We start from the raw sequence: 576716 nt of genomic DNA, 5'->3' as shown, positions 1-576716 counted from the left end.
GATTCAATGAACATATGGAGTGTGATGTATCACACCAATTAGATACATCTTTGTTTTTGCCTCACCCACTGAGCTAGTGGGACATTTTTGGAACTGTAGTTCCCATTTCAAGGTAATAAAGAATCCGAGACTAACCCACCTATATACAGAAGGTGCTCAGTAAGACCCATGATTTCAGTCTATCACAGAACACACCAGAGCAGTTCTGAGTCGCCAATTAACCTAATCTGCATATCTGACAGATATAGGAGGAAACTTCACACAGACACAGGGAGAGTGTGCAAACTCTATAGAGACAGAGACATGACCTGGAACTAAACATTAGACCCTTAAGCTGTGAAGTGGCTGCATTAATCATTAAGTCACCATGTTGCCCCAGTGTAGTAATAATAATTATTATTATAAAGCTGTCCAAACATTCACATAATTTTCATCAACAGAAACATTTAGATATTAATGGATGACCACTGTAATTAAAAATTGAATGACAGCCTAAGGCGTTGGAAGCAGAGAGCCCAAAGAAGCAAAAAGAAGTAAATTGTAAATGGAATAATAAAAGCAAATGCATTAAGTATAGTAATGTAACCTAATTGCAGGAGCTGTGCTTAATATTTTAAATGGATTGCAACAAACAGCGACTTAGGGAAAAGCTTTTAGAAGTCTGCGGAAATATTAATGACAGCCTACAGAAGTATCATCTCTTCTCTGCCGGGGGTCAACCAGTGTAAAGCTGAGATCTCACGCTTGCCGCTCACGGCTCCTCAAGCATTAGTTTGTTTGGAGGTTATTCCAACTTTGCTAGCTCCTTCCAGGGCTCTGCTTGATGCCGTGTTTAGCGACAGTGCCAGATTCATGCATCATTCAAAGGAGAGGCTATGATCTTGTCAAACAATCAGGAGGGGAAGAGCACAGCACTCGCCCGGCTTGCCAGCAACTTCTAGCACACAGTTCAGGAGTTCCTGCGTTATAGCTAGTAAACACCCCAAGAACATCAATTAGGCCTTATCTTCTGTAATAACTGAAAAGGGGATATATATACCTACTAAACAGGTAAATCAGTGATTAGTGCTGCTGCCTCATAGCTACGGAATTCAAGTTTAAAGTCCTGACCCAGTGACTAATTTGCACAATTTGACCGTGTCCACATGGGTTTTTCTAGAGATCCTTAGACATGAGGTTCAGTTTTGCTTACAACTCTAGACTGGCTAAAGATGAATCCTGCTCAGCATTCAAAATTGGCAAAATTGGCATTAGCATTCAAAATTAATGAATGGGGGAAATTATATACTCCGTGTTTATAACGACATTGGTTCCAGCTTTGCTTTATCCAGTGTGCTTTTGTGATTCCACCTTAGTGTTGACCTCCGTCCATTATTCATGGTCTCATTTCGTGCTCTTTATATTTGCTTCTTTTGGGCATATCCACATGTCCAGCTTTATTTTATTCTCTCCTTTTTCTCTGACCACCCCAATCAGTTTATATGTTCCTCACTTTTGATGGGCAACTTCAAAATCCCCACATCTTCCTATTCTGTCTAGCCGCATCTCTTTATTATCCTTTGCCCTGTGATGCTAATCCTCCTAGTGGTCTGAAGACCGGAATTATGGTGGAGATTTTTCCACAGCTATCTACTTTAAACTCCACCATTTATTCTGTTTATTATGTTCTTAATTAGTCAATTAGGTTAAGGCGGCAAGGAGGACTTCCTCCTGGGAATCAGATCGACAATAATCAATTAAGCAATCAGTGGAAGAAATGGTGGATTCCTGAAACAGCACGGAGCTCAGTGTCAGCAGCACCGACGTTTTCACGGCACGACATTTACTTGCTTTGCTCCCAGGAACTCAGTAAAGCTTTTATCTTACAGTGAAACAAGATCTGCAAACGTGTTTGATTCGCACACATCCCTGCCTCCTATGTTATGTGCTAAAACCCCTACCTCGCCAGGATGACTGATACTGCTGTCGCGAGCTCGGTGCGAGACAAGTGACCTGGATTTGAAAGTGATGCCTGCTTCTGCAAAACAGACTGACATCTTCATCAAACACTTACTTTGCTCAGCTTCTGCTTAGGTCACCTTTGGAAGGAATTGGTGCTTTGGTGGAAGGGAAAGGAAGTAAAGAATGAAAAGAAAGGGTGCAAATGAGCGGCTGAGGTAAAGCAGGTGTGGCAGGGTCTGTCAGCTGGCTCGACTCAATTTCTGCTTTCAAAAATTGTCCTATAAGTCTCTAAGAGCACTCAACAATGTTTTACTGAGCTACAACTTCATTAGTCTCCATGAACTCCTCTGTTTCTTTACTTTTGATCTAATGTCCTTTAGTATTCCCTTTCTTCTGACTTCTTAACCCCTTTTCAAATTTTTTTGGAAGTGAACTCCTTAATTTTTCATTTTCATGGCATGTTATAGTCATGTCAAGTAAAACACCTTGTGATGCTGAATTTTGTGAACAGCGTAGTATGAAATAAAGATTAATTGATGTGCAGATTAGGTTTATTGATGATTCTAAACTGGCTTATTGTCAGTCCATGGCCCTGCACTCACCTTGTGATCCAGTCCAGAGCTCAATCACCAAACGCTCCTAGCCACTTTGTATGTGATTGCATGGTAAGTTAGATCTATTGGTTAGTGAGTGTTCCCGGTAATGCATTACTGCCTCATCCAGGGTTGTCTCCTTTCCTGCACCAGGTGATGTTGGGATAGACTCTGAAACTGAAAGTAAATTACATTAAGAAGGACACAAAATAGATGAACTGACAGATAGAGTGCATGTATTTTCCCTTCTACTGCCCCAGTTTCCCCCCAAATGTGTTTATGTTAGGTTGGTTGATGATTCCAGATTGAAAATGAAGAGATGGGTGTACATGTCCATAATGCTCACAGTGATTTGCTTTGTTAGTTTTCTTATTGAGGCACTGCTGTATGTCTGTTTCCTGTTTTGGCCTGGGAGAGGCAGGCAGCTGCTCTTGTTTTGTGGAGTCACATATATCTGACAGGGTGAAATGTCTAATTAAAAAAAATAAAATTAAATTCATTATAGAATGATTTAAGTATCATATCTTGTGACAAATAGAGGCCCTGTCGACCCCTTGAACCCTCAGACCACATGTCAGACACCAGATAAAAGTCCAAAATGAATTTATTATAATAATAAATGTGCACAAAGCACCCTCCACTCCACAATACTTAATAAATCAATAATCACTAATTAATAATCACAATCCTCCACTCCCAGACGCGTTGCCACCCTTCCACCCAGCTCAGCTCGACATCTGGGATTTCCCACAGTCCTTTTATAGTCCTTGACCCGGAAGTGTTTTGCCTTCTCTGTCCACGTGACATGGGACACTTCCAGGTCAGATAAAAATCCTTTTTCTTCACCCCGGAAGCATGTCATTCCTTGCGTTGCTGTGATAAAGACGCACTTCCGGGTTATGGTGCAAATGACAATCCCTGGGCCTCCCTGCAGCGACTCCTGGCAGCCCCTGTGGTATCCAGCAGGGCTGTGCATTAAAAGTCCACTGTCCATAATTCCCTGCTGGCATTCGGGGTACCTCCATGCTGCAAGGAGGGCTCCATCTGGCGGCCTGGGGGTATTGGCCGGGATAAATAGCCAGCCATATCTCACAATCTTTATAATCAATCAGCTGTTCGATACCAAGTATATTTGTAGAGAGAGCCTTGAGACAGATGTTTCTTTTTTATGGAGTACCCAAGTACTTCAATTCATCTCTTCACCTCAGATTGTTAGTAAGATTGCTTTTGCCTACAACATCACAGTTCTGCATCCAAAATTAATAATGGAATGAAATCATTGAAGATATGAACTAAAATGAACAGCTAGGAGGTGATGCATGTCTCAGTAGCACACCGCATTATACATCTCAGTGATGCCAGACAAGATCTCCTTCATCAGTGCATCACAAGAAGCAAATACATCTCAGTCACAATCCTAACAATCCATGATGCCATCACAAATTGTTAAGAGACAGGAGTCGGTTCCCACTGCCAACAACACCACTCTGCCATCACAAATTATTAATACACTGAGTGATTCAGGCCCCTAACATCACAATGCTAAACTGCAGATTATGAATGCATGGGAGCAGATTCATGGAATCAACAACACAACTCAACACCATAAATTATGAATACAACTCTGCATTAAAAATGTATGAGTGCACTGAACCTGATTCATGTTCTCAGCAGCACACTTCAGTATCACAAATTGTTAATGGGCAGGATCCAATGGTCAACACAATGCTGCATCAAAAATGTTTACTACTCAGTTTTGAGAGACACACAAGCTTAAAGTGAAACCTGTTATCACATTGAACCAAAATTATAATACACTAATCAATGGGACTATATTCATTAGTACAAAGGTACATCCCAATTTCATAAATAACAGTTTCCTCTTATTATTTACCCACCAAAACACAATTCACTAGTCCTTATGTTCAAGTGCACTAAAGATGAGTCAGTTTTATACAAGTGCCTGACTGATTAAACCATCCAGCTATTCCATCTATTTTTATTCATGTTATGGTCATGGGAAGCTGGTGCTTATACTGGCTGCACTGAGCACAAGCCAGGAAGCAACTTGGGACAGGGTATAAGTCCATTGCAGGCCTCACTCACACACTAACCTCCGCACTCACTTACTCACATTGTCAGATTTGGATTTGCTAATTAACCTGACACACAAGTCTCTGGGATGTGAGGGAAAACCTGGAATATATGGTGAAAAACTCATACACAATCGTAGAGAAGTTGTAAACTCCACCATTTTTGCTAAATGCCACCTACAATTAATTAGGTGTGTTGCAGCAAGCACTGACTTGCAACATACCAAAGAATGCTTATTCTAAACACAATGTGTTTCATTGTCGGATATGTAAGTGAAGTACTCTGTATACTACTACTACTAATAATACTACTACTACTACTACTACTAGTGTGCACAAAGGTAGCTAGTGACATTGATAAAGAATGGATTCAGCAGTGCTGATAGTGGGTGGATGGAAAACTAGGTGAATGGCTTGGTCATGAAAGTGAGAACAAAAGAAGTATGACAAACAATAGCTTATCATTTAGTCCATCAAGCTTGTCTGGTTAGCTAACAGCTAAGTTCTTAATGTGTCTCATACATATACTTTTTACAGCATTTTCTGCAATGCATTCTGTCTAGAATGCACTTAACTTTGGCCCATGTCCGTGAGTATATGATTAACTACAGTATTTAATTAAAAAATTCTGATGAAGCAACTTTATTGATACCTTTAAAAATTCTATAAGACCTGCAAATTGGCAGTGGAGGAAATAGTCAAAAACAGAAAAAGGTCTGTAAACAGGTGTAAGACCAATTGTCAAAATTTTCAAGACCCTGAAATGAATTGAACAAGTCTGACAATAACAAAAAAAATCCAGATTTACACTTGTAACAACACAACACTTCATCACAAATGTTTCAAGACAAGTTTTTCATTTGTTCCTTTAAGAGCAAGATTTAGGATCACCAATTAGTAACAGCTAGAATTCCATTTATACCTCAGCACTACAGGCCAGCCTCACAAATTGTTAGTTCCAACAGTCTTATTCTCATCTTCAACCACTAAGGTTTGCAGAGCAAAGTGTTAATACAAGTGATCTTATTCTCATTCTGAATTTCTGAATACAGTGAATCAAATTCTGTAAAAAGTTGCCAAGTTGTAAATAACACAACTATGTTCCACAGATTCATAGAACAAAAAAAAATCTAATTCAACAAGACACAAAAGCAAAATACAGTACATGGAATATTATTCATACCTCCAGCTACATAAACATAATATAATGTTCCCATGCCCTCTCTTCAGGTAGGAAGGGGGCCAGTGTCTACTCCAGTGGCATTAAGTGCAAGGTAGGAACCAGCCCTTAGTGGTGCCAATTCATCAGTGACACAGTCATGGAAACAGTCACATAGGGCCAGTTTGGTGTCTCCATTTAACTAAACATGCATGCATTTGAGAGAAAACCCCATGTAGACAAAGTGACAACACGCAAACTTCACATGAACACTGAACACTCACAGGATTTGAACCCTTGAATCTGGGCCCATAAACAGCAGAATTATCATACTGCTGCACCACAGAATTACACTATAGATATATCACAAAATAATGCCAGATGCGCAGTAACTGATACAATGCTATGTCACATACATGTAGAGCAGAAGATCACACTTATATCCCCGTTCTGCATGTCACAGAGGAGAGAACATTCGCATCTTTTACCCCCATAACAATACAGCTCCACATCACAAAATTGAACAATCAATATCTAATTGTGACAAACCCCAAACAACACTCTCTTCTTCGTAGGACTTCAGACCTTCACACGACATCCTTGTTTCCTCCGAAGTGTGGAGGACAATGTGTGCATAAATTTGATCTACACTTAGCTGCTAACAGGTGGCAGATAGCCTTCTACTCTGTCTTATCGGCATTTCACTCAGAGTGGAGGAGGTCACACTGGCATCCCATCCAAGTTTTGGTTCCTACTTTGTGCTGCATGCTGCTAGTGTAGACTTTGGCTTTTGCAACTCTAACCATTGTCAGTTAATGAACAGATAGACTGATATAGGGAGAAGTCATACTCAGGATATGAGCAGTAGGAATTCCTTTTGGAAAAGGATGAGTGCACACAATGAAAGACAGTGCAAGTGAATTCAGATCAGCACTAATTTGCATTCATTGCCATTCTGACTTTTTTTACTGGAATTTTATTTCAAATAAGTATTTGGTCAGATCATTGACTAAGTCTGTCACATCATTTTTATCACCAAATTTGCTGTGTTATGTGTGAAACATGAACAATGCAGTCAAGGATAAAAAAGTGTGCCAGTTTATAAAGATTAGGCAAATGGCAATTGTTGCTACAGAAAAAGCCAATATACAGCTTGGTTTGGTGAAAGACTGTTACCTTATAAGTAAACTCACCAAGTGCATAAAGTTACTTTCAGAGTAACACTTCCTGCTTTTTTTCACATGCAAACAGAAACACATATAAGCACAAATATTCCTACATATATACTACACATTAAGACACACACATACTGGATCATTGTCTGTACCATCGTCATGTATACAACAGCACACACACACTATATACAGTATACTGTATATACAGTAAGTATATATATATATATAGATATACATATATATATATATATATATATATATATATATATATATATATATATATGTTGCATAGTTTACTGTCAAATAATGCAAAGAGTACGCGACACGTGTTTCACCCTCATTTGGGCTCATCCGGTGTACACACTCTACTGGTCCCCTCTCGGGGATCAAACCTCGGACATCAGCGTCAGAGACGAAGCCCCTTTACGCTGTGTGTGGTTCATTTATTTGACAAACTATGAATCCAATGAATGTAATTACTCCGGACGTACAGGCTGTCGAATGCAATGAATGTAATTACTCCGGACCTACAGGTTGTCAAAAGGCACCGTGGCGGATGTTTGCCAAATGGCAGACCAACCACAAGCTTTACCTGGTAGGTAACCACCCACACAATTCAGGTCGGGACTCAGACTACAAATGCAATGAATGTAATTACTCCGGACCTACAGGCTGTCAAATAAACGAACCACATGCTGTGGCGCAGCGTAAAGGGGCTTTGTCTCTGACGCTGACGTCCGAGGTTCGATCCCCGAGAGGGGAGCAGTAGAGTGCAATGCAATGAATATATATATATGTATATACTAGGGGGCTCTGCCCCCTGCTCGCTTCGCCTGCCCACCCCTGGATTTGGTTTACCGGATATACAATTTAAAGACACTGTTATTTTCATGGGAATTGTTATATATGCATTATTTTCACTTTTACTTTAAAACTTTTGTAAAAACAATATTTGGAATTAACTTTTCTTCAAGATCACATTGAATTTTGATTCTGTGTTTGGACTTACATCGTGACAACGCAACATATATCTGTCTGTGAGTAAATATCATTTCTTTTCTCTAATAAACAAAACTACTTTCTCGAATGTTTGTCCGTGCTCTTTCTTCTTTGCTTTGTTGTTGGCGTGTCATTTAGAACATATAAAATTATTGTTCTGTTAAAATTTATAAGAGCTGAGAGCGCAGGAAGTGTGTCTGACGAAAGTATTCACATGACTGAGGTTAGATGACCGTGGTCTTGTTTGAAAATGGTTGTAAGTAGGGCGTGACTTGAAAGAATCTCATATTAAAAGTCTCCATCTCACAGGACTTCATACCGCAACAACGTTTTTGGAATCTTTTAATTCTCACTGGCAACACGAGTTAGATGATCTGCAAGTCTCCGACTTAAAGTTTAAATCCGAACAATATATTTGATCTCTTTTTGCTGTTCCGTTATTTTACCGAGTAATAATTTCCATTTGCTTGCGGTAATGCGATCTTTCCTATACTTTTCTTGAGACTTTAGAATTTTCGTACTTCCACTATCTCTCACCTGCTGTGCATGTGTACCACGCCAACATTTTTGAATTCTTTACAATGTTCTACTTTGTCATCTACTCTTTTTCTTTTATTTCCGGCTCCAGGCGTGGTTAAATCTCTTTCTTGTGGGACATATAACGCTGCTTGTGTTGTGAAGGGAGAGGCTGAATGCACGCTGAGGAAATGTGCTTGGATCAGCTGCTGGCGAGCTGCATGTTCTGCTTGTCACGCTGCGCGTCAATCATTTAAAAGCCTGTACAGCAGCTGTCCTTTTGTCTCACTGCCTTGTCTTGCGTGACGTCAAAGTGTCTTCCGATAAGATCACGGCTCTCGCCTCCCTCCCAAGATTTTTTTTTATAATAGAGAGATAACTTACTATGCAATGACTCTCATACACTGAATACACAATGAAGCATAAATGCATTTAACAACCTTTTTTCACTCTCATTCTCTCTTTCATGATCGTGTACACAGTAATACACTGATATGCACATGCAAAGGTGTTTAATTTTATTGTACCTTTTTATTGTGAGGAGCTTTACAAGTACAGACTATTTCTATACTCTGTGATAGACTGGTTTGTTCCTGCCTTCTGCTAGGATAGGCCAACCCTGATCAGGACAAGCAGGTTAGAAAATGCCTGACTGAATATTTCTGTACCGTATAGTTTTTGAATCTGAACCTTTATAATTTGAATCCCAGCTTCCTAGCTGCTATGCTTCTGTGTTTTTTCAATTGGAACACAAAGAATTATTTCTACTAAATGCATGTACATCGCGGCATACACACATATACACATACATAGCACACACATAACCGATATGCACATAGTAGCAAAAAATGCATATATGTGACTCTATTCATGCAGTATCAGGCACAAGGCAGAAATCAATAACAACATTTATTTCTATAGCACATCTTCACACAAACGATGTAGTTCAAAGTGCTTTACAAGATGTCAAATAAATAATTACAAGAAAATATTACAAAAACAAATCAAAGTTAGGTAAGAAATGAATGCATAAATAGTATACAAAAATAAATAATCCCTAATTACATAAGACAGACATATAATTAAGAGAAATAGAGTCCTTCAATATCATTTTGTTTCAACTGCAAACATGGTTCAAGTTTGTCACATGGCCCACAAGCACTCGCACTGGTGATGTAGACACCAGGTTTACATGACGGGTGAACAACTCTCCACAATGATGATGATGCAGGATTCAAATCAAGGATGCTGAACATTGAGTCAGTAGCACCACCCACTGAACCACTGTGATGCCCGGCTAGATTACAGTTACAGATAGAGCCTTGATAAGTGAAGTGACTCCCTTAAGGTCACAGTGTGATTCAGACTAAATTGGCAACCATAATGTTTAAAGGCCAGTGCTACACCTACTTTGTCAAACTTTCTGTAAGATACAGGAAAACCAACATGAACAAACACACATGCAGTTGAACCCACATGCATTTTAAATTTGCATTCAGTAACACATGAAGATTTAAGAGAATATTTCTGTTTGCACTCACACATATGTGTAACTTTAATGATCAGCTCATTATTCACACACATATACTCTTCCTATGGCAGACTGAACTGATTATACCACAATCTGTACACTTATCCAAGAGCATTTTCATGCTGTCATTCTCTATCATGATCATGCAAATACAGTGTATATTTAATTATGTTGTGCCTTTTCAAAGGAAGATGTTTTACCAGTAAAGTTTGTTTCTATATTTTATATTTTTGAACCCCCCCTCCCCCCCCCATCATTTGCAGTCTAGCTCCCTAGCTAGTAACGTTTCTGCAATATTCAATTTGCCCACGTGCAATGGTGAGTACAAGCAGAGTGGGATTTTCTCATACAGTTGAAATACACACATGCTGAAGTGCACTTACTCTTGCGCACACAGGCACACAGACACTGAAGAGCTTATGATCTCTCTGTGATGCACATACAAATATGTGTACACTAAAACCCTTTGTGTCCCCGCATACAGACACAGTGATGACCTCTCTCTCAATTTGTCTCTTACACGCTTATATACCCAAGGATACTAACAAAAATGTGCACAGACACTGTGAAGAGCTCACTCTTTCCCTCTTGGTTGCTGATACTTCCACATGTACACACAATGAATTGTGCTCGTTTGTCATATAGGCACAAATACATACACTTTACAGTGCTGAACTGCATTTAACTTCTCTCACATTTACACCCACACACACTGTAGAAGAGCTCACCCTTCTTCTGTGACACACTGCTACATGCATATACAAAAACATGCCTGTCAACATAAATCACACAAACATCCACACACATACTACACCACTGAAAGGTTTTCTCCCTTCCCTCATACTCGTATCCCTATATTAACACACAAATTCACATACATATCATATACAAAGAGTCACATAATGGCACAGAGGAGTAGTCTACAATAAGAATCACAAATGCATTGACATGCAACCAGTGGCACACTATGGCAAATATATAGTACAGTATACAATGAGAAAAATACTGTAAATACTAAAATGTTCCCTGTACCAGCTGCACAGAGTATATAATGAGAATCACACAGACATAGATATGCACAAAGCTGCACACAAATGCACATACATATAGTATACAATGAGAATCAAACATGCTAATGAGTTATCTCTTTCTGCCTCACTCACTTGCATACACCATGACAGAGTATACAATGACATACAGTACATGCACACAGCAGGCACAACAAGTCTACTATGAGACCCATTTAAAAGTGCTTTTTCCTCTCACTCTCTCTCTGTCTCTCTCCCACACACACATACACACACACACACTTGCACCGTGGGACACGACAGGCCCCCTCTTTGGTGATTTGCACGGCCCTTTCCAGCTGAATTGCTCGCCCTGCCCGCCTCACACATCTCATTGAGCTGTACTGTGTGTCTTTATCTCACATGACTGGACCCACTGAAAAGGCCCATAGATGCAGCAGACTGGTGCGCTGGCTGGCGCTGATACAAGGTCATGCCGCGGGATGGATCCCAATGAAATTGTGGGCATATCTCAATCTTTTATGAACTGGGAGAACAAGGCCAGTCTGAATAGACCTGGTTTATTTAGTGACAGGAGCATCCTCCTTTCTCATCTTTTCCTATTGCTGCGAGGTTAATAGCTGTGTCACGTGGGGTCACCCAAGACATCTGGGTCTCAGATAATATGCTTACGGTGATTACCGCACATAATTGAGTGACCTTTTCCTATTCTTTTGCTGCCACAGGCCACAACTGATAGGGTGTTCTGCCCTCCCTCCCGTCTCTCCTGGATGCTGCATCTTTGCACAGAGGAACTTAAAAAAACAAATAATGGCCGTTCTTCTGCTGAGATGTGCAGGGTCAGCGCCCACCTGGGGTGGCACTGGACAATCACACTTCTTCCTATGGATGGCATCATCAAAAAATGGGGGACTGAACTCATGTGCTACACTGAAAGAAGTCACATCCAGTATAAATCAAATGAAAATTAGCACACCAACAGGACATTCATAAGGCAGACACTACATGGATGCAGGGCACAACCTTGGCTTGAGCCAAAGATAAAAGACATACATACCAATAGGACTAAAAATGGGCATGGATCACCTACAGGCAAAATACCAGTTATAAATTATCTACTGGGCAAATATATAAGCAAGGCACACAACAAACACGAAAAAGACACAAAGTGAACACAGTTCTCATGCAAATAGAACACAAAAAGATTGCAGACCAAAACCAAGTGGTACGCCTGAAATTAGACATTGGCAACATTTAAATCAAAAGCATGCTGGGCATTGAGCAAATGGACAGATAGAATATAAACTGGACTGCATGAGGAATGCAAGGTGGGCAGTGAATATATGATGTATCGGACAAGGAATCTCTGGCTACATATAGTTGGTCATTCAATGACTTGTCAGCTGTAGACTGTTCTGACTTAAGGTATATCTATTCCCCTTACTTAGGTGGGCTTCAGAACATAAGGGTGAGTAACCCGATTAATGTGTCCTCTCTTTCTCGCCATCTCATGATTGCCAGTTGATGTAACCAACCCATGCTGTCTTCTATCAATCTTCTTCATATCGATGATCATATTTTACTTTGCCTGGAGCCTGTGTTACATCTTGGTTTCAACCCTTTCAGAAGTGACCATAGCTGGAGCCAGGTTGGGTCTGCCATTTGGTTTTAGAAGGAAGTCCTTAATATTATTATGAGGGATCTAAAATAAGTGTAAAGTGCACTGTACACTTGGCAGATGTGGGATCTGGGGCTGCCTTTTCAGTCTGTTTCTGTGTCCTTTAAATTTTGAGTGGCTCTCTTTCTCATATATTTGCAAAGCTCCAAAAGTATCTAAGTCTGTCTATTTAACTCCACCCTTTATTCTAATCTGCCACATCACACCCTTTCTTTTTCTTCTCAGTGTCAGTCTGTTCTTGAAGACGATGCCTTCTTTATCTCTTGTCTGTAATGTCCTTCTCTTTACCAGTTTAGTAGTAACAGTAGTAGTAGCAGCAGAAGCAGCAGTTGTATGTTTTGTCACATGTACCTAGTGCAGTGAAATTCTTACCTACATGTTTGATCAACATGCAATATGTCACCACTCTCCACTACCATGATGAAAAGGAATGTACTAAAATACAGAAGTTAATTTTAATTAACAGAAACAACAAATATGCATACCTGACTTTCTCTCCCCATAAACAGCTGATAGCACATAACTATCAGTGAGATCAAATCCAAATCTTTGCCAGTCACTGAAGCTCCACCTCCTCTCTGTCTTGAACTCTATGACGACCCCAATCACATCTCTATCGCCATCTCCTCTCACCACCTGTGATGGAACATTCCCATTTCTACTGAGGTCAATGAGGTCCCACCCCTTATTTGACTATGATAGTGGTTTAGGTCATTTAAGATGCTTTATGGATGTAGTGTTGCCAAAGAATAAACTGCAAGTGGACATCAATTTAATTTTAACACCTCTTCAAATGCATGGACAGCACTGAGTAGGCATCCATGACCAAGAGGAGAAAGCAGCTCTACAAGTAATCTTCATTTTGTATCACACCTTTCTAGACAGAACATAATCCCAAGACAGGTACAGAGTTATACTACAAACATAAATTTAGAAACCTACATAATACATTACAGTTCGGGATTGCAGAGAACCTATATCAGTTAAGTTGCATGCAAGGCAGGCACTAACACTGGGAAGATGACAGTTAATTTCATGGCGCACTTATAAAAATACCTGAACTCACAATCAACCAATTTAAAATCAACAATTAACCTAACATGCTCAATATTTGGGATGTGGGATGACAATTTATGTAGAAACTGGGAGAATATGCCAACTCTACAGACACAAATTGGGTGCAGGATTGAAGCCAGGAATGCTGGGTATGTGAGAAAGCAGCACTAACCACTACACTACCATAGCAGTCATGAGGTGAATCAAACTGAACCGGGAACCTTGAGTGTAAAGGCCGGGGCTTCACGTGCTCAGTCAAACTGCCTGACTGACACAGGGATGGAAGATACTGGTTAAAGGAAGTATTAAAATACTCCTACCAGCCCGGGCCTCTTCCTATATTATATAATTGTTCTTGTACTTGGTTTTGTCTACTTTGCTGCTGGTCACAAAGGTACATTATTCCAAAATTTGGAATTACCTTTTTATCCCCATTTTTCACAGTCACTGACTGACATTGAAGTTTCACTTTTCACTATCATGATTCCCTCATTCATCACATTTTCATGTGCTTTTCCACCAGCTGCTCCGAGGAGCTCTTGTTATAAATCAGTTTTATCTCATTTCTGGAATTTTCACCTTTTCATCAAGAAAAGGAAACATGATAAAGTGACATTGGTGCCTGACAGCTCTGAAGACCCAGCCTGATGTACCTCCTGGGCAGAGTGTGCGTGTTCCCCAAGTGTTCATGTAGGTTTCCTTTTGGCCAACTAACTCTGATACCGAATTTGTCAAGAAGAAAAGTTGTCAGTGCAAGGCTAACAACTGACTCGCTGTGTGCTGTAGAGGAAAACAATTAACGTGTCCCTGATCAAACTGTGAAAATTTAGAAATGATTGTACTGTGCAAGTCACTTTGAGTAAAAGCATCAAATAAATACAAACATGTAATTAGTTCTAATTGAGGTCATCCATACTGGGCATCCAGTTCTGGTAACTGCTCCTTCATTTTTTTTTTGCCAACAACTGAATACAGAATAAGTAATTTACAAAGTCAATAAACAATAACAAGTATGTGCATGGGCGGCATGGTGGCGCAGTGGGTAGCGCTGCTGCCTCGCAGTTGGGTGACCTGGGGACCCGGATTCGCTTCCCGGGTCCTCCCTGCGTGGAGTTTGCATGTTCTCTCCGTGTCTGCGTGGGTTTCCTCCGGGTGCTCCAGTTTCCTCCCACAGTCCAAAGACATGCAGGTTAGGTGGATTGGCGATTCTAAATTGGCCCTAGTGTGTGCTTGGTGTGTTTGTGTGTGTCCTGCGGTGGGTTGGCACCCTGCCCGGGATTGGTTCCTGCCTTGTGCCCTGTGTTGGCTGGGATTGGCTCCAGCAAACCCCCGTGACCCTGTGTTCGGATTCAGCGGGTTGGAAAATGGATGGATGGATGGAAGTATGTGCACGATTATTATTCAAATAATCAATTAAATTTGCAAAGAAGTGATTACATAACTATATTAAATTATTTGGTTGGGAAGAGGTAAACATGGGAGAGGAAGCAATAATTAATATTTTCATATAAGTAATATTAATTATCAATTAATTATTTTAGTGAGTAAGTAATTAAGTAAATAATGAATATAGCATTCTCAGACCTTTTTAATCCAATTGTGGGCCACAGAAGTTTTGGTGCCTATCCTTGCAGTACAACTCAGAATAAAGACATGACAAGAATATGCAGCTCTATGCTAATGGTACCCACGTACAGTATAGGATTCAAACCCAGCTTGCAGGATCTAGGAGATAGCAACACTAATCACTGAGTTGCCATGCTTCTCTCTCTCTGTCTCTTTTCCTCTCTCTCTTTTCCTCTCTCTCTCTCTCTCTCTATATATATATATATATATAGGGTGGCGCAGTGGGTAGCGCTGCTGCCTCGCAGTTGGGAGATCTGGGGACCTGGGTTCACTTCCCGGGTCCTCCCTGCGTGGAGTTTGCATGTTCTCCCCGTGTCTGCGTGGGTTTCCTCCGGGCGCTCCGGTTTCCTCCCACAGTCCAAAGACATGCAGGTTAGGTGGATTGGCGATTCTAAATTGGCCCTAGTGTGTGCTTGGTGTGTGGGTGTGTTTGTGTGTGTCCTGCGGTGGGTTGGCACCCTGCCCAGGATTATTTCCTGCCTTGTGCCCTGTGTTGGCTGGGATTGGCTCCAGCAGACCCCCGTGACCCTGTGTTCGGATTCAGCGGGTTGGAAAATGGATGGATGGATGGATATATATATATATTTATTTATATATATATTTATTTATTTATTTATACTTCAGGGATATCAGTCTGTCTAGTTAGGAAACATAAACAATTGTGTATCAACTTCATCTGCTTTGGTGCAAATGAAAGTGACAACAGGTGCACTGGAGAGGCAACAGCAAGACAACACCCATAAATGGAATGGTTTTTCAGGGGGTGGCCACAGACATTTCCCTCTACTTATCCTTCCTGACTGATTCATCTCTAGTATTGCATTTTGATAATGTCTTCGTCACTACTGGTAGCATGAGGTGGTACCTGCAGCTGATTCAGGTTGCAAAGGTAGTCCAGCTCCTCCAGGATGGCACATCCATACATGCCGTTGCAAGAAAGTTTGCTGTGTCTTCCAGCGCGTCTCAAGAGCATGAAAGAGATAACAGCAGACGGGCTATTACATGAGGGGAGCTAGACAGGGCTATAGAAGGGCATCAACCCAGCAGCAAGACCATTATCCGCTCTTTTCTGCAAGGAATGACCTCCAGCTGGCTACTGGTCTCCATGTTTCTGACCAAACTGGCATAAACAGACTCCACGAGAGTGGCATGAAGGCCTGTCGTCCTTTAATGGAACCTGCACTCACATCCCATCACCGTGCAGGTCAATTAGCATTCACCAGAAAACATACATTGGCAGCTCCACCATTGGCCCCTGATTCTCTTCACAGATGAGAGTAGGTTCACACCAAGCACATGTGACAGATGTGAAAGAGTCTGGAGACGCCATGGTGAATGTTATGCAGCTGGCAACATCATCCAGTGTGACCAGTTTGGCAGTGGGTCAGTGATGGTATGGATAGGCATACCTTGGAGGGTTGCACAGACCTCCACGTGCTAGACAATTGTACCCTGACGCCTGTTAAGTTCCAGGATGAAACTGTCAGACATTAAGCTGGTGCAGTGGGCCCAGGGTTCCTCCTGGTGCACAACAATGCCCAGTCTCATGTGGCCAAAGTGTGTAGGCAGTTTTTGGATGATGAAGGCACTGATGCCTTTGACTGACCCGCACATTTCTCAGACCTGAATCCAAATGGGAGCCTCTGGGATGTTATGTGTCCGATACTCCCAAGTAATGCTGCAGACTGTCCAGGAGCTCAATGAGGCCCTGATCCAGGTCTGGGAGGAGATTCCCCAGCTCACCATCTGCCGTCTCGTCAGGAGCATGCCCAAATATTGTCAGGAGTGCATACAGGCATGTGGGAGCAATACACACTACTGATTCACTTTATGAGTTGCCGTGATGAAATTCACACAAGTTGGATCATCCTGTGATTTCAATTTTTGACTTTGATTTTTGGTGTGATGTTGAATCCAGCCCTCAATGGGTTGGTGATTTTGGTTTCCATTGACCATTGTTACATCATTTTGTTCTCAACACATTACACAGTATTACTCAGTAAAGATTTACACTTGAATATTTCGTTCATGAAGATCTGATGTGTGATTTAAGACATATATATATATATTTACACACACTGTAAATATAAGGCAAGGAGCTGCCAAGGACAGAAACAGTGCAGACCTGGCATGGACAAGTCAGGTAGGTTCAGTTTTGCACCTCTTAAGAAGAACCCTCATTGGGTTCTAGAGACCCGGTAAGTGCCAGTGTGGGTAATCAACTACCAGGTGACAGTACTGTAAAACTTCAATTAAAAAATACTCTGAGAACAAATATCTTTAAGAAGCATATGCAATTTGAAGTACCTGTCTGCTAGAGTGCTGTCATAGTCATGGTCTGTCATAAATACTATGTGCACTATCGAATGCAAAGTTGTTATACATCAATGCATAGTTATTTTAAATATACTGTAGTTATGCTAATATTTTTTCAGAATGTAATAAATATAATTTGCCCAGTACTACATGTCATGTAAATGTAAAGCAATATCTTCAGAAACTAAAATGCAGATTTATAAAGAGAGTAGAAGTGAGAGAATGGAAACACCACATAACAGCAGAATCATTGGTGTTAGCACCCAGCCATGAAAGAAGCCAGTGAAAAGCATGAAAGAGGGGATTCAGTTAGTGAGAACTTACTCGCAAGCACTTCAGAGGCAGTTTTCTGCTGCTGAAATTCAATAGACGTGGGGCCACCAGTAAGATCCTGGTTTAGGTTGAATGGCAGAGTTGAGGAAGGTGAGGCAGATGTTGTTGCCCCTTTGACCCAAGTGAGGTGAGAGATGGACTTGGTAGCGTGAATGTCTAAGCAGTGAAAAAGCCAGATAAGAGCATGTTAATCCACATAGAAGGAGTTAGTGGTGGTGGTATTGCAGAACAGCAGTGGTGTAGTGAGATACCAGACAGCATACACCCCACGACACTTGCCAGAACACCCCCTAACCTCTCTGGAACCAAAGCTGATTTAATACCTATCCATATTCTTCCCCTGTTTAATCTAACTCAAATTTCAGAACACATCTACTTCATTGACTGAGGTATTTCTATATACCATTTGATCAAAATGTCATCAGTTGTAGTTGATCAATTACTGTATGGGACTGAAAAAAGAAAAAGGATCTAGAGACTAGTAGAAGTCTGTTCTTTTGAATGGCTCCAGAAGGTTTCCACATGGAAGTTGTAGACACCTGTTGAATGTTGCTCAAGCAGTAAGGCACCAACCAAGGGTGTTGGTGTTTTAACTCATAATTGGGGCTTACAAGTGCAACTTTCCTAACCTCAAATATTTCTAAGGATCACTTTGGAATTATCTCATGGGTGAAGTTTAAAGGCCACTTCCTGCCAGTAGGCCATTGTGCTTACAGTCGGGATGTAAACTGTAGAAAAGATATAATTGGCAGGGGTTAGTACGGTCAGAGTGTGGAGGAAAAAGGAGAAAATTACAGGTGAGTGGGAATGTTTTGTGGAGTCTAAGGCGGTGAGCAAAACGTGGAGACACCCCACCTGACAGTCAGAGACCAGAACTTGTACTAGGCATGTACCAGTTTGACAACTAGGGTTTGGCTGAAACCTTGTTTATCTGGTTAATAAAACTGCTGGCTTGGCTTTAGCACACTGTTTTGTGGGTTAGGGTGGAGGTGTTCCCATCACAATACATATAAGGTGAGAAGAAATCACAAAAATCTCACCTGGTTCGCTTAGACATGATGCTGCAGATGTTCTATCAGACGGTTGTGGCGAGCGCCCTCTTCTATGCGGTGGTGTGCTGGGGAGGCAGCATTAAGAAGAAAGACGCCTCACAGCTTGACAAACTGGTGAGGAAGGCAGGCTGTATTGTTGGCATGGAGCTGGACAGTTTGACATCTGTGGCAGAGCGACGGGCGCTCAGCAGGCTCCTAACAATTATGGAGAATTCACTGCATCCACTAAACAGTGTCATCTCCAGACAGAAGAGCAGCTTCAGCGACAGACTGCTGTCAATGTCCTGCTCCACTGACAGACTGAGGAGATCGTTCCTCCCCCAAACTATGCGACTCTTCAATTCCACCCGGGGGGGGTAAACATTAACATCATACAAAGTTATTGTCTGTTTTTACCTGCATTATTATCAATCTTTAATTTAATATTGTTTTTTGTATCAGTATGCTGCTGCTGGAGTACGTGAATTTCCCCTTGGGATTAATAAAGTATCTATCTATCTATCTATCTATCTATCTATCTATCTATCTATCTATCTATCTATCTATCTATCTATCTATCTATCTATCTATCTATCTATCTATCTATCTATCTATCTATCTATCTATCTATCTAGAAGAGCTAAAACATGCAGCACAGAATCCTTAGTCAGCACTAGCAGTCCAACTATCACAGCTCCACCTAACACAACCTCACAGCTCTTATCCTCATGCAAGATAGAAGTTACTAGAAACTCCTCAGAAGAAATGCCAAGCAAAAGCAGAACTTAAGTGCAAATTCAAGCAATAAACAGTATCACATGACAATAAAACTTTTAAAAAGACCTTTCAAATCTCTTTAAACTGGTTGTTTTGTAGCTGTATTTGAGTAATGTCCCAAACATGATGCAGTCCAGCCTGGAGAGTCAGTTATTACTGAAAAGATTAATTGAAAGGATGGAGACACCTTTCATAGAAAATACTAGAAGAAGGAGAAGGAAAATTTAAAGATGCAGCAGCACCCATCACCGAGAAATGTGATACTATATCTTGCAAGAGTGTCAGGTAGAAGACAAACTGTATCATTACCACAAATCGTACTACTGTATTCCCAAACCCACTAAATTCAGTATAAGAACATAGGGTGACAGTATCTACCCTAGAGGCACTGTTTAAATGGTAGGGTCAGCCCTGGACAGGGCATCAGTCTATCACAGGACCCACTCATACATCCAAAAGGGCCAATTCAGAACCACCATCTGCACAATTCAGGGGATGTGAGAGAAAAACTGGAGAACCAAAAGGAAGACCCACATAGACAGAGAGAGAATGTGCATACTCCATATTGAGAGTGAGTGGGGATGGAATTCAAACTCAGGACACTGGATCCATAAAGTGGGTGTGCTAACCACTGTACCATTATGCCACATCAATTAGTACATGTAAAATGTATAATGGAGCTAACAGCAATACAGATGGTATTTGCAAATCATCCATCCATTAACTAAGTCCATGTATTCAAACTGTGAATCCATCACACATCATCTGCACACACTGCAGGTGGCTTCAAAGCATATCTTTCCATATAACAGAGATTTATATAGGAGGATTCCAAAATTTCAGCATATCTACAGTAGATAAGACACACACTTTTACACATGAACTCATACAAAACATAGTAAACAGTTTTGAAAAGTTAAACATCTTGGTTGAAAAACATTTGCAAAGTTTAAAAAAAAAGTTCAAGATCAAATTCAAGCTTTGTTTGCCATCTCTAATAGGTATGCTGGAATTCTATTTGTATCTTTTCTGTCAATAACAGATTAAAAATTGAACAAAATCAGCTTTACAATGAGGATGCTGAATGTCCTGTACTGGATGCTATCTATATGTGTGGTGAATTTTTTATTATGTGTTTCTACTGATCTAATTTCTTTTTCTATTTACGGTTGCTTTTTTGATTTATTTTTTTGTATTTGGAAAGTAATCAATTAAGAATTCCATTGCAGTTATTACAATGAGTGGAATAAACCATAAACGTGAAATAACACAGACCATAAAAAGCAACAATAAATTTAAAATGCATAACAGTTTTGCAGTCTTCCAATATAGAATGAACCCAATATAGAATGTGTTGTGAAAGGTACAACATTGCATGGCCAAATAACAGGTTTCAGTCTCAAGGATGGTCTCAACCTGAAGCCTAATACTCATTCCCAAGATATAAAATCATTAATGGTGCTGTTGGATGTCAAAAGACACATCGGAACCTATCACATTACCAGCTTTACTCACCACTGAATTTCATTTTCTTAAGGTGTCTGATGTTGAAGGAAGTCAAATATGTATATAGATCCATATCAGAGACTGTACCTACTGCATACTTTCAAATTGTACCTGATATCTGATGATGTCTACCTTTCGATGTTAAGATACATACCTACACTTGACATATACCTCTCTAACTCATCGCTGGTTTAAAATTCTTTCAGTAATACTTTAGGACTCTCATCTTGAATAAACGTAAAGAAAGGAACAACACTGTCAAAGTGATAGATATCAAAACATGCATGTGTGCATGCCTCAACAGATAACAAAACCAAATCCACTCAGCACTGAAACGTCATTCATGTTGCAACTAACAGATGTCAAAAGATACATAACTAGCTTTACTCTAACAGTTGTGTTAGGTTTACTAAGATTTTTGATGATTCAGTTCTTATACTACCTCTTGTCACTAATGTAGCTGTAATTCTAATCACATTAAACACTGTCATATTTAAATAGCCAACACATACTGTGATATGCTGAGTACACCACAATAACACACAACGACCAAAGACTTTGCCTCAGTCAGACTTACTCTATTGCTCATGTACCGAATAGAAATGCATTTGATATATTTTTGGTGTACTCTAGTAGCAGGTCAGATATTCTTAAATCACCATGAGGGATCCAGACCTGAACTCAGTCCTTGTCTGTGTGGAGTGTGAAAGCTTTTCTTTTGTCTATGTGAGAGTTTCACGGGGTATTCTAGTTGTCATCCCAAATTCCAAAGCTGTGCTAATTAGGCTAAATGGTGATTATAAATTATCCTAATAAGAATCACCATGAGCCCTGTGATGAACTGCTATCCTGCCCAAGGTTTATTCCTGCCTTACAACCAGTGCTGCCAGAAAAGGTTGTAATTTGAATTTAAACTGGATTAAGCAGGTTCAAATAATGGATGACTAGATCAATCACTGCTAGGTAGAACAGTGGGGCAGCGGTTAGCACTGCTGCCCTAAAGCTAATGATTCTTGGGTTTGATTCAAAGCCCGTTATTAATCTTTGTGGAGTACATGTCTGCGTGGGCTTTGAGGCATGCAGTTTAGGTTAACTGGAGACTTTAAATTGGCCCAGTTGGTTTGACTGTGTGTGTCCTGTGATGAACTGGCTCTGTTCAGGGTTAGTTCTTGCCTTCTGTTTAGTGCTGCCAATAATCAATGACCAAGAATTGGATTGAGCAGGCTTTACGGATAAATAATAACATACTGATCCATTTATCAATCTATTATCAAGGTACAAGGGTACAAGGTGGTAGATAATATAATATAATATGTTTGTTAGAATAACAGGTGTCTCTAAACTAGATGAATTTGCCTTATGATAAGCTGGAATCACATCCCAGATTGGTCCCTGCCTGCCTCTCTGATGCAACATGGATAGTTAATTCTGATGCCATAAAAAGTAAATATTTTTAAAATTGGTAGCTTAAGAGGAAAAATGTATTTGTTACTGGTAATATTAGTTAATTTAGGGACAAGTACATTGATTATATCCAGAATGTTACAATGTCAATAGTAATAAGTAAATGGCAAAATAAGTCATTTTCTAACTCATTTAGTCTTGAATAGGATCATGGGGGTTTGCTGGAGCATATTCCAGATACCATAGGAAACAAAATGGGAACAAACCCTGGATTGCCATCACAGGGCATAAATGACAAAGTGAAAAATGTAAATAAGAGTTTTAAACACAACAGTGATATTGATATTTTGAATAAAAATAATGATAATAAAACAAATAAGAAGACAATCACTCCAGTCCTGGGAAGGAGAGTGATGATAGTCCTACAGTGGGATGCACAGCCTGTTTGAGTGCAAGTCACCTTCTTCTTTCGTGAAATCTAGAGATGGAATAGTGCTCATTGAAACAGCTGTATCTTCTCCAATCCATGCTACACATTTGTTTGTGATTAAATGGGAATTTATGCTTATTGTAAAAGGGGTACGATCTGGCCCACCAGGCACTATGTTGTGCACATCTGCCTTGGAGTCTGCTAGAGGTGTGGATGCCCAGTTCCACTTTTTAATATGCTCGGCTGAAGGTGGGAACCCTGCAGTGGAAGGCTTCACTGCATTCATCATACTTACCCATGTGTGGTCTACTAAAAAATGGCCAAGGATAGAGATGGCAACAAAAAAACTAGAACAGGATTAATGTATGCAGAAGAAGGACAGTTTTCAAGGTGGTGATGCCCACAGGCCCCACACTCCTGAAAGGGTCCATATAACCCAGCAGTGAGGTCACACACTAGTCTCAGTTGCTGAAATGTGTTGATTTATAGGGGAGGAAACTAAAACAAACATGGATGCCTTAAGTGCAGTGAGAAAATAACAGAGTTGAAATGTAACTGTCTCATTAGATAACTAATCAGCCAATTAACGTATCAGTGAAACAAAGGCCAATTTGCTTTCATCACTGGCTTTGGCTCCAAGTTGCCACACAGCAGCAGCGAAGGGTGCGGGTAAGAATTTCACTCATTTAATTACGCTTTGGTGTCTTCACACACGCATACATACACGCACGCACACACACGCACACACATACAATAAAACAATTATAGTTTCTCATTAAAATGCTCTTAATCCTTTTCTGTGAAAAGCCGAAACACAAGTATATACAACAAAAACACAAGTAGAATAATTACAGATATCATGTAGCCCTTTCTTTTCTTTGGGTGTCAGCTATGATGTCACGCGCTGCCTTCATTAATGTGAATGCAGACATTATCTCAAATCCGCAGCAGATTGAGTGACAGGCCCCACCAAACACTCAGCACTGTATCCTATTGATTTCTGCAAATCCTGAACAATGCTATTTGCATGCTTGTTTCTGTAATAATATAGATATGCCATTCGGAATTAAAGCACCGAGCGGGCTGGTGGCAACTAATTGTACCATGTGTAATGAGTGCAATTTCAATTTGATATAACCCCCAGCTTTTCTCGCAGCACTTGCTAAGTACTTTCAAGTCTTTGTGGGGAAATAATTGATTTTTTGTGCTTTGGGCACAAGGAAACTATTATGATCTTTTGAATAATGGCAAAGAAAGGACTGCGAACGATTTAAATTGGTATTAGAAAAAGGAGGCCTCGACTGAAGATAGTGGCTGACTGACAGCCCGCCAATCCCGGCCCTTGATTACTCGTTTCTCCTTAATGCGGAGACCAGGGAAGTCTGAGCTGCGAGCAGTGGTGCGTGCAAAGCCAGGATTGGTGCCCCCTGCACCCGCAATAGAAGCCCTCTTGCATAGTTTAAATGGCAAGATGTGGAGCCATGGCTCCAAAACTGTCTGTATTTCTAATGCCTTGCAGTAGAGTTGACTGAATGTGGATGACACTCCTCCAGCATTCAAATCCCATATGACAATGGTGCAATGATCCGCCAAGTCTCTGAATCTCACTCGACTGTAACACCTCAAGGGGCAAAGTTCAAGTTCTTAGCCACAGGATATCAGCACCCATCCTACAAGTCTCCTGTATTGAATTTGAACTTTAGGACTCTTTGAGACAAAACTTAAAATCTTACAGGTGCTTGGTGGCTCAGAGAGTACCTTCATGGGATACTGCCAGACTATCAGAAGAGGTGACAGGCTGAGAATCTCAGTAGTACTGTAGGGTGTCAGCTTATCAGTCAATAGTTGTTCTATGACTCAGGATTCACACACTATAACTCTGGCCAGTCTCAAGATATCCAGGTGCCGTCTAGCAGAAATTAAGGATCTCAACCTACAGGACTTAAAAGTCCAGTCATGCCTCATAATCAGAAGCCATACAGACGCTGCAGTTCAAATGTTCTCCTGTTGTAAACTGAAAAATTAGTTTTAGTGGGATGTTGGGTCTCAAGTTACTGTCCAACAATATGTGATCTCAGAATCTCTATCTGCAGGCTACAATCTAAAATGGGTGTCCTGCAGAGTGTAAGAATCTGCAGTCATCTTTTTACCCAAGATATAAAACTTCTGTCCAGCTGTAGTCCAACAAGGCTGTACCATCATAAACTGCAGCCCTTCATAGTCTCAGTTCCCAAGTGTTCTCTGGGTCTCAAATTGGAGACCTGCAGCACATTTACCTATGATATCAGACAGTTGTCCTCAGTGAATTCAGAATTTCCGTCTCCAGTCAAACCGAATGTCAGGACATCAAACTGCATTCTAAAACAGAAGCACGAGTAGAGTCAGTAAGATACAGATGCACCATTATAGAAAGTCATATAAGTCACCATCCATTGTATATGGTGACCACATGCTAATCTGGACAAAAGTTTACGCAATGGCAGGCCCACATTCAAAACTCATGCTGAATAATACGAAAATAATTGAACTTTAAATTGGCTCAGCGTGAGTTTCTCCTGAGATGAGCTACTACCTCCTCCTGGTATAATATTTAATTTGTGCATAAAACCACTGCATTAAGTCTGCGCCCCCCCCCCCCACTATAATGATTCTGAATTGTTTTGAAAAACAATGGATGGATAAATATACTCACAATCACTTAAACTCATACAGCACAATACAGGGACAATGCAGACACATAAGTGCCTAAAAACCCAGACTTAAAATTCAGGTTTCTCTCTGATATAAATGTCCATGTATACACAGGAAAACGTATCCACTTACATATCATGTATCAGTTTTATATGCGTATATATGTACATCTGTCTATCTATACACAAAACACATAGAAAATTGATCTTGACATGCAGTGTTTCACACAGGCATAGTATAATGCATTAAGTAAAATTGCAATCACAACACACATACAAAAATGAACCTGATGTACACTCTAAGCACAAATAACATGGAAATCATACAAATATTTATAGACACATATAAGCACTCAAGCATCCATCTATTTTGTGGCAAGCCAATCCCCACACACACTTACCCAGCGTCAATTTGGAATCAACAATTAACCTAACCCGCATGGCTTTGGGGGTGTGGAAGGAAAAGTGGAAGAAAATTCATGCAGAAACAAGGAGAACGTGCAAATTTCACAGAGACAACAGAGCCATAATTCAAATCCAGGACGTGGTTCTAATAAAGCTAACCATAGCACTACAAATGCAGACTTACAGTATATAAACATAATCCAATAATCATAAGTAGGCATACAGTACTCCCATTGATTTATATATGAGCACACACAAAAATACTTTACATAAACACACAAAACTATATAAAATCTAAGACACTTTGAGAATATCCACAATGATAACACACACAATACACCACACAGACTCATGCATGTTTATGTGACCTAAACCTACAACTGCATACACATATACAGAATTCACACTGACACACATAAGACATGGAGTTAATTACAGGATTATTAAAAACAGGACAATGCTCGGTCATGCATCCAAACATCAATCTAATTTCTAATTACCTAAATGTATTGTATGTATATTTCAATGAAATTTAATAATAGTCACAGACACCATGCACAAGCACACAAACTTAGACACGGGGACAACATAAGTCAACCAAAACAAGTAATTTACACCTAAGCTGTACATGACTTAAGCACAGAACAAGTGCTGATATACAAATACACCAGCTTAAATACCTCAGACATGCATGCATGTTATATGAACCAGTACTTCCTTGGTTGCACACACTTTACACAGTTGCAGTCACACAAGCATGATACAAACCCTGGCACACACACCCATACCCACGTTCACACATACACACAATCAGAATATTAAAACAGCTTTACTGTTCCGCTGATGAAGGCCCATCTGTGGCGTTGCTACCTTCACAGGATACTCATACCTGGGCTATACGTGTCCTTCCCCCATTCGGCAATTTAAGTTTTAAGTAAGCATGCAGCAAGAGTCCAGGTGAGCTTCAGCTTTGAGTCAAGGCCCGCCAACGCCAGCCCCCTTGCAGCCTCTGTGAAGCTACAAATCAGTTCATTGCATCACATGTCAATTCTTCACAGATGCAATGACTTAATGTGCTTGGGGTGGCAGGCTTATAAATGCTGAATGAAGCCATGCAAAAGAATTCCACTCGGCTCCCCGCGTATTTAGCCCCCAGCCACTGCCATTGTTATCTCATGGACAGGAGAATAGCAGGCTTGTCTGTCTCCGCCATATTGCATGTATCACATTATTTTATTGTGACCTTCTGTCAAGCATGGCGAGCTGAGACTGGCTTGCCAATAGGCACAGAGCAGCAGCTCTCGACCTACTCACCTTCACAAATAGTACGCAATAAATCCAGTCGTTATGTGGTCTGAAGCAAAGAAAACCCAAGAGAAGGGAGGTTTATTGTAGCTTTCCTTGACTATAGACAGCCTGGCATCTGATGGCATCAGTTACAGTCAGTAGTTTTTTGTTTTTTTTTTCCATATGCTTCAAGCTCTTTTTCAGAGTAAAGGGGATTAGAAATGTTTTGAAGAGAAAAATTATGAAGTACATAACTGGCTGAACCTGCACCTGGGACTCCTTAGCCATCGTTCATAACGCTCTACATCACCTCAGGTAAAGAACCTGTTTCTCAGTAATTCAGCTCCATGATCACTTTGGCTTTATCCTTTTTAACAGAGGAGTTTCACTCAGACAGTTATAGGTGTCTACCATTGGCAGTCATCGGAAAGTACCACTACACTGACTAAAACCAGTAATACAGCTTTGAACAAAATAAAGAAGTCAATCCAAAAAGTATATCTACCATCTTAAGCCTGCTCGATTCTCTGACATGCAACTAAGGCACTTGAAACATCCTGTAGTCCAATCAATTGACTAGTTTAGCAAATTACAAAAATCAAAGACTAACTTCTTACCCAGATCATTCTTGACTTTATCTGTACCCCATCCCCTTATGCCACCAGTACACTGCTGAAGCTTGTGTTGGTATACACATCTGTCAGGCTCCTGACCACTTTCATTCTCTGTGTCATTTTGTATTTCACAGTATCACTGATCAATGTTTATTTTTTGGGAAAATGTATTATTTTTCACATCAAGCTCTGTACAATACAATTTACAAAACAAATAGCTGGTATTGAATTTATACACTTATAATTGATTACCTCAGCGATTCGATCTTCTCCAGTGTATTTTATCATCCAAAATCCTTTTACTTTTGAGGCACATCAGCATACTCACCACATTATTTATTGCCATGTCATTTATTTTTTCTTTATGCCCTTCTTTTATGATGGAATATGCAATGCACCTTACTGACTGTGCTTAGTAAGAATGGTGCTGTATAATAAAAAGAAAAATTGGTCAAAGCACTTCTCCACTCACAAAGGAATTAGAAGTATGCATTTGATTTAAAAAGTTGAGAGTATTCAGGTCTGTGCCAGCCAACAACATATTTATCGTCCCCATGGCATCATCAGTGCGATGTATGCCGTCTCATTTGAGGTGCAATATAAGGAAGGCTAATGTACTGCACAATTTGTGGAGGTGCCCGAGAATTTACATTTACATTATTTACATTAACAGATCTTATGGTTTTGTCAGGGTTTTAGAAGAGTATGTGTCTGCAGCTATGTCAGTATCTCCTTCTGTGTCACCTTCTAGATGTTCATTGAATTTGAGTGCTGTGATATAGTAAGGTGGGTGGGTAATGACACTTTGGAGACATCAGCGTTGGAGCGTGATCTATGCAAATTGAATTTCAATTTTTCTTATTGCAATGCCATCCACCTATCTATTTTATCCTCCACTTATCCATGTCATTGTTTTGGGGGGCAAGATCCTATCATGGCAGCATTAAGCACAAAGTGAAAGTTATCCCTTACCAGCTTCATAATTATCCTTACCTGGGGTGCTTCCCCACTTTTCCACCACCCAGTGTCTGTACTGTATGTCTAACATTTAGGACACTTTTCCTCTTACCAGTCAACCCAGCACACCTCCTGACACTAAACATAAGCTTCTTAGCATAGATAGATAGATAGATAGATAGATAGATAGATAGATAGATAGATAGATAGATAGATATAGATAACTTTTTTAAAAAGAAAAAAATAACATAATTAACCCCTGAAAATTATAAGAAAGCAGAAAATAGAAAAATTACCACTAAAGAGGAACCAGGTTTCTATTAATGTGTCGCCCTAACAGATTAGCAGTATAAGTTAATTCTCAAGAGGATGCAAGAGCAATATTGGGCTGCTCTTCTGTGTGCTGGGGCTAACCTACCAACTAAGTGGAAAAGTTGGGAGGGTGGGGACTGAAGATACATTATTTTATCTGCCAGTCTAGTTGTAAACACCAATAGGCCATGAGAAGGATCTATACTACTCGATGTACACTCCTATGGATACAGCTGAATAAATGCATCCTATGAGAAACGCTTTTCATATTACATGTGAGCAAGTGCACAAATCTTTTCAATGCCCCATTTTCCACTGCAGGACAACTGTCTGTCGATCACTTCCCCGATGCCACCTTAAACGGTGCATCTCCCAGTGTCTCAGGCCTCGGAGGGGAAATGCTGTTAATTTAGTTGGTCATAACTAATAGTTTCTAATCTGGACTCAGGAGTCTGCCGAGAATATTGGGCAGTTAAAGGTTAATCACCAACGCCTGGTTAGCCAAGTAAAGCAGGGCTAATTCCTCCAAAGGCAAATGGCATACAGTTTTATCAGCACAGCAGATTAGGAGTGTTAATATACAGAATAGAATGGATGCTCAAGGGCCGGTTTTTCCCTTATCTGCAAACTTTACAACAGCAACTCGGCTGCAGTGTTGCCCCTGCTCTCTCTATAATAAGCCCCTCATTTCACCTTTCAAGCAGAACTATCACAACTCCCCCATCCCCCTCAGCTAGCGCCACCAAAATCAGCGTATTATAAGCAATAGCTAATTGGAAGATCACTCCAATGCATTAAAAGATAAAATACTTTGGCTGCTGGCCTAAAGTATGGATCAGAACAACATTGGAAGCTATCAGCCTTGTCACACTCTCCTACATTTCCATGCAAACACACGAAGAGCAATTACCCAGAACACATCTTTGTTTGCTCTGCAGAAGAAAGAAAGAAAGAAAGAAAGAAAGAAAGAAAGAAAGAAAGAGTGTGAAATTCACCTGAAGGCAGTGGTGGGGGCGGCAGGCCGCCTTCTCTTTTCCGAACGCTAATTAACGTTTATATTTTACGTGTCCATCCAACGCGGCGTCTTTTCACTCTTTTTGCATCAAGCCAAACAAAATAACGTCGGACACTATTTTACTGTTTTTTAATCCCTTTTGATTCCTTTCTTTCTGTCTTTTTTTTTTTTTTGGCAGACGACTTCAGCTAATGCATCCATCCAGACATAAATGGCTTAATGCTGCTGACTTCTGAATGAAACGGAGCTTTTTTCCAGTAAATTACAACTGGTTCCATAGCGAGAATTTCTCCTCAGTTACTCTTTTAGTAAATCATGTTTCTAGAAGACAAGAACAAAAACACATACACACACAAAATTGCCCAATAGCCACCCATGCGTGCACCTGAATCACTAGCCACTTATAACGGACACTCGCAAGAGATTCAAGAAAAACAGAAAAACGCCTGGTTCACAAAAAAGAGTTAAGAGGACCAGAAACTGAGAATATGTGAGGGTAGGAGGTCTCCCCGAGTGCTTTGAGGAGGAGTATACTCCACATAAAAAGAAAAATGGGTTTAAACTTGGCTAAACATGGGGTTAGCCGGCTTTATCTGTGGATGACCCTTTTCCCTACGAAAGGATTACAGTCCCGAACCCTTTAAGTGCTTTTGGTGTGGCTGTAATACATGAAATGGCCAATAGAGGGCCCTTATATTGTACTAGGCTTTCATAAAGCCCTTATTTAACAAACTTGCTTACATTTTCTGTTTTTGGTGTGCTTTCTTGCAGGTTTCTTTAAATAGTCTGCTGTCCTGTGTCGGTTCCTTCACTACACTTTCCTGTAGAATGTCAGACAAATCTTCCGGATACTTCTTTTGACAAGGCTGCATATGAAATAAAGCTTAACTGACATTGCTTGCTTATAAAAGCTACAATACACACATGTACATTTTTATCTGATTGATTTCTTTATTGGACTTGCAGTGAAGAGTGCATAATTAAACAATGATCGACTGATTGACTGATCGATTAAACCTGAAAAGACCATCAGTCCACATCAGGATCACGGGGAGCCAGCAGGCTATCATGGCAAGTTGGCGCAAGGCGGGACCCAACCCTGGATTGGGCGGTAATGTTAAAAGAACTATGTGAAGTATTAAGTGTTACACGGTACATGTTCTGACAGAAACTGCGTACATCAAAAAAACACTGCTTATTTTGTTAAATGCACTATATACATTGAAAAAAGACTTTGATGGTGATGACTGCAAAGATTTTTTTTACATAAAACGATGATTTGCTAAGGATGATTATACTTTCGATGAAAGAACCCATATACGAAACGATAGTTGATTATTTAGATCGGAAAAGACTGATTTTTAGTGAAAACTGCTATATACAAATTTGATTGAGTACTTGCTCTGAAAAACCATGTAAATGTAAAAATAAAACAAATGTCGGGGCTGGTTAATTGGTGACTTTAAATTGTCCCTTCATGAGTGAGTATAAGTCTGATAAGGACTGAGGCACTTGTCAAGGGATGGTTGCTGCCATGCCACCTTGAATTAGATTAAATAGGTTGGAAAATAAATAGAATAATTACCAAGTGGGTGGATGGTGAATAGAGTTGAATGCTGTGAACAGCACTATGTAAAATAGCCATTGATTGATAATTTGATCGATGTATTGATTGTAATGGCTATGTTAGTTTCATTCATCCGTGATCAAATCCTCTGTATTCATTTAATGGTGGAGGGGTGCTATGTAAGGTGCTCTGTAGAACTAACGTTGACTGATTGAACTTGTCAAAGTGACATGTAAAGTACAGCGACTTTTAGTACAATAGCTCTAAAAATTACACTTATATAAATACAGCAACTAAAAACACGAAAAATTGTACACTCGCCGTGAAAGACGATGTATTAAAACTGACTAACTGAGGAACTTAAATAGAATACATGATGTATTGTTCGTGTTGTAGTGCACTGTAACCTGGAGAGGCATTTTCATCAAACGATTATATTAAACATTTTATTGTAAATCACGCTACATGCAACTATTTTTGGCTTCGCTTTTATCATTTCAAGTTCAAGGGGACCTATAGCCTTAAATTATAAGTCAGAAAACAACCTAAATGGGGCGTCATGTCATCGCAGGTCACAAGTCCACATACCGAGCTACTTTGGAGAATCCCGGACAAGGATCAATCCCAGGGCAGGCAGAAACCCGTGGCTATTCGACTTCCTGTGTGGATAACGCTTTGAGTACTGAGAAAAGCGCTATATAAATGTAATGAATTACAGTATTATTATTATTGTTGTCAGATAAGCCATTATAATATGCGAATCTTTGGAAGACCACAACGAACGCCAGTATCTGGTGAAAACCCGAGTGAATCCGCGTACAAGTTGCGCAGACAAGGATGTCAGTTATCCCAGAGCTGTGCGGAAATTTGGGTCAGGGTTATTCAACGATATAGGCAACGATGTGCTTCTGCTGGGTCGTACGTTAAGATCGAATTTTTCGTTTATTAAAGCAAGAGTGAAAGAGGTCACACGACTAAAGGGCACATTAAACATGGACTGAGGTCGAGGGCACCGTTACACCACAAAGGGGAATTGCCGTTAGACTTTAGACAGCTTTAGGTATTACCGCAATTACCGCTTATTGGTCTGGGTCAAATATGTGAAAAGCAGAACAAAAAATATCAACTGTCCCTGAGAGCCCAGTCAAAAATACCCAGCGACCCTGAAATGGATAAGCAGTAGGTTAGAAAACGGACTGCGGGATGGACAGATGGATGGCCAAGTAACACATGTGAAACAGAATGAATGAATGATAATCCAAACGTGTAATCGTGCATTCGCAGCTGCAGGAATCTGCAAGAGGCGTTTAGACAGGGCTGTGGCTTTAGGAGCCAATGACCAGCGACTGTGATGCAATCATTTAAAGGGGACCCATGGGTGCGCGGTGTGGTTGGGAGGCGGAACAACCGCTGCTTTGACCAAGGAAAAGGCATTCTTCAGATGCAATTCGGCATCCGGATGTTCTAGTCGATGTTCGTCCCATTCATAAAAGGCGTCAGTCAGGAGACTTTTATTTAAAATAAAGCGCATTGTTGGGACGTGATATTGACTACGCTCCTTTGTCCGTGCTTTCGATTTGCAAAAAAAAAAAAAAAAATTTACCGTCAGGCATTTATTATTACACATTATGGTTAAAAGTAACAATTTCTTCTGAGGCCTTGAATGCAGCTGCTTTTAAATAATTGCCATCACAGCCTCACGTCTTTGTCAGCGAAGCCGTTAAGCTAAGAGGAAGATGAATGTTATTATAAGATCGCGCCCGTGTTATTCACTTCTGTTTAAACGAGCGGGTGGGTGGGGGGGGGGGGGGGGGGGGGGGGGGAATAGCAAAAGCAAAGATATAACAGCGCCCCCAACCTGCAACTCCGAGACGGTATAATTTGTGGGGGTTCCACTAGGTACGATAGACCCGGCGTGGTCAAAGAATGAGATGGGTTGGGATAGCCACCCTCTTATAGTGTAAATGTTGTCTTTTTATACCAGGCAGTCCACCGTGAGCCTCCTGGATTCAAGACGTGACCCTCTTAAATACTGTGAGGTGCTCCTCTCCAGCACCAAACTTTGGGGCAATTTTCTTGACTTGTGCCACTTTTGTCAGGATACGCCATGGTTGGACTAAGTGGTTTGAGCTAACAGCTTTTAATTTAACTGATTCTCATTTCTTCTAAATGAAGCCTCGTTTTCAGTCGCCCTTTGGAATGCATACTGTAAGGCATGCGGGTTTTTGTGTGATTATTGAACATATTTTGTTTGACAACATTAAGAATTAGAAGATTTCTTACATATTAGAAGAATGCAGTTCAAGATCCAAGGAAACTAGTGCCATTGCTCACCCTGGACAGAAGGTCAGTCCTTAGCAAACATCGTTTGGGGGGCATTTTACCTTACTCAAAGTGTTTGGCATTTGTAAGGAAATGCCATGTATGTACGGGGAGAGCCTGTAAACCGCACACAGGTACTGCTGGTGAAGCACGTTTGCAGCATTAATTTCAGTGTTTTTACATTTTCAGTTATTAGCATTAAGTAAGTAAAGCCAGGTGGACTGGAGGTGGATTCAAATTGTTTTATCATGGTGTGGATAGGAGGAGAAATGGAGTAGGAGTTATTCTGAAGGAACAGTATGTCAAGAATGTTCAGGAGGTGAAAAGAGTGTCAGACAGAGTAATGATTATGAAGATGGAAATTGGAGGTATGATAATGAATGTTGTTCATGCATATGTACCGCAAGCTGGGTGTGCAGTGGATGAGAAAGAAGATTTTTGGAGTTGGATGAAGTGATGAACAGTGTACCCAAGTGACAGAAAGTGGTGATTGGAGCGGATTTCAATGGACATGTTGGTGAAGGGAACAGAGGAGACGAGGAGGTGATGAGTAGGTATGGTGTCAAGGAGAGGAATGAAGGAGGTCAGAGGATAGTGAATTTTGCCAAAAGGATGGGCATGGCTGTGGTGAATACATACTGTATTTTATTTTATTTTTAGAAGAGGGAGGAACATAGGGTGACGTACAAGAGTGGAGGAAGATGTACACAGGTAGATTACATCCTATGCAGAAGAGTCAATCTGAAGGAGATTGAAGATTGCAAAATAGTGGCAGGGGAAAGTATAGTTAAGCAGCATAGGGTGAGGGTCTGTAGGATGACACTGGAGATCAAGAAGAGGAAGAGAGTGAGGGCAGAGCCAAGGATCAGATGGTGGAAGTTGAAAAAGGAAGACTGCAAGGTTGAGTTTAGGGAGAAGGTGAGACAGGCATTGGGTGGTAGTGAAGAATTACCACACAGTTGGGAAACTACAACAGAAGTAGTAAGGGTGACAACAAGAAGGGTGCTTGGCGTGATATCTGGACAGAGGAAGGAGGAAAAGGAAACCTGGTGGTGGAACGGGGAAGTACATGAGAGTATACAGAAGAAGAGGATGGCAAAGAAGAAGTGGGATAGTCCGAGAGATGCAGAAAGTAGACAAGAGTACAAGGAGATAAGATGTAAGGTGAAGAGAGAGGTGGCAAAGGCTAAAGAAAAGGCATATGATGAGTTGTATGAGAGGACCTGTGGACTACAGAGAGGGACCGAGCTGGGAAAGATGTGCAGCAGGTTAGGGTAATAAAGGATAAAGATGGAAACATACTTACAAGCAAAGAGAGTGTGTTGAGCAAATGGAAAGAGTACTTTGAGAGGCTCATAAATGAAGAGAATGAGAGAGAGAGAAGAGGTTGGATGATGTGGAGATAGTGAATCAGGAAGTGCAACAGATTAGCAAGGAGGAAGTAAGGACATCTATGAAGAGGATGAAGAATGGAAAAGCCGTTGGTCCAGATGACATACCTGTGGAGGCATGGAGGTGTTTTGTTTAATGAAATCTTGGAAAGTGAGAGGATGCCTGAGGAGTGGAGAAGAAGTGTACTGGTGCTGATATTTAAGAATAAGGGGGATGTGGAGGACTGTAGTAACTACAGGGGGATAAAATTGATGAGCCACATCATGAAGTTATGGGAAAGAGTAGTGGAAGCTAGGTTAAGAAGTGAGGTGATGATTAGTGAGCTGCAGTATGGTTTCATGCCAAGAAAGAGCACCACAGATGCAATGTTTGCTCTGAGGATGTTGATGGAGAAGTTTAGAGAAGGCCAGAAGAAGTTGCATTGCGTCTTTGTGGACATGGAGAAAGCATATGACAGGGTGCCTCGAGAGAAGCTGTGGTATTGTATGAGGAAGTCGAGAGTGGCAGAGAAGTATGTAAGAGTTGTACAGGATATGTACGAGGGAAGTGTGACTGTGGTGAGGTCTGCGGTAGTAGTGACGGATGTATTCAAGTTGGAGGTGGGATTACATCAGGGGTTGGCTCTCAGCCCTTTCTTATTTGCAATGGTGATGGACAGGTTGACAGACGAGATTAGACAGGAGTCCCTGTGGACTATGATGTTTGCTGATGACATTGTGATCTATAGCAATAGTAGGGAGCAGGTTGAGGAGACCCTGGAGAGGTGGAGATATGCTCTAGACAGGCGAGGAATGAAGGTCAGTAGAAACAAGACAGAATACATGTGTGTAAATGAGAGGGAGGGCAGAGGAATGGTGAGGATGAGGGGAGTAGAGTTGGTGAAGGTGGATGAGTTTAAATACTTGGGATCAACAGCACAGAGTAATGGGGATTGTGAAAGAGAGGTGAAAAAGAGAGTGCAGGCAGGGTGGAGTGGGTGGAGAAGAGTGTCAGGAGTGATTTGTGACAGACGGGTATCAGCAAGAGTGAAAGGGAAGGTCTACAAGACGGTAGTGAAACCAGCTATGTTATATGGGTTGGAGACGGTGGCACTGACCAGAAAGCTGGAGACAGAGCTGGAGTTGGCAGAGTTAAAAATGCTAAGATTTACATTGGGTGTGACGAGGATGGACAGGATTAGAAATGAGAACATTAGAGGGTCAGCTCAAGTTGGACGGTTGGGAGACAAAGTCAGAGAGGTGAGATTGGGAGAAGGATGCTAAGGATAGAGTTGCCAGGCAAGAAGAAAAGAGGAAGGCCTAAGAGGAGGTTTATGGATGTGGTGAGAGAGGACATGCAGGTGATGGGTGTAACAGAACAAGATGCAGAGGACAGAAAGGTATGGAAGAAGATGATCCGCTGTGGCAACCACTAACGGGAGCAGCTGAAAGAAGAAAAAAATTTATTAGCATTAAGTATTACAATTTCAATGTACTACTTTATTATACCACTTTTTAATGTATTAAATGAATAAAGCGTATGATTTTATTTTTCCATTTTCAGCCTAGAAACTCACTACAATTCAGGTGTAGTATTTCTTATAAGAGGCAGACACCATACAAAGCCAGCTACGAAACATGCATACTTGGTTTATTATTAGAACCAATTATCATGTAATATTTTTATGGTAAATAATAGTGGAAAAGTGAATAATGTTTATTATGGCGTAATGTCAACATAAATTCATAAATTTTTCCAACTATTCATTTCATGTCTGTAGCAACAGGCACACTGTTGGAACCAAGTCTGGATGGCATGACAGGCCATTGTAGATCACATACAGAATCACATTTGGCCACTTGTGATCTAAAGTAATGACCATAATAAATAATAAACCAAAATATTTATATTAGTAATCTTAAAACAACATGTGATATGCAGGCTAGTGTCTGATTTCTCTGCACATGAATGCTGGGCCATGTGCTTGGCTCCTATGACAGTGAACAACTATCTTTTAGCGCAATAACATTTGGCTTTCTAAATTGTTACTACTGTTGGCTTTTTCTTTTAAGTAGTGTTTAAAATTAATTTCTACTTGCAACATAAATTCCCTTGTTAGTATTTACAGCATGCTGGCTCAGTCCCTCTTATTCTGCTCAATTCAATGTACTGTATATTTGTATGCCGCTCATCATGGAGGACTGGCTGTGATGGCTTCAGTGTGGTTTTCATGTTCTGTTCTTGTTCAAGTGTGACTGTGGCAGTGGACTGTGCGTGTGTTTAAGCATTGGCAGTTAATTTAGGCCTGGTTCCTTGTGCTCATTGTGGCCAGGATACTATTCCCAGAATTTTGTAATGGAAAAATCTGTTCCGTTCATGGACAGAAAATTGTGGTGCAATTAAGACAAGCAGTATGGTTTAGTGGCCAGGGTGCTGGATAGTCGATTCCATCCACTGCTCTGATATCTCTGACTCTCTAGGTCATATCAAGTCATTGAATTCTTCTTAGATCCAATTGTAATATCTGGAAAACACTGAAATTTATCCTCATCTTGAATGTTGCTCTGGGCAAAGATGTCTGCTAAATATGCCATAATAAAGTACTGTACAGATTTTAGTGAACTGAGAACCATCAGGATCATGCAGGCTAGTAAAGACACTTTACAAAAGTGAGACTGATGCATTCATTTGTCCATTCTCCAATCCCACTTTAGAGGTGTGGGAACTTAGTGCCTGTACCAGCTGCAAGGCAGGAGCTAATCCTGGATGGAATGCCAGTCCTTGGTAGGACACTTTTGAACACTCTCAGTCCACCTAGCAGCAATATATGTAAAACGTGAACACCCAGAGAACGTACAGACTTTACATTTGAATTAAATCATGGTCCAAGTGCTGTGAGGCAACAACTCTATCCACTGTGCCATGGTGATTCATTCATATTATATATCTTTTAAAATTCTGTCTCGCTTTTAATTCTTAGTTGAATCTTCATTAGGCTGCCATCCCTTTATCCTATTCCTAAATCTGCAACACCATTTGATGTTCCCCATATATCCTTAAAGCCGTAACATTTTGCATCACTCATTTCTTCCCCTCCTCTTTGCAGCAGAGGGCTACAAGAGATTTTTCTTGTACTCTGGCAGGTAAGACTTTGTCAGCCATTGAAGCAACTGATCACCATTAAATTTATCAGAAACTACTTCTGTACTTCAGTCATAAGTGCACACATATCAGCACGCCACGAGTGTAGAATGGAGGGCTGCAGTGAATAGGCTTTGAGGAGCAGTGCGTACTGTTCATTTGGAAGTAATGGATTAACAAGCAAAATGAAATGATTCAAAACAAGGTGGAGGAGCAGTTTTCAAAAGCAGAATCACAATTGCTGACATCCAGCTTAGCATTATGAACAGCTCATTGGCAGACTCCCCATAAAGCTCTGACTCTAACTTGCACCCCATCTAACCCTCCCTTTCTCTGTCAAATATGTGTCAGGATCCAGATGACGGCTTGCCTTATCTTTCGCAGGTCAGCCTATTTGTGTATATGTACAACCCTACAGATCTCATGAGGATCATTAACAAATCTTAGTAGTCTTACTCTGGCGATCTTCATACTGAAAATCCTAATCATTTTTATAACTTTTGTGGTCCCAGAGTGATTCTCAAGCAGATACTCTGTCAGGCTCTTGCTGGCACTGATCCCTCCTGCCCTGCTGTTCAGGTTTGCTCCTCTACCACCCAATTCTGGATTTGAATTGCTCGCAGTCTTTAAAAATGATCAGCTGTGTAGCTGGATTCCAGCAAACACTGGGCATATTTAATGGCAGCCAGCTGAAGTTGTGTCCATGAGACACCACACAACCCCTTGACTCAAGATTAGGAAGGGACACTTTCAGCCACCCGGGAGGCAAACAGAGTCATGATGTCTGAATGGGCTTCAAGCTGTGAAGAAGAAGACATAACATAATCGCCAATTCAGGGGTCATGAAGGAGGGCAACTGAGCATTTGGCTTCTGTGCTTCCCCAGGAATATGCAATTGTCATACACTTCTTCCACTTACGAATGTGGACACAAAATGAATGTGAGACCTCTTAAATATGCAAACAAGATAACATATAGGAAGGTCTGTCCACCCGTTATGAAAGTAGTTTAATATATATAAAGGTCACAGGGGTCTGTGCATATCCCAGCAACATCAAAGGCAAGGTGAGAGATGCCACTCTCTGTCATGATCATCAGCAATGTTACAGAACAATAAACTAAAATCAACACAGCGAGACAACAGTCCACCTGGCCCAATAACTGGCTCTTAGGTGTGATGCAAAATGAAAACACCAACCTGGTTAGAGAGAGAGATAGATAGATAGATAGATAGATAGATAGATAGATAGATAGATAGATAGATAGATAGATAGATAGATAGATAGATAGATAGATAGATAGATAGATAGATACTTTATTAATCCCAATGGGAAATTCACATTCTTCAGCAGCAGCATACTGATACAATAAATAATATTAAATTAAAGAATGATAATAATACAGGTGAATAAAACAGACAGTAACTATGTATAATGTTAAATATTAACGTTTACCCCCCCTGGTGGAATTAAAGAGTCGCATAGTTTGGGGGAGGAACGATCTCCTCAATCTGTCTGTGGAGCAGGACAGTGACAGCAAGTCTGTCGCTGAAGCTGCTCTTCTGTCTGGAGATGACATTATTTAATGGATGCAGTGGATTCTCCATAATTGATAGAAGCCTGCTGAGCGCCCTTCGCTCTGCTACAGATGTTAAACTGTCCAGCTCCATGCCAACAATAGAGCCTGCCTTCCTCACCAGTTTGTCCAGGCGTGAGGCGTCTTTCCTCTTAATGCTGCCTCCCCAGCACACCACTGCGTAGAAGAGGGCGCTCGCCACAACTGTTTGATAGAACATCTGCAGCATCTTATTGCAGATGTTGAAGGAAGCCAGCCTTCTAAGGAAGTATAACCGGCTTTGTCCTTTCTTGCACAGCGCATCAGTATTGGCAGTCCAGTCTAATTTATCATCCAGCTGCACTCCCAGATATTTATAGGTCTGCACCATCTGCACACAGTCACCTTTGATGATCACTGGGTCTATGAGGGGTCTGGGCCTCCTAAAAATCCACCACCAGCTCCTTGGTTTTGCTGGTGTTCAGGTGTAGGTGGTTTGAGTCGGACCATTTAACAAAGTCATTGATTAGGTCCCTATACTCCTCCTCCAGCCCATTCCTGATACAGCCCACGATAGCAGTGTCATCAGCGAACTTTTGCACATGGCAGGACTCCGAGTTGTATTGGAAGTCCGATGTATATAGGCTGAACAGGACCGGAGAAAGTACAGTCCCTTGTGGCGCTCCTGTGTTGCTGACCACAATGTCAGACGTGCAGTTCCCAAGACGCACATACTGAGGTCTGTCTTTAAGATAGTCCACGATCCATGCCACTAGGTATGAATCTAATCCCATCTCTGTCAGCTTGTCCCTAAGGAGCAGAGGTTGGATTGTGTTGAAGGCGCTAGAGAAGTCTAGAAACATAATTCTTACAGCACCACTGCCTCTGTCCAAGTGAGAGAGGGATCGGTCTAGACAGTTGTGCTCACCACTATGCAACATTCTTTAGGAAGATTTCAGAAGAAATTATTTAAAACTAAACAATTTATTATTTTTTTTTTTTTAAAGAAAATACAAAATCCTTTCAGTGATGAGCTAGTGTATGTAAGTGGGTACATACAAATAACAGCATTTGTGTATTTTGCATGTACCTTGTGCAAATGAACAGCATGAATTATGGATGATGTTTATACATATGGTGTATTTGTAAACCTGTGCACGATCTATACCTGTATGTGAATGCCCGAGACATGGTAATGTGTTACATACGTATGTCAGCAGGAAGGCCTGTATGCCAGTTTTCTATTTGAGTAGACACACTGTGTGTTTGTGTCTTTGTACCTCCTTATGTGTCTGCATGCATGCTTTGAAGCTGTGATATGTGCGTTTGTTTCTGTGAAAGTAAACTTAGCAGAAAGTGTCCATTTAAAAGAATTAAAATGTGTTAATGTGTTGGTATAGGGTGGCACTGTGACACAGTGGTAGAACAGCTGCAGTAAGGAGGCCAGAGTTCACGTCCATGTGTAGGGCTTGCATGTTCTCCCCGTGTCTGTGTGGTTTTTCTCCGGGTGCTCCAGATTCCACCCACTGATCAAACACAAGCAGTTTTAGTAAATTGGCGAAGCTAAATTAGCCCTAGTGTGTGTTTGGTATGTGTGTGTGTATGCCTTGTGATAAACTGGCATGCTCTCCAGGGTTTGCTTGCTGGCATAGGCTCCAGCCCCCCCATGATTCTGGTGTGGATTAAGTGGGTGGAAAATTATATGACATGACATAATGTGTAGGCCATTGTGTATGTTTATAAATCTATATTACCTATGAAAATATTCCCATGACAAGATATGCTGTAAGTCCCAGCCATCCTTTTTTTCATCCTGATCAATCCATGTTTAAGGAGTCAGTGAGAAAGAGCCTTGATTGCAGTGGGCACAAAGCAGGAACCAACCGTCAAGTGCAAACCCATGCCTTCTTACAGCGAGCCAGGTTCGAGTCACCAAGTCTTATAACACGTGGGGAAAAGCAGAGCCTCTGCAGGAAAACGCTCATTGACACTGGGCATATGCCACACAAGTAGTGAGCAATCTTGAATCTTGAATCCACTGGAGCTGTGCAGCAGAAATACTAACCACTGTGTCACCATTTCACTGTGCTATAAGTCCTCACTTTGTAAAGCTTTAGGCTACGAATTCAACTGCATTTTGTTTGTCCAACCAATAATGCAAAAGTATTTTGTTTTTTGTTACCATTCATGGACAAGGTGAAGGTGATCTGAGTGTAAATCCTACAGATACACCACCTGAAGTACAAGTCAGTGGCAAGTTTCCACATGTTTATCATTACAGACAGACACCTACATGTGTGTGTGCACGTGTATGTATGTATATGTGTGTGCATGTGTGTGTGTGTGCACGTGTATGTGTGTGTGTGTGAGCATATATGTATGTATGTGTGTGTGCATGTGTATTTATGTGTGTGTATGTGAGCACATTCAATCCATGTGCACATGTATGTATGTGTGTGTGTGTGCACGTGTGTGTGTGTGAACATGTATGTGTGTGCAAGTGTATGTGTGTGTGCACGTGTATGTATGTGTGTGCACATGTATGTCTGTGTGAACATATATGTATGTGTGTGCAAGTGTGTGTATGAATGTATGTGTGTGCACATGTATGTATGTATGTGTGTGTGTGCATGTGTATGTTTGTGTGTGTGTGTGCACATATTCAATCCATGTGCACATGTATGTATGCATGTGTTTGTGTGCACGTGTATATATGTGTGTGTGCATGTGTGTGCACGTATATGTGTGTGTGTGCAAGTGTATGTATGTACGTATGTGTGTGCATGCATGTGTATGTATGTATGTGTGTGTGTGTGCGCACATTCAATCCATGTCCACGTGTATGTATGTATGTGTTTGTGTGTGCACGTATATGTATGTGTGTGTGTGTGTGTGCAAGTGTGTGTATGTATGTATGCATGTGTGCACATGTATGTATGTATGTATGTGTGTGTGTGCACGTATATGTGTGTGTGTGCAAGTGTATGTATGTACGTATGTGTGTGCTTGCATGTGTATGCATGCATGTGTGTGTGCACTTGTATGTATGTGTGTGTGTGCACATGTATGTATGTATGTATGAATGTATGTGTGTGTGTGCACATGTATGTGTGTGTGTATGTGTGTGTGCACGTGTATGCATGTATGTGTGTGTGTGCACGTGTATGCATGTGTGTGTGTGTGCGCACATTCAATCCAAATTCAATTTTGTATAGTGCTCTTAACAGAGTATAGACTGAAGTTCCCATGTTTACATCTATAATTATAAACCATACATTATTTACATACATGATCATCCAAAATATCTAAAACACACAGTGAAATTGAGCAAATGTAATCATTACCATTTACAGATCATAACAATATGTTATAACTGAGATATGAAGAGATGATGGAGGACAGGAAATCAAAAACTCCAGCCAACATTACTGGTAATAATAAACCTCTGGAGACCACCAGTCAAAGTCTCATGTCTGACTGTCGGTCAACTGGCCACACACCTATCATAAGCATGTGCTGCACAGACCAATAAGAAGCAGATTGAATTTCAAGACTCCCAATTTCAAGGCAGTAAGCATTTTGGCAATGCAACAGTGCTACCCACCCGCCAAAGCAGGATACCAAGAAGCAAAACAGGATAGAGGAACAGTTCATAATAGTTGCCATACTTGTATTTCTCTGCAGCGTTGCAGTTTGAACAACTCTTGGCTCACCTCCTCAAGATGTCCGATGTCTGCAAAAGAACACTTGGCTTGTATCTGGTGAATCTAGAAGAAAGCAAAGACGTCTTGCCATCCATTCTAGAAGTGACAGGTCAGTTCTTTTCTCTTTATTGGGTTTCTTCTAATTGTGTAAAAAAACAGAAGGCCAGACCACTGTGAGTTTATTGTTTTTTCTCTCAGTCTGTTCTACACTCTTATCACAAATTGGCAGTTCATTTTCTCTTTTGCTTCACAGCTAATGGCCTAGAACTGTTTGTGGTGAGATAGTAGGGGTCAATGTCAATGTTTTTTCCTCAGACAGATCCAAAATGACTTACTTAAGACATGTTACTTATAAGGGATGATCTATAGAAGTGGTGAAAAGGCAGAAAAAATGTTGAGATACAGAGTTCAAGAGTAATAAAATAATAAATACTTAATTACAATAATACAATTTTAAAATGAATGAGTTTCTGACACAGTTCCACTAATCCATCCATTTTCCAACCCGCTGAATCTGAACACAGGGTCATGGGGGTCTGCTGGAGCCAATCCCAGCCAACACAGGGCACAAGGCAGGAACCAATCCCGGGCAGGGTGCTAACCCACCGCAGGACATACACAAACACACCCACGGGCCAATTTAGAATCGCCAGTCCACCTAACCTGCAAGTCTTTGGACTGTGGGAGGAAACCGGAGTGCCCGGAGGAAACCCACGCAGACATGGGGAGAACATGCAAACTCCACGCAGGGAGGACCCGGGAAGTGAACCCAGGTCCCTAGATCTCCCAACTGCGAGGCAGCAGCGCTACCCACGGTGCCGCCCCAGTTCCACTAATTCCTATGTAAAACTTGTTGCTTGTGGCATACGAAGGAAAAGCCATCTAGCAGATTATCTCTTGAAAGGACAGAACCCTTCACCTGATGTATCAAGGCAGCTGTGATATTATTATTATTTTAATAATAATAAAATATGATTAATTTTTTACATTGATATAGCACTTTTATCACTACTCAAAGCACTCTTCATGGACAGACTAACACTGATTACTGATGTCAGTGTCAGGAATACAACTTAATATGATTGTGTAAATATTAACTGAAACAAAGATTTTCGAGATATCAGTTTGGATGTTATGATTAAAACATGTCTACAAAATGCCACAACTACAGGAAGACCGTGTGAATTTGGTGGTCAGGCTCAATATTAATATCACTATATAATAACTACTAAACAATATGGGCAGTGCCAGGAGATGACATCATAGCAAGGTCTGTCAGATCATCGAGCTTGGCAGTACAAGTAGAGCCTTATGGAGTGGTTTGAAACTAATCAGAAAACTGTTTCCAAAACTTTGAATTTGATTTTCATTTGAGCATTCAACCATTCCTATAATAACCTGAACTCAATCTCCTTTTTTAAGCTGATGCATTGTAAATCATAATTTTAAGTCAATATGAACCAAGTAAATCAATAAGACTCCATGGTGCAAAGCAAAGGATTTAACAGCAAAATAAGTCTTTGGGTCATTTCATCTACACTTTCCCAGCATAGCTCAGACAGATAAAGGCCCTCTGTCACCTGAAGCTACCTTGTACTACAGAATTTAGCAGTGCCTCCTGGTAGGAGTCAAGACCTCAGGCGGACTTTAAGACAATCGAGTCGGCCCCATAGCCACCCTGTGGGTATACCTTGCAACATGCTGACACTCTTGTTAGTACTCTTCAGACTGTCATGGCTGGGCCAGACAGTTTACCCTGCATGCCTCAAAAGCCTCATGATGTTGTTTGCCTGTTTCAATTTGTCACAGTCACTGCTCATTTTTGTTCCTTTTAGTGGCCCTCAGATTCTGACCAGGTACTAATACAAGACAGGATGAGAGGGTCACAGTTCTTTACTTTGATTGGTCACTAAAAAAGCCAGGTACCCACCTATAGACATTTGCAGGCATGGTTTCCTTAATAACATTTCAATATTCATGTGTGACCAATAAGCCCCGTTTTTGTGATTTTCACAGAGAAAGACTTCAACGGCTGTTAATAATTAAAAAGCGCAATTCTTTCACTTGAAAGGAGCTCCATATGTTACGCTAACTGTTGTCCACACTAATTGCATATTGTTAAAATTGCTTAATTGCATCTCAAAGCTGTTAAGATGCTTGAAAATGACTCTAATCATGCTGCCCAAGTTCCCTTCTTTTCCGCTATTAATTAAGACAAGCCAAAGTCAAATGGATCACAAAGTCGTCTCCTTCTTTGCTCTTTTTAATTTCCCAAGCAAGATGCCTCAGAACATGTCGTACCAGAGAGCTGCTGTTGCCAGCTTCTGCTCTTCCTACTTCTTCTACTCTGAAAGGGAACATGGCTTTCTCTCATACAGCTGCACAAAAGCAACTTCTTGCCTTATACTGTACTGCATGGTGAAGGTTTGGCTACAGTGGTTAGGTAAATTTATCCCAATCTGATGATGGGACCTCTCATCACAGATTCTTCAGGCAGTCTATTGTTGGCAATAGCAGATCCCTATAGGGTTGAACATGAAGCACACAGCGGGTGTTGATCAAAAATAATATTAAAATACAGTTAAATGGACAGCAGAGGAGAATGGATGAGACTGTCCACAGTAAAAGGGTTGTAACATTTTGCTCACTGGGCCTTAATTTCTGAGATCTAACAGAATCATGCATCAAGGGATAAGCAACAGGAAAAATGAGACATGGCAGAGTCATATTTCTAAGAGTTAATGATGAATAGATCAAACTTACAAGCATAAAATTAAAATTAACTGCAAAAAATGACTGAAGGATCTGTATCTGCAAAGTGGATTCTTAAAGTCACTAAGAATTGTCAGGATCAGGAGTAAAACTGTGGAATTCTGATGACTAACAGGATCAGTCGCCAAATGGAAGACATGCAGAATACTGGGACCAGACTCCAATGTATAAACGTGCAGGATAATTAGACCTAACAGCGTCTTACACCAAAGAAATTACTATAGAGAATACAGAGATCCTTAGGAGATGACACAGCAGAATACCCATATCTGAGTGCACTAACCTTTAAAAAAAGTAACACTGCAACATACTGAACTGTGATGGCAAAAGACTGTTAGATATAAAGGTTCAAACAAAGAAGAACTAGTTTGAGCAATCCCCAGTGGAGACAGTGCTGTTGGATAACACTATCCAACAAGAACAGCATAAGAGTTTGCGATTGCTTTCAAAAAGGAACTGATGCAGAATATTGTAAGCAAATAGAGCTACACATAGGCCCTACAAAGTATGTCTACAGGGTAAGCAGATCTAACACAATCAGAAACCAAACAGGCAACATTGCAAGATACTGAGATTTTACTTGGATCAGATACTGAAATGAAAACACTGCAGTATACTTCTGAAAAGATCTTTCTCTAGAGAGTATAGTGACAGACTCACTAAGAATGATCAGGATCATTCATAAAGCATGAAATACAGTAATGTCAAATGACAGCACTCTCCTGAGGTAAAGCTAATGGATTCTGACATCTAACAAGATCAGTCTCCTAATGGAAAAACAGATGTGCAATACGTGGGATTGGACCCCACTGGGTAAATCTACAGGATAATTACATTTAAAAGCCAAGAAATAAATCTGTGTAATACTGAGATCATACAGGATCAGACCCTTAGAAGGTAACACTACAGAATACTAAGATCTGAATAAACCACCTTCTAAGAATTAACACTGCAACACATTAAGACATGAAAGGATGAGGCCATTAAATTATAAAGTTTCAAATGATGAAGTACGGAAATGGCAGATTCCACAGGGGCAGATCTGTAAAACAATAATATCTAACATGATCAGTCTCCAAGAAGTAATGGAAGCAGAATAATGTAAAGGAAAGGAAATCTAAAGGGAAAATGAATCTACCAGGATCAGACCTGGAATAGAAGACACTGCAGAATACTAAAATCTGATGTGACCACACTCCAGAAAGATGACACCTCAACATACAAAGCTCTGAAAGGATGAGACTGATAAGTGCAACATTTCAAGGGACAGAAAAGCGACAAGATCATGAGGAGATCACAACGAGATAGTGTTGCAATACAGCAACAGTCAGTAGCACATATCAAAGAGGTAAACCTGTAAGCAGGACCAGTCTCTAAATATCATCTGATGCAAAATACTATCATCAAACAGAATTGGGCTGTACAGGATCAAACAGCAAAGTGCTGAATTTCATTATACTGAGATCACACAGGATGAGATTTTAGGGAGGAGACACCCAAGAATACTAAGATCTGAAGGGTGAGAATAATCAAAGTAAAGTTGAATGCAGCAAAGAAGTGGCAGTATGATGTGCCAAGGAGATACAGCTATACAACACCAGCAGCACATTCCAAAGTGTTAAGACCTCAGGATTTTAACATCTGACATGATCAGTCTCTAATAACGGACTGATATTGGCAAGAATAGACTCAACAGTGTAGCTCTGCAGGATAATTAGATCTAACATATTCACATGCGAAAGAAATGCACAAAATATACTGAAATGTCACTAAATAGAACCCAGAGGAAGATCTAAAAGTCCTGCAGCATTAGACTAGTAAATGTAAAGTTTCAAACAACTAAGAACTGACAGGATCGCGTTGTGAAAGTACAAAGCTTTAAGATGCTTACGTGTGTGAAGAGGCCTATAACAGCAGCCTCAAAAGATATAAGACAGGATGACTGCCATCTAACAGGATCGGTCTCCAAAAGCAAATAATGTAGAACACTGGGATCATACTTTATCATCTAATTCTGTCATTAAATCCTGAACAATCAGATGTCAAAGATACTGAGATCACACCAGCTCAAGTTCCGAGGAGGTGATCCTGCAACATACTTATCTCCAATATACAAAGAGCAATCAGTATATCATTGCAAGGCACTGTAAACAAACAAGATTGTACTAACAATAAGGTTTTAAGGCATTAACATGACATTACAATAGACTTCAAATCTAACACTGTAGAATTCTGTCATGTGCCAGGATCAGCCTCCATACTGGGAATAGTGCAGAATAGTTTTATCTGTTATTGGTGTGCATTTAGTTGACAACTTATTCTAACATAACGTACAAGATCAGGATATATTACTAACATTTCCATGCATTATTTTTTTTTTAATCAATTAAAGCGCAGGGGCACAACATGACCTTCTTAGGGTCAGAATGTGAGTTTGACATGAAGTCTGAATTAGTAAACTTAGTGCTTGAAAGTATAATGTCTTAGCCACTATGCCAAACTTCCTAATGTGATGAGGCCTAGGTGACTGAGTCTCAAAAGAAATATATGTGTCAACGACAAAAGTTAATAGCATCAAATTCCAAGAATGAAATCAGGACCCCAGGCAATAAAAATGTGTCAAAATCCTAGGAGATAAATCTGCTAGACTTAACGGGATCAGACTTCAAGGGCTGCATTTACAGTGTACTGGAGTCTGAGCTGATCAGATGTCAAGATATTAATACTACAGCATACATGTTACCCAACTCCAGGGAGGAGGTAACACAGAAGAGTACGGTGATTTAACAGGATCAGACTCCAGGAAGAGAATATGGAGATTTTGGTTGGTGGAACTGTACAGAATACTAACACCTAGCATGAGCAGGAAATCTGAAATACGACAGGATCAGGCTTGTGCAGTAAAGATAATACTAACATTTGGTTGAATTGGAAACATGGCAGAGAAAACTGCAGGACTGTCAGACCTGACGGACTCAGGCTGAAATATGTCAACATCATGGTGTCCACTCATTTTAGTCTTTCATTTTGTGACACCACCCCTTGTAGTACCCAGTTGTGGGCTGCTGAAGTGTATCCTGGCAGGAGGAAATGTGCATAGAATAGGCAGCCAAATGTATGCATGGCTATTCATAGTAAATAATAATTGGCAGTCCTGCATAATCTCCAAAATATTAAAATGAATCATTTTCACAATTTTGGGGTATCATTAAAATAAATATATCCATAATCAGTTTGGTGGCATTCAGGCATCATGTGTCTAAATTAGTATTATTCATTTGTTGAACTATAAGAAAAATTAGCAGCATAAGTGACCTCTGGTTAGGTCCAAAACTCACTTTATTTAGGAGCTTGTAGAAGCACTCATCAAGGAGGCAGTACAGATACTGTCACCGCAGATCCACTTGAGTACATTTGCTGGATAGCAGCTCAGCAGCTGCAAAGGTCTGCTAAGTGTGGTCTCCCCAGTTCAGGGGTCTGCCCGCCACCATGGCAGCTGCAGCTCGCTCACTGGGCCAGATAACAGCAGCCACAGGCCTGCTCCTCATTCACAGTAGTGTGACTCCGTCCGCGCTTTCACTGAAGGTGCAAAGCTGCTTACAGGGAGATTAAGAAGGAAGCCTGGAATTACAATCAATGGAATTAGAAGCATTGCTGAGTTGTGGAAATGGAGTTCTAGCACTTGTCTGCGTGTGTGTTTGGATAGGAAGGTGTGTGTCCATGTATTTATTTATATTATATACAGCGTATCTATCTCCATAAGTATTGGTGTGTGTGTGAGTGCACCTCTTTTTCATACCAGCCATTTATCACACAGAAATCCCTGCCTTGCACTAATGGAAGCCTGGCTTCCAATATAATTGTCACAGAAGCATCAGAGTGCAAACTGCATGGACAATTAAGTGAGCCTACCAGCGTTCGACTTGTATAGCGCATCTGGTGCAGCCACCAGGAAAACCAAGATTAGTATCTAGCAAGCCTGATTTGTATCAGAAGTGAAAGTGTGCGATTCCCCTGTTTGCCCCGTCTCTGTACGACAAGCAGATGTTGAATAGCTGATGAGAGAAGGATGCTGAGCCTAAATAAATCCATTTACCTCTCTCTCCTCTCCTTGTGTTTCACTTTGGACCCCACAGCTCGTTCCTAAACAGTCAGACTCCATTGACATAGTGTAACAAACAGGAAGTTATAATTTAAAATGACACAGCAACTGTATTAACATACAATTTACATTACACGACTCCCTCATTTGCATACCGTACAAAGCCCTCAGGCCTAATGTGATTTTAAACAAAACCAACTGTATGGCACATTGCATATGGATTTCACCTCCTTTTTTCTCACTGCCTCTCTCTATTTCCTCAATGGACAGTCAGTTAAGTGACATTCATTTAACCTTTTTCCCTAAAAATAACACAGAACAATCACAATAGCAAGGTTCACTTCCCCCACCTCACCACCACTACAATGTACTAATCTGTGCCTTAGATTTCATGTGGCTGCATGAATCACAATCAGCATGCCTGAAAGTGACACTCGCTGTCCAGTAGGTACCAGTAAAGGATGATGAAGTGAAAATCACAGCAAAAAGTTCCCCTTAGAAGAGAAGCTTCCAGCAACTCTACCCTCAACAACTATTACTTTAATGGATGATTAAATACAATGATCTTCATTTGAGGATGTGATCACTTCACTGGCACTCTACAAGGATCAACTGCCCACAGCACTTCCACTATAAGTCCAGATAACAGTCATTGTCATTGCATTTAAGGAAAAGGCCACCCCTGCCAAACACACACTCCCACCCATCAACACTCTATGAGGGCACTCATCATAAAGCAGCGGGCAGAAGAAAGGCACCCCAGCAGAGGCAGGTACAGAGCTGGCACCTTCCTCTTTCATGATGGTGATGATGATAGGCAGGTAGCAGGGCTGATTGGTCATTCATCTTCATTACACATAAAAGCAGCAGCAGCCGCCGCCGCCGCACTTTAAGGCATTGTTCAATGTTCCAACAGACTATTAAGCATACTTTATTATTCAAATATTTAGCAAACTTACAATAATGAATGAATCAAACTGGGCAGCAGCATTTGTGATTATTATAATGCTAATATAACTTGCTACCAATAACTCAATCATGTGCTATTGATAAATCATACAGAAATATTACAAAGTGAAATGATATTTTATGTATAGTAAAAGGGGAAGAGTGTTATTGGTAGAATGTTATGTTAGCACTGTAATTAGTTATTTTAATTGCCATCATTTAATATGTTTTTATGACTGATTAAATTGCCAGATTAATAAGATTAGCATTAATTGCATTATTTTTCGTTAGTTTTATTCAAATTAACAGCCAATAGCAATATTTTATAATTGGTGGTTTATTATGTATTATCGTGCATTTAAGATGTTATTTTTGATCCATCCTTCCATTATTTCAGTTTAGTTTCGCAAGGCAGAAAGCAACTCGAATTATTTTTTTTTAGGTTTTTCGCCAATATTTACATACAATATATTTCATTTAAATGTTTAATTACTAGAAGGCTGCAGTATTTCACCACAAAAACTTACGTTATATTATTTATATGGGCAGAAAATGTCCTATCTTTTAGCGTCATTGCTGCCTTTCGTTATCATATTTAGTTGCGGCTTGTGTTATTTTAACTAATTAACGTTCGTTATTTTCGCTCGTTCTTCATAATTCATCTGACCCGTTTCTTCCAATGCCGAGTCTTTTGGAGAGGTGGCCTATTCCGCCCGCATTAGGTACCAAGCAGGACTCAGCCCTTGCCGAGGTAAAACACTGAAATTCGTTATTCGGTGTGCTATTCTTACGGGACTGTGACTGCTCTTGTTGCTTAAGTGCATGCTATTACTGGCTAAAAGATTTTCACTGTATTTGTTTTACGTTAGTTGAATTAATACTAATGTAACGGCATCTGCTGATATTATTACTGTAAGTTGACTCGTCTCATGTTAACTAACGTGCCTATCGTGAATGCGCTTAGTCCAGGGACGGGTCATGTCGAGAAAGGCTCACGCATCCATCCAACTCACAGTTGGGTTAAGTGGGTTCGGAAACAGAGGACTGAATAGGTGGATGGATGTAAGTAGTATTTGATGTCTTGGTTTTTACAGTTTTTGCAACAGATTTCACCATGTTCTACTAGCTGAATATGCTCATTGATAATGTATTCTACTGCTTCTATTTAGTATGATGATGATGATTTATTAGTGGCATGTTGTTATGACCAGTCGCAAACGTAAATGCATTTTACTTTGTCTTCCGACTCAGAATGCCTCACTATTCCCTTCCCACTAGTGACCCTTAATCCAAGAGCACAACGCGGTCGGAACGTCGATGCACAACCCCTGAAAATAAAACAGGTATGGGTGTGCGCACATCGTACAAGCGTCCAGGTGCAAAGGAAACCAATGAAGACACCACTTGACAGGACCCTCTCCCCTTGCCAACCCCCACTGTTGCTCGGACTGTGGTCATTTATTTAAAAAGGCTGCCGGGAGAAGCACGATCTCCCGCCCGAGCTGCGGAGGTGCGCTGCGGTGTGGTGCGGGAGTGTGGCAGCCCCTTCACACTGACGCCTTTTTGTTTTGTTAGAATGCACTCAGGAGGAAAATGTAACTGCCTGTTCTAATGTGGTATCTGTCAGCAACTAACTGCAATAGATTAGGAGCTTTCAACAAATCAGATTATCGGCGCCAGCAAGTAGGGAACACGAAGAACAAAAAAGAAGGGACCGAGCGCGACGGCGGAGTGGGCAGCGCAGTGCAGGCACAGGGACAGGCAGAGGGAGCGGAGCGGCGCGTCGTGGCGCCTCAGCCTTGGCACTTCAGACCCGACTTAACACGTCGTATCGATCTGCAAGCCAATCACTCCATACGAGTGAAAGTGGAGAGTGAGGAGCACTGCATTAATCGTCCAGCCATGCATCAGATCTTTATCGTATTTACATATCCAAAACTATATTAAAGATGGGAGAAATGCCGTCTGCGTCCAAATATACATAGACGTCAAAAAGCACCCGCATACAAAACAGGTTTCGTTTTGAAATTTTCAAGAAGTGACATGATTTTGAAGTAATATACTTTCTAAATCCCTGTGCAATTTGTGGAAAATATATACATAACTGTACACTGAAATATGTGGTTTAATACAAGTTTACATAATACGATCGCTTCCTTAGAATGGGCTCTTTTCATTTTTAAAACAGTGCATACATTTGTCATCATAACGGGTTTGCGTTTTGACTGTTGTAGCCATAAACATATTTGCATTTGTTGTTCATTAAAAGGAAAACTACTTAATGTTTTATTACATACGTATTCTGCAGGAATTTAATACTGTACTTTTCAATGTTATTTCCTATAAATATTTAAGTACATATTTAAATATTTTTAACAGAAACCTATCTTTTAATACATTTAACGCTTTAATAACAAATCCCTTCATACATTATTGATCTGTAGTGCCAATTTCAGATCTCCATCCAGTTTTAAAGACATCGCCACTGCCGTGTATAATTGAGCTGCTACTAATATGCATGACTGTCGTGTTTTATTGCTGAAACGCCGTTTTCTTTTTTCATTTTCATTCCTGCGTTATTCCAGTTGATTGAACGTGGGAGTAAGGCGGACTGGGAATGGAAGATGAACTGGTGTCGAGTTGCAAGGAGAACTCTTCTGCTGATGGCTTAAAATTGAATCAGCCTATCTCTGCAAAGCAGAGCATAAAATGTGCCTAATTCCTGCGGAGCCGCCTGATTCATAACTCTGAAAATTTTATATGCATAAATGGAGCTCAGGTAATAAGAAATAATTGAAGGAGTGCACCATATGAATTGCAGGAAAGCAGCTAACAAAAGGAGCACTGTGTCAAATGAAGGCTCGCGGCCGCCCCGCCTGTCCCATAGAGCGCCTTCTGCGGGGCTGCTGCTCACGGGAAGCTCACCTTTTCTTTTCAAAAATTCGCCTCTCTAAAACGATTACTTTTCTAGTAGGGAACATGTGCGTTTATCTGTGTCCTTTCAGTTAAATAACAGTCCAAGAAAATAAAGAAAGCGGACTTCAAATTAAGGCTGCAATTTCGGGGGGGGGGGGGGGGGGGGGGGGGGGTTATTGGAAGCCGGGTACTGTTAAAAAAAGGTCTGACTTACCTTCATTTATTTCACTGACCCGAGCAGAGCCGAGCCGAAGCTGCGCGTCGGACTTTGTTCTGTGCGGATGGTGGCGCGCGGTCATTAACTTTTAATTTCACTTCTTAGGTCAGGCAATCATGCAGCCTCGTTGTTTGCTTTTATTCTCTTTGTTGGTACAAAATTTGACTTAAGTGGAATATTTGGTTTCAGAGCATTCCGAAATTCCACAGACATTTTATATACCGAAAAGAAGCGAGTAGACTCGAAAATACTTAAAAAGATTTTTACTTTGCTTTATTTGCGTGTACGTAATTCAGTTACTCGTTTATTTGCCTAATTCAAAACCTTTAACAATAATCAGTAAACTATATTTAATATCTATATTACGAAATTGCCGTTTTCTGCCGGATAGAAAAAAAAAATCAACACGCCAAAGCCTCCGAATAACAGATTAAGTTTAACTGCTGTTGCATTTAGTGACAGTCTGTCTCAACAAGTGAGAACGGGCCGCGCCTCTCCGCTAACAACGCGCAACGGCGAATGCGTGCTTTTCTTTCTTTCTTTCTTTCTTTCTTTCTTTCTTTCTTATCATGACTGTTTTCTTTCAGCATTTTGCAAGTTCTTTGGTTCAGGTGTCTCATTTCTACGTTTACTGCTAATAATTATTATTTAATAATCATAATAATAATATAGTGATAAGTCAGCCTGAAAAAAAACTCTTGTTCAATCGCTATTACCATTATTTGTCAAAATGTTCCTGTTTCATTTCCGGAAATTTTAAAATTGTTTTGATTATTTTATAACTTCAGTATTTCCTTAAATGTGGACATTTGTTAGCAGTTTTACAGTATGGCTTTTCTTCTTCATTACTCAGTCTTTTTGTGATGTGTTGCTACAGTCTGATTATTACATTTTGTATTTGTCACCTATTTACATCTAACAATTTTTATGTTATACTAATCACTATAAATTTGCTTTCATTTTAAATAATTTTATTAAATTACATATTTTCTTGATACATATTTTATTGCTTTCATGCATGTTTGGAAATATTGTTTTTTCATTGTATGTTGGATATCTATAATGATATTTATTCACATTCAATATTCCCATGTATAGTTTTGAAATATTCCTTATAATAAGATTAATAATACTTTTTATTTGGCTTATTTTAATTTTCTGTTCACAATCCTGATGTGCAGTATATGATTTAAGCTGTAACATTACACAACAACAGATAGATAGATAGATAGATAGATAGGAAAGGTATCATATAATAAATAGACTGATAAACAGACATAGATGAAAAGGAATAAAAGATTAATAGATGAAAAAGGCACTGTATAATAGTATATTCTTCACAATATTGTATTAAGCTTAATGTGTATTTTTTCCCCTCAAGTATTTCTTAATAGTAAAGTCTAAATTGTTATTTTTTCATTTGATTTTGTTTTCATTTAGTTTCGCAGATTTGTGTAGAGCAGTGCTGAGTCGAGTGAAGTGGAGCAGCTTTGTCATGTTTATTGTGGACACATGACAGAAAAGTGTTACGCACATGATACCGGTTGCCTATTCACGTCTTGTGTTATATGACATATTAAGTTCTTGCTCCTGAGAGCACATCACAACACACTCTGGACACACTGCATTTTTGTTAATGGCTGTGCTTTTTGTCTTCTCACTGTAAGCCCATTTCAAGTTCTTTGCTTTACCACTCCTGACTTTTGATTCTTGCTGTCATCTCTCTGAAAAAGCAGTTTCTTTCTGTGAAACTGTAGTAGCATTTCAAATCTTACAAACACGATAATATTTTCCATTTTATTTTTAAAGAATAATGCTGGATGTGTGGAAGTGTGGTTTTGGACAAATGGGATTATCAAGCCCTAGATGAGTGTACAAGTCGTGTCACAGTTGTGCCTCTGGTTGTCTGTCATGTTGCAATGCTAAAGGAACTGGTACAGCGAGTCCTTGACTAAATCTGAGCACTGAGGCCTGTTCATCCACGCTGAGTGGCTGACCTCTCCCGGGTACATTACTGTCGCTCTTCCTGTTTGTCAGCTTACCTGCTAAAGGACTGACTGTCATTTTTAAAGAGGGGTTTACTTTGAAAAATCAAGATAATACTGGCCGTTGTTCTGAATTGCCAGATGCCCAGTGACGAATACACGAGAACTGCACACCATTGCAGACAGCAGGTCGCTCCTCGCAGCTGGGTGTTTTGACAGATCATTTCCTCGGTGCTTTTTACCAGAACCTTGCTATACTTGTGAATAAGCAAATGCCAAGAGAATGTTGTGAGCATTAGGCCTTAGCCGCACATGCATGATTGCTCACATATTATCTTCGTGCTCTTATGATTTGTAAGTCCCTTTGGACAAAAGCATGTGTTACATAAGTAAAAACACAAATCTATATAGGAAACCTTGTGCTTTCTGGTAGCAATTAAATTTAAAATAGTTGTTATGAAGATAATAAAAGAAGGCACAGGGCGTAAGCAATGGTCAAATGTCTTCTAGTCTCCAGTTGTTGCTCCATATCTGTTTCATGAGGAATGGATTTGTCTTCTGTTTCTATAAAATATATTCTTTGAGAAATGTTTCAAGATTCAGTCTTAAAAAACAATACAGGCGGCAGAGGACCTCAAGAGTCAAATTAGTGACAGTCAGGCAAGGGGCTTCACAGATCAGCTCCCAAAACCCCAAAGAGTCTGGGGGGCCTAATGGCAGGAGGAAGACAAGATCAACAATTTCGATTATCTCTAGATGAAAGTAACTCAGGTGTTCTTTCTGGTCTGGTGTGAATGTGCAGCCCTACTGGCTTATCCACATATTCATTTTATGATATGATATTGTTGATGTACGGCCTCAGTGGCGCGTTTGCTGATGACCCTTTGTGTTGTTGTCGGTGATCTAATCAATTTAATTGCTGCTACGCAAAATTAGATTCTTCTAACGTTTCCATTCATTTGGCTCCTTGTCATTTTTATTGTTTCACTTGTACTCCTTTTTTGTTTTGTTGTTGTTTTATCATTTTTTCATTTATTCTCCAATGTATTTCTTATGTTTTCATCTGGCATTTGGCTGCTCACATGCAGATTTCCTTAGAATTTTAGGTCTCTTTGATTTTCTTAATTTTTTCCATTTTTTTCTCATTTGTTCATTACTGTTGGTCTATTATTCTCAATCTGTCAGACTGTGCCGTGCTTATGCTTTTTTCTTTATACAGTGTAATGCGTGATTATTTTTTGTCTATTTGTGCACTTTTTGCATGTTGACTGTTTGAATGCCCCTCTTTCTTTTTATTTCCCATCTAACTGCATGCTTATTGTTTTAACAACTTGTCTGTGACTTGGCTGTTACTTGTTCATAAATTTGGTTTTGAAATCTCCTTACATTTGCTCATTTTTAACCTCTTTACTTGTGGACTCGCGTGCTTTTGGTGCTTGCTATTGCAGTGTCCTGTGATGAGCAGAGTCCCATCCAGAGGTGGTCCTCCCTTGTGTCAGACGCCGCCAGGATAGGCCTCAGCTTTCTGCAGTTCAGTAGGTTCCGTAAATCAATGGTGGCGGTTGGATTGTCTGTTTATTTGTGTGGTTTTTATTCTGCTACCGTCAGTTGGCTTCTTCTTGCTAATTTGCTGCTGTCACACTGCCGGCTCAGTTTATTTGTACACTTGTGGATTTGATTGTCACCTTTTTTGCTTGTTCTGTGTTTTCCCTTTCCATACCGACACACCTGAATATTCATTCACTGGTGTTTCTTCTGGTCTGCCTCTTTGTGTATTTCTGTGTTTCAGCTTTCTTTTTCCATCTGGCTATTTTCCTGTATTTTGCACCCTTGTGTGCTTATACTCTGATTCACTTGACGGTTACATCTACTGTTGCACGGACCTTGTCTGCTTTTCCATTTTCTCTTCACCTGAATGGCTGTCTGCTCATTCTTTATGTGTTCATATTTTTCTCTTTCTTCATTTCAGCTTTACAATTTTTATGCTGCTGGCTCGGTTTTGCTTGCTCGTACTGTACATTTGTGTGATTTCTCTTAACACGGCATCGGCTCATACCATCCTAAAATGTGTACGACTCTGGTGTGGTAGCTTTGTGTGCTTGCTTGAACATTTTTTATTTATTTGCATTGTTTTATTTTCTTTTTTTCATTTATTTGAATTCTTATGTATTTGTCATTTACATATTAAGACTTTCTATATTTCTGTCTTTTATTTTTATGTATTTTCACCTTCCTGACTGATCTTTTTCTTAAACGTTTTCCCCTTTTCAATGTCTTTTATTTATGTTTGTATTTTTTAAAATCTGTTTACAGTTCCATTATTTCCTAATGTGTTTGTGTGCACAGATTCACACTTGTCTTTGCTCCTGTTTGCTAACCTGCGTATTTCTGTCATCTTTTCTAAGATTTGTATTTTTCTTTACACACTGATGCACCTTTCTTTGTTTGTCTTTTTGCGGTGACACACACACAGTGTTCAGCTTTCTTGACTTCACCGTTTGCACACTTTGATTTTTTTTACAAGTATTCACATTTTGTGCTTGTTTATTTACTTCTTCTTCACATGTATATTTATTTTCCACATTTCCCGATTCCTCTACTCGTTGTGCAGTTTATGCTGACATATTTAGTTTTTGGCTTCCCTAGCTATTTTACTGGTTTTTGTATCCTTCCATATTAGCGTTTTCTATGTTGGTTTCTTTGTTCATTTGTATATTATTTCTTCACGTACAGTATTTGCAAGTGCCGTGTTTTTCTTTTTTTTGTTTGTTTGTGTATTTGTGTAGTTCACATTGACATATTTACAGTTTTCTTTTTTCAGATAATTGTTTGTTCGATAAGTATTTATATTCTGGGCTTCTTTATTTGCTTGTACTCTTGTGGGTTTTTCCATATGTTCTTAAAGAGCTCTTCATTCCCTGTCTGTCTTTTTGTGTAATTGTGTTGACATTTTGACAGTTTTCAGTATTCTTGACTGCTTTATTTGTTTGCACACCTTTGTATTTTTGCTTCTTTGTTCGCTCGTTTCTTCACTTGTGTACTTTTTCACCGTTTATTTTCAGATGCCTTGTTTATTTGTCGGAGGACAAATTTGTGTTGGAATTTTTACTTCTTTCTTGCCTTAAAGGTATTTACATTTTTGTCTTCTTTTTAGAAAATGTTTTCTTATTTTTCTCGTACATTTCCGGATTCTTTCTTTGCTTCTTTTGCTGTAACTTGTGCTAACATATTTACCTTTTCCTCTGCACTTTTATAGTTCTCTTAAGCCATCACCTTGTATTTTTGTCTCTTCCTCATGTGTGTATTTTACTTACATATTTACAGATCCACTGCTTGTTTGGCTGTGCTTTTGTGGAATTTGTGCAGACATATTTGTGTGATCATCTTTTTTGACTGTGTGCATTAAGCTTTTACATTTATGGCTTTGTTTGTTTTTTGTATCTGTATGTACAGATTTATTCCTTTTCTGCCTTCTCCTGTCATACAGTATTTTCATTTCCCCACACACTTGTTTATTCACTTTTTTCTTATTTTTCTTACATATTCAGTGATCCCTCATCCCTCTCCTGTGCTTTTGTGTTGACATATTTACATTTTCCTGCAGTCTTGTACTTTTCCCAAGTATTCAGATTTCTTAGGTTTATTCACTTGTGTATTTCTCTATATCAGTTTCAAGATTCTTTCTTTCTTTCTTTCTTTCTTTCTTTCTTTCTTTCTTTCTTTCTTTCTTTCTTTCTTTCTATGCATTTGCCGTTCTCCCGATTTGTTTACACACTTTTGTAATGCTCTGCTTAACTGTTTTGCTCCCTCATTTGCATGTCTCCTTGTGTATTTTTCATCACGTCCATACAGATCTCTTTTTTCCTCGTCTGTTTGTGTACAGTTTTGGCAATTCTAAATACTTTTGTTTGCACCAGTCTATATTTACATTTTTGCTCCTTGTCCTTGCTGCCTTTCTGTTTCGACGATCCACAGTGTCTTTGACTCTTTGCACTCTTAGGCATTTTTGATTTTCTCCCCGTTGTGTTATTTTTTTGTGTGTTTCTTTGTGGCACTCTGGCCCCATTCACCTGACTTGGCGACTTCTGGCTGAACCAGTGGATCAGTGCAAACCCCCTGTCCTCCCCCCCGGGCTGGTCACTTGGGTGCGGCCCCACCGTCTTCCAGCCTCCACACCTTTACCTACAGCGAAGTCGAGCCATTCTTGGACCTTAATGAAGTTATTCTTGAATTTCACAGTTTAGACCTTTAGCCCAACCTCACCACAAAGGGCCTCGGCTGTTTTCGCTCGCAGCAAGCAGCCCTCCCTCCTAGAGCTGAAGAAACTTTAGCCAGGATAAGGATTTTTGCTCCTTGTGAGACTGTCAAAGGCAATAAATATTTTTCTTCTTGTCCATCATTAGATCTCCCAAGAATGTCTGTCTTTTGTCCGCTGTTGTTCCCAGAGTCTGCTCGGGCCAAGGCTGGCATTGTCCGGGATGAATTCTGAAGTGTGAACAATGGCACAATGGGCCGACCCCCTTTCTTTATCATGTAGGGGTGTAGCAGCTCGGAATGTGGAGCCTCACCATAGACAGCGCGACCAAAAGAGCACTTCTGTTTTTTAACACTGGTCTTTAGGAAGAGAGCCTTGAGGATAAAGCTCGTTGGACCACCGTAAATAGATGCACTCAACAGAGAAGAGCTTCTTCATTCTTAATTAGGGAAGTAACTCTGGAAATGCGGAATGTCACTTGCGAGGCAGGGCTCATTGTTGGGTTTGTGCGCGTCCCCACAATGTGAGGTAATTGGAGTTGTACCTTTTAGAAAGCTGCTAATTTCGCGGAGGAAGTGCTAAGGAGACTTTTGTGTGCCGTGTTTTCCGTCTTCCTTTCTAAGGAAGTTGCAGATTCTGACGAGTGGGAATGGCCAGTCCGGAGCTTGGAGAGTGGATCTGCGGTAATGAACCACTTCACCGGGTAGTTAGAAAAAAAGAGCGAGAGGGAGAGGGAGAGGGAGAGGGAGAGGGGCAGAGACACAGAGGCAGAGGGAGAGAGAGGCCTAATTTTCAGGCCTGAGAATACGAGACCTCACAAAAGGTTCTGTTTAAGCTTATTATACAAGCCATTCTTCCCAACTCCACTGCGTCCCCTGCAATGATCCACTCAACCTAAGTGCACCAATTTTGACCCAATAGAAACAAGCAAGTTTACTTGCAATGTTTATGCTTATGGTTTCTATGGAAAAGAAGCCATATACGACATCTAGGGCTTTACACGGGTGAAGGGGGGGCCGGGGCGTATGCTAATTTTTTCTATTGTTAAAAAAAAAAAAAAAAAATGATCTATCTCTTGCTTTATGCTGGCAAGTGTTTGTTGAACCTGGCGCTGGTCAATGGGAACAGCGAGAGTTTAGCAGTGAGCTGGGGGGCTTTGCTGAGGCTGAGCCTTCAACTTATCTACTGGATAACCAAGAGGGGTGCTTCACGTTGCCCAATGCCTAGGTAAAACCCATCTTCTGTGGGAAAATGCCTGGGTCAGAAGGGCAAGGGAAAGGTGGGAGCCAAGAGGGCATTTACTGATCAGGCATGGGCGCATTAGACTTGCGGAAGTGTCTGGTCAAGTGGCGGATAGAAAGTGCCGGCAAGTGGTGGCCTTATGTGTAAGAATGGTCATGATGGATACGAGGAGGAGGATGGTGGACAGTGGCAGGCCATTAAGGGTGGTCATAAACGAAAAGGTGGAGAGTGCTATCTCATCAGTGACCCCTAACATTAATGGTAAAAATAATGAGGAGGCCATTTTACTGGAGGGCTTTAAACGTGGTCTTAAAGAAAGCCAGTGGAAGATGGACTGTCTCACTAGTGACCATTAAGGATTGTTATAAAAAGGAACAGTGCCATCTTATAGGTGACCTGGGAAAAAGGCCAACACACTGATGACAATTAAGGGCAATCTCAAAAAAAAAAATTAAAGGAAACACAGAGTACTTAGTTACTGGTCAACACTAAGGGTGGTCAAAAAAAAAGGAAAGTGAAAAGTTGCAGCTCATGTGTGACAGTGAAAAAGGAGAGTGCAGAGTAGCATTTCAGTGGTCATCACTGAGGGCAGACCTAATGGCAATAAAGTGACATCTCACTAATGACCTCTGAGAATAATGAGAACAGGTGCAAGGAGGGTGATTGAGACAGGCACCTCATTGGTGATCAATAAGGAGTTATAAAGAGTGTCCACCAAAGGGGGTCCTAACAGGAGTACAGAGAGTTGTGCAGCAGATACCTAACTGCAGTGGTAAAAGAAGTAGGAGGAGTGGTAATGATCGGCAGGTCACCATTGACGTCATTTGTGATGGGAGACAAAACAGAGAGTGACATCCCGGTGCTGGCCCAGAGCAGTAAGGAGGATAGGGGACGGTGACCACTATGGGCGGTAAAGAAAGTGATGGAGAATGGCACCACTTGTTATGAGCCAGAGTGGTGATGGCCAGTATCCTCAAACGGTGGTGGTAACAGACATGTGGAGGATGGAGGAGTGCAGCATCTTGCTGGTGATTACTGAAGGTGGTTTTAACAGGTGTGAGAATGGTGATGGAGATTATATTTTGCTGTCCCCCCCTACATCCCTCCCCACTCCTCCCCAGCCCAAGGCGGGTCATCACCAAACAGGCTGTCAAGTCTAATGGAAGACAGGTTTGTTATTAATTATTACCTATGGGGCTTAACACCTGGGCACAGGCACTGGTGAAGATTACTCCAAAATGAGATGGCACTACACTCTGTGGGTATCGGGTGTGTTTGTCATCATTTCTGCTGTTGAGCAAAGACTTTACAAGAAAGCTAGTAAAATACACAGAAGGAAGGGCAGAGTGGGCACAGTGCTCATCCATTTTAGAATTACTGTTGGCCACCCAAGTCAAATTACTGACATTAAACAGAATTGGTGGGGTGCACAGGTCTGGTAAGTGTCCTTATAATAAAACTGCCACAGCAAAAATGCAAGACATAAAGCGGTCAGGGCTGTGAGGAATGAGAACCATGGCAAGGAAAGGACAGGCTGGGCAGGCATCTAAAGCTTACATCTTGATCTTTCTGCACTTTCTGCCTATCTGGCATATTTGTACTGACATGCTAGTCTACCAGTTGAGATAGTCGTACCTTAGTGAGGGTAACGTGAGCACAACTTCTCTGATGATGATCAGAAAATAAGAAACAAGGAGAGAACTTTGGGATGTGGTGGACATAACCGTAGGAAAGGCATCACAGAGAGAAGGGGGCAAATGGGAGCAGCAAAATCAGTACGTCTACACTGACTGTGAGTGCCCAACCAGCACGAGGGGTGAGTTTCCAAAAGGCATCACCTTGGATTCACTTAAGTGAGAGGCAGAGACATCACTGAGATCGGGAGCACAGCACACACACAGATGTTCCATTTCTGCTCCAACAATGGCGGCGGCCTCCCAGAAGCCCCGCGTCTCCACTCGCAGCGCTCCTCATTGACAGCGGCCGTCAGCCTTCCAAAAGTTACTCCAATTTCCGTTGTGCTTTTGTCCATCACTTATCCTCTCCTGAAAGGCTCAGTTAGGTATTGTTGCAAAAAAAGTGTATATCCACATTTATCCTGCGCCACCCCCACACCCCCAGCCCCTGAGGCCCCCTCCCCAATTCCTCCCATTCTTTGTGTGCTTTCTCTATTCACCCGAATAGGCCGGTGATTAGTGTCTCAGCATGGGCTCAGCCTGGCATTCTCCACATGAAGAAAGAAAATCATTTCTGATTAGGATTTTTATTACTTTGTTGCAACAGGTTCTAAAAACCGGAACCAGACCAACTGAGTCAGTGCGGCGCAAAAGGTGAACACTGGAGCAGTGGGCACAAGCTGAATGGAGGCCAGTATTTGAAATGGGTATGCACCAACTAAGGACCCTCTTCTTTTCTGTCCCAGAGTTCTAGTGTCCTCCTGAAGTGTGGGTTCTAGAGTGCTATATAGTAGATTAGCATTCCAGAGCTGTGCACCTCAGAGAGTTGTGTTCCAGAGCTGCATTCATCATCCAGGTTGCAAGTTCACATCTGAAAATGTAACCCTGAGCCTGACAACACTGTGATCTCACACTTTTACACCCCATGCCATGACTGTTTCCCATGACGTTTGTATTCATTCAATGCCAACGTTCCAGAGAGCTGACTCACCATGTGTTTATTTTGTGCTCAAGTCTCAGAGATTTGTGTTATCAGAGTTTCTGTCCATCTCCACCTGAACTCTGCTCCCACTGATTACTGGAATTCTACTTAATTTTGTTTTCTAGATCTGCCTTCCCACTCTCCCGTCCTGTTCTGCACACTTTTTTATTTTCTAGAGGCATATTTCTATTGTGGTTGCAATCTGGAACTGTGCTCTCACAGAGGTGTGTTCTAGATCTGGCTTTCTCTAACACTTGCATTTGGTGTTTTCTCTGTCACTGTAATTTGTTATTCAGAGCTTTATTCTCATTATTGTGCTGTAGAGCAGCATTTCCTAAAGCCGCTTCTGTATGTCCTTGTGAGGTGTGTGTACCAAAGTTGAATTCTGCAGATGAGTTTGCATAGGTTTTCAAACTGCTTTAAAAAGATGTCTCCACTTTCTGATTGTGATTTGTTGTTCCGGAACTGCACTCTTGCATGTTTCTTTTCAGGATTTTTGCTTTTCATAAATTTCACGTTCAGACCTGTGTGTTTTAATATCAAGTGCCCACCTAATTCCACAGCTCTCAGACCCTGATCTTTCTGCTCTGGGCCTGTAATCCCACTCCGGTTTTATGTTCTAGAAATGCAGTTGTACTGAATTGTAAATGTCAGGTATGTTCTTCACTGGCATTTGTATTTTGAAACTACATTATTTGTGACTTTTGTTATCCATGGCTGTGTGTTCTCAAAATACCTTACAAAAAGCTTGAATTCTGGGACAATATCTCCATTGATATTTGTGCTCTTAGTTAACTTCCCACTAATGTTTGTATTTTAGAATTGAATTCCCTCTAACACCTGTATTCTACTGTTAAACTTCCACTGGTCTTTGTTCAAGAACCTAATTCATTGTTGACAGCTGTGTTCTAGGATTACATTTCCAATGATGGAACCTCTCTAGAATCAGGTCTCCGCTGAAGTTGGTGTTCTCACTTTAAATCCTCCCAGATTTCTATGCTTTAGAATTCAATGTCTACTAATTCTCCAAAACCCGCTGTGCAGTTAATCTCCCACTGTTGTCTGTGTTTTATTAATTCAAATTTCATGACAATTGTTTTCCCAAAGACATTCTACAATTAAATGCCAAATGATCTTTACATAACTTTCTTAGATTGTTCAATCCAGTTCAGGGCTGTGGGGGGCTGGAGCCTATTTTGGCAGCATTGGGCACAACTCAGACTTACTACCAGTCCACTGTGGTTGCCAATTAACCAGCAAGGCTTTGGGGATGTGGGTGGAAGTCTGAAATACCTGGGGGTTTGCACTCCAACACAGGGAGAACATGCAAACTCCACACACAGAACTGGAGGTAGGATTTGAACCAAGGCTACTGGATCCATTAGGCAGAAGCACTAACCCCTGTGCCATTCTGAACTGTTATTTCTGTTTCTATAATTACTGTGTTCTAGAGTTAAAATTATGCAATTTTTTCTTGTTCTAGAATTGTACTGTTTGTGATCCAGAACTCATTCTAGGAGGACATACTCTTGTGTTGATATTTGCACAACATGACATTCTCAAACCCCAGTCTAATTCAAAATTTAAAGCAACTGGACAGCCCTGGGTCAGGGTGCCAATCTGTCGCAGTCCACACACACAGGTAACTCCGAATCGACAATCAATCCACCCAGCACATCTATAGTTATGTGGAGCTAAAACCAGAGTACCCACAGACAACGAACCTGGGCACCGCCAGAATGTGCCAGCGCCACGCAGAGGTGAGCCACAGCTGCTGAGTCCCTGCTATTTGATGTCGGTGTACATGAATCTGGTGCACACCGATATTGTTACCAGTGCTCTAGAATTAAATGGCTACTGACAATTACATTCTAGAATGAAATCCCACTGATGTATGCGTTCTATAAGCCATCACTTCTACCTGAGATCTGGAGTTAAATTTTTAGGGCTATTTGATACTCCCTGTTGTCAGTGGCCCACCAGTGATGGTATACTAGAGTTTATTCCTCATTGATAGCTGTTCCAGAAATTTGCATTCTAGAGCCAATAGGCTTCTGAGTTCTTGATTTATGGGTGCTGGTGTTCTACACTTCTAATGAACTATGTTTTGTAGAATGAAGTCTTCATCCCGTTGGTGTTGCTCCTCATTGGTCTGTATTGATGCACGTATTCTAGAATCCACTTACACTGCAGTTTATTGATGCCAGTACCAGTGATGTAAAGTGTGATATCCCAGTGACTCTGGTGTTCTAGAATTACAGTACATAATGGCCGCTGTCTCTGATGTAGGATTTCATTTTTAGTGACATCTGCATTCTACAGTTGAATTTTCTCTGTTGTTGCCATTCTAAAGTTTAACTTCTACTTCAATTTCTGCTCTCCCAGAATGCAATTTCCATTGATGTTGGTGTTAGAATTAATTTCTCGCCAGTTTTGGAACTCTATAATTAAATGCCTACTGAGGTGTATCCTTGTGTTCAGTTTTTACCAGTATGGTGCTGTAGAATCAAATCCTGGGTGTGATTAGTGTTCTAAAATCAAGCGTCCACTCCTCTCTGTGTTCCAGATTTTCTTTTCTGCTGACTTTTACATTGCCGCTGGTGTTGGTGTTCTAGAATCACAAGATGCCCAGGGCCATCTCTGCCCCCTGTGCCCCACCTTCTTTGTAAGGCTGCTATCGAGGTGTGCTGGGACGAGGGGGTATTTCTGTCGGAGGTGAAGGCACAATGCCGCCGCGTGACGCCAGGAGGACAGGGTATCATCCGCTAATCCATGTGAGGCCCTTTCATCCCCAGTCTCGTTAAGATCACTGTTTAAGCTGCGAGAAGCCCCCCAGTTTACATTTCTGCTAGGAGGTTATTAAGATGCAGTGATCTTACCAACAGAGAGGAGTCAAAAGCCTCTCAGAAATTTATTTGGAGCGCAATCACTTTAACTGCTTTGATGGTTTCCAGTCCAAAGATGTCAATCAGATGCCTTGCAAACCAGCGTGAAGAACTCATTTGCACTGATTTACCTTCTGTCTGATGTCATTTTATGTGCCAGTGTGCTGCATAATACAATTTTAATGTTCGGCTAATTCTCTACCATTAATTTGTCAACATGACTGGTGTTTCTGGAGATCGACCTTCAGGAAAACACACTGCATGAGGTGCTAATGGCAAAAGGCAAACTTGCCTCGCCTGACTCCTGCCTTTGAGCCTTATTAGGTTAGGTAGCAACACAGTAAAGAAAGGAGATGCCTGCTGCCTTCTCAAAAGAACATCTTTCAATCAGTTTAGATTTATATAGCACCTTTCCAAAAGAAAACACATTGTCCATGTGAATTGGGACGTTAATAAGCCCCCCCGGCTGAGACGGAAGCATTTTGACATTTTTGACCAGCCATGTCTGAAAACTCCACGGCCTAAGTTTACCATGAGAGGCTGAGGCTAATTTAACAGAAGGTCCACACTGGCCATTGCTTTCAGAACATCTGAAGCAGCTAAATGATGTCCAGGCTGAATCGCGCTGCAGACAAGCTTGTACCGTCTAGGTGCTGGTGCCCACATTACATGCTATGCCCCAACTCCCCCAATCCTAAACTGGCTTAATCGAGATTGCCAATGGTTGGGTGCAGATGAGCAGCAAGGTTCAAAGTGTTAGGGCCATCTAGAGACACCAGTAATTCACCTGAGAGGAGTTTCTCATTGAAAACTAAAATGGGTTGAGAAGCAGCATGTGCCTGAGCCCCTCAAATCACATATTAGAGTGCCACCTCTGCTCACTGGGTGTTGCTTTGAATGACATGAGAGACCTGAGAGCCTGAGCCACCTTTCTCTCATGTGCCTGACATCAAAGATCTTTTTATTCTTTACCCCTGGCCAGTTTGATGACAAAGTGCACTTAAAGGATGTCACCACTAGGAGGCCCACACACTCACAATCACATTTGTTCGGCCCTCGCCGGCCCGTGTGCTCGTCACCCCCATTTTCGTGCTAAGTTTCTTTTGTGCTTCCCTTCCACTCATATATTTACAGTTTCCACTAGCTTTGTGTCTTATGTGCTGGCATTAGCTGGCTATGACCATCACAGGGTTGTTCTTAATAATTTACTATATAACCCTTTTCTTTCAGGAAGAGCAGCATATGGGCATCACCAAAATGGTTAACCTCACCATGGGAGAGACTAAGCATGCTCAGGTTTGAGGTGTGAAGCAGGAAGTGAGAAAGAGGCCTTTAGCAGGTACAGGCTTAGGCACAGATGGCAGTTGAGGATTAATTTAGATAAAGGTGTTGAAACCTGTGATGGTCCCCTTGTGTCCAGTTACAAGTAATGGGCAGTTCTGATTGGCTCGCAAAAACTGCAGTCTGTTAACCTTGGTGTTCTTCAGCTATTGACTCCTCGCCAGTTAACATGAGTCGACAGCAGAAAGGGTGACATGTTGTGCAGTGGGCACTCGACTGGCAGAGGTCTTCGTTTTAGAATTGTATTCAGCCCTCTGCTGCCATAAACTCCCAACCCTAAAATATGTGTCAACACTGCTGATGCCATATAAACAGGTGAGTCTTCTAGATCTGGCCTTCTGGGTGACCGCTCATTCACATTTAAAGCTCAGTTTCCTGTGGATCATCTCAATGTGCTCGTATTCATTTACTGCATGAGGCTCCTGTTCTTGTGGACCTTGTTGGTGTCCACTTATGCGTTTTTAGCTGTTGTTGCTTATTTCAGTGACCACTCATTTACATTTGAGGCTCCTGTACCTATTGACTTTCTTGGTGGCTGCTCGTTCGCATTTGTAGCTTTTCCTTCTTTTTGGTCTACTCAACAAGTGCTAATTTAAGTTTATAATGCCTTTTCCAACATTCACTCTATTTGTTTTCTGTCATACATTTTCTCCGCAAAAAAACTGCTCTTGTTTTTAATATGACACTGTTACTTAGGACATCTCTCACTTATGCCCTTTCAGGTACAAATAATTGTTCACAAGGCTCTGTGGTGGGTGTGTATCAACAGGGATTCTCTTTTGTGTTTTGTATTCTGATTAAACTATTGAGTGGTGCTGATGGGTTCATTATAGCTTCAAATGCTACTTCTGGTTGTCGTCTGTGTGGAGTCTGTATGTTCTCCCCATGTCTATATATGTGTTCCTCCCATATTTCCAAAGATGTGCCTATTATGTTATTTGGTACCCTCTCCTGTACTTTTTCCTGCCCGTAGTCCACTGCTCTCATGATAGGCTCCACAGTCCAAGATTCAATTAATCAGTCTGAAAATTTCATGCTACGTTACTTCGTAACTTGGATTGTGATGGTCCTTGCTGGCAGTGAAAGGCACTGTATATAAAATAAAAACTGAGTCTTAGGTGATAAGTTACTGCCTCACATATTAGAATGTTGTTCTTGACTCTCAACATTGGGGGCCTTCCGACAGTCAAAGGGCGTCTTACTGGTCTTTGACCCTCTGAACAGTTCAAATAGGCAAGGTGACTGTCAGCTAATGGCAGCCTATTAAGGGTGGACTATGGGCTGGGCAGTGGTCGAATGCACATGTGGCGCCCCCTTCAGGGCCACTGATGATTGAGCTTGGCACACGCTGCCCCAGGATGCAGTGCTTCCACATCATGAATGGATGCATAATATAATAAGTGATGGTTGCAGGTGTATAACAAGATAAACAGCACGTGGAAACCTCAGCGAGCGCAGGGTGAGGAGTTTATCCAAGAGGGAAATTATCTGTTTTCTCACAAGCCTTGCACATGTAATTATTGCTTAATCAGACTTTATTTTATCAAATTACCCCTATTATGTATGACAAGGGCTTTGAATTTAGCTTTATTTAAGAAAATGACGCACACCACCTGGGCTGAGACGCTCTGAAACACAGCAGGAAATAAATTAAAAGTCACTGATTCCAGTATCAGTGTGAGAAGGGGGTGGGGGGGGGTGGATGGGAGTGAAGACGACTTTTTCGTGTCTGCAGTTCTTTTATCTGCGCCGCCTTGGGCCCTCACATTTCTTCCCTGTGCAGCGCAGCAGACATCTGAGCGCCGGCCCAAGTACTTTCGGTGAGATCCAGCATGGTGAAGGGGGGTCCTCCGACACGGTCACTCAAAGGTCATGCAGATCAGCCTGGTCTGGGGCCTGTCCCACGAGGCCCTCTGCATACACTAGCATAAACGCCATAATGCTTGGTTTAATGTTAGGGTGTGGTGGCACAGGGGCTATCATTTCAGGCCCTCAGGATTTGGATCCTGATTCACATCTAGGCGGAGATGGATGGTTCAGTCCTTGTGTCCACGACAGCCAACAACATTACACAAGACAATATTCTCAAGCCCGCTTAACCCCATTTAGGGCCATGGGGGGTTTCAACAAGCCTGACCTTGACAAGGTGCTGGTGCATCACAGGAGGATGGCAGCAATTCAATAACACAGTGCCTCATAGTTTCTCGACAAATCTGTAATAATAGATATGGACTATATGGTACAAAACAGAAGGGATGATTACAGGGAGAACACAAAGTATTAAAAGAGAAAATAACAGCAAGAGAAATAGCCCCTCAAGCATTGAGGAGCATCCTAGGTCAGGTGTGTGCTATGGAATGCCAGGGACTCTAACGTATGCTGCCATCTAGTGGTTAGTAGAGAATTGACACAGCTTTGGATGTTGTTATATCTCAGCCAGGGTTCCCCCTGTCTGGGGTTTAGGTGTCTCATCATTGTCTATTTTGTTCATGTTTTATATTACCAGTGTTAATTATTTTGATTTCATGTGTCAGTTTGTTTTCTGTTGTGTTCCTTGTGTTTTTTTGGATGTCTCCCCAAGAGGCAGGGCCACCTGCCTATCACGACAAGGGAAAGGCTGAGGAAAACCCATAGTCCCTTGCGGTTCATTGTGAATGCACTTGTGGTGTGGTGAGTTCTCTTGTGTCTGTTGCTTTTTTAATTATTGTGATTTTCTGGCTTTTTGTGACCCCTTTACTCTTTGTTGACTTCACCTCAAGGACTTCATATTTGGACTGTGATTGCTTTGGATTGTCCATTTTGGAGGCATTGTCTTCTGTTCCTTTGTGCTCCTCTGAACTTATTTTTATTTAGCTGAGCTTTTTGTTAAAATAAACTTTTATGTATAATGATTCTTTGTTTCCCTCTTTCCCAAGGTTACCCCACCTCATCAGGGTCCACTCACAAAATACAAGGGATGTAGCTTAAAGGTACAGATACACAAAACATAACTACTAAATACTATTTAAATAAAGCAGTAGGGGGGTGGCACGGTGGTGTGTTCAGATTCAGCGGGTTGGACCATGGATTGATGGATAAAGCAATAGGACCAAAATGTACATAATACATAATAACCAAGTGCTAAATAAGAATTCAAAATTAACAGACAAAACCATACATAAGCAAGGGACCACATGCTGGCTGACACGATTCTTTACTTCTAAACCCATAATATGCACTTTCTCCAAGCTAGTGGTCTCAGTATGGCTCTGATTCAACATGGCACATGACCGCCTGGCCATTTTACACACACTGTAGCTGCTATACTACCACAATCCTCCAGGTACAGCACATGAAATCTCTCTATGCCCATCCTCACCATGGGGCAGTGCCAGTAGCAGGGTGTCCTGTTTTTAATCGTGCCATGGTCGTCCGAATTGGACGTTGTAGAAAAAAGATTAGCTAACACGTGTTTTTTTTTTTTTAATTTGTTCATGTTTGTCATCAATAATGCTCTAGCGAGTGGGATATTCTAACACGTTGCATACCCCGCTTTGCCACGGTGATCACACTGAGAAATGGGGTGTGCTGTTTTATGCAAATGAAGGCCACCTATAGAAGTGAAGTGAAAGTAGCAAAATTCAGCGCGCTTAGGGAGGGTGTGCCCGACGCTGTGACTGTGAGTGTAGTCAATTTCACATAACTCATCCAATAAGAAAGGTGTTTAAAATAAGTTACCCCCACACTCCCTTCATCTAATCTGTAACCTTGTGCAAATCCCAAAATGAGGACCACAATTCCCATCAGCAAGTGTGCTGCTGCAGATGTTTTCATCAGTGCTCACAAAGTTTAAATAAAAGCATCAACAAACACGCAGTGTAACAACTGCTGTGTTATGTCTTGTCTCAACCATTTTGGGATAACAATTGCATTGTCTTGCTGGATTTCATTTATCTTTGAGTAGCGTTTCTCAACCTTGATGGCCTTGTGACCCTATTTTATCTTTTAAAGTTCCTTAATGACCCATAAACAAGATTTGAGGGGGTTTTCACCCTTTGTGAATTGAGTGGAAATAAAAAAGCAGGGAGGGGGGACCCCCTTGGTGATATGAGCACAGTTAGAAACAGGCACAAATATGGCGCAGCATTGACGATCATTTCAGAGGACTGGGGGTGTGTCACATAAATCTGAGATTAACGGATTACATTACATTTGCTTTATCAGTGCACTGTTGTCGAGCTGCATATTATCATTAAGTTTGCAATGCCAATCAATACTCAGCATTAAGTGCTTTCTGAAGTCAAACGCCTGATGGAGCCAAGCCACGACAGAACAGAATGAAGTGTGATATTTTTCTATAACTGATGGCTGTTTTTCAGAACGTGATAAGAAGAGAACAGGACGATGCATATGAGTGAGTAAAAGTAATTAAGCACTTTAGTGTATATGTTGGTAGACATTTATTCAAATCCAGTGTATACTGAGGCAGTGCTCATTTTAGGCTTTGAAGTTAATGGAGAGTCTAACAGTCGTGTCTTTGAAAGAATCAACTTTGAATCACCTTTGTAACAGTACTGAATACCACTTTTAAGATGGAGTTCTGCTGCAGTCTCTTTCACACCAATGCCACCAAGGACTGTGTGTAGCATGTGCAACCACTAGCAGCACAAATAAACTAATAATATTAGCCCCAATAAAAAAAAACAAAAATTGCATACAGAAAAGTACTTAGTTACATACTACATCTGATTAAACAATGGTACAATAACTGAGGCCACTGACTTAGAAAATTTCGCAGTCGCAGCCTGGAAACTCAACTAATAAAATAGAACAGAACAAGCCACGTTACCTGCTGAAGACAGCTAACAGAATCGTTCAAAAATATTTGCTATCTCTTGCCCTACATGTACTTTCTGTGCCTTTCCTCTGTAAATGTGTGTGTCTGAACCAGTCTTTCTCAAGCATGTTCCCCTGAAGCCTGCTTCTCAGACTCTCTTTATTTTCGAGGCGCCTTTCTCACCTTCTGTCTGGTTTTATACCTTCCTTCTTTGAAGGTGACTCTCTCAGCGTGTGCCTTTATTCTTCCTCGTGACTCTCACGGTACTCTTTCATCAAACCACCAAAGACCAATCAGACTGCTGTGAGGGACTGGACACACAGACCTTAGTAGATATAATATAATAAATATAATATAATATAGTGCTGCAATGTGGCACTTTGGTAGCACTGCTGCCTCACAACAAGGAGACCAGTGTTTGCACCCCAGGTGACCCTATGTGGAGTCTGCATGTTCTCTCCATGTTCCTGTGAGATTCCTCCAGCAGTCCAAAGACATGCTGGTTAGGTAAACTGCCGATGCTAAATTGGCCCCTAATGTGTGTGTGTACCCAGTGATGGACCATCGCCCTGTCCAGGTGTTGTTCTTGCCCAGTGACTGCTGGGATAGGCTCTGGCGAGGATAAGCAGGTTATAAAAACAGATAGGTGATATAATGTGGAGTACCTCTACCAAAGCTCTTACACAAGAACCGAGGAAAATGGGTGACGTGTGCATAAGAGAGGCCTGCAGTGTGTCTGTCTTGTCGTGGCTTCAGCCTTCTGACATGTGACTCCAGGATTTCACCTTGAGTTGAGACTTGTTTTACAGCTTCAGTTTGCACCTATCAGCCAGCAAAATTAAAAGTGACAGAGATACAGTACTTCTTAAAGGCAAAAGGCTTTTACAGGTCAAAACGCAAGCAGGGATATTACACCAAAAAAACAAAATATTGCTAGCAAAAAAAGGGCAAAATAAACTCAAAGTCAGCAGAGAAGAAAATGTTTGAGAAAATGATTTTCTCTCATTTTACCTTCACAAGGTGCATGAGCATTCGACCCGCTCTTACATAAGATGGCTGTCAAAGTCAAGCTGTCACGCCCCTGTGAGGTCACATATAGGACATGCCACCTAGTGACGCATGCCATCACAGCAGCACAGCTACCAAAGAGTGATACTTGATGAACGCATTACTTTGTGACAAGACACAAAGAAAAACAAAAACGCTGGGATTTCCTTTCAGGTACTGACAGCTCCATTCGACCTTCTGACATACTCTTGTAGATCGGACCCTTCGCCTGTTTTTTGTTAAAATTTGAGTTCTCCTCCTGATTGAAGTCCAGTTCTCCAGAGCACTGCTGGTTAAGTCTGGACGGCCGGCTCAGTAAAAGGCTCAACCTGTAGGCAGGTCCATTCCAGCTGGTGGATCTCACAGGCGTTGTCTGCTTTGGTGGCAGATCAGATGTGACACAGTGCTGCTCCTCATGGTCGGCACTACGTTAGTATTACTGTTACAATGTGTTGTCCTAGTTGACATTTACTTGTGGCTGTAGATGCAGTGAGTTGCTAGGCAACCTGGGTGCCGACATCTTGTGTCTGATGTCAGCGCGATTCTGTGATCAACGAAGACGGCACATTGTGAAGTGTCCGAGCCGAGGCATGTTAGCGCTGGAGGAAACAATGCCAACGAAACTTCCTGCAGTCCTGGAATATCGCGTCACTCTGACTTCAAGTCTGCTTTGTCTTTGTAACGTGGTGTCCAATACAAAGGGCTGCTGGCTATGCCACCACAAGTTCAGTTTTGTCCTGTTAGTTTCACAAAATATAAAGGATATAAAAAGTTTGACGACAGTTTAAAATCTTAACATATGAGAGCATTCCATAGGAAGTTTGCCATAGTCCTGCTGAGCATATCACCTTTGGGCGATGGTCACCTGCAGTGCTCTACCCCTGTGGAAATAGACGCATGCAAAAGAGGAATTTTCCTTCAGTAAAGAACCTGAAAAGGAAACTTGGTCAGACTAGCCTGATAACCTGCACGCAAAATGAAACAGAGACATGTAAAGGGGGCTCAGCAAGAAGACCACCAAGAGCTACGGTCCAAGAGGCCAGTCTTCAGAGAGATACAGAAACAAAACAAAACAAATGAACAACACCACAAATGTCTGTAAATGGTGGGCTGCAGTCTCTACAGTCTCTCTAAGTAATACCAGCCTGTCACACCACACCTCCCCATTTTGCCCCCCTTTGCCACCAGTAATGCTCAAGCAGTAATGAGTCATTAAAGTAAAATCCCAATAAGCCCAGCCTGCAACATGTGGCACCAGTCCCCTCCCAGTAGGACAGCCTGGGCCATATATGGCAATCCTGGCACACACCAGTCTGTTATATGCGTGGCACACATCACCTGCGTTTATCCCAACAGTATCAAGTGTGATGTTACAGCCAGGGCTCACCCCAGGCTCATGTGTCCTTTCTTTTTATTTATATTTGTAAATATTCTTTGATGAGTATTTTGTAAAGTAATCAAGCATTTTATGTTGGTTTGCTGTTTTCTAGGTTCTCTCTTTGCATAAAATACAGACTTGTAAAAATGACAAAAATGAAGGAGACAGTGTGGCCATTGGGCACCCTCACACAGACCAGGCCACTTTAGAAGACTGTTGTCACCAGTTAGACTCCCCATAAGGCCAGCCTGCCAACACCTAGACACCAATAACTCCACTTGGTCACTCCTGTGCTTGCCATCCATATTAGTAGGTCACTTGTGTCATCAGTAAAACTTAGTCTAGTGACCTGGTGACACAGGGCAGAGGTCACCGGGACTTATACCAGTCTGATGTAGGATGTGAGCCTGGCGACATTTGCTTGCAATACAAAGCACTGACTTGTGTCCATGATGTCCAGCCACACTGTCCCATCAAGGTGACCTCTTTAGTTTAGCACCTTATTAAAGTGAGAATGTGAGTCCTCTGCCCTCCAGTGGGCATCTTCAAAGTATGGCCGCTCTGCTGGTGCCATTCTGGTTCCTATTATGCTGCCCACTGCTGGTTGAGCCCCATTAAGATGTGATGCACTCCCCCCATCACTCCACCTGTGTGGGCCCAATGCCAGACCTGCTCTTTCTTATCAGCGGCTCGAGGAAGACGGCTGGACCCCTTTCAAAAGCAAGACAGGACCCTGGCGGTAGTACAGTCCCTGCTCAGTCTGACCACTGGGCCAGAGTGGACATCCCTTCAGGATGTGTCAATAAAGCTGTTCAGCTGGAAGTGCAGGAAACATCAGACTAGTAGGAGGATGACATCTTCAAAGGTGAATGGACACAATCAGGCTCGGCTGTCATCAAAGCAAATGACAGATGCAGAGAATATTCTGAGCCATCAAAACATAACCACAGGCTGACTCTTCATCTGCTGGGTGGGTTCTTATCCACATCTTCAGCAACGTAGCATCTGCTAACATAATCCCACTGGCTTGGCAATAGGAAGTGCAGGAGACCTTCTGCACACTTTGTGTCAAGCACCCCTGGTGCTCCTGCTTGGCAACGCATCCGACTGAGATTCAACTGGCATACACTGATATTATCACTTCCATGTCAGTGGAGTCGTCAGATATACAAAATGTACTCTGACCACAGGAAGCTCATGGGCCATCTCGAGAAAATTCCACATAAGAGTGAGAGCTGCAAGTCTGTTTATGTAACTAATATGAGGTCAAGGGAGGCTTCAGCCATTTAATGGATGTTCAGTCCTTCTCAACATCATAGAATCTGGCCACAATGCTTGGTCCTCTGCCATCTCGGGTAACTCTTCCCATGTCATTCTGGTCTCATTTTAATTGCTGCACCATAATAGGCGAGAAGCTACCTTCTTCTTTGCATTACTGAGTCCTTATCTCTGTCAGACACCAAAACACATCACCTGAAACCCAATTGACCAGATGCTTGTTTCCACTGCTGCACCCCAATTTACATTCAGATGACGCCCACACCTCATGAGACATCTTCATGTCCAGTGCACGGAAGCTCCCTTCATTCTTCAGCAGAGGACTGCCATATCTTGCATTTCACTGCCCAGAAGCTTCCTTCTGTTACTGGACCCCACGCTGGAGATGATGAAGGTCCTCCACAGCCTGCTCCATGCAGTTTAATAATGACATTCTTCAGTGGACATTAGTGGCTTCAGTTAGTCAGTGAGGTCCAAAACAGAAACTTGCTCTGCTGTGGCAGGATATTTCTTTGAAAGTTGAACTCGAAATGCAAGCTTTCACTTAAGTGGGTCAGGCGGCTGAGGTCTAGCAGCTTTTCAAACGTTCATTTCCATTTATATCTGAAAATTGATAGTATGGATTTAAGAGCAGCCCTGATGGACATAAACACTCAGCCTTTATCCAGTTTTAATCAATCACGCCTGACTTGTTGACACAGCGCGTGCCTCACAGCTATGAGGGCTTCATGTCACCAAAATGTTTAATCACTTCTATCCAAAAAGCCTGCTGCTGCCCTCTCCATCTGATGTGAGCACCCTTCTCTGGCATATGCCCTGGACTTGGACACCCCATGGAGAGAAGAGAAGGCCAAAGTAACGAGTATGTGGGGGCACTCTGTCTGCACCGTCACTTCACAACTTAAGACTTGGCTGGTGACTCATCGTCCTGTCCGCTTTTACTGCTGGACACATTCACCGCCAGGCATTATACTGTATACACGGCCCACATCTCCAAAGTAGGCATCACCTATTCTTCTTTCTATAAGGACTGGATGTACATAATATAGTGCCTTTCACAGAATTTGTTCTTGATGGAATTTTCCAAAAATCATTCATTTTATTTAATGAGTAGCTTTGAAGCAAACGCCATGATAGATGACCTTTCCAGTATTGACTCCAGTCACAACAGCAGTCTTCAAGTGGTGGCCCTGTTTACGGCCACCAGGAGGCGCTAATTCCCACCAAGGCTCTGGAGTTTTCAAGAGTCAGAGGGAAGTCCCATTAATGCAGCATATGACCCAAGTCACTAGGGGGCAGTGTATCTGGGCTCGGCTCGGCTCGGCTCAGCCTGGGCTTCATGTGTCCATAGTTGTGAAGGTCAGGGCTTCTGTGTGACATCCAAGGCATTTCTGGAAGATGCTGGTGGTCAAAGCTTGAACAAACCTCTTCTAGCCATAGACTGATGGGCTTGGATTTGGGAGATGAGTGACTGCCGGAGGCTCAACAGGTGGAAGGAAGTGAGGCCAAGGTGCGTTGAGGGGATTTGTGGCTTTTTACGGAGTGTTATGGACATATATGTGGGTGTGGATAGCGTTTTGAGTACTGAGAAAAGCGCTATATAAATGTAATGAATTATTATTATTATTATTACAGATGGACCAGCCAGGGTCAGTCACCCACTGAGGTGTAACAATCCATCTCTAGGTATTCTTCCCTTGTTGTGTGCTTTGTGGCCTTCTTGCCCATCACCTACAGTTCAAGACAGCCCAGCCCAGGTCTCTGAGGGGTTTGTTTTCTGCTTGTCCTCCATGTGGCTTTTCTTTAGCTACTCCGTTTTGCCCTTATGTTTGAAAGTGGTACATGTTGGTTTTTGGAGTCCTGTGATTGACTAGCAAACCAGTTTTAGTTGGTTCTGGTTCCTTCTGTGTGTCTGGTGTTGCCCAGATAAACTCTGAAGCCCCTCACAACCCTGAGACAGAGAAAGTCCACCTGTTTAAAGAACTTCCCATTTTTATCCCACCTCTCTTGTATTCCACACAGCAGCCTGTTCCACGTCATGTAGTGCCACTGCCATCCCGACTCTTCCTATTTTATATAGTGTCTTTCAAAACTGTGCCAGGCCTTTCTATATTTGACCATTCAGTGCAGCAGAGTGTCCTTTGCAACAATTCCTCCATTTCACTCATTCAGTTCCATCCAGTAAGCCCTTCAGCTTCCTGTCATCGAGCCCTTTGTGTTACATTTTACCCTGCGTTTAACAACAAGTCCTGCTGCAGCGAGACTGCCTCTCAAAGGCATCAAAATGGTGCATTTATTAAACGAGGAACAGAACGACGTAAGAAGAAGAAAACCTGCCGATCTCAAGGGCTTTAGTGAAAAGATGGAGACCCCCATGTGTCCTGTAGGGTGGCAAAGCCACTTGCCCACCTCTCAAGTGCCACCAGAAGTGCTGCTTTACTTTCACTCTGTAACTGGAGGTGGGCTTTAAACACAACTGATCACTCCCCAGAATCGGGTGGCCTTTTTTTTGGCTTGAGGCTCTCCACCCTCAAACTGCCACCAGTGGTCCCCGTAGTGGTCCTCTTAAAGCGCCATGCTGCTCTTCATCCCCAACCTAGAATTGTGTGCGGCCAACTACTAACCACCTCTCCAGTGGCACACAGAAGCGTTGTTTTCCTTTTGCCCGGTGACTTGATGTGGCTTTAAACACCCCCAACAGATCAACTCTCCACCCCATTCCAGAATCACTTTCAGAGTCGAGTGCTCTTTCTTTGAGTATAGGACCTCCCTACAGGTCCCTGCAGCAGTCCTTTTAAAGTGCTACCCGGTTATTCATCCCCAGCCTGGACTTGTGTGCAGCCCACTGATAACTAGGTGGTCATTTTGTCACCTGTAAAAGCTCTTTGGCCATCGTAGTATGCTGGGGGGATTATTGCCTCCCTCCTTAGTGGATGTCACTTTCTGTCCCTCTGTGGTCTCCAAGCAGCCCCATTTTTTGCTTTAGCATATTGATGTTGGCTGTCGTCTGCCACTGTCCATTCTCTCCTTCCCTTTTAGGGCAATGCTGGGCACTGTACTTGTTGTGTGCCAGCTCTGAGACTGCCCACTTTAAAGCACTTTTTCCATATCCAACTACAATAATTACATTGTGCATTGCCCCTTTAAGCAGTTATCAGTCTTAAAATGTGCCTCCACAACATCTTGTGTTTCTGGGTGCACAGAGCTTTGCCCACTTGCTACCTTGACAGCTTCTCCCATCCCCACTTGTGTGCCCATTCTATGCCAGACCTAGTGCCCACCCCCATCACCATCCTGTTGTGAACCTCTTCTTGATCCTTGGAAGGAAAGTCCGTATCTCCGAGGTTGTCTTAGACGATGTGTCACATGCTTGTGTTGATCGGTCAAGTCTCATTTCTATAGCGCCTTTCACTAAAGCAAAGCCATTCACACAGAGCGCCATGAAACACAACAAGCCAGAAGGTCAAGCAATGAGGACTGGAGGGCTCCGTCTCTGCCCCTCCATGAATGTTGGACTTTGAAGCTTTTAGAAGAGAATGAAGGTTAAAGTTTTTGGGGGAAAAAAGCCTACACTAGGAAGAATAATCGGAATTAAAACCCCCTCTTCATCAGAAATTGCAGCCGGAGAAAAAAAAAAAAAGAGGAAAAAAGGCCAGATGCAGCTTAATGGCCGGCACTCGCCCCAGGAGTGGAGAGACGGGCCCCGAACATGGTGTGTAATTCCTAATAGGCCTCATCACACTTAAAGCGCCGCCGGCTCCATTTGCGGAACGGCCGCAGCAGCCAGGCAATTTCTAAAGCCAACAGTTTAAAGTTTATTATGACAGAAGCACTTAATGATAGCCGTCACCGCGGGCTCGGGGCCGTCGGATCGGCGTGCGGGATTAGGCTTCTAGCGTGACCAGCAATTTCATGTCACAAAGCACTGCCATCAAAATGACCTTTGATGGTTGTCCCCCTGCGAGGTGGACAGCTCTCTTTCACATTAGCTTCTCCTGCACTCTATTATGCTGTCTTTGGCTTATTGGGCACTGCCAAAAAGTTCAGCCTTTGTCATTAGCCCTGAAGTAGTGCCCCCCCACCCACGCCCCCGACCTCCCATGCCACTCTCCTGCACCCTCTTGTCGCATCAGCAATGCCGGCTCCTCTCTGAGAGCCGGAAAGGCAGACAGAGACGGCAATTAATGCAAAACAAACAACCAAAGAGGGGCACAAGAGGGGCGCAGCCCGCGGGGTGGCCAGCCGGGCTCTCAATTCCAGGATTACAGACTAAACTCTTTGCTTTTGTTGTTTTAGGCAGCGTTTGAACAAAATTGGCCCAACAGTGGGTGCCCAATTAATACGATCAAAGGAGCCAATTAACAGACCTGCGCTGAGGCAGAAATAGAGCTGCCTGTTATTACAAAAAAAAAAAAAAAGTGTGCCCGCCTGGCAGTGCCAGCCACCAGTAAGCTGTTGTGTCATATAGAAGGAGAGCCGGATTTAACACAGCCAAGTGTGTGCTTCAGTGTGGACCTGTGTCCAGCTGACAGGAGCAGGAGGCGAGATGGGCAGCCTCATTAAACCCACATCCCCATCCCAACATAATCTGGACACCCCATCACATGGAGTCAGCATGGAATCCCCAATACACACTAACACCCAAAGGCATCACCGGGCCTGACAAAGCACAACCTGATATGAGCAGGTGCCCACCTACTGTATGTCAGCATCATATGTCTGAGAAACATCACAGGGGCACCCACTTAGGATATCGACAGGTTGGGACCAGAGTCTCGAGCTCAGCACAGATTTGGGATTTTCAAACATTCTTGTTTATGCTCCTGGAGCGAAGTGACGTGTCATATGTGGGCTGGACATGCTAGTAGGAATTTAATGGGCACAGGGCAAGGTAGCTGGTATTGGGGCAATTATTAGCACCATTAAATATAAAATAGGGGGTACAGAACATGTGAAAATACGAAAACTGAAGAGATTGGGAGTCCCTTACGGTGGCATGCCCTAGTCACACTAAAGCGTTGCTTTCCTTTCATCTTGTGCCTTGAGGTAGCTGTAAACACACACAGACAGATAAAAGGTGCTATATGATAGATATTGAATCTGCCGCATAAAAGATTTATATCAAAAACACCATAAGATAGATTAAAAACAAAAAAATTTAAATAAAAACATGAGAAGCAAAGCCCCGTAAGGCCAAACGTGTCGGCCTAAGAAGCCGTTGTTCCCCCTGGACTATCACCCCCTACTGGCCGAGAATCCAAACTATGTTTATCCTGTACATTAAACCCAGAGCTCACTGTTGTACCAGTTTATTAATTAGTGGCCATCTTATCAATTCTCAACAGGAGTCCCCTTCGGTTGCACGACTTGGCCCCGGCGCTAACCCCTGTAACAGAGCAGTGCTTCCTAATAATAATAATAATAATAATTCATGACATTTATATAGCGCTTTTCTACGTACTCAAAACGCTATCCACACAGGGAGGAACCAGGAAGTGAACCCACAATCTTCCACAGTCTGCGCCACCTGTGAGGATTTTCTGTTGTCTGTTGTCAATTTGCTCTGCTCTGGGGCTCTCCTACACCTCCCCTGTAAGCCTTGGATTCTGCACCAACAGTGCACTGTAAACTTATGTCTGGATGATCCCAGAGGTGACTGGGGAAGGCGTCTCACAGCAGCAGTTACAATGTTTCCTGCTCAGGTGCACCCTGCACTGGCCTTGTATTTCTCAGAGACTGGCATTGCCCGAGTGCCAGGCTCTGATATGTTTTACTTTTCCTTTAAGTGGGATGTTGTTCAGTTGCCTTCTTTCCTTTTTAAATACTCTCAGATGACCACTACAGGGTGCTGCTGAAGCATGGCACTGTAAGCCGTGCCAGGCCCTACACTAGAGCTGGGCACAGGGTGGGCACGGCTATTCGGTGATACATTTGTAACCCCACTTGCTGGCCTCTGGGGCCTGAGGGCTGTGAGTGGCTCACCAAGGCGGCCCCCCGAAGGCCAGCGTCAGCACTCACCCTGAACACTTTGTATGATTTGTACGACTGCAGTGAGTGGAGAATAACTCTAATTGAGCCGGCTATTATTTTTAAAGCCTTAAATATATGATTGATGTTTGCTACCTTCTGTACAGGGAGTTTAAACGAAGCTTCTCAATAAAGCAAATTGTTACTTGACAAAACTCATCTGCCTCTGTTATCATCTGCTGTTTGTGAGGAACAACAGGAGTCCTGCGCTGACAACACTCTAGTAATGGCTGCACAAATTAGTCAGCTGAAAGCTTTCCAGCAACCCAAACCACATTAATCAGCAGTTCTTGTGAAGGTGCTAATTAAAAACAATTTTCCTCCTCTCTTTGCAACACTAAGCAACGCTCGTTTCCTCCATTTGCCGGCAGCAGAGACCCCATCATGTCTGCCTGCATTGTTCTGGCAAACTTTTAAGGGGCATTTGGAATGTGCGATTTTTCTCAAACAAATCCCTTATCGCACCCCCCCCCCCTCCCCAGAACCCCTCTGCCAACTGTGTGCCTTCAGGGTCTCTGTGGACAGATGGAGCCACACCGCACAGACGGGATGCGTGCTATAGGACAATGGCAACTGGGGAAACCCTGGGCTGCCCCTGGTCTGAGAGCATGTCAGAGCAGTGACATCAGGACGAGCCTTAGTTAGTGCGACTACTGCACAGCTCTCAGAGTCCTGGGTTCAAACTTCTGGCCACAAGCCAAAGATATGCAGGTTAGGCTGACTGGATACACACATTGAAAGAAGTTGAATAACGCATTTAGAGCTAGAGAGCCCATTCACGTGAGCGCTGAAGGTATGGATACAAGGCACTACAGACCCCAAAGGAGCAGCTTCAGTAGCTAATCAAGATACATGAAACAGCTGGGGACCCCGAAACCACAAGAGGATAAGAATCTCAAAAATGGACATGTCTGTAAAGGGAAACCCAAATATTTATAAAAAGGGCCATCTCAGCAGGAAGATGGACCACCGCGCTTTTTGTCTTACATTCTGCATTACACACCACACTACAAGACGGACTCAGTGCTAAGCGAAGGACATTTTATGCTGCTGTGGAGCACCTCACTGATGGCATTTGATGAAGCTGATGGCATTTCTTTAACAATTTTAATGAGTGAGAGGTGCCACCTCTGGGGCACCCTGTCACTGCTATGGACTGGCGAGGTTACACAGGATATCCTACCAACTGGAACCTGGCCTTTAGGGATGGATTCCAGTATCCCTTTTCCATAGAATCTTCTACTTCTCTAGCTCTCCATTTTCTGAATCTGTTCACTCATCATGGAGTCAAGAGGAGCCAAAGACCACCCAGCAACATGAAGTACAAAGTAGGGATCAGCCACAGATGGGAGAGCCACCTAATGCCGGGAATACTTGGACACGCTCATTCACATAACTATTTTTATTTCTGTAAAATCTGAAAAGTTCAGCTGAGGATTCTTTAAAGATCTGTGAAGGCTGGAATGCTCGGACTCCCCAGGAGAACTGCACATGGCTCCCATGTTAAATAGGCACAGAATGTTGTGGCAATTTGAGGGGCATGTGGCTGCTTACCCAGGCTGATCGGAGCGGAATCAGTGGCAGTGGACTCTGTTGCCAGAATAATGAAGGAAGGACCTACCAGCTCAGCTTGTTGTCACCTTGACTCTCATCAGGAGGAGTGAGACTACTAAAGCGCCCCACCGGTCTTTGTGACTCAGCAGCGCTCCTTCTTCCAACCCTTCATTTACATCAGAATGAAGTTTAATTTCATATAGCGCCTTTCATGGTCAATGCCATCCAAACATTTACTTCATACACCAATACTGGGAGACCTGCTCCTATATTAACACTGGACTGCACCAAACTCCACAACCGCAATATAACAGCATCTGCCCACAAGCCAGACCTTAGGTGGACTTGTGTGAAGAGGCAATCAGATGTTCAAAGTGTCTCCAAGAGCTTCAGACATTTAATATTAAAAAAAATCCGACTGCCTCTGGAACAGTCCCACACATTGCAGAGATGGTCAGACTCCTTTTAAGGTTTCTTTCTTACTTTTGATGCCACCTTAAATCTAATGAAGACCAACTGTATCTGTTGGGGCCATGTGGCATAGTTGTAAGAAAATGTTCTACCAAATCTTTCTCAACTTCAATGAACCAAAAGGTGGTCAACCTCTGATCTAGGAAATTTAAAATCAAAATAAAATCCTGGCTTTGTATCTCACATTGGCCTCCAAAGGCGCTGTCAGCACAGCTTATCCTCGAACACAAACACAATCCTTCCAGGTCCTTCTGGGCTATTTTAAGATGTAATGGCCTCTTCCTCCATAGCGTCACTCAAGTCTAATTAGGCCTAGGGATGCAAGCGGAGAGAATTAACAGAGACTCTGTGGGGGTGAAGAGCACAAAATCACAATGGGTATATATGACATGCAAGCAGGCGCAGATTTACACCAGAGGAAGTTAAGTCTGTTACACCTGAGGTGAACATCTGAGCAAAAGGAGCAGTTCAAGTGAAAAACTAAAAAATCTGACGAGAATGTGCTGTTGATTTGAAGGTTTTAAATTTAAAAGCGGATGAGATACTTCAGTGTGAGGCCCGTGAGCACCTAAGAGAAGAACCAGGCAATGAGTTGGCTAGGAGCTCCACAAGCCAGTAGGATATGGTGCTGAAATCTGTCAAGACGACCTAGTGGGTGAGAAGACCATCAGTTCTGAAAAGATGGAACTGGACATGTGAGTGCTAAGAAATTTGTACAGATGGAGGGGCTAGAGCTTGGTTACAAGAGCAATATCAGAAAGGGATGAAGCTTGGAAGGTTTAGAGGAAGGGAACTGGGGCAATGGGTTTGGCCTTTTAAAAGGAAAAAAAAGGAAAAAAGTCAATGGAGTGAAGGCTACAAGACCTGTGAAAATCAAGCACAGTATGTGAAGGCTGTGAGACGTAGAAACATGGATTACAGGAACAAGATGTTATAAGGAGGTAAAGGCTACTTGACCGGAGGAGATGAAACTTGGTATGTGACCACCGCTAGTCTCAAGAAGACGGACCAGGAAATCTAAAAAGAATAAAATAGAAGATGGATATATCCAGGCGAAGGCTACATGAATCAAATTGATGGGCCTAGAAATGTTAAGGCTAGAAGTTCAAAGAGACAAACCTGGAGATGTGAAGGCAAAAACCTTCAGGTAGTCTAAATTGGAAATGTAAAGGCTATGAGGGCCAGGAAGGTGGACTTGGACAGGTAAAGGCCGTTAGTTTCAAGAAAACAGACCTTCAGGCCACAATATCCAGGGAGACTGAGCTGGAGCTATGAATGCTAGAAGACTTGAGAAATTAATCTGTAGATAAAAAGACATCACATTCTGGGGCACACATGTTCACAGACTGGAGAAGATGGACTTGGTGATGTGAAGACTGTCAGACAAAAGAAGGAGGCTTTGGAGGTGTTATGTCTAAGAAAGGCACACACCCATCTACCAACAGTTGACCATGCGTATCAGGGCAAAAACCAAGCAATGGCATTGGAACAAATTTCCCGTAGAGCTTAGAGACACGACTGTGTTGAGGCACAGAACTGTGGAGGGCTGCAAAGAAATTTGAAAATCCACAACTCTCCTAGAGCTGGATATTGAGCAGTCCGGGGCATAAGTGCCATGGTAGGAGACATGACTAAGAACCTGACTGTCATTCTGGCTGAGCTCCAGATAACCTGGTTGCAGGTGGAGGGGATGTTCAGAAGGATAACCATTACTGTAACACTCTACAATTATGACAAAATGGCCAGACAGAAGCCCATTCTCAGTGAAGCTCTTTTGGAGTTTGCAACACGGCACCTAAAGGACTGCCAAATCAAGAGAAACGAGATTTTCTGGTGTGATGAAACTAAAAGTAGCATTATATCAGGAGGGAACCTCCTCACCTGTGCGATGCCATTCCAATGGTGACTCCTAGTGGTGGCAGCATCATGCTGTGGAGTTGCTTTTCAGCAGCACAGACTCGGAGACTAGAAGGGGCTGAGGGAAAGTTAAATGCAGCAAAGCACAGAGATGTCCTTAATGAAAACCTACTCCAGAGCGCTCTGGACCTCAGACTGGGCTGAAGGATCACTTTCCAACAAGACAGGAGTGACTTGGGGACAACTTTGTGAATGTCCTTGAGTTGACAAACCAGAGCCTGGACTTGAAACCCATCAAGCATCTCTGGAGAGCTGAAAATAGCTGTCTACTAATAATCTCCATCCCACCTTAAAGAGCTGGAGGGGATCAGCAGAGAGTAAGAGGACATCCACCAATCCGGGTGTGTGAAGGTTGTCACGTCACACCCAGGAAGACTCCGGACTGTACTCTCTGTCAAGGGTGCGTCACCAAAGTACTTAGTAAAGGGTCGGAATACTTCTGTCAGTAGGATATTTTAGATTTTTATTTTTAATACATTTTCAACAATTTCTAAAATTTGGTTTTTGACTTGTTATTGTGGGGTGTTGAGTGTTGCTTGGTGTGGGGGAAAATGAATTTAAACGATTTTAGCACACAGCTACAACATTACAAAATGTGAAAAAATGAAGGGTTCTGAATACGTTCGGACTGTACTGTAGTTGATGGTCTGAAGGCTACAAGACCCGAGGTAAAGAAGGCAGCAATGTGAAACCTAGGAGGTCTACGGATCAAGCCGGTGGTGTGAAAGCTGAAAGACAAGCAACAACAGACGAAGGGGTGTAGGCAGACTGGATCTGAGGAGGTGTATCTATGGAATAGAGGGCTATGAAACCCAAGTAGGTGATCATGGTGCAAGAGCGACAACACCTGGGGCCTCATGTATAAACGGTGCGTACGCACAAAAATGTTGCGCAAGAACGTTTCCACATTCAAATCGTGATGTATAAAATCTAAACTTGGTGTAAAGCCACGCACATTTCCATGGTACCTCATACCCTGGCATACGCAAGTTCTCCACTCGTCAAAGCAGTGTTACTGTTCCTGTGTGGTTACCCTTTCTTTTTCAGATCCACATCCCTGACGCGGCTTTATAAATACGCTGAAGTTAACCACATATTGTTTATTAGTTTAATGCATCTGATTGTAATTAACCTGTAATTACAATCAAACTATTCCGAATACCATAACTGCTTTAGTGTTGTTAATCTCACTGCACCTGCTTCTTCTTCTTTCAGCTGCTCCCGTTAGGTGTTGCCACAGCGGATCATGTTTTTCCATATTACTCTCACTGCACCACTCGGAGTATTTATATCAGTGTATCTGAGTGGGGAATCACAGATCTACAGCAGCTGATCGGAAAGAGAATTATCGATATACAGCATCAAGCACACACTGCCTCAGCCATGCTGTCTACTGAACTGCTCTCACACGGCAAACGCTTCAGAGCCTTACCTCACGGTTTACAGTTTCATCCCAAGAACTCTAAACACACTCAATCAGTCCATCAAGTGCTCCTTGTAGAAGTGTTTGTACCTATAAGTACAATCACCTCACTGTAAACTTGTGATAGTTTACACAACCTGAGCCACTTTATAAAGTGTGTATTTACATATGATGACGATATCATTTTTAAGATGAAATGCAGCAAAATATGTTTATTATATTATACAGATAAAACTTTAACGTCATTTAAATAATCTATATTGTTAATAATTAAACAAGTGAGGGGCAGCTCAGTGGTGCAGTGGTAGCGCTGCTGCCTCGCAGTAAGGTGACCTAGGTTCGCTTCCTGGGTCCTCCCTGCGTGGAGTCTGCATGTTCTCCCCATGTCTGCGTGAGTTTTCTCTGGGTGCTCCGGTTTCCTCCCACAATCCAAAGACATGCAGGTCAGGTGCATTGGCGATTCTTAATTGTCCCTAGTGTGTGTGTGTCCTGCGGTGGGCTGGCACCCTACCCAGGACTGGTTCCTGCCTTGTGCCCTGTGTTGGCTGGGATTGGCTCCAGCAGACCCCTGTGACCCTGTGTTCGGATTCAGCTAGTTGGAAAATGGATGGATGGATAAACAAGTGAGGACACGGTGCCTCGCGCTATATTCTTGCTGGTGCTGGAAGGGTAGATGGATAGAACAATTAGACACATACTGTGAAGATATTTCAATGTTCCTTAAAAGTTCTGAAGAATCTGCGTTCTAAGCTTACAGATGGCTTCACGTCTATTACAGAGCTGATTGTGTGGTGATTGGGTATTTGGAGAAAGAAAAGTAAGGACAGGAATTGGAGGGTAGTATGTTTGAAAGAGACAATACTGCTGCAATAAATTATTTCATCGAAGGTAGCGTACGGCACAGCAAGCATCTTGCAGGAGGCAGGAACAATTTCGCGCGCCACCGTGTTCCCATGTTTAATAACATGCTTTAACTCCTATCATCATGAAAATGATATCACATATACATTTCAGTATTTTAATTATTCAGAGAGCTGTAATATCACGAATGTAATGGATTCTGTGTCCTGCCGGAGGCAGAGAAAGCCAAGAAGCACGTAGTGATTCACACACATAGAGCACATAGAAGATCAAATACAAAACAAAGCATTTAACGTGCTACCTTAGTTACGATGGGATTTGAGAAACTAGTAAATTAAACGATTTTAAGGTGAAGTTTATGATGTTCTACTTTAATGACAAAATAAACTACGTGATTAAAATGGAAATTTAGAGATTAAAGTTGACATTTCATGCTTTTTTCCCCCACTGTGTCCCTATTTTTTTTTCCTCTGTACCCTAATAAGCTTTCATATGACACTCAGACGGTGGGCTACGACTCGCCTTTTCATGGCGACTTTGATATCTGACAACTTCTTTTTTATTTCGGGCACTGTGCGACTTCGTGAACTCGAGCTTTCGAGTTTCTCCGAGACGCTATGTCACTCAATCAACTTCCTTTTGTTGTTTATACCACTGTTTAAACCAACAAATAGTACGTTTTTCCTTGCCTCCACTTGGTATTCGCTGAAATTCTTCTATTTTCCCTCGTGCATTTCACAGAAAGCTGATCTTAAGGGCTATTTATATTGATTTGCATATTCAAAGAGGCGTAATTCTGGGAGGAGTTGGGGCGGGACAGCAGGCGCGTGCACGTGTGTTACTTTTCACGCTGACCGGGATTTATGGAGTGGAAGAACGTGGAAGTTGGCATTTGCACAGATTTATGCATCTGGCTTTTTTTATGTGTAAGCACATTTCCGCGTTTGTCCACACGCCATATTATAGTGTGAATTCTACGCACGGTGTTATACATGAGGCCCCTGGAGAGCTGAAGTAGGCTGCAAGGTCCAAGTTGATGGTGCTACAGTTACACACTGCAAAATCACAGGAAATGAAACCGGAGTTTGAACACCATATGATCTGTAGGGATGAAACCTGGAGAGAAGAGGAAGAGGTGAAGCTGTGAACAGGGTGGTAATTGGGCCATTACGCTGGAGGATGACCAGATGGTGTAACGGGTGTTAAGGAAGCAAGTGGTGAGCAGAATCAACAGGGAATGTGAATACTGAAAGAATCAAGCGGGCTTAAATAAACAAGATGGATTACGAGGTGAGAAGAGTGTAAGAACTGTGGAGTTCATGTCAAAGCCTTGTGATCAGCACAGCTGGAAATATACGTGAAGACCAGGTGCACCAAAGAGGAGTAAGGAATGAGCAGACAGTGAAAGTCCAGGTCAGTGGTGATGATCTCATTTGTTCGTTAGAGCACAGCATTCTGTGCCCCTTCACAAGAATTTCATAGGCTGTTCAGGATCAGGCTGGGCCATTTATTCGGTTTTCAGATCCTTACAGACATGTGCCTCATGATATGGCAGTCTGCCCTTTCCCCTTGAATGTGACTTCTTTTCCTGCAGTACTGTGAAGGTTATGTTAGGTTAAATAGACATTATTACCTCAGATGGAAATTTGTGTACAAACACAAAACAGTCACAGATGCAAGAAACAAGCCAAGAGTCACGACTAGCGGCATCACTGATGTCACACTGGCAGAGCACCCTGGACTGCCGGACAGGAGCTCCTATGAGGACTGTCTTTGTCTGCGCCAGCTGTGATGGCACTGTGTGCCTAATCGAGGCTAATTGAGAGGGAGGGGCAAGGGGCTGGACAGGCCATTGTGTACAGAGGCCAAGTGGTCAAGATAATGAAGTACTCGTCCCCCTCTGACGGGTCTGTTCTCAGGCAATGTAATCTTATCACAGGAACTCCCAGTTATTCGGGGTCAGGAAAAGGTAGAAGACTGCAGCACTGCGTGCAGGCACGCACACACACACACACACACACACACACACGCACACACAACAGCTGTCGGCTCCTAAATAGTATGATAAATACAATTAACACTCAGTATTTGGAAACATATGACAGGACATGGGTGTTACAGGCATAATTTCTGGACGTACCTTGGCTGGAGTTGGCTCTGGTCACGGGATGGGAAAGATCACCAGTGAAGTAAGGCATTGATAACAAAGTTGTCACAGTCTTCTGGAAGCAGTCTCCGCTTTATGATGTTGGTGACAAACTCCTCGTTCACACAGACTCTGAAAAGTGACCCTCATTAATGGCTTAGTGCAGTGCCACCCAGACAGCTCAGTGTGACTGGTGCAGGACTGGACACAAGTGCTTTATACACACTTGCTTTTGTTCCATGTCCACTCACACATGTACATTGGCACATACTCATGCTCTGCGTACCCTCGCCCAAAAGTGGTCCCCGGGCTTCCAACCTGCTCTCACTTCCACACACGGCCCATACTTCTCTGCTCAAAGTGGGTATGAACACTCGTGTTCACCAACTCATTCTGTGGATGCACACGTATACTCATGCTGCGTACATGCATGTTTATACTGTATGCTCTTGTCACTAGGCGCACACACACATTTTTGCTCGTCCTTTCCTCTCACATACATAAGCTTGTTTGATGTACAGAAGTATGTGCTCAGGCTCTGCACTCGCTCATGAACACGCTAATCATTCCTATAAATGGAGACACTCATGCTTGTGCATCCTCTGTGTTTGCCTTTTCTCGCTCGCTCGCTCGCTCACACACACGCACCTTCATATACAGCCTTGCTTTTAGAATGACCCACAAACTGATGACCACCTCGCACCGTTGGCCCAGCTCCACCATACACTCAGTAATTCCATTTTATTTCACTGGTTTTACTAAAGGAAGCCACAACTTTAAAAAGCTTAAAGACGATTATTAAAACCTCATTAATTCACAAGAAAAGTACAAATCACAGACAATTGCATAGTCAAAGGCCGAACACGATTTGGACAGAACAAGGCAGATGTCTCCCATGGAGGGAACCCTGGGAAATCCCAGAAGCAATCGGATTGTGCTGCAGAACTGGCGGACAGACCAGACCCCCAAAGCCTTGAGTTGAGTGATTTGTTCAGTCTGATTGAAGCCTCAACTCCTCAATCATTTGACCCAAAGTCCTCAGCGTTGAAGACGTATTCTCCACTTTGTTAAAAAGTTGTCGATCACATTTAGTTGATTGCCATGGCAAAGTGTTTGGGGGCGGTTTGTAAATTGTGTCACCCTGAAAAAATACAAAAAAAGAAGCTTGTCAAAAAAGTGAAGAAACAGTGTGTGCTTAGGCAGCCCGGTGGGTCAAGTCACATTGCAGGGATGGCGGTGCAAGTCAGGTTCTGGGTGGGGTTCAGAGGTATCTTGTTGTTGTCTCAATGTAAACGGCCACTGACGTTATTTGGATTCCCTCGACGGCCTCATGGCAGGCAGCCCCTTGGTGAGATTCAGCAGAATCGGGTAGTGGATGTTTTCATCGTATCTCGACGCTTGATTGCTCTTCATCTGAAACAAACAGAATGAGTCTGATGGTGGTCTCATGAAGAACTCACAACACAACATAACTGGCCAGGCATCACTTCCCAACCCCTTAAGATGACAAGCAGCTCCCGCTACCCTGTTAGTTCAGTTGTTTTGTACTCTGCACAAGATGAACATTATAAAGGCTGGATGTGTGGAAATAAAATGGGTTAACAGAACTCGAGCAGCAGACAGGTGCGCAGATCTTCTCTGTGGCTTGTAACAAGTGTGAGAGGATCACAGGCACCACACACTCCTCTGTGAAAAGAGACAGCAAAGACACAGCTCAACTGACGTGAAAGGTTCCACAAACAGCAAAATAAAAAGAAAGTGTAACAGAGCAGGAGAAGTCGCACCTGACACCATCAGGCACATGCAGTGAGTGAGATGAATTTAAGGTGAAAGGCCTTGTGTGCTGTCAGACACACACAGAGACCATGGCATCCTCCAAAAGATAATAAGAGAAGAGCTCTGGGCTCATGTCCATAGCAGAACAACACTACCTGAGACAAAAGGAACAACTGGAGGGGGGCAAACAAATAAATAAATTACAGCCTAGTGAATGAGAATGAAACCACTCACGGTGCAGTGGTACTGTAGATGATTTTGATAACTGGTGGGATGAGTCTTTTCTACACTTAAACGTAACAACCACCAAGGAATTTAATGTATTTCAGAAGAATCTCCAGTCAGCCTCAAAAAACAAACAATCATCAAAGACCAGGCAACAGAGAATGCTGACAGTTGTACATTTCTGGGGACACTCATAGACTCAGAACCGACGTTTACAGAAATCAGAGAGGAGAAAGTCTCTGCAAAAAAAGGGGCCAGCAGCATCTCCACCATTTAAGGAGGCTGAGTCGTCTTAATGTGAGTTCTACCATCAGGTCACTCTTTTACAAATCTCGCATCAAGTCTGTCTTTACTTATGTTCTGTTAGCCTGCTTTGGAAATCTTAATGTCGGCAACAAAAACACAATTATTCAAATTGTGAAGTGGAGCAGTCAAATAACAGGCTCTCCACAGTCCAGCCTCACAGAGACTGCCATAAGCAAGCGGATTCCGTCAGACAGGACTCACCCCCTACATTCACAATTGTAGTCATGGCCGTCAGGCCACAACCCCTTATTCAGCCGTCTTCCAAACTTCAAGCCCCCTGAAACCACAGGCTGGAAGGGACTTTTAAGCTTGTGGTCATGACAGCTTCTGGGTAAACATCAACATGAACATCTGGGTTACCCTGTGGCCATTCAAAGACATGGCCTGGTGCTGTGTGCGTAGGCCCCTTTCTCGTAGCATCAGGTCATTCGGATTGTTCCCCTCATCGCAGAGCTGTACTGGTGAGCCTCAGACTGGTTGTACACTGGTGAGGCTGACACATATTGTCCTCTAGTGGCTTGAGGAACAATACTTCTATCAGTAATACTATTTGGATTCAGTCTTGGGTGTTGGGTGTAAAGGTATCCACTAGTAATGTCCCCTACTGGTCAACACAGGTGTCAGTATGTTTAATTCTTTGACAACTGGGAGATAAAAAAACAGGAGATTATCTGATTCAGACATGACTTGCAGCCTTTACAATTAAAGTAAGTAAACAAAGGCACTACATACTACCAGGGAAAAAAGAGCCTCAAGGCACGTGCAGTTAGTTATATAGGCCTGAGGTGAAAGACACCATATCCTCCGTCTACTGTGACATACGGGCAGAGAAACGATGCTGCACTTTCACAGGTTCTAGAAAGTGTTCACTTTGGTTCTAGACAGGGTTTAGCTTCAAACATTCTTATAAAGAGTCGTCAGCCCACTTATCTAATGGCAACAAAAGTCTTTAAAAGTACAACTGGGTTCTCCACCAGAGAAGGGGGTGAACATGGTGTCCCCCCAGCAGGACAGTTCTGACAAGATGCTTTTAAATATTATTAACTCTGAGAAGACTGTAATGGAGTCAGGTTTTATTGAAGATAACTTCCCTTCAGTGTTTTCTTTATTGATGAAATGTTCTAAATCTGTGTGTGCTCTTAAAAAAGAGCTGTTTATTAATTTTACTTGGGCAACGTAGAACCCAAAATGAGGCACAAAACATTTTAAGACTAATTTAACCCCACTGAAGAGTTACGGTAGGATACAGCAGCAGCAGGAACAAACCCTAGAAGACGTCGTTCTCTGACACTATGCCACACCATAAAAAAGATGGACAAGATGAACACCTGACACACGCGGAGACTTGCAGGAAATCCAACAAAAACTTGACACAAATATTATATACTGTTAAATGAGATGGGGGTGGGGGGGGATCCATGACAACTCGCAACCAACACGACACAAAGCAGTGTGCTTGGAGCCGAAAGCCGCAGTAAACTGCGAGAAAAGTCCTCCGGCACCCAAGCATTTCTCGTGATGACTCAAGAGCAACTAATGGCGACAACTGTTAGGATGAAAGACGCTATGTAGTGTGAGAAAAAGAGAGAGGCTCATATAGTGGACAGCTTCGGTGACTTAAAACAAGTACAACTAATGCAGACTGCTTTGAGATGGTTGACAACATTGATGCCCACGGATGTTTTCACATTTTATTGCTATAGAGCACTGAGCCACAGTGGATTTATTTTAGGGTTCAGTGACACCCATCAACAGAAAAGACTCTTTAATGTCAAAGTGAGAACAGAGCTCTGCAAAGTGGTCAAGGCTGTCATGGGCGAATCTGCTAAATACGTACTTGAACACTCATACAGTTGATTCTTTTGTGGTTTATATTTAGAATTCATTTAGACCACCATACAGAGATTTGTTTTCTCTTTGACATTAAAGAGACTTTTTCTGTTGCTCCATGTCAAAAAAGACAAACCCACCGTGATGTCATGTAAAGACTTTCAAGGAGGTGAAGACTTTTTAAAGGTCCTGCAGAGAAAATGACAGCTTTTATTGGCTAACTAAAAAGATTACAATATGCAAGCTTTCGAGGCAACTCAGGCCCCTTCTTCAGGCAAGATGTAATCTTCAGGACTGAAGAAGGGGCCTGAGTTGCCTTGAAAGTTTGCATATTGTAATCTTTTTAGTTAGCCAATAAAAGCTGTCATTTTGGTTGGCTTTTCTCTACATTTATAATGGCCAACACGGTACAACACCCTAGTACTAAAGGTCCTGCATAAAGACAGATGAACGGAGACAGAGAGGGTGATCCCCCATAGTACTCCCAACGCCTCAGCAGTGACACGTGGCATGCATGTTTAATGTGTAGTGTGTGTTTTTCATGCTGATCTTTATCACTGCACTACATAACTACATAAAGGAGGCCACATGCTCTCGACTTAAACAAGAAATGCATTGCACTAAAAGTGTTGTGTTAAAATTAGGAGATACAAAAAAATCAAACAAAGAATGTCTTTAAAGAAATGATACTCTTAATTTCCTTTTTCCGTCCAGTAGTACCGATGCCTTCCATTCGCAGATGTACAGCATACACCTTTATGAACCGTCAAGCCACTGTGCACAAGCTCCTTGTCTTCGGTGTTCACTTGTGATGCCCTGACTGTATGTTCATGCAGCTTGAGTTAACTGTCACGTCATCCTCAGTGTGGCTGTAGCTGTGTGCGTGAATGAGCCCTGAGATGGACTGGCATCTATTCTACAGTGCTGCCTGCACTGGGTGCTGTAAGCATTGGCATCGCCCCCCCCCCCCCCTCGTGACTTTAAACTGAGTTAGGCCCCCCCCCTCACTTTAGCTCAACAGCCATCACTGATTTGAGATTAATGTGTCGCCACACCAGAGTGCCAACTCATCCAGTGCTGGTCCTTACCTTGCCTCTCACTCCTTGTGACCTCATTTAATGAACGTGTTGGGCTCCAAAATTGGACGCTTCAAAGGATAATGGCAGACATATTACTAATTATAGCTATTCTGATCATTTTAAAGGGTCACATTTTCTTTACGAAATTTTGAGCAGTGGATGCATCGTGTTTTAAAAAAGCCCTTCCCAACATAAAGCCAAAGAAGATATCCTAAAAAAACGCAGCTCCATATTAATGCATGGTGTATAAAGCCAGTCTGCTGAAAAAACCCGATTTCTCTACGATATCGCCGACACCATAACTTTGACTATTTTAAAAACATTAGTTTGGTAAGATGGTATGCAATTAGTAAAGGATTCAAATTATTTAGGGGTCTTCTCCACATGGTTTCTGTTCAACCTTCCCTTGTATCCCAGGACAGGACATCCTTCCAAAAGTGCAGCTATTCAAAACAGGGTTCATTTACAAAATAAAGTTTGCAGAGGTGAAAAGTTTAACAGGAAAACTCGCAAGGAGCCACTAATTAGTTTCATGGACGGCTAAATCTGACATCTTTATTTTTTATATCTCTGCTATTTTACTTCACCACCACCCCCCGACGAGACCACGTGACAAAGGGAGAGAGATGCAGTGAGGCAAGAGGCAGCTGCACAGGATGATCGACACAAGGGGTTAATGCACGGGGCAAAATTAAAATTCATGAATCTCTTCACAACCATTTGTGTAACAAGATTAAGACAGGATGGCAGAAAATAGCGGCATTATCAGGCTCCTTACAGCTCTCCAGCTGGTTACGCTCTTTTCCAAAACAGTGGGGATAAGAGGATAACATGCAGCCTTGAGAAACAAACTGCCGCTCCCTGCTTGTCGAAAGGAGCTCATCCTGAAGAGAATAGAGGAGGACAGGGCCAAGCAGCGGGCGCGCCCCAAACGAGCCGGGTCCCACCAGCAAGGAACAGCTGCTACACTTCCACTTGTCCCGCCCAGCTGGAGGGGTTCCTACCTCATTCACTTACTCTTTCTCTTGTTATTCTATACTCACCATAAAGTAGACCACAGTTTCGGAAGTGTTCTCGTCTGCAGACACCTCAGCATCCATTGCATTTTTATGTCACCTTGCACTGTACTTAAGCTGGTAAAAATTCAAAATGAGCCTTCACACATTTTGCTTTGTCAGCGAGACAATGTGAGCTACCAGATCTTCATGACAAGCCGAGGCAGAATATTTAAATATGTAAGCCTTTACAATAAACGCATTCAGATGTGTTCACAATTCTTCCATTAAGTCTGCTAGTAGCAGTTGTCAGTTTTCCGGAAAATGCAGGAATTTCCATATGTAGTGAATCCTATTTGAAACCCCAAATGAAATAGGGACATTGTGATTGGAGAGGTAAGAAAGATCCAGCCTTGCTGCGACTTGCATGGTGGGTCAACTAGACAGCAGCTGATAGGAAGTAATCAGCTGGCGACTATGAAAAGGAAGCCATGGCACGGAATATCGTTTGAGAGAAGCACTCCACTGGAGAGCACTTCAATGGCCCCAATTTAGAATCAGGAGCATGAAGGGACTTCTGTTAATCAACAGTCCTTAGATTTGAGTCCCCTAATGATTATTTATACTTCTTGTAGAAGTTTTTCGAGTCAACACGTTGGAGGTGAGCAATCCAGGAAATGCCGCTCGTCATCGATGTGACAAGAGTTTAGAGCATGTGGCCCGAGTTTTATATACCGTCGTATATTCACAAGATGGTCAGGTGAACTCCAGGCCTTATACTGACAACAACCAGCCCTCCAGCTCGCGCTCACAGAAGCATAGTGGTGCTTGTGGTTAGTCATTTGCAACCTACAGGGTGGTCTGCTTCTGGTTTGTTTTTTTTGTCACTGTTGATTTGCTTTAATACAGTGGTTCAAAACCTGTGGGGCGGGCCCCCCTAGGGGGGCGCGAAGATGTGAAAAAAAGAAAACAAGAATCAAAACTATGAAAAATACATCTATTGAAACCAGAACAAATTAACTTAAACTACATTCTGTTACTAGAAAAATAAATATAGAGTTAGATAATTAATAATTGGGATTAATAAAGTATCTATCTATCTATCTATCTAAATGTTGATAAAAGTTAAGTAGGTATAATAAAATATGCATCTATGATATATCAATTAAAAAAAGAACAAATTGTCATTAGTGGGCTCCTTTCAAAAAAACATTAGGGGGGCACGATTAAAACTGTTATGAAAACTCGGGTCGCAAATAATTAAAGGTTGAGAAACGCTGCAGTAATGCTTAAAGCTTTGTCTACAATCAGTAACAAAGTCTGGATGATCCTTCTAACTGTGTGGTCGTACGTCTGAACAGTGCTAACATGGGTGATAATTATGAATGTATGTTGTAGTATCTGGGTGATAGCAAAGAATTAAAAAAAGAAAAAAAAAATGCCAATTACATATATGAGTCATTACAAGTCCAACCACCCACCTCTAACTTTAACCAATCACTAAACTCTTCTGAATCCCCATCTTCTGCTGTTTATATCCCAGAAGTGAACGCACGGGAGTGTGACGTACCTCTGAATGTGCAGGCAGCCACAGACCTATCTTATAATGAGGGGTGCAGAGACCCTCAGGGTATGGAGAGCTGCACTCTTGTGTTAGTCTCACAATTCCTGTCACACTGAACCTGGAGGGGGCAGTCTAGCTGTACGTGGAGCTGTAAGGACAGAGAGGACAAATGCTTCACTAGCAAGAGGAACATAGGCCAGACTATTGAAAATAAATCGAAGGAGACAGAGAAAGATGAGGTGAGATGGGAGTACATTGGTGTAATTTGGTAGGTAAGTGGAGATGCCACCCCATGAGACAGATGGGGGGGGGGGGGGGGGGGGGGGGGATTTGTCACCCATATAGGGAAGGACAAGAGAGGCAACGTGGGTTATTTGCTTTTGTTTTTAGTTTGTTCCCTGCGTTTCTATTTCCCTTTATGCATCTCATACTTGGCATCTTTCAAGATTAGGGGATACTAAAATAGCACCTACTGGGTTTGCAATATAAGGACCTATGAAATTATAAACTGTTGTTATTGCATTTTGAGAATGAGATTGTCTTAGGTGCTCACTCATCTGGGATCCCAAGTGTGCACAATATTTGAGTGTTGAGCAGACAAATAAAAAATGCCTTTGCGGCTTAAAATCTTCAGTCAAAGCTCTGTCAGACAGCGGAGATGGAATCTCAGATGACTTATATTATAAAGATTTGCTGCTACAGCTCTCTCTTAGGACATCCCCACTTCACTATATCAATGTGTTCTTTTACTAAACTAAGTATCATCCTCTAAGGAGACCCCAGTCTAATAATTAAGATCGCCGGACAGCTATGGTCTGTTGTAGTCTTCGCACTCTTCTGTTTCCTCTTTTGCACTCAAACATGCGATTCATTTAAAGGGGACACACACACGTATATACCAAGTGACTGATAATGGCCAATTATCTCTAAGGTGTCTGGGTGTCTACAAAAATTGTCATCCTGGAAACTATCATCCATTCATTCATTTTTCAAATCTGATAATCTGATTCGGGCTCACGAGGGGGCTGGACGTTATTTCCACAGCTTTATGTACAAAGTAGGAACCAAACAAACTCACTAAGGGACAAATAAAACTCTCCAACTGAATTAATATGGAATTCTTTGTGATATGGGAAGGCAGCTGGATTATTTGGAGAAAATCTCACATAAAAACTCAGAGAACTTGTCAATTCCACACTGATAACAACCACAATGTTTTTCCAGCCTTCTTCTCCTGAAGCTTTGGGATAGCATCACCAACTTCAAAACACTTCCTCAATAAATAACTCCTAGAAATTCAACACATAATAAAGAACAGGATTGTCGCATGGCATCCTCCACGGATCTAAGTGATGTTCGATGAAGTGTTGTTTAACAATATAATCACGAGCAGCACTGCTGCGTAAGGCTCTGTGCTCTCAATGATTTTCTGAACCTTCTTTTTCCATTAGAGGGTTGGGAGGAACTGTCCAGTCATCTTCAGGGAAAAGACAAGACAGCCCTGGATAGGATAACTGTCCATCACCGGCACCCTTACACATGCACCTTGAAGCAGGCCAGTTTGAGCTACAGGGTAACTGAGCAAACATCTTCATGCATCTCTATGTGAATGGTGGCTGCAATGCTTCTTGTTGACTGAGCCGAGTGTTTCGTTCTTCTCTAAGCTTTGTGATAAATAAAAGAAAGACTCATCAGCGAGAGAAGTCTAGTTTCTTGAGCAATCTAAGAAATAACTTAAATTTCTGACTATTGCCTTTGTGGTGACTTTGAGTGTGGTAGGCTGATCTTTCATCTTTTTGCCTAATGACCCAGCTAACATTTTGACCTGTTTTGCCCTTAACAATGTGTGTTAAGGTCCAAAGGGGCACAGCAGTATGGCGTCACGCCTGACAGGTTAAAGTAACTCAACTTGTGTCATTTTCTGAAACCACTTTACCTGATGAGGGTCACAGTGGCAGCAGGACAAGCAAGTCAGCCAAGACTTGTGTGTCCTCATCTACACGTTCTAGCTCTTCTTCAGGAATTCCTGACTCCTCTCAATCTGGGAGAGCAGCGACTCAACTCTGAAGCTCCTAGGAATTGCTGAGCTTCTCCACTGGATCATGGAGTGTCAGCCCAGCATTTCATTTCTGCCACTTGTATTTGTAATCTTATTCTATCAGCCATAGGTGAGGACAGAGATGAAGACCCATCGAGAGCTTTGTGTTTAGACCCAGTTACTGCTTCACCATTATGGACCCCTATTGCTGCTGTGGCCCCAGTCTGCTTGTCGATCTCACATTCCTTTTTACCATCATTCTTCAACAATTCTCTCCATCATGTGCACTGTCGCACTAGACTGTGTTTTAGACCGCGTCCCAGGTGTTTGTCTAGTGTTCGTAAATTATTATTGCTGTCTGGGGAACTGGGGAGGCCTTTTGAGTATGTGTCACTTGTTTAATAACAAATCGTTTTTTTCTTCACTATTTGTTTATGTATATCTTATTATATCTTCGTTGTTGATTGATTTATTAAGCCGCTAATCAGTGTCTCTGTGTGTCTAAGTATGTGTCTACAGGGTCAAGCCGCATGTGTTTCTGGAGTCCCCGTAGTAAAATAAATAAATCGCTGTCTTCAGACAGAGTGAACGTTAGCACCCTTACGATTACTACAGGCGTATGTTGTGTATCCAGCATTACTAAAACAGTCTCCATTTTTCTGATATATTTAATACATTTCCAGCATGTAACTGCTGATACATCTTTGATTACTTTTTTAATAAAGTGTGTAATAATATGTGGCAAGATAATGAGTGCACACATTCTTTTACAGCCCACCGACTCCATTTCCACCATGAGGTGTGCTCTCTCTCTCCCACTATAATCGACTGAAGCAGCCCTTGGCACGAGGAACAAGTGCACCCATAATTTACTTTTATCAGTTTAGTGCTCTGCAGATGTCATGATGGCTACCAGACAGCAGAGGAATGACAGCAATCAGTTGTTTTATTATTTGAATGTAAAATGGAAAGTTTAGGAAATAGTTTAAAGGCAAGAATCCCATAAATTTAAAGTGGCACCGTAAGACATTTTTTAGACATAAGGAAGTCAGCCTAGAATGAATGCTGATGTTAAACAGAGAAAGAAAATCATGTCTAACAAAAAACAAAAAAAAAGGTTACCGGAGTCTAATAAGAATAAAGATATGAAGAAGTCCTCGTGTCTGTGTCAGCGGAGACTGGCCTAAATACAGTACCGACTGTGCGAATGGCCTACTCTGAAAGAGTACAGTCAGAGAAAGCCGGTCAAGTCTGCAAAAAAAAAAAAAGATGAAATTAAAACAAAACGGATAACAGTAATAAAATATAAAAACTAAATAGAAGAAAGTGAGTCATTAAAATGAAACTAGGATTTAAATTAAAAATTAAACTAAACTAAAAAAAAAAAAGACTGGTGGGAACGCATGACAAGATGAAAAAAAAAAAAAACCCCAAGTTTAGTTGACTCAGCTTATCTACCAAACAGCCAGAAGCTCCGGCAGTGCTGCGCCCGCTGTGCCATATCGTGGATGTCATGGTACTAATTTCATCTGTTTAAGTGAGAACACAGCATCTGCTGCTCACCACGTGATGAGCGGTCTACCTGCTCGTCTCTTTTACTGGAGAGCCAAGGGAGGCCTGTGTGAGGAGCTCGACTGGACTCGGCGGTGTCCACGGATGAATGATGTAATAGCTGGGCTCTAATTCACACCTGGGGCTGAGCTTTGCCGATTCCCATGAAACCTGATCTTGGCCAGTAATCCCAGTCCTAATGTACATTAAGAGGCACTTATTGTATACTGTCGCTGAGTGTCCATATTAAGCAGATAATTCATCTCCTGGACGACTGCCCCCTAAGCACCTTAGCACACACCTCTTCATGTCTAGGGTGTTGGGTTTCTTTCCGCTTTGCACTGTCACACTCAGCAAGTGCGCAAAGCAAAATTGATGCATACATTATGATTACTATTTTTAAATGCTTTAGTGGTTTCAAAAGCCTCATTCAGACACTTGAGATTTAAATGGCCTGTGGCAGGCAAGGCTTGGGTGATGAACTAAGGCATTTTTCACTCTAGAGGTCAATTACTCACAGGTCAGAGGACAATGACAACTTGAGACCAGCTCTCTGCCATTGCAGTCGTATGCCCAATCACTCTGTCACAAAAGCTTCACGTCAAATTGCCTGATAACATGTTTTTCTTATGACTTGCCTGAACCACACTAACTTATCACACAGCACATCTCTGCTCATCCCTGCTGTCCAAATGCACCAGGAAATCCTTAATCCTGCATCTGACATGTGGCAGCTCCATGTCTGTAGCAATCCTGACTGTTATGCTAAATGGGCCAAAGCCAAAGTGAGATCAATCAGAAGGAGCACAGGGGTTCTTCTTGTGCTTTGCACACAAGGAGGGCACAAACAACACATCTGAAGATCTTAAAAAAACTTCAAATGACAACTGAAAATCTTATTGACCACAATCCAAGGGTCTCGAAGACACTGAGAAGGGTAAGATTGTGTTGACAGCACTTTCCATACAGTGCTAAACCTACTCTAACCCCTCAAATGAGAGGCAAGTAGGGGAAAAGGGCAGCCCTCCTGGGTGGCAGTGGCACCACAAATTCCCAACGGCAATGCTGGGACTTTGAGTTTGGCACAGCCCTGTTGGGTTCTGTGGGGGCCGCTGAGGTGGGACGTCCACCACACCTGCGATTGATTCCAGGCAATACTGATGAGCCACCTGGAGCACTCCCAGGAGCTGAAAAGAAGAGGCCGTCCCGCTCCTTTCGGGGGGCCAGAGTCGGGAGGAAGTGGACGAAGTTTGTGAGGGACAAGTGGAGGCGGAGAGAAGAGAGAAGGAAAAGACTGTGCGGTCATTGTGGACATTATTTGTATATTGCTGGGAATTGGCAAATGAAAAATAAAGGGGTGCTGTGTGACCATTTGTGTCAGGGTTAGGGGGGCTGTACCCACCCTGGTGGCCCACACCTTATATGAAGTGCATAAAATCATTTAATATATGAAAAGTGCTTGTCACAAACAAGGCCAAAATGAATACAGCAGTCAAGCACAGACTCTGACAAAAATCTTCATTGTGATGTTAATGGCAGTGTGAAATGTAATTGCTGGAAAATGACATCAGATACAAAATAATCAATATAAATGTATGACTAATTAATCAATTATCTACCATTTGAAAATCTGTTGATTTTGCTTTTAATGGCTCAGCATTGGAAATTATTATTAAAATGTGGGTGACGGTCATCAACACAGGTACAATCAGCATTAGAAAAATGAAAACTAAAATCCATTCTGCACCAGATTTTTCAGCTTTCTTGTGAACCTGTCAATAACAAATCGACCAGCTCTGAGAAATTGCTATGTGAAGAGGTCCTCACCATCACAAGTGTGTAAAAAGGTCCTCTAAAACACATGTGTGTGAAGAGGTCCTCTTTCACATCTGTATGTGTAAAAAGATTCTCATATATCCAAGTAGTTGAGGGTATCTGCAGAAGCCTACTAGTATAAAGAAGTTCTCTCAAACCTGTGTGTGTGTGTGTGTGTGTGTGTGTGTGTGTGTGAGAGAAAGTGAGTATGTCTTCAGTTCTCAGGCTCACGTGAGGGTAGAGTTTGTTTCAAATCAGGTCCTGAACAGACGTCCACACAAATCCAAGCATAACAAGATCTCTTAAACCCGTGAGTGCGTATCAGAAATCCACGAGAACAGGAACGACCAACGCAGTGTCGATGCTCAGGTTTTCTCAAACAAGAACAGACCCAAGTGGCCGTTTTTAAGCCATACGTTGTCATGGTCATATACAGTACATAGGCGGCAGCTTTGGAAACCTATTGGGGTACACATTTTGCAGATACACGTTCATAATAGCCTACACAAGTGCAACGTCCCCATAACAGAGTCTAGTGCAGTAGGCTAAACAGATGGGGTAAAAACGTGTGACACTAGCAGACAGACGCTGTCCTTCCTGTGAGCAAAGCTGAAAGTTGTTTTCAACTGTAAAGCAACAAATTGTTTTTAAAAGTCAAATAACTGCAGAACGTGAATATTTTAAGGCTGTGTGGTCCGTCTGTTATGCCGCATAAATCGTCATTAAAGAAAGCCAAGTTATTTTCTCTTATGTGATTTCTTACCGCTGTATCACTAAGGGGGGGGGGGGGGGGGTAATCGCCTTTTAATATTATATCTATATAGTTTCGGGTTACTTAAGACGCTGCAATTACAAAAAGAGCTTATTCCAACCAGGGAGCTAGCGCCCCCTGCTGCAAAACATAACCCCTTTTAGTTCAGTTGGCCAGTACACTATGATTTTTCTATTAACAGTGCTATCGAGCAGAGTTGTTTATTACTTTGCATCAATTAAACGGGGACAATCAGTTGGTGACCCAATATTTCAAAGCGGCTTGTGCAGTTCTGTCTACCCAGTCACAATGTGAAGAGCCCATTTGGTTTTTTTTTGGGTATAGCTATAGTTAAAGTGCTCAAAGTAATGGAATGAGAAGACGTTCATGTCCAATAGATAGGTGTCTGTTGAAGGTTTTAGACAAATCCATAAAATAATAAATCATTCATCCTTTACTTCAGAACAAGAAGGAGCATGTCTACGGACAGTCACAGAGGAAAAAAAATCATAAAATACGTAAAGGATGTGATGTCACCCGTACACATTTCCTAGCTGAAAGGAGATGTGGCTGCCAGAGATTATAAGAAACCTCAGCTATTTATGAGCCATCCTAGTTCATAGGGTCTAGGACTGCTTTCCCCTTTTAGTTTTAATCCTGCTAATGGAAGACGTTATCATTTCAAATGTGCACAAAATATGGTCCTTAGAAATCCTTGGAAAAAGGACATTTACATATATTAACAAAAGTAAGTGATAATGTATTAGTAAATCAGCAAACGTTTAAAAACCTGGACCTGAAGTAGATGTGTGTGTAAAATTTCTCTTAAATGTACATGTGAGTGAAGAAACCCATTCAATAAGATTTGGTAAACACATTCAGAAAAACCTAAGTGTGGACACATGGTGCCCCTTCCTCCTTGTACTTACCTTTATAAGTGAGGTCTTTGGCAAAATTACAGAGCTGTCTGCCTAAAAACTAAAATGTCATGGGATAAAATAAGAGATGGAAGAAGTACATGAAATTAAACTTTACTGGAGCTGTACAACTGTATTCGCTATGGGGACTGGCCATGCAAGTGACTTAACAGGCTTCTTCTCTGCATTAATATAAGATCATTATAAAGGGCACAACATTCAGTTTGGTGCACTTAAAATGAAAGGAGCAAATCAAAACAGGAACCTGTGAATAATATCTCTTCACCGATCAAGTCAATGCACGGTGAGGATCGCACAGAATTAAGAATTATAGCCCTGTACAGTATTAGGAAGTGCCATGTAGGGGAAAACTCATACATACTGCATACACATAGATCCATTTTCAACAAAAATTGGGGAACGAACAGAGAGACAGACAGAAAGAATATGTGAAAGGCACTATATGATAGATAGATAGATAGATAGATAGATAGATAGATAGATATGAAAGGCACTATATAATAGATAGATAGATAGATAGATAGATAGATAGATAGATAGATAGATAGATAGATAGATAGATAGATAGATAGATAGATAGATAGATAGATAGATAGGAAGAGAAAATTGATGTGTTACAGAATCCCACAAACAGAAAGTTCACAAAATGCATTGAAGATGACACAGTAAAATAAATGTGTATAAACAAATAAAAAGCCAAAAAAGGAAATCAATAAAACTATAACCTAATTAAAATTAACAAAAAACAAAAATAACAGTCTAACCAGAGATTATTTTGCAACCTCTGATAACAGTTGTTAAAAAAGTCATTTCTGATAGCACTCTTTGGAGTCCAATGGCAGAGTAAGTCTGCACTAAGGTGCTCCACAGACTACTCTGGCTTTCATTTAGAAGGTGAGTGATGTTCCTCATGGTAGTTAGCAGTTTGTTTTTTCAGGAACCAGGGACTTTTAAGAAACTTAGGAAGATTTGTACCATTCCCACTGAAGAAACTTGGGTCATTTGTAGTTTGTGGTCCCTTTTTGTAGCTCCTGCTCTAGGGTACGTACTTTTCGCTCAACCAGGGCAATGAATTGTGCTGATTGGTGGACCACAAGCTCTGGCATCATCTTATACAGTGCATCCAGGAAGTATTCACAGCGCATCACTTTTTCCACAATTTGTTATGTTACAGCCTTATTCCAAAATGGATTAAATTCATTTTTTTCCTCAGAATTCTACACACAACACCCCATAATGACAATGTGAAAAAAGTTTACTTGAGATTTTTGCAAATTTATTAAAAATAAAAAAATTGAGAAATCCCATGTACATAAGTATTCACAGCCTTTGCCATGAAGCTCAAAATTGAACTCAGGTGCATCCAGTTTCCCCTGATCATCCTTGAGATGTTTCTGCAGCTTAATTGGAGTCCACCTGTGGTAAATTCAGTTGTCTGGACATGATTTGGAAAGGCACACACCTGTCTATATAAGGTCCCACAGTTGACAGTTCATGTCAGAGCACAAACCAAGCATGAAGTCAAAGGAATTGTCTGTAGACCTCCGAGACAGGATTGTCTCGAGGCACAAATCTGGGGAAGGTTACAGAAAAAACTCTGCTGCTTTGAAGGTCCCAATGAGCACAGTGGCCTCCATCATTCGTAAGTGGAAGAAGTTCAAAACCACCAGGACTCTTCCTAGAGCTGGCCGGCCATCTAAACTGAGCGATCGGGGGAGAAGAGCCTTAGTCAGGGAGGTGACCAAGAACCCAATGGTCACTCTGTCAGAGCTCCAGAGGTCCTCTGTGGAGAGAGGAGAACCTTCCAGAAGGACAACCATCTCTGCAGCAATCCACCAATCAGGCCAGTATGGTAGAGTGGCCAGACGGAAGCCACTCCTTAGTAAAAGGCACATGGCAGCCCGCCTGGAGTTTGCCAAAAGGCACCTGAAGGACTCTCAGACCATGAGAAAGAAAAGATTGAACTCTTTGGTGTGAATGCCAGGCATCACGTTTGGAGGAAACCAGGCACCGCTCATCACCAGGCCAATACCATCCCTACAGTGAAGCATGGTGGTGGTAGCATCATGCTGTGGGGATGTTTTTCAGCGGCAGAAAACTGGGAGACTAGTCAGGATAAAGGGAAAGATGACTGCAATGTACAGAGACATCCTGGATGAAAACCTGCTCCAGAGCGCTCTTGACCTCAGACTGGGGCGACGGTTCATCTTTCAGCAGGACAACGACCCTAAGCACACAGCCAAGATATCAAAGGAGTGGCTTCAGGACAACTCTGTGAATGTCCTTGAGTGGCCCAGCCAGAGCTCAGACTTGAATCCGATTGAACAACTCTGGAGAGATCTTAAAATGGCTGTGCACCAACGCTTCCCATCCAACCTGATGGAGCTTGAGAGGTGCTGCAAAGAGGAATGGGCGAAACTGGCCAAGGATAGGTGTGCCAAGCTTGTGGCATCATATTCAACAAGACTTGAGGCTGTAATTGCTGCCAAAGGTGCATCGACAAAGTATTGAGCAAAGGCTGTGAATACTTATGGACATGGGATTTCTCAGTTTTTTTATTTTTAATAAATTTGCAAAAACCTCAAGTTAACTTTTTTCACGTTGTCATTATGGGGTGTTTTGTGTAGAATTCTGAGGAAAAAAATGAATTTAATCCACTTTGGAATAAGGCTGTAACATAACAAATGTGGAAAAAGTGATGCGCTGTGAATACTTTCTGGATGCACTGTAAATGTATTAGCAGTCTGAACTATGGACAGTTACTGGTGAAGATAGAGCGCCGCACTTTACATCACATCACTTTTCATAGCTGCCTACCTGGTGCACTGCGCCATGCAAAACAATAATCTTCCTCATGAAGTCCTAAAATCACTTTGAAGAAATTAGGTGTGGTGGTCCCCCGTGAAGTGCTGATCGCGCCACACTTTGCACTACATCACTCTTCTTTGCATGGCACATTAGGCTTTTTCCCACTGCAGGAACTGAAGGTTTTCAGGAGCCACTGAGTTCCTGTATGATGTAGGCCCAGTGTCACTTATGGTCCCTGCCCATCTTTGTGTGTTGAGTTCCCACCATGTCAACAGGAACTGTAACCTTTATGCAAAATATGTGGTGTGCAAAGACGACGGATGTGGTGCTTCACTGGGGAGATTATGATTTTGATGTGGTGTATAGCGCAGTGCACCAGGGAGGTGGCTATGAAGAGTGATGCAAAGCAAGGTGTGGCGCTCCATCTTCACTGATAACCCTCCAAACGCTAAACTACTAATACATCTGTAAGATGGCGCCAGTGCTTGTGGTCAACCAATCCGCGCAATTCATCGCCCAAGCCCCACCCATGACACTTCCTGCTTGTGCAAAAACTATAGGAGTAGGAGCTTTAAAAAAAAAAAAGTACCAGGAACTGCAAATGTGCCGACTTTCTGCATGGGAATGCTACAAAAGTTCTCGAGTTTCTAAAAAGTCCCTGGTTCATGAAAAATGTTCCTGTGTTGAGAAAACGCTTAAATTTTGCATAAAGGTTACAGTTCCTGTTGTGTGGTGGGAACACAATGCACAAAATTGGCTAGGAACGTCAAGTGGCCCAGGGTCTACATCAAACAGGAATTCACAGGTTCCTGAAAACAAAGTTCTTGCGGTAGGAAAGCAACTTTAGCCAACACCATATGTATGCTACAAACTCAAATCCCACCTCCCCTACGATAGTACAGACTAGCTACCAGAGTAGAGCCGACCTTCCTGTTCAGCTTACCCTTGGCATCACCACTTCTGATTCCTTGTCCTAACATATCAACGTGTAAAAGAGAACCCTGGTAATGACAGACTCAAAGACATCTGTAGGAATGGATCTCAGCTGTCTCGGCCATTTTTGTATATGTCTTCTGTGCATCCAGCCCTGTCCAGATTTATTAATGGATGCCCTGTTATAACTTTTACTCCCTGAATGAAGGCCTGAAACAGAGTTGCCTTACACTTGATTTTGCTAACGCTGACCTTAAGATCGTTCAAGCACCCATCAGGCAATGATTCATTTCTGGCCTCTGTGCCTCCCCACACTTACAGAGTCATCTAACAAGATCACAGGTCTCTGAAGTGGACCTCGAGTGTGACTGGTCAAGGGGAACAGCAGGGGCCACTGGGCCGCTCCTTACAGGGCCTCATGGGCACACGAACTCAGCTCTACACGGTACCTTCACAAACCTGTCAAGTGGTCAGGACACCAAAGGAGATTCCATTTCTGTTCTCTTGTGATTTACGATTGTTTTAAATTGATTACCCATCAATTGGAGCTCTTTTTGGACATTATATATCAAAATGTACATTTTTGGGGTCAGAGAATGCAATTTTGGCATCTTTTTTTGATTAGAGATTGTCTTTTAAAAGTTATATATTTTAACAACTTTTTCCGACACAATTGTTTGTTTTTTGAGCATCACTTGTTACGGTGTCACTATTTCACCAAAATCGCTAATCACCGTCCTGCTCCACTGACAGACTGAGGAGATCGTTCCTCCCCCAAACTATGTGACTCTTCAATTACACCCGGGGGTGTAAACGTTAACATCATACAAAGTTATTGTCTGTTATACCTGCATTGTTATCAATTTTTAATTTAATATTGTTTTTATCAGTATGCTGCTGCTGGAGTAGGGGAATTTCCCCTTGGGATTTAATAAAGTATCTGTCTATCTATACTAAAATTAAACTCTATGCATCTGTCTATCTATCACTTTATATAGTGTCTTTATCTATCTATCTATCATATAGTGCCTTTCACTCTATCTATCTGTCTGTCTGTCTGTCTGTCTGTCTATCATATAGTGCCTTTCACTCTATCTATCTATCTATCATATAGTGCCTTTCACTCTATCTATCTATCATATAGTGCCTTTCACTCTCTGTCTGTCTGTCTATCTAATAGTGTCTTTCACTCTATCTATCTATCATATAGTGCCTTTCACTCTATCTGTCTGTCTGTCTGTCTATCATATAGTGCCTTTCACTCTATCTATCTATCTATCATATAGTGCCTTTCACTCTATCTAATAGTGCCTTTCACTCTATCTATCATATAGTGCCTTTCACTCTATCTATCTATCTATCTATCTATCTATCTATCTATCATATAGTGCCTTTCACTCTATCTGTCTGTCTGTCTATCTAATAGTGCCTTTCACTCTATCTATCTATCTATCTATCTATCATATAGTGCCTTTCACTCTATCTATCTATCTATTTAACAACCCTTAGATGCCCGCGGGGCTGACGTTTCATCAGAAAGGTATAAAAGGTCGCCATTCTGCACTTCTTGGCCATTTGAGTTTGGAGATAATTAAAACAATCGGTGTGTGTGTTGCTTTCTGTGTTCTTACTAAGCATTTCTGACCCTTTTTTCCCAGCCTGGACTGATTCCTGGTTTAGCGTTTAGGTTTAACAAAAATAGGCCTGATTCTTGGTACTAAACTTTTTTTTTCCCCCCCAGTATTTTTGACGATTCTCCTCCTGTTCACCTCCATTAATTTAGTTTGCCGTCCTTTCTTTTGGCAAACTCACAACATACAGTTTTGCCAATCACCCTACCACCAGCATGATTATGGACCATTTATGGTTCCTGTTTTTCCAGACTTGTGTGTCAGGAAATCAGGGACATCAGAGGAAATTCACACAACCATGGAGGTACCTACCAATTACACTCAGCCACCCGTCACATTGGACTGTATGTATTATGAGGTGGCTGCACAACTTGTCAGCCACTTATCTATTATTCAAATACAAACAACAGAGCTTTTTTTATCTTCAAATTATACAGTACATTATGCTGAAAGCTAAATACTCCAACAAGAACAAGGTCTTATTCAACTCTGCTGTATAGCTGCTCGTACCAGTCTATCAATTCTACAGCGTGCATCATCGTTTATAGCATTTGAGGGTTAACATGTGAGCAGCAAAGAAACAATGAATTTGAAAAGCTGCATTAAATTAGAGAGGGGATTTAGTGCTTGGAAATGGGATAGCTGGATGCAGGTGGGCAAATGATGATTCCCTCAAGGTGTACATTTAATCAAGTTCTAATAAGTGTTCAGCTAAATATATGTAAGGCTGCTGAAAATGAAAGCCATTTCCACGAAACAATAAACACTGAATATTCCATGTTATTAAGAAACCGTCTTCATTTTACGGCAGTGAGTGCCATTAGTGTATTAGGTAGCTATTTCTACTTGTCACTTACAAAAGGCCCACCGACACAGAGTTGGCAACCCTCCTTATGACTTAAGACATTCGAGAGGAATGGAAGGGCTTAGACATCACAGCTTCCTGGTTCTCATGAAATTAATGTCACAAAACACTTTGGGCTCCTTTGCAATCTGAATTTTACAAATAACAGATTATGACAATTTGTTTATTTTATATAGCGCCTTCTTACAGTGTACACCGCCTCATGATGCTTTAATATGTGCCAAGATATACCACAATTGTGTAAATATAATTTTACAATCGAAGCAGAATCAGGCTAAAACATTCTCAAAGTGAGCTGCTGGTAGGGACTGAACTGGAAACTAACTCAGTCAGTTCAGTTTAAGGCCGTAACCAGCAGGCCACAGGGGTTTTGTAATGGTAATTAGTAGCAAGACCTTCTACTGCCAAGATTCTTCTTCTCTGGAATGATTTAAATTGGTAACAGCAAAACTTACAAGAGATGAGGATGATGACAATGGGGCCGTTTGCCAAGTGATTTCCTCCTAAGAATACACGGTAAGCATTTGAGACAAACAAATATTTAGGGAAAAAAAACCAAATCACTGCAAATGCAGACTCCTCTTTTGTTGAATTCTGCAGCTTTTATGGGAACAGCAATAAAAGGACATCTCTTCTATAGCCACGAAACAGAAAGTGTAAAACTCTTTTTGTATAATTTTAATTTTAAAAGATCCTCCAGGGAGCCCATCTAGAAGTAGGCAGGAAAAAAATGAACACACTGTGAGACTTGATTTACTTCTACACTAAATATATTTTCCTGGAGTCCTTATTACAGGCAGCCATCGCATGCGTTGTCCCTCTGAGCCGAGAAAATAAGAGAAACTGAATAAACAAGGAGCTGCCACTTTAATAATCCTTTTACAGAGTGGGCAGATTAAGGCTGGAATTAACCCAGCACTGCCATATAATTAATAAGGGGCAGAAATATCCGCCAGGATGGAGTCAGCGTGGGGAATATTTTAATCGGACATTTAAAGTACCTGTCAAAAGGTCCCTGATCCCTTCTTGACGAGAAATGGATTGCCAACGTTATCAGGCCCCGGCAGTGCACTAACCTTTGAATGAAAGTTCCAAATGGAGTCGTCATAATTTTCATATCTGCTGATGGAGAACTCTGCGCTTTCAGCCAGGCGGCAGAACTGGTTCAAAGTGTCACCCCTCTGAGGAGCAAAGACAATAGCCATTCCCTAGAAGGAGAGGAGAGGAGGGAGAGATGGAGAAGTAATTTACTGGACAGAGGGATGCACACCTTCAGCCCAAAAACAGTGCGAAACAGAAAGGAAAAGAAATGAATGTGTGTGTGCATGTTTGAGAAAGAGTGAGACTGACAGAGTGAAAGACAGTGGAATAGAAGGCAAGGGGCACAGGATAACAAGTGGCTAAAAAAACTGAAAGGTGCAGAAACAAATGGAAAAAAAGACAATGAAACTTACTCATGCAGTGGCTTTCAACCCTGAGCATTGTCTTAAAACTCTCTGCAAGTACAGAAGTTAAAGTACGATCGTATACGCGTATTTCCTACAACTGGAGCACAAGCATGTTAAATCATTTGCCTGAGGTCACACATTAAATTAAAACTAGGGGTTGAACCCACAACCTTTGAGCAGGCTGTGGAGTCGGAGACAACTTTGGGTACCTGGAGTCGGCAAAAATATACCGACTCCTAATAAATTTAAATTGTAATGAAAAAAAATACAGTAAGTTCAAATGTCCCATTTCACAAACAATAGTCAAAATGAAGTACTTCTCTGATGTAAGAATAAAGCCCAGTGCATAGTTGTGTTACTACTAGTGTGAAGTTCAGCTGAGCTATTATAAAACCTGACATTCACATATTGTAATCTGGATTATGGTAGATTACAAAAAGTGTTTTCATTTTATTTCAGGTATAATGTGTTTAACAAGTCAATTTGAGTGTAAACAAGTATAATGATGTAGGTGGAGGTGTGTGCTATGACTTGATGTGTGTTCATGGGTTCTTGTCTTTTGTTTAAACTGTCCAATACAGTAGAGAGTCAGCTTCCTAGCCAGTAGTTCTGTGGTTAAATGACGTGTATGTTACCTTACTTCGATCAACATGGAAAAAACATTAGCATATTAAATACAGAGGAGTCGGAAGTACCAGAAACTAAGGAGTCCGAGTCGAAGGATTTATCTACTGACTCCACAGCCCTGCCTTTGAGCCTAAAGGCCAACGTCTCAGCCACTGGACCACACCACTCATGGGTTAGGCTTCAGAGTCCATGTTTAGAAATGAAAGAAAAAGTCAATGGGGCACCAGAAGAAACATGAAACAAAATGCTTAAAACGTATACAGTACAGTAGGTCCACGTCAAACTGGTAATATGTCAGTGTGTGTTCTCTTCTCTGTTCACAGTGAGTGGTACAGGTGGAGCTCTCGTGTGAACAACAGTCTCTGGAAAGAATTCCAACTGGAAATGATGAATAATCCACAAGTGAAACACCTGTCTATGGTACTTTAGCGCAGCACTGTCTTTCAGCAAAAGCAGTTCAGAAATGCGCATACCTCGGACAAAAAAACGCGCATGCCCCGGACAAAAAAATACAACAAAATATGGCGTGTGTATAGTTTACAACATCTCTCTGATAATCCTGATACTCTGAAGCTTTGGCTTGTAGTGCTTAGCTAGGTGGTGCTGTGTTGCTGCTGTCAATGATCAAAAACAAAACTTGTCCTAATGAAAGCTGCTCATTTGATCCTTCTGACTGGCTGCTCATCCCCATCAGTAGCTCGAATGGTGACCTCTTGTGACAAACTGAGTTCATCACCGAGGATCTCGGCTTTCTAGAGGTGTTAGTAGTAACTTCCATTATCTGCAACAAAGGAATTCATAAGCAGATATGTATTATGTTACAATTTCTAAATGTGCCATTCTGTCTCTCAGTGGATATCTGTGGACGTGCCATAGCTGCAGGTTGTGCATTTGCCTCCCTCTGTTCCTCCATTTGTGTTTCATTATTTTTTCTCTTGTATTTTATCATTTGCAGCATTTTACCAGGGTATTCTTGCACCTGCCATTAAGGTTCAGTAATAAGGCTGCAAGTTTTGTGACTTTTGTAGTCAATCATATTAATAAATGAAAATATGCTTTGAAAAATTCAAATTTCTCCCACAAAATAGCACAGCTTAAACTTTAAAGTACAAAATCAGCTGTACAGTTAATGAAGATATCGACCAGCAACCAGACCCTGGGAAATAAAAGGCTATTGCTTACGGAGAGAAGTTGTGAAAAGAAGACGGAAGTCAGACTTCTTTAAAAATATTTAGAAGAATGTATCATTATTGGCAGCATCACTTTCAAAAATAATGTTATTGAAGACACGGTAAATAGAATGCATCAATTAATTATTTTGGGACAACTTTATTTTTTATCCGAGATTCTCACCATCAATTTATCTTTTCAATGGGGATTCCAGGAACGCACCCAGCCTCGGCCCGATTCACACACACTCACAAGACTATATACTAGAAATATACTAAATGGAAAATCAAATACAAACAACAAAAATCTGACAACCCTCCCCTTCGGAGATACAAATATTAACACAACAATCAACCACGACAATGTCCTTATCACATTTCCAATGCAGCCAAAACAGATGAAATGGTATGGAGTAAAGATGACAATGACGATCCTGGGAAAAGCTTCCATAGCGAGTGAATTGAACTGTCCTAATAGTAGTCCTAAGCGGTGAGGGGTGAGATTTGTGGGAGCGCTCCCTCTGAAGACGCACAACGACTACTCCGCAACAATTCAAACGACAGGCAGACACGAGACAGTCCAGTCATCCTTGTGAGAAACGATCGATGGTACAAATGACTTCACTGTGATTATGTAGGACGGGATACACAAAAACACCAACCTCCCCTTGCTGCTTCGCCAGCCCCCTTTTCAAGTTTCCCGCTGGTCTTTCTTGTCCCCAGCAGCCCCTGCGCCCATTTTAGACATCCAATGAGGGCAACCCCCTTTGGGGCTGCTGGGAAATGGAGTCCTTCCTGCTACACAGTGCCATCTGTCAAATGACTAAATTCAGTGACCGTTCATACAATCCTTTTAAAAATGATCATATCCTCACACCACACCCATTATAATGAAGATCCGACTTCTCTGTTTGACTGGAGCTCGAATTAACTACTGACATTGGCAGCGATATATCTCAGGAATCTACTCCATGTTTTAAATTAAAAGTAGTCTTGTCTTTGCTTTCCACTTTTCTCTTTTTGTAATATTTATGTGAGAAATATGTTTGAATGGAAACAAAAACTGAACTGTTTTTATTATAAGGCCATTGTTATTTGTCTATGTATGGCTCTACTCTCAGTAGGGGAATAATCCAATTCTTGGGTCCCGGGATGGGAAAGATTTTCTTATTTATTAAAAAGTTGAAGAACCTCATCTTGACTTACCCACACAAGTCTGTATGTGACATGATTGTGAATAAGTAACTTTTACTTTAAAAATACAAAACGTATCTTTTCAATGTTTGCAAACAGCCAACCACCCATTTGTAGACAATGGCCTAACTGAAAAAGGACACAAAACAAGTCCAAATGACACTAAAATCAATGTACAGCATATCCATCAGTAGACTAAAGGGAAAATAAATGGGGGAAATGAGACATCATACTGCATATTTACAAAGACGGACCCTGAGCAGACACGCAGTCGGCACGGCCAGCACTGGAGAGCGCGGTATCCACAAAATTGATGCCTGAGAGGAGAGGAGTTGTTATCTTTTCAAGAATACAATGGAATGAGGAAGAAAATGCTGGTTGAAAATCTCTTAGTAAAAGTGGAGCTTTATGCCATAAAGAAAAACGATATACTGTAACTTGAGGAATGAAAAAATAAGAGATGGGAAAAAAAATGAAAGACTGAAGATATATGCTTATGCAAGAGAAGGTTTGTTTGATGTAGATCCTGCCTTTACAGTTATCAGTCTTTAAGTCTTTCTAAAATATGAAACTCACTTCACTCAACGAGTAGATCAGGTACTTATTGCTCTCATGGTGATTCGGACTTTAAAGTATGCAATTTTCAGTATGGATTTTTCATCTTAGACTGGAATTTCCATTCAGCTTTCCTCTTGTGCCCAATCCTGCCAATACAAGTTCTTACAGTAGCTCACCACAGACCTTGAAATTGGATCGAGTTTCATAAATGTTTGGATATGTGAGGATAATGTTAAGATTTTAAATTATTGTTTCCATACCAAACCTATCAGCTATTCACAAATCTGTTTTGTAAAGTTGATTTCTCCCAGCTAGAGCCTTGTTCAGTTGTTGGGTCCTTTGAGCATTGAACTTGATGCTGTTAAGATGTTTTTTATTTCCTACAACCCTGAACTGTTCAAGTGGGTTCAATAACAGAGAGATGTACAGTACGTCTTCTGGGGAATGATGCATGGAGGCAGATTATTAGAGCTATAACAAGACAGGAATGCTGACTGCTCATATTTTAAATGTGTTCATCTAACCCTATGAAGGGTGGCAAACAACAAGGTCACACTCGTGCTTTCACCCACCCACACACAGTGCTGATACACTACTGTCAATTAACCTGTCGCACACATTTGTGTGATGTAGGAAAGGAATAATAGAAAAAATCATACAGAGAACAAGCAAACTGCACACAGAAAGTGACGCATTCAGGATTCAAACCAACCTCAGGAAGTGAAAGGAAGGAAGAAGCAGCAGCACTAACTTCTGTGCCACCACATCACCTGTATTTTAAATGTTTTTCTAGTTTAAATAGTTCATGACTTTATTATTGCGACATTTAATTGTTTTATTTTTGTTGCTGTTATTTTCAGACTACTGGCTTGAAATGTCCAGGTGTCAAATCTCGCTTTTAAAGTGATGACTGGACCTCCTGCTCCCACCTTGCTGGGAAAGGCAGTCACCTGACACAAGAAAGAGGCTGCAGATGCTGCCGGGATGAAGAGGATTATTTATTGTGATTTGAATTTGATGTTTATTATGATGATGAACGTAACAAGGTCAGTTATTATAAATGGTAATATGTTAATTACAATAATGCATTTTAGTTTGAAAATGCTTACTATTAAGACATACCCTTACAATTATGACAATGGTTATTATCAATATTGCAGAGATAACGATTTCTAACACCCATCTGACTTTTAATAATCCTGCCTGCCAAAGGCTCTTCCGGCAGATCAGAAAAAGTCAGACAAAGGTCAGCCTTCCTCTTACTTGATCGATATGCACAAATTCTTCAAACCAAGTAAAGAAATGGCAGAAGCACAGCAAGATGGGCAGTAGAAACTACAACGGGCAGCACGCAGATCCTTCAAAAACATCAGTCTTATTATTTGGCAAATGCACCATGGAGGCCGCTGGCCTAGTAGGGGTTTGGAAGCAGGTTTTTTCCAGGTATTATATTAGATAATAAACAAAAAGATTAAAGCTTGCTTAATCCAATCAATACAAGGAAACGCATCCACACTTTATAGATTAACCAATGAAACCAGTCATGGAATAAGAGGATTAGAGTGGGGGGGTCAAAGTTCATTTGAAATCATTCAACATTAATTATTCTTTTTTATGTTTTACTTTGATTAGATTTTGTTGCAATAAATGTAAGAGTGTTCTGGAGCGCCAGTTACTATTAAGCAAATGTATCCCACTTCTGAGCAGCAGGAGGACAGGAAGCAAATAAACCCACACGTGACCTGTGACTGCATTGGCATGATGTTCTACAGATGATAACGACCTCGGGTCCACCTTTTACTCTTTGTATGTATTCTTTTCTCTTCTTTCAGCTTACTATTCCGTGATCTGTTGTGTAATTTAACTGATCAGTTGTCACTCTGTCCTATTAACATTACATGTCCTACTCTCACTGTGTCCTACAATACCAGGTGTATCCTTTTAATTCATCACGGTCCAGATCTGTATGTGTCCTACAACCTTCACTGGTGCCATTCTAACTATGTCCTCTATCTCTTACTTGTCCCAGTTTCAAAGTGTCCCATTAATTTGTGATGTTCCAAGAGGTTTGTATCTTATAACCCTTATTGGTGCCAGGTCTATTGTGTCCCACAACTTATTACTTGCTGCAATCCCGTAATTCATAGTGGTCGAAGCCCCCTCTCCTGTGTCCCACAACCATAATTGTTGTAAACCTTACTGTATTGCATAATTCTTACTTCTCCTTTTCATTTTTAATGTTTCAGGCTTTTTGTACCTGATAACCATTTAAGGTGCCAATCTTACTGTGTCCTATAATTCACAGTCATCCACATGTGTTTATGTCACATAACATTTAAAGTGGTCAATCCCATCATGTCCTGTAACGCTTGTCCCACTGCCACCAAGTCCAGCAATTCACTTTTTCTCATATCTGTGTCCCGTAACCCTTTCTGCTATTGGTCTCCAGGAATTTCATACCCCACCAATCTCCACTGATCATGTCAACTCAAACCAATCTGTGCCCCCTAGATGACCACAATAGTGACTGATGTTTGTTCCAACTAGTTTCTTACCCATGGTCATTACAAACTGTAATTAGGTTCCTAACTTTAACAAATATGCTGATGTTTCCGTGTTTCTCCATTTAATGCTCATGTTAGGTTAATTGGCGAGTGTAATTTTGTCAAATATGAATAAATCATTGTTGGTCTGCACATATAATATACGTGGCTCATAATGAACAGGGGTCCCATCATGGATTGGTTCATGTATTCTGTTCCATATTGCCAGGATAAAATTTTAATCCAGCAAAAGAAAGAATGAAATGGATGAACAGATATAGTTACTCTTTCAATGGAAATGTGCACAATCAGAGTAATCTGTGTTAAATACATGTGTTTAATTCACAAAAACATATTAAACTTTCCTAACTATAAAAGCTACACAAAAACAGCACATTGGTCTAATAATGTCTTATACTATCTTATTCTACAGTAGTCATACTGTGCTGGGATATATACAGATGTTAATCCCACATTCATTATTTATATAAAGCTAAGAATTGTGATTAAAGGATGGAGGTGCAGCTCCAGTGTTCACATTTGGTGTGGTCAAACTCAGTGTAGAGTAGGGTCGCATGATATACAGGTACTATCCGAAAAACCCACATTTTAAAACGGTACTTTCTGAATGTTCAGTACTGGGAGTATACATCAGCTTTCCTCTCACAATCCACTCTACTCCCCAAACACTTGCTAGTCCAGATATGGGAAAACAAGTGTTTTGTAAAGTTAAAACTGCCAGCTTCAACTCGATTAGAACTTCATGAGTGACTATGGAAACTGCTTCAACGCGACGGAGACATCACGGCTATCACGAGGGAAGCAGTGTGTATCAGTTATCTGCTTTAGAATCAGTTTGGTACCAGTACTGAAGTCCGACATAAGGTATCGATACCAAAGAGAACTCTACTAGTGTACAGTATGTCTGAGCAGGTGTTCTCTGTTTACTTTGTCTTTCTGCTTTACCACCAGAACTTGTACGTTTGGTTCATTGTCTATTCTAAATTATCTGAGTTATGAGTGCATGAGGGCGAGTCTGTCCAGCAGGGGACTGCCATCCCATCCAAGGTTAGTTTCTGTTTTAAACTGTCCGGAAAAAAGAAAAGTCTGGTCTCCGTCACTATAACTTCTGCTTAATGACATAATGACTACAGTACAAAAATCCATAGAGAAGGCCTTTCTACACAACTTCAAAATCACAAATAACAAAAGTAATCAACATCCAAAATTAAAACCATTAATAATACATCATCAGTTGAAAAACTCACAACCAGAGGATTTTGGTGCTAAAGCCAAGCTTACTGTAGACACATCCATCCATCCATCCATCCTCTAGCCTGCTTATTCGGTTTTGGGCGAGATGTTACAGGGCACACATCAATTAAATTCAACTTAAATATTGCCTGGGTATTCTGCCTGTATTAGCTAGTAATGTTATGGAGGAAACATTCACATTCATGTGCTGAAACAGCTTTTAACTGACTCTGCCATTTAAGTTTTTACCCTACTCTTTGTTTCCAAATAAGTGGCATAAAGATATGAATCATCATAAAACATTAAATGAGTGCACTTAGGAGTTGCCTGGGACAACTCAGGAGAAAGCAAAGTCTCAATTACATCAAATATTGTTTACTTGATACTTAAGCAGATGTCCAGCTGCAGTGTCCTAATAATTTGTTTGCCACTGTTGTACTTGCTCCTCCGCATCGAGAGGAGTCAGATGAGGTGGCTCGGGCATCTGATCAGGATGCCTCCTGGACGCCTTCCTGGTGAGGTGTTCCGGGCACGTCTAACCGGGAGGAGGCCGGAGGAAGACCCAGGACACGCTGGAGGGACTGTGTCTCTCGGCTGGCCTGGGAACGCCTTGGGATTCCCCCCGAAGAACTAGAAGAAGTGGCTGGGGAGAGGGAAGTCTGGGCATCTCTGCTCAAGCTGCTGTCCCCGCGACCCGACCTCGGATAAACGGAAGAAAATGGATGGATGGATGGTACTTGCTGTGTCTGTTCCATCTCATCTTCCTAGTATTAGAACATTAGAAAAGACAAGAGCAGGTCATTCAGCCCAACAAAGCTTGCCAGTCCTCTCCACTTAATTTTTCCAAAATAACATCAAGTCGAGTTTTGAAAGTCCCTAAAGTCCTACTGACTACTTACTCCAAGTGTCTCTGGTTCTCTGTGTGAAGAAAAACTTCCTAATGTTTGTGCAAAATTTACCCTTAACAAGTTTCCAACTGTGTCTCCCTGTTCTTCACAAAGTCATTTTAAAGTAACAGCCTCGATCTGCTGTACAATTCTCTTTATTAAACACTTCACTCAGGTCTTCTCTTCATCTTCTTTTGTTTAAACTGTAAAGGCTCAGCTCTTCTTTTCTTTCCTCATAACTCATCCCCTGTAGTTCTGGAATCAGCCTAGTTGCTCTTCTCTGAACTTTTTCTAGTGTTGCTATGTCCTTTTTGTAGTCTGGAAAGCTTGAGTAGAACCTCCATGGACTTGTATTCTACACATCATGGGCGCTACACAACATAATATTCGGTTAGCTTTCCTAATGGCTTCTGAACACTGTCTGGCAGTTGATAGTGTCGAGTCCACTATGACACCTAAATCCTTCTCATAAGATGTACTTTCAATTTTCTGACTTTCCATTGCGTATTCAAACTTAATATTTTTACTTCCTACATAAATTAAAAATGCTAGGTTTAAACAAACAACGAGAGGTCTGAATTTGGACACAGCTCTTGTATACTACGTAAGCTTCATTGGTTACAGTTTTTTTCTGCCCAAACACTAACAGACCGCTTGCCTGACTCCAATCCTGTCCACCCAAGCCACTAAATGGCACTACAGATGGAGAATGTTGGGACTCGCTTTATTCAGTGAAGGGCAGATATCACAAGAGTTTTGCCGAGTGCCTGAGAGTTTTAAATGCAAACCAATGGGAAGGTTGAGAAGAAAATGCAGGGTCTGCCCGAGAGTACCATGTCCTGTTGGCACCAATATTTTAAACGACAGTCCCTGACCCAGAGAGTGAACATTTCAACAGGTTTTAAATGTTATTCTCTGCCATTCGCCCAATGATGTTGTGTTACGGTCTGCCTTCCTGCAACACTAAAAATGGCTTAAGTAGGACCAGTTAACGGATGGATAATAATGGGGGCCTAGGCTACTGGTCACAATCCTGTGGTCTCAGAGTAATTCACTGCTATAGATATAATGAGAAGTCAAGCAAAATGACCCCTTTTATTGGCTAACTAGAAAGATTACAATATGTAAGCTTTCGGGGCAACTCAGGCCCGTTGTTCAGGCGAGATGTAATCTAAAGAAGGGACCTGAGTTGCCTCGAAAGCTTACATATTGTAATATTTTTATTTAGCCAATAAAAGGTGTCATTTTGCTTGACTTCTCATTATATCTGTAACGGCTAACACAGTACAACACCCTAGTACTCACTGCTATAGACAAAGCCATTTTTTGCTAAGTCTCAAGTTGTACAGTAATCCCTCGCTATATCGCGCTTCGCCTTTCGCGGATTTCACTCCATCGCGGATTTTATATGTAAACATATTTAAATATATATCGCGGATTTTTCGCTGCTTCGCGGGTTTCTGCGGACAATGGGTCTTTTAATTTCTGGTACATGCTTCCTCAGTTGGTTTGCCCAGTTGATTTCATACAAGGGACGCTATTGGCAGATGGCTGAGAAGCTACCCAGCTTACATTTCTCTTTCTCTTGCGCTGACTTTCTCTGATCCTGACGTAGGGGGATTGAGCAGGGGGGCTGTTCGCACACCTAGACGATATGGACGCTCGTCTAAAAATGCTGAAAGATTATCTTCACGTTGCTATCTTTTGTGCAGCTGCTTCCTGAAACGACATGCTGCACGGTGCTTCGCATACTTAAAAGCTCGAAGGGCACGTATTGATTTTTGTTTGTCTCTCTCTCTCTCTCTGCTCCTGACGGAGGGGGTGTGAGCTGCCGCCTTCAACAGCTTTGTGCCGCGGTGCTTCGCATACTTAAAAGCAAACAGCCCTATTGATTTGATTGTTTTTTTCTCTGACAGCCTGTGCTCCTGACACGCACTCCTTTGAAGAGGAAGATATGTTTGCATTCTTTTAATTGTGAGACTGAACTGTCATCTTCGTCTTGTCATGGAGCACAGTTTAAACTTTTGAAAAAGAGACAAATGTTTGTTTGCAGTGTTTGAATAACGTTCCTGTCTCTCTACAACCTCCTGTGTTTCTGTGCAAATCTGTGACCCAAGCATGACAATATAAAAATAACCATATAAACATATGGTTTCTACTTCGCGGATTTTCTTATTTCGCGGGTGGCTCTGGAACGCAACCCCCGCGATGGAGGAAGGATTACTGTATTACTGAAACAGACAGGAACTGACAGCTGAATTTACAGTTTTCTCTAGCTATCTCCATTACACTGTGTGGTGGGTCTGATGCAGGACCCTGCAGACCTTAGTGCCTGACTGTCACTTTCCAATATCTATGGGAGAAACGTCCATCATGCTGCGATTGTCTCATCTCACAAAGTGATAATGCGGTCATGCACACAATGTTACCGAGTGCAGTTTGTGTAAAGGCCGACACACACACAGTCAATAACACCGGAGCTGTGAACCAACAAAGAGAAAATCAGAGGAGAACAGGGAACTCGGAAACACTCTGCATGGGGTCACTGAAGGGCAAAATGTATTTCAGTGTCAATATGTTCACACACTCAAACGCAGCCATTTCCTTTAATTTGTGGGTTACTAATTACATAATATCATTTACATTTTAGGATGCCATGTTATGAAAATAAAATAAATTAAAAAAGTATAATAAAAATATGAATAACTGCTTTAAGATGATGTTACTGCTTAAACACATACTTACATGCAAGTAGTTTGCCCGTTTATGGTGATGCTTATTCATTTTTCCTTTAGACATACTCAATTTGCATCTCCCATTTTCTACTTGATTGTAATGTAATTACTATGGCAACATCAATTTTAGTAAGAGATATTAAAGATGAGTTTTTCTGGACATGGAACTACAGTGGCACGATTATAAGCAATGCCATAGGACAATACCTAGACTGTAGCTCAATTCCTGGCCACTATGAGCGCCTGACCGTTCAACAACACTCTGCCATGTTGTTTTGTAAGTCGAAACTCTTTGGCTGTCATTCTAAATGGGGTCTGTGGCAGGCTGGCATTTCTGCAGTGTGACAAGGAGGAAAATCAAACTGAGGAAGTTAGGGGTGTGGTACGCGGCTGGGGGTCAGACTCGGCCGGGACGCCTGGAAGGACTGGGTCATGGCTTATTTATCCTCCGGGCCACGAGGGGGCAACCGCCCTGGAGTAGAAGAGGCCCACAGAAGGGGAGCAGGGAGGCTCAAGACCGTTGGGGCCTCTGGTCACCGCCAGGGGGTGCCCTGAGCCTCATGGAGCCCGGGACTTATTCACTTCCGCCACACCCATGGAGGACGATCCTTCCAGGGTCACCCGGAGTGCATCTGGGTGCTCTCCTGATGCTTCCATCAAACCAGGACGTGACGTCAGGTAGAACACCTGGAGCTCATCCGGGTGAGGATAAAGGGAGCCGCCTCCCTCCTGTCAGTGAGCTGGAGTTGGGAGCAGGAGCAGGACGAAGCTCCTGGAGAGAGAGGACAGGTGGCCCAGGAACGAGGAGAGAGAAGGCCCAGGAGAAGGGTGACTGGGGCTAGAGGCACTGTGAGAGTGCGGGACTGAGTAGTGTGTTGTGTGGGGAGAAGAAAATAAAGAAATCATCGATAAAGATGTGGTCTCAGTCTGGTGGTGTCCGGGCAAGTCTCACAGGGGACAACTGCTAAATGCTGATATTGAAGCCATATTTTTCAAGGGAACAAAGTTAACCGAAAACGTAAAGTTACCGTTAATTGAAATATAGATTAATATGTTAATATGTCTGTTTATTTGTTTTTATGTTGACTGACAACTCCAAATCTGCTCTCATAAAGAATCAGATCAAGTTTTGGGGCCAAAGAAGGACACTTTCTTGAAACAAGTTAAAAATACTTCAGACAACTGTACTACAAATGATACCAGGTTCTAAGGCCAGCGATGAAGGTCCATCATCACCGGCCATATCCACTGGGTCTAGCAAGATGTGTTCTGCTTATTATTATATTTTCTACTGTGTTTCCCTGAAAATAAGACCTACTCCGAAAATAAACCCTAGCATGATTTTAAGGCTGCCCTGTAATATAAGCCCTACCCAAAAAATAAGCCCCAGTCAAGATCATCAGCTGAAAAGTAAAGCGCCTAAGGCCGGGTTTATACTTCACGCCATTTGATGCATGTGCCAGAAACATCCATTAAATTCTGAGGACACCTTGCCACAATATCTCTGGAAAAGGATGTTTAATGATTACATCCATCAATTCAGCGATGCACCCATTCCAGCAGCATTGGCATAAGACAGAATGTCAGAATGGATGTAAAACTGAGCCCACTGTGGAAACCCACCAAGAAAACATGCAAACTGCAGGCAGGGATCACAAGGAACTCGACTCCCTGTGAGACAGCAGCACTACGCTCTGCCACTGTCACCCCATATGTGTAACTATTAGCAGTATTCATTATTTAAACAAAGTTAACGATTTATCTGTAAAATGTAACAAACATATTTTTAATGCATTTCATCATGAAAGTGATATCAAGTACAGTATAAATCTAAAGATTCTAAATGTGCACAGAGCTGGAATATTATAAATTTAATGTGTTCTGTGTGGCGATGCTGCTGTCAGGTCAAGAGGAAGCCTCAGAAGCTCGTAGCGATTTAACGACTGGGTCGGTTTTAAGATGACGTTTACGACGGTCTGCTTTAATGACAAAGTAAACTACAAGGTTAAAGTGGACATTTTGAGGTTAAAGCTGAAATTTCCACTTTAATCACAAAATAGACATTTTCATTATGTCATCATTTTTTTTTTTCTCTGTGGCTGAAATACGCCGCCGTACATTCTGAGGGTGTTGTAAAGGTGCAAAAACAAAAAAAAACAAAAGACGGCACAGAAGACGGTATGCGAGACTTTTAAAATATATAGCGTCATTACTTTGGGGCATATGTGACGCTTGAATGTCAAAGCAACATGAATACATTTCTATGTTGGCATTTTGCTTCACCACATTGAACCATTCATCAAACATCGAAGCGCGCACGTCGATCCTGGAGGATCCTAAAAGCAGCTGGAGTAGCAAGAAATTCAGGGTTTGAATGTGGAGAGTTATGACGATATTCCAGAAGAGGATGACATGACTGTATTTGGATACATGTATGTTGTTGTACAGGAATAAATATAAGACATCCACTGCAAATAAGCCCTAGTGCACCTTTTAGAGCAAAAATGAACATAAGACCCTGTGTTATTTTTGGGGAAACACGGTAGTTCACATTTTGTTACTGCAATTATTACTTTTGAGTAGCATAGTAATTAGTTCTGCTCTCTCCCCGGTTTATAGCCCTGGTCTGTTTACTGCTTCTGGGGAGTTTGACCATTCTCCCCATAAGTGCTTGGATTATTCTCCAGGTATACCAGTATGAAATTCACATCCAAAAGACTTGTAGATTACGTTGACTAGCAACTCTTAACAAGTGGCATGTGCAGGGCGGTCCCCACTTTGCTGCCATGATAGGCACCAGCTCCCTGTGACTCTAAACAGAACGAGTGAGGTAGAACGTGGATAAGCCAATTATTACCTGTAATGACTTCATCCCAGGCAGTGTAGCTACAGAGGCAGCTCATTCAGATTCCCCTCCGACACTTTGGGCAAGTCACTTATCTCTCCAGCTTTACAGAAATGTGTGAAGAAAAACTGTACTGAGCCTGTCAAATGAAGACGGAGTAAACTATGGAAAGGCACTACAAAACCTAACATGATGTTGTTTGCTCTTCCTAATTCAGCTGTGTCAGGCACATTACATCAAGTGGCAGCGGGAAGGCACGGGTCTGCTTTCACAGTTTCCTTCAATCATCTTTTGCTGTGAGTTTTATCTGATCAGTCAACATCATTTCAGGCATGAAAGGTGTATTCAATCCACTCCCGCCCCCCCCCACTTCCATCAGTCAAACATGTAGGGAATAAACACCAAAGAGAGAGGTTACAAGAGTCAAACTGGGAATTTTCTTCTTTGTAGATATGAGAACGATGGAGTGATGCTGCTGGGTCTACTGCAGAAAACGTCTGCCTTTTTATTTCTTGAATAAAAATCAAAGCGGACACTTAAAAACTTTCAGATGTGCAGTAATCTCGGGCCATCTCCAAAACATTGTATTTATTTGTTTTCATCTTTCTTCTCTTTGCACAGCAACAGTCTTATCTGGAGGCCAAATATAAGAAGTCCCCGAGTTTATGATTAGAGAAGCATCAGCTAGATTAGAAGACTGCATTCGAGTTGCACATAATAAGTATTAAAGTATTACATGACATTAATCCTGCCATTCCATTACTGTCTCAATCATTGTATGCGGACTAATTATTCTGAGACCCAGTGCTTTCGAGAAAATTGAAACACACTTACGTTGGGTCGGAGTAATCGCTTGATTGCTGAGACGAGGCTGGCTCTGTACTGGTCCAGAAACAGGCTGACAAGAAGAGGAAAAACAAGAAGGCAGATTAAATATACTGTGTGCGGCAAAAACAAGCACCTCAGACAATGCTGCTTCAGTGTGCTTTAGCAGCAAAAGTGGATCATATAGCACCCTTCGCAGCCAAAAATGTCACCAAGCTGCCAAAACAAAAAAAGGAATCCGGTGTTATTCTACCAAGCAACAGTTAAGAGAATCAGCGACTCTCTTACATGGCACCTTTACAGGGCAACACTAAACAAAAGCTTGTTCGTGGTTAGGCTTTGACAGATCCTCATGAGGCACAATAAACTTCATACAGAAAGTTGGTCATGTACAAGAAGAAAAGCCTGACGCATGTTTGCCAATGTTCATTGTGAGGCACTTCATGAAATAAAGCTTTCTGATATTTAATACAAAGTATACACTTGTACTGTACTGATTATCCAAAGTCCTACATAAAGTAAATTCAGCTTTAAAATAATGATTTTCACTGCAGATAAGAAGAAAATCCAATATATACAGTGCATCCAGAAAGTATTCACAGCGCGTCACTTTTTCCACATTTTGTTTTGTTACAGCCTTATTCCAAAATGGATTAATTTCATTTTTTTCCTCAGAATTCTACACACAACACCCCATAATGACAACGTGAAAAAAGTTTACTTGAAGTTTTTGCAAATTTATTAAAAATAAAAAAACTGAGAAAGATTTGCATCAAAACACTATAGTGCAAAAGACATTATTATATATAAAAACATCAAATTAAATACTTAAAATGGTGTCTGCTTTGAACAAATCTTGAGTGATATTTATTTTGGGCATCATCTGCTTACACTTCATAAATACATTTACAGTGAAATGCACAACATAAAACAAAGTTTCACTAATATTTAATGCTGAAAACATTTTCAAATGGGGTTCACAACACAGGACACTATGGACAATGCAGCAGAGTACCCAGCATGCATTTGTGCCTTGCGAGGTCTTCAGGCGCGGGGACCAGCATAGGTGTGTTAGACAAAAAGAGAATAGGCCAGGGTAAGAAACCACCAGAAAAGTAGAGTACAGTCATCTAGCAGTGGACAGTGAAGCCAAAGAGTAAACACTACAGGTGGTAACATCTCCTGGCTCCATGAGGGCACAGGCAGCATGCAGCTACGAAGCAGCCATGGACGGCTGGCCCTTTAAGGTCACTAGAAGCCATTTCAAAAACCTGCAGTAGGAATAGGGGTCAAGTGCTTGGTGACCTGGGCAGTGGTCAAAGGCAGAGGCCTAGGCGGTCTGGAACCCAGACACACAAACTGACTGACGGGAAATGTCACCTCTTTTGGGAGAAGAGGCCAGAGTTTGTGGGTGAGGCAGATAGCTAACGACTAGTTCCACTGTAGTTCGGCTCATGACCACCCACTTGCTTGGTTCTGAAACCAAACTCCATGAAAAAGGCTGGACTCTCCTTTACTCTGGAGTTGCCCAAGGGGAAAGGTATTGGGCTTCTTCTCAAGTCCCTGCCTGGTCAAAGCCATGTTGGTGTTTGTCCTGGATAATGATGGAGACATGTGGAGAGGTGTGATTGGGAGGACAGCCTCCCTGATCTAAACCCAAGCGGTGTTCTGTTATTGGACTTTTGTGCTAGTTGTGGTTTGTCCATAAGGAACACCATGTTGTGATTTGATTTAAAATTTGCATCATCAGATTTGTGGTTGTGTGTTCTGGAAATTCGGGTGAAGACAGGGGCAGAGCTGCCAACTGATCACCACCAGATGGTGAGTTGGGTCAGATGGTGGGGGAGGCACCAGAACAGAACTGGAAAGCCCAAGCAAGTGGTGAGGGAAGATTAAGAACGTCTGGGGGAGGCCTCTGTCCAGAAGACTTTCATCTCCAACCTTCGAAAGAGCTTTTTCCGCATCCCAGGGGAGGCAGAGGACATAGAGGCCAAATGGGCATTGTTCAAAGCCTCCATTGTGGAAGTGGCTGCAAAGAGCCTGTGGCCTGAAGGCCACAGGTGCCTCTCAAGGTGGCAACCTAAGGATCCAATGGTGAACACCAGAGATGAGGGATACCTTCCATGTATGATTAGCATTGAAGACTCCCAGAGTAACAGAGAAGTACCGACAGGCCAAAAGGACTGCAGTCTTTGTGGTCAATGAAGCAAAAACCCAGGTATGGGAGGAGTTTGGAGAGACCATGGAAAGTGACTATTTATCAGACTCAAAGAGGTTCTGGCAAACTATAAGGCAACTCAGAAATGGAAGGCAGGGCTTCACCCAGGCTGTTCTCAACAAGGTTGGAGTTGTGCTGACCCGAACTGAGTATGTTGTCTGGCAGAGAAAGGAACATTAGGAGGAGCCCCTGAACCTGATGGACACACCCTCTGTGGAGGAGGCAGGCCCGGAAGCTGTTGGGAAATCAATGCCCATTTCACTGAGGGAGGTCACTGAGGTAGTTAAGCACCTTCACAGTGACAGGGCACTTGGGGTAAGATCCGACCAGAAATGCTGAAGGGTCTGGACATTGTGGGCATAATGACTGACATGCCTTTTCAATGTTGCATGATCATCAGGAGCTGTGCCTCTGGAGTGGCAGACTGGGGTGGTCATCCCCCATTTTAAAAAAGGGGAGAGGATGGTGTGCTTCAGCTATTGGGGGATCACACTCCTCAGCATCTCTGGAAAAGCTTATGGTACTAGAAAGGAGACACTGCCCAGTCATGAAACCTTGGGTACAGGAGAAGCAATGTGGATTCTATCCAAGCCATGGAGCAGTGGACCAGCTCTTTACCCTCACAAAGGTTCTGGAGGGGGCATGGGAGTACACCCAATCGGAATACATGTGAGACTGTGTTCCTCAAGGGATTCTGTTGTGGATGCTGGGACAGTACATGGTTCCGGGCCCCTAATAAGGGCTGTCCAGCCCCTGTATAATCAAAGTTTGAGCTGTGTCCGCATACTCGGAAAAACATCAGTACTATTCTCAGTGGGTGAGGGACTCTGTCAGGGCTGTGCTTTGTCTCCTACCCTGTTTAGACAGGATATCATGGCTTAGCCAGGGAGGGGAGTCTAGTGGTCTTAGAATTACATCAGTGCTTTGTGCAGATGATGTTGTCCTGTAGGCTTCATCTTGACTGGGAACTCCAGCATGCATTGGGACAGTTTGCAAACTGAGTTTGAACCAGCAGGAATGAGGATCAGCAACTCCAAATGTGATGCCATGGTCCTTAGCAGGGAAAAGGTGCACTGACCTCTCCAGGTGGGAGGGGATTTACTGTCTCAAGTGGAGATGTTTAAGAAACTCAAGGTCTTGTTAATCAGTGAGGGGAAAAGGGGATGGTGAGATCCACAGACATATTGGGCTGGTGAGCACAGTTATGAGGTCGCTATACCAATCCATAGTGGTGAAGAAGGTGAAGAGTTAGAAGGCGAAGCTCTCGATTTACCAGTTGATCTACGTCCCTACCCTTTCACCTATGGTCATGAACTTTGGATAATGTCCAAAAGAATGACATTGTAGGTACAAGTGGCTAAAATGAGCTTTCTTCACAGGGTGGCTGAGTTCTCCCTTAGAGATAAGGGGAGAATTGCAAACATCCAGGAGAGGCTCAGAGAAGAGCCACTGACCCACCACATTGAGAGGAGTCAGTTGAGGTGGTTCGGGCATTTTATCTGGATGCCTCCTTGGCTGGGAGGAGACCCAGAGCTTGCTGGGAAGATTAAATCTCCCAGATGGCCTGGAAACGCCTTAGGATCCCACAGTATGAGCTGGCAAGTGTGGCTGGGAAAATGACGTATGGGCCTCACTGCTAAGACTGTTGTATGAATGAATTTCAAAAGTCACTAAAGGGAGTTCAAGCCTGAAGTTCCTCATGTAAATGAAAGGCCAACTTGATTCTATAAGAGATTGCGGGGCTTGGCAGGAAAAGACCCTGAGGCGAGACTTAAAGCTGCATCACAGCTCCCATTCACCTATTGAGTAAAGTCATCAGGAGAAATGTCCTTCTGCCTCACATCAGGTTGTCCCAAAGGTCTATAAAGACAGACAGGAGGTGAGAAGAAGAGGATTTTGCTGTGATTGACAAGTAGGTGAGCCATCCCACTATGTACAGAGGGGATCAAAGATGTCAAAATAGACCTACGTTTATGTGTGTACATTGAGCTCTGCTTATGAGTATTCCAAACTTGAAATCATTTCTGAACATCTTTTACTTTCTCGCTGTTATTTCCGTTGTATGGCAGGTTGCCATGAAGGCCCCACCTATCACAACTTCAAAAACTTGACTGGTATACAAAAGATGCTTTGTGATGGTGTTCTCAACAGAGGACTTTATATACATGCTGTACAACATGACCAGCTCTTACAGACCATTACACAATAACACTAAGCCTAACCATTACACATTACTTAAAATTCCCAAAAAACAAATCATGACCAATAAAGTTATTTGATGATATATGAATTAAAATGCTCTAAAAATAATTTGTGTGTTAATGTCCAAGTCTAACTCTGAAAAGGCTTTAAGACTAGACCTAGAAGCACGACTTCTAAGAATATTTGGTGACCTTTTAGGCTCATTTCCTGTAAGATACTTACTAATGACAATGCTACTGTACATTAAGAATTCTTGCAGTCTTATGTCATTTGTTATTAATATAATAAGTTCTGACTAGCATTTAATATTGGTATTGGTTTGATAGGCACTTTAAAAGCCTAATTAATAGGTACACATAGAACATTTTAATGGGCCATCCACAGGGCACTGATGTAAATAAACACAAGTGATACAAAATATGAAAAAAACAAAAGATGCTATAAAACGATCACAGTACTGAAAATTCAAGAATCTACAAGAATTTAAGCCTCCCGTCCATTTTCTAACCTGTGTGTCCAGTTCATGCAGCATTAAGTACATGGCAGGAACTCATCCCAGAATGGCTGACAGCCTATCGCAGGGTACCTTCACACACATAAAGTCAGTTAAGGCCATTCAGCCCAATAAAAGAATGGCAACTAACCATCAGGGAGGAAAAACAGAGTACCCAAAGGAAAACTACAGAGACGCAAGGAGAACATGTAAGACACTACATAGATCTGGCTAAGTTTCAAACCCAGTGCTCTGGAGCAATAAAACAGCAGAGTTCACCACTGCATCTGCCTCAGAGAATGCAATATAAACGTACTCACAAGAGTCTTCAGATGAAGTTCACAAGGTAATAGCAAAATTATTGGTGTTATTAGTAATCAATACAATATTAAACCTTACTATCATTTAGAAGCATTACAGTGCTGCAGTGCCCATAGTACTAGGGTGTTGTACCGTGTTAGCCATTATGAATGTAGTGAGAAGTCAAGCAAAATGACACCTTTGATTGGCTAACTAGAAAGATTACAACATGCAAGTTTCCAAGGCAACTCAGGCCCCTTCTTCAGGCGAGATGTCATACAGAATGTCTGGACACTGCACTCCATGTGGGAGAAACTGGACAAACACTCCTCCAGAGAATGAACTTACACAGGTCCCACATTAAACGTAGCAACACAGATGTTCCTGTGGCGGCCCACTTCAACAGCCATGGACACTGTGAGAGGGACTTTAAAGTCCCAGTGCTTATGGGCAACTTCAGAACACAGCAAGAGAGAAAAGAATGGGAAGTCACGCTCATGCTAAAACTGAATACATTACTACATGGTTTGAATAGAGACAAGAGTTTTATGGCCAGATATGAGGATTGTTTGCATCTCTGACCCAGACAACCTGTCTACAGACCGACATTGTAAGGAAAACCTCATCAGAAACTTCAAAAGACTTTGTTGGACAGTTACCTTATCCAAAGATCTTGACCATACATTGTTCTTCTCTCTTGTTAAATGAATGTTAGCCTGAAGAGCTCTATTAATTTTTTACATTTAAGATGTCTCACTTAAAGGTTTTCCAATGTTGTTTCTTGTCCTAGTGTGTATATAAACACAGGGAACTCCAGTTTCTGATTACATCTCGCCTGAAGACGGAGCTCGAGTTGCCTCGAAAGCTTGCATATTGTAATCTTTTTAGTTAGCCAATCAAAGGGGTCATTTTGCTTGACTTCTCACTACAGTGCTGTCCATGAAAGGCTCATCATCATTTCTAGCTCAGAACCCTCTGCATGAAAAACAAAGCATGTTCTACAAATATCACTGGCAACAGTCAGTCATGGCAGTGACAGTGCAAGGCGCTGAAACAAAATCGTTTCCAGTCGCATTACACAGTTTGCTGTTACTCACAGGATACAAAACTAAGCCTGACTTATAAAGCCAGTGACACTTTGTGACAGTGCTCATAGTGTTAAATGCAACATGAAATAATGTATGCTTGGTTTTTAAAGAACTACTCACAAGTAAGGTAAGGGCTACACCTTGAGATGGTGGTACGTGTCAGTAAAGGTGCCACATTAAATGCAATACATCAGTTGGCATGGCGTTCTGGTGACAGTTTTGCTCAGCTTAGTCTCATGTAATTCAGTGACTCCTCAGTACTGCACCAGTCAAGGGTGGAGAGCCCGAAAGCGGGAGATTCTTGAGAAAACAATAGCACAAGAAGGCACAGTGAAGTAATGCACAAAGCAAGAGTGACAGCTTGATTTAGGAGCTGTCACCAGCAGGCAGTGAGGCACTATTGTCAGCCACAGCGACAGGGCAACTAAAAATATCCCCAATCAGATAAACAACAATTGAAGCTCCATTTAATTCCAGTAATGCTCACACAAGCCCATTATACTCGGGTGACGTGCACTGGTGTTAGTTAAATTAAAAACAACGGGCCTTGTGAGGGCTTTCATATTTCAATATTATAATAAATTAGTCCCAATGTCATTTCATTACAATTACACCGGATCTGATAATCCAAATCTGTGCATACCTAAAAGGTCCAGGACAATAGCTGCTGTTATACACACTGAACCTGGAAAAGGGGGGTTGGGGGCGGTCGGTCACCTTGACTGGACCGCAACTTCAGCCAAAGTAGGTTGAGAGGGGTCTCCTTTGTACAGGGATGTTGTGGTGTGACCTTCTGTCGAGTGGAAACACACATTGCTGGAAAGGCAAAAAATAATCAGCGCCTACAGTCACGGCTCAGCAGGGGTGTAACCAGGCACAGACACGCATTTGAGTGGTGAGCCGTCTTTAACATTGACATGGAAGAGCAGAGAGAAGTGACAACATGAGCTTAATGCTGGATAGTGACTGGCCACAATGCAAGCAGTAAACTAACCTCAAGGAATCACAAACTTGACAATGAGCAGCAATACATCTCAAAGTAACCAGACACACGGGCACGGTGACAGTCTGACAGCAGCAAGCTAACCTTTAGCAAAAAAGTCTGACAGTGACAAGTCACCGATCCCAGACTGTAAATTTGCAACAGGACACACCGGCCTAAATGTCAAGATGGACACTGGGCAGAAGCCAGACCATTAGAAGACAATGCTGGATGGTGAGCAGTGACTTGAAGGGTCAGATCAACTTGAGGAAATCTGGAATGAACGTAGATTCTCCGATCTTTGGTTATCCCCAGTGACCCTTTTCATGGTCCTCCCACCAGACCTGGCCCATATCGGACCAATTCTGTGCCACAAACCCTGTATGCTGTAAACAGCTTGGGGAGTGCATTACAAAAGCATATTAAGGCGAAACGTCTCATCCCCGCTCCCCTCTGTTATCCTTCAAGAGGCAAATAGGATGAGACGGTGAGAGTATGAGACACAGCAGGGGAGGGGCAGCCGCCTCACAAGTCAGAGGAAGGAGCATTTCATCTGGAGGGGCCCCCACATGCAATCTGATGACCTGACTTTCATACTTAATCTGCTCTAATCCAGCCCGGCATTAACTTCATCTGTGCAATGAAACCTGAAGGATGCGCTGGAGTGCGGGGTGAGGAAGGCATTTAGTAAATGACTTGCCTGAATCATATGGTGTTGCTTAGCTGCTTATTTTAATCAGATGATGCACGTTATTGACGATTAGTCACTAATACGGTCTCTCGTTTGCTTTTTGCTCATCTGCTTATTTAACACAAATAATTCTTTCTTTTCTTTATTAGAAAGGCTCTTTCTGAAATGAAATGTTTTCTATAAATACATGTCCAGCTGAGGGCAGGGGGTTTGTGTGTTGAGGGGGGCCGACGGTGGCTCAAGCAGGCAGTCACGCACACCTCTGCTATACAAAAAGACGAGGGACACCTATAAAGCACAAATATGTGCACGTCTGAATAGCACACACACACAAAGAGTGAAAAACAAACACATACATGCAAAAAGTGAAACAATCATGCGGGAAAAAACAAGGACAAAGCCACAAAAAGTGTAGTGAAAGAGGTATGTGGACACAAGCACGTGCCTAGAAACAAGAACAGACTCGGAAACGCATCCTAGCATGGAGGGAAACAAAATAACAGATATGGAGGAAAAAGGCTCAAACGAATCACACAAAACTCCAAATAAAGAGCGAGACACACAGATGTACCCACAGACATACAGTTCAGGACACAGGCTGAAACACAAAAAGCATGTGAATGAGAGACAAGTATGGAGCAAAATACACACCCATATGGGCAGTTAAAACATGTGAATGAGCACACACAAAAATGTTAACAAAGGACATGGCATAGAATAAACACAAAGAGCACACCAAACCAAGAAAGGAAACCTCCACAAAGGTGGACTGAAACCCAAAAATCGATGCATCAAAACCAAATCAAATGTGAAACAAACGCTTAAATAGAGAGAAATATCCACACGTGTAGGGACTTTGGCACTCGTATGCGTACAAATATGGAGAGTAAAAATAACTGGCATACCATTTGAACAGAGTAAATGGAATCACATAGACATACTGTACCAAGAGAAGGTATGGAGTGAGACACACAAACGCGCATTTGGGGCTTCTGGATGCCCATGGGCTGGACATATTATAATGTAACTTTTACTTAATATCACATCTAAGGCTTGTGGCACGCGGCTGGTGGTGGTGCCCAGCCGGGACGCCCAGGAGGGCAGGAGGAGGGCTCATGCCTCCTCCGGACCACGAGGGGGCGGCCGCCCTGGTTCCTTTGAGGGCCACGGGTGCAGGGCTTGGAAGCCCAACCCTGTAGGGGCCCATGGTCTCCGCCAGGGGGCGCCCCCATGTCTGAAGGACCCGGAATCCCAACACTTCCGCCACACCAGGAAGTGCTGGGGGAAAGAAGACAGGGAACACCCGGAGGGCTTCCGGGAGTATAACCGGCACTTCCGCCACACAGGGGAGTGTCTTAATAATAATAATTTTTTGTATTTATATAGCACCTTTCTCACTACTCAAAGCGCTCAGCTATTGCAGGTTAAGGGCCTTGCTCAAGGGCCCAACAGAGCAGAGTCCCTTTTGGCATTTACGGGATTCAAACCGGCAACCTTCCGATTGCCAGTGCAGATCTCTAGCCTCAGAGCCACCACTCCGCCAGGAGTGTCGGGAATCACCTGGAGCCCATCCGGGTAATTATAAAAGGGACTGGAGTCGGGTGAGGAGCGGACAAGGTCGAGTGCAGGAGAGTGGAGGCGGCTTGAAGGAACAGGCTGTGTTGCAAGAGGCCTGGACTTTGGGGGAGTTTGGTGCGAGAAGCACTGGGTTGTGCACTTTATTGGACATTAAATTATGTTTAATAAACGTGTGGTGGACTGTACAAAGGTGTCCGCCTGTCTGTGTCCGGGCAGCTTATCACAGGCTGTAGATTGTCAGTGTTACTCCACTACGTGACCACTTCTGCCACAGCAGCAGTCCTTTTCACAAATCCTGCTTAAGAGACTTTTCATTTGAAATATGAGAGCAAGGAGCAGTCATCTGTCTGTGCCACCAATTGAATTCAATCCTGGCAGCACTGGGTGCAAACTAACAACAAAGTCTCACCAAACAATTCACCAAACCTGCACATCTTCACAATGTGGGTGGAAAACCCACAAACACAATGGGGAGAACAAAGAATCACTACACTGACATGCTTGAATTTAGGACTCTGGAGCTGCTAGGCAGTATTTCTAACCACTGTGCTGACCACATCATATTATCTTATATATAAATGTCTACGTGTGGAAGTGTGTGTGTCTCTCCAGCCTGGAAGTGAGAGGTGGAGTCGGGGTGGTCAGGGCTCTGCCTCCAAGCAAACAGAAAACTCGCTTAGCCGCTAATAACACAAGCGAGGCCAGCACTTCAGCAAAACGAAACCTCCGAAGACAAAGTCACTTAGCCACTAACATCTGCAAAACGGTATCCCTTTTACTTTTCCTCCTGCCGCTAATACACAAGCGATGCGAGCACATCAGCAAAACGAATCCTCCTAGGAGGAAGACGCCCAGAGGAGTTCCCTTCAATTTCCTGACGTCTCTACATTTCAGGTTTTTTTCTAACGATTTAAAAAGTTTCTAGGACCCATGGGCTTTTTATAGCACAGCCTTACACAGCTAGTATTTAATATTAACTTACTGTGTTTGTGCTCTTCATAACATATTAATACTTCTGTAGCAAGGGATAGAAAAAATAAAACACAACAGTTTGATGGACAAGCAGGATGAAGGGGAAAGACAGGAAAGAGAGAAAATAAAGGAGGAAAAAAGTCAGATGGACTGAGAAAGAAAATGGGGAGACGAGATAAACATTAGCAGCAGCAAAAGTGACAGCCAATGAAGAGACAGGAAGGAAAACTGACAGCCAGACGGACTGAGAGACATCAGGCAGTAAAGTGAGAGAGAGGAGAGAGGAAGACGCTCCATTGCAAGATATGTGCAGCTGTTGTTCTTTCACTTTGTTGGGGAAGGCGACACAAAACGCAGCCAGTGGGAGACGTATCCCTAATTTTCTGTGTGTATCGGAGGTCTTTGTCGACTTGTGAGGGTGAGTCATTTCAGATTCCTTCTCATATAAATATTTACTGTAACATATAGCACATTGGTTGTTTACCACTTCAGACACAAAGGTGAATGAATGAACTAAAACATTATCTAATAGTGCCCACCTGGGGGCAGCAGACAAAGGACACAAGGACGAGGAGTGCATTAGTATGTCCTGCAGCTTGGGGATCTCTGTAGTGAGATGGACCCTGATATCCACGGTCCAGACAGCAAGGTGCAGGAGGCCTCTGTCTTCGCAAACCTAGGCTGGCACAGATGAGCATATGTGGCCAATGCAGTGCACAGCCCCAGACTGGCCATATGGTAGCCAAGAGCGTGTTTCTAACTTGAAAGTTCGCCTGCTGCCTAATTAATCTATAAGCTGAATTACATTTGGAAAAATCGCTCACAGATGACGGAGCATCTGTTTTCTGCTTGTTACGCACAAAATAATATTAATCTGTCTTTGTCTTGGTGGTAGGTGCAGGCTTCAGCTCAGACACTAATGCTGCCTTGTCCTTAGCAAAAAAGGTCGCAGATCTGCATGATGCCAGCAATTGCACATGGGAGTAAATCTGGAAGGACAAGCCTGGCGCGAAGTCAAGAAGACTGAGTGCTGCTCACCCAGCTTCACTGCTTACACATGACTGACTTGTTGAGAAAGGACGACCTGCTCATACGTCACTAACCTGCTGGTCACTGAGCATCACCCTGTGTTTCTAATGAAACTGGCCAGCTGTTCACACAGTGTCACCCTACTGGTAGACAATACTATGTGCATGCTATTCTAGATGTACTCACATGGCACTTACAGTACCTTCTGCCAGTCACGTGCCACTCTATTTCTACTCACTAGGACCGAGCCAACCATCAGAGGCTAACACTAAATGAGTACTGTGGTTCTCTAACCAAAGCCCTGGCCTCTTACCTGAGAATGCCGGTCACATTTTAGTTTTTTCCTCATTACGCCTAACAAAATAAAGTCATGCCACACTGCTTGTATCACATCTGCCAACTGCCAGAAGTTAAATGTTGTCAGAGGCTCCCAGTCAAGGGGTACAGTGTCCCGTTTATTAAACAGCAACTATTTGACATTGGCTCTTTTTAAATAAATGTTAACGGCCTACTGGAAAATACAACCAGTCAAGGGTTGCTGTCTCTCTACTTGTACGGTACAAATCACCAATTTGCAGCTCAAATAATACGTATAATTGATCCACCAGAGCTTTCCTTTGTCTAAAGAGCACTCTTGAGGATTTCTCCAGACCCCCAAAATAAGCTGGGCTATATATTTTAAAACTGTTCTAACAGGAACGGGATTAACAGTAATGAGAAAAGTCTACACTTGGAGCTACTCCACATTACCGAGACTGGCCAAATGTATGAGCATTAAAATGATGTCAAATAATCGCAAGAATCTAAAGAGTCACTGAGAAAGGTATAGCAGACATCAAGGGAACCACCATATACCTTGGATGGGATGATCTTATTTTACTGAAGAATACTGTGATGGAGACCACTACAAAAGATTCACATGGTCATAAAGTCACTTTAAATTTACAGTCATTGGCAAACACAGCTATACTTACGTTGTATCTAAAGATTGTAGTCCAGACACAACCATTTTACTACCAAGTTCAGACAACAACTGCCAGGTATTCCCTGATTCATTTCACCTCCCAACTTGTATATGAACTCCCATAACCCAGACATCATATACTGACATCCAGAGTGTTGAGGAGTCATTTCATTTCCCCGTTTATAAACTAATTCAGTGAGTCCCTGGTATCATCTCTCTTCCCATTGTGGACACTGTCTCCCATCACCGTAAGGGAAAGCACAGACTGACAGTTAGTTATTCAAGGTTTCAGCTCCACTCACAGTCCACCCTCAGTTCAGACGTGGCCTCAGCTCATCTCCATACTCCGTGAGTGACACTAAGTGGGGTCACACACTGTCCTAGTTTACCATTAGTGAGCTTTCTAAGAACTAATGCATCCATAAATCATATCACCATTCCAGCACTTGTTTCCCACACCCTCAGTTAATGTACCATCGCCTGCCCAGTGACTCTATGAGCCACGTTACCCTACAGTGCAGATGTCACACACTTTAAGCCCTTAGGGCTCCTTCACCCACAGACCATATCTCCTCCAACTCAGGCAGCAGATCCATTTATTGGCAGTTCTGATGCCCAGTGGGTTCTTGGTTCACTTCATGTAATTCCACCAACTCTTCTTTGGTTCATACCCTGATTGCCATTCTTTCCATGAATTTGCATTAAGTTCAACTTTTTTTGGTATGTTTGCATACAATATTGAAGTTTTTATTTGATGTATTTCAAAGACTACTGACAGTAGTACAATTTCAGCTACAGACAATAAATAGAACACTATACATTAAATCTGAGATATTCAATGTATACACTGATCAACCACGACAGTAAAACCACTGACAGGTAAAATAAAAAACATTGATCATCACTTTATAGTGGCACCTGTCTGGGCTGGGATACGTTAGGCAGCATGTGAACTGCCAGTTCTTGAAGGTGATGTGTTGGACACAAGAAAATGGGCAACTTTGACATGGGCCAAATTATGACAGCTAAAAAAAAAAGTGAGATTCACCAAACTTGGTCCTCTTTCTTTAAGATCATGTGGATGGTTGAGTGTGTGTGTGGAATTTCCCTGCAGAAAACATGACAGCAGGATGCACAATGGGAAGTAGGCGAGCCGGCAGAGGCAGTGGGATCCCCTGGGTAATGTTGTGTATTGAAGCCTTGGGTCCTAGCACTGATGTAGATGATACTTTGACACATACCACCTACCTAAAGATTGTTGCAGACCACGTACAACCCTTCATGGCAAAAGTATTCCCTGAGGGTAGTGGTCTCTTTAAGTTTGGATAATGTGCCCCACCACACTGCAAAAATTATTAAGTAATGGTTTGAGGAACATGACTACGAGTTTCAGGTGTTATCTTGGCTTCCCAAATTCCCAGCTCTCAATCTGACCTAGCATCTTTGGGATGTGCTGGAAAAACAAGTCCAATCCATGGAAACCCCACCTTACAACATCCGGGACTTAAATGATTTGCTGCTAACGTCTTTGTGGCACATAATACAGGATTCCTTCAGATGTCTTCTGGAGTCCATGACTCAGTGACACAGAATGGTTTTGGCAGCACGAGAGGAATCTACTCAACATTAGGCAGGTGGTTTTAATGTTGTGGTTGATCAGTGTATAATGTACATATAAATAGTTCATAAAACTAATACTATACATACTGTATATTATCTATATATAGAGGCAGACGGCTGGGGCTTTTACCCAACCGGGATGCCTTGAAGATGGAAAGACTGGGAGAGAGATGATACCTACCCCTAATAATAATAATAATAATTCTTTGCATTTATATAGCGCTTTTCTCACTACTCAAAGTGCTCAGCAATTGCAGGTTAAGGGCCTTGCTGAAGGGCCCAACAGAGCAGAGTCCCTTTTGGCATTTACAGGATTCGAACCGGCAACCTTCCGATTGCCAGTGCATATCCCTAGCCTCAGAGCCACCACTCCTGCCCTACCCCTAGACATGAGAGGGCAGCCTTCCCGGTTTGTATCGGGGCCACAGGATTGGAGCTTGGAAGGTCAACCCTGCTGGGACCCGTGGCCACCGCCAGGACAATTCTGGAGTCCTGGACAACAGCACTTCCGCCACACTCAGAATTGCTGCCAGAAGATGATCCGGGGGAGCCTAGAGTACTTCTGGGTACCCATGCAGCACTTCCACCACACCCGGGAGAGCTGCTGGAAGCTAATGGAAGCGCACCTGGAGCATTTCCGGGTGCAATACAAAAGAGGCCGCCTCACTCCATTCCGGGAGCCAGAGTCAGGAGGTGGAGGACAGAGCTTGCAAGGAGAGGAGTGGAGACGGCAGAAGAATAGAGAGGAAAAGCACGGGAAGGGACTGTGCAATAGTGTTGTTGGTGACTGGTGCCGTGAAGAGGCAAAGAAAAGAAATAAAAGTGTGCTTTTGGGACTTGTGAGTCTGTGCGCCTGTCTGTGTCGAGGCTGAACTACCACTCTATATATGTGTGTGTGTATAAACGAAACAATCACGCATTTACCAGAATGAGTAGCTGTTAAGTAATCTTCTAGCCTGTGAATGAAAATTCTCCCTGAATCTGTTGATGCGGGTACTAAGGGTCTTGTATCTTTAGCCAAAATAGAGGAGGCAAAAACCCTGAACATGCAGTATGGCTGAGGTCTTTAATATCATCGTTTGCCTGTCTAAGGCAATTTGTGTTATAATGTCCTGGACAAAAGGCAGTTGTGTGCCAGTAACACCGTGTAGACTTCACAACCCTCGGCAGTGGATTGCAGTGTGGGGCTGTAGGGATGCTACATGATGATGTTGTGAAGGCAGTGGGTATGGGCTTTACAGTGCACCTGCAGATATTGGTGAGCAAACATGTAGCTATCAAGGCTTTCCTCAGATGTCTAAGTAAATAAAAGTGGTGGTGACTCTTCATGACATGAACCAAGCTGTGCCTACTTTAGGTTGTCAGTAAATTTAACTCCATGAAATGTAAATCTGCTGACTATCGTACACAATGCATCCCCTCTGCCTTCTGCTTCCTGAAGTCTATGGTTTACTGGCATTAACGTAGAGAAGCTAATGTAATGAACGGCTCAGTGGCAGTGCTGCCATCTCGCAGAGCGAAGACTAGGGTTTGCATCCTGGGTCCTCCCTGTGTGGAGTTTGCACGTTCTCCCCGTGTCTGCGTGGGTTTCCTCTGGGTGCTCCCACAATCCAAAGACATGCAGGTTAAGTGAATTGGTGAGGCTAAATCATCTGTGGTGTGTGTGTGCCCTGTGATGAACTGGCACCCTGCCCAGGATTTATTCCTGCCTTGCAGTCCATGCTAGATGGGATAGGCTTCTGCACCTCCCATGACCCTGATCTGGATTACGTGGGTTAGAAAATGACATAACAAACTGGTGTAATGGCACCACTGTGTCACATTGCTAATCACTTTTCAGTAAGCTATCTCATCATTTTTGGTGATCAAGCCAATGGTGGTGGTATCAACAGAAAATTACCCATACAGCCTCAGGTGAATAAAAAGTGCAGAAGGGGAGTCCGCACACTACTCTGTGAGGTCCTTGTGTTTTGGATTATTGTGGCACTGGTTCTTCCTACTCTAAATGCAGACTGCGACTCCTAGTTAATGCCCATTCAGATACATTCTACCACTCACCATCGGCCCACTTTAGCTATGGAGTATCAGAGAAGCTCCAAATCACCTTAGCTCCCAGGTTTGGTCAGACATCCCCCTGAGTTCACCTGCCTGGCTGCCCTCCGTTTCTTACTCCACCTCATTTAGCCATCATCCCCCAACGTGAATTCACTTCTGCCACATTTTGAAATGCTTCTTATTACTAAGTTGGTAAGAACTGGGGGTGATGCTGCTTTTTCACTTGGCACAAATGACCTTGTGTCCCAGGTGAAGAAGAGAATGCACAGCAGAGAAAGGGCAGACATGAACCCCCAGAGACAGCACACTGGTGCTCCCACAGCCCCTCTTCAGAACCTGAATGCCTGAAAGACTGTAATTAATAATGAGAGAAGTGCAGCTATTGACCTTTTCCAGGTAATCGACAGCAGCTGTGCTTCCGCTTCCAATTAGATGATGACACTGACGGCCGAGTGCAAGGCGTGAGGCGGCGTTTCGGGAGCGTGCCCGGCACTGCCAGAAGCCCTGGCCGCTTTAGGTTGCGTTGCTAGTAATAATATTAAGATGCAGCGCAACGGCGGCAGCACCGAGGAAGAAGCGGCCTAATTGAGCTGTTTGTGTTGCCACACTCCCTCTTTCTCAGCGCTGCTCCTCGCTGAGCCATAATTATTTGCAATTTGCCTAAGTCATCCATTTGCTGGTACGTCAAGCATGAAAAAGAGGCAATTTCAGAAAATGGAAATGCCTCTCAAACGCAGTCTTTGGGAAATAATGCGGTACAAGTTACTGTCTGATACAACTCTACCTGATAACTGCCACATGGAGATGAATATTAATTTGCTTTTGTTCCAGCAGGCGGTCCTGCTCTGGCATCCACCCGGCTACCCTCTCCCTCGGACCACCCGCCTGTCCTCCAGAGATATTGACCTTACCAGTCAGCACAGATCACAAGGTCAAAACGTCCTTCGAGAGGTGACACATCAAACTCGTTATCCCATCTCAGCACACTGTAGAAACAATAGAAGAGTATAGTCAGAAAAAGTGATCAAGCACAAAGGGCCACTCATTTCCCCAAAAGTCAGCTACATATCGCTCCCAAGAGTGAAGATGAACCAAGTCCACTGATTTTCAAATGCTCTTCTCATTCCGAACAGTCAGAAACACAGTAAATAAGTGTGCCCACTCCTTTGTGTGGACTCACAACAACTGCACTCAATCCCATATGCTCAGATACACAGCTACTCTTACTCTCCCTGCTGAACACAACACTCACTTCTAGGAGTGTACAGGGCAGGGAGACATACACTGGGTCACAAAACGCTGCCATGAAGATGTACACTTACTCCCATATAGTCAGAAAACGCACACAGCGTCACTTGTGTGTACATGCACCTCATCTAGTGTACACTTCTATTCCCTTGCCTGAAGATAAGCAAGTTCACCAATGACCTCACACGCACACAAGACTACCATGGGATCTCCTCGGAGATGTCGCTTGCCACACCTTCCAAGTACTTACTGTATCTGGTATGCCTGCTACTTGCTAACAGTTGTCGACCACACCCTTCACTTGAGCTGCAATTCTTCAGTTGTCATGCGATCCAGGAGGGCATATATTTAAAAAAAATGTCTGAGTGTCTTCTGATGCTCAGTCATTACGTCCACTGAGCCTCTCAGATTGCCGCATTCTGGTCAGATTTACACCTCTGAATCCAATCCATAAACGCTTTCGTCAAAAGCTTTTGCCCCTTTGATCACCACCATACCCTCCAAGCTCATGAATGACTGTACCCTCAAAGTGGATTTTACCGTGAGCACCACCGAAGAGAGCAAGAGCAGACATGGGTGAGGCAGAGGGCAGTAACGCAGTAGAAGCAGGTGAACTAATTCATTCAAGGAAAAACAAAACACATACACTAAATGCAAAAAGTGCACACATGCTTTGGTACACTCACTCAAACATTAATGTATATTTCTCCAGCAAAATGGCGATCATTTCATTGAGCACACATAAGACATGGGCGCTCATTTCTTTATATAATCAAAGAGACAGATTTACTTATTTAATAAATAATCCACTGCAATTGTTCTCTTGGTCACAACAAAGACAGAATGACAATGTCACCACTTCTCTCTCTCTCTCTCACACACACACGTACATAATATAAATACAAATAAAAGAATTGCAAAGTCGTTATTATACCACAAAAATAAAAAATTTAACTGCACAAGAGTGAATGTATTATTTTGTTCACAATACAAGCATGTGAATAAAGTCAAACAAATAAAATGCATTCATTTAAGTACTAGCTGTGATATTCAGCTAAGAAAACTTAAATCTAAGTAATCAACGTAGACCTCACTGTTAACATTTGCAGTGCACCACGTACTGGAGTGTATTTTGTAATGCACGTAGTAACATGGCACCGATGGCACATCAAAAACATTTGTAGTAACAGTGTATGCCTCTTTTATACGTCACTTGGAATTGGATTCATAAAAGCAGCATTAACATCTGTTGGAATAACAAATGCAATGTGATTCATTACCATAAATATTTCTGATGTGCAATATGTTGGAATGACAGAGAAACAGCGACCAGACAGACCCACAGACTGTTATCCTATCACCAGTAACCCCGCGATTCTCGAAAGAATCGCAAATCCAAGAGTGGCAATCACTTTCTGTTCCCTCCGATATTTGGTGGGATGAAATATCATGGAGGGTGGGTGCGTCCTGGGAAAAGTTCATTTAATTAAATAAACATATTTGTACTAAAGCGGTTTCTTTCTGGAGCTGTGACTCATCTGGTTCTGGTGTTTCAGAAGCGCGTTGTAGGCGCCCTCGTTTATTGTTTTTATCCATGCAGTCTCTGTTTTGTTTTTCTATGGCTGTGTCGTCAGCCAGAAGTCGTTTGCTGACGGCGGCGTATTCACGTGCTGAAGTAACCATGGCGGCGGATCCGGGCATGGAGGGCTACATTACAATTACTGTTATGTGATTCACATATGCCACACTGACTGCTGGCACAGTGGATTAGAGCAAGTGTAGTTTACACGTTGTGTTGTTCGTGCGCCACGTCCTGACTCTGGGAAGTACGGGCTCGGTGTTTTATTACTAATCATTGAGCTAATCGGGACTCCTTTACCTCTGCTGTGTCAGTCCGTTAGTTCAGCTCTTTCAGTGGAGCCATGACGTCTTTGCCTCTGGTGTTTCTGAAGCGCATTGTAGGAGCCTCCGTGTATTGTTTTTATCCACGCGGTCTCGTGTTTGTTTTTCTATGGCTGTGTCGTTAGCTAGACGTCGTTTGCTGACGGCGGTGGATTCGCGTGCTGAAGTGACGATGGCGGCGGACCCAGGCCTGGAGGGGCACATTACTAAACGAAGGTGGTATATGTGGTGGTGTGGGTGGTCGCATTCGGGCAGCGGTGGTAGTGTGTACGGCTTGCCTGTTGCCTCTGGCATCTGTGCATATATACTGTACAACCTGGTGTGCACGCTTTACCTGAGGTTTAGTTTACAGGTCGTATCCATACTGTTTCAGAAGCGCGTTGTGGGCGCTTCCTTCATTCATTGTTTTTATTCATACGGGCTCGTTCTTGTATTTCCGTTAGTTGAGCTCTTTCTTTTTGGAGCCGTGACTTCTTTGCTTCTGGTGTCTCTGCAGCGCGTTGTAGGAGCCTTCATTTATTGTTCTTATCCATGCGGTCTCGTATTTGTTTTTCTGTGGCTGTGTCGTTAGGTAGACGTCGTTTACTGTTACCGTTATGTGATTCAAATATGCCACACAGACTGCTGGCACAGTGGATTAGAGCAAGTTTAGTTTACAGGTTGTGCTGTTTGGGCGCCACCTACTAACTCTGGGAAGCCGCTGGGTTTGACTCTGAGGCGCAGTGCGCATGCGCTTCGGTGTGTCCGCCGTCCGTACATAAATTAAACTGTCGTTTAGTAATATAGATTAAGCTGGATACCTGTTCAAATCGCATACTCTAGAAAGAACACACGCTTAAATGTGCAAATATACACTTAGTCACAAATAAAACACAGGCATGCCTCCCAGGTACTCAGTGAGGCCTTCAAACGTTCTTGAAAGTGTGAGTTGCCTGTCCTAACAGCCAGCTAAGAGCAGGCCTGAGTTAAACACTTGACTTTTTATCCCTTAAGACTGCAGCAATCAGAGCAGAGGAACCTGATCATTAATTAGTAATTATTAACAGTCAGTAAACAAAATTATTTCTTGTGGAAATACAATCTTTCTTCCCAGCATGAGGCTGAAATCTATTATCCAGCGACTTCTCCAGCGGGGACACCTTAGAGGAAGGCGCATAACCTTCAACCCCTCCATCTCTCATTCTGCCAGGCAGTTTGGCCTTCTGGAAAACATAACATCAAACCCAGTGCAATGCACCACTAATTACATGTTTACTTTTAAAATTTGCCATCAAGCCTTACATACAGGAGGAGAAAGAAAACGGGATATCGCTTCACATCAAAATTACTTTCAACATAATTAATCTTGTTTCAAAACCCTTTGTTCACTCATTGCTTAAAAGCACGTAAAAGCTGAGCTCCACTCCACAAGGGAGACTCTCTTCTGTCAGCCGGCGGTGGATCTCTGTGCGCATGCAGGCTTCTCGCACCAGATGTGCCTGACCTCAGGAGTTGGAAGAGAAATAAACAGACTGCTGACTGACTGACATGTGAAGACGACAAAATCCACGGTTCCTCTGAAAATGCAGGGAGAATCAAAAACGATAAGCTCACAAGGACAGGGGAGGCACTGGAATACCTCAGAATATTAACTCGAAATGTCCTTCTCAGCTATGGTGAGCCACTTGTCAACCCGTCAGCGAGTAAGGTACAGAGCTCCACACAGTCACAAGATTCACACCTCTCAAACTCAGAGGTTTCATATTCACTGACTCAAAACACACGTAATCTGACACATAGGAGTAGAGGCTTTCATGTTTAATGACTCACAAACTCGGGGCCTTTTATATTCTTTAATTTGAAAATATGGAATTGCTCATGGACAGTGGCTCATATGATTACAAGCTCTCATGTTCAGTGACTCACAAACTCAGAGGCTTGCACATTCTGTGACTTAAAACTCATGTTGAATGAAGCAAAAGAGTAGAGGCTTCAATGTTCATTGACTCACAGACTTTGAGACTCTCATATTATGCCACCCAAAACTCAAGTATGTAGGCACACGTGAATAAAGACTCAGCGACTCCATGGATTAGAGACTTGACTCTCACGCTCAAGGCTTACACATGTGGAATGTCCATCCAGTTCAAAGAGGCACAAAGTTCTGTACAGTTCATCCATGCATCCAAGTCCTGACTTGCTGTTATGGGGTTTAAAAATTTGAATTTTTAGTTAATTAAATAAAACTTGTAATATTTGAGTTTAATGTTACATAAGATTTTAAGTGAATACATTTTGTGAGCAAGATGATAGCTGTACTGTGGGGCTTATAAAGGAAAACTGGCATTGCTTGAAATTGTGCGCATTTAACCAAGGGTTTGGCACAATGGTATGAAGAAAGTTAAATGCAGACACGGGACAAAAAGCGTCAACAAGCAGGCCATTTAGTTCAAGGATAAAATCACACTGTTAGGGACAGCCGTTTTTGGGGGGGCAGATACAGGTGAAGTATTTTAGGGGCAAGTGAGAAAGGTTAATGTTTCAGAAGGCAGTGTGGGCCAAGCATTTGATAACTTTAGAAAATGAATCCAATAGATCCGATATTTTTTTGAACCACCAGGTAAACAAACAGAATGGAATAAAATGTATTTTAACAGAGCATTGAACTCTGGGATCTTAGCGAAGGTTTATGGATGTGGTGAGAGAGGACATGCAGGTGATGGGTGTGACAGAATAAGATGCAGAGGACAGGAAGATATGGATGAAGATGATCCGCTGTGGCGACCCCTAACTGGAGCAGCCGAAAGAAGAAGATTGAACTCTGGGATCTAAATAGACATGCTAATACAGAAAAATATATAGAGAAATATGCAAATGTACAGCAAATATTAGGAAGAAGTGTTACCCGCTATGTTTATGCACAGATAAGCTAACTAGTCTGAATATGACTGTAAGAAAATGTAAAAAGGTTGTTTTCAGGGCTTTGTTATTTATCTTGTGCCACATAATTAGCTTACAGTAATTTGGTGTGACATGGATGTATAATCCGTGGACTGAGGCAGACAATATTCTTAATTTAAAAATAGAGGAATGATGCAGGTTTTTAATGTATTTGTAATGGAAAGGCAATTTCTAAAGACACCCGGAAAAATGACATGCTAAGAAGGAAAGCGCAGCACCTGGTAGGAGGTGAAAATGTAACGGGACCAAGTCTGCTTCATTATGGCGCATCGTTTAAAGGAACACCTTAGTTGGATTAAGAAGAATGGACACTTTAAATTACATGGACATCTCTGTCCTGGTTATAATGAGGCCAAGCAGTTTCAGAGAGTGATTTGAATTGTTCAGGTTGTATCTCTTCTACTACTTCTGACTTCTAGTATTTACCGCCCGATTTCCCTGCAAATAAACACACGTAATGGCTAAATTAAAGTTTGAATATTTCCTCACTGAAACATGCCTTGTTTATTGATATCATCTGCCCCCAGTGTGCTTGTTCGAGTGAGTCTTAATTTGTTTAGCTCTTTCAAAGGTAGTGATCTGATCTCGTTGAAGTGTTTCTTTTATTTGGGTTCAGGTGTGAGCCGGGCTCACTCTGTTTGAATTGTGCAGCTGAAGGCGAGTCTCTGGACCCTGGTGAGGAGGTCGTCAGCCTCTATTGCTCAGTTTGATTTGTGTAGCCCTTTCAGAGGTTATCTGGTAAGTCCCAGCAGGAGTGCAGCTCTTGAATTGGACCATGGCCCTTGCCCAGATATTCTACTGCATAGCCCTTAAAGGGGAAGCACTCTACTCTACTCTACTCTATTTTAAAGCTATGGTCGCCAGCCTTGGCCATATTGCTCAATTTGATTTATTTGTTTGAGATCTGAATGATGAGTAGACGTCACAAACAGCAGGTAGGCAATGTAGGTTGTACATGTTAATCAAGATTAATAATTTAGGCATTTCCAGTATTAACCTGTCCACCAGTATAAAAAGAATCTTAGAGGTTAATTTGCATTTTCTAGGAGCCAAAGTCTATCCTGGAAGTGTGGACACAAGACAAGGCAGAAACAAACCTCAGATGGGTGTAACAGAGGGTACAGTCAAGCAAGCACCCAGAGTCTCTCAATGAGTCACATTACAATAACCACTTAATCCAGCAAGGATCTCTCCGGGATGTGGGAGGAAACCTGGACTGACTGCACAGGAACTGAAACCAAGACTTCTGTAGTTGTCAGGCAGAAGCATCAACTGTTGTGCCCCACCACTACCTCTTACAAAGTTCATATACTGCATACTAAAACTCAAATGCTCCAAATATGTGTCTCCAAAACTGTAAATTTCAAATTTATAGATTTGGTAGATCGGAGGTTTTTCAGTTCAGAAGCTTGCAATGTAGTTCTGCAAATTTCTTCTTTTTGCTTAAGAGGCTCAGACGCCAAACCCCCTAAATCAAGTCCTTCACAAGCCTCAGGGTCTCTCATATTCTGAGACTCAGAAAATTAGCACCTTGTAAAAACTAGTCTTTAATATTAAAAAATGGAGTCAATTTGACAGAGTTAATCATGTTATTTAAGAGATCTTCATGTTTAGGATGATCTTTTAAACACTAGTGGATTTTGACACTTCCATAATTAGACTTTCCCATGACTTACAGGTATACAGGCTCTTGACTTATTTTCAGAAAACAGGACCATAACCACAGATGTTCACAAGTTGACTACCTTACAGGCAGGGCCGGCCCTAACAATTGCGGGGCCCAATGCGAAACGGATTGTGCGGGGCCCAGTCGGGGTAGGGATAAGGATAATAAGTGAAAATTAAGATTTTGTATTAGAAAATAAATTCGTCTTTGCATTTTATTCATTTTTTACTAAGTACAAAATCACGATCAAATTAACTTTACTTTACGAGCCTTGCGTGTAGCGAAGTCATACAGTATATCATCAAAATTTTGTTTCCTACATAGATCACGCTCAATAGCAAGAATTGCCAAATTGTTCAATCTATCTTCGTGAATTGTTGACCTCAAGTAATTCTTGATTAGTTTGAGGCGCGAGAAGCTTCTTTCACCAGATGCCACAGTTAAAAAAATGAAAAATGAACAAAATAAAGTATTTACTGATTTATTACGTCGTTATTGCATTTGATTACGTGATTTAACGTTTGAACGACAATTTGCATTTGATTATGTCACGTTTGCATTTGATTACGAGTAAATAAAATTTAAAAAAATACCTTAAGTCTACCAATTTAGGGGAACTTGAGGTAAGATGAACCACTTTTTAAAATTCCTTGTCAAATCCACATTTTTTGCTTTTTACCAGTAATTTTCAGTCAAATTATTGTTAATGATCTGCATATGCATGCGCTTGTCGCTTAGGGATGAATCGGTACGTTTTGAGCAAGTGTTTGTGAAAAAAATTTTTTTTTATCTTACCCCTACTACGGGTAAGATGAAACAATCGTTTGGGTAGACGAATCACATTATTTTATTTTGTAAAACTATCTTAAACATTTGAAATGAGAGACTATTCATAAAACAAATTGTATAAAGATACAAGTTGACGTGCCGATGATTCTATGGCTGACTGTTAACATAGGGTGGGTTATCAATGTACAGGATCTTCGAATTTTATACAACGCTTGTTTCTGAGGAACAAGCTTTACTCACCGGTGAAAAAATCTTCGTCTGGCAGAAAAGAGAAAATTTAAACCACTGCCGGTAAATTTCAAACTATTCATCAAAAAATCGATAACATCATCTCCATAAATAGCTCCTCCTATTTGATTGGTTTCACTGAGCTGAGCCATCATAAGGTTAAGAACGGTGTCTGTTTCATCTTACCCCAAGTTCCCCTAAATGACGAGTTTAGAGATAAAGCACCCGAGCAGCTACAATTTTTTTTCAATTTTATTTACTTGTCGTAATCACTTGAAACGACGACGTAATAGATAAAAAACACTGTAAAAACATAAAAACAGAATAAACACGCTGACCTATACATGATTATAAGTTATAATGGTTTAATTTAATAAATTACACCTAGAATTAGCGCGGGGCCTATGAAAGTGCGGGGCCCACTGCGGCCGCATAGGTTGCAGTGGCCTAAGGCCGGCCCTGCTTACAGGCTTTTATAACCTTACAGTTTAGGGGGTGTAACAAAATTAACCTTCAATGGTCCAAGTTTTGGTGGTTCATGAATGTAGGTCTTGCAATATTCAAATCTTGCCATTTAATATGTTAACATATAGGATGATAAGTTTCACAGATCTTGAATGTCCAGAGGCTCACATACATTGTGACCAATAATTTCTCTGAATATGAGGCAACTAAATAAATGAGGTGCCACAGCTCATAGTCCAAGTGGGTCGAGTTCAAATCCTGGTCCAGTCACTGTCTTTGTGAAGTTGGCACATTCTCTCTCTGTCCGTCTTTTCTGCGGGTATACTGACTTACTCTCAGATCCAAATTGTGCCTCTGAATTGGCCCTGAATACACTGTATGTGTGTCTGCATGTCTTTTGTTTAAGAGGCATCCTACTGAAGGCTGGTATCTGCTTTACTCTTGATGTTGATGGGAAATGCTCAGAATTCCTAACAACGATAAAATGGAATACAGTAAATAAGCTCAGAAGATGGAGAGATAAAAAGACAGCTTGATTATTTCCCTCATGTTTACAAAATTTCTTATGTCTTTAGAAACACATTTTTGTGAGGAAAGCACAAATACTTGGTTTTTAAATCCTTGTCACATGCTTCCATATAGCTTCAGAATTCTGCCCAGATGTTTTCCCAGTGATAAATCTTATGACTTTATGGCTGCCACTTGGAACACACTTACGAGTTATTACTGAGTTTCAATAAAAGCATGCAGTGCTGACGATGAGGTTACTGTGCGAATATCATTAACTAACAGTTCTGAGCGGCATTGTTCTTTCAAGTGTTTAAACATGTTTTCAGACACGAGCACTCAGCAGAGCAACTGAATTATAAAGCACCATCATGAGTTCACTATTGTTGTGGAAATGTATTTATCACTGCTAGAATATTTATGAGTGAATTGTTCAGACTATTCTGAATTTTTCAGCTTCATCTGTATGCCAGTCCTGGTGGACAGTCGGGAAGCAGAGAATCTGACAGAAAAGGTGTTTAAGCTGGGATCTTTAAAAACTAATCAACTACCAAAGCAACACGGCACAGTATGTGCTGAAAGGCACTCACCTCCAAACGTGACGTATTGCTATGCCCCAAACCTTAGGTGTGAAATATTAGAATTACTTTAGGATGAAAGGGCACCTACCGACTGGACACTGACGTATCCTTGAAGAAACCGTGCTTCTGATTTTCCTCGATGACACACTGTACATCTACGAGACCTGTGGTCAAGGAAATACTGGATTCATTTCAGAAGAAAAAAAATACAAAGAATGAGAAAATAAACCAGTCGTGCCATTATTTCGGTTTTCTATTTTTTTAAAGAGACACCTACTAAAATGTGTTTGAAAAAAGACATTTTCTGTAATAAATACAGATTATAAATCTAAACTTGTCAGCTGTGATGAATACTTTTGACATATTCAGCAAGTGTACTCTCCTTTTCTGCCCTCTGGTCTATAAACTTGAGAAGAACGCACCGTTTAAACAGTCTGGTGGAGCACAATGGGTTCCACCTGTGAGTCAACTGGATGAATCCACTCTCTTTAATTTGAAGAAAAGAATTCAGGCTTGAATATTTCACACTGATAAAGGCAAATTGGACTCCCAGATCAATATCAAGCTGTGTTATATCAGCAACATTTTTTAATCCTGGATGCAGACCTTTGGCTGAGGGGACATCAGAACTACCTAAATAAACTGAAGAGGCACAGTCATTAAGTCCCGCTTAGTATGCTCTGAAACAGATGTAATGAAGGTGCCAGTGCTCTCGTTTTGCTACCAGCTGCATCTTGGCCAATCAGACTCCTTTGCACTGCTGACATATCAGTTTCATTTAAGGCTGTTACGCGGTGGTTAATCTCTAGTGTGCTGTCTAATATTTAATGTAGGAGCTCAGTAGAGCCAATGGGCGACAGATGCAGGGAGCAATCATGACTAGGGCAATCCCTGAGAATTAAACATTCTCTGACAAAGGTTAAAGTTCACAGATTAGATGTCACAGATCCCCCAACAAAGAAGATCTGGTTAAAAGGATGTACAGTAAACATACAGGACACTCACATATGCAACATGGAATGTATTGGAATGCAAAAACGTTATAGACTGGGAAAACCTTTAAAAAATAAGATAAACATAATGCCATACTGTCATAGCCAATCATTTTTTATACTCCCTCAATGCGGGCACATGGTATGTAACTTGCATGAAACAACATTAGTGCATAATGGCAAGAACAGTGAGTAGCCATCCTTGGGAGTTCAAATTGTGAGAGTATTTCCAGAATGAGTACTCGAGACTACAACAGCTATCATTAAATCCGAGTTCAATCTTGGGTTTAACAAAATTCTGTACAACTGTTCAGACACATTCTGTACAACTGAGCAAAATCTGCTGACTGACAAGAAAGACAGAAATGATTTTGCAAGGAAACTGAACAAGTGGGCAGGGAATGTGACTGACATCAGAATTACAGCTAACGACGTAGGAGTCTTATTGGGGTAACCACTCACAGAGCACTCCATAAGGCTTTCTGCCTACTATACTCATATAATGTCATGCTACCCCTAGTAACCCTTGTATACTGATAATACAAGGTGAGCCAAAAAGAAGAACCACATTTCGAACATTTATTCTACAAAAAAGCTACAAGATAAAATACATTTCATTATGACACAAGAATATTCATACAAAATAAACTCCCCAGAAACATCTCCCACAAAACTTACATGGACTCCGCGCTGCATGAGCTGTTGCTCCGTCCTGCTGAAACCAGGCATCCACAACATCCATTTCTTCCAGATGGGGCTGCAAAAAGTCCTCTAGCATTTCAATGTAACGCTCCGAAGTGACGGTGACTGTTGCTCCCCCCTCCTCCAAAAACTAAGGGCTTACAATGCCAAATTTCGCAACGGCACACCAAACTATAACACATTCACTGTACAGGGGTAAGAAAATGGATGGACTAGCTCAAAATTAATATTTTGAGATGCTCTTATGAAGAAGTCACGTGACTGGGGTGAGAAGCAGGAGTTACAAAAACAAAAATGATCAAAACAGATTAAAAAAAAAGAAAAAAAGATAAGTACTTGTGTAAGAATTACCGTAGATACTCGCGTATTAGTCGATCACGCAGATAAGTCGAGTGTATTTTTAAGCCGAAATTTAAGAAATTTGTTATGACCCGCATATAAGTCGAGGGTAAAACTTGACAGCTATCAGAGATAGAGGGCGACAATCAGCTGTTAATGGCGACACAACTCACTGTCACGTCACAGGCATTCCCTCTGTGCTTGGAGAAATGTTAGACTCGTTGACTCGGCAACTAATCCTTGCGTGTGCGTGAGTTCCGAAATGTAAACAAAGGCAAGATGGCATCGATATGTCGTCACAAGGGAGCGAAGCGAGTGCAGAAAAGAAAACACTCGGCAGACAATGCTTTGCACATTATCGCTGAGTCGGACTCTGATTTTTCAGAATCGGATTTTATTGACAGTGATCAGGAATTGAGCAAGAGAGTGAGAAGCCGGCATCAGCTGATCGGACACCAGCTGAACGCATTCACGCAGCCGATGCACCTACGGCAAGGTTTGTGTGGGAGAAATATCCAGACATTGATCCATGGGAGCCGAACTGGCTACCGGACTTCACAAGACAGCATGGCTTGCTGTTGGACACAAGAGATCACCCGCTGCTGGACTACTTCAGGCTGCTCTCTCCTGATGCTGCTTTTCAGCTACTGTCAGACGAGACAAACAGGTAGGCAGAGAAATGTTTTGAATCGCGGGCTGCGCTTGCATCGCATTGATAGCGTGCGTTGCCTTGGTTCTTTTGATTCCAAATCTGGTTGCACGTGGCAGCTAATGGTATGTTTGCTATCCAAAACCTACAAAAGCTAATGCTCAAATTCAAGTATTTCACAGTTTAAAGAATTATTTAATGAAATTAGAAAAAAACTAGCTAATTAGCAATAGTATTGCTGGCTTATAATTATTTCAAAGACCATGGGAAACGGCAGATGACCGATGACTTAACACCGTGAAGCGTTGAGTGTACAACGTCATTACCCAAATTCTATGGACAATTGTGTTGCCCCATGGATAAGTCGACCCTGTTTTTTTTTTAATGAATTTTAAGGCATAAATTTTTCGACTTATACGCGAGTATAAACGGTATGAGTCCTCTTTATATTATGCAAAAGATGCCCCTTCTTTGCTATGAAAGCAGCTCTCACTCTTGGGCAAGTCTCTGCTAATTTCATAAACTCTCTAGACAGGACAGTTAGGACATATTGTGAATTTCCCCTTGGGATTAATAAAGTATCTATCTATCTATCTATCTATCTATCTATCTATCTATCTATCTATCTATCTATCTATCTATCTATCTATCATATTTGCTTGAGCACTGTCAAGGTGCCTAGGCATCAATAGCGAACCCTTAATCATAAGCTTTGCCTCTTTTTCTATATGAGATCTTTAAGCATGCCTCGCAAGAACACCTAACTTTCTATTCTTAAGTGCTCCTGGTACAGCATTGGCTATGCAACATATTTTTCAGGTTGTATTCAGGTTGTGTTTCACAATGTCTGTCGAATTTTATTCTTCAATTTCAAAACTTTTTTCAAGTCTGAACATAAACATTCCCGTCAAAGGACACTACCACCACATTGCTTTTGTTTAATTAAAGTGTCACAAAACACACAGAAAGTAAGAAGATTCTGCCATACATAAAACTTTTTGTTTTGACCAAATAGCCAGTTGCCAGTGAGTATTAAGTATAGACTTTTTTAAGTACCGTATATACTCGTGTATAAGTCGGGTCTTGAAACCTGAAAAATCAATCATGAAATCAGACCCCGACTTATACGCCCGTTCAAAAATGCGACACTTAATTTTAATTTTTATTTTTTTACATCATCTTGCCTCCTCCAGTCTCGCACCAGTTTCTCAGACACATGGAATTTTGTTGCAGCAGCACAGTTACCAATTTCTTTCGTCACGTCAATGACTTTTAATTTAAAACCAGATTCATATTTTTTTCTGATCAAATGTTCCATCTTTAATAAGGGATGCTCTTATGATAAAGGCGTATGAGGGTGTGAGATCATAAAACAGTGCAAACGTCGCTTTGGAATAGTTCAGGTATTACCGTGTGGTCACGTAGGCACAATACATAGAAAAGAAGGCCATGTGCTCCGTGGTTACTCTCTCAGGTTGGCGTTAGCATGTCATAATCTCTTGTGTGAGTTTTCCACATTTGACATATATGACCGACATTATAAAATACTGGAAATTATACGGTAAAATCAAGCCCCGACTTATCCGCGGAAGAACTTAAACACGAGTATATACGGTAAATCTTCTGTCTGCTATCCTGACATACAGGCTAGTCTTATGTAGCACTCACACAGTTTCACTGAACTCAAAAGTCACTTAAATGTTTTTTTTTCTTCTTTTTTGGTAATTAAAGTCTTGTAGGATTCTGAATGGAAGCTGGGTGTTTATCATTTGTAGCTGCTTCCACTTTTTGATTGCTGATTGCCACCTTGGACATTTTTGTATCCATCTCTTAATGATAGCCCTGTTAACTTCAGACCTTAATTCCACTCTCTAGTCTTCATCTTTAAAAGCTGTATAAGTAGGAGTAACACGGCAAGTTAAAAATAGCCAATATGGACTGCCAGTCTAGAGCAGGGCACACACTCAAATTGGGCCAACTATGGTCGACTTCACAGAATTTTTGGACTGTGAGAAAAATACATGCAAACACTGGGAGAAAAAGTCCACTCCACTTACTATGCCCTCTAGACAGCAAACCGGCCAAGGTACAAGAGCTATGAGTAATAAATGATAATGTCCCGTATCTTTTTAGAACGTTTGCTAGCCACCTCACAGATGTCCCAGCTCCTTTTCCCTCTTTCTGTAAAGGGACTTTAAATTATACCAGGGCAGGATTTAGTGACAGGCTACAAGTAAAACAATGTAACAATAAAAGCTGTGCTATTGCCAATGGACTGAACAATCAGAATTCATCATGCTTCAATTTCTATAAACTAATCCTCGAGGAAGACGGATCAAAATAATTTCTGGTGAATGCTGCCTGGGAAAACAAAATATTATAAATAAAGAGAGGTAAGGCTAAGGTAGCATAGATGCTAATAATTCCCTAAAGGTGTCACTTCAAATATATAAAGAAATCAAAGCCACAAGAGACTATGATAGATGTTTTACCAAAGGAAATGCCCTTGATGACCACTTACAGTACCACATTTGGGAAGCAGAGCAGGGTTCGTCTTGACGTAAGTATAACCACGTGACCCTGATTGTTTACTCTGAACTAGGTCACAGACCCTCAGGAAGATTTGTTTGAAAGATGTTCAATTAGGAGCTGGAAAAGAACACTTGTAGGTGCATTCGCATATAATGTGAAAACCACCTACTGTGTTAGCCACGTCCATCTTTCTGCATGAAACCTGTCAACTACCAAGGGACTGATTTTACTGAAATTTTACACACTTACAGTATTGTTCAAGGAAATTTTGCAAGAAGGTTAAACTTTCATTGAGATATCTTGAATAATCACATGAAACACATTTTAGAATTTCTCATTAAAAAGCACTGGTAGATCTGAAAACTCAGATATCTTAAAATAGAGAAAATGTTTGGGAACATTCAACTACAGATCAGCTTACCATTTCAAATTTACTTTGAGAGAGGTCATTTCAACTCGTTTATTTTAACAGTAAAACAGAAGCCCAATACAAGTTCGTCAAATGCCAGGAGAGGAATTCTCCCTTCTTCTGCTGAAGTTTATGAAAAAAGAACCATAAAAAAGTAAATTATCTCGAAATGAATTTTAGAGAATAGAAATTATATAAGCATCTCTCTGTAGGCATAGTGACCAAAACGTACTTGGTATTTACATAACACTAAATCCAACCTCATAGCTGCATTATCGGCACATTATGATTCAATATTTCTCTGACACTACTTATAGGCAAAGCTTCAGATCTGCATTCCTCCATGGTCCGAAACAGACAACAATTATACCTCGAGAATTCAACAGAAATTTTAATTCTCCATCAGGCACTTCTTTCAAAAAATGTTGTGTTTAAGAAATTTGAAGTACAATTAGTCACAGACCCTCCACGAGGAACAGCTAACAATAGGATGTAAATCAATGCCATTTTGACATCACCTGACTAGCAATCAGTTGTCAGTCAAAGTTATTGAGCCACCACAAGCCTATCTGGGCTACATTTGGTTACTAGAGGACATTGTTAGGCGATGTTAAAAAGCATGTACAGTAGTTAGTGTAGTCTAATAATGCATGCAATTACATTCTATTATTACCATTATTTTTTAGATAGATAGATAGATAGATAGATAGATAGATAGATAGATAGATAGATAGATAGATAGATAGATAGATACTTTATTAATCCCAATGGGAAATTCATATTGAAATTCACAAATATGACTCATTGTACAAAAATATTTATTAAATGAAAATGTGATAAGAGACTTGTTGATGAAGTAATGAAAAAAAAATTAAATGGTCCAACTTTCAAAACAGTTAACCAAGTCTCTGAACACACCTGAATGTTATGTCATTTGCACATTGTCTAACTTGTTTAGGACTGTAAATGTGTATTATTACAGTATATAAAGTGAAGAACTACACTCCATTCTCTTCACCACCTAAACTCAAAGCTAAGCCAGTGAAGTTCACTCTCCAACCCAAAACTCAAACCTTGGGCAGCATGATAACTTTACCTTTCACTGGCAGACGGTGTGAAACGGAGACTAAGATGTTGGGCTATAAAGCCCAAGGCTGTCATCACTACAAGTTGGATAATACTTACTGGGACACTTACACAGAGATGGTTTGAACAGGTATAAAATATATTTTAAGTGTTTTCAAACACAATGAAGCACTGACACAGACAACATTTCAGTATGGTATAGTGGATAGAGTCTGAAACCAGTTTAAATGGCAGCTGGAAAGCCTGCTAGATGGAATCTGCAGGTTATATCTGTATTCATGTAGGATTCTTGTCATAAAATGAAGATATAACAAAAAAGTACTATTTATGGGTGAAGGAGTGTATCATGCCAGTCAGACTTGGTTTACGTTTTCTTGCAGTATTTCAACCAAGATAGACTGAAGCTAGCCAAAACCCTACCCAGGAAAAATCAGATTTTAGAAAACACATGGATGAATGGCATGTAGAAGACCTTCAAATAAAAGAATAAAAAACAGCACTTGCTGTGGGATTTTTCTGTATTCATTTGAAAATACCAGTTTAAAACGTACCTGATTATTTTGGAATAACTGGATGACATACTGACTAGCTAGGTAACTCCATGGATCCAGTAGCTTGGGTTTAAATCCCATGCCCTACTGTCATCTGTTTGGAGACCACATATTCTCATCATATCTGACTCTTTGTTTTCTTCCCATATCCCTAAATCTTGTGTATGTTAACTATCCATCCATCCATCCATCCATTTTCCAACACGCTGAATCTGAACACAGGGTCACGGGGGTCTGCTGGAGCCAATCCCAGCCAACACAGAGCACAAGGCAGGAACCAATCCCGGGCAGGGTGCCAACCCACCACAGAACACACACAAACACACCCACACACACTAGGGCCAATTTAGAATCGCCAATCCACCTAACCTGCATGTCTTTGGACTGTGGGAGGAAACCGGAGCGCCCGGAGGAAACCCACGCAGACACGGGGAGAACATGCAAACTCCACGCAGGGAGGACCTGGGAAGCGAATCCAAGTCTCCTTACTGTGAGGCAGCAGCGCTAACACTGCTCCACCATGCCACCCTGTTAAGGTTAACTAGATTTTCAAAACTGGGGTATATGGGTGGGGGACATGGCAATGGGCTGGCACCCTATTCAGGGCTAATACCAAGCCTTATATTGCTGGAATAGGTTCTGGGCCTCACGGTGAGTTCGTTTTGGATGAAGTGAATTTGAGAATGTTATGTTATGTCGACAGTTCTTATTTAACTTTTTAAAACCAAACTGTGAGAATATTTAATGTCATTAAAAACACAGACTTAGGAAATACAATTTAGAGGAATGGTATTTTAGGGAAATATTTGGCTTCAGATCCCTTTTGGCAATATCCTGTAGATGTTTGAAATACCTCATCTTTATTGGAACAATAAACTCATGAATCTGACTAAGGGTTGCCTGTGCTTAAAATATATTAATATGCTGTTTTCTTAAATGAGTTATTAATATATAAAAAAACTAAAGCAGGCATTCCAAATTGAAATTTCTATAAAAATTAAAATATTTCTTTTGCGTTTTCAGTTCTCAAATGACATGTAAAATACCTGTAAATTTTACCATACTGAGTCAATGCTTCTAAACCAAGCTAAAGAAATGGAACAGTAAGGCAGTCCCTTCCATACGCAGCCCAGCTTGAAATGCATTGTCACTCTCCACCTCTAAACGACTGCATGCTTTCTGAGTGAACTTCAGTGATGAACTAGTGAGGAGCCACCCAGCTTCCAGCAAAGTCCATCAGTAGGAGCTAAACCAGTGACAATTCAGCTGCCAACATATCAGTAGTGCAGGAAATACTACATTCATGAGAGGCCTCACACAGGCTCTCGCGTTCACTACACTAAACAGAAAGAAGGATACTTTGGATGGCTTTTTCATTCCCATCAGACAGCAAAACTTCTCTGGCTTCTGCAGAAATCGAAATCTGAAAAACAAGAAAGAGAAAACAAGAGAGAGAGACAGAGAGAGTAAAAAAGAATAATAAAGCAAACATCCAAGACAATAGTGATGCTCACTGAAGTGCCGAGCCATGCAGACAGAATTGACAGGCCGCCGAGTGTTACGCTGCTTCACCTATTCCTCTCGTAACAATCGTCGGCCATTCTCTCTCTCTCTCTCTCTTTTTTCATTTTATGTCTGCATTATTTTAATCATTCAATCAAATCAGTCAATACTTTTATCATTCCATTTGCGAGAAGCCTCTATCTTGCTATCATTCTGTTCGGTAATTGCATTGTGACAGGGGATGATGGCATTCTGAGAGGCTTTCATTTGTGGGTTTCTGTTTATCTAGCAGAGCCATCACACATGGCTGTCACTCTGCCTCTCAGCTTGCACCGGCTGCCTGCCTGATGCCCTTCATATAACTTTGCATTGGAGGCAGATGGCTTTGTAAGGCTAATTTTTTTCTTCTTTTCTCTTTTTGTGTGTGTGTGTGTGTGTGTGTGTGTGTGTTCGTGCCTGCATGTGTGTATGCGCACGCCAGTTCTGACATGCTCTTACATCCACGCTCTAACATTGTATAACATTGTATAGCACCAAGACAGGTTTGTCAAATGCCAATCAGACCTCAAACAATATGCTTTTTATTTGTGGAGACATAAAAAAGTGTCTTTAATGCACTGCTCCGCTGCCACATAAAAAATCCTGCCTGAATAAAAAGTGAGTCACTGAGAATAGCAGGTGACGGCTCCTCAATGACTGGCCTAAGTCAAAAGAATCTAATTAGAAAAGACAAAAATGATGCTTGTTGCTGTTACACACAGCTATATCAGGGATGGCTGGAATGAGCTGTGGGTAAGACTGAACCCCAATGCTCTGAAGACGCTGACATTTCCTCAGAAATCTCTTTTGTTTTGTTGGTGTTGAAAGCTTGATTCAATTTTAAAAATAATAACATTTTAAAAACTTCCAAGCTGATGTTGCAAATCTCCAACTTCAGCCCCAAGCACACATGTGGTCCTGTTCAGAATCTGACTGACAACAACATGTATTTGATGTAAGGCGTGCGTGCTGGGGTGTGCTCTCACATGTGGACCTAAGATTCTGACAACTGTGAGAGGGTCCGGTTAGATGTTCACCGTGATGAAGTGTGAAAACTCACCTGATGTATCCTTATGACTCAATACAAAATAAAGGCAATCACTGTTGAGAGTCTTACAAGATCCCTCTGTTGACATTGAACGGAGTTCAGTGTTGTGGAGGAGAAAGTCTGGCAAACTGTAGTAGCGGTTTTACAGCTTTTTCGCATAATGACTAACTACCATTTCACCCGAAGGAGGCCCAGACTCCTGAAGATCATACAGATTTAACAATTATACTCACAGACACTCTCCCATAAAACACTCCACATACTAACTACCTGGTATGGATGACTGCAGAGCAGTCAAGTTGATTTTCTTCTCTTTAAAGAAAGTTTGTATCTTTGAGAGTAAATCAGAATTTTATCCATTAACATGTACCAAATGTTAATGCACTTAATTTACTAAAAATAGTAATGTGTTCCCCTCAAAAGAGAGATGGGATATGACTGAAAAACACAACGCAAATGATGCATGAAGGAGATCCCACTTCTGCTTGTGTATACCATTAATACTGAAAAGAAATTAAGAAGGCTTTTCTAACTATTAGATGCTTATCACACGTCTGCCCATAAAGCGTGACACAACAAACAGCCCAGGAAAAATGTCCTGCGTGCCCCATTTAATTTTAGAAGCCTACAAGATACAGTAATTCATAAATGTTACTTATATATGTCTGGGTTTTCTGAATCTCAGTTCATTTTTGACATGATCCCAGAAAATACCAAGATGCTCTCAGGGCAATGAAGAAGCAGCTGTCCAGCATGCCCATTAGTGATATACCAGTTGGCCATACCTACTACAACACCCACTAGAGGAGCCCCAAGGGCTTTCATTCTACATGAGAAACAAATTTAAATAGACTCCTCTCTATCCTGAAAAGAAGCAGTTCTGTTCTGAGGTCCTACCATACTGCCAAGCATCTCACCCTGTCCACAAGCTTCGTTTCAGGCTTTTATACTCATGATCTCATTTTTTTTAGTCACTATCGAAGCTTGTGCCCATATATCATAATGGGATTGTAGACCAACTGTACAATCTAGTACAATGTTTATATAACTGCAGCTCCTACACTGATTCACTAATGAATGAGATAGATAGATAGATACTTTATTAATCCCAAGGGGAAATTCACAAATGTCATGATTCCTGAACATAACTCTTACTCTGCAAATCCTGGAACCAAATGGTACATAGCAGTGATTCTATACTCTTTTGCAACTTCCACAAGATACCACAGAGTACGCTGTCACAAGTTTTTTTTTCCAGGTTGACAAACCACATGTACACAGGATTGCTGACATTCCATGACCCCTGAAATATCTATAAATGAATAGGGACTGGGTCCACAATTCCAAAGCCAGGGGTGTATCCATATCGCTCATTCTGAATTTGAAGTTCATCTATCAAATGTAGTCTCCATTCAACTTCTCCAACATAGACCAGGTACGTGGAACATTCCCCCATGTACCCCTTTTTAAAATGGTAACAACCACCCTGCCAGTCCCAAGGCACTATTCCTGTCTTCACTGCAACAATAAAAAGGTACATAGACAAATAAGCTCCCATAACATAATGTGCATTTAGCTACACCCAATGCCTCTGGCACAGCTTGATAGATAGATAGATAGATAGATAGATAGATAGATAGATAGATAGATAGATAGATAGATAGATAGATAGATAGATAGATAGATAGATAGATAGATAGATAGATAGATAGATAGATAGATAGATAGATAGCGTAGTTGGCAGGATAGATAGATAGATAGATAGATAGATAGATAGATAGATAGATAGATAGATAGATAGATAGATAGATAGATAGATAGATAGATAGATAGATAGATAGCGTAGTTGGCAGGATAGATAGATAGATAGATAGATAGATAGATAGATAGATAGATAGATAGATAGATAGATAGATAGATAGATAGCGTAGTTGGCAGGATAGATAGATAGATAGATAGATAGATAGATAGATAGATAGATAGATAGATAGATAGATAGATAGATAGATAGATAGATAGATAGATAGATAGATAGATAGATAGATATACAATTGTAAGTCACCATATGATAGATACATAGATAGATAGAACTTTATTTATCCTCAGGGGGGAAATTTGGCATGCACTTGATTTAGGAGTTCTTCAAATGTTCCTTTCACGTCTTGATAATAACTGAGGTTATGTTTCTCCACCACTGCTGGGAACACCTTGGGCAATATCTTGCCTACCCTTAAGAGGACATTAAAAGCTTTGCCACAATCTCTTTAAAGGCCTCCACTACTCATTCTCCATTATCTCACCAATACTAGCATACACTGGGCTTTACTTTGGCTACTGTCACAGCTGCAACCTTTGTCAACTACCAGCAACTTTTAATCAAATCTAGGGATTCTCCTGCTAACATTGGATGGAGGGCCTTACATCATTACAAGGACAAATTTGGACTTTATGCCCCACCCTCCGCTAAGATGCAAGAGAAGCTCCTTTGAGTATAATTTATGCAGAACAAAAGCATCCACTACTCTTTCTCGACATACCCTCCGTATCTACAGTATTTGGGTCTTCAAGGTGCACTCAATCCATCTGTGCCGGCTCACTTCCAAGTCATAAACAGTTCACAGCAGAGCACCTCTCTTTAACTTAGTGTCTAGAACATTCTGCCTTGGATCAAATGACATAACCACAAAATCAATCACTAACGATCAGTCCAAGGTACTCTGGTACTAGGTACATTTATAAGCAGCATAGTATTTGAACATGGTGTTCTGTATATATGACTAGCACAGAAATCTAGTTGCAATTTAATGCTTTCAGGCAGACTGTTTAATGCCCTCCAGGTATTTTAAGCGCTGAAGTCACCCACTAAGGCTAAACAATGCTGTAAGTATATGAAAGCACACAGTGATTACTGTGAAGGAAGAAGGGTACAAGACTAGGAGATGATTTGCAAGGCCAGGATCAAGGCATAGTCAAACAGACACAAGGTGAAAACCAGGGAAGGAAGCAGAACTTAGAACATCGATATTTTTAGAGCAAAGTCGAAAAAAGAAGACTTACATCAAAGTCAAAGTAAGAAACCCCAAAACTAAACCTCACTATCTGTTTAGAATCTAAATTAAGAGCATTTCTTTCACCAATAAAGTTTTATCCATCAAGAAATAAAGTAGTGTGCCATGGCTGCCATATTTATAGCAGAATATCCAATGACATCACTGGTTGTGGCGATCACAGTTATGCATTGGTAACCAAAATGGAACTGTTTTAAAGAAAAATAAAATGTTAACGAAAACCACACCCAAAAACTAATGGAAAACTTCAACTCTTCATAACAACAACATCTCATGGGTTGAACAATAATCTATAAACAAGGCAAGAACACAAATTAAAAAGAAAAAGAATTAAATCATACTTTTCAAGCACAGAGTCCATGTCTCTTAAAGGCTGAATACCTTGAACAGCTGCTGGTGATTGCATGCAAACAATAGTCAACCAAGTTTTAAATCTGTGCAACTCAAAGCTCCACTAAACTGACCCCAAGAGTGGGCTTGTGAATATCCTCATATCCTACATAAAGTAATGACACCAATTTTGAATTGTTGACTTGTTCCTGATTTTCCTTCGGTTTTCTCTTATATTTCAAAGACATGCAGGGTACATTTGCAAGGCATTCTTGAGTATGGGTGGTCTGCATGCAGACAGACCATACCCACATTGAATTTTGCAAAACAGCCCTGAAGTTTATTACCAACAGTCATTGTGCCAAAGTTCAAATGGAAAAATCCATAATCTATAATTAAATAAAGATTTCTTAAAAAGAAGCAATATCAGGATGTCCACCCGTACAAGCAACAGATAAAACACACTTAAAAAAAAATACAAGAAATCTTCCAATCAAAACTACCCTAGAGCACTGTCCACCGCCAGATCTCAATACTATTCAAATTTAATTAATAACAGTCCTGGAAACTCCAAACAACTTTTTTCAGTGACAAATTATTTACTCAATCCTCACACCTACGCCTGTAATAATTTCATTAAATATTTCACCTCTAAAGTAGACACCATCCGCTCCTCAGTGTTTCCAGCCCTCCATTGCTGGATGTTTCCATATTAAACCCAGTTCCTCTGTACCACAGTTAAAGAAGTTGAGGGCATCATCCAGAGGATTGAGGCCTTCAACGTGTTCATTGGACCCCTCTTCCTACTCCTCTGGTAAAGGCTAATGTATCGGATTTAAGCCCTCTTATTGCTGATATAATTAATCACTCTCTCCAAAAACTGCAAAAATTAGACCTCGTTTAAAAAAATCCTCTTTGGATCCTGAAGTGATAGCAGACTATGGTCCGATTTCCAGCCTTCCCTTTTTGTCTAAGGTTTTGGAAAAGGTTGTTTTGGTCCAGCTTCAGGATCACCTCAAAAAATTCAATCTGTGAAAAATTTCAATCTGGTTTCCGATCTTCTCACAGTACAGAGTCACCAATGACCTCCTGATGGCCGCTGACCAGGGCTCTCCATCACTCCTTATCCTTCTGGATCTCACAGCTGCATTTGATACAGTAGATCATAATATTCTCCTCCATCGTCTCCACTATATAATTGGACTTTCTGGCACTGCTCTGGAGTAGTTTGAGTCCTATCTCACAGATTGGGCTGAGTATGTGGCCCTGGGGGACATCTATATGCTACTCCTGGGTCACATCATCGGCAGGCATGGAATTTCATTCCACTGTTATGCCGATGATATGCAGCTGTATGCGAGACTGGATTCGACCTCCTTTACACCTTCATTAACTCTTTCCTCTTGCTTGGATGAGATTGAGGGCTGGATGTCCAAGAACTTCCTCAAGCTGAACAGCACCAAAACTGAAGCTCTTTTAATTTGTATAACCCCCCCCCCATCAATTTCATTCCTCCGTAACTTGTATTTCCTTTTCTGACTGTATCATTGCCCTCAACCCTTCAGTTACAAATTTGGGTGTCAAGTTAGTCTCCCATCTGTCATTTGATTACACATGTCCGTCACCTTTGTAAAATTGCATTCCTTCATCTCCGAAACATAGCCAAACTCTGTCCCTGCCTCTCCCTCTGTGATGCTGAAAAGCTGGTTCATGTCTTTGTCTCATCCAGGCTGGACTATTGTAATGCACTCCTCATTGGGATACCCAACAAGAGCCTTCAAAAGCTCCAACAAATTCAAAATAGTGCTGCAAGGATCCTGATGAGGGTGCGGAAATATGAACATATCTCACCAATCCTTCAGTCACTTCATTGGCTCCCTATCCACCTCCGTATTGAATACAAACTTTGTCTGCTTACTCACCAGTGTATCCATGGAAATGCTCCACAATATCTTAAGGAACTCCTTATATTACAATCCACTACAAGAAACCTCCATCTTGCAAATACCTACCGCCTTCGCCCCCCTGTGACCAAACTTCATACAATGGGAGACCGAGCCTTTGCAGTTGTTGCCCCTCAGCTCTGGAATGGCCTACCAGAGAGCCTGAGAACACAGCAGATTGTGGGCTGTTTTAAAAAACAGTTAAAGACTTTTATATTTAGGAAATCATATTAACAAGAATGCTACTAATTATTGTTGTTTTATCTCTGTTTTTAACTTGTTTTGCCTTGATTTAAACTTTTTATGTAGCACTTTGAGATTTACTACAAATGTAAAGTGCCCTATAAATAAAATGCATTATTATTATTATTATTATTATTATTATTATTAATCACCATTCCCCAGAGCCGTAACACTTCCAGCAAACTCGATGGCCCTCAGTTTGTACAGATGTCCCCATCGCAACATCACCACTCCCTCGACAAATACTCTTGCAGCTTATGCCTGCCTCATCCACTCCTTCCTTATGCCATCTTTGCTTTCAAGTCAGCAGTTCCCCTCAGACATCTTCATCCCTAACCTGCAACACCTCTGCAGCCTAGATATTGCCATCGAACCTGGACTTCTGGGCTGCCGCTCCTCTCAAACTCGACAGTCGGTACCTGAGAACTGCACAGCATCCCAACACCATCCCTGCTCCTCACTGCAGCACATCAGTTGTGACCCTGCTCTATGTGAAGGCCCATTTGTATCATTATGTAGCCCATTTCTCCAACAGCATGCTTTAACCCTGATCTATCGTTTCTCTTTGACGCTCAATCGATAATTTCATTCGCTCTTTCTTTACTTAATCCCTCTCAAATCCCGTGCACTTTACTTAAGTACACCTTTATAAAACCAATCCTATAAAACCTTGTTACATACACGGCAGTGTTACTCACCTGAGCTCTACACGTGTCTTACTCCTCGCAACTCCCAGGCCCACTGAGAAAATTTGCACCTTATTATTAAAAAAAAAAAAAAAAGCTAACAGCACTGTCCCTGTGGAGGCCAGGAGGTCCTCCAGGTACTATTTGGCAAACAAACACAAGACAAGCATCTGTATTCTATTTCAGTTTCCAACCAATTTCTTTTGTATAAAATTTCAGATGAATTATGATAGAAAGTATGAAATTAGATCATGCTGGGCAAAAAGCAACATTGTCTGCTTACTTAATTATTCACATACCTAAACCTATATATCCCTTTGATTGTATTGGTGGAAGGCGTTTGTGTTTGGTAGAGTGGGTTACTTTTTACATTGGTATTTTGCTTGCTAGAATATTTTTCACTCCAGACAAGTGTACAAACCACACACATGCATGCATCTAACTAGTACACTTTTTACTCTGAAACCAAATTCAATCTCAGAAGTATGGAAAGATTCAGAAAATCCAAATGGGAGCACATACTTTTTCCCAAAGTTGTCATAACAGGCCTTCTTTTAAGACTGGACAAAATTTCAGGAGTATTATAAATACTTGCAAATTTTCATCAACAAGAGCTCCACAGGACCATGGTGGTTAGGGCAAGGGGGTATGGGTTCTGGGGGTTGTAGTGCTAAAAGATAATAGGACATGTTTATTGACACCCGTTCTCTGATAGCAGTGCACTTACTAAGTGTGGATATCGCATTATGCTGCTGGGGGACCAGTAATGATTTACAGTCTGAAAATATAAGACGGTAAACTACAGGTTCTAAGACAATGAGTACATACCATGATTCCTGCAAGGCACGTCATGCCTCCTCCCAGCTCACACACAGTGAGGTCCCTAATAGTAAACAGAAAGAGACAGAGTTTAATAAACCACACACAAGTATGAAATATGATAGATGTTACCAGGCAGAGGTACCGATGGAATTTTCAATTGCCTGGTCTAAATGATCAGCAGACAAAGACAGTTTAGTGGTTACAATCGGCAAGGGCATGACCTTCAGGCAACTTTAAAACTGTACAAACTGTTAAAATCACAATTTTAGACCTTGATAAGGGCTTCCTTACTCTTAATAACTCTTACACTATACTCTTTTTATTCATAAGAGCGAGTTAGTCATTTTTATGCTCACTTAGTCTTAAACAGGGTTGTAGGAGGTGCTGGAGCCTATAGGGTGCAAGGCAGGAACAAACCGTGAACAGGGCGCCAGTACACAGCAGGGCAAGCAAACATGCACACACATACACACACACACACACACCAACTACAAACTACAGCCAAATTAGGATCTGCAATTCACTTAACCTGCATGTCTTTGGACTGTGGGAGCACCTGGAGGGAACCCACAGACACAAGAACAACATGTAAACTCCAAGCAGGGAGGACCCAGGATGAAAAACCTGGTCTCCTTACTATGAGGCAGCAGCACTACCACTGCGCCACCATGCAGCCCTTATTCATAACATCGTTACCTTAATCTTCATTCCCTTATCCTTAGACTCCATTATTACCAGTGTTCTTTAGTGCCATTCTTTGTTTTCTCACCCATACTGCCAGTCCTTTTGTTCCCCTTTTCTCTTTGTCCTCACTCACCATTTCCTTCAACACTATTTCATTTTCTTCTCTCCAGTGATAGTTAGAGAATTTACCAAACTTTTTCCTCACTCTTTCCATTTGATCTGTAAAGTCAATTTTGTGCCCAATTTCCATCTCCAGTGATTTCTCCAAGTAAATATTTTAACATGCTTATATGTAAAATTCAACAAAGTTTGAGATGTTTTACTTGCATACAGGCAGGTCTGGACTGAAAGACACAGCTAAAGGGCTAACATCCAACACTATGGCCTCTGTAGGTGCTCTTAGAACAAGAAATGGATACATTCTTGACTGCTAGGCTCACACTGTGTGGTCACACAGTAAGTGTGTACATGAATATACTTACATTAATACATAAATCTGTTCATGAAGACAAACAGCCCAAATCTGTAAACAATCAATCTTGCGGCTGCAACTCAATGTATACAGCATGCGGAAATTGTGAAGATGTTTAGTTAGTGTTTGACAAAACAGCAGAATGGGTAAGATGAATGACTGAGGTGACTTGTGCTGTGGTAAGATTGATGGTGCAATACATGGCGATTCCAGATTCTCAGAAACATACAGTACTGTGCAAAAGTTTTAGGCAGGTGTGAAAAAATGCTGTAAACAAAGAATGCTTTCAGAAATATAAATAATGATTGTTTATTGTTATCAATTTACAAAATGCAAAGTGAGCGAACAAAAGAAAAATCTAAATCAAATCAATATTTGGTGTTCCTACCTTTTGCCTTCAAACCAGCGTCAATTCTTATAGGTCCACTTGCACAAAGTCAGGGGTTTTGTAGGATTCTAGTCAGGTGTCTGATCAACCAATTCTACCAAACAGGTGCTAATGATCATCAATGTCACACGTAGGCTGAAACACAGTCATTAACTGAAACAGAAACAGCTGTGTAGGAGGCTTAAAACTGGGTGAGGAACAGCCAAAGTCTGCTACCAAGGTGAGGTTGTGGAAGACAGTTTCATGTCATGGCAAGATTGAGCACAGCAACAAGACACAAGGTAGTTCTACTGCATCAGCAAGGTCTCTCCCAGACAAAGACTTCAAAGCAGACTGGGGTTTCAAGATGTGCTGTTCAGTCTCTTTTGAAGAAGCACAAAGAAACGGGCAACGTTGAGGATCATAGACGCAGTGGTCGGCCAAGGAAACTTAGTGCAGCGGATGAAAGACACATCAAGCATATTACCCTTCGTAATCGGAAGATGTCCAGCAGTGCCATCAGCTCAGAACTGGCAGAAACCAGTGGGACCCAGGTACACCCATCTACTGGCCAGAAGTGGTCTTCATGGAAGAGTTGCAGCCAAAAAGCCATACCTCCAACGTGGAAACAAGGCCAAGCGACTCAAGTATGCACGAAAAAATAGGAACTGGGGTGCAGAAAAATGGCAGCAGGTGCTCTGGACTGATGAGTCAAAATTTGAAATATTTGGCTGTAGCAGAAGGCAGTTTGTTCGTCGAAGGGCTGGAGAGCGGTACAATAATGAGTGTCTGCAGGCAACAGTGAAGCATGGTGGAGGTTCCTTGAACGTTTGGGGCTGCATTTCTGCAAATGGAGTTGGAGATTTAGTCAGGATTAATGGTGTTCTCAATGCTGAAAAATACAGGCAGATACTTATCCATCATGCAATATCATCAGGGAGGTGTATGATTGGCCCAAATTTATTCTGCAGCAGGAAAACGACCCCAAACATACAGCCATAAGTCATTAAGAACTATCTTCAGCGTAAAGAAGAACAAGAAGTCCTGGAAGTGATGGTGTGGACCCCACAGAGCCCTGATCTCAACATCATCGAGTGTGTCTGGGATTACATGAAGAGACAGAAGGATGTGAGGAAGCCTACATCCACAGAAGATCTGTGGTTAGTTCTCCAAGATGTTTGGAACAACCTACCAGCCAAGTTCCTTCAAAAACTGTGTGCAAGTGTACCTAGAAGAATTGATGCTGTTTTGAAGGCAAAGGCTGGTCACACCAAATATTGATTTGATTTAGATTTCTCTTTTTGTTCATTCACTACATTTTGTTGATTGATGAAAATAAATGATTAACACTTCCATTTTTGAAAGCATTCTTTGTTTACAGCATTTTTTCACACCTGCCTAAAACTTCTGCACAGTACTGTATGTCCTAATATTTGCAAAGAATAGTGAGATACACAAAGCAGACACCCTGTGAGCAGAAACACATTAATGAGAAAGAATGATCACACTTGTTCACAGTAACATAAAGGCCGCTAATACTCAAATAGCAGCTATTAACAACAGTGGTGTACAGACAGATATGATGAAGCAGATGGGATACTGCAGAAGCAGACCATGCCAGCTACAAAGATCTAGATAAGCTTACCATCAAGAGCAAGTCGAAAGGAAGAAACAATAAAGAGTGCATTGCACAAAGGTTCTCCATATGCCATGAACTGTATTTAATTGTTCACTGTGGGGTTAGAAACCACAATTCATCTGTGCGTTGCCATTAGAAAAACATTTGTAGAATTTGCTGCATTAACCATTCACTTTAGGTCTGAATCCTGCACTACTGACAACAGTATGCCTTAGTGGCTTATGTGTTGGACTGTAAGTCATAAAGTTTCTATTATCATCATTACTAACCAGTGGGTGACCCTGAGCTATTCACTTATCTTTAAAGTGCTTATATGAAATACATACGCAAAAAACTGTACAGTTCTAACAGCCTTCAGCAGGCTTTTACAATGAAAAGGAGATTTGCTAAATAAAGTTTGTTCATTTGTCAAATCAGACCTTCGGCCTAGACATTCATTTTTTTTTCTTTTTTTTTAAATCAGCAATATCAAAGTGCCATTTGATCTGTCTAAACTGCTGAATATAGGGACTGCAACAACAGAACAGAGCCTATAATTTAATAATTTTTTAATAATTTTTTGCATTTATATAGCGCTTTTCTCACTACTCAAAGCGCTTAGCAATTGCAGGTTAAGGGCCTTGCTTAAGGGCCCAACAGAGCAGAGTCCCTTTTGGCGTTTACGGGATTCGAACTGGCAACCTTCCGATTGCCAGTGCAGATCCCTAGCCTCAGAGCCACCACTCCGCCTAGGAGTATGAATGAACATTGGTATATTGACATCAGCAACTGTCACACAGGGTCTGCTTTGTTTATGTGCTGCAGGGCTGGGGTGGCTTGTTCCCTACATGTACAGGGTGCAATGCTGCTGCACTCGGCCTTTACAGACATGTTCCTGAGTGAGAGTACAGATGATGAGACTGGCCAACAAGTCTGTGCAGTGAAACCATTTTTACAGACGCCATGTAAGAATGTAGGGGTAAATTGGGAGAGATATTTTACTAGTCACATCCTTAACTTTTGTAATAAGCTCTAAGTAATGAACGAAAGAATGAAATTGATGGGCTCATCCTCTTTGATAGGGAGTTGTACTATTGTTTTCTCCGAGTTGAGAGGAGACAGTTGAAGTGATTTAGGCATATAGTTACAATGTCCTCTGGCTGCTGCCCATGGTGGACCCAATGGATAGATAATATGTCTTGTCTGGCCTTGTAGTATGTGGGAATTCCGCATGGTGAGCTGGAAAAAGTTGCCTAGGATAGGGTGGGCCTGTTCTACCCAGCTCAATATGTTCCCACCATGACCCTCACCACAAAAAGCATTGTGAAAGTGGAGTATTTTCAAAATGTTACAAATGAAAACAAAAATAAATATTTTAGTTGTCAAGTCTAATGTTCAGCTAAATTGAAATTACCAAATCATGCATGAGTAGCCCTAGCATTCGGCAGTTAAATACAGCATGTGGCAAAGAATTAATGTTTATTCCCAAGCAATACAGTTACTAGACATTCCAAATCATAATACTGGTTACATAAAACTGTCAGAATAATATCTCATACTTGAATCATCATAATATAAGCAACATTAGTGCATGACAATGCTAATAAAGTGAACATCAAGCAAAAAAGGTGAAACAATGCATAGCTGCATTAGAAAAAAGATGTCCTGTATGTACATCATCTGGCTAAAACTAAATACCAAAAGAGGTAAATACACAAATTATTCCCACTAACAAGTACTTTTTCTACCTTCACATATTTCATCTAGATGTCAGCTGGTTAAATGAAAAATGAAGGAACTCCTGTTTGTGTGTTACTGAACCTAAATACTGCAATAGCATCATTCTCTTTTGAAAAGCTATAGTATTGTAAATGATATTTTCTGTGTATTTTTATGTACTATTCTTTACTAGCGAAAAGCCTGTTTAGTAAAACGGGCACAATGGTAGAAGAGGAAAACAATGGAAGTAAAAAATAGGAAAAAGCAATCTATATCTTACAGTGATATTAGGAATGTAGAATATACTAATTGTATTGAAAGCAGAATTGACTGACAGAGCAGAAATTGGGACTATGTAACTGGAAGTGTCAAGTGAAAAAGTGTTTACAGTAAATTAACTTCTTTATTTTATGGATTGGGGATTAGTATACATACTAAAGACAAAAGATCTCTTTGTATACAATGTTTTTGGCATACTCTCTTCTTTATTCATTAGTTGAATGTAATGCACCAGCATGATGATAAATCGCAACATTAATCATAAAACAATACAGATATAAGCCTGATGGAGATGCAATGCTGGCATCATACATGCAAATGCTAACGAGCTATTAATTGATGTAACGTCTTCCATAATTTTTTTGGAATATATATGTAGTTCAATCATTAAATGTTGGATGAAACTGTCTATTTGAATGGGCTGTAGAATTGCTTTTCTCTTTTGACAACACTGTGTAAATCCCGTCAGGCAGTCATTCTGAAGCACAATGATTAGAACTGCAAGAAACAGAAATGGTAATGGTTCTCACCTATTGCTGATGACTATAGACTCATCGGTGGGAACATTGCGGCATGGTGATAAATGGTGGCAATGCAAGCAGCAGTCCAGCTACTTTAATCACATTGTGCATTCAGGAACCTGTGCTCACCAGATATGTTGGCATAACACCACTCTGTCTTGGTGCTTATTGTTGCCTCTATTCGTTGGACATTCCAGCCATCACCTCCATCTTTCTTTGTGGTTGTTGTTGCCTTTTGGTCATCAGACATTGCAATGTGGTATAATGTGTGTTATACATCTGTATTATGTGAATGAGCCTAGTCTTTATAAGTTTAGCTCTTTCATATTTGTTTAGCATTGACATTGTAAACTTAGAACGGTTGATATTACTGTTTCCTCGGCTCTTTTGAATATGAAATATTGCAGGAGCAACCTCATCAGTTATTTAGAAGAAAATTCCACAACAGGTATTCATGACATAATAAAACTGACTATCATCTGTAAACTAGACAAAATATTACCAAGTGTATTCATTGTTATTTAGCTCCTGCCTCGGGTCTAATTTTGTTGGGATAATCTGTGCCTCCTGGCAAAAGTGTGGCAGATAAAGTAGATTTATACCACAAATTGACAGAATTAAAAATAATTAAAGGAAATAAAAATTAAACAGAATGTATTCATCTATCTATACCTGTATATCTTATTACTCTACAATTTGCTGGTGTCTTTATTAAAGAAAATGTGCAAGTTTAGAAGATTAATGCAACGGTTTACACCTTTTCTTCTTTATTTTTTAAACAGTTGGAACATAGGCAGGTTAAGCAACTTACTCAAATTCAAAGAGTGACTCAACAGCCAGGAATTAAACTGGCATTATTGTGGTTCAAACTCCATTACCTTAGCCACTATACCAAAGTGCCTAAATTACATAGTATGTTATATGAAGTTTTATATTTGTTCATGGGGAAAAAAAAAAACTCCTTGCCTGACGACTGTGTACGCACTGTACAGGTCAAGCAGGCTGCTGTGAAACATTTAAAAATAGAGTATTACAGCAAAAGCACGGTTTTAACCCACACAGCTGAAATTAGCATGTGGTGGCTGGCCAAACATAATAGTAGTAAATAAATGGAGCTCCGGGAAATTCCAGCAGAGAATCTGTCCAGGGAAGCACCATTTCCAGTCGTCTCCTCCTCATCCCCACCTGACATTCTCCTTTAGAAGCCCCACCTCAGCTCCTCCTTTTCTATGTTTTTTGATTATATTCTTTATAAGTACCTGTTCCTTTCAAAAACTGCATCTCAGGAGCGGGGCCTCCAGTTACTATCAATTATGAGGGGGTGTCATTAATTACAGAACCATCTAAAGTCAAATTAAAACAACTGCCAGCCTCTCTTCTTGGCCTGGGCATTATGTGTGAGTCTTCACCTACTGTATGCAGACCACTTCTTGTCTGTACTTCTAGTGTGTTTTGGATTGGATTCTGGTTCTTGACTTATAGTGTGTGTTTTTTGGCCTTGGTTAACAGACTGGGCTTCCGGAGTTGAGATTTGTTCTAAAATTCTTCTGTTGAATTTGGATATCAGATGATAACAATTTAACCCTAAGACTTCAGTGTAAATTGTTTATTAGTTTTCTAGTGTTTGTTTGCTTATTTTTTCTGTTGGCATGTTTCTGTTTATTATAAATCCAGTGTTCTTGTTAGGTTATCATTGTGTTATCAATTTCTTCATTAAACTGCCTTTTGTTTAACTGATTTATATATTTTTTGATAATACGTTTAACAATTTATTTCTTATTATTGAGATGGTTTGAGATGGAGATTAACTTTTTGTGGGTGGTCCTAAGGAGTTGTGACACCACCCTAACAGCATCATTCTTTTTACTGGTGTCACAAGTAGGAAGGCAGCACATTTACCTCCAGAGGTGGCACTTCACTGCCCTGATCCCCACAATGAGGTCTGTGAGGTTGAGTGTGGGTTATTTTAGGTTGTACTCCTGGTAAGGTTTGATGCTCCTGGCCACACAGCTCACAGCTAAGGGCCATTACTCTGCTCAACACAAAACCTGCAGTTTTACCCTGAATGAACATTTGTATTGGCTGACAATCAGGTGGTGTTTTTTCCACCAAGGTAGATAGCCCTACAAGGCCAGTCACTAGTAACCTAGAGACACATGGCGGTGTTGGCTCTGGCCGTACTGCTGTAACCATGTTACTAGCAAGGCCTTATTAGTAAGCTAGAGAAGGGATGACCTTCACAAAGCATTTGAAAAGTGCCTTGAGTGAAAATCAAAAGTCTTCAGTGTCTTTCACCTCAGTCAGGCGCTGATGCAGCAGTATTGGTGACCTACAGGCAGGGCTGCAGCTGCCATGATCCAAAGGCGCTGTTCAATCTGCTGAAAATATCTGTTCTGCATTACAGGCAGTATTTAATACACTTAGAAAATTTACCTGAACATTTCCTTATTTTTCAGGCAGTAGTAAGCCAGCACTTCTTCGGAGGGCCAGACACCTAAAACACAAGAACACAGAAAATATATATCACTGTTAAAACACAGGGCTACATCCAGGGATGACAAAATAGAGAATGTCAGCAGGTCAGAGGCAGACTATTGGAGTACTCCTGTCTGGTCCAATTAAATCTATGGAATTAGTTTGGATTCAAAAGTGTAAACTGGAATATCAGAAAGTGTTTTTAAACACAATTAATTAGACAGAGTAGCCAAAGTGGCTAAAATAACAACCTTAAATAAGCAATACAGTAAGGGCAAAAAAGCCTCAAAGTAGCAAAACAATAACTAAAAGGAATATATTTCTTGGTTTAGGAAGCTGCTCAGGAGTAATTGCTCTTTCGCAGTCTTTATTTTTAGATTCACTATTAATAGAGGTGCAGCCTGATCTTAAAAAACTGGCTGATGTCACATGGCAGTGATGCACGATCCATTAAACTATACATAAAACATAAATGGCAACAATTGTTACTTCACTAATAAAGAAATATACAAAAGTGAAAAATAAAATTAAATCTAGGACAGAATACAATGTTACTTCTTAGCCAGCTGGACATTTGAATGGAAGAAGGAATCTCCATAAACTGGAGGTCACAGTGCAAACCCTACAACTACCAAAAGACTTGATTGTGTGTCTGCAGACGTAGCAGGCAAAGGCCGCCATGTCCAAAACTTGGGTGATACACTGACAGCTGCCTCTCCCTGGTTTAAAATAATCTTTACATTGCCCATTACCCTAAAGGTTGAATTGCTATTTAATAGCAAAGTCTATAGCGTCTTAGGCTTTTAGAAAACAACCACACAGGACAGAGACAGAAACCACAGCAGGGTCAAACATAAAAACAGAAATTTCAGAAAGAAGAAAGGGATTGTCATACTTTACAGCTCTACATGTCTAAAATGCAAGGACCAAAATAAAGCTGCTGTAGCCATCTAGTTGTGCCCTCCTCTCTGCCAGCGAATGAGGCACAGTGCCAATTCCATAAAGGGAACAGGTGGGCAAAAAAAAAGGGAACACAGAGCATACAGGTGACACTGCTGATGATTAGCTGGCGTACAGGACGCCAGAGAGATCAACTGGAAATCTGTCATTTCATTTGCCTGCAAGGATTTACTGGTCGGGCCAAGATTGGTTCTAATGCAAAGGTTGACAATAGATAGATAGATAGATAGATAGATAGATAGATAGATAGATAGATAGATAGATAGATAGATAGATAGATAGATAGATAGATAGATAGATAGATAGATAGATAGATAGATAGATAGATAGATAGATAGATAGATAGATAGATAGATAGATAGATAGATAGATAGATAGATAGATAGATAGATAGATAGATAGATAGATAGATAGATAGATAGATAGATAGATAGATAGATAGATAGATAGATAGATAGATAGATAGATAGATAGATAGATAGATAGATAGATAGATAGATAGATAGATAGATAGATAGATAGATAGATAGATAGATAGATAGATAGATAGATAGATAGATAGATAGATAGATAGATAGATAGATAGATAGATAGATAGATAGATAGATAGATAGATAGATAGATAGATAGATAGATAGATAGATAGATAGATAGATAGATACTTTATTAATCCCAAGGGGAAATTCACAGACAATCTGTGCAGGCGAGGGGTTTCTGTCAGCAGGTCAATTGTTCTGAAGACAGACGCTCATCAACAGTAACATTCCTTTAATGATGTAGCAATCAGGCATTTAAAGAGGGGAACAAATTAGCAGAGATGCAGAGGTAAGGAGAAGGACAATATGACCAGAAGGCTGAGGTGAAGATAAACAGAAGGACAGACAGATCTATAGGCAGGCTAGTTAGGCTTTTAGGCTAAGTAGCGGAGGTGTGAAAAGGTGGGCAGCATACTAGGAGGTAAGGTTTCTATGTGGTGGGTGTGATAGAAAGTTGGGCAGGCAGATTAGTGAATGAAAAAGCTGGCAATGTGTATGACAGGTGGTGGTGGCACAAAATGTCAGGTGCTGTGAAGCAGGTAGATGAACAGGATGACAAGTTGGATAGAGCAAAAATCACATGCCAGGCCACAAAGCCTGGTAAGGCAAGCATGTGCCTGCAGTGACTAAATACAGACAGCCAGGTAAGTGACGGGGTGAGCTGGTAGTAGTAAGACATTCAGACAATCAAGCAGGGTTGTAAGGAAGGTAGATGGGCAAACTAGAAGTCAGAGGAGAAGGCAATCAGCCAGACAGAGTAAAAGGTGACAGCCTGGGAAGAAAAACAGGTAACAGACAGAGGAGACTGATCATAATGGAAGGAAGATGAGCCAGGAAGGCAAGTAAGCAAGTGGGTGGGGTGGTATGCTGGCAAACATGTAGGCATGGATGCTCAAAGAGGCCTTGCACAGTGTTCATCATATCCACACAAGAAATTTGCAGACCTTTGAGCTGGAGTCACAGGCACAAAGCAGCCAGTTCCCGGCTGAGATTAACAACTGGAAGAGGCAGACATGCTTATCAGTTACTGTCAGTCGTCCTCGTTTAGTTAAGTAACAAAGTGCCATAATGCTGCTATTGTGCTGGGCGCACAGTTTGGCACAGGAAGAAATAAACACTCATTTCAATAAACTTCTGGCTGCTTGTAGCTTTGATGGAAGCAGTTCAGCTGCTGGCTTTTTGTTTCCGCTTTGGAGGAAAAAACCTAGTCGACAGCATAATAAGCGGCTTAAATGCGGCCATCCGCAGCGCTGTACACTAGTATACCAGGCGGGCACACTCCCCCTCTCACGTCAGTTCTGCCAAGATTAGAGGTAGCAGGGAAAAAAGGGATTTATTAAAACATATTGATAAAGCATCAAAGTGTTCTTTTTTGTATTTTTTGTTTCCTCCCCCAGAAGAAAAAAAAAACAACATCTTGCTTTCGATGCACACTTGTGCCTGGCTTCAGTATTTAAAGAGGCACTACCTGTCTGCAGCAGATAAAGCTCCTTTAATAAGTAAGCACACTCAGCACACGGCTGTCTCCAAGGTAACTGCAGGCTTGTGGTGAGCCTTTACTCACATTCAAACCCACAACTCCATGCTCTAGACTCCCAGTTTGTTACATGAAAAGGCTCAAGGCATGAACAACCCAGACTGTGAATTTTCCCAGTTCTAATCGATACCACTTAAGCCATTCCTAAGGTGTCCTTTTTTTCAAATGAAGTTTGAATCCCACTACTGCCACCAATTTTTCAAAAGGGGAACCTCACAGTGAGACCCTAAGCACCCAATACACAAAAGATGTGACATGCAAAACTGTCATCTAATCATTCCTAATCTAATATGTGTCAACTCGCTTTGCTGCTCACTGACATCTAGTAAAAGGAAAGCAGGGATTTCTTTAAAGTCTGACAGTTAATAAATTAACAACCAATCATTTTATTTACTAAATCGGCTTAGACACCCCCACGCTCTGGTGGTGTTGCCTTGCACCCATATCTTCTGCCAAGAGCAAGCACTCTAGTTATATTTTCCTCTTTTGCTCCTCTGTCTCTATGCAACACGGCTCCCTGCAGCCTCTCGATGATTTGCAATTTAACTAAGAAGTCCGATAATTCTTAAGCCTCCTCTGTTTCAGATCCAATAATGGATAAGGATGCATTTCAACATGATCAACTGGCAATCTGTCCAGACTGACTGGTGCTTTACTTGGGATTAGCAATTGAAATGAAGTGAAACCCGCACACTAGTCAACAGTCTTTGTAGCCTGCAGCCATGCCGGGCTGAATTGCGATCTCATCAGATCTCATAAACTAAGCCGGGCTTGACCAGGTCACTCCTCACATGGGAGCTCCAGTTACGGACAGATTTCAGCACCATTGGCAGGTTAACATCAGAAGCTCACCTTGCTCCTAACAGAGAAGCCCGAGGACAATGATAGGAAGTGATGTCACATGAAGGATAGGTGAGCAACTCAAGAGATTTACCCATTTATAATAATGATGTCCATTAGTATCACAATAAGCCAAAAATAAAATGTGTTGCTTAGTCTGAACTCCTTTGTTATAATTTAGTCAATAAAGGAGTCACCCGAATTCACTTAACCAAGATAGTTCTTTCTTATTATTATAGTAAATGAAACAGAACAACGCTAACACCTAAATTAATCCTAAACTGTATAATACATGAGATGTCAGCATAGGTCAAAATGGCTTTACAGGATGGGCCAAACAATTAGAATTTGTCAACTTAAGCAGAGTGCCGAGCCAGTATCCCTGACCAAAATAACTCAGGGGGGAAAACAATTTTTTACTGACCAAAGTAGTTATCAAGGAGAGAACCTCAATTACTATCCAAGAATTATTAGCTGGCATTTTATCCAGAGCAACTTACAAAACACAAGTATATACTGCAGGACAACAATTTGCAAAATGGGGCATTGGGTATGAGTGCCAGCAACCTTTGGACTTAACAGTTATTTCAATTTTTATATTATACTCATTACAAGACAACCTACTGATTTATTACACTCCAATGTCTTCACCACTAGGCCTCGGTGCTCCAAAACTACTAGGAAAAAGTACGTTTTTAGTTTTGGAACTCTGTCTGGACCTGGTTCCTGCATTAAGGCCAGTGCTGCTTTGGACCTATGACCTATAAGCAGATTTAAAAAGTTCATACATTAATGGATGGATAAATAACATTTTACAGCATCAACTGTCATGGGAAAAACACCCTGTTAGGTTAAAAAAAACGGGCAAGAATAAATATGTATGGGTTTCACCAAATACTGAACAAAATAGTTTTTAAAGACAGCAACTATTACTAACAAAACCATCAGAAAAACATAATGATTAATAAATGGAACCGCAATCACATTCCAAAAATATTCTGTGCATGGAGCTCACCATCCAAAAGGAGAAGGTGGAGGGTCAGATGCCATGCCAGTTATGACAGGTAAGAGAGAGACCGATCCAGGCATACTAGATTTGGGCAATTAAGCATTCCCACCAGTGTCCCCAATCATAGACCTTAACAATTTAAACTCCAACATAAAATAATTTTGTGGCAGTCTACGAATCTAAGTGACATCCTTGGAGAATTATGAAAGCAATGCTCACAAAACTCATAAGGAGCCCTAATCATAACCTAACTGTAAGCACTAACCTAACTTTAAAAAACTATAAGTAGGCATTGCCTGTAACTCAAAAGGCAGGCTTTGCACCCTACACACAAGACTGCTGTCAAATTAGCCAAAAAATAAGGTTGGAATATTTCAATGAAACATAAGTAATATATTCAAACTTAGGCTAATGATTTTAGGTGTTATACAGGGTGTCCCACTCGGGAGTACAACTTTAAAAATACGAATTACTCTGCAACGCGTGCATGTATCATCATGCAACAAGGTTCAAAATATTCCTTATGTAATGAAGAATTGATTCTGTGTCATATCTGACAAATTTGTGAAACAACTGGACCACTACAAACTTCAAGAAGGACGGGGCAATGTGCCATACCTCTCATGCCAGTATGGAATAGATCCGATCGTTTTTTGGAGACAGGGTGATCTCGAAAGGTTTGTGGCCACCTCGATCGTCCGATTTAACTCCCCCAGATTTTTTTCTATGGGGATATTTAAAGGGCAAGATTTATGCAAGCAAACCCAGGACCATCGAAGAACTGAAAGCAAACATCGAGCGCGAAATTGTTTCCATCGACAGTGACATGTTGCAGAGGACATTCTCAAATATGGAGCGTCGCGTTTCCTTGTGCGCGGACGTTTGGGAAGGACATTTTCAGCACCTTTTTGTAATGTGGACTTGTTTTCCACTAAATACAGGTATGTTCAGTTCTTACAGCTCGCCTTTACGTTCACGAGTAATTCGCATTTTTAAAGTTGTACTCCTGAGTGAGACACCCTGTACATGTATATATGTTATAATCTTTTAAATACTTTATTCTTAAAGCAGGCAAAAGGAAGGTAAGTCAAAGGTGAGCTTGTTTTATTATTTTGGAGGTGTCCAATGGACTGTGGCAGGGTAACGTTTATGTGACAGCATTCTGAATTAAATGCCTGCCGGCACCTGTGATCTCGCCGGGAAAAGCGGCTCCTATGTGGCGTACAGGAACATAACTATCAACTCAGAGTCCAAACAATCTGTCTACTTATTTTGGCCTAAATAGTTTAAGTTATTCCTCATTGATTTAAGCATTATGCATCAAACCAGCAGCCACGTAAGATGGAGACTAATTTTAGGACACAGCATGTTGGCTCTTTAAAGCAGGGATTTTAAAATGTTGTAACAAAAGGAACATCAGAATGATGAATTATTTTCCATTTGCTTTAATGAGAAGGTCCTAGCAACAGATATCAGGTTTAAGAGTGAATGGGCCAGAAACAGATGCAAAATTAGACTTTCAAGGCACTAGAAAGACATTTAGAAAAACTGCTCAGAGAAAAACTAGGGGTCTAGATTCTTTTTTTTTTTTTTTTACTAATAATGATAACAAGCTAACCATTTGAAATTACGAAATGGCTGATCATGGAAGTGAAATACAAAATAACGATCTTCAAAATACTGCACCTTCGCAAAGCACATCTGGAGTAACTCAATGCAAAAATTAGCAAGGGAAAAACAAACAAGCACAGGTTTGCAATCGGATGTCAGCTTTTGCCTTCAAATAAGGACTTTATTTTTTTTAATTCAAAGTATATTCAAAAAACAATGTTTGACCTGACAGCCCTAACACACACCCAACAGCCTATATTAGGAATAATATATATATTTAAAAAATACTTTTTAAAAACCACACTTATATTAAGTTAAAAAGTGTACTAAAAAGTAAATAATAAGTCTCTCATACATCACTTGTTAAAAAGGGGTGGTTGCTTTTGCTGAGATTTTAAGAAGTGTTTTTTGAATGTTGATTGATGAAAAGCGCCCACACTTATTTTACAAGTGATGTATGAGAGACTTATTATTTACTTTTTAGTACACTTTTTAACTTAATATAAGCGTGGTTTTTAAAAAGTATTTTTTTATAAATATATTATTTTCAACTTTTTAGTCTTGGGTTTGTTTGAGTATAATTTTGTAATCAATAGTTTAATACTAGGGCGGCACAGTGGTGGCGCTTATGCCTCGCAGTTAGAAGACCTGGGTTCGCTTCCCGGGTCCTCCCTGCGTGGAGTTTGCATATTCTCCCGTGTCTGCGTGGGTTTCCTCCCACAGTCCAAAGACATGCAGGTTAGGTGCACTGGTGATCCTAAATTGTCCCTAGTGTGTGTGTGCGTTTATGTGTCCTGCGGTGGGCTGGCGCCCTGCCCAGGTTTGTTCCTGCCTTGCGCCCTGTGCTGACTGGGATTGGCTCCAGCAGACCCCCGTGACCCTGTGTTAGGATATAGCGGGTTGGATAATGGATGGATGGATGGATAGTTTAACACTTCCTCTGACATTCATACAAGATGCAAAAAGGATATTTCTATCCGTTACTAGCACCATCTATTGGTGAAACCTTGAACTATTCTTCATATGAAAATTTTATTTCTTAATTAACATGGATTGATTGATCAATTAGTGAAACTGATTATTGATTCATATATTGTCATCGTAAGTGAATAAGTGTGCAAAATTTCAAATCATTTGGACAATAGGAAGTGGGTTAAATATCGATTACAAGATTTATACCAGACAACAAACAGGTGAAGCATGGCAATAATAATAATCATAATAATAATAAAAAGTGAGAAGAGAACTGTAAAAATCCAAGGCCCAAAAGAACAGAATTTCTTACACATATTAAAGGTGAAATCAAAACATGAATTCAAAAACTAAATAAGAAGAGTGTTCAAAATGATCAAATACAGTTACGAAATATTGCAAGAGACATGTATCCAAAAACAATGTCCAAATTGAAAAACCAAAAATTAAATCCTAAACAAGAGCAAAAACTTCATTAACAAAAGAATCAATAACCAAACTTACAAGAGACCATAATGCAAAGAATATCTAAAGATGGGATCCAAACAACAAATAGATGCTAATACCTCAGCAATAGTGCTAAACAAATCACAGGCTAAGTGCTCTCAGGGGACTCCCCGTGGCTGCACTGCTTGGTCAGGGATATACTTAACGCTTGAGGCTACTACTGCTACGCAAGCAGTGCACTGACTATACTTGTGTGTGTACTTTATGTAAATCTGGAGGATACCACCAGGTGGCAGTGCAAGAAATAATCACAGAGAGAAAATAACTTATGCTTTCGCTGTATTGTAAGCTAATGGAAGAAAGATGTTAAAGATAAAAAATTCTTTGCATTCTGGTGCAGTTGCAAATTTGAAACAAAAAAAATAAATAAAAAGACGGCAACAGTGACACAGATGTTATGTCCATCCATCCATCCATTTTCCAACCCACTGAATCCGAACACAGGGTCACGGGGGTATGCTGGAGCCAATCCCAGCCAACACAGGGCACAAGGCAGGAACTAATCCCGGGCAGGGTGCCAACCCACCGCAGGACACACACAAACACACCCACACACCAAGCACACACTAGGGCCAATTTAGAATCGCCAAACCACCTAACCCGCATGTCTTTGGACTGTGGGAGGAAACCGGAGCGCCCGGAGAAAACCCACGCAGACACGGGGAGAACATGCAAACTCCACGCAGGGAGGACCCGGGAAGCAAACCCAGGCCCCCAGATCTCCCAACTGCGAGGCAGCAGCACTACCCACTGCGCCACCGTGCCGCCCCAGATGTTATGTGAGGACTTTAAATATATTGCGTCATTACAATGGACAATGTGATGCTTGCATTGCCTATGTGAGAAATGGATGAAGAAAAGCACCATGAAGACATTTGCATGTCAGCATTTAAGTTTGATGATTTGCTTCACCGCATCAAACCATTCATCAAACACTGAAGCACGCATATTTATTCTGTTGCTGCTGCAATGCAGCTTGCTGTCACATGTTGATAAGTATACAATGATGCTGACGTCACATACCAAAACTTGAGAACACACACAACAACCAAACTTTTGGCTGGTACTACAACTCATGCACACATTGCGTCAATTTCTGATGACATGCTCAGAAGACGTGTCAAAAGGACACTAGGAACGTGTGGCAGCCATGATGTGTGCGTGTAAGCGTTCTGAGCGTGAAGGATTAACTGGCCCTTAGAAAGCCCTGCACCCTTTAGGTTCCACATAAAAAACAAAGGACATAATAAATGAGGTTAACAAAATAAAAGTGCAAAGAAAATTTTAAAAAATATTCAAGAAACAAACAAACAAAAAAAAATCAAATAAACTTAAAGAATAAGTAAACACAATCCCTAGTTCCAAAAGAATGTTAGAAGAAGAAGGATTGTTGCACGGTGGTAAACATGGCCCTGTCCCAACTTTTTTTTGAGACGTGTTGCTGCCATCAAATTCAAAATGAGCTACATTTTTCATGAAATAGTAAGAAGTCTCACTTTCAACATTTGATATGTTTTTATGTTCTATTGTGAACAAAATATGGGTTTATGAGATTTGAAAATCCTTGCATTCTATTTTTATTTACATTTTACACAATGTTCCAACTTTTTTGGAATTTGGGTTGTACTATAAAATAAATAAATAGAATTTGTACAAAAATATTGCAAAAAAAAAAATCACAAAACACCAGCAAAATAAAAAAAACAAACATCAAGAACACTAAGGTTATGGAGGTCACCATGGCCAAACCACAGCAGACAGTACTTTCTCAAATCCCATCCAAAATATGCAACCTTCCACAAAATCAGTTTGTAGCTCATAAGAAATTAGATACTATTAGAACATATTTTCGAGGACTAAACCAGTCTATCCTTAAATGGGCTCACAGAATGGTTGAATAGATTGGTGAAGGTCTATGCTCCCTCATAGAAATGGTGATTGGTAAAGAAAGTTATTTCCTGCCTGAAAAAAGGGAAGTCTAATTCGTCAGTCTTCCATTCCTTGTTGAAATTACAGCATGCCAATGGACTTCAACTGACTGCATGATGTTCACTGTAACAGAACAGCACCTTCTGTATTGGACAATTTCTCAGTGTAGTGATTTGTACCATACTGTGCATTAATGATGGCACTGTGAGACAAACACAAAAACTCATGTTATCCCAGTATGTGATTGTGATTCCTTTGGGTGAATGTTGTAAGGCAGGAATTGGCAGTCTGCATTCCTTATACTATGGATGAATGTTAAATGAAACTTACTATTTTAGCCAATACATGGCTGCATGGTTACTGGCCTAACTCCCTGTGGTACATTGAGAAGTTTAGCAATGTGGGGGACCTCAAAGAAGAATTGTTGCTTCTCCGGGTTGAGACAATCCAGGTAAAGTGGTTTGGTCGTGTAGTTAGGATGCCCCAAGCCCACCCGCCCCCCAAACGCCTGCCTCACCTGGGAGGTGTACAATGCACAGAGGGATTGTATCTCTCGGATGGCCTGGGCCTATCTAGTAATTCTAGAAGGTGTTGGAAGAAGCTGGTGAGGGCAAATTGGCCTAGTCTGTCTACCTGAGCACGTTGCTACCATGATCTTCATGAGGCGGTTTTTATATGCCTTCGTCTCAATACCATGGTAGTAGATTTCTTCAGCTTAAGAACAGCAGGGCAATGTATTTTTGAGTGAAAGAAAAAAACATCTCTGCATCTTCTAATTCCAACGTCCTACTCTTTAATTGACTTTACATTCCTCTCAAAAATCGAATGTATATGTTCGGCTTTCTTTTTTTTCTCTCCCATTTTTAAATAAATACAGTGCTTCTCCTAGATAACACGCTTTCTCCCTTAGCAAACAACTTTTTGGATTAAGTCTGCTGACCGCTATAATGAGCGCAGGGATGGTGCATTGTCTTTGCTCTCAGGGACGGTGCAGAAATCTTTACACTGGTATTTATCCCAGGCGCTGATAGCTTAGTTATCTGCCTTCAAATGCCAAGATAGAGGGAATCTCATCACCCAGCAGCCCAGCTGTATGATGGGCAGTTAATAGATATATCAGACCTCGGGATATATGCTAAGCTGAGCAGATGAATGCTCGGTTGATACATTGATTGATTAGCATAGGGAGAATGGCTTTCTTTTTGACAACCTAAGATTACGGTTCAGCACGGCTTAAATTGCTTACTCCTCTTCTAGCAGGCTTTCAAATTACAGTCCTGTCACCTGGATTCTGTCTATTTGGTGAATGTTAATGTATATAAACAATTAAGAGAAAAAAGAGAGACAGACAAATGAGGGCTGAACAGAATACGGGCTAGGCCCCGCTGCAAGCCAAGCATCCTTACAAGAGACCAGTCGGCGCTACGCAGCAAAGAATTACTTATGTTAATGTGTGTTCAGATAATTACGGTGGGACTTTGGGTAGTGGTGCATTAACGCTGCAGTAAATTTGTTAAAAAATGTGTTTAGAAAATGGGGAAAAAAAATTAAATAATCCTCAAAGGAACTGTAGTAAATGCACTCTACTGTCTAAGGAACTGCTTTTTACTTGCCGCAAGATGGTTATTCTGTCCAAGATGCTGACCACTTTTTCCTTTGCTTCAACTCTGAATTTTTCACTCCACAAACATCTCTGAGGGGGTCTTTGATTGCTTGCATTTGATGAAATCTTTGAAAAACAGCAAGAACTATATTCTGTCAGAGCGGCAAATTAATACAGGTAAACCATGGTGAACTGAAGAGATCTGGACGTTCAGTCACAGACATATAATGATATATGACAGAGCGCCACCCTGCTTGATAGTTTTTGGGTAAAGCATACTATTGATATTATTTTGAGTCAGCATGCCAGCCACATGCCCAAAAGAGCCCAAAGAAAAACTGGCACAAAATAAACACAAAATGGATAAGGAACAATTAAACTGGTGACATAAAGTAGGCAGTGTGGCGTAGTTGTTGTTTCAATTCCCACTAATGGTTCAACATTTTACCTTAATTACTTTTTTTAATCTGATTGTACTTCAAGTGTTAAAATGTATCTATACATTTGTATTTTACCCTGACTGTAACTCGCCTTGGACAAAAGCTTTATTCATAAATTACACTAATAGAAACATTCAGGCAGATACTGTGGTCAAAGTAGTGCTGCTGCTTTGCAGTAAGGAGACTGTGGAAGATTGTGGGTTCGCTTCCCGGTTCCTCCCTGTGTGGATAGCGCTTTGAGTACTGAGAAAAGCGCTATATAAATGTAATGAATTATTATTATTATTATTAAAGAGTAACTTATATAGTATAGCAGGTTAATTTCTTAAGGTGAACAGGAAGCCATTTTTCAGTTACCTTTTCTATTTTATTTTTAAATTAACAAAAGAAAAGTGTATTGTGTACTGGGTAAATCCAGTGAGTTATCAGAGCAGGCTGTGCAAAGCAAGTTATACATTCCAGGTCTTTAGTATAGCAACATAAGGCATCAGTGGTGAAATGCACCCAGAGACCACAGGTAGGCAGCACTCCTGAAAATCCAGTAACAATGTAACTCCCAAAGAAATAATTAAGCCCAGAAAGACATTCCAATGACTGGATCTTTTAGGAGAATATATACTTAACAATCAGGATTTGAATGCAAAAAGAGGCTCACTGACTCCATAGGAAGAATGCAGCAAGTTTTGGAGGCAAAGGAGTCTGTGATTTTTTTAAGGGGTTGAAAAAGCATGTAAGACAGTGTAGGCTCAAGAATGGCAACAATAAATGTATTATTCTATACTGTGCTTGAGACTCTACACACGTGTCCATACGGTTATCTCATAGATGCTGAAAACAAAAAAGAAGAAGTAGGCAGATTACAATCCATACTTGCACAGAGTTATTGCTTGTTAACTAGTACCCTGTCAAAGTAGCATATTGGCATAAAGGTTACTAGAGTGGTGCTCTGAGCAGACTTGGGAAACACTGGTAGTGCTTGCTTGTGTGACTTTATGTTCAGGGGGTAGCAAAATTGACATGATAGAGAAACTACAGGCAAGGTGGCAGTTGTCCGACTAGTTACACTGAACTGTTGTAAAGACACCCTAAAAATAAGAACCATTTTGATAAGAACAGGCGATTCAGACAAATGGACTTGCAAATGTACTTGGATGTTTCCTATTCAGTTAGTATTTAAAAAATATAGTCTAGCTGAGATCTGAAAGTCTCAGTGAAACTACTCTCAAGTACAGTCGACCCTTGATATACGACCGGCCTGACATGCGAACAACTTGCTTTACAACCAAAAGTTTTGTTTTGAATTATGACCAATGTCTTGCGTTACGACCCGAATGCGGTCACGTGTATCTGCTTGTGCGATTGTAAACAAACCACCGAGAGCATCTGTAAGCATCAGTCGGAGCCGAGATACATGTGTTTGTGGATGTAATTTCGGTCAGTGCAGTGATTTATATAATTTATTTCAATAATTGCCAAGGAAGGAAGTGAAGGTAACAAAGGTAAAGAAAGCGCTCACAATCGAAACGAAGAAGGAAATTGTGTGGAAATATGAGAGTGGTGTTCGTGTGACCGATCTCGCTAATATGTACAGCATGTGGAAATCCACCATCTCGACAATTTTACAAAGAAAAGATTTGTATAAGGAGGCTCCTTCCAAACAATAACCACCTTCCATTTCATTCTCCTCCTCCTCCCTTCCTGCAGCCCAAAGATGTCAACTTAAATGGTGAGTACGGTATGAAATTGTTCTTTCTGGTAGGCTAGGCACTTTTTATAACTTTTTGGTTAGCACATTAGAAAAAGTATTGGTGTTTTTGGTAAATTATGCACATTATACAACACTTTTCTATTAAAAAAAAAGTTAAGTAAGTGTTGCTGTGGGCGGTTCGGAACGCATTAAGGGCATTTCCATTATTTCTTATGGGAAAAATAGTCTTGACTTACAACCAACTTGAGTTACAACAACCAGCCCTCACGAACGAATTGAGTTCGTAAGTCAAGGGTCCACTGTACACAACTTGGTAACCTGCTCCATCTGTTTATTTTTATAGGTTTCTGGGTCAAGTAATACTTCATAATGTTTGATCTACGTAAGCCTTTATTGAACCTACTTAATGAAACGTAAGGGTCACTGGATGTCACAGCTTACTCCTTAAGGAATGTGCCCTATATTGGTTGCCACTGCAAAACAGTTTATAAAATATTGTGCAAAAGTGACTCATTAAACAGATCCCACCTGTGCTCCTGTGCTCTGCCTAAACTAACTTCTAGAAGTGACCTTACTACTTCCATGTGTTCTTAAAGGTTATCATTACCTGCAGATCTAGATTCAGACTGGTAGCTTTTATTTAGACTTTCTGTAGCGCTGATAAGTTCTCTTTGTATTTCAGAGATAATGACAAACAGTACACACATGTGAGGCCACATCTTACGTTACACAGCTCTACCATAACCTTCTTGTTATGTCTATGGTGAAACAGACAGGAAGGAAAATACCGACCAGAAGATGAAAAGGTTAAATGTGAGTCTAGCCTAAATTTGATAATTAAAAGTATGTCCCATCTTTCAACAAAGCCAAGAGCTGTAATCAAAAACTGAACTCAGAAAACAAAGCAAGAATTCATTGTATTAGAAACTCAAACACGAGTGCACAAACCAAAAAAATAAATCTTTTTGCTTTTTATCCAAACCAGGATACAAGAAAGTGAGATTCACTGACGTTTATACTGTTGACCGAATGACATCACAGGTCAAGACTGCTGGTTATGCCAGGGTGGCATCCGCTCTAACAAAAGTATACAAAGATCCTAGCAAATGGCGGCTCCCGTGGAAAAAACAAACCAAAATAAACATTGGTAAATACTACTCTCCTATGAACTTGAAGTGCAGAAATGATTTCTATGGTGTACAAAAATCAGAAAATTAGAATAAGAGACATTACAAAGACCAAAAACATTAAATATGAAACCCAATAACGACACTCCTTTGACTTGCACTTAATAACTAAATATTCAATTAGCCTTTTTGCCACTTCTGTGCATGGATTGAAATCCACTAGGATTTCAAAATCTGTCTCATAAGGCACCCGGGTCTAGTTCAGATAGCTCACTGTGTCTAATGTCATATGTAAAGTTTTTACATTCTTCCTGTATGACATGTAAACTATAAATATAACATTTATTAACTAATGCAGTCGCAACTTATGTCTCCAAATATGAATTCTATTCCAATGGGTGGTACACTGGCATTAATACCATTGCCAGTGACACTAGGCCAACACTGATAGGAATTACAATGCTCAAATATAAGGTACATTTCCCGAGAATATGGATGAAGGACAGTGGGGGACAATGAAACATGGGTTGGTAGTCCTGTCAGTTGGTAAGTAACTTTCTAATCCCCAATACGAACAAGGATTCTGGATGTGATTTGGCCACAACAGAAGGATAACTTCTGGAGCTCCCAAAGCCATTCCTACATAGGAACTAAAAGGCCCATCCAGCCATAAGGCCCCTGATCTTGGAGATAGGAGGATTGTGAATGACGAGGGCTCAACTGGCAGAAGGAGTAGAATACTGAGAGAATGTGATGGAGTAAGTTAGGGGACAAAAAGACAGACAGATATGCTTGAAAATAGCTTTAAGCAGCTTAAATATCAGATATGGCTGAAACCTATGTTAAGTTAGGTCCAGTGTTGCTGAAGGTTTATTATTTTAGTGTAACTGTCTTCAATATTCTATGTCCTTACAATATTTTTATTTTGTTAAAACAGAACCATTTATATACTTTTTCTTCCTTTACATGGGTTTGGAGTCAACTCAAGAGCTTACCTACAGCCTAAGGTATCATGACCTGTGCTTAAACCAAGCTTGTATACTTCAATATACTGTAAGTGAAAGTCTGATGACGGCTGAATCAGTGTTTACCTCAGAGTGATTGTTTCAGACAGTAAGAATGGCATCTTTAGTTATCTGCTCTTGCCTCACATAATTTTTTAGTTATACAGTAGGTACAAGCTGGCACTGTATTCTAGAACTGTGCTTTTCAAACTGAGACATGAGAGTAGCCCACATTGGTTAAACAAGAATATTCAAATATACTGGTACATTCAATATGTATTGTGCTTTTAAGCTGGTAAATGTCTACTGTATTTCTTAACATTTCAAATGTAAATAACTACAAGGGGCCAAATAATGGTCAATAAATAGTCAAAAATGCAAACCAGGCTTCAAGGTTGATCCAGAAAATGATCATTTCAACCAGAGAAGTTTCCTACAAGGTCTATGTTTTATAATAGCGAGTTGTTAGAAAATTATGTTAATGTTTGGATGCTTACTTAGACATCACAAACCGCACGGATAGATACACGTCACATTCCTCAGCAGAGTACCACATACATAGTCTGAAAATGCTGTGTAGCAGAGTGAAAAACATACAGGATAATAAACACAGAGGACAATAAAACTAAAAGAAACAAAAACACATCCCGGTAAAATGAAAACATCAAAAACCAACTTATGCATTCCTGGCACTGCAGAGAAGTTAGCGAATGCAATCTGAGTCGTCAGAGGACAGTAAGAATAGTCATGGTGTATAAGTAAGTGAACCAACTACATGATTTATAGGATTTATCATAATGTTACCACTAAGATAACCAATCACACAGAAAAACTAATCTAGTATCTCTAGTGCAAAATAAAAGATGCCAAGACAGTTCAGTTTCCTCATACAAGTTAGTGCTATACACCACACTATAGTTTAAAGAAACAAGTTTTGTAAAGGCTCATCTACCAAATGGTAAACGAAACAAAACATAGACAGCAAAGTATTTTGAAATTCATCAGTTTACTGCAAATTAATAACCTACAAACACAGAACATGTACAGAGATGTGGAAAAAAACAAATACACCACCTTTAACTCAGTGGTTTTAGATATCAGGACATAATTAACAATCATCTACAGTAGTCCTTACCAAGTTCTAAAATTAGACACTGCACATTCAGAAAGGGTTTAGACATGTTCACTTTTTCATATTTTGGAAAGTTGTAACCTTATGTTAAAATATTTTAAATTCATTTTCATCCTATGAAGCAACACTACATACCCCAGAATGACACAGATAAGAAGCTAAAATATCATATTGAAACAAGTATTCAGGCCCTTTGCAATACTTCTTGAAATATGGCTCAGGTACATCCTGTTCTATTGGACATCACTGAGATGTTTCTACAGCATGTTTGGAGTCCACCTGTGGTCAGTTCAATTGATTGCGCATAAATAGGAATAGGCACAAACCTGTTTATAGAAGGTTCCACAGTTGGCATTATCCATCACGACAAAAACCAAGCCATGAAGTAAGAGGAATTGCCTTCAGCGCTTAGAAACAGGATTGTGGAGAATACTACACACAGATTTCTGCAGCATTTGAATAGATTCAGAGTCATAGGGAGACTACATTAACAGGATGGGGTGCAGGGCAGAAATCAACACTAGGTAGGGTGCCAGCTCATCATAGAACCCACCATCGCACACAGCCTTCCTCAACACAATAACTTACACACATTTTTAGATGTGGAATTGAATACCTAAGCAAACATGGGTGGGACATGCAAACCACAAACAAAATTGACCAGGCTGGAATCCTTTATCCAAAACACTAACACAGGAAGCACCAGGACTCTAAAGACTTGGACCTTCGTCCTTTTGCATAGATATCGGGAGCGCCACACACCCCTTTCCAGCGACCTCATGACCCCCCATGCTCTCCTAATCCCTCTACTGACTTTATAGGAAGAGTCACCAGAGACAAAATTTCACCAGCCCACAATGACCTTCATAATTCTTAAATGGAAGAAAACTACAACTGTACCTAGAGCCGACCTCCTGGCCAAACTGAACAATCAGGGGGAGAAGGGCCTTTGTATGAGGGGTGACCAAGAGCTTGGAAAATAACCCATGTAGTAATGGGAGAAACTTTCAAAGGGACAATCATTACTGCAACACTTCAGTGATCTGGGCTCCATGTGAGGGTGGCCAGACGGAAGCCTCTTCTCAATAGGAGACACATGAAAGCAGGCATAAAGTTTACAGTAGGGCACCTAAAGAACTCTCAGACTGTGAGAAACAAGATTCTCTGGTCTGGTGAAACCACGATTGAACTGTTTTGCTTCAGTTCTAAGTGTCACGTCTGGAGGAAACCATTCATCGCTAATTACCTGCACAATACCATTTTAATGGCAAAGCATGGTGGGGTATTTTTCAGCAGCAGGGACTGGGGGATTAGACAAGATCAAAGGAAAGCTGAATGGAGCAAAATACAGAGATATCCATAATGAAAACCTGCTCCAGAGTACTGTGGAGCTCAGACAGGGCTGAAGATTCACCTTCCAACAGGAATGACCCCAAGCACAAAGCAAAGACAACAAAAGAGAGACTTCGAGACAACTCTGTGAAAGCCCTTGTGTTGCCCAGCCAGGGCCTGGACTTGAACCCAAACAAATATCTGGGACATGAAAATAGCTGTCCACTGTCAATCACCATCCAACCTAACAGAACGCGAGAGAATCTACAGAGGAGAATTACAGAAAATCTCCAAATCCAGGTGTGCAAAGCTTGCTGCAAACTCCAGGCTGTAACTGCTGCCAACGGCGCTTCAACAAAGTACGGAGTAAAGGGTCTCAATACTTGTATTAATGGGATAGTTACATTTTTAGTTTTAATAAATTTGCCAAACTTTAACAAATTCTGTTTTTGCTTTGTAATTATGAATTATTAAGTATTGGTTAATGTGGGAAAAACGTAATTTAAATGATTTTAGCGTAAGCTTGAAACGTAACAAAATCTGAAAAAGTGAAGGGGTCTGAATACTTCCTGAATGCACTATACTGTACACCTAGTGTTACTTGACAAACAACACAGAACAGGTTTTACATTGTCTTTATTCAACAAGCCAACATGAAGAAGCCATGTGTGGAAGGTGCCTGCACCTCAGGATTCAGCAGCCTGTAGAACCACCAGCACAAATATGAAGCAGTCATTTTCTGTAGGAGTTTGACAGTCACTTATATTGGACCACAGGAATTTTGGTCCTAGTACTTCTCTTTTGCTTTCATTCCCTGGTATTTGAGGATACTTGTCTATGCATGACTCTCTCAATATCATTGTATCATCTCTTACAGGTTAAATTCTGAATTTTGACTTGTCTGTTACAAAATTTTGACTTTATTTTTCAGCCATTCAGTTACAGATTATCTGCGGTGCTTAGCATCATTGTCCTATTCCAACATCCAATTTTAGCCAAGCTCAAGTGCTAGGAGAGATGGCTTAATATTATCCTTCTTTTATAGAAAAAGAAAATCATGATGTACAGTTTGTCAGGTGTCTATGTTCTATATTTTCAAACCAACCCCAAATCATCAAACTCATAACACCATGCTTGATAGCTGATATGACACTCTTGTGGTGATATGTCAAGCTTGTTTTTTGATAAACAGGGCTTTATGCATAGACAAACTTGTGCTAGCTTTGTTGTGGGGAGAAAAGGCTTTTTCCAGGTTACCCTTCAATGAAGGCCATGATTGTTAAGTATTTTTCTGATAGTACAGTTAGAAACTGTAACATTTACAATTTTAATAGCTATCTGTAGCGCTCAAATGATTTCCTAAAGTATCAGATGTCGGATGCTTAGGGGAATTTGGTGGGACTTCCACTTCTGATAACATTAGCAGCTGTCTGGAATGTTCTCCGTTTAAAATAAATCCAACTCCCTACAAAATAATCAACTTAAAAATGTTTGGAAATGGCCCTATAATCCTTCCCAGACTGATGACAGCAACAAATGGTTCTGTGGGATTACTGCAGACATCTTTTGTTTTCAGCATAGAGTTTTCATTAGCCTAAGTGCCTCCTCCCAGTCAAAATGCTTAAGGATCTGCTTTTATATTAATATGGCAGCACTTCCTGATCACTGGCTAATCAAGTGCACTTTATTATTTGACACCTGCTCGAATTCCTTTTTTTTCGTGGATACAGAAAGAGTGCTTTCACACTTCTGCATGTTGTCATTTTCCAATCAACCAAAATAAGAGAAGGTAAAATCCATTGTTTGTTTTTTGTTACATTTGTCTAAATTTAGGATTTGGTAAGAAGTTGGTCTGCGGTGGGTTGGCGTCCTGTTCGGGATTGGTTCCTGCCTTGTGCCCTGTGTTGGCTGGGATATGGCTCCAGCAGACCCCCCGTGTCCCTGTGTTAGGATGTAGCGGGTTGGAGAATGACTGACTGACTGACTGACTAAGAAGTTGGCGATTATCAGGTAAATATTCATATATAAAAATCAAAGAATTAGAAAATGGGGTTCTAAGTTTTTTCAACCCGTAAAACCAATACCAGTGTACAGTAACTCTACCTGCATAGGATGTCCTTTAAAAGTATCCCACAGAACATGAAAAAAAATCTTGCTCTGCCTTTCCAGCCTATAGTTATGAGTAAGCAATTATACCCCAAGGTATACTGTTTAATAAAATCCCTGTGTGCGTCCAGGTGTCCATGTGTGGGTGTCTTCTGGTGAAGTGCGCATGAGTGGGGCACGGTGCGATGCACGATATTACTGTCAGAGAAAGTTACAGGTGTTTTACGGAAATACAAACCAGTATTACTGCGAGAGGAAATTAAAGGTACACCATACAGTGACGCATATTACAGCCACATACAAGCCAGATACTGTCAGAGGAGATTAAAGGCATATTACCGACGCGCACGCCTGTATTACCGGCAGAGAAAATTAAAGGTATATTACAGATGTACAAGCCAGCGGACGTACAAGACGGTATTACTGTCACAGAAAATTAAAGGCACACAATACACGGCGGCAGCCCACGAAGAACGGTCAGCTCAGCAAGTAAACATCAACAAAAGAAAGGCTGAAAGACAAAGAAAAATACGACCAACAAACAAAATGAGGTCAAGGTCCCTTGCCATTTAATATAGACTGTTCCTACTAATGTTTATGCACTACTGTTCTAGCGCCCGTTATTGTAACGGGCTAAATGACTAGTTTTTTAATATATGTGGACATATCAAAATGTGACCTTCATTTGAACAGTATCTTCAGATAAATGTGACGCAACTGGGAAATACAAAACAACGAAAGTTTGATTTGCGACAATTTATTCAATGAAAAATACTCTGTGGAAAATGTAAGCACACTCTTGGCTTGAACAGCTGGCATCGTCCCCTTTAGTTGAAACAACCTCAAATAGACGTTTCCTGCAACTATCTAGCAGTTTTTCCCCATTCATCCATGTAGAATTGTTTCAGCTGTGCGATGTTTGAGGGGTGTCTTACATGCACCTCTTGTTTCAAATGACCCCATAGCATCTCAGTGAGATTCAGATCTAAGCTTTGACTTTGCCATTCTAGAATTCTCCATTTCTTTCTTTTCAGCTATTCCTTGGTGGATTTTTTTTTTTTGTTCTTTATTTCGCCTTATACAATTTCTTGTATTAGGAATTTGGTAGTTTTCGCATACCCCTTGGGGTCAGGATTTACAGGTATGTTTAGGCTCGTTGTCTGGGTCACTCAATTTTTTGATAGATGGTCATACATTAATCTTAAGTACGCTCTGGTACAATAAAGAATCAACAGCATATTCTGTGATCTTAAACTGCTCAGGTCCTGAAGCAGCAATGCAAAGATAAGCCATATCATCTCTACCAACATACTTTACAGTTTGTATCAGGCTCTTCTGGTCAAATGCTGTCTTTGGTTTTTGCCAAACATGTCTTCTGGTACTTTGGCCAAATAATTCCATCGTTGTCTTGTGTGTCCAGAGCATACTGGTCCAGAGGTCCTGGGGCCACATATATAAATGGTGCATATGCCCGTTTCCATGCTCACGTTGAGATCTATAAAAACTAAACGTAGTGTAAAACCATGCAAACGGGTAATGACTGATTGGCTGTGTGAGCACAATGTAAAAGGCGCTATATAGTGCCCGACCCGGCACAGACTGACGCAGAGGCGTGTGCAAAATAAACAGACCTTTTTTATTTCTCTTCAGCCATGGGGCACACCTTCCCCGTGTCCCACAGGCCCAACACAGTCCCACAAGCACTTTAACTGGCACAAACAATAAACAAGTCCTTCCTCTGGCACCACCACTCCTCCCAGGCAACCTCGTCCTCTTCCTCCCGATTCTGGCTGCTGAGTGGTGGATGCTGGACCTTTTTATAGCCCACCCGGAAGTGCTCCAGGTGTATGATCACCTGTGGCTAATTGCACTTCCAGGTGGGGCTGCAGAGATGTCCAGGTGGGTTCCTGGCTCCATGCAGCACCCCCTGGCGGTCACCCCAGATCCCCACAGGGTTGTGGAGAACTCCATCTCCCATGAAACCCTTCAGAAAACTGAGGCACCAAGCGTCCCGGGGGAGGTAGTGAGATGTCCATGGCTGCTCCCCCGGAACATATGTCACAACAACTATTCCCTGCAATATGTGTGTGTTCTGTCCAGAGCTGCTTCCTGCCTTGCTCCCATATGCTGCTTCTTCCCCCAGCCCTAAATTGGAATAAAAGAGTTTTGAAAATGAAAGAGTGAATAAACTAATTCATTTATTTCAACTAATTATGCAACATCTAATCACAAATGGCCAGTTACATGAGGGAATAATACCAAGTCAAGTCGGGGAGTATGCACTGGTACAGTGTGTTGCCCCACCCACTACACAACAAAACAACTCGGGATCCCGGTTTGCAACCCCCCAGGCAGACACGTGGTCCAGTCCCACTCTCTGGAAATGACCCTCTATCTGCCGCAGCCAGGTGTTATGTGGGCGACCCCTTGGTCTGGTCCAGCCACTCGGGTCCCCAACAATGAGGATCTTATGAGCTGGACCTCTTGGGCAAGGCCAGCAGTGTGTCTGTTTGCGGAGAGAGTGTTGACTTTGTTGAGAGGTTTACTTACCTTGGCAGTGACATTCATGTCTCTGGTGACTCTTCCTATGAAGTCAGTAGACGGATTGGGAGAGCATGGAGGGTCATGAGGTCGCTGGAAAGGGGTGTGTGGCGCTCCCGATATCTATGCAAAAGAAATGAAAGTCCAAGTCTTTAGAGTCCTGGTGCTTCCTGTCTTGCTATATGTTTGCGAGACATGGACGCTATCCAGTGACCTGAGACGAAGACTGGACTCCTTTGGTACTGTGTCTCTCCGGAATAATACCGTACTTACAAAATTCATCATTTTCTGTTTCTTATTTATAACTAATTTAGAAGGATATTTAAAATGTTTTCATGTTGAAATTGTGCTTTAGTTAGTGTTTTGGATAAAGGATTCCAGCCTGGTTATTTTTATGTGTGGTTTGCATGTCCCACCCATGTCTGCTTGGGTATTCAATTCCACATCTAAAATGTGTGTAAGTTATTGTGTTGAGGAAGGCTGTGTGCGATGGTGGGTTCTATGATGAGCTGGCACCCTACCTAGTGTTGATTTCTGCCCTGCACCCCATCCTGTTAATATACAGTAATCCCTCCTCGATCACGGGGGTTGCGTTCCAGAACCCCCCGCGAAAGGTGAAAATCCGCGAAGTAAAAACCATATGTTCATATAGTTCTTTTTATATATTTTAAGCCCTTATAAACTCTCCCACACTATTATAAACATTTCACGCACAATTATACAGCATAAACCCTTTGTATTCTCTTAGATATTAGGTAAGATCCATTGGAATTATGTATGTAAACACACTGTTTATATACAGTAAAACCTAAATATTAAAGATATCGAGCGTCTCCGATATCCCATATGTTACAGCCATTACGACAGGCAGGCCACCAGCAACAAATATGTACAATGCAAGAAAAATTGTATACTGCACAGTAAAATGTGTGTGCAGTGATATTAAACTATGTACATGTAATAAGTACTGTACATAGAAAATTAATTATGTTACTCACCAACAATGACACGGCGACTTGTCCAATAACGATGAGTTTAATTTTACTGCACAACAAAGGATAGCGTTACAGCTCTTCTAAAGGAGCCTCTTCAGGCGGTTGTGTAGCACCGCCGTTGTTGTTCTTCCGGCAGTCTTCAATCCAGATCCCTAAAGCAGATTCCATCCGGACTACCGCCTTATTATGTCCACTTACAACTCGTTTTGCGCCCTGGTTAAAGGACACTGCGGCCATAGATCTTATATTCTTTTCCTCCTTTTTAAATAAAAAAGAATCGTGGACTCATTGATTCCGTAATGGCGTCCTGCAGCGGTGTAGCTGTTCCCTTCCTTCAACATATCCAAAACTTTTACCTTTTCGGAAATCGTTAGCATCTTCCGTTGGCGCTTGGGCACGGCCCCTGAGGCAGTAGCAGGAGCACGTTAATGCTGAATGAGTGAGACGAGACTTCCTGGTTAACGCAGCGGAATTGAATTCTGTGCCCCGTTGCTGAGCCAATCAGCAGCACACAGGAACTTAACTACGTGCTCTGATTGGGTAGCTTCTCAGCCATCCGCCAATAGTGTCCCTTGTATGAAATCAACTGGGCAAACCAACTGAGGAAGCAAATACCAGAAGTAAAAAGACCCATTGTCTGCAGAATCCCGCGAAGCAGCAAAAAATCCGTGATATATATTTAAATATGCTTACATATAAAATCCGCGATAGAGTGAAGCCGCGAAAGTCGAAGTGCGATATAGCGAGGGATCACTGTAATGTAGTCTCCCTGTGACTCTGAATCGATTTAAACTGATTTAAGAATGTTATGACAGTATACTATGTAGCACTTTCATTTTAAAGTGCTTAAATCTATGATGTACTTGTGCTTGCATCCAGCCTGGAGTTGTTCTGCACTTTCTTCACTGCATCTCCAGCTCTCAGTGGGCTCTTAATGAAAAAGCACATTCAGAAAGTAGTACTATGGCACTATGCCCAATGCATTATTTTTTCCTGTTCTCTGTCACCACAAACAGGTTTCAAATTAATTAATCAATACTTTGGTCATAAATGGCAATACGGATTGTTAAACATGCATTATTAAACTAAGACAACAGTCAAGTTTCACGTTGCTGTTTTTGCTTCATTACTTCCCAGTAAGCAGCAAGATGTAGAACCAAAGGCCATCATGGCAGTGGTGATCTTTTGAAATATATACTGGCCACTCACTGAAATCTGGTGTATTTCACCCTGCCGCCATGGCCTGGCCCTAGGCTTCTGTATGCTCTTTTCTATTTTTACTATCTGGTCCTTTCAAGGAGCAACCAAAATAAAACCTGAAATGGTTTTGAAAGCTCCTGGCAGCAAGATACTGAATGGGTTGACAGGGCAAGAAAAAAGGAACGGAAAAAGTTAAGGCAGTTTAGCAGTAGAAGCTAGCCATTACATAACGAGTCTGTGGTTTTTGTGGGGGGGTGGTGGTGGTGGTTTGGAGGAGGGGGGGGGTAACTCTTCCTGAGTGGAAATTCAGGTGCAAAGATTAGCACTTTTTTTTTTTTTTTTTACCTCTTCTCCCATCTTGATGCCTTTTAACTGTCACTTATTTTACATGAGGTACTTTGCAGAGACATGAGTCAACAGCAATCAGAGCTATTATCCCCCACGGCGAGCCCCGTTCCTAATGCATTATGACACCTTAGCTGGCCGGTCACTGATTTACCTTACCGCTTCCCAGAGAATTAAGTGGCATTATGTGAAAACGGTTGTGATCTGAACAGCATGGGTATAACTGGTATTAAATTTACCTCTCAGCCTAAGTGAATTTTCCTTGCCACCGACTAATCAAAATGAAAGCCATGGACAAAGCCAGGCCAGCCATCACTTCTCCACCCCTAGGGTAAGAGGCTATTTTGTTTTATCTCATCGAGCTGCTCGCTCACTCTCCCTCCTGCAACTGGCAGAAGTTTAAAGCTAAAGGGGGATAATCCAGCATTGGTGGCTACAATGAAATAACATCCTTTACATGGAGAGGCTTTTAGCTGTCTGTCGGAGCCGCACCGATCACAGAAAGTGTGACAATCTCATTCCGCTAAGCGTCCCCCCCATGAAAAGAGGGAATAATAGCCATAACAGTGCCGGCTATTACTGACCTTACACGATCCATTATCCACTAAACACTTTTAACACTCAGTTTTACATATGCGTGGAGAAATTAAAAGGCTATTATTATCGCTTCCTTGGGTATTGAAATCCTCGTCAGTGTGTGAAGTTTTGGCATTGATATGCTAAAGTCAAGGCGGCATTTATTTCAAACCAGATCATTCACAAATAAGCCAAGAAAAAAAAGAGGGATATATGGAAAGGCAATGGCGCAATTAAACAGTCAAAAAGGAGTTTGGGAGAAGGATGAGGACAGCCTGATGATTCTTCAGGAGGCACTGCCAGAGAAACATCACACGAGGACTGAGCTGCTCACATGTAAACCTTATAGGCCACTCTGCTAGCGGCTTACAGAACAAAGGTTGCGGTAGCGTTCAGCTCTCTTATTCATTTGTGTAATTTTTTTCTTACAAGTGGGTACTTTTCATATTAGCATGCTGAAATTAACCCAATAATATACTAAAGCCCTTTCACTTCTGTTAAGTGTGAAACCTGTTAAGCAAAGAATGAAGAGTGTCCATTCATTAATTCAGAAACACACCTGATGCAAAGCAATGCACCATGGATTAACTTTAGCTAAGTTAAGTATACTGAGGTGAAAAGAACATGGAGTGTGATACTTGTCCCTTAACCTCATTAAGTCCTACTAGTAAATGAAGTTTACTCTCATTTGAAAAATAACACAAAAAAATTATACATTTAAGTAATATCAGCATTCAAAATCTAGTGCTTGTCTTGGTTCATTAAGCATTACAGCACTCTTCGATATCAACACCGTGAATGAAACACTGCCTGTCAAAGGTGTCTAATTCCCCACATCATCAAGGCGCAATTGTAGTCTATTCCTCCTCACAAAACTACTAATATTTCATGTTTTTATTCTGTGTGTCTTCTTTTTAAACTTTACCACAGGTTCATTGGGATGTAGGTCTGGTTATTAATGTACCCATTCCAAAATCCTGAGTTTTCTTCTTTAATCTGTAAGTTCATCAATTCCTATTCTAACATGCATATTAATTTAGGGTGTGGCACTAGCTATTTCATTAACTCTGGTTGCAATGACAAAAAAAAGACAACTGTGAATGGGACACCAGCTCATAAACGTGTTTTAAAATATTGTCCTGTCGATGATCTACACTGAGTTGGATTTTAGCTCCCAGAGGGATAATGTTACACAATGGAAATGACTGTCGACCAAATTACATCATAGAATGCCAGGAACAAAGTGTTAATTAATTCTTTAATCGTTCACTTTGATATTTCAATCATTTTGACTTCTTTTTGTTGCTGTTTTTTAATCATTCCCCCTTTGAAGTTATCGCTTTGCCATTTTGTGTCCAGGTTTTCAATGGGAAGTGGTATGTTACGCAGGTTGCAAACATTTATTTATATTGCATATTTTCATACAAGACTTGATGCTCAAATTAAAGAAAAGGTTACAATTATAAATTAAAATAAATAAATAAATAATATTAATAATAATAAATAAAAATTAAAATTAAACTGAAGCTTACATAATACAGATAATTATGGAGAAATGGAAGTGTCTTTAAGCATAGCTTAAATTATTAACTACACTCGTATTAAAGTCTCTAAAGGCCATAACAGTAGCAAGGCAGAAAAATGAGCTTAAGTGTTAGCATTAAGTTCTTCTACTCAATGTCAGTGTTAGCTTTGAGTAAAACAGAACTGTATGCTTATGGCCAGCCAAATCCATTTTTGACACATGTTCACATGTTATATAATGTTCATATCACATCAACACACAACTCTGTCTTGTCTGTTTTTCACCTGCATTATTATTATTATCAATCTTTAATTTAATATTATTTATTGTATCAGTATGCTGCTGCTGAAGAATGTGAATTTCCCATTGGGATTAATAAAGTATCTATCTATCTATCTATCTCATTAATTCTTTATTTTGCAAATTTACTTATTCAGCAATATCTTTCTACAAGAGACATTTTTATCTTATTACTCTATTTTATAGACATTTTGAGGAGCACAACATAATGCAATGATGTCTGTTACTTTTTGCTACTCTAAGTTAGTGGCACAAAAATAAATGTGTGTCAATCATTATGAACTGTTACTGGCACTCCTCTATTCTCTTCTGAAAGTGCTATGCAAGAAATAAAAGAATTAACAACACAAAGAAAATAAATGCATAAAAATTAGATAAACAATACCAATAAAGAAGCAAACAAACAAATAAAAAAATGGAAGAGTCCCTAACAGAATTATGAACAACTTAAATTACTATTAACTATATAAAGGTTTTCACAGTAATTTTCATTCATATCTCATATCAAACCCATCATCCCTCCCCTACCCAGCTAAGAGAGCTATATGATCAGAGAACGTAGGTCTTAGGTGTTCTTTATAGATTTGAGAGAGCTGAATTCAAAGTTGGCAACAGAATCGTTCCATCTCATCCAGTTTTGGAGAGATGAAGGTTTAAATGAAAATAAAAGTCTGAATTAGCATAATCTACACAAATTCTGGGTATTCATATTAATTGCAATGATTCACTGCATGAGACAAAAGTACATAATATACCAGACTAGTTACATCAAAGATTTGAAATATTAAAATGTTTACTTCAATTTAAATGTTTCAGGTGTAAATATTCTCAATTATAATAGAAATTTGTCATTTTTCACCCGCTGATAGAGGTTCAGAGACAAGTAGATCCCTAGTAAAGAATCAAAAATAAAAAAATAACATCCCATTTATAATCGCTGACCGTGCAATAGTCTAAAACGACTACCCATATGCTTACATTATGTTTGAAATTTGTCATTTTAAACCTTCTAGCCATTTCACCTAGAGACCTAGGAGAGAACCGCTGGTAAAGAATCAAAAATATTATCATATTCATGGTCAGAAACCTCAAAATGGCATAACAAGACACTTCACATGGCTATATTACCAATCCCCATTTTTTTTTCCCCCAAAGTTTTGTGAAAAGGAGTTACTTTGACCCCTCATATCCTATTAAGGTGTGATTCAAGACCTTCTGAACATGGTTTACTCTTTATCATAAGGATGTCATTTCCTGCATATAATATAGTCCAAACATGGCCTAAAAACGAGTGCTTTTTTCAGGTCTGAGGGCCAAAAATAGGGGGTAATCCCTAAAAGTTCATCATCTTGCATATAAAAAGGGAAATGCTCTAATTAGACTAAGCGCTTTGGCATTTCAACAGAATTCTGTCCAGTGTCTCCTGCATGCAGAATTATAAATAAATCCTTGAATTTGTGAGTCAAATTATTAAGTCTGTAGTTTTTCTTCGCATTGACAACAAAAACACTTCTTGTGTACTATTTAGAATAGCTGCTAATTCTAACAAATGAAAATTCAGAACTGCCATGCAAAATCCCTAACGTACAAGCATTAGCAGTGCAGATGTTATAAACTACTTTAATGATTAAACTGACTATGTAAGATCTCAGATTTCAGCTTTAACACCCAAACTAACTTGTGCAGGGTCTCTCTTCGCCCATGCCACTTCAGAAGGTTTAACTTGATGATTGGACAAAAAATCCTAACTTTAACTTCAAAAATAAAATCTATTGCCTGTCCCAAATAGCTGAAAAACTCATCTGTCATTCTGGCCGCTCTCATTCTTAACATTATCAAAAGATCATTATTGTGACTGGCACAGTTCCTATGGTACTAAAGTGGTATTTATCAGATATTTAAAAAAAAAAAAAACAGATCTTATACCCATAAAAGCTTAATATTTACAGTTATTTCAAATCTACTTTTTCTTTCTAGAATACTTGAAAAAGTAGTCGCACGCAGCTTCAGTTTCACCTTACACATCAAAAATTATTTTAGATATTCCTGGCTGGTTTTCGTATAGGTCACAAAACAGAAATGACACTAACCCCTGTTGTAAATGATATTCTTATATCTCCTGATGTAGGAAATGCTACAGTAATTATGTTGTTAGACTGAAGCACAGCTTTTGACACCATTCACTCTATTCTGATACATAGACTGAAAAATTACATTGAACTCTCAGGCACCATCCTTGCGTAGTTTAGTTTCTATTTATCAAATAGATTTCATTATGTGTAGAAATGCAATGACAGGTCTCCCTCATTATGTTTAGAAGACAAAAAGGGTGTCTCACAGGGTGCAGTACTCAGACCTTTACTGTTTTCATTTTACACGCTCCTGTTGGGAACTATCACTAGAAAACAACATTAATCTGCACTTGTACATTGATGATATCTGACTATACATTACTTTTACATCAAATGCTATTTCTCAAAAAATGTTCTCAATTCACTGAATCAGTGAATTATAAAGAGTGCCTTGTTTTTAAATGCAGAATTTTTTTTTTTTTTTTACTAATGCTACACTATTAATTAGTGGGAATGATATAGGCATTACCTATACTAAATCAGTATGTCTTTTAAAACACACATTACATTATTTTAAACTTGTTTTTTTACAACTTTAAAATATTGGGAAATTAAAATGGTTTCTATATATACAGAAAATTGAGAAATGTATTCATGCAATTATTTCCAGTGTAACTGACTACCTCATTGTGTTATTACGAGCTGCTCAAACCATTCTACATGTACTTTTCGCTTCACTTAAAATGCTGCTGCACAAATCATTACTATAACTTCCGCTTTAAGGTGTTACACTGGCTTCTGTGACAGTCCAGGACAGCTCCACAACCTTTGGGCAAATGTTGAACCTGCAACGGTCAATAGCATGTCCAAGGATGAGCCAGGCAAATGAGGACACACACACAGTCATAAGGTGGTGTGAAGTCTTTAGTGATTTTATTCCTCACACCAAAAAAAAAAGCACAGTGTAGCACTCCAATGAATAAATAAATAAATAATTCAGTAAAAACAAGGTGTATGTGGAGGTTAGAAATTACAAAAAAAAAAAATGAATAAATATTCCACAAAATGCAGTTAAAACCAAAGACAGATCTTCTCTATTAAAGTCATGAGCCCCAGTGCTTCCTGCTAAAATCTGACATCTCCCCTGCTTATCCCTTCAGGGTTTTGCAGCAAGAGGAGACCCCCCCCCCCCCCGAAAGATGCAGTTCACCATTAAACCTCGCTCAGGTCCCCATTGCCAGTCCTTCAGTGTTCACTGATCACCACACAAAGCCACACACCCCATGGCTGGAGTGCAGATCTTTGTTTTATGTCTTTGTCCATTTTTGAATCTTTTGTTTATATTAATATTGCTTGTGTTTATTCTTTGTATTCTTTGTTTTTTATTTTGTCTACGTATCAATGCCTTGGTTATGTACCATGTCCCCCAAGAGGTCAAGCCACCTGGCAATCCCAATCACCACCAGGAATTGCTCTCTGGCCTATAATTCTGGAAGGTCCCCCACAGTTCTTGGCAGTTCATTCAAAAGCACTTGAGAGTTTTCATGAGAATCTGTGTTTCTACTGTACTTTTTGATTATTCTGGATTTTTGTTTTTTTATTACACTTTCAATTTGCGATTTCTGGGACAGTGTTTGCGTAAGGATCAGGTTTGGGCTGTACCAGAATACAAGTACCAACGTTATGTATTCAGGATATAAAATAAGCATTCAGAATTCAACTTGCGGTATATTTCTAATGTCGTATTTAAGGGTGCAGTTGCTTTATGAAATTTAAAACTGAATACTTTTAAACTATATCCCTTAAAAAAAAAAATTAAGCATACTCGGCATTCTGTATCCATGGATTCAATCAACCACAAATAGAAAATGTTTTTTAAAATAATCCAGAAAGTTTAAAAAAGGAAAACTTGAATTTGCCGTGCACCAAGCACTTTGCTGAATCCATGCAAATGAAGTGATCCGTAGGCATACATAACCTGCGGCAGCCTCCGGCCATTTCCCAGATCCTCAGTCTTTCCCCAGCACTCGTTGTTTGAGCATTGTTCTTCACTACTTTGGTTGTGTGTTTGTGGCTGGGTAATTTAGTGTTCAAGTATTGGGAGAATGTTTTCTATTCGGAAGCCAATATCTCCCTCATGCTAGAAGCAGCAGTGCTGTAGATGCAAACTGGTTTAAAACACACTTCTGTATCTGTTTGCTTTTTAAATGAGCTAAACTCTTTGATAAACCTTGATCTGTTCACCCAGTTTTCTAAACATGTTTGTTGTTGCTATATATTTGTTTGTACTTTAATGAGTATCAGTTAAGTAATTATATGATGTGTTAAGTAGCAACATTATATATGCAGAGGAAATGTAAAACAGTTTGTGACAAGCTGCTGATTCTGGCTACTGTTTGCTTTTTAGCTTCTTGAGCCTAATTGCAGCTTGAAACGGGCAATAAAGTTAAACAGGAATTTCAAATGGTGCTCTGTTGTTGACTTTATTTCACCAGATAAGACATAGGTACACAACCCAGAGCACACCATCTGGAATTTACACACACCTCTTATTACTGCAGATGCCTGGTATTGAGGGACTGCGTAAAAGAGGGTTTAACATGTCAACCCCTTTGTTTCTGTGAAGAAATGGCTCCAAAAAAACAATTCAGTGGTGAAAGGCCTGCGGTGGGTTGGCACCCTGCCCGGGATTGGTTCCTGCCTTGTACCCTGTCTTGGCTGGGATTGGCTCCAGCAGACCCCCGTGACCCTGCGTTCGGATTCAGCGGGTTGGAAAATGGATGGATGGATGGTCAAAGGCTAAGAGGAAGCAAAAAGTGCCATCTACAAACAAGAAAATACAATTCTTATATCTTTAGAAAAGTGTCCTGTTACTTGATTTGATATAAAGTATACGTGAGGATGCATGTAGGTTATATGTAAATACTTAACTTTAAGTGAATTATTTAGTTGTTAGGTTAGTTTCCATGTGAAAAATACATAACCTGCCTTTGCATTTTTCATTTTTTTTTTCTTAAAGGAAGAACAACTTAAGAATGTGAAATGGCTAAAACACACCCTGAGCTACAGACATTTGTTTTTTGAATATTTAACGTTTATTAATAAAAGTTTACAGAAAAATTTGTTCTTGTTTTTGACAAACAGTGAAAAAGAGCTTCTGTTTGATAGGAGATTGAAGTGCATTTTTAGGTCGCAATTTCATTTATATATGTTTAACTTGTTATACCATTTTTATGACGTACACTATATATCAATTCGTCAAAGTATTCAAAAAGTATTTGTAAAAGTATTCAGAATAAGTTACACATTTTGTGTACTCAACTAGAATATAAATCTGAATACATTAAGAACTACATACATTCAGTATCTAAATACTGGAGTATTCTGCCCAACACTGTTTGGGACAGCCTTATTGTCTAGGCAAACTCTTTATGCCTTTTGTGCTCTACAGAGCTTCACTGTTTGACAAAGCATTTTTGTGAAAATAAAACCTTTCTAATAATATAAAGCTTTACTAGCTGTCTGCGGTGGGTTGGCACCCTGCCCTGGATTGGTCCCTGCCTTGCGCCCTGTGTGCTGGCTGGGATTGGCTCCAGCAGACCCCCGTGACCCTGTGTTCGGATTCAGCGGGTTGGAGGATGGATGGATTTACTAGCTGTATTTGCTGATTTTCTCCTCTAGTGGATATTTTTGGAAGGTTTTGTTTTATCTTAAGCTTTGGGAATAAGTCATAACAGTAAAGAACGCTCATGCAGGGGAACTGATTGGTGAAAAAAGCATTATTTAAACTAATGGATTTGACTGATATTTATGATATTATATATTTGAGGCTCACAATCTCACATATTAAATGGTTAGGGGTAACAGGGCATTTTAGATATCATCAAACTATAGACAATGCTTCTTATGCCCCCACTAGGGTGCAAATTCTGCAGCATAACTTGTGGCAAGCAGGCAATCATGATGAAGTTGCTGAAGTTAAACAATTAAACCAATTACAGGGAGGAGACAATGATGTCTAGTGCAGCCTCTGATGAGACATGTAAGCCTAGCAGACAGGTGCCCTGTCAAATGCGCACTTGCCAAGAGTCATGGCAATGTACAACTTGTCTGATTATCTAAAGTGACACTATAAGGGCAACTTTCCTGAACTCTGACAAAGAAAATCAGAGTGAATTAAGCGTGAGAAGTAATCACATCAGAAGTAGGCCAATATTTGAAAATGACGATCAAAATCTACTGATTCAGCAGGTCTCAGGCACACAGAGGCTGTCCTGGAGAGACCACCCTTCAGAATGAGTGGAAGTGGAGGATTGCACAAGGTGGTACCAGCACTTGCAGTGACCTCACTATAGATGAAAAGACAATGTGACTGTTCAAGTAGTCAAAAGATTCATTTGATATCAGACAAGATGCAAACAATGCAGAGCATAAGCAGAGAAAATAAACACAGAAGATGAGCACTCAGGCCAAAATACAAGCGTCTGTATAGCAAAGATACTGTAGCTTGTCTAACAAGTCAGTCTTCTTACAGTATATGCACACCCTTGAGTCACATCACAAAGGCCTAAACTTGTCTTAAATACTCCTGGTGGTCTCACTTACCTATACAGTGTGTAATAAAAGTGTGTTCCAGCAAATCACTGGGGATTTCTTACATGACAAACCAGAAAGCTATCTATAGGCCTAAGAGGGCCCTCTAGGCTTATCTGAATATGTGTTAACTACAGCACCTCAATCACCACACCACAGATATCATGTAGAATTCAGCTCATGCCATCTGACTCCTGCATATTCTAGCAACATTACAAAGATTATATAAATGAGATGCAAAAAATGTCTAGATTCAAACGATCTCCTGGAATAAAAAAAACATGAAGCTTTTCTAAATATACCCACACATCTCTGAAGTCCCAAAAGCAAAAGAAAATGCCTTGTCTCACCAATCTGCCTCACAGGAGCAGCAGGAGTTTCCCATATGTCCTTCTAACAGTGAAGCATTTCAAAATGCCAAAAGCCATCCCCTTTTGTGACAATAACTGGAACAAGCGCTGAGCAGACGGTAGGAAATGCTACCATGCTTTAGTTTTAATATTTCATTTGGCAAAATCATTTCAATAAAACAAGATCCTCTGGGCACATAAACACTAGGTTTCTTTTTCACTTTTTCTCTGCATAACATCCTTTATATGACAGCAATCTACTGAGAAAATAAGCTGTGTACGCATAGCATTACATTTTGAGAGTCATGGCACAGGAAAGAAGAGGTAACTATCATTTTCAAGAAGCATTCATTTTTCAAAACTTTTTGGTTACCAAAGAGCCTCCCTTTTAATAGCAAACTATGATATATTATGCTGTGGATGAAGCTCAATTTAATTCTCATTGAAGAGGAGGTTTTTATCAGGAAACTCACAAGCCCAGACACTCAGTCTCTCGCGTACCCCGATCAGAGCCTCCATTGACTCCACAAAGATCACAGCATCATCAGCAAAGTCAAGATCCGTGAATCTTTCTTCACCAACAGATGCCTCACAGCCGCTGGACCCCCCCGACCTTGCCCAACACCCAGTCCATACAAGCATTGAACAGAGTAAGAGTAGGAACACACCCCTGACGAACCCCAGAATCAACTGGGAAAAAAACGCAGAGGTCCCGCCTCCACCCTGCACAGCACTCATAGTACCAGTGAACAGGCCAGCCATGATATCCAGCAACCTCGAGGGGATCCCGCGAACCCTCCGGATGTCCCACAGGGCTGCTCGATCAACTGAGTCGAACGCTTTGCAGAAATTGACAAAGGCTGCAAAGAAACTCTGCCGATATTCGCGTTTGCGCTCCATGAGAACCCTCAGTGCCAGGATGTGGTCGATGGTAGACTTCTTAGGCGTAAAACCAGACCGCTCCAGTCGCTGGTAGGTGAGCAAGTGATCACAGATCCTACTGAGGACGATCACCCTTCCCTTTCCAGATAGGGACGATAAGTCCCGTTTTCCAGTCAGTTGGGATGATGCCAGTCTCCCAAATGGAAGCAAAGATTGCTTGTAATGCCAGGAGGACAGCCTTACCACCAGCCTGGAGAAGTTCACCCCGGATACCACAGATCCCTGCAGCCTCCCACACCCCCCAGCTAGTTCACCATCCTGTGCAATCTCAGTGAGATTGGGTGGTTCACAGCTAATTGGTGGATCAGCCTCAAGGACCGTGGACCCAGAGATATCCAACGTCCTAGCAAGAGGATCACCTTTGAACAACTGCTCAAAGTAGCCAGCCCAGTGGGTCACAACTGCAGTGTCATTCGTAAGGACCGTTCCATTAGCTGCCCTGACTGCTACTCTCTGAGGAACCGATTCAGATGTGCATAATGCTTCAATTCATCTGTAAGCAGGACGTGGGTCGCTAGACCACAGATGGTGTGTCACTTGCTCACAGATTCCTCTAACAAACGCCTCTTTATCTGCCCTCAGAGCCCTCGCAGCCATCCTTCTACGTTCTCCTTATCTGCATGTGAGGTGCCTGGAGTTGTATAGGGTAAATAATACAGTATGTCGTTACTTTCATTTCATGCGTGTTTCATGTGTACAAAGATCTGTGTAAGTGTATGATGAAAGAAAATGTGAGGCAAAAAATGCTGAACACATACATAAAGCAGAAAATTTTTCCATGTTATACTAATAACATAATCATTATAATAAGGATGTGAAGCGTATAATGTGTGAAGACTTTAGTTCAAATATCAAAAAAAAAAAAATAATTGGATTTACATGTTGCTGTCAATGAGTTAAAAACCCAAGCTCAAATGTCAATTGACAGGAAGCTGATACGCATTCTTGAATGGAGCAGAGGTAAGAACTGCTGCCTTATAACCCAAAGGTAAGGAAAATGGGATTTCCACCTGCAGCTAAACTCACTTTAGTACATGAGCAATTTGCCACACTAGTGTTTAGATCTGGCAGTGCCATGTTGACGGTGTATATGCCCAAAAAGAAGAAGCCTTTGATTTCAGTCTGTAACAGCAGGTGTAAAGTTTTGCTACCTGTAAAAGATATCGCTGAAGAGGTATAAGCAGGCACGCAAACACTGGTGAATCATGTCTTCCTGGTATCTTGTTGTCATTTGAATTTTTTGTTATTTAGTTTTATTCATGAATAAAACCACACTTGTTTTGTTATACTGTAGTGGGGCTACATAGTAGTAATAGTGTTGTCAGTGTTAGTCTGAGTGCATCGTTTCCATGGTCCCGTTTGCTGTTTATGTGTGTGATAGTGAATGTCATCCCCGTAAAGGGGGACAGATGATGGAAAGAAACCGCAGCCCCAAATTGGAAAACACCTGTTAACTATCAATCAATTACATCCAGCACAGGACTATTTAAGCAATCAGGAGGAAACGAGGGGGAGAGGAGAAAGAAGGAGACCATTTTTTCACCACCACGAACCAACTTACTTGCTGTTTTCCACATCGCGCTTTTGCACTAGTTTGTTTTCATTTCGCCGGACTGTCCTCCAATCCTCATCACCAGAGACCCAGGGGTTGAATTACATCATCCACCACGCGCCAAGGAATCACGGTGATGTTGCTCCATTTGCTGGGAAATTCAAACAAATCACTCATCTCTCGTACAGTCATCCGTATTCAGGACAGTTTTTATACCTGGACTCTAATTCACAATCATCAGCATTTCCGTATCCATTTATTTGTATTCGTGTTTTGTGTTGTTATATGTTACTGGGACAAGGGAGGGTTTTGCTATTATTTATTTATATATGTGGTGTTGGCACTTTATTAGTTTGGTGGTGGGCATACATAGTTATATATATTTGTGATTGTTCGTATGGAATTTGTAATTTTGTTATTTCATTTAATATAATTAATCATTTATTTTTACATATCTGCTTTTGTGTGCCTATGTTTAATCCGTCGATTGGGGGAAAAAAATGTATTTGTTAGAGGTACGGCTTGACATTTAGATTCACCTCAGTAATTTATCCAGGCCACAGGTCTTGGAGGTGTAGCTGCCAGCTGGGTAAGGAGTCGGCCATTACAATACCTTTTCAAATGTGTTTATTTTATATTCCAGTAACCACCTGAATGAGACTGAATCTGTCTTTGCCTCTCTTGCACAAGCATACACACATTCATACATGAAAACGCCTCTGACCATAACGTGGATTACAGGCAAGATCGAAAAAAAAAAGTTCAAATGACAACTCATGTTCAAATGGCATAGCGTTTTCAAAAAGTGACGGGGGTGCGGAGGGAAGTTGATAGCAGTCCTGGTGTACAGCTTGAGAAATGTTGCCAAGGTAAAAATTACGTACTCTCTCTTTTTGTTTTTATTTCACGTTTCTGTAAGAAGGTCGAATCAAAGTCATATCACAGAAGTGCTAAATAAGTTATCTTTGAGTGGCACTAAAACCAAAATAAGTCTCTAGTACTTTTGTATTTAACTTGACAGTCTGCCAGTGTTGGCTGCCCAAATATAATGACAAAATTCTACAAAATAGAACTGTAATGATTTTCCCTACTCATTATTCCAGTTTGCAGTATCTGCTAATTTATGCAAAGAATGCAACAAAACCAACCAAGTAATGCATGGTGTCAGCTTTTAAGCCAGACAGCTGCAACGGAGATCTTTTTTAGCGTGCCTGGGGCAAAGGTTTAGGTAGAGCAGTGCTGCCATCCTTGGACAGGTCTTGACCACTTGAGGTAGTGTATCTCTCTGGTCTGGAGTCAGGGGCACTAAACCGCTATTTCCAAGGTGCACCGGTGGAAAAACATTTGTGTAGACTATAGTTGTAAATATTGTGTAGACTATAATAAACAATTGAGGATAGTACTGGCAGAGTTTTAACACAAGTTTTAATGTATGCCCATTTAATAGATGCTTATTATCTCAGTTAAATCAGTCTTTAGCAGTGCATTCAAAGTTAACAGTCATTTCGATTGTTTTTAACTTTCATACGTCTGTATTTCATATGCAATGCCAATTTGAGAATGAATACATTGGTCGCACTCTCTTATTGCCTTCTTTTCAACTTGCCTTTCAGGAAGTCATTCAAACCAGGTTGCACTTGCTCTAGTAGTATTTCGTTAAAAGGTCAGGTGTAAGGTCATTGTTTAAGTTTAAACTGTGCCATTCATTTTTTTTTTAAATTCCATTATGTTGATTCTACATTAAATTTGTCATTTCTTATAATTATATGTTTTAGTGTTAGATGCAGTTAATCATGATTAATTACATACATTCATTCGATTAGTTCATTTTTTTAATCAATTCCCAGCTACATATACATATTGTGATGTGTGAGTCACTGTCTTGCATCCCAAAACACAAGGATAAGTCTCAGTACTTTAGCAAAACCACCTTTATTCAACTTGAAACAGGAACAGCACAGTTATTTATTGTAGCGGGATCTACCACTCTCCTATTCACAGACACAGCAGTCAAGCAGGGCCGTGTCCAGGCTAGTGGTGAAGTAATACTGTTCCCTGCATTTATAATGTTCTTTGCATCACCCATCGACAACAGGTGCTCATAGCGTGACCACAATCAGCTCGGATTTGCTTCTGTGGCGCTCCACTGCAGTGCTGTGAGCCTGCAGTTGCCTCTACAACAGACAAGCAATCTTCCACAGACACTGCAATTGCGTTTCAGAACGCACTTCATTGTGTCATCCCATTGAGGGGGTATATATATATATATTATATATATATATTGTAAAAGCTTGAGGTCTCCGTGACCCCTTGAACCCTTGGATCAGACGTCAGACACCAGATAAAAGTCCAATTATTATTTATTATATAATAATAATGTGCACCAAGCACCCTCCACTCCACAATACTCATATAATTAATCAATAATAAACACAATAATCCTCCACACTCCCAGACACTTCGCCACCCTTCCTCCCAGCTCAGCTCGCCATCTGGGATTTCCCATAGTCCTTTTATAGTCCTGATCCGGAAGTGTTTCGTCCTCTGTCCATGTGACTAGGAACACTTCCGGGTCATATAAAAACTCTTCTTTACCCCGGAGGCACGTCGTTTCTTCCTGTCATGTGATCTTGACGCACCTCCGGGTTATAGGGCACATAAGAGTCCGACAACCTCCCTACAGCGACTCCTGGAGGCCCCCATGGTATCCAGCAGGGCTGTGCATATAAACTACAGAGTCCATGATGCCCTGCTGGAATTCGGGGCACGTTCATGCTGTCGGGAGAGCTCCTCCTGGCGGCCTGGGGGTGAGGGCCGGAGTAGAAAGCCGGCAATCCTTCACAATATATAAATATAAAAGCCCAGGTTTAGGCATTACCTTAAATACAGATGTTACCTTTACCAGTCACTTTTCCATGCAATCTAAAATCTGCTTTCTCCGTCTTACAAATATTACTGCCGTGTTTTAGCCAGGGTCTCATCTTTCATTCCTGACTTAAATGTAACTTTATTGATTACGTTCATTTTATTGTTTGAATATTGTTTTTATGTTATGTTTTTACAATTTTTTGGGGTATATTTAAAATTACTTATTTATGGGTTTTTTTTTTGGTGTTAATGTGATTGGTTATGTGCCCTGTTCCCCTTGTGTGTAGTTTCAGGGGCTAGAAAGTGGGTTCAGTGTGACACTTCAGATAGAAAACCACCTTGTGCTTATATATTCCAGGCAGAAGGCCAGGTTCTAAAGACTGGCATTGAGTGCTACTGAAGAACCTTCTTTCTGAGTACTTTTGTGGACTTCTTGGTTTCTCTTTGCTTAGACTTTGTAGGTCTTGAGTTTGACGTTCAGACTGGCTTTGATCATTCTGAGTTTCCTTTTGAGGAACATTCATTTTTCTTTTCTGGATTGGTAAATATTCATTTTTTTAAAATAAATTCTCAATTTTTAAAGGGCCAGAATTTTCACAGTCTCTTTCTCTCGCTCTACTAATTTTGGGTACTGAAGATTATTTTAATTCTGATTTTTCATTGGTCATCCTTGTGTAGGCCAAACACTAATTAACATTTGTAAAAAGTCATTTTGAATACTAGGTCTCAGCAAGGCCTTACATTTTGGTATTCATGTAGCAGGAAATCACAACAATTATCAAAACACAGTTTCTTTATATGCCGGATCTTTAAATATTAGTTTACTCGTTTCATGAAGTACTGACTATTACATTTTGGCTATTCAGATAATTTGCTTACTAATTTATATGTAATTTACAAAACGCCAAGAAGAATCCTTATTAGAACTAAGAAGTATTAAGTACCAGCTGTTAAATTTAATTTAATTAACAGTGAATTTCCCCTTGGGATTAATAAAGTATCTATCTATCTATCTAAACAAAAATTCTGACTTCCAGATTTTGAAATCCTTATAACATCAGAATTGCCTTATCTAACATCGCAATCTACCCACACCCTACTTTACATAATTTACGAATGTCTATATCCAAAGCTAGAAAACTCAAGTTGCAATCGTGCTTTAAACACTGGAAGCACAGCCTTTAGCTATATGGACCCTGATCACTGGAATGACCTCCCTACCAATATTAGCCAGGGCCCATTTCTTGGCATTATATGGAGGAAGAAAATTCTGTTAGTTGTGGTGATAGTACTTCAGAGACCCATGTTATAGTACAGTATATAGTATAGCACACAATTCTCTTCTGCTTTTTTCAATCTACATGCTTCCATTGGGTCAGATTATCTCAAAACAGAAGGTGAGCTACCCTCAGCTATGCAGATGACACCCAGCTTTATTTATCAATAGCGCCTTAAGACCCTGACCCTCTTGGCTCTCTGATCCAATGTCTTAGCAGTATTTCGGATTTTATGAGTAGAAACCTTCTCAAACTAAATTAGGGAAAAACAGAAATCTTAGTGATTGTAAAATATGGAAACAGCCAGGGTATTAGAAATAAACTTGATCCATTAGGTTTAAAAATCAAGGCAGTGATAAAAAATTTATTGGTAGTTACTGACTCAGACCTAAACTTTAAATCGCATATTAACCAGATTATGAGGACTGCATTTTTTAAATTAAGAAATATAGCAAAAGGTAGACTTCTTATAATTTTCAAGATGCTGAAAAATTAGTTCATGCTTCTGTTTTTAGTCTACTAGATTACGGTAATGCTCTCCTAACAGGATTACCTAAGAAAGACATCAATCAACTACAATTAATGCAAAATGCAGCAGCTAGAATTTTAACTAGAAAAATAAATTTTGAGCTTTTCTCATAAGTTTTAGCGTTGTTACATTGGTTAGAACGGACTTTAAAATAATACTGATGGTTTATAGAACATTTAATAATCTTGCTGCATACTATATTTTGCAATGCCAGTCCCACTAAACCTCAAGTCTTAACCTTAGATCTTCTAATGGTGGTCGGTAGGGGATCCATTCCCGAAAACAGGAACGGCCAAGCTCGCATATATAGCGTGTAAAAGTGTAAAAATCGTTCAAGAAATAACAGAGTTATAGTTGAAAATAATTAAGGTGGCGCCATTGCTGCAGCTTGCACTTCATCAGACAACAGCTTTGAACAGCAATTTGAAATTGCAATGTGTCAGTCTGTTGCATCCGCATTATCTGTGCCAAGAAACTTGCCATCACAGAATGATGACAAGAAACTGGATGCATCAGTAAAAGCTGAAATGGCGGTGTTTCAGAGCAACGGCAAGCACGGGTGTTGTTTAGAACAAGTGTATCAGTATCTGATGACTGTGCCGCCTACTTCAGTGGGCTTTCTCAGCGGCTGGCGTACACAGCACGAAGGTGTGCTCTTGCCGGGACGACCGCACGCTGGACACGTTGTGCTTTCTACACTCTTATTACCGCAACTACAGATACATGTACTTATATGACAGCATGAACTGCTTGTAGATAAGGTTAGTCTTTTATTTGTGTCAACATATTGCAATAGTTTTATTAAAAATAAGTGTCGGTCATTCTAAAACCGTTCACATGTGAGATGCCCGTGCACGGTGTCATCCCCGGGAATGAAATGCGGGATTCCCGAATTCCTGGGAATGGATAAACCCGTCCAGGAATGGATTCCCTAGTGGTCGGCTTATAATTGCAAAAGCCAGGCTTAAAAGAAGTGGTGAGACACCCTATTGCTGTTATGCACCTAATATGTGGAATACTTTACCACTTAAAATTTCCCAGGCTAATACTGTTAAACATAAAAAAAAAAAAAACCTGCTAAAAAATTGTCTTTCTCATAGCTACATTTTAGTTGTACTCTTAATAGACTATATAGGCAAATAATTATACAAATTATTCAGGGATCTGCAATCTGTACTAATCTCTGCTATCTTTTCCGGTTCTAACATCAGCACCACCTGATCAAGGCACCATGCAGCCAGTTATGATGATGGAATGAAGATGGCTGCCCCAGCTGTCCACAAGACCAACTTCACTGAATCTCTCATTTGAAGCTTTAAAACAAACAGGATTGACTTAAGAACATTTATTTTAGGCAGAATGTCTAGAGGAGGCTGGGTGGTCTTTTGGCCTTGGAACCCCTGCAGATTGTGTGTTTTTTCTTTCTGCACCTTAACTGGAGGTTTTTGTTTTTTGTCCTCCAGCCATCTGACATCATCACCAGACTCATCCTTACAGACTTACATCATGACACTGGATATGCTCTTCTAGTTGATATTTATCTGTTGTTAAGATTGCATAGATTAATTTGTTTTTTTTCTTTCTTTGTTACTTATTTTTTAATATTACTGCCTAATCTTATTTGTTTTTCTTTTCTTGTAAGTTTCTCTTCAATATCTTGCAAAGCACTTTGCGATACATTTTTGTATGAAAATGTGCTATACAAATAAATGTTGTTGTTGTTTAAAAACACACTAAAGTATACTGAAAATGCAGTTTTCTAATAAGAGTGTCTGATGTAAAAGCTTGCTTTGCTGTCAATTTATTTAAACATTCATAATGGTAGATATTTTTTATTTACAGGATCAATATGCCCAATTTCTCTTGTGATGTCTACTGCTGTAAAGACAATCCACCAATGCTTGAAAGTGAACCATCAGACAGACAGACAGACAGACAGACAGACAGACAGACAGACAGACAGACAGACAGACAGATAGATAGATAGATAGATAGATAGATAGATAGATAGATAGATAGATAGATAGATAGATAGATAGATAGATAGATAGATAGATAGATAGATACTTTATTAATCCCAAGGGGAAATTCGCATATAATGATAGGCTTCGAGTCTTGCTCAAGAGAAATTATCGAGTCTCCCTGGAGAGAAAGTCACATGTATCAAACAAAACTTTTTAACAATAGGAAATAAAATAATGAAAGCAACCTTTTTGCAAACAACCAAGATGACTTGAGCAGTGATCATTAGTAAATCAGAGGATAATATAATGATAATGTAACAGAGGAGACCAGGAGAACTAACCAACCAGAAATTCCTAACCAAAAGTCTGTCTGTTCAACCTTTCACCAAACCCAGAAACAATATCCAAATATCACTGTTGTTTCCCAGAAGCCTAGAGTCTAAATCCAGTAAAATGAAACTTAAACAGTAACCACACACTAACAAGAAGTTTGCTATTTTTTTTTAATCCACACAGTCGGATGAGCAGAAGAAGCACTCTGCTAACCTCTGTGGTAATGATGATTTCAGCACTATGCAATTCTGGAACACTTTACCTTGCAACATTGTAGCAATCACTATTCAAAATGTAGGCTCCCTAAGAAAACAAAATAGCGCTAGAAAAGACTAAGTTACAAATGTTTTGTGCCTAAAACAGAATGTTAGCTAGAATGTATACAAGAAATGGATTCTGTGAACCAAAGGCATAGAGTAAGTTATCAATTTTTTACAGAGACTTAAGAAAATGTAGCGGGAGACAATGGACTTAAGAAAATGTGTAAAAAAATGTATAACAGTTCAAAACAGATGGAAAATTAGTAAGTAATTATCAATAGAGGTTGGCAGGAATTAAAAACATTGACGTAAGTTGGTTAATCCTGAAAGACCAGTAGATGAAAATAAAGTTGAGCAGAGGAGGGGACTAATGTGAGTAAATACACATTACCATGGAAGTATTCTGTAAATGTGAATTGTTGATTTAACTTAACCAACCTAGTGAATATAAAAATGATTAACAATTGAGTGTAAATACAGTATGGCAGGTAAGTATAAATGCTGCAGGGCAGACAAGTATAAACACAGATTTATTGTATACAGTAAATATGTACTGTCAGGTAAGAAAAGATACAAATTAGTAGTGGAGTATAAATGCAGATTGGTACTGGCAGGGAAGGGGGGTACAAATTGTCAAATGAGTAGAAGACTGGCAAATGGGTATAAATAAAATTTGGCAGTTGGGCATAAATTTAGGTAGTCAGATGAAAATAAATGCAGATTGGCAGGCGAGTATAAACACAGTTTGCCAAATGGGTATAAATACAGACTGTCAGGTAAAAATAGATAATGACAGGCAGGTAAACGTAAATGCACATTGGCTGGGGGAGGGGTACAAATAACAATTGTGACGAGAGTATAAATATAGATTTGCAAGTTAGTATAAATACATTTTGATGGCTGAGTATAAAGGAAGACTGTCAGGTGAGAATAATATCAGATTGTCATGCGAGTATAAGCACAGATTGGCAAGCGAGTATAATTACAAACTGTCAGGTTAAAAATAGATAGACTGATGGGCGAGTACAAATACATATTTGAGGGGGAGCATAACTGCAGAATCAGGACGGGGTGAATCAAAATGCAGATTGGTGGGCCTGAAATAAATATAGACTGTCAGTTGAATAAGAATACTGATTGGCAGGTAAGCACAAATACAAACTGTCAAAGATGACAAGTGAGCATAATTGCAGACTGACAGGTGGGCATAAATATATGCCGAAAGCTGTCATGCTTTTCCTTTGCCCATACTCTTTACCACACTAACATCTTGACATATGACAACTCAGCAGAGTTGGTTTGAATACTGGCTGAACTCTGTATATGTGGAGTCTGTATGTTTTCCCTGTGTCTTCATGGGAGGTTTATCACATGATACTCCACTTTTCCTCCGACATCCCAAACATAAGTAGTTTATGTCTTAAATAGCCCATTATGAAAACTTGGGTGTGTTTTACTGAGTGTGTCTTATGACGGACTGGTGCCCCATTAACAATGGAATTACCGAAGCCTACGAAAAAACTCTTAATCCCAGGCCACCTTAAATGCCTTCACACCTCTCCATCAGCGTCTTTTGTTTTGTAAATGTGTTGATCAGCACAAGCAGCCTGCTGTCCCATCCCCTGCCTTGACGGAGGTCAACTCTCCCAGCTCAAGCCAAGGCTCCTTATTTGTGTGCGAGGTTTCTGGAGTTGTATAGGGTACATAATACAGTGTATCATTATTTGGAATACATACATTTCACGTGTGTTCTGTGTAGGATGAAAGGAAATGTGAGGCAAGAAATGCTGAACACATACCAAAGAATGTAATCAAAGAAAAAAAAAAATCATTTGATTTACATGCTGCAGGCAATGAGTTAAAAACACAAGCTCAAGTGTCGATTGACAGGAAATTGATATGTGTTCTTGAATGGCGCAGAGGTAAGAACTGCTGCCTTATAACTTAAAGGTACCAGGTTCGAGAACGGACGCTCAGAGTAGTGAGTTGCTGCTATTATTATTATTATTACTATAATATAATAAAAACATACATTTCATTTGAGTCTGTAACACCCGGTGTATATTTTGGCTACATGTTTTTTTTATTATTCAGTTTTATTCTGTCAGTGACGTTCACTTGGTACAACGAACTTGCCTCTCCATCTCTGTGTAGATGCTATTTATCTCCATTCTTTTCACAAGAGCAGCGATGACCACAGGTGGTGCTGCAGCTGACGCCTGCTCAGAACTATTTGTTATACCGGCAATCAAAAGATGCAATGTCCCGTGACCACTATCAGACTACCATACGGCATTTTAGCTTTGAAAAATGACAGATTTGTTGAGGCTGAGCTTGCAGCAGTTTCACAAACACAGGAGCATAAACCCAAATTGTCAGACATGTATGGACTGATGAACACTGAGAAGTCAGGTGACTATAAATACAGACTGGTAGGAGACTACAAATATAATCTTTCCAACTGGTTACAACAAATATATATTTGTACGTAAGTAATGAAGCAACCATCAAAATTTTTAAAAATGTAGATTGCGTAGAGAGTACGGTAGTCAAATATAAAGATTCACCCATCTGTTTTGTAACCTGTTTCACCAGTTCAAGGTTGCAGGATTCAACATAAACATTCGGGATGTAAATGACTAGCATTCCTTACTGTTGACTGTCACAGATTAGTGGATGTAGTGGAAGTACTGTCTCCTTCAAGATCTTCTGAACCAAAGTGGCTATGGTGCAGATCAGTTTTATAGGCAATTGAAGATGAAGGACCCAAAGATGAATCATTTTTACGCAGTTATAGATGAGCTATGCTTATGGATCTTTAATTTACTATTACATTTCTGTGTAGGGGACAAATGATATCATTTGAGCCAGTGTGTACCAGCTGTTTAATTTTACCAATAGCTGAAGATACCCTGTATATTCATAGATGAGGTGGGAATATATAAATGGGATATAGAAATGCTATGTTCCTAAAATCTTATTTCTCTCAATTCACACAAAACAGTCTGCTTCAGTTCACTCAGCAGTTACATAACTGTGACATTATTACTTGCATGTCTGACTAACATAAAACACAACGGACTGTTGTTCAAAAAGTAATGGCATGATCATCTCAGAAATATGGATAACACCACAACATGTTATACTCAAAACCACCTAATGCAATTGAAGATGGCAAAGGGCCAGAGCAAGAGTGTATAATGGCAGCACTGAATTACAACACTGGGAAAATCCATGGAGAGGGAGCCAGTCTATCAGAAGTCTCACTCATGCACACATCCACACTCCCACAGAATTTGGATTCACCTGTCAACCTAACTAGCATATTGTTGAAGATGTGGGAGAAAAACTGTAGCACCCAAAAAAAAAAAATCACACCAACACTAGAAGCACATGCAACCTCCAAAGATAAAGACTGGATGGAGTATTTAAACCAAAAATGCTGAATCTAAGAGGTAGCAGAGCTCTTATTTTGCACTGTTACTGCAAATCACACTAGAGAAACACAATCAATCCACAAAGACTATTGTGAAAATCTTGAATGCTATTCAAGTGTTTGCCTGCCTTCATCCAGCATGCAGAATGTCAGCTATAACCTTTACTCATGTAGAGCTGATATAGAAAATAACCACCCTTTCTCTAAATATTTACCTTTTTTGTATGACATTCTGAAAATAAGTTAAATTAGACCTTGTTCCATTTTTATTAACACAGAGGAACCCAAATTATCTATGTGGAAATAACATTTTAAAAACTATGAAAATTAATGAATACTACAACCAGGAGTCGGTTACACAAAACCTTTGATTCCAAGTCCTCACTGTACCTCAAATTTGACCATACTAATGGATAACAAACAAACATGTGGATTATGCAACATGAGATACAGTAGTGCTGGGCAGTATACCGGTTCATACCGAAAACTGTTTTTAATTTTTTTTATGATATGGATTTTTCTTATACCACAACACCGGTTTAAATTGCCTAAACGACGTTCGGAACGTGGCGCAGTGGGAAACTGTTCAAGTGGGGACCTTTTTCACTGCTACACCGCTAAACACAGATTTGTTGCACTAGGGCTCTTTTTCACTGCTACACCACCAAATAGTGGGCGGTAGCATAGGTATATGGAGGACTATTTCGGACAAAATTAAATAAATAAATGCGCAAATAAATTAAAGTTCTGTGAAATGTGAAAAATGGACAGAGAGCATTCCGAAACTGAAGCCGACAATAAAGTTGAACATGAACAACAGAAGAACTTCTGCCGAAAAAAAAGGAGTCACGTCCGTCGCCTGGAGATACTTTAGTTTTAAAAGGTCAGATGTATAAATACTGTTTCTATACTACTGGATAATACTGCAAGCCAAGTTGTACTTGTTTTTGTACTTGCTAGTGTATGTTTTGCTTGAATTCATCCTGCAATGTGCTGGCGACTCGTTCAGAGATGGGCACAACTCTGAATGGTTGGCATAATTAAACATGTATAACGAAGATATTTTTAAAGTTCTGAACACTCCGTCGGCTAAGTTAATAACTAGTTTTAATTTCACAAAGACGTTTATCATGTGGTGACTGGTAATGTGAAGAAAGAAAAAGGAAAGATAGGAACTGGGGTTTTGGTAGAGAGCAGGAATATCATGAAGTGAATGGATTCTGTGCGGCGATTGCTGCAGGCGCCTGCTCTTAGTGCGGAGGAAGTCAGTTTAAAAAGCGCAGTGATTAACGACTGGGTCGGGGAACACTTAACACAAAGTATTTGATGTGCTGCATTAACTTATCACGGGGTTTGAGAAAATCTAGTAACTTAAACATTGATTTTAGGATGAAGTTTAGTTTACAACATTCTACTTTAATTATAAAATAAACTATGAGAATAAAGTGGAAATGTGGACTTTAATCTTGACATAGTCAACATGTCGAATTTATTCTCGACATATAGTTTGTTTTTTTCTTCCGTGTCCATATTTTTTTTTCTTCACAGTGGCCCTAATGCGCTATACCACAAACCGCATTATAAATGCAAGTTGCAGTTTTTATTATTCATGTATGTAGCTTAGCTTGAAACAAGGTCCATATTAATGCAGTTTGCCTAAATGATGGTACAGTTGGTAAGATGTCATCACCAAGTTGCACTTGTTTTATTGTATTTTAATTTGTTGAATACTGTGTAATGCACCTGGGCTTGAAGCCTTGAAGTAATGGTGCAACTATCAGTAATACTATCATGTATTTTATTGTTATTATTTATTAGTTTAAATATTATGCAGTTTAATGATGGTAAAATTGTTTAAAAAGTCACTTTAACGTGTCAGTGGACAGAGATTGTTAACATTAACAGAAAGTGTAGTTGGTTTACAAAAAATATTTACTATTTATTCCTTTTCTAAGACGTGTTCAGTGCAATCCAACTTTTGACAAACACCTCTGGAAGTTTTACTAAGTCTAAATGCCTCTTTGAATGGTTGAAAATATGTTGTCAAAATCAGTTTAAGCTTTTGCAAAATTTATTCAATTAAAGGTTCTATATTTTGACTGCATCTGTCATGCAATGTGCTTCCTTCTCTTTAGTGCCACCCCCTTGAAAACTATCACTTTATGGGGCCATGCAAACCTGGATTAATACTTGTGTGCACATTAAAATGTCTTTTTGTACAATGTACAATTCTCATAACAGTCGAATAGGTTATTCTTAGCCAGTCTACTGCAGTAATTGCAGTGGAACATGTGGTTAACATACACTCATGCATGGGGGAAAAATACCATCTAATACCGTGAAACCGGCAGAATTTAGAAAAATACCGTGATATAGAATTTTGGTCATACCGCCCACCTCTAAGATACAGGAAACTTTAATTTTTACAATTTTCACATTGTTCATTCTTGGACAGAACTATTTACCATTATTTTTCTACTGTGTCAGGCGCATTTCTTTTTCATTCTGCATGAAAACATGACATCAAAATTTTTTCTCGGCTGTCACTACAAAGAACATGGGGTAAGTAACATTTAAACAAATATCCTTTTTGGGTGGAGTGTTCCTTCAAGTCTTTTTCTAATAATCCCCAAGGAAAAAATACTTTTGTTTAGTTGATTTTACTCTTTGAGTAAGATTTTGGAGTCTTTAACATCAGTAAAATGTGAACTGCCATATAAGTTTAAATGGTGACCACTTGTTAAGAATAAATAATCCTCCAAATGAGTATGAAAACATACTGTCAAGAAAGCATGACTGTAGTTAGGATTGTGACACTAAAATACAAGCAAGAATACATGCAATTTGGAGGGTGAACATCAAACTGGGTTAAAGGTAAATATACACAAGTACTGATGGTCAAATGATCACAAATGAAAATTAGGGAATAAAGATCAATGGAGCCAGGCAAGTGAGTATGAATAAGGGTGATGAATAGATGGATGAATCAAGCATGAGACAGTAGATATGAAATGGAAACATGGATTAGTTATAACCTGTCTAATAAAGTGATATTATTTAGTCAACCAAATCCATGAGTGTGCACACATTTTATATCTTACCATTTCCAAAATCCATTTCAAAACACTCTTTCACTCACTCATTCCACCTCTTCCTTTACATAATCCACAGGGCCATCTGCTCCAAGTCACATGGCAATTCAGTGGTATTTTGCTGTAAAGTAAGCTTACTCATTGTTAGACACTTAGGCAAATATTATTGCAGCATTGAAGGTATCGATGGAAAATGTTCAAGGAGTATTGGCAGAGATTTCCAACAGAGCAAAAATATAAAAAAGGCAAATCATTTATCAGCTTATAATGCCTAGGCAGTATCACTAGTGATGGGAATATGAGTATTGACAGAGACCGCACCAAGCCTAAATAAAAACTGGATATGGAAAGTTACTGCCAACAAAGACAGAAACCCTCCAGGGATCACAGCTGGCAGTGACTGGCTTCCCACAGTGCAAATGTTTTATAAAAGTAACTAACCTGAAAATGACAACAGAAATTTGAGTGGTAAAAAAGAGGGTAAAGCAGGACTAGAAAAATGTAAAACCATTGTAACTAAGAATTATGTATACAGAATTAAAAATGTTCCCTGAAACACCTCACCAAAACTGTTATCTTGTGTGCATCTGTATATATATATGAGAACATTATTTGGAATTAAGGGTCATGTTAAAATGAAATGTCCCAATTAAGAAGACTGATCAGGAAAAGAAGAATATTATGCCCATGAGGTTTTGCAAAGCACGCTGCCAACTGTGCATAATCATTGGCAAATTTGCCAAGTCTGGGCAATGCCATTACTCTAAACGGACAATATGCTTACATAATTACATTGAACATCCTCTAATGAGAGCTTGTATCAAATTATACAAACCCAGCTCATGCCAAAAAGGCCATTTTCTGGCTAGTATGCAAAACAATAGCTATTTTCCACCTTTTTTTTTTTTTTTAAACAAATTAGGGTACAAAAATAGTATTCTATGCAAAATATAAAGATATGTTCAGTAGTATTGGGACTGGAGTGGGGAAGGGTGAGAGTAAATTGCTCTCTGTAAATAGCCTGCTGTTATGCTGTCCACTGAAGTACCACCAAATTAGGCTGTTGATCGGGCCACATGATATGTCTGCTGTAATGGAGCAGTGTTTCCCCTAACACCCCATCATAGCTGCTTTAGAGGATCATTACCCCAATCAAATATAAAAATACTGTTAGGCTATGTAAAACTTTAAATGAAATTAAAGAGTTTACAAGTACCTCTTCACTAAGCACCTCTCATTAATTATGTTGCACAACTAATTCTTCATTACTAATTTTATAGAATCTTACTTAAAATATATATTAAGGGCATATACTGTAATATTTTTCATTTGCAGTGTCCCTACTAAAAATGACCGGTGTATATAAATAACATTATTTATTAAATTGTGCATCATCTCTTTCACAGCCATGGACATGTTTCCAAACTTTAATAAGATTATTTCATGTAGTCCCATCCATGAAAGTTCTAAACTCCTTTATCAAGTATATAGTCAAAGAGACTTACAGCCTATTCTAGCAGCAATGCACAAAAGGCCGAAATCTGTCCTAAATTATTTCCCTGTCCCACAGTCTATTTAGTGTGAGGTGGCACCATGTTTAGCTGGGGACAGAATGTGGGAAGTCTTCTGTTCAGTATGTCTTTTTTTTTATTGAATGGCCACAGTAAATATGAGCATGCAGTTCTTCTACATGGAGTAGAGGCACCTAGTCTTTAATGAAGAGTGCTAATTTTGGGGAGAGCCCTTTAAGAAAATGATAGTCTTAAATAAAACCAAAAGAGGAAATGCATAAAGGGAGATTTGTTTCAGAAAAAAACAAGTAACAATGGCATGTTAAGAAGTCAGTGAGAGTCAACGAGCCTTGCTGGTAGGACTATTTGTTTATTTCTGTCTATTTGAAGATTTCTGGCTTGGTATGCAATACTCATGACTGTGAACCTCTCTCTACAATACCAATCTCCCACTATCAACCATAAGTTCATTCTGGACTGTAAATAGTACACTGTAGTTGTGTTTTTCGTGTACAGTATAATATCATTGTTATTGGTGTTGATGAGACAATATGATATACTAGTGTTTGGCTGATTAATATAGTTTGATGCATCTATATGTCTACATTTGATTAATATGTCATATTCACTATTTACTTAATACAATCTTGGTAGTGCAATTCTTTGGACAGGAAATTTCCTTTGTGAAAATTGTAGCCATCTATGAAAATTTTAATGTGCTGTAGATGATGATTTACTTTCAAAGTAAGTGTCAATATTAAACATAGTATCATCAATAATCAATTGTAAGGGATGGCAATCTGGCTGGGACTCCAAAGAGACGGAAGGATCAGGGAAGGGAGCTTTTCTTTATGGCACTGCCTCCCTCAAAACGGTAGATCACCGCTCCCCTGGGATACAGTGGTGCCCTGGATTCCCACAGGGCATCATGGGAATTGGAGTGCTTTACCTTAGCACTGTTGGGTACTGTGAGTGCTGCCAGGTGGCGCTGCAAACACTGAGGAGCCATAGGGCATGGGATTTCCGCCTTACCCAGAAGTACTTACTAACCATGTGGGCAAAAGTGCACAAGCACTTCTGGGTTGCCCAATATAAGAGGACTTGCCGGCATCACAGAGGTGAGCCAGAGTTGGGTGGAAGGTGGATGAAGCTTGCTGGGAGGAGCAAAGGGTGGCAGTGACAAAGAAAAAGAAAGAAGAATAATTATGTGCTGGTGTGCTTGTACATACTTGTGGCTGTGGTGGGAAATGCTTTGGGAAGAGTTTCCATAATTAAAAAAATGTTTTGTGTTTTAAACTCGTGACATGTGCCTTTTGTATTGGGTTTGGGGGAGCTGAAGCCCCTCCAGTGTCCACACAATATATACACAGTGCATCTGGAAAGTATTCACAGTGCATCACTTTTTCCACATTTTGTTATGTTACAGCCTTATTCCAAAATGGATTAAATTCATTTTTTTCCTCAGAATTCTACACACAACACCCCATAATGACAACGTGAAAAAAGTTTACTTGAGATTTTTGCAAATTTATTAAAAATAAAAAAATTGAGAAAGCACATGTACATAAGTATTCACAGCCTTTGCCGTGAAGCTCAAAATTGAGCTCAGGTGCATCCTGTTTCCCCTGATCATCCTTGAGATGTTTCTGCAGCTTTATTGGAGTCCACCTGTGGTAAATTCAGTTGACTGGACATGATTTGGAAAGGCACACACCTGTCTATAGAAGGTCCCACAGTTGACAGTTCATGTCAGAGCACAAACCAAGCATGAAGTCAAAGGAATTGTCTGTAGACCTCCGAGACAGGATTGTCTCGAGGCACAAATTTGGGGAAGGTTACAGAAAAATTTCTGCTGCTTTGAAGGTCCCAATGAGCACAGTGGCCTCCATCATCCGTAAGTGGAAGAAGTTCGAAACCACCAGGACTCTTCTTAGAGGATCTTCTTACAGGATTGAATATAAAATTCTACTAATAACCTAAAAAGCTTTAAATGGCCTTGCACCGGACTATATCAGTGACCTTCTAAATCACTAGGCTCCTGTTCGCCTACTAAGGTCCTCTGATTCTGGTAATCTGGTTGTGTCTCACACTAACCTGCACTCTATGGGTGACAGGGCCTTCAGCTCCATAGCACCCAGACTTTGGAATGACATCCCGAAATTAATTAGATCAGCGGACTCCATTCATTCTTTTAAAAAACAACTTAAAACTCATCTATTTAGGAAGGCTTTTAACTTAACATTATGCCCTTTCTTTCAGTTTACCTCTCTGTCCAGGTGCTCAGGATAATTTTAGTATTCAATTTAGTATTTTACTCTGGTTTATTGTTCTTTATTCTATTTCATGCTTTGTTATCTGTTTCATTGTTCTATTCAGGAAAACATTTGTATCCAATGTTACATATACCCTGTTGTTTTTTTTGTAAGACTCTGTGAAGCACCTTGAGCATGGAAAAGGCGCTATATAAATAAAATGTATTATTATTTTGTAAAGTCCAGAAGATATCTGATTACCTATGCAACAGTTTTGATTGGAAATCAGACATTTAATTGCAAAGTCACAGACCTTATGTAACCCATTCATTCTCTTCCATTTAAGCAATATTTGGCAGAAATTGATTTCACTTTTGTTGCAATAAAATGTTTATATTATTATTTATTGCATATATGGGTCCTTAAAGATTTGTAATTAGAGATACAGGTTTATTAACTCCTTTACACTAAGATAGCACTATATCAATATGTTAGGGTTCTATCTGCCTTTTAACAAGATTTCTGTCTTTGAAATCAAAATTCTTCTTCTGTCTACAACAACAACAACATTTATTTCTATAGCACATTTTCATACAAATAATGCAGCTCAAAGTGCTTTACATGATGAAGAGAAAAAAGACAAAGTAAATAAAAATTAGAATAAGAGAACACTAATTAACATAGAAAATAAGTAAAGTCCGATGGCCAGGGAGGACAGAAAAAACAAAAAAAACTCCAGACGGCTGGAGAAAAAAATAAAATCTGCAGGGGTTCCAGGCCGCAAGACCACCCAGCCCGCTCTAGGTATTCTACCTAACATAAATGACCTCAATCAGTTCTCATGGTATTCAGTGTTCTCATGGAAGAACTTGATGATGATGGTCATGTGGACACATTGTCTACACGTTGTTTAATTGGTAATTCAGTTGCAACACTGTAAAACAAGTATGGCTTTGGATTTTCTTGGCATTGAAGGCTTGTTTCTTGGTTTTACCTGGGGAAAAGGTGAATAAAACTGTATTGTGGGCAGGTTTAAGCATGCCTCAAAATGCTTCTACTAATGCATTTATTTGTATTGATTGCACTCAAATTATGTTCACTTCAGATTGTTTGTTTGCCTAGGTAAATATTTACTACTGCTGTGATTGGATGCCCAGGTTAAAGTGAAAGTAGTTTGGCTTAAGCATAAGAACCACCATAGATGAGCCCAAGAGTGACATAAATAATTGCACTGCGTATTCATAGACCAATGTGGGGAGGAAAAGGCCCCACCTGAAAGTGGTAGGCCCTGCACATGTAATGAGTGCCCCAGAAATAAAATGCTTAGGAGCTTCTGAGTGAAAGACAGCAAGTGGTGAATGGAAGAATTCAGAAGTGTATTTCCACTGTGCACCAGTCTGGAAAACTGGTTATGATATTCTTATGTGTACAGTTTTTACCCTTCAGTCCATAGGTGGCAGCACATTGTCCCCTTCTGCGAGAAGAGGTCCACCTTGCTCTTTTATGGCAGGCAGCCCAGATGCTGCCATAGAGGCCTGGCCCATTGATCTCAGGAATGCAGGGACATCAGGAACTCCTAGGGGAATTTTTGGTCTATAGTCAAATCTGGAGCAGCCCAGAGCCTGGAAGTGATACTGAGACTTTCGTCTGAAGTAACAATGGAAGGAATTTAAGCCCCTTTAGCCAGAAAGTTAAAGAAGCCTTAGTCAGGAGGCCAGTTGGGGGCAAAGTTTGACCGTCTGGAGAAAAATGCCAGGGTTTTAAAACAGAGTCTGGCAGGTAGTGGCAGAGACAGTACTTTTTTGTGGTACTTGGCAGGGCGAAAACTACCATAAACATTTGTGATGTAACGTCAGGATCTCTTATGATGCACAATTATTTTAAATCTCTTTAAGCTGAAAAACAACATTTTAAATTAATTCATTTTAATTTGTATGAACCAGTTGATTTGTATTAAAGTGGCACTGTGATGGTTTTGTTGAGTTTACATTAAAGCTGGCTTTCAGTTTCAAATCCACCTTACCTGTATATTACCCCAGAGTAATACTGTTTGCTTCAGGTACCAGCTGTAAATAGTTTAAGATGACACTCTACAGATCTTCAGGCATAACCAGAAACATCAGCTGTGCAAAACATATGCAAAACTGAGACTTGGATTCATATGAGCTTGGTGACCCAATTACAACAAAAATCCATAGCAGTTACTGTACCAAAACAAAAAAAAAAAAAAAAAAGAGTCAACCTGCTGTCTAAACTGTGGAAAAATTAACACAATGAAACAAGTTCGCTGTACGATATCTTTAAAAACAATAATTGCAAGCAAAAGTTAGATTCAACAGGACAGTGGTTAGGAAAGAGGCTGCAAAGGATGATCTATCTGGTGGTTATGGCATTGTGCTATATTTGCTGAAAACATGATTAATGTCTTAAATATTGCTGAAATATTTCATCTTGCATCAGTTATGGGCTGTAAGGAACCAGAATTGAGAAGGCAACAAATATGGAACAAGTTCCTGAGTCATCTGCAGTGCTCTAAAGAGACTCCCAATAGTGGGGAGGTAACTGAATTACACTTGTATTTACAGTATTAATATCATATAGTACATACAGTGTGCAGTGTGTTTTTATGCTGTTAAGCTGTTGTGTTTAATTTTCTTAACTGCTGTATGTTTATGTAATCTACTACTGTATGCTTTTGTTCTACGTTGAACCACATTAGCTAGCACTATAATGGGTTTGAGGTTTTAATTTTATATTTGCCACTAGTCAAAAGTATTTGCAGACACCTGGCATGCAATAATTTGAGATGGTGCTGACAGACATTTTATTAATGACTGGAAACTTTTATTTACTAAGTTGCAAATGAATGGAGTGTCAAAATAATGCAACACAACGGAATGCCTGATTTTTGAAGTTTTGTAAGAAATAGAATCATTTCACATCACTTGAAATTCGACTGCTTGAGTGGATGCTACTGTAAGCCTATTTCATGAAAACAGCATACATGCATGTGCACATTCATAAATGCCAAACACTATTCTTATAGATTTTATCTACAACTTGCATCTTGTGATTGCAAATTTCCATGAAACAACACTATAGGAACACAATTTCAACTGCTAAACAAAAGTTGGCAACTGTTAAGCAATCCACATTACCATATTACTAATTTCAAATGGAGGGGAAACACTACAACCAGTTCTCTTTTGTTTTTTCTCAAAAATCTTTATAATCATATTGAAGGAAATCTGTAAACAACAAGCCCCTCAGTAAAACATTCAGCTTTAAATTAATTTTTCTTTATGTATATTGTATACAGTTATGTAATCCTAATGAGTACTGGTACCATACGCAGGTCAACTGGTGAGTAGAACTTTCATTGCTTGCCCACACATTCCCATCTAACATTACGCACTTAATGTACAGTTAATACACAGCAGAGAAAGTCTAGGAGGCCAAATTTGAGCCATCCACTGACTACCTTGGACAACATATAAAATGGCTTTGCTGATTTTTGCTTGCATAAGATTGGTGGATGCACTCTAAATGAATAGGATTTTTCTTTCTCCTGGTCTTTAATGTCCGCTCTCATCCTTTGTAGTTTCTAAGTCATTCCAATTTGCCTTGGACAATGAGCAGGCCACAGCTCATTTTTAAACATATTTAGTCCTCCATTTTTGGGTTACATTGCTCTCAAGAAGAAAGTGCTAGTAATCTCTCTAAAGCTCTGTTAAATTAAAGATCCCTTAGAGTGAATGAAGGGTGGATTGCATTTACAGATTAAACATTTGTGACCATAATGGAGGAAACATAGCTTTCCAAGACAATTAACATATCAACATGACTAAGAAATGAGCATCTCCATCTCTGTACCTCACTCTATACAAATATAAGACACAACTGTAATGCTGGAACAACTGGAGTACAAGACCAACAATTAGCTGACAGGTCTAACTAGATCATCAACTGCTGTTTTTCAGAAGATGACTTCTCTAATGTATGAATGTAACTGCATGCTGGAAAAGAAAATGGTTTAAATGAGGAAATCTTCCCCCAAGATTCCCTCCATCTCAGTTACTGACTATGACTGCTTCAAACGATCTTCTCAACTACCGTATATCACTAGTGTCAGCTGTAATCTACTAATACTTTTATATATACTGTACTTGTTGAACTGACCAATGACTTATTTCTGAGTAAAAAGAAGAACAAAAGACACCCATGCTAGCGACAGCATGAATGTTTCTTTTTTAATTTGCTCACAGGCATGTCTCCGAGTTTGGTTGCCAATATGACTTCTATACACACAAGTTCACTGCTTGACATCAACGGGACACAAGCTGTCCAAAGTGGTGGTCTGCAAAAGGATGAATAAATACTTTTAACTATAAACCAGATCTGCCACCTGAGCTACATTTGGTCCTAAAACACTAAGAGAGAGAGAGAAAGAGCAAACCCATGGCATTCATACAAACAACTTGAAGGTTAGGTGCTCAGTAACATACTGTACTCTTAAGAAATGGGACTAGGTCCTACATACGCAAGTCTCAAGTAAGCTTCAAGTGCTGACCTTCAAGTTTTAAGTCTCAAGTCTTGATGATTATATTCATGCAAGTAGGGTTGAGTCACTGGATTTAATCAAGGAAGTGGAGTGAAGTCATAGTTGAGAAATCCTGGGTAAAAAAGTGTGTACATTTTCACTACTCTCTACAATTAATCTAATTATTATAATGTGTGGTGTAAGCTAACATATAAACAGAATAGATTTTTTTCGGAGAAAACCATTCTTAATAAGAAGTAATGGTGACTGGTATATAAAATAATAGTTTTACTTTGGAGTAATTTGAACATATACTATCGCTTTTCCACAGTTTCCTCATTAGTGCAGTGTGTCTAATGCACACAATCTTAATACATAATTCGCCTGCCTCCTCACTCACTCACTCACTCACGTCCGTCCGAAGTCGAATGTGCAGTCGCCTTCTGCGCAGCTGCCCGAAAAACCTTACGAGACCGACATCCAACCCCAACATCATGGCAGGCAGCAGATTTACGGCTGCAAAAATTCAAAGAGAAAGGCGACTTCGATTAAAGCTCTAGAGTCCTGAAAGGCGATTTCGACTACAGCTCGAGGCCTAATTACACATTCTGATTCAATTACGCATTCATTCAATACACCTATATCAGGTTTGTGGTGCTTATACTTATTACTATTACATATTGTACTGGAACATTCATCAGTCAATATTATACTATAGGCCTGGAAAATTACACATTCTGATTCAATTACGCATTCATTCAATACACCTATATCAGGTTTGTGGTGCTTATACTTATTACTATTACATATTGTACTGGAACATTCATCAGTCAATATTATACTATAGGCCTGGAAAATTAATCAGCTAACAGTACAAGCCTGTACAGTAATGAGTAAAGCAGACTACAATCATTACAAAACAACTTCTTCGTTACTTATCATTTGTTCTTCATACACTGCTGACACAAACTCGTGCCCGTTTCATCTTATGTTGTCGAAACGGGCTCTTTGTCTAGTATTTAAAAAAATACATTTTGAAAGGCTACATCACTTCAGGGTATCCATTTATCCATTTTCTAAACCTGCTATACTCTGAATAGGGTTACAGGCCAGCTGGAGTCAATCCCAGCAAGCACAGGGTACAAAGCAGGAACAATTCAGATAGGGCACCAGTCCATTTCGGGTCAAACACATCAGAGTAAATTTAGTACTGCCAATTCACCTAACTTGCTCATCTCTGAACTGTGGGAGGAAACCAGAATATATGGCAAAAACCCATGCAAACATGGGAAGAACAAGCAAATTCCACACAGGGAGAACTAGGGACATGAATTATGGCATCCTTGTCTTTAACTACTTTTAAACAATTTTTCTTTTCTTGTAACTTTTTCTTTGACATCTTGTAAACCACTTTAAGGTACAATATTGTTGCTGTAGCAGCACTATCTTTGTGCCACTCGAATCAGAAAAGTTAAAAAATTTTAAAATGAAAGTCAATTATGTATTTTCATATTTTACTAAAATACTAAATATTTCAACAATCCCAGAGCAGTCAGAATGCATTGCACGTGCTGGGAATTAGGCTTTATCACTTATTTCTGAACAATGTGACCATGTTATTACCCCTCCATGACCAAACACTGCCAAGTATGCTCACTGCCACATTGAACAATGAGAGTCAGTTAGACTGTTCTGACCATCACAGATATCCAAGTAGTGGTTCAGATGAACTGGAGCAATGCAACTTTCAGCTTTTTTTTTTTTAATTGTTTTCAGTGGTACAATGCAAACAGCTCTGATTCACTACTACTCTCACTTGAGTGCTGTTCTTCATTATCATCTCTTGTAAACATAAGTATACAGAAATACTGAAAGTAGTTATAAAAGATTTTAAGTTAAAAAATGACATGCCAGCTGTATACATTTGGGAGTGTTTAGTGTGTAATGTTTTCTTATCTCCAATTAATTAACAATAGAATTCCCGAAGCCTACGAAAAAACTCGTAATTCTGGCCCACCTTAAATTCCTTCGCAAAACTCTGTCGGCATCATTTGTGTTGTAAATGTGTCGATCAGCACAAGCAGCAAGCAGCCTACTATCCCATCCCCCACCGCCGCAGCTCAATTCACAAAGGTGGTTCACAGTGCTCAGTGTTTATCTTGGAGTGAAGTGCCTGGAGTTGTGAAGGTTAATACTATATTGTCATTTGGAATACATACATTTCATGTGTGTACCTATGTAAACACATCGTTAAAACAGAAACATTTTTCATGTTTTAGTAATAATTGACAAAATGTAGACATAAAGTGTATAATGTGTAAAGCCTGAAGTCCAAATATTAAATAAACACTTTCACAAAAGGTACAAGTATAACAAAACAGTGTGCTTTTATTCAAGAACTAGACATTAAGCCTGTTACAATAACTGGCGCTAGAATAGTAGTGCATAAACATTAGTAGGAACAGTCTATATTAAATGGCAAAGGACCGTCTATTTTCTGTTACAGTAATACTGGCTTGTATGTGGCTGTAATATGCATCACTGTATTGTGTGCCTTTAATTTTCTCTCACAGTAATACGTCTCTCCAGCAAGTATTTTAATCTGTGCTGGCGTGCAGCTGATTACTGTATGTATGGCGTCTCCCCAGCAATGGATTTTATGTGCGTGAAAATAAATCTACTTTTAAAAGTCATCCTATTGTAATATCATGAAAATTCGTATATTTAGGAAAACACTTTACACTTTACCGGGCCAAGTTTGTTAATCGCAAATCTGACATCCTCAGAGTGAACACTTTCACAACAACAAACACTAATCCCACCTCTTTGGGAAAGCTGGTCTCCGCGTCTCAGTACCCGACTGGATTTTTCGTGCGTTATGTTTTAGGTCTTACCTCATTTACAGAGATCCAATTGGATCGTCCGCGTGATATTTTATAGGTCTCGCCCTCTCTGTCTTGTGTGACGCGTCAGGCGGCCTTTGAAGCACTGCACCGTGCCCCGCGCATTAGCACTTCACCAGAAGATACACACACACGGACACATGGACGCACACAGGGATTTTATTAAAGAGGATATAAAAGCGGAAAAAGAAAGCAGGTTAGGGTAGGCTATTGATACGACAGCTTGCGTGGTGCAACAGTAAGAATGGCTGACTCCTAATCAAGAGGTTGCCGGTTCAATACCGGCTACCTCTCAAATGCACCGTTTTGAGTAGTGAGCTACTCTTATTGTTAATATCATGCAACAAAAACACTGATTTGATTTGCAGCTGTACCAGCCGATGTAAATTTATAGTACTTGTAAAAGTTAGCTTTTTTTTCAATTTTATTCTCTCAGTCACGTTCACGCTCCCCAAAAAACCCCCAATCTAACGCTTCTAAACTTGTTTTGTTATATCACCTCTTTATTTGAAAACAGTGTCAGGACTTGTGCGTGAACGAGATTGGGAAAACTGTGGACGTGGGTGTGAGTAGTGTGCGTGACTGAGAATGATTGTGGATTATTCAGTTTTATTCTTGAGTGTTCCTGCTCATGCTGAATTAGTATGCACCTTCTGGTCCATGACGTTAAAGCTGCACTGACAAAAAAGAGACATAGGTATATATTACATTTGGAATAATTCATTTTATGTCCTGTATTTTACATTTCAGAAAACATGCAACATTATTCATATTATTCATATTCATTCGCGTAACATCTTGCGGTTGTAATCAGTGACCGCGTGTTTTTTTTTTTCTTTCGATCTTGCCGGTCTCCACTTTTATGTGCATGGGGGTGTTTCTTTTGTACTCCAGGACATGCAGAGGAAAGAATAGTACAGAGAGGTCAGTTCCGCGCTATATGCAATCATCAAATTCAAATGTTAACAGTTCCCACACACCCAAGGACCGTCCTTCCTACATTTACGACGTGTACCTGCTGCAATGTACACACCTCTCTATGCTGTTGTTCCTATTACACTGAAGAAGCACATGAAACTGAACTTTCCTGGGGGAAGTGCAGGTCTTGGAACAGAAGCTTGTCGATGTTGCATCCTCTTGTCTTTTTCCATCGCCTTTTCTTGTAAGAAGCGAAAGGTGAGCCATGAACACTCTTCTTTTCTCAGCTTGAAATTACAGGTAATTCTCTGATGTAGCGGGATAAAAGCTGACACACAATCGTGGGTTTGAATGCACATGTCCTATACAAGGTATTTACGGGGTCAACTGAGAAAAGAAGAGTGTTCATGGCTCACCTTGCAGAGAACCTTCGTTGTTGCTTCTTAGCCATCAAACCAGTAGTCTTGCACATCATTTAGGAAATAGCACTTATGACTTATTGTATATGATAAAGTACTTATGACAGATGTTCTGCTCTTCAGCGTCCCTTTGCATGGCTTGGCGGCGGTACATATCCTCACTTGTATCTGCAGCTCACAGAGATGGGAAAAACGAGTACACTGTGCAATTTGCTCCTCATGTGGAGGGTGTGTGACTGAAATTTGAGTAGGAGCTTGTGGATCAGGATTAGAAAGGGGCAGTACGAGATGGGGTTAGCAGAGTTGACATGCAGTCGAGGGAATAGGAGGGTTCTGTGGACAAAGAGGTGCTTTAGTTGGAACAGAGATACGTCAGTAATGGTATTTGGAGTTAACTCTCCAGCAAGCATAACCGTCTATGAATGTAACTGAACTGAAATAAACCTTATAATCACAAAGTTTATAGATGATGTCATGTCAGTGACTTTTGACCCTCCAATCTTTGCAGAAGACCATTCCATTTTTTCAAGTATAGTCAGCAGTAACTTGAAAATATTCAAAATTGGTAATCCCCAAAGCTGATTCCTCCACTACTGTTGCCCTACAACATGCTGATTAGTCATGATGACTTATGCTGATATGGAGCACAAAAATGTATTAACAGAATGTAAATTAAAATAATGAAATTTGAAAAAAAAAATTGTGAAGCAATAACGTAAGACTTTGTAAGTCATTTATCCTAAGCTATCAAAAAGCTAGTTTAAGTTGAGTCATTTTTTTAAATACTATCAAGTCACAAGTCAGAAAAATTAAGACTTAAATTAAGTCATGTGACTCAAGTTGCCCACCTCAGATTTTAAGAGTTAAATAATGATTCTCCATATCCTTGAATATGACATATTTGTTCTATTGCTTTGACATATTTAGGAGTGTTTCACCTTAGTGTCTTAACTTCTTAGTGTTCTTTAAACACCTACATGGTTCTTTTCAAAGTTTCCTACATTATTTTCAGGTTTCTTCTACAGTGAATCATGACATACCTTTGTGCTTCATCTTAGAGTGCCCCCCTGGTACAATAACATGTCTATTCTGAGTCAGAGAACTTTTGTAAGAGTCATAACAGGATCAGTACTTACTTTTAAAGGACAGAAGATTTTTGATAGCAGATAAATACATACAGTTGGATGTTAATATGTTCGTGTAACACAGCGGTACTGTAGTTAGTCCTGGTGCATCTCAGCTTCATGGGCATGTATTTGATTACAGCCCCAAAAACAACTTCTGGAATTTATCCACTTTTCCCAATGTTTGTATGTATTTTCAAGTAATTTCTTCCTATATCTTAAAGATGAAAAGTGTACTTCAACTACCCACTCTAAACTGGCATTTATGAGTGAGAAGAAGCAAGATATTTAATATACAGTGGTACCTCGATATACATCCTTAATCCGTTCCAGATCCTTTGACTTATACCAAACAGGACGTATACCAAATGAATTTTTCCCATAAGAAATAAAGGGAAAATGATTAATCCGTTCCCATGAAAAAAAATCCTATTGTTATTGGCATATTATACATTGATGGGGTTGCATAAAATAATTTAAACACTGCTTAATACTAAAATACATAAATACAAAAGCAATTAGATGAAATAAATGAAAATTTAACCTCACTTTACTTTTTAATAACGTCTTTGTTTTTCACAATCGTAGATACCGTCGTTCTCGGGATACGGTATGCAGCAGCCAGGTCCCGGTTGCGCATGCCACCTTCATACTTGTCAACAGTCAATTCAAATTTACGCGAAAAAACACAAAATCACGTGAAAATTCACATTAAGTTATAGCGCGGGTTGTTCACTGAATGCTAGCAACTGCCGTACTTACACTCATGGGCAGCATAGGGTAGCGCGCGGTGTGACGATGCAGGTCCGCTCCACGCTCCCATACGTCCTTATAGGGAGCCCTGAACCCGACAGCATCGGTAATATCACCGAGATGAGCTGACAAATGAGGACAATTCTCAAATGAAGCCAGGGGATAGTGCAAGAATGCCAAGTGCTTTTATTTAAAACAAAAATCAGTGTCCAAACAAATAGTGCAGTGCATCTGGTTTCAATAAATAATTATTTAATAAATATCCATAAAAACAAGTGTTCTCTGGGGATAAAAAACAACAATAAATAAATCCAATAAAATCCGAGGTTAAAAATGCAGTCTCACTCTTCCCGATCACAGCCCACCTGTGCAGGTGCGACTCGCTCCAACTTCTTTATTAACTCCCCCGCGGTTGTGCAATCGCGCCCACGGAGAAAGACATGGCTATACAGGTTAAAACCTGGCCATTTTTTTTGAAGTCGCGGACCCGCTATACCACACGCGGTGTTCTAGCACGCGAGTCGTATTCCAAACAAAGGTCGTATACCAAGCAAAATTTTTCGCGTCCAAACAGGACGTATACCAAGTTGGACTTATTCCAAAGCAGACATAGCCTATATACCGAGGTACCACTGTACACTGTGATAAACTAGTGTCCCACCTGGGATTGTTTCCTGAATTGTATCCATTGATACCAAAGTAGACTCTAGCTTCCAGGAACATTGTTATGGAATAATTAGATTTTGAAAATACATGGATGGACAAATGGATGTTTAATTACTGTATACATATTTCTGAGCAAGGTTAAGGAATGCTTAACCGAATATCATTAGCATGTTGTCTTCCTTATGAGGTGTACTAGTTCTCTTGATCTCTACTACACCTTAAAAAAAAGACGATTACTGCCCATTAATGTGCTATTATCCTAGCTGGTCTGCTCATCTTTCAGTACTCCAGTTGCCAGCACACAAGCAGATACTGAAATGTAAGAAGTCTATAAGAAAAGTAGTTCAGTGCTAGACTAAAGGAGCAGGGTAAAAGCTACAACACTGCACTGATTATGTAAACTGGCACATGTTTGGAGACTTCTCATTACATCTGGATGAGTACACAGCTGTCAGAACAGAATCCATGAATGAAACTTGCATAGAACTATATGCCTATGGAAACAATCAGGCTTTTTCCTAATAAGAAACAGAATTATCGGTGTCATCAGGAGCACAGCAATGTACTTCAAAATTGTGATGTTGAAACATACAAGAAATTAAGATATGATGTAAGAAAAGCTAATCAGCATGGCAATAAAGTACAGAATGAGTAAAGTAACCATAATAATTTGTGCAGACTCTGGCAGGGACTAGTCATGCTTAAGGACTATAAAATAAAGCCTAATCCAATCTCTTCTATATTTTCTCTCTCCGATAAAACTAATGCATTCTATAGTATTGTGGTAGTAAGTAGTTCATGGTACTATTGCCTGCGGCACCGCATGATTCATCCTTCTTTGTTTCGTTATGTGACATAAGGGGGTCTTTTAAACAAGTTAATATCCGTAATCTATCTGATCCAGTTTGAATCTCAGGGAGTTTTTTTTTTTTTTTTAATCTGTAGCAACAAATTAGCTCACATCTTCAGTGATGTCTTCAATAGTTTGCTGAGAAATTCTGTGGTTCCCTCCTGATTCAAAAGAACAACTGTTATCCTGTGCTTAAAAAACAAAAGTGGACTGTCTGAATGAATACAGACCGACTGTTCTCATTCCAGGCAACATGTGCAGAACGGCAGCAACACATCCTTCATGCTGATCCTCAGCACGCGCACTCCGAAGGATAGTGTGCTCAGTCTCCTGTTGTACTTCTTGTTCACCAAGACACACAACCAACTCCATCATTAACTTTGCTCATGACTGCACCATCATAACCCTGATAACCACCAAGGATGAGATGGCTTATACAGAAGAAGGTTACCTCTTCACAGAGGAGTGTCAGGATAAAAATCTCACCCTTAATAATAGCAAAATAAAGGAGGTGGTTATAAACTTTAGGAAGCAGAAATCAGACCACACTCCACCTGTATTGGAGGAGAAACTTGTAAAAGTGTGAGCAGCTTTAAACTTTTTGGAATGACCATCACTGATGAACTGAAGTGAACTCATCACATTTTGGCTTACCAGTGCCTCTACTGTCTCAGATGTCTGGGAAACACTTGGATTTCTCCATCTGTTCTCACAAACTACTACAGGTGTGTAGTGGATTCCCTCCTCACTGGCTACCTAACATCTTGGTACAGCACCTGGTTGGATCAAGATCATAAAGCACTGCAGAGGGTGGTGAAAGCAACACAGAATATTGCCATCGCATACGTACTTTCTGTTCAGGACATACACAGCATTTTCTGCCTTAGTAAACCAAACAGTGAGAAATTAAGCAAAATGACCCCTTTTATTGGCTAACTAGAAAGATTACAATATGCAAGCTATTCCGGCAACTCGGGCCCCTTCTTCAGGCCTGATGATCTTGTCTGAAGAAGGGGCCCAAGTTGCCTCAAAAGCTTGCATATTGTAATCTTTCTAGTTAGCCAATAAAAGGGGTCATTTTGCTTAACTTCTCACTACTTCCATAATGGCTAACATGTTACAACACCCTAGTACTAAAATCAAACAGTATAATTAAAGACCCCAGTCATCCTGCACAGTTGCTTTTCTCATTCCTTCTTTGTAGTAAACGGTACAGAGCCATTAGCACTCGCACCTTTTAATTCTGGGACACTTCTATTCACAGATTGTTACGTTAATAAATACAACAACAAATAGGCTAACAACAATTCTAACATAAATATACAGTAATCCCTCGCTACTTCGCGGTTCACTTTTCGCGGATTCACGACTTCGCGGATTTTATATGTAAGCATATCCAAATACATAACGCAAATTTTTCGCTGCTTCGTGGGTTTCTGCGGACAATGGGTCTTTTTACTTGCTTCCTCAGTTGGTTTGCCCAGTTGATTTCATACAAGAGATGCTATTGGCGGATGGCTGAGAAGCTACCCAATCAGAGCACGCAGTTAAGTTCCTGTGTGCTGCTGATTGGCTCAGCGACGAAGTGTTGCATTTACCAGGAAGTCTCATCTCACTCATTCAGCATTAACGTGCTCCTGCTTCAGGGGCCGTGTCCAAGCACCAACAGAAGATGCAAATGATTGCAGAAAAGGTAAAAGTTCTGGATATGTTGAAGGAAGGGAACAGCTACACCGCTGTAGGACACCATTACAGCATCAATGAGTCCACGATTCTTTTTATTTAAAAAGGAGGAAAAGCATATAAGATCTACGGCCGCAGTGTCCTTTAACCAGGGTGCAAAACGAGTTGCAAGTGGACGTGATAAGGCAGTAGTCTGGATGGAATCTGCTTTAGGAATCTTTGCAACAAGGTCGACGACGTCATGACCGCCTACAAGCTGCTACGTGTACTTCGCTATACAGTAAGTGTAAACTTATCTACCGATTTCATATTGCTTAGCAGTTGTCCCTGTTATTAATAGAGTAAATGGTGGGTTGTAAACAATACAGGGAGGGTTTAAAAACGTCCAAATACACGTTAAATAATTAAATAAATATGGTTTCCCTACTTCGCGGAAATTCAGTTATCGCGGTCGGCCTTGGAACCTATCTCCCGCGATAAGTGAGGGATTACTGTAAATACAAAACTTGCAAATATACACTAAATATTTTTTATCTTCTATTTTCTGTGATATACTGGTTATTTTCCTCTAACATCTATTTGTTTGCTTGCAATAGCACATATCTCATCAAAACTTCATAGAGCGAAGTTTGTACCTGTATGTCTGTTATTGAAATTCTCTTTTGCCAATTTATAAAATTTTAATAATATGATAAACCTTGTATGAAGATGTATTCAAAAAAGGAAAATCCAATGTGAAGACAACCAGAAATGTGTGAAAATAATCCACTGATCAGATGTGTGAAGAAGGACCACCAGTACACTTACATGTTAACTTCTAAGTCCACATACCGATTCATCCTTGCATCTACTGTATTTTCTGTACATGCTTTCTCTTAGCCACGATCAAAGAGAGTTGCCACCAGTTCTAGCGGCAATGAATACAGTGAAATGATCATCTTTAGACTTTTCACCAAACAGAACCATTTATACTTAGGGGAAAAATAAATTACACTTACATAAGATTCTATTTGAAAAGTGTAGAGGAAATAAGATATACAAGAGAGTACACCCAAGCACCAGTAGCCAACACAAAGATGGCTGCACAATGAAGTAAGACAGACTTGTACTGGAACACAAATGTCTGCTGAAGAAAGCGACCAGAAATGCAGCTTTAAATCCGCTCACAGGAGCAGAAACAGCGGGGAGATGCAGTAGCGCTTCGGCACTGAACCCTGTCGAAGGAGCCTCCAAATGAATATTTTAAATCTCCATATGAATATTTTAAGCATGACAACCGCATGTAAACACACAGCCAAAGTGCTCAAATCCACTCAAGAAAGACTATTAAGCCATCAGCCGACTCCTGACAGAATCCACTGAATATGGCAACAGTGAGAAGTCAGGAGACAGTTGGAATCATTTCAAGACTGCTAATTTAACTTGTCTTAAAACCAACCAATGCTCAATGTGTCATTATCAATGTCACATCCCCACAGTCTGAAAAGCCTGCGACCTTATGCGGAAAGGTCCACGGGTTCCGCCCTGCTTGTCTACTGGTTGAAAATCTAATTGGTTCTGCTGACAGGCTTGGGAATTGGTAGCAAAAACTGCTCAGTTAATCTGCAAGGAAGCAGCGTGCCACTCGGTATCCGTCTCTGAGCTTTGCTCTCGGCGTGTCGGAAAATGACTCTGATGGTTAGTCTTCTGCTCTGGCTGGCTGACGACTTCCACCTCAAATTCAATAAAGTTTGTCACTCGATAATCTTGAGGGGTGGGGGGGGGGGGGGGGGGAGAAAAAAAAAAAAAAAAAAAAAAACACCCTCTTATCTCTAATCAATAGCCGGTCTCCCTGCCTCACAACAGTGAAGGTTATCTCCAGCAGCAGCGATTAGCAAGCAAACCTGCCATCTTTATTCTGGGCATATTTCCATCCCTACTCTTGAGCTGCTTTTCTGAAAAGAATAAAAGACAGCAGCCATGGGAATACAGGGGCCAGCAGGAAAAGTTATTAAATAAGAGGGGTTACAGAAATCTGGCAAAATTAGAAGGAAAGACGGTGAGGAGATAAAGGAATAGGGCAAGAGAAAGTCACTGAAAGGATGCAAAGACAAGGAAAGGTGGCTTCTAAAGGAATACAGGAATCAGGCCAGGTCATTTGACAGTATGAGAGGGGAAGATGAAGTAGCGAGGAAAGTAACTAGAGAAAACAAAGAAATACAGGAATCAAGCAATGTTACAACTAAAATTCCTCAGAGTTATATAAGAACAAGGGAAGACTGGGGAAGAAGCTGAGGGGATACAAAAAAGCAAGCAAAGTTAACAGGTTCATACAAGAAATCAAGCAAGACGATAGAGTAAGCCTATAAGGGGATATGGGGACCAGGCAAAAAGAGGCAATAATCTGGGGAGCTTGACAGGAGGGAAGTTAAGACTATTGAGACCAGATAAACTGAGACAAAAATTAAATGGGAAGTCAGGAGAAGAACAAAACACAACTGATGGGCTACAATGACAAAAAAGCAACTGAGGAAACTGAAAGATGATGAGATGGGGTCCTCAGGTGTGGTGACCACATTACAGTAAAGATGCAGATTTTTACACTCTATGCAAGGGGAAGCAAAGGCATACTCACGATCTTGTCTGAAGAAGGGGCCCAAGTTGCCTCAAAAGCTTGCATATTGTAATCTTTCTAGTTAGCCAATAAAAGGGGTCATTTTGCTTAACTTCACGATGAGCACTGGCTTTGAGGTTCAAAGGCTCAAATGGCAATTGTCCAAATAATTGACACATTCAATGCAGCGATATAATCCTCTTTCCAGGGCGGTCCGGTCTTTATCAATTAGCCCAGTAAATATTTGGTAAGTGTACATCTGGTGCCAAGCTTTGTCCAAGCTAGAAAGTAAGGCAAGTTTACAACTTCTGTAATAATCCAATAAACTTGGATGAACCTCACATAACTACACCTTTCTTCTACTCTACTTTAAGCCGACTTCCTAAAACAGGTAATTACAAAATGAGTGAAGAATTTTGGGGTGGGGGCTACACCACGGGTGAAGGACTGAATAGTACTACTTGGTGTGAAAAATACAATTTTATCTCTTTTTACAGCAGGTTATGTTGGGGCTTTGAGCCGATCAGAATCTTTAAAGTGTTTCACTGCGTTCTGCATAACCACATGTCAGCATATTGCTTTATTGCCTTAAATATGGGCAAACTGATGTTACAATTTAAGTAAAGGAGTGAATAAAATCGGTGTTATAGGACATGCTTTCTGGGAACACATTCCCACACACTTCTCAGGACCAAAGACATATTTCCCATAAAACACACACAAGTAAGTCAAAACTCTAACAACCACTAAGTGACCCTATTGATTTGATGTTCTCTTCTGTAGTATTGGCTGACAATCTTGTGTCCAAAGTGCTTTGTGATATTTCGCTATGAGCAGCAAGGCACACAATATGTATAAAAGGGCTTAACAGCAAGCAAAGGCCACACAAACTAAATTAGTACAGAATGGAAATGTGAAAGAAGAGTGAGTGTACGGCTAGAGAAATACAGGACTAAAAATGATCATCACTATTTTCGAAAACTAAGAACTACAGAAGAAAACATTAGATGAATCAATATATCCATCCATCCATTTTCCAACCCGCTGAATCCGAACACAGGGTCACGGAGGTCTGCTGGAGCCAATCCCAGCCAACACAGGGCACAAGGCAGGAACCAATCCTGGACAGGGTGCCAACCCACCGCAGTGAATCAATATATCTTCATCCAAAAGGCTTTCACCCTCTCTGGTGTATACAATTATGGGTACTATGGGAGCAAACCCAACAAAGTTAGCCTTTATATTTCAGTTTCTTGACTGGTTCACTTTTGAAGTGCAAAGGTTTATTTCCTTTACTCTTCAATGTGTTCTGTCAGTCAGTCATCGTCCAACCCGTTATATCCTAACACAGGGTCACAGGGGTCTGCTGGAGCCAATCCCAGCCAACACAGGGTGCAAGGCAGGAACAAATCCTGGGCAGGGCACCAGCCCACCGCAGGACACACACCAAGCACACACTAGGGACAATTTAGGATCGTCAATGCACCTAACCTGCATGTCTTTGGACTGTGGGAGGAAACCGGAGCACCCGGAGGACACGGGGAGAACATGCAAACTCCACGCAGGGAGGACCCAGGAAGCGAACCAAGGTCTCCTTATTGCGAGGCAGCAGCGCTACCACTGGGCCACCGTGCCGCCCTCAATGTGTTCAGTGAGTAATAACAATTTATACAGTATGCATGGGGTTACGTCACCATTGTTAACTCACATGTTTCAAAGCACTAGTTTTCATAACATCCATTTTACTCTGACTTTGCTAGCTGCCTGTGTTTTATTGGTTTCAATCAAAAATTATTAAACTTTAAAGCTTTATACTGCCTTGAACCATACTACATCAGTAACCTCCTCTGTCATTACAATGTTGTCAGCTCATTAATGTCCACCGATGATGGCAATTTCGTTGTACCCCAAACGAACCTATGCTCCATGGGTGACAGAGCCTTCAGCTCTATAGTGTTTACACTTTGGAACAACCTCCCTAAATTAATTACGTCATCTGACTCTATTCATTCTTTACAAAAACAACTAAAACGTCATTTGTTCAGGAAAGCACTTAATTTACCTTGATATTTTAACCCTTTCTCTTAATTTACCCTCTCTGTCCAGGTTCTCAGGATGGTATGTGTTTGTATCACAAATGATGTTTGTTTAAATGCTACACTTTTCAGTAACATTGTGTATTTTGCATTTTATTTTATTTCATTCTAATTTAGAGCTTTGCGTTTGCTGTGTATATCTTTATTTAGTGTTTAATGCTGCTATTATTCTGTATCCAGTGCTGTGTATTTGAGCTTTTTTTCTGTGCATTTTCCCTATTGTTCGTTTTGAATTTTTGTCAATCAGTTTAAGAATGGGCAAGATGTTACTATATACAAATTAAATGTACTAATATCACTGTTTTTCTCTGGATACTCCAGTGTTCCTCCTATATCACAAAGACATGAAATGTAGGTTAATTGGTGACTTCAAAGTGGTCCCATGAGAGTGTGAATGTTCTAAGAGATGGACTGCTGCCCTGTCCACTTTATAATGCCAGGATAGGCCCAGGATCCTTCCAAACCCTAAATTGAAATAACTGGTCACAGAAATAAATAAAAGTGAGGATATTAGCAAGGCAAACAGATTACTTTTATTGTAATAAAAAAAATACTGAGTAGCTACTGTATAATACACAACGAAGCAACTGAGGGGAAACATGCATAGATATACAGAACACAACAGGGGAAACTTTCCAAGTCCCCTAAAGACGTTCATTATTTGATAATGTTTTACATTTCTAAGGCTATGATCACACTATACATTGAGAAATTTAGATACACAAAGCAGATGCTGCTTAGAAGAAATGTGTTAGTCTGTTAAAAATGTTTCCTTCTCCCATGATGGGACAATGGTTCACATATACAAAGTTAATGGTGCCCTGGAGTTTCAAATGTCCATTGATGATAGTATGAAAAAATCTGTATCGAATTCTGAATGGAAAGCCAGTGCCAATGTTGTCCAACTGATTTTTCATGTCAACACCAGTTCCAGTTAGCACCTACCCCTTAGTTGGTAGTCCTAGGACCTCCACTACAAAATTATGGCAATTTGAACTCTTTTCAAACTGAGCAATGCATCCTACTCCCCATTTTAGGTGTATAAGGAGTTAAGGCACCAAGTTGTGCTTAGTGAGTAGTATTCACAAAAAGGCTTCATCTTTTTTTTATAAAGTACTATGACATCAAGACATCAGGATTTCAGATACTTGGCTTCTTCTAAAGTCTAAAAAAAGTTTCATTTAGATTCATTCAAATGAAAATAAATATGATGGGAGTTTTTAAACTACATTCGTATTAACCAAAGAATGTATCTCACAAAACAATCCCTTAGAATAAAAATGCCAAGGTTTAGCTGATACAATGGCTTTCTTGATTCACAAGGCAAACCTGACAAAAAAAGGCACTTGAACAATCCTACTGGCGCAAATTGAAATACGTTGAGGATTCTCAACATTTACTTTGAGTGGAGAGCTCCCTTCACATGTGCTTTTTGAAAACAACCTTTCAGTCATGTTGTTGTAGACAGGCAACATGTCCTTGGGAAACACTTCCATCATACTTCAAATGCAGCATGTTCAACAGACCCCCCAGGTAGGGAACTTTAAGCAGAGGTTGCTGATTCCTCCTGCTTAGACTCTTCAATTCCAGTGAATACAAACAGTCTTGTCTAATCTTTCCAGAATGGTCAGTCAAACAGATGGAATTTTTCATTGCACCTATGGCAGGAAGTCCTACTACAAGGCACTTTACAAAGAAAATGAGAACATAACAAAAAGACAGTAAGATCATTCATATTCCATCTTTTCAGTGGCCTGTATACACTTTACTTAGTGTCAGAATTGTACAAATGTTGCTAGTTTAGAATGCTGGAACTGAGAAATGTTTAATGAAGAAACTGGCTTTTTTATTTTTTCGGAATGCAACTCCCCTTTAGCAAGTGTGAAATTAGCAGACGTGTAGGTGTGTTTAAAGGAGGGGGTGTCTCTGCATTAATCAATCACTTATATACACATCGACAGGAACACCGAATCAGAATCAAGCCTGCTATAGGAGCTACAGAACCTGCCATATGTACTTGTTCACCATTACATGTTTAAAGTATCTTCTCTGCAATTTGGAAGGAAAAGCTATTTTTTCTTTTACATTACATTATCATATTTTTCTTGCTAAAGCTTATTTTATGAATAGGATTTAATTGCTAATGGAAGCCTTATGTGATTACAAGCAGGCTCTAGAGGATATAAAAACTTGAACAAATAAAATTTTTATTTATATTCTTTTTTTTTTTTTTTGTTTTTTTATTAATCAGGGAACTTTCTGTGTGGGGTGAGCGCAGGTAAGTACATTAGTATGCCCTGTCCAGGACTGGTTTCCTTCTTTGTATCCATTGCTGCCACACGTTATTTTTAATGGGTTGAGGCCATGGACATATTCCTGAAAAAGTGCATGCTTGTAAGGGTGGCGGCTTTATGCTAATTGCTAGTATAATCACGCATAGAATGGTTTTAAAATATCACTAGGAATTCACTGGCCCTTATTACAGAATGAATGTAAATCAAACCTGTGATTTCAAAGCCTTTTCTTTTATGTTAAACTGTAGATTGTGAAGATCAGTGAAACAAACAACTACTCTAATTGAATTGTTTTAGACCAAAAAATGTAAAATGGTGTGAAGACTTTCACAAGGGGTGGCACGGTGGCGCAGTGGGTAGCGCTGCTGCCTCGCAGTTGGGAGACCTGGGGACCCGGGTTCGCTTCCATGAGTTTGCATGATCTCCCCGTGTCTGCGTGGGTTTCCTCCCACAGTCCAAAGACATGCAGGTTAGATGGATTGGCGATTCTAAATTGGCCCTAGTGTGTGTTTGTGTGTGTCCTGCGGTGGGTTGGCACCCTGCCCAGGATTGGTTCCTGCCTTGTGCCCTGTGTTGGCTGGGATTGGCTCCAGCAGACCCCCGTGACCCTGTGTTCAGATTCAGTGGGTTGGAAAATGGATGGATGGATGGACTTTCACAAGTTACTGTAAATCTAAAATGAATCAAAGGTGTGATGCCAAACTAGATAATTCTGATTTTGCTGTAACATTTAGTTTCCCAACAATACATATTGTATTATGGTTGTAGATCGGGGTAACTACATTCATGGCATTCGTAGTCTGTGTCACAATCTGATTGTATGGGTGGTTACCTACCAGGTAACGCTTGTGGTTGGTCAGCAAGTCGGCTGACATCCTCCGCGGTGCCCTCTTTCAGTTGCGAGAAGCAGATCATAGAATGGTTGAAATAGTTTTACTGTCAAATAATGGAAAGAGTACGTGACACGTGTTTCGCCCTAATTCCGGGCTCATCAGGCGTACACACTCAAGGTTTGATTCCCGAGTGGGGATGCAGTGAGTGTGTACGCCTGATGATCCCGGAATTAGGGCGAAACACGAGTCACGTACTCTTTCCATTATTTGACAGTAAAACTATTTCAACCATTCTATGATCTGCTTCTCGCAACTGAAAGAGGGCACCGCGGCGGATGTTAGCCGACTTGCTGACCAACCACAAGCGTTACCTGGTAGGTAACCACCCATACAATCAGATTGTGATTCAGACTACGAATGGCATGAATATTGTATTATATATATTAGATACCAAAGCAATGGTAGAAAATAAAAGCATACCAAAGTTACACCATGGCAAAGCTGTCAAGCCCGATATGGCTCAAAGATGAAAAAAGCTACATTTACTGTAGCATTATTGACAACAAGATATGTAATCTAAGAAATTCAAAGACTGAAAACCAAACTGATGGATCATTCTCACTGTGTGGATGCACTAAGATTTTAAATCAAATCCCACTTCTGACTTACTCACTTGACCTATTGAAGCTCCAGTTACAGAAGTGTGGAATCGCCCGTTTTAGGATAGTGGACACCATGAAAAAGAGAGCTATATAACATAATGTTTGTCCATATAACACAGCTTGACTGCTTACATATGACTGAGTGAGGGAAAAAGCTGAACAAGAGTATGTTTGTGTGTGCACACGTGCAGCAGCCATGGGTGGGGAAAGTGAAGCTCCTGAAGCTCCAGAAATACAGGATAGCATTCATCATGCATAATGACAGGAAGCTCTGGAGCCTGGGGGCAGGGGCGCAGGAAGGTGTAATCACTGCTCGGAGTGCGCGAGGTGTGAGCCGCACGCTCCAGGTCAACAAGCAAGCAGCCAATAATTTGCCCAACGCCAGCAAATTTCATCTGTCTACAAGCTCTATCTACTGATTATGCGATCAATACGCCTCGGATGAGAGGAGCTCACAATTGACCAGGGCAGATCAATGCCAGCTAATAAGCACTTCATGACAAAAAAGCAAAAAGAAAGTTTGATCCAATTCGGCAGCCGGGGTGAACGGCGCGGGCGCCTCAGCCGCATTCATGGTGTTACTGCGATGATTGCGCTGTTATTACAGGTTTAATGTTAGGCAATCAAGCTATAGTGGGCTAGATATCAACAAACAGCAGAAACCGAACACATCAAATTGTCCCTTTTCTTCTGATACCTTCGGCTTTGACATTACATGACGCCGCCAGTTTCAAATGAACAATAAGTAAACAATTCGGTGGAAAATACTGTATTTAAAATCTCAGGGAAACAAAAAAGCGAGAAAGTGAGTGCCCGGGAGCGCAAGCTGATCCATGCATTCTCATTTCTTCCTTTCTTGCTGCCGCCGTTGCTGCTGCACCGACGTACAGAAAGCCAACTGAAATGCATGATAATAACAGAGGCCGGCTTGTCAGGCTCACATTGCATGATTTGATTTTGCTTAAATTGCAGTGTTTTGTGTTTTTTTCTTATATTGGTATCATTTTCTTTTTCTCAGATTACATTCTCATCAGCCACCTCTTTGATCACACTGTAGCAGTAGCTCCAGCAACAGCGCCAATTGTCTGGCGTTTCACATACCCTATTTTTTGGGGGGCAGATGAACAAAGGCAGCTGCTTCTCCGCTTTGCACTCTAGCTTACTGAGAAATCAGAGAGCATGGGGGTGTGTGTGTGGGGGGGGGGGGGGAGTTGGGTGTTGCACACTGCTGACTGACCAGAAATGCATTGTAGGAAGACAGCAGACATATTGGGAGTCAAGTGATGGTTTAAAACATTTAGCGGAATGGCCAAACTGGGGAAAAAATGGAAATATCTGCCACCACTCCACCACTAACCACCAGGTAATTCGCACTGCTGTAGGGGAAAAACGTATGGGGCTTATGCTATGATTTTGATATCTCTCCTTCATTTGATTATTTACTGGAGTGCATAGCTGTAAAGGAATCATTAGTGAACAAAAAAGAAAAAATGAACGCTAGTAAATAAAAAACCTCCATACAAAATTATCCTATTTCTAGTTTTGGAACTTTACAATAAAAAGAGTGAACAGAATGCTTTAACCCAGAACTGAAATATAGTAAATCATGGTTTATTTAACAAAAGCCTTGCTTGATCTGGCTGAATTATATAAATATGTGTTTGTGTCTGTGTAGGACAGTAGTTGACCCATTTATCCCAGGCACTGAAACTCTTTCTCTACATTTCTGACTGGACCAACATCGTGCCAGTCATCTACAGACAAGACAAATGAGCATTGGCAAAGACTAGCCAGTACACACTAGAATGCAGATTTAATTTCAAGAGTAAACCTATACCAGGGTTTGGCATGCTACTCAAAGTCTTGGGCTCACTATGTCACAGTGTCTGTGAATGACCAAGGCGGAGTGGTGGCTCTGAGGCTAGGGATCTGCACTGGCAATCGGAAGGTTGCTGGTTTGAATCCCGTAAATGCCAATAGGGACTCTGCTCTGCTGGGCCCTTGAGCAAGGCCCATAACCTGCAATTGCTGAGTGCTTTGAGTAGTGAGAAAAGCGCTATATAAATGCAAAAAATTATTATTATTATTTCTACTGAAGCCCTGGGCCCTATTTTAAAGGGTTAGTCATCTAAAATAATATGTGGGTCGTTAGGCCTCCGAAATATTGAGCAAGACTTCATCTTTTACATTCTAACTTCAGTATCATCCCACTAGTCCCCTTTTATTACACCACCTTTGTCTCAGATACCTGACAGGAGTTTTAGAAAATGAGCATGTGTCTTCAGACTTTTCATGAGCGGTATAGTCCTGCAGCCTTCTTTCATGGTCGAGCCAACTCTAAAATGCGCTTCCCCTCATTCTGTCATTACTTGTTCTAAGAAATGTCCTGCAAGACTCTGTTTAGAGTAGTTAGAAAATGCATTGCTTCTCAAGGGAGATGCTGACAAATTAGGTGTCTAAGGGTGACTTGCTCTGCAGGCACTTCTGATGGAACCAGGCATCCTGATAAGTTGAAGGACACATGCTTCTTGAAGCAGACACTATGAGGGATGCAAAACAGAATGATGTAAGGGCTGAATTATAGAACTAAACTGATAAACCGTGAATTCACTTTGTGGCGGGGAATACTTCAGCTTATTTCACCACAGACAGTAAGTCAGTGGTGACCTATTTTGCAGTCAAAAACTGAATCTACCGTATTTAGAATGAGTGGACTTAGACATGACTGTCAAAATATTCATTGGTTAACATGCCAAGACCTGATACTGTAGGTCAGACATGGAGAAAGCAACATTTGGATGTAGCCAGCATTGTCCAAATAGAATCCTTTCTGCTATACCCTCTAAGGCTAGGTAGGCTCTTCTGATGGCACTTGTTGACAATTACACTCATTTAAAAAAAAAAAAAGTTGTCAATTCATAAGGTCTAATCTTTCCCTTATTTTGTAGTCGTCCTGTGCAATGAGAATTCTTCACAATGTAAGAATGAGACTGAAACGCAAATATCAGCTATTCAGATGTGGGGTTGCAATGGCAGGGGTGAGATGCTGAACAATTCAAAAAAGGCAGCAGACAACACCTCTCTGTAAATTTGACCTAAAAGGCAGCAATTTTCAGTTAATGGCAGTGAATCACTTTTACTAGTACTACAGTAACTTGCAGGGGGTTAAAAGCAAAGTTTGAATTTTAATTTGAGGATCAAACACCCCCCCCCCCACCCCCTGTCCTTCCTTATTCAAGTAAACTGTGTAGAGAAACATTTCTTCTCCCAAACTCACTCACTCACTTTCTTGGACCCCCAAGGTGCAACCCCGCTAGGGTCGAGGAACTGCTTCCCCTTCTTAATCCCTGAAGTGACATGTCGCTTTTACTCCTCCCATCTTTGTCAGCTTTGTACCTAAATGCCCCCAGCTTGTTTAAAGCTTTTAATCGCGCGCAGGATGTGAATTAACATTTTGATGGCAGAGTGGCCAGCCCTCAATTGCTCACTCTGCGGGGGGAGAAGGAGGAGGGGGTGCACACAGTACTGTCATTTCAAGTGGAACACAGGAGTTTTGGAGACTTTGCGGAAATGACTCCAATTATACAGCTCAGCAGTTCCTGTGACAGCGGCCGAGCCTCTACGAACTCCAGGAGCAGTGTCTGTGTTGAACAGCAATTTATTCTACCTCTGGACTGTGTTTTATTGTCACCATGCAAGGAAGCTAGAGAGGGCGCCATGAAGAAAATCACGCTGTGAAAAGCAGGCACCCTGCCATAATGTGTCACTTAAAATATCACTTTCTGAATTTTTAAAAAAAATACACTAAACTGGAGAAAGCTCTTTAAGAGGGGCCTGGAGACAGCAAAGAGCAGTAAGCGCTCACTAAATGGTCACACACTTTATCGCTTGCTCTTCAAAACATATTTCAGACTTTTTAAGTTATTTTTTTTTTTTGCTTCCACAAGTACTTGCACCCTTTTCCCTATGTCTTGTCTCCACATGCTTCTATCACTGTGATGTTTAATGAGCATTGGAATATCACGAGAAAAGGCAATGCAATCAGGTGGCTGCTCTGTTGCAGGTCATTGTTCACCAATCTCTGCTCTCACGCACTACAGATTTCGCCAGATGATGATAAATCCAGTTAAAAAAAAAAGAGCAAAGGCCCTTAAACTTGGCTGTGATGTAGCGTGAATCGCTGTTTGTGTGCTCAAAAGTCACGGGATGCTGTAACCTTCACCCTGTACTTGAACAACACTCTGTACTGATGTCAGAAATTGATCTTGCAGGACACAGGTCAGGGAGTACTGTTTAGACCAAATCCTTGGCACATTTCTGCACTGCTTTTCAAGTGATCTCTTTCTCAGTCAAATTTAATTGGAGAATAGAAAAATACATCATTTGGGATATGATACAGTTATATCAGTTACAAGTTCAAGTTTATTATGTGTACAAAGTACAAGTTTCTTGCGTGTATTTTTTCAATAACTAGTAAAGGTTATGTCAGACAATAAATATAACAGCATATACCATCAAAAACGAGGCTCAATGAAATAAAATCCAAAACAGTAATTACAATATCATTAAGAGTATATTATAAGAATGAAGGGCAATGGGCAAACACATGCATTACAAAAACTTCTTTTTGATTGTATTGAACAATTTTATTATAGACTGGTAATCCACAAACAAACTTTGTAGGCAAAAACTTTCTGGGTGTAACCCATTCTGGAACACCAAACTACCAAGAATATTGAGCCTCGTCACCTAAGGAGGTGAAGAAATGTTACCACTTGCTGTAGGTTTGTTCATTTCAGGCTATGAATGATAAAAGACAGGATTAAAGTATGAACTGAGGTAGCTAAAAATGCATTTAACACCAGACAAGAGCTTTAAAACATAGTACTTATATATGAACAGGAAGCACCAAAAAAACCATTATGACATCAATGTGGAATATAATGTTAATCAGTTCAGTCTTGGAAAACATACAAAGGTTTGTGTGTAGGAACAATCCATCCTACTAACCGAAGGTTGTAAACCGGATATGGACGCAGGGCTCTGGGAGCTGGGCACATCGAGGCGCACGCGCACTGCTGCACTGCACAGAAAACACATAAACGAGAAGGTTGGAAACTGGATGTCATGCGCGCGCGCGCCTACAACGCGCTTGCGAAAGGAGTCACGGCACACACCAACTGTGACAACGCGCTTGCGAAAGGAGTCACGGCACACACCAACTGTGACAACGCGCTTGCGAAAGGAGTCACGGCTCAAACCAAAGGTCCATGCTGTGACAACGCGCGCGCCTACAACGCGCTTGCGAAAGGAGTCACGGCACACACCAACTGTGACAACGTGCGCGCCTACAACGCGCTTGCGAAAGGAGTCACAGCTCAAACCAAACGTCCATGCTGTGACAACGCGCACGCCTACAACGCGCTTGCGAAAGGAGTCGCGTCTCAAACCAAAGAAGACACAGAAACGAGACTACGACCTGTGAACTACACCTCAGGTAAAGCGTGCACGCCAGGTTGTAGGCCTCCCGGACGCGACCGCCCACACCACCGCATATACCCTCCATGATATGTCTTCACGCAGCGGCTTCCCACCGAGGCGCATATTGCGCTGTGGCACTCGCCCCACAGTCAGACGCAGCGGTCTCCCAGAGTCAGTAGGTGGCCCCCAAACAACACAACCTGTTCAAGCGGTCGGTGTCAGCGAAGGCAACAGACTCACATCTCCACAAAACGAAACCGCTTTAGTACAGATATGCCTATTGGATTAAATGACATTTCCCCAGACGCACCCCATGATATGTCATCCATCCACATATCAGACGGAACAGAAACGGATTGCCATTCTAGGATTTCCGATTCGCTAGCGAAACACGAGGTTTACTTGTAAGTGAATAGAAAAAGAACACAACTTATAAACAGTATGCAAAGCTTGAAAACCTCTGAAGATGATTCTAGATTGAATGAAAAAAAAGATAGCTCTATCAGAGTCAAGAAACTGAAAAGAGAGACATATACAGTGGTGCCTCGCATAAAGAACGCCTCGCACAGCGAACGCTGCACACAACGAACTTCATTTCATGATTCATACAACGAACTTCGTTTCACACAACGAAGTCGCCCGAGCTTCCACGACCGCTTTGCCCGAGCTTCCACGACCGCTTTGCCCGAGCTTCCACGACTGCTTCGCCCGAGCTTCCACGATCGCTGCCGATGTATTGCATCCTTCCGCGCAGGCACTGCAGGCAGTCGTTAGTTACTGCGCTTAACTTAAGCACGTATCGCGGCAATCTTTCTTCATTACGAATTAAATCACGCACGTATCACGGCAGTCGTCCTTTTAAGTTAAACTCAATATTTTTTTTATATCATGGCTTCTAAAAAAAGCAGGAAGGTGATTTCTGTTGAAATGAAACAGGAAATAATTAGAAGGAGTGAATGTGGGGTAAAACAGTGTGACCTCGTCAAAGAGTTTGGCCTCTGCAAGACCACCATTTTCACCATTTTGACAAATAAGGATGCAATCAAATCAGCCAAAGTAGCCAAAGGAGTATCAAAACTATTTCATGAAAAACATAGGTCTTCAATCCACGAGGAAATGGAGAGGCTATTAGCGATTTGGATTAAGGACAGGCAGGTGAAAGGTGACGTAACAACCCAAGATATTATCTGTCACAAAGCCAAGAGAATTCATGACGATCTAAAGAAAAACGTCCCTGGAAGTAGCAGCAATCAAGATAATGAAGAAGAATTCAAAGCCAGCAGGGGGTGGTTTTTTAGATTTAAGAAAAGGTGTGGAATCCACAGCGTTACTATGCATGGTGAGGCTGGCAGTGCTGACAAGAAAGAAGCAGAAAAGTTCTCTATTAACTTTCAAAAATGTATTAAGGATGAAGGATACTGCCCACAACAAGTGTTCAATGCCGATGAAACGGGTCTTTTCTGGAAAAGAATGCCGAGCAGAACCTTCATTACAAAAGAGGAGAAGAAATTGCCAGGACACAAAGCCATGAAGAACAGACTTACCCTTATGTTTTCGTCTAATGCCAGCGGAGACCTCAAGATCAAACCTCTATTGGTTTATCACTCTGAAAATCCCAGAATTTTCAAGAAAAATAACGTTATTAAGTCCAAACTGCCCGTCCATTGGAAGTCCAATCAAAAAGCCTGGGTGACCCAAGTTATCTTCAACGAATGGATTCTGGAAACCTTTGCTCCTGCCGTGAAGAAATTCTTGCTGGAAAAAGAACTGCCGCTCAAAGCCCTTCTGATACTTGACAATGCCCCTTCTCACTCAAAAGACCTAGAGGAAATATTGCAGGAAAATTATCCTTTTATCAAGGTGCAGTATTTGCCACCAAACACCACATCCATTCTTCAGCCAATGGATCAGCAAGTTATTGCGAACTTTAAAAAACTCTACACTAGAGCCCTCTTTAATAAGGTGTTTGAAGAATGCGAGTTTGGTGGAGACAATATGACTGTCCGAAAGTTTTGGAAGGAGAAATTTGATGTCCTTATGGCAATACGACTTATACAGAAGGCCTGGGAAGAAGTGTCACAAAGGACCCTCATTTCTGCTTGGAAGATGCTTGTGCCTTCGTGGACCCAGGAAGAAGCAGTAGTTGATGACACAGAAGTGGTGAAGGACATCATCACAGTGGCACAAAGGTTGGAATTAGAGGTAGAGGAAGAGGATGTAGAGGAGCTTATTGAGGAACATGAAGAAGAGCTGACAACTGAAGAGCTCCAAGCACTTCTGGTCCAGCAACAGGACAATGCTCAAAGGGAAGCGTCATCTGATAACGAGGAGCAACAATCAAACAATCAACCAATCCCAACTGCTGACATCAAGAACATCCTGGTCAAATGGAAAGCAGTTCAGGAGTTTACCAATGCCCACTATCCGGATTCAGCTGAAGCAAACAGGATCAACGATCTTTACTCCGATACTCTTGTCCGTTATTTCCGGCAGATGTTGAAGAAAAGAGAAAAACAAACGACTTTGGACAGGTTTTTCATGAAACCATCGGCCAAAAAGCAGAAAATGGATGAAGATGTGCAAGATTCGGTAGACTCTACTTAGTCTGTCTTAAAATTAAAAAAATGTGTGTTTTTTTAAAAAAAAATTATGTTTTTAGATGTATCTAAATAAAAATAATAACAAAAAATTTATCTTTTTTTATGTCATCTTAGCATATTTTATGCTACAGAACGAATTATTTTTTTTAACATGTATTGTTATGGGAAAACGCGTTTCACATAACGAACTTTTCGCAATAACAAACTTGCTCCTGGAACGAATTAAGTTCGTTGTGTGAGGCACCACTGTATACTAAAAAAAAAATCAGGAAAAAGAAGACAGGATCCAAGAGTAATAATTTTAAATAATTCATCAACAGGTAGACTGCAGCTATACACAGACATCAAGTAGTGACCAATGGGCAAAGGGAACTACGTGCACTGCTTTATTAGTATATATGGTATATACTTTTTTTTTTTAATAAATTAAGATGATGCAGTATCCCAGCAATTGTTAAATAATATATTACTCTAAATGCAATGTACTGGTCTTAGTTAACTTAACAATTTCATCTGCAACTTCTAGTCAATGGGTAACTTTTTAATCAACAACATTTATTTATACAGTATAGCACATTTTCATACAAAAAAGTAGCTCAAAGTTCTTTACATAATCGATGAAGGAAAGCTTGCTATGACCTTAAGTCATGATGTTTCAAGCTTCATTTAGAAAACTCTTAAGCATATTGTTAGGTGGATTTTACAAATGATGTGTAACAGTGAGGAAGCTGTTCTGATTGAGTCACATACTTTGGCCATCAAGTGTCTTCATGCAAGCAACTTGGGAAAGTGTTTTTTTTTGCACTCCATACTGTGCAAACATCACAATTTAATACTGATAGTCTGTTAAAGATTTAACAAGCAACAACTTTTGCAATTCATTACTAGTTAATTTATTACGTAGATGTGGTACATTGCTGTAAAATAAAACATGCACAACTCTGTGCATAAGGGATGTGGAGTTGTACACTATCTAGGATTTAAACTAAGTGGTGCTAGAAAAGGCTCCGGGCTCCCTGTAATGGAAAAAAAGAATGAGAAAAAATGGATATATGGATATTTATCAATGTGCTGTTCACTTCTAAAATATTAAGCTGTTAAGCAAAGAACGGTAACTATGATCCTACAGAGCCATTCTCTGATCTCTTATTCTATGCAGCTGATTACTTACTTACTCTGTAATGTCCTTCACTTAATTACAATTAGCTAGGTTATAACATGCACAATGTTTTTTATTTTTTCAGTCGGCAAGGGTAACCAGTCAAAGACTGTGATATGTTAGTGTGCATAAGATGAGGGAAAGATGTTTGTTTTAGGAGAAACTGTGAAAAGGCACTACAGAATAAAACAGAAGCAAGAATGCACCCTTTGATTAATAATTTAGTGAGATGTAGTGGCAGCAGCTGTTTCCCTTCCAGAATTAAATTTCTAATTTTCTTACTTGTCATACTGTGCTGTATGTACCTCTTTTAGTAAATCTTCAAGTAATCAATTTACAAGCTTTTCTTAAGTGTCTATTCCTTGCCATACAGTGTATAGAATTTGTAATTTTAGGATCAAGCATCAGTAATGGAAAACTTTGGGAATAGTTTCTAATTGTGTTTTACAACTGTAAGACACTAAAGAGAGCTACATAAGACAAGAGCACTCCACTGGTTTCTAAAGAGTACCTTCAACTATAATAAATGGTATAATGGGTAGATTGAAGTAGAAAACAGACTAAACTTTGGACTCCACATTTATATTGACCTTCATCAGACAGGTGTTAGTTAGAATGATGCAAATGAGATGCAAAAACTGAACACATTTAAAGTGGGGTGTACTGGGAAATGACTGGTTCCGGCCAACTTCTGAAAAACTAGACAAATATTTTTCAGATGTTTATAAGGTCCAATTGATTATGAGATGAAACATTTAGATGGATATCTTTTGTACAGAAACAACTTTTTACCCATCTTAAAATCCACAGACAATCAGTGGCTACAATTGGCAAAATGCTTGGACGAGGCAACAGTCGTCAACATTTTCTCAAATCAGTGACTATTTTTGTTTTAGATATTCAAAGAGACAGATAAGTTAGCCATACTAATATCAAATGCTTTGGGGTTTAATCATGTAAACATTCAAATGTGGATAAACTGATAAAACTGTGGCAGGAGTGTAAAGTATATTTCCATGTATCTCGGTGAAATTCAAAAGATCGGATCAATTACACTGGAACAAGTTTATAGTATATCTTAGGTAATTTTTCAAGGACTTTTTTGATTTATGTTTTTTACTTTGTCCATTCGCTTCTTTGTGATACCCAGAAGCTATATTTATCTGAACATCAAATCAGGAACAAAAATATCGTGAAAAACATGAGCGAAGAACCTGTGTCAGAAACAATGGACTTAGGAATGCCGTGTAAACAGGCACATTCTTTAAAAAGGGTTACAAAAAAGTGTTCAAGAGATTAAAGTTTTTTAATAGAATAAAATTAGCAATTTTTGAAAATCAGTCCACAATGACTTTTGATGGTGTGTCTGTAAGGAAATTCAAACAGATCTACTCCAGGAGTCTACACAGTGGGGTTAACAGTTACAGTGAATCAAAGGGCAAGACTAGAGACAGATTTTATTTCTAGAGCACACCTTTCAGGCAGAAAAAAATCTAATAACTTTAGTCTAGGCGGGCCACTACAAATGTAATTCTAAGCATCCATTTGTGCGTTTAACTCCAGAAGGAGCAGAAATCATAGATATGTGGGTCCGGTCCAATACTTCAAGAGATAGATTACATGGGGGTGTAACATCAGTTGAATTAATTTGGTCCAGCAAATCAACTGGTGTTCTATCCATATAAGTCCATATACACAATACATTTTTCTGCAGGGAGTATAATTTCAGGCTCAGTTCCCAGTTCCTGTGAATGAAACTGACGTGATAAGCATCAGATTAAAGATTTTTATATCTTGCCAAGTAAGAAATTACAAAATTAAAACGAATAAGACAATAGCCCAATGAGCTCATCAAAATTCAGTCTTTTAGCTGTTTTTAAATATACTAGGTTCTTGAGATTTGTAAAGCTTTTAAATTAATGTATACTTCTTCTTAGCCAATGCCTCTATTTTTCAAGAATTTATTTAACGCCTAACAATTCTCATTTTCTGACATGACAATGTTGCTCAGTAGGAGTCAATTTTCTAGAATAAAAGGCACATGGATGTGATCTATCTGTATCAGGGAATCGTTGCAAAAGAACCAAAGCACCTACTCCCAATACTTGTGGCGTCCACTTCCAATTCAAGTTGCAGGGTTACATCTGGATGTCTATGAATTGCAATAGTAAATGCTCTTTTTTATTTGCTGCTGAGCATTGATGGGCCACTAAAATCTATAAGAAAACTTATGAGTGAGAGCAGTGATTCAGGCAACCATTATATTAAAATATTTACAAAGCACTAATTGACTAAAAAACAAAAAACTGATAAAACATTGGAACTGTTTAACAGTTTTGTCCATACTAAGACCTAGATTAAAGTGTGAACCCAAAACTAGAAAATGGCATTTTTCTAATGTAGTAAAATGCTGGTTTCACTTAGACAAGTTAAAGTTCTCAGATATTTTAAGTGTGTATCTTTAAATTCAGAGGAAAAAAATAAAATGTCACCTATATACAGGTGCTCGTCATAAAATTAGAATATCATGACAAAGTTGATTTATTTCAGTAATTCCATTCAAAAAGTGAAACTTGTATATTAGATTCATTCATTACACACAGACTGATGTATTTCAAATTTTAATTTCTTTTAATGTTGATGATTATAACTGACAACTAATGAAAGTCCCAAATTCAGTATCTCAGAAAATTAGAATATCAATTAAGACCAATGCAAAAAAAGGATTTTTAGAAATGTTGGCCAATTGAATTGTATGAACATGAAAAGTATGAGCGTGTACAGCACTCAATATTTAGTTGGGGCTCCTTTGTCCTGGATTACTGCAGCAATGCGGCGTGGCATGGAGTCGATCAGTCTGTGGCACTGCTCAGGTGTTATGAGAGCCCATGTTGCTCTGATAGTGGCCTTCAGCTCTTCTGAATTGTTGGCTCTGGCGTATTGCATCTTCCTCTTCACAATACCCCATAGATTTTCTATGGGGTTAAGGTCAGGCGAGTTTGCTGGCCAATCAAGAACAGGGATACCAGGGTCCTTAAACCAGGTACTGGTAGCTTTGGCACTGTGTGCAGGTGCCAGGTCCTGTTGGAAAATGAAATCTGCATCTCCATAAAGTTTGTCCGCAGCAGGAAGCATGAAGTGCTCTAAAACTTCCTGGTAGACTGCTGCGTTGACCTTGGACCTCAGAAAACACAATGGACTAACACCAGCAGATGACATGGCACCACAAACCATCACTGACTATGGAAACTTTACACTGGACCTCACGCAACGTGGATTCTGTGCCTCTCCTCTCTTCCTACAGACTCTGGGACCTTGATTTCCAAAAAAAAAATGCAAAATTTACTTTCATCAGAGAACATAGCTTTGGACCACTCTGCAGCAGTCCAAAGGCGAGACGCTTCTGACGCTGTCTCTTGTTCAAGAGTGGCTTGACACAAGGAATGCGACAGCTGAAACCCATGTCTTGCATACGTCTGTGCCTGGTGGTTCTTGAAGCACTGACTCCAGCTGCAGTCCACTCTTTGTGAATCTCCCCCACATTTTTGAATGGGTTTTGTTTCACAATCCTCTCCAGGGTGCGGTTATCCCTATTGCTTGTCCACTTTTTTATGCCACATCTTGTCCTTCCCTTCGCCTCTCTATTAATGTGCTTGGACACAGAGCTCTGTGAACAGCCAGCCTCTTTAGCAATGACCTTTTGTGTCTAGCCCTCCTTGTGCAAGGTGTCAATGGTCGTCTTTTGGACAACTGTCAAGTCAGCAGTCTTCCCCATGATTGTGTAGCCTACAGAACTAGACTGAGAGACCATTTAATGTGTTTTGAGTTAATTAGCTGATTAGAGTGTGGCACCAGGTGTCTTCAATGTTGAACCTTTTCACAATATTCTAATTTTCCGAGATACTGAATTTGGGACTTTCATTAGTTGTCAGTTATAATCATCAACATTAAAAGAAATAATCATTTGATTAAACATCAGTCTGTGTGTAATGAATGAATCAAATATACAAGTTTCACTTTTTGAATGGAATTACTGAAATAAATCAACTTTGTCATGATATTCTAATTTTATGACTAGCACCTGTACACCAAAACAAACTCTCCTAAGATATCTTTGAAATCATTGTTTCCAAATGAATGAGAAACCACTGGTGCTTTTGGCAGTCCACAAGTTATCACCATGTACTGTACTTGTGTTCAGTTCTGGTATTAAATATGATTTTCCATTTGCAACCATCCCAGATACTAATAAAGTCATATGCACTTTGTAAATCAAATTTAGCATATATTGTTGATCCCGTGACCAAAACTTAAAGTCATAAAAGTACAGGCAATGCTATAATAAAAAATTTAAAAAAAAAAAGCATTCATAAGTCATTCACAAAGAACTACGCAAAAAAGCTTTGATTTGGTATCCATCAGTTTGGATAAGAAAATGAGGTTTCCGAGGGACTTTTAATTACAAGTAACTGGACAAAGTTCATGGCCTAAAAAAAGACATGTTTATAAAGATGTAAAGTTGACCCTAGCAACCAGAGGATAAAATGATGCCAGCCAAAACTATGATGGCAATAACAGTAAAAGCAAAAATAATAAATTAAAATAAGGCTTAAGTACAACTACTAATGGTAGATTCAAAATCTACAGCACTCAAAACCCTCTATAAAGGAGTGGAAAGACACCAATTGAACTAAGAAGGGACAGAATACTTATTAGAGATCCACTATCAAAACAGGACTGACTACAAATGCCCACCACAGTAAGAGAGACATGCAATTTAGTTTTCCAATTTTCCTTGTCAAGATGACTTGCAAATAAATAACCCAGAACCCCACAATAAAAGCCAAGCCCTGTTGTAGTCCTCTATCTGTGCTCTGGAGGGCTTATGTAGGTTTTGCCTGCCTAACCAGGAGCTGGTGTTTCATTAGGTGTGTGCAGCACATGTGTGGAGAACGACCACTCCTTTTTTTTCTTTCCTCTGCTCAATGAGCCGTATGCCAGATTTTAACATAAGCTAACTGCCCTCTTCAAATAAATCCCGAACACTGCTTCAAGAAGTCCTAAAAGTGTGCTGTGTTGTCATCTATTTGCTCTAGGTAGGAATGTGTGAGTTTCTTATCTCATCTCAGAGACACACCTCCACCAGCCACCGAAGCTTCTTAATCAATCACACGTTAGCTCAATAGTACAGAGAGCCTTTTTTTCATCTTCGCAACATTGCTCATCTGCATTCTTTCCTCAGTGTGAAAGATACTGAAACATTCATTCATGCTTTCATCACTACCCGTCTGGACTATTGCAGTGCTTTGTTTTATGGCCTCCCGACTAAATATATCAATAGATTACAATATGTTCAGAATTCTGCTGCTCGTTTACTTACCAACACTAAAAAATCTGCTCACATCACTCCTGTCCTCTATGATTTACATTGGTTACCAGTTTCTTCAAGAATCAAATACAGAATTATTCTTCTCATCTTTAAAGCCCTTCATGGGTTAGCCCATCATTATCTGCCTGAACTGCTGCTTCCTTACACTCCTGCATTACGATCATCGGACACTAAGTTACTCGCTGTACCTAAATATAGGTTAGTAACTATGGGTGGCAGAGCTTTCAGAGGGATAGCCCCTAAAATTTGGAATTCTCTCCCTCTCAGCCTTCGCGAGGAAAAATCTATTATTAACTTCAAACTTCTGTTAAAAACACATCTTTTCAATGAGTATTCTTTTTCGTGTATGTAATATCTACTGTTTTGTTAATGTGTGTATTGAATTGTAAAGTGTCCTTGAGTGTATGAAAGGCGCTACATAAATAAAACTTACTATTATTATTAACACTGATGCATGTCAAAAATTGAAAATCCAGCTGTTGCACAAAGGCATCTAATTCTTAACACCACAATAAATTAATTCTCATTTACCATTGTTTAAAACACATATAAATCACTGTATGATGCCATTTTGCATAATCACTAGGATGCTACAGTGGGGGTCGGAACACTCAAATGAACCTCATAATAAGTTGTAGACATTCTCTGTTAATTTGGACTAAAGTCTCTGTGACCTTTGTAAAAATTAAAGTCACAATGCCCCACACACTCACCTCGCAGATGGCGCCTTAACCCACTTCTATTAGCAGACGAGAACTTTACTGAATTTATATCCAAACAAATCAGTTTTTTCCTAGAGACAAATACACCTTCAGAGGTTTCTGCAGGAATACTCTGGGAAACTTTAAAGGCCTTCTTAAGAGGACAGATTATTTTTTATTTTTCCTACAGGAATAAATTAGAAACCAAGAAAGTATCAGAGCTAAAAAATGAAATTACTTGAGTAAATGAAGAACATGCCAGGTTTCCAAGCGAGGCTCTACATAGGAAAAGGCAGGCTCTGCTTTCAGAACTCAACCTCTTGACAACTAAAGAAACTGAACAACTAATTTATAAATCCAGGCATCATTACTATAAATATGGAGAGAAAGCTAATAAGCTTTTAGCTCAACAAATCCACAAGCAAGAAGTTTGCAATGCAATCCCAGTAATCACCAACACGAACGGAGATGAAATCATTGACCATAAAAATATAATGCAAACATTTAGAGACTGCTATACAGTAAATCTTTATATTCTACTGAGTTTAAAGAAGACAATACACAATCTAATGCATTTCTGGATACATTACAGATACCACAAATAGGTGCTTTTAGTGAGGAGGAACTGGATAAACCTCTGGCGCTATCAGTATTACTAGATGCTATAAAGTCACTTCAAGGCGGGAAAGCAGCAAACTTTGATGGCTACGCTGCATAATTTTATAAGAAATTCTCCACTCAGCTAGCTCCCCTCCTATTAGCAACATTTACAGATGCTAAAGACAATCAAATTCTACCTCAAACTTTTCGCCAAACATTAATCACCGTCTTTCCTAAACAAAATAAGGACTTATCACAGTGTGCATCATATAGACCAATTTCACTTCTGAATAATGATGTTAAGATACTCTCAAAAATCATAACTAGAAGGATGGAGAAAGTGCTGCCTTTGGTAATATCACAAGATCAAACTTATCCTCTAATCTTCGACGCCTGTTTAATGTAATATACTCATCAGCAAAGTCAAACACCTCAGAAATATTGTTATCATTGGATGCAAAAAAAGCATTTGACATGATTAAATGGAAATACCTTTTCACTACATTAGAGAAATTTGGGTTTGGCCCGAACATTTGTGCATGGATCAAACTACTATATACCAATCCAGAAGCTTGAATTTGTATTAACAACATTTGTTCAGACTACTTTAAAATAGAACGTGGTACCAGACAAAGTTGCCCCTTGCACCACGGCGGTCCACTGTCGAAATTCTTATCAGATAAAGGGGATTTTCAGTGAAGGACTGGAACAGAAAATTTCTCTATGTGCAGATGATATGGTACTGTATATATCAGATCCACAAAATTCTGTGCCTGCAGTCTTAACAGCATTTACAGAATTTCAAAAGATCTCTGGTCTCAGAATTAATTTGAATAAAAGTGTGCTCTTTCCAGTGAATTCTCAAGCACACAATATTAGATTGGACACCATCCCTTTTATCATCGCAGATCAGTTTAAATACCTAAGGGTAAACATCACAAGTAAACATAAAGCTATTTATCAACACAATTTTGCCGTCTGTATGGAAAAAATTAAGCAAGACTTGCATAGATGGTCAACCCTTCATCTCACTCCAGCTGGAAGAATTAACGTTAAGATGAATATTCTTTCTAAGCTACTTTTTATTTCAAAACATTCCAATATACGTTGATAAATCATTTTTAAGCAATTAGATTCAACAATAACCTCATTTATTTGGAACTCAAAACACCCATGTATCCAAAGAGCGACCCTACAAAGACCTAAGGCAGAAGGTGGCATGGCTCTACCCAACTTTCAGTTTTATTACTGGGCAGCAAACATACAAGCTATAAAAACCTGGATAGAAATAGATGAACATACACTGGGCTGGTCCGCAATGGAAGTAAAATCCTGCAGTACTTCTTTATATTCCCTGCTTTGTGCCCCAATAAATGCAAGTTATCGGCAATATACTAATAACCCAATTGTGTTTCACTCACTCAGAATATGTAACCAATGTAGAAAGCATTTTAAGATGGAGAATCTTTTATCTGTGGCACCTCTGCAAGAGAGCCACCTCTTTCAACCCTCGCAAACATTTGCAGTTTTTAATATCTGGAAAAGATTTGGGATTAATTTGCTTAGAAATCTTTATATAGACAACATCTTTGCATCCTATGAACAATTACACTCCAAATTTAACTTTCCAGCCACACATTTCTTTCACTATCTTCAAATTAGGAACTTTGTTAAACAGAACCTACCCGATTTTCCTCATCTTGCACCCTCCTCCATGCCGGAAAAAATATTGCTCAATTTCAACGACTTAGACACCATCTCTGCAATATATAAAATTATCTTGCAGTCCCTCCCTTTTAAAGATCCAAGAGGACAATGGGAAAAAGATCTCTTAATCAATATATCAGAAAAGGAGTGGAAAATAGCAATGCAGAGACTTCACTCGAGCTCCATATTCGCAAAGCATACAATTATTCAACTCAAAATTATATATCGAGCATATCTGTCTCGCCTAAAACTGTCCAAAATGTTTCCAGGGTAAGATCCAACCTACGAATGCTGCAATCAAGTCCCAGCCTCACTGAGTCAAATGCTCTGGGCCTGCACCAAATTAACATCATTTTGGACCAAAATTTTTAAGTGCCTTTCAGACAGCCTTGGTGTCACAATCCCTCCTAATCCACTAACAGCTGTGTTTAAGGTTGTTCCACATGGGTTTAAAGTGGAGAAGGACAAACAAACTGTGATTGCATTCACTACACTTTTGGCACACAGACTTATTTTGCTAAACTGGAAGAATCCTAACTCTCCTCTTTTAAGTCAGTGGGAAACCGATGTTTTATATTATTTGAAATTGGAAAAAATCAAATATTCAGTTAGAGGATCTGTACAGAATTTTTTCAAAACCTGGCAGGATCTAATCAATAATATCTTACAATAAGTTCTTAATGCACCAAGGAAGCAATTATCTCCACATTTCTTTTTCTTCTCCGATTTATCTCTATTGCCCTATTAAACTCATCAATTTAGGTATGTCTATAAGCCTTAAGTTTTACTCTGCTGGCCATGCTCTCTCTCTCAGGGGTGGGGGGGCGACTTGTTTTCAATCCTATCTTTTGTAAAAAATTATCTATTTGTATGGAATGATTACAATAAAATTAATTTTAAAAAAATTAGTTTTGTTCAGTGCCCACCTAATGGTTTAGTGTGTGCACAGACAACACATAGACTGAGGCAGAAAAGTGATTGCCCCAGATGGTATTTTGGTAAGGATGGAATTTTCATGTATTTGTATTTTTTTAACATTATGGAATAATACAAAAATTGAAAAAAAAAAAAAAAAAAAAAAACACTTTCAACTAGGCATAAGCCACAATCAGTGCATTTACATGCACACACATTAATTGGGTTACGGTGAATAACTCAAGACAGAAACCTGGTTTCTTTCTAATTCGTGTTTACATGTGCAAGTAATCTCCTGGAGATCCCTTTGGCAAAACACTCCTGTGTCATAAAACTGGACACAAAAAGAGTTAAGTGTCAACGTTGGCCACTGTGAATCTGAAAACAAGGATAATGCCTGTGAGAATTTTGTTGTGTTTTATACATTTGTTTGGTCAAGATGATGCTTTATCTATAGGTTTCTATAACCAGATTGCATGCAGCACACCCTTTTCTGCTTGGCTGTGTGACTGAGCTGAACAAGGGACCCAATTTCTGTGCTTCTTGCCTTACACCCAGTGCTGCTGGAATAATAATAATAACGCAGTTACTTTTACTTCAAGATGTGTGTTAGGTTACTGGTTACCTTAAAAAGTAAGCGGACCACTCAGCGCAAATTACTTTTCATGTGTTACTCTACTCCTGCCTTGTGCCCTGTGTTGGCTGGGATTGGCTCCAGCAGACCCCCGTGACCCTGTGTTCGGATTCAGCGGGTTGGAAAATGGATGGATGGATGTGTTACTCTACTGCTCTTGAGATTGTGTTGTGGAGTTCAGCACTATATGCTCAGCTCATCAACATAAATTCAGAGATTTCTGAAATATTGAGAACAGACTACTTCAGACAGGAGAAGGAACAATGCAACTGCCAGAACATTTGCCTCTCGAAATATATTTTGTGGACGCTTGTACTCTGCTCAAATGTGTATGAAGCAAATACAAGTGCAGGCAGACAGACTGCAATGAACATGTGCAGACTACAAAATCCTTAACAAAAAAACCTAATCCTAAAACAAAATTGGGTTATACACAGAGAAATCTACCTATGTTAATCAGGTTTCTTAGAAGCCAACAACCAGGTTTCTCAAATCGAAATAAGGGTTTACATGGTATTTTAGAAATCAGGTTTCTGTGAATAATTGGATTATTGAAGTGCACGTAAAGATTGAAAAGTTGTAGACGCTATAGCGTGCACATTAGAAGTGCCTTGGACTTTGTTTTTGACTGTGATTTTTGATTCCCCCTAACTGGTGTAGCACATGAAGCATATGTGGCACATTTTTTATCTAACAGCAAGAAAAGACAGGCAAAGTATAGGTACAATTGGATTCCTACATTATCATCTTGAATGTGTAGTTAAATCACATCATTTTCCAAGACTAAAGAACTGTATCTTGTACCCTATAATGATTAAAAAAATCAAATAAATATTTGTAACAGTTAATTGAGAAACCTTCATTTTATATAACACCAGTCACAGTGTGCTTTACAAAGAAAACAAGAAAATAACTGAAAGCAACATAAGATGACAAGATGAATGAAAGGCAGAAAAAGGCTGTATGTAACCCTTCCTGTATTTCAGTTGGGAACATCAAGTTTACTGCCTTACAGTGCCTGTCCCCTGCCACTTCCTTGAAAGCAGATATATTTTTGAGCGACACAAGAAGGCCAGTTTCTCCTTGCTGCACCTTGAACTCCCCATTGAGTTTCCAATTCACGCAGATTCATAGATTTCCTTTCCATTAAAATCTCCACTTGAAAACATATTCACTTTTATTCACTGGCAATCTCCCTGATTGGCAGGTGAGCACTCTGGTCTGAAATTGGTCCAATACGCATGTTACGCATTTCATTTGCTCCATTTCACAAGCAGCGAGAATTATCCAGCTTTTACCATGCCATCTCTCAATTTGTTGCCAAGATGCAATATTAAAGGAAAAAGCAAGTTCACTACTGGCATTTGTGTTACACAGTCTTAACCGTGAGTAAGGAAATGGATTACAATTTATTAGATCTGCAGGTGAGTCAGGATTCTAGTCCTCTGGGCACAGGATGAGGGCCAGGGCAAGGTCATAGATAAAAGACTTCTGAACTGGCAAGAGAACAAACTCGGTCATAGTACCCTGAAATTTTGGCAGATGTACATGGGCACCAAATTGAAACAGATGTGGCCAAGAAATTCAAGAGATAAGCTGAGTCCGAGTCTAACAGACCCAGTTAGTAACACCAGAATACTGGAGTATGTTTATGGGCAATCTAGTGCATACATAGAAAAAAACTGCCCTCCTTAATAGATAGGAATGCTGCTTAAGAATGGCTATATTGGGGTTTTTATTGTATTTGTATTTTCTGTGTATGTCTATGTACTTGGGCCATATTTAAAATAAAAGATTTTTTACTCTACATTTGGCCCTTGGTCTTTAAAGAATGCTCTAATGGATGCCTCTGAACTCATGACAGGTGATACAACAGGCTATTATAATCTGGTCCCAAAAATAAGGCAAAGTCACAGCAAAAGACTGTTAAAAAACAAAAAAAACCTGCTATGCTGGAGAGCAACAGAGAGGACAGTGTTCTAAAGAGACTCAAGCGGCTAGAATCCAGTCAGGGTTTGTAGTGCCTGTGACTGAATGAAAAGTAAAAGAAACGAAAAGCCCCCAGAAATAAGTCTTTCACAGGCTATCGTTAAGAGAGCCATGACAGACTGAAATGTAACAAAAGAGGACCAGGTGTTGCACTTCTGATGCCCAGCACGCTGTGAAAGACAACATCCACAAATTCAGAGATCATAGGAAAAACTGAATTCTGCACACAAGCCAAGCATGACAACACATACTGAAATGAACACAGTCAGCTGCAAGCTGGCAATCATCAAAAAGACAAAAATATTATCCAGATCAAGGAAAAGTAGTAAATAAGCAAAATGTCAATTGCATATGTCACTGCACATTTGACAGGTTAGTGTCTAAGCAGTTACACTGTAAACTAAAAAGGCTGTGAGTTGAGAGGGTGACAGAGGTGGTATTGTTTTGGGGATTTGGGTCTCTATGGTTCACTGCAAACCTTCTGTAGTCATGTGAACAGCACATAACTCATTATTGGATTCCAACAGGAGAACATTTAAAAGGGGCTCCAGTACACGTAGGACTCCTACAGTATGATGGACAATGGCGATAGATAGATAGATAGATAGATAGATAGATAGATAGATAGATAGATAGATAGATAGATAGATAGATAGATAGATAGATAGATAGAATATGTGAAAGGCACTATATGATAGATAGATAGATAGATAGATGTGAAAGGCACTATATGATAGATAGATAGATAGATAGATAGATAGATAGATAGATAGATAGATAGATAGATAGATAGATAGATAGATAGATAGATAGATAGATAGATAGATAGATAGATAGATAGATAGATAGATAGATAGATAGATAGATAGATAGAATATGTGAAAGGCACTATATGATAGATAGATAGAAAAACTAGAGGTATTACACAGGGCAGCAGATTTGTGAATTTCCCCTTGGGATTAATAAAGTATCTATCTATCTATCTATCTATCTATCTATCTATCTATCTATCTATTCTTCAGATAGTGCAGGGAAGTGCATTTTAATGTGTGTAAGTCCTTGTCTTGTTTGAAAGACTATTTAATGAGGGTGAGTGGGGGGGAAAAATAATTCCACCTGCATTAGTTACATGGAAACAATCCTGGATGGAATAACAGCTCACCAAAGGGCACACTTACAGACAACAAACACACACATTTTCTCTCTCTCTAATAGCAAGTCATTTTAGAGACACAGTATCAATCATTCTTTTACACACTTCCTTAGGAATCAGGAGGAATTCCAGAGAAAATGGGCACAATTTAAAAAAATGTGGCCTATTCAGAATTTTAACCCCAAAAGAGCTACTGTATAGCACAATAATACGAATCTCTGCTTCAACACACTGATGCTAAATAAATAATAATAAATAATAATAATAATTCTTTGCATTTATATAGCGCTTTTCTCACTACTCAAAGCGCTCAGCAATTGCAGGTTAAGGGCCTTGCTCAAGGACCCAACAGAGCAGAATCCCTATTGGCATTTACGGGATTCGAACCGGCAACCTTCCGATTGCCAGCGCAGATCCCTAGCCACAGAGCCATCACTCCGCCTAATAACATATAAACATAAACATATTCAAAAAATTAAATATAGAAATATGGAATTACTTGGGGGTGATTTTGCCAGTTCTTCTAAATTAGCTTGAAAATTTTGTGGTCCGCAAATTCCAAGCTGACTCAGAGATTCTATGGGAGATGAGGACAAGGCTTTCACTAGAAATTTCTAATATTTTGTATTTACCGTACTGTACAAAACTACTACAATTTCACCTGTAAACATTATCATTTAGATTGTCTGGGTTTTGAGCAAAAATAATAATACGACTATGTAATTTTCAATCTATCAATTTTTTTAAAAATGGGTCAAAGCGCATTTGTAAGTCTGTCAATAGGCTCCCTTCAATGACTAACAAGAACACATATACTGTATGATGATTAACAAACTAAACACAAAATTTCAAGCTAAAAGTAAAGGAATAACAAAGGGATGCAATTTTAAAAATCCTTTTTAATACAAAGAATAAAAATGCCAACTCCAGTCTGTCTTTTTTTGCAGTACTCCCTTTCTATTTAGAGAGTGCTACTCTGTTTACCACTCTTCAAAAAGCCTTTCCAGCAATTGTAAGTTCTTGAAGACAAACTTGCATCCTGCCAGACCATCATCATCTTTCTGTCTAGCCTGAGATCTACGAGAACCTAGTATGAGACTGGATGTTCTTTAAAATCCATGGTTACAAATACTTGAAATGTCAGTGTGAGGCTAAATTTATCCAAAGGACCAGGTTGATTTACGTTACAAGTATCTGGCTGATGGAAATAAGAGGCTACGGCTCTCAGACCTGAACCTAGACTGTCCACCCTTCCACAAAGTAAAGGATGACAGTTCTATTTAGCAGAGCATCTCCTTCAGCACCCCTTGGGAGTGTAATGTCACCACCTTAGAACTGTTGTTATTGTTGTATATTTCTCAAACACAAAGTAACTTGAAAGATCAAACAAAAAAAAAATATGCAAGCAACTGATGTTAAGAAATTAAACTCAGATCATTAAAAAAACAGCTCTCAATTTCTCACATTTGGAGTAGAAGTTAAAAGTAATTAGCAGTTTACAGTCCAAAGTCCCTGACCACTAAATTATGCTGCTTATCCCGAGTAAGAAGCAACACACCCTTCTTTCACCCAAATGCATGCTGTGGTTGCACTCTTGCATTTCCTGGGAACAAACAAGGTAACAATCTACAGTGTCATCCTTTTTTCCAATCATGCAGGTATTTGTAAACTGGTAAGTGTATGGCTGCTAAAAAAGCAAATTATACATATAATCTCATAAATATGTATATAAGGAAGAGATTATTGGAATTGCGAAGAAATACCAATACTGAAATGTGAGGTATTGCAACTAGAAGTCACATCTAACATCTTAACCTGAGTAGGAAATCATGTCATCTGCCGCAGTTACATATTCACAGTTTAGTGTGTGAAAATGCCTAACAAAAACATGTCATTTTAACAACATGTGGTAATTTATTTCTTGTGAGGGAGAAAATTCATCTGATTGACATACATAGATAATTTCAATGTGCATATGGAATAATTTGCATGGGTAGTAGGCATGTCAGATGGTGAACAAACCATGCAAACACAGTCATCACCAACGAGCCACATAGTTGTCACCTGTGAAATGCTTGTACTTTGAGCAACAAGCAAAAAATATCCATAAATTCATCTAAGAGAATCAACATACTGTATGACAGTTTTAGAAATGTAAGTTGTGTTTGGAATAGGATACCCCATGGTCCAACTGTGTATGCTGGAACGGAGTTTTATAAAGGAGAGAAAAAACAATGTAAGTTTGAATCACGTAGTAATCTCTCACACATGATGAGGCAGCTTATGAGTTATGTGTAAATATTTGAATATGTTCAAATTTCCAATAAATGCATTGTATATAGCATATGTATATATTTCTTATCATCCGAGTCACAGGTAAACATTTACTTTGGTACATTTCATAATTACCCCACACTGTTCCACTCCACCTGAACTAGTGTGGTGCTGAGGTGTCACCCATTGCATGGTTGCACTCGGGTCCTAATCTGGGATCCTGAGGTGGTTTGTCAGGTGGTGGGTGCGGCAATGCGCTGTGAGCGTGCTCCTAACCTCTCTCTCACTACTGCTAGTATATTTTGTATGTATTTTGCCATGTGTAACTCCGCATGGGCATGCTGGTTACAGGGAAGTCTTCACTTGTGTATATCTCATTGATAACTAGTGTATGAGTTACTGCTAAGTGCTCATTTAATTTTTGCTGTTGATTCTAAACTCAAACCTGTTTATATGCCAAACAGAAATTCTGTTTTTTGGTATTTTAAACGTCTACAAAGAGACAGTCCACACCTTGGAAATACTCTACAGATATGTTGCTTCCAGTACTACTTCATTCAGGATTTACCAGTACTTTAAATGAAAAACCAGTTTACAGTAGAGCTGTCTGGGGTGCTGACACACATTACACTTTCAGGATTTATTTGATCTTTTTTTCATTTGTTAAGGCTCTCTTTCCACTGATGCAGCACATACTCCGTGTATTGGCCCTGGTCTGCACTTCAGCTCCATTCCATTTTCAGACGCTTCCTAATCACCCGACAAGCATGCCTCGTGGTTAGCGATTCACAAATGACTCACAAGATGGAACACGGTCTGGATACTACTACCTTCTCTTTCTTTGTTATTTTTTCTTCCTCTAAATGTCATCATTTTTTTCTTTACCTTTTTTTATTCTAATTGAACAACAATCATTTCACTTTCCAATTCAAAAAGCGTCAAGCGTTGTTTGGCAGGCGGAGGGAGATTTGTATAGGTTCTGCCGCGCCTGTCACTCCCTCTCTGAAATAAAGGGTCACGAATATTCACAAATCAGAGTCGAAATAGAACAAATTGACGTTTAATTAGGCATAATTCTTGCTTATTTTCCTTCCATTATTTTATTTCACTTGTCATTCGTCTCTCTAAGGCAGGGGTGAGAGGTCAGCGAGAAATCAGGTTGTGCCGGCTTTTTAAGTAGCGTGCAGACATCTTCCACAGTTTAGAACTGTCATGCCGTGTGACACTTCAGCATGATGCATCTTCTTTCTAACTGCCTCCATTATCTTGCGCTGTCTCAGCTCGCCGTTCTGAAATGTGTCTACACGGCCAACACTTTTTTTTTTCTTGATAACTTTTCTTTGTTTTAAGCATTCTCTGCAGAGAGGCCTGTTATGTCTCTCCACACAAGCATTCCCATCCAGGCTTATGGATGCTGAGTGCTGGTGGTCACAGTCTGTTTAGTACTCATACTTTCTTCATTTCACCTTCTTTACACAATATGTGGATTTTGTAGACTGTCTCTTAGAAGATATTTTATACATTCACATCTGTATCAAAAGAGAACTGTGTTAATTGTGGAGCTAGCTTTTTTTTTTTTTTTTTAGGAGTCTGGCAGGGCCAATTTCACCTCAAGAGTTTTAGAAAGAACAGTTCTCTATGGTCCCCAGGGGACATAATTCATTGTCACCTCAATTTGCATTTAGTAACCTTTACTTCAGAGACCAATGCTACACATAACATTGGTTTAATCATCTTGTATCAACAGATGACCAAAGGTTTCTCCACCTACTTACATTGCAGCTTCATGTTATACCTATTCTGTGTCATACTGTGCCAAGACTGCTAGTTACTCAAAACAAAACCAACTGTAGTAACAGCCATATGGTAACACACTGACCTCAAAGCTCGCAAGAGCTATACATTAATCAACAACAAAGAAAAAGGGAAAATATTTTATAAAACTGGTGCTGTCTACTGTAATGAATACAAAAGGGAATTGTGTTTTTATACATACAGTTTAGAGTCTAAACTGCCAGAACAATTTGCCTTGCTTTTCTGAGCCCTTTCTATAAACAGATGAAAATAAATGGCTGAGATCCTAATGAAGGCTCTTTCATCCCTCTTACCTTTTGTTTATTGTGAAAGGTCGAATCATTTCCTTCTGAAAACAAGTACTCAACAGTACACAACACACTTGCAATTGAAAGTCAAAGGCCCAAGCAAGGTCACATCCTAGGACTTGACCTTTATTGCACTTTCAAGTCTAAAGTCACCTGAGCTCTTTACTACATTGGGAAACAAGGATATTTTACAGCTAATTATTTCTCCAGAATTGCAAACTTCACACCAGTTATTCTTACTGCCTACTAAATAATACCATTTTTTATGACTAATGGGGCCATTACCATTTTTATGTAATAGATTACTTGTATTGCATCTGATTGCATTTTCAAGACTAGTATATTTAGCAACTTAATTAAGCTTAAAGCAGCAGTTTTATCATATGTATTTGGTGTATATACACACAAGCATAGTATACAATAAACAGGCACGCTTTACAAAGCGTATAGAATTCAAATACCAAGGAACCTGAAGAAGAATTTATTTTAATGGCCATTAAAAATGTTTACAGTTTAAGAGATGTTGGTCATCCTAGCACAAGAATAGACTCGAGACAATGACTTGTACATACAGCAAGGTGTAACTAGTACTGAACTGCTTGGACCAATCCTGTAACCAGCAATGCACAGTACGGAAATCTTTAGCTCTCCAGGTGGATTCATCCCTGGATTTATATTATTTTGGTAACAGACGTCTTGTGTTGAGGGGACATGTGGACAAAAAAGTCTTTACTCTTCCAGTTTTTACAATTAAATTAAAAATAGCAGGGAAATATGCAACTCCATTCTGTCACTATCAGCTAGGGGCTGAGCCAGCTATAGCACATGATCTGTAAAAAATACCAATAACATGAGCATAAAGACAGAGTGTATTCATTATATTAAGTACATTAATATTTGTAATGTGTTAAATAAAAAAGAAATTAAAATAATGAAAAACAAAAGAATTTTGACATACAGTAATCCCTCACTTATCGCGGGAGATAGGTTCCAAGGCCGACCGCGATAACTGAATTTCCGCGAAGTAGGGACACTATATTTATTTAATTATTTAACGTGTATTTGGACGTTTTTAAACCCTCCCTGTATTGTTTACAACCCACCCTTTACTTTATTAATAACAGGGACAACTGCTAAGCAATATGAAATCAGTAGATAAGTTTACACTCACTGTATAGCAAAGTACACGTAGCAGCTTGTAGGCAGTCATGACGTCGTCAACCAAAAGCAGATTCCATCCAGACTACTGCCTTATCACGTCCACTTGCAACTCGTTTTGCGCCCTGGTTAAAGGACACTGCGGCCATAGATCTTATATGCTTTTCCTCCTTTTTAAATAAAAAGAATCGTGGACTCATTGATGCCGTAATGGTGTCCTGCAGTGGTGTAGCTGTTCCCTTCCTTCAACATATCCAAAACTTTTACCTTTTCTGCAATCATTTGCATCTTCTGTTGGCACTTGGACACAGCCCCTGCTGCAGTAGCACGTTAATGCTGAATGAGTGAGATGAGACTTCCTGGTTAATGCAGCACTCCGTCGCTGAGCCAATCAGCAGCACACAGGAACTCAACTGCGTTCTCTGATTGGGTAGCTTCTCAGCCATCCGCCAATAGCATCTCTTGTATGAAATCAACTGGGCAAACCAACTTAGGAAGCAAGTACCAGAAGTAAAAAGACCCATTGTCTGCAGAAACCCGCGAAGCAGCGAAGAATCTGCGTTATATATTTAGATATGCTTACATATAAAATCCGCGAAGTCGTGAATCCGCGAAAAGTGAACCGCGAAGTAGCGAGGGATTACTGTATTCATAAAATACACGATTATTAATTGAATTACATTTAAAAAGCATCAGAATGTAAAATAATATAAAATCCTTAGAGAAACAAGAAAATTCTACAAGATGCAATAAAGAGAATTTTACAGAATTAAGAGGAATGGGAAAAAGAATAGTGGAATTCAACAGAATTAGAGATGTTTTCCTACTTTTAGTCCTGAAAATCTTAATGTGTACCTTATTTTTGTATAAGACAGCTGTGCACTTTGACACATCAATTGGCAAGGAGTTCTAATAATGGATAAGAAAAGTATACATCAGTAATACCATATTATACGTTTCTGTTGCATGAAGCAAAAAAGGAAAATGATTTCTATTATTTATGAAATATTCACGTGCTGGCTAACCAACAATTTCTTGAAATGGGAAGGGCGATATGTCTTATTTCCTTTTGATTTTTAGCAAATGATTGAGCATTTGTTAGCAGAAACATCATTTGGGGATCCTGTCATTATTTAGAACCTGATATTTGAAACTCCCAAAAGTTTCTCTTGCAGAACAGGACAAACCTTACACGAATACTTAACATCTGAATGGATTTTTCACAGATGCTGCAAGTTCTTTGATTCCTTACGTTTAGTTGTGGTAAACAAGACAATGTGTGCCTACTGTAACTTCACCATGTTAGCTAGAGTAATAATCATCCACGATTGTACTCAGACTACCGTAAGAATATTATGAAGTCTTGAAGTGTAATTAGTTGGATAAGTCCAAGCACTGATGTGACTCTGAAAAAAAATCTACTGGTTCTTTTTGAACATTTCATTAATATACCCATTTCAAAGCCTAACAGAATGGACCACTCTTGGGGGCATGCTAACTTGCCTGACACATAATGGCTCCAAACAGAAATGTGAAGTACTTAAGTCCCCAATTCATGTAGCAAGGCATCACTTCAGGTTTCACTGCTACTGAATCAACCATGACACCAGAAGGAGAGTGTTTTCTTTGACTGACCCTACCCCTCTGGCTTTATAACTGATGAAAATATTAAAATCCCTTCTAAAGTTTTAATTTAAGTAGCGCTACATGACCAAAATGGAATATTAAAATTGATGAAAGAGTTAAAAGTAGGATATGGAACAAGATGATCCGCTGTGGCAACCCCTAATGGGAGCAGCCGAAAAAAGAAGATGACGAAAGAGTTAAAGGCAAAAATCTGAAATGATTGAAGAGGGATGTGATTCTGAAGAAACACATGATGAGGTACTGGTGAGACTTGAGAGGTGAAGTACTCTTGTCCTGAGGTGTACATCTTTTAAAGATATTTGCTCTCAACGGTTTACTGTTCAGCATCCATGGTAAGCCAAAAAAACAACTGAAAGAAAAAGACAGACTTCATGCTTTTTAGACCTCATGCAAATGGGTGGTAAACCATGCAGTGGGTCTAGGAGGTCTACCACAAAGGGACTTGTATAGTCCAAGACCACCCTCTCAAAGGACTTCATAATGTGAGGCATAAGTGCCACTGGTATGTAGTTATGGGTTCAGAAAAGTAACAGGGCAAAAGCAAATCATTCTTTAAAAGAAGTACACCCCAGGACAAAGGACTTCATCTCTCTGAATTCTCACCAATAGCAGTGCTGTCTTCTCTCACTGTTAGATACTTTGTGCTTAGCATTATTAGACAATGTCAGCATGACACTTACTCATTAAAAACCAGAGTGTTCATATAACCTTGGGCACTCTCCAAAGAAATCCACCCAATACTGTTCAGAAAATATCTTGCATGCTTACATGGATTTACCAAAACATGTCACAAGAGGTATTGAGGACATTTAAATTATTAGGTGTACAATTATGTCTGACATCTTTAATGATGTCAAAGATGTATAAGAACGAATATTGATCAGAACGATAGGCAGTTGGAGATTGTATAAGTTGTGAGATGATGGTGTGAACTCACTGGTCCAAGTCTGTTGTTAAATGATGGAACAGATGACTAGAGAAGACATTAAAATTAGTATTTAACGTAACACATTGACATGGACCACAAGTTATAATCTGATGAAATGAGTTGAAGTCATTTAACTTTTATTTAATGGTGAAAAGAGTATCTGATTTTGTACTATTTAACTTTTGTCTTGTGTAAGTTTCTCATTCCATCATGGTGTGCTAAGAAGCGCTTCTGGGTGTCTTTTCTGCTCACTGCTATCCAGGAATTCAATGCTTCCACTCAATGTACTTGTTAAGTTTATTTTTACTGATTTATCAAATGATTGGCTGTATTATCTGTCCAGTGAGTCTGTATTTTTGTTTATGTTTCTACTGCTGTCTGCATTTGAATTTCCCAATGTGATTAATAAGGTTTTATCCAATCTAATGTAAATTTACAAGTATGTAACCCCCCAAGTAACTATTGTTAATTTCTTATTAGTACAGTGGCCTATGGAAAACATCAAAATGGACTAACACCAGAGTTTCTCAACTGTATTAACAAAAAGCTGAAGCATCGTATGGATGAAAAAAAGCCCTCCATTCCATTTACATTCCCACTCCATTTGTTACTAAATGAGCTGTATAATATTAAATGTAAAAAAGAATATCATCAACTAAACAAACATCAAGACAAATTTCCCCATGTCCAAAGTAGCTAGACAATCCAAGAAGCCATGGAGAGCAACAGTACAAGGTATGACTGGGGGGAGTTTCATTATTTGTAGTTACTCCCATTTCAACTGTCAGGTATACTATTGCTGATATTTCTGGACTGCATGAGGTTTGAAGGAAAATGGTGATGGAGTTACTGGTTTGTTTTCCAGGAGAACTAGTAGTTTGGTCTAGCTGACTAAGGCATAACTGGTAGAGTTTTTTGATCTAATGTAATGGTTACATCTGTAGAAAGTAGATCCTGGGATGATTTATCAAAAAAGCTGCACTAGTTACGTTTAATGAGAAAAGTGGAGGATTTCTCTTTCCCCTTATGAGATCCAGTCAAACTCATCTGCTGGTTTCAAATTCAATTGATAATAATTTTCTCATATAGTTCAAATGAAAATAAATTCCTATTTATTTCTCACATTTCCGTGAGAATGATAGAATTTGCCTCAGTTTCTCCCTCCTCTCTCTCACCTGGAATATTATAACCTTCATGTAAGTTCAAATGGCAGATTATTTCTCTGTTTTTCTTTTTTACTAACTCACTGATTCTGGTAGATATGTGCCTGGTAGTGTTTTTTATTATAGTCAGCAAGTACAGCTAAAGTGGCTGGTCAAGATGATGTGTAAATGACAATAGTTTCCTCTTCTGTTTGGTGCTGGCCCACCTATTTTGTTATCACCAGAGAAGAGCCGAATGATTGGAGGGAAACAGTGTAACTGGGAATAGTTTTCACTCCTGATTTCTCACATAGATTAGCTCATTTTTTGTAACTGGCAGATGTTGACTTGGTGAAATGTTGTTACTGTAGTCTACCTGAAAGTGGTTCTCCAGTTTATAGTGACTTAGACGGCCAAATTAAAACTGAAATACTATAGTTTCTCTCTTTTATTTGATGACACTAATAAACCTCAATTTAACATTCAAAATGTGTGGGCAAATACAGTAGCATTTTGTTCCGGTTTGGTCCCATCTCTGCACCATTACTACTTGTTAATCTCAAGAGTCTGAAGACTGGAAGAATACTACAGTATATGTATAAGGATAAATGTCAGGCCTGCAAGTGAAACATTAAACAGACATGTGCAATTGCTTGAATGTGTGTGTTTTAATGTTTAAGTTTATAAAAACACACCTCTTCCTTCATCGGCAGAGAGCTTCCACAGGTGCATAGCACAGTAGCATTTGCTTCTTGGTTAGAAGGTTTTTATTAGTCAAGTGCAGCTATAGAAGATGGAGAACAACCCCGGACACTGGATTCTTACAGGATGATTGAATGGGGTGGTGGTAGAACAGTACCTTGAGGTTGAATACCAGCCCTGACAAGAGCAACCATGCCTTCTGTGCTGGGTATCTGCATAGGCACAAGGCATGTAAATGAAGTCTATTCTGGAACAGAGAGTGTCTGAACTTTAATTACACGCTGTATCCACAAACTCCACTAAATAACCAGGTTTACATATCAAGCACATAATTAATTAAGGAAACTGCAATGAAGTTTTACCAGCTGGGTGTTTATATCATCCCAGAATCAAAATATCATTCCACCGCCTGAATTTTTCCGCTCGGTATCACTGACTAATTTATTCACAGATCAACTGCGCAAAGTCTTTTTTTTCCTCCCTCATTCTGTTCTCTCTCTTTTTTCATTCAGACTCACGAGCCAAATAATAATAACAGTCTAATTACTCAACCTTTTCTTGAACTTCACTCGGTCTCTTTAAATCTCTGGCTACCATCAGCCAAAGCCTTTTATTCCCGGCAAGATAAAAGCAGAATAGCATCACAGCACTTTGATCAGAAAATCAGACACTACTGTGGCCATAATAGGATTAAAATATAGAACGCAAAGGTTCAATAACACTGGGCTGGGCCCTGTCACGTGAGCCAGCCATGGCGTTGCTGAGGGCCTGAGCCTGCGGGGTGGTGTCAATCAGGGGTCATTTTTCCCCATCCGGCTTTCCTGCAGAATCTCCTTGCTAAGTTGCAATTAACAGCTTTTCTGAAAGGCAGGGTATATATTTCACGCCTTCATGCCAACTTTTACCAAGAATGTATTCATAACAAAAGGAAGCGGGAGTGCCGCCTTAAAAAAAAATGTAAATTAGGGTGTTCAAGATGAAATCGCTTTATCTGTGACGCAGCTTAACTTTTAATGGGGTATTTACATTGCAAGCGCTGCCACTAGGCGCCATGCACACGGGGTTGCAAACAGATGTCACTGGCAAAGACAGAACAGTGCGTCAGATCCTGATGTACTGAAAAGTTGGTAATGACTGCTAGTACGGCAGGAGTGCAAGGGCAGCTGTCAGACGCGGGGAGGATGCTGCCAACAACAAATAAAGAATATATGCCAGGTCAGACACAAATACCTTGGGGCTCAGTATTCAAGAGATCAGGAATTTCCAAATGGAAAGCATGCTGTAATAACATATACCATCCCAAAACCACTACCCCCAGGTAGCATCTAACCTCAGGTATGTGAGGTTGCTGAGGATAACATCTTTCAAAAAACTAATTGTGTAAAATAAATTTAAGATATTGTTTAAAAACAACAATTACAAAATTAAAAAAAAAACAATTGTCACTATACTGTGTAGTTAATCTTGTTGAAATATCATATTTAGGGTGAGAATTATGTGATGTTGTGTATGAAAAAAAGAATACTATCTGAGTTTTAAACCAATAATGCAACAACATACTGTACACTTGTTTAATGTGGCTTAGAAATATTGCTATTCTGCACTGGATGGCAGGGTGACAGAAAAGTTAACATGTCAGCCTATACACTGATTTTTTCCCCCAGAGAGTCTGTATGGAATTTTCCCTGGGTAAATTTGGTTGTCCCTCATACCATAAAGATGTATAAGATACAATAATTAGTGTCTCAGATCCAAGTTTTCTGAGCTGGAATGAGAGAGGGAGTATCTTGTAATGATCTAGCAGTCCATTCTGGATTTCAAACCAAGAAAGTTGTTAAGCATTGATCTGCATCTGTAAAACAGCTTATTCATGTCATTTATGAAAAGGAAAACAGCCATATTATGAGACTCAGCCATTTTAAAAAAAGATTAGCTGTGTTCCACAACCACCTTTCAGCCCTCAGGGTGTGGTTTCCTGCCAAAAGACACCATCACAATAAACTGTTCCTGCTATGTGTTTGGTATTGTGTTGACAAAATACATTATTTCCATATCCCTATTGGTGTCACAAGCATGCATCAGAAATAGGAAAGGCATGTTTTCTTAGAGTGAAATGTCTGCCGCTTCAAAGAGGTATGGTTTTAGGCTTTTATTTTCTGGTGGCATCTTGTGCCCCATAAGGTTCCATTATAAAAAGCCAGTACTGACAATGCATTTTTTTAAATTTATAGAAAAAGCACAGAACACAATTTTGAATGTAAATGCATATACAGCAAGTCAGGAAAAAATTTAGATTTGAAAAATTTCGATTTCTGTAACATTGGCATCTTAATTAAGGCCATTTTTCTTAAAGGGATAAAAAGCAAAATGATGGTGAGCAAGGTGATGAAATATTCTGAAGTTTCAGCTCAAGTGGTGCTGGGGCTTGATGCCCAGAAGAAACAGCAGAACACAAACAATGTTAATAGATACACAAAAGTAAAGAAAATCATAAAATCAAAACATTTAAAGACAAAACAAAATCAACGAATTAATATCATAATATAAAACAGTACTTATAAACAACGACAAAAAAAAAACCTAAGCCAGGCTGAACCATAACAGCACATTGCTTTCAATTGTTGTTAAAAGCTGTAAGACTTTTTTTTTTACTTAATTATATTTGGTATTTTAATTCTATGTGTTGACCAGAGTAAACTGCGGTGGGTTGGCACCCTGCCCAGGATTGTTTCCTGCCTTGTGCCCTGTGTTGGCTGGGATTGGCTCCAGCAGACCCCCGTGACCCTGTGTTCGGATTCAGCGGGTTGGAAAATGGATGGATGGATGGACCAGAGTAAGTTCAGCAGATTTTTATTTGAAAACATGCAAACTTTTGAATATTTTCAGCTATTACTGATAATATTCCAGTAGCTTCCTTAAAATTCAGCCTTTTACAAAATATCTCGAATGTTTGGAAAATATTTTGCAAATCTGTGAAACCAGCTTAAATGGAATTCGTTTAAAGTTTTCAAAAATTTTGAACCAAACCATCTCCAAAGATTTCTATTAAAGTTAAGAAATTTCATGTGATATCCTCCAACATTTCACCTCCTTTCCATAATATCACAAGTACCAATAAGGAGAATCAGGGATATAGAATCACAGTGGTTAGCACTGCTGTTATATAGCACTTGAGCCCTAGTTAAAATCTCTAGTGGAAGTGCCTTCAGTGTAATTTTTTTCATGTCCTCCTCATTTTTAAAGCAGATTTTTGCCAGTATTCATATTGACTAGTGACTAAACATTGACCTATTCACAATGATTTTAGGAATATTCAGAAAAATGAATTACAAGTGTCTGATACAGTGTCGTTTCTTGCCTTATACATATTTGATAATAATAAAGCTGTGATAGTCAAGCTTAAACAAAGACAGAATGTAGCATCCAAAGATCCTGACTAGCAGAAATTATATGATTTAATTTATAAAATGCAAAGGCCCAAGATTATCCTTTGTTAATTTATTGCTAAGTGCTGTTTATCACAGATCTAATCCTGCATATCACCCTGACATCACACTCCCTGTTTTAATGAAAGGCAGTCACAGGGTCATGTCATAGGGATCCCTTAGTATGTGATACAATCTGGATGCAACCTGTTCAAAACGAGACATGGGACTTGAAAGAAAATTCACTGTCTAGTAGGACTATGACCCAAAACATACATCCATGCTGCAGCCACAAGGAGTGAGCTTAAAAATTATTTTATTAATGTAGCCCTATTAAGTTTCAGAGTGTCTTTAATTTCAATAAACTATACAAAGAAAAAAGAAAACTCTTTTTGAATCTCTATTTGGGAAAGGCCTGGTTAAAATGCTGAACACAATCCACCTTGACAGAATCTCTGTTGTGATTGGTTGACTGAGGGTCTGTATTCTGTTTGTGCAATGGGATTGGCCAAAAGGAGCAAATGGGGACAACTTGGGGAAGGCTTGAAAAAGACCGGGAAGCGACCAAGGGAGTTACTGCTCATTTTCTTTTATAGATATATAATTTATTATATTATATATTTTTTTGATATTATTATATATATATATATATATATATATATATATATATATATATATATATATATATATATATATATATATATATACAGTGGAACCTCGGTTCACGAACGTCTCAGTACACGTACAACTCGGTTTACGACCAAAACTTTTGCCTCGGTTCACGACCACACACTCGGTATACGAACAAGCCAGGTTCCCTTTCAGTTTGTACATGTTCAGTCTCTCCCTGTGCATTTCCTGTGCAGCGAGCAAGAGAGAGAGAGCGAGAGAGCGCGACACACACACACACACACACACACACACACACACACAGGCAGCGCGAGACAGAGAGAGCCGCGCACACACACAGGAGCACGTGCGAGAGAGGCGCACACACACAGGAGCGCTCTAGAGAAACACACACACAGGCGCTCCAGGCTCGCAAAAGAGAGACGCACGCACACACACACAGGCGCGGGAGAGAGAGGCGCGCGCGCACACACAGGAGCGTGCTAGAGAGACACACACACAGGCGCTCCAGGCTGGCAAAAGAGAGACGCACACACACAGGCGCGAGAGAAAGAGCGAGTGAGGGACACATAAGGTAGAGAAGGCTTGTTTTTGTTTTCAGTTCTATTTACAGTGATCGGTTCGTAGCCTGCATTGTTGCAATGTTACTTCTCTTGTTTGTTTATTAAATTACGGATTTTTCAAATGTTCATTTTTTCCCCTGTGCTTAAAACTCATTAAAAAAAGTGTTTTTAGCGAGCGGTTCCTAGCACTATAGCGCGAACTATTGCAGTGTTAGTTTTCTCTGTTGTTCAAGGTTTTCTCAGTGTTATTCAATGTTTTTACATTTAGTTTACCATTACGCTGTGCATTCTATGGTATAATTAACTACATTTGTGCTTAAAAACTAAAAAATATATATATTTACATACAGTTCGTACGGTCTGGAATGGATTAATTGTATTTACATACAATCCTATGGGAGAAATTGCTTTGGTTCACGACCAACTCGGTTTACGACCAGAGTTTTGGAATGAATTATGGTCGTGAACCGAGGTTCCACTGTATATTATATATATATATATATATATATATATATATATATATATATATATATATGTATATCTATACATATTAATAAAAGGCAAAGCCCTCACTGACTCACTGACTGACTGACTGACTCACTCATCACTAATTCTCGAACTTCCCGTGTAGGTGGAAGGGTGAAATTTGGCAGGCTCATTCCTTACAGCTTACTTACAAAAGTTAGGCAGGTTTCATTTCGAAATTCTATGCGTAATGGTCATAACTGGAACATATTTTTTGTCCATATACTGTAATGGAGGAGGCGGAGTCACGTATCGCGTCATCACGCCTCCTACGTAATCACGTGAACTAAAAACAAGGAAGAGATTTACAGCACGAGTCAAACGCGGGAACGAAGGTAAATGACATTAATTTTTGACTGTCTTTTAATACTGTGTAAGCATACATATTAACACATGTGCAATTAAACGTGTGCATTTACGGGGTGATTTCTCAGGCTTAAAAGCTCGCCTTTTATCAAACGCAGGAACAAAGGTAACTGACGTTGTTCACTGTCTTTTAATACTGTGTAACCATACATATTAACACATGTGCAATTAAACGTGTGCATTTATGGGGTGATTTCTCAGGCTTAAAAGCTCGCCTTTTACTAAAAAGGTAAATGCAAAACTATTTTCAATCATTCTATGATCTGCTTCTCACAACTGAAGGCACCGTGGCTGATGTTACGTCACTTGCTGTCCAACCATAAGCTTTACCTGGTAGGTAACCGGACACTCACTTCACTCCCTTTCGGGAATCGAACCTCTGAGGTTTTCTTTTGTTCTTAATTAAAATTTAAAAGCAATACTTCACCGCTGCTAAGCCCCTCTAGCGCTGACGTCCGAGGTTCGATTACCGTAAGCAAGTGCAGTGAGTGTGTAATTACATTCACGGCATTCATGGTCTGATTCACAATCTGATTGTATGGGTGGTTACCTACGAGGTAATGCTTATACTTGGCCACCAAGTCAGGTCGAAGTGATCACTCGAGTAAACGCAGCTTCACAAAAAAACAGATCCTTAACAAACTGTTATTAGTATATTTTCCCTCAATTTAAAAACGTTTTATTTTCTTCTTAATAAAAATGTAAAAGCGGTACTTCGCCGGTGCGAAGCGCGTGGATTTGACCGACTGACACATACAGACATATTCATGAGTGCAGGTACTTCGGAAAGAAAGCACCGTGTAAACCTAAAGTTTAAATTTACTTCATAGACCTACAAAAGGTTGCCATTCATTTGAGGCAAGATTGCTTTTCTTCTGTACAACTATACATTGCATTCTCAAGAGTGTGCTTGCACGGCTTCAGATATATATATGTATGTCTATATATAAATATGTAAGCTTATAAGTAGTGCCTTACTTCTCTTTAAGAAAGGAAGATGTAATGATACTTGATTTAAACGATTCCATGTCTTCCTGGGTTTGCGTAGCTTATTGTCAATATCTTTACACCTTTTTTTAAGACTTATTGACTGAAACGGGCTTTCACGAAAAAAGTTAGGGCTTTGCTACAGGATACACCCTCCACAAGTTAAGCAAGTAAAAATAAAATATATATTTCTGTTTTATTTAAACCTTTTAAGTTCGTATGCATAGCTCCATTTGGCTGTTTAATTTTTTTTTTCTTTCTTCAGTAATATTTAATCTCCTTAAAGAAAAAGAACATATCCATTTTACTTTTTTTGTATCTCTTTAGTAATATTTTACTGTAAAAGGATAACCAGTATTTAAACCTTTTATGTTACTTTATACATTTATTTTACACAATGTTGAAAAATTAATAAGAAAGCTACATATTTTGGCAGCTGCTGCTTTAATGTTCAATGAAATGAAAAAAGCTCTCCAAGAGAAAACGTCAATGAAGAAGAAACAGTTTGCACTATCTAAAAATCAGAAACCCTCATTTATAAAAGTTTGCTACAGATGACTTAACTGAAAATAAATGAATAGTTCCTATGTGTATAATACATATTTATCTATTTGACTTATGCCTTTATTCCACCAACTTACAACATCTGAGGTACAATTTGTTACATTACTTTTGTTTTTTGCAGCACAGGCAGGTGAAGTGACTTCCTCAGGGTCACACAGTGGTGTCAGTACCACGATTTGAACTGACAAGCTCCGGGTTTACTGAAATATTACTGAAGAAAGAAAAAAAAACGAAAACGGGCAAATAGGGCTATGCATACAAATGTCCATCCATCCATTATCCAACCTGCTATATCCTAAATACAGGAGCCAATAAGTAGATATGTATATATACAGTATATATATATATATATATATATATATATACAGTATATATATATATATATAATGTGAATGTATGTATGTATATATGTATGTCTATATATATATATATATAAATGTAGATATGTAAATTTGTATATGTATATATATATATATGTTTATGTGGATGTGTATATGTGTATATACGTATGTATATGTAGATATGTGTATATGTATATATATGTTTATGTGTGTGTGTGTGTATATATATATATATATATAAAAGACAGCAACACTCATAACAATTACAACACAATTACATTGACAATCATGTTACGTTATTTTTAAAATGTTTCCTTTTTTTTTTTTCATAACCTCTTTAACACACTACTTCTCCGCTGCGAAGCGCAGGTATTTTGCTAGTATATATATATATATATATATATATATATATATATATATAAAATCTATATGTTTATAATACATTTACATCACAAATATATACACATTTTTATATGTATAATATATATATGACACCTTTAACTGGCAAACTGAACAAATTACAATGCTTTCGAGGCAGTTTAGGCCCCTTCTTCGGGCAACTTGAGAGAAACTAGTCAACGCTCAGAGTCACGAAAGACAAAAGCCCTGGGGTATCCCCTCGGCAATGGAGGACAGTTTGGAAGGAATTCCTGAGCACTTCTATAGGAGTTGTTCACTTTTTTGAAAACACTATGTTACTTTGTGAATATCCAATTTTTCTTATTTGATCAGAAGAGAGTGAAGAGGCAGTTTCTTTCTTTCTTTTTTTTAATCAGGCCAGTAAGAACAGGGTATTTTATGTGTACTTATGTGTAAAATTATTTTATAGTTATTGGATGCACCGTTTGTTGTTTATCACTGGAGTGTGTGCCTGTGGGCCCATACAGTTTAATGAGAGTTACTGAAGCCTGTAAGATTGTGAATAGTTTACTGTGAAAATTTGAGACTTGGAATGTAAAGCAAATGTAGAAATAAATGCAGGGTCTTAAAGTGCATTGGGACAGCAAAGAAATTCAATAAGGGAGTTTAACTAGCTTCTTGAATAAGTCATTTGCATGTTTGTTGAATTGCTTTATTTTTCTATTAATAAATATTTTGAATGTTCAGTAGGCACTGAATTTGATAAGTGAAGTAGTTAAGAGGTACGGATGCTGTTCAGATGATAGATAGATGAAACACATAATTTACTTTAAATAGAAAGGAGTTTTTTGAACACACAAAACACTTGTACATTTTGTTATATGAACTCAGGGCGTTGCCCATGGTTTAAAGGGTGGAGAAAGCGCTACATTAAACTTACTGTCAGTTTATTAATATGGAAATACAAAGAGCTTTGTCATATTGTTTTGCAAAGCTATTGTATGTAATGTGCTTTGTGCTAGTGTTTATTATGAAAGGCACATTGCTTGAACAATTAGTAATTGTATTGGATTTTATCGTAAATAACAATATTGTGATAGGTTTACTCATGATGATAATAATAATAAAAGTGGGTAAGAACATATTAATGATGCACTGTTTGATAAGTCAGCAATTAGAAAGGGACTTTTTTCCTTTTGAATATGTTATAAGTTGATTAGTTAATAAGGGGTTGATCATCTGATGGAGATGATAGAAATTCTGGATTTCATGTTTGGGATTTGACACTTGCCCTTTTACGACAGTGCAGCATTGAGGGGAAACAGCTGTACATTTAACATTCACTTTATTAGCATTCCTAAATACGGCCAGTTATTAAAGGAGTTATGGAAGAAATGCTCCCTTTACCTTGTTTTCAATTGGTGGTGTAGTGCGGAGTATTGTCGGGTGGAGTGGCGGCTTTCTGGTTAAATGATCTGGCCTGGTAACTTTAAGGTTGCCAGTTCGAATCCTAGCAGTGACAGAAAGAATGCCATTCCATTGGACCCCTGAGGAAGGCCGTTAACCTGCAACTGCTCCAGGGGTGCTGAACAAATAGCTGACACTGCACTCTGACTGACATGTTGGAGTATGCGAAAAAAGATAAATTCCTAATACAAAAAATTGTAAATGCTGATTAGAGGTTTAAACATTATTAAATAAATCACTATTGGCTCACCAATAAATGCCACAATCATCATAACTTCAAGTCATTTCTAATTTTCTAATGCAGGTTTATATGTACAAAATGTATACTGAACCCAAAAGTGCTGTCCACAAGGCCTTAAAACAATCCAAACTGTCTGTAAAAGATGTGTCTCACAAAGTGGGAACAGAAGGAGCACTGCCTCAGGTTGATTAAAGTATTATGAAATCCCTTCTCCTGAAAAATATCGGCAACAGTGCAAAACGGGAAATGTTTATTCATTCATTTTCCATACTCAATCGTCCAATTCAGCAACTGGCAAACTAGTTCAATCCCAGCATCATCAAGAGCAAGCCAGAAACCAACCCTGCACAGTACACCAGTCAATGACAGAAAACACTCACATTCAGTTACAGCGGGCCTGTTTATAAAGTTGCCAGTTAACCTAACATACATATCTTTGAGACGTGTGAGGAAAACCAGAACATCAGGCAAAAAACCTCTGCAAAGAGGGCAGAATGTGCAAAATCCAAAATAACAGTGCCAGAGCCTTTAAAAATAATACAAAAGATCACTTGTACTTATAGCAGTCTGGCCTTTTAATGGTTAAAGGTAGCTAAAAATACATGTGATGGATACTGTATATGACTTCGCATTTTTCATTTGTTTTACTCCATATTATCTCTCTTTTGTCCGATGTTTTGCTATCTAATTATAATGCACATTTTCTACTTGGGGGGGAAAAAAATTCGACAGACATCTAGACTTTGACTTCTACATTACTTGATAGTGAATGCCATCTCATGTTTCTTTACAAGTATATAATATTACAGTTTGAGCACTGATGAGTTAAGTGACTTGTTAACAATCTTAAATATACTTTTTACAGTGTCATCTTACGTTTAATTTTTACTTCCATTAATAATATGGTGGTCTGAAGGCAACACACCAATGACAGATCAAATATTGAGTAAGTCAGCATGGTCACAATTGATCTTATTTGAAAACTGAAACTTAACCTCCTTTGGACTGATTAAAAACCATTAATCATTAAAAGAAACATTCTGCTTAACACAGAAAGTAAATTAAAGACAAATTCTAAACAGAAGGTTTTATTTATGCATTATACACAGTCATGTGAAAAGTAAGTACACCGCATGAATGGTTTATTTGTTTTTCAACATATGTGGACTTATCAGGATTTGATCTTCCTTTTAAGAAGCATTATTAGATAAAGGTGATATAAGTAGGGGGAAAAATGAAAATGACACTGAAATAATTTATTCAAAGAAAAATGAGCAGATATGCCATTTCCATCTGTGAAAAAAGAAAGTATATCCTTGGTCTCTAATAGCTGTTATTGACCCCTTTGGCAGAAACAAGCTCTAATAATTATGGTCTGATAGTCTTTGACATTGACTGGGAGAAAATTTCTCCCACTTCTCCATTCAGAATTTAGCTGAATGACGTTTGTGTGGTGTCTTGCAAGAACAGCCTGTTTGAAATCCAGACCCCCCCAAAAGCAATTTGATAGGATTCACATTCAGGCTTAGACTTCACCAATCCAGAACCCTTCTTTTTTTTTTTTTTGGATAAACCATTCCTTGGCAAATTTATTTGTATGTTTAGGGAACTGCCATATTACAAGGTCCACTTTTGGCTAAACTTAAATCTTCTGACAAATTGTCTTACATTATCATCAAGGACCCTCTGGTACAATGAAGAATTCATAATATATTCTGTGATGGTGAGCTGCCCAAGCCCCAAAGCAGGCCCAAACCATAACATTTCTACAGTTTCTATGATATTTTACAGCTCTTATCAGGTTCATCTAGTGAAATGCTGTCTTTGGTTTTAACCAAACATGTCTTTTGGTATTGTAGCCAAGTAACTATTTTTACCTCTCTGTGAAGAGCACAAACTTTAGTCTTCTCCTAAAGTTCTGAAATTCTGGGGTTCTTAAAGAATTTTCAGCATTTTGTGTTCTGCTCTTGGAGTGACCTTGCTGGGGAGGTCTGGCATGGACAAGCTGTCAGTTGTTTAAAATCTTCATCACTTGTAGATGGGCGGTCGGAAAATCGAGAGTGCACCTTATGAGTAGGATTTAGGAGTCATAGTGGACTCTAAGCTATCAACGTCCAGACAGTGTTCAGAAGCCATTAAGAAGGCTAATAGAATGTCAGGTTATATAGCGCCTTGATATGTGGAGTACAAGTCCCAGGAGGTTCTGCTCAAGCTTTATAACACACTGGTGAGGCCTCATCTGGAGTACTGGGTGCAGTTTGGGTCTCCAGGCTACAAAAAGGACAGCGCAAGAAAAAGTCCAGAGAAGAGCGACTAGGCTGATTCCAGGGCTACAGGGGTTGAATTATGAGGAAAGATTAAAAGAGCTGAGCCTTTTCAGTTTAAGCAAAAGAAGATTAAGAGGTGACATGATTGAAGTGTTTAAAATTATGAAGGGAATTAGTGCAGTGGATCAAGACTCTTATCTTAAAATGAGTTCAACAAGAAATTTCGCACAAACATTAGGAAGTTTTTCTTTACACAAAGAACAACAGACACTTGGAATAAGCTACCAAGTAGTGTGGTAGACAGCAAGACTTTAGGTTCTTTCAAAACTCGACTTGATGTTTTTTGGAAGAAATAAGTGGATAGGACTGGTGAGCTTTGTTTAGGCTGAATGGCCTGTTCTCATCTAGATTGTTCTAATGATCTTCTGGACAGTGAAATGGTTGATTTCAATTATTTGGATATCATTTTAAATGACGGGCGCTGAGCAGACTCCTGTCAATCATGGAGAATCCACTGCATCCACTGAACAGGATCATCTCCAGACAGAGGAGCAGCTTCAGCGACAGACTGCTGTCACTGTCCTGCTCCACTGACAGACTGAGGAGATCGTTCCTCCCCCATACTATGCGACTCTTCAATTCCACCCAGGGGAGTAAACGTTAACATTATTCAAAGTCACTGTCAGTTATACCTGCATTTTTATTACTCTTTAATTTAATATTTTCTTTATCAGTATGCTGCTGCTGAAGTATGTGAATTTCCCCTTGGGGATTAATAAAGTATCTATCTATCTATCTATCTATCCAAATCTCTTCTGAAGGACTAAAGAGCTCTTTTGATCTAGGCATGGTTATGACTCACATTTCAACAACCTAAACTAAATGTCTGAGGTTTAAATAAGACTTATGGTGAGACATTTGAGGTAGTGATAAATGTAGTGGTGTACTAATTTTGGATTAATACTAAAACTGTCACTTTGGTATCAATACCAGCTCTTGGGCCTCAATACCTGTACCAAAAAAACCCTGCAACACAGCAGCTTTGTTCCCCGAGCCCTTGCTGTCCTTCTACACAATCATGCACATCTCTTGTATGACACACTCCGTAATTCAATAAGGGAGCCTCCTCTTTGGATATTACACCAAGTTTACCTTATTATACAGTGTGTGTGTGTGTGTGTATAAATCATGTTATACTATATATTAATTTGCCACCAGAAATTCTAAAATAAAGCATATTTTATGGACTTTAAAACATAACTAGCCCACTTTTGAGTTTTACAATAGAGCTAAAGAGTACTTGGGTACCATTGTGATAAAAAGCCTTAAAAATTACTAAACACACTCATTTTAAAGTTACAAAGGTCTTGATTTAAGAAAACATGCCTTCCATGTTTCTGAGGTATGCTTGTGACATCAAAACTAAAAAAAAAATTATCAAATTCTTGGTCCAGATTTCTCTGGGTAAGGATATGTTTCATGCCCGATTCTCTGCTCACTGTCGGCACCGTGGGTGGAGTTATGACAAATCCACCTTTGCCAGTGTATCTTATTATCCTACTTTTGCATCTGCAATAGTTTCTTCATGGGTTATATTATGCCATGGCTTGTAATAACAGTCAGATCAAATAATTATTTTTCCCTAAATGGTGCCTGCTTTTTCTACTTTACATTCTGTGGTATGTGATGCCCTTTACCCACCATGTACTGTACCTTGTAATGGTTCAACCATGGGGCAGAGTAGTCATACTGATGATAAACTGCTCAGTCTAGGCTGTTCATGGACCATCAAGGACTTATCCCACATGAAAAAACTCAATATAATACATAAAGATAAAATACAAAGTGTTTTCACTAAAAAAGCAAACAGTGTTCCAAGAAGTGTAGTGCAAAATATCTTTAATAAGTAATCCATAAAAGCAAAGTGAAATGTGGAGGTTAAAATCCAATAAATAAGCCAATAAAAACGAGGTTAAAATCAAGGGCAAACATACTGTTTTAAAAACCACAAGCCTCTGTGCTTCTTTCTAAAACCAGCATCTCCTCAGCTTACCCTTTGCGGAATCCTCAGCATGGGGAGATGTCAACAAGCAGGCGCAGACTACTCTTTAATCCAGATTGAGCCCCTATTACCAGTCCGTCAGTGTTCAAAGGGCGCCGTGCCGAGCTTTGCTTCTTGACTTTCAGCTGTTGCATCTTGTCAGTAAAATGTTTTTTCTATATGGCTGTAGATGTTATCTCTAGACGGACTGGCTAAAATTAACTGATAACCTCCCAAAAAAGCCTCTGTTTCACTAATGTTTTCTTTTGGCCATCACAGTTTGTCCTTGCTAATACTTCTAATAGAGAAGCTGCTGAAGTCTGATCTTGAAAACAGATTTTTATTATGTGGCAGTACAGTGTAATAGTGCTTCTTTGGTATTTCATCATATAAACTGAATTACAGAGTCTACAAATGAAATAACTGAATGAACTAAATGCTGCATTGTAATGATCTTAAAGCATTTAATGCTCATTGTAACTATTTAGCTGACATTTTTGCCATGAAACTACTAAGTTAAAATACAATATAAACAAAAACTTTCTTCAAGAAAATTACTAGATCTGTAGGATGTAGTTAGTTAGTGGTGTAAAGCAGATTGTTTGGACTCTGATTTACTGTAACAGGTTTGTAGTACTGAATGCTAAATAGGTGCTGAAAGCTGAAGCCAGCAGTCAGTCAATGAATAACAGACAGGAATAAACTAAGTTGGGTCTATTTCTTACTATTTTACATATGCATGTGGGCTAAATAGTTTTTATTGCGCCACATTTTTTTGGACATTATGTTTCATGCAAGTAATTGCGTGAGATAGAGACACCATGTGTTGGTGGAGGTAGCTAAACGTGCATTACCAACAATGAACAGGCTCTTTACAGTTGAGATTTTAAATAGTTATAATAATAAAAGGAAAAACAAAAAATCCATTTTTACAATCAAATGTCTGCCTTTGCCTATGAATAAGACCCCTTTCAAATTATATTTCAATTTTATTAAAATAGTGAGGCTTGCTCTGACAGCCCTTTACTGCATAATGTTTACAGGTTGTTATAGTAACCAATATAAAATAAACTACTTGTGATGTCATGAACAGAAGTGTACAAAGGCCAGGCCACTTGATTTTCAGATTATCGAAGATGGTGTTGTGATGTCTGAGCAGATACGCCATGAGACTTAACATTAGAATTCCTGAAGCCTACGAAAAAACTTGTAATCCTGGCCCACCTTAAGTCCCTTCGTACCTCTCCATCAGTATCTTTTGCTTTGTAAATGCGCTGATCAGCACAAGCAGCAAGCAGCCTGCTGTTACATACCTGCCTTGACGGAGCTCAGCTCAGACAAAACCTTCTCCCAGCTCAAGCCAAGGCTCCTTATCTACATGTGAGATCTGGAGGGGTATAGGGTAAATAATACAGTACAGTGATCCCTCGCTATATCGCGCTTCGCCTTTCACAGCTTCACTCTATCGCGGATTTTATATGTAAGCATATTTAAATATATATCGCGGATTTTTTGCTGGTTCGCGGATTTCTGCGGACAATGAGTCTTTTAATTTCTGGTACATGCTTCCTCAGTTGGTTTGCCCAGTTGATTTCATACAAGGGACGCTATTGGCAGATAGCTGAGAAGCTACCCAGCTTACTTTTCTTTCTCTCTCTGTCTCTCTCTTGCACTGACTTTTTCTGATCCTGACGTAGGGGGATTGAGCAGGGGGGCTGTTCGCACACCTAGACGATACGGACGCTCGTCTAAAAATGCTGAAAGATTATCTTCACGTTGGCTATCTTCTGTGCAGCTGCTTCATGAAGTGACATGCTGCACGGTGCTTCGCATACTTAAAAGCACAAAGGGCACATATTGATTTTTTTATCTGTCTCTCTCTCTCTGCTCCTGACGGAGGGGGTGTGAGCTGCCGCCTTCAACAGCTTTGTGCCGCGGTGCTTCGCATACTTAAAAACCAAACAGCCCTATTGATTTGTTTGCTCCTTTGAAGAGGAAGATATGTTTGCATTCTTTTAATTGTGAGACTGAACTGTCATCTCTGTCTTGTCATGGAGCACAGTTTAAACTTTTGAAAAAGAGACAAATGTTTGTTTGCAGTGTTTGAATAATGTTCCTGTCTCTCTACAACCTCCTGTGTTTCTGCGCAAATCTGTGACCCAAGCATGACAATATAAAAATAACCATATAAACATATGGTTTCTACTTCGCGGATTTTCTTATTTCGCGGGTGGCTCTGGAACGCAACCCCCGCGATGGAGGAGGGATTACTGTATATCATTATTTGGAATACATGCATTGCATGTGTGTTCTGTGTCTACAAAGATCTGGTCTAAGTGTAGGATGAAAGGAAATGCAAGAAATGCAAGAAATGCTGAACATATACCTAAAGCAAAAACTTTTTCCATGTTATACTAATAATGATATGAAGTGTATAATGTGTATAATTTGGACATAAGTCCAAATAACAAATAAATACGTGCGCTTTCATTCAAGAAAATAACCAAAGAAAAAAAAAAGCATTTGATTTACATGTGACTGTCAATGAGTTAAAAACTCAAGCTCAAATGTCAATCGACAAGGAGTTGACACGTATTCTTGAATGGCGCAGAGATAAGAACTTCTGCTTTATAACCCGAAGGTCCCAGGTTCAAGACTGAGCACTCTGTGTTTTGAGTAGTGAGCTGCTATTATTATTATTATTTCTACAATATAATAAAAATATACATTTGATTTGAGTCTGTAACACTGGTGTAAATTTTGGCTACTTGTAAAAGTCAGCGCTTGTTTTTTTATTGTTCAGTTTTATTCTGTCAGTGACGTTCGTGTGGTACAACTTGCCTGTCCCTCTCTGAGTTGATGGCATTTATCTCCATTCTTTTCACAAGAGCAGCACAGTAGCTAATGCCTACTCAGAACTATTTGTTGTACTGGCAATCAAAGATACAATGTCCCATGACCGCTATCAGACTAGACAAAGGCAGGACTGTAGCAACAGACAGCTTCTTCACAGCACTTTCATTGCTTGTTTTTCATTGCCCTTTGTCTATATACAGTGCCCTCCATAATGTATGGGCCAATTACATTATTTGGGACATTTTTCCTTGATTTACTCCTCTGCTGCACAGTTTAAAATTACAAATGAAGCAACTCAGATATGATTAAAGTGCAATGTGCAGACTTTCATTTAAGGATATCATTATAACATTATTGGGGCACTGTCTATCTAAATACAAATGTATCTATATAGAGTTAAAAATATCTATTTTCTATTATCCTTGCATAATAAAAAAATGGTCTTATTTTGTTTATTTCAACCATGTGTTTGAGTTATTTGTGAAAGTACGTCTATCACTACTTCATGCTGCAACAGAGAAAATGAAAGTGTTAATTGTTAAGTAGACTTCCGCAGATTCATAAATATCGTTCAAAAATTGAACAGATCTCTTCAGGTTTCTGGTGTCCAAGCTAGAAATTGAAACAGAGATCCCTCACTCTTCCTACAATGTTTGTTTTGTCTATCAAAGTATGGTGACAAACTTATTGGGGACGGCATCTTTTTTTTTGTGTGTTTGTCTTTAATTGTCCTGTATTCTGTAATTCTGTAGGCAGTGTTTTATATTGGTTAAGACTTTGGACTTCAAACCCTCCCATTCTGAGTTCAAATCCTGCTACTGACACTTAATCACCATAAGCAAGTCAATTCACTTGCACATGCTCCAATTGGGAAAAATAAAAGAAATGCAACCGATTGTATCTCTCATATGTTGTTAAGATGTCTTTGACAAAGGCATCAACCAAATAAGTAATAATAATAGTAAAAGCTCTCTGTGGCACACATTTGTGAACACAAGGAGGTCTTAAAAAAGGCAATTAGAATTTTAGTTGGAATGCATACTAAGCAGATATTCTCCTGGTTGTTTATATTTTTGGATAACCTTTTTTTTTTACTATTATTATTCTTTACAAAAAGGGCAAAAGAAAGGTGGCACTATGTTACCTCCTACAGCTGTAAAAACCTGGGCTTGATTCTAGGTTTAGCCACTATCTTCAATGACATTTGCAAATTCTCCCTGTGTCCAGTTAACTCATGTCCCCTTGCATAACCTAAAATTGTTCATTTAAGGTAAACTGGCAACTCCAATTTAGTCTGGCATGAGTGACCGAGGGTGTATGCAAAAGTGTGCCCTACGATGGACAGGCATCCTATTAAGGGTTGGCTCCTTATGCTTCCTGATTTTTCTGCCATGAAAAAAGGCTCAAAAGACAAGGGTGATTGAGCGCTATCTAAAGGTTATAGGACAACTATGTAGAAGTGAAGCATATGTGGCTGGTCAGTTAAAATCTTCCCATAGATCTCACCATAGCTCTGTAATCAAACACAGCCTAAGTTCCTTGTACATCCTAAAGTAACAGGATGAATAAAGAAACAACAAAAACCAAAAACAAAATGCTACTTTTATACCTTACCATTAATTCTATAGGTCTTGGAAAACTAAGATTAAAACTATTTTGTCTGCATTTAAACTAAAGTAATGGTTCTTTATTCTAGGAAAGAAATATATTTTTCCTCGGATAAAAGTGTGACTTCTAAGAATTTAAAAACAGGTGTTGGCAGCATATATGCAATTATCCCTTAACCCCATGGTGACCTCCTGACTTCTTTTTAATAGCATAAAGTGTGCAGTCAGAAATTCAATAGCAGTTAACCTTGAACCCTGACCTTCGGTGAACCAAAGGATGCTGCCTACTGTAATATTTCTTAATAATTAAGAGACCTCTGCAATTATTATCTGTAGCAGTGCTTCACAAAAGCTGTAATTTCTACATCTAATGCAGGTCTCCTGATAATCAACAGTTTACCTGCTTTTATTTAACGTATCTTACAGAACATTAAATTTCCCCTCACAGTGCGGCTGTTTTGCTGACATGAATTCAATATTCAATGGCGCCCAGAAATGAAGAAAGGCCACAGGAAAATTACACAGTAGTGTGCTAGACTGAAGGTCATTTTTTTCAAGTAACATAAAAATAAAGCAAACACGTAATTAGCAAAATAATTAGCTTGTAATGCAGCAGATAATGATACTAGTAAGATTAGGTTTAAAATGTTAGGATGCCGCCCTGGTAATCACTATGGGGACACTGACCGTGGGTCCACCATGGAAAGTTGGAGACATGCAGCACCCTGCACACCCACTCTCTTGCCCTTTTCTCTACCACTGTACTCTATTACAATGTCCTCCTCCTTTGGTGGCTTCCCAGCCAAAACATATCTTCTGTGATGATAGGGCTGAGGAAAAGGAAAAGCAGATAGACTCAGCATCCCTCCAAATGAGCAGTGTTACATATATAGTAAAGTGGATGACTGCAGCTTTCAACACCCAAATCTTGGAACAGTACCAGTATGATGAAGGAGGTCATAGTCATCACCACCACACATCTGCCATGAGTTCCATTAGCTGCAGTCCTGGCTCAGAGGCCCAAATCACTGATGGACATTAACAGCACCTCAGTGGCCTGCTTGCTCCCAACATGTCGGACACACGGGACTCATTTAGGTTACATTAATGCATTAATTGCCCACAGGGTCAACACCAAGTTCATGGATAGGGTTATCAAATACCTCACTTAAAAAAACAGAACCTTGAGGGCTTTCATTTCTAAACTTTACTTTGAGTGCAAGAAACTGACAAGCTTATAGAGATGAACTGGCTGTTCTTTGCAAACCTTTCTTGGTGTGTGATCTTCCGAGACTAAATCAATCATCTGGCTGCTTAGGGTAGTCTTAGAATTTGATTTGATTCTATACCTCCTGGTACGGTGAGTGAGGTACAGACTTCAATAACCACACCATCATACTTTCACAGTGCTCCAAAGCAAAGTTACGAATATGAGTTTCACTGACACACAAAACACATTTCCTGACAAAATCAACACTGCGGGCCTGATTGGCCTCACATCTCCAAGGAATCTGATATGTCAAGGTCCTCCCTTCTACATCCAGTGAGGGATAAAGGATGACAGTAAATATTCCACTGCAGGAATCACACATGAATGCCTTAACAACAGGAGGGTGTCATGTTAGTTAATGCACATTAGCTACTTCTATATTATATATATTTAATATATATTTATTATATATATTTATTATATATATTTATTAGCTACTTCTTCATCTATATGCTACACCGATCCCTCTCCCACTTAGACAGAGGCAGTGGTGCTGTAAGAATTATGTTTCTAGACTTCTCTAGCGCCTTCAACACAATCCAACCTCTGCTCCTTAGGGACAAGCTGACAGAGATGGGAGTAGATTCATACCTGGTGGCATGGATCATGGACTATCTTAAAGACAGACCTCAGTATGTGCGTCTTGGGAACTGCACGTCTGACATTGTGGTCAGCAACACAGGAGCGCCACAAGGGACTGTACTTTATCCGGTCCTGTTCAGCCTATATACATCGGACTTCCAATACAACTCAGAGTCCTGCCACGTGCAAAAGTTCGCTGACGACACTGCTATCGTGGGCTGCATCAGGAGTGGGCAGGAGGAGGAGTATAGGGACCTAATCAATGACTTTGTTAAATGGTGCGAATCAAACCACCTACAACTGAACACTAGCAAAACCAAGGAGCTGGTGGTGGATTTTAGGAAGCCCAGACCCCTCATGGACCCCGTGATCATCAGAGGTGACTGTGTGCAGATGGTGCAGATCTATAAATACCTGGGAGTGCAGCTGGATGATAAATTAGACTGGACTGCCAATACTGATGCTCTGTGCAAGAAAGGACAGAGCCAACTATACTTCCTTAGAAGGCTGGCGTCCTTCAACATCTGCAATAAGATGCTGCAGATGTTCTATCAGACGGTTGTGGCGAGTGCCCTCTTCTACGCAGTGGTGTGCTGGGGAGGCAGCATTAAGAAGAAAGACGCCTCACGCCTGGACAAACTGGTGAGGAAGGCAGGCTCTATTGTTGGCATGGAGCTGGACAGTTTAACATCTGTGGCAGAGGGACGGGCGCTCAGCAGGCTCCTATCAATCATGGAGAATCCACTGCATCCACTAAATAGTATCATAGTATCATAGACATCAATCGTTTGCAACTAGTGCAGAATGCAGCTGCTAGAATCCTTACCAGGAAAAGAAAATCCGAACACATTTCTCCACTTTTGATGTCACTACACTGGTTACCTGTGTCATTCAGAATTGACTTTAAAATTCTGCTTATGGTTTATAAAGCTTTAAATAATCTCGCCCCGGCTTATATATCGGAATGTCTGACACCTTATATTCCAAATCGTAACCTCAGATCCTCAACTGAGTGTCTCCTCAGAATTCCAAGAGCAAAACTTAAAAGAAGTGGTGAGGCGGCCTTCTGCTGTTATGCACCTAAAATCTGGAATAGCCTGCCAGTAGGAATTCGCCAGGCTGATACAGTGGAGCACTTTAAAAAACTACTGAAAACACATTACTTTAACATGGCCTTCTCATAACTTCACTGTAATTTAATCCTGATACTCTGTATATCCAATTCATTATAATAACTATTCATTCAAAATCTGTACTAACCCCTACTCTCTCTTCTGTTTCCTTTTCCGGTGTCCTGTTGGTGGTGGCGTGCGCCACCACCATCTACCCAAAGCACCATGATGTTCCAACAATGATGGATGGATTAAAAGCCAGAAGTCTGTATGACCATCAGCATCAAGTGACTCCGTGAAAAACCCGAACTACAAAGAGGACTATTTCATTTATGTTAGGTAGAATGCCCAGAGCGGACTGGGCGGTCTCGTGGCCTGGAACCCCTACAGATTTTATTTTTTTCTCCAGCCTTCTGGAGTTTTTTTTTTTTTGTTTTGTTTTTTCTGTCCACCCTGGCCATCGGACCTTACTCCTTTCTATGTTAACTAATGTTATCTTATTTTAATTTCTTATTTTGTCTTTTATTTTTCTTCTCTTCATTATGTAAAGCACTTTGAGCTACTTTTTGTATGAAAATGTGCTATATAAATAAATGTTGTTGTTGTTGTTGTCATCTCCAGACAGAAGAGCAGCTTGAGCGACAGACTGCTGTCACTGTCCTGCTCCACTGACAGATTGAGGAGATCGTTCCTCCCCCAAACTATGCGACTATTCAATTCCACTGGGGGGGGGTGGTAAACGTTAACATTTAACATTATACAAACATATTGTCTGTTTTTTCACCTGCATTATTATCAATCTTTAATTTAATATTATTTATTGTATCAGTATGCTGCTGCTGGAGAATGTGAATTTCCCATTGGGATTAATAAAGTATCTATCTATCTATCTATCTATCTATCTATCTATCTATCTATCTACTTCTTTCAAATGCAAGTCGAATCATGATCTAGATGTTAAACTTTATCAACACTGTTGTTAATCCCTGTCAAATGTAACTTTTGCATAATAGGACCCGACTTTTAGCTTTCTGATCCAATTATCATTTTAACGTGTTTAAGGTGTCCAGTGGCTGTGTTGTACCCCAGTTCTGCCCCTACATTACCTGTGGTGAATATTCAAGAATCACCCACGGCCGCTGTAGACATCGCATGACTCAGGTCAGGTCAGGAACAGGTGAGGTTGGGGAGCATGCACTGGTACAGCACATCTCCGCACCCACCACATGATGAAACAGCTTGGAATCACAGCTGGCAACAACAGGCAGACACGCAGTCCAGCCCTAACCTCCAGAAATGACCATCTATCTGCCACACCTAGGTATTACATGGTTGTCCCCTTGGCCTGGTCCAGCCACTCAGGTCCTCAACAATGAGGATCCTGCGAGCCGGATCTCCCCAGGGGAATGGCACCATATGGCCATATTGCAGTAACAGACACTCCCTCACAATCCAAGTAATATGCCTCTTTCAGGAATCCATGAACAACCGCTCATTCGACACAAAGCCAAACCAGCAGTATCCAAGGATTCTCTGAAGAGACACAGTACTAAAGGAGTCCAGTCTTTGTCTCAAGTCACTGCATAGCGTCCATGTCTTGCAGCCATACAGCAAAACAGGAAGCACCATGACTTTAAAGACTTGGACCTTTGACCTTTTCCAGAGATATTGGGAGAGCCACACACCCCTTTCCAGTGACCTCATGACCCCCCCCCCCCATGCTCTCCCAATCCGTCTACTGACTTCATAGGAAGAGTCACCAAAGACTAATAATGTTACAGCCGAGGTAAGTAAACCTCTCAACGTGATTGACACTCTCTCCACAGACCGACACACTACTGATGGCTGTGCCCAAGAGGTCATTAAAGTCCTGTATCTTGGTTTTTATCAGGACACTTGCAAGCCCAGACACTCAAGACTGCTTGCTCGGTCTCTCAAGAGCCCTGATCAAAGACTCTATTGACTCCACGAAGATCACAGCATCATTGGCAAAGTCAAGGTCAGTGAATCTTCCTTCACCAAGAGATGCCCCACAGCCGCTGGACACTACAACCCTGCCTAACACCCAGTCCATGCAAGCACTGAACTGAGTAGGAGCAAGAACACACCTCTGATGAGCCTCAGAATCACCTGGGAATAACATGGAGGTTCTGCACAGCGCTCACAGTACCAGTGTACAGGCTGGCCATGGTATCCAACAACTTCGGGAATAACCCACAAAGTCTCAGGATGTCCCACAGGGCAGCTTGATCAACTGAGTCAAACGCATAATGAAAATTGACAAAGGCTGCAAAGAAACTCTGCTGATATTCGCGTTTGCATTCAGTGAGAACCCAGTGCCAGGATACGGTCAATGGTAGACTTCTCAGGCATAAAGCCAGACTGCCTCGGTCAATGATGGGTGAGCAAGTGATCACAGATCCTATTGAGGATGACCCTAGCAAGGGTCCTACCCGGTATTGAGAGCAGTGTTATTCCCCTGTAGTTGCTGCAATCCAAGCAATCACCTGTCCCTTTCCAGATAGAGACAACAAGTCCCGTTTTCCAGTAAGTTGGGATGATGCCCGTCTCAAAAATGGAAGCAAGATTGCTTGCAATGCCAGGAGGACAGTCTTACCATCAGCCTGGAGAAGTTCACCCCGAATATCACAAATCCCTGCAGCCTTCCATACCCTCAGCTGATTCAACACCTGTGCAATCTCAGTAAAATTAGGAGGTTCCCAGCTAATGGGACGATCACCCTGAAGAACCATGGACCTTGAGATTCAGATGTGTGGAATGCTTAAATTTTTCTCTAAACAGGATGTGGGTCACTAGACCATAGATGCCAGTGTGTCACTTCCTCTAACACCTCCTTATCTGCCCTCACAGCACATGGGGGATTCACTGTAATTTTGAACCCAACACTAAGCGTGCAAATATTTTGTTCAGGAGTAGGAACACTGGAGGAGGCACTACTATATCAATCAAATATTGACTAGTCAAATATTATTTCCTTTTTATTATTCCTGAAAAGTCTGTTTTTTTTACCCATAAAACACAAAGATATTGCCCTAACACAGGTCAGCCTGCAGGGAATTGAGCAAGAGGAGAAAGAGCTGCCAAGTTGAAAACTGCATCTTTCCCACAGATTACAAGTACTGTATCATCCAGCCTATTATTTTATGTATGAGACATTATTGAGCTGTAATCTAGAAATCAGAGAAAGCAAGTTTGCAGAGTTTATGCGTGGCGCGTATTTTTTGAGGTATATATAATTTCACAGATGGCGCAAGCGGAGACGTGCTTTTGACCCGCAGCAAAAGAGAGCGCCTGTCAGGGATCTCTAGTGTATCTTATCAAGCAGCAGTGCTTTCTGCAGCTCACCGATAAGTTGGACAATTTAGCAACAGCATACAAGAAAAAAATTGTATCAAAAAAATTGGCACCCTGGACAAAAAAAAAAAGCAAGTGAATAAGCATCAGAGCACTCAACTGTAGTCTGCATGCCCTGCCGTGTCAACGCAATTCTGATCAGTGAGGAAGAGAGGAAATAGGGTTACGTGTGCTCTATACAGGGTGACCCGTGGGGCCACTTAGTCAACAGAGGATTTCATCTCGACTACTGGTCAATTACTGGCACAAGAATAGAGCTGGCTGCTTGAGATGTGCCCAGCAATTCTGTGCTAAAAGCCTCAATGTACCACACCATGTTTGAATGGCAAGGTCTTTTGCCTGCAGCTTTTATTCCCAGAAGAATAGATGATGCAAGCCTGACACAAAAAATACACAATATTTCTCCCCCTGTAATTCCTCTTCAGTAACATCCGATACAATTTTGCTCTGCCTTAACAGGCAACTCATGAGCAGGAACAGAATATGCTTCTTGAATTAATAAGCTGCCATAGAGATAGGTACGGCAGGTCCGGAGAGTTGAACTCCCAGACACAAAAAATTGTCTACATTTACTAACCGTAGACTGGATCAAGAATAGGACAAATTTGAACTTGGAAAAGAACCAATGGCTTCACATTTTTATGACGGATTTAAGTCTGTTAATTCAGCTTTCCTGTTAAGCCACTTCTGTATTCAGAGAACACTTTTCTTTACAAAATTTTACTGGTGCAAATTTACAGTATAGAGCTACACTGGTCATTTGCCTCTCGTTTACTCATTTTCTGAACTTGTTTATTTCAACATACTGTGAGGTGCAAGTCAGAACACTCCTGGACACCAATTCATCACAGGGCACACTTTTGAAACACTACGTAATCACAAGAAATGGTTTTATATTCACACTCACTCCCTTGTATAGTTGAAAAAATAAAAACTAAAGTACCTGCAAAATTCTGTGAGACCACAGAGAGAATATTGAAACTCTAGCAAAGTGAGTGGGGACTAAACCTTGAACTCTGGAGCTATGACCTAACAGGACTAACCACTGTGTCATGCCTGGTCTCTGTGCAAAAAAGTGCAAAGATAAAGATGAAATCTCAATGTACTCAACAGTCACTAACACTTCCTGCACTCTTCACAAGTAAAACAACTGATGAAACTGTACTCAAATCAAAGAATTCAAAAATATAAAAAACATTTATTGTAAAACAAATATACACCAAATGTACTGTATACAAAGAAAAAATATGGAAAATGGTAAAAACAACAACTTACTAAACCACTTAATTACTAGACATATCAAAAGAAATATGCAGCAACTATGGCTCTCCAACACCTAACAATGGCGTTCACAATACAGTCATGCCACTTGACCTCACAGGTCCCATTCTGGGTTTCCCCACCATTTCTTTTTGGCCTACAATTAATAACAGCAAAAGCCAGCTGACTTTCATTGTCATCAGTTTACACAAGCATTACTTCCCTTAAGGTAGTGCTTTCATCTTTTTTTTTTTTTTTTAAATCATCCATTCATTTTTTAATGTCAGTTTATAGTTTATGTGACAGCCGGGGGTGGCATAGGCATGGAAAACCACATATCAGATTGACTGACATCACCATATGTTTATTTATTATCTTTAGACACGGAGGTCTGACTTAGGGCTTTTGTATGGAGCCTTTTTGGATGACTTGCTGCATACAAGTCTGCATGGCCACTAGGATTGCAAGTGCTGCAGGTTTTAGAATCTAGGTGAGACAACCTTCTTTGGAGACTGTCACAAGATAAATAGTGTTGTCCGAGTTTAAAAATGATTTTGCTGGTTGCAAATCTCTAGGGCCTAAAATGTATATCATAATGTGCCCAAAATATTATTTTAATCTAAAAAAGTGAAAAACGTATACGAGTCATAATGCAATAATGAACATTTTTATATGTGTATTTTTGTGGTATGTTGGGGTTTGGACTTATGAGGATTGGTATTCTAATGTATATTTTATGCTGAGAGTAAATTTTACAAGTGTAAAATGAATTAAGCTCTTTATTGATAAAACGCTATTTTGATGCCACTTGACTGATTGTCACAGTGATGAGGTCATGGAAATGACACTATAAATATGGCAGCGATCTCACTATGCATTATTACTGAAGTGGATAAACGTCTTAGTGTTAGTTTATTTCTTAAAGTAAGTCCTAGCAGGAAGATGATGTATTCTAGTTTTGACTTAGAATTGCCTGGTTAGTTTTAATGTCATGGTTTTGACCATTTGCCACTCCAGACTACATCTTTGTTTTTCTAATCATTTCTGGTATTTTCAAGTACTCACAATAATCATCAGGCACTTGACCAAGTCCTCAAAACAAACGGTAAAATGTGCTTTTAACATTACATAACATAAAACGTAAAATGACCGAACCCCAACCATGGTCACAAGTTAAAAGATTAAGTTTTATTTATCGGTTTACAAAAGTGGGTGACATAACACTACTTTAGATACCCCTGCTACCTCACACCCATACGTGCTAGGAAACAATTCTCGGCCTTTTCACTGTCTCACTGGAGTTCTATACATTCTCAGATTGTCAGAGTGTGCTTTGCTGGTGACAATGTGGAGAATTTCTTTAGAATTTAAGACACACTTAACCTTAAATGTCTACCATACCACAGCATTCTGCAATGACATACCACCCATGTGGTTTGGGCCAACATTGAGCTTTTAATAGAGGAATGACCCAACCAAAGCACACCTGAAGGCTGTATAAAAGTTATCTGACCAAGAAAGAGAATGATGGGTAGCATTGCAATATATAATAATAATAATAATATATGACCTGGACACTGTAACAATTCGACTTAAACCCAACAAAAATGATTTGGGATAGATAGATAGATAGATAGATAGATAGATAGATAGATAGATAGATAGATAGATAGATAGATAGATAGATAGATAGATAGATAGATAGATAGATAGATACTTTATTACAGTGATCCCTCGCTATATCGCACTTCGCCTTTCGCGGCTCAACTCCATCGCGGATTTTATATGCAAGCATATTTAAATATATATCGCGGATTTTTTGCTGGTTCGCGGATTTCTGCAGACAATGGGTCTTTTAATTTCTGGTACATGCTTCCTCAGTTGGTTTGCCCAGTTGATTTCATACAAGGGACGCTACTGGCAGATGGCTGAGAAGCTAGATTGCTTACTTTTCTCTCTCTCTTGCGATGACTATCTGTGATCCTGACGTATGGGGATTGAGCAGGGGGGCTGTTCGCACACCTAGACGATACGGACGCTCGTCTAAAAATGCTGAAAGATTATCTTCACGTTGCTATCTTTTGTGCAGCTGCTTCCTGAAACGACATGCTGCACGGTGCTTCGCATACTTAAAAGCTCGAAGGGCACGTATTGATTTTTGACTGAAAAACAAACTCTGTCTCTCTCTCTCTCTCTCTCCCCCTGCTCCTGACGGAGGGGATGTGAGCTGCCGCCTTCAACAGCTTTGTGCCGCGGTGCTTCGCATACTTAAAAGCCAAACAGCCGTATTGATTTGTTTGCTAGAGATTGTTTTCTCTATCTCTGTGACATTCTGTGCTCCTGAGACGCACTCCTTTGAAGAGGAAGATATGTTTGCATTCTTTTAATTGTGAGACAGAACTGTCATCTCTGTCTTGTCATGGAGCACAGTTTAAACTTTTGAAAAAGAGACAAATGTTTGTTTGCAGTGTTTGAATAACGTTCCTGTCTCTCTACAACCTCCTGTGTTTCTGCGCAAATCTGTGACCCAAGCATGACAATATAAAAATAACCATATAAACATATGGTTTCTACTTCGCGGATTTTCTTATTTCGTGGGTGGCTCTGGAACGCAACCCCCGCGATGGAGGAGGGATTACTGTAATCCCAAGGGATGATTTGTACCAGAGAGTGAATGAAAAGCAGTCAACAGTTCAACATATGCGATTCCTTCAAGGCTACTGTAAAAGCATCCAAACTGGCTAATTCATAAGCTAGTTGAGAAAATGCCAAGTTTGTGCCAAGCTATCACCTTCTTACATAGTCAAAGCATGCCTACTTCAAAAAAGGTATAATTCCATGTTTTTTTGATGTCTTCAGTATTATTCTAAAATGTGGAAAAGAGTGGAAATATAAAAACCATTCTACATGTAGATATATCCAAACTTTTGATTGGTAAAGGCACAAAAGAAAGATAACTTTACAAGGTGATTCTGTTCTGTTCATAATGACTATCATGACCCATTTATTGCCAAAAGTTTTAATCTTTCTCACATGTCTTTAGTGCAGTTTTGTCCGAATTCACAACAATGGCTTGGATGTCTGACAGATTCAAAATTTACACATACTTTCCTGGCACTATAAGATAGCAAGAAGGAGAGAAATTAATTTATGAAAGTTTTTTTTTTTTTGAAAAGAGCATCAGGCACAAGCCAGTCACGTAGACCACCCTATTACAAGGTACACATGCACTCACACTTACTAACGGGGTTCACCTAAAAATGTTTTTTTTTTTTTTTTTTTTTTTTTGAAAACTGGGATACCAACACAAACATACATGAACAAGTGCAAGTCCAAATGCAACACAATCAGGGACTGAGCTTATATCTCATTCTAGACCTCTAATTCAAAACTACTATGTAACAATAAACTACTGAAGACAGGCTCAAGCATTTAGAAATGTGTGCTTTCTTGTAAAAAAAAAAATGTCATATTTCCCTAGATTCTGATTTTCTATACTTCCTAAATTTAGTTATCTGTATAACTTAGTAAAAGGCCAAGAAATTAGAATTGGTTATATAGTTATGGGTGATAAGTGTAACTGTTTGTTGTTCTGATCTTAAACATCCATATGGTTGACTTTTTATTGCCCATTCTCTGCCAGTTAGTAAACTCAGAATCCAGTTGCAAATGGTGTTACTTGCACCAGCTAAGATTTCTAAGTTTCATGAACAGCTTTGAGGAAACAACTGTAGTGAACCTTTAGCTGTTGTTGGTAAATAGAATCCTCACATAAGAATTTCATGTCAAGGTGTTTACTGGTAAAAATATCCAAAGAAGATTTTAACAAAGACGATCTATTTCCTAACAAAATAGACTAGATGGTCTCAATGTTGGCCTTCACATTTATATAATTTCTTAAGTTCTGTGTATGTGTTTTCAGCTTCAAAGTAGGTGTGAAACCTATTCAGCTCATCAGATGGATTGACGAGATTGACAGGGTTATCATCTAACTTTCCATCTTAAAGAGAATTCTTTTATTGCTGCCTCTTCAACTCACATAGGAGATGCCAAAATAGCTTATCAGGTTTCAGACAGCATGTTTAAGCAAATAATTTAACTGTACAAAGCCAAATTGTGAACATTCAGCATTACAAATAGTTTATTCACCTCCATTCAAGCTCTTTTCATTCTTATTCCTCAATATAGAGAAAAATCAAGCAAAATGACCCTTTTTATTGGCTAACTAAAAAGATTACAATAAGCAAGCTTTCGAGGAAACTCAGGCCCCTTCTTCAGGCGAGATATAATACAGAAACTGGAGTTCCCTGTGTTTATATACACACTAGGACAAGAAACAACATCGGTAAATCTTTAAGTGAGAAATCTTAAATGTAAATTAATAGATTCCTTCAGGCTAGGGTTCATTTAAGAACAGAGAGAAGAATAATGTATGGTCAAGATCTTTGGATAACTGTCCAACAAAGAATTTTGAAGTTTCTAATGAGTTTTTCAAAACAATATGGGTCTGTAGACAGGTTGTTTATGTCAGTCTGAGAGATGCAAACAATCCTCATATCTGGCCATAAAACTCTTGTCTCTATTTAAACCATGTTGTAATGTATTAAATTTTAGCACGAGTTTAACTTCCCATTCTTTTCTGTCTTGCTGTATTCTGAAGTTGCCCATAAGCACTGTGACTTTAAAGTCCGTCTCACAGCGTCCATGGCTGTTGAAGTGGGCCGCTACAGGAACATCTGTGTTGCCACGTTTAATGTGGAACCTGTGTAAGTTCATTCTCTGGCGGAGTGTTTGTCCAGTTTCTCCCGCATAGAGTGCAGTGTTAGGACATTTCATGCAGAGAATTAGGTAGACCACATTAGATGATCTGCAGGAAAATGATCCCTTTATATGATGTTGTAGTCGGCAGTGTGGTATAACAATACAGTCTGTATTATAAATGTGGGCACGTTTTACGTATTTTCTGTAGGCAGGGAGATGTGCCATTTTCTGTTGGTTCACTTAGGGAGTTTCGGACAATTAGTTGCTGAAGGTTTGGTGGTTGTCTGTATGCCAGGAGGGGATGTTTAAGAAATACATTTTTCCTCAATAGACTTGTAGTCTGTTTAAACTTGCACATAAGTACTTTTTTTGAGGCCCCCTGAACATTTTCAGAGTTGCAAAAATTACTGCATAGGAAGGAGAGGCACAACAGCTCTATTTTCACTGCCAGCAGTGAGCAGTACTTTGAAGACTGCAACTTCACTCTGAAGGTTCTAATACATTTCTCATTGGCCTCTCGCAAGATGCCTCATGGACACTGCAAATAACAATCATCAGGGATATATGAACAAAGACTAGGAGGCAGAAGAAAGCAATGAAAATTAAACTAATAGCTATACCACCAGCAGGAGACATTTAGGGAAACAGAAGAACAGTGAAAGAGGTGCTCAATTAAAGCACATAAAGTGATTTGAATCTCCAAAGCAGACTTACAGCTTGTGACAGCACAAGTATACTAAGTCTTCTTTCCCTCTGCCCCGTATTCTCTCCAAAGTGCAAGACAACATGTCACAGGCATCAGGCAAAATTAAGCGAGGTAAATATTACAACTGCCTTGGGACACTTCTACCTAAATTTTGTGATTACTTGTAAGTGCCTCCTGTCGCAGATATCATAAACTGATTAAATCATTTCATGCTTCACTCTCACTGACTACTGTTAAGTGAAAGAGAGAGAGAAGAAGAGAAAAAAGATAGAGCGCAAAGAAGCTATTAATACCCTTCCATTTATGAGCTGCCCTGGAGCGATGCAGCTCTACACATTCCCTTTTTCATTCTCTCTCTCTCTCCCTCACTCTCTAACATTGACTGTAGCTTTCTCTCCAAGCTCAAGTCCACTCACTGGCAACTAAAAAAGCAGAATATTGATTTGTATTATGAGTGTTGTCAAACACTGCGCGGCCACTCAGAAAGAGATCTGTAGTGGCAGGTTGTCACAGGCTGTGTCGCCAGATGTCAGGTTGAGAATCAAATTGATGCCGGCTGCCTGCACTCAAGCTATTGCTGCCACTACTGCATGACTCTATGGGGAAAAAAGATTTATTGATTCCATAAAACATGTAACGGATCACAAAAAAAAAAAACATCAAGTGTGTCTAGTGGTAGAAAGGCCCCAGAGGAGCAATGTCCTACTCTAGCACTACCTGGAAGAAAAAAACTGAGCATAAAGGTTAAGGCTGTTTTTCCCAGTTCTGCAAAAAGATGCCATTTAGCCACTTAACAAATATCTTACAATAATACAAACTAAAAAAGACATTACTAGTTAATAGCCCATCACAATATGGGAATTTAATTTAACACAGGAAAAAAATATTGGTGGAAGAGACAGAAAAAGAAAAGAAAAAGACTAAAATATGGAAACTGAGTGAATAATATCTAATATGGAGAACATGTATGGTTATAGTCCTCTTTCTCGTTGTGGATCCTTAGGATCAATTTCAGTCTTCTCAGTCTCCCAAGTACACACATTTATGCTGACCCAATCTACAAATAACGTAAAAGGGGAATAAAACAAACATTTAAGTTAGCAGGACTAGGCTTTCATGAAAAAAACACTAGTAAAAAGTGGATCCTTCACAGCAGAAAAAAAGACTGTGGGAACATTCAGCAAAAAACAACAATGTCTACACTTGAATACAACAGTGACTTATGGTGTTCTAAATTCTCAAACTATCTTCAAAAAGCAAGTAGCAAGAAAAACATAAAAACATGCTGTACAGTTTGTTAAATAGGCTCAGTCAATATGAAGCCTCCAAATCGGCACAAGAGTTAGCTGAACACTGCTGTCACTTTCAGAGACAGGCCAAGCAGGCTCCATTCCTGCCCTGTAATGAGCCTAGCAGAGGGATTTGCAGGGAAGAGATAAAATGTAAATATTTCCATTAAAAGCTTTTCTCACTATACACTCTAACCCGCAAGCAGTTTCAAATAATAATAATAAAAAAAGCAATTCATCAAGAGCAAATTACATCAGAAGAGGCACAATAATACTAAGCAATAAGCAGCTACAATGCTCAGATAATCATATAATCCAAAGAATTACTTAGAACACCTTTAAATTATGATTGCATGGCTTCAAAACCAAAAATATATGGGCGGATGAATTCTGATTAAACCTACAAAGGCCCTACTCTAACTTAGAGGTTTTAACATTAACAAAAGAGAAAGTAATTCAGCGATAAATGGGGAGGGGGCTCCTTAAAGATTCCTAATGCACGGACAGAGAATGAAGGAACAAGGATCATCACTGTGATCTACACCAAGGGACACCACATTGAGGAAAACACAGGGGCAAAGACACAACCAGAAAGTGTCCTCTCCTCATAGAAATGTACTGAAAATTGGTGGGTGGCTTCCCCCGAGAAAATATACTGAAGGTACAGACATAAACAAGTAAGCTCCTAGTATGAAATATTCTGCAAAGACAGAGAATAAGGCCACAGCTTCATTGAAATGTACAGGGTCACATTCAGAAAACACTGGGTTTCTCACATATGTTACAGCTATAACACCACCTCATGCTAAACACAGAGGGAAGAATTTGGAGTTCTGTTCCTGCTCTAGTGTTGGTTGAACATTGTATTCTTACAATGGAATATACTTTAAATTCATTATAGAGAATCCTGTGAGTTAGGACCTGCATATCCTAAGTAGATAAACTGTATCATACTTAAATACATAACCTGCAAACAAAAGCTATGCCATCTTGCACTTCTGACCGAAATCACACAAAACAGCCATTTTTGATGACAAATTGACACTTGGGCAATGTGTTTGCAAATCTAAGATAGTCAATTTATCAGACAGACAGACAGACAGACAGACAGACAGATAGATACTTTATTAATCCCAATGGGAAATTCACATTCTCCAGCAGCAGCATAATGATACAATAAATAATATTAAATTAAAGAATGATAATAATGCAGGTGAAAAACAGACAATAACTTTGTATAATGTTAAATGTTAACGTTTACCGCCCCGGGTGGAATTGAAGAGTCGCATAGTTTGGGGGAGGAACGATCTCCTCAGTCTGTCAGTGGAGTAGGACGGTGACAGCAGTCTGTCACTGAAGCTGCTCTTCTGTCTGGAGATACTATTAAGTGGATGCAGTGGATTCTCCATAATTGATAGGAGCCTGCTGAGCGCCCATCGCTCTGCCACAGATGTTAAACTGTCCAGCTCCATGCCAACAATAGAGCCTGCCTTCCTCACCAGTTTGTCCAGGCATGAGGGGTCTTTCCTCTTAATGCTGCCTCCCCAGCACACCACCGCATAGAAGAGGGCGCTCGCCACAACCGTCTGACATCTTATTGCAGATGTTGAAGGACGCCAGCCTTCTAAGGTAGTATAACCGGCTCTGTCCTTTCTTGCACAGCGCATCAGTATTGGCAGTCCAGTCTAATTTATCATCCAGCTGCACTCCCAGATATTATTAATTATAGGCCAAGAACCAGTTTGTTACTGCACCACCAGCATAGCCACCCTAGTTTATTTAATAGCACAGAAGGCAGAAACAACTAGCAATTACCGTTTTCTGAATTTGGAAATTGTACATATTGTAGTGAGCATTTAGACAGAAGGACTGAGGTGCACATAATGTAAGAGTAAATCAAAACACAAAGGCAACGTGAAAATTACGCAGCAACCACAACAAATAGAAACTGACTCAATGCAACACACTTGCTTTGGTTTACGGAAAGTTCAGACATGCACAGCGCTCTACTGTTAGTCTAGCTGATGTAAAGGTTAAATGGGCATGGATGCTTCAATGCAGGATTGAACCATTGTTGAATAACATGCTATAGTGATATTTGGATATTGGCTCAGTATGGAAGTGAAAAAGTGAAAACTGCATGACTTAACAAAAAGTTTATGAATGGGCAGAAAGGTTTAAGGCAAGAACAACAAGTGTAACCAACGAAATCCAATCTGGTCAGCCATCAACATCGCTCACACAACTCCATATCAACATGGCACACACCTTCATCAGAGACAACCAACTGATTACAACATCCACTGTTGCTGCACACTTGGATATCAGCTATGGATCCACACATAGTGCATGTCGACTCTGGGTACCCTAAAGTTTGGACAACCCAAACAGTTTTGCGATATGCACAAGCCAACATCCTTTAGTGAATTTCAGCAGGTTTCACTCCTGTCCAAAAAAAAAAAAAAAAAACAGAATTGTGTTCAGCAGAGATGCAATCCGCCGCAGAACATCAGAACTAATGGCAATGCATGTTTTTGATTTACCCTCATATAGTGGTTTCTCTCAATAAAGAACTTGTTTATTGACAATTAATAAACAGTAACAACATACTCTAAGTGTATGTTCACACTACAGCTAAAAGTGACTCAATTCTGACTTTTGGTTCTTACCCGATATTATGCTTGACTGTTCAAACTAAACTTTTTCAAATAATCCAGATCCAATGTTAGTGTGTACAGATAACCCATCATGAATGTGCCCCTAATTATGTTATATTGCAAACATAGCAAAAACAAGCACATTAGACAAATCCGACCCAACAGACAACAATGAATACCAATAACACCATGGCTGCTGCGCTACTTCACTTGGCTTGCAGTGCAGAAACAACATGCGCGCAGGATGCCAAGGAAGAGAAATTGAAAAGGAAAAATCATAGCTATTTGTGTTCAATTATTGTACACAGTAACCTGAGAACACAGGAGAGAAGCCAGGACAGGTGGGAGTAAAATGTGTATGTTTTGGATGTAAAACATTGGTTTCACAATTTTAAGGAGGAGCGTTTGATTGCCTCTGACAAGGCCTGTAGAAAGACTCTCTGAGAAAAATACAAGTTTGAGGTGCTATATTTCTTTCAGACTGGGCAGTATTGGCTGGTGACAGTAATGCTAAAATTCCTAGTAAATCCACTGCCTCTCTTTCTTTCCATTGGCATGCTGCATCAGTATTGTAGTCCATCTTTCAATCACAGATCACATTCAAGTCTCTGTATCTGATTTACTACCACATACAAACGTGGTATAAACCTGATCTGAAAATGTTTGATTACATGTCTTTTTCTACTCGTCACACTTCTATAAAATGAGTGAATCTATGTTATATACAAGTGATAAAATCAAAATAGAGCTGTAGTGTAAACAGAGCCAAAGAGTCTACCAAGATTGATTACTTAACTTTCCCATCACTACAGGCCATAGGAAATGCAAAACAACAAATATTAACTGGAATAAGACATAGCTAACCTCACCTTTTCAATGCATTACCGTACTAATAATCACCATCAGTTTCTCTTATCCACTGTCACACTCTTCTGTATCACAGAGATCAAAGTAAGAATTGATAATATGTCCAATCAATTTGCCACAGGTGAACTCCAATCAAGTTCTAGACACATCTCAAGGATAACTAAAGCAAATAGGAGTCACATGACCACATTTTGGAGTGGTATGGAAAGGGTCTAAATACTGTGATAGATGGCCAGGACCTAGGGAAACAACCTCTTTGGGACAGTATCCTCTCTGAGATGCTAAAGGGTAGCCCCCCTGGGTTGCCGGGAGTTGTAATTTGGAGCAGTCCTGTTGGGCTTCGTGGGTGCTGCCATGGGGTGCTGTAGCTACAGATGAACCTTTGGGGCATCACTTCCGTCACCTGGGGCACTTCTGGGTGCACTATAAAAGGAGCCGTTTCACCATTAATCAGGGAGCCAGAGTCGGGTGGAGGTGGACAAAGCTTGCAGGAGGAGGAGTGGAGAATTGAGAGAGATTGAGAGAGACAAAGAGAGAAAGAGACAAGGACTGTGATATATTTTTATGTTTATTATTATTATTATTTGGTGCTTTGTACTGTGTTGTAAAGTGGGGAGCAACAGACAACGCCTTCCCACTGAAGAATAAAAGTTTCTTGTATTGAACTGGTGTCTAAGCCTATCTGTGTCGGGATTTAGGGAGCAGTATGCCCCCTGGTGGTCCACGATAGATAGATAGATAGATAGATAGATAGATAGATAGATAGATAGATAGATAGATAGATAGATAGATAGATAGATAGATAGATAGATAGATAGATAGATAGATAGATAGATAGATAGATAGATAGATAGATACTTTATTTAGATACTTTATTAATCCCAAGGGGAAATTCACAGATTCACAAATAGGTATATAAATGAGAGATTTAAGTGTCAGTACGCTTTGCACACTAGGAATAAAGTTACCCAAACTATTCTAAAACATTTCAGTAATTATTTACTACTCTAACGCTGATCTTTCTGATCATAATATAGGTCATTACAATAGCAACTGACATGACAAATTCATAATTAGCTGAAGAATTACAGTATTTGAGGGTTCCCCTAAAGTGCCTCTTTCTCTTGCACGATTTGGCTTAAAAATGAATCAGCACATCGTCCTCTCATAACAGGCTTATGTTTCAAGTTTCCTATTTTTCCATCCAGCCATTTTACCTCTAGATTGTCAAGAAACTGTTACATACACATACACATACACACACACACACACACACACACACACACACACACACACCCACCCACCTTCAAGACGTTGATGTTTTCGGTATCAGGGGACCCAAAAACGTTGCGATCCATTGAAAACTGGAGACAGAAATTTTTGACAAATCTAAAGCTTTTGCTCCACACCCAAAGACTATGACAGAGGTTATGGTGGGGGAGGGCACACAACAAAAATACCTTATCAAGCAAAACGAGAGACCAAAAAGGAAAAACAAAAACACATACATACACACACAGATTTTTTTTCCTCCTCGGCATGGATCACCTTTGAGTGCTAAAGCGCGATGCAGTAGCAGCTGGTAAAAGATTTCAGTCTCATCAGCATTGTAGATGTCTTCAGGCTCATAAGCTGAAATGATTTTCCTGATTTCACCTGCACGCCATTCGTTTGCTTTTTCAATTGGAACTGCAGATTCTACTCCACAGATTGCTTTGGCTGCAATTCTAAAACGATCCCGAAAGCAAATTAGCCAACCCTAGCTGGCAGTAAAATGTTTGTGGCCCAAGGAGATAGACAGTGACTTTGCTTTTTCTTGAATGAGTGACCCAGTGATACCCAAAAGGTATCACTGAAAACCAAAGAAAACAAACACAGCAAAAAAAAACAGTATGAGGAAAGTTCAAAGAAAGAAAAATTTAGAAATGTTTCAGTTCGGGGATTGTTGCGCACAACTGAGCTGGGACCACAGAACTAATTGCTCTGTGCATAATTCATTCTCTTGACTGCTCTCTGGATGATTCTTTCAGCCATTTCAAGGTCTTCTGGGCACTTCGTTGTAATGAAAGTAATCTGCGAATGTAATTCGTAATAAGATTTTTTTTAGACTGTCTTATGGGGAAACTGTTGGGACCGTAAAAATACTTTACTGTAATGAAAAATTATTTGTAATAATATTCATTGTAATGGAATTTGACCTGTATATATTGTTTAATCAATGGCCAATATTATTAGTTCACTGGAGCTCTTTGCTCTTCAACATGCTACATACAATTTCCCTGGAGTAAAATGTTAATGCCATAGATCAATTCCTGCTTTTTCTAGTGACTAACTTTGGCTTTTGTTGGTCATTGGAAAACACTCTATTACAGAAACTATTTTTTTCAAGTTAAACAAACAAATAGTTAAATAATCGGCATTTTGGGTATACATATAATTTCACCCTGTAGCACATCCTGAAAAAATGGTAGCTTGAATCAGATTTTAATGTTAACACTTTAATCTGTAACCTTTAACCATTACAAAGTTTTGGTGGGTTTAGATCAAACACAATACACAAACTGGAACAGGCCAAGTGTATGGGGACAACTGTTTAACTCAGAGAAAGTGGGGAACTAATAATTGGAACCAATACGAACTGAAATAAACTCCAGATGAATGAAATGGAAAGTGAAATAAAAGGTAAAGCAAATGCTAACCTTACAATGGTAGCAAGCAAACTGAAAATAAACTCAACTTTAGATGATGGCTTTTAGTTCATTCTCTTAAGAATTTCTTTTCAAGTTTACCACCAATAGTATGTCCACAGGGGAAGGGGAACGCAGAGTTATAGTAGTTATTATTATTCAATTTTATTAAAATGGGTTTATGGTTGAATCGTGTTTTACTTGAACTTATTACAAAGAATAAAAATGATTACAGGCTGCACAGTTACCTGGTACATCCAATGAACATTTTAAGCAATGTAGGAAACTACATACAGCACTGTACAAAGTTCCCACAGTTGTTAGTGTTGGTATAGAAGAGATTGCAGCAGAATTCCGTAGTACAGAACATCACCAACAGCAGTACTAGGTAAAGATGATTTAAACTTGATTCATTCAAAACTAAAAACTGAAAAATCTCGACTGTGCATTGGCATGAAAGCCTAAAATTAGTACTGTCTCATTATACAGTGGGTTTGAATAGCAAAACTTACTAAAAACAGGTATTTGGGTTAGTTAAGGAGTATTTTTTATTTAAGTTTTTGTGGTTGGGGATTAGAAAGAAAGAACAGAAGATTGGGTTTGTCAACACCATGTACTTTCTTGAACACAATATTTCTAAACAGAATCCAAGATGAGAGAAAAAGACGGATCCTAAGATAAACACTGTAATACAGCAGGACAATGAAATTGTTATCCCAAAGCAAGCCAGAAAAAAAAAAAAAAAACAGCAGTTCGTAATTCACAACTTGTCATGCTAATGAAATTGCCTGGAGTAGCACAATGGCTGATGGAATCGCAATGCCCAAGTCAACATTTGCCACAAGGTATCAGATAAGATGGGAGACTTCAGTGGGCATATGTTAAATACCTGTGTGAAACTGGCTATGCTTACTGTCACACCTATTTCGACTGGCAACATCATATAGCTTCTTTGAGTTTTGCCGAACTTTCCTCCTCTCTTTCTTTCTGCAGGAGATCTTCATTTGTATAAAATAGCACAGGCCATTTTTCCATACTATCATTGTCAGCTCTGTGGAGAGTGGTGTCCGGGACTGACATTATAGGTATTGCCAGCTGCAATTGAAACCTGTACGCTCTGTAGGGACACAGTCTGTTATAATGTCCCACTTGCTGGTGAAAAAATAATAACCAAAGTAAACGGTAAATAATTACGTTGCCTTTGCTGACACCGACTGCTGGCAGAGTGGAGCACAGCAAGTTTAGTGTACAGGTTGTGGTGTTCATGTGCCAGCCACTGAGTCTGGGAAGCCACTGGGTTAGAGTCTGTGACCGTTATGTGATCTATATTACTGGCACAGTGGATTAGAGCAAGTGTAGCTCACAGGTTGTGTTGTTTGGGCGCCACCTACTGACTCTGGGAAGCCGCTGTGTTTTGGGAAGCCGCTGCGTTCGACTCTGGGGCGGGCGCCACAGCGCATTACGTTGTGTTATTTGGGCGCCACCTACTGACTCTGGGAAGCTGCCGCGTTTTGGGAAGTCGCTGTGTTTGACTCTGGGGCGGGCGCCGCCGCGTTTTGGGACGCCGCTGCATTTGACTCTGGGGCGGGCACGAAGGCCGCAATGCGCATGCGCCTCGGTGCGTCCGCCACGCATATATTAACTATGGTTTAGTAAGATAGATTGCCTTGGTGATCATTTATAGACACTACAAAAACAGACCTAGAAGGATGGTTAGATCAACAGGTGTATTGATTTGTTTTAGGGAAGCAAGTCCGTGTCCTTTGGACATTTTATTGCCTACATTTAAGGAAGCATTTGGTTTGGCTGTTTTGGAGCTTTTGTTTTAAAGCACTTTGCTTTTTATTTTTCTTTTTCAGCACTTTACTGTTTATACCCTTGAGGAGATACTTAAAGAAGGGAGGTGACCACAGACACTGAAGTCAACTCTAGCAAGCTCAATATACTGTATCACTGCGATTTATCTTCATGATTAAGGCTGGATACAGGGCTGGCACATTTGTACCTATTATTTATATTTATATATATATATATATATATATATATATATATATATATACACACACACATATATACAGTGATCCCTCGCTATATCGCGCTTCGCCTTTCGCGGCTTCACTCCATCGCGGATTTTATATGTAAGCATATTTAAATATATATCGCGGATTTTTTGCAGGTTCGCGGATTTCTGCGGACAATGGGTCTTTTAATTTCTGGTACATGCTTCCTCAGTTGGTTTGCCCAGTTGATTTCATACAAGGGACGCTACTGGCAGATGGCTGAGAAGCTAGATTGCTTTCTTTTCTCTCTCTCTTGCGCTGACTATCTGTGATCCTGACGTATGGGGATTGAGCAGCGGGGCTGTTCGCACACCTAGACGATACGGACGCTCGTCTAAAAATGCTGAAAGATTATCTTCACATTGCTATCTTTTGTGCAGCTGCTTCCTGAAGCGACATGCTGCACGGTGCTTCGCATACTTGAAAGCTCGAAGTGCACTATTGATTTTTGACTGAAAAACAAACTCTGTCTCTCTCTCTCTCTCTCCCTGATCCTGACGGAGGGGGTGTGAGCTGCCGCCTTCAACAGCTTTGTGCCGCGGTGCTTCGCATACTTAAAAGCCAAACAGCCCTATTGATTTGTTTGCTAGAGATTGTTTTCTCTATCTATGTGACATTCTGTGCTCCTGACGCGCACTCCTTTGAAGAGGAAGATATGTTTGCATTCTTTTAATTGTGAGACAGAACTGTCATCTCTGTCTTGTCATGGAGCACAGTTTAAACTTTTGAAAAAGAGACAAATGTTTGTTTGCAGTGTTTGAATAAAGTTCATGTCTCTCTACAACCTCCTGTGTTTCTGCGCAAATCTGTGACCCAAGCATGACAATATAAAAATAACCCATATAAACATGTGGTTTCTACTTCGCGGATTTTCTTATTTCGCGGGTGGCTCTGGAACGCAACCCCCGCGATGGAGGAGGGATTACTGTATATATACATATATATACATACACACATGCGGTGGGTTGGCACCCTGCCCGGGATTGGTTCCTGACTTGTGCCCTGTGTTGGCTGGGATTGGCTCCAGCAGACCCCCGTGACCCTGTGTTCGGATTCAGCGGGTTGGAAAATGGATGGATGGATATACACACACAGTACTGTGCAAAAGTTTTAGGCAGGTGTAAAAAATGCTGTAAACAAAGAATGCTTTCAAAAATGGAAGTGTTAATCATTTATTTTCATCAATCAACAAAATGCAGTGAATGAACAAAAGAGAAATCTAAATCAAATCAATATTTGCTGTGACCACCCTTTGCCTTCAAAACAGCATCAATTCTTCTAGGTACACTTGCACACAGTTTTTGAAAGAACTCGGCTGGTAGGTTGTTCCAAACATCTTGGAGAACTAACCACAAATCTTCTGTGGATGTAGGCTTCCTCACATCCTTCTGTCTCTTCATGTAATCCCAAACACACTTGATGATGTTGAGATCAGGGCTCTGTGGGGGCCAAAACATCACTTCCAGGACTTCTTGTTCTTCTTTACGCTGAAGATAGTTCTTAATGACTTTGGCTGTATATTTGGGGTCGTTTTCCTAATGCACAATAAATTTGGGGCCAATCATACGCCTCCCTGATGGTATTACATGATGGATAAGTATCTGCCTGTATTTCCCAGCATTGAAAACACCATTAATCCTGACCAAATCTTCACCCAGTTTTAAGCCTCCTACACAACTGTTTCTGTTTCAGTTAATGACTGTGTTTCAACCTACGTGTGACATTGATGATCATTAGCACCTGTTTGGTAGAATTGGTTGATCATACACCTGACTAGAATCCTACAAAATCCCTGACTTTGTGCAAGTGTATCTATAAGAAATGATGCTGGCTTGAAAGCAAAAGGTAGTAACACCAAATATTGATTTGATTTAGATTTTTCTTTTGTTCGCTCACTTTGCATATATGTAAATTGATAACAATAAACAATCATTATTTATATTTCTGAAATCATTCTTTGTTTACAGCATTTTTTCACACCTGCCTAAAACTTTTGCACAGTACTGTATATATATACGCCTCCTCCAGAACACAAGGGGGCGACCACCCTGGTGGCTTTGGGGACTACGGGAACAGAGCTTAGAAGCTCAACCCTATAGGGGCTAGTGGTCACTGCAAGGGGGCGCACCAATGCCTGAGGAGCCCTGGCCCTCAGCACTTCCGCCACACCCGGAAGTGCTGGGGGGAAGAAGACTAGGGACACCCAGAGTGCTTCCGTGTGCACAACCGGTATTTCCACCACACTTGGGAGTGCCGGCGGAAGCTAATCGGGAGGCACCTGGAGCACGTCCGGATGTGTATAAAAGGGGCCGCCTCCCTCCATTCGACGGCTGGAGTCGGGAGTGTAGAAGATAAATCTTGGTGGAAAGGAGTGGAGGCAGACCTGAAGAGGCAAAGCCCTTGTGAGGCCTGGACTTTGGGGGAGTTTTGGGGTTGTGTGTGCGCTTTATTGTTGTAAATATGTATAATAGAAGTGTGTTGGGTGAACCATCAGTGTCCGCCTGTCTGTGTCCGGGCCATGTTCCATAATACATACATACAAACACACATACAGTATACAAAAATATACTGTACATACACATATATATACACACACACACACACACACACACACACACACACACACTGGTGAAATACATGAAGTTATGGTTCTAAAATAAAACTACAAAAGGCTAATCAACTGTAAACTCTCCACCTTTTGTTTACAAATGTAGGAACTTACATCTGATTTTGAATTCTGAACATGTGTGTATCATGTCCTGGAGGAATGTGAATATATGGGCTTGTGGCAACTATGCTTTTAAGTAGGGTTGGGCAATAAAACAAAAAATGCCCTCTTCCCACGGCTCTTAGCCTCCTGCAGAACACCTCACTCCACAGTTAAGAGGGTGGAGCTCAATGCTGAAAACGTCGGTCAAGAAGCCAGCTTAGAGACTGAACATGATTTGTCCAGTGAGGTAGGGAATGACCCCTTGCTTGAGGGTGTGGGACAATTAGAGGATTCTTCGCATCAGGTGTTCACACCTTCAACCTCCACAAGCCAGACACCAGCTACAGGCCCCAGAAAAGCAATGGCTGGAGAAGAGCAGTGTGGCGTCAAGTCCAGGGGAAGCAGGGACTGATACTTCGACCGAGTTTGCATGCCTGCAATAGACTGACAGCTGCTTAGACTTTGCATTTAAACAATCACATGTTGCAATTAGGGCCTAAGTTTCAAAACACCACACTTTTTAATTAAGGATGGCTTCTTATATCAGGTGATTTCTGATTGCATAGGGGTAGCGCTGATTGAACAGTTTGTAGTCCAGAGCGGGCATAGAGAAACGGTTTTAAAAATTGCTCACACCCTTGTCTTGGGGGGTTGGGGGGGGATGGGTCATCTCAGTATAATAAAGACCAGGGATCGCATTTCAAAACTCTTGATTGGCTGAATATAGGCCAAGATGTAGAGCTATTTCGTAAGTCTTGCCCCGACTGTCAAGTTGTTTACACTCATAGACCTGGTAGGGCTCCCCTCGCTCCGATGCCTATTGTTGATATCTTTTTTGAGAGGGTTGAATTAGATATTGTTGGCCCATTTCCCAAGAGTAAGAATGGTCATCATTATATGCTCATGTTGGTTGATTAGGCAACTTAGGTGGCCACTTTGCATAAGGCCAACACCCAGACTATTACTAAGGCTTTATCAGAAATACTCAAGGATATTGGCATTCCTCGTGAGATTTTAACTGACCAGGGTAAACCCTTCGCTTCCCACCTCATGAAGCAGCTGTGTGAGAACCTTGCCATAAAATAATTGAGAACAACCGTTTTTCACTCACAGACAAATGGCCTTACTGAACAATTTAATAAGACTTTAAAACAGATGATTTGGCTGGTGGCACATGACGACAATCTGACCTCTTGGGACACCATGTTGCCCTTCCTCCTGTTTGCTGTTCAGGAGTTCCACCAGGCATCCAGTGGCACGAGTCCATTTGATCTGTTATTTGGCTGTCGACCACAAGGGGTGTTAAGAGATTTTCGGGAAAAATGGACAGGGGTTCACAATGCAACTCATGAGGTGAGATTTGTCAATCAGGTTGTTGCAATCCAAGAGCGGATTGCTAAATTATCCTCTATTGCGGTGGAACATCAGCAGCATGAGCAGGATTCAAAAACTTAATTATGACAAGAAAAGCAAACTTTACAAATTCAAAAAGAGCAATCGGGTACAAATAAAAATGGCTCACAGTGTTGATGAATCAGTACTACATTAACAAATGTAGAAAAAAAAATCAGCAGAGGTCACACCTGGAAATGCTTTTATGTTCACAAAAGAAAACTTCAGCACACAACTGCAGGAATCATTTATTTAAAAAAAAAAAAAGAATAGCAAAGCACACACACACAGATTTGAGTTACTGTCACTTTTCTCTTAATATAAAACTACTGTATTATTATATATAAAAATATCACAAGATTAATCACTTTAACAATAGTGTCCTATGCAGCCCTGAAAAAACGAATAGAGGTTTTGTATTTATGCTCTGATTGTAATGTGCACTTCTACAGATATCCATCATTTCAAGCGTCTGTCCATTACTTAACCAATGTAAACAGTTCAGGATCACGCTGGGATGTGACTTAAACACATCCACAGTTACACATATAGGACTGTGGGCTGTGGGAGAACTGGCTTTGCAAAAAATAGTAGTAGCAAGTAAATATTGATGCAAGATTCAAAGTAAGTGGCTATCTGGCTTGTGTACACTGGTGATGACAGGAGTTGCTCCACTTGTTAATACCAAAAAAAAATGTTGTGCTATCAAATTATTGAAGGATAAGGCACATCACCCTATTAATACGACATGAATTGTGTTAATAGAATCACGTAATTGCTGCAACATGGAGTTAGGACATTCAAAACAGCATACTTCATTGCCAAGTATAAATCTGCAAACACTGAATCTACGTTGTATGTCATTCACTTGGCTTTTGAAGGCATATTAATGTGGTATAACCCACAAGTGAAAGCACATTTTGTATATTTGAATGATACAATGAAGGATGTAATGCTGTCTCAAAATTATAAATTTATTGAATATTGGTAACAAACAGAACAAGTAAGTCTTCATTTGTACCCCAGGCATATGAAATAAAGTCTGATCACTCATGTAAGAAACCTTGAAAAAAACAGCAAAATAAAGGCTGTTATACAGGAGTTTGGAAATAAAGATTTAATGTAAAAACGGACAAGTTTAATTTCCAACAGGAAGCTTTAAATTTGGGACAAAAAAGGGGGGAAAGATTTGGAGAACCAAAGCGCCACAAGACATTTGAAATTTGAATTAATTTGACTGATCCATTAAATATTACTCTTTAGTAATATTTTTAACCAGCCAATGATGCAAATATAAAACTTACAACAGCAAAAAAAAAACTAAACAATTGGTTCATTGACAAACCAGACTTTAAAACCATATTTTTACAAAAACAGCTTCAAAGAGTTGGTTTAAATGCAAAAATCCTGAATTATCTTGGAATTCACTAATTCAACAGGACATATTTAATAATGTTTGAATTTGTATATGTAGTATGTTTTTTCAGCAGTAGTTTTCAGTTGTTGAACAGAAAATGTCAAAATAAATTTAGAATGTGCACATGCTGAGGTAAACCAGGTAGTTCATGATCCATATTACTAACCGAGAATGCTAAACCGGATGGACGCAGGGACATCCGGCCATGCGCCGTAGCCGCAAAAAGACGTACTGCGCAGGCGCACCAAGAAATGAGGGGCCACGAGAAGCGGATGAGGGGCCGCGAGAGGCGGACAAGACCACAGAAAAAAGGAGTCAAACGCAGGCAAAGCACGAAAGCCATTGCACACGAAACTAGCACACACAAAAAAAGAAGACGCTCGCGCACAACAGCAAGGCACACCCACCCACCGCCCCTACAGGCACCGGACGGGACACACACCAAGAGGGGGATTTAACAAGCCCATGGAACACAAAAAAAAAGAACACAAAACCACCCCACACACCCTACAAGCAACGGACGGGACACAGAAAGTGGGGGATTCAACAAGCCCCTGGAACACAAACAGAAAGAAGACGCTCGCGCAACAACAATCCTCACCCACCCCCCACCTCCCTACACACACATCAATAAGAAGTGACACCCAAAGCCACATATCTAAAGGAAACGTCCATATTAAACATACGTCATCTCAACACCTTCACACTAGGCAGCATAGGTGGATCTCCTTACAATAAAGCACTATTAACCGTTCAACTACAGAAAAGGCTCCATATTAACAGTGAGTGCGATCCTCCTTATTACTTAACCATATTTCGCACGCTGAGGAACAAACAAGTCATGAATACACGGTCACGGGTACAAAACGATTCGGATCGGATAACGGGACCAAACACACGAACACGAATGAAACAACAAAATACACGGCCCCACACACCCTACAAGCAACGGACGGGACACAGAAAGTGGGGGATTCAACAAGCCCCTGGAACACAAACAGAAAGAAGACGCTCGCGCAACAACAATCCTCACCCACCCCCCTACACACACATCAATAAGAAGTGACACCCAAAGCCGCATATCTAAAGGAAACATCCATATTAAACATACGTCATCTCAACACCTTCACACTAGGCAGCATAGCTGGATCTCCTTACAATAAAGCACTATTAACCGTTCAACTGCAGAAAAGGCTCCATATTAACAGTGAGTGCGATCCTCCTTATTACTTAACCATATTTCGCACGCTGAGGAACAAACAAGTCATGAATACACGATCACGGGTACAAAACGATTCGGATCGGATAACGGGACCAAACACACGAACACAAATGAAATAACAAAATACATGGGGGCGCATACAACGCGCTTCGGAAACTCCGGGAGAAAAAATGTCTCGGATCAAAAAACACAAAGCTGAAGTAACCCCGTTACAGAGACGTGCCCAAATGGACAGACACAATGAACGTAGACGCAAACAGCGCGCGTCTCAAAGTGCTGCATCGAAACAAGCACGATTTCAAAAGAAAGAGCTCGCGACTCAGGCATACAAAAAAGGGAGCGAAAAGACAGAATAAATGAACAAAGACGTGTACAACGCGCATATGACCTGCCAGAAAAAAAGCAAGCAAGACTCCAAAAGCAGAAAGCTCAACTGACCGACATACAAAAACGGACAAGGCTCGATACAAACAATGCACGACGTAGACTGAAACGGACTTTTGGCAAAGTGGAGGCGAATCAATAAAAACTACAAAATAGCGCGACACAAATAATGGACATGCAACAACGCGGCACTCAAACACCACAAGCAAAACATGCCCGTCGCGGACATCAACGAAAGACAACGCCTTCAATAATGAGTCCACTATTGAGGACAATTCATTGGGATTAATGAATGTCATTTGCAATCATTGTCATTCACTTAACTTCCCAGAAGAAACAACTGACAATACAAATAATGAATTTACACGTTGTTGTCAAAAGAGGCTGATTAGACTGACTCCTTTACATTCATATCCTGAATATCTACAGAAGCTTCTAACTAACGATGTGCCTGAAAGTAAAAACTTTATGAACTGCATTAGATCCTACAATAGTTCATTTGCTTTTGCATCTACCGGAGTACATATCAGGCCAACAAAAGGCAATGGCCCATACTGCTTTCGCATACGCGGTTAACAAAACGCACTATATTATGTCCAAAAAATATTAATGTTAATCACATTAATAACCAGGTCATTTCATTACTTCCTGGAGAGACACGGCTCTTTCTAAGCTCTGACAAAGTTGACTCTGATGACAACACTGAACATCTGAATTTCCCCTTAGAATATTTGAACACTATTAACCCAGACGGATGACCACAACACAACCTTACCCTTAAAAACGGTGTTATTCAAGCAACAGTTCTTACAGAATCACATGCTAACAATACTGTTCTCATTCCTAGAATTGACCTTACGAGATCTGACCTGGATTTACCTTTTACATTGAAACACCGACAGTTCCCCATTAAACCTGCATTTGCCATGACCATCAACAAATCACAAGGACAAGCCATGGACAAGGTTGGCATCTACCTCTCTGAACACGTTTTTGGACATGGACAACTTTATGTTGCCTTCTCAGGTGTTCGACGTTCATCTGACGTTAAAGTTAAAGTTATAAATGATCCATGCCAAGGAAGACTCATTCAAAGACAAGACACCATCTTTACTACTAATGTTGTATACAAAGAAATATTCCAATAAAGCATTACTCTATGCCAAACACTCTATTTTTTATTTATATAGGCATCATCCAAACCTGCACACTATTCTATATCTAATTCATACATCTCACTCTTTGTCATGCCCCAACGCCAGGGGTTGGCGAGCGAAGCGAGCAGGGGGCGGAGCCCCCTAGTACTGTATATCATTCTTTATAAACCGTATGCTGAAATCCCCCAAGATTATAACCCTCCATTTATTGTTACACTATGGGGACACCCACCTCTATCACACATTAAAATTCAAATTTTGTACTGTATTTTGATATTTATGAATGCCAATACTAGATTACTTAAGTGTTACTACTTGATGGAAATACCTCTATTTTAAAGCTGTTGTCACTGTTGGTATTTGAATAATTTATATTGTATTACAGAAAAAAGCACAATATTATTCATTTCAATAAACTGATGTACATTAATAAAAAGTCGCTGAATTCAATTTTCATACCACGAAAAGTTTTTGGCGTGGTATCGAAAAGTGTAAAATTTCACTGGTACTGGCATTGTGACATTCCTACTGCTCTCAAAGCTGCTATGAGCTGTAAAGGAAATGATGGCATCTTTCAGCAGCTGAAATGCTCAAAGCAGTTTACATACCAGAAAGGGCATTGAGGGACCAAAATGTTGAGCCCAGCTACTTAGAGAGTGAAACAAGCAGTGAAAATAGTTCATGTACAACTACAGTCTCAGACAGTATGCACCTTAGCTCAGTAAACATCTAGCTCTACAAGCTGACTTCTGACCAGACTCAAGTAACATAGTAGGCTATGCAGATGCTAAAATGTTGGTCTACATGTCAAAAAGTTGCAGGATTATTTGCTGTTCCTAACTCACTGTGAACTTAACATACACTTCACCAGCCTGTGTTCCAACCATTAAGAATGTTGGGGGGGGGGGGGGGGAGTAACATATTCTGACTTGGATCTAGATGTCAGCCAAATGCACAATAAAAGCAATAATTATTATTAAATTGTAAAAAGTTTCATCGCTGTTCATCAAGAGTATTTGGGAAAAGACTCACCAGTAGTAAAAAAGGGGGGTATATAACCTAAAGAGAAAATTGTTAGGGCTTAAAAATAGTTGAATCACACTGTAAGTGTGAAATGGTACATCATGCATATGAAAGCCTAATGAGGCATTTGGGCTACAGTATATTTCCTTTCAAATGACTTGCAAATATGTTACTTTTTCTTTATGTAAGCAATGTCAAAAAGTAAGAAGGTATAGTTTTCAGATGTCTTTACTGTATTACCTGCTTGATAAAAAAGAAATATATTCTTTTCTTCAGGCCTGGTCAGGTCTGGAGATTATGGAGGTGCCATGATAACCAGGGGGCAACCAGTGAAAACAAAATTTCAACATATGAGCATTTTACTTTTTTCATTGTTTGATTTACATTTGTTACATGATCACAGTGGAATTTTGGAATTGTCAATACTTAAAGGTTTTAAAAGTGTCAATACTGTAGACTGAAAGTCCTAGGTTTTTGCTGCTTATTTATTTTTGATGCATACTCTGATGTCTTCATTAACATGAACCTATTTATCTCAGACCATCAAAACTTTGACTCACATTTCCTCCTCCAGACTTACCTGGTCCTACACCCAGCAGCAACTAAACAGGTGTGGTGCTGTTCTCTAAAGGCACAATGCCGAGCCGAGGGATTTAAGTCTACTACACCTGGTCGCTCAATAGGCACTCAGAGGCTTGCTGGCCACAGTTAATGACTTACAGTACAAGAACCTGCAGTGATGTCAGAATCCTGCTGGGATGCCTAATGCCTCCACAATCACTGGTGAGCAGACAAATAGCATCCTGCCAGGACAAAGGAAGTAAGGGCCCAGTCACTGTGATAATAACAATAATTGTTTAAAAAAATCAATTGAAAAAAATATTGGGATTTTGTTAAGCCTGAGCACTTTCAGCAAAAAACAAAAGTTCTCTGACTGGTTTTCAAATAAAACACTATACACAGCTGAACTGAATGCAAAGAGGTTATGTCACAACCTAGCGAGACCACAACTTACATGCATTGCGCTAAGATTTATTTTAAAGTTTAAGAAAACAGGAATGAGCTGTGTATTTACCCTTTATCAGTGATCAGAGAAAAAGGTCACTTTTTATTCTACAGTACAGGCAGACAATATGTGAACATGGACAAATGTAACAGTAAAGCTCGGCTTAAACGAAAAAACAGCCTGAAGTATAGTATGAGCGAGCTACAAGTCTCATGTGTGTTGTGGCCATTCTTATAAATATCAATGAGAAACTTTGTCAGAAATGCTGGAGACAACATAATCCTGGATTAAAAGAAATAACAAAATAAAACAAAAAAATGATAAATTTACATAGCTCTTTCCAATCAGTTATACAGTATATTTCACAATTAAGGAATACTTATAATCTACAACTGTGCTGAAGAATTTCTAATAGATTTTAGCACTTCTGTTACCACAATTTCAACTGTGTATTTCATTTTTTTCATTCTCCTGTGTTTGAGTCCAGAAAAAAAAAATTCAGAACTGGAAATATTACATTATCTGTATGTACATTGTTGGAACCTGTTTTACCCCATAAAGGCATCATATTGGTTCACTGGTTACCAAAGCTGCCTCACCGTTCCAGAGTCCTGAATTGGAATTCTGGGTGGAGTTTGCACATTCTTTCTGTGCAGACTTTCCTGTGGTCTAAGTTTGGTCCCTGACCTTGCACCCACTGCATTTAGTATATTGATCATCCCTTTAACCCTGAAGTGGATAAGCAGATTATAAAGAGGTTAGATGGCGAAGGTTGCAGGTAGTCCTAATCAATCTTGAAAATACTGGGTGCAATGTACAGGGGAAGACTAAAACAAGAGAAGCCTCAAGGAGAGGCCACATACCAACAGACTAATATAAAGTTACTAATCATAGGAGGTTTCTAAAAAGGAAGGATACCAACTTTATAAAACCACAAATTCAGCAGATGCAAAGAAAAAAATGCTTCTCACTGCACCACTATTATAACTATTGGTAGAGAAAAAAGTGTACTCTAATAGATACTATTGTATTGGGGTGAAAATACTGAACCTTTTACAGTTTGATAAATAAGACTTGTTTCATTTGTGCAGATATTTTAGGACTATTTAAATAAGATGCAGCATTTAAGTGAATAAACTGGGTAAGCTAAAATTCTTGGTGTGTATTTAAACAAGAGTTTGACAGGCAGGTGCCTTTTGGAAAGAAGGTGTAGACCCCTTATAACTTTGCAAGATGCTTAAAAGTTAGTTCACACTTTTGTTTTCAGTTGACTAGATTACAGTAACGCACTCCTTTCAGGACTACCCAAAAAAGACTTCAATCCATTGCAACTAGTGCAGAATGCAGCTGCCAGAATCTTAACTAGGAAAAGAAAATCTGAGCACATCACACCAGACTTAGCTTCGTCACACTGGTTACCCGTGCCATTCAGAATTGACTTTAAAATACTGCTTATGGTTTACAAAGCTTTAAATAATCTCGCTCCATCCTATATCTCAGAATTCCTTTCACCTTACAGTCCAAATCATAACTTTAGATCTTCAAATGAGTGTCTGCTTATAATTCCAAGAGTTAAACTTAAAAGAGTTGGTGAGGCAGCCTTATGCGGTTATGCACCTAAATTCTGGAATAGTTTACTGATAGAAATTCGCCAGGCTCATACGTATGGTGGAGCACTTTAAAGAACTGCTAAAAACCCATTACTTTAACATGGCTTTCTCATAGCTTCATTTTAGTGTAACTCTGATATTCTATATATGCATTTAATTATCTTTTATTTTTCCATGGCTCCAAAATCCGTACTAACCCCTACTTTCTCTACTGTTGTCTTTCCGGTTTTCTGTAGTAGTGATCTGTGCCACCACTACCTGACCAGGGCACCATGCAGTCCCTACATTGATGGACTGAAGACCAGAGGTCCACATGCCCATCATCATCGAATTCTTCCACGTGAAGCCTGAAAACCATGAGGACTGATTGAGATCATTTAGGTAGAATGCCTAGTGGGTGTGGGTGGTCTTATGGCCTTAGAACCCCTGTAGATTGTTTTTTTTCTAGCCCTCTGGAGTTTTTTTTTTTGTTTGTTTTTTCTGTCCTCCCTGGCCATCAGGCCTTACTTTATTCTTTGTTAATTAGTATTGCCTAATTTTAAATATTTTTTCTTTTTTTCTTTCATCATCTTGTAAAGCACTTTCAGCTACATCATTTGTATGAAAACGTGCAATACAAATAAATGTTACTGTTGTTGGTGAGCCCGACAATGACTCATAGGAATGGCAATGAGCTTTTCGGGATACCAAGAATTCTGTGATGCATTGAAAGATAAATTGAAAAATGCTGAGAGTTATGCAAATGTAAAGCAATGTTACTATTATTAGAATGTATACAATTAAGCACAGATAAACTAACAATTGTGTGTATTACTTTAAGAGAAAATGTGAAATAGGTGCTTGGAAGTTAACATGTTCTCATATTTAGCTAAAAGTAGCTTCACTGACAAGTAACAAGGCCATTGGAAATTATCAATTGTTCGATTTTTATCTGATGTAATTCTTGCTATCAGCCAACAAGGCGCTCTACAAAGGAAAATGATTTGAAAAGCATCGTCAGACATCACAACTGGCATAGAAAGAGACATCACAAGAGGAGAAGAGAGAACAAGCATCTTATCTGGCCTAAGACCACTGTAGCAACAAAAAGCAAATTGTCCACGTGATATAAAGCTTACTGTGAGACTCTGACTTGAACTATTCAAGTTGTATGTTCTGATCCATTATTTTATCTAAAATTTTCATGTATACCTGGCTTCTCTACAAGTAAACTAATTTAAACTTTGAGTATTACCTCACTGAAAACTGCCTAACTGTTTCACTGACACTGAGACAGCAATTTTAACCCAGGTCATAAGTGTTTAGGTGTTTAACAATAGAACGAGTTGTGCTCATTCAGGTTAAGTCCTTTCAGAGGTGGCAAATCAGTAGCAGGCTTTGTTCCATATCCCAACAGAAGTAGGCTCCTGGAAACTGTTATAGTATTTAGTGCAAGTCTTTTGTGGGTTGCCAGTTCCTGCAAGGCATATCTATTCAAAATCCCTTCAAAACGTAGGGAACTGGGAGCAGACCGTGTTCCCAGCAGGAGCAAGCTCCTGGCTTTTGCTAGAGTATTCATAGTTTAAACCCTTATAGTGGGGGACACTGAGAACAAGCTGGGTCTCGGCCATTGTTAAAGTATTTACAGGTTTAGTGTTGAACCATTTACAAAGCTGGCCAGTCCTTAATGAGGACTCCAATAAAAAGGTATTGTGGGGTGTACACTATTTTTTTTTTAATTATTTGCTTATGTGGTTGACACCTTTATATAAGGCAACTTTCAAACACAGAGATATAACTGGGTTATATGTATTTTGTTTTTCCATTTTGCACAAGCAAGTGAAGTGACTTGCTCATGGTTAGAGAGTCAGGAGTGGGATTTGAATCCACGATCTCACAGTTTAAAGTCTGAAGCCTTAGTCACTATGCCACATTGCCTATGTACATGTAAAACAAGGCTAATAATTCAGACATTTCCAGGATTAACTTGTCTAACAAGAAAAAACAATGCTGGAGGCTAAAGTGCCTTTTGTGGACACTTCCACAATAAAACTACTGTATCAATACGTGAGATGACCAGTTTAAAAGTATATTGGTTTTCCAAATTTATCCTATGTCTGGCATATAACAAAAATGTATCTATCAACTGTAAATATCGCGCTTTTAATAGATCATACAACAGAACGCAGGACCATTTAGGCTGTCTTGAATATAAAAAGAATAACTATTTCTACTTTATATAGTGTTTTCAAAAATTCTGAAAGTCTGGACATAACCGATAACTGCCTCAATTTGCAACACATTAAAACAAGACCAAACCACTTAATTATGCAAAAAAACAAAAAAGAAAACACTATGCTAAAATCATCTTCTTTTTATGTTCTTATTCTCTATTCTTGAGTCAAAACTCTACAAAACCACCTAATGCAGTAGTGTCTTCTTTTTATGATATTGCACATCTCAATATTAGGACTGTCACCCATTTTTATGCTTCAGGTCTACCTGAGCTCTCTTCAGGCAGATTCAATGCATATGTGAAGAGCTATCAAACCAGTGCACAGATTTTCATTAAGATTCAGGCTAAAGTTTTAACGGGGCCATTCTGTTCCTTTTATGAAACTTACAACCTTGCCAATATACTGATGGGTAGGGCCCTTTAAGAATTCAAATGCTCGCTCTGCTCCATGGTTTCTAGTAGCCTGCAGCAGGTTGTCCTCAAGGATTTGCCTTCATCTGATGGAATTCATTTCTTCAATGCATTATGCTAGGTATCCCAATCCCTCACAAAGAAGCTCATAGCCATAATCAGATACTTCCACAACCATGTTTCAAGGAAGAAATGTTATATATTTAGTTGATCAAGGCATACTGGCTTCATTTAAAACATGCAGATTTCAATAAGATGAGAAAATCTTTTGACACTTTTTTGAAAATTGGCTTTCATATGTGCTCCTAGTTAGCCTTTCTCAAATGTGCTCTTAGGCTACTCACTTTCCCTTACACACTTTTATCTTCTACAAAGCCTCACCTATCTCAACCATATAATTGTGTGATTCTGTCATACTACTCTTTGGTTTCTTGGTCATTTCTCTGTCCAGGGTCCTATTAACACTGTTGTTCAATGTGATAAATAAACATGCTCTACAAAAACTGTAAGGAGTCAGTCCATCCATCCATTATCCAACCCACTATATCCTAACACAGGGTCATGGGGGTCTGCTGGAGCCAATCCCAGCCAACACAGGGCACAAGGCAGGAAACAAACCCCAGGTAGTGCGCCAGCCCACCACAGGGTGCACACACACACACACAAGGGACAATTTAGGATTGCCAATGCACCTAACCTGCATGTCTTTGGACTGTGGGAGGAAACCCACGCAGACAGGGAGAGAACATGCAAACTCCACGCAGGGAGGACCCAGGAAGCGAACCCAGGGCTCCTTACTGTGAGGCAGCAGTGCTAATACTGCACCACTGAGCCACCCTGTACGGAGTCCTTCATTTCCAATTCATTATTATAACTATGCCCATTAGAATATCTCTTTAATCCCTCAAAGATTTTTCTTTTTTGCCTCATCACAATTCTGTTACAGAGGTGTAGAGCCAGGACAGTATTATTCTCTGATAAACACAATGAATTGGCAAAAATCCCCAAGTGAACTCCACTCAGATTTTACTGATCATAAAAAAAAAAGACACTTCAGCTGAGCAGCTTCTAGATCAGTTTTAAGTTTTCAATATTAATTCACAATCAATCTTTTTAATGCACTGTGTAGACTGTGTAAAATGACTTCATTAAAATCATTACAAATCATATTCTGAGGTCACAGCATAGAAAAATTGTAATAAATAAAGTGATTAATCCTTTCTAAAGCCAGAGTCATCATTAGTCAGTACAATGTTGACACTTGAAGAATATTCACATCTGTAACACACTTTGCAGGATTCATTGGTATTGTACACAGGTACTTTGTTGGAGATTACAGCTTTTGGACTTTGTCTTGAGGCCCTGTACCTCTGAAAATTGATGTAGCCGCAACAACAACAAAAAAAAGATATCTAAAAATTAACTGCATTGTGACAGCTAATTTTACTACAAAGTGCTATGTTTTCAGCACCACAACAAAGCAAATCTCAACAGATACCACACTGAAGCCTTTGATTAGAGGCCTGGGGCATCCTCTGGATACTGAAGAATGGCACAGAGTCTACAAATGAAGTGCACCACAAGTGCTGTATTTCTATTCAAATTGCAGTCAACCGAATAATCGCATTTACAATGCACACCTGTATTTCAGCAGACTTTGAGAAAGCCAAGACTATGGCATCACGGTCAGCAATCAGAATGAGAAGATTGCTTACAAAGGAAGAATTACACTTGGGAGGATCATTAAAAATAATAATAATTTAAGCTGAAGAAAGATAATTGCTGCTTTAAATAATACACCTATTCAGTAAAATATATTTAAGACATACACACATGTTCAGAATGAGACATACTTAAACACATGAGACATGCTGTATGTTCATGTTCATTTTATTTTTAAAGAGTCAGTTGCAATTAAAACAAGTGGAAAAAACAGTACTCTAATCACAGGCTTCATCTGAAATATAGTGCAGCTATTATTCCATCCTACCAGCTGCTGAAGGACATCTTAAATGGCTTTCAATTATATTTCCTAGGTATCAAAAGGAAACTCCAGCAAGTATAAAATGAGCAGGAATGCTGCTGCTTATATCAAAATCTGCAACATCTTCTGTTCAGCATCTTTAGTTCAAGTCATCACATTTAGCTATATAGATCATCTTTGTCCAGATGCTGGAAAAAAAAAACTAGATCACTATGAAGTATTCATATAGAATGCAAGAATAGTTCACATACCTTCACACCTTATAAGAGCAATGTAAATTCTTCTTAAAATTTAAATATACAAATCTACTGGTATGAAGAAGGCTAAGAGTGCCCACAAGCAGTACTCCAATGGACCTTCTTTGAGAATCAATATCTAAAGAGGTATATACACACCCTGAATATTGGCACCCTATTATAGAGTTTCACTCTATCCAATACTTCTTTCTACTTTCAAAGCTTAAAATTCATTAAACACTTCTTCTGGTAAGGGATTTAGGACATATTAACTTACTGAGCCATTTTATCCAGGCTGTAAGCATAATGTCAAGATTTACTAACTGATGACAAGCCATGGACTGTCACAGAATGATAATGTCAATATTATTTAAAAGAAAAAATTATGATAAATATATATAAATATGCATTGGTCTCTGTCTATACTATTTGCTTTAAGTGTTTTTGTTGCAGGTTATTTTGTGTTTCAACTATGTCATATTTGTTATCAACGTATAGAGTACTACGCTTAAAGGGTATCCACTTGTACAAATAAAGATGTGCACATTAGGTTAATGGGCAACCTTAAATCTGATTGGTATGAGTGGGTGTGTGAGCATGTCCTGCAGTTGGTCCATGGTAGGATTCTGCCTTGCAGTAAGTTCAGTTGGTATAGGCTCTGATCCTCAAAGATCCAGAATATGAAACAATGGAGCAACTATACAGTATGGCAGTAAGCACCTAAATTAGTTCTATGGTTGGCATTACACAATAATGAGGAACCAAGCATGCATGTGTGTGTATATTTTATATATATATATAAATATATACACACACAGATATAGATATTACATTACATATATATATATATATATATATATATATATATATATATATATATATATATATATATATATATATATATATATATATACATACACACACACACACACACACACACTAAGGGGTTTGCCCCTGCTTAGTAATTACTAAAGGACTAAAAGTTGATATAAAGCAGATCATTGATACGGGTCTTTCAGACCATTTTCTTCTACTTTTTAATATAGAAATAATGATAGAAAACACTCATGAGAAGCATATTGTTAAAAAACGCTTCTTTGACTCATCAGCAACTTTAAAACTTACAAACATTCTAACCAATCAGTCCGTTTATAGTGCCAACTATAATAGCGAGGAGAATGTAAATAGTAAGGTGGAAAGATTTAATACTAAAGTGAGGGCTGCTGTTGACATAGTTGCACCTGAAAAGACAGTTAAAAAATCTTCTAGCATTGTTATACCTTGGAAGACCCAAAGAGTGTCTGATTTAAAGAGAACATGCCGTAGAGCTAAGCGTAAATGGAGGAAGACTAAACTAACTATTGACTATGAGATATTAAAAGTTAAAATAACAGAATACAATAACACAGTCCGTCTTGAGAGGCGCTGCTATTTCTCTAAGATTATAAATAACAATGCTAGTAATCCCAGAGTCTTATTTTCGACAATTGATCATCTGTTAAACCCAGGTAACTCAAAGGAATGCCTCCTAAGTACTTCCAGTAAAACCTGTGAGGCTATCGCTGTATTTTTCAATCAAAAAATTAATGATATTAGAAATAACATAGTATATCTCCCCAACACTAAGGATCCTCCGAAACCCCAGTACTCCATAATAAATAAATTAGAGTCTTTCACTAGGATAGATTTACCTGATTTACATAAAATAATTTCTCAAATGAAACCATCCACCTGTGCCCTTGACCCAATACCAACAAATTTTTTCAAAGAAGTATCGGGTGTGCTTATTGATAATGTTCTTGACATAGTAAATTCGTCATTAGATACGGGGGTCTTCCCAGACTGTCTTAAGACTGCGGTAGTTAAACCCCTACTTAAGAAAAATAATCTCGACCCCTCTGCTCTTGAAAATTATAGACCCATCTCTAACCTGCCTTTCTTAAGTAAAATTTTAGAGAAGGCAGTCATTATGCAGTTAAATGAGCACCTCAATAAACATGCTATTCTTGATAAATTTCAGTCAGGTTTTAGAACAAATCACAGCACAGAAACTGCACTCGTTAAAGTAGTAAATGACTTGCGGGTAAATGCAGACAGAGGCCATTTATCTGTTCTCATCCTCTTAGATTTGAGTGCCGCATTTGACACCATTGATCATAATATTCTTAAGAATCGCCTTAGTCAATGGGTGGGCCTCTCTGGCAGTGTCTTAAATTGGTTTGAATCCTACCTGGCAGGGAGAAAATTCTTTGTTAGTTGTGGTAATTATAACTCAAAGACACATGATATTCTATATGGTGTTCCACAAGGCTCTATCCTGGGTCCGCTGCTCTTCTCAATCTACATGCTTCCATTAGGTCAGATTATCTCGGGACATAACGTGAGCTACCACAGCTATGCTGATGACACACAGCTGTATTTATCAATAGCACCTGATGACCCCAAATCTCTTGATTCGCTACCACAATGTCTAACCTGTATCTCAGAATGGATGAATAGTAACTTTCTCAAATTAAATAAAGAAAAAACCGAAATCTTAGTGATTGGCAATAATGGATACAATGAGGCTATTAGAAATAAACTGGATGCATTAGGATTAAAAGTCAAATCAGAGGTAAAAAGCTTAGGGGTAACCGTTGATTGTAATCTGAATTTTAAATCGCATATTAATAAGATCACTAGGACAGCATTTTTTCACCTAAGGAACATAGCAAAAGTTAGACCTCTTATATCATCGAAAGATGCAGAGAAATTAGTTCATGCGTTTGTCTTTAGTCGGCTAGATTACTGTAATGCACTCCTCTCAGGACTACCCAAAAAAGACATCAATCGTTTGCAATTAGTGCAGAATGCAGCTGCTAGAATCCTTACCAGGAAAAGAAAATCCGAACACATTTCTCCAGTTTTGATGTCACTACACTGGTTACCTGTGTCATTCAGAATTGACTTTAAAATTCTGCTTATGGTTTATAAAGCTTTAAATAATCTCGCCCCGTCTTATATATCGGAATGTCTGACACCTTATATTCCAAATCGCAACCTCAGATCCTCAACTGAGTGTCTCCTTAGAATTCCTAAGGAAAACTTAAAAGAAGTGGTGAGGCGGCCTTCTGCTGTTATGCACCTAAAATCTGGAATAGCCTGCCAGTAGGAATTCGCCAGGCTAATACAGTGGAGCACTTTAAAAAACTACTGAAAACACATTACTTTAACATGGCCTTCTCATAACTTCACTGTAATTTAATCCTGACACTCTGTATATCCAATTCATTATAATAACTATTCATTCAAAATCTGTACTAACCCCTACTCTCTCTTCTGTTTCCTTTTCCGGTGTCCTATTGGTGGTGGCTTGTGCCACCACCATCTACCCAAAGCACCATGATGTTCCAACAATGATGGATGGATTAAAAGCCAGAAGTCTGTATAACCATCATCATCAAGTGACTCCGTGAGAACCCTAACTACAAAGAGGACTATTTCATTTATGTTAGGTAGAATGCCCAAAGGGGACTGGGCGGTCTCGTGGCCTGGAACCCCTACAGATTTTATTTTTTTCTCCAGCCTTCTGGAGTTTTTTTTTGTTTTTTCTGTCCACCCTGGCCATCGGACCTTACTCCTTTTTATGTTAACTAAGGTTGTCTTATTTTAATTTCTTATTTGTCTTTTATTCTTCTTTTCTTCATTATGTAAAGCACTTTGAGCTACTTTTTGTATGAAAATGTGCTATATAAATAAATGTTGTTGTTGTTGTTGTTGCTTGCATCGCTCACAAACCCCCGTGCCTGTGCTACGCACTAGCCTGTTTGTGATTCTGTCGCTCGCACATAGATAGATAGATACTTTATTAATCCCCAAGGGGAAATTCACATACTCCAGCAGCAGCATATTGATAAAAAAACAATATTAAATTAGAGTGATAAAAATGCAGGTATAACAGACAATAACTCTATATAATGTTAATATTTAAGTCCCCCCCACCCCCCCCCGAGTGGAATTGAAGAGTCGCATAGTGTGGGGGCGGAACAATCTCCTCAATCTGTCAGTGAAGCAGGACGGTGACAGTAGTCTGTCGTTGAAGCTGCTCCTCTGTCTGGAGATGATCCTGTTCAGTGGATGCAGTGGATTCTCCATGATTGACAGGAGCCTGCTCAGCGCCCGTCGCTCTGCCACGGATGTCAAACTGTCCAGCTCCGTGCCTACAACAGAGCCTGCCTTCCTCACCAGTTTGTCCAGGCGTGAGGCTTACCTCTTCTTTATGCTGCCTCCCCTGCACACCACCGCGTAGAAGAGGGCGCTCGCCACAACCATCTGATAGAACATCTGCAGCATCTTATTGCAGATGTTGAAAGACGCTAGCCTTCTAAGGAAGTATAGTCGGCTCTGTCCTTTCTTGCACAGAGCATCAGTATTGGCAGTCCAGTCCAATTTATCATCCAGCTGCACTCCCAGGTATTTATAGATCTGTACCCTCTGCACACAGTCACCTCTGATGATCACAGGGTCCATGAGGGGCCTGGTTCTCCTAAAATCCACCACCAGCTCCTTGGTTTTGCTGGTGTTCAGGTGTAGGTGGTTTGAGTTGCACCATTTAACAAAGTCCTTGATTAGGTTCCTATACTCCTCCTCCTGCCCACTCCTGATGCAGCCCATGATAGCAGTGTCATCAGCGAACTTTTGCACGTGGCAGGACTCCGAGTTTTATTGGAAGTCCAATGTATAAAAGCTGAACAGGACCGAAGAAAGTTTAGTCCCCTGCGGCGCTCCTGTGTTGCTGACCACAATGTCAGACCTTCATTTCCCGAGACACACATACTGAGGTCTGTCTGTAAGATAGTCCACGATCCATGCCACCAGGTATGAATCTACTCCCATCTCCCATATTGTATTGATCCCCTTCTTTTTGACACCCACTGCACGACCAACCTACCTGGAAAGGGGTCTCTCTTTGAACTGCCTTTCCCAAGGTTTCTTCCATTTATTCCCTACAAGGGTTTTTTTTTTGGAGTTTTTTCTTGTCTTCTTAGAGAGTCAAGGCTGGGGGGCTGTCAAGAAAAAAGTGTTTACAGCGATTGGTTCATATTAGCGTGAATTCGTGCAATGTTACTTTCTTGGTTGTTTATGGTTGGTTTTTAATAAAGTTCCGATTTGTTCAAATGTTCAAATGTTCTGTGCTTAAAACTCATTAAAAAAAGGTGTTTACAGCGAGCGGTTCATAAGGCTATTAGCGTGAACTCTTGCAATGTTATTTTTTTCTGTAGTTCAAGGTTTTCTCAGTGTTATTCAATGTTTTTACATTAGTTTACTATTACACTGTGCATTCTATGGTATAATTAACTATTTTTGTGCTTAACAATCTTTAAAAAATATATATTTACATTCAGCTCATACGGTCCGGAGCGGATTAATTGTATTTACATACAATCCTATCGCGGGGAAATTGCTTCGGGTCACAACCAAATCGGGTTGCGACCAGAGTTTTGGAACGAATTACGGTCGTGACCCAAGGTTCCACTGTACCAATATTTAATGGCAGGCCCCATCCCACCACAATAGAAAAACCAAATACCCCAAAAATCTCAAAAATGCCTTGACTGATTTGATTGAAATTTGATGAAGTTACAGAAAAATGAAAATTAGCTGACCTGTGTTTTTTTGTCAGTAAACTTTCTATTTGTTGACAGTTATTAATATTATGGTAATGGACTTGCGCTGTGCTGTGCTGTGCTGAAAACGGACTTTCAAAAGTAGGTTGCTGCAGAAGAAAATGATGGGCCACATGAAAAAATTGGGTGGATGGGCAATTAAAAAATGGGAGATGTCCTTGACAGGGAAAAAAAAAAAAAAGTCATGATCACATTTGGAGCGTACAGTCAGGTATGAAATGGAAGGAAAAAGTTTAACGAAGCTCAAGGAAGATGCAAAGCTTGATGAATGTAAGTGTGCTGTAAAGCTCTAGTGAGGGTGCCAGGTATTGTGACTGTAAATGTATGTGTTGCTTCATTAGAAGCAAAAAAGAGAGAAAGAAGTAGAGGCGTAATTGGAGTCGTAAGATTCAATAGAAGCCGGGACTGATGGCATCAGTTTAAATGTAACAGGTCTCACGTGTGCTACTAAATAGTAATTTTCATTCATATCTATGGACTTTGAAAGGGGACTCTCACCCCTGACCTCTGAAATTATTTGTATTTATAAGCACATTTGGTTATTTTGAAGGGGATTCCCCACCCCCTTCACACTTCGAAATTGTTTACACATAAATTCACATCTGTGGACTTTAAAAGAGGCTAACAAACATATGAAGAAAAAAATTACAAAGAACAATGTAAAAAATGAAAATCTAACAATGATAATAATAAATATCCAAATTTCACATTAGTCCAACTGATTACCCATTTCAGTTCAAAAGAATACACAATAATGTAAAGTCACTAGGAAAAGCAGGAGTTGATCAAATGCAGGAATATTTTACTCATAGGCAATTATATACAGTGCATCCGGAAAGTATTCACAGCACATCACTTTTTCCACATTTTGTTATGTTACAGCCTTATTCCAGAATGGATTAAATTCATTTTTTTCCTAAGAGTTCTATACACAACACCCCATAATGACAACGTGAAAAAAGTTTACTTGAGGTTTTTGCAAATTTCTTAAAAATAAAAAAATTGAGAAAGCACATGTACATAAGTGTTCATAGCCTTTGCCATGAAGCTCAAAATTGAGCTCAAGTGCATCCTGTGATCCCTGATCATCCTTGAGATGTTTCTGCAGCTTTATTGGAGTCCACCTGTGGTAAATTCAGTTGACTGGACATGATTTGGAAAGGCACACACCTGTCTATATAAGGTCCCACAGTTGACAGTTCATGTCAGAGCACAAACCAAGCATGAAGTCAAAGGAATTGTCTGTAGACCTCTGAGACAGGATTGTCTCGAGGCACAAATCTGGGGAAGGTTACAGAAAAATTTCTGCTGCTTTGAAGGTTCCAATGAGCACAGTGGTTTCCATCATCCGTAAATGGAAGAAGTTCGAAACCACCAGGACTCTTCCTCTTCCTCAGGGAGGTGACCAAGATCCCGATGGTCACTCTGTCAGAGCTCCAGAGGTCCTCTGTGGAGAGAGGAGAACCTTCCAGAAGGACAACCATCTCTGCAGCAATCCACCAATCAGGCCTATATGGTAGAGTGGCCAGACAGAAGCCACTCCTTAGTAAAAGGCACATGGCAGCCCGCCTGGAGTTTGCCAAAAGGCACCTGAAGGACTCTCAGACCATGAGAAAGAAAATTCTCTGTTCTGATGAGACAAAGATTGAACTCTTTGGTGTGAATGCCAGTCATCACGTTTGGAGGAAACCAGGCACAGCTCATCACCAGGCCAATACCATCCCTACCGTGGGGATTTTTTTCAGTGGCAGGAACTGGGAGACTAGTCAGGATAAAAGGAAAGATGACTGCAGCAATGTACAGAGACATCCTGGATGAAAACCTGCTCCAGGGCGCTCTTGACCTCAGACTGGGTCAACGGTTCATCTTTCAGCAGGACAACGACCCTAAGCACACAGCCAAGATATCAAAGGAGTGGCTTCAGGACAACTCTGTGAATGTCCTTGAGTGGCCCAGCCAGAGCCCAGACTTGAATCCGATTGAACATCTCTGGACACATCTTAAAATGGCTGTGCACCGATGCTTCCCATCCAACCTGATGGAGCTTGAGAGGTGCTGCAAAGAGGAATGGGCGAAACTGGCCAAGGATAGGTGTGCCAAGCTTGTGGCATCATATTCAACAAGACTTGAGGCTGTAATTGCTGCCAAAGGTGCATCGACAAAGTATTGAGCAAAGGCTGTGAATACCTATGTACATGGGATTTCTCAGTTTTTTTTTATTTTTAATAAATTTGCAAAAACCTCAAGTAAACTTTTTTCACGTTGTCATTATGGGGTGTTGTGTGTAGAATTCTGAGGAAAAAAATTAATTTAATCCATTTTGGAATAAAGCTGTAACATAACAAAATGTGGAAATAGTGATGAGCTGTGAATACTTTCTGGATGCACTGTATATCATAGGCAATTATATATACCATGTTTAAAAGTAAGCAGCTCCTGTGTCCTAATAATATTATTATTAGTTATTGTTTCACAGACATCTTTATCGAAGGTAACTTACAACATCTGAGATACAATTGATTACACTTCTTTTGTTTTTGCAATAAGGGCACAGGCAGGTGCTCATCGTCAAAAAGTGTCAGTAGCAGAACCTGAACACCCAACTTCATGGTTTGAAGTCCTAAATACAAACACTTATGCACAACACCACACTGCCTTCCAATAATATTAGCCCTTGGTAAAAGTAAAAAATAAAATGCAAATACTGTACATAGAAAAGTACTTAAGTTACATAGAACTTCTGATACACCCAATTAACCAACAGCACTATAAGTGAGGCCCATTGTCTTACAAAATTTACCAGGCGAAGCCAGGTAACACAGCTAGTACAGAAGTAAAACTATAGCTACTCATATTCATGTTTGGTTATGTTGCAGCTGTCTAAGGATTACTGCAACACTGGATGCATATAGTTAGATTGGTTTCAGTATACTGAGATTGTCAGGTCTGGTTATTTAACAGTTTCTGAGAGGTTACACACCTTTGGGAGTATATCCCAAACCCAGCAACAGCGATAATGTGAAACACAAGAAGAACTTCTGAGAGTTCTATATCTTCTTGCACCTCAAATTATTGAAAGGCACAAGGTGCAATTAAAATTATACCTAAATGTTGCACCACTGTTAAGAACTGTAGAGTGTCAAAGCATACAACCAATCAAGTCAAAGAGATCATTTAGTCAAATTACCTTTTATATAAGCAAAATAAAAAAATGGTAATACTTTGCAACATAATAATCTGAAGAATCTGTAAATAGATTACAGACAGGGAATTTGCTCAGCTTGAGTGGTTGCTGTTTCAAATATCTATAGGGTAAGCCAAAAAGAAGTACCACATTTCAAACATTTATTCTATAAATATACTACAAGATAAAATAAATGTCATTACAACACAAGAAAGGGTATACAGTAATCCCTCCTCCATCGCGGGGGTTGCGTTCCAGAGCCACCCGCGAAATAAGAAAATCCGCGAAGTAGAAACCATATGTTTATATGGTTATTTTTATATTGTCATGCTTGGGTCACAGATTTGCGCAGAAACACAGGAGGTTGTAGAGAGACAGGAACGTTATTCAAACACTGCAAACAAACATTTGTCTCTTTTTCAAAAGTTTAAACTGTGCTCCATGACAAGACAGAGATGACAGTTCCGTCTCACAATTAAAAGAATGCAAACATATCTTCCGCTTCAAAGGAGTGTGTGTCAGGAGCAGAGATTGACAGAAAGACAGAGGAAAGCAAACAAATCAATAGGGCTGTTTGGCTTTTAAGTATGCGAAGCACCGCGGCACAAAGCTGTTGAAGGCGGCAGCTCACACCCCCTCCGTCAGGAGCAGAGAGAGAGAGAGAGAGAGCGATAGAGAGAGACAGAGAAAAACAAACAATCAAAAATCAATGCGTGCCCTTCGAGCTTTTAGGAAGCAGCTGCACAGAAGGTAGCAACGTGAAGATAATCTTTCAGCATTTTTAGACGAGCGTCCGTATTGTCTAGGTGTGCGAACAGCCCCCCTGCTCAATCCCCCTACGTCAGGATCAGAGAAAGTCAGCGCAAGAGAGAGAGAGAGAAAAGTAAGTTGGGTAGCTTTTCAGCCATCTGCCAATAGCGTCCCTTGTATGAAATCAACTGGGCAAACCAACTGAGGAAGCATGTACCAGAAATTAAAAGACCCATTGTCAGCAGAAATCCGCGAACCAGCAAAAAATCCGCGATATATATTTAAATATGCTTGCATATAAAATCCGTGATACAGTGAAGCCGCGAAAGGCGAAGCGCAATATAGCGAGGGATTACTGTACAAATAAGATTTTTTCACTGTTTTAAAAATGAAGTCTTCAAGGTGGTGGTAATCATTAGCAATACACTCCTCGAGACGATTTCTGAACGCTTGCATGACTCGTTCAGCCATTTCAAGGGGAACAGCGGCGATTATGTGGCAAATAGCATCCTTCGACCTGAGATAGCCCCACAAGAAGAAATCGCACAGAGTGAGATCAGGTGAACGTGAAGGCCACCCGACATCGCCACACAGGGAGATCAGCTTCCCCGGAAACATTTTCTGCAAAGCTTACATGGATCTCCACGCCGTATGAGCTATTGCTCCATCCTGTTGAAACCAGACATTCACCAAATCTATTATTTCCAGTTGGGGCCACAAAAAGTTCTCTAGGATTTCAATGTAGTGTTCTGAAGCGATAGTGATCATTGCTGCCCCCTCCTCAAAAAAGTAAGGACTTAGAATGCCAAATTCTGAAATGGCATACCAAACTGTAACACTCTTACTGTGCAGGGGTTTCTGATGAACTTCACAAGGGTTGGTTTCAGACCAATAGCAAAAGTTTTGATATTTACACAACCATTCAAATGGAAATGTGCTTCGTCGTTGCACATGACAATGACCTCTCGATGAACGGTTTGCAGAATGTTCACGCACTGCTCTCTGTGGCTCTCCCAGTCTCTCTCAGTGAGTTCTTGCACTACCATCATTTTGTATGGATGGAAATTATGGTCCTCATGCAAAATCCTCCTCAAAGACGTGTTGGAAATGCCTGAGGCAGAAGCAGGTTTGTGCGCTGAACATCTAGGAGACTGCAAAATTGATGCCCTTACAGCTTGGATGTTAGTACAGTCCGAGGACGGCCGGGAGATTTTCTGTTAAATGTTGTACCTGTCTGTCTAAATTTAGCCACCCACTAAAGAATTGTTTTTTTAGATTTGGGACGTCATCATTAGGAGGAATGCTGAAGTGCGTTTGAAAGATGTGTTGCCTAATGATGATGGATTAGTTGTTTTTGAAGCACACTTTGACAGCGAAAGCATGGTATGCACCAGACCAAGGCATGTGGCCGACTGAAAACTACAAGGGATAGCCTATCAAAGGACCCCCATCCCAACCCACTCGGCTGCCTCTACCTCGCGCAATGACCTTAAGAAATGTGGTACTTCATTTTGGCTCACCCTGCATTTTCTTATTTTGTCCTACATGTACAATTATTTGCATCTACACCAGCACATCCTGAAATGATACTTGCTTCTACTGTTCGAGTGTTTTTTTTGCTCATTTTCCATATTAATAAAAGGCCTTCATCCCAGCAACCTGGTTCTTAAACAATGTATTCTTAATGTATTTAAATAAGAGGCTTTTCTATTATTAATTAACACAAACATTTTTAATGGTAAAATTATTTTTTTGACTGAATCAAAAAATTCAACACCATGTAAACAAATTCTAAATTACAGTAATTAAAGGAACCCTGTTTAACCCCTTTTGGGTACTTCACCAAATGGAATAAATTTTAATGGTGCTGGATTCCTGGTCCCTGAAACCAGTGAGTACAGAATCATATTAAGTGTTGCTTATAAGCACAAAAGCAGAATCATATTCAGAAAAAAATATTATTGATGCAAAGGTGGACCCGCCTTTAAGTTATCCCGTATCAAAGCCTAACTATCAATCAAAGATGTACTACTTGAATCTGTCACAAAAAAAGACTGCTACAGAATGAGATGAAAAAGAACAAAGTGTTTATTATTTGTTGATGTATGTCATGTAACATACATTTTGGCAAGAAACAAGTACTACATAATTAAAATGGTAATCCATATTTTATAATTACACCTCAAGAATTATGAATGTTTTTTTTTTCCTTCAGTGCATCAGCTGAACAAACACCTATTCTTTGTTATTCCCAATAAGTCAAGGCCAAACTCCCACAAAAACACAATATCAGAAAAAATGTGTGAATCGAAGAATATTCATATTTTTCTACTGAAAATAGAGAGGTCATTTTTATAGAAGGCTGATTCCACAGACCTCTTTATTTCCATGGTGCCTCACATAGGATTGTTCGAACTGGATCCTAGCTTCCTCCTGGGCTCAGTAAAGGCACAATCGTTCTAGACATCAGCGTACTATGTTTGCCTTCTTTCTGAATGAACACTGTGGATGACTGTGAATTGACTCAGTTCAACATCATGCACAGAAAATCCATCCCGATTTACAGCCTTGACAGTTAATTGAATTGAAGTAAATGAAACCTGCAGTATGGTGTGAGAGATAACTACCTGCTTCTTTGATTACAGCGCAAGCGATACATTTTAATGACTCCCTCAAGACAGCGGACAATCTAAATAAAACTCTCAAAGCTACAGTTAGACCGCACTATAGGTCTGAGCAAACCCAACCCAAACCAAACTGAAAGACTGGTGAATAATTGACAGAAAATACAAATACATTGCTAACTATGTTATTTAAAAAGCTTTAATCACCATAAAATTTTCATGGACACTTCTTGCACAGAAATAATACATTTTCACTCTTTAACTTCTCTTTTTCTTTTGAATAACTGCTACTAGAATCCATCCTGTATCCAGAAACCCCAACTATTTATTAATTACAAAGATTATTATAAACCTACAATGATTCCATTACAACAATAATTAGTAACATGAAAGAAAATACTACCATCTTCAAATAGTTTATTTTAAAGTGGATTCCATTATCAAGGTCAAAGTGTATCCCAAAATACTTTCTAAAAATGAACAACTTAAAGCAAAGCTCTCATCCAATGAGACCTTCATTCACAGGACAGCCATGACATAAAGTGCCCCATCAGTAACTAAGTGGCAACCAAAACAAGTCACCAAGGCAAAAGGACATTTTCAACCCTTTTCAATGGTTTCCAGCACAAAATACAAATCCAAAAAAAAAAAAATAAGCTGAGATATACTGAACACGAGATATCTGGTTATTCTGAAACAGGATAATTCTAACTCCATCCTCTGTTGTTCTGTCTTTTTAATTTCTTGCCAGCCTTCCATACACGTTTCTTAGCGTAACCCTTTCCACAGTAGGCAGAAAAGCACAAATCTGCTTTTAAGTGTTTCACTCAGTTGGGGATCAGGGAGTGGAATGCAAGATTGTCCTGGGATGTACAGTATATGCAGACACCTGGCGAAAGGCAGACCTAAATATGACAGTAGCTATGGCTGGGTACGTGTACTGCTTACATGATTATTTCAACTATCCAAAACTAATTATTCATAATGAAAATTCACAATTCAAGTGTTAGGAGCAAGTGTCCTGGTAGCAATCTCCTATTACAGTGTTTAAAATAATACAACTTAATACTGCTTAATATAATACAGAGTTATCAATGCCACAGGCTATTCCAGCATAAGGCAGAAAGCAACCATGGATGGAAAGATAGTCAGTCTCAGAGTCCAATCATTTGCATACTCAAACTTACAGTTTCAATATTCATTTTTCATGGTACTGAATTTACGTATCCCACTTACAGTATGCTCTGACATTGTGTGCATTGCGTCATCTGTGTGTAACACATATTGTTACAAATATGGCTACCTCAGTGGCGTCAGAGCTTTCTCTGTCACATTTAATTGGCAAAAAGTGCAGCCACAGCAGCATCTGGCAATACTTTGGCTTTATGCCATATGAAGATGGTTAAACCCAAGGATTCATGCTTACCTGTATGCAAGTTGTGCTACCACACAACAGAGACCAAGCGGAGAAACACTACCAATTTAAAGGAACAGAGAGTTTGCAGATGTAGGTGTTACATTTTTAATTAAGGAAATATATGCATGTGCCTGTTTCACTTGAAGAGATGATGTGATGTGTGTTTTTTAGATTGTTATGAGTTTCCCAAATTAAAACAACAATTTGCAATTATTTTTACCTACCATTTGCATTCAGTTCCTTGCAACCTTTTGGGACCACGTAAATTGGCATAAATGTTTACAAACGTGCCATTGTTAGAAATCTTTCAGTTTTAACACAGTATATAAAAGACATGTAAAAGTGATGACAATGTGCCCTGTTCCTATCTGCTTAATAAGCTGATGAGTAAAAAATAATTTTGTTAAAAATATAATGCTATGCAATAATTTAAAAAGAGTAATATTTTAAAAGATTTAATTATTTAATGGTTTTGAATGTGATTATAATGGATATGTGTTACTTAATATTAATGTTACTTAATATTCTTTATATTGCAACTGACATAAGTAAGTTTAAGATATAGGAAACATTAATTTTCTTAAAATAAACATGTTGCAAATACCCATATTACTAACCGAGAATGCTAAACCGGATGATGGACGCAGGCACATCCGGCAATGGGCCGTAGCTGCAAAAAGACGTACTGCGCAGGCGCAAATAGAGTCCGCGAGAGTCGGCTGAGGAGCCGAGAAAGGCGGACAAAAGAGGGCGAGAGAGGCGGATGAGGGGCCGCAAGAGGCGGACAAGACCACAGAAAAAAGGAGTGAGCACAGGAAAAATGTAGAAATGAGGCGCAAAGAGCACCAAAAAAAGGAAAAGGCACATAAAAAAGTATTCAAACGCAAGCAAAGCACGAAACACATTGCACACGAAACTAGACCCAAAAAAAAAAAAAAAAAAAAAGAGGCTCGCGCACAACAGCAAGGCACCCCCCCCCCTACAGGCACCGGACGGGACACACACCAAGAGGGGGATTCAACAAGCCCATGGAACACAAAAAAAAGAACACAAAACCACCCCACAGACCCTACAAGCAACGGACGGGACACACACAAAGAGGGCGATTCAAACAAGACACAGGAACACAAAAAGAAAGAAGACGCTCGCGCAACAACAATCCTCAGCCCCCCCCCCACACACACATCCATAAGAAGTAACACCCAAAGCCACATATTCTAAAGTGAATGTCAACACCTTCACACTAGACAGCATAGGTGGATCTCCTTACAATAAAGCACTATTAACCGTTCAACTGCAGAAAAGGAAACATATTAACAGTGACTGCGATCCTCCTTATTACTTATCCATATTTCGCATGCTGAGAAAGAAACAAGTCATGAATACACGGTCACGGGTACAAAACGAAAAGGAAATGATAACAGGAACAAACACACGAACACGAAAGAAACAACAAAATAGACGGCTATGCAGCATAGGTGGATCTCATTACAATAAGGCACTATTAACCATTCAACCGCAGAAAAGGCTCCATATTAACAGTGAGTGCAATACTCCTTATTACTTATCCATATTTCTAAAAGAAAAAATGTCTCGACTCCAAAAACGCAAAGCTCAACTAAAGCTTCTAACTAACGATGTACCTAAAAGTAAAAACTTTATGAACTGCATTAGATCCTACAATAGTTCATTTGCTTTTGCATATACCGGAGTAAATATCAGGCCACCAAAAGGCAATGGACCATACTGCTTTCGCATATGTGCACAAATACTGCATCGCATTGGAACAGTGCACCCTGAAACAAATCAACAACGCAAATATGCACAAATCTACATCCTAGATCCACATTACGCAATCTATCAATCAAAGTGCTGCATCGCAACAGGCACGGATTCAAAACGAAACACCTCCCGTCTCAGACATACGTTAATGGCAGCGAAGGCTACAACGGGCTTCTCACACAGCACAGGCAAATCGATTACAGCTCCAAAACAACACGTCCCAAATACTACACATGCAACAACGCGCCTCTCAAACGGCACAAGGAAAACATACACCAGGAAAATTCATTCGGATTAATGAATGTCATTTGCAATCATTGTCATTCAGTTCACTTCCCTGAAGAAACAACTGGCAATACAAGTTATACATTTACACGTTGTTGTCAAAAGGGTCAAATTGGACTGCCTTCTTTACATTCATATACTGAATATCTACAGAAGCTTATAACTGACGATGTACCTGAAAGTTAAATCTTTATCAACTGCATTAGATCCTACAAATCGGTATCCACTATGAACATTAACGGTGGCACTGCACGTGACATCCGTCTTGAAAAAATGTTGTTTATTGATGAATGTTCAATGACATGAAGTCACTTACTCAACACCATTCATAAACTTCTACAAACGTTTATGAATAATAATATTCAATTTGGAGGAAAGGTACTTTTATGAGGAGGAGATTTTAGACAGTGATTAGCTATTCTTCCAGATGCCATACACTCAGCTATTGTTCAGTGCACCTTAAAATACGCAGACAATTGGCATTACTTTCAAAAGATACAGTTAGTAAAAAAGATACGATGTCCAGAACCAGATCATAACAATTGCTTATTACAACTGAGAGATGGTACACTCACCAATACAGATGGACTTCAGCCACATATTATTACAATTCCTCAAGCCTTTATCTGCGACGACTTAGTTACAGAGACATTTGGAACAGCAATCTCATTAGACCAAATGCCCCTTTTAACACAACGCACTATATTATGTCCAAAAAATATTAATGTGGAAAACATAAATACCCAAGTCATTCCATTACTTCCTGGAGAGACACAACTCTTTCTAAGCTCTGACAAACTTGACTCTGATCACAACAATGACCATCTTCATTGACCTTTCAAGTTCTGACCTGGAATTACCTTTTACACTTAAACGGCGTGTACAAAGACATTTTCAAATAAACCTTTACACTGTGCCACACACTTTATTGTTTGATTTCTATTTGCATCATCTACACCGTCACACTATTCTATATCTCATTCATACATCACGCTCTTTGTCATTCCCAACACCAGGGGTTGGCGAGTGAAGCGAGCAGGGGGCAGAGCCCCCTAGTAATACAACTAAAAGGTTTGTCTTATCAGAAATAAGGGGAAATAGCCTACCCTACCAGGTGTATTTGCACAACATATAAAAAAGTATAACAAAAAAATCACCAGAGGCCAAGAGATTAAGGGCAGTTGCAGAATACATACGCAGGGATCAAGTACCTGTATATACGAAAGAAAAACCTGGATTTCAGCAGCTTATGCAACAACTAAATAACAGTTATTGTCTTCCTTCAAGAAATTATTTCATATACACTGAAATCTCTGCAATTTATGAGGAAATAAAAAGTAATTAATAGTCTTACACAGAAGCCTTAATTTTCAACCACAACTGATCTGTGGACCAGCAGTAACTCTCTAGTTTATTACTCAATCCTGGGACATGCAAAGCTGGTATTTGGGCTGCGCTGTGCTTAACTCTGACCACACGGGAGAAAGCTTAAGGGAAGCTTTAGAGGAGTTTACTCAGGATGAATGGTAGCTGGACATGACAAAAATGGCTGGGATAATGCCTCATTGAACAAAAAAGCATTTCAAGAAGATCTTACATGGACTCCCTGATTTGGGCATCATTTGCACCTTGCAATTCACAAGGGCCTAAACATACCTTCTGCGTCTGCGACCTTCCCAAGACTAAGAAATACTGTGTCAGCAGGTCTCCAAAAACAGGCAGACAGTTAAAAATGAAACAAAAGGACTTACAGATACCCGAATACAAACTAATTCATGTTGAGCCGACATGCTGGGATTCAACATAAGAAATGTTAGAGAGATTTTTAGAACAGCTGTCTGCTCACTTCTTGCAGAAAACAAGAAAAAGTGGCACCTCATGCCAAAGGACTCTGACATTATGGTTCTTGAGGCTGTAAGAGATGTTTTAAGGCCATTAAGCTCTTTCACTGATGCCCTCAGTGGTGAAAAACACACCATCCTCTCCTCTGTTCTACCATTAGTATTGAAGTTTTTTTTCTAATTTAAAAGCTGATCAGAGCGATAGCATCTTGAGACAGAAATTAAAGAAAATATAAAAAATGACCTAAGACAGAGGTACGAGGACAAACCTCTGCAGCTGGTTCTCAACACGCCAACATTTCTTGACCCAAGGTTTGAAAACATTTTTATTGTTTAAAAAGAGAAAGTCAAGCACATACTAAATAGCAGTGTTCATTTGCTTGAAATGGAAACCCAAATTCAGTAAACACCCTCTTCAAGCACCACTTAATCATCAAAGAAAAGCAAAACTGACCTGAAAGAACTGTTAAACATACAGGGAGAAAAGAAGAGCCAAAGGCAGCAGTCTCAGCAAACAGCATCATCTGAAACTGTGTATCTCACAAACAGAGTTCACAGTTTATGAGAAGATGCCTGAACTTAATGTAAAGGAAGATCCACTGGTAAGATGAAAAACAAACGAGAAAAACTTGCCTAATCTTTCTCAATTTGCAAGAAAGTATTTGTGCATTGGTGTGCTTCGGAACACGTTTTTAGTATGTCTGGGCTCATTTGCAGTCCAAAAAGGGCGCACCTCGTAGATGAGCACGTTGACATGCTAGTCTTCTTTGCAAAAAATTTGGAAGGCTCAAAGACGTTGTAATTTGCACTGTTTGCATTTGTAACACATAGCATTAAAGTGTGCTATTGAATTTTTATTTTTAAGTTTATTTCATAAGAATTGCACTACCCTTAATTTAGTTATTTGTTGTTTAAATAATGTTCAGCAAACTATTGTATATTATTGCTCATCTATATATATATAATTCACTAAGCAGCCGACAGGGCACGCAAGACAACCATGGGATATGCACGACATAGCCACGCCTGCCAACTCACAGAGCCCCGCCCACCAACTCTAAGACCATGGGACAAGAACGCCTGCTGACCCGCCCACCCGCCTGACTGTTACCAGCATTCACCGCAATGTACTGGAGTGTAAAACTATTGCAGCTGCTAAGCTTTCAGCCACGTGAGATTGAGCAATAACAGGTCTGTGATGCCCGGGGCTGCATACGCGCTACACTGAATGGATCAACGTGTGTCTACCCGGCGCCGAGAGGCGTGGGTAAGCCATTGAACCCCATTCGTGATGGGGACTGGGGCTTGCAATTGTTCCCCACGAACGAGGAATTCCCAGTAAGTGCGGGTCATAAGCTCACACTGATTAAGTCCCTGCCCTTTGTACACACCGCCTGTCGCTACTACTGATTGGATGGTTTAGTGAGGTCCTCGGATCAGCCCTGCCGCGGTCACTCGCGGCCTCTGGCGGAGCGTCGAGAAGACGATTGAACTTGACTATCTAGAGGAAGTAAAAGTTGTAATTCCGTAGGTGAACCTGCGGAAGGATCATTACTGGTTGTGCCGACCCGTCTTCAGACGGTTAGGACCCGTCCTCCCTGAGCGTCCTTCCCCCTCCCCCAGTTCCACCCTCCTATTTGGTGTGGGTTTGAATATTAATTGTTTATATTTCCACCCTTAGCAAGAGTTATAAAAGGTTGTAAAGGTTTTATTTTGCAATAACAGTATTTTTGTGTTACATTATACTGTGTTAAGTATTGAAAATTGTATTAAAATTTCAATACTTTCTTGGTATCATATCGAAGTTTGAAATTTTGGTATTGTGACAACACTAATAAAGACAGTGACCAGGCACAGTTTGCAAAGCCCCCCGTGGCACCATTGTACAAAGTTGTAAATCGTTATTTTACAAATTTGTCAAAGCTACAATTTTCTATAAACAGAAGATGAGAATTCAACCTGGAGATGTAGCTGCACCTTTCAGAAACCTTCAATTTAATTTTATCAGCATCCTAATATGACTAAAGCAAGGAAAATGTAAGGTTGGAGAAAACACTCGAGAATGGTAGAATTTTTACTTTTAGAAGAAGGAAATGTAACATGTAAACAATCTTTGGAGTAACCATTTTGTGAAGCTATCCACATTACTAACCGAGAATGATAAACCAGATGGACGCAGGGACATCCAGCAATGGGCCGTGGACGCAAAAGACGTACTGCACAGGCGCCCCACAAATCCCCCCCCCCCCCCCCCCCCCCCCCCCCGCAAGCAACGGGAACCGGATGGAATGCAACCTAAAATAAGAAATGAGGCACCGCGCACAGAAAAAAGGAGTCAGACCACAGAAAAAAGGAGTCAGACGCCGGCGCTGTGCACGAAACCCATTGCACACGAAACGGGACACACACAAAGAGGAGGATTCAACAAGCCCCTACCACACAAAAAAAAGAAGCCGCGAGCACCACACAAAACCCATTGGACACAAAACGGGACAGACTACGGACATAGCACACGAAACGTACACAAAAACGACGATTCAGACCAACGACCACACTAACATAAATAACAAATGACACACAAAGCCCCATTTCTAAATGAACCGTCCGTATTAAACATACGTCATCTCAACACGTTCACACTATGCAGCATAGGTGGATCTCATTACAATGTGGCACTATTAACCGTTCAACCGCAGAAAAGGCTCCATATTAACAGTGAGTGCGATCCTCCTTATTACTTATCCATATTTCTCACGCTGAAGAACAAACAAGTCATGAATTCACGATCACGGGTATAAAACGATACGGCTCGGATAACGGGACTAAACACAATTCACACTATGCAGCATAGGTGGATCTCATTACAATGAGGCACTATTAACCGTTCAACCGCAGAAAAGGCTCCATATTAACAGTGAGTGCGATCCTCCTTATTACTTATCCATATATCTAACGCTGGACAACAAACAAGTCATGAATTCACGATCACGGGTACAACATGAACGTAGACGCATGCAGCGCGCGTCTCACAGTGCTGCATCGATACAGGCACGGGTTCAAAACGAAACACCTCCCGTCTCAGACATACAGAAACGACAGCGAAGGGACAAAATAAATAAACGCAGACGTCTACACCGCGCATCTGGACTGCCGGAAAACAAGCACGCAAGGCTCCAAAAAGAGAAAGCTCAACTGACCTACATACAAAAACGGGCAAGGCTCAATACAAACAATGCACGCCGTAAACTACAACGGGCTTATCACACAGCACAGGCAAATCGATTACAGCTCCAAAACAACATGTCCCAAATACTACACATACAACGACGCGCCTCTCAAACGGCACAAGCAAAACATACAGGTCACGGACATCAACGACAGACGCCTGCTAAATGCTTACGCCAGTTAGCTGACAACGCGTTCAATAATGTGTCCACTATTCAGGAAAATTCATTCGGATTAATGAATGTCATTTGCAATCATTGTCATTCACTTAACTTCCCTGAAGAAACAACTGGCAATACAAGTAATACATTTACACGTTGTTGTCAAAAGGGTCAAATTAGACTGCCTCCTTTACATTCATATCCTGAATATCTACAGAAGCTTCTAACTAACGATGTACCTGAAAGTAAAAACTTTATGAACTGCATTAGATCCTACAAATCGGTATACACTATGAACATGAACAGTAGCACTGCACGTGACATCCGTCTTGCAAAACTGTTAATTATTGATGAATGTACAATGGCATCCAGTCACTTACTCAACACCATTCATAAACTTCTACAAACGTTGATGAATAATAATATTCCCTTTCGATGAAAGGTACTTTTATTAGGAGGAAATTTTAGACAGTGCTTAGCTATTGTTCCACATGCCATGCGCTCAGCTATTGTTCAGTGCACCTTAAAATACGCAGACAATTGGCATTGCTTTCAAAAGATACAGTTAGTACAAAACATGCGATTTCCAGATCCAGATCATAACAATTGGTTATTACAACTGGGAGATGGTACACTCACCAATACAGATAGACTTCATCCAGATATTATTACAATTCCTCAAGCCTTTATCTGCGACGACTTAGTTACAGAGATATTTGGAACAGCAATCTCATTAGACCAAATGCCCCTTTTAACACAACGCACTATATTATGTCCAAAAAATATTAATGTGTAAAACATAAATACCCAAGTCATTGCATTACTTCCTGGAGAGACACAACTCTTTCTAAGCTCTGACAAAGTTGACTCTGATCACGACAATGACCATCTTCATTGACCTTACAAGTTCTGACCTGGAATTACCTTTTACACTTAAACGGCGTTTACAAAGAAATTTTCCAATAAACCTTTACACTGTGCCACACACTTTATTGTTTGCTTTCTATATGCATCATCTATACCTTCACACTATTCTACATCTCATTCATACATCACGCTCTTTGTCATTTCCCAACACCAGGGGTTGGCGAGCGAAGCGAGCAGGGGGCGGAGCCCCCTAGTACATATGAAGAAAAGGCATTTTGGCCACTACAAATTAAGCAAGTCACTCCCTTTTCCAGTACATAATGTGGTTGATGGCAGAATGTATGATTTCAGCAGCTGTGCAAAGCACAGTATTCATCAAAATTATTCAACACAAATTTCAATCTCAACTACAGCTCAAGTGTGTTTATTTACATGTTGAATAAGGCCAGAAATAGGAATGAAGTGTCAACATAGCTACTGTTCATGTGCTGTTTGAGAACTAAGAAATACAAGACTCAAAGTAAAAACAACTTTTAAAACCTTTTCCAAATGACAGTTACTGGTGGAAGAATTCCAAGACAACAACTTTTGACAGAACAGTGACCTTTCAAATCTTACTGCTATATACAATACAATTAAAATAATTAACTCAGAAGCAACATTTTGCACTCTAGTTATGTTTGAAACCAAGTAATATCTGCTTATCGCATATTCTGTGTGTGTTCCAGGAGCAAGTCAGCAATGACCACGTCCTTCTCCCAAAACTTCAACCGAAATGCATGCAAACATAACATATTGGGAAAGTTGTAAGTGGCAACCCTGAAAACTCCAGTAATGCAGGAATGCAATGCAAGAATGCTTGATATTCCCTTGAGCAGACTATGAAAAAATATACCCCACCACTTCCAGTCACTGTGTGCTAACCAGTTAATTCCAAAACTTATTTAAGACAATGTTTACATGAGGAGATTTTTGTCTGAACGAAAAGCACTTACTATATTCATTCTAATAAAGGAGTATTAGTGTACTTGTTAAATGACTACTGACTGCTCAGTTTGGCACAAAAAAAAGACTTTGTCTTAGAGCTCTTCAAATATGTGCATGTGCAGGCTCAGTAATGCGTGTGACACAAAATGACAAATGTTTCACTTCCTCTTCATATTCCTCACCCTTTAAGTCAAATGCAGTCTGGGTTCCATCTTTAAAAATTTTCTAAGAAATGATCATGCAAATTTTTATACTCCACATTACATGTAATTGCCAACTGCTGTCAACAGTAACCGAAATCTAAAGATGGCAGGGACATTTGGAAGAACCTGGAATAAATTGAGAAGCAGTTTGACAGAAGCACGCCCTTCTCTGCTCTCTGAATGACCCGTTTCCTCTTTGGCCATGGCAACACTATATGTAGGACTAAACCTTGACGCAGCAGTCCTAGGAGAACAAACAGGCCAAATGCTTAAATGACCCCAGGTTTTCCTGGGGCGTCTCTTAGGCACGCCTGGACGCCCCCAGAGTGATCCAACAAACCTGATACCATGATTTAAAGAAAATCTAATCAAATCTAAACTGAGAAACCTGTAATTTCAGCAGCCTGGTGTACAGTTGCAGATGCGTGTTTGAAAAGCAGTTGCCACAACTCAAGATGTTAGCCCCTTTCCACACGCAATAATGCCATTGCCACTAATGACACCCGCTACAATGCTCCTGGGGAGTGCTGTTTATTCACCTGTTCGACGGCAAACCAATTCATCTGCGCAAACAAGCCCTTCTGCCTTTGAGACGCACTGCCTTTCCCCTCTTGTGAACGATGTTAAACGCATTCTTCGGTGACACATTTCAAGTAGAGGCTCTTCATGTGCATTTGAGTCGGATTAAGGGCCAGGATCGGGTTTCACTTGAGGTGCGGGTCCGCCCTCGGCAGAGCCGTGTAAGTGCTAATCAGGTATGCATTGAGGATTGTGAAATTCTCCCCAGCCAGGACCACTTGGAGGCTTCGAAGGGATTGGCCTTCTCATATAGAGTTACATGCGCACACTTGGCTGGTTGTCTGCAGTGTGTGTCCTGCTTAAAATTCATCACAGCTTAAGAGGTGATAAGCCCCACTCCTTATGTCCAGCTGTTACACAGGTGGTGGCAGGAGCGGAACAAGACCCTGTAACTGTGCTCTTCTCCGCCACTTTTACAAATCTATCAAAGATATGCTAAAGTGGATGCACTCTACAAGAGTAATTGGTGGAAGCAGCATAATTGTTGCTCTGCTGATAATGTCCATTCACTACACATACACACATGGCTGAGTTTCTGCTGTCGCACAGGCAAAGCAAGAAGAGCACAGACCAGTCAAAGGTGTCAAGGTCATCCTAAAGTAATCCCTCTGGCTTTTTCAGGTGCAGTTAAAGCTGTTACTGAAGGCAACATGCTTGAAATTACTGATCTAACATCCAAAACGCTGAATGAACAAACATGCACATAGCACAGACGAGCAGATGAGAATAGAAAAGTTATAGGAGACTGAGAAATCACTCTGTATCCCTGCCTCTCTACAGTATTCCTCCTACTGACATGGCCTCTGGACTACTCTTCAAACTACTGCTGTATGTCACTATAGCAACTCCTTCTGTACCTGTTACCATCTCAGCAACATCCCAAAGACCCACCAAACTGATAGCAGAGAGAAACACAGACTATTATGAAGTCAACACATAACTAATTTACCAATCATCCTATGTTTTACATGGCACTCTCGAAAGACAGAAACAAAGCTTCACATGGCTTGGGATCAATTTCTAGTGCCTGGGCAGTGCCTGCATGTGGGCGTTTGCATGTTCTCCCCATGGCTAGCAGGGGTTCCTCCATTTAGTGTTGCATTCCTTCAAAAGATGCATGTTATGGTAATTGGAGATTCTACACAAGTACAAGTGTAGATTTAACCATGAGTGTGCCTTAGCATGGACTGGCACCAAATCCAAGGTTGGTTCCCATCGTGCACTTAGTGATGCTGGGATATCAACTGGCTTCACATGACCTTGAGCTAGATAACCAGGTTAGAACACTGATAGAGGGATGGATATTTCAAAGGAGGCACCATCACTAGGCTCTTCCCAACTCAAACAAATTCAATGCATGCAACAGTATAAACAGTTTGCAAGTGCTTATTTTGAAATATGCTCAATAAATTAAAATGCTTTCTGAATTTTTATATTATTCTGCTTAGCAAGAAGGCTTCCATTTCATAATTCTATATGAATGTTTAGGGAAGAAAACTTATGATATTAAATCACTGCATTCCAAATAAAATGTGACAAGCTCTTCACTCCAGGGGTGCAAGCAATATTTACATCCATGGTGATGAACAGACTGCAGTTCCTGGCTCAAACTACCTGCCACACAGATCAAATTTCCTCTCCTGCTGGCAAGCTAGGACTCTGATCGTTAACCACACTGTGCCCATTTTCTGCAAACCTAGCCATTAGAAACATTAAATGGACTGTTATCTGACTGAGTCTGCTCGTTGTAAATCTGACTGCCTGGACAGACAGGCCAATATGCAATTTAGCCAAGTTCAGCCTTTGAAAATCCTAGCCATCTGGGGTGTGTACCAAGATAGGATCCAACTAAGCTCTCTTTTCACAAAATCCAGCCACTAGTAATTGCCATGTCACTTCAAACCTGCTTAAAATACTATTGGAGATAACCTCTAAGACTGGGAATGGCCCATTCATTGAAAAGTCCTCCACCTGGACTTCTAGTGTGGGCATAGCAAATCTATTCACCAGCTTAGCTGCAACTATTTGATTTGAATCCAGTGAATCTTCTCCCTGCAAACCTGGCAGTCCACTCTGCATACTTCTACAAATGAAACTTTGATGCAATTTAGCTGAATCCTCTGAAAGAAAATCCAACTACCTAGATTGTGATCTGGGATGAAAATGAAGCATTCAGGAGAAAGCACAGAAAGAATATCCTAATGCATCCATACTCTGCAAATGTCAAGTTAAACACACTCAGGCTGTGTACACTTATTACGCTTCTTGAAAGAAAATAGGGTAAACTATAACCCTACAATTTAATCTTACGGTCTATATTTCCATCTGAGACAAACACAGATGACACTTGGATGAGCCTAAGCATTGAAAATCCATCCACCTGGACTGCCAGCTGAACATAATGACTGAAAACTTAAAGTCCAAGAGGCCAGATTTGATGCAGTTATCTAGCCTGAATCAGAGAATGCACATATGAAGACCAATGCAAAAGACACTTGCAACCATTCATCTATCCATCACCTCTCTGATCTCTGGCAGGTGCTGTCTTTGGCTGCAATTTTTAGTCAATTTAGCAGACCGACAGCTTTGGAGTTTCAACATAATTAAGTCTTATTTTTCTGTCCATCTCCATTACCCCCCACCTCAACTGATTATGATATTCACATCACTCAAATTATCCACTAGAGATAAACCAACTCGCACAGGTTGTAACTAGAATAAGCATTGCTTAGCAGAGAAGAACTTCAAAATACCTTCTTATGTTTTTCTTATAGAAGGCCATGTACGAATGGCCCATTAAAAGAGCTACCATTCTTATCTGTCCAAGCAACTAGTTTGGGCAAACAAAAGGACCTTACAGACATTGAAAATATTATCTCTTAAGACATAAAGGTACAGAGTTAGAGACTTGTGTGATGGATTATTGGCTACTAGATATACAGAGACAAGTCGACAAAGACCAGAGGATATGTGTGTTAAGAATCAAAGGATCAGTCTAAAAGATTAGTGGTATAGAAAGCGTTACGCTAGGCAACTAAGTTTATCCTATTACATATGACATGTTTTTCAAGTGCCTTACTGGAACATTTTAATTCTAGCATCAACAGCCAGTGATTTCGCAGATGCTACATACATACTAGTGCTGCATGTGAATATGCAGTAGGTGGTGGTTGTGATGTCTTAGGAGAAAATTTAGATATGTTCAATAGAGCACAAGCTTAATATCACACCACACACAGAGGTCAGTCAGACCACCTTGAAAAAAATTCTTGCAATAAAAGCTTTCCTGCTCATTACACTGCTGTGGTGAAGGAAAGGAGGCAAAGATGGAGGCAGTTTCATGCACCATAACCTCAAAATCACCGTGCATGAAAATCTCCTATTCTCATCTTCTCGCAACTTTTAACTAATTTGTTGACATGCAGCCTTGGTCTGCAGTGAAATTTGGCAAAAGCCCCAGGATAAGTTTACAAGGTCTTAACGAATGCCGAAGGCCAATAGGCTCTTGGAAGACAGATTGATCTATCAATAAAACAAAATGTAACCTGTAAAAAAAAAAAACTGTAGAATATTGAGATCTGATACTATCAGACACTAAAGTAGGTACTGCAGGACAATCAAATTAGGCATTTTCAACAAGACGTCAGGTAGCAGAAGTAAAAAAGACTGGACAGGAAAAGATTCCAACAAGTTAAAAATACAACAGAGATATAAAGTCAAACAAGATCAGCATACAAGGACAGAGATCTGCAGGATACCAGGATCTGACAGATTCCGTTTTGAAAAGAGTAATACAGCAAAATCTGATTTTTCCAAAATAAGAAGATGGAATAACATCAACAAGATCAATTTTCTGTCCAAGGAAGTAATGATCCAGAAAGCAGACACAGAAGTAGCAGACATTAAGGATCCTAAATGTGTGAGGGCCTGGACTCCAAGGATAGGAAGCTGCAAGAGTCCGCAAATTTCAAAAACACTGATGCAGCTTGTTGAAAACTGAGAGAATCAGATTGCAGTGTGAAGCAGGACTGGTGGATATCAAAATGAGAAACAAATTAAGCATCAGAAATAAATGATCTGACAGAACCACAATATAATAAGGTAAAGGAACAGAACACAGCAAATCCAGAAGTAGATTTCACAGAGGAAAACATGCAGGATGATGATATCTGACAGGATAACACTCCCAGTAAGGTAAAAGGACATTAAAGTGTTAACCTACGCACCGACACTGACAAAGTACAGCAGCTACAACATTGGACTTTAAATAAAAAGTGTATGGATTCAATCCAAGCCTCGGGCTTGCTGTGTGACCCCAAGCAAGTCACTTCACCTGTCCTGGCGCCATCTTTGAAAAATAAATGTCAACAACTGTGAAGATGCCTCGTGTTATGAGCCATCTCAGGTAAAGATGACATACAAATACAAAATAATAGTACTATCAGCCAATTTTAAGAATATAAAACTGCCAAAAACTGTCATCTTACCAGGAACCAAAGAGAGTTACAGAATCAAACAACAAAAAATGTGGGCACGTGGTTGTGATGGACTGGTAATCTGTCCAGGGTTAATTATGGCTTTATACCACACAGCACCCAGCTCCCCACATCCATGAACTGGAATAAGCAGGAAAGCCCTAGCAGTGCAACTTTATATGGCAAAAAATGGCTATCATTGGTCAAATCCATCCATCCATCCATCCATTTTCCAACCCGCTGAATCCGAACACAGTGTCACGGGGGTCTGCTGGAGCCAATCCCAGCCAACACAGGGCACAAGGCAGGGAACCAATCCCGGGCAGGGTGCCAACCCACCGCAGGACACACACAAACACACCCACACACCAAGCACACACTAGGGCCAATTTAGAATCACCAATCCACCTAACCTGCAGCTTGTTCTAAAGTGTACTGTAATTACAACAGTAAGTAAGGTTCCCAAAGTTTATTGACAAGAATAGTAACTGACATCAATGTATTCATAGTGAGTAGGCTAAAAAATGTGCTCATTTAGAAGTAGTTTGTGGATCACAAAAATTAGACCATGTCCCTGTTACTAATCAGAATCTTACATACCAAAGCCCACATAAATATGATTAGCATGCTGGGTGTTAGTGATGATGTGTCACCCACAGAAGCTTATGTTTAAAGGGCGGTATTAATTTCTTAGAAACGCTTTTACTAGTCAAAGCAGAATAAAAAATAAAACCGAAACACTACAGGAGAGGAAAAAACTGTTAAATCTAATTATTCACTTTTAAATGCTGACTAATACAGTGAAAGATATTAAAAATCACTCTAATAATTAAAAAGAAGCATGAGCATTTTAGACAGATTTGTGTTGTATGCCTCTAAGAATATATATCCATGTGCTAATAGATATCCATGTGCTGAGTGTGCAGAGCCTGCAATGGCTCCTTTCAACCTTGAATGACGAAGGTAGGGGAAGCAAGCAATACCGAAAAGAAGCACATTCTTCTTGGGTGGGGCGAGCTATACGGAACAGGATGTTTTAATTGCAGGGTTGAAAAGGAGCTATAGAAATGGAGACACTAATTGTAGGGTGGGGCTGATTTTATACCTAGCAGAGTCAAAAGAAACAGGATATTGTAACTGCAGGAATATGCTAATTGAAAGGTGTGGTTTGATATATGGGGCGGGGTCTGTTATACAATACTATATAGTAAATACAATAGAGGAGGAGTAACTTTAGTATACAGGCCTTCTGTCACTTATACAGAGATTCCAAATATATTCGAGACAGGTGTTCTATATATAAGGCACCGAAATGTCATATGTAGCACATACTGTAACTTTCTTGCATAGACGGCACATACACGGTAAGACCCACACAATGAAATATTATTTAAAATATATGAATTTCTGCTGGGCAGATTTTATAGGTAATGAGAGCAGACCACGTTCTTTGGTGGCATTTAAGGGTGGCAGAACTAAAATGAATTGCTAGGCAACCAGGCTACAGTGCTTTTTTTGACAGATGGCCTACCATGAGAGACATTGCAGGGCAGCCTTGACCCAAACACAAGTTCAGCTCGAGTGGTGTACAGTTTACTGCCAGTCTCTTGCACTCTACACTCTCCAAAGCCACACAAATTAAAGCCGAATTCCAGGTAGAAACCTGAGCAATCCACACATTGACTTTCTCTTTTCTTCTCTGCACTGCTGCATTCTATTCCTTCCTCTGTTTCCTGCAGAACACATTACCCTGCAAAAGAGGCGCAGTGCCGTGCCACTGCAAGACCACTTTAATGCTCGAAGATGTTGTATGGCCAGGGTATTATTGATGTTTCTGTGGCAACAGAGGCCTGAACAGGGGATTAAAGCCGCATCATTCTTGGGTCCGGTCTCTTGAAAGAAATTCATATTTTTAGGCATGTGCACACAGAGAAAAAAAAAGACTGGGACAAAGCAGCACATGTGTCCATGAAAAAGAGCATGGTCAGAGCCAATACAATTACACTTTCAGGTATTGTTTGAGAAATATGTGTCTTGATGTGTTGCATCTGCCGAAAGTGTACAGATTTATGGAAGAATACTTTAGGGCCCTTGGTGATGGATCTGCAAAAACACAGTGCTTCTTGTCGAATTCAAAAATGCATTATTGCACAGTGCCATGAAATTGAAGTCTCTAATGTCAACAGCTTCTTAAATAATGGTAAGAAACCATTCTGCAACTAGTGTTAATGAAAGTTGACCCCATTTTTTGGGCTCCCCCAAGTGAAGCTACTGCTCTTAGTGCCTAGTCCAGAGGGCAGGGAACATTCTGGGAGTCAATATGCAAATGATTCAACATACTACATACATCAATACAGTCACAGCAGATGACAACAATATATCTCTAGGCCAATGTGAAATGTTGAAAGGATAAAAGACGGGGGGAAAATATCACAAAGATCAAAGAGCACTGAAGCTGACAAACAAGAAAGAGGAAGTGTACCTAAAATTAATTCTGCCTATTACAGAAAACCTGGTAGGTGAACTAATATTGAACTATCACAGTTTTAGGATACATTCTAAGGTACTTCTGGGGACCTTAACTGTAGATGAAATGAAGAAGAGAAGTGTTGGTAGCTGGAAAGACATGCTGTACATTGAAAATGAAAATATGCATTACACATCAGAAGTTCAGAGCTTCTAGGGCAGCCAAATGTTTGAGTGAATTACGGATATATTTTCTAAACCTGTTTCTCCAATTTAGATTTGTAGAAAGGAACAGCCTAGCTATTTTATAATTTGAGATAGAAGTACCGATAATTCCACCACATTGTTTCACTGTTAATCTTACACAGTATCTTTCACAATCACAAGCCTTGTTTCCAAAGTAGCAAAACAAAACTCACACAAGGTGTAAAGCTGAAAACATCACTTATAAAAATATAAAATAATTCCAAGTTTTCACACCTTTACAAACAAGAATAGTAGAAATGAGCTCCCTGGATTTTTTGAGATTTGCATTATTTGTAGGAATGGTACCTGGAAGATATCACACTGGACTAATGGTGATTCTTTTTTTTTTTTCTGGTGATCTTCTATAAATCTGACACACACGCACAAGGGGATGGCTGTTCTCTTTAAAAATTCTTTGAAGCTGTTGTGAGGTTTCCTAAGAGTTATTGTTAATTCCTTTTTCTGATAGCACTGTCCTTGCACTGCTGACCATCTGCTGCCATGCTATCAGAACTACACTCAGGTGACCAGCCGATTGCATAAAAGATGTGTGTACAGAACCTGTTAGCTAAAGGGAGGAGAACACAGTTCTCTGTCACATCTGTTCGACAAATATGACACTACATGATGTCACACCAATCTCTGCAATAGCTGATTAGCTTTCCAGTTACAACTGGGAAGCATTAAACCATAATTGAAAGGAATTGAAGGGTTTTGCCCTCCATTAGATTGGTATTGCATTGCATTGTATTTCCTTTAAAAAAAAAAAAAGAAAAGAAAAAAAAAAAAAGAAATGCTGCCACCCTTTGGCAGAAAGCGGAAATAGAGAGGAAAACACAGTACAACACTGCCATCTGCTGGAATCCATTACAAATTGCACTTATCTGCACTCAAACTTTAAACAGCAGGTGTCCTCACAACATTCTTTATCTTATTTAACCACATCTTTGATACACAGAAATTCTTCAGCACTTTCCAGGTTGCACTTATCCAGAAAAACATTTTTCAAAATTATTTATATTGTTCAGGTTCTAGTAAAGGCACTGGACATCAAAGTAGTAACAAGACAGGACAAGCCATTGATGGCATGTCAGCTCATCACTGAAACATGAAAAAAAATTCACATTTGCATTAATATTCAAGGAAACCAGACGAATGAGGACTGGGACATTAAAGTGAAGATGACTCTCAAAAATAACTGTAGACAATGATCACTGTGATAACATAATGAAACTGCACACAAAAACAACCCAAAAAAGTACTGATAACATAGTCAAAATGTAATTATCTTTGGGACCTCATCCAGACCATCCATACAGTTAACTTTGCAGAACTCCTTCGTAATTGTGAATTGTGAGCAAGGACACTAGTGGAAGTGTATTCTGAGATCACTTCTTTAGGAAAAGCATTGTAGAGTTCCAGAATAAAGAGGTAAGGTAGAAAGTATATCTATGAGATATTTGGATAAATTAGTTATTAGTTCTCTAAATAAGACTTACCATTTATAACAATTTCTTATAATCTTAAGCTTTCTCACCAAACAATGGACCAACAAGAATTTGAAATACTGAAAGCTGCGACAATGAAGTGAAGATGAAATTCGTGTGAATACATTCCAGAACATGATAACCGCAACAGCAGAGTGAAAATATGCTCCAGGAGAACTCAGATCAGCAATGACTGCAACAATGATATGAAGCTGGAATTCATGTGAAGGGAGTTCAAGTAAATTAGTGTGATGAAAGTGAAGATAAAATGTTAAACTAATTCAATATAATCAACAATAATTCATTTATATATAGCACTATTCATATTATTGCATCCACTACAACCCTGAATTGGATTAAGCAGGTGAAGGGGCATTATTACATGGCTTAGTATATTACCACAAAAACGATCAGTCAATGTAAAAAAAAAAAATAAAGTCAAAATATACACCAAAATATAAAATTATAAATATCAGTGGTCACAAAGAAGAATATGAAAACATGAGGAATGCTGCAAAAAACAGCAAACTTGAGACAACTTGTCACCTAACCTCTACCGGACCATTCTGAAAAATAAATACAAAACAATCCAGGCCATCATTCAAGCCTATGAAGCTAATGAGTGAAGAAGCTGGAAAGAACAAGCTTTAGTATTAGCCTATGCAGATGCTATTTCCTATGTCTAAAGTGATCAATAACTAGGTGAAGCTACATTGTGAAATGTTAAAGTGAGCCCAACATCACTAGCTGAGGTGGGCCGTGATATCATCTAGGATATCATGATCTTTTAAAAAGGGTCGCAACAGAATTTCCTCAGTGTCCAAATGGAAACTAAAGAGAACTTCTAGTAGAAATAAAGAACGGTAGAGAAGAGACAAATCTGTCATAAATGAAAAAGTGAATAACATGTTCCAAGAAAAAGAAAGCATCTTTAACTCTCCCCCTTATCTAGTTATCGAAAAGATAACTGGAAAAATCAATCAACAGCTTAAAGCCCCATTGGGCTGTAAGTGCTTAACAAATTAGAATACACAAGTCCAGTATGGTCAGATCCTTAGCTCAACACTTCATATTTAGATTGGAGCTAGACCTAAATAAACAAAATTAAATAAATAAAATGAAGGGATCTGAAAACAGAGAGAATGAAATATGTCACTCACATAAGGAGCTGGACATAAATCAAGCAAGGTTGTTAAATAATCTGATTTTCACAGAAAACAATCTGGATGGCCACAGGTCGCGTAGCTCACTTCCTGTCTCTATGACTACATAACGGGAACTCGGTAATGAACAAGCACGCTGCCGCACTCTGAGTGGCTCAGTGTCTCCTATTGTGTGCCTTGCTGCGTCTCTGTGTGGATTACACACAGGTGTTAAAAGCCAAGGACGCACTTGTAAATACACGTTGATGGAATCGCCAGCCCGCCTCTCCAAACTGCGATTTCATTATCTACTCAGAGGTCTGCCTTTTGCAATAAAAATTAAGCCTCCAGTCATAATGCCTGGATCTGAACTATTCAAATTTGTTTTTATACAGCAGAAATTACCCAGGATGCCAATAACAACAGTCTACGATTGGTAGAGAATGAGGTAGCAGAGATTGTCACGGTTTATGGGCAGCATTCTTCTTGAGGACTTTTCAGAGTGTCACTTGGACATACCGAAGAACAGCCTCGGTGTACACCACAAGAGAAATAAAATGATCAGTGTGAAGGTCACGTACTTGGAATGAGTATAATGGGGCTTAATGCTGCCAAGCTCAGAACAACTTTTCTTCATAAAGTCTGACTTTGTGTTGTAGTACACTTGAAAGGTCACGAACACTGTAATCCCTCCAGAAAACTTCTGATAATACAGAAAGTTTAAGAGAGCCATTGTATTTAACAATGTCTTGCATATATGAGATTTACATTAAAAGAAACTTTTGAATGCATAACAGAACACAAGTAGCATAAGCCACCAAGAACAGAGTGACATGACAGGGCAGAAGAGTTCTACCTTGATGTAAGGACATAAGGTACTGTTCATGGATTCTAGATTAACTCAGAGCAAAACTCTCTCACACCTTTCCTCTTCTGTGAGCTGTGAAGTCATCTTCTCCCAGCAGCTAAGGAAATTCTAAAAAGATGAGCATTGTATGCCTCGCCTTGTGGTGAAATGACCAATTGATAACCAGCTTACCAGCTGTTCCAAATTTGCTGGATCATTTTGAAAGTTTTGTTATTTCAATAAAATTAAGGCAGAGCTAAGATCCAGATACTAAATACCATAAGTAATGTCATTTGCAATAATTATTTTACTTTTGGCAAATCTCTTTCTCTGTAATATGCTGGGAGAAACAGACCATAACTTGTTTACTGATGGTTACCATTGCTGTCTATCCCTCCACCTATCTTCTGCTGTTGCTTTTAGGCACAGGGTTCTTGATAGCCCGAACAGGAGTTTGTAGTAATGCAAATTTTAGTGGGATGCCAATCTGTCTCTGGGACATACTTTGAAGCACCGAGTCAACACACCAATAGATAGTATATTTTTGGACTGTGTGGAAAAAGCTAGAGAACCGGATGAAAATCCATGTGAACACAGGATGAACTTACAAATGTCACACTGTGTGCACTCCAGCCAAGTACACCCCAGTTACAATAGATTCTCCACCATGCCAGAAAGGAGGCTACTTAAAAAACAAAACAAGGTAAGAGCTCACTTCAAAAGTGCAGGCATTACAGATAAGTAGAGATTACCGAGTGATCAGTCCTTCCCCAAGGAAAAATAAGCAATACAGGGGGCCCTTCAAACTGAAATAGTACACTTTGTTTTATTTGGTAGTCCTCATTTTAGAAATATAAAGAACACTCATAAACTCACATATATTCCAATTTCACCACTGGTATCAGCAAACAGCAGAGAGGATAAGAAAAGACTTACTATGAAATAGAACGAAGTACAAATGCTGGCCTGCTGCTCAATATAATAAAACCTAAGCTCAGTTACTAAGGGAAGATAGACATTGATGAAATAAAGAAATACAAATGAATCTTTTTGGATTTAAATATTCATTTGTAAAGACACTGAAGTCAACAAAATAAGAATTCTTACGCTGTGAGAAGTACAAAACTCATTAGAAGCATGAACAGCATAAGAAAATAGTTTTGAATAATAGAGCCAAGGAAAATTATGGACCATGAGACAGAGAAATCATAGCTGTAGAATCGCAACAAACACACTTACAAAATGGAATCATCTATAGCACAATTTCTTAAACTATGGATCGCAACCCATTTTCATGATTCACAATGGTATTCAATAGGAAATGGTCATGTATGGTTTGCGAAGTGACACGATGGGTTGATGCAGGTAATTAAAGCAATCACTATGACTACCTGCTGCTATTCTCCAACAGATACAACATCACCCCCCCCCCCACCCAACCATGACTGTCAGCAACGATTCTACAATGTGGCAGTCATCAATGACTAGGTTAAGAAAGGCAAAATTGGTCACAAGAAGGAAAAACTTAAGAAAGATTGATCTATAGTCGACTAAATATCAAATATTTTATTCAGATCATAAGAAAATAGAATGCATGAAAAGTCAAAAGCAAAAGATTAAGATTATGGATACCTTCACTACAATGCAACTCCAAGAATACAAGGATGTTGTTATTGCTAAAATAACATCGTGAGCAACAAGTGTTGTTCACTGGCTCCTCAAAAGTAATAATTGACTAACTGATGTGAGCTTTGCATACATTAAATTAGAAAACAACAGAGAGTAAAGGGAGCAGCACAATGGTACTGTTCTAACGCTGCCACCTCACAGCTCTAGAGTCCAGGAGCCACCAGAAATCCAGAATTCAGTCATTGTCTATGCAGATTTTGAATGTTCTACCTATCTCTACTTTTCCTCCCACATTCAGGTGATGGGTGTAACAGAACAAGATGCAGAGCTCAGAAAGATGTGGATAAAGATGGTCTGCTGTCGCAATCCCTAATGGGAGCAGCCGAAAGAAGAAGAAGATTCCAAATCTATGTAGCTTGGATTATCATGCAACTCTGAACTGGTTTAGTATGAATGAGTGTACCAGGCATCTTATCCAGGGCTGGTTGCTGTCTTGCCTAATGTTTAAGTGATAGGCTGCAATTCCATTTAATTGTGTACTGAATAATTTGCTGGATGGAGAGAAAATAAAAAAAAAAAAATTGATAAAATGAGAAAAGACAAAACCATTATCATAAGTAACAGAATACTAAAATTCCTTCACAAACACTTTGACTATTTCACTTTTTAATAATAATAAATAAAATCCTCATATTTTTTTCCTATTAAATCTTCTAAATTTGTGTTTTTAATTCCTACAACTACACAAACATAAATGCAATAATCTTTTTTGCTTGGCTCCATGATGCATAAAGAAATACACATTAACACATTAGAAATATGCATTATTTACAAGAAAAATACAGTATTGGGTATAAGCCAGTGAAGACACAAGAGTAACATCAGAGTTGAAAGTCATTCACATCTATCAGATTAAAAATGGTAGTGAAATTTCTTAATTTGTCACTTTCTATTATGAGAACTTCAGTGAAGCTCCATACTTATCCCTGTGGGCAACAAGGAATCGAAATAAAAAGATGACACTAGCTTTTGATGGTTTTTTTGGGGGGAGGGAGGGAGGATATCTGTTTGTGTTTGTAAAGATAACTAAATACTAATGAAATCAGAAAGGATTTGTGGAAATGCAACAATTAATATTTCAGCAATGAAAAGTGAAAAGAGTTGCATTCAAAAAAGTAACATTACATGAGTGCTTAAAAGGCAGATAAAATCATTACTTATTTTGACTTTCACTTGACGATTTTGAAAATTAGTATGTAAATTAGGAATGATATAGTTGTTGAGGGAGGGATGGTCCCTGTAACCTCTCCGCTTCAATGGCTATTATGCCGCCTCCCACTGGAAAGACCAGACCCCCTCAAGAACCTTGCTAATGGCGTTGACACAGGATTTAAGAGAGCACTTCAAGACTGGAAACCATAATGTTTTTATTTGTCCACACTTAGCAACTAAAATACACTGAGTGCTCAAGATTTAGTATGCCCGCTTACAAGAAGGCACATCAGTCCTTATGAAAAGAAAATTCATTAGTAGGAGGAGGAGAAAAAAAATGGAAATCTCTACTTCATTTTTCCCTGGAAAATATTAGCATTTGTCTGCCTTTTGCACAAGCAAGATACCGTTAAAAATTAATCAACAAAATAAGCACAAACTGCTGTACACATCAAGGCAATAAAAGATAATATATATATTAATCAAAGAGGGAAAGAGGCATAAGCACTGCATTTTGGACACACTAGGCGTCCTGCAATTTACTTGCAGCATTCAAAAAACTAAAGGCACAACAACACCCACTGCTTCCTTCAGAATACTAAACTCAAATTCCGGCATAGTTATTGATCATGTGGAATTTGCACATGCTCTCTGTATCTTTGTGACGTTTCCTCTGGATTAATTCAAATATACCTTGCAAAAGAGTGCCATTCTGTCTATGGTTACTTTTTGACTTGTGCTCAGTGCAACAGGGAAAGCCTCACACAACCATCACCTGACTTAGGTGAGTATGATAGCATATATAATATACATTACAGGCCCAAAACATACTCTCCTGACCATTTGTCATGGCTAATGTTCACTTGGTCAAATGGCTGTGACTCTTCCTAAATTAAGCGTGCTGCTTTGGTAGTACTGTCCTGTTTCTGGCAAAAGACAAGTGATTTGCTACAGAAACACTTTCAATATTTGGACTTTAGTTGTGTCTACTGGGAGTCTTCTAAAAACAAGTGAACCCCACATGAACAAATAGTCCAAAAGTAATGTCTCCTTTAGCAGTTGTGCCTGCTCCACTTTTTTTTTTTTTTTTACTTAACACAAGTTGTGTTTCCATTAGAAAGATTTTAAGCAAAAAATCTTTTATTGTTTTGATACGTTTGTCAGTGTAGGTGCTGGAAACAGTAATATTTGGTAATATTTTTCAAATATCAATCAAACATTTTCCATTCAGTTTAAGCAGATAAATAGTTTTTCCCATACAAGAAATGTTATGAAAAATATCGCGGAGACATTTTTAATAGGAAAAATGTATTTACACATAAATTTGATGTCATGTAACATTTTGTTTAGGGTGCCCAAATAAAAATGCAAATTTGGGCTTTAATTTACTCAGAAATTATTATAAACATTTCATAAAACATGAACACATACCTTCAGTGAATTTGTAATTCTACTGCTTTATGGTTTTGACATAAAAATAAACTTTAAACAAAGGAACCACAATTATTTAAAATTTGCCATTGGATTCCAAAACCTGTTTTGATGTTTAATCATGTTTCAAAGTTTAATATAAATTAATGAAATATTCTTTTGATTAAGCCTATAGAGAAAGCTTTAATAAAGTCTGTCAAAATCAGAAAACCTGCAGCTTTCTATAATATCCACTGTCACTTTCAAAAATAAAATAATCATAACTACCCAAATGGCATTCATAAAAAGATGCTATTAATTTCATTTAAAAATAGGCTTGTGTAACTGTAACCTACCAATGTGTTCATAATATACCTGTATAAATCTGTGAATACAGCTGCATCATGTGCATGTCAGGTGTGCTAACACAAATATGTCAGATTTGTGTGTCAAAAAGAACTAATTGAAGTAACCTTCAGTTGTGGGAAGAACAGGCATATGCAAACCATTAAGTGCACCACATGCAAGGTGGACCAATGAATTGTGGTACACAATCTCATTTGATACAGCAGTGTTTGGCAACCTGATGTACTGTATCTGTGCATCATTTTCTCTCAAACAGCCCTGCATACTGTGCATACACAGTAGTGGACAATGGTCTTACTGACCTCAAATTAAATTTTCCACAACTCTACACTTGGCACAAGTGGCCAATTTGCATAAAGCTATGCCAAAGCGCTTCAGGTGGAAACTAGTGGTGAGTGGCTACCGATAGTGGCTACTGATAGTGTCTTGATTGTTAGTGAACGTTTGGCGTCACCATTCTTAAAAGCAGAAGCCAGTGGCTTTCAGAAAAGTAAAAGGGTATTTTCTTGCAGGCCTATCATGTGAGCAATTGCTTCATTTTGGTGACGTTGTTAGTGGATGGTATTAAAAGATAAGTTTCATATTTCTCAGGTTAAAGTTATTTTTTCCACTATTTTCATGCACATGAATCTAAGCCTAAAATGAAAGTCTTGAAACTTTCAAAATGTGCGCATTTTGAGGTGGCAAAAGTTTCCGTTTCAGAAAACTTACCTTTTGCGTTTCAGAGGTATGTTTATAACAACGTGAAAATTTTGGAAATATATTTTATCTGATTCTTGACAATGCTTTTCCTTAAGTAAAAGCAGTGTTCGCTTTTCTGTTCAAAGGAAACTGTTGTGGGTGCAGTTTCAATGTAGACAATACTTTGAAAAAGCATATATCCAGGATATAAAAATGAAATGTAAAAAACATTTCTGCATTTTCTAACAGTCTTCTTATGGCAATTGCAATAATTTGATGTTACTGCACCACTTGTCTGAATCCTCTCCAAAACTTTAAGCTAAAGATTTTCTTCGTTTAGTCTTTTAAATTCCGTATTTTATTTACTTGCATCTTCAATCTGTTGCAGTTTTTCATTGGTTTATATTTTGTTGTAGAGATGTGCTTTTTGATCTCAGGGAAACTGAGGGAGGTGGTGCGATCAGAAGACAGCATCAAATTTGAATGAAGCAATAAGGGGTCTTATTCCAGGATACAGGAGAACACAAGTCAACTATAAAGAAATACATATTAAAGTTGTAGTGAATGGAAAATTTTAATGTTCTTGCACAAAATTCTTGTAGGAGAGCATTTTAACTTCTTCCAGCTCTAAGGGAGGTGTTAAAAATGCAAGACTAATGCACCAATTTTCAAAAGTGCAGTAAATTGAAGTTGAAAGGGAGCTAGCAAGAAAGGTCCTTGTATTATCAAGATTTGCTTTTCCCTAACTAAACTATACAAGACACTTGTTTTGTTTTCTGAATCAAAAGATAAAATACTTGCTGCACCACCATTTCGAGTAAGTAATGCATAATGAACTCCTATGCAATGGGGACATTCAATCTGCCAACTAGCAACAATATCACATAATCAGCATGGCAATGGCCATGCAAAACCTGAACAAAATAGCAATGCTCACAATAAAAACAAGTTAGTGCCATACTGATGTGACTATCATAATGATATATTAGGGATACAAAACCATTTATGAAATCTGCAAAAAGTGCAAAAACAGTAAACAGGGATCTCAAAACATATTAAAATTAAAATAATAATGTTCAGGTTGGAGAATAAACTTAATCTAGCCTTCATAATAGGATACATCACTGGTATAAAATAACCACACAATTCATTTTGGTAATTGTCAAGAAAGCTCATCGCCTTTACCACCTTAGACATCTGATAAAGCTTGGATTTCTACATCTCTTTTCACTGACTTTTCAAGTGCACAGTGGAGTCTATCCTTACTGACAGCAAAACATACTGGTGTATGGCACCTGCTCATTTTACACATGTTCTGATCAGAACATCTGTAACAGATGCACAGATTATTAGAGGCATTAGTCATTTCACACAGTCACTTTCTTCACTCCTCCCTTCTGAGAAATGGTACAGGACCATTCAAATCTACACCATCAGTTTCAGTTACAAAACTAGCATTCATAATAACAAATGCAGTAATTAATATATTGCATATTTTGTTGGTAATGCATTACTGTTACTATTCTGAGGAGACATGCAAGTAGGAAATTTATTATACAGGTAGGCCTTCACTAATCAGCCTCCCTGTTTTGCTTATCCAGTATCAATTTCAAAATTCCCAGGCCACTGTAATTTCAAAATTCCACACCCACCTACTGCGCTCTGTTTTGCTTGTGCTACATCTGTTTACATGTTGTACTCTTGTAAACACAGGCAAGCACCGCTTTCCTGTTTTCCTACAATTATGGGTATGCACCACTTAATGACCACATATTGTGACAAACAGGCTGTTGTAAAACAATTTGTCATTAAGATGACCCACATAATTCAGGTAAATATCCTCCTTCAATAGTAAGTTTGTCCAGTTTTTCAAGAAATTCCTCAGCTGCCTTTGCATGTGCACTTACAGCATCACCACTTACTCAAAGTATGTAATTTAAAATTCATTTTTTCAATAAATGACACCACTACATAAATCATTGTTAATTCAATAAGTCAATTTGATTGAAAAAGCTGCAACAAGCTAAATTCATATTTAATATACTGCTTAAAAAATTAAAGGAACACTTGGAAACAACATCAGATCTCAATGGGAAAATATCATGCTGGATTATCTGTACTGATATCGACTAGGTAATGTGTTAGGAATGAAAGGATGACACATCGCTTGATGGAAATGAAAATTACCAACCTACAGAGGGCTGAATTCAAAGAAACCCCAAAAATCTAAGTGAAAAAATGATGTGGTAGGCAGGCGAGTCCATTTTGCCGAAAATTCATTGCAGCAAGTCCAAATCATACTCAGTATTTTCTATGGCCCCCATGTGCTTGTATGCATGCCTGAGGTGCAACCTGGCAGCGTCAGATGGACCAAAACACAATGTCCCAGAGGTGTTCTATTGGATTTAGGTCAGGCGAGTGAGCGTGGGGGGCCAATTAATGGTATCAATTCCTTCATCGTCCAGGAACTACATGCATACTCTTGCCATATGAGGCCGGACATTGTCGTGCACCAGGAGGAACCCAGGACCCACTGCACCAGCATAGGGTCTGACAGAGGGTCCAAGGATTTCATCCCGATACCTAATGGAAGTCAAGGTGCCGTTGTCTAGCCTGTAGAGGTCTGTGCGTCCCTCCATGGATATGCCTCCCCAGACCATCACTGACCCACCACCAAACCGGTCATGCTGAACGATGTTACAGGCAGCATAACGTTCTCCACTGCTTCTCCAGACCCTTTCACGTCTGTCACATGTGCTCAGGGTGGACCTGCTCTCATCTGTGAAAAGCACAGGGCAAATGCAAATTCTGGTATTCTATGGCAAATGTCAATCGAGCTCCATGGTGTCAGGCAGTGAGCACAGGGCCCACTAGAGGCTGTCGGGCCCTCAGGCCACCTTCATAAAGTCTTTTTCTGATTGTTTGGTCATGCTGGAGGTCATTATGTTGGGCTCTGGCAGTGTTCATCCTGTTCCTCCTTGCCCAAAAAAGCATATACTGGTCCTGCTGCTGGGTTAAGGACCTTCTGTGGCCCTGTCCAGCTCTCCTAGAGTAACTGCCGGTCTCCTGGAATCTCCCCCATGCCCTTGAGACTTTGCTGGGAGACTCAGCAAACCTTCTGGCAATGGCACATATTGATGCGCCATCCTGGAGAAGTTGGACTACCTGTGCAACCTCTGCAGGGTCCAGGTATCGCCTCATGCTACCAGTAGTGACACTGACCATAGCCAAATGCAAAACAAGTGAAAAAAAGTCAGAAAAGATGAGGAGGGAAAAATGTCAGTGGCCTCCACCTGTTAAACCATTCCTCTTTTGGGGGTTGTCTCATTGTTGCCCCTCTAGTGCACCTGTTGTTAAGTTCATTAACACCAAAGCAGCTGAAACTGATTAACAACCCTCTCTGCTACTTAACTGACCAGATTAATAGCCCAGAAGTTTCATTGACTTGATGCTATACTCTTATTAAAAAGTGTTCCTTTCATTTTTGTGAGCAGTGTATTTCCACTTCATCTCTTAAAAAATGTTCCCTCAATCAATGGAAAGTCTTCATAGTCTCAGGCAATGTCAAAAGTGAAAGTTGGCTACTTAAGGACTGCTACTAGATTCTCTCAGTCTGATGTTTATCTTATCTCATGGTTTCACCTTCGTAGGACCTGTCTGACTCCAATAGAATATATTACTCCACATGCAGATTTTATAATCGTTTGCCTTCAATACCAGAGATGCTCCCTTAGTAGTCAGAATGGGAACAGCTCCTGGAATTTCTTCCATATACCTCTCACCCTCACTATTACTGCTGTGCTTGCACCTCCATATGTCACCCAGGTAGCTGAACTTCACTACTTTCCCCAAAACCACTCAATTGCAGATACCTGCAATTTACACTTACTACAACAGGATTCTGCACCCCTCTCTCACACTTGCACGCAAAGGAAGATTACATTCACTGCCTGCAGACTAACCTTCACATCACTGCATCTTTTATGCACCCATTCAAACGATCCATTCATTGGAATGACTTTCTCTCTCTCAACACCATTACTACAGGTGCCACATAGCTATGCACCCACCTCTTCTATCCCTCTTGCCCCAACACCTCCAACCCTAACCTTGGTCCTCCCCACATTTGCTGGATGCCTTTCTCTTCCTAAATAGCTTTTAATTTCAGTGCATTTTCCTTTAATTCCACTTCACTTCTTGCTATCAATATAAGATTGCTGGCATGAAAGAACTGCGTGTCAGTCCTTCATGTACCTCTTTGCTTACCGCCTCTGTCAACATAACAAAAATGAAACGACTGAGAAAAGATCCCTGGTGCAACCCTACCTTGACCTCAGAACTGTCAGTGTCTTCTCCATCTGTTATTCTGACCACCATTAGAGCTCCTTGATACATTGACATCATTGTTGACATTAACCATTCCTCTACATCTAACTTTCTCAAAGCCTGCCTCACCATGTCTTGTGGTACTATATCAGATGCCTTCTCCAAACTTGTAAATGTATTAAACAGCATCTTACCCCCTTGCCTGATGTTTTTCCTGCTGCATGTGTCTAGTAAAAGATCACATTTGTTGGTCCCACCCCCAAAAAAAACAAACTGCATTTTGCTAACTTAATCCTTGATTCTTTTAACACTTTTTCATTGACCTTCTTTACTAGCTCCAAAGATTTGATTGAACGATAGGACACACAGTCCAATAGTTGTCCCTTTCCTTTTATATACCGGAATGAGCACACTTGTTTTTGCAGTTTTCAGGCATCTTCCTTTCACTCATAATCATGTTGCTCAGGTCTGTGAACCACTCAGCTCCAGGACCTTCCACTGCCTTCATCATATCTAATAAAACTCCAGCTGAATCAGCTGGTTGACCCATCTTGATTAATTTCACATTTCTGGAACTGCCTCTTTCAAATATATGCAGTTCAGGCCTTGTGTTTTATACAACAAATATCATTATCCCAATATTCTTCTCATTCAGCAACTCCATACACTTCTTCCGGGTATACTTAATCCCATCACTATCAATTGCAATGCTAACTTTAAATTTTTTTTAGGTAATTAATACCTACGACATTCTACGTTCCTTTTGCCATTAGCTTCATTATCCTGAACATATTTCTATGTCCTTCTTCATTCTGCAGGTAACTTGCAAACTCCCGTCTCTTAGCTTCTTGCAACTGCTTTTCTGACATTTGACTATGCTTCATTACAGCTCAACCTATCACCTTCTGCCTTTGTTTTCTGCCGCTCCTTTTAGCATCTCCTCTTTTCCTGCAACGCCTGCCCTACCTCAACATTCCACAACCATGTCTTCTTGTGCCTTACCAAACCTTTTGTCTAACTGCAGATGTATTCTATTTTCAACCAAATCCATTCTTCACCTCACACCTGCCATTCAAAGCTGATGCTTCTGAAACCTCATTCATTGGTCCTTGCTGCAAACAAATCAGTAGATTTACTATTCACATTCTCAGACCTTCAGCCTCAGTACATAACTTTCTCTTAATTTTCTTTGTGTCTCTGATTAAAACGTAAGTATCTTGTGATGGTGCATTGTAAATGTGCTTGACTTTTGCACTTTTCACTTTTATGTTAACAGCTAAGTGAATCATTCCTACCCTAGTATTTCCACTTGTGGTTCAATGAAGACATTACTATTGCCACTTTCATGTTAACAAATATTTGAGTGCTCCCACTACTATGCTAGGGTTGTCAATTTCAAGTCAATGACACTACAATGTTATCTCTTTAATTAAGGAATATGCAACTCACTCTTGTGCAACTGCTTTGGGTTGTGCTACAACAGTCACATTCTTCTGTTACTTAATACGAGGGCAATCCCAAAAGTAAGGTCTCCAAAGTGGTGGGGATGTAGAGAAACTGTTCGTACGGCTGTTGGCCACACTGTTGTGATTGGTGCTTCCTCCACTCCCAAACAAGCATGTGCGGCTTCGCTGGGATGCTCAATCTTGGCTTGGCAGCCCTTGAAAATAGAGCTCCCGTTGAACGCTACCGCCAAGTGCGAAGTTCGCGGAGGAGACCATCAATTTCCGACGAGACAGTCGCAAAGGTTGAGGAAAACATGCGTAAAGATCGGCGGTTGGAACTTCATCACCCACCCTATAGTCCGGACTTGGCACCCAGTGACTACCACCTGTTCCCTAAGTTGAAAGAACATTTGTCCGGAAGGCGATTCTGCACCGATGAAGAGGTGAAAGATGAGGTTCAATGCTTCCTGAAGGACATGGCAGCAAGCTGGTATGACATGGGCATTCTAAAACTACCACAGGGTCTACAAAAATGCATCGACTGAAATGGCGATTATGTAGAAAAATAAGTAAGTCTTTAACCTTTAAAATGATGTAAACATTATAGAAAATAAACGGTTGTTTGTATTTCTAAAAAAACAGGAGACCTTACTTTTGGGATTGCCCTCGTATGTCATCCACGACTATGTCACGTAGAAATAAGCACTCTCACTCATGTTTTAATTGCACAGTATACCCCACACTGCTGTTTCCTTTCCTGAGTTAGTTATTCTACTGTCGTCAATTCTTTGTGAAAAGAGACACTAGTACTGAACTCTCAGACCTATAATAATGAATATGCTACACCTATTATTCCTTTTCAAACAGCAACATTCACACTCTGACTCTTGTGTTAATGTATATGTAACTGATGCCCGTGCAATAGTACTCATAATGGATATACAGCTGTTCTTTCTTCTTTCTCTTGCACTAGCATTTCATTCCCATGTTAATTAATATGTTACTCGTTGCTATGTTAGCATGCTCATTGCTTTGTTAATGGGGACATTAATGCCTTTCACACTTGTGCCATCAACCAAAGAAATAATAACATAACAGATAGTGAATATGGATTCTAAAAGTTGCACAAAAGGCCGAATTCCAGTGCTGTGTAAAATTTAATTTACATATGTAAATCAAATTTTTTTTTGTGTGATTTTTTTTTTTTTTTTTTTGTTTTAAATAAAAGACAAAATCGTAGATTACACAAGAACCCAAACATCTCTCCCACCATTCCACCCAGCCTTATCCAAGGGGAGATAAAGAGTTATAACTAAGCCACAATCGCAAAAAAATAAATAACTAAATAGAATAGAATAATTGAAAGAAAAACAAGGTGGACTTGCACAACTGAAATGCAGTAGACCAAGTTTCATTTCCATTGCTAGAGTCACCATCAAATCGCACTGCCAACAACTGAAGATGTATTAAATTGTACAAGAACGACTGCCAGTTGTCTACAGCAACACATTCAGGTGCCTTCTAGTGGGAAGCAATGTTATTCTGTCCGAGTACCCAGGCAGCCAAATTAAGGAGGTTTATGCTGAAAGCATAGAAAGGTCTAAAAGAAGAAAAATTTGATACAAAAGTAGGAATATTGCAAGAAAGAAAAGATGACAGTAGATGACATACACGCATCCAGGTGTCCTAACTCCTGGTTAAAGCAAAATTATGCTGACTAAAACTAGATGCAGTGAACCCTCTACTGACCAGTCTGGTGGTTACTACTGACATTCTATCCAATGTCAAATTATTTTGAAATCTCTATATGTTACATACAAAGCTATAAACCCCAGTACTCAATCACAGATGTCTTAATTCTTCCGAAGCCATTCACCTTGCTTCGCAACAGTAACTGTGTACATACTTAAATTTGTTGCTCCCGCTTTTGAAAACTCTTCTCGTAGTTGTGAGTAAGGAGATAGTAACACAACATAAAATGACAGCAGACAAACAAACAATCGTGTATTACACAAGAACCTAAACCTCTCTCCCACCCAGCCTCAGCCAAGGGAAGTTAAAACAAAAATTAATGTGCTTGCCTACAGGTGAAGGGATATGTCCAATAATGGATTTAGCACAGCTTTCACTTTAATGCCAACCTGAAGCTAACAGTCAAAGAATTAAGACGACGGATGGTGAGGTGAGGGAAAAATAAGGGGTGATACAGGGGTGATAAATTACAAACTCACAATCTGGCCTTCAAGTAACAAAAGTGAGCCAAGTTACCTCCACCCAATTCCAAGTCATTAATTTCCAAGCTATAGACACAGTAGAATAAGAAAGTCACATCTTTGAGAATGTGTAGAGGAAGACGGCGCAACCCTGTAACGCTTGTTATTACAACGCAAGACATCTGCAGCCGAGAGGCTCGGCTCCTGAATTAAAGAAAACATCCACATTGTGATGGTAGAGGAGATCAAGGAAGAAATAGCACCGCTGACCTGAGTTTAAGGCCATGGGCATTTCATAAAATAATGTTACCTTTTCCCTAATTAGACTGAGAAAACAGACTGACAGGAGATAAAGTGAAAAGACAGGAAAAGGAAGTATTAGTATGCTGTTGTGCAGTGATCAATACCTTTACAAATATAAAAACTCAAAATCCCTGCAACTCAGGTTCCTTCCCAAACACACAATGACCTACCCACAAATTATCCCCAACAGGCGGATCCCCATAATTGCAAACAAATAAAAACAAGCAGCAAGTCCCCAAACCATGCCCAGTTTCCAACAAATCCACAAACCACCCCAGCATCAGGCCAGCTCCACAGGTGCAATACTAAGAAACTACCACAAAACAAGAATAAGAAGTGTGGCCCAAAACCACCCCCTCCCCCTGATTGTCACCCTCACACAAATAATTAATGGAAAGAAGTAAATTATTTCTTAAAATAATATATCCGATGCAGAGAACAAATAAGATACATAAGACAAAGTATTGGAAGGAGAGGATTAACTTCAGCACTGGCAACCAACAGTGATGCTGACTACGCCATCAGTCTCCCTGAACCGATAAACAATGCAAAATATTTATCACATACTTGCTACAGCAATATCAGCCACAGAATGACACACTCTGCACAGAAGCAGCGAGAAAAGAGGTGTTGGAGCTACAGAGGTAGTAAACTCTCATTTGTCTGCATTCCTATACTGCTGCTGCAACCAACAAATGGAAACAGACTAGCAATAAGTATTAAAAAAAACACACACACACATCATTTTTATGAAAAATGCCTTGTAAATAGTAATATATCTTAAGTTATTATTATTATTATTGTATTGTGTCTCATATGTTTTCTGACTCTAGAGGACTCTAAGATTTGTTTTGAATGGTGCTAATTCTTATGCACTCAGCCCGTACTGCCTTCCATTATACCAGTACTTCTCAACCTTTATGGTCCTGCAACCCAGTTTTGCCAATTTAAATGCAATGAAGACTCACTAGCAGCAATTGCAAATTGACCCCTGTAGCAGTAGAGGCTGTTATCGACCTCTTGCACCCTCAGGTACCACGCCAGACACCAAGTAAAAGTCCAAGACTTCTTTATTTTATGATAATAACATGCACTAAGCACCCTCCACTCCACACTGTACATACAATAATCAAAATACTATAATCACTCCTCCTCTCCCAGACACTTCGCCACCCTACCTCCCAGCTCAGCTCAGTGTCTGGGCTTTCCCAGCGTCCTTTTATACCCCCTGACCCGGAGGTGTTCCTGTCCAACAGTCCACAAGTCCTTATTACTTCCGGGTCAGGGTAAAAGTCCTTTTCTTCAACGTGGAAGTACATCGTTTCTCCTGTTCATGTGACCAGGACGTACTTCCAGGTTATAGGGCACATAACAGTCTGTCAGCCTCTCTACAGCGACTCCCGGTGGCCCCCATGGTATCCAGAAGGGCTGTGCATACAAACTACAAGGTCCATGAGGCCCTGCTGGAATTCGGGGGACCTCCATGCTGTCGGGAGAGCTCCACCTGGCGGCCTGGGGGTGAGCGCCGGAATATTTAGCCGGCCATCCATCACACCCCCTAGGAGAAACAGGTGTGATCGCAAATGCAGGGTGGGATGGTCCCCCTTGGTGAAACAAGCTCACCTAGCAATATGCAAACATACACTGCACTGTTGATCATTTAGGCAACCCACAGATACCCACTCATGAACCAACAACAAAAACCTGCGACCCAGTTGTTAAAAAAAAAACTGCCTCACACAGACCCAGCATGCAGACCGAGACTTGAATTTCAGTTTGTGCTACTCCATACCATCAATTAAAGTATGCATACTGGTGACCCACAGAGCCTCAGTTACAATAATGCATATGCACACTTTGTGACCAACATACAGCCGGTTTGATATATATGACAAAAAGCCCAGTCCTGAATGGAGCCTTAAGTCGGCACATGATTATATAGAAATCATAGAAAATAAGGTAGTTTTCTCAGGCTAAAGAAAAGGGGCTTTCCTATGAAACAAAGTGCAGGCAATCACTGTTGGAAGAGTGCTTGAATCCATGAAAATGGAGGCACACACAGCAGAAACTCAATGTTGACCTTCCTGTAGTACACCACTCTACAAAGTATCCATCCATCCATTTTCCAACCCTCTATATCCTAACACAGGGTCACGGGGGTCTGCTGGAGACAATCCCAGCCAGCACAGGGCACAAGGCAGGAACAAATCCCGGGCAGGGCACCAACCCACCGCAGTCTACAAAGTATGGTACAGCTAAATGCATACCTACAGTGTGTTTAAGGACAGATCAAAATGAGCCCTGTGAGAGGCAAACATAAAGCAGTAAATAAATCAATCTGAATGGCACATGCATTACTTCAAAATAATTGTCAGAAATATTAAGAAGGAGGTCATACACAATGAATAAGCAGTAATGTGTAAGAATCAAAAGACTCAAAAAACAGGCACATGATCAAACACACGAATGGTAAAATCACTAAACAAAATTTTCAAAATCCATAAGATAAAATCAAGAGAAAGTCAAAAGGCACAAAAAACATAACATTTGCCAACTTTTAAATACAGAAGGAGAGCTCTAATTTAATAGCTATCATGAAAGTTAGTAGGCAAATTATTATAAGAAGCCAATATTCCAGGAAATCAGTCCATTCCTTATAACTGCAAAACACGTAGCTCACCACTAAACAAGACAGATTTCAACAACATGTGACCATACCAGCATAACACAACAACATTACATAAAGGACAGGACACACTCTCTAGCTGAATGTGGCATCACAGCAATCAGACACTAAAAAGTTGATGCTAGATGATGTCATTAACATGCAAATAAAAGTAAACACTAACAACACATAAAAACAAGATTCAAGATTACCCTCACCTTTGAGGGAGTACTGTATGTTATGGACACTTGAGTAAAGAGAAGCGTTATAGACTGTTAAATGATCACTACTTAACTGTGAAGATTTTTTGTAGTGTTAAAGTAAATCAAAACCAACGGGGTGTTTTCTTCCAGGATGGGAAAAAAATTGACTTTGACTGAGACTGTCATCAAGAGGTGGAAGAAAATTAGAAGAACCCCACTCAAAATAGAAAGAATGTGGTAAAATGGATGTGGTCAGCTTTGTTTTAAAGCTCTGTAGCAGCACTCCACAAGGGTGGATGTGATCCAGACAGAACTGCTGAAGGCAGTTGTTGAGGAATTGTCCAGGTTACCAAGACTGTTCAATGCTAAATAGAAGGTAAGAAGGCTATTTGAATTGCATCCTTGTCATGGAGGAGTGGGCATATTGGGCTCTATTTGAACGGTCACAGAAATTTGCCCATCCTGTGCACATGTATTATGAGAAAACCATAATAGCTATTTAAAAAGGCAAGCCATCTTGTCAATTGATCTCTCTTTTCATGAAGCAAAAGATGTATTTGCATATTTCTTTTCAAGTGAATGCATCAAAAGAGAGCATAGGACTCCACAAAAGACACTATCCAATTTGGTGACCAGATGGTTTTAAAATATATTGTGTTTACTTTTTGTGAATGATGATGTTCTTTTTGCCTCATCTAACTGATATCCACTATGCTGTCTCAACCCAGTGTGACAAGAATTTGATAACAATTCAAACTTCTAAATGGTAATGGTCATCTCACGGTAAATGGTGGCTTGGTTTCAGAAGGTTGTTGCAAGTGTGATCCAATGAAACTCTAAAACGGGCCTCATAGTACAAAACTGGCCTGAAGGTTGAAGGGCCTGCACACGCAAACAGGACTGGGCCTATAAATCCCTAAATGACAGTGGGGAACTGTAAAACTCCTTGCATAAACAATAAATACAATATCTCTTTAGAATGGTAACAAGCCAATTATCACAACCATGAGAGTGAGAACTTACTAAAACACAAGGGAATGTAAAAGGGGAAGCTAAACGACACTAGAAAGGAGCCAATTCCTCTGCGTTAGTATGAATGATGTCAGACTTTTGTAGAATATCTTAGCCATTCTCACAATTGACAGAGCAAAAAAAAATGATTAAAGATTAACTTAGAAAACACAGACTTACACACAAGGATAATAAACTTATTGCATATGTTTGCCTTCTCTAAGTAACACACTGGGCTGAAATTTTTGGTTATAAAGGTAATATACCAGATCTGTGTAAAAAGGGTTTACTTATTTTTACTAGCTTAAATTTTACTCTGCTGGCCTAGCTCTCTTTCTCATGGGTGTCCCTTTGTTTCGAACAAAGTCTTGTAAAACTTGACTTATTTGTATGGAATGTTATTTGATTTTAATAAAATCAATAAAATAAAAAAAAGTGTTTCCTCAATTATAAGTGATTCATTCTTATTTTGCAAATGATACCCAAAAGTGATGTGCTTCAGAAAAATACAGAATTATGTATTAATACGTAGCACTATTGCAAATTGCTTATCAATGAATTGCACAAACCATTCAGAGAGAAAAAAAAAAAAAAAAGGTAAAGACGTAAAACAGAGAAAACAATACCAATATAAAAACAGCCAAATGCAAGCTGACAATAATTATCTAGTTTTTAAAAAGCCATAAATATTTCTGGTTTCTTTTTTCTCTCTTTTTTTTTTAAATTAACTTCCTGCACTCCTTTATCTGTGCTCATCTTTAAATGGGGACAATAAGGGCTATTTTAGAATAAACTGATGTAGATTTGCATAGGAGAACACAAAATACCATGTGCCTTTTCAGACATTTGCTCAAACTAAATATATCATACATCTTAAAAACAATAATTTAACTAAAATATATATACTCTTTCAGTATAAACAAATCTGATGGCTAGTTAACTTTTTCTGCACTAAACAAAAATTTTTCACCAAAATACACTCTCTCAAAGAAACTTCCGCTCATGGCCTGAATCGGTTGAGCAAAACTAAATGAAAGCCACCCTGGGGGGCTTAACTTTCTTCACACTTGGCCAAGGGTATGAGGCAGTCTTCTTTAAGTACTTTAAAAGAGATATTTTAAATCAATAGACAAATAATTGTTAATGTAGAGGATCTAGTCTCTTCTTCTTTCTTAAAAAAAATTACAAAGGAGCTGAATATCTATAAAGACCTGTTAGATTAAATGCTGTCTTCCTAAGCAGGCGGGTGCTGAACATTTCCCTGCTTATTGCCAGCGCCATAATTTGCTTACACTGGCAATTGAGCAGTAACAATCTGGACTTATTTTCTGTGTTCAGTTCAATATATAAATACATACATACATTTTAATAATCCTTGTTACAATGCTCTGCTGAAGGTGCATACACTGTGTGTAATACAATTAAACTAAGATTTATTCTATCACAACCATAAACCACATTGCTTGTAACTGCAAAAAATGAAAACACTGTTTACCAATCAAGTAAGACAAAAACTGTGCCACTAGCTGAATTTTACTGCTGGGCTGTCATCACAAATTTCTTCTATTTAAGAAAAGAGCTGTTCATTCTATTCTGTAATAGCCTGTCAAAGCACTATAGCTACTGAACCTAAATAATCCACATACACAATTAGGCAGGGCTCGCTACAGGCTTAGATTGGGTAGTATTCTTTACAGAGAAGCCCAAGGCTAATTTAAAATGAGATGGTTCATTTGAACTGTATCAAAATCTCTTTTTATCTGCATGACCTCATTCAGGTCTATCTGTTTCTCTAACTTTTACCTTTGATTCAGTCCATGAAGCTCTGTCAGAGAGGGGATTCAAAATGTTCCCCATTCTTACAATGTAGTCACCAAAGTGCAAAAGCTGGTTGTCTCCTATTTGTCCCTACTATACACACAAAACAATCATGTGCAAGAGTTTAAATAGCAGAAAGGATGATACAATATAGCTCCAAGTGGATGATAGTCAACAACACAGTAAACGATTCACCACATACACTGCACACAAGAAAAACAACACCTACATGCTCTGCATGTACCTTTGAGATCACTGAACTAAAGCAAGCAGCTTCTCCACTTTATCCTCAATTCTATCACACACAAAGTTGACTTTTAAAAATCTATTCTATTAGGCAGTCTCTGTGTCAACACTTCCAAATGTAATCTCTTAGATTTCTGACTGGGTAATGTTAGATGCTCCAGTGTGTTGTCAGAGTTAACGTCATTACTAATAGTGCCTCTAAGGAAATTACCATGTGGAGCCACTGAAACATACAACACCACACATGTAATGTATGTAATGGTTCTGGTTCCTCAGTCCTGCCTAACAGTAGCTTGTCTTGCTTACTATTCTGCACTGCTTTGCTTTGCTTGCTTTTCCTTTGATGTTTATGGCACAGGAGGAGTTACAGATACTTCTGAAAATGATCTTAATTTTTCAATATTAGCATTTTTTTTTACATCCATCCATCCATCCATCCATCCATTTTCCAACCCGCTGAATCCGAACACAGGGTCACGCGGGTGTGCTGGAGCCAATGTAGAACCTTATTAAATATGGTTTGGGCCTCCAGGGGGCATACAGCTCCCCAAACTCAGACACAAACAGACACAGAGCCCAATCTTGCCAAACTGCACACCTTTATTGAAGTGGGGAAGCGCTTTTCTGTGGCTCCCCACCATACAGCACAGCACAAAACACCAAATGAACAAATAAGCACAGTCCTTCCTTCTTCCTTGTCTCTTCCTCTCTCTCTCTCTCAGTCTCTAATACTCCACCTGCAAGCTTTGTCCACTTCCTCCAACTCTGGCTCTCCTCTGTGAGGCCGGCAAGTCACCTTATATTGGCCAACCAAGAAGTGTTTTTGTTTTTCCATCCACTTGGTCTGCAAGCACTTCCAGGTAAAGTCGAAATCCCATGGCATACGGCTCCTCACTCTTTGCAGCACCCCCTGGTGGCACCCACAGTACCCAACAGGGCTGAAGTAAAGCACTGCAAATCCCATGATGCCCTGTGGGACTCTGGGGCACAGCTGCAGCCTAAAGGAGCTGCCATCTACTGTTCTGGGGGAGGCAGTGCCTTAAAGAAGCTGCCTTCCCCCTTCCTTTCATCTCTTGGGCATCCTGACTGGGTTGGGCTGCTGGCTGTCCCTTCCAATGGTCACATGTTCTGGGCAGCATTACCCCTAATAGCCATTCATCAATATAGCAAATTGAAAAGTACTACTGTAATAAACACAATACTCTGTTAGCTAGAATGAATACAGTGTATTGTATAAAAACTACTTTATTCAGTTGTTAAAAATATTTACACAGTTCAAATAAATCATTCAGACATGCATTCTTGATTTGCCTGTAAAAAATATTTACCCAGCTTGGATTCAGTTTCATATGCTTTTATAGCGGCCACAAGATGTACAGTAGCACATGAGTAAAGAACTTTTTCTTGTGTAAGGTATCATATTATACATACTTTGATTAATTTTGTCTTCATTATTTTCTGAAAAAGCAGGCAGAGTGTAGAGGAAGAGTGATGAGAGCTTTATTCCAGCTGATAAGAACTTCTTTACAGGTGAATGAACCTGATTTTTTTTATCAGCTTCACACTTTAACTTTAAATCAGTGGCTTAGTATACCAAAATAGTGTTTAGGCAGGGTTCATTCTTTGCTCCTACTAACAGTCACGTCCACTCTGTAGTGGATCACAAATGTGAATGAAAGGACCATAACTCTACATTATTCATTTCTGGTATAGGGATTGTGCCTACACAGTATCCACTGAACAGAATGAGTATCCACTTGATACTCTTTGAGCATGCTGTTCTTCACATTTACAGCATATTTTTATGTATTCATATCCAGTTGGCGATTGTGGCCATGGCGACATTAAGGCATGTTTATTCTTTTGGCTGAAGTTGTATAGTCCTGCTGATGTAGTTTGCATGATTCTTTCTTACATCCAGCAAGTTTTTTTTGTTTTCCCTGTGACTGAGATATTGCAGTCTTTTCTACCATCTTTACCTCAAGTGCAGTTTTGAGTAATCGAGGGGCAGGTGGTTATGGAAGTGGAAGGACTCATTCAAATGCAACACCTTGGTTTACTTTAATATGTGGAAATTTTTATGTTCATGGGCTGTTCAAAGGAAAACATCATGTTCCATTATTTAACATAACTGCTTTGCATTTGTGAATATCCAGCTCATCCTGAGAAGGCAATACAAGTCTAGGAACATTGGTTTAGAAACCCATATACACCTTAAAAAGTTTTACTGTTGCTTTTGTAGGCAGTCCACTGAATTTAAGACAAAAAATAGCAGAACTGGAGACCTTTCTCACATCCTCAGAAAAATCTCATTCTAGTAAAGTGACTCCAGAACATGAACTGGGATAGAACTAAATTCCCTTTTCCTTCAATAGACTAAGTTTGAAGCCAACCACACATGGGATTGTCATCAGGTATCCAGCACCATTCCAGTAAACTGCTATTGCTAAGACATCATTGATGTGATTCTTTCATTTCAATCTCCACAATTAAAAACAAAGCTGGCATATTAACTACTAATGCATCTGAGATATATAATAGTTTGTTTTATTCAGAACTTTTTGCCAAATACTTCATCAGATATTAATTCTTTTTAGATAGTCAGACTCTCTCCATGTTATCAGTTGAAAAAGCCTCTATTTTGGAAACCCCAATATCTCTCAATGCTAAAGGATGCCTTGAATTGCTTGAGTTCAGGGCCAGTAACTTTCCAAGATGAGTTGCCACATGAATACTTACCTCTATAATAGAATCAGTCATCTGTCCTGTGGTATCAAATGCTTTAGTTTTCAACTAAATTGAACCCCTGTATTAATTACATTTTAATTAAACTTTTCAATCCAGTCAAGAAACTTACTGAATACTCTAATCATCACCCCTATCTCTCAAATTATTTTATCAAAAGTCCTTGCAAGTTGTTTATTGAGAGTGGTCCATAAATTAATATGCCACGATCAAACTGGGTTTATTAAATCTCACCAACCTGCAAAAAATATCTATTGCCTTTTATATATTATTGATTTAGCATCAACCACACCTCATTCTGTTGCCCTCCTATTGCTTGGTGCAAAGAAGGCCTTTAATTGTATGAACTAAGCCTTTCTTCAGCAGGTCTACAAGGAATGGGATTTGGAAAGTATATGACCATGGATCAAACTCATCATTCTTCTCTCACTCTCATTTTGCTCATAAACTCTAATATTTCCAAATCTCTCCATTTATATAAAGTGAGCAGACTAATCTTTTGAATCCCTGCATGGAGCCCACTGTTGTTGACCTCTGCAAATGAGACCTGATCTCCCCCTTTCATTTCCCTGTAGACCAAAGATATTCTGCTTTTCTTAAGACATGCCATTTCTGATCTTCTACATGTTCTTAAACCCTTATAAGTCATTAGTTAAATATAAAGTAAACTGCTCTAAATCTGCTCTTCTCCATCTGAACTGCCTATGTCAACAGGCTACTCTTCCTCTAATTATATCAACAATACAGTTGTCAAAAATGTCAATCAATAAATGTTAATTCTGAAATTTTGAAATGGCACAATTCTCGTTTGCATTGCATCGATTCTATCGATATGAGAAGTTTTGTCGTGTTCACTCACTATTTTGACACAGAGTTCAGACCCACAGACTACAAGACACACACACACGCACCCAAGTGTTGCTGTTCACAATTAGTACCAAAAATAGCAGCCTTCAAACTAAAATGTCTATTGGAATTCAGTGCCTCTTTTGATTTAGCGAAGGCACGTTAAGACCTGATTGTTTCCTATCTCTTTGTGCTTGTGTACCTTTTCTTATCATTTCCCCTTTTGATTTAAAACAAGTTTCTTCAGTTCCTTTGCTGATTGCTTCTCAAGTCTGCATTTTTAGCCTGCGTCCACCCTGCTATGTTTATGTTTAAAAACACAGACATTAGTCTCCATTTTCATCTTTTATCCACTCTACCCTAGCATAGAGACAGAGATTCAAGAAAAATTTTGTTTTCATCAATGTAAAATTTTTAAACGATTGTTAATGATTACAGAAGTGTGTACTACTATTCTATACTACTAAAATTAATCTAATTATCCTTGTTTTTTTTTTTTTAATTTTCATGTTTACAAAAATATTTCATGCCAAATTTTGTATATGTCCCCCCACCCCCACATGTGGTATCAAAAATGGTATTAAACATCAACAGTTTTATTAGTTCTGTATTGAAATTGGGAATATCAGCACCATGACAAACCTAACCGATAGCAATTTAATTTAAATACTCTGGCACTGAAATTTCTACCACCATTCAAAATATTGCCATAAATAATTGTGGCAATGTATTGCTGGGTGTCAGGGACTCTGTCAATTGCTTGTCTACTTTTCCTCTGCCTTTTCAATCCAAGAGGGTAATTATTAAAATGAATAATGGTCCCCATTTTATTTTGTTATTGTCATGCTCCCCCCTCCTTCCCCACCATACCACCACCACCAGTTGCTTATCTTATATTTTTTAAACCTTTCTTTTACCATAAATTAAATATATCTTTTCATCCTGGTCCCAAAGTTTTTGGCACAGAGACCAGTTACTATCCAGTAAGTCAATCTGAGTGCTGTTTTTTGTGGAGTGCCCATGTACACAAAAAAATTATATGGTGCATCAAAAGCACAGGTCGACTCTGCTGGCACACTACATTTAGGAAAGAGGCAACACGATGACTTACTGGAAAGGCTGACAGAGCACTTATGATGCTTACTTGTAAAACGTAGTGTGTGAAGGCATCCCTGATCCTTTCTTATCTTAAATGACCATTACTAATTTTCTGTGGACACATCTGCAGGAGACCAGAAGGGCAGGTTAGATGCCTTGCCTATACCTCTTAACCTTAAAATTCCAATCCCCTAGAGTGGGGTTTTCCAATGACAAAACCCTTGGCACTAACTGATACACAACTATAATATTTGTGTACTCAAGAGTTTTGAAATATGACCAAGGCACTACCTTACAGCCAGCAAAAGGAAGGGGCATAATCACCTTTAAAAGATTTATATGGAAAAAAAAAAGATTTTTTAAAATATTTCCCTTGGGCTCTACGTTAAAATATACAACTTTACGTTTATTATTAAACAGTTCATGGCAGGCAGATATCTCTGTTAATTTATTGGTCTGTTTTCTTCCTGAATTTTCTGTTTGGTGTATTGTAGCAAAAATAAATGATTCATTAGCAGAGGAAAAACATAAAAAAGGAGTGCAACAAAATTAAGTCATCTAAATTCACCCACACCCTCCAATGCTCCTGCACTGACAGGAAAAGTGTCCCAATTAGGACATTATACCAATCAATTAATCAGCTCTCCAAAATAAAAAGTAATTAGTGTTTCTATTGAGAACAGTTGCAAAAAGCCACTTGTAATGCTAAAAAAAAAGAAGCCACCTACAAACCAGAGTATGTAAAACAAAACAACGGGCAACAATCTCGATCTCTGGCAGACTGTCAAGATAACAGGACCACAAAGAGAGGGCCTCAACAATGGCATCCATTAAAAGGTTATCACAGAGGCAGACCCCAACATCCTACATGCCCAACATGCTCATTTTTAAAATCTGACCTTACTGTGTATCACAAGCGACTGCTACAGGAGCCCACATCATCTTCATTTGAATGTCCTTGTGAAGTTTAAATCAGCAGAAGCTTCTGTTAACATCAAACACCTAATAATGGGGAAACTCTCCACATTGTGTTTACTGTATTTAATTAAACACATTTTAAGAGAATGAAACTGAATCATAAGAAATTCATTTTTACTTGGCAGAAGATTACTACAAACACATCCCCTCTTACAGGATTAAAAGGTTTTGTGTGTTTGTTTTATTTATTTATTTTTATAAAAGAGAAACTGAAAAACAGCAGAAATAGAAACTTTACGTAGTGTACAAGTTTTGAGGCACTGTTACTGACTAGCAAAAGCAGACCTGATTATGTTAACTCAAACCCATATGTTAAAAAAAAAAGCAGCAGAATATTTGACTCCAATAATCAACAAATAAATAAAATTTCATCTCTAATGTCTTAATTCAGAAATGTTATTAGTTCATGATTTGTATGCAAGTAAAGTTAATAAGAAAAGCAACCTGTCACAATCTGCTTCGACGTTAAGGAAGAAAACACCTTGTAAACACAAGTTTTGGTGGAAATGTGATGAGTGAACAGTGTCCCAAAAAGAAGATTGTTCAGAGCACTATTTGGAAGTTACAGTTGTGCTTGAAAGTTTGTGAACCCTTTAGAATTTTCTATATTTCTGCATAAATATGACCTGAAACATCATCAGATTTTCACTCAAGTCCTAAAAGTAGATAAAGAGAAACCAGTTAAACAAATGAGACAAAAATATTATACTTGGTCATTTATTTCTTAAGGAAAATGATCGAATATTACATATTTGTGAGTGGCAAAAGTATGTGAACCTTTGCTTTCAGTATCTGGTATGACCCCCCTTTGCAGCAATAACTGCAACTAAACATTTCCGATAACTGTTGATCAGTCCTGCACAACGGTTTGGAGGAATTTTAGCCCATTTCTCCATACAGAACAGCTTCAACTCTGGGATGTTGGCGGGTTTCCTCACATTAACTGCTCGCTTCAGGTCCTTCCACAAAATTTCGATTGGATTAAGGTCAGGACTTTGACTTGGCCATTCCAAAACATTAACTTTATTCTTCTTTAACCATTCTTTGGTAGAACAACTTGTGTGCTTAGGAGATTCAGTTCAAGGACAGATGTCCTGACATTTTCCTTTAGAATTCTCTGATATAATTCAGAATTCATTGTTCCATCAATGAAGGCAAGCTGTCCTGGCCCAGATGCAGCAAAACAGGCCTAAACCATGATACTACCACAACCATGTTTCACAGATGGGATAAGGTTCTTATGCTGGAATGAAGTGTTTTCCTTTCTCCAAACAAAACGCTTTTCACTTAAACCAAAAAGTTCTATTTTGGTCTCATCCGTCCACAAAACATTCTTCCAATAGCCTTCTGGTTTATCCACATGATCTTTAGCAAACTGCAGATGAGCAGCAATGTTTTTTTTGGAGAGCAGTGGCTTTCTCCTTGCAACCCTGCCATGCACACCATTGTTGTTCAGTGTTCTCCTGATGGTGGACTCATGAACATGAGCCAATGTGAGAGAGGCCTTCAGTTGCTTAGAAGTTACCCTGGGGTCCTTTGTGACCTCGCCGACTATTACACGCCTTGCTCTTGGAGTGATCTTTGTTGGTCGACCACTCCTGGGGAGGGTAACAATGGTCTTGAATTTCCTCCATTTGTACATAATCTGTCTGACTGTGGATTGGTGGAGTCCAAACTCTTTAGAGATGGTTTTGTAACCTTTTCCAGCCTGATGAGCATCAACAACTCTTTTTCTGAGTTCCTCAGAAATCTCCTTTGTTCGTGCCATGATACATTTCCACAAACATGTGTTGTGAAGAGCAGATTTTGATAGATCTCTGTTCTTTAAATAACACAGGGTGCCCACTCACACCTGATTGTCATCCCATTGACTCGAATTTCACTTTCAAGCTAACTGCTAATCCTAGAGGTTCACATACTTTTGCCACTCACAAATATGTAATTTTCAATCATTTTCCTCAATAAATAAATGACCAAGTATAATATTTTTGTCTCATTTGTTTAACTGGTTTCTCTTTATCTACTTCTTGGACTTGAGTGTAAATCTGATGATGTTTTAGCTCATATTTATGCAGAAATATAGAAAATTCTAAAGGGTTCACAAACTTTCAAGCACAACTGTACCTCACTCCAGGCTTTCCTTCTAGAATGCTATTGACAATCCATTAAACAACAGATAATCTAGATGGAGAATTACTGATATTTAACATACCTATAATCCTTCATCTGGCAAAATTATTTAGAAATGCAGTCAAATGCAGTCTGGTTAGAAGGTTGAAAAGACTTTCTGCCAAAACCAGTCTAGCTAAAGTATTAATGAAAAATCACTCTATTATATTCAGAACAATTGAAGCCTTGATATAAAGCAATCCCAAATGTGACTTAAGAGCACTGTTTTACAATATTGCCCTTCTTTATTTGGGCATGACAACATAATAGAACAGAATATGAGAAGTTTTATAAATGAGAGGATGTGGTTCAGTCCATCAAGACTGTTTGGTTAACTAAGAGCTATGCTGTCCTAATTTCTCATCAAGATACCTTTCAAAAGTTTCAACTTGGACTTCAAGACTCAATAGTTTATGTAAAGAATTTCCACTTGACTTTCTTGTAACATCCACCCATATCTTTGAGTATGTCATTCACTGTTTAACCTAAAGATCCCTATTGGAAATTTACAAATGCCTTTTAAGAATTATGAAGAAAATGATTAGGTCCATATGTGGGATTCTCAGATTAAAATTAGACAGGTTTGAATATTTAACCTAACATTTGCCCTTTTTAATTGCTTATGTTCAATACCTTGTGAAAATGATGACGCAACATAAACACTCTTAATAAAGAGGTTGAAGCCAATGTATAGAGCTTTTGGCTGATAACAGAAAAGAGATGCAAGCTAAAATCTAGGTTAAACACTGAACAGCAACCATCGGTGCCACTCTGAATTCATGGAGAAACTCAAAAGATTACATTATGGGAAATGGTTCTGGAACAACTTAGTATGTACAAGTTACATGTACACTCACATTAGGTAACTGGGTTACTCTTGCCATTTGATAATTCTGTTGCTAGATAAGATTAGGTGATACCCCTGTAACTTCCCTGACACTCGAAGACACCAGCAGAAACTTTGCCTTTCAGTAGTCATCAGAGAAGTTAATAAAACATAAATAAAAGCCTTGCTGTACAAATGCATGCACCAAAATGGGCTGGTCAACCAAAGGCTGCATTGCTACATACAGTATATCAGTAAAGTCTTTCTATGGTACTGTATCTGAAAACCTTCCAGATGCAGGATTGCTTCTGTTAATCATAATTATTGCTGTTGCAGGCCATGACAATACAGCTTCATTCTGAGTTGCCTGGTGCTACACCACACATAATCACAAACACTACCAGAAAGAAAGCTGATCTTTACAGTACCAAGTAAATAATGAACATAAACACTAAAAGTGAGGGTTCACAAAAATGACCTGCAATGGTATTCAATAGCTGGACTGAAAAAAAATATTCTTAATGATTTTTAACTCATAGGATTGTGCCACCTTTAAAAAAAATACAGAAGAATTCATTATTCCTATTTTCCTCCCTTTGTTTTAATAAATACTATATACTCATCACCTACAGTATAATTCTATCAATTAATTATACTACTTTGCTTATTAAAACAAAAATTCTTCAAGAGAGAGACCCACTGAATCAATAAGCTAAGTGTAAACTTAGTTATGGAATGCACTCAGGACTCAATGGAAGTAACAGAAGTTGGGAATACGCATTGATAGCACATTGCCCAAAGGGTAGATAGAATTAAAGAAAAACTGAGTGCCATTATGAACAAAGCTGCACATCTTTTTTTTTCTGACACACTAATATTGAGGACTTTCAGCCAACAGCAATAAGCCTTTAGAATACCTCACTGTGACTGTGACTGCCAAGTCAGAACATTTTCTTTCTTTTAAATTTTCTTCCTTTGCAGTCATTCTGGTGTGTGCTCAGACTATAGTGTGTGTATACTTTATTCATTTAAAGAGCTTTTGTAACAAGCCAGATTTGCTCCTGAGAGCACATAAAGTTTAATATCTCTGTGTTGGGGTTATTCTAAGATAGATCTGTCTACAAAACTGATACTCTCTCTGATTACTGTACAACTGAAACAAGAAAATAGAACTGATATTTTAATTTTGTGAGGAACCTCACAATCATAACTTCTTTACTACCTACAGATGCTGATTTGACATTAATGATATTAGAATCTATTCACAGTGGCTAGTCTGGCTGGAAAGTTACTGAGAAGCCTTCCTTGTTTAACTAGTCTGGTTACACACCACTGAGGAGAATCCCCACAATTCCATTTGGCCTGGTTAGCCCACTAATACAATGAGAGCACATTCGAACAGTACTACTCTAACTGGAACACCATTAAGAACATTCCTTCTATGATCAATAAGAGTGGATACTTACTGAGAAACAACCCTTGCCCAAAAAGTCCTTTAGGCAAAATGAGACTCCACCTTATCTGTTTAAAGAGTTAATAAACCTTATTATAACACAAACAGTGGCTGGAGTATTATTGACAAATCACTTGACCATGAAGTGTTTCTCTAAAGAAATTATGAGGAAATCATCACACAACTGCCCCTATGGATGAGCAGCTATTCAGAACTCAATACATAATGCAAGTCAGATTCGGACAGTTAAGCACAAGCCACCCTTTCACACCCAGTTTGGGAGGGACATTCATCAGAAACAAATCCAGGAATGTCAATTTAGTTTAAAAATTATGTGTGGGGGGGGGGGGGGGGGGGGTGTCATTCATAACAGACAGTTTTACTTAAAAAAAAAAAAAATTGGGAAGCCAACAGTTTGAGAAACATGAGAAGCCACCACAGCACATGTAGTCAGCTTCAACATGTACAGTACTAAGAAGTCACACCACAAGAGGCACCATGACTAACATTTACTTCAGAAATCACATCCAATTAACCCTGTATTTGGAACGTTACTGAGACAATAACCAAAAACAATATTGGAAATTAAATGACCTGAAGAGATCCCCCCACATAAGGCCTGTATGAAGAGCTATTGAGAAAATACTGCACAATTACTAGATTGCACCAACGTGTCACCTAAAAATTTGTGATTCCAGTTCCCAAATGGAAACTGTCTATGTGAAGATGGCAGTTATTCATCTGTGTAAACTTTCTCCAGGCACCTCCACGTTTGTGCAAAATTTCTCCTGATATTTCCATTTCATGTCTCATTCGAAATGCTAGCCTTCAAACTTGACTGGGAACTCAGAATTGACCTGGAGTAATATGGGTGTATGCATGGGTGTGCCATACAATGGACTGGTGTCCCATCCCAATTTGGGTGCTGGCTTGCAACTTATGTTTCTGGGACTGGTTCAGTCCCCTTCAAATAGGATGAAGTAAGTTGTTTAAAAAGCAAATTAATAAGTAAATGAATACATATAAGAAAAAATAATTATAAGCGCAATAGCTAGTCTGTTTGAAAAGTTAGTCACTCCAAAAAGACCATTCTTATTGCAAAGTCTGAGTAGCCTGCCCTGACAAATATGTCTGCTCACATAGGGATGACAAGATTTCCTAAAACATGTATTGTAGACATCACACTTTTTATTGTTATGTCAGAACAATTACTAATTAGTTAGAAGTGCTGGACATTGTAGTATACAGAAGAGTAGCAGAGCATCACAGTACAAATTATCCTGTCAGATCAATTTCTTACTGTAACATTTGAAGTACTGCACTGTTGTAGACTGACTATAAAAGGGTGGCCTACATATGAACAAATGATCATCACCCAAACACAAAGCCTTAAGTCTCTGCAAAGAATTAAACATGCTCAGCACTCATGTAATGTCTGCCAAGGCATAACATGTATAAAAAATACTCCTATCAGAACAACAGATAGGAAAATTAATATATACTTCATAAACATTATCATCTCCTTTGATTGCCTAAATTTTATTTTTACCTTTAAACAAATTCAAAAAAACTGATGGATAAAAAATTAATTTTATTTAATTTTTTATAAACAAAAAATTGTCTTGATGCAATAATCACTCCTTCCTAAGAATAAGAACTATGAACCTTATAACAACTCAGGCATAAAGGAGAGAGCAGAAGCGCAAGTGGACGAAAATAGAAAGGCAAGACAGGCCCTTTTAAAGCGAGTGAACCTCTAAACAATGCCATGCTACTCTGCTTCCTTTGTGCTCGGCGAGATAATTACAGCATGTTGGCTAAAAACAGAGAAGATTATATATATAAAAAAAAAAAAGACGAAGAAGAATGCCGAGGCCCAGGGAAAAAAAAAAATAGAAAAAAAAAACGTTTTAATATAACGTGTGGGGAGAGACAGAGGAGTGCATTGTCATCTTGTTTCAAGTCCTCTGAGGTCCGGGCCGAGAGGTGTCACGTTTCAAGCAGCCTTTCTAAAACATTCCCACTTTTTTCAGATGAATTGGCAGTGTTTGTAGCAAGGCCGTAATTAACACTAAGATCTTCAGAACTCAATGACTGAACATAATTACTTCTCTCTCCCTCTCTCCCTTTTTATTTTTTTTTTTCTAGCTCTCTCTGCAAGAGCCCAAGCCAAAGATTTAGAGCTCGCTGGACAAACACAAAGCATGTCAGGATCGCTGCCCGCTGACATCCCCATTCAAGGCACATGCAAGAAAGTTCAGGCTTGAATGCGCCTAACCCTCTCGCTGGTAAGATCAGCTATCACTGAGACACTGCGTAAGTCAGCACTATTCACTGAGCTCGCTATGACCTTAAAAACTGCTGTTCCCGGGGGCCACAGCCACCGACCAATTAGTCAGTGCACTGCACGGAGCTGGGCCAGCCCCACTACTCAGCTCTCTCATTCCATAGCGCCGATGAAGTGTGCGTGATGGTTTTCTCTTTATGAGTTGACCCCTGAAGCTGACCTGTCACAAACTGAAATCTATTCACGCCACTTAAACACAGCTTCCATTGTCGCACGTCACAACTCACTTCTCTCACAAGACAGGCAGCCTCGATCAGTCAGTCCTTTGGTTCTTTTTTTTTTTTTTAATTTCTGGAATCCCCTCCATATATAATATTTATTGGCCCTATCACATAATACCTTACAACTTTCTCAATGTTTTGTTAAGCAGGCAGAAACATTTACAATGGTTTTATGATGTTATTTCTCTTCATATACTTATCTTATTAAGTGGACAAGGTTTCCTAATCATACCCTTAGTATCTGGCTTATTTTAAGGCTTCAGGAACCATTTACAATGTTTAGTATAAAACACTGTTATGTGCTTTGATACTGCCAACAACCTTGAGGATTCATTTATATTAAAGTCAATACCAGGAATACAAAGATGAAATAGGAAAAAAATGTGAAAGATGACCACAAACAGGGGCACATTACTCACCATAAGTTAGAAAAAGTTAATTCTGTAGGACACAACTGTGTTTGGGTAAAATGAACACTTATCCCCATCACAACATGCAGAAATCCACTGAAGAAGACAATTCATTTTACTACACTTCAAACATCCAAATGAGCAGACCACTAACAACAGTAAAATTAATCTAATCTAATATATGAAGAACAAAATGCAGAGGTGTACAACCCTCACCTTAGTAAGTGGAAAACATAATTTAACATAAATCTCCCCCTCTAGACACTTAAATATCTAGACAAGGAAACCATTTATTATAGTAAACTCTACTACACTTGGGTGAATCATCCTAACCAGGAAAAAAGATTAAGAGAAGCATACAACAATCCAGAGGAGCAAACCAGCTACTCCCTTAAACTGAAAGCATTCACCTACGTGAGGAAAGTGAACTTCTATGCAAACCAAAAACAACCAATGAAGCAAGTCATTCAACCACGAAACCTTTCCTGTTGCACTACAGAACATTAGAACACTCTAGACGAGAACAGGCCATTCAGCCCAACAAAGCTCGCCAGTACTATCCTCTTATTTCTTCCAAGAATACATCAAGTCGAGTTTTGAAAGACCCTAACGTCTTACTGTCTACCACACTACTTGGTAGCTTATTCCAAGTTTCTATCGTTCTTTGTGTAAAGAAAAACTTCGTAATGTTTGTGCGAAATTTACCCTTAACAAGTTTCCAACTGTGTCCCCGTGTTCTTGATGAACTCATTTTAAAATAACAGTCTCGATCCACTGCACTAATTCCCTTCATAATTTTAAACACTTCAATCATGTCACCTCTTAATCTTCTTTTGCTTAATACCTTAAGAGTATGGGGCAAACTGCCTACCCAAGTAAAATGAACCTTCCATTTACATCCCAAATATCAGGAATATGGCCCAGTGGTACAAATGTTAAACAGAATATAATACAGAGTAGAAAATTACTTGCATAATTAATATGAAGAAAAAGCCAGGCCTAAACTACTCACTAGAGCAAGCTGAAACCTAGAGAGGAAGAAACTGCCAATTCTTACAAGCTTAGTGCAATTGTAACAGGAAATGGAGTAAACTCTGTATGATGAAAAAAATGTAGAACATCAAACTACTCATCCCAGTAATCTGAATGGGATACATAAGAAGGAAATCAAATCTAATCCACTGAGGAAAAAATGCTGTAAAGAGAAAACTTACGAAAATCTGAGGGGATAAACAACATACCACAGTAAAATGGAAAGAATTCAAATTGATGCACATCAGGTGTAGAAAGGAATGGAAGTTAGATTTCTTCTTTATTTTTTTTAAAAAGGCAACAAGGCTTTGTAGCTAAGGAGTTAAACCGAACACCAAAGGCTTCTCCTTTAATCGCTATCACTGATGTATTGTGTGAACCACAAACACACACAATGCTCCTGTTTTCACATTGTAAATATAAATATGGAAATAACTGCTGTATAACCCAGTGAGTTGTGAGTTGGTTTGGATGAAAGGATCAGCTAAATAAACAAATGTAAATATAAACAAACACTATGATATATCCAAACACAACAAGACAGTGATGTTCTTAAAATCTAGGCAATGCTAAAATAAGCTAAAATAATGTTTTATGCATTTATTACCAGTTTACTAATTGCTGGAAAGTACAGTACACCTCAAATAAACATATCTGAAAATGTCTAATGTGGCTAAAAAATAAGGACAGAGTGATGCTGTTTAGCACACAAAACAGATGTGAAATTTTAAAGATCAAGTCTCCGACTTCATGGATTAGATATACGATTACGGCCACTGTATGATCTTAGAACAGTGAATGTTTGTTAAGAGATTACTTCCTTTACATGCTTTTAACAATACTGAAAATGTTATATGCAGCTGAATGTTTTGGACAGCTGCTGAGCTTAGGTTACATTTAAAATTACATAAAAAATGCACACAAGAAAAATAAGATGATCGACGTACAATCCTAAATTATAACATGGCCCTGATGAAGATACTGGGATCATAAAAAGCTGCAGGGAAAAATAACAGTGTACTTGTACTTGAACCACAGCACTGATTTGCCCCTCCTAGTACTGATGATTCATAGCTTAACTGTGTGTGTTTTAAATAACAGCGTAGATGCTGCCTGTGTGGAGTTTGCACATTCAAAACACGTGCGTGTTACCTAAACTATAAACTCTAAATTGACCCTGTAGAAATGAGTGTGTATGTGTGTGTATGTGAGAGAGAGAGAGAGAGAGAGACTCAAAACTTTACTACATACCGTTAAATAGTTTTCACCCACACTCATTGGTCAAAAATTTACCTTATCACAATTCTGTCTCAACCCATTTGTTATGAATGCAGCAATTCTATGAGGGCATCTCAAGATATGAAATCACGCTTTTGACGTAAGAGGTTACTTAAAGAAATGTTATCAATAATTATTTAAAAAAAAATATTAATAGAAATATCTTACTGTCTTCAAAATCTAAAACACAAGACACACATTGTTTTCTTACTTACATCTTCTTTACCAACTATATAAGGATAATATTAAAATACTAGGATATACTAGCCACATGTTGGGATTTTCTAAGCCTGCACTATCTGGTGGATCATTTTCAGATTCTCCCCTTTCCTTCCCAACATCTTTTACAACATCCTGGCATTCTGTACAAATTAATCTGGGTCATTTTCCATGTATGCTTTGCAGCTGTTGTAGCCATTTACTGAAAGGAAAACAATACAATACAAAGCGTCACTACGCTCAAGCTTCATTACAATGTCCACGTCCTTTACAAATACATTGCTAAGACAGTAGGTTAATGAGACAAAAAATGCTGAACAAAAAGCAGTTATCAGAGATGTTCACTTAAACAACCTGTCTGTAGACAATTCACTATTGCAAACCACACCGTAACAGATCTAAAACACACTAGTTTGGAGAATGTCAAACTGCATCCTAGACAACCTTATTTCAATAAATATTACATAGGAAAGCTTTCTGCATTCACAAATTATTAACTTTGAACCTGACAGGGTTAAATTAGACATTTGATCTTTCAAGTTTTGTTTAATAAGACATCTCATTGGTTTTATTTACACTTCAGCCTTAACTACCTCTTTCTTCCAAGTCTGAGTAAATTAGAGTAGTTCAGGTGAGTCTGTACATTTTAACACACCTTTATGCTATATTATTATAAATCGGTAAGACATAAAAGACTAAGTTTTTTTCTCTCTTCTTTTTTTGTACTGCACACAGTGTCAAGGTAAGCAGTAATACTTTAAAATGTTATATATTCTTTACACATACAATGAAAGATATACACTGAATTGGTTGCAGTGTTAGGTAAGCGACAAATGCTTCAAAATGCGGGTTAATGGACTTGGTAATGTGAATTAGCCTGTAACTGAATACAACAGAGTTTGATCCATTTTAGCTTATTATTTCAGTCCTATAAGCAAGCAAGCGCCCTCCGTTTACCTCCTGATATGACTTCAGCCATTCTTTGACTTTACACAAATAATAACAGGTATGATATTAACAGCTTTATTTAGACTTCATTTTTATACAGGTATTTTAATGGCATTAAATATTAAGTTAAAATTATTTTTGAATCGACACCCTGATGAAGAGATGATCCTCGAAACATGTTGGCTAATTTTGATTAAACAATTTCCATCTGTGCCATGCTCCTACCTGGTCTAAATTAAACAACAGTCCTATTGAATGGAGAATAACATTCAGTTGAACTCATTCAGCTTGTTTAGCAGGTCTGCATTAGATGTGGTTATTAACAGTACCCTTCAGTATATTTGTTTTTTTTTTATGCTCTAAAAGTGATTACTATCTTCTTCTTTTTTCCTTTTCTTTTTGTTTGTATATCATTGTCCTCTCTTTTATATTTTTTTAGACGAGGCTATATTTTACATGATATTTTTTTTCTTTAATTAGTTAGCGGTTTCCCATTATACTGTATATTTGTATTTCTTCTTATTTCCTATAATTGACTTTCTTGATTTTTGTTCAAATTATTATATTTTTGATTTCTGTTTATATGTGATGGTTGGTCAATTTTGTGGCCTTTTTTGGTAATTCTTTATATGTCTAAGTTTGACTTAATTTGATTGAAGTGTGCAGGCAATTATTCTTTATATTACTGGTTTAAAAATTTTTGGTTGTATATGCTACTGGCTTTTCTTTTTGGAGAATAAAACATAAGTTTTATTTCTTTTTCCCCTTTATTATAGTATAATTTTCATGATTAGTTTTGTGTTAAGTCTCAAACAACTGATGGTACATATTGCTCTCTTTTCTTCATTTCTCAATTTTATTGCTTTACAAACAGTGATGGTTATTACCACATTGCATGTCTATCCTGCTATGAATTGGCATCCTATCTAGGACTGTTTGAGGTAGATGTTGCCAGGATGGGCTCTAGAATGTGGTCTGAGATTGAAGTAAGTGCTTAAAAATTAATGGATGGATAAGGTTAATTTTCCCCACTCAACAATACCTCTGCTGCTACCATGCCAGTTACTTGTCTTTATCACAATTAGTTGCAAATACATTCTTTTAGACTTCAGCACTGTCTTACACTATGCCCCTCATTAATAATGAATAAGACACATTTCTGTTTGATTTACCCATCTGCTCCAGAGTTTAAAATTGCAACTGAAACAATTCAGATGTGATTAAAGTGCACATTGTAGACTTTCATTTAAGGCTTCTGCATACATTTCCGTTGTAGAAATTACAACCCTTTTCTACATGGCCACCCCCATTTCAGGGCACCATAATATTTGGGACAACTGGCATCATAGGTGTTTAATTCCTTAGGTGTGTTTCATTGCTTCATTAGTGCAGGCATAAGATACCTAGGTTTACTTCTACCTATAGACTACCTTTGATGCCTGTAGTTGCTATTGTTCAACAAGAGGACAACAGCTCTGTCAATGCAAGTCAAACAAGCCATTATGAAGTTGAAAAACAAAAATAAAACCATTAGAGACACTGGTAAAAAAATATTATGATTACCTAAATCATCTGTAATATCATTAAGAAGAAAGAACACACTGGTGAACTTAGCAATCACAAAGGGACTGGTAGGCCAAGGGAGACCTCCATGGCTGATGACAGAAGAATCTCTTCTATGGTAAAGAAAAAGCCTCAAACACCAGTCCAACAGATCAGGAACAGTCTTCAGGAGGCAGAGGTAGGTGTATCAGAGACCACTATTTGCAGAAGACTTCATGAACAGAATCACAGAGGTTACATGCAAGATGCAAACTACTAGTTAGCCTAAAAACAAGATGGCCAGATTACAGTTTGCAAAATAGAACTTAAAAGAGCCTGCTGAGCCATCAGAGTGATGTCAAGACCAATACGAACTGACCAATATTCAAAGCTATACTACCTCATCTGTTAAACATGTTGGTGAGGGCATTATGGGTCGAGCATATATGGCTGCCACAGGTACTGGCATACTTATCTTTATTAATGATGTAACTGCTGACAGCAGTTGCATAATGAATTCTGAGGTGTACAGAAACATCTTACTGTATCTGCTCAAGTTCACACAAATGTCTTCAAATGACCGACGCTTTACCCTAGAAAAAGTTAATGATCTCAAACATACTGCTGAGGAAATACTAGATATTTTCAAACTTAAAAAATTAAAAATTCTTAAATGGCAAAGCTAGTCATCTGATTTAAATCCAATTAAGCATGCCTTTCATATGCTAAAGAGAAAACTTATGAGGACAAGTCCCCAAAACAAGCAGGAGCTGAAGATGGCTGCATTAGAGGCTTGGCAGAGCATCACCAGAGAAGATACTCAGCACCTAGTGATGTCTATGAATCACAAACTTCCAGCAGTCACTGCATTCATGGGATATGCAACAATAATATACCCACCATTACTATGGATGTAGAAAAGGTGATGTCATTTCTACATGACATGACTGAAATGTATGCAAATACCTTTAAATTAAAGCCTGCAATGTGCACTTTAATCACATCTGAATTGTTTGATTTGTAATTTTAAACTGTAGAGTACAGGGGTAAATCAAAAAAAAAAATCAAGAAAAAATGTGTTTTTGTCCCAAACATTATGGAGGGCACTGTATATTTATACCCACTATGCACTTGATACTAGGAATCCTTTGCGTGACAGGCTAATTTCTGGCGTGCTACTAAGATTGTAATGACATTTTTAGGTAACTGGTTGCCATAGTGGTACAGTGGTTAGCAATGCTGCTTCACATACATCAATGTGGTTTCCAATCATGGTCGGACAGCTCTGAATATGGAGTTTGTATATCCTTACTATATCTGGGTGAGTTTCCGGCATACTAATGAATGCATATTAGTTTAACTGCTGGCTTTACATCAGCTCTGTGTCAATTTGGGCGTATGTGTGTGTATGTGCTCTGTAATGGTCTTGTGTCCCACCCAGCTGACACACTGCATTGCAAAGTTAAGCATGAGCTACCCACAACCCTGTGCTACAATAAGTGGATTTAGAAAATTAGAGAAATGGTAATGAAAAGCTGGTCACTAAGAAATGGCTCCATTTGATCTGAAGTCAGTTACTCAACAAATATACTGTATGCTCTTTGTTTTTAGAAGCTGAGTTGATAAAAAAAATTATTCTGACTCCAACTAAATGTAAATCGTAAAATAATGTGTTACAATTTCAAATTTCACATATGCTAATTCAAAATGTTTTTTTTCTTAGCCTTTGCATAAAAATATAACCTCTTTCAATTTTTGTAAGTTTGGTCATTTGTTTAATGGTACTCAATGTTTGTAACTTCTTTAATAAGTAACTTAAAAAAACCACAACGGAATCGCTACAGCCTTTAAACCCAAACTTTAAGAGGTTAGGGTGTTAAAACGTAGCTTGAATTACACTGACAGTGATAGAATGCTTTGTATCTTGTATGTTGTGTGATTTCAGTCAACATGGTAAATACACTACTGTTCAAAAGTTTAGGTCACCATTCTGGGATGCTGGCCTTAGAGGAAGAGCTTCAAAGAAAAAGCCATAGATGCAGCTGGCAAATAAAAAGAAAAGATTAAAATGGTCAAAAGAACACAGACATTGGATTAAAGTTGTTTGGAAAAGTGCATTGGGCTCAGCATCTGAGAGTCATTTTTTCTCTGTTGCAGACAACACTGGTATTTGATGGATATTTAGTGAAGAAGACAACTGAAGACCTCTAAAGTGTTTGTTTCTCAAACTATACACTCAGACGTTTTTATCCTCTTATGCAGTTGCCTACTTGGTCTTCCCATTCTTATTCTATCCTGATTAGATCCAGTTCACCCTCTTCTCTCAAGACAGTCATAGACACTTTGTATGAAATCTTCAGTTTCTTGGCAATTTGTCACATGGGATAACCTTTATTATAAAAAATATAGACTGGATTGTTTCTTGAGAAAGCCGTTTCATTTTGGTCATTTTTGAACCCAGAAATGAACTTCAGTAATGCCAGTATCTTGTAACACAGGTGAACAGGATAACAGGTTCCACTGGTGTTAATACCATTAGAAAGGTTTCTCTAATAACCGATTAGATTTAACACACAACTAATTATGAATAAGTTAAGGATGTTTACCAGCAGGACTTTGAAAAAACTGCTGCTAAAAATAGGGCTTTGAAGCCACATGTGAATAAAGAATTAAAAATCAGCTAATTTAAGCAGTAATTGACATTACACACACTAGAATACCTTGGCTACATTTATAAATTCATTTAATGGTATCTTAATAATAAAATGTACTAATTTATATCAAAAAATGAAAATTTCTGGGTGACCCCAAACTTTTGACCAGTGTTGTATATTGGCTTAAATCACAGAGCTGTTGGGAGTCAGTGACCCCATAAATTGAGGAGGCAAAGGTTTTGTTTACCGTCTCCACAGCAAATGAGGTATTAATGGGAGACAGTAACTGGCCAATTAAGAACCAGAAAATGCTCTATTAAAACAATGGACAAAAGAAAGCTTTAATTTAAATATGTTTTGGTGACTAGGACCTCCTTACTTAATTATAGAAATGTAAAACAGCCATTTGGAAGCAAATGATAAAACTGTACTGAATGCCAGGAATTAGTTTAGCCATTCATTACATATTAATGGATCCAGTGTTATTGAGGAAAAGTCACTCGCTAACATTCTTCAAAAAGGCAGCAGGCATTTTCACATGTTACTTTACATATGCCCCATTACTCAACTCTCGTAAAATTCTGGGTTTCCACATTTTTATTGAAAATGGCCACACTAATGGATAAGCAATAGTTTGAAAAAAATTAACTACTTCCATCCTAACCTGACTCAGTTTTACTCAGTTTCGTATCTTCTGTAGCCTAAATTTGAACACATCTTGATTATTATAGAACATTAGGTTAGGCTTTCACTTTGACATAGTAGGCAATGCTACTGCTGTCTTCTGCAAGTGTTATACTTTCAATGTAGGACTGCCAAAGACATAGACCATTGACACAGGAGTCACACAGTCAAAGCTTATTATGGCAGCACTAATCACAAGAAACAAAACCGCTGTGGACAAAGGGACAGTGCATCACAGGGATCATTTATGCACTCACCCACAGGAACTTTTGGAAACTTAAATTATTCTATCCAGAAAATCATTTGGGATGTGCGAGGAAACTGGGGACCACATAAATTAATGGGAAGATGTCCAACTTAATCATCACCACAACAACTAGGCACACTAGTTAAACCAGGACACTGGAGTTTACATAACAGTTCAATCTACTGTGTTGCCGTGCAATAAGCCTAAATGAATAAATTCTTCTCTCTTCACTTAAAGTGAGTTGTGGTTTACAATTAGCAGATAATAAGAGGTTTGTTAAGACACAAAAGACACTAGATTGCCAAAAAATTAACAAAGAAACACATAATGCAAAAAAAGTATATACTTATCTTTGACTCTAGTTAAAAAGAAGATCGCAGTGAATGAACAAGACAAGAAAAAAAATGCTGACAAATGGGATTAGACTGTTATAGATCTACAATAAATCATTTTTTCAGATTATTTGTAATTTATAAAATATGTAAGACTTAAAAATGTAGTTAAATACTAAAATTAAACTCAACAGTACAGTCTTGGCCAAAAGTTGAGAATGACACAAGTATTGGTTTTCACAAAGTTTGCTGCTTCAGTGTTTTTAGATCTATTTGTCAGATGATGGCAGCCCATTCTTGCATAATCAATGCTTGGAGTTTGTCAGAATTGGTGGGTTTTTGTTTTTCCACCCGCCTCTTGAGGATTGACTACAGGTTCTCAATGGGATTACGGTCTGTGGAGGTTCCTGGCCATGTTCTCAAAGCCACTTATTTCTCAGTTTTATCTTATGGCACGGTGCTCCATCATGCTGGAAAAGGCATTGTTGGTCACCAAACTGTTCTTGGATGGTTGGGACAAATTGTTCTCGGAGGATGTTTTTGGTCCCATTCTTTATTCATGGCTGTGTTCTTACGCAAAATTGTGAGTGAGCCCACTCCCTTGGCTGGGAAGCAACCCCACACATGAATGGTCTTGGGATGCTTTACTGTTGGCATGACACAGGACTGATGGTGGAGCTCACCTTTTCTTCTCCAGACATTCTTTTTTTCAGATGCCCCAAACAATCGGAAATGAGATGCATCAGAGAAAATTACTTTACTCCAGCAGTCGTCAGTAGTCAAATCCCTGTACCTTTTGCAGAATATCAGTCTGTCCCTGATGTTTTTCTTGGAAAGAAGTGGCTTCTTGACTCCAGGCCATCCTCAAAAAGTGTTCACCTCACTATGCATGCAGATGCACTCACACCTGCCTGCTTCCATTCCAGAGCAAGCTCTGCACTGGTGGTGCCCACAGACGAATCAAGTTTAGGAGATGGTCCTGGCACTGCTGGACTTTCTTGGGCACCCTGAAGGCTTCTCCACAACAGCAGTGGAAATGTTTTTTTTGGGATTAAGTTCATTTTCATGGCAGAGACAGACTTTGCAATTAATTACAATTCGTGTGATCACTCTTCATAACATTCTGTAGTGTATCCAAATTTCCACCATAACATTGAGGCAGCAAACTTTGTGAAAATTTACTTTTGGCCATAACAGACAGACAGACAGACAGACAGACAGACAGATAGACAGATAGACAGATAGATAGATAGATAGATACTTTATTAATCCCAATGGGAAATTCACAACTATAATACTGAATACACAAAGCATTACAAACTTTCATAATTAGAAAAAGCTTTCCTTAAGAAACACAATGATTTACAATTGTAAAAATAGATTTACGTAATTTGTACAGTGCACCATAAAATTAAGATTAAAGTGAAAGGGTGTATAATGGCTAAGTTGAAGGACAATAAAGCATAAGGCTCCCAGACAAGTCATCAGAACTGATGTATTGTTAGTTCATCAGCAAATAACTTAAAAAAACTTTCAGTTCACCAATTATAGAAACCAAACAACACTTATATTATGCATTTGTGACATGTAACTTGCTTTGTATAAAACTTTCAGTATATGGATGACTGTGGTCCTTGGTTTAGTACTGCTGCCCCATACTTCACTAGTAACTGGATGGTTATTGCATGTTCTTCCGGTTTTCACACAGAAAGAAGTTTACATACACTTCGGGTGAATTTTTTAAAACTCGTCATTTTATAACTCCTCCACAGATTTTATACTAAAGACAATAAATTTGGTATATTGTTTAAGACATCGACTTTGTATAGGGCAAAGCTATTTTTTTCCAACAATGTTCACAGACAGATTTAACTTTTTATTGGCAAATCACAATTACATGGGCCACAAGTTTATATTCACTTTAATATTTGGTAGCATTGCCTTTAAATTGCTTAACTTGAGCCAATTAGCCCATTCCTCCAGACAGAAGCGGTGTAATCGAGACAGGTTCATAGCTTGCTTGCAAACACTTTTTTTTTTAGATCTGCCCACAAATTTGCAATCAGATTGACACCAGGGCTTTATGATGGCCACTCTAATGCCTTGATCTCATTGTTTATAAAGCGAGTTTTTAAAGAATTCACCCTAAGTGTATGTAAACTTCATATCATACTGCAACTGTACTCAATTTTCCTCCCATGTCTCCCTGTTAAAAGTGATTGATAACTTTAAATTGGTACTGTTTGAGTATGTGTGAATTATGGTGTATGCATAAATGTGCACTGTGGTTTCCTATTGATGTGAAGTGGTTTCCCATTCAGGACTGATTCCTCCCTAGTAGATGTTCCCAGAACAAACTTTGCCTCCTTGAAATTTTGTGATGGATACAGTGGGATCAGGACTTGAATACAATAATTATGAAAGTGAGTGCATTTGATGTATCTGAAGAAATGAAAGTAATTCTGGTAAAGTGAACAATAAAAAAAGCATAGGGTGGTACTATGAAGCTGTTTCACAGCTACAGGGTCCTAGGTTCAAATTCCAGACTCCTTTACTAGTTCTGTGGGTTTTAAAAGGTGTCATTGTGTCTACAATAAGGTTCCTCCTATATCCCAGAATTGTGCAGGTTACAATAACTGAAGACTATAAATTAGCCTATTGGGATTCTATGGTGGATTGGCCCCGCACCCAGGGTTAGTTTCCACCTTGGGCCAGGTGTTCAGCTCCCTGTAAATCCGTAAAGGATAAGTACTGTATGTTAGAAAACAGAAGAATGGATGAAAAAAGATAAGTTTTTGCATAAGAAAATGGCAGAAGTATCAGTGCTGAGGCTGCTGTTCCTTTTAAATTATAAAAATTACTTAGATAACAACATGACACACAAGTTTGTGGATAAAAATAATTAAGGGAATTAAAAGGGACAGTGGAGGCAACTAACTCAAAGATAAATCTAGGAAGATACATGACAGATGAGGTTTAAGGCAATGAATGTCAAATTTTATATGAGGGAAGCTGGCTTCAAAGATGCAGAAATTGTGAAATGAGGGAGACAGAAGAACTTGAAGTTATACAGAGAATAAATAAAACTGATATCAGTTGTAGCTTTACAATTAATTCATTATTTAAAGCACTAAGAGAGCAATAGGAAATTGCTTAAAAAAAGATTTTCAAACAACATGTCCATTTTTGTTTTATATAGAACTGTCAATAAAGATAATAGTCACAATTCACTTCAGAACAAAAACAAAAAACACAAAATAAGATATCTAATTGACTGTACAAGTAATGAAATATATTTATAAAGTAATAGTAACAGTAATATTGTCCCAAATGTTATTGCATCAGATTAAATTAAAATTGCAGAACTGCAAAGATATCAAACAAAAACTATAAAATCACAGAAGGAACAAATTATCAAGGACTGCGTGCAAAATGGTAGATATTGACAAAGATGGCCAGGGCTTAAAAAGCACACGTATCTCTAATAGAATCTCGTGATCACTGGAAGTTCATTTAATAGCATACAGATACACAGTATATAAATATCCAGTAATAAAATCTTTAGGATACAGAACACTGTCTGAATATATCAAATACAAATTTTTAAACAGACCTCTTTATATAAGTGTGTGACTCACAGCACTAAACAAAAAAACAAAGACTAATGCCTGAAGAAAAACACATGGAAAAACATTTGCACAACAGTTATACAGTGCAAGACACAGACTTTGAGGCGAATAAAAGGAAAGTAACAGTTCAGTGTTATGCAAATCCTTGTGAAAAGCAAACTCCAGTGGACCCACAGTGATGATACTGGCATTGTTTTGTGAAAATGACATTTGTGCAAATTATGCCAACAGACTAAATAAATGGATTTAAAAGGCTAGATCAATCTTCTGCGGTGGGTTGGCACCCTGCCTGGGATTGGTTCCCTGCCTTGTGCCCTGTGTTGGCTGGGATTGGCTCCAGCAGACCCCCGTGACCCTGTTTGGTTTCAGCGGGTTGGAAAATGGATGGATGGATGGATGGATAGATAGATCAATCTTGGGAGTAAGGTTGGACTCACTGGAGCATGTTATACAACAGAGGTCACTCAGGAAGATGCTTACCAACCTGGACAATGACTCTCATCCCCTGTATGAGGTCTTGGCTAAACATAGGAGAACAATCAGTTACAGACTGAGACAGCTCCATTGCTCCAAGGAGCTCTATGTGAGGTTGTTTCTACCCTCAATCATCAGGCTCTATAATGAGTCACCCCGCAGCAAAGATGGTCTTGTTTCCTGTGTGCTGAATGGTAGGTGGAGTGGTGGCTCTGAGGCTAGGGATCTGCGCTGGCAATTGGAAGGTTGCCGGTTCGAATCCCGTAAAATGCCAAAAGGGACTCTGCTCTGTTGGGCCCTTGAGCAAGGCCCTTAACATGCAACTGCTAAGTGCTTTGAGTAGTGAGAAAAGCGCTATATAAATGTAAAAAAAATTATTATTATTATTATTACATTGCTGGTCTACCAGACAGCTTAACAGACAATGACGTTATGTGCAAAATATACTGAGCCAATGACAGACATCCTGTACTGTGAAACTGTAAAATATAAGTATGTGCAATTCTAATCATTTGCACTTAGTAAATACGTAAAATTTGTTAATATGCTTATAGAAACTTCTTGTTATATGTGTATTTGTACCTAGTTAACATACTTAGGATTACAGTATGATAATTCTTTGTTATATGAATGTTTGTGCCTTTTTAAATCTGCTGCTGTAACCCTGCAATTTTCTTCAGGATTAATAAAGTTTCCTTCTGTCTATCTAGTTACCGTGCATACCAAAAATGTTTGACAGATAAGTGATCTAAACTTAGATCACTAATAATGCAAAGAAAAAAAACTGTTTTGTGGACAATTCGACTATAGTGGTAACATGAAATTTGTGAGCAGGTCAGTGTCTCCGATCATCAGGCTACAATTTGCTCCTAAGTACATTTAGGCTCTCCTTCATTTGCAATGATACACTATAAAAGAACTCATTTGTCCAGTCTAAAGTGATGTGGTATTGGAGCTAACAATAAATGACAAAGCCTTTCAGAAGGTAACATGTGAGGAGACGAAATATAACATAACATGCAAAAATAGGTTACAGCAAAACATTTAGGATTTTGAGAGATTTGACAGGATTGCAGTGATAATAAAAAATGGGGGGGGGGGGAGAGGGGGAATTAAGTCTACTAAGATCTGAATATCATTATGTAAAGCCATTAAACATTGTGTTGAAATCTGAAGCAACCACATTTCATGAATGAAGTCAAAAAATATAAAGATGAGAGAAGGTAAGCCTTTTTCAGGTTAAGCTGCAGGAAACTGAATTAGATTAAGAAAAAAATATTTGGAAATTAGTCTGGGTATGAAATCAAGATGCAAAAGCTATTAGAATCCATGAAGACATCAGAAAGATAAGCAACAAAAGAATATGTCAATTAAGAACATAAACTTGCAGCTACAAAAACAGAAGCAAATAAAAGTCCAAATATCCAAACTTTCTTTTTGTGGGGAAAAGACTGTTCAAATAAAACTCTTCTTTGCTGAATTATCAACCAAGAATGTCGGTCATTCACTCAGCTTGTATGTTGAATACGTTTTAGAGACATATAGCATCTATAAAGTAGCCATGAAACATAATTCAGAAATACAAATTTTTACTTTATTTTTCACTTTCAATAAGTGCAATTTTCTTTTTTTGGCAGGGAGACAGGGAATCTATAATCAAAAGACCTACTGTAGATCTTTGTGTATGAATAATACAGGGTCACAAAACAGCCCTCCAGGATTCTACAATTCTATATTGGTTTACCAATGTATAGTAGACTGGGCAAAAGATGTTAACATTTATTATAATGCCTTAAAGGAATACTTCACCCAAAAATGACTTTTTTTTTAGATGTTACTTAACCCATGTAGCTTGTAGTGGTGGCCAAGAAAAACATTTAACCTCACATTTACATGAAGAAAGTACATAAAGACTCTAATACAACAGGACCCAATAGTGACCAGTGCAGTAAAATAGCAAACGATATGAAAAATGTTTGACAATAGGAAAAATAATTCTCACGTAACTCGTGTCACATAACCCACATGTCTGTTATCTATTAGTATGCTCAAAACATGCAACCTGAATGCACTTTTGTTAAAATACTATTTATACTGTATCTACTTCCAGAAAACTCAGCATTCAATACAAACAGGAAAGATGCAACTGAAGATCCATCTCTCCCCATTTTTCCCCACTCAATTTGAATGCATTGAGTAATGCATGTTGTAATACAAAGCTTTGCATTTTTAACATCAACAGATGTTTCCTATCATATTTTTCTATGTTAAATTTTCTTTGTTAGGTTATAGCATCAGTTGTTTATTCCGTCTGTTGAAATGAAAAATGCACTTTACTGGTTCACACAAACACACACTTTGGAATAGATATGTCAATAATGAAGACCTCGAGTGACCATGGTGAGAGTGACAATGCAGGTATTGCAGACTGCAATAATATTCTGTTGAATTCATTTGAATTAGATGATACTTCTATACTTAGATTTAAGTGCTAAACCAGTAGTCGCCATAGACTGGATCAGTTTGTTTCCATATACATCTCCTATACTTTATCCAAAGATTCACAGATTTTTTTTCTTGAAACTTGTTTTTAAGTATAGGGTTTTTATGCTGTAATTCTTCTAAAAGCAGCCTTACTACAACTATACAGTATAATTAGTAACCTATTGTGTGAGACTATAACTGTCCACTTTTATTATAACAAATATTTAGAAATAATAACTGAATCTGTTGGCACTAAGATACAAATATTTTAGCTGTTAAATACACATTTGCAATTTTATGACTGGCATACATCTTGTAGGGCCGTCTGGTGGTACAGCAGATTTATGTGGACAAACAAAGGCTTCACACCGAGTATAATCTGTTGGCTGGGCTGAGGTAAACTGACAAAAGCTGGGAAAGCAGCTTTGACTCTTACAGTGGAAACACCTGCTGTCGTGTAGATGAAGATCACAAAGGGTAAAGACAACTTAACATCATTAATGTAAGTAAAATGCAGAAAAGCAGGTTGTACGTTTGCGTGAGTTTGTGCGAGTTTGTGTGTGTGTGTGTGCAGACATGCACACATAGCTTTCATTAAATTGTTGCTAAGTGCCAGGCCACCAAAATCAAACAAAATGCTGAATTCCCAGGTTACTGGCACTCTCCGTCAATAACAATTATACAAGGCGAGATCACATTGATATTTAAATGTAAATGTACAGTAACACAATTCTGAAATGTAAAATGTTTGCAGGACCTGTTATTAGATAAAAGCCACTTAAAATGAGAAAACTTTTTTTTGCGCTTTAATGGAACTGTACGAAAATGTGTCAGGCAGTTTTGACTTTTACAATTACAATGGTAAACACATCACAGCCCTGATGGAGACAGAGAATTAAATTGACTGAATGCACACAACACAAAGTCACTTCCAGCACTCTCCTGGGGCCTTCCCCAAATGTGAAAGGGTTCTTTAAAGGAACGTTAAGTGGCAATTTGAATCTGGAGGGTCTGGAACAAAGCGGCATGTTAAATACTGTACTGGGAAGTCTAATTATGTAACCAGGCTGCAAGCAGCTAAAACAAAAAAGTGGGCTGACATCAGCAGACTCCACACTAACGCAGAGGGGGGGAAACTCTGACACAGGTGGACAATAGCATCTTCTGACTTTTGTACCAATGCAGAATGATCTGTATATTAAAATATAAAATGTCTCATGACTGATAACTCTAGCCCCACTAAAAGTGATATTACTATTTGACTAGCCCAGTAAATCTCGCAAGTGGTTCAAACAGCATTTGTACAAAACTGAAGGAAATAAATAAAAATTCACCTGTTCTGAAGGCTGTTTCTCTAAATTATGGTTCATCCATGGCACCATTTAGCAGTCTGTGCCTGGTCGCCTGCAAAACAGCTTGACTAACCAAACGTCTCCTTGTACAATCAATGACAATCAATTCCGTGACAATGTCCAAAGGCAAAAAAAAAAAACAAAAAAAAAACCATCAACTGGAATACCATTCCTTTTTATGAAATGTAAGCAGGTTCCCCCAAGAACATTTTGAGGGTAAGAGTGTATGTCAGTTGGCAAGCACATAGCTTTTCAAAATCCACTAGCAATATAGTGCTAAGAGAAGAAGTAAGGTGTTCAAACAAATGGTACGTGCAGGTGACTTTCAAAACACACTACCTGGTGGCAAGTGAAATGCAATGCACTTACAAAGGCACAACACCCAGGCAGTGTTTGATGTCGCTTTTTGAGTATTATTTATAGCTAACTCAAATTCATACATACACAGTGCCATGAAAAAGTTTTTGTCTCCTTCCTGATATCCTCTCTTTTTGCCTATTCAGAACACTTAATTGTTCCTGATCTCCAAACACATTTATTTTAATACAAAAGACAATCATTTCATTTTTAGAAGGGAAAACGTTCACCAGCACATATATCATCAATGTGAATAAGTAACTGGCCCCCTTAGTCATTCAAGCAACTTATGGACCAAATATAAAAAAAATTGGTTAAATATTGTAGTCTAGGCACACCCATGCTTGACTGCTGCTAGTCCTACTGAATCTAAGTATCATCCATATTACTAACCGAAGGTTATGGACGCAGGGCGCATCGAAGCGCATGCGCACTGCAACAAGCCTGCCACAGAAAGGTTAGTAATATGGACGAGAGGGTTGTACACCGGATGTCACGCGCACTGCCACACTGCAACAAGCCCGCCACCTGTAAACTAGACTTGCTCTAATCCACTGTGCCAGTAATGTAGATTACATAACGGTCATTCAGTTTGTCATCCGCCCCAGAGTCCAGAGTCAAACGCAGCGGCGTCCCAAAACGCGGTGGCGCCCGCCCCAGAGTCAAACGCATAGACTTCCCAATACACGGCGGCTTCCCAGAGTCAGTAGGTTGCGCCCAAATATGACATCGTAATGCGCCGTGGCACCCGCCCCAGAGTCAAACACAGCGGCTTCCCAGAGTCACTACGTGGCGCCCAAACAACACAACCTGTGAGCTACACTTGCTCTAATCCACTGTGCCAGTAATATAGATCACATAACGGTCACATACTCTAACCCAGAGGCTTCCCACCCAGACGCACCCACCCTCCATGATATGTCATCCATCCAGATATCGGGCGGAACAGAAACCGATTGCCGTTCTTGGATTTCCGATTTGCTAGCGAATCGCGGGCTTACTTGTGTAAATAGAACCTTTCCAGCAACGTGAAATTGGCAAAAAGGTCTCAACAAGCAGCACACCATACCTCGATTAAAACAAATTCCAGGAGACCCGAGAGCGAAAGTTGCCAAAATAAAATCAGTCGGAAAAGGATTACAAAGCAACCTATAAAACCCTGGGGGGTTCCAGTGAACCACAGTGAAAGCCATCATGTACAAATAGAGAAAACCTGAAACAGTGCTTTACTCTGTCCAAGAGCGGCAGCCCTAGAAAATCTACTCCAAAAAAGTGTGAGAGAAAACTTATCTGAGAAGACACACAAGAACTTAAGATGAACATCAAGGGAACTGCAGGCCTTTCATACCTCAGTTATTGTCAGTGTTCATGATTCCACCTTTAGAAAGACAGTAGGCAAAAATTGTATCCATAGGAGAGTTGTAAGATGAAAACCACTGCTACATAAGAGGAATATTAAGGTTCATCCAACATTTTCCAAAAAAAACCTGATTACCTCCCAAACTGTTTGGGATAATGTTTTATGGACTGATTAGTCAAAAGTGTTAACATTCTGGAAGCATAGGTCCTGTTATATCTGGGGTAAAATTAATAGTTTCCATAATAAGAACACAAACACCATGCCAACAGTCAAACTTGGTGTAGTAAGTGTGATGGTGTGGGGATGCTTTGCTGCTGCAGGGCCTGGGCAACTTGCCATAACTAAAGGAAGCATGAATTCAGCTCTCTACCAGAAACAATTCCTCATTGAGATGTTGCAGCAAGACCTTAAATGGGCAGTTCATAGTCAAAAAGCCTCCACTGTAGCTGAATTAAAAAAAAATCTGTAGAGAAAAGATCAAAAACTTCTTCACAGCAATGGCAAGGACCAATTTCCTGTTACCAAAAGCATCTGCAGTTGTTGCTGCTAAAGGAGGCATAACCAAGTATTAGGTTTACGGGTGCAATAACTTTTTCACATGCAGTGTACAGGCGTTAAACTTTTTTCCTTTGATAAATCAAGAGTTCATTTTAAAACTGTGCATTGTGTTTAGTCAGGTTGTACTAGGTATTTTCCTATATTTATCTGGAGATCACAAACAGTTGTGTATTATGAATAAGCAAAAATAGAGAAAATCAGGAAGGGGCAAATTATTTTTCATGGCACTGTACTCTGAACTTAAATGAGGCCCTTCTGTATGTCACATACTTACTATATAACTCCAAACTGGAGTTTTACCTACCTAATTCCAACTACTTTTTCAGGTGATAATGTTTTAAAATTCAATTAAATTCCTGGTCAAGATCATTATTAATTTCAAATTAAAGAATACATTTAATATTTTTTAACCTTGACAAGTTAAATAAAGAAGTACTAAATAATTAAAAAAAAGAAAAAACTGAGCTTCCTAAAGGCTCCCAATTATTGCCTAGAGGGGACAAGTCCAATATGTCCCCCAGTTTGAGCTATACTTTTTATTTAATAAGTTAATTTCATTTTCTAAACATGTAGACAAATAGATTTGACACTTATGACAATAGGATGTAAGCCCAAGAAAGTAAATGTTAGTGTAAACTATATAAGCAAAGAATACACCACAATATACCAGTTATTACAACTGACTGAGGAGAAAAGAATAAACAGAGAGGCATAAATAGGAAGACAGAGAAAGACAATTGCCTGTAAGGCTCACTGACAAATAATACATGTGTAGTATGGAGCAGAACTTGCCACTAGGGATGTCATAAGAACCAATATTTCGGTACCAGGTTGATCCCAAAATTCCCACAATGTAATAGCAATAGCTTATTTACAGTAATGGTAGTGCCAATTGAAACTCTGTACTACACTCATGCATGACTCCAAGTAGACAAATTACTCCAGAAGGCACAATAAGACTTGAGAAAGACACGAGTAAAAGCTACATATAAGAAGTCAGAAAACGCATATATGGCATGACATTCAGGTGCATTCGAGGGCAATGCAGACATTACAGCCTCCAATAGACTGAGCTCAGCAGGTCGGTTCTACAACCTTCTCAGTCAATTTCAAGATTGTGGAGGACAAGGTTTATCTCATCAGGATTGGGCAAAAGGCTGAAAACAGGCCAGGACAGGACTCTCGTCAACCACAAGGACCACACTTAAACACACAAATAAATATACACTCACACCCCATATTCACACAAAGTGAGAATTTGCAGTTGGCAATTAACATTACCTAAACAAACAACATTCTAATTCATCCCTTAATTGCTTGTGCATATCTGGCTGTAGTAATTTTCATGAAATAGGACATGAAAAACAGTTCAGTTATAACCAATGTTAGGGAAACACAGAAGTGAAAGACAAACTTTACCACGGCAAGAGACCATTAAGGATATTAGGTGAATGTGACACTGATGGTAAATCATCATAATCACTGTCAGTTTTAGTCTGTTTCTTTATCATCTTAGTAATGCCACTCAAATTTAACACAAGTTCTCAATTAAGCTTTCCCTATCAGTGTTTTGACCTCCACTATATAACATATATAATATTGGACATGGATCTGGGGTATGTCCCCATTGCTGTTCTAAATGTATTGTGAGAATATTTTTTTTTTTGTTTTTTTAAGTGGAGCAATGTTTTATTACATGTGCAGCCTGTTAAAGCCAGGGCATTTTAATATTCTTCAGTTACTTATTGGGACACACTGCCTGAAAATCTGGACTGTCTCCACTACCAGAACCGCTGGCCACTCCAGTAAACTATACTGGCAGTGAAATACTGAATCGTAATATGGAGATAATGGAGCTGTGATCTTGGTTTATTGTAAGGTAAATAGTACTGACTAAATGTTTATTTGATAGGTGCACAACAGCTTAAACACCACAGAATACTTAATTCATGTGCAGATAACCCTTTGTTTACCTTGCTGCATTTTATACTTTGGCGGTTAGTAAGGTCATTTTACTTACCTGATACTAATTAAAGAATCAAGAGAAAGATGTATGCAGCAGTTTCTGAGAACACATCGCTGGACTTCCTCAAAAGAGGATTGCAGTCCCATGTGTGCACAAGCAGCCAGCAGTAAAAGCGACTTCCTTTCTGCACACACAGTCTGCTGGTTTTTCATTAACTTGTGTTGAGAACCTGTCCTTTGTCAGTATCATCTATTGCTGGTGAAAAAGAGGAAAATACACAAGTTGGTGTAACCACTCACAAAGTAAAACTGAAACAGTGAACTAATTCACAGTTGAAGTCGCACAGAACGTTGCTCTGTTTATATATAGATGAGTTTGTAAATTCACTAATGATTTTCAATGGGAGATTTTGAAATTTAAAAACAGCAAAATATATTCAAGATATCTCAAAAAACTGAATTCTCCTGACAAACTTTCTTGAAAAATAAGTGTACCACGTTTCAATAAAATTTGTCCATGGGGAGCAGAGTTATTTCATGTGGATCGACAGGCAGACATGGCTATTGCAATAGGTGCTTCATGCATTCTGTTCAAACACACCTAAAAATGGCTCACAGTGGTGATAATACAGCATCACTTTAACATATGTCGAAAAAGAAAAATAGTAAACTTGTATCTGGAAATACTTTCTGTTTCAAGGAGTTTTCGCACAACTGTGGCAATTGTTTTTTATCATTAAAAAAACAAAGCATAACAGAAGAACAAAATGCCAAATAACACACACACAAAGGCTTATGTTACTACCGTTATAAACTTCCAAAGAGAGTCCCATAATTCTCCAAAATGCACAATAGGAGGGGATTTACCATCAAACTCTGGCTAGATATAACGGCATTAACAAGATCTTCATAAATTATAGGGTTTATTTGCAGATAAATGCTCTTCAACAAGAAGCAAGCTCTATTAAATCACCAAAAAAAAAAATCACTGTAACTCACCAAAAACTCCCAAGCGCATTCAGATGAACCACCAGGTACTGTGGCCTTTGTGTTTACAGGACTGACGACAGTCCCTGGCAGTGATAATTAGGTGGTCCTTCCTAATAAAGGCTTACAGATAAAAAAGGGAACAGTGCAAAAATTTAAAAGTAACAGCATAAATAACTCAAAAATAAGCAAACTGTACATGAATCAAGGATTTAAACCCTAGCCAGGGGAGGAGCCCTGGCTGGAACATAACAATTGCCACTTTTACCTCATTTTGGTGAAATAATCAAACTGGAGCTGTAATAATTTAACTAGCAGGGCCACGAATTTGTAAGAGAAGATGAAATGATAGAGAGATTGATCACTTTTTAATAGTGTCCCACACAGTCCTGTTAAAGGAATAGACACTTTGAATTCATTGTCTGATTGCAATGAGTACATCTACAGGTATCTGTCCAAGTATCCATTTATTTCTTCACTGGCATATACAGCTCAGTGTCACAGAGCAAACAATTATAAATATAGGACTATGGAATGTGGGTCAAAACTGCACACCAGTAATGCTAAGAACTGTTGCAGCAAGTAAAAATCAAGGCAGATTTTAATCTAAGTGGCTATTCAGTTGGTCTACCAGCAACAAAATGGGCCGCTCCATTTCTTAATACCAAAATAAAATTGTGTTTCGATGCTTCAAAACACAAAGCGCATCTCCCTGTTAATACAACATGTAAAATGTTAAAAGAAATGCTTAATTGCATACTTTATTTTTTAGTATTAAAATTGTTTCATTTATTTGTGTTTTTAAGGCAAACTAATGTTCACAAGTATAACCCCAAAATTGTAATGAATGTAGAAAAAGCACATAGAGCAGGTTGCACACTTGAATTATCTATATATATAATTCACTAAGTCTATGGCAAGCAAGACGCACACAAGACAGCCATGCCCGCCAACTCACAGAGCTCCGCCCACCAACAATTCACTAAACAGCCGACTATGGCGCGAGAGCGAAAGCGTTTGCCAAGAATGTGTTCATTAATCAAGAACGAAAGTCGGAAGTTCGTAGAAGATCACATACCGTCGTAGTTCCGACCATACACGATGCCAACTGGCGATCCAGCGGCGTTATTCCCATGACCCGCCGGGCAGCCAACCAGGTAACAAAAGTCTTTGGCTTCCGGGGGGAGTATGGTTGCAATGCTGAAACTGAAAGGAATTGACGGAAGGGCACCACCAGGCTTAATTTGACTCAACACGGGAAACCTCATCCAGCCCAAACGTGGCTCACAGGTGCATGCGACTGAGGCAGTGTGTGGAAAATGAACAGTCAACGTGACTCACAAGTGCATGTGAACTGTACACAGACGACAGCAATTCAGGTGAGGAGTTGGGGGCGGACACATGAGCAGGCAGTGCGTACTGAACGATGACTAAGAGATGACTTAAGAAATCGGCAGACTAGAATGGCGGGGGCGGAATGGGCGTCAGACGATTGAACTTGCCTATCTAGAGGATGTAAATGTTCTAACACGGGTTCCGTAGGTGAACCTGCGGAAGGATCGTAACCGGTTGTGCTGACCCGTCGTTGGACGGTTAGGACCCGAAACCTCTTGGGCCCGCTTCCCCACCCTCTCTCCAGAGTTCCATCTTTGCATTTACTTACAGTTGTATCCTCAAACCCACCCCATTTGGACAACTGTGTCTTTCAGGAAGTGTTCACCCATCAATACATAATTATGCGGCGTAGCTTAGGCTAGTTAAAATTAATTGACTACAGACAACATCAGCCTAGTTATTTTTGTAATTCTGGATTTATACAGAGGCTAAGCAAAAATAAAGTTTGATCATTCAAGATACTTAGAGAAAAGCACAACAAAAACTATTTTTCAATAGTTCTGAAATAATGGATTAATGTATAACAAATTGGATTTATTCTACACAGTAAGTCTTAAAGTTTGGACAAATGTAAAGACGGAGGGACAGATTTAGAGCATTAAAGCAACAAGGAGTTTATGACATTTGAAATTAAGTAGTTTGATGCATCCGTTAAATACTAATGATGCAAATATAAAACTTACACTTTGAAATGTTACAAACCTAACACTGTGATTCTCAGACAAACCAGATTTTAAAAGCAGGTTTTTACAAAAAACATCTTTAAAGAATTTATTTAAATGAAAATATCCAGAATTTTCTTGGAATTCAGTCATTCAACAGTACAGATATAATAATATTTGAATTTTTATATTTAGTACTGATTTTAGTCGTTATTTTCCAGAGAAAATGTCAAAGAACAAATTTTTAATGTGTACACGGTAAGATAAATCAGGCAGTTCATGATATCATTGTTTAAAAAACTCTATGCTGAATTCATGTGCATGAGATAATGTGTGTTACTGATAAGTTTCCAAGCCTCTTTAATCAAACCACTCTGGAGAACACTGTACTTTAAGAATATGCTAAAAAAAGTAAGTCTTGAAGAACCAAACAAACTTTTAAGATAAGTTTGATTATTGATCACTTCCCAGGTCCTCCTGCATGGAGTTTGCATGTTCTCCCCATGTCTGCATGGGTTTCCTCCTCCCACACTCCAAAGACATGCAGGTTAGGTGCATTGGCGATCCTAAATTGTCCCTAGTGTGTGCTTGGTGTGTGTGTGTGCCTTGTGGTGGGCTGGCGCCCTGCCCGGGGTTTGTTTCCTGCCTTGCACCCTGTGTTGGCTGGGATTGGCTCCAGCAGACCCCCGTGACACTGTAGTTAGGATATATAGCGGGTTGGATAATGGATGGATAAGTTTGATTATTGATCTTGTTCAGCATTCTTACTCGTAATGTGGGCTAACATGTGAGATCTCACTGGCTTTACAATGCATGTTCTAAAATACTTTACTGCACCACTGAATAGTTCATTGCAGCATTGACATTCAGCCTAAGATCTACCAACGCCAGCATTCAAGATTTGGAATTATTGATGGAAAGTGTAGACACACTACTACATTATATGTATTCAAGTTACATAAATTAATGCATTACTTTAGCTATGTTGCTATTTTGTGCTAAATAGCTATTGATACCCATTTTATTTATTGATTGCCTACCACACAACCATAGCATGCAGTGTATTTTTTTTCCCCCCCAAACATCCCCCAGTGAAACGTTTATTTTTAAATAGAGAAGGAAACTAGTATGCTTTCTTGGAAAGTATAGTGCAAAAAAGTTCATAACTTTCAACCTCATTTTTGTGTCATAAACATTCATAACACTGAAAGCAAGTTTTTGGAAAATGTAGCTCTGCCATTGTGAAGGTGATGTTTTTGATAAGTTATGAGACTTGTTTCACTTTTGAACTCATTCCGTCTCTGCCACCATTGTAAGCATCCATCCATCCATTTTCCAACCCACTGAATCCGAACACAGGGTCACGGGGGTCTGCTGGAGCCAATCCCAGCTAACACAGGGCACAAGGCAGGAACCAATCCCAGGCAGGGTGCCAACCCACCGTAGGACACACACAAACACACCCACACACCAAGCACACACTAGGGCCAATTTAGAATCGCCAATCCACCTAACCTGCATGTCTTTGAACTGTGGGAGGAAACCGGAGCGCCCGGAGGAAACCCACGCAGACACGGGGAGAACATGCAAACTCCACGCAGGGAGGACCCAGGAAGCGAACCCAGGTCTCCTAACTGCGAGGCAGCAGCGCTACCACTGCGCCACCATGCCGCCCATTGTAAGCATGTAAGTATTAAATTACTAAATACTGCTACACTTAACAATCCAAGTGTCTGAGGCAAATGGCAATGTCACCCTTATGAAAAATTAACATTAATCTCAAAAATAAACATATTATTAAACATTTAAAGTATTATTCAGTGATTTGAAACAAAGCTGAAAACAAATCTACATTCTATGTCCATGTGATTTTAATTAGCAAGGTAGCACAAGTGGAACAGTTTGGTAAGGAAGACACGTACATAAAATGAACCCATGACTGTGTAACAATTGATATTTTTATAAGCACTTAAAACAATTCCACCAATATATCCCATCATAAGATCCACAAAAGCCTATTCCCAGATTAGATCTGTAATACTTGAGTCTGGGCACGAGATATTTTTTTAATTTGTCTCGGACTTGGGGGGTATTTGTTCTCACACTTGGGCGTTGGCCTCAAAGTATTTTCCTTGGTCTCGATTGACACAGGTTGCCTCCGTTAATTTTTTTTTTCTGCTTCTGTGCAAGGGTCAAGTTGGTGTCAGGTTAACATTAGTGTATGACTAAGATCGCTGTGCTTAATGTATTTGTTCACTTTCACTGCAAGTATTTTGTTGTTCCTGGTTAGCAGAGGCAGCCTTAGCAGTGTGGGGGCCTAGGGCTGACCAACCCCACACAGGGCCGGTTACGTCAAACGCTGTTACCGTTATGTGTGGATTGTATAAACTTGCGCGCGAATAAAAATAATGTTAACATACACCGGATTTTCTCATTACAGTATTCGGCTAGATTTTTGCAAGATAACACGTAGACTTTATCAAAATATAATTGGAGAATAGAACTTGACAAATCCGTTCGATCCGGACACACGGACCTCAAAAGCGGGGCCCTCTTAGGCGCAGGGCCTGGAGTGGTCACCCTACTTGCCACCCCCAAACGCCGCTCTTGCTGGTTAGGATCACGCTCAGGTTTATCCTGATTAGTTCTATTTATTTTTGGCAGGACTGGTATTCCTCATTTCTTTCTAATAATTGCTTATCATTATCTTACATGACAACAGTTAGTAAGGAGCCCTGTTTTATATCTGCTTTGTCACCGTATCAGATATGTTTTTACTTTGCTTGATTATAAAATTCTTGGTCTACTTTCACTTTTATTTCATACATTTCAAATGCAAATGGCTACTTCACTCTGATCTATTTTGACAGACACATTACTGCAATATTAAACAAAAAAAAAAAACTGGGCTATGGCAAATATTTAAAAAACGCCTTTCTTGTTAGTGTGTTCACCACTAAAGTTGCCTTTAATCGTTGAGGTGACAGACCGAGGGAACCAAGAAGTTAAGGTTGGAAGGGATAAAAAAAAAGAGAGAAGGTGAGAGGAAGGGGACAGTTAAAAGAGGAAGAATAAAATGGGCAGGAAAACTGGTTAAAAAGAAGAAAAGGGTTGGTAAAAGACAAGCTGCTTTGTTTGCAGTTATACTGCAAAAGAAAACTGCTGCTAGTGCTTTAGCACTTTGATAAAAGGTTCGTTTAGCAAAATGAAGGCAGCCTAGATTGTTTTCAGTTTGTAAGAGCATTTTTGACTATACATAAAAAGGAAAGAACCTATATGCAACTTGTACTTTTGATACTTAAGTATACATTTATTTTGTACTTTAAAAGTTCTACTTAAGTAATTTTCTCAAGGGCTCCTTTTACTTGAGTCATTTCCTAGAAAGGTATCTCCGCTTTTACTCACATATACTGTACTGTAGCTGGCCAGGAGAACTGCAGCTGTCTGATCATTGGAAACAAGACAACGACTCTTCGGTGTATTTTGTTGTTAAAAATTAATTCAAAAAATACTCATCAACAACATTTTTTTCTGAGACAAAAACGGAACAAAAACTAAGTAAAAAAAAGCGCCATTAATGACAAACTAAGACAAATGCTTTTAAAATCATCGTTGATGAAAACGTTACTAACAGACAACTGGGCAATGAGCCACGTGAAGCTCTTTGCACATCTCCATTACACGTGACGTGGCCTGCCAACAAATAACGAACAGGAATGCTGGGTTGCAATTTTAAAAACTTGTATGCGGGCTTGTAATTGGGTAACACTAATTTGGGCGCCATCCGGAAATCATCACGTCAGCCAGAATCCTGTTCTGCTCTGCTATATCAGCCAACGTGATTCTCAGGCCAGAAAAGCAGTCAGACCAACTAGAATTGCATCCGTGACAAAAATAAAACTCAGCACAAGCCATGTAGAATGAATCTCACAGGAAAGGACGCCACAAAAATAATGAGGGATCTAAAGGCGCGTCATTTTGAGATTCATGCCAAAGTATGTAACGTTATCCAGGTGGCAACTTCTCCGATATCGCTACCTCTGGCTCTCGTTCACCATGCTAATACTATGGCCCTGTCCACACTGGCGTTCAGATCTTGGTTAAATAAATGCGCTCTGAATGACCATCACCTAGGCATTTAGGTTGCGTTTTGTAGTGACGCTTAAGTGACTTCAATATGACGTCACATTCACGTTTGTTTGCAATATCTACTTGTTTGTTTGTCTCTCGTAAACGCCAACCTGCAGCCCAGATTGTAATTTTGTGTGTTTACCTGTGGGGGGGGGCAGTAATGATGCAGTCCAAGTGTTTTTAACCACTCGCGTTCGAGGTTCATCCTTCTTTGGATTCACGATATATGGTTCAGTTGGCTTTTTTAGACCTGAACATTGACCTTCTTGTGTTAAAAATCCTCCTGATATGGCGACGCAAGAAGAGAAGATACCGCCACCGCTATAGAATCCACCTTCTGACTGCACAACTTGTGTGTAATGTATGAAGAAAACTGAAAAAGAAATTATGGTAATACACCATATACGCTTCCATAAGTCAGTGTTAGACCTGAAGAGCGGCTACTTGTCACATTGAAGTAAGCAAATATACAAACGGTACTCACGTATGCACTCGCCCACCGGCATTAATAATCCAAAGTAGCTAAAGTTACGTCATTAGCACAAACCTACAAGCTGTTTCAAATTCCCCATTACTATCATTATTTTTTTGATTTTAATGTGTATGTATATATATATATATATATATATATATATATATATATATATATATATATATATATATATATACACACTGTACTAGCCTTCGCCTGCGTAGAAGTGAAACAGGACATTAAGGAGGGTCCTACCTAATCTTGACGTCACGCTTCCCCCTCCCCTCGGCCCAGAGCCTCTGTCTTGGATTTGCGCAAATATATCGCTCCTGCAAACAAACTATGATTCTTAGCGCAAACAAACTATGATTCTTAGCGCGATGAGAGAGGTCGCAAAATCAACCGGAATGTTCAAGAAATTATAGAAAAAACAAAAAACTGATCTGAATCCGTTAAGTAGTTCTCTCGTGAAAAGGGACAGACAGACAGACGTTGGATTTTATATTATATATATATACAGTGGAACCTCGGTTTGCGAGTAACTTGGTTTACGAGTGTTTTGCACGATGAGCTAAAATTTTTAATATAGTATGTATACGCTTTGTCTGCTGAGTGTCATGTAATCACAACTGAGCTGACGGTTCTCTCTCTCTCTCTTGCTGCGGGATTGTGGGCAATCGTCTCCTATTCTCCGTCTGAGTCGCCATGCCTCACTCATAGTCAACATCTGTACGAGCATATACTGTTTACTACAGTATTGTGACTGTGTGTGTTTGTGTGTGTGTGTGTGTGCGTGCACGCAGGTGTGCTGTGACGTACGAGTCCCTGTCATGCGCTCCAAAACACAAGGCTGAATCTCAGCACTTTAGCGACACCAGCTTTATTCAGCTTGAAACAGCAACAGTGCGGTTATTTATTGTAGCGGGATCTGCCACTCTCCTATACACAGACAGAGCAGTCGGGCAAGATCATGGCCAAGTAGTACTGTGCCCTGCGCATTTATAATGTTTCTTGTTCCTTGTATCACCCATCGACAGCAGGCGCTTATAGCATGTCCGCGATCTTTTCGGATTCGCTTTTACGGCGAACTGCTACAGCGCTGGGAGACTGCGATTGCTTTGGGACGCTCTTCCGTGTGTCGTCCCGTTGGGTGGAATCCCACAAGAGTTTAGAAACTCACTCACACCAGCCATTATTCTTTTCAAAGATAAAGTGCAGGTTAATTTGTTTTATGTATTTTTACTTTATATTTTGTATTAATCATTTTTATATGAATAGTTTTGGATTGTGGAACGAATCATCAGAGTTTCCATTATTTCTTATGTGAAAATTCACTTTGATATACGAGTGCTTTGGACTGCGAGCACGTTTCCGGAACGAATTATGCTCGCAAACCGAGGTTCCACTGTGTATACACACACACACACACACACACACACATAATCATGGGGCATGTCCGGTCCTTCTGAACATTAAATGAATGACATGTAAAAGCAGTTCAGACGTTTTCCTCATGTCCTTCAGGATTTTGGCAGGAACTGACGCCAAGAAACAGCTGCATGCGACGTTTCATGATGCCATCCGAACGCGCACTGACTAAACACAAGTGGCAAAAGCTCTTGTGGACACTCTGATTGGCTGCAATGAGCAGAAAAACGCTTGCCGTTCAATCCGCGCTCACTTAATGCTACAGACAGTAGAAAAAAAGCTCAGTTCAGATGTCAGTGTGCAGAGAGCCTAACACGACAAGTGCATCGGTTTATTTTAAGTGTGCTGCTAGTAGGGATGGCCCATCGATAGTTAAGTCGCAGATATACAAAAAACTTCGGATGGCACAATAATATGTGAGGAAAATCAACGTATGAAAAAGGCTAAACAGTGGTCATGATACAGCACCGAATCAACACGCCGGGAATAGCAGAAGTCATGTCTAGTAATGCTGTTTGTGTTCGAGAATGTCAGCGTGCGATTGAGGAAAACGTGCTTGTTAATGAAAAAAAGTCAACACCTAGACACACACAGGCATTTGTTATTGCCAGTTATATCCCTGTTTGTGCAGCTTTCAGAGAGCAATCAGATGTGCTCAGCCTTAGATGTGAGTTGTAACTGTTTAGTGTGTAGTGTCACGCATTTGTTACAGCTAATGAAATGACTGGGGGGATTAATCGCTTTTAATACATTGTCTTACACAGTCCCGAGAAAGGAAGGAAAGCTTCACATTCGTTCCTTGATTGTAATGAGGACATCTACACGTTTGTCCGTGCATCCATCCATTTTGTAACTGGTGGGCATAGTTGAGGGCTGCAGGTGGCAACACCTCGCATGTATCCACTTGCACATAAGGGCACACAGGCAGTGACAAATTAGTCATAGCAGTTAAACAACAAGGCAAATTTCAAACCAAGTGACTATGTGGCTTGTCTACATCATTGATGAAATAAGCTGCTCCATTTGTTAATACTACTATATAATGTTTTTAGGATTTCAGTGCTTGAAGTAATCTCCCAATTAATACGATATGTACAGTACAGCAAAACAGCATTGCTTCACTACTGAATATGCAAACACTAAATTTGTGTTATTTGTTTGGTTTTTGAGGGCAAACTAATGTTTATGAGCATAACCCCTAAAATGTAAAGAACATAGTAAAAGCACTTATGTCATATACTTTTTAATTTTATTTATTTTTTTGGTAAAATCATATAGCAGCATAATTAAGGCACGCTGAAGGCCAGACAACTGTGATGATAGGCCAGAGCTGCCATTACCTGAACAAGATCTTTTGGAGTAAATCCTTTCCACACTTACACTACATTTTATGTTCAATAAGCACTGTATGTGGTTTGGCTCATTAGTGTACATGTTAGTATAATAGTTTAGAGGTACAGAATATTCTATGCATATTCTTATGTGAAATAAGATATTCATCTTCTGATTTTGACTGACTGATTTACTTTTAGTTGACAAAAAATGATTTGTTTTTTCTGAACTAAACTTAATTTACTTTTTGTCGACTAATACTAACAATAATTAAATGACTATAATGTGACTTAAACCAAAATGCAATTTAGTCATACGACTACGATTAAAACTAAATCAAAATGTATTGTCAAAGTGAACACCGTCGGTGACAACTGGGGTAAGACATAGCCGGTATTTGTAACTTTGATTTTTGGTTAGCATCTTGGTCTGATTTATAAAACTGAGAATAAAACTGTAGGGACCCCTGCTTGTTAAAAGGCTGCTCTCTTGATCCATCTCCAAAAGCACACTACACGGATCTGTTCTACTGTTGCCACAACAACTGCCACTTGTTTGTTTCAAATGAACATAACCACAGTATAGTTTGATTGAAAACACATATTCTTCTCTAGATTTGCATACCACAGATACACACAAACAAAATTTCTTTTTAATGTTTCACTCCATTGTCAAAAGTAAATCTGCAGGTTTTAGTAAAGTTTAAATTGCTCCATCAGAGAATTAGCAAATTTAGGCTCAGACTAGTTAAATTCTAGCCAAGGCTTTGTTTTGGACTCGGTCTTGACTTGATCTGAACTATTTGCTGTCTAGGATTTGTAGTCAAGACCTAGTCCAAGACAACACTATTGCAGGTGTACTAGATTAATTTCTGTGGCCTTCCAACACATCTATTACACCAACTCAACCTCCTGTTGCACCAAATACATTTCTTTCCTCTACCTATGAGAATCCACTACAGCGTCTATCCAGGTGTCCAAAAATCCAACACTACAAGAAGCTGATGTCAGACCATTTCTGTCCCACTAGCCCGATTACCTCCAAAAGATTCCAATGCAAATGATCATAATACTACCATCCACTCACCTTCACAATACCAGGGAGAATCAGATCACCTCATCAGATTCTTTTTTTCTGCCATAAGGCTGATACTGTTATACTATTATTAATCAGTACCTATTCAACATTAAACAGCAGTTTTGTAAAAGTTCATTCATCCATCATTTTTCTCTTCGTAATACAAGGTTGTCCACAGCAGCAGCCAATCCTGGTGGCACTGTGCACAAGATAGGAATTACCTCCTAGATTGGAGCACCTGTTCTTTAAGTCAAATATAAAACATTGTCACACACATGCGAATAGGAGGCAGCTGAAGGGTTTAGAGACTAATAGTAACACATTCGCCCAGGGGGCGGCGGGGTGCACTAACTCTCTTTCTATGTCTCCTGCAGACCTTTCCTGGGAAATCCCACCAGGAGCTGGGGCCTTAGCTCAGGACACATCACTTCCTGTCCCAGCCCCGAGGACGACATCACTTCCCCCAGACTCCTTATAAAACCTCACTCCCTTCCTCTGGATTTCAGTTCTGTTTTGGACTCTGGCTTGAAACCATTACTTGCTCTCAACTCTCTTTACTTTTTGCAGCCAGGAACATATTATACGGGTGGCTGCCCCAAACCTTTACAATGTCTGGTGTGTCTTCTTGTCACAACGTGATCAAGCAAGAATTCACCATTTCATCTCTGCAACTTATATCTGAATGTTTTCCATTTAGTGCTTTTAAAATATCAAGAACAACAGGCAAATGTGTAATGTTGCATAACCTATAAGACTGCGCTTAGATCAGGGGTGTCAAACTCAAGGCCTGTGGCCATATCCCATCCTTGGACCTTTTTAATGTGGCCCATGTCAACAATATTCAAAACATGTTACATACATTTTTTTTTTCAAAAACCGTCTTTAGTCAGTGTTTCTTTATATAAGATTTATTCCATAATTGATATTTTTATTTGGCGTTCAAATGCCTCTCTCTATTTTGGTTGTCGCGTTAATGTATAGCACAATGCATCGCACCCACTTACTGATACCGAGGATGAAAACAAGTAGTACATAATAACCCAACATGAATAAGTGAAAAGAAGGTGGGACGCTACACTGCCATACAACATTTTAGTGTTTTAAGAACATGCAAAAGATGTGATCATCTCATGAAGGAAATTCTAGCTCAGCTTCACACATCCTGCTGCATTCATTGTACTAAGCTGTCAGGGCTGGCTAGCAGTTCTTCCACTGCTTACCGTTTTGCTGCCACTGCTGCTGCACTACACAATTTTTTTTGTCTTTTCCTTTACTTGATTGTTGTTATATGGATGGAAAAATGCATTTGCCTTCCCACTCATGTTAAACGTGACCGCAATCTGTTTCTGACCAAGCCCGAATGTATTCTGTGTGCTTCATCATCAGCGCTTTTACAGTACATGCATTTTTTTTTTTTTTTTTTTTTTTTTTTAAACAAGGTCAGATGACATTGATTGTGATGCATGGTATAATGGCTATGAAAGCAGATGTTCTTCACTTTTGCAACAGATTCTCACCTGTGTCTGGAGTGCCGCTCTCTCTCAACGTTAGGTGCTCACTAGGATACCCTTAACGGGTGCTCTTCCATATCCCAGGATGCCATGTACTAGGCTTCACAAAAATGCTGTTTGAGCTGAATGTCCTTCTTTCTTTTTGTTCTCCAAATGCAAGTTTGTAGTTTTGTTATAGAAGTATGTCCTTTTTAGCAATAGCATCCTTTATCTTCTCTTCCACCCTTATTTCATAATTGGCTTAATGCAAGTTTTATTTAGCATCATTTATTAAAACTGGGGTGAGGGAATGAAGTAGAGGAAATTTATAGCTTCTCCTAGGGCAGCAAAAATGCTACAGATGGCCCTGGAGCAGACATCATTTTTCACACTCCATGCTGATTTCAGTGTCATGACCACTTATATCTTTCTTCACCTGCTGCAATGTCCAAGAAAAGAAAAGTTGATAAAGAGAGAAGCTGGTTTCAAGAGAGAATACTTGTAATAAACAGAGAAGTACCCGTGTGTCTTGTTTGTAAAGAAAATGTGGTGGGTCCTGCTTCTTGATATATTCCAGCCAGGACTGTGAATATAAAGTGTCACTTTTGGCCTCCAATAAAATTTGAGTTTGACACCCCTGCTTTAGACAGATTGGCAGCTTAATGTTACTCACTGTTTAACTGGATGTTCAAGTTTGAGTGAACTGAACTTCGGCAGAAACTGGCAATTGGAAAATGGCCCTCCCTACGGCACTGGATATAAAGAGCCAACATATCTCAGAGCAGACCCTAATGATTCTGTTCAGCTTAATAAAAGACACTCTTTCACAGACAAAAGTTAATCAAGGGTATCAGTGTTTTATTTAATTAAAAGCGCAGGCTCTCACGCATACAACAGCCAAAACAGCGACAAATACCACACTCCATTCGGTGTTGGACTTCTGCCCAAAATCAAATGATATGCTATGATTTGAGGACTGCACTGCATCCAAGAACTTAATCAGATTAATGATGTATTTGTTTTGAAATATCATTGTGCTTAAAGACAGCTAATTTGCCTCTGTGCTGGGTTGCTAAGCAAAGAAATGTGTCACTGCATGAAGTCAAATTGAGAAAATCCAAAACCAACCCTGTCCATTCACTAAAAACAAAAACTGCTTTCCAATCTGCTGAATTACATAACCCACTGTTTTGTGAAACAAGCCTTTCCATACTGACCTCAAGGCTTTTTTCTGAATGCTTAAGTTTGTACCAATATATCACACTATTCTAGTGTTCACCAATCCTACATACTAACCTAATCATCTTTGTGTCAGTCAGTGCAACATGCAGGTAAGATGTGACTTTTTTATCTAGTCATGCTCTACTGATCTAGTCTTTATTTTAAACAGATTCAGTGATAAAACATGTCCTGTGTAACTGCTCCAATAGATTTAATACCACATTGTTTGGCTTGCTAAATGTTGTTTATTATCCACTTTTGTACACAGGGCAGTCCTCCTACTGCTACTAATACTACAAATAATACTACAAGGTGGACATTATCCCACCAAGCTATACTGGAGTTTAACACTGAAACAATTTGTACCTTTAATAATATTATCATAATGCTATCCAGTCATTCTGCATGAAAATTCATTCCTCCAGGGTCTATCTAACCATTATACAGATTTTAATGGAATTTGCAATTAGAATATACATTTCAACTTGTGCTCTCAAGAGACAGCATTTTAGATAAAAATCATTTTTTTTCCTGTTGGGGGCTAATACACGTATTGAAATTTGATACGAAAAGGCATTACAGAAAAATGAAGTTGTTTCCTTCCCACATAGAGGCTAAATGAACTCCTGACGCGACACAGATATGAGTGGGTGCTTTAAATTAATCAAATCATCAACCTCAAACACTCACATTCCGTTATTCGCCAAAGAGACAGGTTAGGATGACCCTTTTCTCAATTGTGATCATTACAGTAAGCAGCTTTGTCCTCCTGCCTTTTAGAATACTGGTAAAAAAAAAAAAAATCTTGTCAATTTGTGCCACATGTTTCAATGCAAAAGGCATTCACAAAAAACTGACAATACAAGCCAGTCAAACAAAGTAGCAGTATATTAAAATAAAATTTAACAATGCAAGCCAGTCAAACAAAGTAGCAGTATATTAAAATAAAATTTAAAACATACTACAGTTTTGTAATGAGCATTGGAAAAAAGTACTCCCAGATGAAGCACAAATGTGTTAAAGGTCTGCCTTAATACTAAACCAAGAAAAATATTGTGCCGGTTTTTGAAGATGGGATGGTGGCAGGAGAGAATACTGGAAATTACCCCAACAATACAAGATAACTTTTGCAATTTTGCCATTCCATTACAGATACTATAAGAGTCAAACATCAAATCATAGCAGATTGTAATATGCAGCTGTGATGCTCATAAAGGATTTGTTATCAAAAATTATTAAAATAGATCATATACTCAGACAGGTCCAGGCAGGATCCACTTGACATGTCTGCTATTTGCATATTCATCTACTTGATTTTTTTCCAACACCTTTAAATACAAATGTGACAAACATGCTGGATAATTTGTCATAAAATTTCAGTGATTAATAAAAACCAATCCGGAAATCTAACATCTAAAGAAGAATATCAACAGAATTGATGATTGTGTAGAAATATTTTAGAAGGAGTATAATATAAAGAAGTTAACATTTTATGTGGATACCAACAATAAAACGGTATATCTTTAAAAGAAACACAGAAAATACGACACATAAATCTTAATAGCTAAAGTGACCATCCTTTTTATTCTTCAACCAATCTTTGTTTAATCCAGTACTTTAGGGTGCACACGATGACTAAACATCCCAAGTAGAACAACAATTACTACAGATTTCTGAATGCAGTTCAGTTGACTTGCTTGCAATTAGATAACACAGGGTATTAGTATGACAGTTTGGGACTTGCCTCCAAGTCAGATTCTAACTTTTCTCTTGTTTCTGTTCAGTTCTGCACTTATTTAATTAGATGAAGCTTTTATGCAGAGCAAGTTGCAAAAGCAGTCCAAGTGTTTTCTATGGGCTTCCCATGTAAAATAGGAAATCTGTTCACTGTCACACAAAGAGTCAGTGGTGGGAGTTGAACCAGGACATTGTAATGACAACAGAAATACAATTAAAAGTAGAGTAAAATAGAATGTCAGAGAAAACCTAAGTTAATTACCATCGATGTAAATGCTGCTTATATAAACTACATATTTACAGGTTTAACACTTAATCATGTATATACAGGTGCAATATATAACAATGTGAAATCCTAGGAATTATAAGCTGGTCAAATTTCATTCTAGGGACACATAACTATAAAGCAGGATGGGGTTAAGTATGAGAAAGTTGAGCACCCCGCAGCAACACTTAACCTTCTAGACATAATAAAAACACTATTGCAATTTATACATAATTAGCTGTGTAAGCCAGTGCTGTAAAAAGCCTGGGGTCCTAGAAACTATTGAAATCATCAGAAAAAAATTGTAATGTAGAGATGTCAGGTAATTGAAAGGAACTACTCTGGGCATCTCTCTCCTAGGAGGATTCGTTTTGCCGACATGCTCGCATTGCTTGTGCATTAGTGGCGGAAGGAAAAGTAAAAGGGATACCGTTTTTCCGATGTTAGCGGCTAAGCGACTTTGTCTTTCTTCTGAGGTTTTGTTTGGCTGACGTGCTGGCCTCACTTGTGTTATTAGTGGCTAAGCGAGTTTTCTGTTTCTCAGAGACGGAGCCCTGACCACTCCGACTCCACCTCTCACTTCCAGGCCAGACAGACACACACACTTCCACACATGGACATTTATATATAAGTTGAGTATCTATTATAGTAGATCTTGACTTTATATTAGGGTAATTGTTACTAATCATAAATATAACTGTTAAAGTTCATAAAACATGACAAAGGTCATTTGCTTTGCAGAGGAGTATGAAAATATAGTCAAAAGTGTTGGATTTTATAACTGAAGCCAATGCACAGTGGTTGTAAAACAGAAAAATTTTAAGCGTTACCACTTAATAAAAAAGGCCAACTTAAAACTGTAACTAGTTTAACTAAAGTTAGACACACACTTTTTGTTATCAGTGATAAGGGGGCAGAAATCAAATTTAAGTAACATTTGAAGCACAAAATAATGTATGACTAGTTGTCAATGTGTTCCTTACCATAAAATACTCAATATGTGAAGTCTTCTAAAAGTGCTACAACTGGTCACAAAATGTCAAGATTCATTGTTAGGACTGCATTCATAGCCAATCAATAAAGAATACCAAATGACTGGATGACATTTTAAAACAGGAAATGTCACTTGTACAAACGCACTTGCCAAAACAAGTCTATGTGAGTGTTCAATACTGCTCTAACTGTAACCAGAAAGAAAAATCAACATAGGACACTTTAATATAGTGATTGAGACACAGTTTTCTTAAAAATGTTAAAGAATAAATTATACTCTACAATTCTGAAGTAGTATCTTACATTATAATAGATGCCATATTGTGCGACTTGAGCCAATTCTGCACCCCTCTGCACACTGTGACCAGAACACCTACTTCTAATCTGATCACAAGACTCTCACACAGGACCTTATTAAAGGTCTTCTGTAAATCAAGATAAATAAATGTCATGAGCACCTCTCTGATTAAATAGTACTGAGGTAACAACTGCTTGATTGGGAATATGAATAATAAGCAGGTTGATTTTGCACATGATACCAAAGTTGGTAGCATGGTATCACTGTAAAAAAATTCAGTAAATTTAACAGTAAAAATACTGTAAATGGTGAAAGTAAAAGACCTTTTCTGAAAAAAAGGAAAGTTACCTTTTGTTCTACTGAAAATTACCTGTATATCTTAAACAATACATTTCATTATTTTTTACAGCCAAGTTCTGTAAAATCGATATTTTTCTACCTTCAAAATATGCTAAATAACGTTTACCGGATGCATTACAATTACACTGAAAAAATCTGTTATAATTTTACAGTGTAAAACTGTTAAATAGCAAAGATAAACAACCGGAAAATGTAAAAAACGGTAAAGTGCTGTTTCAGTAAAACCAAAGTTATAATATTTGCATAAGGACACACCCCTTTTACAATATTGTTCCTGGTGAACCACATACCTTTGAATAGTAGGGACAAAAACTTAAGCACAGTTAGCAGATGTATTTTTCAATGCGTGCTGAAGGTTTTTTGAAGTTATGGAAGCTGATTTATGCTTGGTTGTATTCGATAAGCTGGCACACCTGTGGGACACCATACACCACAAAAGGAAACTTTTCTTCCCCACCAGACAATGTGCCCTAGTTTCCTTAAACATTGAATTGTTTTCAATGTGCAAAATTAAATGGTACCTGTTTGCTATTGGTTGTTGTTGTTGTTACTTTACTGATGCAAGCTGCGTACTGGGGTTTGACCCTGACAGTACTTTCTAATGGTTCATTGATTTGCATATTTATTACACTACATGAATTTCTGGGTATGGTTAAACATTCCCTTGTGTTGGAATGTGTTGCAAAGAAAAAACAGCTTTTCCTACAAAGTTATACCATAGACCTAAAAATATTGTCACCTTATTTATTACAGTAAAATTTTGCCAACCCAGCTGCCAGTACTTTACCGTAAATATAACATTTTTTTTTAAAGTGTACCGTAGACTTAAAAATATTGTCACCTTCTTTTTTACGGTAAAATACTGGCAACCCAGCTGCCAGTATTTTATCGTAAATATTGTCACCTTCTTTTTTACAGTAAAATACTGGCAACCCAGCTGCCAGTATTTTACCATAAATTTAACATTTTTTTTTACAGTATAGATAATCTAGAAAGATCCAAATTCAGACTTGAGCAGGTTTGTGGCAAATTAAGTTATGATGCAGTTAATCCGAACATATTAACACAGTATTTAATTCTACTTTTACACTTGAGATGTTACAGATAACAAAGAAACATTTGGAGGTAATGTTGGAGATATTTTGCATGTTACTGAGCACCTGCAAGTAAGAATTTCACTCTGTACATGACAATAATAACCCTGTAAACCTATACTGAGATTGAACTTCTCAGAATAGTACAATTTAAGTCAAGAGAGACTAAACAAGACTATTCAGTGAAACCTAGTAACTAAGGAACTGAATTGTAAAGCATAAGGATCCTGGTTCAACTCCCACCACTGACACTTTGTGCGACAGTGAACAGATTTCCTATTTTACATGGGTAGCCCATAGAAAACACTTGGACTGCTTTTGCAACTTGCTCTGCATAAAAGCTTCATCTAATTAAATAAGTGCAGAACTGAACAGAAACAAGAGAAAAGTATTTATAGTAATTAAGGAAAGAAATAAAATTACCTACTCCTTTTGAAAAATACTTAAAAAGGATACGACTGCTGCTTGGGCATAGATTGTGAATAAATATAAGAAAACACTTTTTCCCACCAATAATTATTAACATGTGGCGTTGGGGTGCAAAGCTGGGTCTTGGGGGAGATCCAAGTGCTGAAACACTAGGTAAACAGAAATTGAGCAGCTATACTATTTGAAAAGTTCCTTCTCTCTTAATCATAATTATTTAAATCTGTTACTGTTGAACACTACAGTGAGCGTAAGAAACGAAACAACCTTTACAGGGCACCAGTCCTTCAGAAAGTACTTTTTTCGCCTATGCAAATGTTGCCTCTTTCTCCCACCTAACCAAATCAGCCTCACCAGGAACATCTTTTTTTAAGTGAAATAGATCAGAAGACATACCTTCCTAAGATTAACTTATTCTGCAAATGATGTCATGAGCTTCTGTAAATCTTTATTTTTTATGTTATGCTTTTAGAAGAGCATTGCCTTGGAACATGCATTTCACTCTAGTTAATTTATACCTGATCACTGAATAATGCCATTAGCAGTGTTAATTAAATACAGTATCATTAATTTGTCTTCCATCAAATTTGTAATGTATGCTTTGCTAATTATCCTTCCATCCTGATCCTCTCACACTATGACTCCACAAGCATTCACACTCTGTGAACGTCATCTTCATATTTTCACGTGTTTCCAAGAAAAATTGCTTTTGTTTTTTTTTGTTTTTTTAATAAAACAAGTTCAGGGTTTGTGCAGAATAACAAAGAAGGAAAGAACAAAGCCCCCATGTGCAGACATCTGTACAGCACATAGCTGTCCAATTTGTAGAAATGGTAGCTTATTTTCACCCACATGCTCTACTATCTGTGCACTGAACGTGAATTGCACAAGATGCCACAAGTGAGCTTTTTTGATTATTCAGCTTCATTGTATTTGCCAGTTGAATGAGCGTGACAGTCTCTTGGGCTCACTCTTTTTTATTCAAATGTGGTTTTATGTGAAGATGCTATAATCCTTATTTCACTACACTATTTGTTTAAAGGGTACATGGGGCATGGTCTTCAAACTGCAGACAAAAATAATCTTTTCTCTAATCATTGACTCCAAACAACAATTAGAGGAGGGTCACAGCATGTAACTTTAGATCTAAGTGGGAGGGAACAGATGACTGAGAAGAAAACAAATCAGTCACTAAAGTTGCTTTCACACTAGATCTTTTACCTGGATTGTATTTCACTATTTTGTTTTTAACCCATACACTAACCTAGGTAGTTGTTTCACTTTTTACGTTTTACAAACACATTTAAGTAAGCTGTAAAGGCTCAAAAAAACACCAAAACTGAGAATGATGGCATTTCAAATAAATAATAATTTGTTTTGTAGCTATCGCAGTTTCACAATGCCTTCATGTCATGTGTTGCCAAAGGTTGCTGTTTCCATTCACTGAAATAAAACAAAATGTAAATGGGACTGTATATTAAAGTGAAATATTAGGGTCAGGCAGGTTTACCTGTTTTTTTTGTTATTTTTCTCCCAACCCTGATATTTGAACTGCCAACTCAGGTCAATGCACATCACAAAGTGGTCTGACTCCAAACAAGATTAACACCTTTTCATCCTAGGTCAGCACTTTCACAAAGATAAGATAAGGTGAAAAGAAAAAGGAGTTAGCTTTTGGGAAATGGAAAAAAAAAACCAAAAGGAAACTATTTCATATAGGACATTTTACATTGTGAGCTTTTTATTTCAAGCTACTTTACAGATAAAACGATTTTAATCTTTCTTCTATGAATCAGTGGTGAAGATTAAACCAGCAACTTTGTTGTTTACAAGTCAATGTTTTAGTTGCTTGCAGCAGCCTAAGCAATTTAATATCCTGTAGGAATTAAACCATTGACTCCGATAGTTGGATGCTGACTCAGAAGAATAAAAAGTTAGATGAAATCTACTCCTGAGAGTAGAAAACTTCAGGCAAACCTAGAATCTATATTACTAAACCACAGTTTAATATATGCACGGACGGCGGACGCAGGATGCACTGAGGCGCAGGACGCACCGAGGCGCAGGACGCACCGAGGCGCAGGACGCACCGAGGCGCAGGACGCACCGAGGCGCAGGACACACCGAGGCGCATGCGCCAGAGCACGTCGGTAGGTGGCGCCCAAACAACACAACCTGTAAACTAAACTTGCTCTAATCCACTGTGCCAGCAGTCAGTATGGTGCATTTGAATCACATAACAGTAATTTAGTATTAAAAGTAAGTTGAATTATGATTCCTAACAGTAAACAACTTCTACCTAACGACACAGCCACAGAAAAACAAAAACGAGACCGCATGGATAAGAACAATAAACGAAAGCTCCTACAACGCGCTTCAGAGACATCAGAAGCAAAGAAGTCATGGCTCCAAAAAGAAAGAGCTCAACTAACAGAAATACAAAAACGAGCCCGTATGGATAAAAACAATGAACGAAGGCGCCCACAACACGCTTCTGAAACAGCACAGGCAAAGGAGTCATGGCTCCAAAAATAAACAGCTCAACGATTAGAAATACAAAAACGAGCCTGTATGGATATGACCTATACAATAAACCTGAGGTAAAGCGTGCACGCCAGGTTGTACAGTATATATGCACAGATGCCAGAGGCAACAGGCAAGCCGTACACACTACCACCGTTGCCCGAACGCGACCGCCCACACCACCACATATACCACCTTCGTTTAGTACTGTGCCCCTCCAAGCCTGGGTCCGCCGCCATCGTCACTTTAGCACGCGAATTCGTCACCGTCAGCAAATGACTTCTAGCTGACGACACAGCCATAGAAAAACAAAAACGAAACTGCATGGATAAAAACAATAAACGAAGACGCCTACAATGCGCTTCTGAAACACCAGAACCAGATGAGTCACAGCTCCAGAAAGAAACCGCTTCAGTACAAATATGTTTATTTAATTGAAGGAAAAATTTCCCAGGACGCACCCACCCTCCATGATTTTTCATCCCTCCAAATATCGGAGGTAATAGAAAGTGATTGGCATTCTTGGATTTGCGATTCTTTCGAGAATCGCGGGGTTACTGGTAGAATTATAATTCACAGTGACAGTGCAACAAAGTTTAATGCAGCAAATCCAATAGAAAGCTCTGAAACACTGACAAAACCATTGGTAATAGGGAAAAGAATGCACCAATGTTCTAGAATAAAAAAATAACACACTACATTTCTCAAAACTAAAGAGAAGGTAATAAATGTAAAAAAAGGTTTAAAAAAAAAAAAAAATAGGACGAATATCTTTCTATGTAATATGCTACTGTGGCAGTTAATTTGTTTGTCCAGGATTTTAAATCACCTGTAGCTCGCAAATTGTTTGACCTATTGACCTGAAATTTGGTACACATATACTACATAACGTCTACTATCCGCTTTCGGGGTGATGATTGCTCTCCAAGGTTATTCCTCTTTTTATTTTTATTTTATTTTACTGTAGAATTAACTCTCAGCATCGGCCAGCAGGGTGGCCGTGCGGCGTATGAGTACAGGTGCCGTTCTCATTCCCTACCACCTTCGCCGTCACTTCCCCTACCTCTTCATATCTTAAATCATTCTTGAGGCAGGTTGAAGACTTAAGTGCCAGCTTAAGTGAAAAAATTAAAGAAAATGTATTAAGTAATTGCAACACACACTGACTTGATCTGTTTTAACGCGAAACGATGCAGACGAAAGAAGAGAAGAAGCGGACTACTAGGGTGGAGAAAAGAAGAGCTGCTCAGGAAGCAGCAAGCGCATCAACCTCTGAGCAGACAAATGGTAAACGTACAGAGAAAGAAGATGAAAACTAGGAATGCTCAAGTCAAGTGTATTCACTGAACATTATTGTGCAGTGCGCCGTTACTGGTGGTCAATATTTGTCTAACAATCCTGAGAGAAAATACAGGTATATCCCAAAGGAGGCCAGTCTCAGAAGCCACTAAAACGATTATGTCTTTTTCATAGCAACTTTTCCCAGCACGCAGAAGCTGAGAGTATATGGCCAGGCATGCCATCTCTATGTCACTCTTATGTTTTACTAATCCATTCAGACCCTCTGCTTTACAAACAAGCCAATCTAAATTATTTTGGCAATGTAATGTGAAAAGTTCTAATTAGAAACAATTCTACAGTAAAGTACCCTGACACTCACTGATTTCAGCTCTTGTGGAAGTGTTGAAAGGTTTTGGTCAGACAGTATCTGGAGCAGTGCCCACATTGTGAGCAATTAATTACACTGCATTAAACTGAAAAATGAGTGTCTTTATTTTTTATTACAGTTTGTAAATGATTTGCCAACCATGATGTATGATGCCATAGTTGATAATGAAGATTACACATAACATTCTCAAGCCTGCTTAATCCAAAACCAATGTAATAATGATTGAAAGAAAATGGTGAAAGACCACTTTTAGTCTGGTAAAAAAATTTATCGTTGGCTGCAGAGACAGGCAAAATGATTTCAACATACAAGTGACAGCAAATTCATCCTGCCCCAGGATGACAAATCTTTTGACCACAAATGCAGTAAAAAGGTGAACAGTGCACCCCGCATGTATTGGACAGTCAGCCATGCTACATGAGAGTAGCATGGACCAGAATGGTGACCAGTCACTCCAAAGAAGGAGAAGTACGAGATGGAGAATGCAGGCAGAGACAGACGGAGAGAGTCAACTCAAGAAATATGTATTGACAGAGCACAGCACAGACCACACAATCAAACCTGCAAGTCCAAAGAGAGCAGAAACACAACAGAGACTATTTTGATTTTGATTTTTTATATCATTTGATGTAGACAGGCAGGCAGTTGCCCCTATGAGTAGATCAACAGACAGATTACATGAGCCCAATTTGCTCCATACAAAAAGTGAAACTAGCATGAACCACATCACATCAAAGGAAGTCCCAGATGTAGCAAATAGAAAGAGTGAGCACAGCACACACCAAACAAACAGAGTGAATCCTGCATATAATAGACAGGGAGGCAGGCAGATAGACCAGGAGTCCCACAGTGGCAAGGGCAAGCAGACAGCCAGTCGGAGAATGTTCTTTATGCAACAGGCAGGCACACTCAGGCCACTCAATGAGTCCCACAATTAGCAGACAGAAAGATCAATAAGCGAGTCCCAAATATAGTGAACAGGGAGATAGACAGAGCAAGTGACAATAAAAAAAAGACGTCCTCCTTCATTCAACAAACCGAGAGAACTCAGCATGTAATCAGAGGGACAAACAATCAGGTCAAGCCAAGTATTCAAAAGCCAAGAGAAAGGTCAGGCTCAATGACCAGACTGAGTGAGCCCTACTGTTGACAGAAATACCAGCTACTACAGTAGCTGCTTACAACAGAATGCACTATGTGCAACTATACAAAGTCTTCAATTTCACCCTCCAATCCGGTCTCTTTTCATGAAGGAATGATGTTAAAACATCAAAATGAATTTTCCAGAAGTAGAATTTTTCATATCGGCTTGATTAGATTCAGCACCTACCATTCAAAAAGTTACAGTATTTATGTTAGCAATCACTTATTTTCCTTTTTATCAACCCCAACAAAAGTGCTATATTCTGTACTTGTTGTTAAAAATACAGCCAATGACTGAACAAAAGAACATCATTTCTCAGTAAAAACCAAACACACTAAAACAAGCAGGTATCTTTCAGGTTTACCTGGATGCTACTTCGAAGATGGAGGACAAAGTCGGTCTTCAATTATGAAGTGTGAAACTTTGATTTGAAAATAAGTTTAGATCTGGAACTTTCTATGGCATAAAGCAGGGCTTACATTATAATCTTCTGAGTTTGTTTGTGTGAATCATTGTTTCGTACAAGCTACTTTGTCTGAATTCATTGTTGTGACTCTGGGAGGCCTGTCAGCTCATAAAACAAGACTGTGACCAAGAAAGCAAAACCTGATGGGCTGACATCTGCTGCTAAAAAGAAGAGAGCCTGAATGCCCCCCCAAGAGCTTTAAATAGTTAACTAAACCGACTCTGCATTCCGGATGTTTTTCACCGCAGGTGAGGAAAGCAATCAATAGGTATTTAAAAAAAAAAATACAGCAGCAAATCCCGAACGACTACTGCTCCCTCAATACCCCTTTATTGCATATGTCACAGGGCTGCCCGCTCTGCTGCAGAGCCCTTTAAAAATTCCCCCAACTCAATTTCCTCCCTAATCCCATCTCATTTACCAGAGTTAATTCCTAGCTGCTGGGTGTGCCATGTTTTGCCGCCCCTGTGAGCTTTTTTCACTGGTCATTTACTTTTCACAGTGTAGCCAAACCATTTTAAAGGAATAATGAGACAACAATTCCAGCCCAAGGTGCTGAGGGAGGCGGGGTAGACATCTTTTGTTTGTGCAGTGTCTTTGGGGCCTTGGACTAAAGCATTATTGAGCAGAGTAAGCAATAAACATAAATACCTCGGGGGCCAGGGAGGAGCAATATACCCAATTACATTTAATTAAATCAAAAAATAGGCTTTCCGGGTATGGGGGAGGCTGATTTGAGCTGAACACAAAGTCTGAATTAACACCTTCACCACCAGGCAACAAAATGGAAATTTGTAACAAAAACTGAATCTGAACCTATCATAAAGCTGCTTAAGACATGAAATAATAAGACAGCATGGATGTAAAAACGGACCGCAAAAAACAAAGAATTTATTATAAAAAACGTATTTCTGGAAAGTAACAGACAAGTTCAAAATGTTCATTCATTTAGAACTTGTTTATTCCAACAAAGGGTCATGGAAAACCACATCCTGTACCTGTAGAATCATGTCCAAGGCATAGGAAGGATGCAGGGCACACTCACACAAACACACATTCTTACAAATAGCATGCCATTTTAGTCACCAACCCAAGTATTCTTCATGGAATTCTACAAATATCAGGTAAAACGAGACCATTTCCACTATATACTTGATTCTGGAAGAAACAATCTTATTGAGGACCTCTTTAAATGCATCTCAAAGAAGGTGCACAATGCCTCCTCAGACTTAAATGTTTTTAGAAGTTATCTTTAAAGGTTCCTCAGACATAATGGACAGTTTCCATCATAGAATCGTGTTTTTCTAGGTCACCCTTATGTGCACCTTAGACATACAGGACAGTGCATACAACGGAGTGCTGATTTTAGTGCAAATTATAGATGTTCAGACTGAACAACATTCCCAACAAATCACAATGCATATTTTAACCATTTGTTTATTTAAAAATATATCTATCTCTTTATATACTGTATATTATATATATATATATATATATATATATATATATGTTTGAATTTCAGATGCACTTTATAGATGATGCATATGCCTAGGCATGGCAGACATTCCTCTCTTGCTTTCCTGGATAACTTCCCTTAAAAGGCACGATCCCTCAGCTTTAACTACTGTGCCAAGTTAGTTCTGCCAAATATCTGTTCTAAAAATATGAAAAGGGACAGTTATCTTTTGAACAAGAGCAATTCAACTTACCTTGAAAAGAACAACCTAGTTATACTGAATTTAGCTTATACTGCAGAATATATGCATGCATAAATGATTTTCCTTTAAGCATCTTTCAACTAGTCTTGGCAGCAACTACAGTAGCAGCAGGCAGCAGTTCAAGATAGATTTACACTACGGCACATTACTTAACTGTTAACAATACAAAGAACTAGAGTGACCTAACCTAAGAACACTAATGTGATCCTAACTAAAGCCATTGTCAAACAAACCATAATTAGCATTATGTGGTTTTAAGATTAACATAATGATGCTAAGGAGAGGCGGTGAGCAGTACCCCAAGGGCACAATCAAGCTCCCTGCAGGCTTCAGCACTACAATCTGCATTCCTCGGGACAGGTGGGACGTCCTTTCTATTACCCATGTTCAAGTATGGTGAAGCAAAACTGCCCCTCTTGGTCACATTGGCAATTACAGTCCATGTACCATGCATATTTTAAATATTCTAGACATTTGCAGCATGTACTGTGCTTTTTTGAGAAAACATTGCAATAAATCAGAATTTGTAATGGAATATGAGCCATGCTTGAAGTGTATTTTTGGCACAATATTACAAAACAAAAAAAAAAAAATACAATGTAGAACATTTTTCTGCCACAGGAACATGTTTAAGCAGAAAACTATCCAAGCAAAGAAACAATGTGCATGTACGTCAAATGCATCGATAAACATCTAGAAGTCGACAAAAAAACTTTTACATTGTGTTATTGAAAAAGTACACTTTAAGATTGATGATTTTAAGATACATATTTGTCACATGTACACACTAAAGGGTATATAGTAAAATGCAGCTTAGTCAGCAGCCTGTACTGTGCAGTTGAATTAAAAGGTATACAATAAAATAGATATAAAATATTAAAAGGGGCAGATAAAACAATAAATAATTGTTATAAAAGTATTAATAATAGATGACTATTTCAACTGTTTTGAGGAATGCCTGACAAGATGACCTCTTTATCTGCTTGATTTGAGGCCATGCCAGATCTTAACCATTTAACCTGACTGTAGAAATATGCATGCAAGGTGAATGCAACTGAAAACCACACACCCTCACTATGTTCTTAAAGGGCAATTTAAACTTGCATGCATGTTTTTAGGACATTAGAAAGAAAAAACAGAATAGGCAGAGAAAACCAAACCAAAGACAATATTCAAACTCCTCACACATGGTGACTGGGCTTGGAATCAAATCATGTCCCCTAGAATGCTGTGAGGCAACTGTGCAGCCCTAGACCTACTTCACAAATGTTTAAACCAGAAAATAAACTTGGTTTTCCCTGTATATGTATTTACAATTTCAATCAATAAGTCAATCCAGCAATCATACATGGAAATTAAGAAAACTGCCCACATTCAAGTTTGCCCTAGCTCTACTAAACAAACCCAACCAGGAGACTGTTCCTAGAATAGGACTGTACCTTGGATTTGTTAATTTTAGTAATGCAAGCAGTGTGGCAAAGCAGCTAGAGTGACACTAAAAGCACAAGATAACCAGCACTCTCTTACTGAGTAACCCTGAGCATATGTATTCAAGGCTAAGTTCTAAAGTCATGATCATGGTACATGTTAATGTGTCACATGAAATTATGTACTAAAGTGAAGCATCTTCTATATATTTTAAAAGCTACCTAGCATGCTCTTGCGTGTTAAAATGGAGGTGAAGAACACCAGGGTTTAACATGAAAACAAAAGCCCTAAAATTTATAAAATGCAGCCAACTTTGAAACAGCAAAGGTTTAGATTTAAGAAAATGTACCACCCGTGCTTCTGAGGCATGCTTGTCACAACAAAAGTAAACTGAAATATATCACACATTCTTGGTACTATTTTCTTGAGATAAGGATACATTTTCAGTCTGCTTGTCTACTCACAGCAGCCTTTGTGGGTAGAGTTTTGAGTAACCCCGCAGAGTTTGCGACCACCTCCATACTTTACTGTAGGTAGTGTCTTTGAGCTGTGGGCAATTTTAAATTTGTTGTACAAAAATCTCTTGTGGTCTCAGTTGACCACAAGAACGTTTCCTAAAACTGGGTCACATTAATTCTTTTTGGCAACCTCCAGATGTGCTTTCACATGCTTCACTTTGAGGAACAGTTTCTTTTGTACAGGCAAGTGTTATGTAGATCTGTTGATATAATTGACAGGTGTAACTTGAAATCCAGTCTCAGCTACTGAACTCTGTAGCTCCTTTAGAGGGTTGATGGCATCTCTGTAGTTGTTTCCCATGTTTCCTTCTTATTCACCCAAATAGTTTTGAGGGCTCATCATATCCAGACAGTGCCTGAGTAGTTTGCTGTGGCTTCTTCTCCCTGATAATTATACCAACAGTGCCCACTGGCACATACAAACACTTGGATATTGTTTAATATTATTTTGCTAATTTATGCATTTACGTCATTGTATCTCAAACTACTTTGGGATGCTCTTTAGCCTTCATTTTCTCAGCTGTGTTTCTTATTCACAACCTGTGTTCCCTTATTTGGATCCCTTAACTGTGTTTTTTTCGTTTTGTCCAGAAAAGGAGGCAGTAATTTTAGTGATTCACGGGTGGAGGCTAATTGTGTCCTCATTAGTGTAATCTTAAAAACTTCTAAATCAAGGGGACTGAATACTCATGAAAACAGCATATTTTCTTTTTTTCTTTTAAAGATTATAGCTTATGTGCTTTGGAATACAAATGCCACAGAGGTTAAAGATTTTAGTGTAAAATATGTTACTTAGTAAAATTAAAGAATTGGTCAAGGGACTAAATGTTTTCATAAGGCCAAATATTATATTGATTAGGCCTACTCATAACTGGGAAAGACAATTTCAGTAAAAATAAAAACAGTCTGACTAGTCACTTTCACATAACACCTCTGGTGGGTGCTGCAGCAGAGATCTCCAGAGATTATTAAATCTAAAGCATTTTGCTATTACTAAAAATTGTAAGTGATTGTGTTCAGACCTGAAAGCCTATTAGTTCTGAGATGTAACATATTTTTCAGATGAAAATACACAAACAAAAAAAAAAAATTACACACCTAAAAAAATCCAACTTGGATAAAAGCTACTTTCTCTGTGACTGGAAAACATGTTTTTTTATATTTTTAAAGCAGGGTATCATTCTCAGTATATGCATACAAAAAAGCAAAACTGTAATTTAGAAAAGGAATAATTGTTCCTAGTTATGTTGTCAGCTCTGAATACTACTGGATTTAAATGAATATAAAAAGGCTGAAAGCAGGGAGAATAAGAACTTTGGAAGCCACATAAATTTTCATTGCCGTAGCCAAGGGGCTGTTCTATGCAATGCTAACACCCAATTATCTGACCTCCTCCAGAGAGACTTTTTTGTTCTGGTAATCAGGTGTTTCGGATAATTGAGGCTACAGTGGACATCACTGCATTGCATAAGGTGCTATGACAGCTGAGCGAATGGTGACGAGCCCAGAATAATCAACCTTGTATGTCTGCTCTTCATCTGCAACCATAGAGAATCGTTTGTATAAAGTGTTTCTGTCATTTGGAGGTCTGAGTGTTATAAACAATGTGGATGTTACTGTTCTGTCTCTGCTAATTGTAACACATTGTATAGTTATTTCTTTCATAATAGTACATACAGTATATTTTTGATATTATGATAGTATGCTTTTACTGTCCTCTTACTACTGAAATCATCATTTAAACATGTAGTATGCCAGTATGATATTCATATACTATATATAAATTCAAAAAGTAAAAAACAGAATGGCAGTCCTGACTGCTAACCACCTGCTTTAGGGCGCTTTCCAGGTGCAATGAGATCAAATAATTAGAAACAGAAATACAAAACATTAAGTTACTGAAGTTGTCCCAACCACATGGCTTCCCTTCACAATTGGACTTCAGCTCCTGATATTTTTCTATATATTTAAATATAATGATTACTTTTCTTAGTAGAAAAGTGAACAAGTTGTTAATTTATTTATCAGCCTTTTGAGAGTGTGAGAGTGAGTGTGTGCTAACATACTTGACAAAATGTGTATATCTGGAAAAAAAATTTTTTAATTCAACACTTAAGCTCAATGTTATAGAGGTGTGCCTTATTAGAATAACTAACTATACAGAAAAGAACAACTGAAAGCATTTGCATTTTAAGGCATATTAAGACTGCTTCATGCAGCAATGAATTTCAAGGGTAAATGGGGAAGCATTTGGGAGTAACACAGTGGCTTACCTGTTTTCTTTAATCCACTGCCAGGAAGAACAACAGTTACCCAAACTCTAGCTTCTCCCCTTTTTGGACTGTCCACCACCAAATGCCCCAAAGAGCAGAAAGCAAACATTATTTGCAAAATCAACAGCAGAGAGGGAAGATGTTTCAGGGTTTTAACAAATTTTGTTGCTTTATTTTGAACAGCTGCTGTCCTTAGCCTTCTGCCTAATAAGTAGAGTTTTCCTGCTAAACCTCCAACCCTTTGATGATATCATCGTTCTCTTTATTTTTGTTTAAAACATCTATCACCTATTTTAGTTCATCTTTTGCAAGATTACTCTACATGTTATGGAATATCTAGGCCCACAGAAGTACGACATCAAAACCATGCAGATATCTATACAAGGACGAAATTGCAACTAGTTAACATTGCTAGATTATTAAGCATTTAACTAAGTGGGTTTTACAATGGATGTATATTATTCAGCATATTATTCAGTGGGTGGTGGAACAGAAATGTAAAAAAACTGTTAAATTAATGATTTAAAGTAATCAACCAACTAAGATAATTAAAAAATTGAATCCAGTGCTGAATTACCCAGTTTGCTATTCAGTAGTGGCAGTAATAACAGTAAGCAAGACTTTTATAATTACCAATTGGTTGCCCAATCCACTTTACAAAACTCTTTAAGCTGGTCCAGATTTGTTGGCTGTCTTAGAAGGATGACCTTTAAGGTCTTACCGCAATATTTGTACTTGACTGAACTTCAATTAAGTCATTCTAAAACACAAAATGTATTAATTTTTTTAATCTATTACTCATGAAACACACAAACCTACAGTCCTATAATAAAATGCTAAAAAAGGCCAGATATACACAACGGTAAACTCTCCACCAGTTGCTTGCAAATGTAAGAACTTGGTTATGAATTCTGAACACTTATGTACCACGTCCTGGGAGATTATCAATAGATGGGCATATGGGGGTCACGCTTTAATTACAATAAACCTTTCTGCCTACCAGTAAATTGGCCACCAGGTTGCCGCTACCTATTTTTTTTTCTTTTTAATATCCAGAACTTTAAGTGTTGGACCACTGTGACTCTGTGTTAGGATATAGCGGGTTGGAGAATGACTGACTGGCTGACAAACATCATGGTTCTAGCCTCATTAGTTCTTTAGTAATCATGTAACAGACTAATTGACAAATAGTGATGGATTACTCACATCCATTGTCATACCTGGATTATATAAATTTTCTTCATATTAGAAATATGCCTCACCTGGCCAGGATGCCCTCAGCCAGGAAAGATCAGAGGAGATAGTATACACAGGATATTATCTCCCCCAGACCACCAAATGGCAGCCCCTCTAGGTTGCGAAAGCACCATTGTTTCCCACAGGGCATCATAGGAACTGGAGTTCTTGGACTCAGCCCTGTTGAGTTCCATGAGGGATTGTTGTGGGGACTAACGAGAACCTACCTTGTCGGGTTCCAGCCTAACCCGGAAGTGATCCCTAACCAAGATTATGGGACATCAGAAGTACTCCTGGGTTTCACATAAAAGGACCTGCCTGTAACTGCTCAAGGAGCCAGAGTCGGGAGGAAGGAGGACAACTCTTACATGGAGGAGTGGAAGCAGTGATGGAAAGAAAGAGAAGACAGAAAGAAAAAAGGATTGCTGTGTGGTTGTGCCTTTATCTGTATTGTGACTGTACCATGGGAAGCACCTGCCCGAGAAGAGTTTCCCATAATAAAAATTCTTTATGCTTTAACACTTGTATCCAAGCCTGTGTGTCAGGTATTTGGGGAGCTGGAGCACCCCCTGGTGGCTACAGTACTTATTATTATATTTTCTATATTCCCATTATTTCTTTTATGTTTTTTCATATGCAAATTGTTCACTGATATTTTTTGCAATTGCCACCATTTTGTGGTAGTTTTTCATGTCTACTGCCATGTTGTTTATGGTAATTACACCACTGATGGTCATGTGGTTGTGTGCTCAACAGTGTCATCATGCTGCCATTATAAAAACATGGCAGTGTACAGTATTCAACATTCAAACTTTGGGATAGCATATAAAACCACACACATTTGAGTGGAAACTTACCATTTAATTGGGAAACTTTTCCAGTCTAGTTGTTCATTATGGCCTTTTTATTTCTGACTACAGATTTTGTTTAGTGTTTATGTTTTTTTACTTCAGTGTTTTTGCTTTCCTAATAATAGAAGCATGCAAGTTATTTATTTGACTATTAACTTTTTCCCTTTCATTTTGTTCATCTTCTGTTCCTATTTTTCCCAAAAAATAATAATCTCCCTGTGTCTGCGTGGGTTTCCTCCAGGTGCTCCGGTTTCCTCCCACAGTCCAAAGACATGCAGGTTAGGTGCACTGGCAATCCTAAATTGTCCCTAGTGTGTGCTTAGTGTGTGGGTCTGTGTGCCCTGCGGTGGGCTGGCGCCCTGCCCGGGATTTGTTCCTATCTTGTGCCCTGTGTTGGCTGGGATTTGCTCCAGCAGACCCCCGTGACCCTGTGTTAGTATATAGCGGGTTGGATAATGGATGGATGAATGGATGGATAATAAAATCTTTGTCCTTTGGACAGCCCATTTCCAGTAAAACAACAATAGCTGGATGACCTACATTCAACTCAGCTTCACATTTTTATAATAAGGAAAGTAAGTTCTTCAGATCTCTGCAAATAAAAGCAGTCCTCAAACAATGATCCACCTTACCACAGTGCTCAACATTGGAGATAAGGATATTTTGATTGTAGGCAGCATTAGGTTTTATTCAAATGTAAAATTTGCAAAGAGACAACCAACCAGAGGTTAATATTTTGTGAATTTATAGGATTATCTACATATAAGCAGCAGTATTCTTTATTGAGAACAATGAATTAAATTGTTATACAGAATTATCCATATTACTTCAGTTTTTTTTGGATATTTGCCATTGTTTTATCATCCTCACCAGACAAAGGAATGCACACAAACTCTTCCTACATTTGTGTGAGGATTCTTTATGTCAATGTTTCTCAACCATTATTGCTGAATTACCAAGGGGGAACCCCCCCCCCCCCAAACTATGACAAACTGCATGTGATTCCACCCTCAATCTTATGATCACGCTCCAATAACAAAAGGGGACTCCCGCCTGTTCTGCTCTAGGCTATTGCATTGTGTGCTACACTTACCTGCAGTCCTCAGTCTGACTAGGTTTCTAACTTACATAGTTGAGAGAATCTCAGACTTTGTCTTGATAATTATCCCTTTGATTGGTTAATTTAGTATTCAATAATTTAATCCTGGGCCGGTAACAGAGCCAATAAAATTTGTGATTTACTTTTAATTTTGCATATGGGATAACTGTGATCTGCGGTAGGTTGGCACCCTGCCCGGGATTGGTTCCTGCCTTGTGCCCTGTGTTGACTGCGATTGGCTCCAGCAGACCCCCATGACCCTGTGTTCGGATTCAGTGGGTTGGAAAATGGATGGATAATTGTGATTAATCTATTTCTTTTCCTAATACATGCACCAACGTCTGAAAAAATAAAAATTATCTGAGAGTAACAGATGATTTAATATTAACACACATCATTATAAGATTGTAATAGTGGTTCACAGATTTTAGGCAGCACTTTAAATATTCATGTTTGTATGCATGCAGTCATGTAAAAAAGAAACTTCATCCTTTTTCAGTTCTATGGTTTTTACATATCAAGAGATAACTACAATGTTCCAGTCAATTATCAGTTATAACAGAATTTTTGTCATTATTTAATAAACAAAAAATAAGCAAGTTGTTTCCTTACTGTAAGATCCAGACTCTTTATATATATTGTATCTTGTTTTATGTGTTATCAACTTAATTATATCTGTGATCATATACAGCTCTTTCACCCTGTAGAATAGGAAGTACATTATTTAAAAATAAACTGAAACTGAAATTAGTCAATCAAAAAGATGAAAAAAGAAAGCAAACCTTCAAAGTCTATGATGGAAGCAGAAAGTAACAATGTATATTCAGGTAGGAAGAGGGGCTTGACAACAACAATTGTGGGAAAATGTAAGGTTGAAATGTTTTTATAATGGCTCTCTAAGTTAAAATATGGTTCTACCTGATAAATGCTATACATCTGCATATCAGAGGGAAGAGGGTACTGTGGCCTAGCTTACTTACCAAATACATTTAATACCCTCCCATAAGAATTTGACATTAAGCAAATCATTTAACTGACCCCAATAATGGAAATCTGAAAACAATACGGTAAAGTACTATATTATGGTATTTATCATCTATATGCTACACCGATCCCTCTCCCACTTGGACAGAGGCAGTGGTGCTGTAAGAATTATGTTTCTAGACTTCTCTAGCGCCTTCAATACAATCCAACCTCTGCTCCTTAGGGACAAGCTGACAGAGATGGGAGTAGATTCATACCTGGTGGCATGGATCGTGGACTATCTTAAAGACAGACCTCAGTATGTGCGTCTCGGGAACTGCACGTCTGACATTGTGGTCAGCAACACAGGAGCGCCACAGGGGACTGTACTTTCTCCGGACCTGTTCAGCCTATATACATCGGACTTCCAATACAACTCGGAGTCCTGCCACGTGCAAAAGTTCGCTGATGATACTGCTATCGTGGGCTGCATCAGGAGTGGGCAGGAGGAGGAGTATAGGGACCTAATCAAGGACTTTGTTAAATAGTGCGACTCAAACCACCTACACCTGAACACCAGCAAAACCAAGGAGCTGGTGGTGGATTTTAGGAGGCCCAGACCCCTCATGGACCCCGTGATCATCAGAGGTGACTGTGTGCAGATGGTGTAGTCCTATAAATACCTGGGAGTGCAGCTGGATGATAAATTAGACTGGACTGCCAATACTGATGCTCTGTGTAAGAAAGGACAGAGCTGGTTATACTTCCTTAGAAGGCTGGCGTCCTTCAACATCTGCAATAAGATGCTGCAGATGTTCTATGAGACGGTTGTGGCGAGCGCCCTCTTCTACGCAGTTGTGTGCTGGGGAGGCAGCATTAAGAAGAAGGACGCCTCACGCCTGGACAAACTGGTGAGGAAGGCAGGTTCTATTGTTGGCATGAAGCTGGACAGCTTGACATCTGTAGCAGAGCAACGGGCGCTCAGCAGGCTCCTATCAATTATGGAGAATCCACTGCATCCACTAAACAGTGTCATCTCCAGACAGAACAGCAGCTTCAGCGACAGACTGCTGTCACCGTCCTGCTCCACTGACAGACTGAGGAGATCGTTCCTCCCCCAAACTATGCGACTCTTCAATTCCACCCGGGAGGGTAAACATTAACATCATACAAAGTTATTGTCTGTTTTTACCTGCATTGTTATCAATCTTTAATTTAATATTGTTTTTTGTATCAGTATGCTGCTGCTGGAGTATGTGAATTTCCCCTTGTGATTAATAAAGTAACCATCTATCTTATTTTCAAAGATGATATATATAAAATTTCTTCAAATAGTGTAACACTATTAGTCTTCTACAGGGCCGTGAGAGATTCTGTATGTGTCACACACTAACACAGAAATGAAGATACGCTGCCCTTCTTCCAGCAAAAGTCCAGATGTGGCTAATAATGGAGATTATAATCAGTGAAAATGCTATTGTTCTTTTACAGGAAAATGAGGCTGTTTCATTTCACCAAATCAAAGCAATCACAATTCTTCACTTCTCTGAGCAGTTTAGATACTATTTGGTCGTTTGAGAAACCACATGCTTGAGAGTCTATTTTACAATTCAAGTTAATGGATGAATTAGGAATGTAACTGGGATCCCCTGCCATAGTGTTTTCAAGAGGCCGGTTTCTTCTGCATTTTGGTTACCATGGAATGACAAAAGAAAGTCTTACAATAGTCAGCTTTCCTGTTTGCTTGGCCTATTCAGTGTGCTTCAACATTCAGGTATTTCTAAGTGTATCCTAAGTGACCATGCAATGCCTTGTGCTTCATTTTTGCATGCCTGGGCCAGCAGCTGCCCTCCAGCATTTCCTTCTGTCCTTCAGGCAATCTATAAAATCACTCTGAGCTGATCTTTTCAACCCTCCAGGAAAGTACCTGGTTAACCCAGCTTTGACTTTTTGGGAATGTACTTTCCTTTACGTCATGTCAGACTTGCATTTATTCCACTTGACCTAAGACTGTTCTTTAAAAAGGTGTCTATGTTTTATGTTTATTTCTGTCACTTCGTTTTTGCAAAATGCTCCAGTTATTATTGGAATAGTCCAGTGTGTCAACATAACCACCAAAGTACATTATACACTTCTAGCTTCCACGTATTTTGCAAGACTTGACTAGTTTTAGCATATTACATTGGTTATACCAGTTATACAAATGCCACAGCTTTGAAAACACCAGCATTCCACGGGCGGCTTTGAAAGCTTAAATAATTGTTAATAAAAGATTTGTATAAAACATGAAAGCTGCCATATAACAGCTTTTACTTTAAATACTGCCTTTCTAAAGAAGACATAATTACAAGGCACTTTACAAGTAAAGATACACAAATACACATGCTGTTTGCATATTTTAGGGTACATGCAGGTCAATCGACTTGCTCAGGGTCACACAGTGATTTGAAAGTGAAGATTGATCCTTCTCTAGTTTTATTTCAAAGTCTGTACCAAACCACCTACCTAGGATTATTCTCAAAACTGCTGATAATAATTTAACTCTAGTGCTTAATGTTGTCTGTAGAAAGTGGTACTGAATTCATTGGTAAATTTGATCTGAGCTCTATGGTGGCTACTCTCTTACATTAAACGTATTAGTTTTAGTTTTAAACTTGCCTTCTAGATAACCCCTCCTGTTCAACAGTAATCTTTCTTTTAGGTTACATTACATTTCTCATATAACCTACAACCAAGACAGAGATTTCAGTTTCCTTACACTTAGTAACTTTTGGAACACTTTGCATTTGCAAAGGACACTGTTGGAGTCCAGTGGATTGTTTTTTACAACCCACAAACCTGACTATTTTCATTATACTGTATATTTAGTTCTGTTGTTGAGATTAAAAGTCATTTCGACAAAAGTCAAAACCACAGCAAATCAACTGAAAGGGAAGGGGGTTATGCCTTAAATGCAAGTGCTTAGACTCTTTATGCACAAGAACAGCAGCATGAAAACACATGGAGAGAAAAGAAGCCATTTAATTTAGAGCCAGTGCTACAGTGTACATGTCCCTTAATCCAGATGCTGGTGCATTAATCCGGTATCAGCGTCTCCTGACACGCTCTTCAATAGGCCAAAGCTAGTACCCACACGGGGTAGATTTATTTGCTGGCAAGAAGAGGTACACAGACATTTCAAACAAAGCAAAACCCCAGCTGAGAAGCACCTTTTGTGCAGCCTGTGACTATCAATGTGCAAGATCAATTAAGTGCTTGAGGAGACAATTTGAAAAGAGGGCCAGCTGACCCTGGTTTTAGGCATAAGGCACATACTATGACCTCCTCATGGCCTAATCCAACCATAGAACTCCCAATATTTATCTCTGTTATCTGAAACCAAAGCCGTATTTGCACAGGCATGTTAAGTTGAGAGTGAAAGTCTGGTCAAGCATGAATCTAGGGTCAGAGGTAAGAGTGTAAAGAGTCTGGAATCCTTGTCCTCTGTTGGCCCAAAGCTGACCAGGAACTGCCCAATTATTCTGGCTAATCTCCTTGCCTGCGGCTCTCTTTACAAAGCATTTGCAAATCTCTGCATTCTTCTGCAAAATTATCCTTCAGGTCTTAGCTCTCGCTGATCATGTAACTTTAAATTACAAGTTACAGAATCCAGGACAGCAAAGACTGACACCATATCAGTAAGTGTGCTTCAGTGCCTATTTAATCAGAATGTACCCCAGTTATTAAAAGCTGTGTTTACTTATTGTTATTCTATTAATAACAAACAACAAAACATAACATAGTTGTCCTGATGATTCTGCATCAGCTTTTGGCCTGTCCAGTTTCCCAACAGCAGTTTTGTTATATAATTATGGCATGAAAATAGAGGCACAAGAATAGAAAACTATGTTATAAGGAGAGATGTAGACAGTTCAGGTAAGAATGACTAGTTAACCAAAGATTCTGGCCCAGTATAATTGAAACCCCGTGTATGTGCATATCTGCTTCCTGCGAGTCAAAATTATGGGTTAGAAACCAAAGTTTCTAAAACCAAGACATTAACACCTTGCTCAAACATTCCCCGAAAAATATTTTTATAACCAAGCACATCATTCAGGTGTTCATGTTACTTTAATTTTAGCTGCCAGCTTATTTTTTTTTTTTGACTTTTCACAAAACATTCTCTTCTCCTGGGAGAGAGTTGTGATCTTCAGTTTAAATAAAGACATCATCTTCTCTTAAGTCCCTCCTTCTTGGTGTTTATGAAAGCATGTAAAAGCCTAAATAATGCAGATCATACAGCACTTACTCAGCTATCTGGATTCAGGCCTTGTTGAACAGTTTACCAGACCCTGACTGCAAGGATCTATCTACACTACATTCATTTTCATATTATGCTTGAAAGCCCACCTTCTCTCTCTCACATTTTATATAAGCTTAGTAAATACATAAATATAAATAAATCACCATTTCTGTCTTTTATAGTTGATTCTCTTCCAGCTGCGGCCATAATGAGAACTCTTTATCTGTACATCATATTATTGCTGTTGTTAACACGGAGGCATATTTAATTTTTAATTCTGATTTAAGGTTTGGTTGTTTCCTGTAATTAATTTTCTGCATTACCTGCTGTTGCTATGTATTGTATTATATTCTTGTGTGCTTTATAAATGTCACATTATTGAGGTCTCTACGCTAGTATAGTAAATTAAATAGTAATGCCATTCTAATTGAGCCTATGTAGGTATGGAAGTGACTATGCCCTGTGATAGACTAATTTTTTGCCAAGAGCCTGATGCTTCTTTGTACTGTATAAATATGAAAATGATTTTTTTCTCTAATTTTAATATGGTGCTTAATAAAAGCAAATAAAAAAAATCCTAACTAACAAACAACAACCAATCACCATTTTTTTCGATTGAGCATACTTTACAAAAACACTACAAATATCTTGTGCCCTAGTAGATTTTTATAATAATTAAAAAAACACAGAGATCCTCATTACATTATATAAACTTTGTTTTTAACATTCTGTGCATGGTCTTCACACTCAGCTAAAGCTAATGGTAGAGTCTTAATAAATTAAACACCTGCTGCCTACATAGTGTAGGCAGACGATTCATAATGTCACCAACTATTTTCCATTGGTAACTGTTGCCCACACCAGGAGGTAGGGGGATGTACTTTCCCTCAGAAAAAGCACGTGCAGCGCAAGTGCTTGCTCATGATAGGTTTTTTTTTATTGTACTATAGGCAAACGGTTTTAAGAGAAAAGAAACACAGCTATTCAATTACTTGTTCTGTTTACTGCATGACAGAACTGTTGCAGGGGACTGTGCTGGTTAGATGTTGTATCCTTGCTAAAACAGCAGCAGCCTGGTGTGGAGAAGAATAGACCAACTCTAGCCTGTGACATTAATTGCATTCAGAAGCAAAGATCAGCTAGCAGAGTGATAAGAGGCCAAGCTTTTCAAAAGGCAAAGCCGCCAAATTGCATAATCAGCCTTTTTACTTCGGTATGCTTGGCATTTAAAAAAAAAAAAAAAAAAAAAAAAAGAAAAAGAAAGAAATGATACAGTTATGTTTAAATGAAACTCCCTGACCAATAGAAATAGTTGTTATTCCAAATCACACCACACCCAGGCCAACAGCCAATAAAACCTCTGTTAAACAGCTCATATACAGTGGTGTGAAAAACTATTTGCCCCCTTCCTGATTTCTTATTCTTTTGCATGTTTGTCACACAAAATGTTTCTGATCATCAAACACATTTAACCATTAGTCAAATATAACACAAGTAAACACAAAATGCAGTTTTTAAATGATGGTTTTTATTATTTAGGGAGAAAAAAAATCCAAACCTACATGGCCCTGTGTGAAAAAGTAATTGCCCCCTTGTTAAAAAATAACCTAACTGTGGTGTATCACACCTGAGTTCAATTTCCGTAGCCACCCCCAGGCCTGATTACTGCCACACCTGTTTCAATCAAGAAATCACTTAAATAGGAGCTGCCTGACACAGAGAAGTAGACCAAAAGCACCTCAAAAGCTAGACATCATGCCAAGATCCAAAGAAATTCAGGAACAAATGAGAACAGAAGTAATTGAGATCTATCAGTCTGGTAAAGGTTATAAAGCCATTTCTAAAGCTTTGGGACTCCAGCGAACCACAGTGAGAGCCATTATCCACAAATGGCAAAAACATGGAACAGTGGTGAACCTTCCCAGGAGTGGCCGGCCCACCAAATTACCCCAAGAGCGCAGAGACGACTCATCCGAGAGGTCACAAAAGACCCCAGGACAACGTCTAAAGAACTGCAGGCCTCACTTGCCTCAATTAAGGTCAGTGTTCACGACTCCACCATAAGAAAGAGACTGGGCAAAAACGGCCTGCATGGCAGATTTCCAAGACGCAAACCACTGTTAAGCAAAAAGAACATTAGGGCTCGTCTCAATTTTGCTAAGAAACATCTCAATGATTGACAAGACTTTTGGGAAAATACCTTGTGGACTGATGAGTCAAAAGTTGAACTTTTTGGAAGGCAAATGTCCCGTTACATCTGGCGTAAAAGGAACACAGCATTTCAGAAAAAGAACATCATACCAACAGTAAAATATGGTGGTGGTAGTGTGATGGTCTGGGGTTGTTTTGCTGCTTCAGGACCTGGAAGGCATGCTGTGATAGATGGAACCATGAATTCTACTGTCTACCAAAAAATCCTGAAGGAGAATGTCCGGCCATCTGTTCGTCAACTCAAGCTGAAGCGATCTTGGGTGCTGCAACAGGACAATGACCCAAAACACACCAGCAAATCCACCTCTGAATGGCTGAAGAAAAACAAAATGAAGACTTTGGAGTGGCCTAGTCAAAGTCCTGACCTGAATCCAATTGAGATGCTATGGCATGACCTTAAAAAGGCGGTTCATGCTAGAAAACCCTCAAATAAAGCTGAATTACAACAATTTTGCAAAGATGAGTGGGCCAAAATTCCTCCAGAGCGCTGTAAAAGACTCATTGCAAGTTATCGCAAACGCTTGATTGCAGTTATTGCTGCTAAGGGTGGCCCAACCAGTTATTAGGTTCAGGGGGCAATTACTTTTTCACACAGGGCCATGTAGGTTTGGATTTTTTTTTCTCCCTAAATAATAAAAACCACCATTTACAAACTGCATTTTGTGTTTACTTGTGTTATATTTGACTAATGGTTAAATGTGTTTGATGATCAGAAACATTTTGTGTGACAAACATGCAGAAGAATAAGAAATCAGGAAGGGGGCAAATAGTTTTTCACACCACTGTATATATTATATATATATATATACATACATACACACCACTTACATTCGTGCAGCGAATACACTTGACTTGAGCATTCCTAGTTTTCAGACTTTTTCTCTGTATGTTTACCATTATTTTGCTCAGAGGTTGATGCACTTGCTGCTTCCTGAGCAGCTCTTCTTTTCTCCACCCTAGCAGCCCGCTTCTTCTCTTCTTTCATCGGCATCTCTTCACGTTAAAACTGATTAAGGCAGTGTTTGTGTTGCAATTAGTGCATTTACTTTCATTTTCACTTCAACCTACCTCAAGAATGATTTAAGATAAAAAAAGAGGATGGGGAAGTGATGGGAAGGGATGAGAATGGCATCCGTACGCATGCGCCACATGGCCGCCCTGCTGGCTGCTGCCGAGACTTGATTCTACAATAAAATAAAATAAAAAGCGGAATAACCCTGAAAGCGGACAGTAGACGTCACATAGTATATGTGTTCCAAATTTCAGGTCAATAGTTCAAAAGGTTTGCAAGCTTCAGGTGATTTAAAATTCTGGACAGACAAACGAACAGCCACGGTAGCGTATTATATATAATCTTTATATATATATATATATATATATATATATATATATATATATATATATATATATATATATATATATACAGTGGTGTGAAAAACTATTTGCCCCCTTCCTGATTTCTTATTCGTTTGCATGTTTGTCACACAAAATGTTTCTGATCATCAAACACATTTAACCATTAGTCAAATATAACACAAGTAAACACAAAATGCAGTTTTTAAATGATGGTGTTTATTATTTAGGGAGAAAAAAAATCCAAACCTACATGGCCCTGTGTGAAAAAGTAATTGCCCCCTTGTTAAAAAATAACCTAACTGTGGTGTATCACACCTGAGTTCAATTTCCGTAGCCACCCCCAGGCCTGATTACTGCCACACCTGTTTCAATCAAGAAATCACTTAAATAGGAGCTGCCTGACACAGAGAAGTAGACCAAAAGCACCTCAAAAGCTAGACATCATGCCAAGATCCAAAGAAATTCAGGAACAAATGAGAACAGAAGTAATTGAGATCTATCAGTCTGGTAAAGGTTATAAAGCCATTTCTAAAGCTTTGGGACTCCAGCGAACCACAGTGAGAGCCATTATCCACAAATGGCAAAAACATGGAACAGTGGTGAACCTTCCCAGGAGTGGCCGGCCGACCAAAATTACCCCAAGAGCGCAGAGACGACTCATCCGAGAGGTCACAAAAGACCCCAGGACAACGTCTAAAGAACTGCAGGCCTCACTTGCCTCAATTAAGGTCAGTGTTCACGACTCCACCATAAGAAAGAGACTGGGCAAAAACGGCCTGCATGGCAGATGTCCAAGACGCAAACCACTGTTAAGCAAAAAGAACATTAGGGCTCGTCTCAATTTTGCTAAGAAACATCTCAATGATTGCCAAGACTTTTGGGAAAATACCTTGTGGACTGATGAGACAAAAGTTGAACTTTTTGGAAGGCAAATGTCCCGTTACATCTGGCGTAAAAGGAACACAGCATTTCAGAAAAAGAACATCATACCAACAGTAAAATATGGTGGTGGTAGTGTGATGGTCTGGGGTTGCTTTGCTGCTTCAGGACCTGGAAGGCTTGCTGTGATAGATGGAACCATGAATTCTACTGTCTACCAAAAAATCCTGAAGGAGAATGTCCGGCCATCTGTTCGTCAACTCAAGCTGAAGCGATCTTGGGTGCTGCAACAGGACAATGACCCAAAACACACCAGCAAATCCACCTCTGAATGGCTGAAGAAAAACAAAATGAAGACTTTGGAGTGGCCTAGTCAAAGTCCTGAACTGAATCCAATTGAGATGCTATGGCATGACCTTAAAAAGGCGGTTCATGCTAGAAAACCCTCAAATAAAGCTGAATTACAACAATTTTGCAAAGATGAGTGGGCCAAAATTCCTCCAGAGCGCTGTAAAAGACTCATTGCAAGTTATCGCAAACGCTTGATTGCAGTTATTGCTGCTAAGGGTGGCCCAACCAGTTATTAGGTTCAGGGGGCAATTACTTTTTCACACAGGGCCATGTAGGTTTGGATTTTTTTTTCTCCCTAAATAATAAAAACCACCATTTACAAACTGCATTTTGTGTTTACTTGTGTTATATTTGACTAATGGTTAAATGTGTTTGATGATCAGAAACATTTTGTGTGACAAACATGCAAAAGAATAAGAAATCAGGAAGGGGGCAAATAGTTTTTCACACCACTGTATATATATATATATTATACACATACATACATACACACACTCACACACACAAACACACACTTGGATTTTTTTCTATTTATTTTAACAAATCTACTGTGATTAGTAAAACCAAAGATGTCCTGAAACTAGAGTACAAACGAGTATTCCAGCTCTGTTCATAAGCATGAAGACAGTTTTTCTTTAATCATCAATCTAGCTACTCTGATATAGTTTGATCATCTGGATCTTACAGTATATCATAAACTAACAGCCAAGTTTATGCTCAGTGCACTTTAAGCTGCCATTTGGTAGTGTGTAAGAATCCAAAGGTAAAAATCAAACTATGCACATGTTGTGCTGGGTATCACACTGGTGTAAGTTATTAGCACGGGGTTACAGTACTGGTCCAGTCACTGTGCAAGGTAAAACTGCAATCTCTTCCAGTATATTCTTGTCTTTTTCTCTTTTTCTTTTATTCCAGTAACATAAAAGTGTACAGGCTAAGTTAAATGGGACTTAATACTTGACCTGAATGAGCAAATGTGGCCTGTTGTAAACTAGATTAAATACCAAATACAGTAAGTCAGTCTTAAAATGGTGAAAGCGTGCTCATTGGCCTCTTTATGAATGACACATCAACTAAACTTGGCCTCCTTTTACTTACTTCATATAACAGGGGTTTCTCTGGCTTATCACCAAGTCAGAATCCTTTTCATTAGTGTTATACAGAAACACCCAGGAACTGATGCAGCAGCACCAATGAACTGACTATATGAACTGTTAAATCTCATAGAGCAAAGCAATTTTCCTAAAACTGGTATTAATACCATTTAGTTCCCCATATTGCAGGACACAAAAATATTTTAAATTGCTATAATTTTGTATTTAGCTATTTATCCAAGCAAAGTACATGATATAATATAGCTGTTTACATACAGTTTGAACATGATCAGATTGAATGATTTTGGCCTTTGGCTTAAGGTTCAGAGAGGGCAATGGTCACTTTAAGAAACTGCTTGCCTCTTCACATTTTTCTTAATTCTATGATTTACATTCCTTTATAAAATAATCCATCATATTGTCTGAAAAATAATCTGAAAATAGTAATAATCTGATTAACCTTCAAAAATATTTGAAGAAAATGATGAGGTAGAACATTAACCATAACCAACTCCAAACTAAAATTTATTAGGATTAAACACATTCAAGATTCAATAATTTACAGCATTCTGTATGAAATCCAAAAAGGTTTAGCAGCCCTGTTTTCATACTGAGTGCCATATGGTTGACTTTAAACAGTTTTCTTTTTAAATATGTCTAAATATTTTTTTTGTTGTTTTTTATTAATAACTTAAGCCTTTAAATGAAAATAATAGCAAAGCAGAAATGGCATCATGCACTTTAAAACTGTGACAATTTCAAACTGCTAGCAAAAATAACTTTACCAGCAGTTAAAACAATAATTTCTTAATTACTTTATTACTTAGTATGAAAGATTAAAGAAGGATTATCAAAAACTTCATCCAGCGCTTGCTGCATGCCATATGTAATCCTTGCAGCATCTGGTACACATAAGGCCAGAACTAGTCCTGGTTGTGGAGGCACACTCAAGTGCATATTCACATTCACACTTCGCTAATTTAGAATCACCAGACACAGAGAAGAAATAATCAAAACAAAAATGATAATAAAATAAGAAGCTTAAAATAAGAATGATCGAACATGTAAAGTGTCTTAGGAGTCCAAAGAAACACAAATATGTCTTAAGAAGGCATACAGTGAATAATAAAAATAGCGAGATGCTCTTCTGATACACTGGTTAGTACAGCCACTATTAGCTCTTACATTTTACCCCTATGTATAAATCCTTATCATTGAGGTAGTCTAATGTGTCAGGATGACTGGTAATTAAAATTTAAACAGTATGAATGAATGTGTGGATATGGGCACAAGGATATTGTGTTATATACTCCTTCAAATGTGCTGCTGGCCATCCAAGGATGATGGTGGTAATTGTGGTGCTAAGAGTATAAATGAAAAATGCCAGGTCAACTTTAGGATCATTTGAACCAGGGTCCTTACTGCTTTGTATTATTTCTGCTATTTTTCCATTTATAGTACTATTTATGTCTTACATGTATCTTTAAGAACATCATGCTAACAATAAATAAATGATAAGCAAAATAAATGTACTACTTAACAATTGCTGCCCACAAATGTGTTTTAGTTTTGTGCAGCTTTTAGGTTCCCCTTCCTATTGCCTGAAACACAAAAGTTGATGGGGTATCAACTAAATCCCAGTAAGTGATGGTTAATCTGATAATTTATAAAGGTTCTGTGTGTGAAAGTGGTTAGAGAAAGTGGCTGGGGTAGCCATCTAGTGTTGCTACCAGGACAGGTTCCAGCTCCCTATGATCCTATAAAGGAAAATGCAGACCAGGAAAAAGATGAATGGACAGACTGAACTAATTATAAGTTATTATAACACACCTGTTCAGAATCACTGTGCTTTTGTGGCATTCTCTTCAGTGCTTTCAGTGGTGGCACAGTGAAAAAAAAAAACAGTCTGTGAGCATTATCTGTTTCTCCCATAATAACACAATTAATAATAACTTACATCTTAAAAAAGGCTTGTAATCTCCCACCATAATCATAATCTGCCCTGGAACTAGGAAAAGTCCAACTGAACAACTTCAGTTTTTTATTTAAGCACACAAAATTACCTTTACACCTGCAGCTGATGACTTTACCTTAAATGATATATATGACAAGAAACAAACAAAAACATAGCTCAGGTTAAAGCATATCCATGCCATAAGCCTAGCTTCACAAAACAAATTATTTAAACTACTGGATCTTCTTACGCTTAATGGCCAAAATTTAACATTTTCTTCAAAATAACACCTTTTATTGGCTAACTAGAAAGATTACAATATGCAAGCTTTCGAGGCAACTCAGGCCCCTTCTTCAGGCAAGATGTAAAGATTACATCTTGCCTGAAGAAGGGGCCTGAGTTGCCTCGAAAGCTTGCATATTGTAATCTTTCTAGTTAGCCAATAAAAGGTGTCATTTTGCTTGGCTTTTCTCTACATTCATAATGGCTAACACGGTACAGCACCCTAGTACTACATTTTCTTCAGTTAGGCTGACTACATTAAGTTAAATCAACATAAAATGTGCATCATTGAAAAATCCAGAGTGCCACAGAACACCACATTCTAAACTTTTGCCATTATGGTTGCTTGGTCTTGGCAAAGGAGCAATATTTAGCAGTAAGTAATTGAGTTCAAAATGTCTTGCTATAGCATCATATGACCACAAGATGACACAGTAGCACCTCTAAGGAAGACCCAAAATAGGCTGTTTGTAAAAATGCAGATAACAATGTATCATGCCTAGAAAGGTTTTAAAGATAACCAAATTCACCCGCTGGGATGCGAATCAGAACACCACAAATGCAATTTTAAAAGATCTATTGCATTTAAAAACATATTTAAAAAAATATTACAATCAACATACCATACCAACTTACAAAACAGAAATGTTATTGTTCACTGCGTTGTCATAAAAAAAATTCAGAGTTAATCAGCAATCTGAAAAAGGCGGCAATGTACTGGGATTACAAAAATATATTAACAGAGCTATCTTGTCTTCCCTTTATCTCTTCTTTTTTTAGGATGAAGCTATAAAGTAGCAACCTTTATTATGAAAACAAATAAAGCATTTCTACAAATATTGGTTATCCAATATACTTCACATTTCTCTGCTAAATACATTCTCACCTATATGCAGAATTAAAAGAAACAAAACGTAAGATCTGAAATTGTGACATGCCACCCCAGCAGATTAATATACCAGTGACATCAATTTTAATAAGCTTTAAACCTAGGAATTACTGATGAGGCAAAGTCATTAACAAAATATACTTGAATATAAAGTGTGCTTTTGAGATTTCTATTTTTGCCCAATTTAAATAGCTTTTCTATATCAGTAAGCATGAGGGCTTAAAACAGAACTCATCTTCTGTACAGTGCTGCCAACTAGTGGGGCAGCAAGGAAGACCTTCAGGATATACTGGATATGTGACAACATTGCAAAGAAAGTACTACAAAAAATAAATAAATGAAGATGTTTTGCTGCAGATACCGTTAAAAAGATATAAGGAATATAAATCCACAAAAGATCATCTATCCTAACTTCTATAAGCATTTTGCTTAAGGAAACAAAACCGCCTTAATTGTTCTACAGTGATTTTAGAGACACAAAAGTGACACAATTCATCAAAAGAAACTTTTAGGGTAGTCCTAGGATCCAGTGTGATAAAATTGTTGAACCCAGAAAGCTTACCTGACAATATGATTCCAACAGTTACGCTTCAAAAAAGTTTTCATGTAAACATGAACGGCAGGCTTAAAAGACTATTTGGTGACAAACTGTTCTTACTGAAACATATAACCTAGACAGTTTGCAAATGTTCTCATGTTTTAATGTCAGAGAGTGCAAATGTGCTCTGGACCCCCCTAAACTAAAAAACAATTGAAAAAAAAAAAAAAACGAAAACTAACCAAAAATGTTTCACAAACAGTAAGCAAAAAATACAAGCTCTCTATACACAGGCCAGTGTATTTTGCATAAAGCACTGACAGAAAGCCCATTGTAAACAAAACAATGTAAGAGTCGCCGACATTATTGCTACACTCTTAGAACAGAGATAAATACAAAAATTCCAGACTCACAGACATTTCCAGTGTTATCAAAGCTAGTGAGAACATCATCGACGTTTAATGGTCCAAGGCTAACTCTGAAAATGACAAGAAAAAAAACACATTTACAAAGAACTTCTGAGACATTGTGCAGTAATTGGTGAGTGAGGTGTCTCACACATGCAGTTATAATGCATTTAGTTACAGGTAGATTTACATTGTGCCTGTATAAAACAAACCAGAGATTTTAGTTAACACTTTCTGTAGTCCACAACATACCACTGCACTTTGCTATTACATAGCTTTAGTAATGACAATAATTCATTCTACTTGGACTGTGAAGTCAAAAATTTTGTTTTTACCATATACTCATGCAATTCACATTTCATATTGAAAAATGTAAATCAAGCTAATAAGAAGCTTTTAATGTTTTGCAACAAAACTATTTTTGTGATAAATTCTCCCCTTTCAGGCGAAAATAATTACCTTCAACTAAATCAAAAGCTTAGCTGTGTGGTCGTGCAAGGGTTTCCACTCCAGCTCTCACCCAAGTGGAGGAAATGGCCGTATGGAGTTTTCACAGTCTGTCAGTACCTGTGTCTTTTAACAAGTACTCCAGATTTTCCTCTCCGTTCCAAATATGCGTCTGGTACTGCCGAGTATGACCTGCAATTGACTTGTGCCCTGTCTAGTGCTGATTCCTGTTAGACTGCTAGCTCTGTGAAACTGAACCTTAAGAAGGTCTAACAATATGTAGACTAATAAATTAAATACAGTGGAACCTCGGGTCACGAACGTCTTGGACCACGTGCAAATCGGATTACGACCAAAGAGTTTGCCAAACTTTTGCATCTGTTCACGACCACACACTCAGGTGACGAACAAGCCAGTTTCCCTTCCGTTTCATACACGCCGATGATTTCCACACGTGTTCAGTCTCTCCCTGTGCAGCAAGCGAGCGCAAGAAAGAGCGAGAGAGAGGGGGCTGGCCGTGTAAGGCCGAGAAGGCAGTTAAAGAATGCACCGGGCTTGTTTTTAAAGAGACTGATTCGAGCATTGTTTTAACCTCGTTGTATTTAATGAAGACTTTTTTCAATTGGATTTTAACCTCCACTTCACTTCTGTTTACAGTGATCGGTTCGTAGCGTGCATTGTTGCAATGTTACTTTTCTTGTTTGTTTATTAAATTACGGATTTTTCAAATGGTCATGTTTTTCCCTGTGCTTAAAACTCATAAAAAAAAAAAGTGTTTACAGCGAGCGGTTTGTAAGGCTATAGCATGAATTCTTGCAATGTTACTTTTCTCTGTTCCAAGGTTTTCTCAGTGTTACTCAATGTTTTTACATATAGTTTACTATTACGCTATGTATTCAATGGTGTAATTAACTATTTTTGTGCTTAAAAATCTTTAAAAAAATATATTTACATACAGTTCATACAGTCTGGAACGGATTAATTGTATTTACATTCAATCCTATGGGGGAAATTACTTCAGGTCATGACCAAATCGGGTTACGACCAGAGTTTTGGAACGAATTACGGTCGTGACCCGAGGTTCCACTGTACATGGTTACAGACATTTGTACTGAAAAACTGTATTAAAACTATGACTTACCCAACATCCTTAAACTCGTTTTTATTTTTTCTTTTGAGATGCTTTTAAATGCCATGGCTGGATCATTTTTAACTGATGAACAGCCAGAGAATTTGCGTATTTCCGTGTCTTTTTCAGCAAATAAAATCTCAAATGGATTTATTTCAGGAGATTGACTTAGAAAATTTTTTTATTGTTTTCTGATAATATTTTGGTTGTGTTGGTATCACTTTTGGAGTTGTTATGTTGCTACATGATAACCTGCAGGCCAATGGGTCTGACAGCATTTTATTGTACACAGACAGACAACACTTTACTGCTCATTTCCACAGTAATTCTATTGCTATAATCATCAACAATAAGTGAATCAGTTTTAGAGTAAGGTATGCACCTAGCAGCAATAATACTACCAGAAACCTTACATACACATGAAATGCTATACCTGGTCTTTTGACCTTAATTTCAAGTTCCAATAAATAATGGAAATATTTTTGTCGCATCAGCTCATAACACATTGTCTCAAAACTCTACTAGCTCAGCTCTGTACTTTTTTTTTTATATCAATTTCTGATGTGATCTTTTTATGTTGCTGAAATTTGCTTCAATCAGTGTGGCCTTTGTAATCAGTCCTTCAAACAATGTATTCTATAAACAGTAAATTGTATTGGTTTAAAACTTGCGCATTTTATGTTTTTTCACTGCTCTGGTAACATTTTTAATAATAATAAATAAATAATAATACATTTTATTTATTTGTAGGTGCCTTTCTAAACACTCAAGGACACCGAACAATAGATAAAACACAGATTATAAACAAAACTAAAATACAAAAATTAAAATCAGACAGAGCAATTGTAATCAAAGAGAAAAAGCAGTCTTAAACAAATGAGTTTTAAGTTTAGATCTGAAAAGTGAAAATGATTCAATATTTCTAAGCTCAGATGGTAGTGAGTTCCAGAGGTGGGGAGCAGAGTAACTGAATGCTGTGCTCCCCATAGTGGTAAGAGGGACAAAGGGGACAGTCAAGTGGATGGAGGAAGAGGATCTAAGGGTATGGGAGGGAATGGCAACATGGAGGAGGTCAGACAGATATGGAGGGCGAGGTTGTGGAGAGCCTTAAAAGTTAACAGAAGAATTTTGAATTGAATGTGGAACTTAACTGGAAGCCAATGAAGCTGCTGCAAAACGGGAGTGATATGGTGAATAGACTGGGTTCTAGTAATGATGCAGGCAGCTGAATTCTGGACCAGTTGAAGCTTATAAAGAGATTTGCAAGAAAGACCAAAGAAAAGGGAATTGCAATAATCCAGACGAGAAGTGATAAGGCTATGAACAAGGAGAGCAGTGGTGTGGGGAGTGAGGGAGGGGCGAATACGATTAATGTTACGCAAGTGGAAATATGCAGACTGGGAGATGTTATTGATGTGGGACTGAAAGGATAAAGTACTGTCAAGGATGACACCCAGACAGAGGAATTATCAATAACAAATGAAAAATGATCAGTTTTGGATAATGTTGATTTTGTACCAATGAGGAGAACCTCAGTTTTGTTACTATATCATTTAAGAAAATTTGAAGAAAACCAGGATTTGATTTCTGCTATGCAATCAATATGTGAGGAGGGTGAAAAGGAAGCAGTAGGTTTGCTAGTGAGACAGAGCTGGGTGTCATCAACATAACAGTGGAAGCTAATGTTATATTTACAAAAGATATTACCAAGGGGAAAGAGTTAAATAATGAAAAGGAGGGGACCAGGACAGAGCCCACCTAAAGTAACAGCAGTGGGTTAGGATGTGAAAATTTTAAGCTGAATAAACTGAGTGCAGCCTGAGAGGTAGGATCTGAACCAATCAAGTGGAGTGTGGGTAATGCCAATCGAAGATAATGTATTGAGAAGAGTAGTGTGACAAATAGTGTCAAAGGCTGCACTCAGATCAAGGAGGATAAGAATAGTAATTAAACCAGAATCAGCTGCCATGAGTCATTAGTAATTTTGATAAGTGCCGTTTCTGTACTGTGGAGGGGACGAAAACCAGACTGGAACTGTTCATACAGATTATTTTGAAATAAATGAGAATGAAGTTGAATAGCCACTATTTGTCTTACCAAATTTAGTTATTTCCCTCTGCTGACCTGTTCATTGCTCTTTGCCAAGTACATGTGTGTTTTTTTTCTTTTTTAAGACATCCTAATTGTTAATGTTACCATGAACATCACTGCACATTTCTATTTGCCTGGTGTGCACAAGGTGGTGTGCTGCTTTTGCAGGTCTTGCCCAGAATTCCAACTGACCCAAATACCCTGGCAATATCCCTCCCCTCTTGTGCTTAACCTTGAGCATCTTAGTATGGACATCCTTGGACTGCCTGAACTGTTTGAAAGGGGACATAAATACATCATCGTCCTGGTAGACTATGCCACCTGGTACAAAAAGAGGCCACATCCCTGAGGGTGGCTAACTCCAAGACAATAGCCGGGAAACTTGTAGGGGTCTTCTTGTGTACAGTGATCCCTCGCTATATCGCGCTTCGTCTTTCGCGGCTTCACTCCATCGCGGATTTTAAATGTAAGCATATGTGAATATATATCGCAGATTTTTCACTGCTTTGCAGATGTCTGCGGTCTACAGTACGTATGCTTCCTCAGTTGATTTGCCCATTTGAATTCAAACAAGGGACGCATTTGAATTCAAACAAGGGACGCTATTGGCGGATGGCTGAGAAGCTACCCAATCACAGCACGCGGTTAAGCTCCTGGGTGCTGTGCTAACTGTCGAGCGTCTCGCGACCATTCTACGAATGGCAAAAGATCTCCAGACATCAGTTGAAGAATGGGACCCGCAAATGATTCGTTCTTTGCAATTTAAAAATGCTCTTGACGGTGCCACGGAAGTGTATAGGAACCTCTTTACACAAATGAAAAAGCAGCGCCAGCAACTGCCCATCACGATGTTCCTTACACGCAAAACACTGCCTAATACGCCTTCAGTGGAAGAAGACGACGGCGGTGCTACACAGTCGCCTGAAGAGGCTCCTTTAGAACAGCTGTGACAGTGCAGTAAATGTCATCGTTATCTGACAAGTTGGTGAGTACCCAAAACTATTTTTCTACGTACTTAGTACATGTATGTACGTTTACTGTAACTGTGCACACATTTTATACAATTTTTTACTTGCATTGTTGGTATTTATTGCCGGTGGCCTGTCTATCATAATGGCTGTAACAAATGTGATATCGGAGACGCTCTACAGTATCTTTAAAATAACATTTTGGTTTTATGTACAGCATTTACATGTTATAGATTTTTCACATATTTTTATATTACCTACTCAATTACAATATGTTTAAAACTGTATTACGTATTAAATAAAACTCCTCAAGGATATACGATACGTATGTTTGTGAGTAGTATATAAACTTTGTTTACATACATAATTTCAACGAATCTTACCTAATAACTAAGAGAATATAAAGGGTTTATGCTGTATAACTGTACAGGGAATATTTATAAACCATGTGGGAGAGTTTATAAGGACTTAAAATATATAAAAATAACCATATAAACATACGGTTTCTACTTCGCGGATTTTCTTATTTCGCGGGTGGCTCTGGAATGCAACCCCCGCGATGGAGGAGGGATTACTGTATCAGCATTCCTTAGGAGGTCCTTATGAACCAGGGGACCTTTCATTACACATACTTTCAAGGAGGTCACAAAATTGCTTTGTATCAACCACCTCAAAACATTCATTTACCATCCCCAGACAAGCGGCCTGGTTGAGCATTTTAAACAGATGCTCAAACAGATGCTGAGGAAGGTGGTGTGAACAGACAGGAAGGACTGGGATCGGCTCCAGCATATCATTTTGTTCGTCTTCCGATAGCCCTGGGGACTGCTCAACCTTGTTTGGGAGGAAGAGGCAGAGCCGCCCACCATAGCATTGCTGAGTACATCTCCAAGTTACACAACCACTTCGTGTGGATCCATCCGATGGTGAAGGAACATCTCGAGGACGACCAGCTGTACAATCAGGGCTCCCACTTTCAAGAATTCTGCCTGGGTGACAGGGTTATGGTACTTGTCCCTACATCACACTCAAAACTCTTGGCCCACTGGCAACAGCCTTATGAGATCCAAGAGTGAAAGGGCTTCATAGATTACCTACTCTATCAGACCAACTGGCATCCAAGGGAATGCGTCTACCATATCAACCTCCCGAAGCCATGGTTTGACCACAATTCTAATGACCCCACGCTGTCGCTCTTTATGAATGCTGGTCAGTTAAACTTTGGGGACACCCTTAAACCCTGGCAGAAGATGGAAATAGGAGCTGTGATCACAGCGGTAGAGGTTGTCACTGATCCAAACCAGGGCCGGACAGCGCCGATCTCCCACAACATAGTTACTGAGGCAGGAGTTGTCATTTGCGAGTCATCTTATCATCTGCTGGAGGGCAAGAAGGCAGAGGTATGATTGTTGCAAGTCACCGCCTGTGATGGTGCGAGTCAGTTCCATGCTCCCGATTCCCTTCAGGAACCTTTTGATCCTGCCACCATCGATAGAATAACTGAGATGAGCCAAGCAAATGAGGATAAACTGTTACAGCAAAGGGTAGGTGTAAAAAGTCATTAGTGCTTTATTAAAACAATCAGAAATTAAAACAATGTTCAAATAAATATTGCAGTGCTTCAAAAATCTTGAATAAATAAATAATTCAATAAAAACACAGAGTTCACGTGAAGGTTAAAAACAAGTCAATAAATAATCCATTAAAACGAGGTTAAACTGACTAGGCCAGACACAGTCTCTTAAAACTCAATCCCCGACCTTACAGGAAAGTTCTTCTGAAGTATCTGGTTGCTCTGCTCCCAGGCTGCTCAGCACGAGCAGTCCTCAGCCCCGTCTTCAGTGCAAGCTTCCTCCCAGTCACACTGGTTTTCTCTCGTTCCTGCCCTTTTCTCTCTTCTGCCACCTTTAACCTCTACCTCTGTTTTTCTTTCTTTCCTGTCTTCATCTCTCCCTTTCTTGTCCTGTGCCAGCTCCTTTTATTTTGCCTTACAGGCCTGATTGACTACGTGGGGGAGGAGCAAAAGCTTTACATTCGTCAAAAATTTTGACCTCTGGTTTTCAACGTATCTCAATGTTTTAGGGTCTCCCCGATACCAAAAACATTGATATCTCAATGATGGTTGTGTGTCTGTGTATCACAGTTTCTTGAGGACGGTCTAGAACTAAAATGGCTGGATGGAAAAATACCAAACTTGAAACTTAAGCCTGTTATGAGATGACGATGTGCCGATTAGTTTATGAGCCAAATCGTGCAAGACAATGAGGAACTCTAGCGGAACCCTCAAATATCATAATTCTGCAATTAATTATGAATTCTTCTTGTCGATTGTTATCGTAATGACCTATTTTATTATTAGAAAGATCAGCATCAGAGCAGTAAATAATTACTGAAATGTTTTATAATAGTTTATGTAACTTTATTCCTAGGGCACAAAGCCTGCTGGTGCGCATGTCCAATTTTTTATTTAAAGACTCGCCCTTTGCCACGGACCATTCATTACACGGTCCATGGTTCAGCCCGCTCATGTTACTCACGAAGCCTTAAGCAACAACTTCCTTTGGCTTAATCAGGTTTCCTGCTTCAATGCCTATCCTATGCTGAGGGCATATCCTCCTGACAGATGTAGCAAAGAAAAAAAACAGCCTTTATGACCCCTAGTGGCTACTGCCTATGTTGCATTATACCCTTTAGACTACATGGGGCCCCAGTGACCTTCCAGTATCTGGAGGATAGACTTCTCCAGCCTCACAATGCCTTGTGTGCCGCCTCCCTCAATGACACTATCACTTATTCCGACACTTGAGAGCAACACCTACTGCACATAACGAACATCCTTCACACCACCCGCGATTCCTACTTGTGAATCAACCCCCAGAAGTGTTATTTCGGGTTGACCGAGGCTAAGTACCTCAGCTATGTGGTGGGCTGAGGACGGATCAAGCCACAGTGATCAAAAGTTACTGCCATTAGTGACTGGCCCCAGCCGCAAACAAAGATACAGGTACAAGCTTTCCTGGGATTCACGGGTTACTAGCGTAAGTTTGTGGCCCACTTCTCCGAGCGAGCTGCACCTCTCACTGGATTGACTAAGAAGAAGGTGCCCAACACAGTGGCATACGTGTTGATTCCAGCAACGGAAGCTGCATTCTGTGACCTCAAAACGGCCCTGATGTCTGCTGTCTTCCAGACCGACATCTCGTAATAATCTGCCGGGACAAAAGGGGGCGCTGCCTCTAATGATTTTGTCTCTTTCGTTCCTTGCAGCGCTGAGAGGTCGTCCAAGGAAGGCACTTAACCCCACCCCTTCTAGTCCAGATGCCATAACGCGCCAGGCATCCTGTTAGGAGGTGTCATTTACTGAACAGAACAACCCACAAGATGGAGCTCTGCTAGAAGCAAAAAAGCTACAACTGTTATTCTGACGATCCCACTGTAGGGACAAACGCTTTCGAGCATCTATTTTTTTTGTTTTTATTTATTTGGCATTTCTGTCTCCAAACAATAAATGGGACTGCCTGGTTGGCACCACAAAAATTTCCACTTGATTTCATTTGATTGGGTGTGTTTTTTTGTGATATAGCCCCTAGTTTCAACATCCTCATGCTTTCATTAACATTTAGACAGTCACAGACTTCTGCGTTGCGTATGGGTTATGTGAGATAATCAGGATTTCCATTATTTTCAATCTGTATCTAAAGTTATCATATCATCAATAAACACCAGTGACTCACTTCCATTGGCAATCATGCATGCCTATGCCATAACAATGCCTCCACCATATTTCACAGATGATGTGGTATGTTACAGATCCTTCTCTTCTGTATATTCTTCTCTATCTATCATTCTGGTACATACTGATCTCAGTTTCCTTTGTTCAAATAAAAATGTTTCAAAACTGGACTGGTTTTATAAATATATTTTCATGCAAAGTCGAATTTGCCCTTCCTATGCTTGAGGATTACCAATGGTTTGCCCCTTGTGGTAAACCCTCTGTATTTACTTTTGTGAAGTCTTCCCTTGATTGTAGACTTTAGCAATGTTAAGCCTACCTCCCAGAGAGTGTTCTTGGTTTTGCTAAATGTCATGAATTGGTTTTTCTGCACCAAGGAAAGAATTCTGCAATCATCTAGCACAGTTGTCTTCTATGGTCATCCAGACCATCTGGTGTTGCTGAGCTCACCAGTGCACTCCTTCTCTTTAAGACTGTACCAGATGGTTGACTTGACCACTCCTCATTTTTCTGCTCTCTCTGTGATGGGTTTGTTTTGTTTTCTCAGCCTGATGATGGCCTGTTTGTACTTGCATGGACAGCTCTTTGGACCTCATATTGAGAGTTCACTGTGAAGGCTTCCAAATGCAAATTCCAAACTTGGAATCAATTCCAGAGCTTCTGCCTGCTTAATAGTTAATGAAATGAGGGAACTGCTGCAACCTGGCTATGAAACAACTTGTCAGTTAATTGTCCAAATACATGCGAGCCCCTGGAAATGGGTGGACCATGTATAAAAATGTCTGTCATTCCTAAATGGCTCATATTATATTTCTGTTAAACCCTACAAATTAATGCTGAAAGCCTACACTTCAATCATGTAATTTTTTTCTTCATTTCAAATTCATTGTGGGGGTGTATAGAGCCAAAATTATGAAAACTGTACAAATACTTATACTTACTTATACACGCACACAATAGTATATATAATGAAGATATATGTGTATATGTGTGTATGAATATATACATTTAGTTATAATTAAATCTATGGCAACTGTTTCAATTGTTGATTATACAGTTTTTGTTTTGGATCACTTGGTAGAAGACGGATCTATTATTATGAGCACCTGACCTTGTACAATAGGTAGTTCAATGGTTTCTGGTTTTTGTTGTTTGTCATATATTGTATCATTTTTTACAAGTTTAGTGTATTTTATTAATCTTTTTACACTCGGTATTGGAAGGTCATGCCCTGAAGAAGAAGTCCTTCGCTGAAATGTGTCGACCAGGCCAACATTGTGCATCATATGGGAATCCTGTGAAACTACTCCCAATTTCATTTAATGCTATATGGTTGTCTAGGCCTTCATGATCGATCTATCTATCTATATATACTGTATATTATTTTTTTAATATAGGTTTTGTACAAACCTAGGACTGATTGGTTCACTTAGTCGTCTCAGTGTTTTTCAATTACTGTATTTATTTTTTATCGTTTTATACTTTTCATTTTTTCCCATTTTCCCCTTTTGTAATACATTCTCTAAAGGTAATTTTTCCGTATCTTTTGGTATGTTTTACAGGCACCTGTAATTTTTCAATTGTTACTTTTCATGGTGTTTATAATTTTCTGTTGTAAAGTCACGTGGCAAATTAAAAGTAGGAACCTTATATATATATTAACCTTATATATATGTTTATTGTAGATTGTTGATTGTAGATTGACTTGTCTTTCTAAAGCATGTAATAGTGAACTTCTGTCTACCTTAGCAAGACATGGCATCCATCCATCCATTATCCAACCCGCTGAATCCGAACACAGGGTCACGGGGGTTTGCTGGAGCCAATCCCAGCCAACACAGGGCACAAGGCAGGGAACCAATCCTGGGCAGGGTGCCAACCCACCGCAGGACACACACAAACACACCCACACACCAAGCACACACTAGGGCCAATTTAGAATCGCCAATCTACCTAACCTGCATGTCTTTGGATTGTGGGAGGAAACCGGAGCGCCCGGAGGAAACCCACGCAGACACAGGGAGAACATGCAAACTCCACGCAGGGAGGACCCGGGAGGCGAACCCAGGTCCCCAAGTCTCCCAACTGCGAGGCAGCAGCGCTACCCACTGCGCTGCCCGACATGGCATATATAGAATTGTATTGTTTATTGGGAATATGCTGTATATATTATTTGAATAAGAAAATAAAAAGGGAAGATATTATATGCTGTTGCTACTATGTACTATGTCTTCATGAGGTAACATTTGAATGCTGTCTTGTTAGGAGTCATCCAGCCTTCAGACCTTATCTCCAAGTCAAACCACCTGGATACAGGTAGAGGAACAAAAACAGGGACTCAGACAAGAAACACACTCTTCCTGCTGTTTTACAGCAGATCTTTGTTTGAGGTTGACGTTGTCCCATTCACCACTCTTTGTTCCAAGGTAAACCAGCATTACAAGCCAAAGAAAGAAGTATTTATTTAGAATGTTCAAGTGTTTTGTCCTGTGCCACTTGTTCTTAGGAGTGTGTGTGTTTTTAGGCTAATATTACACTTGAAATAGGAAAACCTATTCTTCAGGTAGCATGTACCCTTTGCAAAATACAATGCCCCAAACAAAGTTGAACAAAATCTACATTTTCCATATTTCCATTTGCTTTGCATGGACACTTTTATTTCCTTTAAACCTAAACACATATAAATCAGGATTACAAGCAGCCTTGAAATGAATCCTGCACAATGGATTATAAATGCATAAACGAATGCACACAGTGATAACTTATACCTGATGCTGTTAAGGCAGGTTTGAGTAAATACAATGTATGTATGTACTGGAGTATGCAGATTCTGAAAAAAAAATTAATAAAAGAACAAATAAAAAGTCAAAAATGCCTTAAATGGTTTTTATCTCAGATGTAAATTGCATGAGTATGCAGAAAAATTGATGACTTCACTGCCCCAATATTTTTGAAAAACTTCATATGTATATTCTTTACAATTACAGATTATGCAACATTTTCAAAGCCCAGGACAAAAATCAGCATTGTTGACTATTATGGCAAACTTGTGACCTAAAGAGCAAAATCTGAGCCATGGGGAAACATGCCCCGCAAAAGAGCAGTTAATTCCAATCAATCTTCTATTTGAAGTCACTCCATAGTGTTAGAGTTTGTAATGAATTAGCTAGCTTAGACCACCCATATTTGCTGGGTTTACTTCCCTATCAACTACAGAAAGGTACTCATTATTGTCATGAGTTCTGGTGTTCTGGAGTTTTTCAATCTTTGCATTTTTTTTTTTTACTTTAGTTCATTCTCTTGTTAAGAGCCTCAGCATTTACTCAGAAACAGATTACTAATGAGGTCTAAATTAAAATATTTACAAACAGTGGAGTACCTAACTTTGTTTTCTTCATGAAGCAGTTGTTGGAATTTTAAAAAATGAGTAATAAAATATGACTATGTACAGTATTTCAATTTCATACGAGGTACCTCCTTCTGTCTGGAATGTTGATTCTTATCATTAACAAATGAAGAATCAAGAGATACACCAGAATGCTTTTTTGTTAGCTCAATAAAGTGCAGTATACACTGGTAGAAATTTCTGAGGTAAAAAAATGACAGGAGAAGTTAGCCATCTTTTTAAATACTGAAAATCAATTGCTTCATAGTAAGAAGCTAGTGAGAACACAGTAATCCAGTTCTAAGACTATGAACCTTTGCAGAATATTAATCGAATAAGAAGTTAAATAAGATTGTGTGTGCATTAGATGTAAATGGAATGCAATGGGAAGCTCAGCTTAGCTCCACTTTAAATACTATTAAATAAACTACTGGCCTCAAACTAGTTCTAATGAAAAGTATGCCAAAAAGTACACAATGCAAAAGATGCTGACCCCAGCAATGTCATGAAGCATCCCGATTATCTTGTCTCTCACCTGAGAAAGGCACTGTATTGAGGAAATGTAGCACTTCTGCATTCAAACCATGCACCATTGCTCCTCCCCTCTTCTTCTTTGAAGCTTGCTGGTGTTCTCTTGAATAAGTTGAAGGAGTAAAACCGTCGGATCGAAATCTCCTGTGTCGCATTACCGTCAACATGCTGTTGCCTTAAAACCTTTAAACAAACAGAAAAGGCATGGGTTACCTGGGGATCTAATCCCACAGAGTATAAAACACAAACATCCCAGGGGACCATTCTAAACTGCTTATGCCATATAAACATAATATTGAAGGTTGGTTTATTCCACTCCTAAAACAATAACATATCTCTGTTATACTGTACTTCTGCTTTAAGGCTGAGGTTCTCAATATTCAGTCCTCAGGGCCCAATGTGGCTGCAGGTTTTTCTTGCAGCCAGTTTCTAAATCAGTCAGTCATTGTTACCTTTAATTGATTTCATTGTTTAATTAGCCGACACATTTTTTTCCTTTTATTTTGTGTTTATTGCACCGTTGTCATATTCTAGAACATTAAGACATACTGTATTGTATTTTTCTGTATCTTGAAATTCTTAAATTAGATTGCTTTCTTAATTGTATCTAAATACAGACAATTAATGTTGAGCAGAGCATACACCAGTGAAAATGACTCTGAAAGGAGCAACTGCTTCAATGTTACCCATTTGTGTGCTTACTTGTAAATAATTGTCTAAATGACAAAGACGTTTTATAAATATATCAAATTTATTTATTTACTTAAAAGGAAAAAGAATGAGTTCTTACACATCTAAAATACATATATACATTCTGGCTTCATTCAGTAAAAATATGGCATGTTTGGTAGATTTTGACCTGCCATGTTTCAGTGATGTTTGTGTTTGGCATCAGCTTCATACTACTGTGGACAATCCTGCACTTCCTATTGCCCACTTACGGGTATTCCCGGTCTAAAGATGTCTGTTGATTCTGATTATCTGGACTATTTACAATTTGTCAATGGTAGTTTGGAGGATAAAATAGTTGTTGAAACAGACTGCTATGCTGAGCAGTCACGGTAAACCATTCCGCTTGTTGTATTCACTTGGAAGCCTGTCGCTGCAGATGACATGTGGGTTTTTCAGTCGCTTGATACTGCAGGGCAGAGTAGGTAAACCAGTCTAAAGATGGTACTGGTCCACGAAACAATTTTTGCAGTATTCCGTATTCATTACGGAATACCTGTGTTTCACAAATAATGGTGACTATAATGAACTCAATCATCCAGCGCTGAAAAAACTGGGTTGTGCATTAGGCAATCACTAAAAATATGCAGAAAAATTATATACATCTCTCTATTATAAAAGAAATCTTGTGAGGGAGACTAGGGAGATGAGATGTGATCTTCACAGAAGATAATTTGACATCCCGCGAGAGACACTTTAACGTCACGCGAGACAAGGCAGTTAGACAACATTTAAATCAAGTTCACGGACATCTAAACTAGCAGTTGTTGGAATGCTTTTGGCAGACACGCTTCATGTGCTCCCAGCTCTTAAAACAACAACAAGCGACAAGCAGAACACGCAGCTCACCAGCAGATGATCAGACCGCTTCTCCTTAGCATGTATTCAGCCCCCCCAAAAACGAGAGCGGCAGAGATGCAAAGTGGCAAAAGGACAGCTGCTGTGCAGGCTTTTAAATGATCGACGCACAGCGCGACAAACAAAACACGCAGCTCACCAGCAGCAGAAAGACAGCAGCTGATCCGACGGCATCTCCTTAGCATACGTTCAGCCGCAGCCCCTTCACAACGCAAGCAGCGTTATACATCCTGCAAGAAAGAGATTTAACCACGCCTGTGGCCAGAAATAAAGGACAAGTATTGTTTTTACAAAAGTTTTAAAGTAAAAGTGAAAATAATGCATATGTAACAATTTCCATGAAAATAATCTCTTTAAATTGTAGATCCGGTAAACCAAACACAGGGGGTGGGCGAGCGAAGCAAGCAGGGGGCGGAGCCCCCTAGTAATATACTGTATATATAAAATTTTCTTCTTCTTTTGGCTGCTTCCATTAGGGGTTGCCACAGTGGATCATCCTTTTTATTATATATATATATATATATATATATATATATATATATATATACACACACACACACACACACACACACACAGTGGGTATTGCAGCCATTTGCTAAAATCATTTACATTAATTTTTTTCCTCATTAATGTACACACAGCACCCCATATTGAGAGACAAAAAAAAGAATTTTTGAAATTGTTGCAGATTTATTAAAAAAGAAAAACTGAAATATCACATGGTCCTAAGTATTCAGACCCTTTGCTCAGTATTTAGTAGAAGCACCCTTTTGAGCTAATACAGCCATGAGTCTTCTTGGGAAAGATGCAACAAGTTTTTCACACCTGGATTTGGGGATCCTCTGCCATTCCTCTTTGCAGATCCTCTCCAGTTCTGTCAGGTTGGATGGTAAACGTTGGTGGACAGCCATTTTTAGGTCTCTCCAGAGATGCTCAATTGGGTTTAAGTCAGGGCTCTGGCTGGGCCATTCAAGAACAGTCACAGAGTTGTTGTGAAGCCACTCCATTATTTTAGCTGTGTGCTTAGGGTCATTGTCTTGTTGGAAGGTAAATCTTCGGCCCAGTCTGAGGTCCTTAGCACTCTGGAGAAGGTTTTTGTCCAGGATATCCCTGTACTTGGCCGCATTCATCTTCCCCTCAATTGCAACCAGTCGTCCTGTCCCTGCAGCTGAAAAACACCCCCACAGCATGATGCTGCCACCGCCATGCTTCACTGTGGGGACTGTATTGGACAAGTGATGAGGAAGTGGGACAAGTGTCGGAAGCCTCTCCTCAGTGCAAGACACATGACAGCCCGCATGGAGTTTGCTAAAAGACACCTGAAGGACTCTGAGATGGTGAGAAATAAGATTCTCTGGTCTGATGAGACCAAGATAGAACTTTTTGGCCTTAATTCTAAGCGGTATGTGTGGAGACAACCAGGCACTGCTCATCACTTGTCCAATACAGTCCCCACAGTGAAGCATGGCGGTGGCAGCATCATGCTGTGGGGGTGTTTTTCAGCTGCAGGGACAGGACGACTGGTTGCAATCGAGGGACAGATGAATGCAGCCAAGTACAGGGATATCCTGGACAAAAACCTTCTCCAGAGTGCTAAGGACCTCAGACTGGGCTGAAGGTTTACCTTCCAACAAGACAATGACCCTAAGCACACAGCTAAAATAACGAAGGAGTGGCTTCACAACAACTCTGTGACTGTTCTTGAATGGTCCAGCCAGAACCCTGACTTAAACCCAATTGAAATGGCTGTCCACCAACGCTTACCATCCAACCTGACAGAACTGGAGAGGATCTGCAAGGAGGAATGGCAGAGGATCCCCAAATCCAGGTGTGAAAAACTTGTTGCATCTTTCCCAAGAAGACTCATGGCTGTATTAGCTCAAAAGGGTGCTTCTACTAAATACTGAGCAAAGGGTCTGAATACTGTGATATTTCAGTTTTTCTTTTTTAATAAATCTGCAACAATTTCAAAAATTCTTTTTTTTGTCTGTCAACATGGGATGCTGTGTGTACATTAATGAGGAAAAAAATTAATTTAAATGATTTTAGCAAATGGCTGTAATATAACAGAGTGAAAAATTGAAGGGGGTCTGAATACTTTCCGTACTCACTGTGTATATATATATATATATATATATATATATATATATACACACACACACACACATACACTAGTTGATTACCCAGTGGCTTCGCTCACCGAGTGCAAGGGAAAAAACTAAAATGTAGTCTATAAGCTATTAAACAGTAAAACATTAACATTTAAGAAATAATGATATATTGAGCACTACTGGAGTGGTCTCGGGTAAACTACATTTTAAAGGCGCTATAACACAACAGGTAAGTAGTAGATCCCTTGTGAAAGGTGCTACACGACCGCTGTGGTATAGAAATTACATTTTCTATGTGATCGTCCAAATTTTTGCCTGACAACCTTGCACTACATGCCTGTGATTTACTTATTAAAATAATTAATCACAAAAGCAACCTTGAATGTTGTGGGGTTTTAGTGACCCGAACTTACCTTAAGGGACAGTAAGTAGTTGTGCAGAGCAATTTACAAACAGAGTCCTGCTTTGATGGCGCCGATTACACTCATTCGCAAAGATTTCCACTCTCCCAGGAACCGACGGGGGACTTGAAGTGTCACAAACAGTGCGAGAAGAGAGGACACTGCCTGAAACTGCGAAGAAGCCCGACATTCCGCACCTCCCAGCGTCCACTTTGTTCTCATGACCCCTTGCAGCTGAAGGCGGTCTCGTCTTCACATTGTTTACAGCTCGGCACAGTTAAAAAGTAGAAAGACGCAAAGCTGTTTTCCTCATCTCTTCTACTATCAAGTACTGCCAACTAAGAAAAAGTTACAATGTGGCAGTTTCAGCGACAGTCAAGTGGATGAATAAATAAAACTTCTCTGTCAGAACGCGCCTGGCTAGTTCCTGTATTATAATATGTTCTGTGGTCATAGGTAATTTCCATATCATGTGGTCATATGTAATTTCCGTTTCAAACGTAAAAAGAATATCATATATATAAATATATATATATATATATATATATACACACACACACACACACACACACACACACATACACGCGCGCACACACATGGACTCTCCATTACTGAGCAAATTATTAGCAACACTTGTACACCTGACACACTATCTGATCAGCCAGTCATGTGGCAGAAGTGCAATACATAAAAATCATGCAGACACAGGTCAGCACCAGAATGGGAAAAAAATGTGATCTCAGTGATTTCAGACAGCGATTTTTGGTGTCAAACAAGCTGGTTTGAGTATTTCTAGAACTGCTGATCTCATGAAATTTTCATGCCCCAGTCTGTATATTTCACTCAGAATTGTGCGAAAAACAAAAAATATCCAGCGAGACAAAGTTGTATGGATAGAAATGCTTTGCTGATTAGCTAATTAAGAAGAGAATGGCCAGACTGGTTCAAGCTTACAGAAATGCTACGGTAACTCAAATAATCAATGGTGGAGTTCAGAAAAGAAGTTGAAATTTGAGGCAGATGGGTTACAACAGCAGAACCCCACGTTAGGTCCCACTCCTGTCAGCCAAGAACAAAAACCTAAGGCTGTAGTGAGCGCAGGCTCACCACTACGGGACAGTTGAAGACTACAAAAAGATAGACTGGTCTGATGAATCGCAATTTCTGCTAAGGCACACAGATCATAAGGTTGGAATTTGGCATCATCAACATGAATCCATTCACCCAACCTGCCTTGTGTAAACTGAGGAGGCCAGTGGTGGTGGTAGTGTAATGGTGTGGAGAATATTTTCTTGGCATATTTTGGGTGCATTAATACCAATCAATCATAACCTGAATGTTACGGCCTAGTTTAGTATTGTAGCTGACCATGTGCCATAATTCACCCATCTTCTAATGGCTACATCCAGCACGATAATGCACCACATCACAAAGCAAAAGTCATCTCCAACTGGTTTCATAAACATGATGATGAGTTTAGTGTTCTTCATTGGACTTCCCAATTTTTAACCACATGTAGGAAAAGTGGACCAAGAGCATTAGCAATATTCCTAACGAATGTCAGAGAAACAAAAAGCAAAACTTCTGCCTTACAGTATGTTCATTTAGGTGGAGAAAATTATTTGTCATTCATCATTTAATATCATTCAGGCAGTCAACCAATTTAGTTTCTGAAACTTTATTACCGGTATTTTGCCATAGAGCAAGATACAGCAAAGTGTCATTTGCCTAACAGTGAAGTGCACGGTTATGACACGGAACAATTGATCCAAGTGGGAGCATATAAAGGGCAAAAAGTGTGATGCCAAAATGGACCCTTGAGGGTCTCCACATGTCACAATGGCAGAGGAAGAAGAAAACTTACCAATAGTAACAGAAAAAGATAACTACTTAAAATAGGTTTTAAACCAGGCAATGGACATCGATCCCCACCACATGCTCCAACCAATCTATTAAAACGGCACAGTCAATTGTGCCAAAGGCAGCCTGGCAAAGTCAGAAAGGCACACTTCCCCACATTAATTGCCAGCAATAGGTCAATGGTCAGTCTCAACAGAGTGGATTATGTGTTATGGAAGATGGTCTTGTGAAAAAGAGCAATTTTAACCTCTTGTATCCCATTAGAGGGTGGAAGAGCCGGTGTTGATTTGATGTGGCATGAACTACTTCAATTCCTTCTGATCATTCTTGCTGAAGACACTTATTGGTTTAATCTTTAATATAAGGGTGTCATTTCCCGCACAAAATATGGTCCAAAAACGGCCTAAAAATTTGTGTTTCTCTGGTCTAGAAGGCCAAAAATTAGGGTGGGACGAAAAGCTCCAAACCTTGTACAACTAGAAATAAACATGGGTCACACACTATCATATGGGGAGGTTTTTCTCGTACAGATGAGTCAGGAGGCACCAGAAAAAAAAAAAAAAAAACAACTGAAATGATTTCTAAGCATTCAAATGTAATTCCATAAACACAATATTGTTCATTTCCAGCAGTAAAAGCCCTCAGAAGGACTATTAATGTCTATACTTTAAAATCTGTTTAAAGGTATATTAATAAAAAGTGTCAATTTCAATCAAAAATATGACCATTTGCAGGTGTGTCCAAACATTTGACTGGTAGTGTACAGTATATATTTAAAGAAAACTGTGATTGAACACAAAAGAAGCACACCTGAGGGTGTATCTCACTTTACAGACTGTGCACGAAACCGAGACATTAAATTTAGAAAGCTGAATAAAAGGCAGAAATGGGTCGTTTAAATCTTATTAGTTAGCATGAAACCCTGCAGCCATACCAGTTCTCTAGTATATGACTCATAATGAATTTTCCCCCTTTTATCTGCTCATCTTTAATCCTTTAAACCAGTGGTGGGCAAACTCAGTCCCGGGGGCACACTGTGGCTTCAGGTTTTTGTTCCAACCAGATTCATAATCAGAGACAACACCTGATAACACTGATCTCATTTAATTAGCTGGTCATTTTTTTCTCTTCTCTTATTCTACATTAAGATAAGCACAGCAGCATGACTTTTACATTTATAAGACATTTAGAAATATTTCTATATTTGCTATAGACTTAAATTATTAACCCTCTTCTGTTGATTTCATTATATTTTGCCCTTTCTCTGTGCAGTTTGCACCCTTCATTGTATCCTAATAATGACAACCAGCAGAGCAGACACCAGGCAAACAACACTGAATAATCAAAGGCTGCAACTACTTTAGCGTTAGACCCACTAATTAGAAATAATGAATTAATTAAATAAATAGAACACCCAGCAAAAAATAGAATGAAATCATGATGAAAATATTATTAAAAAGAAAAAAAATACATTATTCCCATATAACTGCTTGGTACATTTTAATATACTGTATATTAAAACCAGTTTTCTAATTTCTGTTTTCAGTTTTTTTTGTTTTTTCAGTTTTCTAATTTTCTAATTTTCTAATTTCTACATTTTTCCCAAAACACAGCACCTGGCAAATAACAGTTCACTTTATTAGCCCAGAAGTCCAATTAAAAATAGAAGCTGGTTGGAACAAAAACCTGCAGCCACAGTGGGCCCACAGGACCGACATGAGAACCCCTGCTTTAAACCAGTAGTGGGTAAAGTCGCTCTTGGAGGGCCGCAGATTTTTGTTCCAACCCATTTACTTAATAAGAAGCACTTATTGCTCAAGTAACACTTCTGCTACAATTTAGTTGTCTTGCTTGTTAAGATTTTTAAACAGTACAGTATTGCTTATTTTAGTCTTAAGCAGCTGTCTTTTCGGGTGTTTGCTCCAATAGAATGCAAACCACAAAAGAAACCAGCATTTCTCCATTTAGCTTGTTTCCTTGTGTGTGTGTATTTATCGTGCATTATTTAATTCAATATTTGGGTGTAAAGTGAAGAGAAAAAAGTGAAGGACTGAGAATTACTCCTCCATTTTAGACTTCAAATCATTTTTATGATATCCTTAGAAAGGAAAAATATCGAGGATATGAGAATGACCTGACAGCAGAGTTAAAGCACTAACATGCCATGAAATTAAATTATTGACAAGGCCCGTTTTCTAATTAAGCAAATGGGTTGGATCAAAAACCTACAGCTACTGCGGCCCTCCAGCAAAGACTTTACTCACCCCTGCTTTAAACCGAAACTGCAGCTATCTGTTGATGAGTACACTCTGCCTCAGTAGGCAATTGCCATTTGTAAGAAAACTTCAGGTCTTTCTATTACAGGTGAATTCAGCAATCCAGATGTGGTTTGACGGATTTCATTCTATCCGGCCGCCTGTGTGCAATTACCATTCCCGCTGTCTCGGAACGACGAGAAGCCCTACACCTGTTACATTTGCAGGCTCCCGCGGCTCAGGTATCACTCGTCGCACCTGTAGCAGCAGTGGGAGGTGCCTAATGCTCACAGGGGGCGGGCAAACACCACCATCGTACCTGCCTCAGCAGAGCCCATCTTTTCTGCGCCAGGTCGGGTCTGCTCTGCTCCGTCCCGCCTCTTCGACTTCGGTCCGTCTGTGACGCCGAAACCGGTTTGTGACTGAAGTCAGGAGAAGGTTTGTTCGGGTAGTCCTCCATGGGTAGGCGCCCGCCGTAGCTTAGTTCTTCTCTGGTTTGTCTGACTGCAGGTCACTCCTATAACGCCGCTGCTTAAGACCACTATGAGTCCGGCGGGACTGCCGCAGGTTGGCACGCTACTTCCTTATACAATACTTTTTGTTACTCGGAGAGCCAGTCTACAGCAATTGATCGACGGCACAATCGAACGCCAGTTGTTCTTACTGGCGACTTGCAGAGAAAAGCGACTGCCGTGGTCTTGTGATGTCATCGAGGTGCGCCCTGTGTTTTGTTGCAGGCTCTTCGCACGTGCTGTGTCACAGCCTCACTGGGCAGTCTGGACTGCGCTGGCGTGTAGGGCAGCAGGGCGTCTTCAATGTTTCTGTCAGCGTTCAGGCGGACGTTGGGCGCTGGCACGCGCTGCTTATCAGGGCGAAGGGAGTGCGGAACACTAGGACAGCTCGTCAAACGGAACCTCTCAACTCAGGTAGGAGCACCACAAGACTGTCAAGATGAAGTTCTCCGCGCTTCAGAGTTGCACACTAGTGTATGTGCCGTTTGGAATACTAAGGGGTGGTGAAAACCAAAAATCAATTCTCGAAATTCCGCAGGGTTCGTAGTATTATTAATAAAAGTTAAAATGTAAGCAACATAAGATTTTCAGTCATTTCAATTAAGTTAGGTCGATTATTATCCTAGATGGAAATGTGTTTGCTGCAGGAAATTACAAAACATAAGGCATTGCTACAAAGGTACAAGAAAATAAGCCAAAGACGCAGCAACCGAAAACTTGTGTTATAATTATACACTTAGACAAGATTAGCGCAAAGAAGAATAAATTACCCGTAACAGTACACAAGGTAAGAATTCAGCAGTAACAGACTTAAATGCTTGTATTTCTAAGACAAAGTGTTTGTTTTTAGGTGTCTTGCTTATTACCCTTTGGAAACTAAACTGCAGTCTGATGACAACAAATGAAATTTAGGAAAAAGAGATTGGGGCAGTGTGACAGGACGGAGTTGGCCTTCTTTGTACAACATCATTTATTTCTATAGCACATTTTCATACCCAAAATGTTGATCAAACGTTTACAAGACGTCAAAAGCCAAGAAAAATTACCCCTTTTATTGGCTAACTAAAAAGATTACAATATGCAAGTTTTCGAGGCAACTCAGGCCCCTTCTTCGTTGCCCCTTCTTCAGGCAATCTTGCCTGAAGAAGGGGCCTGAGTTGCCTTGAAAGCTTGCATATTATCTTTTTAGTTAGCCATTATGAATGTAGAGAAAAGCCAAGCAAAATGACACCTTTTATTAGCTAACACGGTATAACACCCTAGTACTACAAGACGTCAAAGAAATAGTTACAAGAAAAGAAAAACAAAATAGATAATATGTAACATGCAAAAAATAAACCAATGTGCATTATGTGTATGTTTGTGTGTATATATATATCTCCCTTCCCTGACAGTTAACATTTGAATGGCAGAAACCGTTTACTCACAAAACATACTTAATATGTGCAAGATTTACAGGAATGTCTAAACCTGTTCGCCATCATGTTCAACACATGTACCGTATGCGGCACATTAAATTGTGCACAAAAATTGTATATAAGTATATGCATAGCAGTACCATTAGTGTTAACAGAGTTTTGACTCGCCCTGTATTTTAATGCTAGGAGGCACCAGTGAGCCCCAAACTCCAAAACATGAACACACCAACTCAATCCCGGGTTCCAGTAGAATGTGTTTTATTACAGTTACCTAATATTCACAAGAACAAGTTGTCTCGTCTCGTCTCTCCTCCAGTTGAGTGTTGCCTTCCTTCCTCCAACTCATCTGGACAAGGCAGCACCGTCCCTTTTATTGAGGAATGGGGCATACTTCCAGTAATGTGACATATCCAGGTGGAAGCACTTCCGGGTTATGAGAAACCCAGACAGGTCCTTCCCTGGCAGAGCCCCCTGTCGTCCTCCAGGGATCCCTACCGGGCTGCTCCTCCAGACTCTTTAACTTCCATGCAACCCTGTGGGTGATCAAACTGGGACTCTAAATGAGGGACACTGCCACCTACTAAAATAGGGGATGAACTGCTCCCTGCCTTGCTCTCCTGCCAGTTCTTGTACTTGTCGGGCATCCCACCCAGGATGGGGATCATAAGGTGTCTCAACCAGGTATTGCCCCCTATAGTCCATCCTTCCATTATCCCAGCCAGGTAAGGACTCCACCTCCATTCTTAGCGGGATCCCCAACCATCATCTGGGGTATCTACTCTATATAGTAGAATCCTTATATATATAGCATTGTAGCACCGCACAGTCCCTGACAGTGGGTGTCTGGGTGCGCGGCTGAAGAACATCTTGGTAGGCAGTTGCTGGCGCTGTCTTTTCATATGCGTGAGGAGGCTTTTATAGGGTATTGCCATCTTTGTTCATATCCAAGAGTTTCACCTTCTCCTGGATGGTAAGCATCTTCCTCCGGCGCTTAGTTTCATTGTCAGAAGGCTTAGAAAAAGCAGCACGTTTAGGAGCCATCGTGGGGCTTAGATAAAAGTTCTCAGAAAGCGCATGCGTAGTGACGTAAGCGTGTATGAGGAAAAATCACGAAAGTCGAAGCGTGATCTAGCGAGGGATCACTGTATGTTGGAAGGATTTGGTAAACAACATGAAGATATGAACAGAGGAATGATGGTTGTTGTGATGGTTAAAGCAAGGAACTGCAGTTTGGGCATGTATGCAGAATGGGAGACAACAGTTTGATGAAGACAGTGAAGCTTGGTAGGGCAGAAGGGGTGAGAAAAATAGGAATATGGCTGGTTGATATCAAGGATTGAACCATCTTGGGCATTCAACAACCAGTTCATATGGCTCGGCTCACATGAGGAAAGAAGTATGTTCAAGAAAGAAGGTTGCCCCTGTTGGCCTCAAGGGTCCATAGTATTATGGAGTGATTGCAGTGCTGATCCTATGGATTTATGCTTATTGTATGCTCTTTTAGGTGGCTTGCTATCCTTAAAAGGATTGTATGTTGTTGCCGCACAAGATAGAATTGGTTAGCGACATTGCAGGCTTGCCATTTATAAAGGCATGCCTGCTGCTGGCTCTGAAACTGCTCGTTTGCATGATGTAATACCAGCTCATGATCTCGTCCACAGACTTTCACAACTTGTCTGCGCCATTACATTGTCATCTCATCCATCTCCTTGAAACGGCGCACAACTCTTCAAAATGGTGGAGTGATCTTCTTTTCCAATGTGGCCATGCAGCCAGTGACCAGGGCACATTGGGAGTGGTCTTGATCACTTTGCTGTCAGGTGTTGCAGCAGAGGTGTTAAGTGTGGAACATGTGATACAGCAGAGGTGTTAAACACCACTTCTCTGTGGTAATCCGTTTGATTGTAAGTGAGCAGGTAAACCTTGTTAGGAGCTGCAGATGTTGTAGTCTCTGGGCTGTTTCTTTTCACTGAACTAATGCTGCAGACAGCATTCCAGGTCAGTGTCTCAGCTTCTAAACTCTCCATCCACCGCTGTCCTGTGTCGCCTCGGCTATCTGCCTTGCCCTTTTCCTGCACAGTTATAGCACCAGCCCTGCTTCACATGGCTCACCTGAGGTCAGTGACGACTCAATATGGCACACTTTTTTTCCAGCTTCATGAGCCAGAATCACAGGCCGTGCCCATGCAACCAGGTCAATGGACCTTAGTAGATGGAGAAGTGTAGGTGGAGCTGCAGAAGTAACAGTCTCTCAGCTGTCTTCTCCACTGTACTGCTGCTGCAAATGGCATTCCAGATCCCAGCCTTGAGACTCTTCAGCAACGTAGTCAAGCAAGTCTGTTTTACATCTTCTCAGCGATTTGCTAAGTCAAACTGTAGATCTTCTTGTCCACTCCAGAAACCAATGTGGCTCTCTGCTGTGCTGACCCACATGATTCATACTTCATTTATGCTCTTTTAGGTGGCTCGGTATCCTTAAAAGGACCACTTAACTATTGCAGCTGTTGATGAAATTCTTTTAGCGACATTGCAGGCTTGACATTTTTATAGAAGCACCTGCCACTGGCTCTGAAGCTGATCATTTGTATGATGGAATTTTCAGCTTATTCTATGGGTGATTCATCCCTGGCTGATGCAGCTTTTCACCGTCATTACAGTATCTGGAGAAGACAGAAAAAAAATTCAATTGAAAAGATGTTGGGAAAAACAAAAACCTACAAGGATTCCAAGGCCAAAAGACCACCCAGGTCCCACTGGACATTCTATCTAAGATGTACTTAAGTTGTTCCTTATTTTTTTTTTGTTTGTTTTTTTAGGTTTCATTCTAGAGCAGCAGTTCCCAACCAGTGTACATGGTGGACCAGTTGGGGGTACACGAAAATAATATTGGTAATGGCGGAAAACACCAAAAAAAGGACAAATGACAAAATCGAGTCTATAAACAAGAAATTGGATTTTTGGGGATCATGTATCTAAAAAGACCAGTGTGAAGTTTTTGATACACTTCACAGTTTCTTATCTGAAAACGAGCTGAAATTGTCAAAAGTACTAAAAAGTAGTACAATAACTCACTTAAAAGGACTTGAGGTGTTGTTCAGGCAGTATTTTCTGAAGCGAAATTGTGATGATAAATGGATTTTAAATCCATTCAACGAATTGTTTTTTCAACAAGCCGATAAAGTTTTGTTTCTGAGAAAGAACAATTGATTGAACTTTTGACTGATTCTTCTTTAAAATCTGATTTCAAAAAAGAAATGTCATTGACTTCTGGGCAGCAATGAAAGAAGAGTACCAAGAACTCAGTGATAAAGCAATAAAATATTTATTACCTTTCACAAACACAGAGCTTGTCGAAAGAGCATTCTCGTCTTATGCATATATTAAGAACAAATATCTCAATAACATTGACCACAGCTCCTGATTTGAGATTATATCTGTCTTCATTTGAACCTGATTTTACAAAACTCGGATCCATGAAACAAGCTCAAGGATCACATTAAAATTATTAAGAGCCACATTGAAAGACTTGTATATCAAGATGAATAATTTTTATGTACTTTCAACATAAGTTAATGTGGGTAAAAATTATTTTAATGCTGTTTTTATTTGTTTTGATCTTATGTTAGGCTGCTATTATAAAAAATTGAAATAAATTGTGAAATGTAAAATCAAAAGTAAAAGCCTATAAATGTCACAAGGTTAATTTGAATCATTCGATTATTTAGCTAACCTAAGAAAATTTAAAAAAAAAAACACTTTTTTTGAGATGGGTGGGGGTAATGAAGAGAAGGGGTACCCATAAATGAAAAGCCTAATCGAGGGGTACAGGAGAAAAAAAAGGTTGGGAACTGCTGTTCCAGATGATTCAATGCAGTGGGTCTCGTGGATAGTTGGGGTATCTGCTTTTATTCTCACATCACTGGTAACTTCAGAGTATTTTAATTGGGTGGTGGTGACGTTCAGAAAAAAAACAGAAAAGAAAGTAGATTAGTATTGATTGCAAATCCATTTAAGAATATGGTTAAGTCTATGTATGTTATAATCTATTAGAAGTAAAACTTAAATGTATCTACAAAAAGCCAAATTGAACAAGTGGGATTTTAAGAGTTTTTTTTTTAAGTTTCACAGTATTAGCCTTATGTATTTCTATTAGTAAAGTATCCCAGATTTTGGTGCATAACAGCACTTTTTTAATGCTTAACTCTTGGAATAATAAGCAGACCACCATTAGAATATCTAAGGTTACAACTTGGAGTGTAGTGGGACAGACAGTGTAAAATACAGGAAGGAGCATGCTTATTTAAATCTTTATATACCATTAGTAAATATTTTAAAGTCAATTTTAATGGACTTGGAAAACCAATGTAATAATGCTAAACCTGATGAGTTGTGCTCTTATTTTCTTTTTCTGGTTGAGCTTCTTGCTGCTGCATTTTGAGCTAACTGATGTCTTTCTTAGGTAATCCAGTTAGACGTGCATTAGAGTAATCTAGTCAACTGTAAATAAAGGTGTGAGTTCGAGTCTCAGCATCACGCAATATTATAAGAGAACTTTTGCAGTGACCCTGAAATGGAAAAATGCAGCCCTAGTAATAGATAGATAGATAGATACTTTATTAATCCCAAGGGGAAATTCACATACTAAATGGTTAATGTGCAAATTAAAGTTTAGGTCAGAGCCTGTGATTACACCAAAAGTCTTCACTTCTGTCTTGATTTTTCATGCTAAAGGGTCAAGTTTATTTCCAAACCTTTGCTATTTCCATTTTTTCCAACCTGTTTGTAGCCGAGGTCAGTGATAGATCTGCAGCAAACCAATAATTTTACTGCTATATTATAATGTTGTTATGTAACTTTTTAACTTTAATGTTGAGGTTGCTAAACCAATTTATAAAGCAGTGTAACAATAGATTCAACAAAAAAACTTGTAAACAATTATTATTATGGTTTTGTCCACTTTAAAACAATTGAGTTTCTTAAAAATGGTTAGCCATTCTACTCCTTCTTACAAATTTGTTCTGTGTTGAGATCAAAAGTTAACATGTTATCATTAATTGTCCCTAGATGTTTGTGGTTCTTCACCTTATTCAGTCTCCCTTTTAATTGTCACTGAGAGAACTGAAGGAGGGCAGCACCTAAAGTCTTCGGGACATCATATGGCTGCAGAGTTTTTGTTTTAACCAGATTCACATTTAGTGATAATGACTAGTCTCATTTAATGAGCTGGTCTTTTTTTGTATTCAGAGCAGCACAGTGGTGTGATATTTACATTTATAAGACATTCAGTAAATATTTCTATTTTTGCTATAGATTTAAATGTTTAACTCTCTTATGTTGTTTTCCTATTGCTTTGCGCTGTCCTGTGTAATCTGCGCCCTTCATTGTATCCTAATAATGACAATTAAAAACTAGTAGAGCAAACAACACTGAATGACAAAAGGCTGCAACTACATAAGTGTCAGATAAGCTAATTAGTAAATTCTTCTTCTTTCGGCTGCTCCCGTTAGGGGTTGCCACAGCGGATCATCTTCTTCCATATCTTCCTGTCCTCGTCATCTTGTTCTGTTACACCCATCACCTGCCTGTCCTCTCTCACCACATCCATAAATCTTCTCTTAGGCCTTCCTCTCCTCCACTTGCCTGGCAGCTCTATCCTTAGCATCCTTCTCCCAATATACCCAGCATCTCTCCTCTGCACATGTCCAAACCAACACAATGTCGCCTCTCTGACGTTGTCTGCAAACCATCCAACCTGAGCTGACCCTCTAATGTCCTCATTTCTAATCCTGTCCATCCTCATCACACCCAATGCAAATCTTAGCATCTTTAACTCTGCTACCTCCAGCTCTGTCTCCTGCTTTCTGGTCCGTGCCACTGTCTCCAATCCATATAACAAAGCTGGTCTCACTACCATCCTGTAGACCTTCCCTTTCATTCAGTAAATAACGGATTAAATAACCAGAACACCTGAAAAATAAGAATGAAAATATTCTTAAAAAGTTAGAAAAAAAAACCAAACTACATTGTCCCCTTGTAACTGTTTAGTACGTTTTAATAAACATTTACCAAACTTAGTTTTGTAATTTCTACACTGACTCCAAAACACACAAGCTGAGAGATAACAGCTCACATAATTAGGCCTGGTTGGTTGCAACAAAAACCTGCAGCTCACCAGGACAGAGTTTGGGAGCCCCTAGTCTTCAGCCATATTTTGTTTCTTAAAGATTTTTTATTTTTAAAAGGAATGTTCACACCATTGAACACATTCATCAACAACAGGTACGTGGCTGTTCTCCTAGTGTACTGTATTTAAGGATTGATTGATTTAAAAGTTGAATGTGCATACTAATTTGGAATATGTCGTAAAATATATAATGAGTTATTATTTCTCCATAATTGCATTGAATTCATGTGTAAAATGTTATATCAAGGACATTATGATGAGTATACAACAAAGTTAATTTAGATTGATGTGCAGCACCAGTGCGTTTGGGCTGTAGGAGAGGAGACTTAATTTAATAAGAAAGGCAAAGCAAACTGAAGCTATTTTCTCTGTAGAGTCTACAGTAATGGCATTTACAAGTCAATGAGGATCCTGTGTCTGCCCCTGTTTGTTGCCCGTGTGGAGTCTCCGCATGCCTGTTGATGTTTACCATCCCCTTCCCCAAAGACACGTTTGTGAGGCTAATGGATCATTCCAAACTGTGCCTGTGTGTTTGTGTGCATCATATTTGTCTGCAGTGGACTGGCAGCCTGTGTTCCTAAATTGCTCTGCTGCTATAAGAATATGTTCCATCCCCACTTAGTTGAACTTAAATTGAACAAGTCTGAGAATGTTTTATAATACGGCAACTGGCAGCTTCATTGCAGTGCCACTTTACAATCTCTAATCGTGTTTTCATTTCTATCAGACAATAATTCAGCTGTACTATTCCCATACAAAGCTTCAGCTATGATGAAGATGCCTTTGTGTTAATGCAGTGGTACAGTTCACTATTCGCTGGTAGGATTTGCCCAGAACTTACCACATTCAGTGAGCCCTCCAAAATCACTGCATCTACGCAATTCTGTGCTCATGTCATCTTCATCCCAGTATCTGTGTGTGCAGTTTTGGGTCCAAAATATTTGAAAAGAACAACTTGCTGCTGCCTTACCTTTGACAGGTATTGTGCTGTCTGAGCATGGAGCTATCTAGTGGCTGTTATTTGGCATCTTTTCTGAACAGCTCTTTCATTATCTCATGTTAAACTTATCAATTTTTATCCATCCAGCCATTTGTTAGTTTCAACCACTGTTTTAAATTTCACGGAATACAGACATCTTTATGCCAAAGGTAATATTAATGTCTGCTTTCTTTAGGATGACCACGGTTCCAATATGGAAGATTTTAAGTCTCAAATTCATAAGTACCACAGTCTGGAGACATACTTTAAAAAGAAGCTGAGAAAATACTACAGAAGATTTACAGATACAACTCAGGGTGCTGTGGTAAGTATATAACTTTTCTTTTTTTGATTTTATGCGAGTCTTAGAAGTTACCTTCCTTGTGTCAAATGAACAGCAGTGGTAGAGGTTACATATTACTTAATGTTCAACAATTCAGATTTTGACTTCTGTTCATTTCCTGATTTGGTTGCCTTCTGGGTGAATGTTTGCTTCACATTTTTAAAAGCTGACTGTTAAGCCCAGCGGCAGCTCTGAATGAGCCTTGGGTTTAAATGTGCCCTCTGATGCAGGGGTGGCCAACTCCAGTCCTGGAGGGCCACCGTGGCTGCAGGTTTTCATTCTAACCCTTTTCTTAATTATTGACCTGCTAATTAACTTCTTTTGAACTAATTTTAATTGACTTGCTCTGAAAGACTCAGACCCCTTAATTGTTTCTTTTTCCTTAATTAACAGCCAAACAATAATGAAATATATAATTGTTTCTTTTTCCTTAATTAACAGCCAAACAATAATGAAATACAAAATGAGCCAAAACAACTGGTGTCCATCATACAATATCTGAAAATAAAGATGAAGGTCTCGGGGATGTTGATCTGCTCAGGTCTCCAAAACCTGTTAATGATGCTCTTAGAAAAGTGAAAATCATGAGTTTCAGAAATGTCTGCTATTGCACCACGAGAGCAGCAACAAGCCATGGATTTAAAGAACGAGTTTAATTAACAAGACTCAGCGCCTCATTAAGCAGCTGGTTGGAGTTTGAGGCCCTGACTTAGTTGGCCTTCTGTTGGCTCACTCACTTCACATTTCATTTCTGTTTGGGTGCCATTTAAGGAAAGACATGAAGCAATTCAGAGGAATGAGGAAGAAATTCAGGGGAACAAATCTTAAAAAACAAATTACTTAAAATGAGTTCAAAAGAAGTTTAATTAGCAGCAGAAACAGGTCACTAATCGAGAAAAGGGTTAGAATGAAAAGCTGCAGCCACTGTGGCCCTCCTTGACTGGAGTTGGCAACCCCTGCTCTAATGGACTGGTCCTGTCCCATCTGGGGTACCTACCTGTCATCACCTACCTGTCCCCGTTGTTTGGCAGCTTCTTATAATCTGTTACCGACCAAAGCAGTTTCGGGAAAACGAGTGTACGGCAAAGCTAACTTTTTAAATAAAGCGGGTTGTTAACTTGTTAATATGCTGCTCGTATTTTCAAAACAGTTGTATTTGACACTTTAAATGTACTCTACTTTTTATTCTTAATGGATTTGTCATATTTTAGATTTTTCTTATTGTGTTCAGTATAACAAGCATTTTATTCTGCAGTTTATCATTTAATTTTGTTCATTTTTACATGATCTCTGTGCAGTAGTGTTTACAATACAAAGGTATTTTCTAACTTTGCCTGAGTTAGCAAGTGTTTCCAACAAAGCTGCTGAGATCATAATATGGCAGCCCTGTTCAGTCCTTGAAGTACAAAGAGTTTAATGGAGTATTCCTGACTCTAGCCATTCTTGCACCTCTACGTACACCTGACTGCGATTTATACTCCAGCTCAGCTGCTGTCTTACTAATTATTATACCTTGTCGGTGGCTTATCTTAACATTAGTTCCATTGATCATATGGCACCCCATGGCTTCTTGATCATATGTTGCCTGCAGGTAGTATGTCTTGCTGTGCTCCACTAGCAAGAGTTTTGTTTCTCCTTTCATTTTGTAGTTTATTAAAATATGAAAATCTAAGTGTATTATCCTAGCCAGTTGTACTGTTTTCCACAGTAGTTGTGCTTATATGCATTTATTTTTTTCTTTATGAATTCAACAAACAGTAAAAAAAATTGATGATAAAGTTTGGGAACCCCTCTCAGTCTGCATAATAATTGACTCTACCTTCAACAAAAAAAGATAACAGTGGTATGTCTTTCATTTCCAAGGAACATCCGAGTACTGGGGTGTTTTCCGAATAACGATTTTTAGTGAAGCAGTTTAGTTGTATGAAATCAAATGTGAAAAACTGGCTGTGCAAAAATGTGGGTCCCCTTGTAATTTTGCCGATTTGAATGCATGTCACTGCTCAATGCTGATTACTTGCAGACCAAATTGGTTGATTAGCGCGTTAAGCCATGAACTTCATAGACAGGTGTGTCCAATCATGAGAAAAGGTATTTAAAGTGGTCAATTACAAGTTGTGCTTCCCTTTGACTCTCCTCTGAAGAGTGACAGCATGGGATCCTCAAAGCAACTCTCAAAAGATCTGAAAACAAAGATTGTTCAGTGTCATGGTTTAGGGGAAGGCTACAAAAAGCTATCTCAGAGGTTTAAACTGTCAGTTTCAACTGTAAGGAATGGAATCAGGAAATGGAAGGCCACAGGCACAGTTGCTGTTAAACCCAGCAGGTCTGGCAGGCCAAGAAAAATACAGAAGTGGCATATGTGCAGGATTGTGAGAGTGGTTACAGACAACACACAGATCACCTCCAAAGACCTGCAAGAACATCTGGCTGCAGATGGTATATCTGTACATCGTTCTACAATTCAGCGCAATTTGCACAAAGAACATCTGTATGGCAGGGTGATGAGAAAGAAGCCCTTTCTGCACTCACCCCACAAACAGTCGCTTGTTGTATGCAAATGCTCATTTAGACAAGCCAGATTCACTTTGGAATAAAGTGCTTTGGACTGATGAGACAAAAATTTGGTCGTAACAAAAAACGCTTTGCATGGCGAAAGAAGAACACCACATTCCAAGAAAAACACCTGCTACTTACTGTCAAATTTGGTGGAGGTTCCATCATGCTGTGTGGCTAGTTAATAATAATAATAATAATTCATTACATTTATATAGCGCTTTTCTCAGTACTCAAAGCGCTATCCACACAGGGAGGAACCGGGAAGCGAACCCACAATCTTCCACAGTCTCCTTAGTTCATGGACTGGGGCCCTTGTTAAAGTCAAGGGTCGAATGAATTCAACCCAGTATCAACAAATTCTTCAGGATAATGTTCAAGCATCAGTAACGAAGTTGAAGTTACGCAGGGGTTGGATATTCCAACAAGACAATGACCCAAAACACAGTTCGAAATCTACAAAGGCATTCATGCAGAGGGAGAAGTACAATGTTCTGGAATGGACGTCACAGTCCCCTGACTTGAATATCATCGAAAATCTAGGGGATGATTTGAGGCAGGCTGTCCATGCTCAGCAGCCATCAAATTGAACTGAACTGGAGAGATTTTGTATAGAAGAATGGTCAGAAATACCTCCATCCAGAATCCAGACACTCATCAAAGGCTATAGGAGGACAGCATCTAGAGGCCGTTAGATTAGCAAAAGGAGGCTCAACTAAGTATTGATGTCATATCTCTGTTGGTGTGTCCAAATTTATGCACTTGTCTAATTTTGTTATGATGCATATTGCATATTTTCTTTTAATCCAATAAACAATGTCACTGCTGAAATACTACTGTTTCCATAAGGCATGTCATATATTAAAAGGAAGTTGCTACTTTGAAAGCTCAGCCAATGATAAACAAAAATCCAAAGAATTAAGAGGGGTTCCCAAACTTTTTCATATGACTGTAAACATATCATCATGCGTAAATAAGCCAGAATGCTTAAATCTGGGCTTATGTGACACAGAAGAGACAAAACAGGCTTTTCACGTACAATTGTGCACTACTCATCAAAGAAATAACAGAATTTCAGCACCTTTCAAGCTGAGAAGTCTAACTTCTTTAACGTACGGAACATCATTTTATTGATTTAATGGCCATGTAGTACATCTGTGCTGGTGCAGATGACCAAGCAGGGAGTAGTAATGTTAATTTCCACAGGCTGGTGGTTTATTTCCATAAGATTCCTTGATATTCATAGTTTTTTTACCTGTGCTTGGAGGGAAATAAAGCTAAAAGATATCCACCATCTATCAAAATCCTCATTTTATGTTCAGATTCAGAAAATAAGAAAGAGAAGAACTCCTTGGGACTGACAGGTATCTTTATAATGTGAGAGAGGCTGTGCAGAATTAAAGTTTTTATTTGATTGTTGTTTCAGTGGTTACTTTATTTCACTTATTACACATTTTAGATAATCAACAGTAAACATTCTTCCTGAAACATGTAGTAGGCCAATAGAAATACATTCTGATGCCTTTATTTTGAAGCTGAATAACATTGACTCTTCTTCCCAGTTTAACTGTACTTCTGAGAATTGTAATTCTGCAATATGTTAAATCAACTTTATTTTTTTTTTTTTTGAAATCATGTATTTGATTTGTTACAGGTCCATGGAGTACAGCATCTTTACTTTGAAGAAGGAGACAGCATTTACAGAGTAAACCTCGCTAATTGTAAAGTCACTTCTGTATTTTTTTCCCCTTTGGTCAATTGTACCAACCCTTGCACTAATGCTTTTCAAAAATAGGTGTGAGTGGAGAAGTTTATTGTTTTGTTTTCCAGGTTCTAAGACTTATCACTCACAAAGTAATAACTGATAACTAATAAGATGTTTTGTTGATTGTCCAACTCAGCAAACGTCTTCTCGGTCCTCAACGACTGAGTTAAGGTGTAGGCTGCTATGTAACCGCTGAGCCAAAATTTATGAGTTCAAGGGTTGGAACTCGGGGCAGCACCATTGCAAAGTGGTTAGTGCTACTGAATGAATTTAAATTCCAACTTGGTCATTGTCTTAATGGAGTTTACACATTCTAATTGTTGTCAGTGTGGCATATCTTAGAGTACTCCAGTTTTCCTCTCTCTTCCCAATGGCATATGTGTTAGGTTCATTGTGAAGTCTAAACTGAGTCAGTATGGGTGCGGTTCTTGAGTGTGTCCAGCAATGGACTGACGATCCACCATACATTATGATTAATGCTAATGGGATAGGGTCTGGCCACCATAACACCAAATTGGACTGAACTGGTTTAGAAAATGGATGCACATTTCCATTTGTGCTTTTAAGTGAAATCATGAAGATTCACTATCTGACAAACACAGCAGAATATTTATATGGATAGGCTGGGGAAAGAAATTCCTAGCAGCATTATGTGAAGTGATAAGTTTAATACAATTGCTCCAAATAAAAGGAAAAGTTCTTTTTTATAAGTATTGAATGAATGATAACAGTTATTGCAAAGAGGTGGTTTTGCAACTAACTTCGATGTAATGAAGTTGAGTGATTGAGAGCCAGGAATGACAGTAAAGTGCCAACCAGGCAGTGTTAAAATGGTATTTGCTAACTGAAATTACTATTTGTAATTTCTAGATAATCCAAACATCCATCCATCCATTTTCCAACCCGCTGAATCCGAACACAGGGTCACGGGGGTCTGCTGGAGCCAATCCCAGCCAACACAGGGCACAAGGCAGGAAACAATCCTGGGCAGGGTGCCAACCCACCGCAGGACACACACAAACACACCCACACACCAAGCACACACTAGGGCCAATTTAGAATCGCCAATCCACCTAACCAGCATGTCTTTGGACTGTGGGAGGAAACCGGAGCGCCCGGAGGAAACCCACGCAGACACGGGGAGAACATGCAAACTCCACGCAGGGAGGACCCGGGAAGCGAACCCAGGTCCCCAGATCTCCCAACTGCGAGGCAGCAGCGCTACCCACTGCGCCACCGTGCCGCCCTAATCCAAACATTTCTTGTCTAATTTGGTCAATGTTTTGGTCTTTTTTTTTTTTTCTTTTCTTAAACCCAAGGCCATCAACAGCCAGAGATCTTACTGTCTCTCTCAGCAGTGGAAAGCACGGCCTCACTCCAGCGTGTCAGGTTATCACCTGGGGAGAAATTCCTAGCTGCTACGGTGAAAAGTGACCATTCAGAGGAGGCCAGTTGTGTCATTTTAAAGCTAGGTGATAACCCTGCAGTTACTCATATCCAGAGGAATGTCTTCAGTTTTGGTATGAGATTGTAATTTTTAGATATACGTTAATGATTTTAGAACCGAGATCTTCAAGTAAACAAAAATGTAATTTGTTATTCAGCTTGTGAATGCAATCTAGCACAGTCCTGTTCAGTGTTTTATTTAACTCTGTTTATTTTTAACCTCATTTCTGAAATTTTTATGCTACAAAAACAACACGTTCTCTTTATTTAACTCTAGCTCATTATCCTTTATAAATGCACACTCATGCAATAGTTTAAAGGTTAGCCTTTAACCTTTAGCCTTTGTGATTCTGGAGGAATCTAAAATGATGATTTAACACAGTAAAGGGAAAATATTTCTTGCAGTAAATTTTGAAAGAATAAGAAACTCACTGCAACATAAATTTTCACCCATGCAGTATTGCCTTTCCTGATCATTCTCATATATATATAAATATAAATATATATATATATATATATATATATATATATATATATATATATATATACACACACAGTGGAACCTCTAGATACGAGTTTAATTCGTTCCAGCACTGAGCTTGTATAGCGAATTTCTCGTATCTAGAACAAACTTCCCCATTGAAAATAATGGAAATCCAGTTAATCCGTTCCGCACCCCAAATATGTTAACATAAAAATCAATTTTCCTAACAAATAACACTGATAAATAATATATACTGTAGTCTAGCTTTAATAAATAATACTGGTAAATAATATAACTGATTATTAAAAGAATCAAAACAGGTGTCCAAAGTGCAGTAGAGCATTCAATAAATCTTTAAATAAATAATCCTTAAAACAGTTGTGAAGTGGAGGTTTAAAATACACAAGAATAACAATCCTTTAACACGAGGTTAAAACGTCAACAGAAAGCAGTCTTTAAAAAACAGATGACAATCCCCGGTGCTTCTTCTCTGTTAGCGTCAGCGTCTCACCTGCTTCTCCCATGCGGGCTCTGCAACAGGTGAGACACTCTTAATGCAGCTGACCTTCTCTACACCGTCCTGCTTCAGCTGTTTGGCTCACCTGTTCAGCTCACTGTTCAGCTACACGCGAGCCTGCACTCGCTCGCTCTCCCGCACCGACTTCCTACTGCTGCTGATCCCTGCTGCTTCCTCCTGCAACCTCCGTTCTCTCTCCTCTTTTCTTTTACTTCTTCTCCCCCTTAACCGGCTCGTGCTTCTCTATATATGCGGGGAGGACATGGCAGCTGCAGCCCATCAGCCACAGGAACAATCATGGATGTGGGCAGTTTCCCACCTGTGCACTTAGGTGAGAAACGCAGACACCGCAGATCGCCCTGCGGCTCGCTACTGCTACCACGCCCCCTCGCTTCGCGAGCTATACCTACAGCCTGGCTCGTGGCTCGTTACGCGAGCCAATGCTTGTATTTAGATCTGAATTTTTCGCTCATACTTTCCTCGTATCTTGAATTTCTCGTATACAGAGGTGATCGTATCTCGAGGTTCCACTGTATATATATTTTTTTTATTTTATTTAATATCTAAAACTACAAATATCAAAGGATGATTTAGAACTATGCCTTTAAACTCACTGATGCTCTTCCTTATTCTAGTTATCACTGAAGATCAACATACATGTACTCCACAACAGTGTTATTTAATTAGAAACATTCTCGCTTATGATAAATTATGCCTAGAATGTAACCTAACAGAACAAAGTATTCCTTAATTTAAAAAATATTAAATATTTTTCCAATGAACTCTATCCTTCAGTGAAACCACTGGACTGGCACCTCATCTGAACTTTGGTATTATTATTATATTTTATATACACGTCTGTCTGTCCGCTTTTCACGAGAGAACTGCTTAACGGATTTAGGTCAAGCAAATTATAGAAATAATCTGAACTTTCCGATTGATTTTGCCACTTCTCTCATCGCGCTAAGAATCATAGTTCGCTTGCAGGAGTGATATAGTCGCGTTAATCCGAGACCAAGTCTGCAGGCCGAGGGGAAGGGGAAGCGTGACGTCAGGAGTAGGGAGCCGGGCAGGGCCCTCCTCACTGTCCTGTTTCTCTTCTATGTGGGCAGAGACGTGGGGCACGGCTAGTATGTATATATTAAAGAATATACTGTTCTCTATATACTTTTTGGTAATTTAAACATTCTGTCAAGTGTTTTTTTTCCTTTAGTCAGCATTAGATGTAAGCTCTTTAAGCATTTTTAGCACAATCAAATTTTATAGCAATACCTTATGTCTAATCATTTCTTTTTTCTTGTGCTTCATGTATTAAAAATAGTTTTCTAACTCTTTATAATTACCTTTTTTGTTTCTTATTATTCTTAATTACATTCAGCAGATACTTTTTCAAGCTCCCCACTTAACAGTTTTTATATAAAGCATATTTATTATAATAAAATGTGTTATTTAAAATCATTTGCTTGCATAATATACATTGAGCAAGAACAAATATTTTAAAAGACATTTTTCTCTTTTTCTGTGGTGGGCTAGCACCCTGCCCGGGGTTTGTTTCCTGCCTTGGCTGAGATTGGCTCCAGCAGACCCCTGTGACCCTATAGTTAGGTTATAGCAGTTTGGATAATGGATGGATGGATTTTTCTCTTTTTATACTTTATATTCATGTTTATGTCCTTTGTCAAGAAAAATTAACTACTAGAAATGAATTGTTTTGCTAAGACTCAGTGAATTTAGAAAGTATTCAGACCCCTTTACTTTCTTCACACTTTGGTTTTGTAGATTTCATTTTAAATTGATGCATTTGCCCTTTTGGCCTATCAGTCTACCCTCTGTATCCATCCATCCATTTTCCAACCCGCTGAATCTGAACACAGGGTCACAGGGGTCTGCTGGAGCCAATCCCAGCCAACACAGGGTGCAAGGCAGGAACCAATCCTGGGCAGGGCCAATCCACCAAACCTGCATATCTTTGGAATGTGGGAGGAAACCGGAGCACCCAGAGGAAACCCATGCAGACACGGGGAGAACATGCAAACCTCACGCAGGGAGGACCCGGGAAGCAAACTCGGGACCCTCTATATCCCATAATGACAAAGTGAAGACATGTTTTCACTACTGTTAGCAACTTTATTAAAACTTAAAAACTGAAACCCCTCATTTATTTATTGTGCTCAGGTGCATCCTGTTTGCTTTACTCTTCTTTGACGTGTCTAGAACTGGATTGGAGTCTACCTGTAGCGAACAGAATAGAATGAGCGTATAGTTATTGAGCCCCTGAGATCATTCACCATCATGGTGAAGGAAGTTGAGCTAATCCATCCATCCATCCATTTTCCAACCCGCTGAATACGAACACAGGGTCACGGGGGTCTGCTGGAGCCAATCCCAGCCAACACAGGGCACAAGGCAGGAAACAATCCTGGGCAGGGTGCCAACCCACCGCAGGACACACACAAACACACCAAGCACACACTAGGGCCAATTGAGAATCGCCAATCCACCTAACCAGCATGTCTCTGGACTGCGGGAGGAAACCGGAGCGCCCGGAGGAAACCCACGCAGACACGGGGAGAACATGCAAACTCCACGCAGGGAGGACCCGGGAAGCGAACCCGGGTCCCCAGGTCTCCCAACTGCGAGGCAGCAGCGCTACCCACTGCGCCACCGTGCCGCCCAAGTTGAGCTAATACAGACTTAAAAGTACCCGGAGTCCATTTGAAGACAGGACTTAATTCAGTGGATAATGCAGACATGCTGCACAAGAAGAGTCGAATCAGGCTCTTATTTTGAGGAATTTTAATATGTGTAGCAATCTACACTGTTGTGTACTGGAAGAGTAACACTAGATCAAGGAGTGCTATATGTTTGAACAAACTGGTCAGAAAGGTCAGATCCATTACAGCACTTATCCTGGACCCATTATCGAGTCAATGCCAGAAAAAGAATACTAGGAAAGTAGAGGTCATCATCACTAATTTTGCTCTTCCTCTTTGTGACATGTTGTCTTAGAGCACCTAAATGCTAAAATCATGACATAAGGGCTGTTTTTTGCTCATAGTCATCAAATTTTATAATGCCTCCTCTCATTATGCCCATCTTCACCTTGGCCAAGTAAAACAGACACAATGGCACAGGGACAATATTTCTTTACATTATATAATTCTGTTGTATGCATAGTCCGGTTTACGGGAAAGTCCATCCATCCATCCATCTTCCAACCCGCTGAATCCGAACACAGGGTCACGGGGGTCTGCTGGAGCCAATCCCAGCCAACACAGGGCACAAGGCGGGAACCAATCCAGGGCAGGGTGCCAACCCACCGCAGTACGGGAAAGTTGCCCCTCACATTTCACCCCTAACATTTTTCCCCCCACCACATTTCGCCTTCCACAATTTGCCCCCTGTAGATAATGAGTAGGTTACAGAAATGTACAAAATGCACCTAATTTTTTTATATCTTCTAATTTATTTTGATTTAATAAATGCACGTTAAACTTGCCACAAAATTAACAAAATACACAAAATACAATTAAACTTAAAAATATACCCAGAATTTTAAGGTTAACAAAAAGCATACGAAAAATATTTAAGTAGTGCTCATTAAGACGAATATTATATGTCATATAATGTTTTGGATAATATGTCAGAGTTTCAATAAAAATTACAGTCCCATTTTCGATTTAGTCTCCAGGCCAGTTGCACGAGCTATAAGTTAAAGTCAGTGTTATCTCCGTAGTGAAAACAAATTAACATTTAAAATAAAATAAAAAATGTAACAAAATTGTTGTTTAAAATTCAAAGTTGTATGTAATGCCTCTAAGATAATCAATCACATTACAATTTTGAAAATCTTGAACTATTCCTCTGATTCCTGCAGAAATTACAGCATACTTCTTGTTTCTTTGATTGCCTGAATTTCCGACGATTAGTTGTGTAATTTCGAAATTGTGCAACCCTTGTTGTTTTTTTAAAGAATCAATGAATCTGTAAATATCTGGAAATAAAGCAGCACAGGTTTTCTGAAATCCCCTGTGCCAACCCTCCATGTCGTCATTCGTACATTGCTGATCATTCAGCTTTTGTTTGTAAACATTCCACAATTCAGTAGCAAAAATGGGTAATTGCCGGCCTCTCCATTGTCTTTGTACAATACATGTATCTTCAAAGTAGTTTGCAATCACCATGGCTTCATTGGGGAAGTTCTCAGCTTCAACTAAATCTTCAAATGCTTGAATAACATTAGTAGGAGGAATAAATGGCAATGCCGGAATCATGCGGATCCAACTAGCAAATTCATGGTCTTGTTTGTATCGGGCAAAATTGTATCGGGGCGAAATGTGGGGAGCAACTTTTCCGGATCCTGCATATTCCTGGGTCTTGTTCCTGTGTAATAATTTGCAATTTTGTATTGTTTTCTATAAGTCTGTCTATTGCAGTATGTTATAGGTAGGCTTGAATCAAATATATGGTGTGACTGTTCTGTAAAAGCGAATAAACACAGTGTTGTTTTATTTTAGTAAATGGAGAATCACAAATTGTATAGTGGTGGGTACATTCTTTTCATGTATGTTTCTTTCTTTCTTAGAGTGGGCTAGAGATGAAGTTTTATTTTATACAAGCCAATCAAATCTGCGATCTTTACATGTGTATTGCCTGACATTTGATAAAGGCTATCCTGAGACAAGTTTGGTATACGAGGAGCAGGACAGCAGGTAAAGCAGAAACATCTTATATATAAACGTTTACGCGTGGAAGTGTGTGTGTATGTCTGTCTGGCCAGCCCGAAAGTGAGAGGTGGAGTCGGGGGTAAGGGCTTCACCTCCAAGGAAACAGAAAACTCCCTTAGCCGCTAATACACAAGCTAGGCCAGCACGTCGGCAAAACGAAACCTCCGAAGAAAGACAAAGTCGCTTAGCCACTAATGCACAAGCGATGCGAGCACGTCGGCAAAACAAAACCTCCTAGGAGAGAGACGCCTAGACTAGTTCCTTTCAATTGTCTGACAAAATTTTTTCAGACGATTTCAGTAGTTTCTAGGACCCTGGGCTTTCACAGCTAGTTTTAATATATTATCTCGTGATTTCACTGTAAAAAATGTTTGGTTTTGGTTTTGGTTTTGACCTTAATTAACAAACACCTCTTCCCTAACTAACACAAAATAAACACTTGAGCTTCAATATTACTACTGAACAAACAAAAATTAAAGTTAACAAAGAGAGTTGGATAATAATCAGTTAAACCGCAAATGTTAAAGAACAAGATTCAATGACTAAACTAACTGAAAATATAAACAGAGTGCAAAAATGAAACACAGAAATAAGCCTCAGTGCCAGCCCTGAAAAAAGTAAAGGGAAACATTCTCTAAACTAAGAAAAACAAGCAATTAAAAAAAAAAAGCTAAACTAGAACAGGGCAGGGCAAACTCCAAGAAGTAAAGTATAAACCTAGAAAAGCACAAGACTTGATGAAGTAGACTGTCCCCACTGGAAATTGTTTGGTTCCTCTTTCTTGTAACCTTAATAAAGGGTCTGAAAGGCAGCAATGCTTGAGCAACACACAAGTCACCCACCAAGGTAAAAGCCACATAACTAGTGAACACCAAAACCGCCTGGGAAGAGTTCTGGAGGCCAAAACACCAGTAAAGAGACAAACCAAAATGCCATATTCAACAGATTGACATAATAGTACAATAGTACATTGGATTAGGATTATAAAAGGGTGAAAATGGGAAGCCATGAGTGGAGTCCAGCCAAACCATAATAATCAAATTTTTGTGATGCCATGCCTTGTGTAATAACCATAAAAGAATAAATAAATAAATAAAGCTTGCAATTCTCTTAATAGGTATTTGATATTTTAACATTATTGTATATACTGTTTTAAATGTAAATATTAACATTTCAAGTTACTTTATGTACACATAGAGCAAAGTGTGGTAAACTCTGCTGTATCTTGAATCTCGTGGCATTAGTTTGAATCCCATGCCAGGTTGTTGTCTGTGTTGAGTTCTCTCAATGTCAACATGAGTTTTCCTCCATAATCCTCAAAGACACGGGGATGAGCTTGTTTGGTTTGTGTCATAGACTGTATGCCATTGCCCAAAGCAATACTCCCCCCAAAACTGATACTGTATATTTTTTAACATGTTACTTACCGTATGTACTTTGTAGTGATGGCCAAGAGAAATTTTTAATCTCATATTTCAAGCAGAATGGAGATAACAAAGTTTCTGATAGAATAGCCATTCATGGTGACGAACACGGGACTAAAGCAAAAATCTCACATTACCAGAGCAGCATAATCCACATGTCAAGTCATCCAGTGTTGGGGATGTTGTAAACATATGACATGTATTTTAACTAAAAATGTTGTTAAAAAACCCCTCTGGTGAACAAGCATGAAGCATGCTCAGACACAAATGAGCATTTGCATTGCAGACCACCCTGCTGCTGTTACATCTGTATTCATATCCACATCTGGAGAATTTCTGGATTATTTAGGGGTGGACTGTGGAACAGCATGCGTGAATTGATGTTCTGCTTGTTACCCGTTTTCTATATACACAATTACAATGTCATATTCTCTTCCATGAAAATATTTTTGCTTTTCCTTAACTTTTAATCTTTACTTGTACATGCTTCTCGGTAAACTCTGCCCCGATATTTTATTAAGCGCAATGTTAGCCAATGAATAAGCTGTTACTGAGATGAGCTTGTGACCAGTTAATGAGGGGGTAACTGATCAACTCAATTTAAAAAAAATAATAAGTAGAAATAAAATATCTAAAATAGTATTTCAAAAGCAGGTTATGTATATGAGTGAAAAGATTATTACATACATAGAACAGAGTGAAATATAGAATGCTGATTGCATTTCACTGCTACTCACAATGAGTTCCATACGTCCAATGTTAATCAATGTTTATAGTTGCAGGTTGGCAGATCTTACCCCAGTTCTTTTTGGAAACCAGACAGGAACCAACTCTTTAATATTGTGCCATCCTATTATAGGACACTAACTCATTCTGTGCCAATTTAAAGTTCTCAATCAACTGAACAAGGGTCCACCATAAACACTCCACCTCTGTGCCACTCTTGGAGGTACAGTGCTTTGTCCTTGCACTTTAACACACGGCAGAAAACACTGCATCAGTGTTATTTCAAATAATGTGTATTTAAATCAAAATGGTGCCATAAAAAGTATTAAATTCCATTATTGTCGATGTGCTTTTCACACAGGAAAGCATTTCAAAATGCCCAAGTAATCTTGTCAGAAAAAAGACCGAATATGCATGCAGTACTAAAAAAACTTTTATCACAAAGATCTATTTTATTTGTTAAAAGAGGTCAGAAATAACACACAAGCATTGCCATTATAGAATTCATTATTATTAAAATGAAATAGCTTATGTAATAATAGTAGTACTATATAAGCCACACATAAACCTAACCTTCTAAACCAACCTAATCCAGTTCAGGGTCACAAGGTTATGCCGAAGGGCAATTAGTAACAGGGTACTGAGTTTATCTGCTGCATCGCTGTGCTAACCGTGCATACAGAACAGTCAGTTTAAAATATACAGTGAGGCGGATGGCTGGGGATCCTGCCCAGCTGGGACGCCTGGAAGGACTGGGAGAGAAACAATACCTCCCCTGGGCCACGAGAGGGCAGCCGCCCTGGTCTGCATCGGGGCCATGGGATCAGAGCTTAGAAACTCAACCCCGTTGGGACCCATAGCCACCGCCAGGGGGTGCCCAGAGGATTATAGACCTAGGATTGCAGCATTTCTGGAAGAGATTCCAGGCACACCCAGAGTGCTTCTGGGTGCTCATGTGGCACTTCCACCACGCCAGGAAGTGCCGCCGGAAGATCATCATGAAGCACCTGGAGCACATCCGTGGTATTATAAAAAGGGGCCGAGACGGAGTCGGGTGGAAGAGGACAGAGCTTGCATGTGGAGGAGTAAGGGCAGATGAAGGAGAAGAAGAGAGAAAGTAAAAAGGGGCCGAGTATTTGACCTGATTTGAGCATTGTGCGGTGTTGTAAAGATGTGGAAAATTATTATTAATTATTATTGTGTGTGGTTTTTGGACATCTGGTGTCTGTCTGTCTGTGCACATGGGCTGAACTTCCACAACAGGTAATAAAAGAAATACACATAAAATTAAAACATTATAATGGGAAACTTTTAAGAGAATCTTTCTTTTATACTAATGACAAATTAAGGTTTTCAAAGTTGTATATAAAATCATTCAACACAAAAATGTGTAATTATAAGCCATACCTCAGACACCCCTGCATTATGTCAGCATAGTACACGTGCATCATATATAAATGCAGAGGAAATAAAATAGTCATACTTAAATAATCATGCTTAATCATACTTAATTGCACAATTTTATGAATGACATATCACAATGAACATACTGTATTTTGGGATTTTTCTTTTTTTTTTTTATAATATTTTCTCTTAGGGTAAAATTATTCCTCATGTGTGTAGGTTTCCCATGCTAGAGCCATGGACAGTGACTTCAGCAGTGCTAAAGGCTGGTAGATACTGTACTTTGACAGCATTCACGAGGTAGCCAAGCTCCACTGCTGTGTCAGGTCTTTACCGTTTGAAGACTGTGACTCTGACTGTAGGACTGCTGAACTCTGGGAAGTATATTCAAATTTTTCTCCAAACTAATAGACCAAAGATTCAGTTTTAGTCTTAGCTGTTCCTAAATATCTTTTAATATGGTAGTAATGTGTCCCTAGAAAATCATTTCTGGGAACTTCATTATGATAATGCCAGCCAAGTTTGTAAGATTTTTATGGGGCAAAGCTGACCCAAACCAGATTGACCTCTAAAGTATTTACACACTATTGACACCTAAGCATCTCTTATTTTACATGCCAAAGAAATAGGGCACCAAGTATGCTCAAAACTGTTTTATTTATTACTAGGAGGCTTCGCCCCCTGCTCGCTTCACTCGCCAACCCCCCGGCCTGCGCTATGCGCCAACTTCGTGCCTCTGTCGCTTACATGTGTGGAATTCACTTTCACCAAAAATCAAATCTTTTAATTCTCATGGATACACCTCTTCATTGGGAAGAAACACTACTTTTCCCTGATGGCAACACAAATTAGACGATCAATAAGTCTCCGACTTAAAGTTTAAATCCGAACAATATCTACATACTTCTGTCATATCACCTATGTCCATATATTTGGTCTCTTTTCGCTTTTACCTTTTCGTCAATATCGCATTGAATTTTGTTTGGAATTACATTGTGACAACGCAACGTATAACTGCCCGTGAGTGAATATCGTTTCTTTCTCTCTACACAAATTATGTCTGACAATAGCATTCACACAAATGAGAAATGATTGAACCGTGTGCGTGATTGTAAATGTTTTAGATGTGGGCAAGACTTTTCCAAATCTCTTTGCATAATCTCTCTTTGCTGTTCCGTTATTTCACCGAGTAATAATTACTGTTTGTTTGCACTAATGCGATGTTTCTGAGACTTTTGAATTTAGTACTTTCATTATGTCTAACCTGCTCTACATGTGTATCAAGCCAACGTTTTTGAACCTCTTTCCGATGTTCTACTTTGTCATCTACTCTTTGTCTTTTATTTCCGGCCCTGGGCATGGTTAAATCTCTTGGCACAAAGACTTGTCTCGCGAGACATGAAATTATCTCTCTGAAAAAATCACGTCTCATCCCAGGCTAAAAAGTCTCGTCTCGTCCCAGGATTTTTTTATATAATAGAGAGACTACGACCTACATAGAGAGGTGACTTGGTTGTCAAAAATATTAGCTTGGCCAAATTCAATAGCACTTAATATTCAATAAATGTAAGTAAAAGTGATTTGCATACCTCAGCTAGACAGTGGAATTCTTTTAATTTCTCCCCTGTAATTTTTTGCTTCTGTTCTCTTCCATTATTTAGATGATTTTGTTTGAACTTATGAAGTTTGGTCAACATGACTATTTATTAAATCGTTGTATGATCTCAAACCTGATTTGTCCTGTTTAATAAATGCATTGAAATTTTGCGCTTTTTCTCTTTATCAAATATCATTTAAAGGAAAACTGTAATTGTATAATGTACACACCTACAGAATAAGGTAGCATTAAGAATACAGCCTACAAGTAATTCTGTATAGAATACAGTCCATAGCAACTGAAATACTTTTAGAAACCTTTGTAATTGGGCCAGTTTCATTAATTGTTTAATATTTAGGCTCCTGCATTTCTCCCCTCTTTTATCAGGTTTTTTGTGGAACTCTGGTGCTCAAAAGACAAGAAATTCATCACCATAAACTGCAATAGTAAACGCAACTCAGAAGTTCATCTAATCAACTGCTTCTGTCCTTCTCGCACACCAGTTCTTGTTCAGCCTCGAACTGCTGACCTCATCTATCATGTGGATCACAGGAATGAGGAGCTTTACATTCTGGCCAACATAGGGCCCAATAGCGAGTACCAGGGAGGTGATCTTGACTCTTTATTGTGGTTCTGTAAGACCTTTCTCATAGGTGATGAAGAAAATGTGTATAGATTAATACAGTAATGTAATATGAATATTAGTGAGAGCTTCTAAAGCTGCGTCATAAAAAGTAGAATAATGTTTCCTTCTCTCTTGTTTAGCTGTTGAAAACAGCAGTTTCATCCCCATCAATTGAGAACTGGAGGTTAATTTACAGCCCGGGTCAAAGTGTGAAACTTGTGGACATGGAGTTATTTGATCAACACTGTGTAATACTTGCAAGGACTCCACAATGCTTTTACCTTGATTGTTTTCCACTTGGCAATGTCTCGCACTCATCCCGTATAATGGTAGGTGAACTTGAAAAGTCTGAAGTCTTAAAATCATTTTACTTTGGTTTTGTGGTTCTGTATCAGATATGCGTGACTTTCAGGAAGTGCACAGAAGTTGGTGCGACCTTTCCATGCTGGGTGAAATGATCTACGTCTTTGGAGCATTTCACACACAAGCTTGCAAAAATAAACAGATTTGCTGGCATCTACTCATACCCCTAGTATTTCAAGATGTAATGAAACTTTACTGTATCCCTGCAATATGAACAGTTCAATCATACATGAAGGGGATTGGTTGAAGAATTTCTTTTCATATAAAAAATATTTTTTCCAAAGTTCTTAAGTGGCAAGTGTAACTTTTTTTGTAGAAAGGTTGTGAGGGAGTGCAGTAAGTGTAAATTTAGATATTGGTAAAGGAGTTGTTTCGGAGAAAGTTGGGAGTTTCTACTGTTTGGGTGGCGTGTTGAGTGTAGACAGCAGCATTAGCGAGGGTGAGATGTGCACGTTAAAAATTCTGGGAGCTATCTCCTATTCTGACTTGTAAAATAATCTCTCTGGTAGGGAAGAGCAAGGTTTATGAAACCTTTATGAAGAGAAATGTGCTCTGTCGGGGTGAGACATGCCCACTGAAAGCAGAACTTGAACCAAAAGCTGAAGAAAAGAGTAGAGTGTTGTCAGGTGAATAAGTGTTATGTGTCAGAGTCAGAAAAAGATGAGTACTAAGTTAAGAAAAAGGCTTTGTGAGGGGGTGATAGGTGTTGGGCTAAGGAGAAATGGACTAAAGTGGTTTGGGTATGAAGTGAAAGACATGAGGTTGACTGGGAGAACAGGTGCACCAAGATAGAGGTGGAAGGGATGAGGCCAAGAGGAAGGCCCAAGGAGACGTGGATAAAGGGGTTGCCAGATGGTATATTAATGGTTCTCACTTCACTGTAGGCCTATAGCCCTAGAATATGGAGGGAAGAGATTTGGGAGGCAACCAGTTATGTGTGTTAAACCAGTATTAATGATAATAGAAAATATTTGTTTCACATTCTACCTGTATGAATTGCTTTATTATTCAAGTTGCTTGTTAAATCTGGAATTTCTGTAATCTTTAAAATTGTTTTGTCTGTTTTAAGTAAACTATCAAGTCCTATGATCTCCTGCTTAATAGGTAGGGTTGTATAACTGGTAGATCAGTATCAAATAGAGACAAATGACAATTTGCCTGAAAGTCAAGAGAAGCCTTGACATGTTCAATATATACCACCAAAGTAAGTTGATTAGGTGTACCATTTAAAACTAATTTGGGAATGTAGTGAGACAAGAGATCATAAGAGGAAAATCTAACATTGCGTTCTCAAAATGTTTTTGGACTGTCCTTTGACTTGAGCATGGGAAACGTGCTAAATAAATAAAGTGTATTAAGTGTAGTCAGTCAAGTCATTCTCTAACCTGCTTAGTCCTGAACAGGCTTGTGGGGGTCTGCTGGAGCCTATCCCAGCTAGCATAGGGCGCAAGGAAGGATTGAACCCTGGACAGGGCGCCAGTCCATTGCAGCTTTAGTTAGAGTTTTTATTTTTATGTACTTATTAAACACTTTAAATTGTAGTGCTTTAAACACAACAGGTTGTTGTTACGCTGCCAATAAAACTTTAATAAATACAATCTAGAGATGGCAGTAAACACAAAATACAGTGATTCCCCCATTATATCGTGGTTCAGCTATCACACCCCCCGCTACATCACGGATTTATTATTATTATTATTATTATTATTACATCGCTCGCCCACCCTCGGGTTTGGTTTACTGGATAAACAATTTAAAGAGATTGTTATATATGCATTATTTTCATTTTTACTTTAAAACTTTTGTAAAAACAATATTTTTCCTTTATTTCCTTCCTTGGGCGTGGTTAAATCTCTTTCTCGCGGCACTTATAACGCTGCTCGCATTGTGAAAGGGGGGGTCTGAACGCACGCTGCTGGCTAGCTGTGTGTTCTGCTTGTCGCGCTTTGCGTCAATCACTTAAAAGCCTGTACAGCAGCTGTCCTTTTGCCGCTTCGCGTCTCTGCCGCTAGCGTTCTGAAGGGGGGGGGGGGGGGGGGGGGTTGGATTCGTGAGGGGATGTGAGGGCTGAATGCATGCTAAGGAGAGGTGCTCGGATCATCTGCTGGCTTGCTGCAGCTGCTGCTGGCAAGTTGCGTGTTCTTCTTGTCGTTGTTTTAAGAGCTGGGAGCACCTGAAGTGTGTCTGCCAAAAGCATTCCAACAGCTGCTAGGTTAGATGTCCGTGAACTTGTTTTAAATTGTTTGTATGTAGGGCGTGACGTGCAAAAGTCACCATCTCACGGGTTTTGTTTCCTGAGGTTGTAATGTCTAGTCTTGCGTGTTGTTAAAGTGTCTTTCCGAGATGATCTGGTCTTGATCACTTCGCTCAACCCCCCTGGAGGCGTGCTACACTCCTGCCACTTCGTGTCTCTCCCATTCGCATTGTGAAGGGGGGGGAGCTGAAGGCACGCTAAGGAGAAGCGGATGGATCAGCTACTGGCTTTGTGCTGCTTCTGCCAAGATGCCTATTCTGCTTGTCGCTCTGCGCATCGATCATTTAAAAGCTTGTACAGCAGCTGTCCTTCTGTCTCACTGCCTTGTCTTGCGTGAAATGTCTCTCACGGGATGTCAGATTGTCATCTGAGAAGATCACGCCTCATCTCCCTGCCGAGATTTTTTTTTATAATAGTGAGATGTTACTCATATCCTTAGCCTGACATCCACATATCATATGTGTTTACAAAGTGTGTTTTAATATGTTTACATGTGTTTAAAGCATGTGGGAGGGGTATTTTAAGGCTTAAACTATAAGAAAAAAAATGTTTTATTTATGTGGTCTTTCTATATCACGGATTTTCACCTATCGCTGATGGGTCTGGAACGTAACTTCCGCGATAGGCGGGGGATCATATAATCTCTTGCAATTCTATATACAGTACTGTATTTTACTTTTCTTATCAAGTGGAGACAGAAACAATTGTTCCAATAAAGTGAGGATGTCCACTCAAAGAGCAGCCTCTGATTTCATTTGTTATAATAACAAAAATAGGATGGGCATTCAGTCCAGAGCCAGAGTCGGGCAGAAGAGGACAAAGCTTACTGGAAGGATTGGAAGCAGAGAGAGGTGCTGAAGAGAGAATGAAGAAGCAGCCAAAGTGCTGTATTGTGTTTGTACTCTGTATTGGTGGCGAGAAACACTTGGGAGAAGAGCTTCCTATGAAATAAAACCCTTGTGTATTGCTGAACTTGTGCCTGTGTCTGTCTGTGTCGGGTTTGGGGAGCTGAAGTTCCCTCTTTAGGCTACACTATTTAGAGCATAGATCACAGAGACATACTAATCACTGCTGCACACAACAGACACTGTAAAATAAAGCCTGCCTGAGGCTGTTCCTCATATTTTGACCTTGTGCTGTGTAGTAATGTTAACAATCTGAAATATATCTTGGTTAAGGGCCAGGAAGGTTTATGATTGAAATTTAAAGTTAAAATCTCAAAATGGCTCATCTTGTAATTTTATTCCTCTCATTTGTTGACAGCTTCCACCCTGGGCATGTGCTATAGAAGCAGCATCTGAACTGCATCTCAAAGGTGATGTTTTCCGTTTTAAACTCTCCTCTCCTGTTGAACCTCCAAAAGACTTCTTGTACAGTCCAGTTAAAAGACAGCTATTTTCAGAAGAAGGCTTCACAAAAAAAGTTCAAACTAACTGCACAATAATGCACACAGATGCTAGGAGCCAGGTAAGGAGATGACAGTGCCTCGAATCATGAGATAAAGTCAGAGAAATTTAAGCTGTCAGTTTTATTTCTTTGAGTGACATAAATAACCACTGCACCCTCAAACAATTATTCTTTTCACTGCTGCTTAATAGCTGTAGAGACGCAGACTCACCTGTGTATTTGTGGACGTTATACTTTTGCTTATGAAGGTTTTCTCTGGGTCAATTGATAACTTCGAATTGGCTCAATATGCTTGAAATAAGATATGTGTATGTGCATAGATAGATAGATAGATAGATACTTTATTAATCCCAATGGGAAATTCACATTCTTCAGCAGCAGCATACTGATACAATAAATGATCATGTCATGTCGTGTGTTAACTATCTTGTACTTAACTGCTAGGATTCAGCTGTTCACAAACCTCAAATGCAACTAGTAGGATCAGAAAATGAGTGACTGGGTGTTTCCTTTGGTGTTACTAATATAATAAACTATAAAATGTAACACAATTCTGGGTGAAAGTAAGTCAGAGACACTGTATAAGAATTTACAGTGTTTTTCAATTGTTTAGTTTTGTATTGCAATTCATTCAAGTATTAACCATATTTCCAAAAAAAAAATTGAATTATCAAAATGTTTCATACCTTTGCCATTAAAGTTTTTCAGAAGTTCTCTATTTTTTATTAATTCTTCACATTTTCCATTCCTTAATAAAACATTAATGTCAAGTTCATAGACTTTGTAGATCCTATTATTAACCACTTACATTATTAGTATAAACCAGTAGTGTAGCAAATCAGACACTCAGTAGAAGCAGTAGTTAGCCATCTTTTTTAATCTATACAGTAAGTTCTTTAAAAAGAACCTTCCTAGACAGTGTTATTGCAGTGCATTTCCTATAAAGTAGTAATTTTTTATGTACAAAAAAGTCAAACACGTAAATTTAATTTTTATTAGTGGGCTCTGATTGAATTAGGCACTTCTTGTACTTGCACTGGCACTCCGCTCCATCAAAGGACAAGTGTAAGTCTCAGTAAGTTTAATTAAAAAGTAATCCTAGACAGTGATGACAATTGACACCATCACTAAATCCCTAGCTATAGTGCTGCTAAGGCAGTCTAAGAGAAAGGGAATAGGTGTGCTACACTAAAAATGCTAATAAAGCACATGGTGTGAATCCCCCTTTGCTCTCTGTGGGTGTGTCAGAGCAGTGCTAGTTTCAAAATGTGAGTTGGCATAATGTGTCTTGTCTAACGAACCACTAGTGTGGCATTTCATCTGTGCTTAAGGAATAATTCATAAGGAAATGAAATTCAATTGGCCCAAACCAAGCTGCACACCACATGCACAAACAGAATGGTTTTATAGTATGCCCGGTGTTCTTTTACATAAGAGTGTGCATGTGATCAGTTCAGTGCAGATATGTAGGCTGGCTACTGAGCATGGTACAAATAAATAAATGATTCATCCATCCATTATCCAACCCGCTATTTCCTAACTACAGGGTCACGGGGGGGGGGGGGGGGTCTGCTGGAGCCAACACAGGGAACAAACCCCGGGCAGGGCGCCAGCCCACTGCAGGGCACACACTAGGGACAATTTAGAATCGCCAATGCTCCTAACCTGTATGTCTTTGGACTGTGGGAGGAAACCCACGCACACACGGGGAGAACATGCAAACTCCACGCAGGGAGGACCCAGGAAGCGAACCAGGTCTCCTAACTGCTAGGCAGCAGCGCTACCACTGCTGACCGTAATAAATGATAAACAGTAAAAATTCATGCTTAGTGTCCCTTTGAAATTAAGGCTTTTGTTGTTGTTTGTATACATTTCAGGGAAAAATGCATGCATTTTTCACTAAAAATATTTTTGGAATAAGTTGCTACGTTAAAATACATGCAGAAAAAATTTTGTTGATTTCAAAAATCATTAATTAAAAAAATTCACAAATAAGATAATTATTCCAGCACACACAGAGCAGAATCGTTCACCGACACTCTAACCTTGTGTTCTTTCTAGGATGGCACTCTGGTACCTATGACAGTGTTTCACATGGGTTCAGACAGGCAGCTAACTGACAGACCTCTTCTGGTGCACGTGTATGGTGCATACGGTATGGACCTTGACATGGCTTTCAAACCAGAGAGTAGACTTTTGCTGGATTCAGGATGGATTCTGGCCTACTGCCATGTCAGGTACTTTTACGGGAATCTGCGTTTTCATTGCATCATTTGATTTCAGCCTTCAGCTCATAATTTATCCTCCTAGGGTAATTTATTTTTCATATCTATTTTATGTTGTTGTAATTGCTCACCCCTTATATCCGTGATTTATTTTTTAGGGGTGGCGGTGAACTTGGTCTAGCATGGCACGCTGCTGGATGCCTAACAAAGAAGAAAAATGGTCTTGATGACCTTAAGGCCTGCATTGTGCAACTTTTTAAACTTGGTTTGTCTCAGCCCAGTCTGACTGCTCTGACAGCTAGCAGTGCTGGTGGAGTCCTGGTTGGAGCCTTCTGCAATGAAAATCCTGAGTTAATCAGAGCTGTGGTCTTAAGGGTGAGTATTTTAGTAAGCCTGCAGTGATGAAGGCATACAACTTAACACTATCTCCAGGGATGGAAGGTTGCCTGCATCTTTTTACAGAAACAATTATTTGTAATGTTTTGTTGTACATCAGTGTATAGCACACCTCTAAAGCAGTATAAACACAATTAGTATCTTGGAAGGGAATATTTTAGCATTTAACAAATTTATAATTTTTATATTAAGCTAATGTCTGGTCTTTTTCCAATGTGCACAAATATTTAATCAAAAATGAACTAATAATACTGCATTAGTATTCTATTCTCAGATGTTGTTTTCAGGCTTAATTTAAGCCCCACCAGTTTGTTTCTCTGTCAAAAGCATCATTAGTTTGACTTTTAGGATTATACTGAGGGGCAATAGAGTATGTCCTTTACAGTGTCAAACCCCTTTAGTTGGCCACAGATAGTGATCTACGTATACAGCTGCATTAAACTGTGTGACACTTGGACTGTTTATCAGGGTCTTCATTTTAGTAAAGGTGAGGTTTGGCCCTGAAAAAGAGTGTTCTCACACTGCAGTCTTTGGGCTAATATATAGAGCATTTTCATAGGCTCCAGTGTATTTATTAGGAGCCCAGAGTACATACTGGTTAATGGTGAGTTTCTTATTTTTTTTATGGGACTCTTCTCTGTGACTGCATATGGTAAGATCCGTTTGTAATGGAGTATAGCCCTGTAACTGCACATGCTCAACATCCATTTCCTAAGGCTGAACACTCAAAAATCTGTGACAGGAGCATTGTTGAAACATTCAAGTCATCATATGTAAACAACAAACTGCTGATTATTTTAGGTAATATTCTCAGTTGTAGTAAGCCCTGTCAATTGAAAAGAGTTATCTGCTATATCAGTGTACATTTTGGTGTCCCAAGTTATACATTTTATGAAGTGACTCAGCACTGCACCAGCATTTGTGAGGTATTGCAGGCCAACTATTATAGTAAACAGTCTAATCTTACTGTGCTACCTCACCTTTTCAATCCTAAAATTAGTTTTTCTTTGTCTTAAATAGCATATTTTTTCAAATAACATTTTCTGAAAGAGTGTCCCCTTTAACAACACAGTTTTTCTAAATGAGTTCACAAATAGTTCAGGACAACCCAATTTTTAATCCAACAATTCAATAACTGATGAAGTAGCTAAATTATTCCTAAAAAATGTATGCACTATCTATATCTTAAGCAGGAGACAGGATAAACTGTAATGAAGTATTCAATGAACTGTCCTATTTTAAATTTAACGCTGACAACTGAGATTGTGCTGAATGTCAACACCTTATCTCAACATTTTGATATTTTCTGGTGTTCTTACAGTTCTCAATGGTCCAAACATATCCAAGCACTTCAGAATAGTTGTAATGAGATGGTATTCTTCCTCACTGAGGCAGAATCTTCTTTGCACCTCTGCTATAGATTTTGATTTAATGTGTGCCTTAACAGTGGGCACTCAAAGAACTGTCGACTTAAGCTACTGAGACTCCTTTTAGAATGCAAAATATATATTTCCCAATCCTATTCACTAACCATTCCTAACACTCCAGAAATGTCCACATTTTTGTGCCACATCGGTTAATTTCATTTCAAACTAGTGCCACAGTTCCCTCACCCTACAATCTCATCTGTCAATTCCTCCCGTTTCCCACTTTCTTGTTCATATCTTTGCATGTCAGTGACCTTAGTTTGATTACTTCACAGGTTACGGTAGAAAAAATGGTGTCATGGGGAATATTTTTCATACCACAGAAACAAAAGCTTATTGTGATGAGTTAACAGCGTTGTTTCGCACACTAAAACTGAGAGCAGTATATAATTCACGCTTGGACTAACTTGGCTAATTTTACTACACAGTCATCACGTGACCAGTCACAAACTTGGTCATATCTCACAGCTTAAGAATGGCTGGTCTAAAGGTTTGAAACAGTACGCTTTCAAATCCCTGGTCACAATCCTGACCACACATGCTTGATGCATGGATTGGTAAGTGTGAACCGGTGTGAATTTTTTGGGGAAAAAAACGAAGGCACTTGGGGGGGCCTGTGGGATTTCCCACCCACTTCATGCAGTTGCTATCCCTCTGGTATGTGTGCAAACCCATAAACCAAAAGCAGCAAAGGGAGGGCAAGTATAATATTTTAATGAGTGGGTGACATACATAATGAAGAGATGCACTTCAACTCTTTTTAGGTTATCTTCCTTACGCTTTTATGACCTGTTGCATCATATTCAACCATTAATTTATCATTCTGGCTTTCACAAAACCAGCCTCTCCTAAATTCATCATTTAGAGTACACATTCCACATGGGTATCACTGCATAGCTCAAAACAGTTCTGTGCATAGAACACAGCGAAAACCCAGCATCCAACGTCATTTTAGCTGTGCTGCCTTCACAACAAATGCCAAGACTTTAAGTACAAACCAGTCTTTCGAAGGTGGTTATGGCAATCTGGCATGCTGTAGGTAACTGTCTTTAAAAGTGACACCAAAGTTAAGATAGTGTATGAAGAACTGGGTCTTTTGTTTTTTATCAGATTTATTTTTGATTAGGAAAAGTTTGTGATCCAAAACATCTGGTTGTCCATCGGGTTTTGCAAGTCTGTAGTTTGGTTCTCTGGGTTTAAAAACTGATAGTCCTGGATGTCCGAACTACCGATTTGTTCACCCCTTCATCACACTTGGACATATTTGTCAAATGTGTTGTATTATTTTTAACAATATCACTTAAACTGCTGTAAACTAATCCAGCATAGCTTTATATAGAGAAATGATGAGAATTTCCATCTCAAAGTAAGTAAAGCATTCCATTGAATTTTCACTGGATGAAGAGCAGTTGAATAGTTACGAAATATATGTGATGCAGCATATACAGGGTGAATCAAAATTATGTTAACATTTGAATGGCGGAAACAATTTACGCACAAAACATACTTCATATGTGCAAAATGATTTACAGGAATGTCTCAACCTGTTTGCCTTCATGTTCAACACACAAAAACCAACGAGAAACAGTACCATTTAAAGCCCAGATGCACATTTTGTGGAGAATAGATGATACCACAGTCCGTATTCTGTCCTTCAGGTCATTAATATCACAAACTTTCCTGATATACACATGCTCCTTCACCATACCCCATAACCAGAAAACACAAGGCGTCAAATCAGGAGAGTGTATACCCCATGGCAGTGGTCGACCACAACTTATCCATCGATTGGAAAGGTGTGGTCGAGATAAAAATAATCCATTAGTGTTAACATAATTTTGACTCGCCCTTTAATATTAAGCAGGTAGAATTTACTTGGGTGTAGACAGCACGGTTAGTTTCACCTAAGTATGAACCTTCTCTACGTTTTTCAGTTTTAGTGATTATGATTTTGTGCTTAAGTGTATCCTGTAATGAATGGTCATCAAATCATAGGTTTTGTTTCTGTTGGCTCTGGCTCCTGCAAAACTGCTATGAGTATTTATGGAACAGAAAATGGATTGACAGAAAGTTAACCCAAGAATCTATGACTATTTATGAAACATACACATATATAGTTAAAATATTTATGCTTTTGCCTTGGCCAAGATCTTGAAAGTAAAAAATAATAAACAATGGATACTTTATCCGATCATAGGCATGATTCTTATGAAATTGCAGTTAAGGAACACTATTTTCAGATTGGTCACAGAGTATGAGTAAATAAAAATATTATTGGAATATTTTATAATACCCTTGATTGGTTAACCTTCGTGGCATTAACCCAGAGTATGACTCAGGCTCAGAATTTTATGTAAATATGGTTATTACCAAGTGAGACTCGAGGTGATGTGTAACGATCCTCTTTAGAGTGTTAAGCCTGATTAACTCTCAGGACAGTATTCTTCTGTCATCTAGAGGATGAAATAACATCATGCCGCAAAAATTCATAAATATTTCTGTGCAGTTTGCCATTCTAAGGTAACTCATCAATATTTGTGAGTGGGGCATAGCCTTCAACCAAAACACATTAGCATGTAAATGAGAAGCTGTAACACCAGGTTTAGAACAAGGTGAAACTGAACCCTTATTTGAATCAAGCGATAGTGATAACAATGTGAATTGGTCATCATACGTTGACATGGATAATGAAACTGATGCATGTGGCACTGTGTGACCGAATCGCAGTTGTATGCTGTGTTAATTTGGTCGCTTAAAGGTTCACCATGGTGCATGACAAAAAGGCAAAATGTTTGAGATCAGGTAGAAGAACAAAAAAGATGTTAGCCCCCTAAGTACTGTTCACAATGTAGCAACTGTTGTTTGTGTCAGGGGAAATAAGGAAGTCGCCAAGTCTTGTGCTGTAGTAGCCTACAATAACACAAGGTACGTACCAATCGTGCATTTCAGGCACTGACATTTTACAATCGCATGTGCAAGCAACAGAAAAGTGAACAAAGAAATACGCTTTTAACTGTCTCGATTGCAGTATCAGGCTGCACTTTGCTGACTGTATCAGAACAAATCACCCAAAGCACTTGTACTGATTCTACATCAGTACAGTAGTGGACAGTAGACATACCTTTCCTACTGTATTTATGTTGAATTTTTGATATTTACACTTAAAAAATCGTCATTTTTGATTTGTTTTTCTGGGGGTATAACAGGAGGTTAACTGTGTTCCCTAAATATTTTCTGTTGTCATTTCCAGGCTCCATTTTTGGATGTTCTTCATTCAATGCAGGACCCATCTCTGGCACTGACTATAGAAGAGCAGGAGGAGTGGGGGGACCCTGCAATGAACTCATCTCACAGAGACTACATAGCCAGCTACTGCCCCTTCAAAAACTTGCGACCACAGGTCAGTCTGACTACACCTTCTCATTTTATTTTTCCTAGTCACAAGTCACCATTGTCATTAGAGCATTGCATTATGGTACCTTTTCAGCTGCTTATCTGCCTAATTCTACCACCACCCCAGGCGAGTGATATGAATTTTGCCGTGCCAAAATACCAAGGCAGTTCTTAACTCATACGTATTCTTAATAGAGAACAGTTTGATGACGCTTGCTTATCCGGTCTCATACTAGTTTCTTCACTGGATTACACTCATCACTGGTGACCTCATGCTAGTTGTTTTAAAAAACTGAGATACAAATGATTTAAGGAAACGAAAAAAACAGATAAACCTATAACAGAAGCTATAATTTAAAGAGTCTGTCATTATGTTGTATAATACCTTGAGATAAACCAGTGGGCAAGGTGGTCTGCGGCCTGCAAGAGTGAAACAAGGCAGAGGTGGGCAACAGACTTATAAAGAAGATAAAGCATGCCTTATGATGCCTTAACATGACTATAAACTTGGGTACCTAGGAGAGAGAGAGTGGTGTAGTTTGGATGGAAGGGTATTAATATTGTTAGATAACAGACAGACCAGCAAATGCCATTATAAACGATTTTTGTGGCAGAGAAAAAGAGAGGCTGAGAAGTACTTTGGAAAGGTTAAAAATTTTAGAGACTGAAAGAGGGCAGCACTGGCAAATCCTGTATGGGGTTGCATAGTTAAGAGGTCAGGATGTGAGAGGACTGCACTGAAAATTTTAACCCTTCAAGCTAACTAAAGGCTCAGTGGTGCCAGAATAGATAGATCGATAGATAGATACTTTATTAATCGCAAGGGGGAAATTCACATACTCCAGCAGCAGCATACTGATAAAAAACAATATTAAATTAAAGAGTGATAAAAATGCAGGTGTAACAGACAATAATTTTGTATAATGTTAACGTTTACCCCCCGGGTGGAGTTGAAGAGTCGCATAGTGTGAGGGAGGAGCGATCTCCTCAGTCTGTCAGTGGAGCAGGACATTGACAGCAGTCTGTCGCTGAAGCTGCTCCTCTGTCTGGAGATGATATTGTTCAGTGGATTCTCCATGATTGACAGGAGCCTGCTCAGTGCCCGTCGCTCTGCCACAGATGTCAAACTGTCCAGCTCCGTGCCTACAATAGATCCTGCCTTCCTCACCAGTTTGTCCAGGCATGAGGCGTCCCTCTTCTTTATGCTGCCTCCCCAGCACACCACCATGTAGAAGAGGATGCTCGCCACAACAGTCTGATAGAACATCTGCAGCATCTTATTGCAGATGTTGAAAGACACCAGCCTTCTAAGGAAGGGCCTATTAGAAGTAGCAATAGGCTGATGTCCCTGTTTTATGCAGAGCAGGTCTCAACCACACATGGGCACACTCTTTGGAGAATTCCACAACTGTGAAACATTTTGTAGGGTGGCAGGGACCGGAAAAACAAGAAGCACACCACTTCCTGGGCTTTAAAGAGGGAATCGTACTTCAGTATATCACACACCACTGCCTTCTCTGATTCATCTGTTTCAATTCCGCTCTGCAGTAATACAATACTATATGAACAAATAGTCTGATAACTCCAGACTGGTAAATCTACATTCAACTAATGGCTAATTAGCTACTGAAGACTTTTTCGATACTCGACTGCTCAATCTATAAAAGTAACTTGTGTCTTACACTCTACAACTTTTTCAGTTTTGGGATTTACTCCTCCATCCAAGGAATATCTAATGACACCAGCGGCTGCAAAAAAGCACATGTTGCTCATTTTCCAATGGGAAATCACCACAGCCCCTCCGTTTGACCACTGTTACAGTAGTCACCAGAGTTCACCGGTGTCTTCACTGGTGAAAAATGGAATGTGTTTAACCTTCTTGGAGTTAACCCTGACTGTCTGTCAGGCTAGGAATTCTGTGTAAAAACTTTTTTTTTTTTTTTCGTGTGTCTCTTCAGGTTGAACTGTTATGATCCAATGTAAAGTGTTAAGCCCGAATAATGTTTGAGACAGTATTCAGTTGACATCCAGTATATAAAATAACATCATGCCGCAAAAAATAATAAGTATTCATGAGTGGGGCGGAACCTTCAGCCAAAACGCACATACAGTGTGTAAACAAGAAGCTGTAAAGCCAGTTTTAGAACAAACTGGAACTGAACTATTGTGATACTATCATGTGATAGTGATGACAGCGTGAATTGGTCATCAGATGTTGGTATGAACAGTGAAACTGATGCATACGGCACTGTATGATTGAAGCGCCTATAAAAACACAGTGGGCATGTCCGTCATGTTGCTCAGGCAATGACTTTCTACCCTCTCATGTGTAAGTAACAGAAAGAAATGTTATAAGGGAAGTGCACATAGAAATGCACTTCTGTCTCATTTGATGTCAGGCGCTGCGTTGGTGACTGTTTCAAAACATATCACATGAAGAACTTGTGCAGTAGTTGACACTAGGCATACCTTTCCTACTGTTTTTATATTGATGTTTCAGTATTTACATGCTTAAGTAACATTTAATAACATTTTTGCTTGTTGAAAAAATTCAAAGTTTGTTTTTTTTCGGGGGTAAACATAACACTAAGAAAATTAATAGTTGGAAAATATCTACACCCAGTTGTAACCAGTATCAACAACATCTTCTTTGAATTAGATGGAATGTATTTTTTGTTTTAATTGGTTCAGCTTTCAATTACTTTTCAAAAAGCAAACCTCACAAAATAAACCTACATCAATTCCCATATCTGTTTTGATCAGCATAAGTTTATGCACATTTTGCATGTTACTGTCATTGCATTTAGTGTACTTGATCCAGAAATTTTAATGGCTTTGTTAATGTATAAGAAATTATATTATGTTTAAACCTTACCAGATTATGCAATGATGTGCTATTGATGTTTTTAGCAATACCACTGTCAGAAATATGATTATTTTATTTTAAAAGTCACACAATTATAAATTGTAATAAATGTTTTTGCAGACGTATCCCTCCATCTTCATCACTGCTTATGAAGAAGACCAGAGGGTTCCACTACAGAGTTTGTGGAGCTACATCAACCGACTCAAAGATGTAGTTGCAACATATGAAGAAGTAAATGGAAAAGCAGGTAACTGGCCTACCCTCTTCATTTTTGTAGTCTTGGCCATCCCCTAAACACTAACAGCCAGGGACTGATGATAATGTCATCTTCTACAGCCAAACTGAAAGGAACTTAAATACTGAATGCATATATTAACTTACTTTATTCTAGGTTCATCATCCACAATCATTTTAGATAGTTATCCTGGGATTGGTCATTCAGGCCCAACAGACTTAAAGAAATCAATTCAGGAGGTAAGTGTCCACACAGTTTTAGATGCCATACTGTGGGCTACCCATTTGTAAAACTGTATGTATATATGTGTATCAACAGTGCTACCTGAAACTCTTTAGAAAGGACTATTTATCTGTAGAAGCTTATTTTACTAGTCAAACATGAACCAATACCTACAAATTTGCATAACTTTTTAGTTTTATGTGCTATGCCTTTATTTGTATTATGTATTTTTCTTTTTAATATAGAGTGCCAGGCATTTAGCATTTCTTTACAGAGAACTTGGGATTAGTACTTAAGTCTCATGGCGTGAATCCACTGATGTGACCCTCTGAATGGTTTGGTCCAGATGAGAACAAAGATATTCATTTGTGCAAGAGTACTGAGCTATAGAGAGGTGCACAAATTCAGATTTTCTTTCCTGGATTACATTGGAGTCTGCATTCCAGCTTCTCAACAGGTCTTGTAGAGAATGTCAAGCATGCTCAGATAACAGGCTCGGTCCGAGATAAAACACTGCTTCTCGTATCTGTTTAATCTGTGAAAGAGCCATTCAGGGTGGTACTCAAGCACCAGACCCTCCCCTCTTGCTGTGCCAATGGCAGATGTTTTGACCATTTGTCCATTGTTCTCTGCCCGAGTGCTGAGACGAATGTGCATCATCTTGGGCAGCCCTGGAATCTTCGACTGGAGGTCAGTACTAGTGCCTTGGCCAAAGTTGAGTATTATTAGGTATGCCCTCTTAAAACCATCCAACTCCCGTGCATAAGCAAATACGTTGGAGTCATTATAGACATAGCACATCCAGCCTCGATGGAGTGGAAGTTCTTTCTCTCGGAGCAGTGCCAGGGCACGGAACACAGCCAAGGTGGAGCCACTGTCATTTTTCTGCATCTGCAAGGTTCAAGAAGTCAATACTTAAACATCCATTTCTACAATGTACCTACTTTGGCACAGGAAATAGGTCTGCCGTCTTGTCCAAAAATATTTCTAATTCCAGGTGTTTGAATGAATTCTGAAATAACGACCCAGTTTATTATCATACTTGTACACCTGTAATGATTGAAAAGTAGTGGTTATTACAGGGCGAGACCCCACTGTGGACCAACCATACCTGAACATTCACACTTCGGTATTCTGAATGCACTGGAACCCAAGTTCTGTTTGATTTGCTGAAACCAGCATTATCGTCGCTGCTCCACTGCATTGGTGACCGAGCCACTTCTGGGTTCACATTCTTTAAAAGAAGAAAGAAAAGAATGCAGTGATTTGGGATAACATGCTAAAGTTAATAAAGTCAGCTATTAAAATTAATCATTCATCACTTTATTACTGCAATGAAGGCCTCAGGTAGGACTGTTAATGTGTTTCACTTTGGAAAATGTAAAACCACACTGTCTTGCACCATCATTGCACTGTCTCCTGTTTGGCCTTTAGAGCATTGCTCTATGTGCACAAAGAAAATTGATGTAGTTTCTTCCTCCTGCTGTGCTCCATCCAAAGAAATGCTGACTGAAGCACTTGAAAATGGAGTTAAAGGTGTCTTTTGTCCCATATACTCCATGAAGTGTATTAAGGTGCATTAAGGTGTCTGTGATCAGCAGCCTCTTCAAGGAAAAGGTGCCAGCCACACTTTTATCTTGCTGGCCCTTGTGACAGATTTTTCCAGTAAAGATTAATTTTCTGGTAATTGTATGTTTCATATTGTGTATATATATTTTTCAAATATTTATACTTTTGTAAGAAATTATGTGTATCATTCCTTTTCTTCTCTTCAACCCTAAAATATTTACTGCAAGAGTGAATAAAATTCTCTCTCTTTTCCTAACATTATTTAATTTCTCAAACTCACTTTTTCTATTAATGGACATAATCCTTTCCACATGGGTGCAAGGCAAGTGTCATTCATGGCTAGGGCATCATGAAACACACATACCTACAGTCATTAAAACCCAGTCATTTAGAGTTCCCATTTCTTAACCAATATTAGCCATCCAAATCACGCTCCTGTTGTGAGTTGTACCCAAGAGAGACGATGAGACAATAACCTGGTATTGAAATGCAGTTTCAAAAATGCATATCCTTATTCTGGTTAGAGATTTCACCGTAAGTAACCCAATTATGGGGAAATGTCATTACTTCCCCGGGTTACATTTAAGGATTTGTTAGTCTGGGCATGTGTATTGCACTCTGTTAGCCTGCACATGCATTCGGAAGCCACAGGCAGAAAATGGTGGAAGTGTCCACAATGATAAATTTCCTGAGGTAACTTCTCAGGCAATCGCATTATTCCTTCACCTGGATGAAAAAATTCTGTCTTACTATTTCAAAAATCGCTAAATTTATTTTGATGAGCTAAACATACAGTGCTAATCTCAATAGCACAATCTCAGGAGAAGCAGGCTTCATGCTTGTTTTTGTACACCGTTGATGATGTTTAAGTTTTCTTTAGTGCAGTTTTATGACATTGGAGCATTTTGCCAAGGGAGAAGGTGTCTTCACAATCGTAGTCGGTTTGTTTTGTTCTGAATCAAAGGACGTTTCGTTACTTTGTTTCAGTTTCCAGTTAGTTCAGTTGCATTTCACACTAACTAAACATATTAGTAAATATCCCCTGGGTGTGTCGTTGACTTCTTTCATTGGCCAGAGGGAAAAACTATCACGGCGGGTATTTATACACTACTGCATTTTCCATAATTATTAACTGGAAGACTACTTGAAAATTACGCTATTAAGTTTATACGCTGAAGGACATGTTTCAAATTGCCGAGTGTAACACAGGAGATAAGCTCTGCTGATGGCATACACTGATTTGCTTCAGTTTTATGACAGTAGACCCACCATGTAATTTTCATTTACTGTCCAGTAGCCACAACATTTACTTTCTCCCAAATCACATATCTAATGTCTCAACTCTTGCACATATTTGTTATTAATGTTTATTTTGGAATGTCAGTGTTAGTGTGCACAGAGGATCTTGATTCGGCTGTTTTGGTCACACCAGAGTGCATTAGGTGTGTCACATCTTCGTAAATGAAACGGACCTTCAGCGAAATCATGACGAGTTTAGAAAAAAAAAAAATAGTCCAAAAGACCCAAGTGTGAAAATGCCGTAGAAGAACAGGTTTCTGCCTTAACCAGTTTACACACCTTATCATGGTAAACACACTCACTGATAAACATTGGGTGGATTTGGAGGTTATGGAATATAAATCTGTTGTACATTTATAAACATTTTCTGATTTTAAAATTTGGCCCTCAAAAAGATGGTAATTTTGTTTCCTTTATTGGGTACAAAATTGTTTGTATGGCCTATAAGAAAACATTAGAATGCCTGGACTCTGCCTCTCCTTCGTTTTGCAAAATCATGAGATTAGAAAGCTGATTCAGCAACAACTCTTGGTATTTATATCAGAGGGTGCTCTGAATATTGTAACTCTTATAGGAAATGTTGGAAACATTTGGGAAATTTACTGATTCCTTTTAGTAGCAAAACCGTATCAAAAGTAAGCTTACTGGCTTTTTTTGGAAGCATTCTGTTCAGCAATGGACCACCAGATATGTTTAATTATTGTTGGCTCCTCGAAAGAAAGATGTGTACATACCTTTGTCCTTTTTAAATACTTTATACAGAATTAGTCAAAGCCGCCAAACCTTTCCCAAATGGATCATTACCACATGCCGTCATTCCATAAGATTACCTCTCAGCACCGGAGTGATTTGTAAACCAAGAGTTTGAGAAGATATTGTTTAGATTTCAGTGTATTTAGCAAGATTTGTTGCCATGTATCAGATCTTTCAAGCATCTTGAGGCTCCGTCATATTGCACGGCTTTTACAGCGACTATCAGTAGCTGACATCACTTATTGAGTTGGAGGCAGTCGCGACATGCTCCCCTAGTCTAGGTAGTCTGGCAGACCCAGTGAGTCAGTCCAACCAGTCTTCAACTCTCCCTGACAAAATGAAGCCTGTTTAGTTGTAAGGGTGGGCTCTGTGTTTGTGAGAGCTGACAACCAATGACTGCATACAGTTCAGCAATGTGGAAAAAGGAATACAGGTGTTTTGGACCTTGCAAAGGGAAGAGAGGCTTGTTTGTCTGATGTTGGTGTTTTACATACCCCAATAGAATGGGAAAAAAGAAAAACATGGCTGAGATTGCAGCAGATCTTGCCATACCTGTAAAGCATTTATACAGTACCGGCTGTGTCTGGCAACTTGTTGTTGGCTTTCTGAAAAAGGGGTGAGCTTTCAGTATTTTGGAATGGATGCACTATGGGAAGAAGGCAAGCCAGTGGAGGCAGTGTGATGCTCTTGGCAATGTTCTGCTGGGAAACCCTGTCTCCTGGTATTGTTGTGGATGTTACTTTGACACGCACCACCTACCTAAAGATTGTTGTAGACCACGTACACTCCTTCATTGGCAGTGGCCTCTTTTTTGCAGGATAATATGCCCTGCCACACAGGAAAAATTGGAATGGTTTTAGGAACATGACCAAGAGTTTAAGGTGTTGACTTTGCCTCCAAATTTCTGAAATCTTAATCCAAAAGCACATGCGTGGGGTGTGCTGGAAAAACAAGTCCAATCCTTGAAGTCCCTACCTCACAGCTTACAGGACTTCAAGCAGTGGTCTCCACCTCCGGTCCTGGAGGGCCACAGTGACAGCAGCTTGTTATTCATAACCCTTTTCGTAATTGGTGATCTGTTTTTGCTGCTTTAACTCCTTTTCCTTTCATTTTAATTGAGTTGTTTTTTTTTGTTCCCCTGAATTTCTTAATCATACCTCTGAATTGCTTCATTTCTTTCCTTAAATGGCACCCAAACAGAAATGAAAAGTGAAATGAGTGAGCCAACAGACGACCAACCAAGTCAGGGCCTCAAACTCCAACCAGTTGTTTAATTAGGTGCCAGATCTTGTCGTTAATTAAACCCGTTCTTTAATTCCATGGCTTGTTGCTACTCTCAGTGTACAATAGCAGACGTTTCCAGAATTGTTGATTTTCTGTTTTCTAAGAGCTCTGTTAAAATGTCTTAGGGACCTGAGCAGATCAACATTCCTGGGACCTTCACCTTTCTTTATTTTCAGATATTGTATGATCAACACAGTTTGCTGGTCTTGTTTTGGCTCATTTTGTATCTCATTATTATTTGGCTGCTAATTAAGGAAAAAGAAACAATTATTGGGTCTGAGTCTTCAAGAGAAAGTCAATTAAAATTAATTTAAAAGAAGTGAATTAGCAGCAAAAACATCATTAATTAAGAAAAGGTTTAGAATGAAAACCTGCAGCCACTGTGGTCCTTCAGGATCGGAGTTGGGGACCCCTGGCTTAAAGCATCTGCTGCTAATGTCTTGGTGCCAGATACCACAGGACACCATCAGAGGTCATGTGGAGTCCGTGCCTTAACAGGTCAGAGCTGTTTTGACAGCACAAGGGGTGCCTACGTAATATTAGGCAGGTGGTTTTAATGTTGTGGCTGATAGGTGTATGCTTCTCACTTCTGTTACAAAGAACTTTACATTAGACTATCAGCATAGCATCACCTGTCTGTGGTATTATTCATTAGTATGTGCCTGTTGTTTACAGGGGGCACAGTGGTGGGTTCTGCTGCATCACAGCTTTAAAATTCTGGGCTCAAATCAGGGCCTGACTACTAACCGTATGCTTCTTTAAAAAAAATGTCTGTGCAAGTGTTTGCTCCACATCCTGAGGAGGTGTATGTTAGCTTAATTGTTGTCTGTAACATGAAGGCATCTGTGTAAGTGTGTCCTGTCTGCATTTATAGTTGGTTTGATAATGGAGGATAGGATGAAGTTATTCAAAAGTGGTGACAGTGTAAACACAAGGACTGGATATGGATGACGTGCAAGCATAAATAAAATAAGACAGACAATGGATTAAAATAAATGTACAGAATAACCATAAGAGGCATGGCTTACAAGCTCTGTGAAGGTGACAAATAGCAAGGGAACTCGAATTGTACAAGCCCTGTCTTCTCCTCACAAATTAAGCCCCACTCTTGAGTACCATCTGCTTTTCCACTTTAGACCTCATTGCCCCATCGGTTTACATATAAACACATCTGCTTTGAACTTTTCTCTTTTGATATTGCTTAATTGATTTTGATAATGCTTCATGTTAGCAGTATATTATACCAGTCAACATCTATGTTCTCTTATAGATAGAGATAGATAGATAGATACTTTATTAATCCCAATGGGAAATTCACATTCTCCAGCAGCAGCATAATGATACAATAAATAATATTAAATTAAAGATTGATAATAATGCAGGTGAAAAACAGACAATAACTTTGTATAATGTTAAATGTTAACGTTTACCCCCCGGGTGGAATTGAAGAGTCGCATAGTTTGGGGGAGGAACGATCTCCTCAATCTGTCAGTGGAGCAGGACAGTGACAGCAGTCTTATACTCTTATTCTGTAAAATACCTGATTTTATTTTTGCCTGCCACTCATAAGTTTTATATTATTTTTTGCAATGCATTTATTATTTGTTGCCTGTTATCTGAAAACAATCAGGGAAGAGCAATTGCACATTACTGACATTACTAGTCAGTGATTCTAGTTTTTAGAGAGTTTTTAAAAGACTCTAAAGTCCGCCTCTCTATTATAAAAAAAAAAATGTGACTTTTTTTCCTGTGACGAGACGTGATCTTTTGAAAAGAGACACTTTCATGTCTCGCGAGATGGTCAAGTCACATCATACTTGCAACAATTTTCAAACAAGACCACGGTCATCTAACCTCTCAATTGTTGGAATGCTTTTGGCAGGCACACTTCCTGTGCTCTCAGCTCTTAACAATTTTATACATTGTAAATGACACGTCAACGACTAAGTGAAGAAGAAAGAGCAGCATGTCAAAAAGAGACCCAACAGCGTTGGAGGGAAAAGAAAGCAAAAAAGAACAAAAATAATCTGTGTGCAAATTCTGAAAATAAGGAAAGTAATAATCAGCCCGACCCGCAAGACTAGACTTTGCGCTAAGGGATTTAACCATGCCGGGGCCAGAAAAAGACAAAGTAAAACGTTATGAAGAATTCAAAAACATTGGCTAGATACACATGCAGAGCAAGTTAGAGTTAATGGAAGTAGGAAAATTCGAAAGTCTCCAAAAAAAAATGATAGTAAAGATCGCATTAGCACAAACAAGCGGAAAATATTACTTGGTGAAATAACGGAACAGCAAAAAGAGATCGCATAGTGTGTGAGGATGTCTGGGGGAGAAGAGAGACGAGGCAGTGAGACAAAAGGACAGCTGCCTAAGCGCCACACGAAATGCAGATCACCCGGCTCAGCACCAGCAGCTGATCGAGCAAAGAGGAGGTAAAAAAAAAAAAAAACTATTTGTTTCCCATTGTATCACCGTTTAAGAGGGAATTCAGTGGAGCGACTGCATCTCCTAGGGGTGCGTTCAGCCCCCCACTTCACAATGGTGCATAGCGCTGGCGGGTTTGGGAAGGGGTTGGCGAGCGAAGCGAACAGGGGGCAAAGCCCCCTAGTAGTAAAAAAAAAAATTAAAAGTACTGCTGCAGTTGTAGTTTTTGTATAATAGTTTACAACGTGTATCGTGTAAAAGTAGAACCCTTCAAATAAGCTTATGGTCACTCAGACATGATCATCCACCCATTTTATAAGCGTCTTTTAGGGATGCCATCCACTTACAGGACATGCATAGACTAAGCAATTTTCAAATCGCCAAATAACCTGTGTATATATTATGCTTGTGGGAGGAAATAAGAGCCGATTCATGGACACTTCATCATTGTAATCACATTTGTAAGTGCATTCTCATTTGCCAGCTCTGTGCAGTTACTAGCCACAAGTGCAATACTGGTCTTTGGAGCAAGAAGGCAGCAGTGCTAACCACTGTGTTGCAGTGCTGTCCTTCAAATGCTGATGTAACAGGTAACGAAGGACTCAAATTTACAATCTGCCAATTTATTACTCTATATGTTCACAGAGTTGCAGTTGCTTACCAATTTTCCGGGGTCCTCAGCATTCCCACTGTTCAAGTTGATATTGTCCATTCCAATCTCCTCCCCGTAGTACGTGGCTGGTGTTCCAGGGAGTGTGAGTAACAGCATGTTAATCACATTGATGTAATCTTGTCCTGCCCATGACATCACTCGGTAGACATTTTGATTTCCCACCTGGAAAAGTATCAGCAGTTTACAAAATGTCAACCAGCTACTCTGTTATGAGAGTCAACTCAGAATGACCTCCAGTGCAAAACACCTAGATACAACATAAATAATTAACTGGACAGGACTACAATGGGATATGGGTGTCATGCCTCTTTTGCACAAAGATATCTTGAGGAACACAAGATAAAACTATGGCAAATTCCAAAGTTGAGTGATGAACATCACACTGGAGGCATCAAGTTGAGTGGACCACTGTATTGTCTCTGTCACTTCAGCAGAATGAAAAGTCAGTCTGAAGGAACTAAGCGTTCTTGTATTTATGAAGTATCTCAGAATTATTCCTAGGAATTGCATTAAAAATCTGACTCAGATAAGAATTTGTCCTGTCCCAGAGTAGAACATGGGAAGTAGTCATGAAGCATCCTACTATTAAGAGTTCACATTTGAGAATGAATAATATCAAGTAATGTTAAGAAGAATCTATCTATCCAATGCCCTGGGAGTCTCCATCTGTCTTCTTGAAACTTCCCGGGCTTGTAACGTGTAACACAAATGTCCCAGGGTGTTCGTGGAATGCAGAGCTCAGAGTACCTGTGTGACATTTCGCTGTCAGTCGCCCATCCAGGGCTGCTTATCTTCAGGGTGATATGCTGGCTACTATAAGAACTGTTTACATCTATGACCCCCTGTGTGTCGACACTGTGATATCACTTGTGATTCACATATGCAGTGACCTTTAGGTGTGTGCTGATTTGTGTGAATGCAACTTACTTTATCATTACCTCACGTGGAGCCGTGGGGAAATGTATAAATCTGCGTATTACCTCATGTGTTTTTAAGGGCATTCAGAATTTGGCACAAAATTTGAGAAACCAACACAGATCATCTCAATTGAAAAGCTGCATTTTCACAGTGGCTAAGAAAGTAATGTTACCAGCTGACACCTCATGGCTTCTCTGGATTGATGGATTGATCATGCAATGTACAGCATTGGTTGTGAATTTTACTTCATCCCCGTCAAACTGATATCTTTTTATGAGTTAATTGTTATGGAGGGTTTCCAAAACGTTTTGTCTTTCATATGATATGCGTGTGGATCGCTGCCTGAATGCCATCTTCTGTCAGCTCCTGGTGAGTTAGAACAGCTCACAGGCTCTCGTAAATATTAGTTGGGAGTAGTTTTCTAAATTAGAAAAATTGATAAAATGCTTCTACTCCTAGAATAGGACTGTTTTCTTACTCTGAGATGCTTGATAAATATGGGCACTAATCTCAACAAGAAAAGTGGCAATTCAACTATTAAGGTTGGACATAAAGGACCAATCCAGCCTCTAGATGCCAGTATCTTTCTATGTTAGTAGCAGAGATGTCAACAAGATAATGTATAGTATAGTATAGTATAGAGGGACCCACCATCCAGTTGGGCCAGTGCCCTTGAGGCATGTTGGCCATCCACAAGTCGACAAGCTCAAAAACATTCCTGCTGTACAGCTGATTTTCAAGTCTTGTTAGATAGAAGTTAAAAGGAAAATCGGCCTCCTTTATCCTTGAGCTCCCATAATATAGCATTGTCGTTGCAATTTTGTTATCATCAAAGGAATCCGTGAACATTGACCTTAAAAGACATACACAAGTGAATACTGGCAAATCATGATTCATGAACAGCACATGGCATCACAAGATGCAAAAAGGTGGGATCAATCTCAGCAGAGCACAAACAGCATGCTGTATGAGCACCAGACTCAGTCAATGCCAATACAGGCTGGACTGAATTGGGTACCATGACCAACATGCACAAAAAAGTGGCTGCTGGGCAAGCAGATGCAAGGGGTTACTTTGACCAGGCTGACACACACAAAAGGGCGGCAGGGTGGACAACGCAATGCTTACCTATATTTTCCTGGCTCCCGGCTGTACTCATCCAGAACATTTCGCCAGTTGCGCAAGATGTCGTGGAGACCAAGCTGGGTTGTTGTGTAGTCATGGTGAAGCTCAGAATAGGAAGAGATATTCTCCTGGGAGAAAAAGGACAGGAGGGTGACATGGTGACCACTAACCACACAGTTATTCTTAAGTATTCTTAAATAAAATGCTGATCTCTTCCCTAATCTCGAACAGGACATGTCACAAGTCCTGCACTCACTGACACCACAACAAATCATAATGTTTTACATATATGTAGAACTTTTCTCACTACTCATAGTGAGTGGGGATCCACTTCAACCACTACTAATGTGTAGCATCCACCTGGATGAAGCAATGGCAGCCATTTTTGCAAGAGTACACTCGCCACACATTATAGGTGGTGAAATGGTAAGAGAGAGAGATGGCTAAATAGAGGATATAAAGGATACCCAGGGATCTTTTATGACCACAGAGATTCAGGACCTCAGTTTTACATCCCGCCTGAAGGACAGCGCCATTTTCACAGCACAGTGTCACCATCGCTGCAGTGGGGCATTAGGGTCCAACATCTCTTCCAGCAGCAACCCAAGATTTTTCCTGGATGCTCTCCCATGCAACTACTGGCTGGGCCTGAATGTGCTTAGCTTTGGGTAGATGACCTCTTCAGAAGTACATCCATCCATTATCCAACCCGCTGAATCCGAACACAGGGTCACGGGGGTCTGCTGGAGCCAATCCCAGCCAACACAGGGCACAAGGCAGGAACCAATCCCGGGCAGGGTGCCAACCCACCGCAGGACACACCCAGCACACACTAGGGCCAATTTAGAATTGCCAATCCACCTAACCTGCATGTCTTTGGACTGTGGGAGGAAACCGGAGCGCCTGGAGGAAACCCACGCAGACATGGGGAGAACATGCAAACTCCACGCAGGGAGGACCCGGGAAGCGAACCTAGGTCTCCCAACTGCGAGGCAGCAGCGCTACCACTGCGCCACCGTGCCGCCCTCAGAAGTACATGTTATGTCAAATTATGGAGCAGGATGGCCTGCATGTCTTTGGGATGAGGGAGAAAAAAAACACAGGGAGACCAGACACATTGGTACCCAGATATGCAACTGTCAGCAATTTCTTGTCTTGTTGTCACTCCTGCATGTCTTTGGGATGAGGGAGAAAAAAAACACAGGGAGACCAGACACATTGGTACCCAGATATGCAACTGTCAGCAATTTCTTGTCTTGTTGTCACTCCCAAGACATTCATTCTCCAAACAGATTAATCCAACACGGGATTGCAGGGGCCGAAAGTATTCTGGCAGCAGCCGTCAGAGGCAGGGCTCGCTCGTGTACACGGCTCTCTTACAGGAGGCCAATCTCAAGTTACCAGTTTAACAAAATGCCACTTGACACTGTGTGACCCTGAACAACTCACGTCACCCGCCTGTGCTCCAGCTGGAAAAAGAAATATAACCAGTTGTATCTCAAATGTTGTAAGTTGTTTTGGATAAATGTGCCAGCCAAATAAGTAAATGTAAAACATACACATCATTGGGCTGTGGGAGGAGTACCTGACAAGAGTCACAGGACCTCTTAATCTTCATTCTGAGCTTTTTGTTATCTTTTGAAGTACAGCCTTGAATGAAACCAAAGCCTGGACATGTGCAGTTAGTTACGCACTCCCACCCGGTCCACAGAGTACGTTATGCTGCTACAGGCAAACTAGAAAATACTTAACATCCATAAGATTCTTACAGGCCTTTGCATCACATCAACCTGAGGCTCATCTCTGAAATGATCAGCTTCAAGAAGGAACTTGACAGCATCCACCCGGAATCCATCCACCCCCTTCTGCAGCCAGAATTTTAGCACCTCCTGTAAACATAGCATAGAAACATGTGAGTCACCTGATTGAGTTGGCTGCTGTTGTACCAGCAGGCCAAGCAACTGGGGAGGGGGCATTAGGATCAGTCTCTATGGAAACCGATCAGCTGAGCACAAAAAGCTTTGCCATGCTGCGAGTCACTGTTAGCAAACTGTGTGGCAAACAATGAAGCGTTTGTTTCACTGAAAAGAGGTTATACGAGGGGCCGGTCTGTCACCATGATGACCAAAACATCTTAGCCCATGCTCTGCTTGGGAGCTTGGGGCATCATAAGTGCTGGCATCGTTAAATACTTAAACGGTTACATATAGTAAGTAGTTGAAGGCTGGCAAACTCCTTTTAACTGAACGTAGGACTTTTGGACTGAAGCTGGTCCTTTTATAAAATCTTTACAATGAGTCAGAAGGAAGCGTTAGGTCAAAGTCTGCTAGCAATTTCAAACCAAAGTCTTTATAAGTTTCCTTCACAGAAAAAAAATGATCTGAGGCCATATTAGGACTGGAGCGTAATACTTCAGAAGGATAACTTCAGTATTTTACAGTAACAAAGTGAGGCTTTCACCACTACGCCTCTAATTGGCAACTTTTAGAATTCTCCATCTGGACCCTGCCAGTCTCCAACCATACTTCTACAGATGCAGGTTCTTTGTTGGAGTCATCCTAGAATTACCAATGGTCACCATGTTAGCAGTATTTCAATCATTCTGGACGTTCATCAGTTCTTCACCTGGAGGTCCTTCCACAATGGATCATAAAAAATTAGGCCACCTCAGTCTGGTATGTGAAATCCCCAAGATTGAAGAGAACTGGAATTTGAGATTGTAGAATTTCTTGTGGTACAGAAGAGTCACTAGAGGAAATGGTTATTGTTTTGTAGAGGCATTGCAAGTGTGTCCTGAACAAGTATAGTTTTCTAAGAGATTTTTCTATTGGACATTTTAAATAGGTCACAGTTGTCAGAAAATAGAAATTTGGTCTGAGATCCTAAGGGACCTAGTGCTCAGTTGTAATGATCAGCTCCAATTATGATGGCAGGGCCCGTTTGGTTTTAAGAAGTATCATGACAAAATCATTGGGAAATCTCCTACATTCATTCAGAATCTCCAAGTAGAGTCCTCATCAAATCTTAGATCTTAATTCAGTCCTTCAAAAATTTCAGATATTCAGCCAGAGACTCCAAATACAGTAGAATCTTTAGGAAGTTCTAGCGTCACCAAGTAGGGTGCTCAAAAAACCTCAAATTTTCTTCCAGAGTCTGAAGTCTGTTCCTGAGGATATCTGAGGTCTGAACGGGTGACAAATTTGAGTCTTTAAGAGACCTCAGGCTGGATTATGTAGGAGTGCTGGAGTCATTTAAAAACCTAAATTTAAAGACATGCAGTGGCCTCAGATTTTTTGCCAGGTGGAGACACCAGAAGTCTGAAACAGTTGAGGGAGACCTCACAGATCCTTGGGTACTATGTAGACACCACCTCTTCATTTCATCAACTTTGCTGTATTCACTCTTGTATTCTCTTCTTCCTGCAGTGTGTCTTCCATCTGTGTGTGATTCAGGTACCCAGACTAGACTTGCTAAGAAGAGAATTAAGTGTTCACATGTTAAACAAACACAGACACACACACACACACATGGGTACCCCAAAACTCACAATCATTTCCTCCTGGACATGATAGCTATGGTAGTTCAAATCTGGCTGTCCTTTGCCAAACTGATGATAATAGCACTGGCCCCGGATGGCGTCATAGTCCCACGCTGAGTCACCATAAACTGTTAGCTGGCAAGAGAAGCGAGAGAAGTCCTGCACATGAAGTACACCAGCCTGGCATGAGACACCCACCTTCTTCCCGTCATCACTACCAAGACCCTTGTGTGACTCCACTCACCCAGTTGTTGGGAGGTGTTGTAGACCCATTGTAATGATGGCAGTCATGCCACACATAGTATTCAGTGAATTTGCCAGTGCGGTTGCGGCTCATCTGGAACCAGACATGCTTGTCGCTAGTGTGGTTTGGAATAAAATCCATCACCAGCTTCAGACCTTGTGAAGAAAATGGGCAAAGTTACTCATGGCACTGTCAAAAAAGCAAGGCTGCAGGCTGGACTTTAGATAGATAGATAGATAGATAGATAGATAGATAGATAGATAGATAGATAGATAGATAGATAGATAGATAGATAGATAGATAGATAGATAGATAGATAGATAGATAGATAGATACTTTATTAATCCCAAGGGGAAATTCACATACTCCAGCAGCAGCATACTGATACAAAAACAGTATTAAATTAAAGAGTAATAAAAATGCAGGTATAACAGACAATAACTTTCAATAATGTTAACATTTAACCCCAAACCCCCCCCAATCCCAGGTGGAATTGAAGAGTCGCATAGTTTGGGGGAGGAACGATCTCCTCAGTCTGTCAGTGGAGTAGGACATTGACAGCAGTCTGTCGCTGAAGCTGCTCCTCTGCCTGGAGATGACACTGTTTAGTGGATGCAGTGGATTCTCCATAATTGATAGGAGCCTTTTGAGCGCCCGTCGCTCTGCCACAGATGTCAAACTGTCCAGCTCCGTGTCTACAATAAAGCCTGCTTTCCTCACCAGTTTGTCCAGGCGTGAGGCATCCTTCTTCTTAATGCTGCCTCCCTAGCACACCACGGCGTAGAAAAGGGTGCTCACCACAACCGTCTGATAGAACATCTGCAGAATCTTATTGCAGATGTTGAAGGACACCAGTATTCTAAGGAAGTACAGGCGGCTCTGTCCTCTCTTGCACAGAGCATCAGTATTGGCAGTCCAGTCCAATTTATCATCCAGCTGCACTCCCAGGTATTTATAGGTCTGTACCCTCTGCACTCAGTCACCTCTGATGATCATGGGGTCCAGGAGGGGTCTGGGCCTCCTAAAATCCACCACCAGCTCCTTGGTTTTGCTGGTGTTCAAGTGTGGTGGTTTGAGTCGCACCATTTAACAAAGTCCTTGATGAGGTTCCTATACTCCTCCTCCTGCCCACTCCTGATGCAGCCCACGATAGCAGTGTCATCAGCGAACTTTTGCACGTAGCAGGACTCCAAGTTTTATTGGAAGTCCGATGTATATAGGCTGAACAGGACAGGAGAAAGTACAGTCCCCTGCGGCGCTCCTGTGTTGCTGACCACAATGGCAGACGTGCAGTTCCTGAGACGCACATACTGAGGTCTGTCTGTAAGATAGTCCACAATCCATGCCACCAGGTATGAATCTACTCCCATCTCTGTCAGCTTGTCCCTAAGGAGCAGAGGTTGGATTGTGTTGAAGGCACTAGAGAAGTCCAGAAACATAATTCTTACAGCACCACTGCCTCTGTCCAAGTGGGAGAGGGATCGGTGTAGCATATAGATGATGGCATCCTCCGCTCCCACCTTCTCCTGGTATGCGAACTGCAGAGGGTCGAGGGCATGGTGGACCTGTGGCCTCAAGTGGTGAAGCAGCAGCCTCAACTCAACAATTGCTGAGCACAGCAGTCATCTCATTTAAACTGTTAACACTTGGCTAACCAGTCAATATGGACTTGATTGTCTAGCATTTGATCATACCTGGCTCCCTGTACCCTGACGCTGGTAGATCACATCAAACCTTCTATGCCCAACCTCTTCAGTCGCAATTTACTGGTTCCATGTTGATAGACCTTTTAAGTTTATTTCTGAAATGCTGCACACTTGGCTACATCTGGCTAACGTGCTTGGTGCCACAGCCTGATTTAACCTGCCAACTGATTTAGACACCTGAGTAGTCACCAACAATTTACAGATGCTGCACAACAGCTGACTGGTCAAATGTGAATTATAACAACTGGTTTCAGGTTGCCGACAGTGGCTCCTGTCTCACATACTACACTGACCTGTCCTAACGCATTTCTCCTGAATTCTGGCTGATCACACTTCCTCACCTTTGTCATGCATTGCTGCCAGCAGGTTCTCAAAGTCTTCCATTGTTCCAAACACCTCGTCAACCTCTCTGAAATCTTCAACTTCGTATCCAAAGTCATTACTGGAAGACTTGTAGATGGAGCCGATGGAGATGGACTTCACATTCAGGTACTCAAAGTAGCTGAGCTTGGTTTGGATTCCTGATGAAAAACAGAGACTAAGGAAATTATGTTTTCCTGCTGAACTGTTTGAATGGCTTTTTGTTTTCTGTTTTGCAGTAGTAACCAGTGAAATGCCGAAAGTATTATAAAAGTGATAGACAAGTAGGATAAAGATTTCATGAGGAAGAAAACCTTAGTGTAGCCAATGGTCTTTAGTGTGCCACTGTGATCTGTGTGGGTTATTCCATACGCGCCATTTTATTTAAAACGGATATTTGCTGAAGCCACACAAACCAGCTGACAGGGTGAACCTGACTGGGAGACGAGAAAACCCAAGCAGCAGATGACACAGGCAGGCTATTTAGGCCGTGCTGATGTGCCCTGTTTGGTGATGATCGATATATGGCCTGGGGTCACTGTCAGCTATGGAGAGTTTACCAAAACTGATGCTGCAATGCAAGCACCTTCTGCAGTACTTGTGTGCTATTCTACTTGCTATGACAACAAAAAGGTGTGCCAGTGATTGGAGGCTGAATGCTCAAAGTGAAGACCTAAAAGTTGAACAACTGCACAGAACATCGGAGCTCACCTACAGACAAATGCAAAATGTCACTCCTGCCTGTGATGAGGAGAAAGTGCCTTCCCACACTGTCTCTCAAAGGTTTTTGGGGTTTTTTTGTTCATTATTTCACCTTATATAGCATAATTCGTTACGGAAACATGCTTGTAATCCAAAGCACTCGTACAGTATATCAAAGCGAATTTGCCCATAAGAAATAATGGAAACTCAGATGATTCATTCTAAAACCCAAAAATATTAATATAAAAAGATTAATACAAAATACAAAGTAAAATATATTAAACAAATTAACCTGCACTTTACCTTTGAAAAGAATCTTGGCTGGTGTGAGGGAGACGAGAGATGAGGGTTATTGTGTAGGACGACTTTCACTCTTAACTAACGGAGTCACGGCTCTCTGTTAGCTCATTGGAATCTTTTTCTTTTTTTTGCGACTTTAACAAGGAGCCTCTCCAATGACAGTTGCTTTTGCCTGAAGAGTCACTACACTTGGACACAAAATTAAAAACAATGTTTTACGCACTGTAAGGTTTCTAAACTCTTTTGGGATTCCACCCAATGGGATGACACACAGAAGAGCATCCCGAAGCAACCGCAGACTCCCATCGCTGTAGCAGTTCGCCATAAAAGCAAATCCGAAATGATTGTAGTCATGCTATAAGTGCCTGCCGTTGATGGGTGATACAAGGAACATTATAAATGTAGGGCACAGGATTACTTGGCCACTAACCTGGCCATGGCCCTGCCTGACTGCTGTGTCTGTGTATAGGAGAGCGGCAGATCCCGCTACAATAAATAATCGTGCTGTTCCTGTTTCAAGCTGAATAAAGCTGGTGTTACTAAAGTACTGAGACTCGGCTTCGTGTTTTGGGATGCATGACAGGGACTCGCACGTCACAGCACACACACGTGGTCACAATGCTATAGTAAACAGTATACGCTCGTATGACTCTATGAGTGAGGCACGCCGACTGAGACCGAGCATGGGAGACCATTACCCACAATCCTGTGGCGAGAGAGAGCGAAGAACCATCGGCTCAGTTGTGATCACGTGACGCTCGGCCGACAAAGCGTATACGGACTACTCGTATTGTAAGACCTCGCTCGTTTATCAAGTTAAAATTTATTTAAAAATTTTGCTTGTCTTGCAAAACACTCGCAAACTAAGTTAATCGCACTCCAAAGCTTTACTGTATTAGGAATTGTTTAGTTTTTGTATGTCCCTTGGGGTCAGAGTGCAGGGTCAGCCATTGTACAGCACCCCTGGAGTAATTGCATGTTAAGGGCCTTGCCCAGCAGATTGGGATTCCCTTAAGCAGTAGCGGAGATTAAAACCAGCAACCTTACCCACCAAAGTTGGACAAGCGCCAGTTGCAAGAACTTCCAACCGCATCACGCTTTCACCAGTATGGCTGTCCTTCAACTATTATGTTATTGAGAGTGTTAAGCTGATATTAAAGAGAAGCAAAGTTTAATCTTCCTTTAGTATTACTGACTGTTTTTTCCTTTTAGAGTCACTGCTGTACAACTAAGGAAAAAATATAATATTGGTTTGGTAAAGGCTGCAGTCTGTAACAAACCTCTTCATAGGGAGCATGTGCACCCTGCTGGATACACTTTGTGTCCGCAAGAAAACTCAAACAAAGGAAAGGAGTGCTCTGTGACAAGTGAGATAAACATCTTAGAGAAGGAAAGGCAGGATAAGATAAGGGATAGGATAGAATGAGATGAGATGAGATATAAGGCAGGATAAGACGAGATGAGGCAAGTCAAGATAAGGTAAGGTAAGATGAGGTGAGGTGAGATATAACACTTTATTAATCCCCAAAGGGAAATTTAGGTAAAGAAGGTATCTTGAAATCGACATCTTTTGACACCTATATTTCAAGCATTTGTAGGCATCACAAGGTGTTTTAATATGATAGTCTGGTCAATATCCGATATCGAGTATTGGTCGCACTAAGAGTATTGCCATGTGTAGAGTACAATGAAATTCAGATTTGTATGTCTGACTCATGCAACTCATCCGAAATGTTTTCAAGTCACATTAGCTGCATTTAGAGATATCTTGAAATTACTGATCTACTTTTTCAGATATCTTATAAAATATATAAAACTCTGAGGGCATTTTGAAATTTCTGAAGTGCAGTTCAAGATTTCTCCAAATGACTTCCCGTGTAATTCTCTTGTCTTTTCAATAGGATGTTCTGTTATTTTTAAGACCTTTAGAAATTAGCAGTATAGCAATATGCCATAGCATTTCATATTGTTTGATAAGAGACTCTCGATTTGGAAAGTGTGCTGAAGAGAACAAGACATTGTATGGAGTAGAAAAAATAAAAGTATAGCTTATAAAATCAAGTGCTGCTTCAAATACACAAGGGACGTTCAAAAAGTTTCCGCACTTTTATAATTTTGTTGAAAACGGTGAAGGCGGGAGGAGTAGTAAGTGATTGGTCGTGTCTGAGAGTGTCATGTGACGAGTTCTGTCCAGTAAGCCGGCTGCCCTTGCAGTTTAGTATAAGAGTTGTCACCCTGTGGTGAAGAAGGCTACAGAACTTATAAAGAGGAACAACGTTCTGTCAAACGCTTTTTGTGGGCAGAAGGTGTGCCGGGAGTACAAATTCATCTCCGCACGTGTGCTCAGTATGGGGATAAAGTTCTCTCTCGTAGAGTCGTCTATGAGTGGATTGAAATGTTCGAAAATGGCTGTGCTAGTGTGACGGACGCAAAGCGCTCCAGACGTTCAGCCATGACCACGAGGAGTGAAGAAAGAACTCTGGAACTGATTCACGAAAACATAAGAATTTTTTGCTGATGGCAATAAAAAGTTGGTACAACACTGGGAAAATTCCATCGCAAAGGAAGGTGACTATGTAGAAAAGTGATGTCATTTGTTTTTGAAATTCTTAATAAATACGGTTAAAAAAAAAAACGGAAACTTTTTGAACGTCCGTCGTTTTAGATGTGTTAAAAATTTAAACAAGCAAAGCATTCACGGCCCTTCATTCCTCTGAAAAAAATGTTCTTGCTTTGTGCTGTACAACCAGTTACTGCAGTAAAAATATTTTCAATATTCTAGCGTACTTCATGGCAAACAGAAATGGGTCGTTTGGGAGAACTTTAGTGCTGTGTAAGGTACAACAGTGCTGACCATCGAATAGTGGATCATCATATCGCATTGTGCCGAATGTCAAAATTGTGAATTTCCCCTTGGGATTAATAAAGTATCTATCTATCTATCTAAAAGGGAGTAGCCATCTTGTCGTGAAAAAGTGTTCACAAAAGGCACTCCTGCTGGCATTCAGTCAGTCTGTTTTCAGATCGATTCCCCTGAAAGGCCTACACTTCAGAATACCTTAGCAAAGGCCAAAAGCCGCCCAAGCGCTGTGCTCCTGTCAGGACTAACGGACTTGGTGCTCTTCACCCAGATAGCTGCCTTTGAAAGGGCTGCACAGATCTAACAGAAGCCAAGGCCTTTCTTTGAAATCCTTCCCTTCTCGAGTTATTATGGCTGTCTGTACTCAAATCACTAGCCCTGAGAGAATGTGACCTAAGTGAACACAATTTGTTATATCAACACTCATCCATCATTGCTTGATATCAGTACAACAAGACATCTTCAACCCGGTAACACTCAAAGCTTTATTTCAATCATTACTTGTTTCTCTGCAGAAAAAAAACAGGCATAAATAGTAGATATGAAAAACGTACGAACCGAACGGGTCTCTCAGCAAGCTTCACACCGGGTGACTTCAGCTTTAGACGGCGCAGTCTTTGTCTTCTTAAGTCAGGCGTGATGCTTCGATTGTAGGGACGGCCTGTAGATGGCTGAATCTGACAGATTTCAACAGGAAAGGCTTTGTGTTGTGGAACTGAAATGTTATCTCTGAGTGACTAAAACCGTGGGAGTGAAACAGTTTAAGCTCTATGAAGAAAAAAATCCCATTGTCTGTCATGACCACCCATTTAAATTGGTGAAGGATCTCAACATTTCAAAAGGGAAACCAGTGTTACCATGTATTGTGTTGTATTTACCCCCCCCCCCCCCCACACACACACACACACACACTTTTTTTGACACCCACTGCACACCTGGAAAGGGGTCTCTCTCTGAACTGCCTTTCCTAAGGCTTCTTCCATTTTTTTTCCCTACAAGGGTTTTTTTTTTGGGGAGTTTTTCTTTGTCTTCTTTCAGCAGGGGTGTCCAACTCCAGGCCTGGTGGGCCGCAGTGCCTGCAGGTTTTCATTCTAACCCTTTTCCTAATTGGCGAGCAGTTTTCGCTGCTAATAAGCTCCTTTTCCCTTCATTTTAATAGCCCTGTAATTAAAGATTCAGTCCTCTGAATTGATTCCTTTCTTCATTAAATGGCAGCCAAACAGAAATGAGACGTGAAACGAGCTGACAGATGACCAGCTGAACTGGAACGTCAAATTCCAGCCAGTTTCACTCCAACCAGTTTCTTAATGAGAAGCCGATTCTTGCTGTTATTGAATATCCGGACTTGTTGCTGCTCTCGTTCTGCCACAGCAGACTGTTGATTTTCTGTTTTTTCTAAGACCACCGTCAAGATGTTTTGGTGACCTGAGCAGACCAACATAACCGAGACCTTCAGCTTTCTTTATTTTCAGGTTAGCTGGTCATGTCATTATTATTTGGTTGCACATTAAGGAAAAAACAACTAAGGCAGGGCTGTCAGACTCCAGTCCTAGTGGGCTGCAGATTTTCATTCTAACCGTCTTCTTCATTAGTGACCAGTTTTTGCTGCTCATTATTTCTTATAATTAGCTTCATTCAGGCCCTTTGGTTGTTTCTTTTTCCTTAATTAGCAGCCAAACAATAATGAGACACAAAACAAGCCGCCACACGACCAGCTCATCTGTTCCCATCACATAATATTTGAAAATAAAAAAAGGTGAAAGTCTCAGTAAGGTTGATCTTTCAGGTCACCAAAACATTTTGACAATGTTCTTAGAAAACAATTTTGAAAACAGTTTGGAAAATTTGTGCTGTGGCAGAATGAGAGCAGCAACAAGCCATGGAATTAAATAATGGGTTTAAATACTTTCTTAGAAGGCTGGCGTCCTTCAACATCTGCAATAAGATGCTGCACATGTTCTATCAGACGGTTGTGGCGAGCGCCCTCTTCTACACGGTGGTGTGCTGGGGAGGCAGCATAAAGAAGAAAGACGCCTCACGCCTGGACAAACTGGTGAGGAAGGCAGGCTCTATTGTAGGCACGGAGCTAGACAGTTTAATATCTGTGGCAGAGCGAAGGGCGCTCAGCAGGCTCCTATCAATTATGGAGAATCCACTGCATCCACTGAACAGGATCATCTCCAGACAGAGGAGCAGCTTCAGCGACAGACTGCTGTCACCGTCCTGCTCCACTGACAGACTGAGGAGATCGTTCCTCCCCCAAACTATGCGACTCTTCAATTCCACCCGGGGGGGTAAACGTTAACATTATTCAAAGTTATTGTCTGTTATACCTGCATTGTTATCACTCTTTAATATTTTCTTTATCAGTATGCTGCTGCTGGAGTATGTGAATTTCCCCTTGGGATTAATAAAGTATCTATCTATCTATCTAATTAACAGCAAGAATCGGCTTCTCATTAAGAAACAGGTTGGAGTTTGAAGCCCCAGTTTAGCTGGTCATCTGTCGGCTCATTTCACATCTCATTTCTGTTTGTCTGCCATTTAATGAAGAAATCAATTCAGAGGACTGAATCTTTCTAACGGGATATAAAACTGATGGAGAAAAAAGTTAATTAGCAGTGAAAACTGGTCACTGATTAGGAAAAGGGTTAGAATGAAAATCTGTAGCTGCTGTGGCCCTCCAGGCCTGGAGTTTGACACCCCTGAACTAAGGGGTCCGAGTCACGTCAATTAAAACGAAGGCAAAACAAGTTAACCAGCAGCACAAATGGCTCACTAATGAAGAAGAAGGTTAGAATGAAAACCTGAAGCCACTGCGGCCCACCAGGACCGGAGTTCCACACCCGTGAAGTAAATCATCTTACATATATGAAGTATGTTTTCTGAATAAATTGTTTCTACCATTCAAATGTTAACATAATTTTGACTCACCCTGTACTTGTTATGTCAATCCTTTCATTTGTGTTGATTTAAAATGTGTCATTATCTGCTGCTGAAAGTGTCTGGTCAGCTAAATTTCTTAGTTTGAAAGTCTGGCTGAACTGAAATTGTAATTGAAGAGCCCTGCTCAGCATTTCTTTGTGTTGCTGGCTTAATACTGACATTGCTTTGTGCTATCTGCAGTAATGTTGGCACTGCCAAGTGTGTGTGTGTGTGTGTCTGGTTTCACAATGGCGCTGCTCTTACCGCCTTAACTCTAACACTACCCTGAGTGTGCCCAGTTTTACAGCAGCACTGCACTTTATCTTATCTGCCTTAACACTGGCACTGTTTTCTATTTTATCCGGTTTAACACCAGCACCACTCTTCATATTGTACAGTTTAGCTTAGCACTGGCACTGCATGGTGGTTTATAAAGCTTTGCAGTTTTATATGGCATAACCCTGGCACCACTCTTTACATTGGTACTGCTTTTTATATTTTTTCTTTTTTATTCTTCATCCTCTCTGCACTGGAACAAGTCGGTTTGCCCTGCTTGGATGCTGGCACAGCTTGTTATCTTACCAGCTTTCACACTAGCACTAGGCAATGTGCCCACCACAGCAATTTAACCCTTTGCAGTCGTATTTAATTTTCAACGTCACGCTACATTAGTCGTAATTAATTATTGAAAAAACGCCAATAATTACAGCAGTTATTTTTTCAAGCACGTAGGAATAACACAGGCCACTTTTCTCGACCAGGCGACTGTGCCAATCGGTCAGAAACTTGCAGGGCCACCAGCGGTGGCCTGACGACCTATAGCGCACTTTTTACTAAGGCCAGTTTTCTGGCCTAACGACCGCAAAGGGTTAAAGCTGGCACTGCTCCTTAGACACCATTCACAACTGGCCGAGTGAGTAAGAAGGGTCTAACAGTAACTGCAGCATGCAATACATGACAAACACTGCAAAAAATGTCAGTAAATGTCACCAATGTGAATGGCGAAAGTGAAATACCTTTCCAGAAAAAACAGGAAAGCTACGTTACGTCAGTCAGTCATTGTCCAACCCGCTATATCCTAATACAGGGTCACGGGGTCTGCTGGAGCCAATCCCAGCCAGCACAGGGCGTAAGGCAGGAACAAACCCCGTTCTACCGAAAATTACCTGCATATCTTAAACAAGACATTGCATTATTTTTTACAGCCAAATTCTCTTAAATCGATATTTTTCTACCCTCTAAATATACTACATACTGATACATTACAGTTACAACGTTAATTTGACAGCGTAAAACTGTTAAATAGCGAAGGAAAGCAACTGTAAATTGTAAAACGGTAAAGCGCTGTGTAAGATATTTGCATAAGGACACGCCCCCTTTTACCGTATTGGTCCTGGTGATCCGCATACCTTTGCACAGAAGGATAAACAGCTTGAAGTTAGCGACTTATTTTTCTCTGCGTGCTGAAGGGTTTTTTAAGGTTATGGAAGCTGACTTATGGTGGGTTGTGTTCGATAAGCTGGCACACTGGCAGGGCACCATACACCACAAAAGCAAATGTTACTTCTCCACCAGACAATGTGCCATAACGTCCTTAAACTCTGAATTCTTTTTCTTTAAATAATTAAATGATTCATCATGTCTGCTATCTGTTGCTACTTTGCTGATGCAGACTGTATACTGGTATTTAATCCTAATAACATTTTGTAATGGTTTAATGATTGGTATGTTCAAGAGCGGCGTTTGGGGGGTGGCAAGTGGGGCAATCGCCCGAAAAGGGTCGCCAGTATAATCCCTTCCTAAAATAGGTAGAGCTAATTAGTCGCCGTGTTGGCTTGTCCTATCTATAGGAAAAGGCATTGCATCCTGATTAGACTACCAAGATGTCATCAAAGACTTTTCCAATCAGAAGGCAAGAAAAGTGGATTTTCATCTCTGAACTTGGAAACGGGTAAGAGATTTCATGATGTTACCTCTACGTTAATTTCACACTTCCTGTCGGAACAATGAAACTCACTTTTTATTTGTAGCCCATAAACATCTCTGAATATGAATACACAAAAACATGATAACCGGCTGACATGACAGCAGCGTGACTTATGACTATGACATCCTGCGTATCGAGACTCCGAGTGTACTTGATATTTGGGTCCTTTTCTAGAAGAGGCCCTGCTAATTTCCGCAGGACACCGCATCGCATTTTGCACTGTCGTGGTATTGTCATGAATTAGGAATTGCACTTTTTAATTGATTATATCGTTATATTTTGATAAAGTCCGCGTGTTATCTTACAAAAAAAATTGCTGAATACTGTAATGAGAAAATCCGGTGTATGTTAACATTATTTGTATTAAATTCGAACGCAAGTTTATACAGGCCACACATACCGGTAACGGCGTTTGACGTAAGGCCGCCTCTGGGTATTGTAGCGTCCCAGACAGGTCGAAGCCTTTTTATTTGACTGACTGTTAGGTCCGATTGAGGGACGGCGGAGTACAGCACGGAAGACTGACAGCGGGGTATTGATTGAGGCGGGATGGGAAGAGGGGTTGGAGAGGGTGCTTTAAAAGGGGTTGTGTTTGGCGTTACGGAGTCGGCGTTCTTTTTTTTTCCTGATTGTTCAAGTTAAAAACTTTTTGGTGAGACTTTACTACGTCTGTCTGTCTGATTTTTTTTTTTTTTGCTTCTCTTTTCGAGCCCGACGCGGAGGTCGCTACAGTATTTTTATTATACTACATGGATTTCAGATTGTGGTTAAACGGTCACTTCAATTGTAATGTGTTGTAAAGAAAAAAGTTACTATAGAGTTATACCGTAGACCTAAAAATATTGTCCCCACAGATGCCAGTTATTTACCGTAAATATAACTTTTTTTTTTTTTTTTTTTTTTTTTTTAACAGTGTAGGTCAGGTAATGCCCACAACGTCCATCACGGCGTTACATGACTGGCCTCATAGGTACGGCGGTCTCGTTTCACTCGGTTAGACTCGAACTGCGTCTAAAGCCCTCCCCAAACCCCGCCTACCACGAAAGCGCATCTCCAAACCTCCCCAAGCCCCGCCCACTACGAAAGCGACGCCTCTAGACTTACCCAAGCCCCGCCCACTACGAAAGCGCCGACTCTTTCAGGACACATCGCGTCGTCCGCTTCGGGCCACGACAGCTCCGCTACGAGATCACACATCGGACCGGAGGCAGAGGCATAGCTAGGGTTTTCAGCGCCCGGGGACAACTAAAGATTTCGCGCCCCTCCTGTTTTCCAAAATGCAATGGGGAACATCAATTCGGCGCCCCCTGGATGCTGCGCCCGGGGACAGATGCCCCCCCTTAGCTACGCCACCGGATCCTGCAGGTGGATGGGCGGAGCGGATCAGTGTGCGGACACCTTGACGTTAATATTACTAATAATGTACTGATTGTCACCAGCTTACAACACTGGAGAGATACAAACGGTTCTGTTTCCTTTGCTTCTCCCGATTGGTCACACGGTGCCCGTAGCGTGATTTGCGGTCCACATCATCACCCGCTACGCCACCCTGGCAAAGAGGCTTACGACTTCCCGACACGTCAAGGTGCGACTCGGGGCGGCGGCTTCCTTTCTTACCTCTGAGGTCCCCGACGCCGTCCGAGTCGGAGTCCTGAAAAGACCTGGGGTACAGCTGGTAAAGGGGGGACGACTGCCACCAGTTCAGACACTTAGGGGAGACGACAATGATGGCCACCGTGGCCCCAGCAAGCATCAGGGAGGTGACAATAGCCAGCCAGAAGATGATCTCTCTGGGCAGTCGGTAGCGCGCCTGGCCGGAGTAGAGCAGGAGCACCTCCTTGGGCATCCCAGCGTAGGGTGCCGGCTTTTCTATCTCAGGACCTGGCACGGCTTGGCATGCCCCCCCAGCCTCGGCGGTCTCCCGTTCCTCGATTGCGTTGTTGTCATAACAGGTTTCTCCACTGAGCTCCACGACGGTGCCATTCACGTCCTCCTTGGTCATTGTGGCTGAGAACCTGAGCCGTACAGCCTGCGCTTAATAAACTCGTGGTAGTGCCCACCTACCGAGAGGGACACCGCACCCACCCCGTCATGAATATTTAATCGAGCAGCCGACCCCTGATCTGAACGAGTTAAACGTTCGGGAATACGACGAGACTCTGAAGCCGCCTGGGTAAGGCACCAACCAAACCTGGACGGGACGCCAGCGCACCCTATTAAAAATGAAGGGGATTCTCCAAAGTGATGCTAGAGGAGAACTACTTTTAGTTCGGAAAAGAACCATCCACATGAAGGTGGCAGAAAGACCTTCTGGATACATACATGACCTCCAATAGATAGGTAACATCAGATTTGTGAAATACTAAAGGGGTGGTGATTTTTAAAGGACACCAACACTGGCCAAGTTCCAGTTTTGTTCCTCCGTTAGTATTGTAGTCTGTGATACATGAAAACATTTCTGTTTTGTCCACAGATTAGGAAACTTTTGAAAGCCCAAAGAACTAATTTCACACGCAGAGAATTAAAAGGTTGGCTCTAGTCAAACATGAGAAACCACACAAACCAGTCAGGTGCCATTAAAGAGGCGTCATCTGGAGGGGTGCACTGCTGCGCATGTCCACGCGGTGCCAGTTCAGAACACGTATGATTCTAGGGACGTGGAAGGAAAGCCCCCAAAAAAATGGAGAAAATGTGCAGTCTCCACAGAGGTACCAGCCTGGGCACTTGATAAAGGCACTATATACACAGAGGCGGTTAAAACGTATGGCACACATTGAGCAGCCGGTGTGGGGGGCTATGCAGAAGAACAATTCTGGAATCAGATTGTCAGGAGTAGCAGCACACCATGTCGACTGAGGACCTTCCCAGTGTACATTTGTGCTGTTCTGTTAGCAAAGCTCTTGGTGGATTTCACGGCCTGCACTGGCGTATTTCTTCAGTAAATTACTCATGAAAGGCACTATATAATCAAAGGGGTCCCATAAGAACGTGAACAGCAGCAGAGTGTTACAGTTCTGCAGTCCAAGTCATTCTCTAAACCTGCTTATCCAGAGGTGGAGCCTATGCCAGCAAGCACAGGGCAAGGCTGGCACAGTCCCTCGACAGGATGCCAGTCTGTCACAGGGAGCAGACATGCACATATCAGAGCCCAGGTTAACATCACGGATCCACCTAACCACTACTGTGCCACCCTTCCAGAATATTCAATTTGATTTATTTCCTTATAGCGTTCATCACGGAGTTTGGACTCAGAAGTTTCCGGCTGTAAAGCAAAGACCAAAAAAAGCAGACTAAGCCATTAATTCCAATGCCCGTAGCACTGAAGCCCCTCTATAGTATGGGCTGGATGGACCAGGGGAGTCCTGTCCTCGGCGCGCTGTTGGTTTAGTTGCCTTTCCAAAGACCTGCATGTCCTCGATAACGTGCATCGATTATGTATTTTGTAAAATGGGTAGTTTATAGGATGGTACGGTGGCGCAGTGGGTAGCGCTGCTGCCTCGCAGTATGGAGACCCGGGTTCACTTCCCAGGTCCTCCCTACGAGGAGTTTGCATGTTCTCCACGTGTCTGTGTGGGTTTCCTCCCAAAGTCCAAAGACATGCAGGTTAGGTGGATTGGCGATTCTAAATTGGCCCTGGTGTGTGCTTGGTGTGTTTCTGTGTGTCCTGCGGTGGGTTGGCACCCTGCCCAGGATTGGTTCCCTGCCTTGTGCCCTGTGTTGGCTGGGATTGGCTCCAGCAGACCCCCGTGTTCGGATTCAGCGGGTTGGAAAATGGATGGATGGATGGGTAGTTTATATTTGACCTAGAAACTTGTTAGAGCCCCCTATGCCCGTACTTAGTGTGCCAACACTGAATTGAGTGAGTCGGGGTGTCTGTTTTGGGGCTGACATCCCATCCAGGATTGGTTCCCGTGCTGCACTCAGTGCCATTGGGAAAGGCTGGATCAGGACTATCGGGACTGGATAGTTTAGAAAATGAAGGAATACGTGGATGGACCTCAACTCCTGTGTGGTTAACGGCACAGCTTTCAAACATCACATGTAATGAGCTCCAATGTAAATGAACAGCGGCCATACCAGCAGGACTTCAGGACAGGGCAGCCAGCCAGACCTAAGCAGGACTTGGATGGGAGACCAACCAGGAAAAGCTTGGGTTGCTGCTGGAAGAGGCGTTGGTGCGTCCAGCAGGGGGCGCTTACCCTGTGTGTGGTTCCCAGTGTCCCAGCGCCCGAGTAACGGGGCCGCTACGCTCTAAAAAAATGATGAGACTTAAAACCGAGCTCCTGACTCTCTGTGGTAACAGGAGATACCTGTC

The 576716-nt window shown here is 39.8% G+C and overlaps 3 protein-coding genes across 3 annotated transcripts; 1 reads left to right on the top strand and 2 right to left on the bottom strand.

The window, feature by feature from the left end:
- Nucleotides 1-93074: 93074 nt before the first annotated feature.
- camkmt (calmodulin-lysine N-methyltransferase) lies at nucleotides 93075-506847 on the bottom strand. The gene is made up of 11 exons (XM_028821020.2): nucleotides 506556-506847; nucleotides 498027-498205; nucleotides 485745-485809; nucleotides 181114-181174; nucleotides 173027-173081; nucleotides 164698-164761; nucleotides 156167-156233; nucleotides 146664-146738; nucleotides 129570-129633; nucleotides 114552-114683; nucleotides 93075-93783 (listed from the first exon to the last, which is right to left on the bottom strand). Exons 1-11 carry the CDS (start codon nucleotides 506694-506696, stop codon nucleotides 93676-93678), a joined length of 1011 nt encoding a protein of 336 aa, XP_028676853.1. The 5' UTR covers nucleotides 506697-506847; the 3' UTR covers nucleotides 93075-93675.
- Nucleotides 506848-506936: 89 nt separating this feature from the next.
- Nucleotides 506937-548116, top strand: prepl (prolyl endopeptidase like). Its single transcript, XM_051919638.1, has 14 exons — nucleotides 506937-507162; nucleotides 515526-515654; nucleotides 519883-519949; nucleotides 521313-521513; nucleotides 527026-527152; nucleotides 532706-532923; nucleotides 533085-533272; nucleotides 536824-537027; nucleotides 539029-539204; nucleotides 539351-539567; nucleotides 544266-544415; nucleotides 547395-547521; nucleotides 547666-547748; nucleotides 547977-548116. Exons 1-14 carry the CDS (start codon nucleotides 507052-507054, stop codon nucleotides 548025-548027), a joined length of 2049 nt encoding a protein of 682 aa, XP_051775598.1. The 5' UTR covers nucleotides 506937-507051; the 3' UTR covers nucleotides 548028-548116.
- On the bottom strand, nucleotides 547919-574418 carry slc3a1 (solute carrier family 3 member 1). Its single transcript, XM_028821022.2, has 10 exons — nucleotides 574019-574418; nucleotides 563609-563788; nucleotides 561562-561716; nucleotides 561327-561452; nucleotides 559549-559668; nucleotides 557783-557907; nucleotides 557306-557507; nucleotides 555725-555898; nucleotides 548843-548965; nucleotides 547919-548622 (listed from the first exon to the last, which is right to left on the bottom strand). The coding sequence occupies exons 1-10, from the start codon at nucleotides 574401-574403 to the stop codon at nucleotides 548182-548184; spliced, it is 2031 nt and encodes a 676-aa protein (XP_028676855.2). The 5' UTR covers nucleotides 574404-574418; the 3' UTR covers nucleotides 547919-548181.
- Between the last annotated feature and the right edge of the window lie 2298 nt (nucleotides 574419-576716).

Source organism: Erpetoichthys calabaricus, chromosome 15 (genome assembly GCF_900747795.2).
Source record: "Erpetoichthys calabaricus chromosome 15, fErpCal1.3, whole genome shotgun sequence".
In the NCBI taxonomy this organism is placed as follows: domain Eukaryota; kingdom Metazoa; phylum Chordata; class Cladistia; order Polypteriformes; family Polypteridae; genus Erpetoichthys; species Erpetoichthys calabaricus.
The sequence above is the reverse complement of the archived record's forward strand: the minus strand, read 5'-3'. Positions and strand labels throughout refer to the sequence as shown.

Excerpts from the sequence above, each read along its gene's own strand:
- camkmt (XM_028821020.2), bottom strand. The coding sequence starts at position 506,696 with ATGGAGGACTACCCGAACAAACCTTCTCCTGACTTCAGTCACAAACCG. Across the intron at positions 164,762-173,026 it reads CGTGCCTTGCAGGAATCATG|ATTTCGATTTCTGCAGAAGC; the intron begins GTATGTACTCAT and ends CTTGTTTTTCAG. Across the intron at positions 156,234-164,697 it reads GAATGAAAAAGCCATCCAAA|ATGTACAGTGTGTCATCGAG; the intron begins GTATCCTTCTTT and ends CAGGTCTCGTAG.
- slc3a1 (XM_028821022.2), bottom strand. The coding sequence starts at position 574,403 with ATGACCAAGGAGGACGTGAATGGCACCGTCGTGGAGCTCAGTGGAGAA. Across the intron at positions 561,717-563,608 it reads GGCAGCAATGCATGACAAAG|GTCTGAAGCTGGTGATGGAT; the intron begins GTGAGGAAGTGT and ends TTTCTTCACAAG. Across the intron at positions 557,908-559,548 it reads TTGATGTGATGCAAAGGCCT|GAGAATATCTCTTCCTATTC; the intron begins GTAAGAATCTTA and ends TTTTTCTCCCAG.
- prepl (XM_051919638.1), top strand. The coding sequence starts at position 507,052 with ATGTTTCTGTCAGCGTTCAGGCGGACGTTGGGCGCTGGCACGCGCTGC. Across the intron at positions 537,028-539,028 it reads ACACAGATGCTAGGAGCCAG|GATGGCACTCTGGTACCTAT; the intron begins GTAAGGAGATGA and ends TGTTCTTTCTAG. Across the intron at positions 539,205-539,350 it reads CTGGCCTACTGCCATGTCAG|GGGTGGCGGTGAACTTGGTC; the intron begins GTACTTTTACGG and ends TTTATTTTTTAG.